The sequence below is a fragment of the Pinus tabuliformis genome, chromosome 3_1 (genome assembly GCF_031772625.1).
Source record: "Pinus tabuliformis cultivar Carrire ecotype Pingquan chromosome 3_1, CPIR1, whole genome shotgun sequence".
NCBI lineage: Eukaryota > Viridiplantae > Streptophyta > Pinopsida > Pinales > Pinaceae > Pinus > Pinus tabuliformis.
This window is the reverse complement of record NC_142301.1, coordinates 906593795-907170510: the sequence shown is the minus strand read 5'-3', so window position 1 is coordinate 907170510 and position 576716 is coordinate 906593795. Positions and strand designations below refer to the sequence as shown.

The 576716-nt window shown below is 38.1% G+C and overlaps 3 protein-coding genes across 7 annotated transcripts; all 3 read left to right on the top strand.

The window, feature by feature from the left end:
- The first annotated feature begins 191204 nt into the window (after positions 1-191204).
- LOC149190588 (DNA ligase 1-like) lies at positions 191205-500714 on the top strand. 5 transcript variants are annotated; one of them, XR_016256001.1, is made up of 19 exons: positions 191205-192010; positions 196485-196601; positions 234462-234563; positions 234649-234753; positions 280752-280982; positions 281091-281185; positions 343815-343902; positions 366751-366882; positions 367344-367456; positions 369911-370012; positions 438487-438548; positions 438732-438803; positions 438940-439013; positions 439166-439222; positions 499247-499324; positions 499425-499502; positions 499592-499691; positions 500114-500237; positions 500405-500714. XR_016256001.1 is itself a non-coding variant. In XM_089412213.1 (18 exons), the coding sequence occupies exons 1-17, from the start codon at positions 191360-191362 to the stop codon at positions 499658-499660; spliced, it is 2226 nt and encodes a 741-aa protein (XP_089268339.1). In that variant the 5' UTR covers positions 191205-191359; the 3' UTR covers positions 499661-499691; positions 500405-500714. The 5 variants fall into 5 exon arrangements, 3 of the variants coding, with proteins under 3 accessions (XP_089268339.1, XP_089268338.1, XP_089268337.1); XR_016256000.1 differs by having other exon boundaries at positions 500107-500237; XM_089412213.1 differs by lacking the exon at positions 500114-500237.
- On the top strand, positions 374664-417821 carry LOC149190589 (uncharacterized). Its single transcript, XM_089412396.1, has 3 exons — positions 374664-375058; positions 375166-375307; positions 417605-417821. The coding sequence occupies exons 1-3, from the start codon at positions 374695-374697 to the stop codon at positions 417819-417821; spliced, it is 723 nt and encodes a 240-aa protein (XP_089268522.1). The 5' UTR covers positions 374664-374694.
- Positions 500715-542426: 41712 nt separating the features above from the next.
- On the top strand, positions 542427-543652 carry LOC149190587 (uncharacterized). Its single transcript, XM_089413427.1, has one exon. It carries the CDS (start codon positions 542451-542453, stop codon positions 543285-543287), a length of 837 nt encoding a protein of 278 aa, XP_089269553.1. The 5' UTR covers positions 542427-542450; the 3' UTR covers positions 543288-543652.
- The last annotated feature ends 33064 nt before the right edge of the window (positions 543653-576716 follow it).

Here is a 576716-nt window from a genome sequence, read left to right as displayed (position 1 = left end):
CCAAGGAGCCATTTTAGCAAGGCTTCAGGCTAGGAAACTTTCATGGAAGGAAGCATTTAATGTGATGACTTGTCTAGGGCATGTAACAATTGAACTAGGGCTTGATGAGCCCTAATTGTATTGATCTTAATTTCGGGAGTGATGTGCCCAAATAGACATGTAACAAGGATTGCGCAATGCTATCTTGGTGAGGCAGAGTCTGGGCTAGGGCTCGCCAGACTCGCCAAAGGGCAACTGAACACGAATGTGAATGCAAATGCATGATGATACTGAGTGTAAGCATAAGTGAAGGATCATGCATGCAAATGGTGAATGACGAATTGAGAAAATGGAACAACATGCATGTGGGTGAGGCAAGTCGCCTAATCAGCGACCGTTCGTGAAAAACAATTCCATGCATGCGACAACAGTGAGATAGCAACAAAAACTAAAACGGTGCTAGGAAAATCTATTATACATGTAAACAACAGAAAGTGTTCAAAGAAATCAAGAAAATAATACTCATACAAGAAAAAACAAAAAAAGCGACAGAAATGTAACACAAGGCATGGGAAACGGGCTTACCCCAAAATAGCTTAGTTGAATGTGTCGACTGCTCCTAGATGTGATGTGGGATGTCAGAGCTACAAGGTTGATATGAGGAATTAGCTCTATGGTGTCTGGTTGATGAGTTTTGATAACATCGAGGTTGTGACACGTATGCCACAAATCTAGGGAAAGTGACACTTGGTGGGAGGTTTCTGAAATGATCCTTGCATGTAACCTCCAATTGCTAAAAATACATCCTTGAAACAAGGGATTCCTTTGCATGATGCCTTGGGAGAAGCAGTCCATGCATGCAGGTCTGGTTTTCTCGGTCCCAAAGGGAACCAGTCAACTCAGCTACACATGCAAGAGGTTGTTCAAATGCTTGAAGGAAATGCACATTTCTGCTTGGGAGCTGGGCTGACTGCCCAGGAGATTTTCACAATTTCTGGGTAGAGCAACTAACTGCTGCCCAGATTTGTGCAAATTCTGGGTTGAGCAGCACTGCTGGAGAAATTTTTGTAATTTCTACTGGGAGTTTTGGCTGGCAAAATTGCGCAATTCTAGAGCCTAGCAGACTTCCAGATAGAATTGCTCAATTTATGGAAGGAAGGCTGGTTACCCTCCAGAAATGCACAATTTTCTAGGGGAAGCTGCTCAACCTGCAGTTGGACCAAGTCTGGGTGAACAACCTATGAGGCAAATGTATCAAGCTATGATCGACAGGCTGCCTTTGTGCATGGAAAACACTGAAGCTTGTGAACTTGATGAAGTAAGGAAAGCTGTTGTGAAAGGTTGGTAGAGAGGCTCTAAAACGGGCTAAGGCAAAATTTTGGAGGGTGGTTGTAGCCGCTACAATAGAGTGGGATTGTAAATTTTCCTAGGATAATCCTTCCTCCTTCAATGAATTTGTAGTAGGAGCTCAAGCTAGGTTGTGGGCTAGATTCTTGGAGCTTTTCCAATAGTCTTTGAGGTGGTGGCTTCCTCTTATGAGTCTTTCTGAGGCTCCTGTAGCTTACCCTGTCTTTCCTGTAGCAGAATCTGCCCCTCCTATAGCAAACCCTATCTCTCATGTAGCAAACCTTGATACTCGTGTAGCTTATCTTTTTCCTCTTCCTGGTGTCCTTGGATTCTTCAAGGTGACAGACCTAGTGGTAGGCATACTCACAGGTGCTATTGGTGACTTGGTTTTGGTTTTAGGAGGAGTGACCTCCTCAATTTTTCCCTCACTAGGTCCTATTTCTTCCTTTTTTCTTGGTGACTCATCAATAATTATAGGAACCCTTGTAGGAGTTTGTGGCTTCCCTTGTCTAATTCTAGTGCTCTTCCTAGTTATGAAATACATTTGACTTGGTATTGATTTCTTCTTCTTGGGCTTTGATAGGAGTGCCCAATTTTTGACGGTGCTTGACCTGCCAACATTCAAAGGATCTCCTTGATATAAAGGCCTAGCTAGACCTCACACCGTTTGGGGTAGGAGTCCTAGCAGTGGGTGGTAATGTTATGCCTTGACTGTGGAAAATAACAGAGGGAATTATAATAACTTTGGGTGAGAGCAAGCGTATGACCCTACAAAGAGTCAAGTGTGATGCATGAAGGTTCCAACACGCGAAGGGAAAAATAAGTGTGCCCCTTAGAAGCCTGTAATAGTACACATCTTGAAAGGAACACACGAGCATAATGACATCGCAAGCTAAGATGCAGAATATTCCACACGTTAAAGTGATGAATTAACACAACAACATGCATTCAACAAGATTCATACAAATGAAAACAAAATCGTTCATAAGAATAAGCATATGTTAAATAACATACAATGAAAATACAACAAGAATAGTCCTACTATATTCACAACATATGCATGAAAGTGTGTTGTCTCTGATTTTATTTCTATAAGTGAAAGTTCCATTCATACATACACCATTGATGACCACTAGCCCCAATAGTGGAACATTATAGTCAAGAACACCTACTCCTCCAGAGAAGTATACTTGGCCTACACTACGGAGAAGCCAAGGCTCTTCAAAGTACTCCCAAGCTCTTCCTAAGCCTAATCCTAGCCAAAATCTTGGCTCCCAAAATCCCTTTACATGAGTTATGAGGTTCTATTTATAACAAGAGGGGGTGACTCTTCAACTCCCTTTTGTGACCTTTGGAAAACCCTCATGACTCTTCAACTTCTTTGCAAATGACACATTACATTACATGATGAATCTTCATATTTCAATATTGGTACTTGGAATTTCACTTACAACATAATTACAAATAATATTACATTTTACACTTATACCCATATAGGAAAAAATAGGGTAGAGACAAATTGACATCTTAACAAGACAAGACACTGTGATGCTTGAGTTTGGGAACACTCTAGCTCAGTAACTTCCACTTGATGCTTCTCGGTCACGTATCGATTCTAATCTTGGTACTGTGTGCTGCCATCCCCAAACTACATGATGGTGTCAGGTTGGAAGCATAATCTACCCTCTATAGCCTCCAAGTACAATGATTGGGACCAGTCTTAACTTCTTTCTCGAGCAGGAGAAACATGGTTATGAACTGAACGAGACCACTGATGTAGTTCTGCATGTTTTTTCGGTTCACCTATAAATCCTTCTTGGTGGCAACCTATCTCAACTTCTCCAAGTACTCTTCAAGCTCCTGCCTAACTTGGTGTTTGCATTTAACTTTGGTCAGTGAGATGACTAATGGGATTTTGTGGGTTCTCACCATGAAGTCCAAAATGTTGTACAATAATACATATGAGGCCTGAATGTTTCCAATGAATGAGGTGAGTTTCTTGTTGTTTTGAATCAACATTTGAACCTTTTATTTCTCCTACTCTTCCTGTGAATTCATCTTCTTTACCAAAGTAAGTGGTGCCCCTTTGTATCGCATTGTCCATTCTTGCATGGCGGTGATGGCAGTTTTCACATTACTAAGAGTCTTGACAAATTCCTTGCTCTATTGCTGCAATCTATGAAAGTTGAAAACTACCTTATCTATGGTCATGAGCTCCTCATAGAGGTACCTCATGGCCTCTTAAAGTGTTTATACCTCACCAAGTATCGTTGCTCTCATTTCCCCCAAGTAGACTTGTGGGGGAGCTATATTCTGCGTTTCTCCACTGTAAATGTTCTATTTCTTGTCAGGAAACCTATAGATTTTGTATCAATTGCTTACTCTCGGCCATCAAATACTAAGTGGATGATCTTGTCACACCCATGAAGGCTAAACTAGCTTTGGCAATGGAATTTGGATTCCTGTTGGTGTCCGCCACTATCACCCTTTCTCTAATGAATGCAAGTGATGCATGACCATCTAGAAAATTCTCTCTTCATGCTTGTACAATCCTCTTCTGAAGTTCATTATATGATAGATTGTACACATCCATTACTGGATCATAATCAAGTGGAACTCTGTCCCCTTCCTTGTTTGGGGCTAACTTTACAACCGGAGGTGGTGGAGACTAAATGGTGACCTATGGTGGACAGGGCATCAGGTCAAAATATTCATCTTGTGGTTCTAGTTCCAACAACTTTAATCAAGTATTCAGTATGTTGAGAAATTTGTCAATCCTGCATCTGTTCGCTTTCCCCCTCTACTTCTAGTTGGTTCTATCCTTGCTCTTCAACTTGAATCAACATTGTTTCTCCTAAAATCACTCCCTTTCCTTTATTCTTCTTCCTACTTCTTCTTCTCCTCATGTTCTTTCCTCCAGGCTTTGTTCCCTTTCTTCCAGTTCTTGCTCTAATTTTTGTGCCCTCAGTTCTGCTTCCTACAAGCTCTGCTCTTCTCTCTTCCTCTACTCTGCTCTCTTTATCCTCTAGTCCATTTTTCTTTTGTTGCCAAAGCTGCCTGCATGAAGATTGTATTCACTTTCATCTTGCAAGTTTGTTAAATACTGCCATGTTAGTGTTAATTCATTTTCTATAAAAAAAATTGAGTGTCCACATATATTGGAAAGTTAACTGGCACTTGCTCAACTAATTCCCCAGTACTTCTTTCAGTGGTATCTCTTGAAGTATCTCTCTTTGGTGTCATGGTAACACTGACTACTGGAGAGAAGTGCTTCAAGGGTGTGGTACCTGTGGGACAAAAAGGACACTCATGGAAAGAAAACATTAGCTTCAAAAAATCGAATTTCAAGGCATGGTAAAGCAGCAAACAAGGCATCAGATGGGGAGGATTACATAATTTTTTCTAACAAGGGGAACTGGTTTCCTATGGGAACTGTGCTCTACGCAGTCCCAGCAGCCAAGGTGGAAGATTGATGGTTGAAACTATGCAATGTGCAGTCCTAGCCTGGGCAGAGACTGGGAGAGACTACACATTGCATAGTCTCAGTGGCTAAGGTGATAGGCTGACCCTTGGAACTACACAGTGCATAGTTGGATCCAGGATGTACAATGCACTTCACAGTTCCAAAGGCAAATATTGGAGCTTGAGCCTTTGGGTTGTGTAGCTGGGAAAAGTGGAAACCTACCAAGGGTTTCACTTCCTTCAATGATTGCACGAACTTTGAGCTCAAGGCTGACTGCTAGTCTGAACTACGCAATTCCAATCATCAAGGCTAACTACCTTCAATGATTGCACAGTTTCTGGAGGCAAGCCCAGAACTATTGTGAGACCAAGTTGGGATATCAACTTGTGAGTTATAAAGATAAGCTAAGTGAGAAACCACAAGAAAAAAATGAAAAGGTAAGTCTTAGTCAAAGCTGAATACATGGATAAGTGCAAGATGAGCTCTTGTAGGTAAGAAGGGAGGCTCCAAAATCGAAGCATAAGAAACATTTTGGAGGGTGGTTGTAGCCGCTACAAGACCAATTTAGCTAAGGTTGTAGCTACTTCCTGTTTAGTGTCTTTTACTCGGGGTGGAGAATTATTCTTGGGAATTATCCTTTCTTCTCCTTCTATTCTCCTTTTATCTATGCTTCTCCTCCCTTTGTCTCTGCTGCCTCTTTTTCTTTTGTTTTTCTTTCTTCTTCTTATGTTATTGCTGCCTCTTCCTCCCCTATCTTTGCTCCTTATTCTTCCTTTGTTTTCCTTCTTTTCCTCCAACACTGGAGGCTGGAGTCTCTCTTGGTGTGAGGGATTGTGTTTCTATGAAAGTCTCCCTATCCATGTCCACAAATTTGTTCCATATGACAAGGATTCTCAAGTGGTTTAGAGCATATACCACTATCAATTTAATGAGGCCATGGCGATCTAAATGTTGGTGTTTTCCTTCCCTTACCTTCTGACTCATATCCATGATTGATTGCAAAAGGAAATGAGGGAAACTAAGTCTTTGAGAAAGGTATTGGCTTAGTGGGGCCAGACCTAGGTTCGAAGATGATTTAGCCAAGAAAATCCCAGTACTACTGGCCCTTTCGGCAACAATCTGCGGAGCATGGACTGAGGTCTCACACGAAGTAGTATGGGAGGGTGTTAGAATCAGGTTTCCACACCCTTGGGATGTCTGATGGGCTTCTGGAGGTCCGTGGTTTGACCTATCACTGCGTGCACTTGCGATCCCTTCGCGACCTGCGGTGCGGCTTCCGCGTAGCCCTGCTCGGGGCATGACCCATATAATACCCAAGTTCCTCACTTATTAACCATTTACTTAGCTTATGTGTGTAAGATTTAGGGTTATTACAGCATATCCAACATTTATATTAGTGCACGTGATACATAAATGATCATAAACATAAAGAAGATAAGCACAACAAGTACACAGAATTAGGAATCAACTTCCCCTTATTATCTTTCTATCCCGATTACAGAATCGACTCCACCCTGCACACTCAGCTGCAGGGGTTCGCACACTCAGTTGTGGACTCTACTAGGCCTCTGCACACTCAGCTACAGAGCCTCTTCCTACTACTACAACCCAAGACACTTAGACTTCTACTCTAAGCTCGAACCATTCCTTTGCTACTCTTTTTATTCATGACTTTACAACAAAGAGCGTCGCTCTATTTATACAATCCCATGGTCCGCAGACCATGGGTAGGCCGACTTTACACTAATTTACAATACAATGCTTAGGGTGGACAACCCTATGACTCAATTGTACACTTCGCACTCCACACCCACAATTCGCGGAGTTCTACACCATCTTTGACCAAAAATTGGGCTTTGAGCCCCAAAACCTATTGTTGGGGGGGGATTCCATGCCCAAAAGGCCCCCAACACAATCAACGTGACTCCTCCCGAGTCACTCTCCTGGTGCGGCAATCTTGGCATGGAGCCCTTCCAACCATTCATTCACTTCCCTGAGGTCCACGGCACACTGATCTGCAATCCACTAGATCTACTCTACTCTCTCGGCCGAGGTCTCGCTATCAGGGGTAGCTCCCTGCCTTAAGGCATGCATCGCCTTCATCTGGGCGATCTTTCCTTTGATGTCTATAGTGATGAGGAAGGCCTCATTAATCCAAGGTTGGACGCGTGCTTTCAGGACTGCCTCTTTCTACCGCATGACATCCACCTGTTCCTTCAATGCCTTTGCCTGCTGTAGCTTCGCAAGTCGCTGGGTCAGGACAACTTTCTACACCATTCCACGCACACTATCATACTATACTTGAAGCTCCTATGCCTCCATTTCCAAGCGTTGTATGTTGGGGTCCTCCTATAATGAAGTGAGGACCGTGAAGGATTCTTCCAACATATTGGTGCAGTTCTGTACTGCATGTCCTATTTCCTCTAGCCCTTTCTGAATAGCTTCAGCACATTGTTCCATAACTTCTAGGGCATATAGGGCTATTCCTTTAATCATAGCTCAGCAATCTAAAGGTTGAGGTCCATCTGTATCTTTCTTTCTTCCTCCTTTTCCTCACAGAATCCAGTTGTCAACCGATGGATTCGCTCTTCTACTGGTAGATCTACCAAGATGGCTAATTCCGAGACATTTCTACACGCATTGTCTACTGCTTGCTCCAATCCTTGAGTCTATGCAACCAGTTCATCACGCTTCCAACTGAGCTGTTCCATATTGATATTTTTTTCGCTCAAGACCTATAGCACGCAGCCTTCTCTGGCGCGGAGCTCGGCTGTGACCCCATCCTGCAACTGATACAAGGTTTCCTGCAGAAGGGCAGCTAAGTTTAAGCTTAGTCCCTTAATCCTACCCACCATAGCTCGGTCAACTTCATTCGCTACGATTAGCATGCCTTCGAGGAATACAAAGGTGTTGGCCATTCAGGCACGCAACATCTATTCCGCCTTTGACATACCTGCAATGACATAAGGGGCCATCGTTCCTGTCTATGGGGGTTGCACTTGTAGTTCCTGTACCTGCATTCTTAGCGCCCCTAATACAATGTTTTGCTCCATCATCACCTCTTGGAGCACGTCCTTGGTGACATCGCGAATCGTTTTGCCGATGTCAAAAAGATCACCTTCTGTAAGCATGATCGGGTCGATAGATGTCTTTGATGCTTTAACCTTCTTTCTGGGGACCGGTTTCTTAGGGATGCGCGGCCACTTCAACTGTTGTGAAGTGGTTTCTGGGTCCCCGCACTCTTCGGCTAGGTATATGTCCTCAGCCCCCTGTCTTGTGGACATGTCATGGCCATTCTCGGCCTCTTTTGTTGGTGCTGTTGTTGTATTTGTTGATGCTGCTGCTGGATCGACCGACTTTTGCTGTGCGGTTTCCTTTGCTACTGCTTTTTCCTAGTGCCTCTTTTTGGCCAGCTACACAATGCGCAGCTTGGTGTCCTTCTTCCTTTGTTGAGCTATGGCCCTTTCCATTCCTGCCAAGTTTGGAGTGCGCCACTTCGGAGGCCATGTTTCCAACACTGTGAAGATGGCATTGTCAGTAGTAATAAATGGGAGCTTTATCCATTCCTTTGTTGGATCCTTCCGTGCCCAGACATGAATGTTGTGCATGTCTGCTTTAAACTCTGCAAAGCTCTGCAGAGTGGCATACACTGTGGGAGACAACCGTGGTCTTCTATTGATCCACATCCAGATGCTCGCCTCCATCAGCACCCAAAAAACCTTGGTTGCATGAATCTGCTTCGCATCCTTAGTGGCCCAGAGTGAAGTGTACTTCGCGGCCTCAGGTAGGTCCTGGTCGATAGGTGAGAAATGGCTATCTTTCGGTAGTTCACCTAATACCAACAAGATGGATAAGAGCAACCATGTGTGTGGAAGGTCTTACCCTGCTCTTGGGCCTCCTTGCAGTTCATCAAAATTTCCTCACAGAGGAACTCAGTGTAGTTTAACTAGACCCCCTCCGTGCACTGTTCAGCTAGCGCAACCACAGGTGTTGGTACTTCATCGGTGCAACACTTCCGCATTAATTTTCTACCCAGGAGCTGGGTGGATATGTGCACGCCTTTGTCCTTGATACTCGTAATTGCACAGTTGTGTTTCTTCTTTCCCAGCTTGTATTTGGTTTTCATGGCTCCTGCGAGAGCCAGATTGCTGCTTTTACTAGCTATCTCCGTGGGGTCCCTTCCCTTATAGGGAAGCCAAGAAATCCTATGAATAAGCTCTGTCATGATGGGAATAGGCTCCTCCAGCCATAGATACCCATCATGCACCAAGCACAACAGCTGCCTGATGACAAAAATGGTGATGGGCGAGCGGCGAAAGTGGGGTATCCATTGTAGATGAAGTAACTTGACTTTCTCCACAACACACAACTATTTTCACGGCTCCAATGTGATTACTGGCCCCTCCAACTTTTGTTTCATCAAGATTTCTGTCACCAGGTGTGGGAACTTCTCACTGTCTGCGAGGTCCCAATCTTCGAATTTCAGGGTAGGCACCTGGCCTAGGGGCAGACCTTCAAAAGTAATTCCATCAGGAAGGAGTAGGGTTTGGAGCGCACTCTTCATGGCCTCTAGGTCTTTGACCGCCCTAACCTTCCCTTTCCACGAAGGGACGTACGTGGGTAACTTTGCTGCGGAAGGCATTGGTGGGACGTCCTCCTCCACGTCGTCTTGCTCCTCTATTTGATCAATTAGATCCTATAAGTTGTCCCCCTCTTCGTCTGTTTCAATAGTGACGGCTTTGCCTTTCTCTTCCATTGATATCTTGTCGAATCGCGGGGTTCTTGGGGACACACAGACTGGTCCCATAGTCTGTTTATATTTCTTCAGCTGCGGTATCCGCAGTGACTTTGAAACTTCTGGTGCAACTGCCACATCTCCGAGCTCCTCAGTGGTATCTTCGGCAATTTCACACTTGGCTTGGTAGTAGTCATCGTGTCTGCATGGGATACGTTATGTCGCATACTCAAAGATGGTAAGGTTTCTTGGCGCTCAATACTCTGCAACTGCTCAAATCTTAAACAAGCAAGTGTTGTCTCATGGGTAGTTCTTGGAATTTTATAGTGTCTTTTGAATTTAAATTTGGCCATTCCCCCCACTTCTGAGTCATTAATGCATCCTTGGTGGTAGATTGTCCCAAAGCTAGCTCTTAATTTGTGTCTTAATTGCCCGCTGCCTACTCCCTTTTACCTTAAATTGGACATCTCATCATGAACAGTGACATCAACGGTTACTTCCCAGCCTACCCGTGCAGCAGCGCAGTCCCCCGTGCATGGACGTGAACCTTGTACCATGTTGATCCGTGTGCACCTTCCTTACCACGCAGTTCCCAAACAAACTCATTTAGAGTTCCGTGCTCTCTTTCAACTGTCTGGAGCGCTGAGACTGTGCTCCTTACAGTTAGTCAGGTCATCGCCCCACGTATGTGAGACTGCAACTCGCCTTCCAGCATAGCCCGTGGACACTCCTCACTTGCCCTTGCAATAACTGGCATCGTGTGCTTTATCTTATGTGGTGTGCTTCCCTTGTTACTACATTTGGTAAGGTGCGGTCTCAGCCATGGTAACATAATCATAAGTTCTTGGCTACAATCTTCCAATGCAGTGGTATGACCATCCGTATCTTGCCTTGTCATCCTTGGTTTATCGATGAGACATGCTTGCGTGACCTTGTTTTCCAGTGTTTTGATCTCAGCGTCCATCAACATGCTTCTTTTCCTTAATCGTATCTGATCTTCTTCGAGTTTGCAAAGCCTAAGGTTCCCTTGTTGAATGGCTTCTTGAATCCTTTTATGGTTGTCCTCTCATAGTTGTGTGATTCCTTCATCCTGGTCTTTGTGCACTATTGTTACTGTGGGAGCTATTACATGTGGATCCTTCTTGGTATTCCCTTCAGAAATCTTGGGTTCTACTCTATTCTGCACCTTTGGAATCATCTCTGTGCTTAGATTTTTGCACATGGTTCTATAAGCCCATCAAAGCATTGGCACACACAGGTCCCAATCAATTTGTTTCGTCTGGTAAACCTTGTTCAATACTCCATGCACCCTATCGAATGCCTCTTCATGGAGAATTGGTAATGCACGTAGTCCTTCCTGCCATTGTGGTTTGTTCCGATTCTCTAGGATGTGCGCTTATGTGGATTGTACAGCATATGCCTATATCGATCGGGAAAGGTGGGCACACAAGTTGTTCCACCCTAGTTGATTGATTTTCGTTCGAAGTTGGTGTTTTCCAAACTATAGGCGCATCATGCTTCTACATCCGTGCCAATCTTCAAAAGTTCCTTGATGTGTACCCCATCATCGTGCGGGTGTTGCGCGCAGTGCCCACTTCAGCGCATCAAACTGCTGCTGCTCTGGTACTGTACTTTCAAATTTGTTGAGAAATTCATCAACCGCTAACAATCCATCATATGTCGACAACTCTCTTGCCTCTATTTTCACACAACGCAATGACCTGATCATCAGATTGCAGTTCAGCGTTGTTACTTCGTCCCACTGATTTTGCAATCACTCTATCTCTTCATCTGAATTTGAAGTGCAGGAGCTTTTTCACTACCATGAAATCCTTCCATCTGTAGTCAGATTCACCCAATCCTCTCCTTGTGTAGTTATATTATAGATACAGTCGAGATCGTCATCACTATAGTTGTCATGCATCGGTTCAGTGTATCGCGTTCCTTCAGCTGGGTCTAGTGGTACTACTACGCGTAGTGACTTTTTCTCAAAGGTCATTTTGCGCTTCTTCAGATTTATGACTCCGTTCATATTGGTAGCCCAGTCTATTCCTAGTAGCGCAGGATAGGGGTTTTTGTCATCGATAATCTCTGTCACTTCAAAATTTTCCTGCGTGCTTGCGTCCTCAATATCTATTGTTACCCCTTGCAATCTACCCATGGGCAAAATCTTTTGTTGGTTTGCCATTCGTAACTAAATAGGAGACCATTGTAACCCGGGTCTACCCATACGTTCCCATGTTTGCTTTGGTAGTACATTCGCGTCCGAACCTAGATCCAGGATTACCTCATCCATTTCATACTCACCTATTTGCGTAGTTAACCTCATCTCCCTTCCTGTGTGCAACGCATGCTTTCCCAGTTTTCAGACCATGCGCGGTTCTCTTGACCCCGCGCACCTAGTGATCAATTCATGTAGCCCTTTGACTACCTTGCTGTTGCGCAACAGTTTCATGCATTTCTTCAAAAAGGTAGTGAGCATGGAAGGATCCATCCTTGGTTCTAGTTGATCCTTGCTATCTGAAGTAGGGGCCTCTGTGAAGCTCTTCTTAGCTTCCATGAATGTTTCCTTCACGCGTTCTAAATCAAATTTAGGTTCCTTTGTAGGAGCCTTGTGAACCCATGCACTTTCTTTTGATTGCTTCCCTTTATCATCTCCCGTTGTCATACCACTTCTAAGCATCATGTTTACATTTGGGTCTTCCTCACACAGTTCAGACCTCATCATTTGGAAATTTTGGATCGCAGGGGGCTGGAGTACCCCCTTTCCATGCATCTTTCCTATCAACGAAGGGAAATCTTTTGCCTCATGATAAAAATGACTATAGTACCAACAGGATATCCTAGTTGGGTTTGTACAATCGCGGGCATAATTCCCTGGCCCTCTGCAATTGTAGCAAATTATCTGACCGCGACCCCTTCTTGGTCCCATTCCACCTCGACCCCGACTGCACCCTTGAAACCCAGCGCACACCATCCCTGCATTTGGGTCGAGGGCTCGCATTTTGGCCTACACCCTGTAGGCAGGAGTCCGATCCATCATTAGTTCATAGCTTCGGTAGGTGCGTTCGTCATGGCCTATCGACCTGCAGAAATTACAAAACAACTGCTGGGATGTCTGCGTATATTTCTACAACAGATGACAATTATTTGTGGTATGTTTTCCTCCTATCTGGCATATCGTGCACCATAATTCAAATGCCATGCTCGGCCCTGCCTGTGCCTCCGATCTTAATGGCATTGGCCCTCCTCCTACCAAGTAGTTCACAAATACTGGACAATGATCTTTGTCATGGCCTTGGCCTTTGCATTTTATGCACCATACTTCCTCGCGCACTTCTAGACGAGGTGCCCTATCTCGTTTCAAAATTTGCATTTCCAGACACAGATTTTGTAGCTGCGTGTGAATCTATTGGACTCCCAATCCAGGATCTTGTATAGGGGTCTCATGCAACCTCATTGCCATCTCCAACGCTTTGGCCTGGGTGGAAATTTTTTGCAGCAACAATGCCATCCTTAAGTGCGGCGTAAGTGAGGCCACAAACCATGCGTGATGCTGCGCATCTGTTAACATCATATTGGCTTCGCGGATCGTACTCTTCAATATTTGGTCTAGATCCCAGGGGGTCTGGCCCAGGAGCATTGTGATCTCTTTAAACATGATGATTGACTGTGTCTCTGATTTTGGCCTCCTAAATTCCCTATTCAATGCATTCTGGATCTCTGTAATTCCTGTGTTCGAGTGGCCATTAGAATGCTTTATATACCACGTTAATGTGCGATACTACAGTGTGCTTACCAGCGTATCCTTTTTGATATTATCATCCACGATGCCCTGTGCTTCCCATACTGCTCTTACTATGAACCAAAATTGGTCTAGATCTTCATTCCCTACTCCTCTGAATACTGGTAGTTTGATTGCACTCGCCATACTGAACTGTGGAGGTGGCGGGGGTGGAGTGGGTGGAGATGGAGGTGAGGGGGGTGAAGCAAGTGGTGGTGTGGGTGGAGGTGGTAAACGCGGACTTTTCTGTCTTATCAAACTAACCGCGCTTCTCGGAGAAACCTTCGCGAGTTCGTCCTCACTCTCCCACGAGGGTGAAATTAAGGGACTGTTTTCTAATTCTTGACTACTTCCGCTTCTGTAGATCCATCCGCTCCACATAGTCCCAAACATTAATTTATTCGCATAACCCACTTTTCACACAATAGAATCTTAATCCAAATGTTCAAAGATTTAACATACTTACCTCGCGGTCCCTTGAGAAAAAGTCACTCTGCCTCACTGTAGCTGACGGTCGTGTTTACCACGAACTCAGTGATAAATCCTCCTATTATTCAGTCGAGCCAGTGGTCCACATCTCGCGCTATCTTCTCTTCCAAGGTTTCTAGTCTGTGCACTAGTTCTGGAGTCCACACTATTGGTTTGTCGAGCCTACACCTTCCCTGGTTGTCTGCTAATTCTGTGATTCACTCATACAGCTCAAATGGAAAAGATGTAAAGAATATTTTGTGGATTTCAGTGTACAAGTAGCGATCCAACCACTGCTCAAATACTCACGGACTTCTGTTTTCCTGCACCGCGAACTCGTGAATCTTCTTATCCATCCACTCTTCAATTTCTTTCTTTGTAGGGTTCCAATGGCATGAAATTAGACAACCTTTATGCAGATCCCAGTCCTAACATCAGAACCATTTGTTGGCTTAGTGGGGCCTGACCCAGGTTCGGAGATGATTTAGCCAAGCAAATCCCAATACTACTGGCCCTTTTAACAATAGTCCACAGAGCACGGACTGAGGTCTCACCTAAAGTAGTATGGGAGGGTGCTAGAACCAGGTTTCTCCACCCATAGGATGTCTGATGGGCTTCTGGAGGTCCATGGTATGACCTATCGTTGCACGCACTTGCGATCCCTTCGCGACCTACGGTGCAGCTTCCGTGCAACCTGCTCGGGATGCGACCCGTATAATACCCAAGTTCCTCACTTATTAACCATTTACTTAGCTTATGTGTGTAAGATTTAGGGTTATTACAGCATATCCAGCAATTATATCAGTGCGCACGATACATAAATGATCATAAACATAAAGAAGATAAGCACAACAAGTACACAAAATTAGGAATCAACTTCTCTTTATTAGCTTTCTGTCCTGATTACAGACTCGACTCCACCCTGCGCACTCAACTGCAGGGGTCCACGCACTCAGCTGCGGACTCTACTAGGCCTCTGCACACTCAACTACAGAGCCTCTTCCTACTACTACAACCCAAGACACTTAGACTTCTACTTTAAGCTCAAACCATTCCTTCGCTACTCTTTTTATTCATGACTTTACAACTTAGAGCCTCTGTCTATTTATACAATCCCATGGTCTGTGGACCATGGGTAGGCCGACTTTACACTAATTTACAATACAATGCTTAGGGCAGACAACCCTATGACTCAATTGTACACTTCACACTCCGCGCCCGCAATTCACAGAGTTCTACACCATCTTTGACCAAAACTTGGGCTTTGAGCCCCAAAACTTGTTGTGGGGGGGGGGGGATTCCATGCCCAACAAAAGGGGTAATTCTGCTTTGAATCTCAATTCTTGGAGCAACCTGAAGTGGTAGGAACAAACCACACTTAATCTTCCTTCAAAAGATATATATTTAAGGATATGGCAAGCTATCTCATCCAAAGTGTAAGGCATTCTTTCTATTCTCACTCCATTCTTGTCTTCTACAAGATTCTCTTGTGAAAGGAAGATGTTTTTCCTACTTGTGACACTTACTTGCTTGTTTTCTTTACTCCATCTAATTCCTAGAGGAAAGGTGGTTACTCTGCTGATAGTTTCAGGTCTAAGAGAGATGGCCAACCCTCTAACAACAATTGTGGAATTCTCTTCCCCTTGATAGTGCAATTCCATGGCAAATTCATGGGAAAGATCATCATCATACCCTTTTAGTAGCTCAAAGAACCCCAACCGTTGGTGGTTTCTGAAGATTTCAACTACAAGAAGGGTGTTGGTGAATTCTCCTAGTGTCTGAGGGTTCCCTTTTGTTAAATCCTCCCCCCATCTCTTCTCTATTACTTCTTGATTCTATGTAGGTATGGAATTCAAAAAATTCGAGTTGTCTAAATGGTGAAACAGTGGCACAAAAAGAGGTGAAACAATGGCACAGTGCTAGGTAATAGTGAGGAAGAAGGGTGTTAGAATTGATATCGACCAAACTGTTTTCTTTTATCTTAACCACAACTACTTCCAAAAGGATCCCTTACTGATTAATTGAATGATATAGGTTATTAACTTCAAGAATATTTCTCATGAAATTGGGTGAAGAAACAAAGGAGGGTATCACTTACTTCTTATCAAAGCAATTATGGGTGTGCATGAAGGTTTTGAGACAATATCGAGCCCCTGTGACTCCTTTTATTCCTCTCAACTTCTCGTGTAGCAATTACAAGCCTGTATGTAGCTTTCTCCTATAGCATTGTACAGGAAGGGTTCGAAACTCCTCGGTGGCACTCTAGGTTGCTCGATGCACTAGCTAGTCCTTCCTCTACCTATTTTTGGAATCAGTGATTGTGAAAATGAAGTCGAGCTAACACATAATATCATTTTTTTGTTAAAATATTGGAGCGCTATAGTGACTTGGTATTAACATGAGTTTCCTCTTTTGGACCATTGTCCCCACTAATTGTAATCATCTCTCCCTCCTTGTGATTATAACCCCACTCTTCAAGGACACTACTTCATTTTGAGTTGACATTTCCACATTGCATGGGTGACTTAACTCGCACTTGAGTTTACTAGTCGAGGGTGGCCAAGTTCACTAGCCACCTCCAGCATATTAAACCACCTTTTCTTGCTTTAAACACATTTTTGTCATTTTTATGCAGAGGGAGGAGGTTAGGGTTTCCATACCTGAGCCTACTTATGGATCAAACTACTGTAGAGGTTTTCAAGTTGGAGCTCAACCATACATCATTATGATCAAGGGAGTTGAACTTTTGACTTATTTTCTGTGCATGTCTTCATTTTTTATGCTACATTGACTATTGTTGTTGCTATCTATTTGCAGGTGCCTCTTCTGATATCAAAGTTGTTGTTGCTAGTGGAAATACTCCCTGAGAACGAGGTGTCTCTTCATAGCTACAAACAAGGCTTCATAATCACTTCTGGTTGTGAAAAAAACATAATATCAGTGATTACTATGCGACTGTACAGGCTACTATAGGAGGAGTTTCTTCATGTAGCATTCTTTTTTTATCCCCTTGAAGTATTCAGTTTGCATGAGGGATATTGTTAGTCATGTGTTATATTCTTTCCATAACTAGCCTCACGCGCGAAGCCGGGGGAGTTAGAAGGGGGGAGGTTAGCTCCCACTTTGTTGCACCAAGTGCAATGGCGGGGTGGTTGCCCCCCTCTATAGGGTCCCAGGCAACACACCAGCAAAATTCTTTTTGGACCCTATATTAGGTGGGAGGACCTACCTATGGCTTTGTGCATGCGTTTTGTACATGGTTTTGGGCATGATGGTTTTCTACCCATGGTATCTTGTAGATCCGGTCAAGGGAACTATGGTTATGTTCTAATCCAGGGTTAATGGATGCTTCAGCATGTATATATATGTATTGTAACATTGAAAGGAATATGATGAAAAGTCAATTTGGTAGTCCCAATTTTGGGATCTAGGGGAAAATATCTGTGTATATATGTCTTATGTTTTATTCTCTCGCCATTGATTATTTTCTGTTTTTAAGAATTCGTTTTCAAGTAATTTTTGTATACGGTTAAAACCTACATAAATGAGGGAGATGATGATGAGCTATGAGGATATGGTTAGAGTAATGGAGGAGTAGTGTATACACTGTAGGGATAGAAAATGCTAGCTTCTGTATTTTTTTCTTAAGGTAGAACAAAGTGGAGTACTTTGAGTAATTTTTTGGTGAAATGAGTAGATGGATGATGGATGGGTGATGGAAAAGTCATTGGAGGTCATTATTTATCATTTCTCAAAGTTAAGATGGTATTTTGAATTATTTTCCTCCTCAGATCTCCCTCCTGGAGCTCCACAAGCTCCTCCTGTAGCATTACGGGACCTTCATGTAGAAATATATGTCCTTCCTATAAGATCATAGAGAGGAGGTGAAATTTGGATTTCTTGATGTTGGGATGGTGGAGAGAGATAGTAATGTCAATGGAGAGGATGGATATGAGGTGTATGGATAGAGGAATGGATGATAGCTTGTAGGTCTTGGCCTGTAGCCATGAAATATGCCACTATGTGCAATTCTACAAAACAAAAGAAAGGTTAGCAAATATGATATAAGATTCTTCCTTATTCTCTTTTCTTTTCTCCTTTTTTTTCTATTTTTATTAAGACACACAAGCTGCCTTAGAGGAGGGTTTCAACCTACATGCCTACCCTAGGTGCCTTAAGGGAGGTTTTCACCTAGGGATATTTATCTTTTTCCTTTTTCTTTGTTCTTGGGCTACCTCATAGAGGTTTTCAACCCTGGAGTTGGCCTCAGATGCCTCATAAAGGTTTTCATCTAGGCCTTTTATTTTCTTAATGTTTTTTAAATTTCTAGGAGTGTTGTGGACTTAAAGTTATGAAACTCCCAATCACATTCAATTCTTTGCTGACTAACTGATAAATTCCTCCTTGGACAGAGGTCTTCTATATAACTTAAACCTGTAACCATTTACAACCAAGGGAATGCCTTCCTCATCAATGGTTGTGATATGGACATATCCATTTTCATGGCACTTTTTCACTACGTATGGGCCCAACCATCTTTTCATTAGCTTCCCTTTAAAATATTTGAACCTAGAATCATATAACAAGGCCCAATCCCCTTCTTGAAAAGTATTTTCCTTGATATTCTTGTCATGCCAAACCTTCCTTTGCAATTGTATGACTTCGGTGTGTAAAAGATCTTGTATTATGAACTCATCTAAGCCATTTAGTTGGAGCAACCTTTCTTCTTGTGTTGTGGTGACATCTAAGTCTGACTGAGATGCCATTATCAAAGTGTTATATTCAAACTCAATAGAAAGCAAGGCTTTCTTCCCATACACAAAATCATATGGAGTGAATCCAGTGGTGGTTTTCTAAGTGGTATTGTAGGAACAAGTGGCCTCTACAAGTCTCTCTGCCCAATCTTCTTTACTGTTGCTAACAATCTTGGTGAGAATGCTCTCTAGTTCTCTGTTTGTGACCTCTACTTGCCCATTTTCTTGAGGATGACAAGTAGTGGATGTCTTGTGCTTGATATGGTGCTGATTCATGAGATCTTCAATCAAATTGGATGTGAATTGTGCTCTTTGATCAATGACTACCTCCCTTGGATACCCAAACTTGTAGAAGATGCTTTCTCTTAAAACTTCTACCACTTTCTACTCAATTCCTATTTTGACTACCTTTGTCTAAGCCCACTTTGTCAAGTAATCAGTGCACACAATGATGTACTTTTTCTTCCTCGATGGTGGATCAATTGGCCTAATGAAATCCATGCCCCACTTGTCAAATGGCTCTAAGGCTGCTTGAGGTTGTAGGGGAATTTCATCCCTAGGTGTGGGTTTTCCCATCCTTTGGCACCAATCACATCTAGTGGTATATCTCCTTTCATGTTGATGTAATGTGGGCCAATAGTAACCAATTTGTAGAATTTTAAAGGTTGTCCCTTTTGCAACAAAATTACCTGCACAAGGACCATCATGACATGCTAAGAGGATGTCAAAAACATCCTCCTCTCTTACACATATCCTCAATATTTGATTTGGTCCCAATCTAAAAAGAGCGCCCCCAATCCAAGTGAAAAGAGAACTTTTCCTTACAATCTTTCTTTTCTCCCTGGGTGATAGATTAGGAGGGAACCTCCCAGCAACCAAGTAGTTTGTTGTGTTAGCAAACCAAGGAGAAAGCCCTTATATGGAAAAAAGGTGCTCATTAGGTAGTTGATCATCCACCACTCTTCATTACCAGTGGGAAAGGTTAACCTAGACAAAAAATATGCAACCACATTTTCTTTTCCTGATTTCTCAATAATAGTCAAATAAAACTGGTGTAACAATAACAACCACCTAATTATCCTATCATTAACATTAGGCTTGTTCATAAAATATTTAATGGTTTCATGATCAGTATGAACAAAATTTTGGTACCCAGTGATATAGTGCCTAAATTTGTTTAAAGAATATACTACAACTAAAAGCTCTTTTTCAGTGACAGTGTAATTTAGTTAAGCTTTAGACAAAATCTTACCAATGAAGTAAATAACACAAGGCAACTTATCCTCTACGTGTCCCAAGGCTCCCCCCACAACTTTATATGATTCATCAGTATGGATATGGAAAGGAAATTCCCTATTGGGACCTCTTAGGATGGGTGTAGTGGTCAAATTTTCTTTCAACATTTCAAGGGCCTGTTGACAACTCTTGGTCCAACAGAATTTTGAATCTTTGGCTAGTAAACCAAAAAAAGGTGAATCCACTTTACTAAAGTCTTGGATGAATCTCCTATAATACCCCACTAGTCTCAAGAAGCTCGTGACATCCCTTTGCTTTTGAGGGGTAGGGACCCTTTTGATGATGGATTTTTTTTTGGGTCTACTTGTATCCATTCCTTAGATATGGAAGGGCTAAGGATAGTCCCCTCATTCATCAAGAAATCACATTTCTCAGGGCTTAGAGAGAGATTCATTTCAATTCATTTCTTCAAAACCTTGCACAGATTGGAGAGAGCCCCATGGAAGTCACATCCATAAGGAGTGAAATCATCAATGTATATTTCAACAGAATCATGAACCTATTTAGCAAAAATACTCAAAACTACCCTCTGAAAAATACTAGGGGCATTGCACGGACAAAATGGAAGAACTCTATAAGAAAATTCACCCCAAGGACATGTGAATGTTGTCTTGTCTTGGTCTTCGGGGCTAATTTTGATTTGATTGTATCCACTAAATCCATTTAGGAATGAAAATAATTTCTTCCCTGCAAGGCCATCTAGGACTTAGTCAATGAAGGGTAAGGGAAAATTTTCCTTCTTTGTAGCCTTGTTGAGTTCTCGGTAATCCACACAGATTATCCACTTCCAATTCTTCTTAGGAACTAACATAAGAGGTGACACCCACTCACTATCTTAAATGGGGTATATGAACCCTGCATCTAGTAGTTTTTACGGTTCTTCTTTCACAATGTCTTTAAGATATGGGTTCATCCTCCTCTGGGGTTTCTACACAAGATTTCATCCCTCATTGATGTAAATATTGTGAGAAAAAATCGAGGGATTCACACCTTTCATTTCATTATAGTCCTAAGCAAAAGCATCCAGGTGTTGCCTCAACACTTTACATAATTGATCTTACTGTTTGGCCAAGAGAAAAAAGTTGATATTTAAGGTTCTAGATGGGCCAAAAACTACAAAATTGACATGGTTTGGACTTGATTCAATAGGGCATAAGTCAACCCAAGGATTACTCTCATATCCTTTCATCAACTCATCAATTGGCATGGGAGTGGGAGGTTGATTCTAAAGGATATGGTCAATGCGATCACCTTCATCAGGTTGCACACCTCCTGTAATGATGTCTAGAGTGCATATTGGGTGGGGGGGTGGTGTGATATATTTCATCTTCTTCATCCTCTTCTAACCACAAGGGTAATCTATGCTCAATAGAAGGCTGAGAAGGAGGATACAATACCAACTGTTTAGACAAAATTCCATTCTTAATGGTCATGTTCCCATCCCTACAACTAATGTAAGCATCAACAATGGATAACCATGGCCTTCCCAAGATGAGAGGATAGCCATTAAACTTGGCTTTGGGCTGGATAACCAGGAAATTGGTAGGATATACCCAAGATTCAATGGAGACCATAACATCTTCAACAACTCCCTCAAGAGCTACTATGGATCTGTCTGCAAGCTGCGGAATTGTGGTGGTCTTTCTCAAAGCCCCTTGGAGGTTTAAATTTAGCATGGTTTCCTTAGTCATCACATTGATTGCAGCCCCAAGATCAATTAGGTGTGGGGGACTATAAGGCCATCAATGTGCACATTTACTACAAGGCTTCAAGTGTCTATATATTTTAGGAAGATCACCCTCCCAAGCATCAAATCAGATAATTTCCCAACAACATTTATTGTGGGGGTCTCTTTTTATTCTCCCTGGATTTTTGAAACATTTCTCCTTTATGAGCTTATTATTGATGGGAACATATTTACTATCTTAGAGAAGGGGTATTTTAACACACAAATTCTTCAATTCTCCCAGAAGTTCAACATCTTCTGGGGTGTGCTGGCTAGGGTGGATCACCTTATCAGGAAAAGGATGTGGATTGAATTGAGTAACACTCTCTTCCTTCTCTTTTTCAAGCTCTTCAGGCAAATAAGGTGGGTGATTATCTGAAAGCACGCTCCCAGACTGAAGGTTGATCTCCTGGATTTCCATAGCATAAGCAAGATAACATGTCTCTCCACTACAGACCTATTATGCTTGCTTGTTGTTCGAGTTCAGATTTGGTTGAGTAGGAATTTGAGGTTTCTTAGGTGGAGTACGATGAGTGAGTTATGGATGAGGTTGGGGTGGAGGTAGTAAAGCAGGAGTCTGGTTAACTTGAGGTCTCCACCCTTGTGACGGGTTGCCTCATTGAGAAGATTGTGGTGGGTATGGATTAAAAGGATGGTTGATAGGTTGAGAAGTATATGGAGGAGCATAATTCCAAGAAGGAGGTGTGATCGAGGATGGGTGAGTGGAAGAGTATCAAGGTTGCAAGGGTGCATTCTGATTTGGATTATAATAAGAGTAGTGTGCACCTTTCATGCCTTGCTGATATGGCTAAGGTCCTTAAGGTCTTCTTTGATTGATGAAACAAAGTTGCTTTTACCCCCCTTCTTCTCCTTGATATACATATTTTAGTCCTGGAAAATAAGGGCGCTTGTTTGTTACATGATTTTCTTCACAGAATAGGAAAACCTCTATGACATTTAATGGGCACTCATTCTTAGGATGTCCTTTGGTGCATCTTGGGAAAAAAATAGCTAGTGCCCTTTTTTCTTCCTTTGACTTCCTTTTTATTTTCATGGTATCCTTTTGTAGTGCAAATTTATGCAAAATTTGACTCTTGAAATCCTCCAACATGTTTCTTATCTCATTGTTAATGGATGTTGTGGAGGGAGAGGAACTAACCAAGCCTTAACTAGCCTACCCTTTTTTCTAGCAGCCCTAAAGATATTATTGAACAAAGTTTTAATGTCATCATAGGATAACTAATATATATCTCCTCCAGACAACATGTTGCGGGTTTCTAACATGTCTTCCCTGATCCCACTAAGAAGAATTAGTTTGAGTGATTCAAGATAAATGGTGCAATTGGCCCTCCTATAACTAAGTTGAAATCTCTCTTCATAGTCTTCTAGAGATGCATCAAGTCCAAGATTCATTCTAAAGATTTCTTCCTTGGTTTCTTTGGACCTATAGTAATCCATGTACTTGTTATTGAAGGATTTTTGCATTTTGGTCCAAGTAGTGATGCTACCCCTAGGCAGACCCATAAACCAGTGCAAGGCTTCATTTTTAAGGGTAGAGGGGAATAAATTCATATTCTACACATCAGAGGCATAGTCAAAGGTCCTACAGACAAAAAAAAATTCAAACATGAAGGTATTAGGATCCTCATAGGTTAAGCCATGGAAATGTGGAAGGGAAGTAGGGTTTATGTTCTTCATTATAGCCCCTCCATTGGTCTCTTTGATAGAGAAAAACTCATTGTCCCTTTTTTCAGCCATAATTTGGGTAGGTGAAGTGGGTTCTTCTTCTTCCAAAATAGGTTCTTCAAATATTTCAGGTTGCTCACCTAGAGGGTCTTCTAACTCCCTTGTAGTCAGAGAGGGAAGCTCATAGTCACCGAAGAAGCGTGAAGGTTGACTGTTTGAGGGTGTGGAGGTTTTTGGCAAGAATTTTTCTTGATTACCCCTACTCCTATGAGGAACAATGCTTAAGCATAAACAACATCTACTTAGACACCTCCCGGGCAATGATGACAAAAAGTGGTGAGCCTTGGTATTGCACCAAGAATGTTACAACTCCCAAGGGCTCCTCAAATCAAATTATCAATGCGGGATTCATAAAAACTTTGAAGTGACAATGCTATATGTCCATTAGATAGGATTCCACTCATGCCACCCTCAGTGATGAAATTATATCAAAAAGTGCTCAGAGACCCTTCCTCCTACTGAAGTAGAATGGAAGCTTGTTGATAAAGGGACAACTGGAAATTGCTTCTAGCTATGAAAATAGAAATTCCATTGACTCAACTTGTAAAAGGTTAACTAATCAATTCATGAAAGGAAAAGGGCTAATCTACTTGCATAAATAAAGCTATGTTATCTTGCATAATTAATCAAATTACCTCATCTACTCACTTAAAGGAAACTAATTTACCTTGCATAATTCATCAAACTACCAATCAAAATTGCATGTACCATATACCTAGTTCATACTTTCTCATAAATCAGTAACCTACTTGCATCATAAAGAAACTAACTCTACTTTGCTTTTGTAGTGAATAAAAGGAAGGTTTGGAGTGGCCTAGGAGGTTTCCCTGATCATAATATCATAGTTGGGGATCATTATGCATCTATGGTAAGTCAAGGTTGCAGTGGGGATCAAAAATAATGAAGGAAAATGGTGCTACAAGTTTGCTACAAGTGATTGCTACAAGAGGCATGTCATGCTACAAGATGGCATCCAAGTGGTTCTTAAAGGTGAAAAAGTTGTCTTGAAGATATGGAGAGGTGGATAGTAGTTGAAACAAATGAGAGGAGGTTGGTATGAGCCCCCAGCCAAGCTCAGGACCTCTTGGAGGTGTTAGGTTCCTATACCAATAGGAGTCATAATTTTTGAATGACTGAGATTAAAACTGTAATATGTACATACCTTTTCTTTCTGCAAATGTTTTCCATATTATAAAAATTAAAAAATGTAAGGAGGGTATGTATTAAAAGAAAAATCAAAGGACAAAAATAATAAGAGAAGGTCAAAAAAATGAAAGAATATGAACCCCAAAAACAAAAATACCATGAAAGTGTGCAAGTCAAAATGCCACTACTATTTACTTTTTATGCATAATAATGATTGTGTGCAACTTGTTATTCATGCCACAATCCATGGAAATCAAACAGTTTAATCTTGGTTATTTCATGTTTTGAATTTCATGTTTATAGATAGAGAATGAAAATCTGACCAAACTGTTTAACCTTGGCAGATAATTAGATTAGGTAGAGTGAATAAAAGGAGCTCAACTATTTAATCTGGGCCCTTAGATGTAATAAGGTTAGACTTAGATAGATTAATTTTGTAAAAGAAAACAAAAAGTTTTGATAAAGGGTTTGCTAGCTTAAGTGCACCTTAATAAAAAGAAGTAAAAATGGTAGGATGAGTAGGTGGGTAAGTAGAAGAATGGTTGCAGAATTGTGATGATTGTTAGATAAAATCATGTTGATCACCTTCATCATCAAAGTTCCAAGTATGGATGAAAATCAAGCATTTACCAAAGTACACAAAGTCAATTGATTAACCTCCCTCATTCATTACATTTCTCACTTAACTAATTTCCAAGGAAAGTCTTAAAGTACCTAAAATCTTAAGTTAAAGGGACTCAGAGCATTTCTCTGACTTCTGGAGGGACCAGACCCTCGACCCAACAACTTATAGGTCATAAGTACTAAAAGTCCCCTCATAAGCATTCACCCCCTCCATAATTCACTCATATTCCCAAATAAACTTACTTTCCCCTAAAAAACCCCTTTCTCTAAGGACAAAACCTTAGAAAAAGCCATTACCCCCATAAAAACCCCTTTTCACAAAATCCCACAAATTCATACTTAGCCTAGTTTTTATGTTTTCTATGTGAAAAGAAAAAACAAATTACAAAGAACTCATTTTGTACTTAGCACTAAAACATTTTCCGCCTTCATTATGTTAACTTTTAACTTTATTTATGTATTAACTCCCGAAAAATAACCCTTTCCCCTATGTATTTAATAAATCGCTTTAATATTAAATACCCCATCCCCGAAGTTTGAAATATAAACTCTATTAATATCATTAATGGGTTAAAATTAGTCTATCAGCAGCTAATTAAGAACCAAAACCCTTCGCCAAATAAAAAAGATTAATTAATCAATCTATGGTTAATTAATAATTGACCCCCGCCAATGAAATCATCCCTGACGCCCTTAATCCTCCATAACCCATGATTAATTTAAAAATTCCGCTTTTAAAACCTCGTCGGGCCCCTCCATTAAAATTCATGTCAAATCCCTACCTCGATCACCATATGATCAGGTCCCATTTGATCCAACGGTTGACGATCATATTGGGTGACCTCCAAAGGCCAACCTTTACCCGCCCAATATGGGTGGTTTCACTATTCCCCCCACTGCTACATGGCGCCTAATGAATGGCATCGGGTGGCCTCCCCCCAATACTGCTAAGCACCCAAAAGATGTGTGGAAAAAATCACTTACCACCTGCTTGCTACGCAACAAACCGTCTACTGTTCAGTTCACACCATATTTTAATAAATTTCAAACCCTAAGAACCCAAGTTTTCTCGCCCTTCACCCATTCTACTGTGTAAATTTATGAAACCCTTCTGCTCCACCTGAAACCTTTGCTAACCAATTCAAGCATGCTTTACCTCCCGAAATTACTTTGGACTCACTCCATAGACCTATAAAGCTCGATAAATCCATTAATGACCCTCCCTATCAACCCAACATTTTCATAATAGTTTGTTTTATTTTACAAGCGATCAGAAGATCGCAACCTTGGATAAATAGTCTTAATACTAGTCATAAGACCTATTTGCTTGGAGATTTTGATAAAATCTATTCAAACAGAGATGGAAAATAAGCATACAGTTAAAAGACAAGCAGAGAAAACATGAAATTAAATGATTTACTGTTGAAATAGACAGTAAAAAACTAAAATATACAGTTAAGTTAAAAAGACATAGTAAAGAATAGTCAAAGTGTATCAGGGTTAAACAGTATCAGATTGAAGACCAAGTCAAGTAAATCAGCTAGCGTGAAGATAACAACAAGGAATATAGTTCCAGAGCATACAGATTCATGTCAAGTGAAGACAGATGAAAAAATAGAGCGGTAAAAGTAAACAGTAAAAGTAAACATGGAGGAAGTAAGGGTTAAACAGAGATGAAAAAAATTTCACCAGCAACAATGAAGTTTATCCAAATTAAAAGTGAAAAATAGTTAAAATAAATCTAAGGTTAAAACATGAAATCAGAGCAGAAATGGTACATTCTTCATAAATTTCATGTTTACATCATAGTTTTGCAGAAACTATTGTGGCCAATAAAAGACGAATTTTGAGAAATGGGAGGAGTCCTAAAATTCCAATATACAAAAACCTATATCACTTTTTACACAGGTATTAAGTGAGATAAATGCATGTCTTCACATCCTATTTTTCGGACGGTGCAAAGCCCTGTTTTTGACATCTTTTTGCAAAGAATACTGTAAACCGTTGGAGATGAATTTTGGGAACATGAGAGAGGTTTATCTCAATATCATATTTATATAAAATAACCTTTTTCAATTTTTACATATCTATCTCGCATTGAGATATACAAGCATATCATTAGACCCTAAGTTTGCATAATTTCTGGGGCAGAATGCACAAAGGAAGGATGCAATTAGTGACTTGGATGCCTCATCATCACTTAAGAGTTGCTATCAAATTAAAATTTCTCTTCTTTGTCAGCATAAATCCATAAACATAGTGCCAAATAGATTCATTAGTTTTGAGTGTCCTTTATTTAAGTTCTATTAATGTAAAACAGTTTGAGATATTTGTAAAACCAATCTTGATATTTCTTCAAGATATTTCAGTTTAGAATTAGTATAAATACTTCTTCAATTAAAGTATTTTTTGTGGATTAAAATACATTTATGTATACATTTTATATCGAGCTAAGGTGCTATTGTATTCAAGACTGGACTGGTTTTGTTGGGTCATGAAATAAAGGTAAAGACATTTCACTAGATTCTTGTGCACAGATGGAACCAAATAAGTATTATCTCTTCATGTTTAATTATTGTTTTCTCGTCATGTTATAAATATTCACATGTTTTCTCTATGAAATCTGAATAGTAAACAAGGAATGATATCTCAAAGTTAGCTTTAATTCTCTCTGTCTTGATTGTTTACTTTATCTATGTTTTCTGCTAAACTATCTTGGTCTGGGAATTTTTAATTTCTCCCTTACTTCCATAGTTTTCCCCCCTAGGTCCATAGTAAAGGATTCTTAGTTTCTCTTTGCTACTGACCTTCTTTTTCTCTTCATCTTGATCCCTGTATAAGGATTCTTCGTTGCCCTTTCACCCTAGTTAGGACTACATCATCCATTGGAACCTAAAGATTTGCCTTTTGCTTTGCTAGCCTGCCCTGTGAACTCTTCCTTTAGTGATTGATCTGATCCAGTTAAGCCAACATTTGATTGACTCCATGGCTCGATGGCTTGAAAGCCTTTCTCTGTCCATCTTTTCCCAGAATTCCACCACCCAACCAAAATCAAAATCCCATGAGCACTAAGAACTAGCCTAAAATCCCATAAAAAACAAAGTTAAATCATAAAGAGAGAGCCCTCTCTACACTTAGGTTGGCTAGAGCCTAAGCCTAAAATATTGGTTTGTGGTTACCTTGGAAACTTCTTTCTTTAATCTTGACAAAATTCTGAGTGATAACATAGTGGCAACTCCAAAGTCAATTCTACAACGAAGGCTCCACTAGAGCAATGAACCTGAAAGAACTATGTGAAAAGATCAGGCTTTTAACTTGGATTGTTATCCAAGACATTATGTTCTTTCTCATCAACAAAGTTTTTCAATGTATATAGTATTTTAGAGAAGATCTTAGATTAGTTTTTTATTATTTTCCTTTGGAAATTGTAAATATAAAATCTCCTTACACATTTGAGCATCATTCTTCTGACTCTTATGATGATCATTTTCCAATCAAGAAGCCTCAAATAATCAAGACTCCACTAGTAAAAAAATCCAGAGTTGTTGAGAACCTATGGTGACTCCATTCTAGCATTAAAGTGTTTTCAAGATGTATTCGGGAATACAACGCAGGTATTCTCCTTTGGACAGGTCAAAGGTTCTAGGTTTTCCAAATCCTATGCCCAATGTTGATTGGTAAAAAAATCTTCCATTATTTAAAGATGAAACAGGAAATGATGCTGCTTTACATTTATTTAGGTTTCATATGCACATCCGAAAGTTTAAATTTAAATTCCATGAAGATTGTCTTATGAAAATATCTATGGAAACTTTAGAGGAAAAGGCTAGATCTTGGTATGAAAATTTACCAGCCTCTAGCATATGTTCTTTAAATAATTTTCATACTGTGTTTCATGACAAATACAAGGAAAGTTATTAATCTCTGTTGCTAATTCAAGACTGTTGTGACAATTTTGAAAGTTTTATTCAATATCTGGAAGATTACTATGATGATGATCAGTTCATGGATTATGAAATATTAGAGGCTTTAGAAGAAAATCCTTTTCAAAAAGTAGAAGCCTTGCTTGAATTATCTTCTCCTCAGGAAGAAAAAGATGATGTATGTTGTTTAGAGGTCCATGAAGTTTCCCTAATTGAAGCGATTCTTGCAACACAACAAACAGATCAGCATAAAGTAGAAATCCAGCTCCCTGAACTGGCTCAAGTAGAAATCAGTAGTGAAAATAAATAGCAGACCGGTGATCGGGAGATAGAGGTGGTTGAGCTTAAAAGTATTTATCCACAAGAGCATCTTCAACAAGTAGTGGTTTCTTCAGAAATTAAAGACTAGTCAAATTTATTTGATGAAAACCATCTCTCAAATTTTCTCTCCTTAGATATAAATAAAATAAGACATCATACTTTAATAGATCATGATCTTTCATCTGAAATTAATGACAGTTTGCAACTCCCTTGCAAGCTTCTACATGAAAAAGATAATCATGATCTTTCATCTGAAATTAATGAGAGTTTGCAATTCCCTTGCAAGCTTCTACATGACAAAGATAATCATGATCTTTCATCTGAATTAATGAGAGTTTGCAACTCCCTTGAAAGCTTCTACATGACAAAGATAATGATAAAGAATTCCCTGTTGTATATGATATGGTTGATGAAGATCAAGAGCATTCAGAGCACTTGGTTACAGTGGATAACAAGGAGGAGAAACAATTGGCTTCCTCTCTATTTCAAGAGAATCACTTAAATCAAGCAGCGGTTTGGAATGAGGTTTGTTTTCCTATTACAAATCATCTAGAAGATCTTATATGGAAGGATTACCATTATCCTCTGATCAATGTATTGCGGTCATCAGTAGAAAAAAATTTTGCCAAGTTCATCAATAGAGCTATTAAATCTAGTGGAAAAGTTAAAATGCCATTTTCTGAATTTACTTTTCTACCTAGAAAAGGAGAATGAAAACTTCTATTAAGTATCCATTTACTTGACTGGTTGCATTGGAAATTTTTTATTACTTGATATGGAAGTCTTTTTATTAGACTACAGTAGGTAGACGAGTGCAAATAAGCTCAATAGTCTGAGTATAGATCAGGTTTCAGTGTGCAAAAAAGGCTACAATTTCATTTCAAGGTTTTCAGTCACAAAGATTATACAACAGAGCATATACATGTGTGGGATTGGCCCAATGGATTAGGCTACTAGTCAACGGTATTCTTGACATTTCACAAGGAAATGCCATCCCCAAGAGAAGCCATTATTAGGTTCCTATACCAATAGGAGTCATAATTTTGAATGACTAAGATTAAAACTGTAATATGTACATACCTTTGCTTTCTACAAATGTTTTCCATATTATAAAAATTAAAAAATGTAAAAAGGGTATGTCCTAAATGAAAAATTAAAGGAAAAAAAGAATAAGAGAAGGTCAAAAAAATGAAAGAATATGAACCCCAAAAACAAAAAGACCATGAAAGTGTGCAAGTCAAAATGCCACTACTATTTACTTTTTATGCATAATAATGATTGTGTGCAACTTGTTATTCATGCCACAATCCATGGCAATCAAACAGCTTAATCTTGGTTATTTCATATTTTGAATTTCATATTTATAGATATAGAATGAAAATCTGACCAAACTATTTACCTTGGCAGATAATTAGATTAGGTAGAGTGAATAAAAGGAGCTCAACTGTTTAATTTGAGCCCTTGGATGTAATAAGGTTAGACTTAGATAGATTACTTTTGTAAAAGAAAACAAAAAGTTTTGATAAAGGGTTTGCCAACTTAAGTGCACCCTAATAAAGAGAAGTAAAAATGGTAGGATGAGTAGGTGGGTAAGTAGAAGAATGGTTGCAGAACTGTGATGATTGTTAGATAAAACCATGTTGATCACCTTGATCATCAAAGTTCCAAGTATGGATGAAAATCGAGCATTTACCAAAGTACACAAAGTCAATTGATTAACCTCTCTCATTCATTACATTTCTCACTTAACTAATTTCCAAAGAAAGTTGTAAAATAACTACAATCTTAAGTTAAAAGGGCGCAGAGCATTTCTCTGACTTCTTGAGGGACCGGACCCTTGACAAAATAACTTATAGGTCCTAAGTACTAAAATTCCCCTCATAAGCATTCACCCCCTCCATAATTCACTCATATTCCCAAATAAACTTACTTTCCCCTAATAAACCCCTTTCTCTAAGGATAAAACCTTAGAAAAGCCATTACCCCCATAAAAACCCCTTTTCACAAAAACCCACAAATTCATACTTAGCCTAAGTTTTTATGTCTTCTATGTGAAAAGCAAAAACAAATTACAAAGAACTCATTTTGTACTAGCGGTAAAATGTTTTCCGCCTTCATTTATATTAACTTTTAACTTTATTTATGTATTAACTCCTGAAAAATAACCCTTTTCCCCTATCTATTTAATAAATCCCTTTAATATTAAATACCCCGTCCCCGAAGTTTGAAATATAAACTCTATTAATATCATTAATGGGTTAAAATTAGTCGATCGGTGGCTAATTAAGAACCAAAACCCTCCTCCAGATAAAAGAGATTAATTAATCAATCTGTGGTTAATTAATAATCGACCCTCGCTAATGAAATCATCCCTTACGCCCTTAATCCTCCATAACCCATGATTAATTAAAAAATGCCGCTTTTAAAACCCCACTAGGCCCCTCCATTAAACTTCATGTCAAATCCCCGCCCCGATCACCATATGATCAGGTCCCATTTGATCCGACAGTTGACGATCATATCGAGCAGCCTCTGAAGGCCGACCTTTACCCACCCGATATGGGTGGTTTCATTGTTCCCGCCACTGCTACGTGGCACCCGATGAATAGCATTGGGATGCCTCCCCCCAATGCCGCCAAGTGCCCAAAAGCTGTGCAAAACAAATCGCTTACCGCCCGCCCACTATGCAACAAATCGTCTACTGTTCAGTTCGCACCATATTTTAATAAAGTTCAAACCACAAGAACCCAAGTTTTCTCACCCTTCGCCCATTCTATTGTGTGAACTTATGAAACCCTTTTGCTCCACCTGAAGCCTCTGCTAATCAACTCAAGCATGGTTTACCTCCCAAAATCACTTTGGACTCACTCCATAGACCTATAAAGCTCGATAAATCCATTAGTGACCCTCCCTGTCAACCCAACGTTTTCCTAATAGTTTGTTGTATTCTACAGGCAATTAGAAGACCGCAGCCTTGGATAAATAGTCTTAATACTAGTCATAAGACCTATTTACTCCGAGATTTTTATCAAATCTATTCAAAAAGAGATGGAAAATAAGCATACAGTTAAAAGACAAGTGGAGGAAACATGAAGTTAAATGATTTACTGTTGAAATAGACAATAAAAGCCTAAAATATGCAGTTAAGGTAAAAGGACACAGTAAAGAATAATCAAAGTGTATCAAGGTTAAGAAGTATCAGATTGAAGACCAAGTCAAGTAAATCAGCTAGCATGAAGATAAACAGCAGGGAAGACAGTTACAGAGCATACAGATTCATGTCAAAGTGAAGACAGATGAAAAAACAGAGCGGTAAAAGTAAACATGGAGGTAGTAAGGGTTAAACATAGATGAAAACACTTTCACCAGAAACAATGAAGTTTATCCAAAGTAAAAGTGAAAAACAGTTAAAAGAAATTTAAGGTTAAAAGAGGAAATCAGAGCAGAAATGGTACATTCTTCATAAATTTCATGTTTACGTCATAGTTTTGCAGAAACTATTGTGGGAAATACAAGATGAATTTTGAGAAACAGGAGGAGGTTTGTGTTCCAAAAAGGCCAATATACAAAAACATATCTCACTTTTTACATAGGTATTACCAAAAGTGAGATAAGTGCATTTCTACACAGCCTATTTTTTGGACTGTGCAAAGTCCTGTTTTTGACATCTTTTTGCAGAGAATATTGTGAACAGATATAGGTAAATTTTGGGAACTTGAGAGAGGTTTAGATCAATAACATACTTATCTACAATAACCTTTTTCACTTTTTACATATCTATCTCTGATTGAGATATACAAGTGTATCATTGGACCCTACGTTTGCAGAATTTCTGGGGCAGAATTCACAAAGGAAGGATGCAGTTAGTGACTTGGATGCCTCATCATCACTTAAGAGTTGCTATCAAATTCGAATTTCACTTCTTTGTCACCATAAATCCATAAACATAGTGCCAAATATATTCATTAGTTTTGAGTGTCCTTTATTTAAGTCCTATTAATGTAAAACAATTTGAGATATTTGTAAAACCAATCTTGATATTTCTTCAAAATATTTCAGTTTATAATTAGTATAAATACTTCTTCAATTGAAGTATTTTGTGTGGATTGAAATACATTTCTGTAGATATTTTATATCAAGCTAAGGAGCTATTGTATTCCAAACTGGACTGGTTTTTCTGGGTCACGAAATAAAGCTAAAGACATTTCACTGGATTCTTGTGCACAGTTGGAACCAAATAAGTATTATCTCTTCATGTTTAATTATTGTTTTCTCGTCATGTTATAAATATTCACATGTTTTCTCTATGAAATCTGAATAGTAAACAAGGAATGATATCTCAAAGTTAGCTTTAATTCTCTCTGTCTTGATTGTTTACTTTATCTATGTTTTCTGCTAAACTATCTTGGTCTGGGAATTTTTAATTTCTCCCTTACTTCCATAGTTTTCCCCCCTAGGTCCATAGTAAAGGATTCTTAGTTGCTCTTTGCTACTGACCTTCTTTTTCTCTTCATCTTGATCCCAGTATAAGGATTCTTCGTTTCCCTTTCACCCTAGTTAGGACTACATCATCCATTGGAACCTAAAGATTTGCCTTTTGCTTTGCTAGCCTACCCTGTGAACTCTTCCTTTAGTGATTGATCTGATCCAGTTAAGCCAACATTTGATTGACTCCATGGCCCGATGGCTTGAAAGCCTTTCTCTGTCCATCTGTTCCCAGAATTCCACCACCCAACCAAAATCAAAATCCCATGAGCACTAAGAACTAGCCTAAAATCCCATAAAAAACAAAGTTAAATCATAAAGAGAGAGCCCTCTCTACACTTAGGTTGGCTAGAGCCTAAGCCTAAAATATTGGTTTGTGGTTACCTTGGAAACTTCTTTCTTTAATCTTGACAAAATTCTGAGTGATAACATAGTGGCAACTCCAAAGTCAATTCTACAACGAAGACTCCACTAGAGCAATGAACCTGAAAGAACTATGTGAAAAGATCAGGCTTTTAACTTGGATTGTTATCCAAGACATTATGTTCTTTCTCATCAACAAAGTTTTTCAATGTATATAGTATTTTAGAGAAGATCTTAGATTAGTTTTTAATTATTTTCCTTTGGAAATTGTAAATATAAAATCTCCTTACACATTTGAGCATCATTCTTCTGACTCTTATGATGATCATTTTCCAATCAAGAAGCCTCAAATAATCAAGACTCCACTGGTAAAAGAATCCAGAGTTGTTGAGAACCTATGGTGACTCCATTCTAGCATTAAAGTGTTTTCAAGATGTATTCGGGAATACAACGCAGGTATGCTCCTTTGGACAGGTCAAAGGTTCTAGGTTTTCCAAATCCTATGCCCAATGTTGATTGGTAAAAAAATCTTCCATTATTTAAAGATGAAACAGGAAATGATGTTGCTTTACATTTATTCAGGTTTCATATGCACATCCGAAAGTTTAAAGTTAAATTCCATGAAGATTGTCTTATGAAAATATTTATGGCAACTTTAGAGGAAAAGGCTAGATCTTGGTATGAAAATTTACTAGCCTCTAGCATATGTTCTTTAAAGAATTTTCATACTGTGTTTCATGACAAATACAAGGAAATTTATTCATCTCTGTTGCTAATTCAAGACTGTTGTGACAATTTTGAAAGTTTTATCCAATATCTGGAAGATTACTATGATGATGATCAGTTCATGGATTATGAAATATTAGAGGCTTTAGAAGAAAAGCATTTTGAAAAAGTAGAAGCCTTGCTTGAATTATCTTCTCCTCAGGAAGAAAAAGATGATGTATGTTGTTTAGAGGTCCATGAAGTTTCCCCACAGGAAGTAATTCTTGTAGCACAACAAATTGATCAATGTAAAGAAGAAATTCAGCTCCCTGAATTGGCTCAAGTAGAAGACAGCAGTGAAAATCAACAACAGACCGATGATTTGGAGATAGAGGTGGTTGAGCTTAAAAGTATTGATCCGCAAGAGCATCTTCAACAAGTAGTGGTTTCTTCATAAATTAAATACCAATCAAATTTATTTGATGAAAACCATCTCTCAAATTTTCTCTCCTTGGATATAAATAAAATAACACAGCATACTTTAATATATCATGATCTTTCATCTGAAATTAATGAGGGTTTACAACTCCCTTGCAAGCTTCTACATGACAAAGATAATCATGATCTTTCATCTGAAATTAATGAGAGTTTGCAATTCCCATGCAAGCTTCTACATGACAAAGATAATCATGATCTTTCATCTGAAATTAATGAGAGTTTGCAACTCCTTTGCAAGCTTCTAGATGACAAAGATAATGATAAAGACTTCCCTGTTGTATATGATATGGTTGATGAAGATCAAGAGCATTCAGAGCACTTAGTTACAGTGGATAACAAGGAGGAGAAACAATTGGCTTCCTCGCTATTTCAAGAGAATCACTTAAATCAAGTAGCAGTTTGGAATGAGGTTTGTTTTCCTGTTACAAATCATCCAGAAGATCTTATATGGAAGGATTACCATTATCCTTTGATCAATGTATTGTAGTCATCAATATAAGAAGATTTTGCCAAGTTCATCAATAGAGCTATTAAATCTAGTGGAAAAGTTAAAATGCCATTTTCTGAATTTACTTTTCTACCTAGAAAAGGAGAATGCAAACTTCTATTAAGTATCCATTTACTTGGCTGGTTGCATTGAAATTTTTTTATTAATTGATATGGAAGTCTTTTTCTTAGACTACAGTAGGTAGACGAGTGCAAATAAGCTCAATAGTCTAAGGATAGATCAGGTTTCGATTTGCAGAAAAGTCTACAATTTCAGTTCAAGATTTTTAGTCACAAATATTATACAATAGAGCATATACATGTGTGGGATTTGCCCAATGGATTAGGCAACTAGTCAACGGTGTTCTTGACATTTCACAAGGAAATACCATCCCCGAGTGGAGCCACTGTTAGGTTCCTATACCAATAGGAGTCATAATTTTTTAATGACTGAGATTAAAACTGTAATATGTACATATCTTTGCTTTTTGCAAATGTTTTCCATATTACAAAAATTAAAAAATGTAAAGAGGGTATGGCCTAAAATAAATATCAAAGGACAAAAAGAATAAGAGAAGGTAAAAAAATTGAAAGAATATGAACCCCAAAAACAAAAATACCATGAAAGTGTGCAAGTCAAAATGCCACTACTATTTACTTTTTATGCATAACAATGATTTTGTGCAACTTGTTATTCATGCCACAATCCATGGCAATCAAACAGTTTAATCTTGGTTATTTCATGTTTTGAATTTCATATTTATAGATATAGAATAAAAATCTGACCAAAATGTTTAACCTTGGCAAATAATTAGATTAGGTAGAGTGAATAAAAGGAGCTCAACTGTTTAATCTGAGCCCTTGGATGTAATAAGGTTAGACTTAGATAGATTACTTTTTGTAAAAGAAAACAAAAAGTTTTGATAAAGGGTTTGCCAACTTAAGTGCACCCTAATAAAGAGAAGTAAAAATGGTAGGATGAGTAGGTGGGTAAGTAGAAGAATGGTTGCAAAACTGTGATGATTGTTAGATAAAAGCATGTTGATCACCTTGATCATCAAAGTACCAAGTATGGATGAAAATTGAGCATTTACCAAAGTACACAAAGTCAATTGATTAACCTCTCTCATTCATTACATTTCTCACTTAACTAATTTCCAAGGAAAGTCTTAAAGTACCTAAAATATTAAGTTAAAGGGGCTCAAAGCATTTCTTTGACTTCTAGAGGGACCGGACCCTGACCCAATAACTTATAGGTCCTAAGTACTAAAAGTCCCCTCATAAGCATTCACCCCCTCCATAATTCACTCATATTCTCAAATAAACTTACTTTCCCCTAATAGACCCCCTTCTCTAAGGATAAAACCTTAAAAAATCCATTACCCCCATAAAAACCCCTTTTCACAAAAACCCACAAATTCATACTTAGCCTAAGTTTTTATGTTTTCTTTGTGAAAAGAAAAAAAAAATTACAAAGAACTCATTTTGTACTTAGCACTAAAACGTTTTTCGCCTTCATTTATATTAACTTTTATCTTTATTTATGTATCAACTCCCGAAAAATAACCCTTTTCTGCTATGTATTTAATAAATCCCTTTAATATTAAATACCCCGACCCCGAAGTTTGAAATATAAACTCTATTAATATCATTAATGGGTTAAAATTAGTCGATCCGTGGCTAATTAAGAACCAAAACCCTCCACCAAATAAAAGAGATTAATTAATCAATCTATGGTTAATTAATAATCGACCCCCACCAATGAAATCATCCCCGACGCCCTTAATCCTCCATAACCCATGATTAATTAAAAAATGTCGCTTTTAAAACCCCGTCGGGCCCCTCCATTAAACTTCATGTCAAGTCCCCGCTTCGATCACCGTATGATCAGGTCCCATTTGATCCAATGGCTGAAGATCATATCGGGCAGCCTCCAAAGGCCGACCTTTACCCACCCGATATGGGTGGTTTCATTGTTCTCCCCGCTACTACGTGGCGCCCGGTGAATGGCATCAGGCGGCCTCCCCCCAATATCACCAAGCTCCCAAAATCTATGCAAAACAAACCGCTTATCGTCCGCCTGCTATGGGACAAACCATCTATTGTTCAGTTCGCGCCATATTTTAATAATTTTCAAACCCCAAGAACCCAAGTTTTCTCGCCCTTCACCCATTCTACTGTGTAAACTTATGAAACCCTTCTGCTCCACCTAAAGCCTCTGCTAACTTCAAGCATGGTTTACCTCCCAAAATCACTTTGGACTCATTCCATAGACCTATAAAGCTCGATAAATCCATTAATGACCCTCCCTGTAAACCCAACATTTTCCTAATAGTTTGTTTTATTTTACAGGCGATCAGAAGACCACAGCCTTGGATAAATTGTCTTAATACTAGTCATAAGACCTGTTTACTCTGAGATTGTTATCAAATCTATTCAAATAGAGATGGAAAATAAACATATAGTTAAAAGAAAAGCAAAGGAAACATGAAATTAAATGATTTACTGTTGAAATAGACAGTAAAAACCTAAAATATACAGTTAAGGTAAAAGGACACAGTAAATAATAGTCAAAGTATATCAAGGTTAAAAAGTATCAGATTGAAGACCAAGTCAAGTAAATCAGCTAGCATGAAGATAAACAGTATGGAAGATAGTTACAGAGCATACAGATTCATGTCAAAGTGAAGACAGATGAAAAAACAGATCGGTAAAAGTAAACAGTAAAAATAAACATAGAGGCAGTAAGGGTTAAACAGAGATGAAAACACTTTCACCAGCAACAATGAAGCTTATCCAAAGTAAAAGTGAAAAATAGTTAAAAGAAATTTAAGGTTAAAAGATGAAATCAGAGCAGAAATGGTACATTCTTCATAAATTTCCTGTTTACGTCATAGTTCTGCAGAAATTATTGTGGCCAATAAAAGATAAATTTTGAGAAACAGGAGGATTTTTTTGTTCCTAAAAGGCCAATATACAAAAATCTATCTCACTTTTTACACGGGTATTACCAAAAGTGAGATAAGTGCATGTCTGCACAGCCTATTTTTTGGACTGTGCAAAGTCTTGTTTTTGACATCTTTTTGCAGAGAATATTGTGAATAGCTAGAGCTGACTTTTGCGAACCTGAGAGAGGTTTATCTCAATAACGTACTTATCTACAATAATCTTTTTCAACTTTTACATATCTATCTCGGATTGAGATATAAAAGCGTATCATTGGACCCTAAGTTTGCAGAATTTCTAGGGCAGAATGCACAAAGGAAGGATGCAATTAGTGACTTGGATGCCTCATCATCACTTAAGAGTTGCTATCAAATTCGAATTTCTCTTCTTTGTCACCAAAAATCCATAAACATAGTGAAAAATAGATTCATTAGTTTTGAGTGTCCTTTATTTAAGTTCTATTAATGTAAAATAGTTTGAGATATTTGTAAAACCAATCTTGATATTTCTTCAAGATATTTCAATTTAGAATTAGTATAAATACTTCTTCAATTGAAGTATTTTGTGTGGATTAAAATACATTTCTGTAGAAATTTTATATCAAGCTAAGGAGCTACTGTATTCAAGACTGGACTGGTTTTGCTGGGTCATGAAATAAAGCTAAAGACATTTCACTGGATTCTTGTGCACAGTTGGAACCAAATAAGTATTATCTCTTCATGTTTAATTATTGTTTTCTCGTCATGTTATAAATTTTCACATGTTTTCTCTATGAAATCTGAATAGTAAACAAGGAATGATATCTCAGAGTTAGATTTAGTGGTCTATGTCTTGATTGTTTATTTTCTCTATGTTTTCTGCTAAACTATTTTGGTCTGGGAATTCTTAATTGCTCCCTTACTTCCATAGTCCCCCCACTAGGTCCATAGTAAAGGATTCTTAGTTTCCCTTTGCTACTGATCTCCTTCTGCTCTTCATTTTGATCGCTGTCTAAGGATTCTTCATTGCCCTTTCACCTTGGTTAGGACTACATCATCCATTGGAACCTGGATATTTGCCTTTTGCTTTGCTAGCCTACCCTGTGAACTCTTCCTTTAGTGATTGATCTGATCCAATTAAGCCAACCTTTGATTGAATCCATAGCCCAATGGCTTGAAAGCCTTGCTCTATCCATCTGTTCCCAGAATTCCACCACCCAACCAAAATCAAAATCCCATGAGCACTAAGAACTAGCCTAAAATCCCATAAAAAACAAAGTTAAATCATAAAGAGAGAGCCCTCTCTACACTTAGGTTGGCTAGAGCCTAAGCCTAAAAGATTGGTTTATTGTTACCTTGGAAATTTCTTTCTTTAACCTTGAGAAAATTCTGAGTGATAACAGGAGGCATGTATTGCACTAAGATGAGTGCTCTTGGTGTCCTAGGCAGAATGACTTATAAAACAAGATTTTGGGATAGAGTTATGAAGTGGAAGGAGAAGATGGAGATTAGGATGGAAGTGGTGAAGGTGTCTTTCCATGTAGATCAACCAGACCTGCAATAAATCACATGCATGCATCCATTTATCATTAAAAAAAATTAATAAATTTTGATCAAAAAGATGAGTTGAATTTAAATAACATCTAATTCATGAAATACCACTGATCTAATCACTAAACTGAATTCTAAGCTACAGAAAGCAAATAGAAAAAAGGAAAACTAACACTAAACTACTTCCAAGAAATCATAAAGACAATATTTTTGGGCTATGGTTGTGAATCCTTCCACTCATTCTCCCACAAGAGAGGTGATGTAGAGGTTGCAACCACATGATTTTATAGATTAATATCTACCGAAATTCAAGAAACTATGAATTGCTTAGAATCAAGAATGAAGATAAGTACAAGTAGAGAGACCAAAGCCTCTGGGTTGGGCTTAAACCCAAGGGTCTCAACTCTTTGAAACTAACTCAATTGTAGTTTACAACTTCTCATTATCAAAAAGTGCACATCTAATACATCACACAAAAGTTGAAAATAACAATGTCAAGCTTGAAGCTCAATAACTACACCTAGCTAAACAAAAACTTTGAATATTAATGAGTTCATATTCTATTTTATATATACAAAAGGGAAGCTAAAGCAGCTCCCTTGAAAGTGGGAGTGCTTCCCTCCTTGACCTTGAAAATGGTGGATCTTATCCTTCATGATCTTCACTTAGACTAGGAGTCACTCGGTTGCCAATGAACTCAAACTGGTGAGAGAGGATATGGTGATCCCAAGCCGAGTTTAGGGAGTTGAGGAGGTGGGAAAAGGCACTAGGTTCTCTCCTAGTTGTCTCCATTAATACCTTGCATAGTAATAGCATAAAAATGCTTCATTTTCTTGCAATTAAACCACATTAGGCCACATAATATGACAAGCACCTTTTATTCCTCTTACTAAGCATAATATAACAAAAAAATGTGAATTAATGTAAGAGAAGGATAGTTTTAAGGATGGAGGATGGCATATTGATCCTCAAAATGTACCTATTGATGGGAACCATAAGTGACCACAGGAAGCTGGAACTTAAGGAAAAGCTTTGGAATATCAAGATGGAGAAGGACGAAACAATACCATAGTACCTGAGCAGGTTCACCCAATGTATGGATGAACTTGGGAGTGTTGGTATTATAGTTGTTGAAGATGATATGGTAATCCTAGCACTTTTAGGCCTTCCCAAGAGTTGGTACAACTACCAGGATTCGATAAATGGGAGGGAGAAGCTAACAAGTTGCAACTGGTTCGAATTGGTGCAAGAAGAGATAAGGCCGAACACTAGAGATGGAACCTCATCCAAGCATGATGAGGAGAATTGTGCCTTGGCTGGAAAGGAATAGAAAGGGAAAGGGAAGAAATCCCAATCCAAAGGATATTCTAGTTAGGCAAGCAAGAAGAAAGATTGGTCAAAGATTAAATTTTTTCATTATCATGAGCTGGGACATTATGTCACGAAGTGTCCACACAATAAATCTGACAAGAAGCCCTTAGGAGGAGTGGTAGGTGAATCTCTAGCTTCACAATCTGAGTTGGATTTCAAACTCATTGCATGCATGGTGACATTGGTGATGCGTAGTGTGTGGTATTTGGATAGTGGAGCCTCATTCCATATGACATGAAACAAAGAATTTTTTAGTGACTTAGAGGAGAAGGACCTCCAAAGGCACATCAATATGGGAGATGATGGAAGGTATAAAACGACCAATATCAGTACAGTTACTTTTAAGAGGGAGTCTGGTTCTCCTCTCACATTAAAAGATGTCATGTATGTTGTGGGTCTAAAGAAGAATTTAGTTTCAGTTGCTATGTTGGAAGATTGTGGCTATGATGTGATATTTAGCAAAGGAAAATGATTCCCTTATACATATTTCCACGAGACAAGTGAAGTGGATCTAGGTTCGAGTGAAGAAACTCTAGAAATTAGATGTATAATTTTGTGCTTCTTTGAGCACAAAAGCAGAGAAGGTGCGGAGCCCTAACATCGGTGAATTATAGCATAAGAGGCCTTTCCATTTTCACCATGGAGCTTTGAAGATCATCCAACAAATTTATATAGGACTTTTGAAGGGTGCACTAGAGCAACAAGATACATGCAAAGGGTGTACACTGGGGAAGTACACCAAATCCACCTTTTATGACAAAGCCAGTAGAGAGCAAGAAATCCTTGAAAGAGTTCACTCAGATGTGTGTGGACCTTTCTTGACAACCTCCATAGCCAAGCACATGTATTATGTTATATTTGTAGACGATTTCTCACGTAAGTGCTAAATTTTATTCATGCAGAAGAAAAACTAGACATTCTCCAAATTTTGTAAATTTAAAGCACTTGTTGAGAAAGACACTGGCAGGAAAGTGAATGCTCTCAAGAGTGATAATGGTGGTTAATATGTGTAAAATTAGTTCAATAACTTCTGTGCTTCAGAAGGCATTCGATGGGAGTTAATAACACCCCATAACCCACAGCAAAATGGGGTGGCTCAAAGGAAGAATAAAAGTATTGTGGGAGTTGTGTGAGCGATGTTGCATGATCAGGGCCTATCGTTGCACTTGCGGGATGAATCATGCAATAGAGAAGTATATGTGTAGAACAAGCATCCTCATTGGATTCTCAGGATGAGTACACTAAAAGAATTTTTTTTCCGAGAAGAATCCATATGTACCACACTTTAGGATCTTTGGTTCATTAGTTTACTAACATGTTACCAAGGATGTAAGGAAAAACCTAGAGCTAACAGATGAGTTGGGAATATTTGTGGGGTACACCGATACACCTCACAAATATCAAGTGTACTTTCCATCTCACATGATGACAATTTTTCATAGAGATGTGAATTTTGATGAAGAGAAGTCCATGAGATGTTCCCTTGAGAGGGACCTTCAGTTGCATGCAGATGAGGAGATTTTGGCTCCAAACAAAAAACCTCAGAACGTTGTGGAGCAGCCACAAGCAGAGGAGAAGAGAGTGGAAGCACCAATTCATGTAGAGACATCCAGATATGGAAGGAAGTGCACCAAGGAAGTTGACAAATTATTGCAAATACTAGAGAGAATGTGGGAGCACCCACATCAAAGTGTAGGCAGAGAAGGTCACTAGATTAGTACATTGGGTACATGGCTCTAATGAGTGAGCTATTTGAGACAAAACCATCCTCATTGGAGGAAGCAATGCAGAAGACAGTATGGGTTGATGCCATGGTATAGGAATATTATTCCATAGTCATAAATCGTGTTTGGGAAGTTGTCCCAAGACCAGAGAACAAGCTAGTGCTAGGTTCTAGTTGGATCTATAAGGTGAAGCCAATAGAAGATGGAAGCATCAAGAAACACAAGGCCAAATTTGTGTCCAAGGGGTTCTCTCAGGTGGAGGGAATTGATTACAAGAATACCTTTGATCTAGTAGCGAGGTATGCTTCTATCAGATCAATTCTAGCACTTGTCGTGCAGATGGGTTGGAAGATCCATCAGATGGATGTGAAGATAACATTCTTACATCGAGTGATTGAGGAGGAGGTGTACATTAAGCAGTCAGAAGTATTTGATACCTTCAACAAAGAGTCACATGTGTGCAGACTCAAGTGAGCATTGAAACAAGCACCCCATGCTTGGTACACCCATATCAACAAATATTTCACCAGGTTGGGCTTCACCAAACGTGAATCAGATACAAACCTTTACCATATTGTGGTTGAAGGTAAATTATTGATTAAAGTATTATATGTCAACGATTTAATCTTAACGATGATGAGAAGTTGATCAACTCTTGCAAAGAGGATCTTGCAAGAGAATTTGAGATGAAGGACGTGGGAATCATGCATTAATTCCTCAGTTTGGAAGTATGGCAAGGAGATGGGGATTTGTTTGCCTCTCAGGGAAAGTATGCAAATGAGATACTAAAGAAGTTTTGCATGGAGAGTAGCAAACCCATGGACACTCCTCTGGCAAGTAGTTGGAGGAAAGAGGACACCACTCCAGGTGAGGAGGTGGAGGCCACTATTTACAAGTAGCTTGTGGGTTCACTTATGTATTTGGTGAAAACATGACCATACATGTGTTATGAAGTTAACCATATTATTCAAACAATGGTTAAGCCAACCAAACTACATTGGAAGGAAGAAAAACATGTGTTGGGATACCTCAAAGGCACTACTCAGTATGGTCGTTGGTATAGACAGAAAAAGGGAGTGAAGCTGCAACGCTTCACATATGCAGATTGGGCGAGAAGTCCATCAGACAAGAAGAGCACATCATGAGGCATCTTTAGTATTGGGCCAACAACAGTTTCTTGGTACAACAGGAAGCAGAGATCAGTTGCACTCAGTTCAGCAGAAGTAGAGTACATGGTTTCCAGTCAAGCAACTTGTGAAGTTATCTAGATGAGGAAGATTCTTGTTGTGTTATTTGGTCAGATGATGGATTTGACTGTGATTTACCATGAAAATTAGAGTTGTATCAAACTCTATGAAAATATACTTTTTCATGATCGATCCAAGCATATCAACATCTGGTATCACCATCTACGAGATTGTGTGCAGAAGTGGATCATGTTGTTGGAGTACATTCCTACAGAGGAACGAGATGAAGATATGTTGGAAAAGGCATTTTCAAGAGGAAAATTCATGTTCCATAGAGACAAGATTGGGGTATTAGATAACCCCTTTCTTGTTGAGAGGGAGTGTTGAAAATGGCAACAAGAAAATCTTGATTTAATTTTTCCTTGAATTAAATTAGGAGAAAATTGTAATTCCACATCACAAAACTAAAAGAATGAGTTAAACAAGTTAATTTCACTTAGTTGGCTCAGTTAATTCGAGTTGAGGGCCTAGCTTGAGTCATGTAGAGTGTCTCCTAAATTTTAGGAGCCTAGATTGAGTTTAATTTGAGTTGTGATAGTTTAATTCAGTTAAAATGAGTTATTGTTAGTTAAACTAGTTCCAAATGTTGGAGGAACTAGAAGGAGGTCTAGCAGCGAGGTGCAGATTCATGTGTTCAACCAGTGAAATGACAAATTAGTCATAATTAACTCATGCATGCATGAAATTCAACTTACCCAGTTGATATTGCAGTTCAAGGACAGTGTACTATTAGTTGTATAATTTTCCGAGTTGTACAGGTGGTGCATGCAGTCAGAGAAGAGCCTATAGGGATTGTGCAATTCAGGATGGGTATTTTCCTAATTAATATGGGGCTAACTCCTTGAGAAACATTGCAATGAAATAGGAGCTTGGCAGACAACATAATTGGATAAGTATTGACCAGAGTCAACTTATGAGGTAGTGAGATAGATTATACTTGTGCATCTATTGTTCAGGCTTGAACAAGAATTGTATTTCCTCTCAATTTTTCTAATCTAATGTAATACAGATAGGACAGGTATTTGAGCAGCAAGCTTTCCCCTTAGATAAATCTCTGAGAATATGTGATTGAATCTTGTCTCATGTTTATGTTGGGATTTCTCGATCGACTAATTGTTTCCATTGATGAGTAGAGCAGATTCAAGTCTTTTGTTTTAGCATATTACATAATCATTTTTAATCTACAAGGAATTTCTACACATCTGACACATTTCAACCAATTGGGAGCAATATAACTATGTCTTGTTTCTAAAAAATAAATTAAAATCATAATAGTTACTGGCAATGTTAACTTCAACCTCAATCATGTTTGAGCAATGATCTACTTGTCGATTATTCAAGGATGAATAGTTATGCAACAAAAAAGATTCCTTATCCCCAACAGCCAAGCTTCAACATCTTATCTCTTCTTAATTTCACCATCAAATTTGGTGGCTTAATCTTCCTAATCTCTCCTTCAAAATATTCTTATACATGTATTCCTTTTATGTCTGAGTGGAGACACTTTTGTACCACTCTTTATTTCTTCATATGTATAATACTTTCTATCTAAATGAGATGTAGAATAGTGATTCTTTTGAACTCCGTTATTAATTCTAGAGAGATTGGGTCTTCCATGAGACCTATTGTTTGGATATTCTCTTCCTCCTCTCATGAACCTATTTCAATCTCCATTTTCCTTTGTAATTGATTTAAACATTGTGTTAGCTAAGTGCTTAGCTTATTTGATTTTACCTAGCCCTTATCAATCTTTCTATTATTATCTCTTTATTTTATGCCTCCATCTTTAATATCCTTATTGTTTCTACCAATTATAATTGTCTAATGCTTTCTCTGTGCTAATTAGAATCAATCTCCTCATTTCCTACACTAATATTCAAACCTCTAATATATTCTCAATAATTGTAAGGATCTTGTCCGTTCTCCATGTTTCTTCTTCATATTAATATTCAATTATGATTTTCAATTATCTTGAATGTAGAACTATATATACAAAGTGTTCATAAAATCAATTTGATAAATATACTTTATTTCCATAATTTTGTAAATTTTGTATTATATTTTTTTGTCAAATTAAAACTATAGATCCCTTTTCTATTCAATTTCTAAAAATACTTAAGGTACTTATTTGAATATATAAATATATATATATATATATATATATATATATATATTTCCAATGACTATAAACATGCTAAGTTATGAGCTTAAAGCTAAACTTTGCAACCCCTGAAGTTATTGAATTTTACCTTATTTTTACAATTCTCCTATTGGTGCATTCAACGTTGGATACGAACTTCTACCACTTGTAAAAGAAAAACATATGATAAATAACAAAACTTTTGTAGCATGCATACATACTACTTATTATTTTAAACAATCATAAGTTTTTAGATTAGTGATCTAGCTCTCTAATCATTTTCTACGTAGTTTTGGAATTTTCATTTTCCCTTTTTGGATTATTTCCAAACAACCCATACTATCAAGAACTAATACTAAAAAAGTACTATAGATAGACAAATACAACCGAGTGATAGCATGGAGATGCGTTACACTTTTTGGAAAGAGAAGGCACGTTTAGGTGGAGAAAGGTTGGCTCAATCGAGCAATTTAAGAGCTCGATCAAGCCTTTTTTAAATGCTTGATCGTGCTCCTCGAGCGCTAAAAAAATAGCTCGATCGAGGGTTTGTTTTTAACCCTCGATCGAACTCTAGGACTTGATCGAACTTTTCCCTAAGGCTCGATCGAGCCATTTTTTTAAATTAAATATCCCACCCGCGTTCTACCTTTTACATAGACCGTGGGGCATTTTAGAGCTCAATCGAGCCATTTTTTCTATTAAATATCCCACCCGCGTTCTACCTTTTTCATAGACCTTGGGGTATTTTAGAGATCAATCGAGAGTGTTTTAGGTAGCTCGATCGAGCAATTGAAGCATGAAGCATTCAATCTAATCTCGCCAACGAACCTGCCAATGTAACAGAGGCTCAAACAAAGGTAGGTATTCTATATTTTTTGTTTTTTTTCGTTTTTTGTTTTTTGTTTTTCATTTTTGCAAAATTAAACAAATTAATTTGAAAGGAAAAAAAAAACTTTTCATACAAAAAACATGAAAACCACAAAAAAACTTTAAAAACCATAAAACCACAAAAAACCATTAATTAAAAAAAAACAAAAAAAACACACACACTTCAAAATAACTTTAAAAACCACAAAAAAACAACCTAGAAAATGCTTCGAAATCACAAAAAAAACTATAATTTAGGTTTTAAATTTGTTTCTTTATTAAATGCATAGTTTCTGATTTTGAATAGTAAAACATTATTTTCTAATTATTTTAGGTTTTAAGGTTTTTCTTTAGGAAATTTGTGAAATAAATTTTCAATTTTCTTTTTTTGTTATTTAAAAAGCGTTTTAAATTTCTAACAAATTTGACTGAAAATATACCCCAAAAAACTCCAAAACAGAAAGAAAACAATGAAACTATAACCAATAAATAAGTAAATTAAGAACTTAAGATTGACATGATGAATATGGTTGCTCATGGTGAACCTCTATTTATAAAATAAGAAATTTTATTATTTTAAATTTAAATTATTTTATATTTTAAGTATTTTTTTAATAATAATAAATATAGTAGGATTAGTTTTAAAAATAAAATATTAATCTTTAAAGTTCAAAATCTAAAAAATAATATATATATATATATACATATATATATATATATATATATAACATAACATATATAATTATAACATAATTATATCTAACTATATGTTATAATTATATCTAACTATAACATCATATAGTTATAACTATATTTAACTATAACATCACATAGCTATATATTATAGTTTTATATATAAAATATAACATAACATAGTTTTATAACTATTTAACAAAACATAAAATTATTTAACATATATCACTATATATATTATAACATAGAATGTTACAACATAACCACAAGTATAATTTATAAGATAATTATATAGTTCTAAATATAATTATATTTATTTAACTATTATAACTTAGTTATAACATCATATAACTATATATTATAGTTCTATATATATTGTTTATAACATAACATAGTTCTACAACTATTTAGTTTATAACGTAAAATTATTTAACATAGCACACATAATATAGCATGTAACATAACTATAGCTATGTAACTATATTATTATTAAAATCTAACTATATATATTCTTCAGATTTTCCAGAAAAATCACATTGAGAACAAAGGGTTGACGCGCTTCGAACTTAAATCTAGGTTCATTATCAGGACCAGGATGAGGGGAAAGATTAACTGACAGAAATTTATAGATCACAGAGATGAAACGATAAATTCCAACGGGTAGATACTTATTTTTTTTTCAACTGCTAAATAAAAATGTGAAGATCAAAGTCAAATTAGATCATTTTTATTTTATTTTAGTTTATTTTATTTTAAATTTTTTAATTTAAAAGTAGATTCTAACCAAAACAAATATATATATATATATATATATATATATAACCACCATCATCATCAAATAAAAAAGATATAATGAGAAAAATAAAATAAATAAGACATAAAATATATTTACATATATCAAATAAATAAAGGAATATATATATATATATATATATATAATCAAGATGTTTTTATATATATCAAAAAAAAACTAACAAAGGAGAGAACAAAGAGAAGGGATCCACAAGTTGTTTAACTTCCATCCATCGTCCCTATTAAGACTTTTTTCCCTCTTTTATTCTTTTGGTTGCTAAGTGGGTGAATCCTGAAAATAACTCTTACCCTGTGGCTGAGAGGCCACGACTCAAGGGCGTCTACACTGTCAAAGTCACCCGGGATCGCACCCGGCCTGAGCCGCACCAGTGGAAACCATGCTGGATTTTTTAGTATCAAGGAGACAAGAACCAGTGACCTTTGCTTACGGAGCGCCTTAACAGCATGCTCCTTCACCGATTGTTCTAAATCTCTTTGATAGTTTTTTCTCTCTTTTCAATTTCAATGGCTTCTCTTAACTTTTGGTGATGGAAATAATCAACCCTCTTGAGGACCTTAGAATCCTCTAAGCAAATATGGTGCTTCATTAATTTAGCATGTTCAGCTAGATCAGATGAGCGGGTCCTATGATGCTTAAGGTCTGTCGCGTGCTCCTGAATCCTTTGTGAAATGGAACGACCAGTCTCACCTATATAGGGGGTTCACATGAACATGGGATTAAATAAACACCTTTCGTGTATTTGGGATCAATAGGGTCCTTGACTAATCTTAAAGAGCTACGAATGGTTTTAAAAGGTCTAAAGGTGGAGCCAATCTTTTGCTTTTTAAGAAGTCTAGCAATTTTGTCAGTCGTCCCTTGGATAAAGGGAAGCTATAAATTAGAGTCCACCCTAACCTCTTTTTTAAAATTAGGTCCCCGACTAGCTTTTAAAAAGGCTCTGAAACCTTGCAACTTGCTATAAATATTATTCTTGAAGACATTTAAGAGGTGGCTTTTCTCATCCATCAGATGGTTTTCATCCGAAACCCAAATAGCCCTAGTAGCTAGAGTATTGAGAACACCTAGTTTCTGGGCTAGAAAGTGATGAGAATTAGCATGAAGATATTGCTCACTATGGGTTTTCTTATGAAACACCTGGTGGGAGAAAGAACCATCATCCTTTCTTGAAAAGAGAACATCAAGAAAGGGTAAGCTTCCGTTAACCTCACATTCCATGGTGAATTTAATGGAACCAAACTGTTGATTAAGATGTTCAATGAAAGAAGCTAGCTTTTCCCTACCATGGGGCCATAAGTTGAAGGTGTCATCAACGAATCTTTTCCACAATTTTGTTTAAAGTGAGCAGAATCTAAAGCTATAGATTCAGAGTCTTCCATAAAGAGGTTTGAAACCACAGGAGAGAGGGGAGAACCCATCGCTACTCCGCACGTTTTCTCATAGAACTCACCATCGAAACTAAAGAAGGTCGAGGTAAGGCAAATCTCAACAAGCTTAGTAGAATCAAGATCCGTAATGCGATTGATAACTTCAATAGCTTCTTTAATTGGGATGTTCGTGTAAAGAGAAACTATATCAAAACGTACCATAAAATCATAAGGATCAAATTCAATTTCTTTCCACTCATTAACAAAAGAGAAAGAATCTTTAACAAAAGAACTAGACTTACCTACTAAGGGTTTAAGCTTCTTAGCTAAATACTTAGCGAGGGGATAAGTAGGCTCACCTATGGTATTAACAATAGGTCTAAGAGGGGCCCCTTCCTTATGAATCTTAGGAAGCCCATAGATCTTAGCAAGTTGCAAGGTTTCAAAGCCTTTTTAAAAGCTATTCGGGAACCTAATTCTAGAAAAGAGGTTAGGGTGGACTCTAATGTACAACTTCCCTTTATCCAAGGGACGACTAACAAAATTGCTAGACTTCTTAAAAAGCAAAAGATTGGCTCCGCCTTTAGACCTTTGAAAACCATGCGTAGCTCTTTAAGATCGGTCAAGGACCCTATTGATCCCAAATATGATAAAGGTGTTTATTTAATTCCATGTTCATGTGGAACCCCCCTATATAGGTGAGACTGGTCATTCCATTTCACAAAGGATTCAGGAGCACGTGGTGGACCTTAAGCATCGTAGGACCCACTCATCTACTCTAGCCAAACATGTTGAATTAACGAAGCACCATGTTTTCTTAGAGGATTCTAAGGTCTTCGCGAGGGTTGATTATTTCCATCACCAAAAAATAAGAGAAACCATTGAAATTGAAAAGAGGGAAAAAACTCGTAATAGGGATGATGGATGGAAGTGAAACAACTCGTGGATCCCTTCTCTTTGTTCTCTCTCTTGTTAGTTTTTTTTTATATATACATATAAATACATCTTGATTATATATATATATATATATATATATATATATATATATCATTTTATTCCTTTATTAAATTGATATATGTAAATATATTTTTATGTCTTATTTATTTTATTTTTCTCATAATATCTTTTTTATTTGATGATGATGGTGGTTATATATATATATATAACATAACATAACATAACGTAACATGTACGGTGCATAACTATAACATTTAATATAGCATAACTATTTAAAAACACACACACACACACATATATATATATATATTAAGTTCATGTTTCAACAATGCATCATTGATAGATACATTAAATCTATTATGAAAAGTGCATTTGGTTGAGTGAATAAAAACATTTAGATTATTATCTAATTTGTACCATATTGTTTTCTTATGTAGTGTGTTGTACAAGAATTATTGTCTTCATGTGCTTGCACTTAGTAAATGTCATGTGCCAAAGTCAAACATTAAGAACTTAAAGTCTATTGGAGTATTTGGTTGGCATGAAATTTTATTAGTTTTGTAAATAGGTTTATTTCAAATTTTTACATATATATCTACATATTTATGTGTTATGAATAAAACGAGAAAAGTGTGAAGGTAGATTTGATCACTTATTTTGATTATGTTCAAAAATGGAATTAAATACTTTATGATCCATATGGATATTGGTGGCCACCCACCTAATCCACCTAGACCTCCAGTTGGTTTCATCAGTTTCCTTGTTTATAGCATCATTTACTATTTTTAGAAGTTTTTCGGGTCCTCAACTTCTGGAGCAATCTTGATCCCCTAAACGACATTTTTTTGAGGTCCGCAACAAATCTTTGTCATGTAGTACTCATAGAGATATTTCCTACAAGGTATCATACTCACCAAACAAAGATAATATGACCAAGTTATGACCCTGGGAAGTTGGCTACCCAAATAACCCTAATGAGGCCCACAAACTCTTATTGTTCCATCTCTTGGGGTTAGGGTTCTACCTTGTTGTTTAACAATAAAAAATCCCTTGAGCTTCATTGTAACAAAGTTCATAGGCATGTAGCCGCCACATCTCTTCTAAGAGATAAGCTACCATCACCTGAGCTACTTGATTTCCATTTATGTATGTAAGCATATTTCAATTCTTTGAGATTAAGAAATGAATTTTATTTCTGCTACATCTATGTGTTTATGTGTATATCTGTGTTTTGTTGCGTTCTTGCATAAGTCTGGATCATTGGTATCAGAGTGATCTGTTCTTTCTCTATTTTTTCTTTGCGTGTCCCCAACGAGGTCAAGATATAAGGAGTTAGGGCTCAAACTAGTTGAACTTTTACAAGACCAACCTCACAAACCCTAATGACCTCCCATGGTAGAAGAAAAGAAAGACGAGGGGGTAAAATATCCTTTCAAAATATTACCAGAGGAAGTCCTCAAGCGACAAAGGAACATGATGATGGATAAATTTCCTCAGATCCTTCGGCGGCTACCCACAAGCGACGCATCTTCACCCAGTAGCCACTCTGGAGGCGCCACTCCTTTTAAAGTACAATTTAACATTAACATTCCCTTATTTGAATACCAAATAGATGCAAACATCGTAGACACATGGTTATATCTATTGGAAGGATATTTTTTAGCTCACAGCTTTTCCAATCAGGAAAATGTTATGTTTGCTTCTCAAAGCTGCCCCACATGTCAAGCACTGGTGGGAAACCTACTGTGAACAAAAGAATGAGAGGAAATCCTCACTGTTTTCAACTGCACCAACATGGAATTCTTTCTGAGACACCATCAAGGAACAATGTTACCCTGTTGGGAGCTACGAATATAAATACATAAAGTGGACCATGGTGTGGTAGAGAAGGGACCAAGATGTGTCAGAGTTCACAAATGTCTTTCATACCCTTCACATCAAGATGGGTATCAAGGATTTTGAGCAGAATTTGGTACTCAAGTACTACGACTGCCTACACAAGTACAACCACGATGAGATGGAGTTCTTGGACATCTCCTCGCTTGGCGCTGCCTATTGATACGCTGTCAAGATCAAGCAGAAATTTAAACAGAAGAAGTAAGACTTTGGATATGTGAATCGAAAGTAAGAGAAAGGTACCCACAAACCACATAACAAAGGACAAAGCTAAGGCAGGGTGACCTAGGACAACTCACCGAAGCTGCAAGCAAAGAAAAACACAACGAAGACAAAGAAGGACACAGGGAAATGGTGTGAGTTCCATAAGAGCCCCAGTCACAACACAATTGAGTGTCGAGCCATGTAGCCATTGGTGGCCGAGCTGAAGGCTTACGAATCAGATGCATGTTTCAACTCTAAGTCAGAAAATGACAGGGGGAATGACAAAAGGAAGCAAATTATCAATGTGGAGCCTACTACCACAATTTCCACCACCAAGATCTAGGAGCATGAGCCCGAAGATCCAGAGGAGGGGGAGCGACTTTTCCACTCACAAATGTGGGTAAAGGGTTCTCCGCTGCAGTTCATTTCCAACAACGGGAGCCAAAAGAAACTCATTTCAGCAGAGGTTGTGAAGCGATTGGGCCTACCGACCACACCACACCCACAGTCATACACCATCAGGTGGCTTCACTAAGGGTGACATCTCTACCTCAGCCAACAGTGCCACCTTCCCTACAAAATCAAGCCCTTCATAGATGAGGTACCATGTGATGTTGCTCTACTTTGAGTGTGTGATGTATTATTAGGCCAACCTTACTTATGGAAGCGACATTTTGTGTATGATTCTAGGCCTCACACTGTTATTATTACTTTGGGAAATAAGTTGTACAGGATATCAAAGGTAGCACCGTCTACCGCCATTTATTTGATCATTACAAAGAAATGCAGTAAGATCATTTCCCAGACTAGGAAATTTGTTTTCCTTATGATTTTCCCTCAAGGAAAGAAGAAGATTGTGGCCACAACCTCTAGACAGGGCTCCTTCGCATGACAACAGCAGATAGACAAGGTTGTGGAGGAGTACAGGGACATCTTAACCTCACCCACAGGGGTACCTCCACACTGTCAGGTCAAGCACTCCATCTATGTGACCTTGGGCATGACACTACCCAATGGACCTATCTATCGATGCTCTCTCTTAGAGAAAAATGAAATCAAGAGGAAGATTTAGGAGCTATTGTAGAAAGGGCACATCAGACCAAGTTCATCACCCTGTGGGAGACCAATTGTGTTGGTACATAAGAAGGATGGGACTTGGAGACTCAATATTAACAATTGGGTGCTGAACAAGATCACTATCTAAAATAGGTATCCAAACCCACAGATTGATGACCTTCTGGACCAGCTCAAGGAGGCCAAATATTTCAACAAGATTGACTTGAAGTCTGGTTATCATCAGGTACCAATCAAACCCTTTGATGTGTGAAGACTTCCTTAAAATCCAAGGAGGGCCTTTTCGAATGATTGGTCATGCCTTTCGGGTTATTGAATGACCCAATAACCTTTATGAGGCTCATAGACAACATCTTGCAATCCTTCACCAACTTATTTGTGGTGGTGTATTTGGATGACATTCTGATCTTCAACCAAAGCTGGGAAGAGCACCTGCACCATATTCGACAGGTCCTCCAAATCCTGCAGCAACACAAGTTGTGTGCCAATTTGGAGAAATGCACTTTTGGTATGACCTAGTTTCAATATTTCGGGCACATCATTGATGAGAAGAGTCTGCATGTGGACACAACAAAGATATAAGTCATTTGGGATTGGCCAGCCCCAACCACTCTAACAGAGCTCTGTAGCCTTCTGGGTCTTTCCAACTTCTACTGCAGGTTCGTGTTGGGGTTCTCTCATATCACTTGGCCTTTGAGTCAACTCACCGAGAGAGGAGTGAAAGAAAAGTTCTTTTGGTCTGAATCCCAACATAAGGCATTTACTATGTTGAAGCATCATCTCTACTCTGCACGAGTGCTCACATTATCAGACCTGCAACAACCATTTGAGATCGAGATAGATGCCTCTGACTATGCTATTGGTGTAGTTCTTATTCAGCAGGGGAATCTAGTGGCATATCACAATGAGATACTTTCATACATAGTCTGAAAGTATCCCATCTATGACAAAGAGATGTACTCCATTTTGTAGGCTTATCGATAATGGAATCATTATATTATGGGGAAGGAAATGACATCCACACAGATCACTAGCCCCTACAGTTCATACAGGTACAGGGGATGTTACATAATGATCACCATCGGAAATAGTCCACATACCTGCAACAATTCCATTTGAACATCAGGTACAAGAAGGGCAGCACCAACAATGTTCCATACTACCTCAACCGACCACCGGTCATGGCGTTGACCATTGTGCTCGACTCTTGTGAGCACGAGACTATAGGGTGGCCATATATTTACAATAATGATCCAGAATTCGGAAACACATACCAGACGCCCCTGGAAGGCAAGAAAGTTCCAAATTTTCACCTCTAGAAAGTATTTTTATGCCGACTAGGACACCTTTTTGTTCCTTCAAGCGAGCGTGCCAAGATGATTTGGGAGGTGCACTACAATCGAGTCACTGAACATTTCGGAGTAGAGAAATGATACGAATTTAAATGGGAATGTAACAAATTATAGATATAACCATAAATACAAAGATGCAGTAGAAATAACACTTCATTTCATTAATATCAAATATTGAAATGTGCTTACAAACAGAATGGAAATAAGGCTAGCTTGGACGATGGTAGTTTATCTCTGAGAAGAGATTTGGCGGCTACATGCTTGTGAATTGTGTTACAATGAGGCTCAAAGGCATATTTATTATTAAGAAACAATGGAAAACCCTAAACATCCAAAAACCTAACCCTAGGAGATGAAGCGTCAAAATTGTGGGCCCCATTTCGGTAAATTGGTACATCAACTTCCCGGGGTCGTAACTTTGGCATACGATCTCTGTTTGGCTATCATAATACCTCGTTTCGAGGATCTCAAAGAGAAGGCCAAGAGCAAACTAGAAGGCTATTTTGGGATGTTTCTAGTCTCTCCGTTTTCCCTAAAAATGTCATTTAGGGCCTCAAAATGGCTTTGGAAGTTCAGGACCTGAAAAAATGCCAAAAATAGTAAATTGTGCTACAATTAAGGAAACCGAAAAACTGAAAGAGATAGCGTTGGGGGTCCAAGTGGAATAGGCAGGTTGCCCCCAATATCCACCTAGATCAAGAAAGTAGTGGCAGTGCTACAAAAGTATTTTTATTGGATGAACCTGCGACAGGATGTTGGGAAGTACATCAGATCCTGCACTACCCACGCCATTTCCAAACTGACCATCAAGAAGCAAGGCCTATAGACTCCTATGCGTACTCCTCGTCGACCTTGGAAATCCATATCCATGAATTACATTTCGAGCCTTCCTTCTACCAAGCATGGCAACGACCACGTTTTCGTGGTCATCGACAAATTATCTAAGATGGGCATTTTGGAAGCCTGCAAGAAGAGTATCATAACAAAAGCCACTGCTAAGCTCTTATTTAAATGAGTCTGGATACACTTTTGGATCCCATAGTCCATTATCTCAGATCGAGATAACAGGTTCCTAAGTACATTTTGGTCAAGTCTCTGGTCGATGTTGGATACCAAGCTTACTAAGTCCATGACTTTCCACCCCCAAACTGATGGTCAAACAGAGCTTTTCAACAGCATGATCATACACATTCTATGCATGTAAAATTTGAAGCATCCATTCACATGCAATGAAATCCTACCTTATGTATAGCACAATTACAACAGAGCTCTCCATAACTCAACTAGCCATAACCCCTTTCAGGTGGGATTGGGATTCCAACTACTATGTCCCATTGATGTGACCATACCATTTTCTACTCAAGTAGATTCTTCTCATATCCAGTCTGAAGCTAACAGGGCTAATAGCTTCATTGAGCACATTCAACACATCCACCAATAGGTCCATGAAATATTGGGCAGAGCCAATGCTAATTACAACTAGCAACATGATCAACATCAGGTGCCACACAAGTTATAGGTGGGCGACAAAGTTTGGCTACATCTACAAAAGGAACACCTCGATGGGCCCCACTACAAGCTTCACCCTCTCTGATATGGGCCATACACCATCACCAAGGCTATAGGGAACAATTCCTTCGATTTCATCATTCCACCATTCCTTGGCCTACACCTAATATTCAATGTGGACTGCCTTTGGCCATACTTTCCACCATTACTGGACACATCCGACATTGCAAAATAACTCACACAAACGGAGTTAAACCTAGAATACTTGGAACAAGATACAATTAATCAAATCATGGAAACACAGATCAAGAACACTCACTAACATAGGATCCATCTATATCGAGTTATCAAAGTGGGCCAACTCCTTCACCAGGGGCTAGGTTCAACAGAAATTTCCTCACCTCATAAAGGCCTTGCACACAATGGGGACCATTGCTTCCTAAGGAGGGAGGATTGATCCAAGTGGATATTGGTGGCCACCCACCTATTCCACCTATACCTCCAATTGATTTCATTAGTTTCCTTATTTATAGCAACATTTACTATTTTTAGTAATTTTTCAGGTCCTAAACTTTCAGAGCAGTTTTGACACCTTACACAACATTTTTTTGAGGTACACAACAAGCCATAACCATTGATAGGGGCCTGCAACAAATCTTGTAGTAATTGAAGAGATATTTCCAAATAGGTATCGTACACACCAAATGAAGATAATATGACCAAGTTATGACCCCGGGAAGTTGGCTGCCCAACTAACCTCAACAGGGCCCACAAACTCTTGGCATTCCATATCTTGGGGTTAGGGTTTTGGTTTTTTATGGTTTTCCCTTGTTGTTAAATAATAAAAATCCCCTTGAGACTCATTGTAACATAGTTCTGAGGCATATAGCCACCACATCTCTTCTAAGAGATAAGCTACCATCACCTAAGCTAGTTGATTTCCATTTCTATATGTAAGCATATTTCAGTTCTTTGATATTAATGAAATGAAGTTTTATTTTTGGTGCATCTTTGTGTTTATATGTATACATGTGTTTTCTTGCGTTCCTACATAAGTATGGATCACTTTGGTTGATAAATTATCAAAAAATGGACTTTAAAGTTTAGGACTTTAGGCTAGATTATTCTCCTTGAGTTTAGAAATGGTTTTTTTGTCAACATTCTTTCTGAGTCAACATTTTTTTCTTGGATTAGTTTATATGTATTATATGTAATAGCTTAGTCAAAAAAATTTCTTAGATTAGTTTATATGTATTAAATGTATTATATGTAATATTTAGAGGCGTCCCATATATGTGCCCCAACTATAGGCCATCGCAATGTGAGGGGATCTGTTATACGTGGTCAGGCTCATAACAGATCATGTAGCCCACCCAAAGTGCACGTTCAACTCATAGATCCTACCTCCAATGTCAGTCAGAGTGTCAAATGTAGTGTTTTTGTCTCTGTTGATGATCATGCTACCTCTAGTCAACCTTCTCCACCTATTTCAGGCACAACTCCTGCATTTTTAAATCCTCTTTAAACTTTAGATGTTTATCTCTTGAAATTGTCTTCGATTGATGTGTTTTAATTTAATGTATATGTTATTATGCTTCTAATTTTTAAATTATATATGTTAAATTATGTTTATGATTTGCATGCCCTTAGCAGGACAAAGCTGAGGATCAGAGTGCATCATCAATCCCTCTATGTGATGATGCTACATCTCATATCACATTAGAGGATGTTACGAACCTTCATACATGGATCACACAAGAGATATGTAACATCCCTTCCAATTCATCGAATCGTCTTAGTTTGTCTTTGATGTTGGATAACATCAATAGGTTTATCGAGACATACCAGAGGTCGGGCCCACAAAGCCACCTCCTATATTCCATACAGAGGATTAGGAGGCATGAGGTTAGAGGCCCAAATACTTGGGAGGTGGTGAAAGAGACCACCAAGAACATTTATGTTCATGGGGAGTTGTTTGACATCCCTATGGATTTCCCTGCTAGACATAGAGGTCTGATTCCACTGAAATATTTTAGGAATGTTGATGCAACCCCTTTTGTGTATGATAGATTCATTGGAGCTTGGGGAATGTTCCCCCACCATGACTAGGTTGCCATTTATTTTTCCAAGCATTTATATGTAGAGTTCATGTTACATATGAGGTCAGATTACACTGATACTAGATCTCATTATTATGGACCCGACTTGGGACATACCTATGAGCATGAGGGGGCTCGTAGGGACCCTGGGCATGTACCACCACCTTTGAGATTCTCTCCACCATTGTCTCATAGCTTGGTATTATAAACAAAGCTATAGGAGTTGTTGCATCTTGGTGGTGAGACCAGGGAGACTATTGCAAACAGGATGTGGACAACGTTAGATAGTGTGTGTGTTGCATTGGATGGAGAGATTAGGAGACCACCACCATTTCCTCATGACTTAGTCGTTCCCTTATATGATGATGCATTTCCCGCAAGTTTACCATTTGACTAGATTTTGACATATGGATGTATGTATCATGATGTCATTTGTGAGACTTGGAGGGTGCACGACCCACATGACACAGGCTAGGTACATATATATACGAAACTTTTGACTCTTGTTTTCAAATTATGCATAATTATTTATATTAATTTCGATTTTGTATTATATTGTTATATTAATAAGTTCATGATAACATGTAGACACAACCCATCTACATGGATGAGCTCATGAGGTCATATGATAGAGCAGTTGATCATCTAGGCCATCCTCCACCAGAGCATGTTTCCATGGATTCTCCACCTCATAACACTCATGTGGAGGAGTGTCGCTATGTAGAACCACATAGAGCAGCGATTGAAGTAAACTTTCTTATTCCTAGGATTTCAACATTTTCTCTTTTTAAGTTACACACATATATGCTAATTAATTTGTAGATGAATTATAATTTGTCCTTGCCATTATGTACACAAGCACATATGCAGAGTGTTGTTGATGTCGCTATTATGTGGACACATGAGTGGGATGATAGGTTTAAAGGCACTGATGATGAAAGTCCATCGATGCAGGCCCTAATCATTGAGCTACAGGAAGGGGAGCACCAAACTTAGATTCATCACAACCCCATCATATCTAACTTGTATTTGGACTCAACTAAGGTTAGTATATTCATGTATATGTAATTAAAAATGTGGTTCAAAATCATTTAATTTCATATTGTTTATTTTGTACAAATAATGATCTAATTAGTTTTAATTTGAATGTGTTATATTGCAGTACCAACTTATGGACACTTACTTTGCACAACAAAATGCACATAGGAGTTATGGTGGTACTTAGAGTGGATAGTTTGTATATTTTCAAGCTCATTTCATAGGGCACATTCACATGTGATATAGACTTTGTGTATTTTTATACATGGACAATTTATAGATGTACATGAACATTATTTTAGTTTCTGGATGCTTATTATTTTAGTTTATGGATGTTCATGTGATATTTATAATTTGTATATATTTTCATTAGGATAGTTTATTGATACATGTATTCACTATTTCAATTTATGGATGTTCATTACTTTTTTATGTTTATGGATCTATTAAAATGTTTTCACTAATTTAAAAAAAAATCTTAGTATAACTTTTATTAGTAAAATATAACAATTTTGATTTCCAGTTTCATAGACTAAGAAAATAAGTACAATCTTAAGTTATGATGCAAGTCACTTTGATACTTAAAATGAACTAAAATACATCATGTATCAATTTAATATTGAACATGGAAAGAATTACAATCATGCTTCATATGGGCTTGTAGAAAGTATCTTTTAATGCAATCAACATGTAAGTTATTATAGTTCAATTTTAAAAATAATTTTTTTTATGATAAAATCATCCATATTATGTGTGTGTGTGTGTGTGATTTTTTTTGTGACCCACCCATATACCATTGCATAGACAACTTTTTTAAGTATTTCAATCAATTTCTTATCTCAAGGTTCAATTAAAAAACACAAATAGGATTGAAATAAGTTTTATTCAATTTTAAAATATGTCATGTAAACAAAAAATAGGTTTTATTCAACATTATTTATTTTGAGATTATCTACAATAGCTTAGTCATAACATGATATAAGTCAATTGAACTGAAATTTAATATATTGATCAAAAAACAATATAAGACAACATTTCCATAATTTTATATATTGTTATCAACTTTCCTAAATTTAAAAGTATTTATCCAAGTATTTCAATCAATTCCTTATGGTGGAAGTATGTTTTATTCCATTTTAAGAAACTCAAATATTATTGAAATAAGTTATATTCAATTTTGAAAAATGCGGAGATGTAAAATTTACAAATACAAGTTTGATTCTATTTTTTTTTTGTTTCCGGTTATCTACAAAAGCTTAGTCATAATGCATGTCATCAATAATTTTTTTGTATTTACACTGAAGTGAATGCACAATGTTAAACTAATTACCTTGAAATTAATGTACACCATACATATAGTTAAATCAAATCATAAATCAACAGCTTCACTGAAATCAATGCATCTAATGCAAGTAATCAAATAGGATGAGAAATCGACATCTACACTAGAAAATAAATGTATCTAATGCAAAGAATCAAATAGGATTAGAAATTAACATCTACATTGAAATCAATGTATTTAATGTTGGAAGCAATAAGATAGGATTATAAATCAACATCTACACTAAAATAAATGCATCTAGCGCTAGCAATCAAATAGGTTTAGGAATCAACATCTACACTGAAAGAAATGCATTGATATATGTTAGCACTCCATATTTTTCTTAGTCTGAAGAGGAAACTACAAAGGTAACCACAAACAACCTTTAAAGATGGGATCTAGCCCTTCCAGCTTCAAAGAGGGCTCTCTTAGTATGATTTTTAATCTTAGTGTTAAGATCTTACGCTAGGTATGAAAGGTCAATGATAGGTCTTTTTTAAGTTTTGGTTGTAAAATGAAAGAAAAGTCCATTAGGCATGTAATCATAAAATATTCATTAATCAACTAAAATAAATAAAGGAGATGAAATAGGGCGAGGTAGACAAACTCTTAGATCTCGTAGAGCTATTGTGGTGTGAATGAGATGAATAAGAATTATGATCAATTAAATATAGAGCATACACAGATGAATTCTATACTTAATATTAGAAAGAAAACATTTAAGGTTGTTTTAAACAAGCTAGAGCAAAGTACCATAAGTAAATTCAACTCTTGATATTCTTACAACAATCAGGAAGGAAAATCCATCTTAAACTTGAAAGAAAAATAGATTTACAAAGAGAGAAACATCACCATTTGATTGACACAAGAATCCTGAAACCAAATTTCCTCTGTATTACTGAATTGATTACTTCAAAATATATTTCATTGTTACAATCACAGAAAAAAAATGGTCTTCTTGCATAATCCAACCCTTTCTAAATCTTCTTACAAAATATTTATAGAGTTTATCTCAAATTAATTTGGAATTCAAAATAATATTTATTACAAATTAATATATACTCAAATAATGTAGGTATTTAAAAAGTAGAACTAACTAATAGGAAATTTGGACTATTTATGATTTTATGTTCAGACTTTGAGGAGAATTGTTATTGACTATAGCTACTTTTGTGCTTCCTCTGTTTTCCTACTCCCCAATTTGTAGGATTCTTGTTTACCCTTATTCAACAAGCTCCAACAATTTATCCCATCGCTCTTCACTAGGAATGGAGAAATTTACCATGTTTCGAAATCTCTCATCTACTTCTGTATATGTCTGAAAAGTTGGCTTATTGAGAAATAGATGGTGGAATTCATGTTGAATGTAGAGGTCGTGTTGTAGTCCTTCCAGGAAATCTTCTCCAGTTATTGTTCCTCTGACCTTGGTGAATTTGGAAGTATCGCAACTATGTTTCATAACAAGTCTTAATAGTTTTCTAATGGAATCAATTTTCCATTAGAGGATTTCAGAGCTGGAAGTCCTTTCTCCTGCAATATATTAAATTTTTTATTAACTATTTTCACTTGTAACTCCAACTCTTTGCATTTATTCTCCAGTTGTATCATGAGGTTCTTCTTTGTCATAACTCTCTTTACTTCCATAATTGTGCATGTTCTATCTTGAATCTGGACTTCTTCTAACTCATTTCTAGTCTTGGAGTTCAACATCTTAATAATTATGTGTGATTCCCCTAGTATGTGCTCAATTTCATCTTTTGTTTTCTCAACTGCTCTTTTGACCCCTTGTACTAGCTCCTCTTGCTCAAAAATAATTTGAAACAATGCCCACAATTCTGTAATATTGAAATTGATGTTATGCCATATACTTTTCTTGGCCTCTGCCAACATTTGAGTTGTCAAAGATTGATTCTCATATTTTCTAGTTTGTTGATTCAATTTTAAATTCTTCTATACCTCTTCTAGATATGCATTATCAACTTTGTTTTTTTTTTCCTCCATCTTTGTCAATGTTGTCATTAACCTCTCTTTCTCCTTATTTATTATTAATAGTTCTCCCAAAGCCTTGACTAGATTTTTTGAAGAATATGCAATGGATGTTTCTGTTGTTTGTTGTACTTCATGCTGTTTTTTTTTCCCGGGGAAAAATCGTAATTTTATTCATAATGAGCAAAATTACATATTGTAGATGCTAAAATAGAATATGCTTTATAAGCTTGTCCTGATACATAGGATCTAAAACAATAAACTAAAAACTATTTACTCTTTCCTACCTTTCTTTTTTTCCACTTTCCGCCAACCACTAGTGTTGGGAGTGGATGTTACAATATACATTTGAGCCTATGTCGAAATAGATGGGTTTTCTTTGTCAGAATCTGAACTTTCTGCTGTGTGTGATCACTTGTTGCCACTGATTTCTTTCCCCGAAGTGGTTTGTTCACGTCGCTGTTGTGGAATGGATTTCCTTGGCACTAAAATGGAGCAGTTCTAATTCTCATCATTTTGTGGGCTCAATTGGGTGCTCTATGCATTGAATATTGTGATATTTCCGAGGAGTTCTGCTTATTGAAGTGTGTTGTTTGTGGCAGTTTCTGTGTATTCTTCCTCTTCTATATTGTCTGCCATAGTGGATGAAATATGCCAGCCTTTTGGCTTTGGTCGTTGTCTTTTTTTCCTGTCTTTTTTGTTTTGTGGGCAAGCACTTTGTAGATAACCAGTTTTGTGACAAATATGGCTTCTGAAGGTCGTTTTCTCATAATCAAGGGGTTGGGACGTTGACTGAGATCAAACCTCCACACAGATTCTGGAAAAAGTGTAGATATCCTTGGTAAGGCACTCGTTGTCCACTTTTAAGAATTTCCCAAGGGCGTTGCCATTGCCTACTAATACTTTGATGTGCCATAAATGCAGAGGTAGGTTATATAATTTTACTCACACAGGAATTTTGGACACCACCATGGTATTTGCATCAAATTCTGGAAACCATGATGTCCGGAAAAGACCAGCATTACCCTAAAACCATGGTCCTTCATTCAATGCATATTACTTGTCTTTGACTATATAGAATTTAACAATGAAAAAACCTTTTGAGCATAGTTGAATATCATAGTTTTATGTCCATATGAAGTAAATCCAATGGCTTAGGGTTTCCGATTTGGGCAAGAATCCATTAAATCTGCATATCACTGCTTTTGATAAATAATCATCATGTATCTCATTTACCTCAAGTATAGCAATTGTTAAAGAAGGGTTCTGAGTTGTTTGCTCAATGATGTAAGCACCAGGAGTCGTGACTTATTGTTTTGATTGTATTTGAGTCATCATCTTCCCTTTTACCGCATCTCTGAAAGAAACAGGTCCTTTAGAGATTGTACCAAGGCATCCTCCATGGATTCTTGTGTTGAGGATGACAGTTGAGTCGTAGCTTATGTCATATTCCTTTAGTTTGTGTTCCTCCCACAGGACTTTTCCTACGTGGATCAGGAGTTGTTTACTAGATGGAATACCCATATTTTCTTGAATCCTTTGTTTAAGGATTTTTATCTCTTCCCAACTCCCGATCTTGATGCATACCATATTTCCTTCCATAGATCTGATAAAATGAGTAATTTGTATTCCTTCAAGTGTTTTTGGTGTGGGTGCTTCGAGATCCAAATATGGGATGGACACAGCTTTGTGGCAATCATGTTCAATTGTTAATTCTTGTTGTAGATCTGGGACATTGAGTTTTCATACTCATGGTACCCTCCAGTGTTCACCATATGCAGGCCCAAGGTGTGTCGTAATTTATGGCCTTATATGCCAATTGGAGGCTGCCTCTGCTCTTTTGATTCCATTGATCTTCATCTTGGCACCCCATTCTTTAAGTTATGGAGATTCCTATTCCTCAGTGTAAGGAAAAACCCAAAGTCGTGGAGCCTTTGTTAGGACTGTCCTCCGCGTGTCTAGATCTGCTACGAGGGTTACCGATTTGGGGGAATCAATCCACACATTAAACTCAGGGAAGATATTATGCTTCAGATCTTTGTTATTATAGCTTATCCCTACTAAAAGAGGAAAATCTGTTCCCAGGGAGGTCCAATCGGTCTTCATTAGACAGGGATTTATTTATATGCCTCCCCATGTTTGTAAAGACATACTATCAGCCATTTCTGGCAAGATTCCTGTACATTTTATTTCACAGGCATTGGATTTGAATAGGATGAAGCCAGATCAAGAAAAAACGTCCATTTCTGGCCATTGTGAGTGCAGATATTCTCTTTGGGGCACCGGTCTGGTAGAAGATAACCCGATCTGTGAGAAATGGTTTGATTCCATATGAAATCATTCGTCTGTTGCAGGAAACCGTGACTCTACCATAGGTGTTCTAGTTTGGCATGATGAGGTTGTCTTGCCTCAAATTTGCTGGGCATAGGGATAATCCCCTTCCTGTGCATACCCAGTGAGCCTAGATCGCAGGGAAGAGGAGCTTCGCAAGTGCACTGAACCACAACTATTTCTCTCACCATCACCTCCCCCCAGAAAATCTTGCTATCAATATGATGAGTCTTTTCACTATTTTATTAATATTATTTGGCATAGTCTAAGTTATAGACATAATAGCCTTTTTCACTAGAATTCACTAAAATTTGGCTATATCATTGTACTTCATGTTGTGTTGATGTACCTATAGTTGCTAATTGTTCCTTCTCTTTTAACAGTGCCAACATGTCAACCTCCATTTTCTGAATTTGAATGTTCTATTCAACTATTAATTTGAACGAATTTTCCTTTTCTGTCTCCAGATTAGTTACTTCTTTGGCCTAAGGGTGCTATGTGGTTGAAGCTTGATTTGTTTCCTCAGAGCTTGAATATATGCATTTTTATTTTTAATTATCTCCTCAACTTCTTTGATGTTACTAGGATCATATCCTAGCTTAATCATTAAATCTTCCAAAGCTTTTCTTCTAGTATCTTTGGCCAAAGATGACATTCACTCTATCATTAGATGTGAATGCATATTATTCAAGGAGGCCAACATTTTTGAGGCATCCATGGATGAACTTGTCAGTGTTGAATAGATCATTTCACCTACCTGTTTATGAAAATCAATTTGATCGATTTCATGGAACTTTTTAGCATTAAAAGAAAACACTAAATCTTTGTAGTCTTCTGCACTTTTGGGGACTGGAATTGTGGGTTCCAAAAAGGCCAATTGGAATTGTCCCTTCTCAGTGTCAAGTGCAGACAACAACCTGTGTTGAGTAGTAGCAGTTTGCTTCCAGAACTATCCAAATTTCATCATCAACAATACTCCTATAAATAAGTACACTTTCAATCTTCAAAAATCACTAATTACTATTTTTTGGAATTCTAGAGTTGAATCATGTTACACAAAATATTGTCACCATGAGTATTTGCAGTCAGTATGGGTCTATCATCATTCATACTATCCTCTTAAGCAAGTCTCAAACCTTAGCTCTTCATGTCAAGCTTTGAAAATGAGAGAAAGACCTTAAAAATCAATAAAGCTCTATTTCCACACTTTCTCTCACTGTTTCCTGCGGTCCCGCACCCTCTATTCATGTTACCTGCGGACCTGCCCGCTCTGTCTCTAAAGGAGTGGGTGCGGACCCCTGTGAAAGTCAAAAGGGCGCAAGTTTATTCTTAAAAACTCACTTTGGGTTAATTCTAGATGATTCTAGAAGGAATCTTGACGTGGATGGTTCGCTCCTAGGTGGTTCATGCATCCCAAAAGTGAAGGAGCTAATCCCTTGATGAGAGGAGCTTATCCCTTTGAAGGAGGGCTTTATCCCTTTGAAGGAGGACCTAGTAACTTCCCTCCATTGCACTATAAATTAAGGCATTGGGCTGGTTGCTAAGGAGGTTAGAAGCTGAACATTTTTGAGGGTAAATGCTGTTGGAATTGAAACTTCCTAGTTAAGCTTGAGAGGAGAGATCACATACCTTTTGGCTTCATTTGGAAGAGAGTGAAACTTGTCAAAGTAGAGGAGACCTCTTGATGGACCCTGGGAGGAGCTTGTACAACATCAAGGCATAAGGTTGTAAAGTTCTTCTTTGATTTAAGTTAATACAATCAGATTCATTTTTCTCAACAAATTGTCTTATGTGATTTGTTTCATGAATTCCTTGATCATCATGATAAGTATGCTTTATTATATTGGCTTTTCAGGTGCTATTTAATTTGTGTGCTTGTTTGTGTTTGCAGATTCTCTACAAGGGAGCTCATTTGGATCAACAGAGCGAGGCTTCCACAAACTTGCATTGGACCCAAGGTAGGCCTAAAACACTTGTTTGCCTTTATTTATAAATTGCATATTTAGAGAAAGATAGAATTTGTTTGGTTTGCTTGTCGCTAGATATCATTAGATACTAGGGAGGTCGGTCTTGTCCGTAAGAACGACTCATCCGGCCGACAAAATGGCGACTCCGCTGGGGACTTGATTTTTTGATTTTCTTTTACTTTGACTTGAGAAACTGTGTTTTTGTTTCTATTTTTGGCTTGATGTGTGCGGAATTGGGTAGGTTTAGTAGATCTTGAATTATTTTTTGTTTTTCATACTTTTGGGAGAGGACCGCACCCTCTGCTTGTAACACAGTGCGGACATATCCGCACTTTTGCTTTACACACAGAGCGGTCATGCACCTGTGTGAACTGTGGGCCTGCAGACCCTGTCAAAATTTTGAAAAACTTAAGATTTTCTCTTTCAGTCAGCTTAGGATTTGTTTAGGTGTTTTTAGCCTCTGCCCAGATCTGCACGTGACTTGTCAGGAACTTTTCTTAGGTTAATTCCATTGGCATTAGGGTTTTAGGTGAAATTCCTAGAAGTTTTGGTTGCCGGGCTTGATTTTCATTTTGGTCTTGTAGTAGCTCAGAGCTTAGAAGCCTTAGAAGCCTCAAATCACCTTGGTTTTTACTGGCCTTCTTATGAGTCTGACCGTTTCCAAAATCTGCCTTTGTTGAGGAATCCATCTTGTGTTTCTCTTTGCAAAACTTCGAAAGGACTTGTGTTAAAAGTTTTGGATTTCATTTTTAGAAAAGAAAACAAAAATTGGTTGTTTTTTGACTGATTTATGATTCTGGACAAATTGGTCCTTAGTTTTCTTATAGCTAAGTAAAAAATCCTTGAAAAGAAATATTGTAAGCTTTTACTTCAAATAGTTTTAGAATTTATAGATCTCAAGATTATATTTTTCCATAGTTTTGAGTGTTTTATTAAAAATAAAAAAAAATCTCTTTTGGAAAAAGTTTGTTTTTGTAGTATTTGAGTGTTTGAAAGAAAAGGGAAATTTTCGTGAGCATAACTAGTTGTCTCGTTTTTTAGTGTATTGGAAAAGACAAAAAACTCTTCTTTTGATTTGGTTTGTTAAAGAAAGATTTGTTTTTACAAGCATTTGCATTCTCAACACTTTCCTAGCTAGAAATTCATTGAAGGGAAAAGATTGCTTATCATCTTAAGTGCATTTTTTAGTGATTTGTAGTCGAGTCTTCATACCATAAGTTTCATCTCCACACCTTTTGACTTAAGAAAAAACCAATAAAAATAACACTTAAAGTAAAATCTATCTAGTAATCTTTTTATTTCTAGGGCTCTATATCACCAACATAGCTTAGGCTAGTATCTTGGAGTAGGGAGTAATTAACTCTCCAAGATAGTAAAACAAACAAGTAGCTGTATCTTGCGGTAGGAGATAAAATCCAATTGTTACATCTATGCTCTGGGAAAGCTCCTCTTAAAGGAGAAGCACGAGATCATATCTGAACCAGTGTGGGAATCAATCCTTCCTCATTGGGAACGATAGAAGATATTCATGTATTAAAAATGGTAAACCTCAGATTAACCATTGTCGAGGAGCCTGGGGTCACTTGTTGGTAAACCTTGGATTATGTCAAGGAGCCTTCAAGGGGATTGAGCTTGTTACTCTCCCCTTGCGTGCGTATCGGATCATAGACTGTTCCCCTAGGTATATTTGTTTCCGTTGGTAACCATAGTGACCATATTCTATAGGATTCTTTCCTAAGGTGACGATGGAGGGAAGATCCCACTGTACTTGGAGCAGACGTTAGCTAGACTCACTTGGACTTTCTGGGGGGTTCTCTTCACTCGAGACGGTTTAGAGGAGAAACTTGTGCCAGTGTATTCATTAAGTAGGTTATAGGGGTAACTGTTCCAACCGCCATTTCTGTATTGAACTCTGCAACGTTGGATTTCATCACCAACTAGTGTTTTCAGTGTGGAAAGTTACTGTTTGTGTGTGGTTTGATCTCCTAGATTCTTTAGGCGTGTGATTCAAAATTGTTTGGTTCTTTAGAGGCTTTAGGTGGTTTTCATTGAGATTTTTCTTTGTTTGTGTGTGAAGTAGTTAAAATATTTAATCGTGGCTGAATTACCGAGGAAGTCCCGTAGACTTCGGGGCCAACCTCCTGAGTTTTCACCGAGCCAGCTTGAAGGGTTACGAGCCCTTGTAACTCCTAGAGATAGTAGAGTTGGGTCACCTGAAGAAGGAGAGTCTTCATTGGTTGTACATCCTGATTATCAAGCTCTAGTAACAGATTATAATCCGCAATCTATTTCATTTTCCAAAATTATTGGTAGTTTTTCATCTACTAGTGATTTAGGTGAGGAACTTGAAATATCTGAACCTAAAACTGAATTTGCTGCTACTCCAACATCAGGATTTGCCTCTCCAACTTCTAGTGGTCCTGGTTCACCCAGGGTAGAAAGAGTAATTACCCAAAATCTTCCTTCTGGACTTATAGCTATTGAAGAACTTGCTACTCCGGAAGAAGGTATCCCTATCCCTGAAAATCAACCAACTATAGAACTTAGGGAGCGTGAATCAATCTTTTACAGTCCACCTAGGAGCAACGCTTGGTATCTTTCATTAACCAATTTTTTGGAAAACCCTGGACTAAGTTTTTCACCACCTCGCATTCCTTTTCACCCAACACCTAGGAGTTACTATCCTCCGTTAAATATGTCAAGACAGTCGTCCATGTTTTCTCAATCTCCAGAAACCTTTTTATACAACGGTCCTTCTGTTCCCTCTGGGTATCAGTCACTTACTGGTACTTTTTCGGGAGCATCTCCTCAACCTATTGAACAAGGGTTATTAACTGGTAATAACGGAACTAAGCCATTGAGTGTAGAAGATATCCTTATGATGTCAGGTACTATTCCTAATCCGCAACCTCAAGGTGGCCAGTTACCGCCTGGGGGGCAGCCTCAAAGTTCTCAATTATCACCTGGGGGGCAACCTCAAAGTACCCAATTTCCGCCTGGGGGGCAACCTCAAGGACAGTACATATCTACGGGACAGTACGTTCCTCAAGGTTAACCCTAGGCTCAGTATGTACCTCAAGGTCAACCCCAGTATCAATATGTACCTCAAGGTCAACCCCAGTATCAGTACGTGCCTCAAGGTTATCAACCTCAAGGTCAGTACCCAACCCAAGGTTTCCAACCACCTTCCGATCAATCATTTGTCCAAGGAGCTGGAAATGTACCTTTGAATTATCAACCCTACCCTCAACCCAGTTATGGTCCTCAATATTCTCAACCTGTTATGGGTCCGTACCCCGGAATGAATTTAGTGTGGGATCCATCTCAATCTCAACAAATCTTGCAACCGAATGTGCAGTTGTCATCTCAAACTGGACAACCCTTGGTTTCTGGTTCACCCCAACAACCTGTCCAGTCTACTATTCAAACTTCTGCACCTTCTGTAGTTTCTCAGCCTGGGCCTAGTACGCCTCGTACTCTGCCTCAAACGACTGTTGCAACTGCTGCAACATCTGTTCAATCTACCCCACCTACTTCTGGAGTATCGACAGCTCTGGTTTCTATTGTTCCTGTATCAACTCCTCAGACATCTTTACCTCAGTCTGGATCCACAATTCAGACTTCGGTTCAAATGTCTGTAGGAAAACCTGGTCCAAGTACTGTTGTCACAAGTCAACCTCAATTTACTTATCAACCGTACCAGGGACAGTACCAATTCGGTCCTGCTGTTCAGCAGCCAGTCTATCAGTATCAACCATACCCTGGATACACATATCAGCAACCTCAACAACCCCAGTACGGTCTAGTTAATCTTGGTTTTCCGGGAGGATATAATATCCCAAATGCAATTCCAATTCCTAGTTATCCTGGATATCCTCCTCCTGGGGCTGGTCTCATGACCCAGGGTTTCAGGGACCCTAATCGTCAGTTATCGTTTATTGCAACTTTGGACTTGCCTGAATTGTCGCGCCTTATGAACGATCCAATTAACTATCTTCCGTTTTGGCCGCCAATGCCGAATAAGTTGCCTAGTGATATTCCTAAGTTTGAAGGCAAATCAGGAGAGGACCCGTCGAACCATGTGATGACTTATCACCTCTGGTGTGCGTCTAATTCCATTTCAGATGATTCAATCCGTTTAAGGCTTTTCCAGCGCACTCTAATTGGTCTTGCGGCCAAGTGGTACATTGAGTTACCGCGAGCCACTTTTATAACTTTAGTCAGTTAGCTACTTCGTTTTTAACTCATTTTCAGTTGCCAGTCAGATACGACAATGGCACGGAATTATTAACTTCATTAAAGCAGTCAACGTCCACTTACATTTCAGATCATATTCATGAATGGAGACGTCGAGAGCGTTTAGTGAAAGTTTTTATTCCAGATCAGATCTTAGCTGAATGGTTTGTAAAATCTTTATTACCGAAGATCACTAAGGATGTAGCTAAGGCAGGAGTCGTTACTAAGGAGAAAGTAATTGCTCAAGCTCAGTACCTTGACTTAGTTTATACGCAATCAGGTACGTTACATGAGAAAATCCCTGATCTTCCGAAACAAAATCAAATAATTGCAGCTCCTTGATCATAACTTTACCAGATTCCTCGATAGGAGATTCTTCTGCGGAAATTTCCACCGATATTCATGTTGTAGAGTCATCTACAGCCAAACCAAAATTCGGCGGTAAAAAGAAAGGGAAGAAGAAAAATAAAACAGATAAAAATTCAAAAGAGAAACCAGAAAAAACGGAATCAACTGATGAGAAACGCAAACCTCGTTATCCTTGTCTCATTTGTGACGAAGAGCGTTTTACAAGAGACTTCCCTCATCGTGCAGAGGTTGCGAAAATTCTCAAAGGTTCCCAAACGCCTGCTGTTTTGAAGGATCCTTTTCCTAGTCAAGACAGTAAGATGATAGGTTCTTCCTCAAATGCCTCCGAAGAACCCATAATGATGATGTCCCATGTTAGGATTGCGAATCGATCGCAAGATTATGGAAGTAAAACTCTTGTTGATGGTAAGGAAGCAGAATCTTCTCATTCGAACCCATCAACTTCAACTCCCGGTTCCGATCCACTATAGATTGAGAAACCTTACCCAGACTTAGTAATCAAACCGCCCGCTAAGAGTATACTTCGAAAGTTAGCTTTCAATCCACATGCGAGAGCGGCTCAGAACTATAACATTGTTGAAGATTTGGCTATTTCACCTTCAGCAATGTCGGCTTTGGAAGTGCTACAATCATGTCCAACACAGCGTAAATTGCTATTGTCGGCTATAGGAGCTGTTGACGTTCAGGACTCGAACCTTATAATTTTCGATCTAGAAAGTAGTACACTGTGCTTACCTCATCAAATGGCTTTCCAGATTCTAGTGTTATTCAAAAACAGACCTTGTTATAGGACTGTGATTGATGAAGGAGCCTCAACGTGTATTATGTCGATCCAGTGTTGGAGTTCGCTTGGTTCTCCTATGCTTAATCAATCCCCGACGATTCTAAAGACCTTTGATGGCCATGGGTTCCATCCTTTTGGCATTCTACAGGATTTGCCTATAGGGGTTGAAGGCAAAACTGTTAATCTAGATGTGGAGGTGGTTGATGCCCCTCTAGATTACAACCTTCTCTTGGGTCGTAGTTGGTCTTACGCTATGACAGCTATTTTTTCCTCGGTCTTTCGGCTTATAAAATTCCCTCATAATGGAAAGATCATAACTATATACCAGCTGACTTACTTTTCATCCAACCCAGCCTCTTCTGAAAGTATTCAGCATGTCGGCAAAACAACTATCCCGTATAAGGATGTTGGAGTAGGACTAGTTAAAGATTCTGGTTTACTAGGAACTTTTCCTTTTCCTCCTATCAACGCATCATCTTCTACTGCAACTATTCATATGATTTCGTCAGACACTATTGTTTATGATGATCCTTGGATCGTACCTTCCAAATCTGAGATAGATTCATTTGATGATATTATGCCTTTGAGTCCATATGAAATTGCGTATCAGGCCGTGCAGTCGTTTTCCGACCCTTCTTCAACAAAAATCGACTTAATGAATGTGGTCCATGAGGAATCACTTTCAACATCAAACTCAGATTCAACAACGTTTTCCGAACTTGTTCACACTGATGAGCAAATTCGTGAAATCCTATGTGTCGATGATTTACCATGGGAAGATCTTCATCATATATCTTCGTTTTTACCTGAGATTGATCATTTTGAAAATGGTTTTTCATCTATTTTTACGACTGAATATGTCAAGGAACCTCAGAATCCAATGAAAAATCCTGATTCTGAGTTAAATTTGGGAAACATTTCTCAAACTATTCCTATTGATATTTCGGTTAAGCCTGGAATTATTGAAAACATTCATATAGGTGCCTCTTGTACGGAAGATGAAATTCAAACATATAAGGCCCTATTTCAAGAATTCTGTGACGTGTTTGCCTGGTCATATGAGGAAATGCCAGGAATTGACCCAGCAATTGTTTTTCATGAAATCAAAACTTACCCAGATGCTAAACCCGTCCGGCAACGTTTGCGTCAGATTCACCCGCGAAAAGCTGCTGCCATTAAAGCAGAAGTTGAAAAATTACTCAAAGCAGGTTTCATTTATCCGATTCCATTAACGGATTGGGTATCGAATATTGTTCCTGTTAACAAAAAGCAAGGGACAATAAGAATATGTATCGATTATAGGGATATTAATCGAGCCTGTCCAAAAGACAATTACCCAACTCCCTATATCGATCAAATCATTGATGATTGTGACGGCAGTGAAATATTCTCCTTCATGGATGGTTTTTCCGGTTACAATCAAATAAATATTCTACCTGCTGATCAACCAAAAACGGCTTTCATTTGTCCATGGGGGACATTTGCTTATTGCAAATTACCTTTTGGGCTCATGAACGTTGGGGCAACTTTTCAAAGAGCCATGTCTTACGCGTTTCATGACATCAAGCACATTTTGCAACCCTATCTCGATGATTTACCTGCTCATTCATTATCGATTTGATCATCTCATCCATTTACGAGCAATCTTTATGAGATGTAGGCATTATCGAATTAGGTTGAATCCACACAAGTGTGTTTTCTGTATAGAAACGGGTCGGTTACTGGGTTTTTTGTTTCGAAAGTCGGCATTCGCGTCGATCCCTCGAAGGTTGAAGCTATTGTCAAATTGCCTCCTCCTTCGAGTCTTCGCCAACTCCAAAGTTTGCAAGGGAAAGCAAACTTTTTACGTCAATTCATTCCTAACTACGCCGAGATCACAAAGGGTTTTACCCGGTTGTTGAAACAGAATACTCCATTCTTTTGGGATGAGATAGCTGACAGATCTTTTGATGCACTAAAACACGCGTTGACCCATGCACTGTTACTGCATCCTCCCAACTACAACCAGGACTACTTCTTATATCTCGCAACCTCGCATTCCACCATTGGAATGGTGTTAGTTCAGGAAGATGAATTCGGCAGTGAACATGTGATATATTACCTTAGTCGCACTTTAAATCCAACTAAGCTAAAATACTCACATGTGGAGAAATTGGCATTGGCAGTTGTTCAAGCTGTCCAACGTTTTCGTCATTACATTTTACTATGCAAAACTACAGTAATTTCTGATTGTAACCCTATGATCTATATTTTGACCAAACAATTACTAGGGGGTAAGTACTCCAAATGGATTTTAATCCTGCAGGAGTTCGACTTGGAATTTGAAAAATCTAAGTCGAAGAAATCTTTAGCTTTTGCGGAGTTAATGTGTGACTTCCCGCGTGCTGACACGGAGACTGTGGCGGAAGAGCACATTGCGGATGAATCCTTGTTTCTAATCAACACTTTAGATCCATGGTATGGATATATCATCGTTTATCTCCAGACCCAATCCTTTCGGCCAGAAGTTTCAAGATCAGAGCGTCGAAAAATACGATTCCAGTCCCAACAATTCAAAATTATTAGAGATACACTTTATCGTCGTGGGGCGGACTCTGTCTTCCGACGTTGTTTAACTCATGAGGAAGCTGAAAGGGTTCTAAATGACTGTCACTCTGGAGCATGTGGCGGTCATATGTCTGGGTTTTCCACAGCCCAAAAGATATTGCGCGTTGGCTATTTCTGGCCGTCCTTGTTTAGAGATTGTATTAACGAGGTCCGAAAATCCATAACTGCCAAATTTTTTATCGAAATATGCGCGCTCCACCTGCTCCTCTCCACCCTATAATTGCCGTAGGTTCTTTTGCAAAATGGGGTATTGATTTTATTACATGTAACCCTCACTTGGCCGGGGGGCATGCGTATATCATCCTTGTGGTAGATTATTTTACCAAGTGGGCCGAGGCGATGCCTACATTTGAGGTAGATGGCAAAACTGCTGCGATTTTCGTGTTCAATCATATAATTGCTAGGTTTGGTGTTCCACAAGCGATTATCACTGATCATGGGCGTCATTTTTGAAACATTATGATGACTGAACTTATAGACCAACTTGGCCTGCGTCATGACAGTTCAACTCCATATTATCCACAAGCTAATGGTCTGGTTGAAGCCATCAAAAAAGTTCTAGTCATCATGATCCGACGAATCATTGGGATTCATAGGTCGAATTGGCATAACATGCTATTTTCAGCACTTTGGGCGTATCGAACCTCAATAAAAATGTCAACCGGTTTCACTCCTTTCCAAGTAGTTTATGGTCTGGAAGCTGTGTTACCCATTGAATGCGAAATCCCGTCATTGCAAATGGCCATCGAATTACTTCCAGACACTTCCGAAGAGGAAAAACGTTTGTTATACTTGGCTTAGCTAGATGAGAATCTACGTGATGCTGCATTAGCGATCGAAACTCATGCCAAACGTATTAAAGCTCAGTATGATCAAAATGTTACCCCTCAAAATTTTTTAGAAGGAGACCTAGTCTTATTGTACGATCAAGCAAATGATAAATTAGGCGCTGGAAAATTCGTACCCATGTGGCATGGTCCTTATGTTGTTAAGAGAAAGCTAGCAAAAGGGGCCTATGAATTGGTAGATTTTGATGGGGTCTCTTTAGGTAAACCCAAAAATGGTCTTTACCTGAAGAGGTATTATGCTTAAATCTGGGTGTGGAGATTTTTAGTTAGGTTAGTTTTCTTTCTAGCTGGTGTGTTTTAGTTTAAAAAAGTGCGCTTAGCTTAGAGAGTGTTTTTTGTCATTATTCCTGCTTATCTTGGTTTTACTCTTGATATTGCATATGTCGACGCCTCTCCAAACATACATTGGTTTTGCCGATGGTGCTTGTCGTAATACATGGAACATTTCTTCAGCAGCTTGGGTTATCTATTCGCCCTCTAATGAGTTGGTATCTATGCATGGGGTAAGCCTCGGTCAAACAACGAACAACATTGCCGAGTATAGTGCAGTGATTGAGTTATTATCTGAATCTATTTCATTTGGGATTCGGAGTTTGATAGTGAGGTTAGATTCTGAACTCGTTGTATTACAGCTTAATAGAGTATATGCCATTAGAAATCCAGTGTTATTGAGATTATTTTTTAGAGTTCATCTCTTGGAATGTGAATTTGACTATATTGAATATCAACATATTCCAAGATATTTAAATACATTAGCAGATGCAATTGCTTCTCGAATGTTAAGTAGACATTTGCAATAATCATACAAGTAAATTTAAAAACATTCCATAACATGTTTTACAAGATAAGCCGGTAATAGTGATATAGTATAGCATAGAAGTGTGTCAAATATACATCGTCTTCGATCATAGGTTGAAAAACACCTTATGATCGGCAAAAATGATAGTACAAAAAGCAAAAAATGTCATATGTGTCTACAATAGGTGATCATCCTATCACTGGTGATGATCACGATAAGAAACCACTGTACAGGCCACCTTACAAAGGAACCTCCTGAAAGGTCCTGGGACCCCAATCACATAGCGTTGTAGCCTAAGAGGAATGTCATCTATGCTGGTCTCCGGAATGTCTACTGTCAAACGCTCTAGATGGCTCTCCAATTCGGCCAATGTCTCTGTGGATTCGTCCTGTGGGGCTGGTGCTGGTGCTGCTGCAGCTGGTTGTTTCCTCTCATAGGGCCGGAGAGTGGCTGGTCGCCGTGGACCTACATCTGCATTTAAAACTTTTACTATCAATTTTGGGACGAGATAAAAACAAAAAAAAAATTAAATTAGAAAATGTTGAAAATGATTTTACCTGAGTCATCCCATTGCTCTCCTGGTGGAAGAGCCATGTCTGGGTCACCACGATAATCTACCCCAGCATAAGGAAAGTCATGAATAGCAAAAATTTGGTTCTCCAACCAATGAAAATACTCAGGAGTGAATCGAACGACTTCTGTCCCCTCCTCAGGATGACGGGCCATAACTGCAACCCAACACATCAGTTTGGGCTCTCGGGGAAGTCCAGCTCCAACAGTGAGATGTTGTGGGACCAACATTGGGACCCTCTCCAGACCAAAGCTCACGACTAAAGCACCATATCCAAAGGTCTTCAGTTGTCCGTTCTTTGCTCTAGTCAGTTGGCCTTTTATATTAGCCAACACAGCATCGCACCAATTGAAGATGGTGCCTCGAAAGCAGTCTACTGCCATCCGCATTTGGGATCCAGTGGCTATATGTAGTGTTGCGCTTCCGCAGAGCCTGGTAACAGTAAATGCAATCACTTTCAGTTCAGGAAGGGATATGGTTTTGATATCTATCCCTTTGTCTCTAGTCTGGTCGTTGCAAAACTCTAGCCGAAGGCTATCGACAGACTGGCCACCTGGCCTAGTCCCGAATAGAGTCAAGTGTTCACCTCTCTTAGGCAAACCAGTCAAGAAGTAAATGTATTCCAGCTCCATTTCGAGCTGGTGACCACCAATAAAGAAGCACTGGTCCTGTATGCTCCACCTGTCTACTAGCCACTGCAAAAAGTCCACCTCGGCCCTCATGCCAAGTATGGCCCAGAATTCGTATAAGTCGCATGCCTTAAATGCATCAATCAAAGGTTGATGATTTATCACGGCGAGATCTACATCCTCGTGCTCCCGTTCTCACCAATCAATAATGATGTATACCCTACATTCAATAAAAAGGCGAATTAGAATATCTAAAAGAAAAAAATTTGGGTGGAATTTGAGAAATTTAGGTTTAAAAACCTTTGTTGCGGGGACTGCACCCTCTCTGTTAGAGATAGTGCATGGGTCCGCACTTTTCCTTCACGGCAGGTGGGGACCCTTGACTTTTTTCCTTCTACGAAAAAGTCGAGGTCCGCAGGTTCCCTGTGTTATGCCTGCGGACCCCCGCGCGCGGGTTTCTAACCTAAAAAATCCTTAAAAAATGAAATCAAAGCCTAAAAACAAATTTGAAACAAATGAAATGAAAGAGTAGTATGACGTAGATTACCTGGAGGAGACAGCGTTCGATTCCGACGGACGGATTTTCAGCAATCTTCACGGGAAGTTTCTGACCAAAAGCTCTCTTTTCTCACTCTGAAGTCAAACGGTAAAAATTAATTTACAAAAGCCCTTTTTATAAGATTTTTTGAATAAATGAGTTCTTAATTTGTTTATTTTTCACTTTAAAGAGGTAACTTTTGCAGCATTTTTATCCATTTTAAACAGGTTTGAGTAATGTTTGAGTTTTTGTGCAGAATAATGGATTTTTTAGGCAAAATTGGTCATTTTTGACGAAAAACATTAGAGTCACCTTTAAGCTCTTTTCTGACTCCTAAAACATGAAAAGATCACCGAGTTTTTCTTTTTAAACTCGTTAAAATGGAACTAAAAAGACGGTCCACTTACAGCCCTTTTTTGACAGTAAAAACATGAAAAGATTGCCAGATTTTTGTCGTTTCAAATTCGATATTGGTTATAAAACGACGTGTCATTGATCGCTTTTTTACTTTTTCGGATCAGAGGCACTAATTATGAAAAGTACTCCTTGGTCGTAATGATCAAGCGGTTCTCTCAAGTATTATTTTATACTTTTTCGGGCTTGGGAGACACAAATTTACGAAAAAGGACAACCTTGGAGTTTTCTTAAGTTTTTTCAGACTCTCTAAAATTGAAAAACGCCGAGTTTCTCCTATACTGGACTCGTTAAAATCTAACAATAAAGGACCTGTTCAATTACAAACAGGAACGGACCACTCCTTCTTAGGGTTCGAATTTAAACTAAGTTGGACTCATCCGAAGGATGAGCTTATAATCAAGCAAATGTTATCCTCCTCAAGCTTGTCAAAAAATAAAGAGGTACTTGCCAGAAATGGTGGGGGAAAAGAGAGAAAAATGAGCCTGTTTGTCATACTTTGTAACCACTCTTGAACACGACACTTTTATTCACCTAGGTTGGGAAATCCTTTGCCTAACAGTTGATCAAACCATATTGAAAGTCTTCAGCCAGTTTCTGGGTATTAACTTTGGGTCAATTGTCACCAAACCATCTGCTGTGTCATTATGTGTTCAAGAGGTCAGTGCAAATAAGCCATTCATCTGCGAAATATCTGTCATCCATCTTGACCATCCCTGAGTCAGTCCTTGCAACTAAATTTCTTCAAACTTGATCTATGATTTCGTGTTGTGGGCTTGCCTACGACGAATCGATTTCTATCGACTTCAGCTCATTATCTAGAAATCATCAGTACCTTGGGATCTGCATGCCTCAATGGCAGGTTTCTCACCTTCGACGATAGGTTGCATCATTGACCTTCGATCAAAGGATTCCGTGACATGTTCGACATCAACACATCTATTCACATCTCATGGATTGTACTAAGTACTTTGAGAGCCATTGACATTATTGGTGGTTTCTCTCACACTTGTTAACAGTTTACATCATTGACTGGTAATCAAGTGGTTTCTACCATGTTCGACTTCGACACATTCATTCACATGGTTAGAATCATACTATTTCGGGAAGTAGAAATCAAGACCCTGGATCTAGTTTCCAACATCTAGGCGGCGAGGAATTTTGTATTCATTATACAGTGGACTATTCATAAACAGATGGCTGTGTCCATACTGTGTCTACATGTGTTTATACTTGTGATGTATTACAAGATCATTCCTATATCAGAGCAGTAGTTAGTTTTCTAGTCAGTTTTGATCTGAGTATGGGAATGCCTACCTCAGCGATGATATGATCTCATATATATATTTTGCATTGAATGTTTTTTACAGGTTCCAACCGGGCTCTCCACAAGATGATCCTTGAAATGATAAAGTACTTCACTCTTCTTAGATGATAAATGAAATCCTCATCTACTACAGACTTCGCACTTTAGGGGGCAATTTGTTACACAAAATATTGTCACCATGACTATTTGCAGTGAGTATGGGTCTATCATCATTCATACTGTCCTCCTAAGCAAGTCTCAAACCTTAGCTCTTCATGTCAAGCTTTGAAAATGAGAGAAAGACCTTAAAAATCAATAAAGCTCTGGTTCCGCACTTTCTCTCACTGTTTCCTGCGGTCCCGCACCCCCTGTTCATGTTACCTGCAGACCTGCCCGCTCTGTCTCTAAAGGAGTGGGTGCGGACCCCTGTGAAAGTCAAAAAGGCACAAGTTTATTCTTAAAAACTCACTTTGGGTTAATTCTAGATGATTCTAGAAGGAACCTTGATGTGGATGGTTCGCTCCTAGGTGGTTCATGCATCCCAAAAGTGAAGGAGCTAATCCCTTGATGAGAGGAGCTTATCCCTTTGAAGGAGGGCTTTATACCTTTGAAGGAGGACCTAACAACTTCCCTCCATTGCACTATAAATTAAGGCATTGGGCTGGTTGCTAAGGAGGTTAGAAGCTGAACATTTTTTAGGGTAAATGCTGTTGGAATTTAAACTTCCTAGTTAAGCTTGAGAGAAGAGATCACATACCTTTTGGCTTCATTGGGAAGAGAGTGAAACTTGTCAAAGTAGAGGAGACTTCTTGATGGACCCTGGGAGGAGCTTGTACAGCATCAAGGCATAAGGTTGTAAAGTTCTTCTTTGATTTAAGTTAATACAATCAGATTCATTTTTCTCAACAAATTGTCTTATGTGATTTGTTTCATGAATTCCTTGATCATCATGATAAGTATGCTTTATTATATTGGCTTTTCAGGTGTTATTTAATTTGTATGCTTGTTTGTGTTTGCAGATTCTCTACAAGGGAGCTCATTTGGATCAACAGAGCGAGGCTTCCACAAACTTGCATTGGACCCAAGGTAGGCCTAAAACACTTGTTTACCTTTATTTATAAATTGCATATTTAGAGAAAGATAGAATTTGTTTGGTTTGCTTGTCGCTAGATATCATTAGATACTAGGGAGGTCGGTCTTGTCTGCAAGAACGACTCATCCGGCCGACAAATCCCCTCTTTAAAGATAAGTCATATAAATCTAAATAAATATAATTCACACGGTTAAGAACTAATTACAAAATACTTAACAATAATTACATAATATTAAACAATAAGAAAAATAAATAAATACACATTAACTCTCTATCCCTTGTATATAGCTAAAATAAACTTCAATATTATAATATTAACAAGAGGAATCAACTTTATATCACACAATTCCATACTCACTCTACTTGTTTTATTTTATTTTATTTTTATTTATAGTGGGAAATCTATCATAATTCAATTGTCAAATCAACTATGGGGTCAACCATCACTAGTTGTCTCTGCAAAGTTGTCTCATTAATGTTATTCAAGGAAAACCACACCAACACTATAATTCCTCCATTGGTGGTCTATAAAGGACAAGCTTTAGCTCCTAGCAGATGCTTTTGGATCTTGAGCCATCAACCTATTTCCTTAAATCCTAAAAAAACGAACTCTTAACCAAACATAAACATTTTTAAGAAAAAAACTCACCCTCCTTATTAATTCCAACCAATACCTAAATTTTTAATTTTTCTAAATATAAAATTAAAATAAATATATACATTGGCTACATTAAATTCACATATAAAACTTGTATATGTAAACAAGGTAAACCTCCCTTCAAATTAATATATAAAACCCTTATTTATAAACAAGGAAACCCCCCTTCAACTTTAATATGGATTGCAACATGTACATTGCCTCAACACTTAAACCAAACCAACCATGTAAGGCTTCACAATATTTCACAAAAATACCATATACCCAACTATTATTTTCTTCCACAAATTTATGTAGTCATCATAGTAAACGAATGCATTCATCTACATTGTTAAAAATTCCATCACTTTCTGTATGGTCTACAACTAATATGCCCTCTAGGCAGAAATTTACTGGAAAATTGTTGAATAGATCATTTCACCTACCTATTTATGAAAATCAATTTGATCAATTTCATGGAAATTTTTAGTATTAAAAGAAAACACTAAAGCTTTGTAGCCTTCTGCACTTTTGGGGAATGGAACTGTGGGTTCCAAGAAGGCCAATTGGAATTGTCCCTTCTCAGTGTCAAGTGCAGACAACAACCTATGTTGAGCAGTAGCAGTTTGCTTCCAGAACTATGAATATGTTGTGGCCTTTAATGCTTCATTTTTTCTCTTGATCTCCTTGTCTATGGCAAAAATATTATGTTGTTTTGCAATCTAAGATGTAGAAGACATAGGTGACTCAATTGTCTCCTCAACATATGGGAATGAAGTAGTGGGAATACCTGTCAAAACCATTGTGGATTTCTCTTGTCAGCCATTTTCTTCTGAGGATTCCTCTTGAATATTTATTACCTAAGCATCACTTCTAATATCAGTCTTAGTATTGGTATGTGGATCTTTATTTCTTCTCTTGAAAACATGAAAGTTTGCAAGTTGAGCATTTGAATCTGTAGGGGACATACTTTCCCTTGGTCTCTTGATTGATTTGTCCATTGGAATAGGAGTTTGTAGAGATGATTGAATAGCAATTTTCTCTTGAGAATCCTGTAGTGTGTTCTCTGTCCATTATTCTTGATTGGCATACTACTCTATCTCTAGCCTAGGTGTATGTGCATATGGTGTGGTCTTCTGGTTTCAGAATATAGAGGTTGAAACCAATCCACATATGATGTGGTCTCTAACTTTAGCTTGTTCTGTAAGATGAAAAACCTTCTTGATCTCTGGTGAAATCCTTGGTATAATATCATTGCTAAGAAGACACAAGGATGTATGTAAAAACTAATCTACAAAATTGGTGAATGAATAATCTTCTGAATTCCTTCTAACTAAAGAAGTCCAATGAATGACTAATAGTGGACTTCCTTGATCATCCATATTTTGTAACTGGAACTTGAACCTGTCTGCTTGATAAAATAACATCAAATATACTAAGACTGACTGGTGTTTGAATGCACCTTCAGCCTTAAATTTTAGAAATTGCTCATGAATAACATATGACAAGTATTGATTGTAATTGAAAATGAGTGATGGCTTTTGACCAACTGAAAATACTAACAAGAAACCTAACACTACTTCATCTACCCATTGATTTGTGGGATAACCTAATAAGAAAGTAACCATGGAAATAACTTGTCTTGACATGTCAAGGAAAATAGATGTAGAGCATGGGGGATTTGTTCTAGGCAATTCAAAATTTTCAGGCATAAAACATTCAAAAATATGGGCTTGTTGGGGGAAGGTAGGCTTTTTGTATATTTCCATGAGTGCATCAGTGGAAAATGGGAGTAAATAAGTTTTAGAATTAATATGGAGGGCTTGACAAATAGATTCTGGGGTAATTGAGAACATGATTTCATTGTTTTGAGCAATTACTGCTTTTTGGCTGGGGAGGTACCTGAGATGACACCAAGTAGCAAACTCTGGGAAAATATGAGTCTGGGGAAAGGTAAATTGAGGTAGAAATGATTCCCAGATGCTTAAATCATCACTATTATCTAAGTACTTATGTTTTGCCCAATTATGAAGCTCATACAAATCAAATTCACATTAAGTTTCTATTATCTTATATTGTGTGTCGACTCAAGGAATATCATTTAAATTGGGAAAAAAGGGTAGGACTGGACTCTCAACCACCATTTTCACTTTTCCCTTATGTGATGACATTTTATATTTTAGAGAGGCCCAAAGGAAATTACTTGGTTTGTGCTTTATTTGTACTGAAAGAGGATGACGATTGCAGGAGGCACTGGTGCACTGAACGATCTCTAAGCATGAACCTGCATTGATACGATGAAATGGAAAAGGGAGAAATGTTGGGCAAGGCAAGGTTTTCAAAGTGAAAAGGGAAAGAAGATAAACGATGAAATTACCATTTTTGGAGTGTCACAATTAATAAATTTAAACGTTGGCGAGAGTTTAATGACCAATGTCTACATGACTGTTGGCGAGAGATTTGTCCAACAATCATGTGACGTAAGGGGATGAGGTGACATGGAAAAATGCAGTGGGGTGGCGGATGTGTTGGCATGCTATGAGTGGAGTGGGAGTGGTGTGGTGGCATGTCATGATTGGAGTGGGAGCCAGCAAGAGCAGAGGAAAATGGAAACAAGAGATGGTTTTAGGGGGGGTCAAGTGGTAAGTGGTAAGGGAGGATAGGCCCCTGAAATTACTCTGGGGCTACCACATAGTCAATGGTAGTTTCAAACAAAAATAATTTAAAAAACCCCTCCTCTACATTAACCTTCGAGAGGTCGGGGGGGGGCTTGAAACATCATTCCCTAATGTTGATTGTGGTGGGGATGATCTCATTCATCTAGAAAAGCTAGAGCTTTATTGAAAATTGACAAAACATCATGTCGACATTTATTCGGCATTTAAAACATATTTTCGCTAATTTAATGAAGGTTTAAGAATTAAAAAAACAACTTAGGCAACATTTTGACTGGCGCACCCTTTGGGGATTCAAAGTGTTGTTCAAAGAATCCCTCAAGTTGTAAAGGAACGAGATCTTAGACAAATTTTCCCAGATCCTTCAATAGATGCCCACTAGTGATGCATCTTCACCAACAGTCACTTCAGTGGCATTGCCCCCTATAAAGTACAAGTGAACTTCGATATCCCTATATTCGAAGGTCAAATAGATGCATATGTTGTAGATAAATGGATTAATCTATTGGAAGGTTATTTTTCGGTCCATAGTTTCTCTGATAGGGAAAAGAATAATTTTTCACTGCTTAAGGTCGCCCCCCATGTCAAGGATAGGTGGAAAACTTACTGTGATAAAAGGGTTAAGGAACCCTATATGTTTACAGTCGCCTCCTCTTAGAAGTCTTTTTGAGACACTGTCAAGGAACAGTATTATCCTGTGGGGAGCTATGAGGAGTACATACAATGGACCACACTACTGTAGTAAAGGGACCAAGATATGCATGATTGTAAAAACAAATTTCGTAATCTACATACAAATTTGGGTATCAAAGACTTTAAGTGCCATCTAGTGCTCAAGTACCACGATTTTATGCACAAATACATTCAGGAATCAATGGAGTTCTGGGACATCTCCTTGCTTGGTGCAACATACTGATATGCTTCATAGATTGAACAAAAATTTAAAAAAAAGAAGCGCGACTTTGGATCTGTGAATCAGAAGTAGGGCAAGAGTTTCCCCAAAATGTAAAACAAAGGACAGAGCCAAGGTGCAATGGTCCAGGACAACTCATTGAAGTTGTAAGAAAATAATGGCACCACGAAGACGAAGAAGGAAACAAGAAAGTGGTGCAGGTTCCACAAGAGCCCCACTCACAATAGAAATGAGAGTCATGCTAAGAAGACACCTATGCCTGAGTTGAAAACTTCAGAGTTTGATGCATGTTCTGATTCTAAGCCATAAAATAATAAGGGGAAGCAGATTATTGACATAGAACCTAGTGCCACTGTTTCCACCACCAAGGTCCAGAAGACTAAGGCTAAATATCCAGAGGAGGGGGAGCATCTCTTCCACAAACAAGTGTGGGTGAAGTATTACCCGTTACATTTCATTGTCGAAAGTGGGAGCCAAAAGGACCTCATTTAAATAGAGGTTGTGAAGAAGTTGGGTTGCTGACAACACCACACCTGCAACCATACACCGTCGAGTGGCTCCACCAAGGATGAGATCTTTGCATCAGTCAACAGTGTAGCCTTCCTGACAACATCAAGCCCTTCATAGATGAGGTACTATGTGATGTTGCTCCTCTTGAAGTTTGTGATGTGTTATCAGGCCAACCATAGTTGTGAAAGAATCATGTTGTGCATGAGTCTAGGTTTCACATTTTTTTTATTACTTTGGGACTAAGTTTTACAAAATATCAGAGCTAGCCTTGCCTACCACCATCTCTTTGATCTCTGCTAAGCAATGCTGTAAGATCATCTCCCAGACCGGGAAATTTGTTTTATTTCTTATTTTCTCTCAAAGAAAGGGGAAGATAGTGGCCACATCCATGGCCCTCGGGAAGGGCTCCCCCACACAACATAAGTAGGTGGATAAGGTCGTGGAAGCATATGGGGACATCTTCTCCTCACCTACAGGGGTACCTTTGCACTATCAGGTTAAAAATTCGATTGATGACTCCTTGATAACCTCTACCTAATAGGTTGATATATCTTTGTTCCATTTTGGAAAATGAAGAAATCAAATCGAATATCCAAGATTTGTTGCAAAAAGGGAACATCTGACCAATTTTCTCACCTTGTGGGAGCTCAATTATACTTGTATAGAATAAATATGGAACCTAGAGACTCTGTATTGATTACCAGGAATTAAACAAAATCACTGTCAGGAACAGGTATCTAATCCTATAGATTAATGACCTTCTTGACCAACTCAAGGGGGGCAAGTATTTCAACAAAATTGATTTGAAGTTTAGCTATCACCAAGTGTCGATAAAACCCACAGATGTATGTAAGACCACATTCAAATCCAAGGAGGGCCTTTTCGAGTGGTTGGTCCTGCCTTTCGACTTGAAAATTTCCCTTACAACTTTTATGAGGCTAATGGATGACACCTTGCGGCCCTTCACCAACTCATTCATGGTTGTATATCTAGACGACATCCTCATCTTTAGTAATAGTTAGGAAGATCACCTACAACACATTCAGCAAGTCCTTCAAACCCTGCGGCAGCACAAACTATGTGTCGACTTGGAGAAATGCACTTTTGGCATGAGTCAAGTCCAATATATGGACTACATCATTGATGAGAAAGGCATGCATGTGGATCCATCTAAGATCCAATTCATTTGAGATTGGCGAGCCCCGACCACTCTAACAGAGCTTCATAGCTTTTTGGGCCTTGCTAATTTTTATTAGAGGTTCATTTTGGGATTCTCTCATATCACTTGGCCTTTGAGTCATGTTACGAAGGGTGAAGTAAAAGAAAAGTTTTTTTGGTCCGAGTCCCAACAAAAGGCATTCGTTGAGCTAAATAATTCCTCTTCTTTGCACCTATACTCACATTTCCATACTCCAACAACCATTTCAAATTGAGACAGATGCCTCTAAATATGCTATTGGTACAGTTCTCACCCAGCAAGGGCATCTGGTGGCTTATCACGGTGAAATCCTTTCTTATACAATTTGGAAATACACCACCTATGATAAAGAGATGTATTCTATCTTGCAGCTATGTCGAAAACGGAAACGTTACATTTTGGGGAAATGTTAGAGACCAATTTCTACTACTAGTAAAAGAAAAACAAACTATAACTAGCAAAAAAATTGTATCATGTTTACATTACAATTATTATTTTAAACATTTATAAACTTTTAGGCTAGTGATCTAGTTGTTCAATCATTTTCCAAAAATTTTGGATTGTCATGTTTCCACACCTTCACTCCAAACACTTCAAAATTTGGTCAAATGATACACAAATTCTCTTCATACATGTTCATAATGTTCATATCCAATCTCCTCATGCTAGTTGTGATTGGCACAATGGATTGTTCCCCTCCACCTTGTTTCAAATCCCATGGGGGACATCTTTGGCCCCTTCAAATAAACCTGCTACCCTCATGGAGTCTCTCTCTTAATTATTCATAACAACAAAAAATATTCATTCCCTAAATTTCACTCTCTTATGTCTCTTATGTCTATTAGAAAAACAAAAAGCAATGTGCATTATCCAAATTTCATCATCAACAAAGCTCATATAAATAAGTACCCTTTAGATCTTCAAAAATCACTAATTACTATTTTTAGAATTCTATAGTTGAATCCCCTCTTTAAAAGTAAGTCACATAAATATAAATAAATACAATTCACAAAACAAAAACAAAAACAAAAAAACATTATCCAAATTTCATCATCAACAATACTCCTATAAATAAGTACACTTTGGATCTTCAAAAATCACTAATTACTATTTTTTGGAATTCTAGTGGTGAATCCCCTCTTTAAAGGTAAGTCATATAAATATAAATACAATTCACACAGTTAAGAACTAATTCATAATACTTAATAATAATCAATTAATATTAAAGAATAAGAAAACTCTTTAAAGGTAAGTCATATAAATATAAATACAATTCACACGGTTAAGAACTAATTACATGATACTTAACCATAATTACATAATATTAAATAATAAGAAAAATAAATAGCTAAAATAAATTTTAATATTATAATATTAAGAAAAAGAATCAATTTTATATCACACCATTCCAAACTCTGTTTTATTATTATATTTTTATTTATAATAAGAAATCTATCATAACTCAATTATCGCCAGATAAACAGTAAAGTTAACCATCACTAATACATTACCACATGTACACTTAAACAAAACCAACCTTGTAAAGCTTCACAATATTTCACAAAAATACCGTATACCCAACTATTATTTTCTTCCACAAATTTATGTAGTCATCACAGTAAACAAATGCATTCAGATACACTCTTAAAAATTCCATCACTTTCTGTATGGTCTACGACTAATCTGACCTCTGGGCCGAAAATTGCTGGACAAGCGTCGCCCGATCCAGGGTGGTGGACCAGAATTGGCTGCGGGGACACGAGTATTCCTGTTTCTGTCATTCTGAACTTTTCCACCCAGCCGATCGAACACACTGACTTTCTTATTATCTGCTCTTATATTACTAGTTCCCTCTTTTATATTAGTAGTTCCCACTATCTCGACCTTCATGATTTTGCCATCCAGTGTCGCGCCATTGTAGGTCTCCAGCGCTTCCAATGCCTGCTCTCTGCTGCGATACTCAACCTCTGCTGTGCCCTGAGACCGCCCATTCTCGTCGTGATGAAGCGTGGAACGCTTCAAATTCCCAATTTGCCCGAACAATTCCCGAATATCTCCCACAGAAACATCTTTATCCAAGTTTGATACATAAATTTTGGTCTCCTTTTCTTCTTTTTCTTTAGAATCCCTATCTCCTTGCACGCTGCTCCTCTGCATGCCGCCATTTGATGTTTTTGACTGTTTAAATGCTGGAGGGCCTCTGATACCCAGCGGACCACCATTATTTTTATTATCCATTTTTCCTCCAACCTCGGATCTCACGGCTTCATTTCTATTTCGATTGTCAATGGAAGTCACCCTGTTCTTCGTCATTATTTCATTCTCTTTACCCGCTCACGAGTGAGATTCTATAAGTAAAACTCTTACCAAACCAAATACCAAAACTATAAAAACTCACAGATTTATCCAACTTTTACCCTTTGCGTCTTTCTATATATATGTTGCTATTTCGTTTCACCTAGCCAGCGTTAACGTCGGCCGCTTCGAATTTTGCCGTATTTATCCCCTAAATGCATCTGGGAGTAAAGATTTATATTTATTTATTTTCATAGATAAAACAAATCAATAACAAATATTATTCCGAATCATTACTGAAATTTAGATTTCTTTTTTTTGTGATTCTTCAATCTTTTGAAATTGGAATTGTTAAATAAAATAATAATTTAAATCACAGTTGTGGAATAAAATAATAATTATCTTCTGTAATGTGCTCTGATCCACTTGAGGTGAACAACTTAGTTGGTGAGATGACCATTATAAGTTGTTAAATTTAATTACTTTTGATATTTTCCGTAATGTGCTTTGATCCACTTGAAGCTGATCGCTGATCGCCTACTAGTGAGATGAGATGCCCAGTATAAATAGTTAAATTTAATTAATTATTCAGTGAGTCAATTTAATTATTTTTGAGTAAGTCAATTTTGATTAGTGATTCATTATATTTTTAATAATTAAAAATATATAATTTTTAATTAATTATAGATTTAAATTTATAGAGTAGAATATGATATTTTAAAAGACTTTAGTAGTCAAATTGTCATACTATTAAAATAAAATTGTCATTACAAGGTTTGTCTATCGTAATGTGGGATAGACAAACCTCGTAATGTGGGATAGAAAGAAGTTCTTCTTTGAAACTTTAGTCACATCAGTTATTTTATATGGATGTGAGGTTTGGGTTGTAGCATCTCTAGAGAATCCTGGAAAAAGATTGAGCAAATCCAGAAGCGTTTTATAATATATAACCTCAAAATTAAAAGCAACACACCCTATCCTATTCTCCTTATAGAAGTGGGTCTTTCCCCTATCAGAGCCTAGCTATGACTAGGCTTCTGTTGTACAAGCACAAACTCAATAACATAGGAGACCATAGACTTCCTAAGCTTGTTTTAAATTCCAGCCAAAACCACCTAATGCTCAAATGAGGTTGGTATAAGGGCCTGGTTAAACCATTGGGAAATCGACGAGATTGTTGCATTGCAAAACATTAATAACATTAAAAATATTGTTACTTCTAAGTTCAAAGAAAAAATGTGGTGTGAGAAAGATTTAGCAGCTAAAAGAAAATTAAGATATTATAAGGAGGTCATCAACCCTACCCTAGAAGATTAAAAGTATCTCTCTGTTTTAACTAGCTCAAAGAAGAAAATTAATATAGCCAAGATTAGAACGAGCTCTCATGAGCTCCATAATGAAACGGGTAGTTGGGCAGTTCCTAAAACACTATGGATGGAAAGGTGCTGCCATCTCTGTGAGAATACGAACGTAGAGGATGAAAATCATTTCCTCTTAGAGTGCCCCTCGTACAACCACATTAGATCTCAGTTTCAAAATCTTTGTTGCAATACTAACCTTCCTAGCCTTTTACGTTGTCAAAATTACAGTGAGCTCGGGAGGCTTCTCTCCAAGCTTTTTGAGCATAGGAATAAAATCTTAAATCAAACTAAATAATTCGTTTCATTAAGTCTGATAGACCAAAGTTTGGTCTCAATGGACGTTCATCATCATCATCATCATCATCATCATCATCATCATCATCATCATCATCATCATCATCATCATCATCAAATTAAATTAATTGGAATGATTTTGATTATATTAATTTTGAATATTATTTTATTTTTAAAATTATTAGATAATTTGTTATTATTCATAAATAAAATAATAATCTAATTTAATACTATAATTTAATCATTTATTAAAATATTTTAAGACATGGTGATTTACTTGTATTATTAATGGAGGGAGACTTTGTTTACATGTTTACTTTGAATATTTGGTTCATCAAGTTGTTCATACCTTATTTCCTTTCAATGTGAATGTTCATATCTTATCTCTTTTCAAATGTGACTTTATGATTTTAAGGAGGAAATATGTATTACTAGCACAATTATTGGATGTGACATCACTCCATAATAAGCATCAAAGCACTTATATCATGATACATTTCACATTGCTTTAAAAAAATTGTTAGACCTACTTAAGTTGTGAAAATCTATATGAACATATTAATTTAATCATTATTGCATAAATGCATAAAGTTAATCTTTTAAATATAGAAGAACTTAGATGAGTTAATTTGAATGTAATATCTTAAAATCAACTCTTTGAACTTGATCTTGTTTATATTGTGATTGTGATTTTCATTATAAAAGGATTCCAAAGTTGATTAGGTAGAAAACACTAACGGGATTATGAGTCCATTAGAAGAGTGAGGTAAAGAATTTATACAGGGAATAGACATATGTCTTATGATCCTATTATAACCTTCTATGACCCTCTTCATGTGGTTTCCTCTTATCATTTCATCCCAATGTTTATGTTAGTATACTTACTTCCCTATTGAATTACTTTAACTAACTATTTTTTACTCTCAAGTACTTACCTATGAACATAGAGAGGGAATTCTCTCAAAGTGATTTTCCAAACATAGAGAGGGAATTCTCTCAAAGTGATTTTCCAAACAATAGTCCATAATACTTATTATTATAACTCAATGTTTCAAATCTCCCTTATGGGGGTGATATCGTAGACAATACTATGGTAGATCTGTGTCTTAACCCCCTATGAGACCACCTTAATGACTAAATTTGGAGGTACAAGGGTGCAAGGAAGCTACTCGTCAAAGATTCTTGAGGCGTCAGAAGGAATATTAACATGATCTCTAGTTTGGACAATCATTTGGTGCAGGTGGGCAATGAGCTTGGTTGTAGGTAACGGTAGTGTGGGCTTCAATTCTGCAAGTGGACTGCATGGAGCTCTAAGTTGTTTCAGTGGAGGAGGTGATTTTAGCATAGAGTCACTCTAGTCTTAGAAGAATGATCGATGGTGGGTGTGGTCCCTCAAATTGTAATTTGGGTTCTGGGAGTGTGATGAGCCCCAAAAATGGGTAACTTATTGGGCTCATTTTGCCTATTGTTCTTCATCAATCCACCATTTTTCATAGTTTATGCATGATTTTTGAGTATATTTATGTTAGTTGAACGAATGAGAATAGTCACTTGACCAAAAAGGCTAACACGTGGTTATTGCAGATTTTTGGACAAATTTTGGACCAAGCCCAAGCATTTATGAGCCAGATGACAGCCAAGCATGAAGGAACAAGGGTGAGGATTCGTAGGAAGGGTGTCTCCTGCACTAAATGGCCCCTTTCTCAAATTCTCCACCCTCAGCTCGGAGTTCAGAAGGCCGCCGAAAAGGATTCCCAAAGGCAGCCGAGCAGTTTTGTGTAAAGTGACTGATCACTGGCAGTTTGAGCAGTCGAGCCCCTCGAGTTAAGGAGGGCTGTTGGAGATCCTCGTAGTGCATAAATAGGAAGGCTTCCAGCCTTTGTAGGTTACTTTTTGAACAGTTGTATTCTACACTATAGTGCTGCTAGTTTCTCAGCTCATTTTGTAGCTACTGTTGTACAACTTTCTTTGTGACATGGTTATTTTTGAATAATGGAATGCAGTTTCATTTGGCATCAATTCCGAGCTTTTTCTTAGGAGCCTATAGCTCTTGGGGTTGGGCCCAACCCAAGTGCCAAGGCCTCCTTGGTGTACTGTTATATGTTTTTAATGTCTTTGCAAAATATTTCTGTTAAGTAGATTACAGTCTTGCTTGGTTACCTAGGTCATTGTTGATGATTAAAAAGGCTTTCATGTTCAGATTGATTTGATAGGTTAATAACAGAGAAGATCTTCAGAAAAAAGGCCATCAAGCACCCCTGATCTCACCTCTCCCTCTGCGGGACCATGGCTGAGACCAAGGTGTCCTTGCTGCCACAGAAAAACATTGTCTTTGCTTCATCATGCAATTGTTAGTGTTAAATTCTCATTTGCAGAAATCAATACCAGTTGTGGTTACATGTTCAGGTTCATGATTGCTTAGTTTGCATAGCTATTTCACAATATTTCTTCTATTCATTTTCTTTGCTCATATTCAGGTCATATTAGGTTAAAGTAGCTAGGACTTTGGTTTTCCGAGTCTTTGTTTGAATAGTTTGGAAAATTACTTGCAGAGCACCTGTGATACCTCTTTGCCTACCCCTACTCCATCAATACCACCTGCTCCATCCTCCAACTCTAATTCTTGCCTCGCATTTGCCACGTTCCCTCACTTTGACCTAATTTCCATCTTTTTGTGCAACATTGCTCTACCCCTCCTTGAACAAATCCAGCCATCCTTATCACTCACCCGCTTCGTTCGCCAAGTTCTAGACCTCCTCACACCCTTATCTCACCTCCATATCCACTTCTTCACCTTTTTTTCCACCATCAGCCCTTCAAAACTCCCTCTCGGAACATCCTATAGAAACATCCTGTAGAAGCCACAAAACATCTTGTAGAAACCCTGCAGACTTCCTGTAGAAGCTCACGAAAGTGGTTTCTTGAGATCCCAGCACTATGAAACTCTCTGGAAGGGTGCCAGGGACCCCTTAGGCCCTCTTCTAACCTTCCCAACCTCTTGCAAGTGCCTACTCCATTTCCTTTCGCCAATCAACCTCTGCACAGTCAACAACAGTTAAAGCACATGCAACATAATTCTGACAAATTACTCAAAAATGCAAAAAGATGTTGTCTTCACATTTCTCTTCAGAAGTAGCTTAGTCACATGCATTTTACCTTTTTAGAAGTCAATGGTATCCATTTCTGTAGCTTTCATCCTTTTACTTGCACCAATAGGGTTAGTCGGTACAACTAGGGTTTGCTAGGGTTTGCGTTCCTTTATAGCTTTCAACTTCTTTCTGCAAGTAGATTAGCCTCTGGTTGAGTTAGTTTTCATCCATCATAGTTAAAAGCTTCTTCTGAGAGCTCATAGAAGTTGGCTTAAGCTCCTAGCGAACTTGTGCCAGCTGATCAAGTGACAGCCTGCGGCAAGAACTAGTACTTGTGCATATAGCACCGTCGCTTCCAAGTTTGTTACGAACTACCGAGTTGATAAAAGTAAAGAAGGGAGTCCCCAGGAGTTGCGGCATTATTGCTGCAATACTGGAGCCCACCATTCTTTTTGGTGTCGTTGCCGGGGAAGCGTCAGAGTATTTGTGATTGCTGCTTTTCTTCTATTTTCTGCTACAACCTTCTGCTAAGTAGTTTATTTCATTTCCATTCTGCAATTTCATTCGTGCAAAAGTAGATTAGGCATTTCCAGCTTTCATAGATTAGCATTTCAATTCTACAAGCATAGATTAGCATTTCAATTCCGCAATTTCAATTCTGCAAGCATAGCCTAGCATTTCATTCCTGCAATTTCATTTCAGCAAAATAGATTAGTCCTTTCCTGCTTTCATTTCAATTCTGCATTTTCATTTCAGCAAGATAGATTTTAGCTAGTTGCAATTCAATCTCTTTCAGTTTTGCAGGTACAAGCAGAAAAAAAAAAAAAAAAAAAAAAAAAAAAAAAAAAAACAACAAACACACACAAAAAAACACACAAAAAACACAAAAGAAAACAAAAATATTCCATTTTCATGCCTCATAGGAACAGAGACAATACCAGAAAATTCCTACCCAACACCCCCACCACATCACTGAGTCACCCTTCTCTCTTCTTTGGTGGCAGTGATCCAGAAGAACCTATAGGTGAACCTCCTAAGATATACGAAGATCCTATAACAGAAGAAGAGCAAGAAAACATTCCTTTTGAGACCATGGCTGAAAATAGAAACGGTAGAGAAGATGAGGAGAGAATAGAAGGTGCCTTTCCCATCCGAGAGACCAACGGGGACATGAAGATGAAAAACATAAGTCCCTCAGCCTTACCTCATTTCCATGGATTGACCACTGAAGACCCTGATACCTTCCTGTTTGAGTTTGTTGTCCTTTGTCGAACTTATGACTATGCAGAAGACGAGCAAAAGTTGAAACTCTTTCCCTCTACCCTCAAGGATGCAGCACTACGCTAGTTCATGGGGCTACCTGGAAACCATATCACAACTTCGGCTCAGATGCAGCAAGCCTTTAACAACAAATATCGGGACTACTGTAGGTCAAAGGAAACAAAGGGAGAGATCTTTCGGATGACCTTGGGGAGTGATGAATCTTTAGAAGACTACGATGGAAGGTTCCAACTTAGCTATAAATGGGCTAGGTGCACGCTTGACCCTGAATCTCTGAAGCTGGTTCTGCTCTGAGGAGTCCCTGAAGACCTTCTAAATACCCTCCATTTGCTAGCTGGAGAAGACATATACCAACTACCTTATGAGGACATAAAGACTGTGTTTAGAAACCACTCTAGGGCAACCTGGAAACAAGGTAGGGGGAATTCACTCTCAGCTAGTACCACCTTCTCTAAGCATGAGTTTGTTAATCAGATGGAAGACCTCAAAAGTGAGATGACACAGACCATTGCCATGCAACTAGATACTTTCTGAATCCAACAGAAGAAAGAGGAAGCTGAGAGGGCTTTGGCCATTTTTTGTCCCATATATACAAGGAAGCATCCTAAGAACGAGTGTCCATTGCACTCAATGGAGGTATGTTTCGTTTGTGAGGAAGACCACCCCACGAACCAGTGCCCAACCTTACCTGGACTTAAAGCCATGTACCAAGGGGCTGAAGGGGCCACTGAACCACTCTACTTCCTTAACCAAAGGAGGCCACATGGGTCCAGACCTTACTAGCAGGGGATGTGTTATCGGGAAATCTAGTGTCCACTCGGAGCTACTAGTCCCACTAAGACTGGTAGCTATCTTAGAAACAAACAAACTAAAACTACTTTCGTTTTCCTTTATGAGAAGTAGATAAGAGGGGAATGAAGGACACCAACCTCAGTCTTGTGCTTGGTTCCTTGCTCGGTTCCTCTCCCTTCTGACAGATCCTTGCCGCTTCTCCTTCGTCTACCCAGCTTCAAAGAGCACCTATGGAATCAAAGCAGCATAATACTATCGAAGAACAGAGATCTACAATCATAAACAATATAGGACCAGATATATATTGACCACACAAATGCATATATCATCAAACATACAAGAATGTGGAAGAAAACTTGAATAGCTTTATTAATATCAAGAATAGCAAAGATGATTACAACCAATTGTTCTGACCCAGTGTCATCCTCCAGCATGAAAGCCCTTCTTTCACCTCGTGAAAAGCTTAGATCACCAAACACTATGCTATTCCACCAAGAAACCAACAACACTTCCTTACAAGATACAAAATTCCAGCCTCTAGATCTCTGGGATGAGGGATCCATATATAGATGATTGCAGGGGGGTGAGTCAGCTTCTAGGATTTTGATTAGTGTCCTCTCTCTGATAGTTCTTGATTCCACTTGGAGGTTGATGATCTCCTACTCATCCCTGGGCAAATTCAGAGAGGCAAGTGTCATAGGAGAAGTTTCTGGAAGATTCTATGATCATCCACCTCGCAAACTGTCTCTGCCATTTGTCCACTCTCACCCATCGCACCCTACAGAAGGGCTTTTCAGTATGCATCGCACCCTTTTCACTGGGCAGGTGAGATGCATCGCACCCTCTGCACTAGGCAGTCTGTATGGTCCAGTTTTGACCAGTTCTGAGCAGATTCCTGTGGAGAACTTCTGGGAGATGATGTAATCAGCTGACCTTGTTCTTTTAGGGTATGGAACAACACTTTTAGGGACTTAGGAGCCCTTGGTTTATGGACATGTTTGATTGGGGTTGTAGTGCCCAAAAATGTCTATAACAGTTGCCCCCTAAAGCATGAGGTCGTTAATCTTTTGATGTCGGGTGAAATGCTTTATCATGACGATCCGAAGTTTTTTCGAGCTGGAAGGCGATCTATAATAAGATACAATACAATACATTATCTTCATAATATTTTGCATGATCTAGCTGAGACGGGCATTCCCATGCTTAGCTTTATAAATTCATTTTCATGTACATAAGACAGACAACCGTCTATGAGGCAGACTGATGATTCTAATAGAGTCATCATCCTTTGATTCGGATGATCATCTGTGCAGCAACAATGTACATTTGATGTTTTTATTTTCCTGAATATATTGCAGCCCGGATGGATGAAACTAGATCCGGGGTCTTCAAACTCGTTCAATCTTCACTCGGAGTACAAGTAGATCCATGTGAAAGATGTTCTGGAGTCGAACATGGAAAGACATCGCCTGATTACCAGCCAATGATGTAAGTTGTTAACAGGCACGAGAGGAATCACCGATAATGATGATGACCCTCAAGGTACTACAATACAATTCGCGTGGTGTGAAAAGGGACTTGGCATTGAACACCACGCAAAATCTTTCGGTCGAAGGCCATTGATGTAAACCTGTCGCCAAAAGTGAGAAACTTGCCATTGAGGCATGCAAGCTTCAAAGTACTGAAAGGGTTGTTCCTAAGTCGACTTCTTGGATAATGAGATGATGTCGACAAGAAGTGACCCGTCGTAGGAGGGCCTTAATGAATCCCACATCTACGACATGGAACGGAGCAAATGATTTTGGAGGTGAAAACGATCTGTTGATACAGGGTTCAGGGTGGCGGTCATGAAAGAATGGAGCGTGAATGTATTGCAACGGATGAGACACAGGTGAATTCTCTGAGTGAATTCTCTTGAACATATCCGTGACACTGACATGGATTGGTAGCATTAACCCCAAATATGGATGGTGTGATGGACCAATGGTGATATGACCAGTGAACGAAACAACCCAACCCGACTCGAATGCAGAGTGAAAGTGTCATGTTCAAGAGCGACTTGCTACCAATAAAGTTTCTTCAAGTTTTCTTCCCAATTTTTCCCCAGTCATTGTTGACGAGTACCTCTTTATTTTTGTCAAGCTTGAGGAGGATAACATATGCTTTTTCTATAATTTTCCCTTCGGGCAAACCCGTCGCTATGTTTTAACAAGCCTAGTGACGGTGAAACTCATTCTTGTCTGTATGGACAAGTTTGTCGCTATTCGGTTTTAACGATTTTAACGACAAAGATAACTCGGACCTTTTCAATTTTAGAGAGTCTGAAAGGGACGTAAAGGAAACTCCAATAATCCTTTTTTGTCATATAATCCCTTAAGTCCGAAAAAGTATAGAATAATACGAAAGGGATGAATTTTCGGTAATTTTAACGAGCCGAACAAAACAAGCGCTCGATCTTTTTGTGTAATAATCCCTCAGGTCCAAAAAGATTAAAATCTAGAGGAGGGATAGCACTTCTGGTAGCTTTAACGAGTTGGAGAGGCCAATTTCTTGGCAATATTTTCATATTTTATGAGTCAGATGAAAAGAGCTTAAAGGAGACTCGTTTTTTGAGGAACGAGTGATAATTTCAGGTAGCAGCTGATTCCAGGTAAGGTTTGGAATTTTCCAATCATGGCAGTGTCACAAGGATGGCTAACAGGATCACTCTTCACAGCTGTTCCTCAAAAAGGGGTAAACAATCAAATGGAGGTGAATGATCGGCTAAAACAGAGTGGAGGTGATGGTAAGAACACGACCATGGCTCAAAAGCTGATGATAATACATTCACAATGGTTATTTACTGGAAATTGGTTCATTTTTTAATGAGCTTAAACTCTGGGGGAACGTTTGCTCATTGCTAAGGTTTAATTTTTAACGAGCTTGAACTTCGCATAAAAACTGCTCGTGCCAGTCGTATAATAAGGATGTCTCATCGATAGGTTCAATTTTTAGGGAGCTTGTGCCATTCGAAACTTTGCTCCGAATCCTTTCATTATTAAAGCTAGGAACGACCAATCCTACGAGTTTAAAGGGTTGAGAAACTACAAACTAAGAAAATAAATGGTCGCTCTTCGCTTGCATGCAAAAAGGTTTGCATGCCCCCAAGTATAGCGAAATAGAGTTTCCAGGTTACCATATGAAAGCTCTCCATCTGCTTTGCAGACAAAATGCTTCCCTAGCAATGTCTACCGAAATAGACAAAGGTGAGTGGCGCGGTCGCCTCCACTCACATAACTTTGATAAGGGAATCTTATTCTAGTCTAATCCCATTTTCCTAAATGGACAGGTGTGTCAGACTAGTCATATATCCTCCACGGAAACCTACCCTATACCCAAGGTTTTCCTGCCGAAACAGACCAGGGTGCATGCCCCCTGGGTTTCAGTCATGTCCTCCCGAATCACTCGCGCTCTTCAGGTGGACGGACTGTGAGACATTCCTTGTGTGAAAAGACCATTTAGGGATGGCATTTGACTATTAGCTATGTGTGAGCCAGGGAACGAAAGCTGGTCTACGATCTTGACCACTCGGCCTTCATGCGGAAAACAAATTACTCTAAAGAGTGAGGAGACAACGGCTCCCATGCTATAAATATAGCCGCGTCCAAGGAGTAGATTATAATCTAGAGGTCCTCGGACTACCATTACGTTCATGTAAACGGTTTTCCTCCTCAATGTTATGGGCACATTGGGAAGGATCCCTAACGGTCGACTAGTTCCTTTATCGAAGCCTGTCAGATTTCTCATCTCAGGCAGAAGCGATGGCGATCCAAGCGCTTCCCAAGCAGTTGAGGAAAGGATACTCATAGAAGCCCCTTCATCTATGATGGTACCGACCATGATCATTTTGTAAGCTTGTACAATGATTCGGAATGGTACATTAGCCGGTACCCGGGGTCTGCCTAGTATATTCCAATCGAAGGAAATGACTAGGTTGCTTGGAGGTGGGACCGAATAGACGGCCAGATATGACTCTAACGAATTTCCTTCCTGCGGTCAAGGAACAGGTAGACTGCCCCCATGTTCACCAGAGTATGTGCTTACGAAAAGAATTTGAGCAGTGTCATTCTCATTCTCTTCGGTGATTGTGTCATCTGAAGATGGACCTTCCGAAGACAAGACCATGTCAATTGCTGCCTCAACCTTTTGACTTTCGTCTAGTATGGATTCAGCGGGTTTATCTTCAATGACAGATGCTTCGACCAACCACAATGGCGTGTCGGTCAGATTTTCAACTAGTGATGGACTCAGCAAGAGTTTCTTATATCCAGGAGGAAGCCGTAGCAGTGAAGCAGGATGGTCATCCAAGACTCCTTTAGCTTCGTCTAAGAAGGGACAACGGTGGACAACGTGATCGCCTTCACACAGTTTACAAGGAAATTTACATTTCCTTTTTTGTCCAAATGCTTCGTTTTCACTAGTTGATGGTGTACTTTCAACATGATCTTCAGAGGTTGATGACATCGGATTGTGCAAACGAGGAGACCAGTCCCTTAAGATCCGAGGGATGCAAGGAAAATCTCGATGATAGTGGTCTCCTTTGCAAATGACACATGGAGATTTAGGCTTGGATGGTGCAGTGTGTGGATTTTCACTAGACGATGCCCGGTTACCCCTTTTTGCCTTCGGCTCCTTCTTCTTCTTCTCTTTCTTCTCCTTCCCCTTCTTCTCCTTCTTAGTTACTTGATTTTTGGCCTTACCAGCTTTATCAAGCGAAGAGGAAGGAGGAGAGGGAGAATCGGTTGAAGTAGAAGGTTGGGGGTAACTTTAGTATCATCCAGTTGCTGACTTGATTGTTCAGGAATCACGGTGTTCTGAACTACAGTTGTCGAGAAGAGCCATATTGGCAAGCCAATCGTCAATCCTGGAAGTGAAAATGTGGCCATATGAGGTGCACCAACATCTCCCCAAGAGGAGAAAGGACTAGGATTTCCTCCAAGGGGAAATCCTTGGTTGGTGGACTCCGTTTTTCTCAACCTAAGACCAACGTGGGAATGGTGATATTATTCTCATTAAAATAAATTTTAGATGCTTTGACACAACTTGTTTTTCCAATTTTTAAGAGTCGAGAAAAAATAAAAGATGACTCTAGTCGCCTTCGATTTTTAATGAGCCTAAAGTGACAAGTGCTCAGATGGACCTTTTCCTTTAAGGAGTCTGAAAAGGAATGAAAGAGACTACTCTAGAAATCTAGACAGAGGGATTACCAAACCAATCACAAAACTGCAGAATAATTTTTACGGTACGGCAGTCAATCTTCCCGAATGCTGTGTTCAGTGCATTGCGATCGATAGGGCGGCAGACATGGCTTCCTATGGATAAAGGATATAGCCTATTGTAGTCTCCCAATATATACTCGACGGTACGTGGGAGCACAACTCTGTACTGGCACTTGTCATCTCAAAGAGGAGGAATCACCCAACCAATAGTGAAAGCGACAGTTACCAGGCTTTACGATGCCAGAATATGTCTCTAGCCTAGACTTCTAGATGTTGTGTGTTAGGTTCCAAAGCGTTTTTATGTTCATTGAATTTATTTTACAGTTGATCTTTCTTAAGAAATTTGCCTTTCAGGTTCACCACGTGATGTAGATATACTATTCCTAAAATGCAATCTAAGATGATAAACAATCGTTTAATCTTCTTTTTGCAATGAAAATCCTAGCTACTAAAGAAAGAGAGATGATATTCTTTCAACATAGAGCAGAGAGCACACACTAGATGCACTGTCCTAAATCAAACCAACAAGCAATCTAAATGCAAATGCACATGCATGTATTTTTTTTCAGCTTTCTTAATGTGTGAATGACAAGAAGAATGCTAAGTACAAATCTGAATTATCTTTTCAAAGCTACAGTACTAACAAATTTCTTTTCAAAAACGAAAGGAAGATAATGACGACCCTTTGCTATTTTGAATTGAAAACTGCTTTCGACACTTGAAAAATTAAATAATTCAAATCAAATACAAGAGTAACCGTATAATCAATCATCAAGAACAATAGAATTCTTCTCTTTGACTGAAAATGACACTTGCGACACTTTCAAATCAGAAGATGACAGTTCGATTATGCTACTTTTTTGTAAAAGAGAACTGAAAATGGCACACAATACATAAAAACATTCATAGTTCTTTGCACAATGGAGGTGGAATGATGGAAAGGAAGGGAGTTTCCACAGTGGTATACTGATCACCGACAGCAAAACTCCTAAATAAAGCTAAAGAGAGTGAACACACAAACCAAAATCTGAGATCAGAAGAGGTCTTGTCTGATCAGTGCACCTATAACACAGGGAAAGTGCGATGCAGCGCACCTACTGCACACGAGAGGTGCGATGCATCCAGATTCCCAAGAGGAGAAGGTGCAATGGTCCAGGGACGAGACTTCAACTGGGTTCCGGGTCACAGTTTGCAGCTCAGTTCAGGGATTTATGCCGAGCAAGTGATGTACAGTAAATAGAAATCACAGGGGCTGATCTAATGAGGTTACTAGAGCCACCACTAGGGCAATTAGAAGGTTTGCAAATCGATTGTTCAGTTTATAAACAAAACCCAGAGATAGACTGAAGCAGCATTGATCTACTTTGCACTTGCATAGCAAATGCAGTTCGAAGGCTAGCTGGCTTGACTTCAGGCTCCGTTTGTAAGTTTATAAAACAAACAAACATAGACAAACAAACAATCTATTTGCTCCCCAGTGGAGCCGCCATTTTGTTATCGGGAAATCTAGTGTCCACTCGGAGCTGCTAGTCCCACTAAGACTAGTAGCTATCTTAGAAACAAACAAACTAAAAATACTTTCGTTTTCCTTTATGAGAAGTAGATAAGAGGGGAATGAAGGACACCAACCTCATTCTTGCGCTTGTTTCCTTGCTCGGTTCCTCTCCCTTCTGACAGATCCTTGCCGCTTCTCCTTCGTCTACTCAGCTTCAAAGAGCACCTGTGGAATCAAAGCAGCATAATACTATCGAAGAACAGAGATCTACAATCATAAACCATATAGGACTAGATATATATTGACCACACAAATGCATATATCATCAAACATACAAGAATGTGGAAGAAAACTTGAATAGCTTTATTAATATCAAGAATAGCAAAGAGGATTACAACCAATTGTTCTGACCCAGCATCATCCTCCAGCATGAAAGCCCTTCTTTCACCTCATGAAAAGCTTAGATCACCAAACACTATGATATTCCACCAAGAAACCAACAGCACTTCCTTACAAGATACAAAATTCCAGCCTCTGGATCTCTGGGATGAGGGATCCATATATAGATGATTGCAGGGGGGTGAGTCAGCTTCTGGGATTTTGATTAGTGTCCTCTCTCTGATAGTTCTTGATTCCACTTGGAGGTTGATGATCTCCTACTCATCCCTGGGCGAATTCAGAGAGGCAAGTGTCATAGGAGAAGTTTCTGGAAGATTCTATGATCATCCACCTTGCAAATGGTCTCTTCCATTTGTCCACTCTCGCCCATCGCACCCTACAGAAGGGCTTTTCAGTATGCATCGCACCCTTTTCACTGGGTAGGTGAGATGCATTGCACCCTATACACTGGGCAGTCTCTATGATCTAGTTTTGACCAGTTCTGAGCAGATTCCTGTGGAGAACTTCTGAGAGATGATGTAATCAGTTGACCTTGTTCTTTTAGGGTATGGAATAACAGTTTTAGGGACTTAGGAGCCCTTGGTTTATGGACATGTTTGATTGGGGTTGCAGTGCCCAAAAATGTCTATAACAGGATGCAAGGAACATCCCAAACTTATTACAACCCCAACCAATCCGCTCACATGCCTTCTTGGGGGCCCCCTGCTCATCCTTCCTGGTCCACACCTCCTCCTTGGTCTTATCCATCTCAATACTATACTCAACCTGCTGCTTATTCGTTTCACTCTCATATCCAGCCACAACCTCAATGGAATGCCCCTCAACCGGGGTGGAGGCCCCAATACAACTCTCCTCCTGCTATTTTGCCTCCACCTCCTACTCAACCACAACCATTACCTCCCGCTCCTCAAAGACAACCCCAGATGCCTGCTCAACCGAACCCGAACCCCAACAATAGACAGGCCCAGCATGTATACACTGGAGAGACAACATGCCCTACCTATGCTGTGGAGATTTAGGAGATCAACCTATGATTTGGAAAGGTCCTTCCAGATCGCCAGCCTCCTCCCCCGGAGGAAGAGGAAGAGAAACAGGAAAGTGAACCCAAAGCCATTCCACCCTTTCCTGAGAAACTAACAGTAGCCACGCAACCAAACCTATATGAGACTGAACTTCTGGGAGAACTTAAACAGTTGTGTGTGAAAATCCCACTTCTCCAAGCCATAATAGATGTACCAATCTACAACAAATTGATCAAGGAGTAGTGTTTCAGGCAAGCAGGCGCAAGAGAGATGCCCCGTCTATCAATGTCATAGGACAACTGTCCGATCTGATGTTGGGACAAGTAATCTGTCCAAAATATTTGGACCCTGGGAGTCCTGTAGTTGATGTCCACATCAATGGCACCATAATCCCCCACACCTTGATTGATCTAGGGGCTTCCATTAATGTGATGACCAGGGACACTATGCTTAAACTTAACCTTCAGGGTTCCTTAAGAAAGACCTCAACAGTACTGCAGTTGGAAGACCACTCCACCATGACTCCCGAAGGGATTGTGGAGGATGTCCTAGTCTCTGTTGATTCTTGGGAGTACCCTGCGAACTTCATGGTCCTTCAACCAAAGGCAAAAATCACTGGATACCCCCTCATTTTGGGAAGGCCTTGGTTAGCTACTACGGATGCTTACATCAGTTGTCGAACTGGAAGCATGACCATCAAGAATGGGCCTATGTCCAAACAGCTAGTCCTATACCCTCCTACCCAACCTCTATTAGAACATGACTTACCACTCTGGTTGGAGGGAGATGAGGGTGAAGTCTACTCTGCACCATTGTGCATAGTAGAAGCCGCCAGGGGAGGCCCTCTGACCGAGGATGACTTGATCGAGAATTTGATTCAAAATCCACCTCCCAATGCACTGTCGTTAGAGGAGTTAGTGGAAGGTACCCAAGCTAGCACTTAGTGGACCTCTGTGTGGCCGATCCGACCTCACCCAAAGTTAAAAATGTGGAATTTGGCCCTGAAAGAACCTTAAAGATCAGCTCATCCCTATCTTCCTTTCAGGAGAAGGAGCTCTGTAGCTTATTGAGCCACCATTTGGATGCCTTCACTTGGAGCTATAAGGAGATGAAAGGAGTCCACCCTTCGGTCTGTACCCATCACTTCTCACAGATTTATTATCCCATTACATCATTGCAAAGAAAAGGTAAGAATTTTGAATGGACGGAATAGTGTGAGACTAGTTTTGAGCAGCTTAAGCAGTTGCTGACACATGCACCAGTACTATAGATTGCAGATCCAGACAAAGAGTTTGTTGTATGTATCGATGCTTGCAAGAGAGGGCTTGGTGGAGTCCTTATGCAGGATGGACAGGTGGTATGTTAAGAGTCCCAAAAACTAAACAAGGACGAGCAAAACTATCCCACACATGATCTCAAGTTAGCATCAATTATACATGCACTGAAGATGTGGAGTCACTATCTTCTTGGCAAGAGGTTTGTGCTTATGAGTGATCACATTGGGTTGAGATATTTGTTTGACTATCCGAATCTGAATTCCAAAGAGACTAGATGGTTGGCAATGATCAACGAGTTTGATTTCAAGATCAGGTACATCAAAGGCAAGGAGAACAAAGTGGCAAATGCTCTTAGCAGGTGGGTACAGGTGAATCACTTAGAAGCTATGAGCTCTTATGGGACATATTTACAGGACATGATCTTGCGGGCAGGACAGTAGGATGTCAGATATATGGAGATTATGCATAGGTTGCAGCAGAGTATAGGTACAGGTATAGGTATAGGTGATAGTACATGTACAGGTACAGGTGATGCCACAAGTACATGTACAAGTAGTGGTATAGGTACAGGTGATGGTACAAGTATAGGTACAGGTAGTAGTACAATTACAGGTGATGGAACAAGTACAGGTAGTGGTACAGGTACAAGTGTAGGTGCATAGGGCTTGGATTATTATCTTATGGCAGATGGATTGGTCAGTTTCCGAGACAGGATATATGTGTTGGATGAGAGTGATCTCAAGAAGGTGATCTTGAGGGAGTTTCATGCAAAACCGTATTCAGGTCACCCAGGTTACCAGAAGACATTGACCGCAGTGAAGAGATCTTACTATTGACCAAACTTGAAGAGGGATGTAACAGAGTTTGTAGCTAGATGTTTCAATTGTCAGCGAGTGAAGTCAGAGTACAAACATCTAGGGGGACTGCTACAGCCGATCATGATTTCGAAATGGAAATGGGAGGTCATTTCCATGGAATTCATAACAAGGTTTCCAAAGATAGTGAAGAAGCATGATTCCAGCATGGTCATTGTGGACAGGTTACAAAGGTGGCACACTTCACTCCCATAAAGTCTACATTCTCAGCTAGTGATGTGGCACGGGTATTCATCATAGATGTGGTTAGACTAATGGTGTCCCAAAGAAGATTGTGTCAGACAGGGATGCAAAGTTCACTTCCAAGTTTTGGAAGGAGCTATTTGCAAGTTTGGGCACAAAGTTGCCCTTCAGCACAACTTATCACCGCAGGCAAATGGACAGACGGAGAGGGTCAACAAGATATTATAGTACATGTTGAGGATGTATGTGATGCATCAGTAGCGCAAGTGGGAAGAGTATCTCCCTTTGGTAGAGTTCGCATACAACAACGGTTATTGGGAGTCACTTAGGATGAGTCCTTTTGAGGCATTATATGGGTGGAGTTGTAACACTCCCATTAGATGGAGTGGTCCGATTAGCAGAGTATTGACTGGACCAGATATGCTAGCAGATAAGGAATAGGAGATGTAGGTGATCAAGAAGAATCTCAAGGCAACACAAGATAGGCAGAAGAGTTATGTAGAGAAGAACAGGTTGTTCAAGGAGTTCCAGGTTGGCGAAGAGGTGTACTTGCGCATCAAACTGAAGAAGATCTCCTTGTGGATTGGCTCATGTGTCAAGATGGCACCACTGTTTTGTGGACCCTTTAGTATCGTTAAGAGGATTGGGCTAGTAGCCTATCGACTTGCACTGCCTCCGACGGTGAAATTCCATGATGTTTTCCATGTCTTGTTGCTTAAGAAGTATGTTATATATGTTGATCATGTGATTGACTGGTCTATATTACAGGTGGAACCATATGGAGAATTCCAGTCAGAGCCTCAATGTATATTGCAGAAAAAGGTATTCATGCTTCTGAATCAAGAAATAGAGCAAGTTAAAGTGCAATGGCAACACTTTGGGCCCGATGAAACCACATGGGAGATGGCGGATCAGATGCAGGCCATGAATCCTTCCTTGTTTTCCGGTTGAGGCAAAGAAGCCTTGATATGGTGGTTTGGTGATTTCTTATGGTGGTTTGGTGATTGATTATGGTGGTTTGGTAGTTGCTTTATGGTGGTCTAGTATTTGCTTATGATGGCTTGGTATATGCTTCATGGTGGTTTGGTATTTTTTCTATGTTGGTTTAGTATATGCTTTATGGTCATCGATATATGCTTTATGATGGTTGATATATGTTATATGATGTTTTGATATATATGCTTAGATATGATGTTAGTATATGTTTGATATATGTTTTGATATATGATTTGGCATATGCTTTAGTATATATATTTTGATGATGTTGTTATATGTACACCCGTGTATGGATGTAAATACTGTAATGAGTTGTGTTATAAAGCTCCACTGTTTGGTATGGGTGTTATGTTATTATGCTATCACATGTTTATATTATCATGATGTTATGGTGTCATATGAGTTGGTACTCAGCAGGATGATCATTGTAAATATCGTAATGGGTTGTGTTATAAAGCTCCACTATGTGGTATGTTTTCATGATGTTATGTCTTGAGCATATCTTTCATTATAAATATTGCATCGAGTTGCGTTATAAATCTCCATAAGCATTATGTCTTCTTTCAGCAGGTCGCTGAGGTATATGTGTGATTTAACACCAAGGATGGTGTCCCCCAAGGGAGACGGTTCTGTAACAGCCCTGGTGAAAATTTCATGTAATAAATTTAAAATAAATAACCACAGATGAATGGGGCACTTACTCCAAGTTGAATATTGGGCAAGACATCCTAGGGAGTGTTCATTTTGGTTGTTTATGGCTAAGGAAATTGGCAAAGGAAATGGCTAAGGCATTAAAAGGCATCTTGGCACATTTATTTATGAAAATAATGGAAATTAGGAGAAAAAGGAGGTGAAAGCTCACAGGTTGTAGGTGAGGAGGAAAATGAAGGAAAATAATTGAAAATGAAGATAGTAGAGGCCTCATTCATAAAAAGGCTTCTAAGGATCAGTTGGTAACATTTTTTCAATTGAATGTTGGAGCTCTCTCTCATTATTCTCTCTCTCATACTCTTGGACACTTAGAGTTTTCTTGGAGCACTCTTGGAGGGTATGGCATATTTGGATTCTTGGAGAAAGAAGGAAAAGGAAAGAGAAGGAAAGCGCAAGAAGGCATCGACATGATTAGCTAAATCAGATTTGCTTGCAGCTACCCAGTTGCATGTATGGTTTCTTCACTAGTTTTTGCATGCATGGCATATGCATGTGGTTTGTTGGTTGTGATCTGTCATTAGGCATGGAGGGCAGACGGGATTGAAAATGGATTGCCTAGCCTTGCCATTTCCTAGATATCCATGGTGATTGTGGGTTATTTCCTTGTTTTTTTTTTATTGGTTCTCATGTTTCCTTAGTTTGGGTTGAGTTACTAATCCCGTAGCCTTGGTTGGACAAACGCTCTAGAGCCCTAGATGGCTGAGATAGAGACCAATCTGATGATGGTTTTGGTGATGTCCGACCGTGAGATGGAATCACTGTTTGATGGGTTGAGGTGGATGGCCTCTAGAAGTCCTAAATGAGTTTTGATTGATGTGTTCTATGAGATCCCACATTCATGCTTGGAATATGGCATGGGGGTGAATGGTTGAAGAGAGATTTGGCTCAGTCATTCTATGATCGAGTGGAATGTGGTAGTCCCATCTCCAGTTGGTTCATTGCATTCATTAATGAGAAATCCATTCCCTTGATTTTCATGTGTAAAGGTACTGATGTATTTATGGATTTTATCGCTGATACGTTTATTGTATTTTTGTTCATATTATGCTGGTTATATGCGCATTTTATGACAACATCTATGTATGGCTCTCAGCATGTTTTTACTTCTATGTGAATGGATAATGTGTCTATGACCTAAGAGATGATAATGCAACGAAGGGAATGAGGAAACAATGGTTCATATTGATTCTCATATTAGTATGAGATCCCTACGCTTAACTTTGTTATTTACACCTATAGATTACATGTCGATGATATGTTTGAAGAAATATCTATCATGGCTAGTAGGGATCCAGTAAAGGTCTTGAACAAGTATTTGCTTTAATACTTTCCTTTCCATGTTACTTTACTGATTTGAAGAGATGGATCAGTTCTAGGCAGTGTCTTGTGCTTTGAACCTGAAAAAGTGGCTTAAATCATGGGGCCGTTGGCATAGCACTGACAATTTTGGTCCACAGTCGCTGGCAGGAAAGCCTATGAGAGCGACTTTAGGTTGTTGGTCACTCCCTTGCCCATAGCATGAGAGCGGCTATGGCCCAAGAGACCTAAAACAACAGTGGGACCTAGGGACAGGCTGTCTAAGTGGCTGACTTGTCTTATGAGTGTTCTGTGATGATGTTGGATGTATGTATGGTGTGTTTACATCGATTCCACTTCCTTAAGGTGACTTAGGAGGTCGAATCATATCATAGTGGCCTCTCGTTGCATGTTTACCCCAGCTGACCGGTTACTTTGGTAGATGTGGGAGGAGGGTGTTACAAAGATGAAAAGGATGAAGGGACTTGCCTTGAAGATTGATCTCTCGAAAGCTTATGTCAGAGTGAGTTGGGTGTACTTGTGCATGCTCCTAACTCATATAGGTTTTGATATCCCATTTATAAACTAGATTATGGGATGCATCACCTCTATATCTTTCATGGTCCTTATCAATGGAGTTGTGTCACCTTTCTTTCATGCTCAGAGAGGTTTGCATTAAGGGTTACCCCTCTTTCCCCTCTCATTCTAACTGGTTGTTGAGGGCCTTAGTAGGTTGCTAACCGATGCAAAAAGAAGGGGGGTCTTCAGAGGTATTGAGGTGGTTGTTTGCTTTATCATACACCTCCTATTCGTTGATGATATCCTATTTTTTTCTGATGGATTAAGAAGAGACTTAACGACCATCAAGGATGCCCTCACCTTGTTCAAAAAAGCTACAAGTATGAAGGTTAACAGACAAAATCTACCCTCTCTCTCTATCCTATCCCAAGATGAGGTGGCTTTGTTGCAGTGATTCTTCCCTTTCCAGTCTCAATAATTAGATGAAGGTCTAAAATATGTGGGCTTCCAACTCAAACCCAACATCTATAGGAAAGATGATTGGTCTTGGCTATTGGAAAAGATAAAAAAATGCTTAAATCATGGAGTTTTGTATGGTTATCTCGAGCAGGTAGGTTGATCCTCACAAAGTCTGTCCTAGAAGCAATCCTTGTTTTCTCATCCTCGCTCTCATGGATTCCTAAAGGTATCCTCTCCAAAATTTGAAAAATTTGTTGTAGATATCTCTAGATCGGAAAAAAAGAAGGTATATTTTTTACTTGGGTCAAATGGGACCAGATTTCACTTCCCAAAGATTGGGGAGGATGGGGTTTGAAAAACATCCACCTTTTTGCAAAAGCTTTATCTACAAAAGTGGGGTGGTGCTTGATCACACTCACAATCTATGGATAGTGGTGGTTTCCCACAAATTTATCAGCCCCCTTTCTCTATTGGATTGGATTTGTTTGCAAAATAAACAAAGAACGAACGTATCGATCATTTGGAAAGTTGCAATTCATGCTTTTGGGGTCATTGAGAGGAGCCTTGCTTAGAATGTCGGTAATGGTGAACAAGTGAGAGCTGGAGAGGAACCTTGGGTTGGTTGTAATGAACATTTTTAGCTGCCCTAGACCTTATGGACTTCCTACATGCTGGGAGATATCACTCATTGGCTTGGATCATTGACCATAACAAATATTCAATCTAGTCACAGGGCTAGAAATCCCCTCAACAGTTACAACTACCATGCATCTACTAGAAACAACGGTAATAGTTCATATCCTCTCTAATTTTTGCACATGTTTGCATCTAAGACAAAGAGGATTTTTTGGTTTTGGAATTTGCAGTTGATGGATCATATGCTCCAAAAGCAGGATATTTTTTCCTAAACGAACATAAAAAGTCGAAGCACACATCTTAGTGGTGGAAGAAGTTGTGGAAAGTGGTTTTCCTGGCAAAGGCTCATCTTTTCCAACTGTTCCAACGGGGGACAATTTGATGAAAAGAGGCACCATTGGCCCAAGTTGGTGCCCGCTATGCAAAAATTACGCTGAATTTGTATCTCACTTGTTCCTTTTTTTTTCCTTTACAAAGGTTGTATGGTCCTCATCTTGCGTAAATTTAAATATTTGGTCTAGATGGCAAGGGGTTTCTTACCTTGAAGCCTAGAAAGAATGGTGGAAAAACATGAACCCAAAAGAGTTGTGATGTCTTCCCCTCCTCTTGTGTTAGGGTGTATGGTTAGCCAGGAACACTTAAGTTTTTAATGAGAAATCCATCACTCCTGACAAAGTGGCAGCTCAATCCATTGTTATATTTTATTTGTTGGACAATGTTGTTCAATTCCCAGATAATGTATTATAACTAAAGAATACATTGCTCGGTCCTTCCCATGAGCCTTTTTAGACAAAGAGGCGCTTACAAGCGGTGCTTGCAGAGAGGGTGTTGTTCTACATCTTTCTAAAACTCATTGTTTCAAATTGAGAACTAGGTTGGGTCACGTTACAAACAACTTTTCAGAACTTATGAGTCTAAAGTTGTTGTTGATTTTTACCATAGAACAAGATAAACACATATTACATATTTATCGTGACGCAATGATTGTCATAAACTGGTTCAACAAAATTTACTACATATCACATCCGCTCACTATGCCTGATCCCTGAAGAAATATATTTATTAAAACAATCATTTTATTTTGTTTCCTGTTGTCACATTTACAGAAAGAGAAATGAGGCCACTGACATCTTGTCTAAAGAAGGGGTTGCTCAAGTTATGGGGGTCTAGCATATTTCTAAGTATATAGAAGACCGGGAACATGTTTCATATCAAAGGCCGTATATGGAGGGTGTGCCTTCAAGCACCTAACTTTTTCTATAGTTTTTAGATATGATGTATTGTTTATATTCTCATGATGCTCCTATTTTTTTAGTACCATCTCTTGAGAGAACACTTAACTTATTTGTATATGACTATATTTATGATGTTTTTTGGGGGCACTAAGAACAGTCTGAATTTTTTCCCACTACCGGATGTTTTATGGCGAATAGTTTCATAGAATATGGTTTCGTGTGGAGATAATGTAATTTTCATCATATTAAATAAAAGTTACGACTTTTCTTTAAAAAAAAATCAATATATCATTAAATTTACCATATATTTTTTTTTAATAAATAAGTATATCCACTGTATGATTAGATCATTACCTATATAGTAGTAATATTTTAAATCCAAGCCATTTTATTTACAAAACTACTACGGGATGCAATGATCTTAAGTTATTATAACGATTAAAGTTAGTGAATCGCTATATGAGTACTACTCCTTATAAAATAATTAATTCTTAACATTAGTCAATGCTTACATGAAAATTGATTGCCCTTATAAAATAATTAATTAAGGTACTTTTGCATTTGATTAAAGTTAGTCAATGGCTATATGAAAGGCGTTGTTCATGCAAAATAATTAGACTACTACTTTTGTATTAGATTATAGATAGTCAATGGTTACATGAAAGGGGTACTTTTGCATAAATGCATTTCACTTAAAGGTGGTTTTTTTAATTAGAAGATCATTTAATTTTACAATGTATTGTAATAATTTTTAACCTTAAATGATTTTCACTTTCACTTCAATGGCTATAAGAAGGGGTTGTCCATGCAAAATTATTAGAGTACTAATTTTGTATTTAAATATAGATAGTAAATGGTTACATGAAAGGGGTCCTTTGGCATAAATGTATTGCATTTAAAAGTGGTTTTTTTATTATAAGACTATTTAATTTTATAATGTATTATAATAATTTTTAATTTTAAATGATTTTCACTTTCATTTCAAGGATATATCATATATTTTAAAATATATATATTTTCTTTTTATGGATGTCTAATTAGTTTAAGGTGCCAAATAAGTTTTAGTGTTGATTTTTTTTTATAATATGAAGTTTTTTTCATAAATAATATCATTACTAAATTTTTAATTGAAGGTGTTCATGTGAGGGTCTGCCCTTTTTCACTCACGATGAGAGTCAAAGACATAAATAAAGGGGACAACTTTCCCTCCAAATGGTAGCTTGCATGGCCGTGTACACCACACTAAAACAATCATGAAAACATACCTATGGGAGCTTGCAAAACACCTAATACCAATCATGCGGAAATTTGGGGAATGACAATTTGTCTAGAATTTGATTTGCGGGGGAATTTTAGAAGTTATAATGGAAATACATGGAGGATGATTGCAGTATTTTGGCACGGAATGGCTTGCTGAGGATACATAATCCATGTTCGATGATTGTTGTATGAAGCTAATCCACCATTCATGGGTCACCAAGAGATTATGCATAGTTACTTGTTCTAGAAAGTTGACTCATGGAGGTTCTTTTGCATTCTCGGTTTGCAATGCTTATTAGCTGGAAATTAGCTAGAAGGGGAAACTCCACCTCCAATATAATTTACAGTAGCCAATGCCAATTTATCATTTCAATTTGGGTGTGTGCTTCAATCACAGATTTCACGCTAGTAGTATTGAGATAAGAAATTGGGCTTATTGGTTTTTGGTTTTGTCTCCATATTTTGGGAGTGTTAACTCAAAGGGGCATGTCCATTCTATCCATGTGACTTCTCGACATCCCTTTGGTTATATTGTCTACCACCTTTCTAATCTCATTTATTTGTTTTTTTCCTTAGCCAACCATGTTTCATCTGGCAAAGTTTTTCACTCTCCTTCATTGGTTTTCTAAGTATATTCCTAACATGCTCTCGATTTTCCTATCAGGTCCCTACGAAGCCTTTCTCCTTTCCTCGTCACTCAAATTACTCTTCACTCCCTACCTCAATCTTAAGCCTCACTTAATGGGTAGATGTCAACTCTCTGCTACTCAGTGTGGCAAAAGAAGAGGGTGGCCTGGATTTTCCCTAACCTCTGATCATAGTCCTTATTTTGGCCATCATATTCGATCCAAGGCCACAATGCAAGCAAGTATGGAGTGCTACATGCATATCATCCCTATAGTAGTTCAAAGGGACATCCATGATGTATAGGAGTAAGTTAGTCAATCAAGATGCTACATACCAGACAAATAAGTTGAATAAGACACCAAGGATTGGATCCAAAATGTGAGGAACTGCACCAGAGCAAGGACAACCTCCTATATGTGGAATATAAATATTTACTGGCATATCAAGAATCCCATGGAAAGATTCCTAACTGACAAAGCTAACACGCAGCGAGAATTTGTCTCATCTATATGGAAAAATCAATGGACACAGTTGTCAGGATCAATAAAAAGGTCTCATCCCTTGTCAAGAACCTAACAAATCTTGACTTTTCTTCCTCTGACAATGACAGTGAGCCACAACCATAGGTTCAGGAAGATTCTCCTATAGCATGAAGACCAAGCAAGTTAGTCTCTCAAAATAGAATTTCATTATTGTTAATGCTATTGGCATGCCTATTAGTTTAGAGTTTAATTTATCTACTAGTCATAATTTCTTTTTTTACAGTCTATCAAATATCACATAGAATTAGCAATCTGAAAACTTTGAACTTATACTATTAATCTGATTTCCCAAATAACAAATCAATAACATAAGATAATTATGTATACCAATCTTTTAGAAAATAATATACATAATCTCACTTCACAAAAATAATATTGCTATTAAATTTTATTTTTAAATATTACAAATAAAGAATCATATAAATTAACCTTTATCTTTTATTGCGATGTTCAATTCCCAATCCACCTCACCCACACTTTCTCAAACTATATAAAGGCTACGAAACTTAAGTTAGATCGTTTTCTTAGTCTACCTCACTTGCACTTTCTCAAACTATATAAAGGCTAAGAAACTTAGGTTAAATCTTTTTCTTGCCTTGTTTTTTTAAAACTCTCTATTTTGTAAGATTGACAAATGAAAAAAAACCTCATGCTTAAAATGTTATTAAAAATGGTGACATTTATATGTCTCGTTTTGTCTCATTATTATTATTATTTTATCCAATTTTAAGGTCATAGCCAAGCAAGACACCAAATTGGTGTATGAAACCCTTTGTTTGTGGGACAAGGGACCCACCTCCGCGCAACTATTTTGACTACTAAGTCTATGAAAGCATATATACTCTAACCCCTTCTAGTTTTAACTTGTGATCTCTTAAAAAGAATCACATGCTCTTAACCATTATATTTCCATATTTGAATTTTGCTTTAAAAAAATGTTATAGATATTTTACACTTCTTAAAAAAAAATATGGATTTTTAAATTTTAAAGTATCTTATCTTGAGTTAGGGAGGTTCATAATCATTAAGAACTTTCGTAGCAAATATTTTAATTGATGCGTGGTAAGTAGTGTTATACAATTAATCAAGCAAATGTAAAGCAACTAATGCTGATCTCCACTTAGGGTGCTATGTTATGATCACATTAAATATGTGATAATTAGTGAGAGAGTTTTTCCCAAAATAAGAGGAAAATTTAGGGTCATCATACGAGTTATAACACCCGTCATCAATTACTTAACAATGATGGTCATCCATTTCCCATCAATGAAAGTGCTTTCAACTATTGCTCAAGCTCGATATATATTCCACAAGAATAAAGGTGGGTCCAAGAATGATCATTGATAATAGTAATTTTTATTATGCTCGTAACCTTCATTGTTAAAAGTAACTTAGAGGAGTTAATTAATTTAAAAGAAAAATAATAGAATCGTAATTTAATTTTGAGATATTATTTAATTTAATTTAATAGAAAAGGGGGAAGCCCATGACATATTATTTTGATAAAAGTTCCATTTTGAGATATTGGGCAATAAATGCAAATCCATAAACATATAAATTAGGATGTAAAGCCCATAACACATTATTTTGAAAAAAAATCTTAATTCTGAGATATTTGATAGTAAATGTAAATCTATAAAACCTCATAAGAAGAAAGTAGAAACTAGAAACTAGGATGTTCGGTAAAGTTAATAGTTTATAAGATTTTTCCCCTTTATGTAAGTAGTGTCGCAAGGACCTAACCCAATACTTTTAAGTAGTGTCCCAAGGACCTAACCCCTTTTACAAAAGAATATCTTATCGAATATTAGTATATTTTTAAATGACCAAAGGACAGATAAATAGATTTTATTGACCAAGGCTTATTGTCATCACTTATGAGTCTACATAAGACTACTAAAACTCAAACTAATATTTTTTGTAATTTATTGGCTTAGTTAGTGAGTCGGGGGTAATCGAGTTAATGTTTAGTTATTGGATAATGGGATAGGGGTTACGGACATTAGTGAGTAAATAAGTATGGGCTAGGTTAATGTTTGAGGGTTATAGGTTAAGTTTTAGGGAGTTAAGGATTAGTGATTAGTTAGGGGAGCTTTAGTTAAGGATTAGTGATTAGTTAGGTTAAGTTTTAGGGAGTTAAGGATTAGTGATTAGTTAGGGGAGTTAAACGAATTAATATCTATTTAGGTTTTATAGGTTAAAGGTTAGTGAAATAAGGTTTGGAGTAATAAGAATGATTGGATTAGTGGTTGGTTAGGGGTTACGGGTAAGTAAGTTAATATCGATTTAGATTTTATAAATTAGTTGTTATGGGTTAGGTTTAGTGAGTTACGGATATGGGTTTGGATTTGGATTGTGAGTAAGGTGTGTATATGTTAAGTGAATATATCGAGTGTGTTTATTTGGTAAGTGTTTAGTTTAGGGGTAATTTGGATTAGGTGTATATGAGGTGTGTTGGGTTAAGAGTGTTGATTGGGTGTGTGATATAGGTAGATTTGATGGCTTATATGTCTTAGGTGAAGGCTTGAGTGATTTATGTGGATTAGGTGTCTTAGATGCATAAACACAATAGTCAACATGTACATGATATATATGTCAATGGATTAGATGCATTATTGGTTAGAAGTTAGAGTTGGTGGTTAATGGGATAGGGGGTTAGTGATGAATGGTTATGTAGAGTTAAGGTTCAAGGGGTCACAAGTTAGGGGCTAGGTGCTAGAGAGTAGAAACATGATCATAAGAAGACTATCATTGAAGGAAAATTTGGTGCAGTGGTAAGAAATTTCATATAATTTTAGTAGGTATTTTGATATAGAGTTATGAATAAATTTTTAAGATATTTAATCAGAGACTATTTTTGTCAACTCATGTATCAACCATTTTTTTATTTACCATTGAATGAAAATTTATCAAATCTCTCTTTTGCTTATAAAAAAATATTAAAAAAAACAAACAAACTACTTATTTGTTTTCACAAAGCTTTGCAAAATCTTTAAAATGTAAAATGATTTTCAAGCTAACAAGAAACACAAACCCTTATCAATACTAAATATGCAATGACTATAAACATATACCCTGTAACATGCAACTACATTTTAATCAATGATTATAAAAATACATCTCGTAACATGCAACTAAGTTTTAATTTTACAGTTTTGATTAGATCCTGCTTTTTATCACCTTCTTAATATAATATGCGATAAAATCAGCATTTACCACATTTCCTTCTTCAAAAAAATAGTGTTTTTACTAAAAAGCTATCCAACAGTGAACCCACCTTCATATATAATCTTCTACTTACAAGAATTCAAATTGCACAAATAAAAACATTTTTTTTATTATATACTAAACTAATAATTTTTACATGAAAGCAATAACATGATCAAAAATTATATAAAATAAATAAATATTATAAACGAAATTATCTTTATTTATAAAATTCACTAGTTTAATTTTCTTCTAAAAAAAACAAATCATTCTTTTAATTCCAACCTAGGTAAACAAAACCCAATCAAGTCATTTATCATTATTAGTCCCTGCCATAGTAGGGATTATAGCAATCGTTTTTCAATAAAAGTGCTTTGACTTTTATTGTTGACAAAAAAAATTGTCCAATCTTTGCAAATGTTTTGTAATATTTTTTTATTAAATTTATTTTTCCAAAATTTGAAAATATTTTTTAAAATATTTGAAAATTAGTAAACTATCTTTTGAATGGTTGCAAAGATTGATGGGACTAATTACATGTGGTCCTAAGTGAGATTAAGGCCTAATTCCTAACGTTGTGGAAAGACTTAGATCTTGCCAAGAACAAGGGTATAAAGAAGCTCAAAATACTTGGTGATTCCATGATAGTAATTATAATGCTATCCAAGTCTCATACAACAATTGATTCTACATTCCCTCCTGTGGTGAGAAGAATAATCCTCCAATTGAAAAAATTCAAAGAGTTCTCCCTCTTTCATGTTCTGAGGCACTTAAATGGAGTGGCCGATGGTTTGGCCAATCGTGGATATAGCTAGGAAATGGTGTAATTGAGTTAAATGGAGTTAATAAGGGAATTATCCCCATGCCATAATCAAATGTTTATGATCATGAACCAAAAAATCCCCAAAGACGACGGATGCATGGAACTTCATTTATAGGTATTAAATTCTTGCATGCATAATGGGTTGGCACTAAGGTTTAATGAGACTCCACTTGGTAACCTCAATTGGGTATGTGGTAAGCCTGGGCAGTCAGCTCTTGTATCCAAGCACATTCTGGCCAGGTCGATGGACAATTGGAAAGAATTGGGCTTTGGTGAAGTGAGTTCCCATGGGAATGTATTAATGCAATAGGGTTGAACATTACACTTCCCACAAGATTTCATAAATTCATTGCAGGGAATGTTGGTCTAGATTCTCACAAAGGATAAACCTAAGATTGTCAATGGAGATCAGAGGAGATACACATTTAGTGGAGGCAAAGGAGAGTGATGGTGGGAGCCCAGAAGGTGGGGGTCTATGTATGATTATCTCTTCAGGCCTTTCGAAATCCTTGCTTTCCTTCCTCCGGTGCTACTCTTGCACTTTTTTTCTATTAAATTGTATGTTGATGGCGTCAAAAGGTGTCCAGTCCTTGGAGGACGAATAAGCAAGGTGGAAGAAGCCAGTAGAATTTCTATTCAAGTTGCTAATGGGTCAACTCGACCTTATGACTCGCTAGATTGAACTGTTGGAGAGTGGAAGGGAGGTGAAGACAGTCCTGATGGAATCAAAGTTTGAAAGCTTAGAGGTGAGGGTGTAAAGAAAATTAATCAATCTCGAGGCAAAATTGATGAATCTCAATGCAAATATCATTAGCGATGGGTTATGCAGTGGTTAATGATCTTCTATCTAGGAAATTAGTTCCTGACACCAAGGAGCCACAAGAGAAAACTGGTGCAGACGCAGCTAATGAAGGAGAGGGTAAATAGAAAGTTGTCTTCTGGGTAGATAACGATAAATCCTAGCCCTTTAAGCCTGCTTAAATTTACAATTATTTCTTGTATTGCAGATTTATTTTGTTGTTGGGCCAATTTTATTGGTTATATGGATGATTTCAGCATAGAATTTTAGTTCAAAGAGCTCGTAGAGGCAACAAGGTTGTACTATGGATCTATTGGAATATGGAAGCTGCAGAGATCAAGTTTTGTTTTATCTTATGTAAATGGTTATGGCGATGTCATCTAGGTTTTGATATAAAAGTAATTGTTTCATTACTATATATATATATATATATATAATAGAAAAAACTAAAAGTTTCCAAGTAGCCTTTTGAATCTGGCCAAAAATAAATGCAAAGATATCATGTCTTGTCAAAAAATAATACAAGGATATAATAATATAAGTTTATTGTACAAAAATATGGGTCTATTTTACCAAAACAAAAACTCCGCTAGATATTTTTGTCATATATAGATTAGAAAAAACTAAAAGTTGCCAAGTAGTCTTTCAAATCTGACCAAAAATAAATGCAAAGATATCATGTCTTGTCGAAAAAAAATACAAGGATATAATAATGTAAGTTTATTGTACAAAAATATGGGTCTATTTTACTAAAACAAAAACTCCACTAGATATTTTTGTCATATATAGATTAGAAAAAACTAAAAGTTGTCAAGTAGTCTTTCAAATCTGGCCAAAAATAAATGCAAAGATATAATTTCTTGTCAAAAAATAAATACAAGGATATAATAATATAAGTTTATTGAACAAAACTATGGGTATATTTTACTAAAACAAAAACTCTGTTAGATATTTTTGTCATGCATAGATTAGAAAAAACTAAAAGTTGTCAAGTAGTCTTTCGAATCTGGCAAAAAATAGTGTCTTGTCAAAAAATAAATACAAGGATATAATAATATAAGTTTATTGTACAAAAATATGGGTCTATTTTGCTAAAACAAAAACTCTGTTAAATATTTTTGTCATATATAGATTAGAAAAAACTAAAAGTTACCAAGTAGTCTTTCGAATCTGCTAAAAATAAATACAAGGATATAATAATACAAGTTTATTGTACAAAAATATGGGTCTATTTTACTAAAACAAAAACTCTGCTAGATATTTTTGTCACTTCTAAAACTGGTGATGAGATCGATGGTGTTCATTAATTAATGTAGGTGGCAGCGTGCATAGAGGAAAACTCAATGCAAGCTATGGTACATATACCCATCACATTTCTTAGCCATTCTTACATTTATTCAGGACATTTTCTTCTCTCATATCCTTTTATCATCTTCGGAGCCAAATCTAAACTATAATGGCATTTTGGCCATAATCCAATCCATAGTAAGGTGGATTTTATTTGCGGGTTGTATTGTTTCTTTCTAAATTTGAGGTTTTTGGGTCTAAGGTTACGGGAAAAGGGTTGAAACCGTGTGCCCTCATTTCGGTTTTGTGTGTAGGTTATGGATTGGATTTGAAGAGCATAGCAAAGAAACAAAGGAGAAGGGCATTTGGGTTGAAGGATATGAGATATTTTTCCTTGTAGAGGAGATTGACAAGCAATAATAAACTTGCAGTTGTCAAATACATTGAATGGAGTAAAAAAATCTTGTTTTGTGTCAGTAGGTTCTAAGTAGAGCAATATTATACACTATTTGACAGATTCTTTTATGGTCCATGGTTTCACCCTGGAAAATATCTATTATTATGTAATATCTAGCTAAGAAGTAATTACGGACAATGGAGAGTACCACGGGTTCTAGGAGAAGTATGTTTCCATTCTCTCTATCATAAGAGGATGAAGGATACCAAAGGACCTTTTGCAAGAGTGGTTGGTTTTAGTTTCCCTAGTTAAGATGCTTGTGGGTTGTTATTTTATGTTTGTGGCCATGGTAACTTGATATAGTTTGGATTTTGTTTGTGGTTTGTGTTGTTTCTTATTAAATTTGAGGTTTTTGGGTATGAGGTTTAAGGAAAAGGGTTGAATTAGTGCCCTTTTCTTGGTTTTGTGTGAAGGTTATGGATTGGATTTGAAGAACATAATAAAAAATAGAGGAGGAGGGCATTTGGGTTAAAGGATGTGAGACTTTTTTCCTTACAAAGGAGATTGAAAAGAAATAATAAACTTGTGGCTATCAAATACATTGAACGAGAAAAAAAATTTGTCTACCAATAGGTTCTAAGTAGAGTAGGATTATGCATTATTTGATAGATTCTTTTATGGCCCATGGTTTCACCATTGAAAATGTCTATTATTATCTAATATATGGTTGAGAATTCATTGCAGACAGTGGAGAGTACACTAAATTCTAAGAGAAGTAAGTTTCCATTCTCTCTCTCAGAAGAGGATGAAGGAGACCAAAGGAACTTTTGCAAAAGAGTGGTTGATTTTAGTTTCCCTAATTAAGATGCTTGTGTTTTTTTTATTTTTGTGGCCATGGAAACTTGATGCAGTTTGGATTTTGTTTGTGGGTTGTATTGTTTATTTTTAAATTTGAGGTTTTTGGTTCTGAGGTTTAAGGAAAGGGGTTGAAATTGTGTTCCCTCATTTAGGTTTTGTGTCCAAGTTATGGATTGGATTTGAAGAGAATAACAAAGAGACAAAGGAGGATGACATTAGGGTTAAAGGATGTGAGACATTTTCCCTTGTAGAGGAGATTGAAAATTAGTATTAAATGCATGGTTGTCAAATACATTGAGCGAGGCAAAAAAAATGGTTTTGTTTGTTAGTAAGTTCTAAGTAGAGAAGGATTACACATATTTGATGGATTCTTTTATGGCCCATGGTTTCATTTTCCTTGGAGAGCATAAAATTTCCTTAACTATATAGTTGCTCAATTCCATTATGCTTTTAAGGTTAAGAGTTTAATCCAAAAAAAGTTCAACTTCCTAAAGTGTGTATAAAATTTCATTTTGGCCAAAGGAAAACATTTTTCTTAATCGCGGTTGCTAAATTTTTGTATCGATATTTGTTGTGGTTTTGTTGTTAGGAGTTTAACCATATATATAAATACGATAAAAAAAATCTTTGTAGAAAAGAAAACGGCTAACACATTCCAGAATCCTAAGAATCCTTCTAGGGGCATTGGTAAAAATAATACTCTGGATTTTATCATTTGTCCCATCATAGAGATAAGACAAAACCCAAAAAACATATAAGGTTAAGACTTTATCATTACCATGGATAAACAAGAATTGCGGGCTTGATTAGAAACAAATGGTTTGAGACATTTCTAGTGCTACAACACATTTTCTTATGGCCATGGATGATAAGATCATAGATCAAGGTCAATTTTTTCTATGTCCATTGATGATACTTTATTTAAAAAGATCATATATAAGTCCTTTCTTAAAGATAAACCAATAATTTAAATGTCCTACCTATTGAAATGTGAATGGTGGTTTGGTTCACCAAAAATTAGGCTAAGTCCAATGCTACATTGCTCAGCATTGAATCTTAGCATGCTCATCCAGTCAAAATAAAAGTGTGGCACCAAGGAACCATGTTTGGGAACCAGATCTCAGCGACATGGTTGGTGTCAAAGTAGCATGGCTAAGAACCAAATCTTGGGAACATGGTTGTTGTCAAGCCACCATGGTTAAGAAATAGATCTCGGAAACATGGCATTTTGGAACTTTGATTTTTTAAATTTTGGTTAGGAATTTGGAATTTTGATTTTTGAAATATTGGTTTGGAATTTGTAATCTTGATATTGCAAATATTGAATTTGAATTTATAATTAACTTACTTAGTTAAATTTAATGTGTGTGGAAGGAATCTTACATATTTTTTCCGAACACATTCCACTCTGCACATTCAAATGTTGCATTTAACTTATTGTATGCAAAAACAAGTGTTGCATTTAGCTTAGCTTTTGATGAATAATTTTGAGTATGAAAATGTTTCAATGTATATTAATGATATGTTAAATGAAGCTAGTGTTTATAAATAGAATCATTACATTTAAGTAATAATTGATTTTCTTTACATTGCAAGTTATTTTTATTTATAAATAAGTATTGCATGCACAGTAAGCCTCATGAATAATTTTGAAAATTAAACAAATAAGATAAAATGATTAAACTTTATTGATTATTCGGAAAAAAAATACAAATCATGCATCTCGTGTAACATATGTCATATGTTTTTCGTACAACGTAAGTGCATTTTCTTAATTGTTTTGCTTGAGTTAAATTTTATGTGTGCGGAAGAAAGCTTATATATTTTTCTCCACACATTTTCCTTCCGCATATTCAAGTGTTGCATTTAGCTTATTGTTGCATTTAGCTTATTGTATGAAAAAACAAGTGTTGCATTTAGTTTATTGTATGCAAAAACAAGTTGCATTTAATTACAAATTCATGTTGCGTTATATCCATGGCAAATCCGATCTTCCCATTTTTAAATTCATGTTGCAAAACATATGACTTAAATTTAAACATTTTAGCTTATTTTTTTAATATTCAAAATTATTCATCAGGGCTTACCTGCGTGCAATATTTATTTTTCCATAAATTTGGTTTTTTTTTTTCAATTTATTTATTTATTTTAGTTTAAAATTTGTGTTCATTTAAAAAATATATATTAACTTTTTTAATTTTAAAAAATATACATTTTTTATTGTTTCTTCTCTCTTTATTTATAATTTAAATTTTTTAAAATATGCACATTTAAACATACACAACACATATATATACCAATTACTTAAATGCAATGATTCTAATTGCTTCATTTAACATTCATTCAAATCATAAATATGCATTGAAACATTTTTATACTCAAAATTATTCATCAAAACTAAGCTAAAGGAAACACTTGAATGCGCAAATGGAAAATCTGCGGAGGGGAATGTGTACAGAGAAAAATATGTAAGCTTCTTTCTGAGCACATAAAATTTAACTTAAATAATTAAGAAAGTGTAATATCACTTAAGTTGTATGCCAAACATATGACTTATGTTACACTATATGCATGATATGTCTTCGTCTTCGTCTTCTTCTTATTTAAATCATTAATATACACTGAAACATTTTCATAAAAAATTAAGCTAAATGCAACACCTGAATGTGAGGAAGGAAAATGTGCGAAGAGGGGAAAATTATGTGAGCTTGCTTGAGCACACATAAAATTTAACTAATTACAAATTCATTGTTACTTTATGTAGAAAATCCTGTAGATTCACAAGCTAATGCAATTTGCTAAATAAAGAGAAAAGAATCTACTTCTACTCTTTACAAACATCGAGCAAACAATAATTAATAAAGGAAGAGAATCAAAGGCACATAACACAATAAATATACGGGGAAAGCCACAGCTCAAAACCCCACTATTTGTTTTGTATTAATCCGGAAAATGAAGATGAAATTACAATGCTTGTTCTCTCAAGAACTATCCTATTAGTCAATAAAATTCAATATCTAACTCATAAGCAAGCTCAAGGCCAAAGCTTAGCCAATTCACAAGCTCTCCAAGTCTCTATTCCAATGTGTAATTCCTATGAAGGATAGATTGTATTTAAACGGAAATAAAGCCTCTAAAAATAGCGCAATCCCTTAAGGATTAGTTCCTGAATGCATGCACTATCAGTGCAACACAAAAATCTAAAACAAATAGTACATTGTCCCTACACTCTAGTCTCAACCGAGCCTTTCTCAGAATCGACATGCATGACTTTCTGATGAGTAACAATTCAATTAACTAGAGTAGCACTGGTGGAGTTCATTAGTGTCACCACTGACTCTTAACTCACTATTAGTTCTCTCAATCAGTTTGAGAACTAATTTAACTGAACTGACTCATGAAACTGAGTCTTCTATTTTACAACTCACAATTAACTCACATTGGACTCCTACAAAGTAGGGAGAACATATACATGACTTCAAAAAGACTTCCAACTCAAATTTCCTAAGTTAAGTAAGTTTAATAAACTTAATTTAACTATTTTAAGTTGTTATGAGAATAGAATTCAAATTTAATTCATAGTTTAATTCAAGGACAAATTAAACTGGAATTTCTTGTTGCCATTTCTCAACACTCCCTCTCAACAAGAAAGGGATTATCAACTACCCCGATCCTGTCTCTGTGAAACTCGAATTTACATCTTGACAATGCCTTTGTCAAGATGTCAGCATCTTTCTCCTCCATGGGAATGTAATCTAACAACATGATCTACCTCAATACACAATCTTTGAGATGATGATACTGGATATCAATATTCTTGGATTGATCATGAAAGACTGGATTTTCAAAGAGTTTGATACAACTCTGATTATCACAATAAATCATTGTCGGATCCATCTACTGACCAAACAAACCAACCAGGATCTTCCTCATCCAGATAGCCTCACATGCTGCCTGACTTGCAGCCATGTACTCTGCCTCTGTCGAACTGAGTGCAACCGATCTTTGTTTCCTGTTGTACCAAGAAACTATCGTTGACCCAATACTAAATATCCCTCCTGATGTGCTCTTCCTGTCAGATGGACTCCTTGCCCAATATGCATCGGTGAAGCCTTGATTATTCACTCCCTCTATCCGTCTATACCATAACCCAAACTGAGTAGTGCCTCTGAGGTATCTCAATACATGCTTTGCCGCCTTCCAATACAGCTTGGTAGGCCTAACCATTGCTTGACTAAGTTGGTTAACTGCATAGCACATATCCGGTCGTGTTTTCACCAAGTACATGAGTGAACCCACAAGCTGCCTGTAAACAGTAGCTTCCACTACTTCCCCTGAAGTAACATCCTCCTTCATCTAATTAACAGCTAGAGGAGTCTCCATGGGTTTATTGCTCTCCATGCAGAATCTCCTAAGTATCTCGTTGCTATACTTTCCCTAAGATACAAACAATTCCCCATCCCTGTTGGGATGGGGTCCCCAGGGTTAGTTTGGGGTTAAGATAACCCAAATTTTGGTACAATTTTGTAACTAATGTAAAGTCTCTGCGGTTTGTGGATGCAGAGTGCATAGATGATTAAGAGTCAAAGGGGCTTAGCCCCTTGTTTTAGGTAAGTTTTGAGTCAGTTTTTGAGATTCACCCATGGTCCGCGGACCATGGAATTGTATGAAAAAGTCTATAAATAGTGAGTCTTAGCGAAAGGAAGAAGTAAATAAGTGGAAAGGAGATAAGGAATTGGGTTGATTGTAGAAGCTAGGGCAGGAAGGCTTTGCTTCATGCGCTTAGATAGGAAAAGAAAGGCTCTATAGCTGAGTGCGTGAAGGCCTAGGTAGAGTACAACTGAGTGCAAGGACCCCTGCAGTTGTGTGCACACCAATTTGTGTGAACACCAATCTAGAATTTCTTTCTGATGCATGTAAGTACGTGAATCGATTGTTGAAGGTGTGCAAGGACTGATTGTAGCCCTTCACGAAGGTCTAAAAAGTTTTTTAACAGAGTTATGGTAACGTGCCCTAATATTTTATCAATCTACGCGAAGACAGATCTAAGACATTGAAAGACATCACACTAGTCCCTGGATGTAGAAACTTGGTTCTTGCATCCCCCTATACTGCTTCGGGTGAGACTCTAGCCTGCTTTACACGGGTTGTTGCCGAAAGGGCCAGTAGTGTAGGGTTTTGTTGGTTGGTGCAACTTACTCTGAACCTGGGTCAGGACCCCCTAACCCAACAAATGGTTCCGTTGTCGGGACCGGGATCTTCTTGAAAGAGATGTGAGATGTCATATCATTGTAATACATCCAAGAAAGAAATTGAAAAGTGGTTGGATCAAAAGATTCACGAGTTCACGGTGCAAGAAAACAGGAATCTGCACGTGTTGAAGGAAGAGTGGTTGAACAGGTATCTATATACATAGATACACGAGATCTTCTTCTTCGCCTTCCCCATTGAATTGTATGAGTGGTTGGCTAAATTGACAGACATTCAAGGAAGGTGGAAGCTCGATAGTCCTATAGTGTGGACTCCAGAATTAGTGCGATGACTAGAAGCCTCTGAAAACAAGATCGTGTGGGTTGTCGATCTTTGGCTTGATCGAATTTTAGGAGGATTTGTTACAGAATTTACAGTTGATACCTAAGTCAGCTATAGCAAAGAGGAGGGTAGATTCTTCAAAGGACCTCAAGGAAAGTATTTAAGATCATTAAATACTTGGATTAAGATGTTGTTATGTGAAAAATTGGTGATGCCATTACCTTGATGTTCGGAGCTACACGAAGTGGACGATTATTTAGAAATTGCGAAGGATCAGGACCAGAGTATAGTCCCTTGATTGGACCTCCTTCAAGTGACGACGAAGGGGAGGGACAGACTAAGTCGTGAAGCACTATTCAACTAATCACTCAGGAGATTCATAGAACAAACCATCTATCCACTCCACCGCTGCCTCCACCTCCACCGCATACACCTTCGCCTACACCTCCACCTCCATCACCACCTTTCAACATGGCGAATGCAATGAAAATGTCGCTCTTCAAGGGAATAGGAAGTGAAGATCCAGAGTAGTTCTGGTTTGTTACGAATGCTATATGGAAAACTCAACAAATTGTCGATGATGATATTAAGAAAGTGCAGTTGGTTACTGATCTACACGATCACGCGCTAACTTGGTACATTAAGTATTGTTCTGATAATTCTCTTGCGATGCCAGAAGAGACTAAGACGGATTTCAACAAAGAGTTTAGTAAACCTAAATCTAATGCACAGTCAGTAATTGTATTTAAAGAGATCATGATGAGGGTCAAGGAGACGCCTTGGGAATTTGATCAGAGGTTGAAGTGTCAGATTAGGGAGGCTAACATGCAAATCACAGATAGCTAGCACCACGAATGGTTTATAGCGTCCCTTTTGTCCCATTTGAGAATTTATTTGTCACAACAGAAGATAGAAACACAGGCAGAAGCCTTGGAGACATCGATGAGGCTGCATGCATCACCCATTCAGAATACGAACCTAGGAGCAGATCCACTCACAGCTAGAAATATTACACTTAGAAATAAAAAGATTGAAGAAAGATAAGGAGATTAAACCAGAAGCACATGTAGAAGTATGGTGTTTGAAGTGCAAAGGCCACAGACATGATAAGGATCACTGTCCTGTGTATGCGAATTATATTACAGGAGGGGGTCGATTCCCCTGAAACCAGAAACCCCAAGAGGGCCGAGCCTGGGGGCTACGTTGTGGTGCGCCATTTGTCAAGTTATTGGGCAACATGTGGTGGGAAATTGCCATTTACTTCAGAAGTTCGTTCATACACCCCAACAGTTGTTCTGTAATTTCTGCAAATATGTGGGCCACAATGACCACCACTGTCGAAGCTATGAACTGATGATGGAAAGAACACCTACGTACCGAATGCAAGCAGAAACTCGAACTCCAAATCAAGGCATTGGGGGAGCACACAGAGGTTATCATGGACGAGGACGGGGCCGAGGAGGAGGAGGACCTAGTGGACGTCGTGGTCATATTATCTGCTAAAACTGCGGACAGTCGGGGCACTATGCACAAGACTAGTAGAATCCTACACACCCATCATGTCAATACTGCAGACAGTTTGACCATACTATAGAATAATGCCCAGTGCTAATAGCCAAAATTCAAGAGAAGAAAACAAAGCCTCAGTAGCCTACGCAGAATTTAAAGATGATGAAGGTTGAGCCTTGCGAAGAAGATCAAAGGCTTAATATTGTGATAAGAAGTGGAATGACGACTGGTGCTGATAAAGGTAAATAACTTGCAGAAGAAGGATGGCTCTGCAAAGCGCCAAAGAAAGAAGTCGGCTTTGACCTAGACCATGCTAAGGAAACTTTTATGGAAGCCAAGAAGAACTTTGCGGAGGCCTCCACCTCTAGAAGCCAAGAAGAACTTTGTGTAGGCCTCCACCTCAGGAAGCCAGGACAAGATACAAGAACTCAATGCACCTGAAAATGTTGATCCTTCTGTACTCACTACATTTTTGGAGACCTACATGAAACTGTTGTGCGATAGCAAGGTTGTGGAAGGCCTGCAGGAACTAATAAATAAATGTGCCAGCAAGGAAAAGGCCCCTAGTGAACACCGCACGGTCAAAAATATTGGTAAGAATAAGGTAAGAATAGGGTGAAAGATGAGGTTAACCACACAAATAGGTGATTATGAAATGGATTAGGTCATCTTGGATTTGGTGTTCGATGCAAACATATTACCGAAACAGACATGGGAAAGGATGGGGAGACTTGCGTTGCAGTAGTCTCTGATTTAGTTCAGAATGGCGAACCAGCAAAAAATTATCCCCAAGGGAATGTTATATGGAATAACAGTTGATATTGAAGGTGCCAGTGCGGTGGCAGACTTTGAAGTTATAGAAATTTTCGATGACAGCAATCCCTACCCTACGCTCCTGGGAATTGACTGGCCTATTGATACGAATGGGGTCATTAATTTGAAGAAAATAATGATGTCATTTGAAAGAAAGTCACTTCGGGTTATAGTGCCTGATGAGCCCCAAAAATGGACAATTATTTGGGCTCATTCAACCTCCTAAGTTGACTTAATCCACCATTCTCATTGGTTTATTGCATGTTTTTGATTATTTTTATGTTAATAGAGTGAATTTGGTTAGTCATTATGCCAACAAGTCTAATGGGTGCTTTGTGTAGCCTTTTTGGTCCACTTGGAGACAAAATTGAAGGTCTTAATGAGCACTTGGCAGCCAAATTCGTGGGAGAACAAGCTAGAGGATTTGTAGGAAGGTGTCCCCCTCATTTATGGGCCCTTACCTCGAATTCTCCACCATCAGCTCGGAGTTCAAAGGCCACCAAATCAATGAGCACAAGGGCAGCCAAGCAAGTCAAGTAGGACTGCTGTTAACTACAAGTCTTGGGCAGCCAAGTCCCTAAATTTTAGGAGGACTGTTGGGTCCTCAAATTGTATAAATAAGAAGGCTTAGGGCCTCATTTTGGTTAGCCAGTTAGCCAGTTAGCCAGTGTAGCCAGTGGATGTTAGCTAGTTAGTCAGTAGATAGTAGCTAGTAGTTAGTCATTTCATAGCCTTGTTGTAGTCATTTTGTAATTCGATTTGTAGGCAATAGACTAGCTTTTCTCTCAGCTCATTCTCAAGCTCTCCTTGTGGAAAGTTTTGATGTAACTCTTCATTCTTGATTAATAAAGATGAATCCAGCTTTGCACCAGCTCTAAATCTCTCTTGGGAGGCTGTAGCTCTTGGGATTGGGCCCATCTCAAGCGCCCAGTACCTCCCTTGTTTATCTTTATGTGTGTTCGCTGCATTCTTAAAATAAAGTCTGCTTTTTAGATTTAATTCGTGCTTTGTTACTTAGGTTGCTTTTGATGGTTGAAGTAGCTTTTCATGTTTAGGATGGATTGGTAGGAGTTAGTCATGCGTTTATATCTCTTTGATAATGTTTTGTTCACATGTTGTACGTGATTCTTGTCATGAATAAGGTTGTTGTTCACTGATCTCATTAAATTGTTAGATAGATCATCTAATATTTTGATTGTATGCAAGACGTAGTTGGTTTGATCAGGTAAACACTATGCAGGGCACCTTCATCACCTCCTCGTTCATCTGAGCCTCGTCCAGATCAGCTCCTCCATCACCAAGTCTGTTTCCTCATCTCCCATCTGCTCTTTTGCCACGTAATCCTACCTTCTTGCCTTTCCATTGCCTAAACCTTCTTTGATGCAAGCTAGACTTCCACACCCTCTCATCACCTCATCCCTCAGTCATTGGGTCATTCCAGGCCCCTACCCTACCTCCGTACCCATTCATGCATTCTCTCCCACTCACCTATCAGTCAAAAACCCAATCACGAAACATCCTGTAGAAGAATTACAGAACTTCCTGTAGAAACCCCTGCAGACTTCCTGTAGAAGTTCATAAACACGGTTGCATGGCATCCTGACTTTGTGAAACTCTCTGAAAGGATGATAGGGATCCCTTAGACCCTCTCCGAGTCTTCCCAACCTTTTCCAAGCATTTCTCCTCCTTGATCCACCCCTGCACAGTGAAAAGCCAGTTAAAAGCACATGCATGATAATTCTAATAACTTAAACAAAAATACAAAAAGATGTTTTCTTCAGATAGTGATAACTTAGACACATGCATTTTACCTTCTTAGAAGTAATGGCATCTCTTTCGGTAGTTTGCATGCTCTCCTTTGCATCGGTAGGACTAGCTGGTAGAATTAGGGTTTGCTAGGGTTTGTGTTTCTTTTTGGCTTTCAGTTTCTTTCCGTAAGTAGATTAGCTTCCTTTGAGTTAGCTTTCGTCCATCAATTAAAAAGCTTCTTCTAAGAGCTCATAGAAGTTGGCTTGAGCCCCTAGCGGACTTGTGCCAGCTGACCAAGTGACAGCTACGGCAAGAGCTAGTACTTGTGCATACAGCACCGTCGCTTCCAAGTTTGTTACGAACTACTGTGTTGATAAAATTAAGAGAACGAAGCTCCAGGAGTTGTAGCATTATTGCTACAATACTGGAGCCCACCATCTTTTTGGCGCCGTTGCCGGGGAAGCGTCAGAGTATTAGTGATTGTTGCTATTCTTCTATTTTCCACTACAACCTTCTGCTAAGTAGTTTATTTCATTTCCATTATGCAATTTCGTTTTTGCAAAAGTAGATTAGAATTTCCCGCTTTCATAGATTAGCATTTCAATTCCGCAATTTCATTTCTGCAAGCGTAGATTAGCATTTCAATTTCGCAAGCATATACTAGCATTTCATTCTTGCAATTTCATTTGAGCAAAATAGATTAGTCCTTTCCTGCTTTCATTTCAATTCCGCATTTTCATTTTCGCAAGATAGTTAGTTGCAGTTCAATCTATTTCATTTTTGCAGGTAGAAGTAGAAAAAAAAAACAAAAATCAACCAAAAAGATTTCATTTCATGCCTTGTAGGAGTAGAGATAAGTTAGAAAAATGATTGCACAACACCCCCCATTGCTTCACATAGCCAACCTTCTCTCTTCTTCGCTGGCTGTGACTAAGAAGAACCCCTGGGTGGACATCAAGACATATCTGAAGAACCTCTAGGGGAGAAGAAGAAGAAAACATTCCTCTGGAGCAAATGGCTACAAGCAGAAATGTTGGGAGCAGTACCTTATCCAAAAATGAATTTGCAAATCAGATCGAAGATTTCAAGAGTGATATGAGGCAGTTTCTTGCCATGCAACTGGATACCTTGCGGATCCAAAAGAAGCAAGAAGAAGCCAAGAGGGCTTTGGCCATTTTTTGTCCTAGGTGCACTAGAAAGCATCCTAGGAACGAATGTCCATTGTACTCCATAGAAGTGTGTTTTGTCTGTGAAGAATACCATCCTACAGATCAGTGCCCTTCCTTACCCAGAATCAAAGCTGCATATCAGAGAGCCAAAGGAGCCACTGGATCACTCTATTATATGAACCAAAGGAGGCCACATGGACCTAGATCTTATCAGCAGGAAGTGCAAGGGACATCCGAGACCTATTATGACCCCTATCAAGCCACTTTCATGCCTTCTTGGGGTCCCCCTGCTCATCCTTCCTGGTTCACACCTCCTCCTTGTTCCTTCACAGATCCATATTATGCCCAACCAACTGCTCATTTGTTTCACTCTTATGCTCAGCCACAGCCTCAGTGGAATGCACATCATCAGGGGTGGAGGCCCCAATACAACACTCCTCCCGCTTATTTTCCTCCACCACCTGCTCATCCACAACCATCGCCTCCTCCTCCACCAAGGCAACCCCAAATGCCTACCCAACCACAATGCCATCCATCTCCATCTCAATTTCACACCTCCACTCAACTACCCGTACCATTTCCAAAGCCATACAATGGAGTAGCTCAACCCAATTGCAAAGCTGAGGCACAACATATCCAAACAACTCCTCTTGAGCCCAATGATCTTCACCAAAGCTCAGGAAGAGTGTTGCAAAGCAGAGATTATATTGACAACATTGAAGGACCAAAAGCAAAAGAAGATTCCAAAGAGGAGATCAAAGAACCATGGGCTGCACTTGATGAAGAGAAGAGATCAGAATCAGAGATCGAGAGAGTTCCCTCATGGTTACCATCAAATCTTCCATGTATTCAAGAGAAAGATCAACAAAAAGAGGAAGATTAGAAGGTCATGATAGAAGGTGACATGAAGAATGATCCAGATCAGCAAAAGAACCAAGGATATCAAAGCTATATTGAGATATGGTTTCAGAAGGTCACTAAGTTGCAGCAGTACTTTCTTCCTCAGCTTTGTTTGATCCCTTCAACGCCAGATCATTTGGTCTCTGAGATCTAGATACTTGTCCAAGCATGCATTTCGAGCCTTCACATCATTTTTTCTTTAATCTCGATGTGCACATGGCTCCATTGGAAGTATTCTTATACTTGAAAATGATTTTGTTTTTCGAGTAGGGTAGGGTAGAAAAAAAAAAAAAAAAAATGAAAAAAGAGGAAAATATAAATCTAAGGTGAAAACCTCCTCGGAGGCGCCTTAGATTGGCTCATTGATTGAAAACCTCCATGAGGCGGTCAATGGGTTGAAAAAAAAAGAGAAAAGAGAATAAGATCTCTGGGTGAAAACCTCCCTTGGAGGCGCCCAGGGCAGGTAATTAGGGTGAAAACCTCCATGAGGCGCCCTAGTTGTTTTTCAAAAAAAAAAAAGAGAAAAAGAAAAAGAAAAATAAAACTAATTCCATTGGCTAATTGCAGGTTGCAAGAAGGACGTTTCATGACAGGAGGAGCACTCAAATCAAGGTTAAAGGAATTTTTCTTGTGCCTTCTACAGGAAGCTCTGTATTTCTACAGGAAACATCCTGTAGAACCTTTAGACGAGCCAAATCCAATTTCAAAAGTGAATCTGATGGTGGGAATCTGTTGATTAGGCCTACAAGGACTTGAGTGTCCATCCCTTGCCTTTCTCCATCATTTTTTTCACCTCATTGTGCTTCTCATTGTGCTTCTACAGGAACTTCCTGTAGAAATTGTGGGAAACTAGGCATGCATTTCAAAAAGTGGTTTGGCAAACATGGTAGCTTCCTCAAGGGTTCAGAAGCCCTCATGCAATCTTCCAACTCCTCCTCCATCATCTCCATACCTGCATCACAGCCCAAGCTCAGTTTTCCCTTCCATGCAAACACTTGCAAAATGCCTTGAAGAAAAAAACACATGGAACAAAATTTGTTTTTGCCATAACTTGAGAACCATGCATCCATTTGACAAACCGTTTTATGGGGAATTGTACAAGGTTGATGGAAACATGCCTGAGCAGTTCCATGCAATTCCGGTGCACGGTTTCCAAGAAATCAGCCTCCATCACCATCATCCATTTTTGTATTTTCTCCATATCCATGCATCTGTTTCAAAACCTATTTCATGGGGATATGCATGTGAGTGATGGTAACCTACCCAAGCAGTTTCAGCCGATTCTGATGCACGGTTTCCGAGAAATCGATCTCTGAAATCTTCAGCCATTTCCCATTTTTCTCGAAATCCGTGCATCCATTGATCACGATTTTGCTATGGGAGATGCATAATGATGATAGAAACATGCTCAGAAAGTTTCAGATCGATCCGCTTTGCCGTTTGGGAGAAATGGCGAAAACAAGTTCTGGTTCTCTGACAATGCAGCAGCAGCAGCTTGAACGTGTAGGTCTGAACATGGAAATGAACTCCTGCAGCTTGGATTCGTCCAGAGGACACCTGCACAAGAAAAAACAACCATGAATCATCAATCAAGCCACCATGCAACTACATCAACACATGCATGCAGCAAAGCAACCACGCACGACTTGCAGGTACGTGACTAAACTTGTTCCTCTGTTTGCATAGATCTAATCTAAAGCATTGCATGAATGAATGAGATGGTGAGATTCAGTTAGAAAGGTAGCAAGTCTGATTGCACTCATCCAGGGATCATCAACGCATGTGTGTAGTCAGTCACGGGGAATTAAAAAAAAAAAAAAATTAAAAAAAAAACAGACAGTGGTAACTCCAGTGCAACTGATTAACTGAAAGGGGCCATGCAGCTCATCACAGCACTGTCGTCTGCATGTGGCCACGTACGCTTGGCCACTGCACTCCCTCACCATGAATCACGCCAAAATTAAATGACACTCGGCTGACTCTCACACCCTCTGTTCAACTGCAGTTACAACTGGAGCACGCATCCACCACTTCCAGATCAGTTAACCAATGGTCCTCTACAAGTTTTCTTCCTGATTTCTTAGATTTCTGTCGTTTTTAAAAAAATCTCCCACCTATCACAATCTACAGGCGTTTCTACAGGAAGACGTTTTACACAGCAGAGTCTTCCAGAGAAGAGAGGCCCAAGTTTTTCTTCATCCAGTTCGAAGCTTGAAGAAAGAGTGGGATTACTGTAAGAAATTAGTCAGTGGTGGGAACAAGTCCTGGTTAAAGTGCAAATCAAGCTCAAAGGAAACTTTACCTTGGTCGTATTTCATATGACATGGCCAATGATAATATTCTAGAAGTTTTCTTCCAAATATGGAGAGATGGAAGAAGGTTCAGTTGCATATGATAAGAATACCAGCAAATCTAGGTTACAAATCTAAGATACATCAGATTTCTTTATGATGGGCAGTTTAAAATGTCTCTATTCTTAGAGATTTATGCATGTTTTTCCGAGGCCTAGATTGTTTGGCTGTATTTGTCTTGGTTAATGTTGTATGTATTTTTCACCAACAAGGGATTTGCATTTGTGACTCTCGAGACTGTGGAGGCTACTAAGTGAGCCCGTGAGGAACCAAACAAAACCATTGATGGAAGGATTGTTACTGTGAAACTTGCAGTTGAGGGACAGAGAAGACTGTGTATATATATTGCAGAAATAACAAGGGTTGCATCTCGGCTCTATATTCAGATCTGTCTAGACATATCATAACGAATATATGTGATACTCAGAATACCTATGATTAAAGGAAATATCTATGGATGTATAAACCTAGGAATATGTATGAACATCATCTTGTCAACCTGCAAGTGTTTTCATCAAAGAGATGAAGTTGAAGGATCTGTCCTAGGATCAAGGATCTCAGCATTCAATTTATATTAGCCTGCATACCTCAGTATGAACTGTAATTTGATATCTCTCAATGGGTATTTGAAATAAAATTCCACGGTTGCAATCACAGTTTAGACACACATGGAGATCTAACCTTCAGGTAGACTTCATGGATATGATAAAGAAGCAACAGTGAGGGTCTCAATGATGATGTAACAAACACAAGAAGGACCACCACAGAAGGAACAGGCAGAGGAATGAGGGAAAAGGACAAGCTGTTGAGGCCAAAGCAGGGGGCGGTAAAATAACACAAATGCCAAGGGCACCATTTCTTCCATATGATTGCATATACTTGTGCACTCATAACAAGGTTGAGGATTCACTAAGAAAAGCAGCAGACAGTGAGGAAGAAGAGCAGAAGGGCGAGAAGACGAAGGCTGCCACAGCCAAGCTGAAAGGAAAAGCACCCTCAGCCAAGCAGGCTAAGACAGTGCCGACTGTTTCTACAGGAAGACAGAGAACTGTTAGCAGACTGTTTCTACAGGAAGACAGAGAACTGTTAGCAGACTGTTTCTACAGGAAGACAGAGAACTGTTTCTACAGGAAGTTTGAAAAGAGGGAAGCCAAAGGAGAAATCAGCCGAGATGTTAGCCAAAGAAGTCACTAGGGCCATCAAAGACGAGGAGAGAGATTGGTTGCTCAGAGGATGAGCAACACTTTCAGTAGGGGGGTGATGATGAGCCCCAAAAATGGACAATTATTTGGGCTCATTCAACCTCCTAAGTTGACTTAATCCACCATTCTCATTGGTTTATTGCATGTTTTTTATTATTTTTATGTTAATAGAGTGAATTTGGTTAGTCATTATGCCAACAAGTCTAATGGGTGCTTTGTGTAGCCTTTTTGGTCCACTTGGAGACAAAATTGAAGGTCTTAATGAGCACTTGGCAGCCAAATTCGTGGGAGAACAAGCTAGAGGATTTGTAGGAAGTTGTCCCCCTCATTTATGGGCCCTTACCTCGAATTCTCCACCATCAGCTCGGAGTTCAAAGGCCACCAAATCAATGAGCACAAGGGCAGCCAAGCAAGTCAAGTAGGACTGTTGTTAACTACAAGTCTTGGGCAGCCAAGTCCCTAAATTTTAGGAGGACTGTTGGGTCCTCAAATTGTATAAATAAGAAGGCTTAGGGCCTCATTTTGGTTAGCCAGTTAGCCAGTTAGCCAGTGTAGCCAGTGGATGTTAGCTAGTTAGTCAGTAGATAGTAGCTAGTAGTTAGTCATTTCATAGCCTTGTTGTAGTCATTTTGTAATTCGATTTGTAGGCAATAGACTAGCTTTGCTCTCAGCTCATTCTCAAGCTCTCCTTGTGGACAGTTTTGATGTAACTCTTCATTCTTGATTAATAAAGATGAATCCAGCTTTGCACCAGCTCTAAATCTCTCTTGGGAGGCTGTAGCACTTGGGGATGGGCCCATCTCAAGCGTCCAATACCTCCCTTGTTTATCTTTATGTGTGTTCGCTGCATTCTTAAAATAAAGTCTGCTTTTTAGATTTAATTCGTGCTTTGTTACTTAGGTTGCTTTTGATGGTTGAAGTAGCTTTTTATGTTTAGGATGGATTGGTAGGAGTTAGTCATGCGTTTATATCTCTTTGATAATGTTTTATTCACATGTTGTACGTGATTATTGTCATGAATAAGGTTGTTGTTCACTGATCTCATTAAATTGTTAGATAGATCATCTAATATTTTGATTGTATGCAAGACGTAGTTGGTTTGATCAGGTAAACACTATGCAGGGCACCTTCATCACCTCCTCGTTCATCTGAGCCTCGTCCAGATCAGCTCCTCCATCACCAAGTCTGTTTCCTCATCTCCCATCTGCTCTTTTGCCACGTAATCCTACCTTCTTGCCTTTCCATTGCCTAAACCTTCTTTGATGCAAGCTAGACTTCCACACCCTCTCATCACCTCATCCCTCAGTCATTGGGTCATTCTAGGCCCCTACCCTACCTCCCTACCCATTCATGCATTCTCTCCCACTCACCTATCAGTCAAAAACCCAATCACGAAACATCATGTAGAAGAATTACAGAACTTCCTGTAGAAACCCCTGCAGACTTCCTGTAGAAGTTCATAAACACGATTGCATGGCATCCTGACTTTGTGAAACTCTCTGAAAGGATGATAGGGATCCCTTAGACCCTCTCCGAGTCTTCCCAACCTTTTCCAAGCATTTCTCCTCCTTGATCCACCCTTGCACAGTGAAAAGCCAGTTAAAAGCACATGCATGATAATTCTAATAACTTAAACAAAAATACAAAAAGATGTTTTCTTCAGATAGTGATAACTTAGACACATGCATTTTACCTTCTTAGAAGTAATGGCATCTCTTTCGGTAGTTTGCATGCTCTCCTTTGCATCGGTAGGACTAGTTGGTACAATTAGGGTTTGCTAGGGTTTGTATTTCTTTTTGGCTTTCAGTTTCTTTCCGCAAGTAGATTAGCTTCCTTTGAGTTAGCTTTCGTCCATCAGTTAAAAAGCTTCTTCTAAGAGCTCATAGAAGTTGGCTTGAGCCCCTAGCGGACTTGTGCTAGCTGACCAAGTGACAGCTGCGGCAAGAGCTAGTACTTGTGCATACAGCACCGTCGCTTCCAAGTTTGTTACGAACTACCGGGTTGATAAAATTAAGAGAAGGAAGCTCCAGGAGTTGTAGCATTATTGCTACAATACTGGAGCCCACCAGTGCCACTGGACCCTGTAGAAGGGGTGTGCTATACTGAACCAGTCTGAGATTATGAAGAAAGTGATGATGAACTGGATCAGATTTACAAGATAACATCGCGAGATCAGGACTGGATCAATCCAAAGGAAGATGGATGGATTACATGGGACCGGGAGATTTCCTACACCTCTTATTCAAACAAGGAGTTAAAGCATTGGAAAAATCACTTACATGAAGTGTCTACATTGTGATGCAATATGATGGCGAAGTTGTTGTGTTGTGTTTCCTCGGAGGTAATAAAATTACCTTATTATGATGGTTTAACTAACGTAGATCTGTTTTTGGATGAATTTGAGCATGAAGTCCCTGAGGATCACCGCTTCTAAGCATTAGAGTTGGCACTGTACGCTACGCCTACACGTTGGTGGGGTACGCATAAGGATAGTTTGTTGGATGTCGAGACTACAAAAGAATGATGAAGTTACGATTTAAGCCCGCTAACACCTAAATGACTGAGAAGTATAATGGAGAGATGATCCACGCGATCACCTAGCAAAGTGGACTAAAGCATGGGGAACAAAACCACAGCCAGAGTGGGTACACATATTTTGTCATACCTTGGATGAAATTCCCATGAACTGGTATCTTGAAACGGAGCTCCGCCATGGCACTGCGGAGTGGGATGTATTGAAGGAAGGGTTCTTATTGACTTTCATCTTTGAAGATGGCTTTACAAGAATCGATGAAGTGTTGCAAGAAATTAAGGTGGTTATCTTCAGAACGTCGAAGGAACTTATGGAATGGACCCAACCAGACTGGAGAACCCAGCGGCGCCACACACTAGAATGTTATAATGTGACCACTGAAGAGGAATAAGAAGACCCTAGGAACATCAATATTATGGAGGCAAAAGGACATCACGAAGTCGAGGGAACACAAATAGAAAACCCAAACATCTCTGCACCTTTGAAAGCAAAGCAAGTAAACATTGGCACTGAGGATGAACCAAGGTTCGCGAAAATTGGAGATTACTAGGACGATGCTACAATAGATAAAGTTGTTGAATTACTCCGCAAATACCAGGATCTCTTTCCAACTAAGTTTTCATATTTAAAGGGCATAATCAGTGATTTGGGCTTTATGAAGATCACACTAAAGTCGGACACGAAGCCTATTAAATAGAGGCCTTATCGCCTTAATCCTAAGTATAAGGGAAATGTTTGCCAGGAGTTGGATAAGATGTTGGAGACAGGCATCATAGAACCAGCTGAAGGATCTGATTAGGTGAGCTCGATGGTCATTCAAGAAAAGAAACAAAAGGGTGAAATAAGGATCTGCGGAAGCTTAACGATGCATGTGTTCATGATCCATTTCCGACGTTGTTCACAGATCAAGTGTTAGACAATGTTGGAGGGCAAGAGGCCTATTCCTTTATTAATGGGTTTTCAGGGTATCATAAAATCAAGATCGCGCCAGAATATAGAAGAAAAACAACCTTCGCAATGGAGTGGGGTTGTTTCTAGTACATTGTGATGTCGTTTGGACTAAAGAATGCGCCTGTGATATTTTCCCATGTAGTCATAGCATCGTTCAACAAATTCATTCATAAGTTTCTAGAGTTATACTTTGATGATTGGACAGTGTTTGGATTAGTGAAGCACCATGTAGCAAGTTTGTGCTTGACCTTGGATACATGTCACAGATACTAGATCGCGCTAAATTTGAAAAAAATGCATATTTTTTGTTCCTTTTGGGATCTTGTTGGGTCATGTTGTGTGCATGCAAGGATTGATGATGGACCCTGCAAAGATTGCGGTAATTGTGAACTTGGAGGCCCTTAGGAACGTTAAGTAGCTACACACAACATTGGGACATACGGGATATTATAACAAATTTATTAAAGCCTATGCTCAAATTATTGCGCCTATGGAGAAATTGCTAAAGAAGGACGCGACATTCTATTGGGACAAAGAATGTCAGCGCAACTTAGATGTATTGAAGGAAAATATGGTCACTGTTCCGATCTTAGAATTTCTCGATTAGAAAAAGGAGTTTCATGTACATGTGGATGGCTCTTGCATTGCGTTGGGTGTAGTGCTAACACATGCCGGTGAAGGAGAAATGGACCATCCTATAGCCTTTGCAAGTAGGAAGTTATCGAAGGCTGAGAAAAATTATTCAATGAATGAGTGCGAAGGGTTGGCCATGGTGTACACGCTGCAAAAATTTAGGCATTATCTGTTAGGGGGACATTTCAAGATGTACATAAATCTACCTTGAAATACCTGGTCAACAAGCCTGTGTTGGGGGGGAAGATCTGCAGATGGTTGCTATTATTCCAGGAGTATGACATTGAATACATTGTGAAGCTGGGGAGGTTAAATGTCAGACATGACCATCTATCGCGAATCAAAACAGGAGAAGAACCTAATAATTTGGAGGAAGGGTTGCCAAATGCACAGCTCTTTGCGGTGCGCATAGTGAATGACCATTTTGCAAAGATTATTCACTTCTTGACTATGGAGATAACACTAGAAGGATATACAAGTCAACAGATGAAGGAATTAGTAGTGCGAGCGACCGATTTTTCTGCTATTGTGGGACATTTGTATAAAATGGGCGCGGATGAAATATTGCGAAGCTATGTGCCAGACTTTGAGAGGGACATCATTCTCACTGAAGCTCAAGGGGGAGTTGCGGGAGGCCATTATGTAGGTAAAGCAACTGTGCAAAAGATTTTGTGCGCAGGTCTATGGTGGCCAACATTGCACAAGGATTCCAAGGCATACTGCAAGGCGTGCGATGCATGTCAAAGAATTGGCAGACCATCACGAAGGGATGAGTTACCACTACATCCTCAGGTATCTTTGCAACCCTTTGGGAAGTGGGCAATTGATTTTGTTGGGCCAATTTATCCCCCTGGAAAGAAAACGGGTGCGCACTATATTATCAATGCGACAAAATATCTAACTAAATGGGTGGAAGCACAACCAGTTAAGGATTATACAAGGGTTACGACATCAAAATTCTTGTTTGAGTATGTCTTAACTAGATTTGGATGCCCAAAATTGTTGATGGGTGATAGGGGTACGCACTTTCTAAACGAAACAATCAGTGCATTGATTGAGGAATTCCAGGTCTACCATCAAAAGAGTACACCGTATCACCAGCAGGCAAACGGAACTGTTGAAGCCTTTAACAAGATTTTGGAGAATGTGCTGATGAAGGTTTGTAACGCACATCAGAATAACTGGGATGTGCGTGTACCTATAGTCCTCTGGGCTTATAAGACAACTTTTTTATGGCCTACAGAATGGTGCACCCCATCAGAAGTAGATGTTGGAACAAGCACGAACGCGAAAAGTTATGTTGCACAGGAAAGAAAGGAGGCCACTAAGAAATATGTGTGTACCCTAGAAAAACAGAAAAATAAGGAAGCTGCAGAAAAGGCTCGCATTGAGCAATAATGCGCTACTGAGGAGCAGGTGGACAAAGAAAAACGTGAGTCACAGAAAGGTGATAAGTCACCTTCGCCAAAGACAGAGGAAGAAGAACTTTCAGGCCAAGGTGGAGGTAGTGATGAGGGGTAGAGCACCCCCTTCATTTTGAAAAGACGTGGCACGAAGTAGAAGGGTGGAACACGAAAAAAGAAGAAATCTGATAAAACACGGGTTGATCCCATGGTATTAATAGAGGGCGATCTCGATGAGATCAACGAAAAAATTGGGACACCACAACAGAAGTGTTGCAGCAGTTCGAGCAACAATACTTGTAGACACTTGGGGGCATTTAGAAGGATCTGTGTGAGTTGTAGCTCCAAGCAACCAAAATTCAGGAAGATGTCAGGAAGGCGAGAGGTGCGCAAGCTAGTCTTGCATGAGGGAAGAATACAGTCGCGAAGATGGACTGGTCGTAGGATGTCAGAGTCTTCCCTTTACCTGAAGGGTCAGTCTGCATAGAGACAGATGAACAGCGTACAGTGCGTCACACAGTCAAAAACATGGGATTGAACCTTGCCGTGCTGTCACTTGAGTCTCTGCAGGCATTACATCAGGGGGTCGTGGAAGATCTCAGGATCAGATAACAGTGAGCACTGACTGCTGTCAATGAGTTCAAAGTCAACAATCAGCAATTGTTCGTTGAGAAGACGTGGGCTCTAAAGGAAAAGGAGGCACTATAGGCACGTAGTTCTAGTCTAGAGTCAGTAGTAGCGAAGGCCTATAAGACAATGCCTGAACGCCACATCCCAGAGGATGCACAGCTAGAAGCCAAAATCAGAAAATTAGCCACTGGTGTGTGTGAGGCTAGATCAGAGGTTAGACAAGTCACTTTCGAGTTCAACATGAATATTTCAGAGCTACAGTTAAATTTTCAACCCACAACTTTTCCTAAGGTCCGAGAGAAGCACAGATTCGTAATTAAGGAAGGCATGGCTACCTTGGATACCATAGTCATTGACTGTGCGACACTATTTGATCAGGTTATGGAGCTATTAACCAATCTATAGGAGGATCTGAACCTGCAAACGTTGAACACAGAGGTAAGGGAGATGCAGCACCAATATGATGAGGTCAGGGAAACTGCGTGCACCTTAGCACCAGCACACCGCCTTGCCAAGTTACAAGAAGGAAAGCAACTATTGGCACAGGTAGAGGAAGCACAAAAGAAAGAGGCCTTGCTAAAGGCCAAGTTACAGTGTTGGTTGGATGAGTCTTATCAAATCACACTCTCCATTCAAGATAATCTTAAGGGACTGCAACAGATGCAGCGGATGATGAGGCTGGTAATAGAAGGACCAGCCACTGAAAAATTGGTCGAGGAGGTTCGATAGGCAGCAACATAGATAGTTGTTGAAGTTGCAGTGATTCAGGTGGAGCTGGGGGATCTTCGCAGTAAGATCGCAGCGCCATCGGAGTGACTTGAGGGCGAGTCACGATCTTTGTGTTGGGGGCCTATGGGGATGGGGTCCCCTGAGTTAGTTTGGGGTTAAGATAACCCAAATTTTGGTACAATTTTTTAATAATCTAAAGTCTCTGCTATTTGTGGATGCGGAGCACGTAGATGATTAGGAGTCAAAGGGGCTTAGCTCCTTGTTTTGTATAAGTTTTGAGTCAGTTTTTTAGATTCACCCATGGTTCGCGAACCATGGAATTGTATGAAAAAAGTCTATAAATAATGAGTCTTAGCGAAAGGAAAAAGTAATTAAGTGTAAAGGAGATAAGGAATTGAGTTGATTGAAGAAGCTAGGGCGGGAAGGCTCTGCTTCCTACACTTAGATAGGAAAAGAAAGGCTCCGCAACTGAGTGCGCGGAAGCCTAGGTAGATTTCGCAACTGAGTGCGCATCCCCCTGCAGCTATGTGCGCAGGGCAGTTTGAGTCTGTAATCTGTGAATTGAGATCAATAAAGACAAGTTTCTGAAGAATTATTGAGTATTTTTGTTCATGTCTATTTATGTTATATGTCGTTGATGAATGACTTGTTTTATGAAATATTGATTGAATGCTACGCGATTCTCTTGAATAAGTCTTAATAATGTATGCAATGCATGTTTAAATACTTTTGCGAAGACTCTGGTGATTCCTCTTATGTTTATTAACAACTTAAGTAGATCTGCATGAACACCAATCTAGAATTGCTTTCCGATGCACGTAAGTAGGTGAATCGACTAGTGAAGGTCCGCAAAGACTGATCATAGACCTTCGCAAAGGTATGAATGTTGTTTTAATAGAGTTACGGTAATGTGCCCTAAGAGTTTACCAATCTGTGCGAAGGAAAATCCAAGGCGCTGAAATACATCACACTAGTCTCTGGATGCAGAAACTTGGTTCTTGCATCCCCCCATACTGCTTCGAGTGAGACTGCAACCTGCACTACGTGGGTTGTTACCGAAAGGGCGAGTAGTGTAGGATTTTGTTGGTTGGCGCAACTAACTCTGAACCTGGGTCAGGACCCCCTAAGCCAAGAATCTCCCCGCCATACCTCCATGACAAGAAAGTAATGCATGAGCCCCATGTCCTTCATCTCAAACTCTCTTGCAAGGTCCTCCTTGCAAGATTTGATGAGCTTCTCATCACCTATTAGTACAAGATCATCTACATAAAGTACAATGATCAACAACTTGCCTTCCACCACTATGTGATACAGGTTTGCATCCGCTTCACTCTTCGTGAAGCCCAACCCAGTGAAGTAGCTATCTATCTTGGTGTACCAAACACGGGGTGCTTGCTTCATCCCATACAACACTCTCTTGAGTTGGCACACATGCGACTCACGGTCCAAGGTTTCAAAATTATATTTTCTTAATTATAATTTTACATCTTTTAAACATCTATTAAATATTTTCGATAAGTATTTGATAAGTGTTTTAATCTGATTGCAATCATTCACAACTGGTTTACCTTTCAACTCAAATATTAATATAAATGCAAATTCAACCGCTTTACAACTTATGGTTACTATATGCCCATTAACAAATTCTCTTTTTAAAAGTGTACCACTCTCTTTTTCTTAAAATTTTGAACCATTAAATCTTAACTTTATCACAAATTCAATCACAACACATCTTATCCTATTAGTAGAACTCACACAAACTCCTTAAAAATTTATGTTTTATTAGCTCCACCACACACATAATAATAATTTTACTTTTTTAAACATCTATAGAATATTATCTATAATTATTTGATAGGTATTTTTATCTTATTAAAAGCATTCACAAGTTGTTTACCTTCCAATCGAAATATTTAGATGACTACAAATTCAACCACTTTACATCTTATGGTTATTATACACCCATTAACAAGCTCACTTTTTAAAGTGTATTACTCTCTTTTTTCTTAATATTTTGAACCATGAAATCTTAACCCTAGCACAAATTTAATCACTTCACAACCTATTAGTAGAACACACGTTCATTAGCAACTTGTATATATTTTTAGTTTGACTGGTTTATTTATTTGTTGCAGGTTAATTTGAATTTTAAAATTTCAACATCAATAAAAATATCATTGAATTGATTGCTAGATGATACACTTATTGAAAATTAACATTGATGAATATAAACATGTTTACCTTTTCAAACTCACATATTAATATCACTATAAATTCAACCACTTTACAACTTATGTTATTATACACTTGTTAACAAATTCTCTTTTAAAGGTGTATCACTCTCTTGTCTTAAAATTTTGGAACTATGAAATCTCAACTTCAACATAAATTCAATCACTTCACACCTTATTAGTAGAACACACACTCACTGACAACTTATAGTTTTTTAGTTCAACCATTCTTTATTTTTGGGGGGATTAATTTGAATTTTATAATTTTAACATTTTTATTTCTTTTTTGCTGGCTAACCTAGAGGGGATTTGAACATGTGACTTGCATCAGGGAGTGTCTTAACAATGCACCCATTCACCATCAATCAAAAGCCCTGCAGGCAAAATTTAAACGTCAAGAAAAATACCATTCAATTGAATACTAGATTATACAGCCATTGAAAATGAACATAAATGAATATAGTTTATATATAGCCTTGAAGCAGAAGATGGATTTGTAGGTTAAAGACATTGTTGTACTCAATGGGGTGATGTGACACACATTTTAATACTAATGCAACAACATCATTATAAGAAACATATCACACCAACATTATAATCTGACATGTATTGAATCAAATGATCAACATTATTTTCCTTTCTATCATTATCCCATTGTGACAATATTTTCTCGTTATGTTGAAGGTATTTTTAAGGGATAACTTTTTTCACATAAATTCGTTGTCCAAAAGTATTAGGTTCAAAGCATCATAGTTGTGATGTGTATATCATGTCTTTCATCCTTTTCCTCAACACCTATCCTCTACCCCTGATGTTGTCCACATGTACATTTCCTTTCCTCCACTGACTTGTGGTGCCACCTTTTCCTTGAGACTTTTGAAGACATAATAGAGCATTGAGTTCACAATGTTCATAGCCATGTAGTGAGTTCCACTCCTTCTACGAAAGAGAAGTCAATATTAATACTCATTTGGAATGTTGCCACGTCATTGACATAATCATCACCTTTTCCATTATCATTGAATCCCATCTTTGGAGATGTCTCCAAAATTCCAACCCACTTGGGTGTGAGTTGACTTAGGGTATGGATTGAAAGGATTTGCTTTGTCTAATAAATGAATGGTACTTGGTATGTAGTTACTCTTATTGTCATTGTTAATTCTTCACCCAATTGATTGACCACGTTCTCATATTGTCTACTACTTGTTCATTGCTCTTATTACTTCTAGGCTATTGCCAATAATCATCTATGTTGCTCCTTGCAACCACCCATTCTCGTCGCCGTAATCAAGTGTAGATCACTTCACATGGACAAGCAATGCAAATTTTAATAAGATAGTGGCGTATGACCCAATTTCAAATAAAACAAAGAAATAATTAAGGATGATGGATATAATATGACAAACATGAGAATATTTCATATTTCCAAAGGTAATTGTAAGATACAATGAGCTTTAGAGGCGGGCACTCATCAAGGTGCAAATTAGAGAGTTGGGGATTATGGAGAGACTGAAGAGATAAACAATGATAGATATGTTTATTATTATGACTTGAACAACCATTGTGGTATTTCTTGACATATTATACAATTCAAAACCTAGCAAAAACTGAAAACAAATAGGTAATGAGTCTAGGGAGAAAATGGAATACCTACTAAATCAGTAATAATTGTGTTTACCGCAATACTTCATTGCATTGAAACTCCTTTTTTTTAGTTTTTGAATCCCATGATAGTAGAATTGGGGTGCTTGTGGATTCTATAGAGGAGTTAGATATGGTAGGCTGAAAAATTACTTACAAGAACCAAAACTAAGTTCATATTTATGCCTAACTGGAAAAAAATTCCTTATAGATTCAAATTGCTTGTGTAATATGCTAAAACAAAATACTTGAATCTACTCTACTCATCAACGGAAACAATTAATAGATCGAGAAATCACAACATAAAAATGAGACAAGATTCAATCACATATGCTCAAATATTTATCTAAGGGGAAAGCAACTGCTCAAAACCCCTTCCTATCTGTGTTGCATTAGTCAAAAGATAGAGAAGAAATACAAATTTTCTTGTTCAATCCTAAACAATCTCTGCACAAGTATAATCTATCTCCCTGCTTCATAAGCTTCCTCTGGTCAATACTTAACCAATTTTGTTGCCTACCAAGCTCCTATTTTCTTACGATGTTTCCTTGGGAATTAGCCCCTATTATTTAGGGAAATTCCTAATCCATAACTGTGTAATTCCTATAGGTCCTTCTATGAATGCATGCACCAACTATACAACTTGGAATTTTCTACAACTGATAGTACATTGCCCTTGAACTCCAATCTCAATTAGGTAACTCGTATTTCATTCATGCATGAGTTAATTATGGTTGATTTATCAGTTAACTGGTTGAACACTGAAGCTTCACCCCACTACTAGACCTCCTACTAGTTCCTCTAATAGTTGGAACTAGTTTAACTGAATTTAACTCAGTTTAACTGAATTAAATTATTACAACTCAAATTAAACTCAACCTAGGATCCTAAAATTTAGGAACCACTCTACATGACTCAATTTAGGCCCTCAACTCGAATTAATTAGGCCAACTAAGTGAAACTAACTTAGTTAACTCATTCTTGTTGTCTTGTGATGTGGAATTACTATTTTATCCTAATTTAATTCAAGGGAAAATTAAATCAAGATTCTCTTATCGCCATTTTCAACACTCCCTCTCAACCAGAAAGGGATTCACATCTACCCTGATCCAAAACCTTTGGAATGTATTGCATGCAACACTTCTCACTAGTATTGTTGCTAATGCACCATCTACACAACATCTACAACTAAAGAGCATTAAATAATAATAATAATAATAAATAAATAAATAAATAAAACAAAATAAAATAAAAAAGTAAAAAAAAAAGAGTAAACAAATAAATAAATAAAATAATCATTGAATCAATCTGCAATTGTCTACTAGGAAAATTGTGTTGCTATTGAGCCTCTTGCTCTACTATTAATAGTGCTCTGCACTCCTCAATATCTAACTGACATTGGTCCTCCTACTACTGAAGATTGCAGGCCCCCGTAATAAGGTAATGATCCATGAGACAAATAAAACTTTAATGGACCCTGCCCAAATTTCTGCAACTCTTGGTACTATTGCTTCACATCGCCCCACATCATACCTAGAAGTTGTAGAAATTTTGAATAATTTAACACATATTCAATAGAGATTATCCTGATCATGTACTATTGCGGAATACATACACAATACATAAGCTCCTCTACGTTGATCATCAATATAGCAGCATCAATAACAATAAAACATCAAGAGCATTCACACATTAACACAGTATGTATCCGGGGAAAGCATCTCGCTAAAAACCCCAACTATCTGTATATTAATGATTGAGTCATGTAACATTACACAGCATAATACTTCTCACAAGTATCTCCACCTCTGTTACACACAATACAGCTCATATTTGATCTCCAAATCTCTTCCACTGCTTGCCTGCCTCCACTGCTCAATAACTGAAGAACTGATGAGAATGGCTCACCAAACTCGTTTTTCACCTGCAAAATAGTCACTCACTCTTTGTTGGACGTGAGCACAAGCTATAATTTGGGCAAATACGTGAGCAAACTCATTGGCATACTCAATCCCTTGATTGTGCAAGATCTGGTGCACAACTATAGTCACAACTGATAGCAATCTGATTCTCTACCACCTGTCCCTGTTGAACTGAACATGCACTGACATGCAACTGAGTTAACTGATGTATTCATTAGTTGTATTATGAGTTAATAACTTGTGAATTAATTAATAACTAATTCACCCAACTCATCTCTAGTCTATTTGCCAGTTAGACTAAATACAACTAGTTTAACAAAGCTAAACTGAACACAACTCCATCAACTCCACAATCAACTCCACCAAACTCAACTGATTGAGTTCTAACTGAAGTCATGCATGCAACAACTCAACTGACTCATAAGAAAAGCGTATTTCCTTCTGACAGCTGCATGTGCCACCTCTGTAGCTCAAACTGAAGTGCTCCAAGAGAATAAGATTAAGTTTATAGTCCAAATATTATTGTGAGATAATAATATTTGACTTTTCTATTTTTGACTTTGATCACTCACACTTTCATCAAAAATAGAAGTCCATCTATTTTTTCCCAACTTGATCAATCATCCATAAACAGCAACCTGCAATCCATAGACATGATCCATATGTCTAAAAATAGACATAGTCTAAAAATAGACTTGCGCCAAAAATAGCCTGCGGGCCCAATTAATGAAGGCGACTCTTTTCACTAAGCTCCATCATCTTGTTGCAATCTCAACACTCCCTCTCGACAAGATATGGATTATCAGCAAACCCTATCCTGCCTCGGTGGTACTTGAATTTGCTCCTGGTGAGAGCCTTCGTCAGAATATCAGCATCCTGATCCTCCGTTGGAATGTACGAAAGTAACATGATCCTCCGCTGCACACAATCTCTGATATGATGGTACCTGATGTCAATATGTTTAGATCTATCATGAAATACAGGATTAGCCGAGAGTTTAATGCAACTCTGGTTATCACAGTAGGATCCAAATGAGAACCGAACAAACCAACTAGGATCTTCCTCATCCATATAGCCTCGCATGCAGCCAAACTTGCTGCCATATACTCGGCCTCCGCTGAACTGAGTGCCACGGATCTCTGTTTCCTGCTGTACCAAGAAACTGTTGTCGATCCAATACTGAAGACCCCTCCTGATGTGCTCTTTCTGTCTGTTGGGCTCCCTGCCCAATCTGCATCCGTGAAGCCACATAGCTTCACCTCATCCTCTTGTTTGTACCACAAACCATATCCCGATGTGCCTCTCAAGTAGCGCAATACATGCTTGCCCGCCTTCCAGAAGAGCTTGGTAGTCTTAACCATATCTTGTGAAAGCTGGTTAACTGCATAGCATATATCAGGTCGTGTATTGACCAAATACATCAGCGACCCCACCAACTGTCGATAAACAGTGGCATCCACTTCTTCTCCCGAAGTGGCATCCTCCTTCCTCCAACCTCCAGGAAGATGAGTATCAACAGGCTTGCAGCCATGCATGTTGAACTTCTCCAGTATCTCCCGAGCATACTTTCCCCGAGAAACAAACAGTCCACCACTGCGCTGCCATATTTCCAATCCTAGGAAATAGTGAAGGAGGCCCAAATCCTTCATCTCAAACTCTGTAGCAAGATCCTTCTTGCATGACAGTATCAACAGCTCATCACCCGTTAGAATCAAATCATCAACATACAGTACAATGATAAGCAACTTACCCTCCACCACAATCTGGTATAGGTTTGGATCCGCCTCGCTCTTGGAGAATCCAAGTCCCGTGAAATAGCTGTCTATCCGTGTGTACCAAGCACGTGGTGCTTGCTTCAACCCATACAACGCTCTCTTGAGCCTGCACACATGCGACTCGCTGCTGAAGACTTCAAAGCCTTCGGGTTGCTCAATGTACACCTCATCCTCAATGACTCCGTTGAGGAACGCAGTCTTCACATCCATCTGATGAATGTGCCATCCCATCTGCGCTGAGAGAGCAAGAATCGTCCGTATGGAAGAATACCTTGCGACAGGTGCAAAGGTCTCCTCATAATCGATCCCCTCAATCTGTGAAAAGCCTCGGGCAACAAATCTTGCCTTGTACTTCTCCACACTCCCGTCAGCTGCCTGCTTAACTTTGTAGATCCATCTCGAACCCACCACTGATTTCCCTTCCGGTCTAGGAACAATCTCCCATGCATTGTTTCTTACAATAGAATCATACTCTTCCACCATGGCGTCTACCCATGCGGGATCCTCCACAGCTTCCTCGAAAGAGGATGGCTCAGTCACAACACACTTGCTCATAAGAGCCATGTATCCAGTGTACCGATCAGGTGACTGTCTCTGCCTGCGTTGGGCTGTAGGTGGTCCTACAACTTTCTCTGCATCTTGAGCCAGTCGCTCAGCTTCTGTCAAGCGCTTTCGCCCTCTGATGGTTGGCGCTGCATGAGTGGTCTCTTCCACTCCATGAACCTCGTCCTGTGGCTGATCCACGTCCTGAAGCTCATCCTTAGGAACTAATAGCTCCTCATCTGCATGCAAGTGTAGCTCCCTCTCAAGCGAACACTTCATGGCTTTCTCCTCCTGAAATTTTATATCCCGTCGCACAACAGTTTTACCATCGTCTGGCAAATACACACGATAGTTGTGGGGCATATCAGTGTACCCCACAAATATCCCAACCTTTGCGGTCGGCTCCAACTTCTTCCTGGCATCCTTCGTCACATGCATGTAAACGTTAGCACCAAAAATCCTCAAATGAGAAAGATCAGGCTTCTTAGCAGAATAAGTCTCCTCAGGTGTACTCATGCCAAGTATCCTATGAGGACAACGGTTCTGCACATAAACTGTTGTATTGCATGCTTCCGCCCACAAGTGAAGGGGTAGGCCCTGATCATGCAACATTGCCCGTGCAGCACCCACAATCGTTCTGTTCTTCCGCTCAGCTACCCCGTTCTGCTGTGGGTTATGGGGAGCTATGAGCTCTCTACGAATCCCTTCTATCTTGCAGAAATCCTTGAACTCGTCCGAGATGTATTCACCACCATTATCGCTCCTAAGAGCCTTCACCTTCTTCCCCGACTCCTTCTCGACCAGTGCTTTGAATTCATAGAACTTTGAATATGTCTCGCTCTTCTTCTGCATGAAGAAGATCCAGCACTTACGAGAGAAATCATCAACAAAAATCACATAATACATGTGTTTTGCTGTCGAAGCAACTGAGAAAGGTCCACACACGTCTGTGTGAATTCTCTCAAGGATCATCGTGGCGCAACTATCCTTCTCGTGAAAGGTGGCTTTCACAAACTTCCCCAAAGTACACCCCTTGCACTGATCTGACTGCGCAAGTGTGCCTTTAGGAAGCCCTGTAGTGATCTGTTGCAGTATCTTCAAGGCTCCATGGTGAAGGTGACCCAATCTCCTGTGCCACAACTCGCCATCATCCCGGCTCACCAATCCTTCTGCCTTGCTTGCCATTGTTGCGCATCCATCTACATGCAACTGATAAAGGTTCCTCACTCGAACCCCTATCTTCCGGGTCTCACCAGTTGTCTTGCTGCGCAGGAAAGCCTTTCCCTCGCTGAAAACAACATCATACCCCTTGTCTTCTAACATCGCCACTGAGATAAGATTCTTCTTCAATCCTGGAACATGCATGACTTCCTTCAATACGAAGGGTTTACCAGACTCCCTCTCAAAGGAAATGGTACCGATACCGGTCGCACTGTATCTACCATCATCGCCCATCTCGATGTGCACTCCAAGATCTTTGTCCTCCAGATCAGAGAACAAATCTCTATCTCCCGTCATGTGAAAAGACGCACCACTGTCCAAGAACCACACTGATCCCATCACACTTGAAACCAAGCATGCGATCAATGAAAAATCAAGCTCAAACTGTGAGGCTAGAGCCTCTCCTGCTGAAGATCCAGCAGCCTGCTTGTTCTTCTTCTTCTGCGGACAATTAGTGGCATAGTGTCCATGCTGGTGACAGTGAAAACACTTCACCTTGGACATATCCTGCTTCTTGCCTTCTGCACCGGAATGAGAAGCTTTCTCGTTCTTCCCCTTCTTTGCTTTGGCAGCCAAAGCGCAATTCTCTTCATCAGATACCTTTGATGAAGATCCATTCTCACCTTTATTGTTTCTGAGTTTATCCTTGAGTGCCAGGTTGCTCTTGCTTTGGAATAACATTTGCAATCCGTTGAAAGACATTTCAACAACACTGCTGCAAATTCGATTTTCCACCAGCTCCAAACTCAACTGCTTCCGATCTAGAATTCGTGAGAACACAATATTTCTCGTACAGAGATTGACTGTATGGGCATTCACTAGATATCTCACCTTCCAAAGGAAGGATGAATCTAGAGGCTACCTGGCCCGATTATAGACTCTGCCTGAAGAAATAGAATGTAAACACTTCCTGAATAGTAGATCTGATGATCAACAACTCCGATACCATGTAGAAACTTTTTCTACAATTATCTAGCTCGCTATGATACCATGTAGAAATTTTGAATAATTTAACACATATTCAACAGAGATTATCCTGATCATGTACTATTGTGGAATACATACACAATACATAAGCTCCTCTATGTTGATCATCAATATAGCAGCATCAATAACAATAAAACATCAAGAGCATTCACACATTAACACAGTATGTATCCCGGGGAAAGCATCTCGCTAAAAACCCCAACTATCTGTATATTAATGATTGAGTCATGTAACATTACACAGCATAATACTTCTCACAAGTATCTCCACCTCTGTTACACACAATACAGCTCAGATCTGATCTCCAAATCTCTTCCACTGCTTGCCTGCCTCCACTGCTCAATACCTGCTCAAGAACTGATAAGAATGGCTCACCAAACTCGTTTTTCACCTGCAAAATAGTCACTCACTCTTTTTTGGACGTGAGCACAAGCTATAATGTGGGAAAATACGTGAGCAAACTCATTGGCATACTCAATCCCTTGATTGTGCAAGATCTGGTGCACAACTATAGTCACAACTGATAGCAATCTGATTCTCTACCACCTGTCCCTGTTGAACTGAACATGCACTGACATGCAACTGAGTTAACTGATGTATTCATTAGTTGTATTATGAGTTAATAACTTGTGAATTAATTAATAACTAATTCACCCAACTCATCTCTAGTCTATTTGCCAGTTAGACCAAATACAACCAGTTTAACAAAGCTAAACTGAACACAACTCCATCAACTCCACAATCAACTCCACCAAACTCAACTGATTGAGTTCTAACTGAAGTCATGCATGCAACAACTCAACTGACTCATAAGAAAAGCGTATTTCCTTCTGACAGCTGCATGTGCCACCTCTGTAGCTCAAACTGAAGTGCTCCAAGAGAATAAGATTAAGTTTATAGTCCAAATATTATTGTGAGATAATAATATTTGACTTTTCTATTTTTGACTTTGATCACTCACACTTTCATCAAAAATAGAAGTCCATCTATTTTTTCCCAACTTGATCAATCATCCATAAACAGCAACCTGCAATCCATAGACATGATCCATATGTCTAAAAATAGACTTGCGCCAAAAATAGCCTGCTGGCCCACTTAGTGAAGGCGACTCTTTTCACTAAGCTCCATCATCTTGTTGCAATCTCAACAGAAGTATGCCTGCATGTGCTCCCTCTGCCCACTTAGCTCAAAATATCCCCCTATTGGAAGTCTCGACTTGAGCAGATGTTTCCACTCTATCTCCTCTCTACTTCTCCAATTGTGGCTGCTCCACAAGTTGCTGGGGCTGCTTCTTCGACTCCATTTTGAGAGGTAAATTATGCTCCCTCTCAACAACCTAGTCTTTAACCTTTACCTTTCTCCTAAAGGATTTGTATGCATCTTTGACCTCAAGTGAATATAGGTTCTTGACTCACACATCGATCTGCTTCACTTGTCCCATGGCGATGTGTTTAAGGAAAACCTTTCCTTTGGTAAATATCACAACGTAGCCACAGTCTTCCAATACCGCGATAAAAATAAGATTCTTTTTTAGACCTGGAATAAACATCACATCCTTGAGTCTGAGATGGGAACCAGACTACCTCTGAAAAGTAAATGTACTGATATCGATCACGCTATACCTCTCGTCATCTCCAAACTCAATGTTCGGCTAGAGGTCTTTATCCTCCAAGTCACTAAAGAGATCTCTATTCCCTGTCATATGGAACGAGGCACTGTTGTCGAGATACCACATGCTTCCCATTACTATGTTTTCCATGCATGCAATGAGAGTAAAATAAAGCTCGAATTGTGAAGCTAGAGCTTCACATGTTGTTGCGATTGCAAGCTCCTTCTTGCTTGCCTTCTTTTGTGGACATTTCGTGGCATAGTGTCGGAATTCATGACAGTGAAAGCACTTGATGTTGGACAAGTCTTTCTTCTTTCCCTCCTCACCGTGAGACTTCTTTCCCTTGGCTTTCTTTCCTTTATTAACTAATGAAAGGTCCTATTCCTCTTCTTTGGATGAGGTCCCATCTCTTTTGTCTCGCCTTATTTCTTCCTGCACTATATCAGACCATAGTCGCTGCCAACTTGGCAGTTTGTCTCTACCATTCACGAAATCTTAATCACTATGCCAGCTCTTGGGAAGTTCCAACAGAGCTAGAGCTACCAATTCTTCTTCACAAATAGTCACACCCACCCCACCAAGTTCATCAAGACACTATGTAAACTTCTTAAGTTACTGCAGAATTGTGTCATTCTTTTGCATCTTGATACTTCAAAGCTTTTCCTTGAGTGCCAGCTTCTTGTGGTCACTATTGTTCTCAAACAAGTCCGTCGGTGTTTTACATCATGAACGAAGTTTATTTTCTGTGGAGATTTGAGACAATATGATCTCAAACTCCCTCTAATATGATCCTCCTTGCTTTAGCCACATCCTTCTTCCACTGAGCAAGATCCTTAGCATCAGCTACTAGGGGTTTAAATACATTTGTCTTGATGTAATCTAGTAGCCCATTATCATCTAATACCACCTCCATATGAATCTTCCATGCCACAAAATTTGTGGTTCCTTCTAGAGCATACTCCAGCTTGAGTTCGATGGAAGTCGTTTTCTCAGTCCCAAAGAAAACTTGCAACCTTGATCTTGTAATTCATACCTCGCACAAACTTCGAATTCTCTTCTCTACTATGATTATAACTCTGATACCATGTAGAAATTCCTTATAGATTCACACTGCTTATGTAATATGCTAAAACAAAATACTTGAATCTACTCTACTCATCAACGAAAACAATTTAATCGATTGATTGATTGTTTTCGTTGATGAGTCGAGTAGATTCAAGTCTTTTGTTTTAGCATATTACATAAGCAGTTTGAATCTATAAGGAATTTCTACACCAACAACTTTCCTTATGCAAATATTGCAATTTAATTGTAGTTATTATAGTTGTGCAAATAAAATGAAATCAAAACCTGAATAAGGTAGGATCCTTTGATTGTGGATGATCCAGATTTAAACAGGAACGCAACAAATTACAGAGATAACCATATACACAAAGATGCAGCGGAAATAATACTTCATTTCATTAATGGAAAATACTGAAATATGCTTACAACCAGAAATGGAAATAACCCAGCTAGGGCGATGGTAGCTTATCTCTGAGAAGAGATGTGGCGGCTACATGCCTCTGAACTGTTCCAAACTGTGTTACAATGAGGCTCGAAGGCCTATTTATTGTTGAGAAACAATGGAAAACCCTTCACATCCCAAAATCTAACCCTAGAAGATGAAACGCCAAATTGTGGGCCCTATTTGGGTAAATTGGTACATCAATTTCCCGGGGTCGTAACTTTGGCATACGATCTCTGTTTGACGCGTACGATAGCTCGTTAGAAAGATCTATCCGAGTACTACCACTTGGGGAGGCAACATCGGTCCATGGACCCATGTTGCCCCAGATTCCCAAAAAAACGTCGTTTAGGGCCTCAAAACGGCTCCGGAAGTTCAGGACCCGAAAAACTGCTAAAAATAGTAAACTGTGCTACAATTTAGGAAACTGAAAAGACTGAAAGGGACAATTGTGGGGGTCCAAATGGGATAGGTGGGTGGCCACCAACATCCAACTGGATCATTCCTCCCCCCTTAGGAAGCAATGGTCCCCATCGCGTTGAGTTCCTCGCTGAGATGAGGAAGCTTCTGCTGAGCTGGGTCTCTGGTGAGCTGTTTTGTAATCTCTGATGTGACCAGAAATGGTGGGAAGCATGGTCAACGATGGTCCACATTGAACACTTGGTGCAAGCGAAGGAATGGAGGAATGTTGTGCTTCAAAGCATTGTTGCCCGTAGCCTTGGTACTGGTGTAAGGACCATGTCGGAGTGGTCGGAGCTTCTGATGGGCTCTTGTAAGGCATTCTTTCTGCAGATGTAACCAAACTTTGTCGCCCACCTGAAACTTGTGTGGTACCCCTGTGGGTGAGGAGAAGTTGTTCCTGTGTTCTATCATGACCGTATCCCTTTGCTGTTGCTGCTGCATGGAAGAACCCTTTGAGGGGTCATGGATGTAGGAACGATCTTCCCCTTACTTTGGGAGTGAACCAGACAGATAAATTTCCTGGTCTAGGAGATGAGCTTGCTGCCTTTCTTAGCAGTGATCAAAGATGTGGCAGTAGGTGGGGCTACCTCCGGTATCCTGTATAATGAATTATTTAAAGAAATAATGACAGCACGAGGCCTTGACTCATACACAGCATGTCGCCTCCACAAGTATGGCTGGCCTAATAATACATCACAAACATCCAGAGGTGTAACATCACACAATACCTCGTCTGTGAAGGGCTTGATGCTGTAGGGAAGGCGGCATTGCTGGCGAACTTTCAGATCTCGTCCTTCGTGAAGCCACCCGATACTGTACGGCTACGGGTGCGGTGTAGTCGGTAGGCCCAACCGCTTCACAACCTCTGCTGAAACGAGGTTCTTTTGGCTACCACTGTCGACAATGAATTGTAGCGGCGAACCCTTCACCCACATCTGTGAGTGGAAAAGACGCTCCTCTTCCTCTGGATTTTCGGGCTCATCTTTCTGGATGTTGGCAGTGGCAACAGTGGCGCTGGGTTCTGCATCAATGATCTGCTTCCCTTTTCCATTCCCCGTGTCAGGTTCTGGCTCAGGGTCAGAACATGCCTCTGATTCGGGAGCCTTCAACTCGGCCACCAGCGACTACTTGGTCCGACACTCACTTGTGTTATGAGTGGGACTCTTGTGGAACTCACACCACTTCCCCGTGTCCTTCTTCGGCTTCATGGTGTTGTTCTTTTCTTGCAGCTTCGACGGGTTGTCTTGGGTCACCCCGCCTTGGCTTTGTCCTTTGGGCTTCGGATTTGCAGATCCAAAGTCTCGCTTCTTTTGTTTGAACTTTTGCTCGATTTTGACAGCGTATCGGTATGCTGTGCCGAGTGAGGAGGTGTTCAAGAACCCCATCTCTTCCTGGATGTATCTGTGTAGGCAGCCACGGTATTTGAGTACCAGAAGCAGCTCAGAATATTTGATACCCAAGTGTGTGCAAAGGGTATGAAAAATGTTTGTGAACTCCGGCACATCTTGGTCTCGTCCCTGCCGTAGTGTGGTCGATTTGATGTATTTGTCCTCATAGCTTCCGACAGGGTAGTACTGCTCCTTGATGGCATCCCGGAAGTCATTGCAAGTGGGTGCGGCTGAAAATAGTGAGCTTGTACTTTCATCCTTCTGCTCGCAGTAGGTTTCCCACCAGTCCTTGACGTGGGGGGCTGCTTTGAGAAGAGCGAAAACAATCTTTTCCCGACTTGAAAATTCGTGAACAGAAAAATACCCATCTAGCAGATTTAACCATTTATCTACGGCATCTGCGTCTATTTGACCCTCGAAGATGGGGATTTCAAAATTAACTTGTACCTTAAATGGTGTGGCATTTCTAGAGTCGCTGTTGGAAGCCGATGCGTCGCCTCTGGGTAGCCGCTGAAGGATCTGCGCAAAGCTATCCATCATCGCATTCCTTTGCCGCTCGAGCGCTTCTTCGAGCAAGATTTTGATAAGATCTCCTGCCCCCTCGTCTTTCTTCTCATCCGCCATGGGAGGCCGTCGGGATTTTCGAGGCTGGTCTTGCAAAGGTTCGACCAGTTCAAGCCCTAACTCCTTATATCCCGACCTCGTTGGGGACATGCAAAGAAAAACAGAGAAAAAGCAGACCGCTCTGATACCACTGATCCGGATTTAAACAGGAACGCAACAAATTACAGAGATAACCATATACACAAAGATGCAGCGGAAATAATACTTCATTTCATTAATGGAAAATACTGAAATATGCTTACAACCAGAAATGGAAATAACCCAGCTAGGGCGATGGTAGCTTATCTCTGAGAAGAGATGTGGCAGCTACATGCCTCTGAACTGTTCCAAACTGTGTTACAATGAGGCTCGAAGGCCTATTTATTGTTGAGAAACAATGGAAAACCCTTCACATCCCGAAATCTAACCCTAGAAGATGAAACGCCAAATTGTGGGCCCCGTTTGGGTAAATTGGTACATCAATTTCCCGGGGTCGTAACTTTGGCATACGATCTCCGTTTGACACGTACGATAACTCGTTAGAAAGATCTATCCGAGTACTACCACTTTGGGAGGCAACATGGGTCCATGGACCGATGTTGCCCCAGATTCCCAAAAAAACGTCGTTTAGGGCCTCAAAACGGCTCCGGAAGTTCAGGACTCGAAAAACTGCTAAAAATAGTAAATTGTCCTTGGACAATTTAGGAAACTGAAAAGACTGAAAGGGACAATTGTGGGGGTCCAAATGGGATAGGTGGGTGGCCACCAACATCCACCTGGATCAGTGGAGTAGTGATGGCTTTGTATTATGCTTTGCAGAATAGGATAAGATCCAATAGAAAGAAGCATATTACCGATATAATATTTGCGATGTTCTTAAGGATGGCTTCTCTCATGCAGATTCAAACCTATATTGGAGACATGGTGTAACAAAATCATAAGTATTTGTGGCCGTTTATTCATATTTTGGATGAGATGCAAATATGAATGACTGATGGATCAAGGTTTTTTTTCTTGTTGAGACTCTTCGAGAATCCATTGATGGGATCTCAAAGAGTGAAGAAAAGGTTGCGCTATATGAAAAATATGTAAAAAACATGAGGCACCACCACTTGTTGGACACATACGAGGCGTGCCACCAACAAATCTCTATTCACTTCAACTGTTCCACTTGAATTCCATGTGCCTGTTATTCATTGACATGTTTTTGGTTAGGAAACTATGCGAAGGAATTAGACTATTTTAGAGTAATTGATCTTGATGAACTTTATATCTTATAGTCAGACAATAGGTTCTCAAAGATCAATCACCAGGCTACTTTCCAACTTAAATGGACAACTATCTTTGTATTGAATGATGATGGATGAAGATAGAGAAATATAAATAGGAAAAGCTTCAAACATTAAGCTAATGTGCTAATCTTTCTATGAAGAAGACGTACTAAAAAGGATTTTTAGTAATCAAACAATTAAGTTGACTATAATCATATGAATTATATTGCATACAATTCCACAAGACAAAAGGTATGTTGAACATAAACTCTATCTCATATAAATCTTTTAACTTACGAAAATGTTGTAAACAATATATAAAGTAAATTTTGATACTCAAATTTCACTTTATAAAATAAATCCATATAACTCATACTAACATATAGAGGATTCATACTTTGATTTATCATAAAAATGCTTTACACATAGCAAATGAATAGACTATTATTTTCTATAAATAGAATATATTTAGACTCGCCACAATAAACTATTGGCCACCCACTCAATACAGCATTTTTGCTTCACTCCCCAACAATACCTTTCCTTAAGTCCCATTTTATCTTTTATCCAAAATGATTACAACATACATTAGCTGCAAAGACAACATTTTAAGAACCAAAATGAAAAATAAAGAAAACAGTTGAATAACTCCAACCGTTTGTCTGCCACCTGGCCTTGATTGGATGTGTTTTGCTTGATAAGATTCAGGAAAATTCATGGCACAAATTTGGCTAATTGATTCCAGTTTTCCAACTGGATAATTAAAAGTTGTAAGCTTTCTACAACTGATATCTAACACTATGTATTTTTGATAAGTGGGAACAACTCAAAAAAGACATCTTACTCGCCAAAGAAGATAAAAATCATTCATTAAATTATCAAATATTGTTTTCCTTTTCAAGACTCCAGATATATTTGAGAACTTTTCCACCTTGTTTCTTTCCCTAAGTAGTATTCTCTATAAGTGTCTAAAGGTATCATATTTTCATCTTTATCCCAGAAAGATGGCAAAGCCATTTATGTCATATTATTGAAATTATTCGTAAACATATCAACATTGTTTTTCACCATTATGCGTTTATCCTAAGCCTAATGAATTAGAGCCCCATTGGTTAAAACCTTATTACTTTCCATTATAATTGAGGTCATGTCTTTAATTTGTAATGCATGTAATTGGACTCGGGTTATGGAATTAAGAAATATGACATTTTTATTGGCTATATATGGTTTCTTGCCTAGCTCATTTTGAATATGTTGAATAGCTTGCTTTGTATCATGTATGCAATTTGATTCATCACCTATAAATCTGAAGGAATTCCACATCTTTGTAATTGCAGTAACAATTTCTCCATGTAAAATGCACATTGCCTTAGTGAAGGAACTAGTGCTTATTAATTGATTCTTCATTTGCTCTTTCTCTTATTGAAATTTTGGTTTTAAATCTTGGTTCGCTTGAATGTATGCATTTCTCTTTTATGCCTATTCCATTAAAATTTCAATTTCTTCGATTTTCATTGAAATTACTATTTTCATATTCTTAATCTCCACTTCTCTCAAGCATAGATCAAGCATAGTCTTAGCTAACATTTAGATGGATCCACGAGGTTTGTATGTGCTGATGAAAACCCTAAATAGACATGTTCAGTTCTTTCCTTTGTCAAACATTCAATTTGAATTTCATAATTTTCCATCTTTTGTTCATTTCAATCATTATTGATAGTAATTTTTTATTTTCCAGCTGCACAACCTTTAGCTCTGATGTTTGTACATGCTCAAAATTAGGAATTTCTAATCTCCTTTTCAATGCTTAAATATCCATGTCCTTGGATTTTATCAATGCTTATATTGAGGTTGTGTCCTTTGGGTCTGCTTCCAACTTAATAATCCATTGTTACAATTCATCTATTTTCATTTGCTTAGTCCTTAATGGCAATTTTCTCTTGCTTGAGTCAAATGGCGACCTTTAAGATCATGTTTTCCACCTTAGACATATTTAATGCAGTGTGTGTGAGATTTCTGAAAATCATTTTACTTGTTTGCCTGTGCAAGTCCATTTGATCTACTAAATGTATCTTTTTTCAGGTTCACTCTGAATTTTATAGCTTTGCAATCTTCTGTTGTTTTGGCAACCTATGTTTTTGCTCTAGGATAGACATGTTCAATTGTACTTTCTCATAGTTTGGGTTGATAATAACCATTTTTTAAATGAAATTAATCCTTGCACCCAAAACTATGAACATGAATCCTGCTTGATCTTTATGTTTTTATTCTTAATTTCAAATAATCAAGAATACATATTTTCTTGCTTCACTAGAGCTGAAGGTGACATTCCTTCTTGGTTTTCTTGGTTTGTAGATGCTGGTGGAAAAAATTCCCAACAAAAGGAAAACTTGCTTGCTGTAACTTCCTTTACACTTTGCACTGGCATTTCTGCTTCATCTTCTTCCCCTATTTTCTGTCTTTTTCCATATTATTGATCCTCCTCTAGTTGAAAAATTGTTTGAGAACTTTGTGCATTAGTTATTTTCACATTTTTCTCTTGTGGTTGAGGGGTTTCTAAAACAGGGGATTCAGAAGATTTCCCTACCTATGAAGTTTTCTCTATACTCTCATGTTGCTCAAATTCCCCAAGTGTCTATGTTAGCCAACTTTTGAATATTTGTTTTTGTTACATGTATATAAGGAGTAAATCCTCACTTGGTCCTTTTATTTTATATGATCATATGTCCAAAATTCCTCTAGGGGGGAATTCATTTGTTTCATCATCTCTTTGACTTCCTTGAAAGTAGCCTTGACATTCGTAGTGAATGGACCTACTTCCTTCTTTAGTTAAAATGTGGCTTGATGTTTCTTAGAAATAAAATGTAGCATATTTGAACTCAAGTTTTGTCTAATATATTCCAAAACAAAAATCTTTGTAGGAAGATAAACTGGAAGGCAACATGGAGTGTAACAGCCTCCTTCCACATCTACCCAAGCAACATGTCAGCTGGGGTAACACATGTGACGAGAGGCCACTATGATATGATTCGACCTCCTAAGTCACATTAAGGAAGTGGAACTGATGGAAACACACCACACAAACATCCAACATCAGCTTCAGAATCCTCATAAGACATGTCAGCCACCCAGACAGCCTGTCCCTGGGTCCCACTGATGTTTTGCATCTCTTAGGCCACAATCACTCTCATGCTATGGGCAAGGGAGCGACCAAAAACCCAAAGTCGCTCTCACAGGTTTGCCTGCCAGCAACCAAAGACCAAAGTTGCTAGTGTTATGCCAGTGACTCCGGGATTTGAGCCAATTTTTTAGGCCCAGATCCCAGGTCACTGCCAAAAATTGATCCATCTCTTCACATCAACAAAATAACATAGAAATGACAGCAATAAAGCAATCACTTATTCAAGACCTTGATTGGACCCCTACTAGACATGACAGGTATTTCATCAAATATATCACAAATATGTAATCTATAGGTGTAATTAATAGTTTTGAGCATAGGGGTCTCATATTTAGCTGAGAATCACCAAGAACCATTGATTCTTCAATACATCAACTACCATTCCATCCATTAGGTCATAGATACATTGATTATTCAATTACAAGTAAAGACATGATGAAATCCATACATGGCTGCTGTCATAAAACACATACATAATCAGCATAATAGCAACAAAAATACTCATGAAAGTACAGTCATATAGACCACATATAATCCATCAAATTTCTCACAGAAATATAAGGAGAAACAACCTTTCATTAATGATGCAAAATCCAAACCCGGGATGGGACTTCCATGTTCCACCCGACCGTAGAATGGCTGAGCCAAATCTCCCTTCAAACATTCACCCTCGTGCCATATTCCAAGCATGAATGTGGGATTTCATAGAACACATTAATCAAAACTCATCTAGGGATTCTAGAGGCCATCCACCTTGACCCATCAAACAGTGATTCCACCTCACGGTGGGACATCACAAAACCATCATCAGATTGGTCTCCATCCAAGCCTTTCAAGGCTTCCAGAGCGTTTGTTCCAACCAAGGCTTCCAGGACTAGTAACTCAACCCACAGTTGTCATCGGGCTTCTAGAGCGTTTTTCCAACCAAGGCTTTTAGGACTTGTAACTCAACCCACCAAGGGCTTCCAGAGCATTTGTCCAACCAAGGCTTCCAGAACTAGTACTTCAACCCAATATGTTACAGGGCTTCCAGAGCGTTTATCCAACCAGGGCTTCGAGGAATTAATAACTCAACCCAAGCTAAGGAAACATAAGAACCAACCAAAAACAAATAATATAAGTAACCCACAATCACCATGGCTATCTAGGAAATGGCAAGGCTATGCAATCCAATGTCAATACAGGCAATCCTCCATGTGAATGACAAATCACAACCAAACCACATGCAACTTTGTACCTGCAAGCAAATCTCATGTAGTTGTTTATCCTGATGCCTTCTTGCACTTTCTTGCTCTTCCTTTACCTTCTTGCTCCAATAATCCAAGTATGCCACACCCACCAAGAGTGCTCCAAGAAAACTGTAAGTCTCTGAGAGTATGAGAGAGAGAGAGAGAGAGAGAATAATGAGAGAGCTCCAAAACTAAATTGATCAAGTCTTGCCCACTGATCCTCATAAGCCTTTTTATTAATTAGGCCTCTATTTTCTTCATTTTCCATTATTTTCTTTTCATTTTCCTCCTCACATGCAACCTGTGACCTTTCACCTTCTTTTTCTCCTAATTTCAATTATTTTTCATAAATAAAATGCTAATTAATGCCTCGCGCCTTTTCAAAACCTTAGCCATTGCCTTTGCCAAGTTCCTTAACCATAATAAACCGAATAAACACCCACTAGGATGTTTCCCCCACCATTCAACTTGGAATACGTGTCCCATAATCCATGGCCTTATATATATTTTTACATGAATTTTCACTAGGGCTGCTACAGAACCCTCTGCCTTGGGGGAACATCGCTCTTGGTGTTCAATGACACCTATAACCAACAAGACTACTGAAAACACAACATACTTCCCATGGAGCTTTATAACACAATTCATTATGGTATTTACAATAACCACATATACACACACATATTGCTTCAACCAGCAAATAACCATACTGTCTATGGAGCTTTATAAAACAGCTTGATAAAATATTTACAATAATACACACATATACACCTATGCACATTTGCTCAATCAGCAAATAACAAGGATATGATGCTTGCATCCGCAACAAGGGAATCTAGAGGCTCACATGTCCACCCTCAAGTAATACCAGGATTCACCTCCTTCCCAGGAATTCAAGAATCCACTGCCACAGTCAAACTGCATCCAATGTCTAATGTTATAATCTTGAGCCACTTGTCCTCTCATTGAGCAGTTACTGGCTTTTTGTCCCAGGGCGCACTCCCAATGTGCATCTGATTCCATCTGGCAATGCTAATGACCAAAATGAATCCATCCCCGTTGCTCCCTTCTCTGCTACACAGTCCCTCAGGAAATCTGGTCACCCCTTCCATGCAGTCACTCGCCTTCCAAGTTCCACTGGCACCCCCATCTTGGGCAGTCCATCCCTTGGCAAGGCTTCCTCGCATCGGAAGATACAAAAACCAAGGCATATTCCTACCTTAAAACCAACATATCGATCATAGCATGCACCACATACACACAACACCACTTTGAATTTTGACCCTTTCTGAGTCCTCTGGGACTTCTGCCTATGTTTGGAGCCACCTGGATCAAAGACCATGTCAAACAGTGACACATATACATAGATACATACACATATATAAGCATTAGCATAAACAAGCATGATCCTGTCAGGCAACGATATGCATACATACACATACATACATATAAACATCAACATAAAATAATAATAATAATAGTCAATCAACGACATACATATATACATGTATATTCATATAGACATTAGCATAATCATGATCCCAACATAATTACATAAGGTCAAGATTAAGAGAACTTCCTTATTTGTGCATAACATGCACAACATTTAGAAAAATCATTCCCAACATAGCCAAGGCACTTGACACCTCAGATCCATGTACTTTACCCTTCCTGGTTACCTTTCTCATGATTGTCATGTCATCGTCCATTTACCACAATCAAAGTGGCATAACTATGCACCAGACACAACCAAAATCACCATTCAAGCGCAACAATCGCAAAAGTCCAAAAGCACAAGACTAACAACAAACACCATGACGCAATCCCCATGTTTCCCAAGGAAAGCTCAACTCGAGCCTTCTTTAGAATTTCGTGGTAGTTTCCTTGCCATGCAATCCCTTGCATCATATTTCCATAAACACATAACTATCAGTGCATAAATAAACATAATGACATACTAGTTACCTTACCTTGTTGTGCAAACACGTTCTTGCAACTAAACACATCCACGCCATCTCTCAAGGGACTCCAATTCCCTTGATAGATCCACCTGCAACTAGAGACTAGCTAATATACCTGTCAAGTACATGTTCATGACTATAGCACATATCCACATAATGTCAAACAAAATCAAGGTTAAGAAGACTTCTTGTATGCGAGACACTCATTCGTTTGGAATTAGGGTTTCCAAACATAGCCAAAGGAATTCTTGTCTAATTCCTCTTTTTACCCTTTTTACCTTGTCACATCTCCCAATTGTTATTTATATAAACACATCAACTATTACCTTGTCACGCTAATACCAAGCATGTTCCCTGCAACTGCTCACACATGTCAACCACATGTTCCAAATATCAAGACAATCATATCTATCAATTTGAAATCAACTTTTACAAACAATGATGTCATAACCCATAGTCAACTCATAGTTATTAGACATAATGCTACAACTGTCAACTACATTCAAGTACATATCAAATGTCTCTACACGTATGTGTTAGTACAATCATCTTAAAACAAGATCATTTGAACACATACTCATACTATGTAATTCATGAAACATTCAACCAACTTGCAAACATACCATGTTAAATAAATCAACTAGATGACATGATAGACACCAAACACTCAACATCAAATAGACGACATAATCAAGAATGAAGCACCAAGTATACTACATAAGCAAACTCATACCTTAGTGTACCTCAGGGGAGGCTATCTTGTCTGCACAATCAATCTAGTTAGCAAGATATAACTTTACAACATGTCAACTCAAACATAAATAAGATCATGATATCCATAACACTAACTAACTAACATGTTCACATCATAAACTCATAAGCATTTATCGTTCATGCATAACAACCACGTGTGAAAATTCATCACAAATATGTCGGCTCATACCTGAATATCGTAACCATAACCATCTGCATAGTCCAATCCAATTTAGCATGATACATATAACATCAAGATATTAATGTTATAACCCTAATCGTCAAGTTAACTAACATATAACAACAACAAGTTAACCTATAACATACTCATCAACAACATATAACATGATCATCAAGTTATCTAACATAAACAAAAATAACAATGCATACAACCACAGGTTACTATCATTCATGACTATCCGACACATGTGCATATGACTATACTAATCAATTATCATCTGTCATGAATGTAACCATAACATCAAAAGATATATACATAAACCTAATGCATATGACAATCCTTAACTTACATACCTGCATGCCAAACATACAAGACATGTATGACGACTTGTTCTCGTGTTCTATCTCAGCCAACACATTAACATCATAAAAACCAATAGCACCATGATGACCTAAATTTGCATGCATGACTTCATAAGGAATTTTTGACCTACTATTGGTGCATAACAACAACCTAGACTATACATGCATAACAACTACGTATAGACATATAACACATAAGTACCAAACCATATACACATCATTCTAGCTAGAGTCTAGTCATCAATGCATGGCCATATCAACTACACAAACCATGACCTCATGCATGACAACAACAACCACCTCACGTGCATTTGATAACATGTGAACACTGACATGCATAACAATGCATAATCAACCATACACACAAGAAAACATACTCCACGACAACACCTTCAACCTTCACATGGCGACATCACTACTGTTAGATAATTATATATTACAGAGCAATGGAACACATAAAATATATTACAGAAATATAAACACAGAAAACACATAAAACAAGAGAGACACAAATATATGTGTTTCACCCAACTTGGGCTACGTCCATGGGAAACAACTAGTCCTTCCTTTTATATTATCTAACAAACTGAAGAGATACAACCTACATGAGATCTGATGTAATTCCCTCTTCTCTCTCACACAATCTCCTCTCTTTGACTCACTCAGAATACAAATCTACATAGATGCAATACAATTTCCTCATATATAGTGAGGGGTTACCTTCTAGGGCAAAAAACCCTAAATTAAACATAACTTCTACCGTCAGATCTCTGCCTAATGAACGGCCCAGATTGACTACGAAATTACAACATTTTACAAGGCAATTTTACATCTATTTTTAGCTTCGGGGGTGCTGCCCCCCCCGGACCCCCCTTGCAGCGCAAATATTACGAGCGGCGTTTCCGCCACATTACGAACTGGAGTCCAATGCGGTGATACCTCTGAATAAAGAAGATAATCAGGCTCGACACCCAACAACTACAACCATGATCAACACCATGCAAATGCAACAAGCACATGGACGACAAGCATAAGCAACACATATTCAACCACCATCAAAGCATGATCAACACACCTCCCAAGGAGAGTACAACAACGCTCTGATACTACTCTGTAACACCCTCCTCCCACATCTACCTAAGCAACCGGCCAACCGAGGTAAACATGCAATGAGAGGGCACTATGATATGATTTGACCTCCTAAGTGACGTTAAGGAAGTGTAACCGATGGAAACACACCATACAAACATCCAACATCAGCTTCAAAATTCTCAAGAAACATGTCAACCACTCAAACATCATGTCCCTGGGTCCCACTGATGTTCTTGATCTCTTCGGCACAGTCACTCTCATCCATGGGCAAGGGAGCGACCAAAAACCCAAAGTCACTCTCACAGGCTTGCCTTCCAATGACCAGAGACCAAAGTTGCCAATGCTAGCTAGCAACTCGAAGATTTGAGCCACTTTTCAAGCCCAGAGACCAGGTCACTGCCCATAATTGATCCATATCTTCAAATCAACAAAATAACATGGAAATGATAGTACTAAAGAAATCACTTGTTCAAGACCTTGATTGGACCCCTACTAGCCATGACAAACGTTTCATCAAACATATCATGAATATGTAATCTACAGGTGTAATTAACAGTTATGAGCATAGGAGTCTCATACTTAGCCGAGAATCTCTAAGAACCATTGATGCTTCAATACATCAACTGTCATTCCATCAATTAGGTCATAGATACATTTATCATCCAATTACAAGTAAAAACATGATGAAATTCATATATGGCCGTTGTCATAAAACACATACATAACCAACAAAATAGCAACAAAAATACTCATGAAATTCCAGTCATATAGACGACATATACTCCATCAAAATGCTCATAGAAATACAAGGAGAAACAACCTTTCATTAATGACGCAAAATCCAAACCTGGGATGGGACTTCCACATTCCACCTGACCGTAGAATGGTTGAGCCAAATCTCTCTTTAACCATTCATCCCCGTGCCATATTCCAAGCATGAATGTGGGATCTCGTAGAACACATCAATCAAAACTCATCCAGGGCTTCTAGAAGCCATCCACCTCAACCCATCAAATAGTGATTCCACCTCACAGTTGGACATCACAAAACAATCATCATATTGTTCTCCATCCAAGCCTTCCAAGGCTTCCAGAGTGTTTGTTCCAACCAAGGCTTCCAGGACAAGTAATTCAACCCACAACTGTAGTCGAGCTTCCAGAACGTTTGTCCAACCAAGGCTTCCAGAACTAGTAACTCAACCCACCAAGGGGTTCCAGAGCATTTGTCCAACCAAGGCTTCCAGGACTAGTAACTCAACCCAAGCTATTACAGGGCTTCTAGAGCGTTTGTCCAACAAGGGCTTCCAAGAACTAATAACTCAACCCAAGCTAAGGAAACATGAGAACCAACCAGAAACAAACAATGAAAGTAACCCACAATCACCATGGTTATCCAGGAAATGGCAAGGCTAGGAAATCCATTGTCAATCCAGGAAATCCTCCATGCCAATGACATATCACAACCAAGAAACTACATGCATGTGCCATGCATGCCAAAAATAGTGAAGGAAACATACATGAAACTTCGTACCTGCAAGAAAATCTGATTTAGTTGTTGATCCCAATGCTTTCTTGTGTTGTCTTGCTCTTCCTTTGCCTTCTTGCTCCAAGAATCCAAGTATGCCACACCCACCAAGAGTGCTCCAATAAAACTCTAAGTCTCCAAGAGTATGAGAGAGAAAGAGAATAATGAGAGAGCTCCAAAACTAAATTGATCAAGTCTTGCCCACTGATCCTCATAAGCCTTTTTCTTAATGAGGCCTCTATTTTCTTCATTTTACGTTATTTTCCTTCATTTTCCTCCTCACATGCAACTTGTGATCTTTCACTTTATTTTTCTCCTAATTTCCATTATTTTCATAAATAAAATGCCAATTAATGCTTCATGCCTTTTCAAAACCTTAGACATTGTCTTTTCCAATCTCCTTAGCCATAATAAACTGAATCAACACCCATTAGCATGTTTACCCCACCATCCAGCTTGGAATACGTGTCCCATCATCCATGGCCTTATACATATTTTTACATGAACTAGTGTTGTTACATGGAGGTAGCTCACAACCATATATTTTGATTTCTATATGCTCCTTGAATAAGAACCAATCCTCAACTTTTGTATCAAGACTTTGCTATAGAAATCTAATAAATGAATTTTTAGCTAGGGAGAGGGAAGAAAATAAACCTAAGATTGTCTCATCAATAGTTTGGTCATAATCATACCCTAATGGACAATAAACCATAAACAATCCATTTTGATAACTTAGGGAAAATACTAGTAGGATACGACGGTGGAGTTCTTGGTATTGGGGCGTGTAAGGGTAAAAATGATTGCAATAAAGTTCTTCTTTCCTCAGGGTTTAATTCTTGGTAATTTAGGTTTAGAGTCATTTCATCCAGGGGTTGGGCTTTAATGGGCATGACTATTATGAGCATTATTTAATATACTTAGGGTTTATGAATAATAAAATCACTCCATTCTTAGAAATTGTAACTTTCTTGCTAGGAATAAAGTTCTCGACACATTAGGTTACAAGTTCTTGGAAGTGAAAAGTTTGGGAATGGTAAACCGAGCCAAATATGACTTCCATACTAGTGAGGTAACTTGCATATTTTTTAAACTATTGGAAGGATTTCTCACTCAATTCATAGAGGTAAATTTTACAATGGGTGTCAAAAACATCTTCCTCTTTGTCTATTATACTTATTTCTTCAAAATTGATGGGTCGAGAACCCTCAACAGATTCAGGGTTTGGCTTTTAAATCTTCATACTGAAATAAAATAGAATAAAGATTGGAAATTGCCTGGGAAAATGGTTGAATAGGGTTGATGGTGACTTGTAATGGTCATAGACTTAAATACTTGTTTTGTTGGTGGTCCTTCATTCTGCTCTCATTTTTCAACAGTCAATGAAAAATATACTTTCCCTTTTATTTTGAAAATCGACCAGTTAATTATTAAACACGTGGTTTCTTTTTTTTAAGACATGTGAGAATTTATTTCCCACTTTGCATTAGCACGTTGTGTTGACATCTTGCATACGTGGATCCACATAGATTAATAGTTGGTTGTCACATACTCTGGAACCCTAATCTATATGCCTTGTTAGGAATGCTATGTTGATTCTCGGGTCCACCCTTTATTATTTATTATCATATCATTTTACCATAGTAATATTTATTTATTTATTTATTATTTTTTTTTCTTTCTTAAAATCTGGTGGGGGAGGTGTGTAAAGGCAACTTTTTGATATTGGGGATGGGCCCTCAAATGATTATCTATTTTCCAAGTACCCTTGGCAATATACCGCCCAGGTATCATTCCCCCCCCCCACCCTGAGCCCTTTCACTAACCACAATGTCGATGAAGGGGTCGAAATAACTCACAGTCATTGATTTGCGTCCACTAACGATCCACCCAACAAAAAACATGTAATTTATTTTGCCACGGAAAGTGTTAAAGCACACCAAAATTTATAATTTTTGAATTTTGTTTGATTAAAATCAAACTGTTGAGCATAATAAACTTCAAAAATAAAACCGGTGCACATAAAAAACCTCAAAAATATTGTGCTACAACATGCCCCTTGCAATCATCGCTTCCATGTAGAAAAATTCCATATGTTAATTCAAGTTTGTGGTTGGTTTTCCACCACATTGTTGGTATTTACACGCAATTCAAGCTCATATGGTATCAACATTTATGTTGAGTATTCAAAGAAAATGATACTGTGTAAGGCATTGAGTAGATTGCAATCCACTTTTTATTAGTTCTAGTGATCCAGGTGGATGTTGGTGGCCACCGGCCTATTCCACTGGGACCCCTGCCACTATCTCTTTTAGTATTTTAATTTCCTTAATTATAGAATATTTTACTATTTTTGGCAATTTTTCGGGTTTTGAACTTCCGGAGTCGTTTTGAGGCCCTAAACGATGTTTTTTGGGAAAACCAGGGCTAATAAAATTAATAGTCCTGTGTTGGCCATTCATAAGTTGTATTCCTCGAATAGATCTTTCTAACAAGGTATTGCGCGCGTCAAATAGAGATCATATGCAAAAGTTACGACCCTAGGAAGTTGATGTACCAATTTACCTGAACGGGGCTCGTAGTTTTGACGCTTCATTTCCTAGGGTTAGTTTTTTGGATGTTTAGGGTTTTCCATTATTTATCAATAATAAATAGGCCTCCGAGCCTCATTGTAACACAATTCAGAGGCATGTAGCCACCACATCTCTTCTTAGAGATAAGCTACCATCGCCCGAGCTAGTCTTATTTCCATTATGTTTGTAAGCATATTTCAGTGTTTAATATTAATGAAATGAAGTGTTATTTCTGCTGCATCTTTGTATTTATGGTTATATATGTAATTTGTTGTGTCCTTGTTTAAATTCGAATCAATGGTATCAAAGGAGTCTACTCTTTCTCTGTTTTTCTTTGCATGTCCCCAACGAGTTCGGGATATAAGGAGTTAGGACTTGAAATGGTTGAACCTTTGCAAGACCAGCCTTGCAAAGCCCAAAGGCCTCCCATGGGGGAAGAAAACAAAGATGAGGGGGTAGAAGATCCTTTCAAAATATTGCTCGAAGAAGCCCTTGAGCGACAGAGGAACACGATGATGGAAAACTTTACCTGGATCCTTCAATGGCTACCCAAGGGCAACACATCTACTTCCAACAGCTACTCGGGAAGCACCACACCCTTTAAGGTACAAGTTGACTTTGACATTCCCATATTTGAGGGTCAGATAGATGCGGATGTCGTAGATAAATGGTTAAATCTGTTAGAAGGATATTTTTTCGTTCATGATTTTTCCAGCCGGGAAAATATTACTTTTTCTCTCCTCAAAGTCACCCTCCACGTCAAGGATTGGTGGGAAACCCACTGTGAGCAGAAGGATGAAAGTACGCCTTCACTATTTTTGGTCGTACATACTTGGGATTCATTCTGGGATGCCATTAAGGAGCAGTACTACCCTACCGGAGCTATGAGGATAAATACATAAAGTGGACCACACTGCGACAGGGAAGGGACCAAGACATTCCAGAGTTTACGAATGGTTTTCATACCCTTCATATGAAGTTGGGTATCAAGGTGAGAAACATTTGGTACTCAAGTACCGCGGTTGCCTACACAGGTACATCCAAGATGAAATGGAGTTCCTGGACATCTCCTCGCTCAGCACGATGTCCTGATACATTGTCAATATCGAGCATAATCTTAAACATAAAAAGCGAGACTTTGGATATGTGAATCTAAAATAAGGGAAAGGCGCCCCCAAACCGCAGAGCAAAGGGCAAAACCAAGGCAGGATGACCTAGGATAACCCGCCGAAGACGCAAGCAAAGAACAACACCACGAAGACAAAGAAGGACACAGGAAAGTGGTGTGATTTCCATAAGAGCTCCACTCACAACACAATTGAGTGTTAGGCCGAGTAGTCACTGGTGCCCAAGCTTAAGGCTTCTGTGTCTAACGCATGTTTCGATTCTGAGACAGAATCCAACAAGGGGAACGACAAAGGGAAGCAGATCATTGACGTGAAGCCCAGTGCCACTATGGCCACCACCAAGATCTAGAAGACTGAGCCTGGAGATCAAGAAGAGGGGGAGTGCCTATTCCACTCACATATGCAGGTGAAGGGTTCTTCGTTGCAGTTCATCGTCAACAGCGGAAGCTAATAGAACCTCATTTCAACAGAGGTCATGAAGCAGTGGGGGCCTACCAACTACAACACATTCACATCCATATACCATCAAGTGGCTTCATGAGGGACGAGATTTCCACATCAGCCAATAGTGTCGCCTTCCCTACAACATCAAGCCCTTCACGAATGAGGTACTGTGTGATGTTGCTCCTCTTGAAGTTTGTGATGTATTATTAGGACAACGATACTTATGGAAGCGACATGTCATATATAAGTCTAAACCTCGCTCTGCTATTATTTCTTTTTGGTACTAAGTTATACAGGATACTGGAGGTAGCCCCACCTATCGCTATCTCGTTGATCTCTGCCAAGCAATGCAGTAAGCTCATCTCCCAGATTGGGAAATTTGTTTTCTTTCTAATTCGCTCTTAAAGTAAGGCGAAGGTCGTAGCCACAACCATGGCCCCCGGAAAGGGTTCCTCCAAGCAGTAGAAGCAGGTGGATACGGTCGTGGAATAATACAGGGAGATCTTATCCTCACCCACAAGGGTACCCTTGCATTGTCAGGTCAAGCATTCAATCGATTTGACTCCCAGAGCACCTCTACCGAACATGCCGATATAACGTCGCTCCATTCTGGAAAATGAAGAGATAAAGTAGCAAATCCAGGAGTTGTTGCAGAAAGGGAACATCATACCAACTTCCTCGCCTTATGGGATCTTGATTATACTTGTACAAAAGACAAATGGGACCTGGAGGCTCTGCATTGATTATCGAGCACTAAACAAAATCACTGTCAGGAATAGGTATCCAATCCCATGGATTGATGACCTGCCGGACCAACTCAAGGGGGAAAGTATTTCAACAAGATTGATTTGAAGTTTGGTTATCACCAGGTTCCAATAGAACCCACAGATGTATGGAAAACTGCCTTTAAATCCAAGGAAGGCCTTTTTGAATGGTTGGTTATTCCCTTTGGGTTGACAAATGCCCTTGCTACTTTTATGAGGCTAATGGATGAAATCTTGTGACCCTTCACCAACTCGTTCATGGTGGTTAATCTATTAACATCCTCATCTTCAGAAATAGTTGGGAAGAACACTTGCAACACATTTAACAGGTCCTTTAAACCCTTCAGCAGCACAAACTGTGTGCCAACTTGGAGAAATGCACCTTTGGCATGATCTAGGTCTAATACCTGGGTTACATCATAGATGAGCGTGGTGTGCATGTGGACCTAGCCAAGATCCAAGTCATTCGGGACTAGCTAGCCTCGACCACTCTAATGGAGCTTTGCAACTTTTTGGGCCTTGCAAATTTCTATCGGAGGTTTGTGTTGGGATTCTCCCATGTCACTTGGCCTTTGAGTCAGATTACTAAGGGTGGGGCGAAAGCAAATTTTTCTTAGTTTGAGTAGACTTGCAACAACCATTTGAAATCGAGACAGATGCCTCATTCAAATATGCTATTGGTGCAGTCCTCACCCAACATGAGCATCTAGCGACCTATCATAGTGAGACACTTTCTGATACAATTCTTAAGTACCCCACCTATGATAAAGACATGTATTCCATTGTGCAGGTTTGCTGACAACGGAAACACTACATTATGGGGAAGGAGACGGTCATCCACACCGATCACCGACCTCTTTAGTTTATACAGAAACAAGGGAAGTTGCAGAACGATCGCCATCAAAAGTGGTCTACATATCTACAACAATTCCACTTGAACATTAAATACAAAAAGGGTAGCACCAATCATGTTGCAGACTGCCTCATCCGGCCCCTAGTTGCAGCACTGACTGCTATTCTCAACTCTTGTGGTCACAAGACCTCTCAATGGCTGCAACTATACAAAAATGATCCAGAGTTCGCCTTGAAATACTAGATGCTAGTGGTTGGCAAGCAAGTTCTTGATTTCCACCTCTAGGACACATTATTATATTACCTAGGCTACCTTTATGTTCCTTTAAGCGAGCATGCCAAGATGATTTGGGAGGTGCATTACAGTTGAGTTAATGGACACTTTGGTGTGGAGAAAATTGTGGTTTTACTACAAAAGTACTTTTATTGGCCCAAACTTCGACTGGATGTTGGGAAATATATTAGATCCTGTACTACATGTGCCATCGCCAAGCTAACCATCAAGAAACAGGGCATGTACACTTCTTTGCCTACTCCCAGCTAGCCGTGGGAATCCATATCCATGGACTATATGTCTAACCTCCCTTCTACTAAGCATGGTAATGATTGTGTATTTGTGATCGTGGACAAATTTTCTAAGATCACTATATTGGCGCCCTGCAAGAAGAGTATCACAATAGAGGACACTGCCAAACTCTTATTTGAACAAGTATGGGTACATTTTGGGATCCTCTAGACCATTATATCAAGATAGTAGGTTGCCGAGCACAGTCTGGTCAAGCCTCTAGACACTATTGGACACTAAGCTCGCCAAATCGAGTGCCTTCCATCCCCAGACTAATGGCCAGACGAAGGTCGTTAATAGCATGATTGTGCACATACTCTGCATGTACAACTCTAAGCATCCTCGAACCTGGGATGAGAGTCTTCCATATGTGCAACATAGTTATAATAAAGCACTCCATATCTGGACTGGTCATAGTCCGTTTCAAGTTGTTATAGGATTTCAATCATTGTGTCTGATTGATGTTTCCATGCCTCATGCGACTACGCAGACATAATCCACACATGTATTGTTTGAGGCTGATAAAGCGACCAAATTTATAAACGCACCCAACACATTTGCGAGCAGGTTCACGACATCTTGGAGAAGTCAAATTCCAAGTACAAGCAACAACATGATCAACATCGAGTGCCACACAAGTTTCAGGTGGGCGACAAAGTCTGGTTGCATTTGTAGAAAGAACGCCTTACTGGAGCCCATCAGAAGCTCAAACCACTCCAATATGGTCCTTACACCATTACCAAGCCTATGGGAGACAATGCTTTTGAGCTCAACATTCCCCCATTCCTTGGCCTGCACCCAGTGTTCAATGTGTACCGCCTTCGACCATACTTCCCACCATTGTTGGACGCATCTGACATTGCAGAACAACTCACACCAACAAAGTTAAACCCAGACTGCATGGAACATGCCACAACTTATCGGGTTATGGACACACAAGTCAAGAACACTCACCAGTAGAAGATCCAACTATATCGGGTTGTTAAAGCTGGCCAACTCCTGCACCAAGGCAAGTGGCTCACCAGGGACCAAGTTCAGTAGAAATTTCCCCATCTCATGAAGGCAATTAATGCAATGGGGACCATTACTTCATAAGGGGGGAGGACTGATCCAGGTGGATTTTAGTGGCCACCTGCCTATTACACTGGGACCCGACCACTGTCTCTTTCGGTTTTTCAGTTTCCTTAATTATAGCACAATTTACTATTTTTGGCAGTTTTTCGGGTTATGAACTTTCGGAGCCGTTTTAATGCCCTAAACGATGTTTTTTGGGAAAACAGGGGCCAACAACGAATATAAACTAGTGTTGTCCAATCAAAAGTTGTAGTCCTTGGATAGAACTTTCTAACAAGGTATTGTGCGCGTCAAACAAAGATCGTATGCCAAAGTTACGACCCTAGGAAGTTGATGTACCAATTTACCCAAACAGGGCCCATAGTTTTGGCACTTCATCTCCTAGGGTTAGCTTTTTGATGTTTAGGGTTTTCCATTATTTCTCAATAATAAATAGGCCTTTGAGCCTCATTGTAACACAGTTCAGAGGCATGTAGCCGCCACATCTCTTCTCAGAGATAAGCTACCATCGCTCAAGCTAGTCTTATTTCAATTCTATTTGTAAGCATATTTCAGTATTTGATATTAATGAAATGAAGTATTATTTTTGTTGCATATTTGTATTTATGGTTATATATGTAATTGTTGCATTCTTGTTTAAATTCGTATCATCTAGACTTCGATAAATGAAGTATTATGGACCATTCATTCATTTCAAAGGCTACTTTAATGCCCGAGGATAATATGTATGTTTTTGTATTTGACAATGATTTACAAATGTAGACTGGTGCTATTGACCTAATTAGAATATAATTGAATATTCATTTGAATGTGGAGCCTTTGCATTTCAAAATTTAGATTTTATTAGGTATTGTTTTTTAAGTTGGAGAATTAATGTAAATTCTGTGATTAGGGTATCTAAAAACTTGATGATGCATGTAGAAAGTGGATCTATTATAGTTGTTGATCTTGGCTTCAATGGTGATTTTGAGAGGAAGGTACATATTTGAAATGAATAGATGATGAAAGGATATTTAGAAGGTAACATATGAGTATAGAAATTGAGTGGTGTTTTCTTTTTCTTTTTTTCGAGGAAAAAAACATTGTAGCTTTATCTATAGAAATAAACAAAATTACATTTTGGTAAATACACAAACAAGTGTGTATTCATATAAGATTTACCCAAATCCATGCAGTGGCCACAAATAATAATTGATTCTCCCAACATAAAACATACATCCTTACAAAAAAATAGATACAAAGAAGTATTTGTAGTTAACAAAAACCAAACCCTCCAAAGACCTGGAGAATTGTAGAACCCCTATACATTGATAATAAAGGAAAAAAATCACATATAGGGCCTAAAAAAGCCGCAAAACGGACAAAAAAGCAACACTTGAACCCACAGAAGGGGTGTAGGATAGGAAACCCACAGGCTAGAACCACAAGTAGCAAAAAGACGAGCATAAAAAATGGGAATATCGAGGCAGCGACAAAACCCCAACGTTTAAGAAGGCGATGGATGGGCATACAACATCAAGAAAACGCCTCGATGGAATCTCACAAAAAATTATACATGATCATCAATGAAGAAGGTGACAACGACAACATTAAACAAGCACCAACAACAGGCAACCCATCCGAAAATCCAGGGGGCGACAACAACCATGACGGAAACAAATACCATCGAAAACCCCAACAATGAAGGAAGCAGGGTGAAGGCAGCATAGTCTTCAAATCAAAGACACCGAACACAAGCATAAGCATGAAATTTAGATAAGCAACAAGCAATCGATAATAACAACCCGAATTAGAGAACCGCGATGGCTAGGGTTCCCTAGCTTGAGGGTTGGGAAGGAGCAGGTGCATTCCAAATTTCTATTCACACCTTTAGCAGTGGGTTAAATCCAAAGGGTTGGAGTTAGTTGCCGCATCATGGTCTATGATGAGAGAAAACCATATGGTGGCATGCTCTGCTTTGATCTCCTCCACAATTTCATGGTACATATCATATTGCTTATCAATGCTTCCATCATGTTGTGGTCTATGAAGAGAGACAACCCTATGGTGGTTCGTTCTCTACCCCAACCTCCTCCATGATTACCTCCACAATTTCATGTGTTTCATATTGTATGTCAATGCTTCTGCTATATTCATCGATGATGTCATTGACACCATCCCCAAGAAATTGGGGGTTAGGCAATTCTGAACTTTATGTATTTCCATGCCATCAAAACTTGTAAACATTGTGTTTGTGGCTAATTTGCCAAATTAATTGACTATTTCACAAATTTATACCATTACTAAAGTGTAGAGTTTAATGCAACTAGCTCGAGAGCCATATAGCATCAAAATGATCCATTGCTCGAGTGAATGTGCTTTCTTTCATTATAAAGTGTTGATAAGATTTCAACCATGAAATATTACATTATATGCCCAACATGATTAATGGATATAATGTAATGTAATTTAAATTCTTATAATAAATGTCTAATATAATAATAATTGAATTCAAATTCCATTATATCATGTTAACTTGAAAGTATCGCAACCTTCTTTTGAATTGGATTATAGAAATTATAATTATATTATGTTTGCATTAATTTATTTGAAAATATAAATATGGATTTTGTGACATTTTCATTTTCTAAATGTTTCTATTTAAGTTTCAAAAAGGATGAACAATATATATTCTTATCATAGTTACCGAATTTGGTCAAATTGGCCTAAATTTGATGTTTGGTTCAATTTGTGTATTGATACACAAATTTAAATATGTACAACTTGATCACAATTCTGCATGGCAATTCCGCATGGGCTAGCTCAAGTGGCAATGGCTGTGGAAATGAAGTCTCACCGAACCAGAGATCTTGGGTTCGATTCTTGTGCTACCCTCCCTGGAAATGGGGTGAATAACGGACATGTAAAAACTCGAAAATGAGAAGGTCCCACCTAAGCTTACAAAAAAAAAATTTCTATATTTCAAAAATTGCAAAGAGAAAATTCTAAATTATTTTTTTTTTTGCAAAAATAGTAAATTCTATATTTAAAATTTTGCAAAAAGCTCTAAAACAGTTTTTCGCATCTTGAGAATTCTTTTGGATGATAGCGATTACTGATGCATTGCAAAGCTATGATTACTGGTGTGGAATTTGATTGGAATGATTCATTTGTGTCAATAAAAGTTTTGAATTTGCCTCCAATATCAAACTTTCCTACAATTATCTAAGCTTTAAATTGAATAGTCGATACTTTTGTGTATGCAAGTCTCCATCTATTAGTATATGATTCAACCTTCACCCATTAAACCCAAGGCCACTTGAAATCATGAGCTAATGCATGTCTTCTCTTTCAAGAAATGAGGATGTCTTTATATTTTCAAAGCTTATATGGATGTCTTTATATTTTCAAAGTAAATATAAATCTTATATGGATGTCTTTATATTTTCAAAGTTTACATGGATTGATACAAAAATTTTGTAGCATGTGGAGATTACTTGAAGCCTATTTTTAATAGCCAATTTTTCATTGTTCACATTGTACTCAAGTTTTGAGTTTTTATTATTCATATTATTAGGATTTATTTTTACAAGTTTTCCTAATCCATAATACTAATAAATGTAATTCATTTTGTTACTCATTATTTTTGGAACACCTTAGATAAGAGAGCTTTTTAACATCTTAAATAGGAAATGTTAATGTTAAAGATAAATCACCATGAGGGAAAACTTTAATGATTTTTCTTTAAGATTTTGAATATATTAATTGTGTATTTTAATATTTTAAATTTTTGAAAAAATAAGTATTTGAAAGATGCATATTGTTTCGAGATTTTTTTTGGGGTAAAATCACATTAACAAACCTTTGGTCTACCCGTTTCAAATCACCTAATGTGATTCATCATCAAGAATAAAATGCATATTTTCATTTTTTAAAATTAAAATTAAAATTTAAAGAATTAATTTTTTTCTATATCAAATTAAATAAGAATAAGAATTCAAATTTAATAAATAAAATTCTTATTACTTTCTAAAACAAAATGAAATTATATATTAAAATATTCAAAACCGTCTTAATAAATTTAAAATTCAAATTTGATAACTATAATTCTTATTACTTTTTAAAACAAAATTAAAATTGTATATTCTAAAATTCAAAACCCTCTCAATTCCATACATTATATCACTCTTAAAAAATAAACTTAAAGTTGTATACTCAAATGTTAAAAACACTTTGAGATATACAATGTATCATTTTTAGGCCGATAAGCCTTCTTTTGAATCAGTTTACTAGTCTACATTTTCATTTTCTGATTGACATCTAGCATATGATTTTCTCTTTGACATCTGGCTATATATCTTCTGTTGTTTGACATCTGGCTACCGTATTTATGTTACAAAATTATGCTATCTCCAGTTCCTAATTATTCTAGTGAATTTTCCTACGACTGTTTCCTAGCGAATTAGTTGGGTCCTAGATTTGAAGCAGCCGCATTCACCAAAACTGGGTCGTTTCCATGTACAAATGTTTTTGCTCTGCGAGCTGTTGTAAAGCAGGCCATCACCAGACATGGTGACTGCCTATACATGGCCCTATTGTCTCGCCATTGCACTGATGCATCCGTAAGATTTTTTTGTCCAGCAAAGGCGTCACGACTGGGTAGTGCAGAAGAGACAACAATCTCCACGGGGAAGGACATGCGGAGGGGTTGCTCAATGACAAATTGGTGTATGAAGAATCGGGGCTAAATGTAGCTGGGAAAAGGGTGGCTTTTGATAGAAAAATGTAGGCCGACTTCATACATGAGCTTTGCTTGCTGTTAATGGAGAAACATTCTTATGAAATACGGCTGCTGGTGGAAGACACGCTGGGATCCGATTGTAGAAAACTCTCCAACATTTTTCAGGGTTTAGGCAATCAACCATCTCGGATGAAAACTAGCCTTTGCATTTATATCCTTCTTCAATTCTCATATTGATCCTATTAGCCATCGAAATTGATATCAGGTGATCTCTGTTGACAATACCTGAAATAAACTGAAATGCGAAACTAACAATTTGAATTTGGAACAATGAGAAGATACAGGCAGGCAGAAAAATGTATTCAGAATTTTGGTAAATTGCTGACCCAATTCTTCATCTAGCCACTGCTGAAACCTTTGAATCAAATTTGGAACAAATGCATAATATACTAAACAACCATAGAGAGAATACCAAGATATGCAAAGATTTTTTGAATGAACAACAATCGATTCAGGAGCGGATAAGAATGTGTCAGTTGTAGTGAGTGTTCCTAGAAGGATGAACATATCACAAGTTGTTCTCCGGTACAAACTTAGATCGTAGATCATGCCAAATGAAATTATGAAAAACCTAAAGAGCGTGGACTTTGAATTAGACTTGTTGGTACATACTTTGTTATAAAGGCTTGTCTTCATTTGTAATGTCTAAGGAAGTGAAGAAGGATGGACATGAATAATATTGGAGGGTAATTTTTTTAAGGGGAAAAATAGTCGTAAAGTTTGTAAAATAATAGAATTGAAGTTGAGAAAAAGGTTTCTCGTTGTATGCTTTGATGGGTGGTTGTATTTTGTATGGATATTTTAATTCGAATAAAAAATGGGACTAATTAGTGATTAATACAAGGGGTGAGATAAAAGATTCTTTAATTAGTCGTTGAGATATGCAATATCAGTTTATTATATAATTTTTTTTTCCTGGTTGGGAGCAACTTAACTTAGAGATAAAGGAATAACTTAATTTTATGATGTGGAAACTTCAGGCTAAATCTATAATTAGATTTTATTATCACTGTGCAAACTAGAGTATACAAAACCATGAAAGAAAATAAAGTGCGTCTCTTGAATTCTGAACACATACTTTGACGTGTTCATTGGCAATTGGAAAGTTACTTTAACACGTTCAATGGAAAATGGAAAGTTAGATTCAGGGCGGCTAAAACAAGACCAACAAATATTTATTTGTTCGTCTCTATGGAACAGGCCTTGGCGTGCAATTTGTGTCAAATGCAGCTCGAAAAAGAATTAGATGTCTCATCCATACTATTAATATATTCACTATGTTTTGCTACATTTTTTATTCTATTTTTATAAATGAATAGGTATAGGTAATCATACCAATTTGAGAGAGCCCAAACATCTGGCCATGCAAGATTCAATAACGTACAAAATACTTCATCTCCATAGTTAGTACTAAAGATAAATTCGTTGTGCTCTTCAGTCTTTATGTTCACCCTTGTGACAAAAATGCAATTAAAAAAATGAGCCTGCTAAAAGATAGAGGTGAGACTATAACAAATTAGTACACTCAGTTGCAATAACATGTTTATGTAGTTTTCAAAATGTTAATTTATCATGTAAATTTGGACCATATTTACAAAATCTCTTCCTATTAATATTAACAATTTGTGTCAATAGTGGATGAAAAACACCAATAAAAACGAATCATAGATAACCATAAGTTTTCCTGGATGAAGTTATGGATGAAATACACAATATAAATTTTCCATATATTCCTCGTACCATCGATGATGTAGTTCTTGAATACACATCCAACAGTATGCCTCAGGGCCAATTGCTTATGAGTAATTATGGGGTTTGATTTCACAACATTTGACTATATTTGACAACTAAAGGAGTTGCAAAGAACCATAATTAACAATTAGATAAATCTAGCTTTAAATGATGAAGATTAAGAAATATGACTACCATATCTCCATCCTTCAATTTGGAACCTTCCATCTAATTCCAAAATGTAATCACCTATAAACATAACTAGAAAATTGTAAATAAAAGATAATGAACATAATATATGTCAATTTCGTCAATTTTTAAACTTCATAATATATGTTCTTTTATCTTGTATTTTTTTATTAATTTCAAAAAATAAAAATAATTGATAATCAAAATAGTGCATTTCAATTTTACAAAAAAGTCTTAATAATAAGTACAAAGCCATGATATTGATAATATTTAAAATGATAAACATGGATATTGGTTACTAAACCTTTTCCTATCAATATTAAATTATTTGAAGTCAAAGACAATGAATAGAATGCATATCAATTCAACAAAAAGTATCCTTAATGATAATGATGAGTGTAAGTCCATCTTGCCAATTTATTATGTGAATTTGGACATTGGTTATAAAACCTCTTCATATCAAGACTAAAAAATTGGAAGTAAAGATAATCAACATACACATAATTATTCTTAATGATGAGAGTGAGACCACGATATTGATACAATTTATAATACTTCGTCAATATATTTGTAATGGGAGCCTCATTTTTATTGTATTGGATGCCTTAGTTTAAAGTGTATTGTTTACTTCTAAACCCAATGCAATTTATTTGGTTTTTCCCTTGATGATTATTTTCTCTTACCCATATACTTCCTCATGGTTTTTGAATGTTCAAAATTCATCTATGTTGTATCTTTGTTTCCATGAAGTGGTTGTTAACATATCACATGAAATAAAGCACAACTATAAAAGAATTTGAAAAAAAAATCACAATAATATTTTGAAATAAAAATAGCTAAATGAAAGTGTATATTATCTATTTTTACCAATAAAAATACAAATCCTTATGATCTCATGTAATGAATGGAATCTTAAAAATTTCCCAGGGTTTTTAATCTTAAAATTTCATATGCATATGTTGTCTTTTTTCCCCATGAATGAATTATCATAACTTTAAATAAAATATATCACATATGCATTTGAGAATTTAAGAAATACTATAAAATATTGTTTTAAATTGTATGTTCTTTATTTTGATGTGTAATCATTATTTATATTTTTGGAATTATAATTATAATTATATATATATATATATATATATATATATATATATATGTAAATGTAAATTTTTATTAATATGGTTGAAATAAATCAAATATATAATTATTATATATATCTTTACTAGTATTTAAAAAAAATCATTGTTTTGCTTTATAACAAATATATATAATTTCCTAAATGAGATGTGGTTTCCTCTTAGTATAAATTATCTATTCTAGAAAATCAATATTTCTTCACAATAATTCTAAATCTTTCATTGGTAAAATAAGTGGTATATTATATCTTGGTCAACTTTCATTATCTCAATATTTCAATTATTATTTTAATTGTGTATTACCAACTTAACACAAATACACTAAACAACCTAAATCTAATACAACAATTATTATTTCAAATCAAAGTACAACTTTTCCAATTCAACAATTCCAATTTGACTATCCTATCGGCCTCTCTTTGCAACTTTTGGGGCAATTGCTACTTAAATATGAAATTAAAATTAGTATATCATATAACATTGAATATATCTATAATTAACCTAAGTAAATTTAAAGTTTTTAGCGTTTAAATCATTATAATTTGGTTTGCAAGAGCACTTACTATCCCTTGAGCATTTTTGTAGAAGTGTGGGGATGCAAGTCAATATCAGCAAAATGAAAGTAGTGGTCTTCTCTAAGAAAATAAAACATAACCAGCATAAGTTCTACTTTGAAGGCAACATTCTGGAAGAAGTTGCGGATTACAAATACCTCGGGATTGACTTCAACAAAAATCTAAGCTGGAATGGTTGTAGAAAGAAAAGAACTTTGGGGGGTTGGAAAGCATTTTATGCTTTTCAAAATAGGTGTAGAGAGGCAGAGTTATGGGACTGGAAGACCACTCAAACTCTTTTTGGGCTTCTAGTGATTCCGGTGATTCTCTATGGTTGTGAACTGTGGGCTAGCAGTACCTCCGACATGCAGTGGAGACAAATTGAGAAAATTCAGAAGTGTTTGATTACAAACAAATTTAAGATTAAAAGTGCAGTTCCTTATGATATCTTGTTAAGTGAAACAGGGACTGCTCCTATTGAAGCAATTGCTATGGTGCGAGTCATGAGGTATTTAAAAAAAATTGAGCAAATGGAAGAGGGTAGATGGCCCAATGTTGTCTTTAATGATAGATTGTGCAAGAGCAAAAAAACTTGGATGCAGCAAAATAACAAATGGTTTAGTAAATGGGGTATTTGCTTGAATGCATGTCCCATAAACAACAAAGAGATAAAAGCTTTTGTTATGGAAAAGTTCCACAAACGTACTTGGGATAAGGAGCTAGGAAGAAAGAAAAATTACTATATTGAAGTGTTTAATCCCACTCATAATCATCAACCAAAAGCATACATAGAGGTCAATATCTCTTGGAGAGCCAAAATTCTTATTGCTTAGTTAAGGACTAATTATGATCAACTCCGTTGTGAAACAGGGTGCTGGAAAAGGCCAAAGGAAGTGTGGGAGGAAAGGGTATGCATTTTTTGTTCTTCCGGAAAAGTGGAAACATAAAAACATTTCATTTTAGAATGTGAGGCCTTCAAAGACAACAGGGAAATTTATGTAGATATGCTGGCAGCTAGCTCTTGGGATAATCTATTTAGTGAGGGGTTTGTCGAGAAGCTGGGAGCATTTATTGTGAAGCTTCACAGAAAAAGGGCTGAATACATCAAGCAGATGAACAAGCAATCTATCCCATAGGCTATCTTTAGCCTCGTGGACGTTAAAATAATTTCTTTCTTCTTCTTTCTTTCTATGTTAACAAGGTTTGAAGCAATTATAACAAGATATTCATTATTAACTTTGTGGATTTGGTTCCGGGACAACTCAGTTGGTAATATTAGATATGTGAAATTGTTAAAACTCGAGACACCCAAGTTCAAATCCCCTGTTTATGATCCCGGAGAGAAGCACAAGCCATAGATTTTGAGGTTTACTAGTAGTTACTTGTCAAGCAAGCCATAGACCTTGAGGTTTACTAGTAGTTACTTGTCAAGCAGGCCATAGACCCCGAGGTTTACTAGTAGTTACTTGTCAAGCAGGCCATAGACCCCGAGGTTTACTAATAGTTACTTGTCAAGCAAGCCACTGGATTCTTTTGAGTAAAAAAAAAAACTACTTTAGTAAATAAAATATTAATGAAGAAAATAACAATAATTCCTTCTCATCACTTAAAATAAATCCAATTGACAAAAAATATTTTACATAAATTATCTCCAAATTAATAATATTTAAAAATAAATAAATAAAATTAAAATATTAAAAAAATCAATTTAAATAACCATAAAATTAATAAAAATATAAAATCAATGTTCTAAATTCAAATGTGACATTAATCATGAGACATAACACAAAACCTTTAATCAAATTCAAATATGACATTAATCATGAGGTATAAAAAAACACACCTTAATCAAATTTGGCTTTCATTAATAAATTTATAGTATTACAGATTCTTTTCATTTTTCTATTCATTTCACAAAATTCAAACTACATATCCCAATATTGTTAAATACATTCTTGGTATTATAGTGGCACAGACGCTACATATCCAAATATTGTTAAATACATTCTTCGTATTATAGTGACACCATAAAAATTTGATCTTGAGCCAATCGTAAATTACCATTGTCATGACACCACATAAATGAATGAAACAGAAAAATGATTTTAATTTATCGCTGGCATCTAACGTGTCAATTTGAGCATAACCCTTCCATTGTCCGAAAAGGGTTTTGTACAAGCAACCTCATATTGGAGAATTTATAAGCTTTCGATCTTCCTCATCCCCTCATCCAAAAGGCGGGAAAACATGGTATTAGAATCATCGTTTTGCGATTCAGTTATGCTCTTGTGGCCAGCCAAAGCTCCGACAAAAGGGCATTTGTTCTCTACCTGTTACAAGTGTCCATGCTGAGGCTCCAATCTTTGCATTCCATTCTAAAATTTCGCTCGGCTTTGACCCTGAACCTTTTCCCTTCCCAACCCGCCGGCGTGCTATCAGCCTTACACAAATTCAAAAGTTTGTCTTTCTCCCCGAGGATCAACGCCATGAGCGGAAGAACTGTCACGGAAGCCTTGATGGGAGATGCCCGTAAAGCCTCCGAGAAGAAAGGGCGGCCACCATTAAAGCACACGGCCAAGGAAAAGGAAGCCGCCAAGAAGGCCGTCGTAGCCAAAGAGGCCGAACAGGGCGTTGTAGCTGCTCCGTCCGTTGACGATAAGATTGCCCAGCTCTCGAAGAAGGCCTCCGAGTTCGAACCCAAGGCCGCCGCTTTCTGGAAGGACGGCGAGCACGTTCCCTTCCTGTTTCTTGCCCGAGCCCTAGACTTGATATCCAACGAATCTGGAAGAATCGCCATCACAGAGATTTTGTGCAATGTGTTTCGAACCGTGATCGCCACGACGCCGGGCGATTTGGTGTCAGTGGTTTATCTTTCCGCGAATAAAGTGGCCCCTGCACACGAGGGGGTGGAGCTTGGAATTGGGGATGCTTCCATTATTAAAGCCCTTGCGGAGGCTTTTGGGAGAAAGGAAGACCAGGTCAAGAGCCAGATGAAGGTATTGTTTTGAGCTTATTTTACAGAAATTTAGTCGTCCTTTTCAATAATCATAGTGAAGAGTGTATGCTGGTGCTAATTTCAGGCTGACTTATGCCACATTTGCGCTCTTTATTTTCAAAAAACCAGATGCTTCCTTCAGCTATTAATATTAACATTAAATGCACATGGCGTTACGAGTGACACCATGCATTATCAAAGTCAGGTGGTTTACAGCCATAATTGCCCATCATCACAACCTGGACATTGGGCACATATCAGACGATACTAGTGTTCATGAATAACAGGAAACATAGGACAGAGTTCCGGCAAATGGACCCACAATCCAAATATAATCGAAGAACAGATGCATTAGTCAAGCTGGACTAGCCCTAGACGGGGTAGTCGTCGTGATCCTTGGGGTCGGTCCCCATCCTTCGGGAGCAGGCTTCGGGCCAGGAATAATTAGCTCCCAGCCATCATTACCTACTTTTGATTCTGGAGGCTTTTCCTCTTCTGTGGTGGCAGCGAGCATAGTGAATATGGCATTCCGCTGAGCTGCTTTCTCTGACAGCATGGCCGGCCCCGGGGCAAGGCCTTCCATCAATATGGCCGTTTTTATTTGAATTGATGATGTCAAAAGTTGCCAAGTTTGAAGAATTATGTTTACTTAAGAAAAGTGTAACATCTACCCTTGGGAGCACTTGTCTGTGTCCACTGCCCTTTTATGTCCACTCCATCATTCGAATAACGGCTTATATAAATACTATGTAGACTTAAGATTACTACGTTAACTTAAAGGAATTGTTTTCCATGCATACATATCATATCATTCGGGGAAATGGTAGCAATGCAACATGCTCATCGTGTCCTTAAACAATTAATTCATTTTCCTCAATTTAGATTTAACAACGACGAGCATTGCCTACATGTCATAAGACTGAATAACCTTCAGATGCATAGTACTTGTCAAAGGACTTGGAATGACACCTGTTACATTAGATTGGTAAGACACTATTTTTAGGGGAGGGTGGTGTGTTGGCTTAGGAAGAAAGAACGAACAAATGAAATAAATCATACTAGTTTTCACAAATGACCAAATATGCTCGTAAATGCATATAGCAACACTAGCAATTAGGGATGCCTATGGCATCTTCCTTGAAAAGGAAATTCAAACAACAAGAATCTATACATTCAAATGACCGTAACAAAATAACAAACAAAGGGGTAAGCCCAAATAGGTAAACCTTATGAAGTAGAGACCAATCCATTAACAAAATGACAAACAAAGGGGTAAGCCTAAATAGTTAAACCTAGACAATGAAGTAGAGACCAATCTTGTGGAAGAGGAGATAAGATACTTTTATTAATGTCCAACAAATGGCCACAAAAGGTAGGTAAATGGAATTGAAAGATACAATCTATGTCATAGAAAGTGGGAGTGCAGGAGCAACTCCTATAGCCAGGTTTAACATCAATAGGAAAGATCCAAGAAACACACCATGAAGAAGATCTAAGAAAGAAAAGGGTTGAAACATGAGAACAAATTGAAAGGATACTATCTATGTAATAGAAAGTGGGAATGCAAGAGCCACTCCTATAACTAAGTTAATATCAATAGGAAAAGATTGAAGAAACAAGCCATAAAAAAGTTAGAAACTAGTCCAAGAAAGAAAAAGAAGGATTGGTACATGAGAAAAAAAGAGTAGATAGGTAACATCTTCAACACAATATGATATCAAGTGTTTTTTTAACCAGAAATTGTGCCATGAAAGAAACTAGTACAAGAAAGAAAAAGAAGGATTGAGACATGAGAAAAAAGAGTACATAGGTAACACCTTCAACCCAATATGATGTCAAGTGTTTTTGTAACTAGAAGTTGAGGCCATGGAAGAAAAGAGAGATGGAAAAGAAGTATTTTGATTCTAGTACTCAATCTATGTGACAAGGTTGATGCACTGTTTGCGAAGGTCGTTGGAGAGTAACTTGGTTCGAGGGGCATCAATGGCATGATGCTGGAGGGATCTTAGGGTGAGCTCTAGAATGATGATCCACTAATTCTGCCACTCAAGGAAGAAGAATCTCCCTTTTTACAAAGAAGGTTGGTTGAATCACAAGTGAAGGCCAAGGAAAGAAAGAGATCCTAATATACATCCTAATTTTTTAAATTTAATTATTTTTCCTAGCTTTCAAAGCTTGGGAATAACCCCCAAGTACTTCCCTTCATTTCAAGGATGGTAAAAAGGGTAAAGCTTGAAATCTTCAGGGCACAAGGCCAATCAACAATAGGGTTTGAAGGCACTACAACAATATACTCATTAAGAGCTCAACATGCCACTTGTGGTAATTGAACTTGAGTGGGGAGGATAACAATCACTCCTCCCAACTAATTGAGCTAGACCCATTTGAGATCTCATTGTTTGAGTTATGTACAATACTTAACTAGTTGTTTCACCTTTATATAACTTTTAAAAGCAACACAACATCCATAGTAGAATTTGTCCTTCTCTACCTAGAAGACGTAATTTGGATTTCTCTTGTAGAGAATGAGATAGCTCATTCTCGAAGCATTTACAAGGCTTAACTAGTTGTTCCACCTTTATATAGCTTTTAAATGCAATGTAACATACTAAAATTTGCCTTTGTATAACTAGAATATGTAATTTGGGTTTCTCTTTTAGAGAAAGAGAAAGCTCATTCTTTGAGCTATGTACAAGACTTAACTAGTTGTTCCACCTTTATATAGCTTTTAAATGAAATGTAACATACTTAGTAAAATTTGATCTTGTAACTAGAAGATGTAATTTAGTACAATAAAATATTCAATTTTAGTTCATTTGTTTTAAATTTTATATGTTTGTACAAAGTAACTTGTATTAACTTTAGTGTGAAGCAGTCCCAATTCTAGCAAAATGATGACATTATTTTATATCCATCTATTTTAAGGCCCAATTTCCACTTGCTTTTCCAATTTATTATTTAGAGTAAAAATTCTTCTATAATACAATACTTTTGAAAAAAACTAAATATTAAAATATCAAATATTTTAATATTTTAGTCCATTTTGTTGAGATTTATCATCAGTAAAAATGGAGGTAGAGACTCTAATATTTATCTTCATCAAGCAATTGATTGGATGAACTCCCAACTATCATAAATAGGAACTAGAAGTAAGAAATGAGAAGAAATGAATAACTTCAAGCAGAAATGACACATATCTATTAGCAATGAGAACTTAAGGTAGGCTTACTAGGAAAATGCAAAAAATTATGGGATTTCTTGGAAACAATCTTTAGGAATATGAAGAAAAAGTTGAAATAAAAACTATCATCTATATATCAAATAGATGATTTCATTTAGATATGCACCAATAAAACATGATTCATAACTTGGATGTCAATGGATAGGGGAAAATATTTTCTCATGGTAGGTAATGGATTTTGCCCTTAATGTGTAATGAAATGTGTTGTTTCATTTGTTTTGGGTTTTGGATGCTTTAAAAATGTTGGTTTAGGGTAGTGGGTTCTTCTAGTGTACCAGTGGGCTTTTTTCTCTCTCCCTTTTTAACTAAAAATGCAAGAGTCTTTAAAAAGTGCTAGTTGTTTTTAAAAGTTTATGAGATTGGCCGAATTGTTGAGTTGCTTTTAAGTTTTAACATTGTAAAAATATGATGGAGGTTGCTTTTTAGATTTCAAAGGAATTTCAAAAATTAAAATTGCAATAGGATATGTTTGAAATGGTTTTTGGGATTCGTTGCTATTATATCCCTTTTTTTAAAGGGAAGATTTGTGGGATTTTCCCCTCTTTCTCGGAATATCTAAAGGGAGAATTTTGTGAATTGCTTGGTGCAAGAACCACTGGCAATCCTAAGGGACTTGATTAGATTAGGTATTGTGACCTTGTTGGCAACATGCCCTTGGTGGATTGTCCAGTTGATTGAGCTAACCCTTGGGGTTATCATTGCTATCATATCTTTGGAGATTTATTAGAAAATCACTTTCTACAAGCAATTTAGTTATGATAATGTTTAGACAATTTGGATTTAATCATCCATCTTTGGGAATACCTCATAATCTATGTTTAATAAATCTAATATTTCTAAGATATTATATCTCCCGTTTTGGGTCAAGAATTGGTGAAAAGTGGATTTGGATGTTTCAACTTTGCATTGGTCAATACATTCAATAAGATGCTCTCATATTCTCATTGTTTGCTCTTAACTATCTTAAAAATGGGTGAGTTTTAATTTTGGCGATTAATATTTTTTGGTTATATGAATAAATAGATTATTGTTTGAAGTTCGACATTAGAGGATAGCAATCCGATTTAGTCAATTTATATATTGTAAGAATTGGTCCTTAAATTTTGCTCATTTTATGCTCGTATACTTCCTTTCTAATTTGATGTATTCTTTGAGTTAGTACTTAGCATTCTTGCTTAATAGTTTTGATTATTTATGGAGATAAACACAATTTTTCATTTTCAATTCTATGCAGTCCTTGGGTGACTTGGGTCTTGTTGCAAAGGCAAGTCGTTCAACTCAGAGGTTGATGGTCAAGCCAACTCCTTTAACTTGTGTAAAGGTTCTTGAATGCTTTCGTTTCATTGCTAAGGTACATGGCTCTGTCATTATAACATTTCACTAATGGCATGATTAGGTTCAATCATTATGCTTGAATAATTTGTTTTTATTAAGATCATTTTAAGGCATTAGCATTTTTGTGTTTAATACAATATCTATATCTTGATATTCATTTACTTGAGATGGTCTATGTAGGGGTTATTCTTGTGGTTATACTTTGCTATTTGTCATTTTTAATTCCCTAATGTTTAGCTAGACAACAATGTTTACAAGAATGTTTATTAATGGCCTTTTTTGTGCACAAATTTTGGGCATTAGGATCCTCTTAGGAAATACAATTTATCCTACTCTTTAGCCCAAAAGTAAGAGTGAGTGCTGGTATTTTGTTGGCGCCATGCAAATATTTGTAAACAACTTACTCACATGTACATGTCCTACACTCTTCGGAATTGAACATGTGGCCTATGAGGAATGTTGCAACTCATACTGTATGAGGTTCTACATTGTGACTTTTATCAAATTGATGGAGTTTGTTGTTGGTACCTTGGAGGTTTTGATGGACTTGGGGGATTTACAACTTCATGGAGTTTCTTCTTTTCTTGGCTTTTGATCATTTGATGGTGACATCTTGGTGTACTATCTTCTCTCCTCTTCTTGGTGGATGGTTATATTGTTGAAGAATCTAGGGCAAACATAAATTAGAGTAATTCTTCTTAACATCATAACAATTTATGAAATATTTATACAATTTATCTTAGCTTGATCTTCCTTTCATTATTAGTGTGTTTGTTTACTTCATCAAACAACTACCAAAAACAAAAGAGACAAGAACACAAAGTATTTGGCTTTTTGCCAAGGCCAAAACCTCTCCCTCTTGGAGAGGAAAACTCACACAAAATTCTTCTTATAGAGATTCCAATTGACAAATACCAAGATAATGACCCTTGACACATTTTGCCACTCTAAGACCAAGACATCAATCCTCTTCTCTGTGACTATCACTACTGAGATCATTATCACTATAGCTGCTGTTCTGAGGCCATCACATTTGCATCACTGCTGCACATTCACTGAGGTCATCCTTATATCTCCTTCACCAAGATCATCATTATAACAACGAGATCTTAATGAGAGCTAAGCCTTGATATAGATCAGGACCTTGTCTTTATCATAATCATGATTATAAACTTGTCTTCATAAGATCATTACTTCACTGAGATCTTGACTGTAATTCCTATTAGGATCATGGTTCAATCAAGACAGAGTGTGACATTACACTCATCATAATTGTATGCTGAGACTGTGTGTATTCATGGGATCACTGAGATACATACATAGATAGATCCACTGAGACTATGTATGCCAAGATCATAGTAGTCACTGTCATATTCCTTTTAACATAACTATGTCGAGAATATATGAATGCTAAGACAGTGTTAGTGATCGTGACATTACCTTCACCAACATCGTAACCAAGTTTATTATTGCTCTTGAGATCCATTAAGGATAAGCACCGAGACTATAATGCTTGCTGGTCTTTCTCATTATATCAAGTTTTTGATTCTCCTCTCGCATAGATGTCATCATGATACCTTCGAATATGCTGGGATGCACCAAGATCCTTATCATTTTATTTGTGCTGAGACTGTAACCTTTAATTCACAGGTATGTCGAGAATTAGCACAAAACTCCTTGCGTCCTTTTGTCATGCGTTCCTTAGATCCCCGAGATCATACGTGATGCCATTAGACTAGCTCGGGTTCTTCTGCTCCTTATACCCATCCAAGGTAGCAGTCAAACCCTAGTTCTGTCCCTCCTTTGATGCAGATCTCTGCTCCCATATTCACTCGAAATTTTAGAGATAAATTGCGAGTTCTTCTTGTGCGATTTGCGCTGACTCTAAGGGTGTATTTATAGTAATTTGTGCTCCTATTTGAGCTGATGTGTACTTGTGAATCGACATGTCTTTCACTTGAGCCGACATGTCATTTAAACACATTTAATTCAATATTTGAAGCCAACATGAGGTTCTCTTTCTTGATTTGCTGGTTGCCTTCTTTGTGTTTGCTAATGGAGGATTGTTCTTGGTCTTGGAGGGCAACTACACACTTGTATGCATTTTTCATAGGCTCATGTAGAGCTTCTTTATACATGACATGACTCTTTGACATATAAATAAAATCCTAAAGACATCAAGAAGAAGTCTTTTACCTAATGACATTTCTTTCTCATGAAACCCATGTAGCAAGGCATACAAAAAATAATTTATTTTCTTTTATTACATCATTTACAAAGATCATGTCATAATGAAGGCCGAACCTAGTTACACTTTCTTCAACATATATCATGGTTAGTTTCGTGTCTTGCTTGATGGATCACTTTTTTAACACATGGGTTCTTGTTATTTAATGTGTTATCTTCTTCTTGGAGTATCTTAATGATTTGGTGTGTTGAGGTTATGATGTTGGTTTGTTAGTAAGAGGGGGTGTTATGCATGGTTATTATCTTGGATATGTGATGGGGTTATATCTGCTAATTGGATGGGGTTAGTACTTTCTTATGTCATATTCTTTTATGATGTTGATGTGATGGGGCGATTAATGTTTGACTTGGTGGGATTTTCCAAGGTGTGATATAACTTAATATTGTGACATGTTCTAGACATCACCAAGGGGAAATGTAAAATCCCCTTTCTAGACAAACAACTCAACCAGTATCCCCAAAACAAAATATCACAACAAATAAATTGAACTATTATAACATATCTGTTTATTAAGACCACTGTAAAGTCCCTTCTTGCTAAACGAATAACTCAACCATCATACCACAACAAACAAACTCTACCGATATATTCTAATCTGATTTATTAATTTGACTTGGAATTACATGTTGGAGTAGCTTTTTGAGTTACAAAAATAGATTTCTGGAAGCCCATAAATAGCCATGGCTAATTAATTTGGTTTGGAATTACTTGCTGGAGCAGCCTTTTGAATTCAAAAAATAGATTTCTGGAAACCAATAAATAACCATGGCTAATGGCATGATTTGTTGGGAAAATAGGAGATGATGACAGTGTTGAAATGTCTACTTACACTATTGTAAATTACTATATTGGAGCAACTTTGATGGTTGGTTCGACCCTCCCTTCTCAGACCATGACCCAACAAGTGTTGGCTCGAACTACTGTGAAAAAATGGTGCTGGATAGGGCAACAAAAATTTGGGTTGAAGCTACCTATAAAAAAATATTGTCAACTTGTTGATAATTATTGGTACGACGTCCTCAAGTGATCCCACGGTCTGTTAATGAGAGACTTGGCCCCCCCCCCCATGAACTGTGAATGGGAAATACAACCTCTAAAATCCCACTATCTCTAGTTGTATCCATGACTTGACAATGCGGTGAATATTTAGCAATAAATATCAACGAAATATTTCAGTGATCTTTTCTTCTGATCAACTAAGGTGGATTTGTTTCTCCAATGAAGCTAATTCGCTCAATGGTTTTACCCTTAGCACTCCAAAGCCACAAGAACTTTCCAATTCAATATGAGGAAAATGATTATGCATGCTGAAAGAGTGAGCTCCAGTCTCATATCATCAGAATACCATGGGCCATCAAAATACCATGGGTCTCTCTTTTATAATTTTTTTTTGTTTGTTGGTTATTTCTTGGAGTGATCATTTATAGAGGGACATTATATTCTCCCTTCTCGAGATTGCTTGCCCTCAAGCAACAAAAAACTAGGAAGCTACAAATTCTGCCCTCTTTCCTACATAACATCCTCTACTGGTAAGTCTTTCCACTTGATAAGATATTCTCGGATCACTTTGCTCCTCAATTTCCTTTCCATGACTTCAAAATATCCTCAGGGATCAATACCAGCTACCCTTCCTCATTTAGTGGGCTACCTTTGATGAAGTAATAACCTATTGTCCTAGTGCCTTCTTGGGGCATGATACATGAAAAACATTTGAATCTTGCTCCCCTTTGGCAGTTCAAGCTTGTAAGCTACTTCCCCAACTCTCCTAATTACTCTTTAATGACCATAAAAGCATGGTTTCAATTTTTTTGTACCGCTTTTCTTTAGAGAAAATTGTTTGTATGGTTACAATCTCAAGAAACCTAAGTCTCCTACCTCAAAATTGTGCTCAACCCTTTGGTTGTTTGCATACATCTGCTGTTGGTTCTGTGTAGCTTGCAAGTTTTCCTTCAGGATCTCAAGGATATCTTGGCTTTCCAATATCCAATCTTTGGCTTTGGTAGCCCTGCTATCTCCAAACGCCAAAATCCATAAATGTAGGAGCATTATAGCCATACAATCTCAAAATTGGGTCATACCAATGGACATTTGGTCAGTGATGTTGTAGCAATGTTCTCCTAGATGCAACCACTTAATCCAAGCCTTCTGCTTTTTTGACATGTAGTTATGCAAATGCCCCTTCAACCCATTTGTTCATAATCTTTGTCTGGCCATCTATTTGAGGGTGATAATTGTTACTAGAAGTCAACTTGGTGCTAACCAATCTAAACAACTCTTGCCAAAATGCATTGAGAAACTTGCCATCTCGATCATTGACAATGTACTTAGGTAGCTCATGGAGCCTAAACACCTCTCTAAGAAACAATTTTGCGCCTTGCGCTGCCTTATGCTATGATGAAATTGTGAAGAATGCACGGATTTGGTCAACCGATCAACAACTACATGAATTCAATCTTGGCCCTCCACCTTTGGTAGACTTATGATGGAATCCATCGACACACTCTCCTACTTTTGTTCTAAAATTGGCAAAGGTTGCAATAAACTTGCAGGATGAGTATACTCTGACTTGTTTTGCTGACAAGTCATATATGCCCTCACATGTTTCAACACATTGACCTAGAGGCCCTTCCATGAGAATCTGTTAAATTGGCAACTAGGGCCAAACTCCATGTGGGTCAGCTTATTTATGGTAGCTGATATTTTTATTGGATCCCTCTCGTCGAGAGGTGTAGGATTGATCCAAAGATCATCCGATTCTGATAAGTATTTATGGAGATATGAATTTATTTTGTTTATATAATTATTATCAAGCCGACCAGCTCTTACGTAGGCTCTAGAAGCCCAACCAACGTGTCTATTCAACCTCTACGTTTTTAGTATAAATAAGAGAGGATTTGGAGTCATTAGAGGACACACTCTTTAGGTGATCTCCTCTCCACGTCTTGGGTTTTTGGAGAAGAAGAGATACAAAGAGTATGATGCCCTAGCTACAAGTACGATGCCCTAATCCAGCAACTATACGCACAGTTAAGTGTGGAAGTGAAACGGTGTTTATACGCTGGACATATTACGCTGTTTATGGTTCATGATATATACGTGACATTGCTATGCTCTCTACACAGTCAACGTAATGCTGGACATTGATACGCAGTCAACGTAATAGAATAATATACGCTGGCCTAATAAGCCCTAGCCGCAGTCACAAATGAAATCAATTGTATATACGCTGCAATGGAAATAGAACTTGCCCTAATTATACACAGGGCAGAGATCCTTACACGCAGTTAGATTATGGAAAACATTATGTTGTAATAGGAGAAAATTCATACACTGTAATGAATTCATCTAGCTGCTATTATGGGAGACAATTCATATGCAAAAAGGGGTACATACAGCCGCAGATCATGAAGACTGTAATACGCATTTCGTGGATGTAATATGTTGTTCTAATTGGATGTGATACGCTCCTCATAATGGATGTGATTCACTGTTATACGCTGTCATAGAAGATAAGTTCACACAGCCATATATGATATGAGACACACAGTCATCGTGATGCCCTAATCACTAGAGAATCCTTTCACGCAATTAATATACATAGGGCAGAGACACGCAGTCAACGTGATACCCTAATCACTATCAAAGTGAGGTAGCCGCAGATCATACATGAAGGAGCCATAGACTCAGCATACCTGTGTATATCCTCGAATGAAGAAAGCAGGATGTATGTGATCTGGGCATAACTATCTCAGATAGATGTGGCATAAATAACTTCGGTTAAGGACGCAATGTATGAATCATCCTCGGTTTGTCAAAACTCAATAAAGATCACGTTGATAGCATCATAACAGTAATGTGGATTTACGCTAATTCAGTGAGTCTACATGATGGTGAAAATCCTTGGTGTCATACCTGTAGCAGCCCTATCACAATGAACAACAGTGATAGAATTATAATAAAGATTATGTTAGAAGTTATTGTCCTAGCATAACTCAGATCGATGATAGTCTGAGATCCTTGGTATACCAGTAAAAAGACTCAGTCTCAACATAATGAGAATGATAAACAGTCTCCGATCATGATGATGCACCGGCAACATGATGACGATTATTCATACTAGCAGGGGCAACATCTACACAGGCAGCATGGTGACGATGAGTCATACTAGCAGCAGCAGCATAATGACGATGATGTATGGGCAGCATAGTATGATGCAGCATGATGGTGCTACACGGTAAGGTGCAACAAATGGACAAGGTGCAACACTATGATAGGTGAAGAAGTCACCTTAGAGAATCAGTTGAAGCAATATGTCTTCAACTGATCTCTGTAGATATCATAAGTCAAAGTATTGACTTCTATTGTAAATGTACTCTCTCTCTCTTTCTCTGCTGAACTTTGAAGAACATAAAAGAAGAATTGATCAAGGGTTTCCCCACACATTGTGGGGTTTGTCCCTGGCTAGTGCCACATCTTGTGTCCTCTTGTCTTGGCATGTCTTCTGCGATTTATATTTATGTTCTATCTGCAGTTTATCTTAATGCTAATGTGATTGCTAAATGTGAAAATTTAAATAAATTGCTCTAGCATAGAACATACCATAACTTAACATGGTATCAGAGCTGAGGTGAAGACAATGCCCAAGCAAGAGTGAAAGAGCAATCACCGAAGACAGTTGGGACAAGACAGAAGGATCAATGGGTTCCTCATAATTCACCTAGGGTGAAGTCAAAGCAGAGAATGTTATCAGAATGGCGCAACGGAAGATTATGATGGTCCATCTTAGGATCACTTCATTGGGAAGTTCGGATCTAAGGGTGGAAGGAAAGGCGGATGCCTTGTTGAAATAAGTTCGGCCGTTATGCGAAGGAGTGTTCGAATGGCAGAGACACATCTCTTGATGAAGATAACAATCATTCTTGGGACATCTTCAATGATCAAAAGAATGACTGGTAATGCAGGGCATCAAGGAAATGGTCGACTCTTCCAGGAAAGCAAGGAACCCCAAAAATCTCTTTAATGTACCTGATCGAACCTGATGTCCATCTCGGAAATGGGAGTCAAAGGTTACAGGGTGGCACTTATCGATGAAAGGTATGTGTTTGAAAATAGATCTTTTAAAGATGTTTTGAGTTCAGGGTTGTATCAAGTTGCAGGAAGTCCACTAGGGACCATGTCCATTGACTCAACACTGGAGGTCTGTGAGTCAGATGGTGACTAGGATGCCTGAATTCAAAAAGAAGCATGAAGGTACATGTCTGAAATGTACCGAAGGAAAATATTATAAGGGGACCTTTCCCCTCATGCAGCAGGTTCACAGGTTTGGAACAACCCGAGGAGTTTGATGGAAGAAAGCCCTCTATGGCTTGAAGAAAAACACCTTGGGCATAGTATGAGAGGATTGATAGCTGTTTAATGCAGCTGAGATTCACTAGGAGTGAAACCGATCCAAACCATTACTCGAAGGTTGTGGATGATAAACCTCTCGTACCGGCACCTATGTCTGACAGGTGCAGACCCTCTCATTTATAGGAGACAGAGGGAGTTGGATTTTGAATGTGAGAAGATAAGCTGCAAGCTTGTGACTGCCTCGAGGATCTTAACTTTCAGAAGTTATATGGTAATGATGTCGGACCAGATTTGGGAAATGCCTTTGAGTTTCATAAACTCATTCACATTGATGTACTTGGAAAACCTTCGTCTGGACATATGGGATGCAGTTAGCATGGTGAGCTCATATTTGAGCCTCACTGTATTGGTGCCAAGAATCTTCTGAGATATCTTCAGGGCACAATCTCTCATGGATTGAGATACACTGGCGGAAATATGAAACCACATGATTATTCGAATGATGAGTGGGTAGGCAGTATGGAGGATCACTAGAGCACTTCCCAGTGCTGTTTCTCTTTGGAATCTGCCTCGATATCCTGGATGACCAGGAAGCAGAAGTCGGTGACTTTGAGCAGAATACATTGCTGATAGCATGGCCTTCTGTGAGGCAGTTTGGTTGTTGAAACTCTTCAGTGAGCTGTTTGTACACATGATGAATACCACTGTGATTCTCTGTGACAACTAGAGGTGGGATTCGATTATTGAGGAATCTCGTATTCGACAATTGCTCCAGCAGATAGACATCAAATACTGCCTTATTTGGGATATGGTAACTCGATGATCAAGGAGGCTCCATCGCATTAAGATGATGTACAGGACAAAGCCCTGAGGAAAGATCAAATTTGTGATTTTCCCGAACGACTTGGAGTCATCGAGAGACCTTTGTAAAAGGGTTTTGCATGTTGCATACATTGAGCTCTGGGAGCTCTGGGGGGCTTGCAGTTCTATTGGAGCAACATACGACCACAGGGTGACTCACCCTCCCCTGGTGGTGCGTACTGGAACAAGATGATTCGCTCTTTTGTGGGACAAGATGATGCGCTCTCTTGTGTAGCAGGATGATTAGTTCTCCTGTGAGGCCTGGATTGATGTGTTCTCCATGGCAATTGTAGCAGGATTGATGTGTTCTCCTGTGAGGCCTGGATTGATGTGTTCTCCATGGCGATTGTAGCAGGATTGATGTGTTCTCCTGTGAGGACAGGATTGATTAAGTTCTCCTGTCGAGGCATCCTACCCATGCAGTCTGGGACTAATGGGAAGTACCTCTCATCTGATCAATGAGTAGGGAAATGAAGTTAGGGACCATAGTAGTACCGATGGACGCATCGTTGTATCTACCGTACTCCCTACGCTAGGATGACCTCCATTGATCTGGGATCAATGATACTGGTCTGGGACCAGTGGTAGGAGTTGTACATACTATGATGCGGACTTCGGGTCGGCTGAGATTGGTCTGGGACCAGCGGTACATACTCCGAGACTGACTTTGTGTCAGTGCAGTACTGGTCTGGGACCAGTGAGAGTCGTACATACTATGATGCTGACTTTGGGTCGGTTGAGACTGGTCTGGGACCAGTGGTACGCACTCTGAGACTAACTTCGGGTTAGTGGAGAATGATATGACTCATTCTCGATCAATTCTTCTTCTTCATAGTTCAGCAGAGCTGAGCAGAGTAGAGCTACCAGAGCCAGCAGAGCTGAGCAGAGCAGAACTAGCAGAGCCAACAGAGCTGAGCAGAGCAGAGCTACCAGAGCCAGCGGAGCTGAGCAAAGCAGAGCTACCAGAGCCAGCAGAGCTGAGCAGAGTAGAGCTAGCAGAGCCAGCAAAGCTGAGCAAGCAGAGCCAGCAGAGCAGAGCTAGCAGAGCCAGCAGAGCTGAGCAGAGCAGAGCTACCAGAGCCAGCAAAGCTGAGCAGAGTTGGGCAGAACAGTGCAGGGCACTGATGGCAGAGATAGTACAGTCGGACTTATGGATGAATGAACGAAGTTCTCCCTAGTTGAGAGGGAGTGTTAAATTGGCAACTAGGGCCAAACTCCATGGGGGTCAGCTTATTTATGGCAGCTGATATTTTTATTGGATCCCTCTCGTCGAGAGGTGTAGGATTGATCCAAAGATCATCCGATTCTGATAAGTATTTATGGAGATATGAATTTATTTTGTTTATATAATTATTATCAAGCCGACCAGCTCTTACGTAAGCTCTAGAAGCCCAACCGACGTGTCTATTCAACCTCTACGTTTTTAGTATAAATAAGAGAGGATTTGGAGTCATTAGAGGACACACTCTTTAGGTGATCTCCTCTCCACGTCTTGGGTTTTTGGAGAAGAAGAGATACTAAAGAGTATGATGCCCTAGCTACAAGTACGATGCCCTAATCCAGCAACTATACACACAGTTAAGTGTGGAAGTGAAACGGTGTTTATACGCTGGACATATTACGCTGTTTATGGTTCATGATATATACGTGACATTGCTACGCTCTCTACACAGTCAACGTAATGCTGGACATTGATACGCAGTCAACGTAATAGAATAATATACGCTGGCCTAATAAGCCCTAGCCGTAGTCACAAATGAAATCAATTGTATATACGCTGCAATGGAAATAGAACTTGCCCTAATTATACACAGGGCAGAGATCCTTACACGCAGTTAGATTATGGAAGACATTATGTTGTAATAGGAGAAAATTCATACGCTGTAATGAATTCATCTAGCTGCTATTATGGGAGACAATTCATATGCAAAAAGGGGTACATACAGCCGCAGATCATGGAGACTGTAATACGCATTTCGTGGATGTAATACGCTGTTCTAATTGGATGTGATACGCTCTTCATAATGGATGTGATTCACTGTTATACGCTGTCATAGAAGATAAGTTCACGCAGTCATATATGATATGAGACACGCAGTCATCGTGATGCCCTAATCACTAGAGAATCCTTTCACGCAATTAATATACATAGGGCAGAGACACGCAGTCAACGTGATACCCTAATCACTATCAAAGTGAGGTAGCCGCAGATCATACGTGAAGGAGCCATAGACTCAGCATACCTGTGTATATCCTCGAATGAAGAAAGCAGGATGTATGTGATCTGGGCACAACTATCTCAGATAGATGTGGCATAAATAACTTCGGTTAAGGACACAGTGTATGAATCATCCTCGGTTTGTCAAAACTCAATAAAGATCACGTTGATAGCTTCATAACAGTAATGTGGATTTACGCTAATTCAGTGAGTCTACATGATGGTGAAAATCCTTGGTGGCATACCTGTAGCAGCCCTATCACAATGAACAACAGTGATAGAACTATAATAAAGATTATGTTAGAAGTTATTGTCCTAGCATAACTCAGATCGATGATAGTCTGAGATCCTTGGTATACCAGTAAAAAGACTCAGTCTCAACATAATGAGAATGATAAACAGTCTCCGATCATGATGATGCACCGACAGCATGATGACGATGATTCATACTAGCAGGGGCAACATCTACACAGGCAGCATGGTGACGATGAGTCATACTAGCAGCATCAGCATAATGACGATGATGTATGGGCAGCATAGTATGATGCAGCATGATGGTGCTACACGGTAAGGTGCAACAAATGGACAAGGTGCAGCACTATGATAGGTGAATAAGTCACCTTAGAGAATCAGTTGAAGCAATATGTCTTCAACTGATCTCTGTAGATATCATAAGTCAAAGTATTGACTTCTATTGTAAATGTACTCTCTCTCTCTTTCTCTGCTGAACTTTGAAGAACATAAAAGAAGAATTGATCAAGGGTTTCCCCACACATTGTGGGGTCTGTCCCTGGCTAGTGCCACATCTTGTGTCCTCTTGTCTTGGCATGTCTTCTGCGATTTATATTTATGTTCTATCTGCAGTTTATCTTAATGCTAATGTGATTGCTAAATGTGAAAATTTAAATAAATTGCTCTAGCATAGAACATACCATAACTTAACATAATCTCTCTCTAATATGCCTATAAGTTTTGATGTATACAGGGTGTCCTTTAAAAGGTGTATCATGACTTGCCCTCATAATCTTCTCCTTAAGTGTGGACTCAGGAACTAAATATATAAGATGATGTCATCCACCACTTTGTACCTGTCATCCTAAATGTGACCATCCATTAACTCATAAGCAAACTTATCCTTGGAATATTCCACTGGTAGGTGTGATTTCCAATCATTTGAAATCTCCATGACGGAACATGCTATTGCTTTCCTGGGAAGGGCATCAACACCAATATATTTCTTGCCCTTCATCATATATTCAATTTCAAAATCATAAACTTGTATCTTGCTTACCTACTTTTGTTGCCTCTCATTTAGGTCCTTCTATTCTGGGAAATACAATAAACTATTGTGGTCAGCCTTGACCACATATTTGCTACTGATCAAATATTGTTTGAACTTCACCAAAGCTTGCATAATGGCGAGCATCTCCTTGTCGTAGATGGAGTAGAGCCTCTTTGTTTCTTTAAGCTTTCGACTCAAAGTCTACTGGAGGCTATTCTACATCAAGATAGCTTTCGACACAAAGCGCAGAGTGAAATCAGGAAGTGCCAATATTGTACAAATGCTCATCACCTCCTTGAGCTTGTTGAATCCTTGTTGAGCTTCCTTTGTTCGCCTAAACGCCCCTTTCTTCCTAAGATTTGTTAAGGGTGCACTCAACTGTGAAAACCCCTTTAACAAAGCACCTATAATAGTTGCAAAAACCAAAGAATCTCCACATCTTTGCAAGGTTGCTAGGCGATGGCCATTCCAATATGGCTTGGCTTTTTCCCTCAATGTACTTGCAGCCCCTCCGCACTGATCACATGGCCTAAATATGGAAATCTTTGTCAGACCAAATTCACATTTGGATGCCTTGGTGTACAATCATTGCTCCCCTATAATACCCAATATCTCATCTAAATGCTTGAACTAATCCTCCCATGTTCTACTGTTATAAGGAGATCATCGATGAACCCCAACAAAAACTTCCATAATTGCTTGTTGACGATGTGATTCATGCAGGATTAGAAAGTAGTAGGTGCATTGGTCAACCCTAATGGCATGACCAAGAACTTGTAGTGCCCATAATGAAACTTGAAGGCAATGTTGTGAACATCTTGCTCCCTAACCCTGATTTGGTGATATCAAGATTGAAGGTCAATCTTTGAGAAGGATAGTGCCTCATGCAGCTTGTCCAACAACTTGTCGATCTTGGGAATGGGATACCTGTTTCTGATTGTTTTCTTATTTAGAGCCCGATAGTTAAATACACATTTTCGTAGTGCCATTCTTCTTCGGAACCAAGACTACTGGAGAAACTATTAGTCTAGAGCTATGTTTGATATATCCCATCTCTAACAACTCCTTGATTGCATTCTCTATCTCATCTTTGAACTTCTTCAGGTGCCTGTATGGAGTAGTTATTACAGGTTTGGGCCCTTCTTCTAACTCAGTGGTGTGCATGAAGCCTTTATTAGGAGGCCCCCCTGGAGGGATCTCTCCAAAAACTTGGTCATGTTTACTCAACCACAATGTCTACATGACAATGTTGGTTGCTATTTGAAGCTTTTTGTTTTGTATTCAGACACTTTGTTGCCCAAGATACATCACTTGTTAGGTCCCTATAATACTAGTGTATTCCCTTATTATTATTGTCATTGTACCCCTTATTGTTATTGTTGTTATTGTCATTTTACCCCTTATTGTTATTGTTGTGCCCATGTTGTTCCCATATTGTTATTATTGTGCCCCATAGAAGCCCACTATTGTTATTGTTGTGCCCTTGCATTATTATTTTTATGTCGGCTCTGATTATATTGTGACCCCTTAGACTCCTATAGATAGAAATGAGGTCTTGTCATTTGTATCATCCAAGAATCGTTCATTTGTGTAATGTAAAAGAGGTTTCCCCCTCAAAGAGGCTACGTTTTAAGTCGTTGATCTATCTCTTTCTGTTAATTTATGGTATGTTCTATGCTTAGCACAGTTTACTTCAATTCTTCTTATTAGCCACTGTTTAGCAATCACATAAAGTAAGCCAGGGACAAACCCCAATGCGGGGAAACCCTTTGATCAATTCTTCTTTAATCTTCAATAGTTCAACAGAGAGAAATAGTACAAATTCATAAATATGTAATTTTATGACAGCAGCAGTAAAACCTAACCAACAAAGTCAAATTTGGTCAAACAAGGTGAAATTGACCTTCAATATGTTTGGTCAATTTCTCGGTCATCTAATCCTTCAACAACAAGAAGAAGCAGCCCTCAAACAGCGTCAAAAACACAGTCAAACAATAATCAACTGTAATCAGCCTGCTACACTAAACTAGGGCAGTCAACTTTTGTCAAATTGGAGGTCAGAATGCCTCGGTTTTTGTGCCAGAATGTGCGGCATGCCTAGGAGAGGCAACCACACTAAAACTGCAGCCTTGAATTGCCCACGCTGGTCAATGTTGGTCAAAGAGATGACCTGCAGCTTCTACGTCCTCCAAACTACGTGTTTTTGCGTCTTCCTAATCACGTCTTTCTACGTCCTCCTTCTTTGCCTTTCAGCATCCTCCTTCTTCCCACGTGTGAGCTTCTCTTCCTTGTGTATAAACCCAATGCTAAGGAGAGAGAAGAATGAGTGAGATGAGATGATGAATAATGACTCAACCTCACTTGTTTTTGTATGATATGTTGCCGCTGGGCATGTGTGCCACACATTTAGCTGTTGGCCAACCTTGACAATTTGTCAAGTAAATACAAACAATTGACAATTTGTCAAATAAATACAAATAAATTCATATCTCCATAAATACATGTTGGAATCAGATGATCCTTAGATCAATCTTACACCTCTCAACGAGAGGAATCAAGGAAGATATCAGCTGCCATAAATAGGATGACCCACATGGACTTTGGCCCTAGTTGGCAATATTAACACCCTCTCAACTAGGGAGAACTCCATCTGCTAATCCGTTTGATCGTTGGTACTATTTTAGCCATAAAATGCACTGCCCTGCACTGCTCGACCCTGCTTGGCTCTGCTATGCTCTACTTTGCCTGGCTGAACTATGAAGAAGAAGAAATGATCGAGGATGTATCATACCATCCTCCACTGACCTGAAGTCAATCTCAGAGAGTGTGTCATACCACTCTCATTGATCCCAGATCAATGGAGGTCATCCTAGCATAGGGGGTACGGTAGATACAACAATGTGTCCATCGATAGTACTACTAATGGTCCCTAACCCAATTTCCCTACTCATTGATCAGATGAGAGGTACTTCCCATGAGTCCCAGACTTCACGGGTAGGATGCCTCGACAGGAGAACTAATCATTCTGTCCCAAAGTTGCCACGGGGTATCATAGGGGGAGGTTGAACCTTTCACCCTGTACATAGCGCACCAGTAGGGGAGGGTGAGTCACCCTGTGGTTGCATGTTGCTCCAAGAAGTACCCCAAGCCCCCCGGAGCTCCCAGAGCTCAATGTATACATCATACATGACCCTCATAAGAGGGTTTCTCAACAACACCAAGTTGTTCTCGGAAAGTCAAGAATTTGACCTTTCCTAGGGGCTTTGTCAAAATGTCGGCGACTTGCTCATCTGTACCGATATGTTGGAGCCTTATTGCTCCCCGTTGCACCATATCCCAGATATAGTGGTACCTGATATTGATATGCTTGGAGCGATCATGAAATACGAGATTCTCTGATAAATGAATCTCGCTCTGGTTGTCACACAGGATCACGGTACTATCCAATGTAAATCCAAATAGCTCACTGAAGAGCTTCCCCAACCAGACTGCCTCAAAGAGGCCATACTCGCAACAATGTACTCTGCCTAAACAGTGCTCAAAGCCACCGACTTCTGTTTCCTGCTCATCTAGGATATCGAGGTAGATCCCAAAGAGAAACAACACTCGGAAGTGCTCTTTTGGTCCACCACACTGCTTGCCCAATCAACATCAGTATATCCATGTAATTTCACATCTCCGGCAGTGTATCTCAACCCATGAGTGAAGGCATCTCAACAGATTCTTGGCACCAATCTAATGTGTGTGGTGAGGTTCAACCATATGTTGACTGCAAAACATATATCCGGACGGGAGTTCACTAAGAACATCAATGCTCCGATGAGTTGACGATACTTGGTAGCATTTTGTAAAACAGGTACGACAACACTACCGCTTAACTTCTTGAAGTCATGCTCCATAGGGGTAGTCACGGGCTTGCCGTCCACCATACCGAATCTCTCCAATATTTTCACCACATATTTTCCTTGAGATAGGAAAATCTCCCTTGGCTTTTGACAGACTTCCAGTCCTAGGAAATAGTACATTAGTCCTAGGTCCTTCATCTCAAACTCAAAAGCCAACTCCCTCTTACATTTGTGAAAGAGAGGGTCTGCACCTATCAGAAAGAGGTCGTAAACGTACAACACCAGTATGAGAGGTTTGTCATCTTCAACCTTAAAGTAAAGGTTAGGGTCGACTTCACTCCTAGTGAATCCTAGCTTCATCAAGTAGCTATCGATCCTCTCATACCACGCTCAGGGTGCTTGCTTCATCCCATAGAGGGCTTTCTTCAACCTGCACACATGAGATTCCTGATCATGAATCTCAAATCCTTTGGGTTGTTCCACATAGACTTCCTCTTTGATCGAACCATGCAAGAATGCAGTCTTGACATCCATCTGATGTAGGTTCCATCCTTGCGAAGCAGCAAGGGCTATGATTGAGCGGATGGTGGTGTATCAGGCAATAGGTGCAAATATCTCGTCATAGTTTATGCCTTCCTTCTGAGAGAAGCCACGAGTGACAAAACGAGCCTTGTACTTTTCAGCACTTAAATCAACTCCATGCTTTATCTTGTAAAGCCATTTCGAAGTGACAACTGCTTTGTCCTGGGGTCTGTGGACCACATCCCAGACATCGTTTTTCATGATGGACTCATATTCCTCAGTCATAGCATCCTTCCATACTTGATGCTTGACAACGTTTGCAAATGATGAAGGCTCATTTTGGATGATCGTGCTCATGATGGTCAAGTATCCCTGATACTTGGCCGGCTTTTTACTTTCTCGAAAAGTCCCTCTGGGTGCAATGTGTCCTTCGGCATCATCGAGTGTCCCCCTAAGCCATGAAGGCCTCTCCCTAGAAGAGGAAGGCTCTTGCGGAGGGGGATCAATAGGATCCATAGGTTCTTCCACATTGGGCATCGTCTTATCTTCCTTTTCATCCGGTTTCCTGGTGTCAGCTTTTTTAGATTTCCTTAGAGCAGGAAGATTGTCAACTTTGCTAAGAGCCATATCTTCGTCAAAGGTGACATGTAGTGGCCGTACTAAATAAAGAGCCATTACTGAACTGTGAAACTGTAAAGATTACTGAACTGTGAAACTGTAAAGATTACTGAACTGTTTGAAATGGTATTATTGATTTTATGAAGTACTTACCTGGCCTGCTACGACTGTTGCGGTGAGGGTGCTTCAGAACTGCTCCAGCGCTCTCATTATCGAATGACCAAAAAACCACCCAGCCAAACCGAATATACCTAGATACTCGATCCAGTATGCTTCTCAACCGATGCATACCGTTCCCCCGTGCCCAGAAACTTCCAAAACAAGCAAGGCTCAATAGTTTCGAATCATAACCAGTATGTATAAATTTCTCCTTCCTCCTCCAACAGCACCCGAATCAGTTTTTCCCACTCACAGCAAATAGCCTCTCAGGCAAAGAACCCGGACCCCTCTCTCCCTTTCGGCCTCTCCTTATGTACCATTTATTAGCGGTGGTTGCTCTCTCCACCTATGAGCCCACCGCTTCCCTTCTCAACGACACCTCTCAACATGCAGAGTCGTATCTTTTCTTAAGGATATTTTGACATGTGCCATTTCACTTTGATTAAGATTTTTATATGTTTAATTAAAAAGTCCTAAGTTCATACATAGGGGCTTTATTTTGATTTAATTTATCTCTTTAATAATTCATTCACATACTTTATTTAAAAATTGCTCAAATAGATAATTATATAACCTGATTTTTAAGAATTTACATAATTCTTTAAATTTATTTTCTTTATAACCCTTTTACTTTATACTTTTAAACTTAATATCATTGGTAATCGCTCATTAATCATGAGGCATTAAGTAATATGTGTTAATGGGTGAATGCGACTTTTCTATATGAAGGGGTGTCAGGATATTTAATATTTTAGGTAATTTAGAATATAGCTACTAGTGCAGTGCATGCGATACATGCATATGTAGCTATCATATGCGTGCATCGTATGCATGCTAATATTCTCGTGCTCTCTATATTAATGATGGGTCACTGCATGACATCATGGCTAATCTCGACTTCCCTTTGACCAACCACATAGATTCTATAGCCCTTAGAATTTTCGCTATAGCCCACGAAGATTCTTTTCTTTCCAGATGCACCCAATTTATTCCTTTTTTTTTCGACACATGAAAATATACAGGGCTTCCAAAAATTCTAAAATGAGATACGTCAGGGTTCTTACCAGTGAACATCTCTTCGAGAGTCGTGGAACCCAATGCTTGATGAGGGCATCGGTTTTGAACATATACGGAGGTATTCGCAGCTTTGGCCCATAGAAACTTCAGAAGCTTTTGATCATGGAGCATAGCACAGACAACTTCCACAATTGTACGATTCTTCGTTTCCGCTGCACCATTTTGCTCAGGAGTATATGGTGTTGTAGTCTCCCTCTTAATTCCAACCTCATTGCAAAAGTCATGGAACCCATTGGATTCATATTCAGTCCATTATCAGTCCTTAAGATCTTGATTTTCTTTTCGGTTTGATTCTCAATCAAGGCTTTGAAGCGACGAAACCATGAGAATACTTCATCCTTCTTTTTCAATAAGTATATCCAAGTCTTGCGAGAATAATCATCTATAAAAGTGAGGTAATATAAATATCCTCCCAAGGAGTTCACAGGCATCATATCAGATATGTTTGAGTGAACCAATTGCAATATATCTGGTGGGCCCCAGTATTGCAGCAATAATGCTGCAACTCCTGGAACTCCCTTCTTTAATTTTATCAACCCGGTAGTTCGTAACAAACTTGGAAGCGACGGTGCTATATGCACAAGTATTAGCTCTTGCTGCAGCTGTCACTTGATCAGCTGGCACAAGTCCGCTAGGAGCTTAAGCCAACTTCTATGAGCTCTTAGAAGAAGCTTTTAAATATGATGGGCGAAAGCTAACTCAAAGGAGGCTAATCTACTTGCGAAAAGAAGCGGAAAGTTGAAAGGAAATGCAAACCCTAGCAAACCCTAGTTTTACCGACTAACCCTACTGGTGCAATTAAAAGGATGAAAGCTATAGAAATGGATGCCATTGACTTCTAGAAAGGTAAAATGCATGTGACTAAGCTACTTTTGAAGAGAAATATGAAGAAAACATCTTTTTTCATTTTTGAGTAATTTCGCAGAGTTATTATGCATGTGCTTTAACTGTTTTTGACTGTGCAGAGGTTGTTGATGAAAGGAAATGGCGAGGGCGCTTGCAGGAGGTTGGGAAGGTGAGAAGAGGGCCTAAGGGGTCCCTAGCACCCTTCCAAAGAGTTTCATAGTGATCGGATCTCAAGAAACCGCTTTCGTGAGCTTCTACAGGAAGTCTGTAGGGGTTCTATAGGATGTACTGTAGCTTCTACAAGAAGAGTCGAGAGAGGATTTTTGGGGGTTTATGGAGGAAAAACCGGTGGGAAAGTGGAAATGGAGGTTAGATGAGGCTGTGAAGAGGTCTAGGACCTGGTGCATGAGGATGAAGAGTGGTTAAGGCGATTGGGTCGGTTCGAAGATAAGAGAAGCAATGTTGTGCAAGAATGTAGGAGCTAGGGCAAAGTGAGAAAATGTGGCGAACGAGAGGCAAGAACCTGAGTTAGAGGATGAAGCAGGTTGCATTGATGGGGTAAGGGTAGGAGAGGAGGTTTCACAGGTGCTCTGCACGTTATTTTTCAAAACTAATCAAACAAAGACTAAGAAAACCAAAGATCTAGCTACTTTAACCTAATTTGACTTAGAAACCATAAGCATGATGAACAGAAGTTTAGTGGCAGCAGATCTTGTAAACCAACTATGGAAACCAAGCAAGAATGGATTTAAGCATGTAATCAGAACTGGTACTAACTTTTGCAACTAAGAATCTAACACTAGAAATTGCATGAAGAAGCAAGAACAGTTTTTTTATGGCAGTAGGGGCACCTTGGTCTCAGCTCATGGTCCCGAGGAGGGAGAGGTGAGATCAAGGGTTGCTTGATGGCCTTTTTCGAAGATCTTTTCTGCTACCAACCTATCAAATCAACTTGAACATGAAAAGCTATTTCAATAATCAAAAGCAACATAAGTGACAAAGCAAGATCTTATTCTAAATAACAGATTTTATTCTAAGAATGCAACAAAGACACATAAAAGTACACAAAGGAGGTACTGGGCACTTGGGTTGCGCCCAACCCCAAGAGCTACAGCCTCTACAGCCTCCTAAGGAAGATTAGAGCTGGTGCAAAGCTGGATTCATCTTTATTGATCAAAATAATAGTTACATCTCAAAAACTGTCCACAAGAAAAAGCTTGAAAATGTGCTGAAATGCAGAGCTAACCTATTGACTAAAATCTAACTAACATATGACTAACTCCTCCTAAAATCGAACTACAAACTAGCTAACTGAGCTGAGGCCCTAGGCCTTCTTATTTATACAAATTGAGGGCCCCAACAACGCTCCTCAACTTTAGGAACTCGACTGCCAAAACTTGCAGTTAACAACAACTTTATTAACCCTTGCTTGGCTGCTCTTGCGATAATCTATGTGGTGGCCCTTGAACTCCGAGCTGGTGGTGGAGAATTCGAGGTAAGAGCTCATAAATGAAGGGGACACCTTCCTACAAATCCTCTCCACGAATTTCGCTGCCAAGTGTTCATTTAAACTTTTCATTTTGTCTCAAAATTGACTAAAAATCTGCATAAAGCACACATTAGACTTGTTGGCATAATGATTAACCCAATTCGCTGTATTAGCATAAATATAATAAAAAACATGCAATAAACTAATGAGAATGGTGGATTAAGTCGAATTAGGAGGCTGAATGAACCCATATAATTACTCATTTCTGGGGCTCATCAATATCAGAGGTCTTGCTATGGCTTGAGGGGAATGGTCCCCTTTTGAGCTTTCCTTCGGCACATCCTGAACATACACCTTCTTGCTTTGCGTTAAACTCGGGCATCCCTGTCACCATTTGTCTCACATCCGATAGAGCTTTATAATGAAGGTGTGTTATAGATCTGATATGAAAATATAAGAGAATACAAATATACCCAGAAATAAGAAGATATAAATAGATAGAAATGCTTATTTATTGATCAAACCCTTAAGGTAGGGCAACACCATACATTCACTCTTTAAGGAAGGAGAACACTCCACAAGCCATATGCCTGTTCATACAATAATCCTTGACATCTTTCAATGGGGCGTCTCTAGCCTCTATATAGGCCTCATACATACAATACCATTGGTCATTACCATGGTTCCCTCAATACCATCTATCTAATACTATGGGCTTATTACATTATTGCTAATTACTTCCATTATTACATTATTCCCTTGGGTACCTCTCTTTGTACCCCATATTATCCCCCCTAGGTATACTACATTCCATCCCCCTTAACATGTTTCGTCTCCGAAACATGGGAAGAACACAAATAATAAGATCTACTCAAAAGAGTAGTCCACTGGTACCATGCCCGTGCATTTAGCTATCCAAGAGAAAGGTGAGCTCTCGATCTCGCTGGTGCCTTGCTCGCTTAAGATGGAAGTTGACCCTGGCGGCTTTTTTGTGTTGATGTGTAGTAGGTGGATCGTCGCCCCTCTCTGTTGTTGATTCGTTGCCATCTTGTTGGTTGTTTTCTTACGAGGTGATGTGGGTGATGATATGCTGATGCTTTAACCAACAATGTATCTTCCTTTAATTCACCACCTAATGGAGCCTGATTGGTAGCTGGTACATGTTGTGGTGCTTGTTGTTGTTTCTTATCTTCCAATATTACTTCAACCATTGAGTCCTCATCCGATGTAATATTTTTTGCTTCAGCCTCTACCTATTTTTCCGGTACCTGGTTTGATGTTTGTGTTTGGTTGTCGACCATCAATGGCTCATCATCTGATATGTCAGTCCCTGAAACATCTTTTGCTTCAGCCTCCATGAACTCTACCTGTTTATTGATGGAAATATCCTGTAATGTAAATTTTTTTTTTTACCAGAGCTTCAGAAATTTCTTCTGCACATTAATATTGATAGTACCCACAGATTCCATCCAAGGATATCCCAAAACAACATTCATGTTATCCATATCTGAAGAATAAAAATCACCATACAACACATACTTATCCATAGAAAGCTTCAAATCCTTATAAACTTGAACATCTTCATCATCAACTTGTGTTTTCAATGTGTTTTGCTGCAACTTGCAATCTTTTGCCAAATTAACATTGATAAAATTATGCTTGCAGCTAGGATTTATAGACACAATCATTTTCTCCTTCTGAATCAATCCATGAACCTGCAATAAGGAGATACCAGTAGGAAATAACCCCACATGTTTCTCATTATCTTGTTTTCTAGCATGAGACCATTGTCCAAAATGAGTTTTTCAAATTCTTCATCTGAAAGTTTGGCTAACTGCTTGCTGTCAAGTGAGTACCACCATCTGGCAACTTCATCTTGGAAACCAAGCGGTAATAAAACCTTCCAAAGTTTCCCGTATGTGAATTTTTGACTCTGTATGAATTCTTCAATAGTAGGGCTATCTATTTTCTTGTAAAAAGCATCTTGCTAGACGGCACGGAAAAAAAATCACTTACTTGGCGAAAATTTAAAGTGGTCGCAGTTTAGTCAATATTGCTCAGAATCTTTATTATGACCTGTTTTCGGAAATGAAACAACCATTCTACATTTTCCCATGTGGTAGAAACCCAGATCTAGGCACTGGAATTTCCGATTTGCACTGCAACTGTCCCGCTGTCACAAAAAATTTCTGAAAAAAAGCTGATTTTAAATCAGCGATATCTCCCTCATCCAGACTCCGATTTGACTGATTTTTTTTTGAACTTGGGTATTTTTTCACAAACAATCCAGATCTGCAATTAGATTCTACAGATTTTGCACCAGAATGTAAAAATCTGCGCCGCAAACTCGCCTCCCCGAAAAAATGTCTGCAACCCAACTAATTTTTAAATCAGCAATATCTCCCTCATCCGGGCTCCGATTCGGCTGATTTTTTTTTGAACTTGGGTATTTTTCACAAACAATCCAGATCTGCAATTAGATTTTGCAGATTTTACACCAAATCGTACAGATCTAATCTGCAAATTTGCTGCCCCAAAATTTATTGCAAAAAAAAAAGATTCTCTACTTTGCCCAAGAAAGTGCTCTGATACCACTTGTTATAGATCTGATATGAAAATATAAGAGAATACAAATATACTCAGAAATAAGAAGATATAAATAGATAGAAATGCTTCTTTATTGATCAAATCTTTAAGGTAGGGCAACACCATACATTCACTCCTTAAGGAAGGAGAACACTCCACAAGCCACATGCCTGTTCATAAAATAATCCTTGACATCTCTCAATGGGGAGTCTCTAGCTTTTTTATAGGCTTCATACATACAATACCATGGGTCATTGCCATGGATCCTTCAATACCATTTATCTAATACTATTGACTTATTACATTATTGCTAACTACTTGTGGTCCCTTACATGATACGGGTTAACCACTTTATTTATTACTATGGCCCATTCCATTATTACATTATTCCCTTGATAGATGGTGGAACAACATACAACTTTATTGACGTAGCCGTAGTGGTAAGGAGAGGCATCCTCTTACAAGAATTTGAGGGCTTCGAAGTAAGGGCAGCTGATTGGCATCATATAACATGCACCCAGGTAGTTCCACAATTGAGTGTCACTCTTGGTAAGTGTATGCTTACTGATGATTTGTATGTGATAGCATTGGCAGATGCTAATATGGTGCTGGGATTTCAGTGTTTATACTTGCTAGGAAGAATTATGATGATTTACCAAGCGATGGAAATGGATCACTTGAGGCATCATTGGATTGGATCATTTACCTCTGTTTTTCTTTGACCCTGAGGCTCTGAGGGTTTTAAAACCCCATTTTTTCTTTTGGACTAGTTTCGGTGGAGGTGATCCCACCCTACCTACTCACTTTTCTTGTTCTGGCAATAAGAGACATCTATCTGAGGAAGCAGTGAAGTCTTTCAACCTAATTTGTCCTTTGTTTACTTGTTTTGGCACCAGGGTTTTCTCTATACAAGGGGCATCGACATATATCTTGTGGAAATACTCTGTGGCAAGGCAATCGAGTCACCATGAGGCTGGACAAATTGTTTCTGAAGGTAATTCTTGGATAGATTGAAGTTCTCTGAGGTTCATATCCTTGTAAGATCAATCTATGGCAGAAGAAATACCATTCAAAGTAGGCCAAACTATTCCCGAGGCTGGACAATATTTCTGAACAGACCCTGAGGTTGAATTGTGGAACAAATTCAATTTGTGAATAGTCTGAGGCTGAAAGAAGGCCTTCCAAGCCAGGCTGAAGCCCTCCTGAAGTCAAACATCACATTTCTGAGGGCTTATTCATAGGATGGGGTCAACGTTACTTTCTGTGGCCATCTGAGATTGCATAGCAGAAATTTTGGCTAGTCCAAACCCCCACTGGGTTTGTACAGATGTATAGAGCAGGGTGAGGCTCCTGAAACATACACAAGAATAGTTCTGAGGAGTCTAGGCGAGTTCAAGGGCAAATCAGAGTCTACAGTTGCCTTGTAATCTCTTTGACGTAGCACATACTCTATTCCTGAGTCATAGTCATAGTACAGATAGCCTTGTAGTAGAACAAGTGCTCGATCTGAGGCTAGTTTCTTTGGTCAGAATTAAAATAGGATAGATCAATCATTTTATTAGATACAGTTATCTTTATCTACCTCTGTTGATTTTCAAATTTGCTTATAATTAATTGATACTGCACTATAACGAACTGGTTTACCTAAACAGTTGAATTTGGTTTACATTGTTACTACTGAATTATTGAATGATTTACCCTGTACTGTAATATTGGTCACATTGTTGAAAGAGCAGGATTGTTTATTGATAGGAAAAGTCTCGCTCTGATACCACTGTAAAATCCCCTCTTTCTATACAAGCAACTCAACCAATATCCCCAAAACAAAATATCATAAAAAATAAATTCAACCAATTAATTAGATCTGTTTATTAATACCAATGTAAAATCCCTTCTTGCTAAACAAATAACTCAACCATCATACCACAAGCAAAAGTACAACAACAAACAAACTTGGCCAAGATATTCTGATCTGTTTCATTAATTTGATTTGGAATTACATGCTGGAGCAGCCTTTTGGGTTTCAAAATTAGATTTTTCGAAACCCATAAACAACCATGGCTAATGGGATGATTTGTTGGGAAAATAGGAGACGATGACAGCACTGAAATTCCCTGTCACACTACTGTAAGTTACTATACTGGAGCCGATTTTGTGGCTGGTTTGACCCTCCCTTCTGATGCCACGAAAAAATCTGGGCTGAAACTACCCACAAAAAAATACTCTCAACTTGCTAATAATAATTGGCATGGCCTCCTCAAGTGATACCATGGTCTGGTATTGAGAGATTTGACCCCCTTTCTCCCCCATGAACTGCAGATGGAAACTACAACCTCCAAAACTCCCATGATCTTTGGCTGTATCCACGGCTTGGCGATGAGATGAATCTTTAACAATAAATACTGGTGAAAGATCTAAGTGATTGTTCCTTCTGATCAGCCAGGGTGGATTTGTTTGACCACTGATTTGCTCAAGGGTTTCACCATTAGCACTCCAAAGCCACAAGAGATCTCCAAATCGATATGAGGAAACTATTTATGCATGCAGAAAGAGTGAGCTCCAATCTCTCTTTTATCATTAGAATACCATGGGGCTCTCTTTTATAATTTTTTTTTTGCCTTGGAGTGATAACTCAACCAAAAATTGGCTCTTGAATTATTTCCTACTTGCCAAAATTGTTGTTTATACTTAGTTTTCCATGGAATATATTAGTTAGTTTCCTATTGTGTGTGTGTGTATCTCAATTGGATGTAACTTGGGGGTTTCGAAGAAATGTTGTTATCCTCCCCACTTGGGTTCAATTCTACATTTGATATGCTAAACTCATAATGAATATATTCTTGTAGTGGCTTCAAGCTTTATCGTTAGAGTCCCTCATGGATTGTAACATGTATATTCCTCATTTGGAATATAAAGATATTTTTTCAAGGAATTCACACATATACATGCAAACGCTATTTTATATGTGATGCTTTATAACACTATTATTGAATTTTAAGCTAGATTATAGTAGTGGAAATCCTAGAGTGAATTCTTCATTTAGTTATTGTATATATGTCCATCTGCCTATCTATATATAACTCAAACAAGAAGTGGCTCTTGAGTTATTTCCTGCCTGCTAAAATTGTTGTTTATAATCCTTAGTTTTCTATGGAATATATTAGTTAGTTACTTATTGTGTGTGTCAGTGTGTGCATGTGAGTCAATTGGATGTTGCTTGGGCGGTTGGGAGAATTGTTGTTGTCCTCCCATTCGGGTTCAATTCTCACACGTGACATGTTGAACTCATAATATATTCTTGAGATGGCTTCAAGTCTTGTTGTCTAAGAGTCCCTTGAAGATTGAAACATGTATATTCCTCATATGGAATATACAGATCTTTATTCAAGGAATATATATCTATATATAATTTTGAATGAAAGCATGAGAAACTCAGAGTACTTCCTCACATTTCATGGATGATAAACTTGGTAAACCGTTGGTATATATACAAGCAAAAGCTATATGTGTGTGTGCAAAAGCTATTTTATATGTGCTACTTTAGCATTGTTGTTGCTTTATAACACTGTTTTGAATATTAAGCTAGATTATCTAGTAGTGGAAATCCTAGAGTGAATTCCCCATTTATGCTTTATATATATCTCCACCTATCTAGATATAACTCAACAAGAAATGGCTCTTTAATTATTTGCTACTTGCCAAAATTGTTGTTTGTAATACTAAGTTTTCTATGGTATATGTTAGTTAGTTTCCTATCATTATTTGATGGACATTAATATAATTATTTTATTTTATTGCATAGTCTATAAACTTTATTCTTTAATTATCCAACAATGCAAACAATGTTATATTCTTTTATACCAGTTCTGATTTGCTTTACTTCAACAATTAATTAAAAAACCAGAAAATATTTATCTCAAATATTTCTGAAATTGTTGATAACATAAACACACTCGTATATTAACTCCGAAAATAAAATGCAACGGACGTAAATTAGGGAAATCAATCACATTACAACAACAAATATGTGCTCAACGCAATCTTCCTTCAAATTAATTTTCTCAGAAAAATACAACTTCTGGAAACCTAGAACTTGGCTCCACTTGGAAAAACCGGCCTCAAGGAAATCAACCCTTGGAAATCGGCACTACTCAAGAAACTTGACCTTTGGAAAATTTAGCCTCCCTCACCAGCAAATGGTTCCTCTCTCTTCGTCCTATGGCCCTTGCGCACTTGAGTAATTCTGGATATATTGGTCGTTCTATAATAGTTCGGCCCTCCGCTTCAGTTGACTCAACCTCTCTTTCCTGGCTGCGGCTTCACTAAAATTTTCTCTCGAAATTCACTGTTGCAATTCTTCTTATTTCTGTTCAGTCTAATTGAGTCTCTGGTTCTTGAGAAAATTGTTTTTTGGACATTTATGTGTCTTCAATTAGACTGAACAGTTTTATGCTTTATATATATCTCCACCTATCTAGATATAACTCAACAAGAAATGGCTCTTTAATTATTTGCTACTTGCCAAAATCCCTAATCCTAATCTCATAAATGATCAATGGCTAGGATTAAATCCTAAGCCTCACTTGAGGTCAATGGTTGAGATTATTTCTAAGTCACTTAAATAATTTTATTATTTATCCTTAGAAATTTGGCCTAATAGTCCACAATAATTAATTAAATTAATTATTGTACTTTTCCCAAGTTAACCTTAGGATATAAATCATAAATCACTTACTCTACCACGCAAACACCTAAAGAGGCAATTAAATATATTCTATATGCTAAGACACCAAGCCTATGTAGAAAACCTTTTGAGGCTACAAAAATCAACAAACACCAGTTGTATTTTGTGCCTTCGCTAGTTTAAATTCATTTTCATTTGTTTCTCTTGTTTTGTTGTTTTTGTTTAATGTCTTCCTTTACCCTAATGTTGTTTTCGTTGCAACGCAATGCCCTTGATGGGCTTGTTATACATGGTATACTTTGAACATTCTAATATAAATTCTTCTTTCGTGTAAGATGTATGTTGGTTATATCCTCTTTAGGCAGCAATTCTAGTGTTATGAACCCACATCCACAGTTAACCATGAAACCAAAAAATAATCTGAACAACAAGAAGATGCAAGAGAAATTTTTTGTCATCCTCTATTTGAAAGAGGGCACTCGCTAAGCCATTGTGAGGCAACAACCTTCAATACAATGTTAAGCAACATAAGACATATTTGTGATACAAATGGAAGACTATCCCTTATTCATATATTTATGTGACTTGTTACACAAAGTCACCCTAACTTGTTTTTTTTTTTCTGAATATGACTACTTCTATTAACTGTGTAAAACATATATACAAAAAGATTACATAGGGCAAGGTTTAAGATTTCTCAGTCTCTTTGGCCTTGCCCACATTGCAGCACCCGCGAGCTCTATTACATGACACTGATAAACTGTCCATGGCTGGACTGAACAGAAGAAACACATAAACATATTGACACTTGGACACAGACATATAACACTGAACACATACATTGGACACTTGGACAGGAAGGCCGACATATGGAAATTGAGACAAAAATCCAAAAATACCATAGCAACATCATTCTTCATTCGTAGACTGGAGCTGCTCTTTAATTCGGCATCCGAAGTGAAGCGTGTTCTCAGAATCCGAGAGCTGGATGATTTTGTGAGGACTGTCATTTCTGGCAAGTTCCCTTGGACCTGGCCAGGGAGCCGCATGCACCAGGGAATCAGCAACATAATCCAAATTGAAATCTAAGTCCTCCATTTTCTGTTTTCCTTTGCTCAAATCCGGCGGATGAAGGTTTACGGGAACCGAGGGGCCTGCGTCTGGATTCATATGGAGGCCTGGTCTTTCCAGTTTCCTCTCTCCTGCAGTATACGGAACAGACCATCCCATCCCCGGTACAAGCACAGGCTGAACTCCTCCGCTCTCTCCACCCATGGGCAGGCAGGCAATAGGGGATTCATCCCTGCTGTTGTGCTGCTTTTGTTGCTGAGGCTCCAAATCATGTTCAACTTCAATTGTCACAATCAGAGAGGAATTAACATGCGGACAGGGGAGGCGATACCTGAGAATTGGAAGCTCCCTGCGACTGTCTCCCTCAGCTGGGCTACTCTCCCTCTGCCCTCCCACTTCGTCGTTGCTGTCCTGAAACCAACGAGGATGGGAGGTGACCTCAATTGAGGAAGAGGGGGAGTGATGGTCATCTCTCGGCGGAGCGCGTCCCTGAATTCCTCCTCTCCTGCTACCCATTCGCAGCCTGTCTCGCGGCATGCTGTCACCGTCAATGCTCTGGATAGTCGCCCAAATCAACGCTGCTCCCAGTGGCAGGTCCGAATGCGGCCTCCAATCTCGCTCAGGAACCAGAACCAGTCCTGAGGGCTCGTTCCACGAGCGGGCGACCAGTGCCCCTTGCCAGAACGCACTCCTAATTCCTAAATCTTCCTCACAGACCTTACCAACCCAGTGACAAAGCAAATGCATCTGGCGTACCCAATGACCCTGCAAATTCACCTCGCTAACAGCAAGGAATGTCAACCAAACGTTCAACAGAGAACTCACCGTCGTTTTCCCTGTGCTCTCCGCCGTCTCACCTTTGCCAGGTTCCCCCCTCGGCTCTGCTTTCACCTTGCGGCGAGCACAGAGGAGGGTCACAGAACCAGACGCGCTTGTAACCTGCAAACCCGCCATACTCTTCCACTTAACCTCCTTCCTCCCTCGCATGCTTACCTGCTTCCCTCGAGCCGAGAGGACTGGCATTAATGCCATCCCCTTGCCAGCCTCCGCCTTATTTACTCCCCTTGAATTTCTTGCAACGTGGTACCGTCCCACCTTGAGGTCTTGACACCCGGCCACGTGATGGCCCGTGCCACTCTTGCTTGTCTTAATCACCCGCATCCGGGTCAATGAGATCCTTCTTCGCTTGAGATATACAGTCATGATTGAGCTTATTATCTTTGGAGTTGTTCAGAGAGCCCGTGAAATATGAGATGGCTTGTGAGGCTCCTTTGTTGGCTAATATGTCTGCCACCTTATTCGCTGTCCTTCTTACATGCTTGAACTCTATACTTTGAGTGGTGTGTAGTTTCTCCTCCAATGATTCTAATCTGCTTAATAGTCTCCAGCTCACTGCCACCTTGGCTGCCGGTGATCCGGCTTGGAGTCTTTGGGCAGCGTTGATTAGAATTAAAGAATCCCCTTCTATTTCCAAAGGGAAATAGTTGTGCTGTTCTGCAATGCATACTCCTTTCCATAAAGCTTCTAGTTCGGCTACATTATTGGTATCTTTACCTAAAGCTCCATAGAAGATCTGGATTATTTCCCCTGCGTGGTTACGAAAGAGTCCTCCATAACCTGCCAGACCAGGATTTCCTTTGGCCGCCCCATCAAAATTCATCTTGTAGGACTCAAACCCAGGGGGGGACCAGCTGGAGGGAGAGGAGCTGCTGATGGTGGATCTGACATCATCTTTTTGGATCATTGAGAGCTTTATGTTCCAAGCCTTCAGGATCTTGCTTTCTAATGGAGTGGTTGGCATGTCCGTATCTGACCATGCTTTGAGGGACAGAGTTTCTTGCAACTGATTAGTGAGGATAGTCCATAAGGCTTCCAATGACCGAGAAGCGTTATTAAAGATTCTGTGATTCCGTTCTTTCCAGAGAAGCCAGTAAATGAAGCCTGGTAGGAGTCTCCACAGGTGATTTAGTAGCGGGCTTTTGTAGGGAGAGGGGTTCCATTTCCTTAAATTTTCTGTTATATCTTCTGTCTTGACATCTGTTTTCATGTGACAGCTCTCTACTTTTCCCCAGATTGTCTTGGCTAGCAAGCAGGTCTCCATAAGATGTCCTATCGTTTCAGAGGCAGTATTACAGTTCGGACATCTAGATGGCCCTACAAAACCTCGTTTTGTCAGATTATCCCACGTTAATATTCTTCGTTTGCTGAGTAGCCATAGAAATGTGGAAATTTTGGGCCATATTTCTGGTCTCCAGATCTTTTCCCATATCGGGTCCTTGAATGGTTGGTTTCCATTATGTCTGAGCTGATGGGCTTCTTGAGTTGTGAATGTGCCTTTGTGTTTATGTCCCCATCGAAGTCTATCAAGTTGAGGAGAGAATCTGATTTTCCTGTATGAGAGTTCTTCCTCTATTTCTTCATAAGTTTCGCTTTGCCAATTATCTTGCCAAAGGCTGGCCTTTTTCCAGGTTCTGAAGTCCATGCTTTCAGAATGCTGCCAAAACTGATTAACTTGTGTGAGTCCTGTTTGTTGCATTTTCTCTTGCAATAGAGGCTTGTGAAAGATTGTATTCAGTGGGGGAAGCTGCTGCCACGAGTCCTCCCAGAATTTTGCTGAGTTTCCAGAGTGCACCTCCCAAAAGCAATGTTCTTGTATAAATTTGCTGTGTGGTTTAGCGGCATTCCATATGGGAGAACCTTGTATAGTGGAGTTAATTCTAATTAGATCATTCCATTGGCTACCTGGTGCGTACTTGGCTTGCCACAATTTGGCCCATAGGGCATTTGGCTTGGTGAGCCAATTCCACCACAGGCGGGCTCCCATGATTTCATTGCTATGCATCGGGTCTCTAAGTCCTAGTCCCCCTTCTGATTTGGGTTTGCATACTTCAGACCATTTGACCAGTGCCCACTTTCTGTTGAGACCCGAAGAGCCCCAGAGAAAATTGCGCTGGAGATTACGGATTGATTTGAGGACCCATTTAGGTGCAGCTAAAAGAGAAAAGAGATATATCGGCAAGGCTTGGAGAACCGACTTGATTAATATGAGCCTACTTGCTGTGTTGAGAGCTCGATACGTCCAGAGTGAGAGTTTTGATTCAAATTTGTCTATAAGTGACTTCCAGGAGGAGTGGTTGATGGCTGCCGCAACGAGAGGGGCTCCAAGATAAGTTGACGGAAGTTTAGAAATTTTAAACTGCAGAATTCTAGCAATATTTCTTTGAGTGGAGAGGGGTGTATTGAAGAAAAACAGATGTGATTTCGAAGAGTTGATGGAGGTTCCCGAGGCGTTTGAGAAGATAGAGAGCAGAGACTTAAAAACTGAGGCTTCCTTGGAGGATGGATGGCCAAAAAGCAGGGTATCATCAACAAATTGTTGATGGGAGTGAGGAGGAGAGCCATGGACTGTGATTCCTTTTAGCATTTGAGTGGATATAGCTGCCTTCAACAATCTGCCTAGCCCCTCTGCCATAAGAACAAAGAGAAAAGGCGACAATGGATCCCCTTGCCTAATGCCCCTTGATGGCCGAAAAGGTTGTGAAGGAGAACCGTTTAACAAAACTGAAAAGCTTGGGGAGGAGATTAAGTTGTAGACCCATCGTGTCCAAGTATGACTGAAGCCAAAAGCGATGAGCATTTTTTGAATATAGTTCCAACTAAGCTTGTCAAAAGCTTTTGATAAATCTAACTTGAGGAGCATACCTGGTTTGTTGAGAATCTTGAGAGAGTGAATCACTTCATTAGAGAGAACGATCCCGTCCATAATTTGCCGTCCCTCAACATATCCTGTTTGTTCCGGGGAGATGAGCAAGGGTAGCAGCGGTTTGAGTCGGTTTGCAATGACTTTTGATATAAGCTTATATATGACATTGCATAATGCAATTGGTCTGAAGCTTTCAGGCTTGCTTGGTTCTGCACATTTTGGAACAAGTGCTATAAAGGTGGTATTGAGAGCTGGGAGGATCCAGTGCATGCTTCGCGATTCTTCCACTAGCTCCCAAACTTCTTCTTTAAGTAGATCCCAGAATGCATGGTAGAAGTTTGCTGTGAACCCGTCCGGCCCTGGGGCTTTGCCATCTTTGAGCTGGTTCATAGCTTCCTCAATTTCCTTTAGGGATGTCGGCTGTAGTAGTTTATTGTTGTGCTCCTCAGTGATGATTCTAGGAATGTGCTGAGTGATGGCTTTGATCTCTGCATCTCTGTTTCCTTCTGGCTCTTTGAGAATATTTTGGAAGTATTGTGTTAACTCTTTCTCCATGTCTTCATGGTTTTCTACTCTTTCGCCCTGCTGATTGTTGATGAAGGTGATGTTGTTGTGCATTCGTCTCTGTACAGCAGTTCTATGAAAAAATTTTGTGTTTTTTTCCCCATCTTTTAGCCAGGTGATTCGAGATTTCTGTTGCCATAGTATTTCTTCTTGTTTTCTTCTTTCTTCTAATTTTTGCCAAAGGATCTGCTCTTGCTGTGTCTGTTCCTCTGTGCGTCCTTCTTCAATAATAGTTTGCTGGAGATTCTCCATTTGTTGTTCCAATCTTTGTCGATCTTCCTGTATGTTGCCGAATTGAGTCTTGTTCCAATTTTTGAGAGCCTATTTAAGGTTTTTCAGTTTTTGTTGGAATTGAAACATTTTGGCCCCTTCTGGAGGTCTGTAAGCTTTCCAGGCGTCCTCCACGATCTGGCGGAATTTTGTGTTAGTAAGCCAAAAAGCCTCGAAGCGGAAGGGTCGATTACATTTTGCTCCCGGCCTCGACCACTGGAGCATTATGGGCCAGTGATCAGATCCTCCGTGTGGTAGTATTGACGTGTTGAAGTCGCCGCCTAAGTGGATTGCATTATCTGAAAGGAGAAATCGGTCAAGTCTAGAGGCAATGTGATTGACCCCGCTGCGCTTGTTGGTCCAGGTAAAAATGCCATTGGAAGTAGGAATATCCATTAAATGATTGTCCTGAATGAAGTCTTTGAATCCTTTGCTATCTGATTCCAGCCGTGATCTTCCCCCTGTTTTTTCCTCCAGCGATTTGATGATGTTGAAGTCCCCCCCGCTTATCCATAGCGGGAATTGTCGATTTTCATTCAACCTGGACAGTGTTTCCAACAGATCCAATTTGTGTTGATTATTTTGCGGGAAATAAACATTGGTTAGTTGACCATGAATCTGAGTTCCTATGAGATGAAAGGAAGCCTGTATGAGAAAGTGTGCAGCATGGAAGTCGTAAAGATTAAGGATTTTTGGGTTCCATAATATTGCTAATCCTCCTGATGCACCTGAAGCCCCGACTGACATTAGATTACTGCCTGCCCATATTTTGTTTCGGACCTTGTCCATATCTATTGTGCTTTTTTTTGTTTCTTGAAGAAAAACTAGCGACGGTTTTTCTTTCTGAATCAAGTTTTTGATCATCCTACTTTTTGAGGGACTGTTTAGTCCTCTTACATTCCATGAGACTAGCTTCATGGTAAATGTGATGCGGGTTTGTAGAACCTTGTCAGCTTAGGGAATCGCCCTGATTCCACAAGCAATTCTCCTACAGCAATGGTTCTTTGCAAGTCCGTCTTGCGCCCTCTCTTTTTGTTTTCTTTGAGAATCTTCTTTGCGTCCCATGGACTTCCACCTTGTATACCTAGATGTTTGTTGTGCTGAACTTTGGTTAAGACTCCTTCCAGTCGTTCAATTTGCCATGGAGGAATGGAGTTGTATTCTTTTTGCTTACAAGCTGTTTCAAGTTTTAAAATGTCTATGCCTTCTATGATAATGTTCTCCGGATCCTGATCCATGTTGCTGGGTGTATTCTGTTCCTCCTCTTCGGTTAAGGTATGTAGACTTAGAGCTATAGCTGCATCCATGTCCATATCAGATTCCGGATGCTTAGAATCTATATGAGCTTTCCCTTTACCTTCCAAAGGGTCAGCAGGCATCGAATCATCCTTAGGGCTATCTTCTGGAAGAGATTGGGATGAGCGCTCAGAGCTGATTTTAGCTGCTGAAGTATTTGCAATGGGAGCCTGGGAGGAAGAGGGTTGGGGGTTGGAGTGCAGAGTCTCGCTGTTGTGTGGATACTGGTTGGCAAGAGGCGAGAACATGTTCTTGGCGTCAATACGGAAGGGGGTTTCATGGGTTCCTTGATGCTTTTTAGGATGTCTACGGCGGTTGGGTATTGAGATGAAGCCTTCAGCATCTGTTTGAGGTTCAGAAGGATGAGCTTTGGAGGATTGATTTAGAGGGCAGTCTCTAAATAAATGCCCATGGGCATGACACTTACGGCAACGAAAGGGAATATGCTCATAATCTAAAGTTTGTTCCCATTCAAAGTCTTCGTGAAGGAGACTTACCGATTCCGCTAAAGTCTTGGTCAGGTGCATTTTGACGCAGATCCTGGCATATGAGGTAAACTTGCGCTTCTTTGTCTCTTCCGCTACTTTGATGAAGGTTCCTAGTCTGTTGCCAATGTCTGTAAGTGTGTCCTCCTTCCAATATTCCACTGGTAGACCATACATTCTGATCCAAACCGGAGCCCAGCTGAAGTCCTCCTTGTTTGGGTCAAAACGGGGCTTCCATTCTGTGAGATAAAGCCCAGAGGAGTTGAAAAAATAAGGGCCGCCTTCGAATACCTTGGTCTTATCTTCCAGACAGTTAAATATGGCTGTAAAAAAGCCCTTTGGTCCTAATTGCAGTGTCACCTGTCCCTTGGGTTTCCATTTGGATGCTATCCAGCCATTCAGGGCACGTTTTGTCGGCCAGAATCCCAAGAATTTGCCTATCAGAGCGTGGTCTTGCATGTACTGTATTTCTCCATTGATCCTGTGACTGGGCAGTTCGATCTTGATGCGCTCTGTCGATTTGGGAATGCAGGTAGCCGAAGTCGCCTTTGGCTGTGACGCAGAGCCTTCTGGAGCCTGTTCTGTGTCCGAATCCGTGGCTGCCACCTTGTCTGCAGGGATTTCGTACTCATGAGTTTTCCTATTCTTTTTCTCGCGATTGGTTTCAGGAGGGGGCGGCGGCGCATTTTTTTCTATTCCGCTGAAGGTATCATTCGAGGGAGGGGAGGCAGAGCCTTCCCCTCCTGCAGGCGCAGCCATCGAGGTGTGTCACTCGTAGACCGGCCTCTGGCCTTGCAAAGCCTGGGTTGTTCCTGTAAGTTTCAGAGATGGCGGCGGCAGGGGCCTGTACATCCGTGAGGTTGCAGAGCTCTAGCTAAAAACCTAATCACTATAAGTCACCCTAACTTGTTACCCAAGCTTCTCTAATCTTAATGCTAATCATTCTTGAATTCTCAATTAATATGTGGTCTTTATGAACATCTTAGGCCTTATTACATAATAAGAAAGTTACACATATATGTGGCCGTAATAAAAATCTTAGGCATTATCACATGCTTTGTAAGGTACATGTACATGTGTCCTCTATTAACATCTTAAGCCTTATTTTTTTCCAAGGAAACCTAAATGATTCCCCATATTTGTGAATGAAAAAATCCCTGGTGAAGTCATTGGTGCGGACTAGTGCACCTTATCTAGGGGGATTTGAACTTGGTAATTGTCACATAGCTAACTAGAGGCCAAACATCATTGGTGGCAATCGGTTGAGCTAATCTCCTCGGCTAATCTATTAGACCTTATTTTACCTTATTATATGCTTATGAAGGCACATTTTTCTCCTGTAGAAAACATCAGAACCTTTCTATTAAAATATAAAAGGATTGCATTTTGTACATGCCTTTATCCCTGGGTCTCGTAAGAAGACCAAAATGTCTAAAAACCTAAATAATCAACACAAGCATTTCAATTGTCCATCAATCTAAAAAAGCAACATAGGAATACCAGAAACATATTGTCACTACTTTCCAATATAAACCACAATCCAATATTTTAGTTTATAAGAAAACTATTCTATAATAGATTTTTTTTTTTTTTTTGGGTGTGTCGGGGGGGGGGGGTTGTGTGTGTGTGCTGTGGTTGTTCCTCAACCTCTCCCCATAAAATGATAATTTGCAACACCCTTGGATCTCTTGTGATGCCTTCCTTTGATAATCGATCTACTTCAGAATTAAACTCCATATACACGTTAAAAATATATCATTTCGAAGGAGATCTTTACTTCCTTTACCATTTGAACCCTACCATGAAGGGACAAGTTTAACTGGGCCTTTGATCTACCTAACCATCATACTATTAATAGTCTCCATATATAGAAATTTCATTGATCCTGTTTGTATTTTGGCAATCGTGTGATTTTTGGTACTTGCGATATTTGTATTTGTTAGACTGCTTTTTGTTTCTGATCTTTACATTGTTTTTATCCTGTGGAGTCATTAGTTATGTTGCTATACCTGAAAACAATAATCCTACATAACATGCTGTCTTGAGAACAACATAACCTGCTTTGTATACTCCAGTCTATGTTCTTATAGCCTCCATTACAAAAAGTTTCATGTCCACAAAATGGCTTGTACGTGTTGAATGTTTTAGGAGGAAAATATTGCTAGAATATCCTGAACAGTATGTCGCATGCATAAATATTAAAGAACCCCAAAGGTGGACATTTTGGATTTTCCTCTAGAAGATACTAAGTGAGGAATGGCTAGTAATCAGTATGTTGATTTTATACTATGGCAACCGTGAGGTACTTAATATTCCTATGCGGAATTATATTAAGGCAGGTGGAAGGAGGAAGGCCTTTTATGGAAGAGCCTTACTTGCAATGTGTATACTGCTAATTGGTTCAGTTTAAACATCAAAGACTCTATTTTTCTAGCGACTACTGCTAATAATACATATTTGTCTACACATAATTTTGTTTGTCACGTGATTTTTGGTACTTGCAATGTTTGTATTTGGCAACCATGTGTCTGGCCACCTATATTGATTAATAAAGTGGTGCTATGCAGCATTTCTTCATACTGTTTGATTATTGAAGTCCCTCAAACTGCTTATCTATTAGTAGACAAATATACATAAGCAACACTCATTCTGAGATTGATGTCACATGCTGTTAAAGCTGTTCTATATGCTTACTGTTAATAGGAATCTGGGAAGGAAAGTCAAGACAAGAAGAGGGCACGCATAAAGTCTCTTCTTGTAGCAGCAACAGACTGTGAACCCCAGTACTTGGTTCGCCTTCTTCAGGTGACTATCCACAACAATCCTACTTTGTGATATTCTGTAAAGCATTGCTTGTTTTGGCTTAGTTTTTACTGTACATTTGATGCAGGCAAAAATGCGTATAGGATTGGCAGAACAAACTGTCTTAGTTTCATTGGGATATGCAGCTGTGTATTCTGATGAGCTGCCAGTTGCCCAGTCCCGACTTGAAGAGGTTGCTTCAGATTTCTCACTTTTTTGTAAACAATGGCTTGATTTCTACTTAATTGTTTTTTTCGTCTTTAGTGTAAATAAACATGAACCTATTCTATATAGTGCATTTGTTTCAGTAATTTTATTGTTACAAAAGTTGTCCAAGTGTTCCCAAATCAAATTCTTCTTGGCAGAACAGATGAGCCAGATTGACTGTTAGGAAGTCAAACTTGCTGGCAGCTAGTATGACTTTCCGACAGTAAGTTTCATTTATAAGTATTCTTGGGTCAATTTCTGATCTGCAAGTACTCACCAAGTTTTTCATGGGTGATTGAGTTTGAGTGATAATCTGGCTGACAATCCTGGGGGGGCCTTTTAATATAATCCAAATAATAAAAATATCACTATTTTTCTTTTAAAAGCTAGCTGTATTTTCCCCAAGTTTTTGCTGAGACAGTCGAAACCTTACTCTCTGGCCATCCTGAGTTTTCTGCCTAGAAAAGTTTGTTTCTGATCTGAGTTTTTGTAACACTGGTAATTTGTAAGGTAGAGATGCTCTCTGTGGCAGGACTGCACTTAGTTCATGCTGTTGTTGGTTGCTTTTTTTTTTTAATATGTTATTTCTTAAAATATATATATATATATATATATATATTTTAAAATTTTTATTTCTTTTCTAGTAATTTTCCCCTAAAAAAATTGAAACTTTTTATTTTGTAGAAGTGTACTTTTTGCAGATGAAAGTTCCAGTATTTCGAGAGATTTTCATATCAAATCTAAATTTTTAACCTTCATTTCCTATATGCCTTGTCATTGATCCAAGGCTTTCAATGAGATTGTATTAAAGAAAATTCATTCTCTTCATAAATATACTATTTGGTTTTCTGTTCCAAAAAAACATAGAACTACAAGCAGACAGCCATATAAAAGCAGGTTTCCACCTAATTAACAATCTATTCAAAACCAATGTCACATGGTTCGGGTTCAAGTTCGGGTTCAACAATGATTAGGTTCAGTTTAAGTTCGAATTTTTTGATGAGGTTCGGATGAGGTTTGCCATTAGTTTCGTCTATATATATACATATATTTATTTTAAATGAATTATAGGATAAAATAGTAAGAAATCAACATCAATAAACATAAAAAATGCTGTCACAAACTTGGAAACTGCAAGGATAAATTACAAGCTTGAGTTGTGACATGAAGTTATGAGTTTTGATCTATGGATTTGGTCAATGGCTATGAGGTTCAATGAGGTTCGCCGAACCTCAAATTTTTTTTAAGGTTCGTTAAAATTTGAACCTCAATGTTAAAGTTCGACGAACCTTGTGACATAGTTCAAAACTATGCTATTTTAAGTCCAACACCGAACTCTGTGGCCTATACCATGCATAATATATTAATAAACCATAGTGAATAAGAACCAGTAACCACAGCCTCTACACAAACTTCAGTAATTGTTCAGAATTAAAAACAATTCATAACACAGTGCTTGATATTTGGATTGCTGGAAGACCTATGTCGTGCTTAATCTTCTGAATAGAGCCTGTTACCCACCACTTTGTGGGTGATATCTCCAAGAGAAATTTTTCTCCATGATGAGCCCTAGCCAGCAGCCAGCAGCGCCTTGATGCCTCCTACTAGCTCGTTGTGCCATTTCTTTGCCACCTGAGCCAGCCATGTGGTCCCTCACCCATCTGTATTGATCGTATGTTTGAAGGTGGGCTTCTCGAATCTAAAGGTATGTCTTGTCATTTGGTAATTGAATATTGGCTTTACTTATCATGGATACTTCTAGGTGTTGATTGATGGGGGGATTTGGCAGAAAGAGTGGGGTTCGTTTGTGCTCTTGTCCCCTTGATCTCTTTTGGTCGTTATCTTTGGATCTTAGTCCTGTGGGACCTCTTTTATTGACCATTTGGTTTTAGTGTGGTACTATTTGGAAACCCTGACTTTGGGTGCATGGTCCCGTTCCTTTCCTCGCATATATTACTCCCTTTCTACTCACTATACCCCATTCATCAGTTCTCCCACTTGTGTCCACATTTCCGTTCCGGGTCCACATAGGGCTAGCCTCGCTATCCCCTTGCCCCCACCTTGGGTCAGGCTTGGAATGATGCCCCAGAGGTTGAAGCAATTAAAAGAAAAAGAAAAAAGCATAATTGGTCACATTTAATAGGAAATTGTACCACAAAATGCAAAATATGGTCAGGGCAAAATAATTAGCACTTGGGCAAAAGCCAATGCATGAGCTCTACCCCATCCATGGCCATCACCTTGGTTGCATAGGCCCTAGATGAGCCTACTTTATCATTCGGGAACCCATGATTGTCCCAACCCCTGGAGGGCAATGAGTCACCCTACCTAAAGGAGTAATCATTGCTATATCCATGTAGCCTCAAATTCCCGGTAGCGCATTTCATCCCATAGTTGATTGTGCCACGTAGATACCTAAATAGATCTGTAGCAACAATCCAGTGTATGTGATGAGGCTCGACCATAAATTGACTCAATGTATTCACAACAAAGCATATGTTTGGACGACAGTTTACCAAGAACATCAGGGCTCCCACAAGTTGTCTATATTAAGAAGGCTTTGCCAATTTTGGTCAACAACGCTTCCACATAGCTTCTTGAAGTTGAGTTCCATCAGAGTAGACATAGACTTGCAATGCACCATCCCACATTTCTCGAGCACAATGTATTTTCCTTGAGAAATGAAAATATCACTTGGCTTTTGCCAGACCTCCAGGCCTAGGAAGTAGTGCATCAGTTCTAGGTCTTTCATCTCGAACTCGGAAGCCAACTCCCTCTTGCGTTGATAAATGGGAGGGTCAACACCTATTAGATTGAGATAATCTACATAAAGGACCAAAATGAGAGGCATGTCCTATTGAAACTTGAAGTATAGGTTAGGATCAACGTTGCTCCTCGTAAATCCCAGCTTCATAAGATAACTTTCAATCCTCTCGTACCAAGCCCTAGGGGCTTGCTTCAACCCATAGAGTGCTTTCTTCAACCTGCATACATGTGTCCTTCGAACCCTTGAGTTTGTTCCAAGTAGACTTCCTCCTTAAGCGAGGCATGTAAGAAATTAGTCTTAATGTCCTTTTGATGTAGGCTCCATCCTTGAGTGGTAGCTAGAGCAATAATAGATCAAATGGTTGTATATCGGGCAACCGGTGCAAATATCTTGTCATAGTCCACTCCTTCCTTTTGAGAGAAGCCTTGAGCAACGAACCCGACCTTGTATTTCTCATCACTTCCATCTGCTCCATGTTTGATTTTGTATAGCCATTTTGAGGTGACTACGAACTTATCCTTCCGCCTAGGCACCACATCTCGGACATCATTTTTCATGATAGATTCATACTCTTCATTCATTGCATCCTTCCGGACTTGGTGCTTTCCGGCTTCTTCGAATGTACATTGCTCAGTTTGAACAATAATACTCATTGCTGCTAAGTACCCTTGATACCTGTTTGACTTCCTACTTTCGCGAAATGTCCCTCTTGGAGCAATATGTTTTTTAGCACCTTCGAGGGTATCTTTGAGCCTCAAAGGTCTTTTCCTTGAGGTAGAGGGATCACCAGGAGGTGGATCAATGGGATCCATCGGGTCTTCAACATCGGGCATAGGGTCATTTTTTGGAGGTTCATCTTGTTTTTCTGAAGCATCATCATTATCCTTCCTTGGAATGGGGAGATCTCCTACTTTCCCGAGGGCACTGTCTTCATTGAAGGTGACATCATGGCTTACTTCCACATTACTTTGACCAGGCACATAGATTCTCTATGCCTTTGAATTTTCACTGTAGCCGACAAATGTACCTTTCTTTGCAAATGCTTCCAACTTGTTTCCTTTCTCTTTAGGCACATGAAAATACACAGGACAACCACATATTCTAAAATGAGAAACATTAGGTTTCTTACTAGTGAAAACTTCTTCGGGCGTCTTTAAATCCAGTGCTTGATGCAGGTTCCTATTTTGAACATGCACGACAATGTTGGCAACTTCTGCCCATAAGAACTTCGGTAGACCTTGATCATGGAGCATGGCACGAGCGACTTCCATAATTGTTCGATTCTTCCTTTCGGTAACTCCATTTTTCTCAGGAGTGTATGGAATGGTTGTCTCCCTCTTAATGCCAACCTATCTTCAAAAGTCATCGAATTCGTTTTATTCATATTCGGTTCCATTGTCGGTCTTCAATATTTTGATCTTCTTCCTTGTTGGATTTTCCACCAAGGCTTGGAAAGAACGAAACCATTTGAACACTTCATCCTTCTTCTTCAAGACATAGGTCCTTGTTTTGTGAGAGAAGTCATCCACAAAAATTGCATAGTACAAGTATCCTCCCAATGATGTTACAAGTAACATACCAAATAGGTTAGAATGGACCAATTGAATAATATCGGTAGTTTTGCTTTCACTTAGGGGAACAACCCCGACAAACTCCTCCATGATCCTTGTTGAACTCGGTCATACCTGTGGCCATCTTCCTTACCCTAGTTAAGGCTTTGCAATGAAGGTGGGCAAATCTCCGGTGCCATAATTTAGATTGAAGTGAAGCATCACAAGTCAAGGCTCCTAAAGGACTTGCTCCAACTTGATAGAGATCATCAACCCTAAATCCAAGTGTGAAAGCATCTTTAGGGTTTCCTTGCCAAATACGTACCTTTCCATCAATGAATGCTATCTTGAAGCCTTTATCTTCCATCGCAGAAATAGACACCAGGCTCTTCTTCAAATTAGGCACATACAATGCTTCTTGTAGATGAATGGTTTGACCTTGATTCAAGTGAGGAGTGACAATACCTATTCCTTTCACGAGGTAGGTGGCATTATCTGGAAGTATGATCTCCAAATTAGTCTTCTTTTCAATCAAATTTGAGAGGGACTCTTTGTACCCAGTGAAGTGCCTTGTGGCTCCACTATCAATCAACCAATGATCCAAAGTATCCGGAGGAGAAGCAATAGATAGAGCGGAAATAAGATAAAACTCCTTTTGTTTTTCTACAAGACAAGAGACCACTAGAGAGACCACCAGTATTTGGCTCAAGCTAGGGAAAAACTCCAAGATGGGGAAAACCCTTGATCAATTCTTCTTGTTATAAATATCAAATGTTCAATAGAGAGAGAGAGAGTACAATAATACAAAGTCAAAGTATCAACAGTTCTACACCTTTGGCTTATTTTGTACCCAGTTCGGTACTTACGGTTTTGCACCCAATTCGGTACTTCTGGTTCTGCACCCAGTTCGGTTCTTCTGGTTCTGCACCCAATTTGGTACTTACGGTTCTACACCCAGTTCGGTACTTATTCTAGAAGTGCTAGATATATCAAGAAGAGAGAGAGATAGAAGTGTGTTGAGTGATGATGTCCCAAATGAGTGAGAGGTCACTTGTATTTATACAAGTCGATGAGGGTGACGTGACACGTGCATTGGGCTTCATGAGCCTACATGATGATGTGGCCAACTTGCACAATTTGCACATGTGTGGGCATAAATTCAAAAGCACACTTCCGCTTGTCCAAATTAGATGATGTTATATCAATTTTGGTCCTCTCGAAAATAGGAATTTAATGCAATCATCATCTGCAACAAATGAGTTGTCCCAAGGTGGCATTTGGCCCTAGTTGCCAATTTTAACACCTATGGATTGGTCGAGGAGATTGATCTCGAGTTCTCTCCCTTAGGTCGTGGACCGAGAGACCATGTTTGTGGTCGGGGAGATGTACCCTTTACATATGATTAATATGGCCTCATGAACAATGTTGATTGATCCCATGATTAATAGGGTACTGATAATTATAAGCAGAGGGTTGTGGCTTGTGGGATGAGTTTGATGCTATGTATCTTTCCTTATGACGAGACTGTTGATCTCTCCCTTAGGCTGTGGTTGAGATAATTATGGATTGGTTAGGGAGATTGATCTTGATAGAGAGAGACTTGTACATTTGATCTCTCCCTTGGGTGTTTACTGGGAGACCTATGGTTTGGTCGGGGAGCTTGATCTTGTGAGAGAGAATGAAAAGTACCTCCTTGGGTAAGAGGGAGTGGTGGAATTATAGTAGCCATGGTTGGTATTTTCATCATATGAAGAAATAGAAAATTTGAATTTATATTATTGCTCAAGTCAGCCTCCTATTGTTCAAGTAGGCTGGGCCCCTTAGAGGCACCCATTCAACCCTCTTTGAAGACTATATAAAGGAGACCACTTCTCATTTGGGACATCGATTTGTGTCTTGGTTATCTCTAATCCAACAAAGTTAGAAGCAAAAGAAGGGAGGGGGGCGGAAATCGAAAGGAGGGCTTGGCACTTGATCTTGTTATTGGTTACTGGTTTGGCTGTTTTCTTGATATTGTTATTTTTGATGAATTGATGAACATTGAACTTTCTCTCTCATAAGGAAAGATTTGTGGGTATTCCGCTTGTGGGTTTTGCCTTGTCCTTAGGCTTAATTTTTGTGTGTCTAGTCTCATAGTTATTTTCGACCGCTCTTTCATGTTTATTGGTGGAAATTTTCTTTTGTGTAAATGCGTAATGATATTGGATGTTGTATATATAATTAATGCTAACTGATCATTGGAAGTAGTTATCTATGGAAGAAAATTGTTCTAGCTTGTTTGCCCTTGAAATATAAACATAGATGATAGTACAACTTGTCCCTCTTGATTACGAATCACTTTGGGAGAGAATCCTCTTATCATAGGCTTTGCTTCGTTATTCTCAATGCTTTCATCTACTGCTAGAGCATTGGTAGCCTTTATGATGTACTTGCAACCCTCATGAGGAGGTCATGGAAGAAACAATTATGACTTAGCAAAAGAGATAAGACAAGAGTTTTACTAATAATAAAACACTAATAGTCAAGGATGAGAGATATAAAGTAGTTATCTTTTGAGGATTGTAGGGAATTGTCAACTCCTCCTTGCTCCTAATTTTCTCGCAGAATCATCAACTCCTTCTTGCTCCAAGCCTACTTATGGAATTGTCAAAATTTTATTTGCAATTTATCAACCTAGTAAAACATGCCCTTATCATTCGCTACTATTTGTAGAATCATCAACTCCTTGCTTGAAGCCTACTTGCGAAATGACAAAATTCTATTTGCAATTTTATCAACCTAGTAAAGCATGTCCTTATCATTAGCTGCTAATGCTTTTGTAGTGTCATTCTTGGATTTCTTTTGATGTGGATGCTCATCATCATCATTGCCCTTCTTCTTCTTATCATTCTTCCCATCAGTGCATTGATTTTTATAATGACGAAACTTGTGGCAATGAAAACATTGGATATTCTACTTTTCTTGAGGAGTTGGTCTTCTACTTGCATTACTTTGAAACTTTCCAAAATTTCACCTCTCTCTCGTTTTTAGAGTGGGTTGTAAGTGTTTGAGAGTCACCATCTTGAGCTCTTGGAATCTTCCCCTTTGAGACAAATCTAGATTCTTCTCGAATACATGAGGTCTATATATCCCCAAAACCACGAATCTTTTCTTTGCTACAAATACTAGATGCAAACAAGTCAGACGAGTCAACGAAACCATTAATTGTTGTAGTCACAAGTTCTTTATGAAAACAATTTCATCAGTTGCTTGAAGTTGATTTCTTAGTTGAGAGATCCTCATGTAATATGAGGCCACAATACATCTGTTTTCATTTTAACGTCACGAAGCTCATTCTTCAAACTCATTGCTTCGCCAACGTTGTTGATGGTATATAATCGAACCAGGGCATTGTACATCTTCTTTGAGCTCTCAAGATTTGAGACATATTGAATCAGATGATCCCTGATAGACTCTACAATAATACTCATGGATGTGATGTCATCCTTCTTATATTTTGCTGTTCCTTCATTATCTGTAGGTTCAATAGCCTTCCCTTCACAAGATCCAAAACATCACGCTTTGCAATAATGAGGTCAATCCTTGTTTTCCATGCCTTGAAATTTGTAGCTCTAATTAGTTTCGGTCTTCATAATTGTCAATATACTCAAATCATTATGTGTATGATTATATCTTATATTACAAGAAAAAGAAGAAAGAAAAATATTATTTATAGCATGGGTTTCATGCTTCATTTTGATGGTCATCTAGGTTAAGCATGTTCTTCATGCTTTTAGGGTTTGTGATGTCAAAAGAATATTTTTCTTGAGTCAAAACAGTCTTTACCATTTATATAAGACCCTATCGAGCAAGTTGTAACATGTAAAATATATGGATTTTGAGTCTAGGAAGTTCTAGAAACCTCCAAGCACAAGTCGTCCTAGAAGAGGTTATTCAACCTCATAAAAAGGCTATAAATGCAGGTAGCTTCGACCTCATTTGATCACCAATTCGAGATCTCTCATCAAGAATTTTGATCTGAAGCTGATGACATCAAGGAAGCAATTGCGAAGGTCTAGAAAGCAAGAAGACTTAAAGAAGAAAGAAGAAAAGTTTGTTTTTGTGTCTTACTCTCTCACACATGCGAAAGTTAGGGTTTTTGCAACTTTAAGGAAGGCCGAAAATTGCAGTTTTGAATTGCAGATCCAAGTTGTAGGAGAGACAGATACTCTGATTTGGTTTAGCTTGACCTTGGAGACCTTGGCTTGTTTGAAGGAAGACTTCTTGAAGAATTGTCACATGCCTGAATTAGGGTTTCTGCAGCGACTACAAAGCCGAAGTTGTAGGTCAAAGCTGGGGGTTGAAGTTGAAGCAAGATTGATTCTAGTTTTCTTAGACATAACTGAAAGAGCTTCTTGGAGGGCTCACTTGGTGTTTGGAGGAGGATTTGGTTTAGGGTTTGGGTCTTGGTTTTCTCATTTCAAGCATAATCTATAAGAAGAGGAGTTTTTATGGGTTTTCCCCTTGGAGGGGTTTGGCCATGGCTTGGAGCCTATATCTTGTGTTTGTTGTCTTTGCTAGTTTTGCTCTTGATAATTGTTTTTTGAAAAGATCTAATATAAAAACATAAGAAGATAACTAAAGTTCACACACAATTATTAAGTTTAAGGAGAATTTGAATTAATAGTTACCCTGTTGCATTCTCCAACACTTCCAAGTTGTTGTTTGTCTTCATAGAGGAACCCATTGTCATAGATAAACAATCATATTGCAGATGTAAGTCTCTTCAAGAGTGATCTCAATGCCCTTTTCCTTCACCAAACCTCTAATACCATGTTGATTTTTCAAGTGCAATAGATACAAGCACTAATTTCTATAAAATTTAAATTGGTAATTACTTCCAATGATGTAGATATTCTTTTAACACTTTTAGTTTATCATTATGCAATTACACTTCAGAAATTCAACCATAAAAGTATTAGGATAGCAAAGATCACAATGCACAAAAATAGCACGAGATTTACCTTGGGGAAACCCACTTGTGGTTTTCCTTAGAGAAATTGTTCAGTTCAAGAAGAGATACATCTCTTCAGGGATGAAACTAAATCTTCCATTCCCTAACGGGAAAGTAACATTTCTTGAGTTCACCTTTCAAACAATAGGTGTTATGTGAACAATGATGGTAACGTAGGGGAGAAGACTTCATGTCCAAGTGCCATGGTCAAAGGGACCGACATGATGGGCATCCACAACCTGAGTGAATAGATGTAAGGAGGGAACGATCGTGGATGCATGAGTTACCAACTCGACCTTGATTTTTCTTTGTATTATTGCTTGTAGCTCAAAGTGTTAGAGCTTGCTTTGTATGATGTATAACAATTGTATTACTCTTTAATGACGAGGCAACTCATTGCCCATTGGGATTGGGACATGCAAGGGTTCCTTTAATGATGTATAGGAGCCATATGGTGCTCATGAGTCGGGTCATGGCCATATATGGTGAGGTAGAGCTCATGTTGGGCTTTTGTGCACCTGCTAATGTGTATGTCTCATCCATCTTTTGGATTTTGATGTTCTTTTGATTTTTATTTTGTGGCCATTGCACACATTTTCCTTTTCTTTTAGTTGCATCAACCTCCCAAGGCAAAGTTCCGGGCCTTACCCAGGTATGAGGATGTATGGATGCCAAATCCCATAGAACTAATGGTTAGTTGAACCCGAAGAATGGAGGTGGAATATAAGGCTTATAATGTAAGATGGAAATTGGTGAGTATGGAATCGAGATAGGTGGAACACATTATTTTAATTAGGGCTTCCTAAATAGTGCCCCTCTTACATGCATTGGGCCATTAGGGGAGGCCCCATTGGACTAGGATTGAAGATTAACCCTCCATTTCAGGTGAGGGAACAAGATCATTGTCAAAACTAATTGAGTTTTTTCACTCATATACCTCCAAAGCTAGAGTGCGGCTTAATAACTAGGCCTTGAGTGTGTCCCGATGTCTAGGGTCAATGTATATTATCATGCTAGTGTTGAAGAATGTAACTAGGTTCGGTCTTCATAATTGTATTTGAGTTACAAATTGTAACTTACAATGAATCAAATAATTTTATTACTATTATTATGACTTATTAAAGCATGGGTTTCATGCTTTGGTCATCATGTTTTAGGTCAAAGTCCCCATTGAATACTTCTAGGATTTATTATGAGTCATTAGAGTCATTGTCCTTTTAAAGAGATCCTTCTTGGGCTTTTGAGTCATGTAAAGAGGTTTATTATTGAGTCAAATAAGGTATATGTCACCTCCACACCGAGTTGGCCTTAAAGAGATCAAGTCGACCTCAAAAAGATCAGGTCGACCTCAAACTGGGTAATTCAACCTCACCAGAAGTCTATATATTGGAGCAGTTCGATTCCATTTGGAACACTCACTCTCTCTCACACAAGTTCAATATCGAGAAGAAAGAGCTGGAGAAGTGCGAAGTAGGAAAAGAAGGCTAAAAGGAGTGTGAAGTAGGAAATAAGGTTAAAAGGAGTGCGAAGTTGGAGAAGAAGAAAGAAAGGGTGAAGATTGAAATTTTGGGCTATCTGTATCCCTCTCGTGTGGATTCCTGTAGGAGACCGTGTTAGAAAATGTTACTATGTTCGGTCTTCATTATTGTATTTGAGTTATCATGTAATGTACTTGTCAAAAGAACAAAGAAATTAATTTATTATTATTATTATTATGACTTATTAAAGCATGGGTTTCATGCTTGGGTCATCATGTTTTAGGTCGAAGTGCCCATTAAGGACTTCTAGGATATATTCCAAGTTAATACAGTCATTGTACCATTAAAGAGACCCATCTTGGGCTTTTGAATCATGTAAAAAGGTGTAGTATTGAGTAAAAAATGAAGTATGTTGCCTCCACACCTCAGCCTTAAGATGATCAAGTTGGCCTCAAGGAGGGCTATTTGACCTCACTTACAGGCTATAAGAGAAGCAATTCGAATTCATTTGGAGGGGATCATCTCAAGCAAGTTCGATATCTCTTTGGAAGCTGGGAAAAGTGCGAAGTGAAGGAAGAGGGCTAAAGAAGTGCGAGTTTGGTTAAGGTGAAAGAAGAAAGGAAATCAAAATTGTGGTGCATCTCTCTCTCCCCCTAGTGCCCTAGATTGGAAGATTGAAGTTCTCTTGTTGATGACGCTGACAGTCGCTGTTGCTAGAACAAGTATAGGTCGAAGTTGCTGTTGTTGGGTGCTCTTGCCTCAAGAAGTTGTATTGCGCCAAGATCAAAGTCTTTCAGCCAAGATCAAGGTATCCCAAGCAAGGTCGAAGTTGTTGGGTCCAAGAAAGCGCTGGTACTACTGCCAGGTCAAATAGAATCATTTGCAAAGGAAGAGGAAGGCTGACTTGGTGTGGAGGAAATTTTGTGTCAAGGTTTAGAGTCTTAGTTTATCTCAGGATAACTATTGAAGGAAGAATTACTGACTGGGTTTCCCCCTAGAGAGGGGCTTTGCCCTCGCTGTGTGCCTATATCTAATTTCCATTGATTTATGTGCATTTGCTTTGGTAATTGCTTGATGAGCTAAAAGGGAAGAAGATATAAAGGAAATCTAATAAGAAATGAACAACATCATAAGTAATTATCAAATATAAGAAAATCTTTTTGCCTTTTTGATTTTCTAACATGGTATGAGAGCTAAGGTGAAGAAGGAAAAAGGTAGTTTGAGGATCTATTGAAAGGAGTCTAAGAAACCTCAAAAAGTTGAGCAAGAGGTCATATTAGGAGATCTTGTAAGAAAAGAAGCTTACTACCTTCTAGAAAAATGTCTAACACAATAAAGGGAGAGAACAAATTAGAAGGAGCATCGAATTACAGGTCATGGAAGAAAAGAATTGATCTTATTCTTGAAAAGGAACAAAGTCCTGGATTTGGTCAGAGGAAAAGTAAAGAAACCTATCGAAGGATCGAGTGATGCAAATAAAATGAAGTTTAGAGAGTCAAATTTTTTGGCTATGATACTAGTGGTAGAAGGTATAGCTCAAGAAATGTATGAAGCCTTATCAAAATTGTTCACTATCAAGAACATTGGTCAAGTAGCAAGTCTTAAAAATGAACTAAGGACCACAAAAATGACAAAAGATGACACTGTGGCTTCCTTCTTTGTAAGGATAACTAGAATTAGAGATGACCTTCAAGCCATAGATGAGATTGTACCGGAAAAAGAGGCTAGTGATTCCTTCATTATTGGGATTGCCACCAACTTAGAGTGCTTTTGCTTCAGGGAATCAACATTTGGAAAGAAACTCCATCATTCAAACAATTATGGAATGCCTGCAGCCAAGAAGAGATGAGAATCTCATTAGTAACCAATAATGAAGAAGAGGGTTTCAAATGCATACTTTGCTTATGACAAGAAAGGAAACTTCAAGAAGTGAAAAGGGCCAAGAAGGAAGGTAGAAATGTCCAACATAGAATGCTGCCATTGCCTTAAAATGGGTCACTATAAAAGTGATTGTCTTGACAATCCAAAGAATAAGAAAAGGAACAAGGAACAAGCTAATGTTGCTAAAGAAGAATCTCCAAAGAATAAAGCCAAAGAATAAGATATAAGGGAACTACACTATTAAGTCCTTTACTCTAAGCTTTAGTCGTTTCATTTTTGATTTATAGTATTTGTAGGTTTAACATATTTTGGAAAAAAACATTTTTGAATTGTTTTTATAAGGTTATAGGTATCCCTTGAGTTTGTAGGAAGCCCTCACCTACTTCCAAAGATAAGTATCTCACTCCTTGTATTACCTTTTCATTTTTGGTTTCCTTTACTTATCTAAGTTTGTTTGTATTAAATACTAATCACATTTGTATTCATATTTTCCTTGTTTAGGAAAAGCTTGCTGAATACTCAAGGATTATGGAAGAAGGCCTCACAAGACAAAGCATTGGAATTACAAGGTTTGTTAAGAAACAAAAGGTATGCCTTAGACTATAAGTTTTTCTCTCTTCATGATAAAGGTATATTCATTCTTGATAAACTATTCTACATTACTAACATTATTGTGTCTAGCTCTCTTGAATCATAAAGATTCTTGATTGGGTGATTCATCATTATATAAATCTACCCTCATCATATCTTTAATTATTCTTGTGGAACCCTAAAAAGGCTCTTTGCAAAACCCTAACTTAAGGGTATGTTGAAAATAATGTATGAAACCCTAGCCTACTTAGGGTTATTGATCAAGTATAAAGAAAATGTTTGATGGTTTGATGATGTCATGTTTGGGGTTTTCATATGGTTATGAAAACCCTAACTTTTTAGTGTTGCATGGTGATGTCTGAAATCCCAAACCTTTGAAGTATTGATAAATTAGGGTTTGTTGTTGAAATCCTAGATCTTTAAGGTTTGGTAGAGTTTATGAGCAAGACCCTTATTTTAGATAATTTCCTACGAATGAAACCGAGGCATATGGTTGCCCACCTAATGAAATATGTTAGATGTCTGAATATGTTTGTGTCATTGAGTTTTACTAGCATATGTTGTTATAATATGCTTGTGCATGATGATGGAATCCTAGATCTATGCGTTGACCTAATTGTTGATGGTCATAAGTCTTAGGGTTTGGAACTAGGCCCTAGTCAAAGTTTGATTCTCTAGGATGATAATGTTTGTGAATTCTAGGGTTTTGTAACTAAACCTTAATAGAAGTTCAATTCTCTAATATATGATGACAGTGTGATATTCTGAGATTTATGAAAGATTGTTGAAATTTGAAATTGAGTTGTGATTGGTTTTGATTGTTGAAGCTTAATGGCTCATGTATGAAATCTATGATCTTGCACTAAATCCTAGTAGAAATCCAACATATGAATTCAGAAAGGTTTTAGATGCATTGTTGAATTATACTTGTTTGAATTGTTTCTAGGATTTGCTATATGTTATAAAAGAATTTGTCATATTGTTGAAAGAGATATTGCAGCCCTAGATATAATGAGATTGATATCTTGTCTAAGCTACTCATGTGATTTAGGGTTTGTAACAAAGCCAGGGCAAGAAGTTGAAATATAGAAGTATAGTCTCTTGCTGATTATGTACCTAACTAAGTCTAGGAATTTGATGTATAAAGTCTAATGCTTCCATTATTGTATGATGTGGTTAACTTCATGCTTCTATAGATTTGGTTGAACTTGCTATCTAAGTTGTGCTGGTACATAATCTTCAAGATGGTGAAGATGTTCGTAAATTAAAAGATAAGCATGATGAAGAAAGTTGTATGAATGATGATGGTCATGATGATTCTGCTAAGAAGGATGGAAGCCATGAAAGATTCTCCGATGTTACAAACAAAAGTTGAGCTCCCTAAGTTAAGAGGGAGCTTGGATAAAATAAATCTCCCTAGTTAAGAGGGAGCCTGGATAAAATAAATCTCCCTAGTTAAGAGGGAGGGCATATCATAGTCATGATGGATACCTTGAAAGAAGAAATTGGAGAATGCATTTTGAGGTGTTGTTAAAAGGAGGAACGCTGGTTTTGGTTGCTGCATGTGAAGTAGGAAAGGAAGATAAATGATTAAGGAAACCTTTGTCAAGTTTTTGTTTGGGAAACCTCGAAGGCTTATTGTGATGAATTATGAGGCAACATCAAGAAGTTGGAAGACCCCAAAGGTTTGTGTTTACTCATGAATATTTGAAAGTTTGTTACTAATTGAGGTTGTGATTGTTCAGGTGAATCTCTCGAAGTTTTTGAAAAGGCATGCTTAAGGTTAGAGAGATTTGATATGTTGAGGCTTTGTGTGTCAGACACATTGCCTGGGAGGACATCAGGCCAACACTATGTGTTGATGTCTAGATCTTGAAGAAGGAAGGGTGGCGTTGGTCATAGAGCTCTGACCTCGAGTATGCTGGATCCCTGGGTTGATGATTAGCAAGTAAGCCTGATGGTACGTAGACCAATGTTTTACAACTCGGACTCGGACTCGGACTCGGCCGAGGATCGACTCGGACTCGGACTCGGACTCGGTAATGACTCGGCCGGCTCGATTTCAATGACTCGGTCGTTGTAAAAAACACATTAAATATTTATTTTTTTTATAAAAAAACATAATTTTAAATATTTTAAACATAATTTTAAAGATTTTCATTCAAGTTTCCAAACACACAACATTATAATATACATGGAAGACAACCATTCAATTCCATATTAAGAGGTGAGTCACATAAATGAACATTTCACACGGTTATATCCAGTAGATAGAAGGTTCAAAAATCAAATGCTGAATCAGGTTTCCCTAAAGCTGCCTGAATTAGTTTGCTGAAAGACTTTAAAGAGCCATGCACTTGAGTATTTGACTAGCATTTAATCTTTGCCTTGTGTCAGACAGTTAATTTTGATTGTGTCAGACAATTAACTTTGATTCCTTTAATCTTCAATTTGTTATAGAGTCCACAGACTAGTATGACCAAGAGTGCCAGCTTTACATCCTGGAAATTAATAAGTTTGCGTGTTTTTCATTTTACCCAACAGATCATATCTGAAGGTTGTGCAAAAATGTTTGCAAGGATACCGTCAAATACTGATTGTGGTATAGGCATCTATGGTGAATGAGGATACCATGAGATAGTGGTAAGCAAGAGGTCACTGGGCAAGCAAAAAAATGTGAATGGCAAACTAACAGGAAAGATTGGAACCTTAAACAACAAGAAATGAAGCACAATGTAGCAAAAGAGTGCATAGAGTGTGTAAGATTGCATCACATTGGCTATTTGAGTGTGATTTTCTTTTGATGTGCAACCCCACTGATGCATCCAAGTGAAAATTTGCTTGACCCCTACTTACCTTTACCAAATATCAGCAAAAACATGATTTTTTTTTATTAAAATCGCTGCCCAGCCGTCCTTTCCATGACTCGGCCGAGTCAATACCGACCCGGCCGGGTTGACCGAGTCAGCAATGACTCGGCCGAGTCATTGGATGACTCGGCCGAGTCATTGCTGACTCGGTCAGCCGAGCCGGGTCATGGGCCGGGTCAAGCTGTGGGCTAATGAAACGGTCCGAAACGGCCGTTTCCGTTTCAACCCGCCCGTTTTGTAAAACAATGACGTAGACTGGCTGAAAGCTTTAGTCCATCTTAGTCCCACTCGGATAGATTGCCCTAGTCAGGAATCTAGTCCGTGACACCGTGAGTGCCTAAATTGTTGAAGGACGTTGGATAGATTGTCCTGGTCAGGAATCTAGCCCATGGCATTGTAGTGCCTAAACTCTTCATAGTGCATATGTTTTGAGAACTTCCATGTACTTGTATATGTAAGTATGAATACCTCCCTAGTTAAGAGGGAGTGTTGAAGAATGTAACTAGGTTCGGCCTTCATAATTGTATTTGAGTCACAATGAAATGTACTTATGAAAAATAATTTTATTATTATTATTATGACTTATTAAACCATGGGTTTCATGCTTGGGTCATCATGTTTTAGGTCAAATTCCCCATTGAGGACTTCTAGGCTTTATTCCGAGTCATTGTCCATTCAAAGAGACCCTTCTTGGGCTTTTGAATCATGTAAAAAGGTTTATTATTGAGTCAAATAAGGTATTTGTAACCTCCACACCAAGTCGGCCTCAAACTGGGTAATTCGACCTGACTATAAGTCTATATGTGGGAGTGATTCAAATTCATTTGGAACACTCACTAACTCTCACTCAAGTTCGATATCCAAAAGAAATAGTTGGAGTAGTGCGAAGTTGGAGAAGAAGAAAGAAAGTGTCAAGATCAGAATTTTGGGCTATCTATCTCTCTCTCGTGTGGATTCCTCTAAGAGATCGAAGCCTCTCTTGTCAAGTCGAAGTTGCTGTTGCTGCTAGTTGCTGGGTTGAAGTTGCTGCTACAAGTTGTTGTTGCTAGGTGGAAGTTGTTGTTGAAGGGTTATCATCTGCAAGAATGAAGAAAGGGATGACTTGGTGCGGAGGAAGTTTGTGTCTAGGTCAAGAGTCTTGGATTATCTCAGGAAGTTATCAAGGAAGAGTTGTTGATTGGTTTTTCCCCTAGATAGGGGTTTTGACCTGGCTGTCTGCATATTTCTGGTGTCTGTGATCTTTGTTCTATTGTTTTGGTAATTGCTCTATGAACTAAAAGATAAAATAAGAACATAAAGATAAGAATGTCACTAGTAATTATCTATATAAAGAAAATCTTTCTGCCTTTTTGATTTTCTAACAGTTAGGTCATGTCCAGAGTCTTACAACATTTGATTGTCCTTGTAGGAATTTCTAAATAATTAAAATTTCTACAAGACAAGTTTTTTAATTAGTTTTATATGTAATAATCAATTTAAGTGATACTAGGAAATGGTGGCATGTGGGTGCTCAAAATTCATGCTTAAAGCATCAACATTATCCCAATGTTGACTTTGGGGGGCCAATAATGATTATTTCCCTATGAAATCCCACTTTTACTCATAAAAGTGGAGAAAAGGACAGGAAAATTGCAAAAATTAATAAGTGGGGACATATCAAAGTCATGTTCCAAGCCAAAGGAGTGTGACCAACACTTAAGTGGAGTGATGTGTCATCAAAAGGATGAGTTAATTGCTGATTAGGAGGCCACCTCAGGTAAGGGCGAATTGCTACGTTCAACTGCCAGTTAGGGGGGCTAAATCCTATCGAAATAGCTGCCAAATAAGTCAAATTTGGGGTTCTACTTTCCACTTAAAATGGCCATGAATTTACTGACTGTTTGATGTTGATTTGTTGGAGATTTTAGGGAAGTTAATTCCCCTTTTCTTCCACCTATCTACACTGTTAGACTAGGGATCCAGGCAAGCCAACAATCAAGGGATACATAGTAGTAGATGACAGTCTCCCTCACATGCCCTCAAAGCACCAATCAAGGGGATTACATGCTGTCCAATTGATGGTGACACGCACCAGCAAAGGAAAGTCTCTTCACACAACAGATTTTGGTGGGATTTGTTGTGAGTTAGGTGGGGAAATTTCCCCCTTAACTCATCTTCCTCCTCCACATATTTACACATGAGATACACAACTCGTTGACAACCATATGCACCAGCAGGTAAGGAGGAATATGGTCAGCCAAATTTAAGGATTTGCTGCCACCTTCAGGCATTCACACAACTATCTTCTTGGGGAAATTCGTTGGCCCTCTTGGGGCCTCTACCAAAACTCTATAAATGAAGCCTCCAACTCTCATTGTTATGGGATAGAAGCCTGAGAGTTTGGGTAAATTTTGTTGTAATTTTGCTACATTTTTCGTAATACAAAAAGATTTTGGAGGTCATTGATCCTTTGCTTTGTGTTGTTTTCCATGTGCATGACTTGAGGTAGCTTGTTGATTTTTATGCAATTTGTTTTCAAGTTGGTTATCATAGGCCTTGATAGTGATGTTGTTTTCTAAGGGAGAGAGTAGTAATTGTTTACTATTCTCTTGAATTTTTGCATTCTAGATTTAACTATTACATGTGATTTAACATGTTTAGTTTGTCATTGTGCAAAATTTCAAGTATGTTGCTAATCTTGTGGGCAAGATCTTAAGTGGTGTTTACAGGTATCTCAAGCTTCGAGTTGGGGAAGTTCTTGGTTGAATCATCCACCTCCAAGGTTCTTACAAAAGGCCTTTCAAGGAACCCTTCTCTCTCACTTCTTTCTCATAAAAACTCTAATATCATTCTTGGTTCTATTCTCAAGCGCTATATTGAAATGTCTAGCGAATTGAAGGCTTGTATTTGTGGATGTTCCAATAATCACAAATCAACGAAGAGAACTGATTGAACTTAGCTATTTCTGGATGCTCTAGAATAGGAATTTTATTCAATTAATCTTGAATTTGTTTAGAAAATTTTGATCAAGATTTTGTGCTAACATTGCGGATGTCCAAAGTTTGTTTTGACACTTTTCATCTTGCATGTTTGCTGATTTTTTTTTGCAGGTCCATAGAGTGCAATTAGTGTTGGTGGATTGTGCGAAACTTTTGAAAATCAGAGCCACTAAGACTTACTTTTCTTTCCTTCACCTACAACTTCAAATTTCTTGATCTTTGTCTTTGCTCTTCATAGAAAATCAGACATTTAGGTGTCTATTTGGACTGCTGTCCTAACAAAAATCCTTTTTTTCTTAAAAAAGACGAATTTTACTTGGTCATTCCTTAGCAAAATATTAGAGGAATCTAATCTTTTAAACTTAGAAGTTTTTGCCTTTTATATGATAGTGATCTTAAGTAGTTTTGATAGCCTTTGAGCATTTTCCAAACTAATTATCTTGCTGATCACTTGCAGAATTGTGACAGTCCAAAATGAGATTTGGTGGATGATTAAAACGCGCAAAAGACTACCGTTGGATCTCTGATTTCAGAACCACAATTTGTGCCTTGTAAACCTCTTTAAAGGACTTTCTTCACTCAATGATCCTCCAAGGAAACCATTGTAATTTTGTAAGGACAGTTTTCTTTTGGGTTTGCCAAAAAGATCCATTGTAATAAGCCTAAATTTCCCTTAACTCACAATTTTTTGGGGAAGAGCATTTGATCTCTTTGAGGGAATCTTTTTGTAAGCTCTCTCTCCAAAACATTTCTTCAAGTGGTTTTTCTAAAAGGGATCTATTGTAAACTCTCTCTCTCTCCATCCCTCACTCTATAAGAGGGATTTAATAAAGAAGTCATTTTTCTTGGGAGTTAGGGGATTTTACCCCCTAAGCACTCCCCCTTTCCCATTTGTGGAAGGGTCTCTTGTGGTGCTTGAATGATTTTCATTTCTTGCTAGACTAAAGTAGTATAGCATAATCATCATTAGAGTAGTTGGGCTAATTTTTACTTGATACAATCTATTCTAACTTGCAATTTACTTGCTTTTTGCAAATGCGTTCTAGTTTAGTCATTTTGCTTTGCATTTCAGGCAATTCTACAAATTGGACTTAATCTCTCAGTAGTTAGAATTGTCTTATGCAATAATTAATCTATTTCCAACTTTGTTGGTTGAAGTTGTAACTTAAGGAGTCAGTGCCCCCTAAGATTTCTTATTCTGAGATCGGGGCTTCGACGAGGATAAGGCCTGGGGAAAGAGTTGAATTGAAACTTGTTTCAATCTTGCAACTCACTAATTAACAATCTAAATTAACTTTAAACGAAAAATACACTTATCAACATTTATCTTTCAACATTGGTACTTAGATTCAAGTATTTACATTTCTAAGTACTTCATATTGAGCATCGTTGTACTTGTTTATCTTTTATTGCCATATTACTTTCCAAAGCATTTACATTTGGGCATTTATATCTTGAGCATTTATTTCCAAGTTTTTGTTCAAAAGTTATCTCTTTCACTTGGATTATTTTCTTTGCAGGTACTTGGTCAACTTATTCACTTATTGCAATATCTCTACTCGTGGATGGTTATTGTCATTATCCTCATGAAATTGATGCTTTGAATTCATTTGTTGCAATTTACATATTGATTTGATTTGGATGTATCTTTGATCATTAATTTTTAACTCCTCGAATTTAACATATCTTTAGTTGAGCTTAAGTTATTTTTAAGGGTGTACCCCCCATGGCCTCACTAGGAGTTAGCCTAGACGAAAGAGTTGAGATTTGAGTGACAACAATTCAACTCAAAACTTGGCTCCAAGGCCACACCAAGTGGAGTTAAAGATTTTCTCCACGATAATCCTAGGTATGGATTCAAGTGACAATATTTTTTGGTGTTTATGCCCGGGATGAATCTTTTTAAACCTGGAATGCGACTTAATGTTTCTTGACTTGTTGTTTTTTTGCTTTGTTTTATGCATGTTTTCTTATTAGACATTGGTTTGTGTCCAAGTGGCGACTCCACTCTCTCAAAACATTCCAAGGTATTCTTCTAGGAGAAACCCAATATCTTTGCTTGACCCCATTGTTGAACCTAAAAGGGTTTGTAGAAGGAGGTTAAACAAACTCTCTTCTAGTAGAATTTTTGCTAATCTTGGTCAGGAAGTCATTTTTGATATCTATTTCCTTTTTGAAGCTTGTAATAGTGAAGAGGTTCAAAATATGGATGATTTGTATAGACCTATCAATTTTGCTAACATACAGGGACACCCTCATGCATTGCTTGAAAAGGCCATAGAAAAGTTGCCCTCTTTTCTTGGTAACAATGCAATAAGTGCAAAGACACACCTAAGGAATTTCAACCTCTGCGTAAGCAAGTGGTGCAACAACCATAACCATGAAGACATGAAAATGAAGTTGTTTGTTTTGTCCTTAGAGGAAGATGCCTTGGATTGGTTGCTAGAGTAGAATGATAACAACTTCATAGATCTTGTAGATATTATAAATGCTTTCCCCACTAAGTGGGGGTATAAGAAGGAAGATCGCTACCTTTTGGCTACGTTAAATGGTACCAAGAAGAAAGAGAATGAAACTATGGAAGAGTTCAACAAGAAGTTCAATGATTTAGTCAAAAGTCTACCTTAGGATATCAAAACCCCCAAAAAGTGTTAGAAAACTATAACTAAGATCGGTCTTCATGATTATATTTGTACTTGTATCAGTGTAAATTTTATGAAAAAGAAAAGAAAAGAGAAAAAGAATGTTCCTTTTTATTATTATTTTTCTAGACAAGCATGTTTTTCATGCTTCTAAGGTTCCTTTAGTCATTGAGAAATTGTGTCATGAGTCAAAGTCCCTTTTGGGCATTTTGTAATCAAAAGAAGATATTGTTTTCTAGTTTAGAAGAGTCTATTTGACCCCAAGACCAAGTTAGCCGTACCAAAGAGAAGTTGGCCTAAAGGAGGCCTATTTTGGCCACATGAACAGGCTATATATAGGAGAGACTTCGACCTCTTTTGGACACACTCACAAAGTTCGATCTCCAAGCAAGAGAAGCATAAAAAGTGCGAAGGTTAAGAAGAAGAATTGCAAGGACAAGCGAAAAGAAGATCTATCTATTTTTGTCATCTCTTGTTCACACGTGCGAAGTTTTGGGGCAACTTTTCAAGTTGTAGGGCCGAAATTTTATGAAATTATAGGGCTGAAGTTTTTGTGACGTGGTAGGGTTGAAGTTTTTGTGAAGTTGCAGGGTGTTGTAGTAAAGTTGGGCCGAAATTCTGAAGTTGGACTAGTTTTGAAGCTGTTGACCTTGTGCACTTTGACTTGTTTGAGGAAGTATTCTTTGGAGGGCTGACTTGGTGCTTGAGGAGGTCTTGGTATTGGTCTTTGGGTCTTGAATGTCTCACCTTGAACTGATTTTATAAGAAGAGAAGATTTTTTTGAGTTTTGCCCTTAGAGGGGTTTTGCCCTGCCTTCGAGCCTATATCTTGTGTTCTTTTTGTTCTTGTGATCTTCATGTACTTGATGGTCTTGGTAATTGCTTGATGAAGAAGACATACCAAATTAATTAATCACCAACAAATCTCAGAAGTAATTATCAAGTAGGAGGAATCAAACCCTAATCTGCAATACCCTTGATTTCTCAACATGGTATCAGAGGTAAGGTGAGTGAAGGAGGGTTGAAGACCACATAATTGTTGGCTGTCTTATTGGAAGACACTCTTGAAGTGGGCATCTGTCTTCTCTCCCCCTCTTCAATGACAAGCTGGATGATAAAAGGTCTCAAGACTCTTAGGAGTCTCTTTGTCTCCATCAAAAGATGCATCATGAAGTACATCTCAAAACTATAAAAAAGGGTCATGGATGGAAGCTTCTTCTCTGCTCTCATAAGTACTTTTGAAGATGACAATATTTGGGTTATTGACAATGGCACTTTTCGACATATGATAGGGGAATGTGGACAACTACAAACTATATCAAAAGGAATCTCTTCTTATTTAGTTGAATTGGAGACAAGGAGAGCTACTATGTCAAGGGAATTGAATCTACTTCGTTGGAGCTGGAAGATGAAGATAGGGCTTCTTTTGTTGATGGAAAAGTAATTGTATGGCGTAAGGGATCCAATATTGAAGATGCCAAGGCTATTGGGGTTCTTGAGGGGAGGTTGTATAGACTTTTTACTACTCTTAATTAAACTATAGTACACTTAGAGATAAGTCCTTGTGTGCTTTGGCATAGAAGGTTTGGTCATCTTTATTATAATATTTTTCCATCTTTGAATCATATGGTTAATGGAATTCCTGAACTTAAAGAAGAGCATGAAGGAGTATGTGAGGAATGTGCCTTTGGCGAGAATATAAAGAAACCATTTGCAAGCAATGACACTAGATCTAATGATATTTTGAACCTTATTCATTCTGATATTTGTGGACCCATGGCAGAGGAATCTCTTGGAGGTAATCAGTACTCTGTGACCTTCATTGATGATCACTCTAGAAAAACATGGATATATTTACTAAAGTCTAAGGATGAAGTATTTGATTTTTTTTGAGATTTCAAAGCAAAAGTGGAAAATCTAAAAGAAAGAAGGATAAAGATGATGAGATTTGATAATAGGGGAGAATATACTTCCAAAGAACTTGTGGCCTTTTGTAAGGAAGTAGAGATTAAGAGGGAGTTAATGGTTCCCTACAATCCTCAAAAAAATGGTGTAGTAGAAAGGAAGAATTGATAGATTGAAGAATGTATCAAAGCCATGCTGAAGTAGCAGTGACAACAATATATATTCAAAATCGAAGCGCTCACAAGATTCTCGATGACAGAACTCCAGAATAAGCATTGTCAGGAATGAAGCTCACTGTTGACCATCTTCAAATATTTGGATGCCTCGTAGATATTCACATTCTAAAAGATAGAAGGAAAAAGTTAGACCCTGCAAGCATGAAAGGCATCTTTGTTGGTTACAGTACATCATCTAAAGCCTATATAATATACATCAAGGAAGAGCGAAGAATTGAAGTAAGTAAAGATGTTATCTTTGATGAAAGTATTGCATATAAGATATCCAAGGACATTCCTATCAATTTTGATGAAGAAGTACCAACCTTTGAAGAAATCATGGACATGACAATAATCAAGAACCTACAACAAACCATGCAGATGTTGAAGGACCAAGTGAACCTTTGTAGCAGGTCATCATTCCAGAGACTCGAAAAGGACCAACTTGGTTAAGAGCCACTCTTCAGGATGCCGAAGGACATGCAACAACAAGATGAGATTTGAGAGAAAGGAAGAAGCCGAAAAGATATTCAAGATATGCAATGTACATGAGTAAGCTTATTGAAGTAGAACCTTCTAATTATGAAGAAGCAACAAGACATCAAGAATGGAGGAAAGCTATGTAAGAAGAATATCGATCTATTATGAAAACATGATTTCTAGGAAATTGTTCCTAGACCAAATGACAAATCTATTGTCACTTCCCAATGGATTTACAAAATTAAACATGCAGTGATGGGAGCATTGGTAAATACAAAGCAAGCTTTGTAGCAAGAGGCTTGTCCCAAAAGGAAGGAGTTGATTATGAAGAAACCTATTCTCCTACAACTAGATATACAACTATAAGATTATTAATATCTCTGGCTGCCACTATGGGATGGAACATTCACCAGATGGATGTTAAAAGAACTTTTCTGAATGAAACAATAGATGAGGAAGTCTACATTGAACAACCCTAGGGATTCGAAATCCACAATAGGGAATCACATGTTTGCAAATTAAAGAACTCTCTATATGGTTTGTAACAAGCCCCTAGAGCTTGTTACACTAGAATGGATGCATAATCTTTTGAGAGTTGGCTTTGTCAAGGGTTTTGCAGATCCAAACCTCTACATCAAAGTGGTCAAGAATGAACCCGTGATTATATTATTATATGTGGACTGACTTGTTATAGGGGTGGAATGTTGTATTCAAGATTGCAAGAAGCAGTTGGTAGCCAAATTTGACATGAAGGATCTTGGGCTTATGCATTACTACTTGGGATTGGAGGCATTGCAAAACCGAGGGAAAATATATTTTGGACAAGGAAAATATGTGATCAAAATATTGCAAAAGTTTGGCAGGATGGACATCAAACTAATGGCCACTCTAACGATTACAAATTTGAAGATGTTAAGAAGTTCAAAATCAAGCCTTGTTGATCCTACATGTTTCCGACTGTTAATTGGCTCCTTAATATACCTTGTGAACACTTGACTAGACATATGCTTTATAGTAAAAATTCCTAGTCAATTCCAGATATAGCCAAGACATGACCATTGGATAGTAGCTAAACACATTTTGAGGTATCTCAGTGGAACGATGCATCATTGCTTGAGATATGTTGGTAAGCAAATTCAGCTAATAGGCTATGCAAATTCTGGTTGTGGTGGCAGTGAGACAGATGGAAGAAGCACTACTGGCGGCTACTTTTGTTTGGGATGCTCTATGATTTCATGGATACGCAGGAAGCAAGATTCAGTTGCATTAAGTAGTGCTGAAGCATAATAAATTGCAACATGTGAAGTCAGAAGAGAAGCCGTTTGGTTGAGAGAGCTACTATTAGATTTGTTTGAAGGACCATTGGACCCTACTACAATATGTTGTGATAACCAGAGCAGTATAAGGCTAACTGAAGATCCAATATTTCATGCCAGGACGAAGCATATCAATAATAAGCATCACTACATTTGAAGGTTGGTGCAAGATGAGGTTGTGGAGCTACATTATATCTCCATTGATGAACAAGTAGCTGATAATATGACAATGTTTCTTTCGAATAGGAAGCTTGAGTACTTAAGAATCAAGGTTGGACTTGTTGACGTCTCCTCTAATTGAGAGGGAGTGATATGGGACACTATATTCTCTTCTCCATGTGTCATGCATTAAGCTAGGACTAACAACCGTACGTTTAGTGAAGGCCATGGAGGGAGAATGGGGAATGGATGATTGATAAGCATCTGGGACTAGTACTCCTTGAGGATTGGGAATGCAAGAGAGGAAGTAGTACTGTGGACCAATACTTTTTGAGGATGTGGTAGGGAATCCAAGAGAAGAGTAGTTGAAGAGGACTGATACTCTTTGAGGATTGAATCCAAGATAGGAGTAAGTCCTGAAAGGACATACGTTGTGAACATCCGGATGGGGTGTTTCTTGAAAGGCTGAGTTATTCATATGTGTGTGCCTCCCAACATTGTGCTTCAATCTTGTGAAGAGTTAGAGCTTGTTAGTCAAAAGGCCTCATTATGTTGGTATTTGACAATGCTGGTCATGATATTAATGCTTACCAAGCTGACTCTTATGAGAAGTTTTCAATTTGAGAAATCATGTACTTTTCAAACTTTTCATGATATTGATGCTTATCAATACCTCCCTAGCTAAGAGGGAGTGTTAGAAAAATGTAACTAGGATCGATCTTCATAATTATATTTGTACCTGTATCAGTGTAAATTTTATGAAAAAGAAAAGAAAAGAGAAAAAAAAATTCATTTTTATTATTTTTTTCTAGACAAGCATGTTCTCCATGCTTCTAGGGTTTCTTGAGTCAATAAGAAACTGTGTCATTAATCATAGTCCTTTTTTTCTAGACAAGCATGTTCTCCATACTTCTAGGGTTTCTTGAGTCAATAAGAAATTGTGTCATTAATCATAGTCCCTTTTGGCATTTTGTAATCAAAAGAAAATATTAATTTTGACTTTAGAAGACTCTATTTGACCTCAATACAAAGTCGGCCCTACCAAAGAGAAGTGGTAGGGTTGAAAATTTCTGAAATTGCAGGGTTGAAGTTTCTGTGAAGTTGCAGGGCAAAAGTTGCAGTAAAGTTGGGTCGAAATTTTAAAGATGGTCTATTTTTGAAGTTGTTGACCTTGTGCACTTTGACTTGTTTGAGGAAGTATTCTTTGGAGGGCTGACTTGGTGCTTGAGGAGGTCTTGGTTTTGGTCTTTGGGTCTTGAATGCCTCACTTTGAATTGAATTTATATGAAGAGAATTTTTTTTTTGGGTTTTCCCCTTGGAGGGGTTTTGCCGTGGCTTGGACCCTGTATCTTGTCTTCCTTTTGTTCTTGTGATCTTCTTGTACTTTATGGTTTTGGTAATTGCTTGATGAAGAAGATGTAACAAAATAATTAAACGCCAACAAATCTCACAAGTAATTATCAAGAGAAATCAAACCCTAATCTGCAATACCCTTGATTTCTCAACAAAAAGTCCATCCTTATATCTTATCTGATATCTCATATGAATTGCCAGGAAAGGAACCTACCAATTTAAGGGAGAAACAAAGTATGGTTGAAAAGATACAAAAATATAGGCGAGCTCTAGGAAACCCTTCAATAGGGAACGCTAAAGCTAAGGAGGTAAATCATGGCCCCGTCATAGAGCTAGCCCAGTTGATAAAGACCATGAAATCAAACTTGCAAAATAATTTAATGCTATGCAAAACAAACTAAATGCCATGGAAAGATCGCAAGGGAAATTTTTTTCATCTAGGCCAAATGATTTGTGGGAGAAGAAGGGGCTACCTCAAGGTCAAAGACCACCAAATCCTTCGGAGTCAACTAACGTGGTGGATCAGGTCCCTCCTTATTGTAGGCCTTGTGATGATTTTTACGAAGAATCTACTTGCCCTATTTTTTTTGGATGGCTAGAGGGGAATATGCAGGAACTAGTGAGCAGATCAACATGTTTACTATCTCCATGGAAAATTGAATTGACGCCATTGAGAGAAGTGATGTTAACAATGTGTCTATTACTTGTGGGGTTAATAGCATGATTGCTATTAATGATATTGTCACAAAAATGTTTGGAGAAAAGGCTACGTTGGAAAAGATTCTTGCAAAAGCTAGGAGAAATGAAGTGACTTTTCAAAGGAGAAACGATAAAGACCAAAGACCAAAGTAAAACACAGAAAAACATTCCCAAAGTTTTCCCTCCTCCTATGTCAAGCTTGAACCTTGATTTAGGTGATTGGATCAACAATGCAAGGGTTTTGGTTCCAGTGCCAAACTTTTACAGATCCATTAAAGGCCATTGGAGTGTGTTAAGAAGTGAATAACAAAAAGATGCGAAAGGATGTACCAGGGGACACCCTTGTTATTTTACAAAATATGTATATGGGAAATGAAGAGCATCAACCTTTCTTCATCACTTTATTGGTAAATGACATCCTCCTATATAAATGCATGTTAGACTTAGGTGCACCATCAAATGGCATGACTAAGAAAGTCATAGAGCAATTGAATTTGAGAATATCTAAGCCTTATCAGAACTTTTATGCAATGGACTCTAAACAGATTGAAGTGTGGGTTGATTAAGGATATTGAAGTTCACTTAGCAACATATCTGAATATCATTATCACCATGGACATTTTTGTAATTGATGTACCTGATGTATCAGGGATGCTTCTATTAAGGAAGTGGGTAGCTGATTTGGGTGGTAGCCTTCAAATGGACTTAGGATATGCTACCATTCTTAGCATTGTTAACACCATGGTTATGTTTGATAGAGAATTGGAAAAAAAGTTGTCATGTTGAAAATCCAAGGGAGCCCAGTAACGAGATAATTTCTGGGTCATATAAGTTTGGGAGTTATGTAGCATTGACAAAATTTCCAACACCTACAGTAGATCATACTAAGGATGAAGAAGTTGGGTATTGCAATGAGTATTTTGAGGTATCAGATTTGATGATAGCTTCTAAGGATTCAGGCAATAAGGCAAACAAGCTAGATGGATTGAAAAGGATTTTCATCATCACATCAACTCACTTGGAAAATAACAAAAAGTCGGAAAAAGAAAAGGAAAAATAGTTCCAGACTGCCAACATTTAGCAAAATGGATCATCAACAGGTTGGCCACATACAAAAGAATGTTGCGATAAGTCAAGGTTCCAAATTGGTCAGAATTAGAATGGGCACATAAGAAAAAGAACCTATAGATTTGCTTGCGAGCATGTAGGTTCTCAAGATGGGCTTCATTGAGAGCATCTAATGCCCAAGGAGCATGTTGTATTGTATTTCTATCTTTTCTCTTGCTTTTCATTTCTACTTTCAATATTTCCTTTTGGTAGTTCCATTTCATAATTTTTCTCATCATGGATGGTGGATATTTTTGTTTTGTGAGTTGAGGCTCTAGAGGGTTTTGAGACCCCTTTTATTTATGGTTGGCTTCAGTGGTGAAGAATCCCACCTTAGCCAATCCCTCTCTCTATTCGGTTTGGCATAACTTGGTGAGGTAGATTTCATCTAATTGTGGCAAGCATGGAGGATTTTTGTGGATTATTTGGCTTGAGGAGAAACTCTATGGCATACCCCATCTATTTTACAATTCTTGTGGCTAAAATATTGGGCAACGAGGCATGCATTTGTGGGAGCAACAAATTAATACTGAATCTCCTCTCGAGACAACAAAACTCTTATAGGGCCTTGTCTGTGGCAGCGTAGGACCTTTGAGGACTATTATGACAATAGACCACTTCTGTGATAGCATGGGCTTCTGAGGCAGTGTTGCAAACCAATTTTCTAGCATAAACTGAAGCAATGACTCATCTCCCAAGGTCCTATTGGGATAGTGGCAACCTCTTGAGGTTGGGACAATAACTGTGGGCTAGTTAAGGGACTATTTGCATGACAACAAGGTTTTGAAAGCTCTATTTAAGCAGCAAGAACAATTTTGGATTAGCGAGGGTCTGCTACAAGGCTCTGTTGGCAACAAGGTGCAATGGAATGGGTTTGGAAACCACGAAGACCCAATTTGTCATCATCGTCAACCTTAAGATGATTTAACCCAACCTCCAAAGTCTGTTATGAAGGTGGGTTTACCAAAAATCCTTCCCTTCTTGAGTTTGCAAAATTAATTTATGATATAAATTTTATATTTCCTGCTCATCGAGAGCTTTTTGTTGATATAAATTTTATCTCAATATGACTCCTGGTTTGAAAGTTTTGGCCAATTGAAGTTAGACCAATGATATAATGCCATGTGGCATCCACATATGGTCCTTGTGGCCTAAGCATGTCTGCATGAGCAGTTCCACATCACGCCACATCACCTTGGGTGAGGCTCCCTGCTGATACCACCAACCAAATCTAGGTGGATTTTAATATTGCGCCTCAATCTAAACCTCTGATTGTGGTGACCTATTTAATGGGGGACCCATGATTGGAATCCCCATGTTAGAACGACCCATGTTAAACTATGATGGACCAGGCGGCCTAGGGGTGATTGTGAGCTGTTGATCTGGGCTCCTCATGATCATGCTGCTCAAATTGCTTGTTTGATGATGAAGTCTAGGGTGTTAACATTGATAAGTTCCTGTGTGGCCCCCATACCTTATTAGGGCCACATGGAAGTGCCATGTCAAGAGAGGCTTGCGGGTTCCACTAGGCCCAACCCTTTTTATGTTATGCAAGAACTTTACATTATATTCAGTTCCAAGCCAAATCAGGTTGTTGAACAATTTCCATTTTTGACATACCCCCAGGCCCTAGAACTTCAAATTACATAGTTGCGTCAAGAGTAATTCAGCTCAATAGACATTTCGACTTGATGAAGGTGTACACTATGTACTAACCCCAAGTTCCTAGATACACTTTCAACCTCTCAAGCAAAACAAATACGAGGCTTGCGCTTATGAACCACCAATGCAGGTCCCACCTCAAATCTTTCGTTATAACTAACAATTATAAACAAATCTGGTCCCATTTGAATCCAGTCTAGTTTTCAATATGGATGCGCCATGCCCATTTAGATACTTGGATTACTAGTTGTATCTGTGAAAAAGTTTTGGAATCTTCCCCCTCTTGTATTCATATATAAACGACACTTGGAAAATAAGACAATATTGGGTCTGGTTACAAAGTCCTTTTAGAGAACTATTTGGCCCGGACAAACTTTGGATTTCCACTAGGACTTGTAGAATGAGAGACTTAAAGGAAATTAACAGGATTCCTTGAAGAACCAATGTTTTTGCCAAAGCACTAGTTCTCTAAGACACTAGTGAAGGATTGAGAATGAGCCATCAGAGGCACGATGCTAGGTCAAAGTGAGTCCAAATACACCAATAGGGCCTACTTGACATCATGGACCGAGCATAGAATTAGGTGGTTCCAAAGGATAAACTTCACATGATCACTACAGACCAAGCATTAATCAATGTACCTCATGGTATCGTAACATTATACAAGATTGCATAAACAACAAGATGATGACATTGCTACGAAACCAAGGGACTATTAGCTCTAAGTTCTAACTGAGTCTTTATGTAACACAATACATAAAATATGCTACAATCTTAAGTGTAGCAATGAAACAATCAATTCATAAACATGTCAAATGGTTGGAAAACAATTGTGATAACAACTTCATAGAGACGTCATACAACTAGACATAATCATATAACAGCTGGGTAGTTCATGAAAATAATAACCATCACATAGTAGCAGAGGTTCAACATATCTGTAGAGACATATGAGACAACTCATTCACCATGAACAAGCATCGAATTCAACAACCTTTCATGAGTGATGCTAAACCATAAATTTGCCAATAATATATCAGGCAATTTCATTACCCATAGTTCATTCATGCATAGGTCTTTCTACCTTTCTAAATAACTTGAAATGGTTGACAATTGAAGGAGGGCCTTCAATTCTCCACGCAACCATAGGCCAGCCGCACCACAATCTTTCTTGTAGTTGACTACCCTCGACCTGGATCCAAAGTCTAAGAGGATGCTTGCTCAGGGAATTCACCGAGAGCTTAGTTGGGTTATTGCTTAGTTCGAAGAGTCTGAATCTACAATCTAGGTGGTTTATTAGCTGTATTTTCAAGGTAAGCACTACAGGAGTCTATAGCCCAATGTCCAAGGGGTTTATCAACTTACTTAGCAAGCACTAAGTGGTTTATCAATGTTCTTAGGAAGCACTTAGTGGTTTATCAATTCCTTTCAACAAGCACCATAGTGGTTCAACTACCCCGTTTAGTGGTTTATCAACCTTACAACAAGTAGTTGAGTGGTTTATTAACCCCTTTAGCAAGCACTAAGTGGTTTATCAACTTTTTAAGCAAGCAATTAGTGATTTATTAACTTACTTGGCAAGCACTCGTAGTTCAATTCCCCATCGAGCCTCCCACTAGCCATTTAGGCTTGGACACCATAGTTCAACAACTTCAACACACCAATACAAGGGAATAGACTCAAAATTTTAGAGAATAGTTCTCAAATATAACTCCAACATTGCTCTTGCGCTGTTGGTCAATGTTTTCATAATTCTTTTCTATTTTGTCCTCTCTTTTGTTCACTCATTTTTCCTTCTTGCCTCTTGTTTTTCTTGAGGCCCTTCTTATCTAGACATGTTGCGAGTTTGCCTTCCCTCACTTTGCTGGACAAATCATTTGCACTCTCCTCATCCAATCACATCTTGCCATGTGTGAGGTGGTGGCTTGCTCTGTTATGCCACCAAAGACCACTCTCCAACTTCTCCTTCCTCCCTTAGACTTGGATCCATGTTCTAACCAATTAAAATTCACATCAAATCTTTTATGTTTATACATAATGTCTCAGCTATCCATGGCCTCCATGTTGGCATTGTTGTCACTCAGATTGTATAGTTTCCGCTTCAACGACTCAAGGCGGGGGCTGTCACTTGGATCCCTGCCCACTCTGTTCTAGCTGTCTCCCAACAACAGGCTATGGGGGGTAGACCCTATGATGATGAGAGAATGAAAGACAATTTGGGAACCAACTTACACTGGAGACACAGTTGAGTGGCCTACTTACTTGGTTTAATTTAGCAAGACTTAAGGATTCAATTAGATTTAGAATTAACCCCTTATGGAGTTAAAATTATTGCTTATTACAAATCAAGACCAAGTAATAGGATGGACAACTGCTGCTTAAATGAGCAACTAACCTATATGAGATGCAAGTTCTAGAAACTAGGTGTAATGCAAGGATCTTGGTTACTTTTAAATTATATGCCTAGTCTAAATCGAAACTCCCTCTTAACTGTTTTGAGATCAATCTTTAGAGCAGGTTGTGGGATGGAAGCCAATGAGAAGCAAACATAGGCTTGATTAATGATACCTCCCCTTGTGTTCCAATCACCCAGTGCCTCTAGCGCTGTAGAGATCGTGGCTCTGATGACTGTAATGTCACTGTGTTAACCACTAAAAAGGGGTGAATACCTCAAGCTAGACGGGAAAGGGTTGCAGTGATTATGAGTGAAATTCTTAGTTAAGGTCGCTTAAGGTTTAAGTACTTAAGCTATGATGATTCTTTAAAGACAAGAGTACTTGTAAATCAAAATGCAATCTTACAACCAAGAAAGTGCCAATAATTTAGTGCCAATGTCGAATCCACAAGACGCCAATTACTCAAGATATTCAATTAACAATCTTATGCCACGATTATGTTCTTAGACAATGCCAATAATGAAAGATGCTCAATTAAAACTTAAGATGCTAATTTCTCAAGATAAACAGTAAAATTACCAAAGCTTCTTAAGATTATGAAAGAGAACAAAATTATGAACTTAACGTAGAGCACTTATCTGACAATGCTTCAATGACAATGTCAATTAGCGTATCAACCAGATTAGAAGATTTAGAGCTTAGACGTTTTGAGTGGTTTAAGTACCAAGTTAACAAATTCTCAAATTTAACATAAGAAAAACAATTATTAGAACTTAACAATATAAACCAGTATGAGCCAATTTAATCATGAAGGAGCCACCCATGAAGAAGCATAGGACAACAGTAAGTATATCACTTCAATCCAAGAAACTGCCAAACAATCTAAAACGTAAAATGACCAATAAGCTGCCTAATGACTTGCCGATGTAAATTTATGAATTTTAACCCACCTAAGATGTTATGTTCATAATATATGAGATCTGAAATCACCTATTACAGCAGTAAGAAAACTGAACAAGCAGTGAGCTATGAGTGCAATGACTTATGCCAAGAAATGCCGAAAATTCATCAAATGCTAAAACAAGTTTTTGAAACTGACACTAGATTCTTCAGCCCTTTGAGATGCAATATTAAGAAAATATCATATCTGATTATTCAGTTATGCAGTGATTTTCCAGCAAGAAAATGAATAGATCTAGGCCTAATGAACAATGCCCAAGTAGCCAAAACACAAGTCAAATTTTATCAAGGAATTTTTAGGTTTTAAGACCATTTAGATGTGATTTTAGGGCACTTATATCACTGTTATGAAGGATTTATGACAGCTGAAGTAAAACAGAGATAAAGTGAGGGTTTAGAGAGCAAACCCTAGGCCCAAGCTAAGTCACTGTGTTCGTGTTCGAGTTCGGCGACCTTGAAATTCGAATAAAGTTCGGCACCTTAAATTTTGCTGATAAAATTTGGCATAAAATTCGACATATAAAATTTGAAATATTATATAAAATTTAAATTTAAACAGGCTGAAAAACACATTTAGCCATAGTTCTTCACAAATAAATCATGTAGATTACCCCATAAGAAGCAAAAAATCACCATTAACTTTCACTAAATCCATACAGACAATTACAAATTATTCCGTCGACAATACATCACAATGGAATTATATGCTGATTAACAAAACTATAAAGTGACAAAAATATAATTGTTGTTTTAGTTAGTGAATTCTATTAACTGAACTAGACAAAAATTCATTATTCATTATGATGATTAAACCCTCTCAATGGATTGGTTGACAAAAACATTACTTGAAGAAGATTTTTTATTGTTCCCATTAGAAAAGTTTGTCAATCGGATCAAAAACCTTTCTCCTTTTTTCAATAATTCCACATGCCCCAATGACCTAGTTATCCAACTTCTCGATGGCTAGTTATCCAACTCCCAAAGGCCCGATTATCTCACAGGTTGGTGGTGGAGTGAGCGAGTGTGACTGTGTGTGAGGTAGATTTTCGCGTGTCGCCAAGTTTTAGCCTCAAGTTCACTAGGGTTACCAAACATACCATTTCAATTTTATTTTTTTAATTATAAATGATGGAAAAAGGTCGAATCACAAAACTTTGAAATGAACTTCAACGAATTTTTGGTGAATTTGTTCGTGATCGTGTTCGGCATAAAGTTTGTGTTCGTGTTCGGCATAAAATTCGTGTTCGTGTTTGGCATAAAGTTCGGCGAACATAAACAAATTTGTTCGAATTGTTCTGAGGTTTGACGAATTTTGAATTCGAAGGATTAAATTCGTCGAACCCAGTGGACAAAATTGAGCTTTATAATCACAACTATTACATGACTTAATCATTAAGCAAAAATGGGTATAATATCCTTACTTGTTTTGCCATCTCTCAAGTGGCTTCATTGAGTCCAATGTGCTTCCATTGCACCTTGACTTGCTCTATTACTCGATTCTAGAGCGTGGTACTAGAACCGGTGACCTGCCCAATCCACATATCAAATCGGGTTTCAAATCGGAACAGGGCAAACCAAGATTGGTCAGATCTCAATGAATAGGTCTTTAAAAAAATACATGAAATAAATATTTTTTTTATTGAGAAAAAATTACTTTTAAGATTTAAAACCATGATTCCAAACCCATAGAGACAAAATATGCAAAGTTTGCTCATCTGTATAACATGTAAAAGTGAATATAACAAAATTGTACTCAGTGCAATACATATCAATAACAAAATAATAATCAATGAGGTTCTAAATCGCCTCTAGAGTCCAAAAACAATGCTACAAACTATTGGGCCATTGGCCTACTACAAGTCTACGTATCAGCGATCAACATGATCACTTCTCATCATGATCAAACTCAGTTGGTTGAGTCTCAACTTCCAAACTTTTCAATTGCTTGAGTTGCAAACTTCTCAGCTGGTCGAGTGACTTGAGTTTTAAACTTATGAAGGTATTTTGGCCTAATATGCCCTATTAATCCATTTGGTGCTCTACATGGCTTTACATGGCCTCCTATCTGAGCCAATTGTTGTTTGAACCTATAAATACCCCATCCTTCGATAGATTTTTGGCCATATTTGCAGATAATTTTGCCATCAATCATATCACAATGAGCTCATGCAATATCCTTGGTTTTTAGAGGCATGGTGGCTACTCAGCCCAAAATCTATGTTGTTCCACTACTCCAACTCACAAAAACTCCAAATGAGATGTGTGAGGCCAATGAGAGGGGAGCTAAGTCACCTGACACGAGGATTCGGGATTCGGGATTCGTGGTGTCGGATTTGGACATGTTGACCTCCCAAAACAAGACACGTAGGATTCGTTATATATTATTTTATTAATATATATATATATATATATATATATTAAAAACTAGATATTTCTTACACAAATTTTAATTAATGATACAAATTTATTGATTTCAAATATAGATCTTCATCTATAGCTATTAGCATGCATAGTACATACAAAATTCAAATACATGTCAATCTATTATCTATTTCTTATGCTTGGCCCTCTTGCCACCACGAGAGATGTCTAATTTTCTAGTCTTGTTGGAAAATCAGGATCTTTGTCATTAATATCACTCTCTAAGCATTAATATGCAGAGGTATCTTTGTCATTACCTCTGTATCTATATAGGGATCTTTGTAATTAATATCACCCTTTAAGCATTAACATAAGATAGAACAAGCATAACATGCCAAGTCAAGATTTTGTTTGAGTGATGCGTACATTTTTAGGAGGGTCATGATACAGGAGTTTGACAACCAATGTCACTAACATCAAGGTACATAGAGGGATTGGTGCTCTTGATTAAATACGGGTTCGATACCCTAATACATGACAAAATTCAATGGAAACATTGCAATCCCCCAATCCTAAAATCCTGAAAAACTGATAAGTCTGCTGGATTTTGAATGAAATCTAAAATTCTACTTTCTCCATATGAAATCCAATGAGGCCGGAACCACTCTCAAACATCCTGAGTCATTTCATGGTAATGTTAGAAATAATGAAGATTAAGGAGAATGTCACTTTTACTTTAAGAATTTAACATTACCATGAATAGCATATCAATACTAGGGCCTAGACTTGATCATTAAGCTGCCAAAACGCTTGCCAAATGAAAATATGCGTGGCTGTAATGACCAAATGTGGCCTTTTCATACCCGCACAGGTCACTTTTGCTGCCTAATGAGTCCTGGAAAACAGGACACACTGCCAAAATCGTGACACACAGTCGGATTCGACATGTCAAAATAGGACACAACGTGTCATGGTTTTTGGACATGAATCTCGAGAGAATCGTGTCGGACAGGATTGATTCGGGTTTTGTGGGGCCTATAAGACGAATCCAGTTTCATAGGAAGGGAGACATCCTTTCAAAGGCTTGGAGGGGCTATTTTTGGAGGGAAACAACCCCTAGTTTCCTTCAACACTGCTTCAAAAAACACAAAACCGCCTCCCATGGGGTCTATTGTTGACGTGGAATTAAACTAGTTGGTTTATGGCTGATTAAACGCTGAAACCCCATCCCGCAAGGATTAAAACGAGTTTTTCTATCGGTTGGATAGCTCGGCCCAATGAACCAGTTGGTTTGACTGTTTTATGTTTCGAACTGGCCAGTTTTGAATACTAGGGTCTTCTGTCCAAGATGCATAGTGGTTCTAGTTGGAACTCTCCTTTGTGTTCCACCTATATCACAGAGCAATCAACAATATGATTAGTGTCATGTACATACTTCTCAAGCAAGAAAAACATCATATGCTTTTACTGTGGGTGTAAAGGCCACTCTATAAGCCATTGGTCGGACTATTGCCAATATCTGAAATGGTCCACAAAATCTGGGTGCCAACTAAGCACAAGACCCCACTTTTAGTGAGATTTTCCTTTGTCTGATGCTAACATATACATGCTCTCCTTCTTGGAATTCTTTGTGCATTCTTTGTTGGGTTGCATAACTGTTTCGCCTATCTTGGGTTGCTTTCAATTTCTCCCTAATCTTGATTACTTCTTGCTCCATTTCATTCAACATGTCAAAGTCCAAGAACCAGTCTGTTCACGGGGTCATCCTCGGTAATAAGGGTGTTACATTTTTGGCACATAGTGCCTCAAAAGGACAAATCTTTAGTGACTCCTGATACTTATTGTTCTATGCATATTCCACTAATGGTAGGAAATCTTCCCACTTGTTTGGTTGACTCATGACATACATGCTCAACATGTCCTCTAAAATTTTGTTCGCTCTTTCTGTGTGGCCATTTGTATGATGATGATATGCGGTACTAAAAGCTAGTTGGGTTCGAAAACCAACAAACAATGCCTTCCAAAAATTGGAAGTGAACTTTTTTTGTTTGAAGTTCGGCATTATATTACTTTGAAAAAGGAGTACAAACAACATTACTTGGTGATCGTAGTGGAAACCAACCCGCGACCATCAATTTAATGTCTTGAGATTGCAAATACTATGCTTGACTAAAGTATCATTCAGTACTAGAAACACGACTGAAGTTGGATTCTAGAAAGTTACAAAAGGCTATGAAATTGGCTCTTGACCCCAAAGTTTTCGAGGACAGGTAACAACTTTGAAATTAATTAACAAGGACGGGTAAGGAGAGTTCAACAAGCTTGCCAAGGAATAAACCAACAACGTTGCGGGGACAAGCTGCTAAATGAAGGTTGCATCCCATGAACACTGCCAGGACTTTGAGTCACTGACATGAGCCATGCTGTTAGAGTAGAGTAAGATGCAACAACGTCTCGAACGATTGCCATGTTGGAACTGCATACAAACTCAAGTCTCCATAGACGACCCATGGACCTGGTTCCATGACATAATTGAGGAGAGCATAATGCCTTTGTGAAGCCACAACGTAGAGCATGAGTGTTGAAAGGAGTGGAATGGAGCTTAGCCCTCGACTTGGTGAGTTTGCCCAACTGTTAGCACGCTTGCTATTGGCCACCATCTCCCAATATGAAAGTGTAGTTTGAGTGCGGGGACTGCCTCGCTCAAGGACCAAAGGAAGGCATTTGGTCTGTCCATTCCCCATATATAGTGAACAACAAGACCAAATCACCAAAGAGGAGAGAAGACCAGTACACCAAGTGTTGGTGGAGATGCTGCTTGCGAGAGGATGGCCACGATTGCTGTCATAGCCTACCAATGCTCACCGTTTCTCTTGCAAATTGAGACTCAACGCCAAGTTCTGTGAGAAGGGTTCCCTGTATAAACATTTTATACGCCCCAACATTCAATTGCCATGAATTAACCTTCTTTGAGTTGATCGAAGCATGATTATTACTCATAATGACCCTGATGCAGATGTGCTTGTAGATCGTAATGAGAAGAGTGTGAGGCTGCGTCACATAAATTGCAGTGTACGCTGAGGCTGAGGACAATGCATGTTTTCCCAGCTGTTTCCATCTACCACTTAGAGCGGTCATATCATGATAACTCTCTCGCATTAGCACCTGACTTGGGGGTAAAATATGGAAGTGAACTTGGCGTCCCAATCTGAGATGATTTTCTTAGGTACATATGCAATTTGAATATTTCCTTCATAAATATCTGAGCTATATCAATGGCTTTGTGGTGAACTCGATAGTTACTCAACTTGTCCACTACCACCATGTTGGGATCATGCTGTTTGTTTGTTTTCGATAATCCCGAGATGAAATGGATATGACCTACCACTTCCACTTGGGAATTGGGATTGGTCGTAGCAATCTAGCTAGACACCTACATTCTACTTTGGCTTGTTGGCATTTCAGGTACTTGGCAGTGTATTCCACAACTTCCTTCTTTAATCCTGACCAATAATATATTTTCCTTATGGTTATTATCATTTTTTCGTAACCAAGATGACCTCAGTATGGTCTCTTATGAAATTTATCCATGATGAGCTTCCTTAAGTCAGTTATACAAGGCACATACCATCATTAGTGAGCTTGTGGCTCATGCTCATTGATCCCTCTGGCTTCTTTTGCAAACTCTCCTTCACATGTTGGTAATGCCCATCCTGGAGCAATGCCTCTTTGATCCTTTCCTTGATGTCAAGTTAAAAAATGCTCACGATTACCAGATGAGCCACTTGTAGACTTCTACTAAGTGCATTTGATCCTTTATTTTCCTTGCCTTTAATGTTCTTGATCTAAAAATCGAATTCGCTGATCAAACCAACCATTTGGCTTGTTTAACATGTAACTTTGCCTGTTTCAACAAGTATCTCAACCCTCCATGATCTGACATCAATACAAACTTTCTCCTATGCTAGTAGGGCCTCCACAATTTTAAAGCATGCACTTTTGCTGCAAGCTCTAAGTCGTGAGTAACATAGTTCTTCTCATGTTCATTTAATTTCCTTGATTCATAACAATTCACATGTCCTTCTTGCATTAGAACTCTTCCAAGTATTTCATTAGAAGCATCTGTACAAACTAGAAAGTCCTTCATTGGATATGTTATTCTCAAAATAGGTGCACTTGTGAGTAATTTCTCAAGCTTCTCAAAATTCATTGTATTCTTTGATGTCCATTTTAATTTGACTCATTTTCTTTCTAAATCCGTGATTGTGTGACTGATCCTTGAAATATATCGAATGAACCGTCTGTGATATTGGCCAAACCCATGAAGGTTTTGACTTCTTTGACCTCCCACGAAGTAGGCCACTCCATTATGGCCTTGATCTTTTTGGGGTACACAACCACTCCTTTTGAAATGACATATCCCAAGTATTGAACTTGTGTTTGGAAGAATACACTGCTTTCAAATGCTCTTTATGCTCTTCTCTGGTTTTCAAATAAACGATGATGTCATCCACAAAAACCAATATAAATTTGTTCAAATACGATATGAGGGCGTTGTTCCTCAGGCACATGAATGTGGTTGGTGCATTTGTGAGCCCAAATGGCACCACTACAAGCTCATAGTGCACATATCTTGTATTGAAGGTTGCCTTGTGGATGTCTTCGTCCTTAATCTAGACCCGATGGTACCCAAACCTCAAATCTATTTTTGAGAACATTGCATCTCCTCTTTATTGGTCAAGCAAGTCATAGATCTTAGGTAGCGGGTACTTGTTCTTCATTGTAGCTTTATTCAACTATTGGTAATCAATGCACAATCGCAACATGCGATCCTTCTTTACAAAGAATGTTGGGGCTGCTTAGGTGGACACTCTAGGTCTAATGTATTCTTTATCTAGCATTTCTTTCAGCTACATCTTCAACTCTAGAAGTTCTAGCACACTGATAGGATATGGAGCTTTCGAGGCTGACACTGTCCCAGGAATGGTAATGTCAATGACCCTCTTGGGTGGTAATCTTGGTATTTCTTTTGGAGAAACATCATTGAATTGCTCTAACACTGGGTGAGTTTACATTTCCATGTTTCTGACTCGCTGGTCACTTGTATTGCATACAATGCACACCCCTTCGTGTCATATCTTTTCAATTGCAGTGTTGACATTTTCCTGAGTGTGACAAGCTTCTTTATCCCTTGCAACGTCACTTCCTTACCATTGTCAAGGAGGCACTCCAACGACTTGTTGTAGCAATAATTTTTGGTTCAATGGGCTGCTAACCAATCGATGTTGATTAGAACGTCGTTCGAGTTCAACGATAAAAGGTTGAGAGTGATTGAAGTAGACATGCCCCGTAGTGTCATGGAGCATGACTCCACGATGTCTGTCACTTGTCTTTTGGCTCCCATGGCTAGCTGAACCAACCACGATTTCTCATGGGTTTTCTTTTGCAAAGCACATTTCTCTGCAACCTTTAGGCTGATATAGTTGAAAATAGAACCCAGGTCAATTAAAATTGAAATACTTTGGTTAACAACCATACCTTCTATTTCGATTATTGAAGCTTGATGGTTTTGCCTACCTATTGTCTAATGTTGTGTAAATTTATGGTATATTCTAACGCACATCATTCGCCTATTGTTCAATGTGGTGTGAGTTCATGGTATATTCTAAGCCACATCGTTCACTGTTGTTGCCTCTTGCACATTGTACAAGTTTGTGCCATTCTGCTGTTGTTGAGGACAACTCCTGTGCCGATGGTTCTATCCACATGTGCACCACCGCACGAGCCGTTTCATTAACCGCTCAACCTCTTCTCACGCTTGTTTAGTGGCTCAGTTTTTGTTAGCAGTAGTGGATTTTTGTTGACCTTCATTCTTAGCAGGAGTGGTGATCTTTGCATTCCACTTTCCTTGCTTATATCTTGAGGATTTCGACTCTTTTTCCTTGAAGTGGGTCTTATCTTTCTTTTTCCAGTTTGTTTTGAACTCAAATTTTTGTTTGGATTGCTCATAGCAATATGTGGCCTTTCGGATGGTGTCCTCTAATGTTCTTGGCTTATCAAATTCAATCCTATTTTTGTAAGCTTTTGGAGTAATTCATTGAGGTACCTTTGAACCATCACCTTCTCATCTCTAATAAATGGCACATAACTCAACAACTCCATGTTGAATTTCCTAATACCATCCCAGGTTTATTTTCTCACGAAAATTATTTATTCCCAACAATTTATTTAATTAACCAAAGTAAAATTTGAATTGTCGAAAATTAAAATCACTGGTATTTTATCCTCTAGAAATTATATGCAACGAAAAATAAAAATTAGGGGAGATCAATCACACATTGCAACAGATAAATACCCACAACAATTCTCCGTCATTAAATTTTTTGGAAAATTAAGGTTTTCGAGCCACAGAGAATTACAAGGAAAAATATATTCATTGGACCCTGTAACTCGGCCTCCATTGGATGAATTCAGCCTCCGAGAAATTGGTCTCTGAAGGAACTCAACGTGGAGAATTTTGAGCCAACAATTTGTTAGCAAATCGACCCTCATCCTTCCCTTTTAGCTGCCACTGCACCTTAGGAAATTCGGCCCTGGAAAATAGGTTTCTCTAATCAAATCGAACTCCCTCTCTCTTTAGCAACTCAACCTTGCAATCTCCAACAATTCATCGTCTTGGATATGCCCTCGAATTGTCTTGTAGTCTTCCTCCTCTATGCTTCAGTCTATTGATACCACTCGCACTAGATAAAGTCACTTTCTCTTCTTGTGTCTTCATCTCTCCTTTAGGTTTCTTTTTATAATTTTCATGAAGCCCAAATCTCTAACCCTAATCTCTCTTCTAGAAGATGTAGGAGATCAATGTTGAGATCATTTTTAAGGCACTTAAATACTTAAATTATTTATTCTTAGAAAATGACTTAATAGTCCACAATAATTAATTGACTTTAATCATTGTACTTTTCCAAAGTTAGACTTAGGAATGAAGACATAAATCACTTACTACACCAAGCAAGTACATAAAGAGGCATTAAACCATCTTCTAAATGCCAAAACACCAAGCCTATGTTGAAGACCTTTCAAACCTACTATAATCTTCAACACTCCAAAAATCTATTAATGTACTCCAAAAATCTGTTAGTGTACTCATCAATGGTAAGTTGTCCTAGCTTATGCTTGTGGAATTCTTTAACTTTGCTTTCATAGTATCTCTCAGACAAGTTCTGTCCCCGGAAATATTTCTCGAACTTACTTCATGACGGTTTCTTCTCCCTAATGTCCTTAACATTTATAAGATCTTTTCACCATATATCAACTTCTCCGTTCAAGCTGAAAATGACTACTCTTGCCTTCAAGTTTTCAGAATAGTCATGCACTCTGAAGTATTTCTTCATTCCCAACATCCAAGCTTTACCCTCTTCAGCCTTATTTTATTTCTGCATTGAAGGTAGGGGGATTTGCCTTCTTGGATTCTTTTGCATTGAGTTCTTCCCACTTCTCCTTTTATGATGGTGACTTTTGTTTGTAGTATTTGATGACCGGACAGGGCTGCTTGACTTTCTTTCCAGAGTGCTGAGTGGAGTTTGTCCTCTCACTGTGTCTTCACTTGCTTGCCTATCTTGACTTTTTGCCTTTTGCTCTATTGGTCTCGAATCCCCACTTGTGGATCTCCGACGGGTTTTGTTTGGATTTGTGCCTGCCTAGATAGCTGGTGCCTAGCTCATGTTTCTTCTGCCTTTGCGGGTTTGATAAGCTCTGCAAAATCACTGCATTCATCTCTGCTTGCCTTTCTCTTGCTTTGATGATCTTTTCATTGTCTGCTTTGGAACTTCTCCATTCAGCTCCCAAGCTCCTGAGAGTATCCATCCAATCAGGGGACCTTTCCTCCGATTTTATCTCCACTGAGTCCTCTTCCTGTTCATGCTGTACTGTACTATTCTGCTGCTCATTCCTTTATTTCTTTGGTGGAAATTTGTGTCTTCTTATCTTTCTCCCTCTGTGCTGTTACACACATAACTGTTAGTTAAATTAAACAAAAATAAATATATCTACTTATCACCTTGGTATACTTGTATTAAGCAGATTGATCTGATTCGTTGATGCAAATCAGAGGCAACTTTAACAGGTTGGACTGATTAAGTTATGGAAGAGGAAGCGTTAATGGAAATAAACTAAATAATGAACAAGATGCACACAAAGCAACATAGTATGTAATTATGTAACATTGTTTGTATTACTGTGTAAGAATTCTGTACTATGTTTTGTGATAGAGAGCGTGAGATAGAAAATAGAATAATTAACTATTCTATGCCTTATGTTTGATGTCATGGTCGTATCATACATGTTATACGTAGGAGCCAATTTAAGTTACAATACTGTCCGTTTGGTTTTACACCTGAAGATGAAGTGATATCTCATCTTCTTGGCGGGTTGCATTGTACATGTATTGGTGTGCATGCTGTTGGGCTGCCACAGTGGTCATGGTGACAGTTGGCATTCCTGGTTGTGAGCATGCAGGTGATGAGGTGTGCGCATGGATGTCAATTATGAACATAGGCTGTTGATTGTGCCTATGGACTTTGGAACTTGGCATGATTGAAGGTTGTCAGGCCTAGTTAGGGGTGCACACTGCAGTCTCTTGATCCCATAAGGGGAAGTAGGGAACAGTGCTGGCCTGGTTGGAGGAGGCTAGTGTGGGGGATGGGTGCTTTCTGGCACATGTGAGACTGTGCCCTGAACAACCATAGCTGGGCTCGGATCATGGACAGCAGTGTGATGTCACTAAACCAAGTACACCTCCATAGACTGTCAGTTCTTCATTTCGGTTACATGACTCTGGAGAAAATTTGCTCTTTCGTGACCTTATATGGTAGAAAGGTTTGTATGAGTTTGCAAAGTTTTGGTCTTGATTATTCATGTATTATAGGCTTGAGTTATACCTAAAAAATTAAATTTAACTTCTTCCGGATATGTTTAGTAGTCTTATTTTCCATTTAGATTCTGTTAGCCCATTTACGTAACAGAAAAGTCTATTCCCTATCCAAAGCTCTCCAATGCTTTACCATCATATTGTGCACATTTGACACAAGTGGCTATGCACATAATCTTTGAACAGTATGTTCTGTGCTCTCTTTGCTGTCAGTGGAAAGAGAGGTTATTGTCTAGGTTATATCCACATAATTCTTGATTTGTTTACTTAGTGTCTGGACTCAAAGTAAAAGAAAATATCTCCCAGCATCTGATGAAATGCTGCTTATTGAAGACTACCCAACTGTTTGAAGCATTGTTGATACTTGACATATTATCCTTTCTGATATAACTTTCTGTTCATGCATTGAATACTGGATCTCTCGTTTACTTCGATTGTGTTTTGGCTGCCTCTTGCTCTTAATCCTACCTTTGCACAAGTAGCAGGTGAGGTAGTACTCATGTAGTGTAAGGACCTGCAGAAATGTTGTGAAAGCACTGTATCATTCATGATGACCAAGTTGGTCAGGTGTATTTTTATTTTTGACTTATGAGAACTGGTAATTTATATTCTAATTCAGTACATGGTGAGTCACCACATTTGGCATTTTATTTGGATAATAATTTGTTCATTTTTACATATGTTAATATGCAGGCTGGCAGGATAGTGAAGCAAGTTTACTCAGTCTTGCCAATATATGATAAAATTGTTCCGGTTTTGCTTGATGTGGGTGTTGTCAAGTTGCCTGAAGTTTGTACATTTACCTTGGGGGTGCCTGTTGGTCCTATGTTGGCCAAACCTACGAAAGGAGTTTCGGAGATTTTGGATAAATTTCAGGATATAAAGTTTACTTGTGAGTATAAATATGATGGGGAGCGTGCACAGGTAAGTTTTTTACCTTTTTTCTTCTATTCTTTGATTGTCATTTGTGTCGTGTTGTAGTTATCTTGCAATTCTGATGTTTTAATATTCTTCCCAAATATGTGGAGGTAGATTCACTACATGGAAGATGGGTCTGTTGAGATTTACAGTCGGAATGCTGAACGCAATACTGGGAAGTTTCCAGATATTGTAGATTTTATTGGAAGGTAAGTTTTTATGAAGATAGATTTTTGCTTATTTTAGTTCAATGATAATAAATATGTTATGGCATGCCCTTTGTTCTCAGTCGCTTGCAATGATTCTGGGCTTCCTAGGAAAGCATGTTCAGTTTTTCTCTAGAGGTTCCAATTCTGAGTTTTGTTTGCAATATATTTGAATTTATATTTTCCTGATTCAAACCTCTTATATGCCTCTCATTTTTTAGTTGACTGCATTTTTATTATTTGTTTTGAAGGGTAAAATGGGATCCTTGCTTAGGTTCTTATTGCTTATTTTCGTTTGAAGTTATACATGTTTGTTATCATGGGTTAGATTTTGTTAGTAAAATATAGAGATGCAGTTTAAGGCTCAAGTATCTCAGTTCATTTAGATTTTCTGTCCAGATTTTACCTTCTCTCTGGTTATTGTTATGGTCCTACTAGACCTTGTCTTCAATATGGTATTCAATGGTATGTACATGTTCAGTCCTTGCCGTCAATAATGGTATTCATTATCATGTACATTTTGGGATTTTTACCCTTGGAGTGTTCAATTAAAGAGGTCTATATGTTGTTAACTTGTAACTGCACTTTTATGAAAAGCTTTACGAAATGAATGTTTGCAGGGTTAGGTTTCTAACTAGACATAAATGAATGCCATGTATGGTCTGTCTTGAAGTGGGGGAATGCTGGTTTGCGGATACCCCCTGCATGACATGTCATTAATCCATGCCAGATAAGCTGATGAAAAAGTTTCGGCATGCTTTGTTATTTCTTTTGCTTAGTTGAACAATTCTTTAAATGATCATGTGTCTAAGACTGAATATTTTGGGACCATAATTTTGATGTAAATATATTGGGTGGGACATGTGAAAGTTGTACACGTGTTCTTTATTTGATGATGCTCATATATCTACAACGGAAGTTTATTTTCAAATGCCCCTTTTGGCATTTAATTTGAGGGTTGTTACTGCCTAGAAATGCATGTTTTAGTCTGCATTTTCATCGATCTTCTTCTCTCACTAGCACAACATAAGTACATTGGAGTTTAGTGGTGGTTACAGGTTTGCATGGAGAGATGTAGAGACAATGTTTCTCGGAAACTCATCTCACCATGAGGGCTGTGCAGGTGCACTTGACACATGTTTGGGGGCTTGGTTACATGGTTTGCATTTTACCATCTCCTTTATCATTGATGAAGTGCCTTGTTTCAAGGATGAAACCAAGGTCGACAATCATGTGGATGGATGTTGTGAGCATGAAGCAAACCTCAAAAGATGATTTCCCTAGCTTTGATGATGTCCAGGGAATGATTTATGATGAGGTAAGGGGTCAACCACAATATAAAGGAGAAACACTTACTTCAAGGAAGTGGCTAGGGCATGTTGAAGACAAAGAGGGGTGAGAAATAACCTAAAAGGAGGAGCTTCCACATATTTGGAGGCATGTTTCACCTTTTGAGATGTTTTGGGGCTAAGGTAATAATGTTGAAGGCGATTTCTACATATTTGGAGGAAAACTCTTTGTATGAAGGGATGTCATATGGCATTGTTGATATGATCAAACCTTCAAAGGACATGTTTTTGCTTGACAGGTGGCATTATGGACCCATTCTATTCACTCAAAGGGAGAAATGATCCAACACACTATATTGGAGGGGGTCCATAGAATGATATGAGGTAAAAAAAGAGGCCAAAGGGGTGCCCTTGCATGGAATGATGCCATGTAGCAGTGAATGGATTTAATTGGTCAAAGGATGTCCCTTGATGAGGATTACCCCATTCCAAGGATGAAAATAAATATTTTTTTGTTACTTAATCATGGATATGCTCCCTTAGAGAGGGTCATTATCTCCAAAAATTCATTTAAAGCATGTTGAAGGGCAATTATGGGGCATTACCCATCATTCAAGGTGAGTTGTCTCACATATTTAGAGGAGCAATTTCAAGGAGAGGTTGACACATGTCACTTTCATATTTAATCAAACCAAAAAATTGTTGAATTTTCTTATAATAGAAATTGATCTTCTAATCTAATGATTACTTCCAATGATTTAATATCAAGTTATCTTATGTCACTTATATGATTAAGCAACTATACATAAAAAATGTCAACAATAATGCAATAGTAACCATAGGATCATAAAGAGACAAACAAACACGAGAGGCACAAAATCACCTTGGGAAAACCCAACCTTGGGAAAAACCTAACCAACTTTTCTTCTAAGGATGATTTGATCTACAACAAAGTTTACAATAAAATTGTCTAGAAATCTGTGCCCATTTCCAAGCTTGAATACTAGTCAAACCTGGTCAAAATGTTGATCAAAATCCTTCAAACTAATAAAAGTCATTTTGTTCAAAGTGGCATGAATTCGGCTTATAGTCAATTGGTCAAAGTACCTTGTGGTGTACTGTGTTCAAGTACCTAGAACTGTTGTCAAAGTTTGAGATTTTGTGGTCAAAACATCCCTCCTTCGATAGTCAAATTTGTCAAAGATTCGGTTAAATAGCAGCTAGAAAACTCGGTCAAATAGTGGGAGAATAGATTCAGTCAATGCTGGTCATTGGTAGCTTTAGATTTGATCAAACTTTGGTCTTCTTCTTTTTGTTGACTTGTGTAATACCCCATAATAATAAAGTAAATAAAGTAAATATTAATATATATAAATAGAATAACAATTAACAAAGAAAAGATAAAATAACAATTAACAAAGAAAATTATATGAATAAAGAAATAAAATAACAAATAACGAAGAAAATATGATAATAAATGAATAAAATAAAAGTTGGCATGGAGACATGGATGGTGTACATGCAGATCCATTTCCAATCCCCTTACGGTTTTTAGAACAATTAGTTCTCTTTAATGGCGGAGAAAGGGGAAGAAGAGGCATGCATTCATTCACTCATTCTTGAGGAAGGAATGCTTGAGGAAGAAGATCATTGCTAATAGTAAGTTGGTTAAGGGCTTGAGGGTGAGAGTTGCAAGAGATATTAGCTGCAACTTGTCTAAGGTTGGGTTCGAGATTCGTCTCCAACACCTTGTTGTGGGTAGTGGTCCGAATCAACGGAATTCAAGCAACGTCACAGTACGGTAGATGTCAATAAGAAATCTTCACTCCTTAGGTATGCGACATTGTTTAAATTTTTATTGGATATGTCAAGAGCTTGGTAGTTGCATTTTGTTGTATGCTTAATTTCTGGGATGTTATGCTTTGCACATGTGGATCAGTGATAAAGAGATGTTTTGTTTTTCAAGTTGTTCCAAATGAAGAGGTTGAGTTGATATTTATCAAGGTGGGTTTTGACCAAGGGTTACACCCATTCACATGGTGGGGTCGACTTGCCTTTTGGGCCTACATGAAGGCCATAAATAATAATTTTTATTTTTCATATTTAATAATTTTCATAAGCCGACTTAAGAGGCCATTTTGGCATGCAGGAATACCTCTCGATTCTACACAAAAAATCAACACTCCCTCTTAGCGAGGGAGGTATTCTCCTGTCATAGATTTCGCCTAGTTAGGAATTCTCCTTCCTTAAGAAAAGTTTCGTGAGCTTGTCATATTGATGCACATTTGCAACATAATGTTATTTTATATCTTTTGCAAATAGCCGACATGGGCCAAGAATCCTTTATGGCTCCTCAGGAAAACATATATCAAACTCTTTTGGGTCATGACCTTAGCCTAGGCATCAAATTTTATTAACTTCTCAAGAAGATTTGCCTTTGGACCTTTCACCTTTCAGGTTAGAGTCCTTTGTGACTTAACCAAGTCCTTATGGTATTTAAAGGTGAATTTCATCTATCTCCTTTGGTCGACATATCCAAATCCTTCTCGCATCGAAGTCATTTTGGTTTCTAAGGAGAAGATCTATCCAATCTTGTAGTTTCCCTGAACATTCATGTTTGGTCGACCTAGCCAAATCCTTTGGGCTTCAAAGGTGAATGAATACATCTCTTCTTGGTCAAGGTCTGTGATGTTATCACACTAAAAGTCTTGTATTATTTTGAAAACCCTAGCAAGGGTTTGACCCTAGAGCTTGAGGACAAAACCATAGGACTATTGGAGACAAAATGAATGTCTAAGGTGTTGGAAAATGTAACTAGTTTCAGTCTTCATAATTGTTAATGTATTCAAGTCATTATGTATATCTTATGTTACAAGAAAAAAAATAAAGAAAAATATTATTTTGAGCGTGGGTTTCATGCTTCATTTTTATGGTCATCTAGGTAAAGCATGTTCTTCATGCTTCTAGGGTTTGTTATGTCAGACAAATATTTTTCTTACGTCAAGAAAGTCACTATCATTTGTATAAGATCTATTGGGCAAGTTGTAACATGGAAGAGATATTAATTTTGAGTCTGGAATGTTCTATAAGCCTCCTAGCACCAGTTGGCCCTGCCAACAAGAAGTCAGCCTAGATAAGGGTATTTGAACCCCACAAATGTGTATAATAAGGGAGCATCGACCTCATTTAGCACCAATTTGATCCCTCTAAAGAAGAAGTTCGATTTGAAGTTGGGAACAAGGAAGCAAGATCGAAGGTCTAGGAAGCAAGGAGAAACGAAGAAGAAAGACAATTTTTTTTTAACTCTATTTTCTCACGCATGCGAAAGTTAGGGTTTCTGCAGCTCTTGAAATGTCAAAATTGCAGGTTGAAGTTGTAGTTCAAAGGTGAGGGCCAAAGTTGAAGCAATATTTATCCTTGTTGATTTGGTTGAACCCTGTCTTAATTAGAAGGGCTTCTTGGTGCTTGGAGGAGGACTTGGTCTAGGGTTTTGGGTTTTGGGTCGTAGTTTTTCTCGTTTAAAGCAGATTGTATAAGAAGAGAAGAGATTTTTTGGGTTTTCCCCTTGGAGGGGTTTTGCCTTGGCTTGGAGCCTAATTTCCATTGTGTTTATTGTTTTTGCTCTTGATTATTATTTGTTGAAAAAATGTAATAAAGAAACACAAGAAGATAAATAAATTTCACAAGAAATTATTAAGATTAAGGAGAAACTTGAATTAATAGCTATCCGACTGCATTCTCCAACATAGGGTTTGTACACTCTAGACCAATCAAGACAAGGGGATTGATTGCTTCCACTTGAAAGAAGAAATCTCAACTTCTAAAAATTCTAACATCTTGATGATGACTATGATTTGTAGGCTGGATACAAGAAAGCCGAAGATTAAGAGGGAGATGACGCTGTGAATTTATGATGTGGACCCCTTGATGATGATATGCAGTCCATGATGATGATATGGACTCCATGATGATGATATGGACTCCATGATGATGGAAATTTCTTGACGATAATTGATGCCATGAATGATGATGTGGACTTTTGATGATGGCATTGACTCATTGAGGTATGATGACATTGATTCTCCTTAATGATGTGGACTTGGGTCCTTTGATGATATGAATGAGATTGGTTGATCCCATGAAGACTAAGGTCAAGAGGGATCTGACACACTCTAAAGAGATAAGTATTTTCTTGATTATTTTATTTCATTATGAGTTTCTTGTCTTTGTATATCCTTCTTGGCTGTATTTGTTCTTCCATGGCCTCCTAGTAAGGATTGTAGGTGCATAATGAAGACTACTAGGGCTGTGGCAACATATGAAGAAGGATGAAAGAACAAAGACAAGAAAACTTGTGGTGGAATGAGTTTTTAAAGTCAAAGGGAGCATATAAGATCAACCATTGTTTTTGATTCATGTAGAAATGAAGTCTGTTGTGACTTCCAAGATAAAGATGGCTATAAGTTTGAAGAGCGATGCTGATCCGAATCTGCTAGAGATGAGCATGCTATGTGCTCATGACATGTTTTCGATTGTGATTCCATGAAAACTTAATGAAAATTTGAAGAAGCTACGATGTATCCCTTTGATTGACATTATTGATTCTACTTGAACTAGGTATATTCTGGGTGCTCTATTAGTCTGAATGACATAAATGATCTTGCTGCCTATTGCGTGATTGAAGCTGGAAATGTAGCCGTCTTCTGAAGCTGGTTGTTGATGTATGCTTATTCAAGAAACGACTTATTGTCTGATGGATTTGTCTATGGAACACTTTTCTGGCATTCTGCTGATAGCAAAATGTTGATATTTGCTTTTGTGAGCATATGCTTCGGTGTGAAGCTCTAGTTGAAGCTAATGTACAACTGGATGTTGTTGTCCTTTGGAATTATTTGTTTTTTTTTTCTCTGTAGGGTGTTGTGGGAGTTGAGATGACTTGGATGTTTCTGTTGTATAGTTGATTTGTGAAACAATTGTAGCTGTTTGCTAGTACTGGAACATATCATGATACAGATATAGATTAATTGTAACCAACAAGAAGAGCACATTGGGATGCTGCTTTAGCTTGAGATTTGCCATGATTTCCTGGATGAGCATGAAGTAGGCATCTATCGCTCTCAGTAACGCTGAGGCAGAGCATATTGCAGCTAGTATGGCTAGCTGTGAGGTAGTATGGGTGCAAAAGCTCCTTACAGAGCTATTTGATAATGTGCTAGATATGTCCGTGATATACTGTGGCTATTAGAGATATGGTGCAAAGAGCAACAATGAGGCTCCAACACATCTCAAGAGGTGAGTAGGTTGCAGACATTCACACCAAGCCTTTGCCGAAAGCGAAGTTCATAGTCTTTAGAGAGGACCTTAGAGTGCAGGAGAATGTGTCCTTCCTTGAGCGGGAACATTGCTGATCGAGAACACTGAGCATATGCTTTCCCCCAGTGTTTCGACTAGCCATAGCCATGGTGACGGGGGAGTGAGCCTTAGTCACCAAGTTCAGTGAATTTGAATGAATAAGTTCGAAATTCGTCGAACTTCAAACGAATACGAACTTATTCGTTCAAGTTCGTCGAACTTTATGGCGAACTCGAATTTCAAGCTAAACTCGAATTTGAACACGAACTTAATCGATTAAGTTCGTTTCGGTTAGATAAAAATCGTTTTGGTTCGATTTAAAAAATTTCGAAATGAGTTATTGCGGGCCTGTTTTGCTTTTGGTTTCATTGTTTGAGGACGCCGAAGGGTTAGGTTTCAATGTTCATTGTTTGCAGAGGGTTATACATACCACTGGTATTTTCGAAACTCAATTGTAAGAAATTTAGTTTCCATAACCATTATTTTACATTTCCTTATGATAATTTTCTATGAAATTCTAGGGTTGACTAGGGAATTCTTCTTATTTTCTCACAAGATCTACAATTGGGATTTTGTTTTGAGAATTTTTGGAGTTCGATATTTTCAATTTGACTTCCTTCCACCATTGTTGCTACATGTGCTCATTTTCTTTGAACTTTTACAGGATTTCGATGCCAGTAATAGGCTTCATCTTTCCTGTGGCTTACATAAAAATTACTTATGTTTATGATTTTTACTGAGAAGCCCTAAGTTGGCTGAAATCACATTCTTTTGTTGTTGAATCTTTGTCTATACGTTTTATTAACAACCTTTGGAGCGAATGCGCAGTCATTGTAGACAAAATTTTATAATAATTATGTTCCTTTTTCTAATGAATGGTTTTACTGTCCTATTAATTTCCAGGTTTCGTACTCTGTAGTTTTTTTTTATAGGGTCCATACCCCCATGACCAATAATTTAACTCCTTTTCTTTCTTTTCCAGAATATTATTTGCATTTTGTTACTATGTATGTTAAGAACAGTATTTGCATTTTGTTACTATGTCTGTTAATAATGTGTATACTTAGACAAGGTTTCTCTAACTTGTTGTATCACTTGAGGTAGAACCTTATATAGCTATAATTGATATTTCTCTCTTATTTATATTAAAAAACTTTCTTTCTTTAAAATTGCAGTTTGCTTAATAACCATAGACAAGGTTTTACTCCCTTTTTTTTAAATTATTTTTATGCATGTGTGTGTTGTAAATTTTTTGTATTATTATATATTAATGTTAGTGTATTTTGGGTATTTATGTTACTTTTATTTGGCTTTTATAACCAAACATGCATAATGTGTAATTTATTTTATTTATCATGTATCTATATGAACTATATGATTATACTAAATTTCTTACATGTTGAAATGATTTAAATGTTTGAGCAATAATCTTTTGTCTTTGCAATGTGCATTATGGACTTTGAATTTGAGTTTAAATTGATTTTTTTTATATATATACATTTTTTTTTCGAATTTCTATATGTCGAACTTTATCGACAAAATTTTAGTTGCCGAACTTTATTCGAATTTCAGGGTCGCCGAACTCGAACTCAAACACGAACCTGGTGACTTAGGAGTGAGCAGTGAAATTCTTGGGTGTGAGGGTACTCTTCAGTAATGTTTTGAAACTCTGACTCGGAAATAGCGGAGGGTCAACCCCGACTCCAACTCGGTATCGACTCGGCCGGTTTTATTTCCATGACTCGGTTGTTGTATAAAATACATTAAATATTTTTATTATTATAAAAAACATAATTTTAAAGATTTTCATTCTTGATTCCAAACACAAAGCTTTAGAATATATAGAGAAGACAACATATGATCAAAGTAGGCTCATGAATATATCCATTATATGAAAATGGCACCTAGTGCACTGTCCAATATAAAGTTCATACTTAGGATTCTTTTCTGCCTCAGCCTAAGGACAATCACTAGACTACAACAACAATAATACCAATTCTCTGCCCCAATGAAGTCTCAAAACCCTTGATTTAATTCTGGTCAAGCTCCAGAACAATTAGAGGTAGATATGTATTTATTAGTCTATTGCTAGAACGTTTGCCTTTTTAAAAACATTGTATGGCTCAATGGATTGTTTCAGTTTTCTAATTCATGCGACTAGGATACCCATACTTCGGCCTTGTAATTTTCAAAACTTTCTCACAGTGATAGATTACTTTAGGGCTATAGATATGCATAAACAACAACCCAACCAATGATATGTAGGAGGCGGAACAACTTTTGACAAATGTGCTTTAGGATTTTTGTCAAAGAGCCGAGTCGATCGAGTTGTTACCATGCTGGTCGAGTCATTACCAAGTCAGCCGAGTTGTTACCGAGTCGTCCGAGTCAGTGAATGGCTCGGTAACAACCCAGCCAATTGTTCCGTTTCGGCTACCGAGTCAACCCGACTAGGCATTGGCTTGATCTAACTCGACTTTTTTTAAAACAATGCTCTTTAGAGCCATGGGCTTGGTTAAGCTTGCTTGGATTTCCACCCAATTGCCACACATTTGGTTGGTGGGTGAGGAGACTTAGGTGTGTGTGATGTTTATCAAAGTAAAACGTCACTTTCGTGGACTTGGTTAAGGTAAATTGATCTCCCTAAGAATTGGATGCAAGTGTTCTACCACATGATCGCTGAGGATCAAGTTGGGTGAAGATCAGCCAATGGACATAGGGTGTGTGTGATCTTTACCAAGGTCATTTATGACTGCTATGGACTTGGTTGTGGTAACTCGATCTTCTCTATTGTCATTGTGGATGATTCTTCCGAGATGCGAAGAGATGAGATACTGATGCAACTATCAACTTTCCTTATGTTGAGACATGTACATATGATATGAGATCTATGATATACTCTTTTAGGTCATGGAGCTTGACTCAGAGACCAGTAGGGTGTGTGTGATCTTTACCAAGGTAAAATGTGACTGCCATGGACTTTCTTGTAGTAAATTGATCTCGCTTATCATTCGTTATGGATCAAGACGTCATTGTTCCGCTGAGATGAGATCTATCGAGCAACTGGAAGAATACCTCTCTAGCTAGGAGGGTGCACTGAAATTAGATTGTGATGCTATTTGCTTTCCTTGTGATGAAAGAGAATGAAAATACCTCCATGGTTAAGGGTGAGTGTTGAAAATTGTAGCGATGGTTGACATTTCCTCCAATGAAAAATAAAAGGAAGAAAAATGAAATTAAAATACGAATACAAATTTATTATTTCCCTCCAAAATTTACAAGTCAACCTCATAATAATTTTAGGTTAGTTGGCTCCTTTGAGGCACTCATTCGACCCTTTGAGAAGACTATGTATATGTGACTTTCTTCTCCTCACTTGGGCAATTCACATCACACATCTTTTGTTTGCTCTAGCGAGTTTCGTGAAAGGAAAAGAGGACGAATTTTAGGAGAAGATAAGGAGGCCGAAATTTTACGGAAAGGCTGTGCGAATTGACTTGGCACATCTTTTATTCTTGGGTATTTGGTTTGGTTATTATCTTAATGATGCTTTTAATGTACTAATGTATAAGGAGGCCGAAATTTTAAGGAAAGGCTATGGGAATTGACTTGGCACATCTTTTATTCTTGGGTATTTGGTTTGGTTATTATCTTAATGATGCTTTTGATGTACTAATGTATCTTGAACTCTCTCTCTCTCTCCCATATAAAGAATAATTTTCTGGGTTTTCCCCTTGTGAGTTTTGCGCTGGTCGCATGTCTATTTTTTGTCTCTTGTCTCATGGTTTCTTGATTATTTCTCTGTTGCTCTATCATGCCTAACGAATTAATTTTCTTATACTGCTTGATGAATCATGAAATTCTAATGTTGTTATGATGTGTATAAGAAAATGTTCTAGCATTACCCTAAGTTAAAATCAACATCTATTGTCCTTCAACAAATATGGTAGGTGACAATAGATCCAAACTTGTCATGATTCCTATGCATGGAAAAGGTGGTCGTAGGTGCCAATAAATTTCTAGTAAAGCCTCAACCTAGGCACAACAATCTTATATATTGTGATATGAGTGCATGCATGCATCAACGTGCGGACACCAACTGTTATGGAGCACTATTATCATTAGCATGGTAGCTATTTGAGTGTGTTGTTTCAAATTTAGCAATTTATTTTTGTTAGCTTTAGTTAATTATTGTTCTAGATTTAGATCGGGCTTAGATTAGGTGCTTTATACGTGAGGATTATTTATGCATGAAGATTGCAAGGATCTCAAGGAGACATGCATGCTTACATGTGTGTGATTATCTCCTTGGGGTGCTCTAATCTAGGTGAATTATTCATGTAGGGAGGGTGAACATATTCAGTCTATTTTTGGGTTTATGGTTTGGTTTCGTAAGTTGTATGTTCCATTGTGATGGTGCCCATTGATTGTAAATTTTAGCACCCCTAATTTATAAAAGAATGTCATGGTCTTCTAATGGGATAGTTAGTGAGTTAGGGATTTGGTGCTATTGTGTTATATTTCTTTTTCTAAGTTTATAGACATACAATTGATAGTTCGGATTTGAGTTCGTTGTTAGTGCTTTTAGATTGTCCATGTATACAAATCTAGTATCATGATCGAATTGTTTTGATAGGAATTTTGGTTTTCGATTTCTTAAGTCTTCAACATGATACATGGTGTTTGAGCATGTTTTGAGATTTTACGGAACCCTGCTTGGAGTGCGTTGTTGTGTGTGAGGAGTTGTTGGAGGATCTCAAATTTTTCATGTTTTTCTAAAAAAAGAATTGCCAATCTCCATTTTCTTTATAAAAACAATTTGTCCAAATTTTATAGTATAAAATTACCTAATCTTAAAAATCTGTAAACTTTTATAGAGACTATATAAGATTATTAGAAATTTGAAAATTTTCATAAAATTATCGTCAAACATTTTATAGTTTGTATATTAGGAACTACCAAGATTTGCCAAGGTTTCTAAACTTTTAGATAAATTTCCATCCATAAAATTTTTCTCGGCATTTGAGCAACTTGGTCATGGGATATGTTGTAGGGTGTAACGCATTTGCATAAGTGATTAAGTGATCTGGACTTGTGATAGGTTGAAGGGTGGGATGCGCCAAGTGCTATAGTGATTGGAGAAGAGTTCTTAACCAAAAATAGGTAGCCATCCATAGCATCAAATAGTTTTGTTCATCCTAAAAACCTTTTGTTAGGGGTGTTTGTGCTTGTTAGAAGCTTCCCACCTTTGAGAAGCTTGGGAATGGTTTGATCCAAGAGGAGACAATATTTGACACTGTTTCAATGAGAGTGGGGAAGGTTCAAGATCTTCAATCTAAGGAATGATTGACTTGTACCTTGCAAGTGCTTCAAGTGTCACAATAATGGCCATATGCTTCTTAGTGTCTTTAGAAGAAGAAGGAGAATGGCAAGCAACAACAACAAACAACAATTTGGAGGGAGTGTCGAAGCGCTAGCAGTGGATGACCTTTCGACCAAGCTTGTGGTTGCATTCTCCATGGTTTTAAATCTTCCTTCTTCCCGTTTTGATCCTTTCTAGGTTCGCCTTCCTTACCACCTTTCCTTATCTTACTAATGAGGGCTATGTTTTGGTTGCACTGCTAGTGTATGAAGGGAGATTTGAGATTAGAAAATTAGGGAATGAAGCATTGAGCTATGTGAAGTGCTTCAAGTCTCATGAGTATGGCCACTTCGCTTCTTAGTGTCTTGAAAGGAAGAAGAAGAGCAAGCAACAACATCATATGCGATTTGTAGGGGATGCAAAATCTCCAATAGGGGATGAGCTTTCTTCCAACCTTTTCCATGGTTTTGTGTCTTTCGACCAACAATATTGTTGTTGTATGGTGGTATGTGATTAGTAGAACATTGAGACATATTACCCTCAATAAGAATATTTTTAATGGTTGAGTTGGGTGATAATGCTACATTTGTAGTTACGAGAATAAGATCTATGTCATTTGGCATACCTTGCGGATATGTTCTTGAACTTGATAGTGTTTTATATGATCTTGGTTTGACAAACAATCTTCTTTTAGTTTTAACCATGATAGATCTTAGGTGTGTGGTTGAGTTTGATAATCAACACATCACAATCATATATCACTACCATGAAATTGTTGAATTTATAACTATGGTTGGTTCTCATAATGTACATTTGGTCACTTGATGTAATTGTATTTTTAATTGTAAAGCATGTTTATAAATGCTTGACTCAAATTTTTTTTTTTTTTTTTTGAGTCAAAGTTCCATTGCGACTATTAAAATATGTAAATTTGAATTTTTGAAATGTAATTTTTGGCTTCAAAAGTGACAAGTCGGCTTCCCTCCAAGTCAAGTTGGTGTTGGCCAAGAGACACGTCCATTCACCCTAGACAAACCGCTATGTAAAGGCAACTCGATCTCCGCATTTGGGCAATTCACATTCTTCTCACAAGATAGTTTCTGGGCAAGTGAGCAAAGGGGAAGAAGGACGAAAAAGAAGGTTGAGTTTTCTGAGTTCGCATTTTCTGGGGCAACTGTTGTAGGCAGACATAAATTTCTGGGTTATTGGGGCAATTGCTGCATCGCTGAAATTCTGGAAGTGCGAGATCAATAGCAAAGTGTAGGATCAATTTGGGTGACTTGACTTGGAGGAGAAGACTAGGTTTGACCATATGTCTAGGTGTGTCTTTCATTTAACAAGAATTTCTCTATTGAAAAGGTTTTTGAGTTTCTCTTCGTAGTGGGTTTTCCGAAGGTAAATATTGTCTCTCTTTTGCACATTGTGATCTTTATTGTTCTACTGTTTTTTGTTTTTGAATTTCTGAAGTATAATTGGTGAATCATATATTGGAATAAGTTAAAAAAAGGTCTACATCAAAAGTAATTATCGTAATTTCAAAAATATTGTGCTAATCCTAATTGCACTAGAAAATCAACATGGATTCAAAGCTTTGGTGAAGGATCACTTCGACAAAACCTTAGAAAGTATTTTATTCAAGTTCTTCTTGCGGATTCGTCTCAATGGGTACATTTATTAATTTTTTGAAAATAAGCTAGAGGGAGCATCAACCTTCAGAGCTTGGAAAATTAGAATAAACGTTCTTCTTGTTAAGAACAAGGTTTTGTATATTGTGACAGGGAAGGTGACTGAACCAAAGGATGATGTAGGAAAAGCAAAGTTCAAGGAAGATGACATCAATGCTATGAGCATCATAGTAGACTCTATTTAGGATCATTTGATTCCCTATATTGCCAAATGTTGAAAATGTACCAAGGAGGTGTTTCCTAGGATTTTCTCCTTTTGGCCTAGGAAGACACTTAAATCACCTTTTGTCTAAGTGATATTATGAGTTTATTATATCAAAGGGGCTAATTTACTTTTTATGTGATGTACTAGGTACTCTATTATTGAAGTCACATGTGATTTAAAAGTTACTTTATGTGAAAAAGTACAAAGTACACCTTATATTAATTAAAGTGACTTTATAAGGAAAAATTGACCTTGGTACCAAAACATTACAAAGTACTAGAGAGGCTCACTAATAGAAAAGGGGACCGCGTGAGGAGGGGTCAAGTAGGCGACTCATCTCCACCCTTGATCTAATGGTTAGAGATTAAATCTCAACCATTAGATCTTAGGGTTATGGTTCCAATCTTTTTTAAGAGACAAAAAGGAGAAAATGAGTTTGTAGGCTAATTAGTCATTCTCATGAGTACATTGAGAAGAGGAGAGAGCAAATTAAGGAAGGAGAAATTGTTGTGTATGAAGGAAGGATCAAATAACTACGAGAGGCTTGCTGTTGGAACCTACAACAGAGAAAACAAGCAAGAGTTTTAAGGCAATATACCCTTGCACGAATTTCTAGTACGCTCCCGCTGTCGAGTTTACAGTGGAGCCTCGCCTAAGTTTGTAGATAAATTTTTGTTACGGTTAAACTCCATTGAGGTCGAGTTTTGTGAGAGCATTTTGGTAGAGTTTAAGTCTAAGCTTTTGCAGAAATTTGCGCCAAAAATTTCAGGTGAATAGCTCCAGATTTGAGATCGAAAATTAAGGGAGAGCATACCCTGTTCGGATGCTGAGAATTTCGGGCTTGAGAAGACTAGAACTGAGGCCGAGATTTTTGCGTGTGAACAAACTTAGACCTTGCCACTGCTTGTGAAGTTTTTGGAGGTTATTTCAATGTTGATTTCAAAGGTTTCCAACTAGAGTTGAAGGCTCAAATCTCAAGGAGATCAATAGCTATCTTCAGGGATTGGACTTGTGGTTCTAGCACAAAGAACAAGCAAGTGTATATAACAAACTTGCAACATAATTGGACTGTGTGGAGGATTCAACATACTTGCATTCTCACTGTGTTAACAACAAACTTACAAAAGTGAGATAAGTTAAGCTTTCTCTGTTGTAAGATTTCCTTTAAGAAGCAAATAAACCCCTCCTTAGAAGATTAGTTTTCCCTAAGAGGCTGTGGGGTTTTTCCAGGGTCAATTTGACCAAAAATCAATTGTGTTTAGTTGTGTGTGTGCATGTAATTTGTCTTTTGTATTCGTTGTGAAAATTAAATGATGGAATAGTCCTAATGTTTTATGTGATTGCAATTATCAGTCTCATGTTTCATGATGGGTTTGAGCATTAAACGATGCAAAACATAAAACTAATTTGGGCTACAAGTTAGACTCAAATTTCTACATGGTATTAGAGCCAAAAAGGGGTTAGACCAGAGACACTTGTCACAATTGATACAAAGACCAACATGCTCAAACTTTTGCTAATAATGAACAAAACCGATAAAAATTTGCCAGAAACCCAAAGATTTGAACAAATTTGAGGGAGGAGGGTTTCCTAGTTCACATATTTGCTTCATTTGTTGGTTGGGAGGTCATGGCAACATGGTTGAGGATAGAAGATAGATTGGCAACGACTGATAGTTTTGGCCCTTGGAAGGAGAGAATGATGCTTTTACTTGAGGAAGTTGAACTGTGGAACATTGCAGAGGCTCCCGTGCAATCACCTACTGTTCCAACTCAATTAGTCAACTTCAACAAGAAGAATGTAAGGCTAAGAGGATCCTTTAAGATGACCTTAACGACCATTTATTCCCTCATGTGTCCGGGATGAGATTTGCCTACCAGATGTGGGAGTCCTTGGTCTCATTACACCAGAGTTCTAATGAGAACAAGAAGATGGTGTTGAGGCAAAAACTACACAATACAAAAATGACTAAGACCGATAATGTGACCTCATACCTCATCAGGACCTTACAGGTGAAGGATGAGTTGGCTGCCATGGGAGAGGCTGTTCTAGAGAACTAGTTGCTTATGATTGCCTTGAATGGGTTCTCCAAGAAATGGGATGGATTCGTACATGGCTTGTGGCTAGAGAGCACCTTCCAGTTTGGAGGAGGATGTGGGACAATTTCATCTTGGAAGAGATCAGGAGGAGTGCTGAGGTGGGCAACATGAGTGGTGGGGGAAGTGAGGAGAGTGTCGCCCTTGCAATGAAAAACAAGAAGAATGTCAAGGGGTCTTCTAGTGGAGCAAAGTAGGTGAAAGGGAAGCAAAAGGCGAAGGAGAAGGACATAAGCAAAGTGAAATGCTTTGCTTGTTGGAAGGTGGGTCACTATGCTGTTCAGTGTCTCGGTAAGAAGAATAAGGAGGGTGTTGCAGCGTCAACAGAGGTGGACGATTTTGCTTCCAGATTTGATACTGAGTTTTCCTTATCAGCAGAGGTGGATGAGATTCCCTTGGTGGTGAGTGTAGCCACATATGTTACATCTTCCCGTGCATGGTTCATTGACAGTGGAGCATCTTGCCATATTACTAGAGTGAGAGAGCACTTCATGAGTCTCTCAGAGGATGACATCGACTTGGAGGTTGTGCTTGGAGATAACTCCAAGGCCAGAGCAACAAGAGTAGGGACAATATCATTTCAAAGGGAGTGTTTACCTCGTCTGAAAGTGATAGATGTTCTTTATGTTCCGGGGCTGAAGAAGAGCTTGATATCAATCTCTAGCTTGGAGGACAGGGGTAATGAGGTGTTGTTCTGAAAGGGACAAGTATTGATATATCCCAGGGGATATAGTGTTGAGGATGCTAAACCTATTGGAGCTGAGAGTGAGAGGCTATACAGACTTGTGTTTCAACCTATTAGAGCATTGGTGGCACAAACCAACAATAGTGAGTTGTCTAAGCTATCACATTAGAGGATGGTCCACTTGCATGATGGAGCTTTCAGGATTTTGAGGGAGATTATTACAGGTTTGCCTGACTTCAACATGGAGCATCCTGATGCATGCAAGGGGTGTGCTTTCAGAACGTATACCAAGTCACCTTTCATGAGCAGTGACAATAGAGCTGCAAGTATTTGTGATTTGGTACACTCTGATGTTTGTGGTCCTATGTCTCATGTATCATTGACTAGATGTGAGTACTATGTGACCTTCATTGATGATCACTCTAGGAAGACTTGGATTTTCTTTCTAAAGACAAGGGATGAGGTCTTCAAGAGGTTCCAAAAGCTTAAGGCTCTTGTAGAGAATCATATAGGGAGGAGGATCAAGTTGTTGAGATTGGATAATGGGGGCGAGTACCTCCACAAAGATGAAGGAGTTTTGTAGGAGTGTTGGCATCAAGATGGAGTTTATAGTGCCTTACGATCCCCGGCATAATGGGTTGGTGGAGAGGAAGAACAGGTTCATAGAGCCGTGTTTGATGATCAAAGTTTACCTTTCTTCTTGTGAGCCGAGGAATGTAACACTGTAGTATATTTGCATAATAGGAGCCCACACAAAGTGTTGGGGAGCAAGACTTCTGAGGAGGTGTTTACTGAAAGATATCGAAAGATGGGCACATCAAGATTTTTGGGTGCATTATATATTCATACATCACCGAGGAGAAGAGGACGAAGTTGGAACCCACTGCAAAGAAGGGTATCCTAGTGGGACAGGTGGAACCTGCCGTATATATTTTCCTGCATAGAGGAAAGTTGCCCAGAGGGGGATGTGAGATTTGAAGAGGTCTCGGTAGGGTGATCATGTAGAGCAACAGACACCTCAATAGGGTGTCACACCACAGGTTTCAAGAGCATTAGGTGGTCCATCAGGATCATCTACTTTAGTGGTGACAGGGTCTTAGACTCCAATATCACCTAGTGTGGGATCGCTTGGTACAGGATCTCAGAGTCTAGGATCTACATTGCTTATAACAAAGCCTTCCTCATTAGGAGGAGAGACACTAGTTGAGGGTTTTTCCTTACCACCACAAGAGGGGTACTATAGGGAAGAGGAAGCCAATATGGCTTCAAGAGACCCTGACAGTAGCACAATAAGCAGTGGGGAAGCTGAAGTGGTTAGTGAGGGAGAGTAGTCCACCAAAGAGGTTGGGTGGTGTTGCGGAAAATTTTGTGGAGACAGAGCCAACTAGTTGAGGGGGCCTACTGTCAGGAGATCTGGAGGGATGCCATGGTGGAGGAGTATGCCTCCATCATGAAGAATTATTTCTAGGAGGTAGTGCCACAACTTGATTGGAAGTTAGTGGTGACTTCTAGACAAGATTAAACATGCTGCAGATGGCAGCGTGGTGAAGTTCAAAGCTCATTCTGTGGCGCGGGGCTTCTCACAGGTAGAGGAAGTTTACTATGAGGAGACTTTTGCACTGGTTGTTCACTATACGTCCATTAGAGCAGTGATATCTATAGTAGCTGAGATTGGTTGGAGGATTCACTAGATGGGTGTAATGACAGTCTTTCTCAACGATGTTATTCATGAGGAGGTGTACATTGAGCAGCCACAGGGCTTTGAGGTGCATGGGAGGGAGTATCATGTGTGTAGGCTTAAGAAAGCCTTGTATGGACTGAAGCACGCGCTGAGGGCATGGTACGAGAGGATAGATGGCTGCTTGCAGCAAATGGGTTCCCAAAAGAGTGGCATTGATCCAAACCTATAATTTATTTTGGTTGGTGACGATCCACTCCTTTTGGTTTTGTATGTGGATGATTTGTTTCTTATAGGAGAGGACAGACACATATAGCATCATTGCAAGAGTGATCTTGCTTTAGAGTTTGGTATGACTGATATGGGATTGATGCATTACTTTTTGGGGTTGGAGGTTTTATAGGAGGACGGGCATATCTTCATTGGCCAAGGCAGTTATGCATGTGATATCTTGAGGAGATTCCGTATGGAGGATTGCAGACCTATGGCTACTCCTATGATGACCGACTGGAAAATGCTGCATGTTTTGAGTTGGTGAACCCCCCCTTGTATCATCATTTGATGTGTTCTTTGATGTATCTGGTCAACGCTATACTGGATATTTGTTTTGTAGTCAACACATTGAGTTAGTTTATGATGGAGCCCAGGTGATCGCATTGGGTGGCTGTGAAACATGTGTTGAGGTACCTACACAACACAATGGATTATGGTTTGGACTATGTCAGGTGTGATGGAGTTTGATTCATTGGTTGCACTGACTCAGATTGGGTCAGTAGTGCTTGTGATAGGAAGAGTAGTTCCGGGTGTTGTTTCTCGTTGGGCTCAGCAGTTGTGTCATCGTTTAGCAGGAAATAGAGGTTAGTGGCATTGAGCAGTGCAAAGGTAGAGTATATGACAACTAGTCATGCAGGTTGCGAAGCATTATGGCTTCACAAGATGTTATTTGTTTATTTGGTCAGAAGCCTGTTGCCACTCAAACTAGTAGGGGTCCTAAAAGGGGATCCTTGAAGGGCTACTACTAGGCTAAGGGCAATAATTGAGCAATAGCCTACTGTCAGCTCGGCTAAGGATCCCTACTCTTACGGACTTTCACCGATGGGAGGAGACCCGTTACGATAAGGATCACAAAATAGATGGACGAATGATAGGGCTAGGGGTGATCTTGGAAGCCTATTTACTAGAGAGGCTCAAATATGTGGCTTGCTTGTCTTGGAAGACAAGATGGAAGGGTCGCAAGGAAGGGCTTGGGGAGAATTTGAAGGGTTAGGTTTTGAGTATGTGTCATAAAGGATATCCCTAAGCCCTAGAATTCTTGTGGAAACTTGGGTTCCAGGTGATCTTTGAAGAATTAATCTTGATAGTGCATAGGACCACATGAGACCAAGTGGACTCGAGGTTAGGTCAAGGGGATATGATTTAGCAACCAACGATATGCTTCACTTGATTAGGGAGGGGAAATGGATCAAGGAATGAATTTCCAATGAAACACAATGCAAGGATCCCGGTGAGGTTTCTAGCCTAAGGGAAACCAAGGGCAAGAATTGGTCTTCGAGCTAGGGCTTGCGATATCTCAAGATTCCATTGTCGGAATCTCATGAAATTTGGAGGGCTTATTGAGGACTCTACAACACAGTTTGGACCAAAAATCGAAGTATTTGGATGGCTAGATTGTGAGATAATTGATGCCCTAGGTGATCTGGAGGACTAGACCTAGAGAAGAGGAGAGAGGAGAAGGAAAATAGGTTTAAGGTAATCACCTTATGGTGGATCAGTGCCTAATCCTTTGGGGATATTTGGAGTCAAGAGTAATTATGACTATGGACATTGAAATTTCTATGTCGAGGAGGCCTCAACGACAACTTCACATAGCCTTAGGGCAACAACAAAAACAACTTCAAGAACTTTATACTACGTTTTGCAAGATTGATGGCTTATCAAGATGAATTTCAATGAAGAAGCATCTCTAGGAACATTCATTCATAATACATGGCCCATACATGAAGCATCACTATCTAGAAACCGAATTTACACTTCACATAAATGGATGCAGTAAATTAGCCCTAGTATAGCGAAATCCCAACAAAAATGTATGTGGTAAAAATAGAAAGGAAAATAGCATTAAATTCTACTTACATGTATTAAAAGCATATCCAACCATCAAGAATTTGCCAATCAAGAAGCTCCAAGACAAGAGAAAATAATCCAAAGATCAAAATTCATTCCATGCTCCAAAATTCGTGCTCCAAGAAGGATAGCGAAATTCTCAAGATAGATACAAGTCCAATCGAAGTGATGATGCTAAAATGAATCCTCGTCGCTTCTATTTATACACTTTGCATGAGTTCGATTTAGCTACTTGGGCCTACATTAGCCCCTAAAATAAAATAATGTGCAAAACAATCAACTTTTGGTGACAAGCCCACCACACTATCTCATAAACAAAAGAATAAGCCTCTTAAGAGGTCGAATGAGCAATAATGCATGTCGTCAGGCTTCTAGGAAGCCTGATGAAGTCCATAAGTGCCATAATGATGAAGAGGACTCCCAAAAGTAATGGACAAGGGGTTGGCCCCTTGTTCTCCAAGCAATAAACCTGTGATGCTCCCAGTGGGTGTGAGGGCACACAAGTAATCGCATGGGTCTCCAAGTAGATCAAAGATGCCTGTAGACCATTTGTAAGGGCTCAAATGATGGTGTAAGTGATGCCACATCAACATACAAGTCCTAGGTCATCTGCCAAGTGCATGGTACAACTGTGGGGCCGACTGAGCATGGTGAACCAGGTGCCTCTTCCTCGTCCAATAGGTGAATCCAGTGCAATCTTTGAACACCTCTGGGGATCCATGGAGTGTTGTCTACTGTTGTGAAGTCCCATGGCTTTCTACACACAACCTACATGTGCCAATATAGCCGTATGGAGGGTTAGGACCCCATATAGGGAGACAAACCAAAAATGGAGACCATCTACAATCCTGCATAAGGTCCAATGCGTTCCCTAACCTTCTAGTACAACAAGTCATTTAAGGAAATCAAGTTAAAGAGCTTACAAACCATGGACAACAGGTGGACACTTCATAATGCCATGCCATTCCATAGTGGGCTTTGGCATGTGCTAATGTCTCCATGCTCCAAATGGGGTTAACCAAGTACCTTGTTAGGTGTTTTCTACCTTTAAAGGGGATAGTATGTCCAAGGTACATCTTTGAAAGGGTGGTGGCATGTGATAATGATATGAATGGAGTAGGGAATGAAAGGGGCAACCCTAGGCCACATGGTGGGGTACAAGGGTAGCTAGTGAAAGGGAAGCCCACACTTGGGTATATAATGTATAGGAGGGAGGAATCGTGGTACATGAGGTGCCCCGACCTTGATTTTTTCACCCTTATTTTTATGCCTTTTGTCTTTTATGATTTTTCTTTTATTAACTGCTCAGGGCTCAAGGGATAAGAGCATGATGTGTAAGGTATAATAATGGATACCCCCTTTAAGGTAGGACAATTCATTTCCCACCCAAGGTTGGGACAATCATGGGTTCCTGAATGATGAAGGAGGCTCATCTAGGGCCTATAGGAACTGTTACCACGTAAACTAGCAGGGGACCTAAAGGGGTTCCTAAGGGAGCAACTGCTAGGTTAAGGGCAACTGTGGAGGCTTAGCCCGCTGCCACTATAGCTAATTCTCCATGCACTTTACGAACTTTCACTAATGGGAGGAGTTTTGGTAGGGTAGGGATTCAATGGTGAAGTATGTCAATGGATAGGTAAGAAGTGAGCCTGAAAACCCTTTACTAGGGATGGAGTGGAGAATGTAGCTTGCTTGCTCTTTAAGAAAGGGACTTGTTCCACCAAGGATAAGTGGTGAGGATTGGAGGGTTGAGGAAAAAAGGATAGGCTTATGAACAAGTTTCTCAATCCATATAATCCTTGGGAAACTTCGATTCCCAAGTGGTCCTTGACAGATAATCTTTATTGAGAAGTGAGACCACAAGGGGTGAAGTGGACCCAGCCCAGGTTCAGGGATGAAATGTAGCAACGAATGATGTTCCTATCCTGGATAAGGTTAGGGGAAAGGACCAAACAAGAATACTTTCTTCAAAAGGTTGAATTGATCCTATTGAGGTCTGGCCTTGGGGATGCCTAGGCATAATTCGATCTTAGAGCTAGGGATTGAGATTCCTAGAGATTCCACTGTTAGAATGGCCTCAAATTCGAAGGAGAGGGAGGGGACCCACCAACGCAGTAGCCTATAGGAGATTGAATTTTTTTCCTTAAGTCATTTATGAGGAAATTGATGCCCTAGGTAACCTAATGAGGCTGGACTTGCGGGAAAAGGGGAAAATGGTTAAAAGAAGGTTGAAATGATCACCTCTTTTGAGGGATCAGTGCCTAGTTCACTTGGGGATATGGAATCACGGATAATGATGAGTAAGGACCTGGTTTCTTGATCAAGGAGGCCCAGAAAGTCAACTTCATCCAATGTTGAGAGAAAGAAAAGAAAAGCGACCTTCAAGCATTTATACTTCAAAGCAAATGATGCAAGCTTCTCGAGATGAATAAATCTCTAGGACATTTCATTCATGTAACATTGGCCCATACATTAAATTAGCTAAAATATGCTCAATTCCACATTTCGATAATGCAACGACTAGCCCTAATTTTAGCAGTAGGCAACAACAAGAATAATAACATAAAAATTTACTTACAACGTGATAGAGTATATACAACTAGCATTTCGTTTGCTCAATAAAACTCCAAGATGAAAGAAGTAACCCCAATCCATACATCAAAATTCATCGTCCATCTCCAAAAGTATCCACCAAGGAAAAAGTGCAAAAATTCTCTGTGATTAGAGAGATGCCAAGTGGTGATACAAATGAATGTATCTAAAATCAATATATAGCATCCTAAGGAGTTCGAATTAGCCCATGGGCCTACATTAGCCCCTAATGATAAAATAATGTGCAAATAACACCCTATTGGTGACAAGCCCACCAACCTAGCTCATACGTGTAAAAACAAGCTTCACAAAAGGGCCAAATAATGATATGTGCATGTCGTAGGCCTCTCTAAAGGCTCAATAATATCCTGAAGTGCCATATTGAGGAATAAATTCCTCGGAATATTATGGACAAGGGGTGAGGGGGGGGGGGGCTTGATCTCCAAGTAGTATACCTGTGGTGCTCCTAATGGGTCTGTGTTGAAGAATCTAGGGCAATTAGATATAGTAGGATTCTTCTAGACTTGATAACAATTTGTGAAGCACTTTTGCAATTTTACTTGTTAGATCGATCTTCTTCTTTATTATTATTGTATGTGTGTTTACTTCATCAAACTGCTATCAAAACACAAGAAACAAGATCACAAGATATTGACCCTCTACCAGAGCAAAACCTCTCTCTTAGATAGGAGAACCCTTTCGTAAATTTCTCTTATTGAAGCTTCTATTGATCAATGCCAAACCCTAGACCCTTGACAAGAGTATCCTCCAAGCACAAGTCAAGTCCTTCCTTCTTCCAACACTTTGTTTCTCGGCACTTCGTCCTCCTTCTTCTGTCACTTCATTCCTCGACACTTCGTCCTCCTTCTTCTAGCAACTGGTGATAGACCTTGTTATGTGAGCTCTAGAAGAGATAATTTATCTTTGATCCTTACTGAGGTCCTTCACTTATGGAGATGCCTTCCTTCTTTTGACCAACTAAGCACCTTCTTGATGTGTAGTTGCAGACTTGATATGACAACACTGCAGCCCTAGTTTCTCACACGTGTGGGAGGTTTCCTTGTGTATTTGACTTCTTTTACCTTCGCTTGGGAGAGCCTATTCTCCACTTGAGTAGGAAGCATTATAGGACTAAGTTTCTAGCCCTAACAAAGAGAAATATATGATTGTGATATTGCTGTTGTAGTGACCGCAAATTGCCCTCCTTTTCTCGCACGTGTGACTGTAATTCACCCTTAAATTAGCCCTTTAAACTTCGGTTTAGTCTCCTCCTTCTTCACTGCACTAGAGGCTCCTTATGCTCGACTTCTCTCACCTTTTTCTCAGTGATCTTCTTCGCTGCTTTCATATGTAGTTGTTGCTTGTCGTTGGAGTGGATAGCCTCTATATATAGAGGACTGTCTCTCCTTGTGGCCGACTTGACTTTTCCACTTCGTTTTTGCATCTTTGGTGATGTCGTTGCATGGAGAGGACCTGTGACTTTGCTTGGAGGGTATCTTTGACTCTAATACATAAATATACATGGTGTAAAATGCCCTTAAGGGTCTTCAAAATTTTCGTTTGACTCTGACTTACCTATAACACTTTTTCTTGTGCTAGACCTCTTTCAATGAGCAAGAAAATCATTGATAAATATAACAAAACAAATATTTCTTTTCTTGTATAAATACAACTATCAAAATTACATTTATGAAGACCGAACCTAGTTACACTTTTTTCAACAGTTTGAGGGCACATCAATGACCCCATGGGTCTCCATATGGATGGGAGATGCTTGTAAATCCTCTGTAATGGTCCAAGTGGTGGAATGAACGCTGACATGACATCGTACAAGCGTTGGGGCACCTGCCAAGAGTGTGGGGCTCTTGTGGGGGCATGCTGGGCATAGTGTACCAAGCATATCGCCATCATCCAAAAAGTGGATTGCTAGTAGTCTTTGAACATCCATGAAGATCTGTGGAGTGTCGTTTGTTGCTGTGGAGGCCAATGGCTCTCTATTCACACCCTACATGTGCCAATGTAGACCTCTGGGGGTCAGGATCCCATATAGGGAAACCAAACCCCAATGGAAACCACCTGCAATCCTGCATAAGATCCAATGCGTCCCCTAGGCTTCCAGTTTAACCAATCATTAAAATAGTCAGGTAAAGAGCTTACAAATCATAGATAGCAAAGTGGGCACTTCATAATGGCATGCCCTTCCGAAGTGGGCTTTGGCATGTGCTAGTGTCTCCAAACTCGAAAGGGGGTTAGCCAAGTACCTTATTAGGTGGTTTTAGCTCTTAAAGGGGATAGTATGTCCTAGGTACACCCTCTAATGGGGGTGGAAAGTGACAAATAAGTGGAATGGAATAGGGAATGAGAGGGGCAATCTTGGGCCACATAGTGGGGCATAGGGGTAGCTAGATAAGGGGAAGTCCACACTTGGGTATTTAATGTATAGGAGGGAGCAATCGTGGTATAGGAGGTGCCCCGACCTTGATTTTTCCAGCCTTTTTCATATACCTTTTGCCTTCTATGAATTTTCCTTAATTAACTGCTCGAGGCTCAAAAGCGCAAGAGCATGATGTGTAAGGTATAGCAATGATTACCCCCTTTTAGGTAGGGCACTTTATTGCTCCATAGTGGTTGGGATAATCATGGGTTCTTGAATGATAAAGGAGGCTCATCTAGGGCCTATGGAACCAGGATGATGGCCAATGATTGGGGTAGAGCTCATGTAATGGCTTTTGCCCACGTGCTAACTATTTTTGTCCCGACCATCTTTTGCATTTTGTGGTACAATTTCCTGTTAAATGTGGCCATTTATGCTTTTCACTTTTTCTTTTAATTGCTTCAACCTCTGGTTCATCATTCTAGGCTTGACCCAAGGTGGCAACAAGGGGATAGGGAGGCTAGCCCTATGTGGACCTAGAATGGGAATGTGGACCAAGGTGGGAGAAAAGATGAATGTGGGTATAGTGCGTGGAATGGAAGTAACATGTGCAGATAAATGAGTGGGACCACATACCCAAAGTCGGGGTTTCCCAAGTAGTACCACCGTAGAACCAAATGGTCAATAAAGGAGATCCCACGAGACTAAGATTGAAGGGTAACAACCAAAAGAGATCGAGGGGACAGGAGCACAAACTAAGCCCATTCTTCCCGCCAAATCCCCCATGAATCCATACCTAGAAGTATCCATGATAAGTAAACCCAATACTCAATTACCAAATGACAAGACATACCTTTAGATTCGGGAGGCCCACCTTCAAGCATACGATCAATACAAGTGGGTGAGGGACCACATGGCTGGCTTATGTGGTAGATAAATGGCACAACGAGCTAGTAGGAGGCATCAAGGGGCTGTTGGTTGTCGGTTGAGGCTCACCATGGAGAAAAATTTCTCCTGGGGGATATCACCAACAAAGTGGTGGGTAACGGTAACCAGCGTGATGGCCATGATAATGGGGTAGAGCTCATGTATTGGATTTTTTCCGATGTGCTAAATGTGTTTGTCATGACCATCGTTTGCATTTTGGGGTACATTTTCCTCTTGAATGTGCCCGATTATGGTTTTACTTTTCTTTTCAGGTGCATCGTTTCAAGCCTGACCCAAGGTGTGGGCAAGGGGAAGGGGAGGCCAACCCTATGTGGACCGAAGTGGGAAGAATAATGAATGAGGCTATAATAAATGGAAGGGGGAGTATTGGGAACAAAACCATGCAATCAAAATCGGGGTTTCCCATGTAGTGCTACCCTAAAACCCAAAGATCAGTAAAAGAGATCCCGCAGACTAAGATCCAAAGGTAAAGCCCAGTATTTTTGGCGAATCCCCCCATTAATCCATGCCCAAAAGTGACGATGATAAGCAAACTACAATACTCAATTCCCAAATGACAAGGCATATCTTTCAGTATAGGATGCCCACCTTCAAACATACGATCATGACAGATGGATGGGGAACACACGGCTGGCTCAAGTGGCGGAGAAATGACACAACGAGCTAGTTGGTGGCTGCTAGCTGCCAGGTGAGGACCATCTTGGAGAAAATATTCTCCTAGGGATATCACCCACAAAATAGTGGGTAACAAGGCCAAGACCAACTACCATATACTGTGATAATCAAAGTTGTGATTAACCTCTCCGAGAATTTAGTATTTCATGATTGGTCAAAGCACATAGAGATCAAATACCACTTCATCAAAAATTGGGTTTAGAGGGGATCTGTGCAACTTGAGTATATCTCCACTGATTGATAGGTAGCAGACATTCGTAATGAGTCATTGCCAAGGGGAAAGCATGTCTTCTTCAAAGATAGGATGGGTGTGGTGAGAAACCTCTTCCTTGGTAAGAGGGAGTGTTGAAAATGTATTGAGAAGATGTTTTCTAGGCTTTTCTCCGTTTGGCTTAGGGAGACACTTAAATCACCTTCTGTCGAAGTGATATTATGAGTTTATTAATATTAAGGGGGCTAATGTACTTCTGATATGGAGATGTACTATGTACTTTATTATTAAAGTCACATGTGATTTAAAAGTTACTTTATGTGAGAACGTACTAAGTGCACTTTATTTTATTAAAGTGACTTTATTAGGGAAAACTGAAAAGTGACCATGGTACTAAAACATTAAAAATTACTAGGGAGGCTCATTAATAGAAAAGGGGACCACATGAGGAAGGGTTAAGTAGAGGACTCATCTCCAACCTTGATTTGATGGTTTGAGATTGAATTTCAACCATTAGATCTTAGGGATAGGGTTCTAATCTTTTCTAAGAGACAAAAAGGGAGAAAAAGTGTTTGTTGGCTAATTAATCATTTTCATGAGTACGTTGAGAAGAGGAGAGAGCAAATTAAGCAAGGAGAATTTTCTGTGTATGAAGGAAGGATCAAATCACTAGGAGAGGCTTCTTGTTTGAACCTACAACAAAGAAAGTAAGCATGAGTTTTAAGGTGGTATACCCTTACACAAATTTCTAATATGCTCCAACAATCGAGTTTACAGTGGAGCCTTGCCTGTGTTTGCAGATGAACTTTCGTTGCGATTAAACTTCATTGAGGCTGAGTTTTTTGGGAGAGTTTAGGTAGACTTTTAGCCTAAGCTTTAGTGCAAATGTGGGCCAAAAATTTCGGTGGAATAATTCTTGATTTCAGGCAATATATTTAGGGAGGGTAAACCCTGTTCAGAAGATGAGAATTTCAGGCTTGAGAAGACTAGAACGGAGGCTAAGAATTTTGTGTGTGAACAGATTTGGGCCTTGCCATTGCCTGCAAAGTTTTTGGAGGTTATTTCAATGTTGATTTCAGAGGAATCCAACTAGAGTTGAAGGCTCAAATCTCAAGGAGATCAACAACTATCTTCAGGCACTAGATTTGTGGTTCTGGCGCAAGGAGGAAGCAAGTGTATGGAACAAAATTCAGTTTGAGCTAAGAACTGTGTGGAGGATTCAACATACTTTCATTCTGACTTTGTCAACAACATTCTTACAAAAGGGAGATAAGCTAACCTTTCTTTGCTATAAAATTTCCTTGACGAAGCAAATAAACTCCTCCCTAGAAGGCTGGTTTTCACCAAGCGGTTGTGGGGTTTTTCAAGGGTCAATTTGAACAACAATCACTGTGTCTAATTGTGTGTGTGCAATTTGACCAAAATTCACTGTGGCTACAAGTTAGACTCAAATTTCTTCACAAAACTTGATATCGTAAGAAGCTGTACAATGCCCTGATGAATCTCTACACTATCAAGAATGTGAGTCAATCAATGAGCTTGAAGAATGAACTTCGAAGTACAAGGATGACTAACTATGGCACTGTGGCTTCTTACTTCGTAAGGATTTTTCAATAAGAGATCAGATTCAAGCAAATGGAGAATCCATCCTTGATCAAGAACTAGTGATTACAACACTCGATGGTATTTGTAGATCATGGGATGCCTTTGCAACATGTATAAGTCATTGGAAGGAAGCTCCTACATTTGAACAACTATGGACATGATGTTCTTAAGAAGAAGCCAGATTAATGGTTAGAGATTAGGAAGATGAGTAAGTTCAAGCCGTTGCAACTCGTTTCAAGAATAATAAGGGAAATAAGAAATTTGGACATGATCACAAAAAGTCAGGAAATGGATCTTTTTGCTCTAAGAAGAAGAAAGGCTTATCAAAGATACAATGTTATGGTTGTCAAGAATATGGACATTCCAAAAGAGATTGTCCTAAAATGGCTAACAAGAAAAGAGAAGGGAAACAAAAGGCTTCCACAACAGAAGTTGAAGAATGATAAAAACCAAAGAAGACCAAAGGTGAAAAGGGATGTCTTCTACTATTTTGCTGTGTTAGGTTCCTTTGTAGATGATGATGACATGTGGCTGGTAGATAGTGGAGCATCAAGACACATGACTGGAGAACATGGGAATCTTTCAAGCATGACAGAAAACAAGTTGTCTCAAAGGGTTGAATTTGGAGACAATAACAACTCAACAATCAAAGGAGCTAGAAAGTCATCTGTAGATCTGGAATTTGGTAACACCGTTCATCTCAACAATGTCCTTTATGTACCAAGTTTGAAAAAGAACGTCGTCTCTATTTCTTGTTTAGGAGATAAGGAGATAGGATTGCTTTTGTGGATGGAAAAGTACTTGTATGATCAAAGGGCTCAAATATAGATGATGCTAGGGTTTTTGGGATTCATGATGTAAGACTGTATAGACTTTTGAGTTAGCCAAATCAAGCACTAGTACATCAATACATAGATTGAAGTGAGTTATGGCACCAAAGGTATAAACATCTTCATTTTAGAGCATTACCTGAATCAAGTGAAATAGTGTCAGGGGTTCATGAACTACAAATTAAGAATGACGGTATATGCAAAGGCTATGCTTTTTTAAAGAGCATCAAGAAAACATTTCCAAATAGTGACAACTGCTCTAAGGAAGCCTTGGACCTAATTCATTATGATGTATGTGGTCTCATGCCTGTAAAATCGCTTGGTGGTTCATTGTACTATGTGGCTTTTATTGATGACTTCTCTTGTAAGACATGGATATATCTCTTGAAGACAACAGATGAGGTATTCAACAAGTTCCAAGAATTCAAAGCTGAAGTGGAAAACTTGATAGGTAGAAAGATAAAGATACTAAGATTTGACAATGGAGTTGAATACACCTCGAAGGAGCTTGCTGCCTTCTTCAAGCAAGCTAGGATTAAGAGGGAGCTAATTGTCCCTTATAATCCACAATAGAATGGTGTAGCAAAATGAAAGAACATGTCCATTGAAGAATTTGTCATGGTGATGATGCATGATTTGGACTTGCCGTTGTTCTTGTGTGGTGATGCATCACAAAGAATTGTGTACATTCAAAATCGAAGTCCTCATAGAGTTCTAGAAGGTATGACTCCTGAAGGAGCCTTCTCTAAAAGGAAGTCGGAGGTTAGGCACATGAGAATCTTTGGATTTCTTGTATATATTCATGTTCCTAAGGATAAGAGGAACAATCTTGAGCCTTCAGGAAAGAAAGGCTTATCGTTGATTTGGGGTAGCATTGGATGTGCTCTAGCCACAAAAATTGGTGGAGAGGCTAAAGCACATGAGATCTCCAATACCCAGAAATGGTTTGGGCAGAATCTAGCCAGTTTGGGAGATATTAAAATAATTAATATTTTTAATGGTGTCCCTAAGTCTAAACTTAGGGAAAATAAAAATTAATGTGAATTAATATAAAATTGAGTTAGAATGGTCCAAAAGTCATGGATCAAGCCAGATCTAATATTAGACGTTGATTAGGGATTTAATCTCGGTCGTTGAATTGTCAACGAGAAAAGTATAAGAGGAGGCTTGAGGGTCACTTGGAGAACACACCGAGTTGATCAAGAATTCGATTTTTTGGGGCAGGGCTTGCTGGGGAAATCGAACGAGTGATCAGAGTTGCAGTTGAGGGGCAGTGAATATAGAAGCAGAGAGGCAGAGAGGGTACCAGGAGCATCATCGCAGAAGCCGGGAGAGAGAGACGCAGAGCCAGCTAGAGGCCACACAGAGCCAGTCAGGACCCACGTAGAGGCAGCTAGGAGCTGCGGAGTGCCAGATAAAGCTAACGTGGGTGACGCATAGGCTCTAGAGGTTGACGCAGGGTGAGTTGGGGTGATGCTGGGCCAAAGAGGCTGATGCAGTCCCTAGAGGCAAACACTGAGAGGTACCACTGACGAGATCATTCTCTGTTGGGTGAGCTAGTTTGGCACCCAGATTGTATTCTGAAACTGCTTAATAATAAAACCCTCAGATAGCTGCACCAATTTTCCATCCTTGGGTTTTTTGGGGACATTAGTCCAAAAACAACAATGTCACTTGTGTCCTTGTTTTTCCTTCAATTGATGATTTGTAATGTGTGTTGAGCATGTACTTGTATTTATTTTCAGTATTTACATGATAAATAAATTGTTAATGAAACAGAACGAGTAGGCAGAAATAAATCAGAAAGTGCATGAAGGATTTCTAACAGCTAGACTTAGAAATTCCAACAATTATTTGTTGGATATAGTGAATCTTCAAAGGCCTATAGAATACACATTCTAGTACAACGATGAATTTAGATTAGCCAACATGTCACCTTCGATGACAAAGTGGCATATTGGATGTCTAAGGAAGTCTCTGTAGATTCCTTGGATGAAGTAAAGTAGGAGGCCTCAAGGGAGGAGCACTCAATTTCTATAGAATGTACTGGAAGGCTAGAAGGGCCTCCAACAGAACCAGTCATAGTTCCACAGATCAAGAAGAGACCAACATGGATTAGATCCACATTGGAAGAGGCAGAAGGACATGCAAGTCCTAATGGCACATCTAGAGAGGTGAAGAAACGTAAAAGGTTCTCGAGCAATGTAACACTCATGACAAAACTCATTGATGAAGAACCTTCCATGTTTGAAGAAGCTGTTAGTCAACAGGTTTGGAAGGAGGCAAAGAATGAAGAATACTAATCAATCATGAAGAATGATATTTGGGAAATTGTGCCAAAGTGTGAAAGGAAGTTAGTGGTGACTTCCAAGTGGATATACAAGATTAAGCACGTTGCAGATGGGAGTATTGACAAATACAAGGCATGGCTTGTGGCTAGAGGATTCTCCCAGAAAAGGGAGAAGAGTATGATGAAACTTTTTCTTCAATTTCTAGCGACACCTCCATTAGATCCATCATCTCCCTTGCTTGCTCTATGGGATGGGAACTACACTAGATGGATGTAAAGATTGCTCTCCTCAATGGTGTGATTGAGGAAGAGGTGTACATGAAACAACCTCAAGGATTTGAGGTATATGGAAAGGAGTCTCATGTTTGTAGGTTGGAAAAGGCCTTGTATGGACTCAAGCAAGCTCAAAGAGCATGGTATGCTCTTATCGACAATTATTGGACGAGATTGGGATTTACCAAAGGCAAAGCTGATCCAAACCTTTGCTTTAAGGTTGTGAAAAATGCACTTGTGATTTTATTATTATATGTTAATGACTTCTTTCTGACAGGTATCAAGCCTCTTATCATTCAGTGCAAGAAGTAGTTGGCTTTTGAGGTCGATATGAAGGATTGTGGGTCGATGCATTATTACGTGGGATTAGAAGTATGACAGAAACCTGGTGATCTCTTCCTTGGTCAAGGAAAGTATGATTTAGAGATCCTTTATAGATTTAGTATGAGGGATTGCAAATCCATGGTGACTCTCAAGGTGATTACCTTGAAGAAGTTAAGAGGCTTCGAATCCATATTGGTATATCCATCTATGTATCAACGACTGATTGGTATGTTGATGTATTTTGTTAACACCAGGCTGGACATATGCTTTGCTGTGAACACCTTGAGCCAGTTCCAGGTAGAATTGAGTCACGAGCATTGGATTGTAGTGAAGCATGTTTGAATATATTTGCATGGTACAATAAACTATGGCTTGAGGTATGTTGCAAACAAGGATGTACATCTTTAGGGATATACAAATCCTGATTGGGAAGGAAGCGTTGAGGATAGGAAGAGTACCTCAGGAGTATGCTTCAATTTGGGATCTGCTATGATATCGTGGATATGTAGGAATCAGAGGCCAATTGCACTAAGCACAAGTGAAGCAGAATACATTGCAGCTAATTAGGCTTGTACCAAAGCAGTATGGCTATGGAAGTTGTTTGTAGGATTGTTCGGCCAGTTAGAACCGACAGTGATAAATCACCAGAAATGGTCGAGTGAACCTTTATCACAACGGAGCATGGTGGAGTGAGGTCCTTCAACATCTGGGCTCTGATCAAACACGGAAGGGTGGAGTGAGGTCCTGGACCTTTATCACACATCGAATAGGATGGTGTGAGGTCATGTTCAACATCTAGATTGGATCACCAACCAGAAAGGGGTTGAGCATCTTGGCTTAGCGTGCTCTGTAGGAAAGGGTGAGTGAGTGCTTGCTTTTTGAGGGTCTCAACATTTTGGCCTAGGTAGAGGCCATGGGGACTGATCACTCTGAAGGGATGAGTCTTGATATGCTGATGACATTTCCATAGGTTGGTATCGCCTTGGGTATGGCCACTAGCAGATGCTCATGATAGATGATGATGCTCGTAATGATGATAACCTTTTCTTGAGAAAGGTTTGTTCGATTTGAGAACACTTGTGACAGTGATTATGACTACATCCTTAGTGAAGAGGGAGTGTTGAGTTTGTAACTACGACTAGTCTTCATAATGTACATTTGGTCACTAGATGTAATTTTATTTATTATTGTAAAGCATATTTATAAATGCTTGAGTCAAAAGAAAATTTATTTTGAGTCAAAGTCCCATTGCAACTTTTAAAAGATATAAATATGAATTTTTGAAATGTAATTTTTGGCTCCAAAAGTGACAAGCCAACTTCCTTCCAAGTCAGGTCGGCCTTGGCCAAGAGACACATCCATTCACCCTAGACAAACCATTATATAAAGGTAGCTCAACCTCTTCATTTGGGCAATTCACATTCCTCTCACAAGCCAATTTTTGGGCAAGTGACTGAAGGGCAAGAAGGACGAAAAGGAAGGCTGAGTTTTCTCTCCTCTCTCTGTCTCTAGCAACTCGCATGTGTGAAGTGAGCTCTCTATCTGTGGTTTGCATTTACAAGGCAACTGTTGCAGGGGGCTGAAATTCTATGGGTTACTGGGGCAGCTGTTGTAGGGCTGAAATTTTGGGGCATTTGGCTATTATAGTAGGGCTGAAATTTTGAAAGTGCAGGCTCAAGAGGAAAGTGCAGGATCTGTTTGGGTGACTTGACTTGGAGGTGAAGACCAGGTTTGAGCATAGGTCTAACTGTGTCTCTCATTGAACAAGAAGAAATTCTCTATTGAAAAGGTTGCTAGGTTTTCCCCCATAGTGGGGTTTGCACAACAAATCTTGTCTCTCTTTTGCTCATTGTGATCTTTACTGTTCTATAGTTCTTTATTGTTGAATTTCTGAAGTAGAATTGTTAACTGATATATTGGAATAAGTTAAAAGAAGATCTACATCAAAAGTAGTTATCCGAATTTCAGAAATATTGTGCTAATCCTAATTGCACTGGAAAGTCAAAAAATATTAGTAGGGTATTAGCCAAAGTTATGCCAAAAGGTGGCCTTTATAGGTTTGCTTGCTGATCCAATCAAACATGGAGCACTGATGTATGAAAGTAACAATTCGTGTGAGCTATGGTACAAGAAATTTGCACAGTGGCACTATAGAACATTTCCACCCTTGAAGTATATGATGTAGGGATTGATTGAGAAGACATGTGTGTGCAAGACTTGAGCAATTGCCAAGCTTGCCAAAACTGATTTTCCAAGTAGTGAGTATACATTAGTAGAGGTTCTTGATCTAATTCATTCGAATGTGTGGATCCATATTATCAATCTTCTTGACAGGTAATATCTATTATGTTTCCTTCATTGATGATTTCTCTAGGAAAAGTTATATTTACTTCATAGAGACCAACGATGAGGTCTTTACCAAGTTGCAAAAGTTTAATGCTCTTGTGGAGAATCACACAAGTAGTAAGATTAAGGTGCTATGGTTTTACAATAGAGGCAAGCATACCTTCAAGGATTTATGCCTTTTGGCAAGGATGTAGGAACTAAGAGGGAGTTGATTGTACCTTAGAACTTCCAACTAAATGGGGTTGCAGGCAGGAAAAATAGTTTCATGATGGAGATAGTAAAGGCAATGATCCATGATCTAGAATCACTTGTTTGTTGGTTTTCCCCATTGGGTGTTCATGGTAAATAACTGTGTCAAATTTTCCATGTAAATGGTTTTGATTTCTGCCGCATTTTAAAGTTAGTGAACTCAATGTATCGCTGTTTATAAAATCAGATCTAAAAAATATTTTATTTTCAGAGTTTAAAAATATAGGTATAAAATTTTATTGGAATAGTATATCAAATTTGAGTTTATTTCCAAAAGTGAAACCAAGTTTTTTTTGCACAAGGGTTTACATGTGTGGATTGTTGTGAGAGCAATTTCTTCTTCATCAAAGAAAAGTTGCTTTTGGCAGTGTTTGATTAGTTGGACAAAGATGGATACTAGTCTTAAGTTTGAAGATCGTTTGAATGGGTTGTATAACTATAGTATCTGGAAGGACATAATTGCATTGGTGTTAGAGGAGAATGAGTTCTGGCAGTTTGCAGAGTAAATTCACACTCCTATTGATGCAACACTTCTGGCCGCCCATAAGAAGGATGTGAAAGCCAAGAGGATTGTCATGGATGGAGTGAAGGATCACATTGTTCCTCGTGTCTAGGAAGAAAACAACTAAAGGAATGTGGGAGGCGTTGACCAATTTGTACTAATGTGACAACTAGAACTGGAAAATGGTGTTGAGCGAGAAACTTGGGAGCATCGGGATGCCCATGATTAAGACAATTTCTTTTTCTCTCACGTGGATATGTCAAGCACGAGATGAACTTGCTGTAGTAGGAAGATAGTGTCAGACTCAAAAATGATAAGGACAACTTTGAATAGTTTCACAGAGAGATGGAATACCTTTGTTAAGGCAATAGTGGTGTGAGAACATCTCCTTGCCTGGGATAGGTTGTGGGGTGACTTCACCTTAGAGGAGACTCCTGAGGAGTCTACTCGGTGGCCATGTAAAAGGTGAAGGGGATGAAGAGAACATTGCTCTTGTACGTCATGCTAGAAAGGAAAAGGGGACTTCCAAACTGAACAATGGAGGGGAAGGATCCTCTCGTGATGTGTAGAAGAGGGAGATGAACAAAGTCAAGTGCTTTGTATGTCACTAGCTAGAACATTATGCGAGCAACTGTCAAAACAAAAAGAAAGGCAAAGGGAAAACATAAGTTGTAGCGTCAACAAAGATTGATGAGCTTTTAGTAAAATTTGAGGAGTTCTCATCGATGGCTGTTTGTGTGTCTGGCACTAGTTCCATAAGTGCCCAGTTTATGGACAATGATGCATGGTTCCTGGATGTGGAGCATCTCACCATATGACGAGAATATGGGAAGTGTTCCTTATGTTCCAGAGATAGATTTAGAAATGCATGTGAAAATAGGTATCAGTAACATATATGCAGTGAAGGGGGTTGGAACAATGTTATTCTAGCTAAAATTAGGAAGATCTTTGGAGGTGCCAAAGATGTTATATGTCCTAGAGTTGAATATGAGCTTGTGCTCAGTGTCAGCTTTGGAGGATGAAGGGTATGATTTTCTGTTCAAGAAAGGACAAGTATTCATATGTTCAAATGGAGATACCCATGACACCAATAAGGTTTGGTGTCAGTAAGGGTAAGTTGTAAACCTAGCAGGGCCAACCTGAAGGTTGATTTAAGAGGATCTTGGATCTTATATTTATGTTCGTGACAAAGAATGAGTAGGAGGCTCTGAAGATTGAGTTGAGATCAACGACTTAGTTTTCTAATTTGGAAGATGGGTAGAAACCCTCATTGAGATACGTTAGAACCATTTGGGATAAGATAACGTTAATGGATACTTAAGAGCAAGTTAGGACTCCTAGGAGCATGGTTGAGAGAAGCATGTCTTAAGTGTAGATTCCAAAGCAAGTAGTACGAAAGCCTTCTAGTTAAGAGGGAGCAACTACAACAACATATGATGTGATGGGGTTGGAGACAAATCTAGGTGGGGGAGTTTTTTTTGAATGTACCTTCCTTGCTAAGAGGGAGTGTTGAAAGTTGTGGCTCGAACACATACTTCTGCATTGGCTTTGTCTCTAGCATGTGGAAGTGTTCACAAAGGTACTCTTTAGATATTAAATTTATTTTATAAAGTTGAAGTGACTTTTACTTTATAATGTGACTAAAAGGCGAGTTAAGTTGTCTCAATGAGAGATTAAGTCACAACCATTGATCCCAAGTGATTAACATTAGATCTTGACCGTTAATCACTTTGGAGATAGGGTTTTGGTAATTGAAAATTATAAAAGCACATCTATAGAGAGGAAGAGACACAATTTCATGAACAAGTGAGGGTTTGAGCTGAAGAAGAGGGGAAAAGATTGTAGCAAGAGAAAATTGCAAGTGCAACAAGAAGGGCGAGCTAGGGCACACATTTCAAGGTAGTCCATACACATTTTGGGCGCAAAATTCCAAGTAGCATAGTAACAATTTTCAGGCAATGGGACAACAAATTGATGTATCGTAACATACGAATATGTATCATATAGATTCCATATAGTATGTACAACCTTATAAACATTTTGTACAAGCCTCAAAAAGTGCATTGTGCACAATTATTTTGGAACACAATTTGAGTCCGATCTCTGTGGTGATTTTTAGCTTTTTTGGCCAAGTATAGGTTCATAAATCACTGCAATAACTTTCAGATAAATTTTCTTTGTGGACTGAAATAAAATAATCACTTGTTTGTTGGTTTTCCCATTGGGGTTTCTAGGGTAAATCACTGTCGAATTTTCTGTGTAAATGGTTTCTATTTCTGCTGCATTTTAATGTTAGTAAATTTAGTGTATTGATGTTCATAAAATCATATTTGGAAAATATTTTATATTTTGAGTTAAAACATTGGGGTATAAATTGTTGTGTTGTTGTTCATAAAATCAAATCTCGAAAATATTTTATTTTTTGAGTTTAATAATTAGGGTATAAATTTTTATTGGAGTCATTGTTATCAGGACTAGACCGAAGCAGTTTGAACCAGTGTTGATAATATCGCCGAGATATCGATGATATTCGGAAATATCGCAATATTTTCGGCGAGCCGATATATCGCCGACAAAATATCGCGATATTTTCAGCTTTTGAAAATATCGCGCAATTTCCGAAATATCGCCGATATTTCGGAAAATATCGCGCGACGATTGAAAATATCGCCCGGTGACTGTAAAAAATTTATGCATGGCCTATAAAATTTTGATTTTGGTTTTTTTTCATATCATTTTCATTTCTGATTGCTGGAGAGGGAAGGGGAGAGCTATGTGGTTGCTGCCAAGGAGGGTTTGAGCGTTCTAGGCCCTAGTATTGATATGCTATTCATGGTAATGTTAAATTCTTAAAGTAAAAGTGACATTCTCCTTAATATTCATTTTCATCCTTTTACTTAAATTTTTAACATTACCATGAAGTGACTCAGGATGTTTGAGAGTGGTTCCGGCCTCATTGGATTTCATATGGAGAAAGTAGAATTTTAGATTTCATTCAAAATGCAGCAGACTTATCAGTTTCTTAGGATTTCAGGGTTGGGAGATTGTAATGTTTCCAGGTGACACCACCTGCCCGGGCTACCCCTGCCACCAGTAGAGGACGTGGTCTACCTCCTATAGCTCCTACTTCTAGTTCTTCAGCGTCTAGAGCATAGAAAACTCCACTGCCAACTCCACCAGCACAAGCATCTACATCTAGAGGGAAAGGGAAAGCTGTGGCATTTTCTCGCAACAGGGGCAGAGGAAATCAATAGGATTAGACTTTAGTTATTTTCTTATGTGCTTGTAAGTTGTACATGAACAATGAACATTGAATATTCGAGAATCAAGACCAAGCATATCACATTCTAATTTCTAAATAGTAAATTTTGATTCTATTTTTTTTTTAAAGTGAACTATGAACTTTGAGAAGTAATTATATTTTAATTTGATTAGATAAGCTCCAACCTGCAATTTAATATGGATAAAAAACTATATTTCGGTATATATATATATAAAACGTGTCCCTCGTGTCTTGTTTCTAGGTCGTTGCGTTTCGTATTGAATACTCGTATTTACGTGTCCTCTGTGTCTTGTGTCCTCGTGTCATGTGACTTAGCTTAGACAATATTGATGTATTGTCTCTGTGGAGGGTGGAGTCTGAGGAGCCCCTCTTGGAGGAGTCACCTTCATGGTTAGAGCCAATGGCAGATGATCCAATAGAGCAGGGGCAACAAGAGGAGGACTCGGAGTCAGAGGAGTAGCAGCGCTCAGAGGAGGAGGAGGAGGACACTGCGGGAGCATCAACATCAACACCATCTGCTATAGATATAGGAGAGAATTGCCCCATACCTAGCACTCATTATTTGACATTAGGTGCAGAGGCAGGGTCAGGGCCTCCTACTACTAGGGGCAGGCCTGGAAAACAACCCATCATGTTTTCTCGTAAAAGGGGGAGAGGGCAGTGATTTCATATAGATAGCTGCTAGTTTTATTTTTTATGCTACATATAACTCTTGATGATGAGATAATTTTATATATGTGATGTTATTTTGTATTGGTTCTCCACATTTGAGTCCTTGAATGGACAATTATCAGGGATCAGCAGGATTTGGTATCGCCGTTTGATGTATCATTTCTATTTGACATCATATATATCATTGTTTTCTTCATATTTATGTGCCAATGTGTTTATTTCATGTTGTTATTGCTTTATATGTTTAAAAATCTTAAAAAAATGAATATATTATGCATTTTTTATGCTTGCCGATATTGCCGATAAGATATTTTCTGGAGCCTCGCCGATATTTTCCCGATACCAATATTATCAACACTGGTTTGAACTGACTGATCCAACTGATTTGAGGCCAAAACTGTTTCAGATAGGTGACTTGAACCGCTATTGGCTCGTTCAGTACTGGTTTTGCACATTGATGCCATGGACCCTTTGAATGCATTTTTTGTTTTTGTTTTTGTTTTTGTTTATTGTTTATTGTTTATTGTTTATTGTTTATTGTTTATTGTTTATTGTTTTTTGTTTTTTGTTTTTTTTTTTTTGTTTTTTGTTTTTTGTTTTTTGTTTTTTGTTTTTTGTTTTTTGTTTTTTGTTTTTTGTTTTTTGTTTTTTGTTTTTTGTTTTTTGTTTTTTGTTTTTTGTTTTTTGTTTTTTGTTTTTTGTTTTTTGTTTTTTGTTTTTGTTTTTGTTTGTTTGTTTGTTTGTTTGTTTGTTTGTTTTTTTTTTTTTTTTTTTGGTAGAAAAGTAATTATTTATGACAAGGGAAGCCTAGTATTTGATGATATTGCCCTATAAATGCTATGGAATTCATGGTGATGTTAAATTGTTAAGGTAATTTCCCTATAAATGCTATGGAATTCATGGTGATGTTAAATTTTTAAGGTAAAAGGAATGATCATTTTGCTTAAATTTTTAACATTACCATGAAATGACTTAGGATGTTTGAGAGTGGTTTTGACCTCACTGTATTTCATATGGAGAAAGTAGAATTTTGATCTCATTCAAAATCCAACTTACTTAACAGTTTTCCAAGATTTCAGGATTGGGGGTATGGTATCGCTCCATTAGATTTTGTCAAGTACAATGGTATGGAACTAGTATTTAATGGAGAGCACCAAGCACTCTACGTACCTTGATGTTTGTGGCATTGGTTGTCAAACCTCTCTATCATGAACCTACTAAAAATAAATAGCCATTACTCAAACAAAATCTTGACTTGACTTGACATGCTATGCTTTTTCTATTTTTTTTTTAATGCTTAGAGGGTGATATTGATGACGATGATTCCAATGTAGGAAACAAGTTTGATGATATGTAGGTATTTGTTGTAGCATGATTTTTTTTGGATACTAGAGTTCATGTCAAGGTTATTTGTTGATGTATTTTCGGTTTAGAGGTGGATTTCACTCGATGCTATTTTGATTATGTGCACCCTTACATGCTATATAAATGAGAATATTTTATGTGTTTTTGGTTGAGCAATTTTTTTTGGTTTGATTTTTTTTATCGGTTTCTGTCTGGTTCTCACTGGTTTGTGGTCCAGAGGGTCTACCGATTTGATGACCACTTGAGTTATGATAATATTGATTGGAATATTATATCAGTTTTGGGTTTAGGGAAAAAAAGTAACACGTGAGAAGTTTCGTAGTTATGTTGCATTGATATGTTCCATGATTAATTTGGAACATTCCTATTTGGAGTGATTAAATTTAGAGGAGAGATGACTAGATGCCAATTTAGAGGTTTATAACTCCGTTTTGCAAAATGATAGGATATTGTGCTTAGACCCGAGGGAATGTCGATGATTGATTCTAGGTTGTTCTACAAGGTGAGGCATGTGGACTATGATAATACCTTTTCTTTAGTTGTTAGTCGCAAGGTACATTTCTATTAGAGTAACTATGTTCCTTGTGTTTTTTCTTGATTGGTCCTTGTGTTAGAGGGATGTAAAGACAATGCTATTGAATGGGAAGGGATGGAGTTAGCGTAGGGTGTTTGAGGTGCATGGGGTACATACCCATGTATGTAGGTTGAACAAAGTCTTATACATGATGAAGCAGACACCACATGCTTGGTACTGATAGTTTTACGAGTACTTGTTGAATTTAGGCTTCACCAAATTTGTTGCTAATCCTAATCCTTATTATTTGGTTGACTAATTTGATCTACTTCTTGTGCCTTTATAGGTAGCAATGAGAAGCTCCTAGTTTGGCGTAAGCATGAGCTGAATTTTGAATATGACATGGAGGACATTGGCATTATTCCCTATTTTTTGGGTATGGAGGTGTGGAATGGTGCAAGAGAAGTCTTCCTTGGGCATCGGGGATATGGAATAGAGATTTCTAAAAGGTTTTAAATGTTGGGTTGCAAGCTCTTGGAAACTCTTATGGTTATGAATTTGATGTTTTCGATTGATTTAGTTTTAGATTTGGTCAATCCTTCAATGTATTAGCAACTGACAAGGTCTTTTCTGCACTTCGTGAATATTTGATGCAATATTTAGAGTGTAGTGAACATATTGAGCTAGTTCATCGTTAAGGTTAGGTGGATTAATTAAACAGTTGTAATGAATGTGTTTAAATACTTGAAGGTCCCAATTCGCTATGGTTTGAGGTATGTTGAAGATGAGAATTCGATGCTGCATGGTTTTGTGGATTTTCATTGTGTAAATGAAATCAATTCTAGGTAGAGCACTTTAGGGATTTATTTTAGCTTAGTGTTGGTGTGATATCCTTGTCTAGTAGGAAGTAGGCATCGGTGGTATTGAGTTTCACAAAGGCAGAGGGCATTGTGGCTTATTTTGCTAGTTGCAAGGTTATATTGCAAAGCACCTTAGTGTAAAGGCTCATTGAGCATTGTAGATCGAGTGCAACAATGTGATCAATCAACATTGTCACCTTCACAACTGTTCCCTTGCTATTCTATGATCAGATATAATGCCCACAAAGGAGGCTTCCGTAGTAGACCTCGAGGATTATGTAACCAAAGTAGCTTAGGCTAAATACCGCCTACGAGTTCTAGTATATGATTAACCCAAGGACAAATATTCAGGGTTAGGGTTTTACGCTAATTAAGGTATAATTTTCAAATAGTGAGTTGAAATGACCTTATGGCTAAATCTAGAGGGTTTAGTAAGTCTTAATGATGCTCAAATAGTCTCCCAAACACATGCAATCCTAAATAGATTGCATTGCTTGGACCTTCTATTTTGTTTCACAATTGATGATATCTGTTACAATTTGTTGATGATAGGGTTTATATGTTGGAACTTGATGTTTGATGTTGTTGCTGATGATTGATCAATTGATGACAATATTATTGGTTATAACTACTAGATCAATGTTGTTATATGTGTACTAATTCGTTGATGCTTTTATGATCATCACTTATCCAATAGTTAAATCTACTTTTCATATTTTATTATGTTGATTTGACATTCCACTTGTTTTTTTGTTGAATACTATGCATCAAAATATATTAAAATATTTATTATATAAAAACATTTACGAAACAATTCACTCTTGGAATCTTTTTGGAATTGTGCTTTTCACTCCTCGTTGTCGCCCTTGCTTTTCCATGCCAACAACCTTGGTTTCATGATTCGTCCAAATATAGATATTGATTACTATTTCTTCAAGGAAAAAGCTGAGATGAGAGCAATTGTCCTCGAGTTTGTTCCTTTAGAGTTTTATGTAGACATATTGATGAAGCACCTGGAAAAGGAGAAGATTCAGATGCCAAGAAAGAGATTTCGTTTAGGGAAGAGCACTCTCCTCGCAAATAAGCAATATTGGTTTTACCTATTGCCGTGGAACTATTCTTCTTCAGTAGATAAGATAGGCTACAACTAATCCAGATCTGTAATTATTCTTTTGTGTGGTAGAGGTGGTCGTAGGTGACTATGCATCTTTTTTTTTGATCTCAATAAAGGGACAACAATCTTTTAGATTGTGATCTATGTCACATGGTTCGGGTTCAAATTTTGGTTCGACAATGATAAATTTTGATTTGAGTTCAAATTTTTTATGAGGCTCAGATAAGATTCATCACTAGGTTTGTATATAGTGAAATTTAATTTTCAATTAATTTTTAATATACTGTATAAAATATATAAAATAAGAAATAAGATGCAAAGAAAAATAAATAAATCACTGATATCGTGATCTATGAGTGGCGACATGTGTTGTTAAATTGGTACGACCATAGTCGGTAGCAAGTTGTAATAGTTGGAATTTGGAACCTTCACCCATTGTAGGTTGCAAAGTATGGTTTTCTGACGCCACAAGTGTGGAGTCAACAATTCCTCAATCGTCTTGTGCTGCAAATGACATGGTGCCACACTGTAGAGAATTCACTTTGTGGATTGTATAGAGAGGACACCGAGGTTGAGTAGACAACAACTTATTGAAGTGGGTTGGCGACGTCACACCAAAATTGTTAATCTTAGATAACAAAGATATGTTCTATGCTTAGGAGCATTTTACTTCAATTTTTCTTATTAGCCCATTATCAATTTCCAGATTAACAATCACGTAAACATTGATAGTAAATGGAGATAGAACATAAACAATAACCAGAAGACAAGCCAAGACAAGAGGAGACAATATTTGGCGGATGCCAGGGAAAAACTCGAATGTTAGGAAAACCCTTTGATGAAATCTTCTTATTATTCTTCAAATGTTTAGCAGAGAGAGTACAATATACAAAATTAACTTGCCCAAACACAGTCAAATCTGTCCAGTCAAACTGCAGTCAACAAGATGCCCTAACCAAAAAGTCAACGCTAGTCAAATCAGCAGAATTACTCCCCCAAATCAGTGCGGTCAAACCTTGTCAATTCAACTTGCAAAAACAATCCAAATCAGCCCAAAGCTGTCCTGAAGAAATGGGTCAAACTTAGTCAATGCATAGTCAAACATGCGGTCAACGCTAGTCAACCTACCTAGAAATCCTCGAAATATGTGCCAAAGAATGCGGTTTGCCCAAAAAAAAATTCTCCCAAGAAAAACTCAGTGAAACAAGGTCAAATGCTGCTCGTACAACGTTGGTCAAACCCTTCGCACGTGTGGAGGAGAAGAAGGTTGCCCTGAAATTCGTACGACCCAATTAAATGAGGAGAGAGAGATATGTGTGAGATGATGAATGTCCAAATGAGGTAGATGTTCGTTCTATTTATATGCAAGGTTGAGGGTGAAGAGACATGACTCTTGGGCTTCTTGAGCCTACATTAGATTGCTGGCCGACCTTGACAATTTGTCCATAGAAGAAATAAATTCATAATTCCATTTATACATGTTAGAATGACATGATCTTTAGATCAATCCTAGACCTCTCGGAAAGAGGAATCCAACAAAAATATCATCTCCATCATATGAGCTGTCCAAGGTGGAGTTTGTTCCTAGTTGCCAAATTTAACACTCCTTCTGAACTAGGGAGAACTCCACTTGCCAAACCATCTGTCAATCTGTACCATCTCTGTCATCCCTGCTCTGCTGAATCATGAAGGAATAATAAAGAAGAAATGATCGAGAGTGTATCATGCAGTGATGCGGGGGAGCGCCCCCCCCCCCTTCGAACCCGCTCCCGAAGCGCGCTCCGGGCGGGAGCGGGTCGGGAGCGCGCTCCCCAAATCGCTCCCAGACGGGAGCGCGCTCCCGTAAAGAAATTTGCGCTCCCTGGTCTGTGAGGGAGCGCTTCAGGGAGCGATCGCTCCCGCGCTCCCGGAGCGCTTTTTAATGCCCGGGAGCGATCGGGAGCGATCGCTCCCGGACATTAAAAAACGCTCTGGGAGCGAATTTTAGTGAATCGGGAGCGGTTCGGCGGAAAAAAATTCCGCGGACCCGAAAAAAACAAAAAATTTAACTAATTTTTTTGGGTTTATAAGCCCAATGGGCCAAAACAAAATCATTTCAATGAGATTGAGCTTGAGTTTGAGAGCAAAGGAGCAAGGAACAAGAGCTGAGGAGCAAGGAGCCAGAGCTGAGGAGCGAGGAGCAAGTGCCAAGGAGCGAGGAGCAAGCTTGCAGAGGTAAGTAACTTAATCATTTAGTTAGTTTAGTTGGTTAGGTAGTTAGTTTGTTTAGTTTAATTTACCTGTTTGAGTTTAAAGATCATTAATTTAAATTAAATTAATAAATTAAATGAATTAATCCCAATAAACTAAATTAATTTGCAGATTCAAGACTCAAACCCTACAAACATCAAACACGATGGACCTGGGGATTTTTATTGGCATTTTCCTCTTCCTGGTCCCTTTTCTGGTTATTATGGTGGTGGAGAGTAGGAAACGGAGGGGGCCTGAAACTGAAGAGGTGGATGAAGAAGCCGGAGGAAGTCAAATAGGTGAAAACCCCAGTGAGGAGGATGTGGAGGGTGAACATGAGGGTCAAAAAACTAAACAAGACCAAACTCCATTGTGGAAATATGTTCACAGGCCTGAAACAGGGAGAGGGGGTGGAACCACTAAATTTCATTGCCCCCATTGCAACAATGATTTCACAGGCTCATACACCCGTTTGAGAAGACACCTTTGCGGGAAAAGGGCATGGGATGGAGAGAAACAAATAGGAATCAGAACTTGCGACGCGGTGTCAACAGCAGATAGAGCCAAATACATAAAGGAAGAGGAGGACGCCCAATACAAAGCAAAAAGATCAAGGGGTTTCTTTGAAAGCTCACAAAGAACTCCTTCAGCATCCTCCCAAGGCAGTGGATATGGACATGGAGGCTCAGGGTCATCATCTTTACGCCGTAGAACCATATCAGATTTCCTTGATGAGGGGTGTAGGAATGATGTGGATTCAAAAATTTACAGGTTCCTCTATGCAAATGGGATACCATTCAATGTTCTACGCTCACCTTATTGGCACGAAATGGTTTCTGCCATAAATGATGCCCCTAAAGGATACAAGAGCCCTGGGTATGACAAGGCAAGAACAGTTGGCCTTGATCATGAAAAAGCAAAAATATCACATTCTTTGAATAAAATGACAAGTTCTTGGACTGACAATGGGGTGTCCATTGTATCTGATGGATGGACAAATGTAAAAGGCAAGCCATTGATAAGTGTTCTTGCTGTGTCCCGAAGTGGTCCCATTTTTCTAGCTGCACATGATTACTCAGACAAGTTCAAGACCGCTATCAACATTGCAGAAGCATTGCTTGAAACAATTGAGCGTATTGGCCCATACAATGTCATCCAAGTCATCACTGATAATGCTCCTAATTGTAAGGCAGCGGGAGCAATTATTGAGGATAGATACCCGAACATATTTTGGTCTGGATGTTTGGTTCACACATTGAACCTTCTGTTGCATGATATTGTCAAAAACAAAAATGAACAATACCAATGGATTGGTGATTTGTACAAGAGAGGAAAAAAAATGATAAAATTTATTACAAATCATAGCAATACCCATGGCCTTTTCCGCAGTCACTCGAGATTGGAGTTGCTGAAGATTGCGAGGACTAGATTTGGTAGCTATTACCTCACCTTCAGGCGCCTTTTGAAGGTAAGAGAGGGTTTAGCTAGCATGGTATCAAGTCCAAATTGGCAGGTGTTAAAGGAAAGGGCTACAAATGTAGCTGACATTGCAGGTTTTGAAACGGTGGAGGAGGCCGCTCTTGATGGGCAGTTTTGGACAACTGTGAGACAGGTATTGGATTTCACCAAGCCAATTTATAACATGATTCGGTTTGCAGATACAGACAAACCAGTGATTGGCGAGGTGTATGAGCAAATGGATACCATGTTGGGGGAAATAAAAGACATTGTTAATAACAGAGATCCCGACTTGTACAATCTGATTCACGATTGTGTGTGTGAACGGTGGAAAAGGCTTAACCTTCCACTACATTGCTTGGCGTATATCCTTACGCCAAAATACTACTCAGATTCTTGGTTGGGCAAACCTGCAGCAGGGGGTGGTGTTAGGACCAAACCCCATTTAGATCGAGAGGTAACTAAAGGATATCTGGATGCATTAGAAAAGTTGGTGCCTGACAGGGAGGAATGTGCAGCTGTGCGCCTTGAAATAGGCAGATACTTCACTGGCAGTGGTTTGTATGGTAACTTCCATGCAATGGACGACAAAGATAAATTTGATTCTCTCACATGGTGGGAAACATATGGCGGCGACGGACTTTTGCGAAAATTGGCATTGAAAGTTCTTGCACAAGTTGTAAATTCTTCTTCTGCAGAGAGGTGTTGGAGCACCTACAGTTATATACATAATGTGAAAAGAAACAGGCTCAACGAAAACCGAGCAGAAAGCTTGGTTTATGTGCACTACAATTTGAGGTTGTTGAGCCATTACTGTGATCGGGCTAATGAAGATCCCACATATAAAATTTGGGACAATCACCCTGAGGACGACAATTTGGAGGATGGCATTGTACATATGGAAGAACTAGAAGATGAGCTTGTATGGGATGAAGCTGAAGCAGCTGCAGCAGCCATGCCACCTCCACCTCCACCATCCAGTAGCAGTTCTCGGGGCCCGAGTCTTGTTCCATTGCTGTCGCCACCTCCATCGACACCCTCGCGTGGAGGCTCTAGTTCTGGTCGTCGGTCTGGGCGGGAGACTCCTAGAAGACCGCCAAGACCTACTTATACTCCTGGAGACTCTCGTGGCAAGGGCCACTTGTAGATTTACAGTTTACTTGTCTTTTTTAGTTTCTATTAGACTTGTCACTTTAGTTTTCATAACTGTTCAGTGTTGAGTTTTGAGTCCTTGACTCTTGACTCTTGACTCTTTCATATCATTATGACATTATGATATTTTTTGTAAACATTATATCACTGTGACAATGAAAATTTGAAGTTTGAAGTTGGGCCTTGGCAATTATAACTCATTGGTAATGATTGTGAATTATGAATATGATGCTTTGTGAAAGACTAAAGTTGTTTCATTTCATCTCATTATTCATGTTTCATTTTATAAATTTTTAACATTTCATATCATGTTAACAGTTAGAAGTTAGGACTTAGAAATATCTTCGATATTACTTCTTGTAATGGTTAAACTTGGCTTACAAGTACAACTTGTTACTTTGGTGATCAATGATGATAAATGTTATTGAATTGAATGTTATTTTAATTTATTATTTTACTAAGGTTGATGACGATTATAATTTCTAGATGATTGATGTGATATGGTTCAATGATCAATTTATGTTTTTTTATGTTTTTTATGTCTATTTCATCATTCTACATGTTTTTGTTGACATATATGTATCAAAAATTAAAAAATATAAAAAATATATATATTTTTAAAAAATCGCTCCGGGATTCGCTCCCAAACCGGGAGCTTCTAAAATGGTCGCTCCCGCTCCCGCTTCCGCTCCCGCTCCCCGCTCCCGCTCCCAAGTAACACTGGTATCATGCCACTTTCCACTAACCCGAAGTTAGTCTCCGTTGATCCCAAATCAATATCAAACATCCTAGCATAGGGAGTATTGTAGTACATGATGCGTCCATCGGTAGTACTATTGTCCCTATCCTCATTTCCCTACTCATTGGCCAGATGAGAGGTACTTCCCATGAGTCCCAGATTACATGGGTAGGATGTATTGGCAGGAGAAGATGAACCATTCATCCTACTCATATGCCATAGGAGAAGGGGAACCACTCATCCTATGCATATATCAACCATCGTGGGGTATCATAGGGGAAGGTGAACCACTCACCCTGTACACAACGCACCACTAAGGGAAGGTGAACCACTCACGCTATGGTTGCTTATCGCTCCAAGTACCCCAAGCCCCTCGGAGCTCCCAGAGTTCAATATCCAACTCAAACGAGACCCTCATAAGAGGGTCTCTCCAGGACTCCAAGTCGTTCATGGAAGGTTAAGAATTTGACCTTCGCACCACTAAGGGAAGGTGAACCACTCACGCTATGGTTGCTTATCGCTCCAAGTACCCCAAGCCCCTCGGAGCTCCCAAAGTTCAATATCCAAGTCAAACGAGACCCTCATAAGAGGGTCTCTCCACGACTCCAAGTCGTTCATGGAAGGTTAAAAATTTGACCTTCCCAGGGGCTTTGTAAGAATATTTGCGAACTGATCATCAGTCCCAATGTGATGGAGCCTTATTGCTCCCATGTTGTACCATATTCCGGATAAAGTGGTACTTGTTATCAATATGCTTGAAGGGGTCATGAAACACGAGATTCTCAGAAAGACGAATCCCACTTTGGTTGTCGCAGAAGATCACGGTGGTATCCAACACATGTCCAAACAACTCACTAAAGAGATTCCTCAACCAAACAATTTCATAGGAGGCCATACTAGCAACAATATATTCGGCCTCGATGGTGCTTAAAGCAACCGATTTCTGCTTCCTGCTCATCCGGGATATCAAAGCAGAACCTAGTGAGAAGCAACATCTTGATGTGCTCTTACAATCCACATCATTGCCAACCCAATCAACATCAGAATAACTATGGAGCCTCACATTCCCTACAATGTATTTCAGTATATAGGTGATTCTGCCTCGAAGATATCTCAGAAGATTCTTGGCAACAATCCAATGTATGTGATGAGGCTCGACCATAAATTGACTCAACATATTCACTGCAAAGCATACGTTTGGACAAGAGTTCACGAAGAACATCATGGCCCCCCACGAGTTGGCGATACTCATAAGGATTTCCCAAATCGTGCCCGACAACACTTCCACATAGCTTCTTGAAGTTGAGTTCCATCGGAGTAGATAAAGACTTAAAATGCACCATCCCAAATCTTTCAAGTAGCTTCACAATGTATTTTCCTTGAGAAAGGAAAATCTCACCTGGCTTTTTGCCAGACCTCCAACCTTAGGAAATAATGCATCAATCCTAGGTCCTTCATCTCAAACTCGGAAGGCCAACTCCCTCTTGCATTGATAAATAAGAGGGTCTGCACTTGTTAGAAAGAGATTGTCCACATAAAGTACCAAGATGAGAAGTCTGTCATTCTCAACCTTAAAGTAAAGGTTCGTATCAACTTCACTTCTTGTAAAAGCCAGCTTCGTTTGATAGCTGTCGATCCTCTCATACCAAGCCCTGGGTGCTTGCTTCAAACCATAGAGGGCTTTCTTCAACCTGCATGCATGTGTCGGTCGATCTTGGACTTCGAATGCCAAGGGTTGTTCAACATAGACTTCCTCCTTACGTGAACCATGCAAGAAGGCGGTTTTGACATCCATTTGATGTAAATTTCATCCTTGAGAGGCAACAAGGGCAATGATCGAACAGATGGTGGTATATCGAGTAACTGGTGCAAATATCTCATGATAGTCCACAACTTCCTTTTGAGAGAAGCCTCGAGAAAAAATCCTGGCCTTGAACATTTCAACACTTCCATTAGTTCTGTGCTTGATCTTGTAGAGCCATTTAGAGGTGATAACATATTTGTCCTTGGGTCTAGGGACCACATCCCATGCATCATTCTTCATAATCGACTCATACTCTTCGTTCATAGCATCCTTCGATACTTGGTGCTTCACAACTTCTTCGAATGTGCACGACTTAGTTTGAATGATGGTGCTCATGGCAGTGAAGTACCCTTGGTACCCATTCAACTTCTTACTTTCACAAAATGTCCCCCTTGGTGCAATATGTCTCTCAGCATCTTTGAGAGTTTCCCTAAGCCATGAGGATCTCCTTTTTGAGGAGGAGGGTTCATGAGGAGGTGGATCAATGCGATCCATTGGTCTTTCAACATCGGGCATCGACTCATCTTGCGGTTCTTCTTGGTTTCCTATATTTGCTTCTTTGTCCTTCCTTGGAATAGAAAGGTTCCTAATTTTCCCAAGGTCAACATCTTCATCGAAGGTGACATCATGACTTATGTCCACTTCTCTTTGAACAAACACATAGATTCTATATGCCTTAGAAGTTTCACTGTATCCCACAAATATTCCTTTCTTCCTAGATGCATCCAATTTGCTTCTCTTTTCTTTCGGCAAATGAAAATACATAGGGCTACCAAAAATTCTAAAAAAAGAAGCATCAGCTTTTTTACGGTAAAAACTTGTTCCAGAGTTTTGGAGTCCATTGCTTGATGAGGGCTTCCATTTTGAACATAGTTGGCAGTGTTGGCAGCTTCTGCCCATAGGAACTTCATAAGGATTTGATCATGAAGCATGGAACGGATGGATTCTATAATGGAATGATTCTTTTCTTCAGCAACACCATTTTGCTCAGGAGTATATGTGGTAGTAGTCTCCCTCTTAATGCCAACTTCTCTATAGTAGTCATTGAATTCGTTTGATTCATACTTGGTTCCATTATTGGTCCTCAATATTTTGATCCTCTTTGATTTTCAACCAAGGCTTTGAAAGAACAAAACCATGTGAACACTTCGTCCTTCTTCTTCAAGAAATAAATCCAAGTTTGGCGAGAGAAGTCATCCACAAAGATAACATAATATAGATATCCTCCCAAAGATGTCACAGGCAACATATCGGATAGATCAGAATGTACCAATTGCAAACTACGAAGAGTTTAGCACACACAATGCTGCGAACTAGATACCTGACAAGGGCAATCTATCTGGGTGGGAGTAAGATGGACTCAAGCTTTCAAGCATTCTAGGTATCATCAAGCTTACTTGCTAACCATCTACTCAGGGATCTAGGTGTGTATCAAAGGTTGGAGCTCCATGACCAATGACATCCTCCCTCTTCGGGATCTAGACATCAACACATAGGCCGACCATATGTCCTCCCAAGCATCCGCCATTAGATGCTTCATCTCTCCCTAATAAACTAAATTAGATTTATCCATTTGTCCAAGCATGCTTCCCAAGTGTTCATTCTTCTTATCGAGATATTTACCTGTACAAAAACAACCTCAATTAAGAAAAAACTTTCAAATATACATATAAGTAAACACAAACCTTAGGGGTCCTCATTCATCAGAGTGCTGCTTATATTATTATCAAGTAGGAAGCTTTCTTCTTTCAATTTTCAGCAACACCAAATACAACCTTAGTATTTTGCAAATCTATTTTGTAATAGTTTTATTCATTCTTCGATTTCTTCTTCAAGGTATCCATCATGACTATCATAATATGCCCTCCCTCTTAACTGGAGAGATGTACTCTTTTCTTCTAACCATGCTCCCTCTTGACTTAGGGAGATAAAAATTTTTCTTCTTCTATAGCTTCCTTCATCATGCTTGTCATTATCGTCATCATCCTCATAGCTTCGTTCATCATGCTTATCGTTATCATCATCTTCAACTACAAACATCTTCAACATCTTGAAGATTATGTACTTGCAAATTTTTAATAGCAAGTACAACTATATATATATATATATATATATATATATATAGATAGATAGATAAGCATGAAGTTTATCATATCATATCATTACAATGGAAGCATCAAAATACATGAAGTTAATCATATCATATCATTACAATGGAAGGATATATATATATATATATATATATATATATATATATATATATATACAAGCATGAAATTAATCATATCATATCATTGCAATGGAAGCATCAAAACATTCAAACTTTAGACATCAAATACCTAAACCTAGTTAGGTTCATAATTGATAAGAGGCACATCTATTTACATACTAGACTTCAACTCCTTGCTAGGGCTTTTGCCATGAACTCTAGATTACAAGCCTTAAATGTCAATAATTCAATCAAATAACAATTCTACTATGCATCTAAGGTTTCGACAATATTCTTTATGACATACTCTACTAGGGCTTGTTCAAACTCTAGATTTTACCATCAAGGCTAAATCATATCATCATGTCCTAGAATATTAATTTATACTAGGGTTTTGTTACAAACCCTAGATTTCACAAACTAAAACATGAATATTAATAATTAGGTTAGCACTCTCACATGTACATATCTAGGATGCATTGGTATTCATTATTCATACCTACTCGGTAAACTTACAAATATCAGTACATCGAGTTTAGATATATAGCAATTTCAATCAGGTTAGGGATTCGATTATGCAAAAGAACACATACCAAGTGTTTCATTCCTATGATCTCATTTTTATTTATTGCAAGGGTTTTGTTCATAAACCCTAATTTTACCAAACCCTAAAGATCTAGGGTTTCAATACATAACATAGACATTAACAACAAACCATAAAGAACTAGGGTTTCTAGCATAACAATACCAAGATCCTAAACATGCAAGGAATAGGTTTTCTAGACTTCATTAACAACCCTAAGTAGACTAGGGTTTCATAATCAATACTGACACACCCTTAGGTTAGGGTTTTACAATGAACCTTTTAGGGTTCGACAAGAATGATCAAATGATAATATAATGAGAGTAGATTCAATATAATGATTAATCACTCAAACAAGAATCCTCATGATTCAAAAACCTAAACCTAAACCTAGTAATGTAGAACAAACCTTTAAAATGACAGTACCTTTTAATATGAAGAAGAATTATTATAATTCATGCCTTGAGTTAGTCCTTTACAAACATTGTAGGGTTACCCTTTTGAATGACTCCCTTTTGAAGTAATAACATTTTTCTTCTTGTACCTGCAGTAATTTCTTGACAAGTATCATCAAGTACAAGACTATGATCTATTAAATGAATTCCTAGGATTTTGAGTAAAATCTAGACATCATTTAATTCCAAAAGTTTGCCATATCTTAGACATCAAAGAGTTAGGATTTCTAAGAGGGAGTAAGTGAATGAACTATCTAGGGTTTACAATTCCTAGATATATTGAGAACTTGCCAACCTAACTAATTCTTAAAACATTTCTTGCTAAAATCTTAACAAGTGAATATGCTATACGTACCTCTAGATTATATACCTTTGTCTTCTTATTGCTCTTCTTGCAAACTGAGGACATATTGTTATAAAGAATGAAAACAATACTTACTTGAATTTTGATGGGGTCTTCAGGATGCTTTCACTGTGATGGACTGCTCCTTTAGCGATTTTTCTTCTTTAAAATGTCAAACAAGGATGCCCTTTTTCACAAAACTGCTCTTCTCAACTTTAGGATATGACAAAGAAGCAAGCACTGTAGTTGACCCAAAACAAATATTTTTGTTTATCCTTATATAAGATTCTTTGTCGATGGAATATGATTGAATTCTTTGCTACTGTGGGGGCTCAAATCTTATTTATGTAGATGCCTAGATCCTTATGAATACAAACCATAGAAAATAGCAACATCCTTAGCTAGCAAAACAAAACTTGAATAAAGTCTTATGAGAATTGGTTTTAAGTAGTCTTTTTGTTTGCTTCAAGGACTACCTCTAGTCCTTCTTAACTTAGAATTTTTGGTCACTTGTTTATGCACAAAAATCCAAATTTTTGGGATGACATTTTCGGATCTTTCTAATCATACAGATCTTCACTTTTCTCAACAATGATCTTGGCTACTATATCTCTGTCTAGAATTCAGAATTTATATATGTGACTGTAACAGATAAGAGTTCGGACTTGGTCTTTTTGTGATTGTAGATTCAAGTTGATCCTTTTTAACTATGCTTACAGTGCCTCCAATCAACTTGGCACTAGGTCCTTTACTTGCTACTTGTCTAGCCCTGAAATGTCTCTTTATTCCTTGATGTGACTATCCACGAAAATGCATGGACTTCTGAAGATTTCAGATTCTTGAGGTGACACAATATTCTTAATTAGAAAGGTGATTTCAGACCTGAATATTTATGCTTAGGACTTTGCTTCTTTTACAAAAGGATTCGACCTTGAATGGGCTATTAATCTAGCCTCTCAGTCCTTTTAGGAACAATACTTCTATACTCTTCAAAATACTTTACTTGTCTTGCTTATGTTCATGGCGTAATCACGTTATTTTTTTTGTAGTTATGCCATAATGTCAAGTTTCAACTTCTTTAACCAAACTTTTCCTTCTGGTAGCTCAGTCTAGGGAACTAGCCCTCTACTACAGTTGTGACCTTCTAACTGCCCTTATGCCAACGAACCTCGCTCTGATACCATGTTGAGAAATCTATGGCAATGAGATAACACCTTCTATTATATTGATTTCTCTTTAACTTTTGCTAGATGGTTGTGATTTCTTAATTAAGTTCTTCTTATTCTTATAGTTATTATTCTTTGTTCATCAAACAACTATCAAAACCACAAAAACAATGAGACACCAAATGGAGGTACTCAGCTAGGGAAAAACCCCTATGGAGGGGAAGACCCAATCCAAACTCTTCCTTCATTAGATTCATATCAATTTTGAGACGACCTGGACTGAAGACCTAGACACATGATCTCCTTTACTCCATCAAGTCAACCTTCCATAATCAAGTCATCATTCTTTCTGCAATATTCAGTTTTCTATATATTTTCGATCCTCGTAATACATTAGATAAAATCAGTTCCTATAGAGCTTCGGTCCCCTCACTTTTTTGTCTTGCAATGGAGTCTTTTCGTCTTGTAATAGAGTAATTTATGTCCCTCACACTTCTTTTTATTTGAGAAATCGTAGATCCAAGTGTTCCAATAGGTCAAGTTCACCTTGCTATTAATAATGATTTGTCACTGTGCTTTTTGGGCTGACATGAGTAAGTTTAAGAAGCCGACTTGTTCACCTTTTATCAATTGTTTAGAGGCCAACTTCTTCACCGTTTATCAATCGTTTAGAGGTCAACTTGAAGTATAGTGGTTGCCATTGTCTGAGAAGGACCTGACTCGATGGAGGAGATCCTTTGAGACAACAATTTTCTTTCTTTTGACTTTGACTGAATAAGGAAAATCCTAAGGCACACATTGTGTGCTATGACCTATGAACCATTGACCCAAGCATGAAATCCATGCTTTAATAAGTCAATTTAATAATAATAAAATTTTCTTTTAACAAATATATTACACAATGACTCGTGTACAATTATGATGTCCGATACTAGTTACATTCTTCAACATCTCTAACTAGTTGATTTTGTTTTGCAAGGCCTGCTGGCCTTGCACAACTTCTTTTGTGGCTAGTTGGAAGTCTTTAAATTGATCAGGTAACTAGGAGATTGGGTAATTTGAATTAGAAGTTGAAGCTTTGTCTTTTGGTTTAGATGTCTTAGTTTGGGATTTGCTTCTGAATTCAAATGACGTCATTAAGTCTGATTTTCCAAAGAATGTCTACTATCATATATGCTAATGGAGTCATTAAGTCTGGTTCACCAAATAATGTCTACTATCATCTATGCTCTTAGCATTGTTTTTAGCTTCATCAATAATCTTTGGTTGTGAATGATGAAGAAAGAAGGCATAATCTCCTTTAAAATCATTAAGATAATAGGTTAAGACAACTTTCTTTGTTTTCCTATGGTCTTAAGGGACCTCTCAGACCACTTTATCAAATCTAGCATGAAACAGAAAACTCTGATACGCAGAATATAAATGAATAAAATACTTTATTAAAATGATGAATTACAGATGATGATGTTTACAGTGGGGATGCCTGGCTTATATATCGCCATGGACACCCTTTAGGAAAGGGCATGATCTTATGATCGTGCCCTTTCGCCTAACTAAACCTAAATTAAAAAATAAACCTAAAATTAACTATTTTTTACATAACATTGCCTTCCTCTCAAAAGAATGCTTTGTCCTCAAAGCATACGTAACGACGGATGTTGTTGACAAAATGCTTCATTCTCCCAAGAAGCTTCTTCTTCGGGCAAGTCCTTCCACTTAATCAGATATTCCTTGATAGTACGATAACGAAGCTTTCTTTCTCTAGTAGACAAAATACCTTCTGGTTCTAAAATAACTCTTCCCTCATCATCTAGGGATGGAAGTGTTGTTTGCGCTGTTTGATTGTTACCTAGGGCCCTTTTAAGGCAGGATACGTGGAAGACGTTGTGAACACGACTTTTCTCTGGAAGGCTTAAACCATATGCAACTTGGCTAATCTTTTTGTTGATCTGATAAGGTCCATAAAACTTTGGTGCCAATTTGTTTTTTCCTTTCTGTTTTAAGGATAATTGCTTGTATGGTTGGAGCTTAACAAATACCCATTCTCCAACTTCAAACTCTCTTTCGGTTCTGTTACGATTTGCTTGTTGCTTCATACGATTCCTTGCATTATTTAGATTTTCTTTTAATATTTGGACGATTTTCTGGGTTTCTTCTAGTTGATCTTTAACAGCAGGTAGATTTGTTTGGACCATAGCTAGATCTTTCCATTTCGGGGGTTCATATCCATATAGGGCTTGGAATGGCGTCATTTTCGCTGATGTATGATAGGTGGAGTTATACCACCATTCAGCAAGGTGTAACCATTGAGCCCATTTATTTTGTTTTTCTGTAGCGTAGCAACGTAGGTAGGCCTCCAAACATTTATTGACAACTTCTGTTTGTCCATCTGTTTGCGGGTGATAAGCGGAACTCATATTTAAGTAAGTTCCTACATGGTTGAACAATTCCTTCCAGAAATTACCTTTGAACTTGGCGTCTCTATCACTTACAATGACTTTTGGAAAACCGTGCAACATATATATATTTTTGCAAAATATTTCAGCGATTTCTTTTGCTGAGTATGACTTCTTTATTGCCATAAAGTGAGCATATTTGGTGAGTCTGTCGACTACTTCTATTGATGAAATGTCATGCATCTCAAGTTCTACTTGTAAATGGGTTTTAAGTCCCGAGATGTATGACTGAATTAAACGAGATTCCGATAACCCCGGCACTCGAGTTACTAAGGTCTCCCATTCTTGAGTGTATTCATCCACACTTCCTTTTTGTCGTAATTTGATGAGTTTTGAAAAGAACTCTTCTTCCTTCACACCTTGGAATCTTTTGAAGAATGCATCTTTAAATCTCCTCCAGCTAATGACGTGTGTTGTCTTTTTCCACCACATATACCAATTATATGCTTCTCCCTCCATTTTCATGGATGCATGTCTGAGCTTTTCGTCATCGTCAGTGATGTCATATATCTCAAAGTATTCTTCTGCTTTATTTATCCATGTGACATTGTTTTTTTCGTTCCCATCGAATTTAGGCATCTCAACCTTTACCCTCTTCTGGTATGTGGCTAATGGTTGAGCAAAAAGAGGGTGTTGACTAGAAAGGGTATCCCAAAGTTGCTTGTTTGTAAAGGCAGTGTTACTTGCTTCTTGGTTGTATGTCGCTGATTTTTTTAGGGATTCAACTTTGTCATGAGAGTCTGTGGACTTAGTTGAATCTGACGAGATGTGTTCTTGATTCTCTTCACCTTCTTTTAATAGCTCTTCGGGTGTACAATTTGACTTTTTACACAGACTTTTCAACATTGTTAAGACTTCTCTGAAGTTTACTCCTGTTTGGACATGTTGACTTTCCATCTTTATCTCTATTCGATTTGTCGTATCTTCAAGATTTTTGATTTTGTCCGCTTGCTCCCCAAGCTTGCTCTCGACTTCATTTAATCTTTTACTGACCTCGTCGTGGTTGTTATTTATCTTTTGCTCTGCATCCAACAACCTTTTCTGGAAATCCGCCATTGTCATTGTCGACATTGAGCGGGTTTGCGGAGGCGTGTATTTATTTGCCAGCTAAAATATTTTTTCTCCTTTTTTTTTTTAAAATAATTAAATTAAATTAATTTAATAATTTAATTTAATTAATTATTATATATATATATATATATATATATTTTAAATTAAATTAAATTAATTTAGTAATTTAATTTAATTAATATTTTTTTTTTAATTATAAATTATAATAATTATAATTTATAATTATTAATTATTATATATATATATATATATATATATATATATATATATAATTTAAAGTTATAAATTATATAACTTTTAATTAAATTATATATATAATATATATAATTAAAATATGATATATATATATATCCAAATCACCAAATCACGTTAATTTTTTTTTTTTTTTTATATATATATCATTTACTTTTAAACCGTCACGTCTATTGGCGTAACCCCTTGGCTATTCAAAAATGTATCGAATATTACCGTACACAGCAGGCACGTTGATTTAACAACCCTTCTGATTTAAAAAAAAAAATTTGTATCGACTTAGCACCGTAACACAGAGCTGGCAGTCGATTTAACGGAAGTCGTAACCAGCAAGCGGGAACAGGTATGGACGGTGTGCAGAGGACTGCGGACACACGGACGACGGGGGAAAAATACTGTGGACGAGGGGAAAGGGCATGGGACGGCAGAGACGAAGGGGAAATAATACTGTAGACGATGAATGGGACGGAAGCACAACGCAGGGAGAATGGACGGGGCGCAGAGATGCTGATGTCGAGGATTGAAACCGTTCTGATACCAGATGACACAGAAAACTCTGATACGCAGAATATAAATGAATAAAATACTTTATTAAAATGATGAATTACAGATGATGATGTTTACAGTGGGGATGCCTGGCTTATATATCGCCATGGACACCCTTTAGGAAAGGGCATGATCTTATGATCGTGCCCTTTCGCCTAACTAAACCTAAATTAAATAATAAACCTAAAATTAACTATTTTTTACATAACATAGCATTAAATTCTTCTGTAGTTTCACTATCTTTCCTTTTAATTTCAGTCATTGCATTTAGAAGAAATTGAACTTCTTTCTTTTCAGACCATCGTTTGGGTTGTTCCTCATATAGGCACACCAACTTGAGGGCTGTTTCTTGTAACATAGACAAGAAGTGAACAAAAGCATAAATGATATTCTAAAGTCAAAAGCATAAATGATAATCTAAAGATACAAGGTGACTTTATTTCAAATATATGCCTTCTTTTGTAACACGAAACATTTCCGAAGCAAACAACATAAATGAAATGCTTTTTAGAATATCAGTTTTGGGTGATATACATGTCTAGTTTATTGATGGATTGTGTTGGTATTAAGCTATCTAGTAGTTGTATGTGTTTGTTTACTTGCTTATTCTATTAATATTATTATCAATCACAACTTGAAATATGCAAATAAGATGCGTTGTTATTACGTCAAGAAGGATTTTTCCAGTGTTGCGGGGGAGCGCCCCCCCCCCCCCCCTCGCTCCCGCTCCCGATCCGCGCTCCGGGCGGGAGCGGGTCGGGAGCGCGCTCCCTAAAAAAAAATTCGCTCCCTCCCTTTTCGGGAGCGTTTTGCCTTTTTTGCATTTTTTTTTTGTAGTAATGTTCGAAATGCAATTTTTTTTGAAAGAAACAAATAGTTTTTGAGTGGGGCAACTTAATGATCAAGTCTAGGCCCTAGTATTGATATGCTATTCATGGTAATGTTAAATTCTTAAAGTAAAAGTGACATTTTCTTTAATTTTCATTTTCATCCTTTTACTTAAATTTTTAACATTACCATGAAATGACTCAGGATGTTTGAGAGTGGTTTTGTCCTCATTGGATTTCATATGGAGAAAGTAGAATTTTAGATTTCATTCAAAATCCAGCAGACTTATCAGTTTTTCAGGATTTCAGGATTGGGGGATTGCAATGTTTCCATTGAATTTTGTCATGTATTAGGGTATGGAACTCATATTTAATCAAGAGTACCAATCCCTCTATGTACCTTGATGTTAGTGACATTGGTTGTCGAACTCCTCTATCATGACCCTTCTAAAAATGTACGCATCACTCAAACAAAATCTTGACTTGACATGCTATGCTTTTTCTATCTTATGTTAATGCTTAGAGGGTGATATTAATGACAAAGATCCCTATACAGATACAAAGGTAATGACAAAGATACCTCTGGATATTAATGCTTGGAGGGTGATATTAATGACAAAGATCCTGATTTTGCAACAAGACTAAAAAATTAGACATTTCTCGTGGTGGGAAGAGGCCCAAGCATAAGAAATAGATAATAGATTTACTTCTCTTCTCTAGTTTCTAATAGCTTTTATAACTATTGACTCTTTCATATTTATTATGATATTTTTTTAAACAATATATGACAATTTAAGTTTGAAGTTGGCAATTATAACTCATTAGTAATGAATTATGAATATGATGCTTCATGAAAGTTGAAAGTTGTTTCATTTCAATTTATTTTATAACATTTCATTTCATGTTAGATATTATTTGTTGTAATGGTTACACTTAGCTTACAAGTACAACTTTGGTGATCAATGATGATAAATGTTATATATTGAATTTTGAAAGCTTGAAACTTTAAGATTGATGAATCATGAGACTCAATATGTTGTATGTTACTATGTTACTAACTTGCGGACGTGGTTGATGAAGATTATAACTTCTAGATGATTGTTGTTATATGGTTCAATCTATGCTTTTTTATGTTTTTTATATCTAATTCATCATTCTACATGTTTTTGTTGACATATATGTATCAAAAGTTAAAAAATATAAAAAATATATATATTTTTAAAAAATCGCTCTGGGATTCGCTCCCAAACCGGGAGCTTCTGAAAATGGTCGCTCCCGCTCCCGCTTCCGCTCCCGCTCCCCGCTCCCGCTCCCGCTCCCAAGTAACATTGGATTTTTCTGATAGTTCCTTTGATTGCATTGAGTGATAATGTAAGCTAATGTAATTTCTTTATTTTCTTACGTATTATTTACTAACTTGATGATGCTTTTCTGTTTTCTCATTTTGGTTCAATACAAAATTTACCTTTATAGTTTACCTTAGGTAAATTTGTATTTGGTGGAAATTTTGATACATGTGCTTCATAGGTGGCTATACGTTTCTTGTTTATGGTAACAATTTCATACAAAACATTTATTTTATTGGTAGGAATTTTACAAAGTAATCTAATATAGTCTAGTTTATGGCTAGGAGTGTTACTGCTAATTTGGGTTTGTATTTAAAGTGGTTTTATTGTAATGTGTTTTAGAACTGATGATCGATTGTAACTTTTATTGTAGTTGTGTTACTGCGCGTTCTTGACTTTCAACATGAATAATTTCACAATAGTTGTATCCCTATTTTAACGGTAGATTCGATTTGAGGATTTATTGCTAATCTCTTTGTTTGTCAGGATGCAGATGCAAGAAGCCGTCTGCGAAATCATTTGTTTTGGATACTGAAGTTGTTGCATTTGATCGGGAGAAGCAAAAAATCTTACCTTTCCAGGTTGGTTTTCAACAGTACTGGGTTTCTATATGAAAGTGTTTTCTTTGAAATATGGTTGATCATCATGATATACTATACCATAATTGATACCTTTTTTTTTAAATAGGAGAAATTTACAGTGTGTTTATGCCTTGTTCTTTTGATATATTTTCTTGCTACTGTTAAAATATCATTTTTGGTGCATGATGTATAGAGAAACATTTGATATGTTTCAAACATGTCTTGTCTTTTCAATAACAATCTTGAAGTTATGGCAGAGAGAACTACACAAAAAGTGCAAAATTTACTTCAAAGAAGCAACAATGTATTTGCAGATAACTAGTTCCTACTACAAACAATTTTGTGAAGATTTTTTTATGGTTGGATGGTGAATATCTAGAATAGAAAGTTTAGAATTGTTGGCTGAATATCTAGTACCAAGTGTGGTCGTTATTGAAAGGTGTTGTGATTGATGCCAATGTCGTCCTTGAATTCTCTTAATAGTCGTCTATGGATTGCAATGATTGGAAGCCCCACTTGTTAAGAAACCCTGGAATAATGAGGAGCTCTTGCGGGGTGATCATGTTACCTCACATTTGATGAGGAATTTCAGTGTGAAGATCAATATTTTTGTTTGCAAGACCATCATCATTCGATGGTCCTCGTCGTGCTGATTCCAATGGAAGGGGGCATGCCTCGTCGTACCTTTTGGTTGTAGGAATATGCCTGCTAAACATAATGCCCGAAAGTTATGGTAAAGCGCCCCAAAGTCTGCTCAGATCAAAGAGTGCAATAAAATTTTAAATTTGAAGGCAAGTTGTCAAATTGGTCTTGGTTGAAAACCTTTTAAAAATTAAGTTAAATTACGTTAAGTCAGTCCTCCTTTGTCATCATTAAGTTTTGGCTCCATAATTGCCAAAATTTGAAAATTTAAATTTATTTTTGTAAGGTTGGCCTCTAGGAAAGAAGGCCAAGTCAACCCTGTTGTCGCCTAAGATGTACACCTAAACGTGGGAAGAGCTTCCAACCCCACAAGGTTAAACTAAAGGAAAACTTGTTGGAAACAACAAAATCTAGGAGATCTAAGGTAAGGCAATTACTTCTCTTGATAACTTGAGTTAAGATTAATTGGCAAGTCTGATGATTATTGAGAAATGTGAGTGTTTAAAGTAGATTCAATTAGATCAATTTGATAATGAAATGAACAATAAGAGACCAACACCTTAATAACATTGCTCAAGTATAATAACACTTACACAATAAAGAAATGAGATTTCAAGTCACAAGATGGGCAATGCTGCAAGACAAGGTTAGTACAAGCAATCATGAGATTAAAAGCAATTAGAGATGAGCTTGCAAGAGAAATAAAACTTGCACTTCAAGTAAAATTGATATTCAATGGACAACAAGCTTGAAAATGACAAGTGTAACAATATAAAGCTTGCAAGTATAAAATAAGCTCATGATTCCAATTGAAATAATTAATTGAAATGCAAATGATGATGTTAGATGAGTGAATGCAAGATCTATCTATGTGAGATGCAAGATCTTGGTTAATTTTAATTATACGTTGAAAGTAAGGTGAATTCCTTCTCCTCATTTGTCAAAACTTGTCTTAGAAGAAGGTTGTTGGGAGAAGTGATGGGGAAGGAGGCTAAGACCTCATTAATGATACCTACCCGGGACTTTTAGCAACCCAAGTGCCTCTGTTCCTACAAGGGACTCGACCACAAGAGAACTGCAAGGTCACTCATTTTAACCGTTGTTTAAGTGCCAAGTTCTTCAAATTGAATAGTGAAGAAGGTTGTCCTAACTCTCTATCAACCAAACTTATGTGTGGAGGTAAATTTTAAGGATGCAATTGCAAATGCTTCAATGGGATTCAATGACAACGAGATGCTTCAAGAAAGGAAATGACAAATCACTTAGAACGCAAGATTATTAACTTACAACAATGATTTAAAATTACTTAATGAAACATTAGCAATGAAAGAGATGATTAGATTTCAATGTTAGAAACAGTAGGTCAAATGCCTTTAGTTAATAGTGCTCCTTAAGATGTTCTTCACTTATATTGGACAATGGAAACAAGTGAGAGTTATGTAATGAAAGCACAAGGCAATGATGGTAGATAAGATTGCTAACAAGAACATATTAGAAAGACTATTCAAATTTAAAATGAAAGTGAGCTTAATATGGGTGATGCCTCATATTGCAAGTCGATCAAATAGGCAAGTTAGTGACAAGAGCAAATAAAGATGCAACTAAAAAGATTAGATGTAATCTATGATGGCAATGAAAATCCAACTAATCAAATGAGAGCAAAGAGGCGAGTACTTAGATCTAACACTAATGCAAAGGAACTAAACTAAGAAGATGAGAGCTCCTCTCTTTTAAGTAAGGAGTGGGATACCATGGGGTTGAATCCCAAGCTCCCTTCAACCACAAGATGACTTTATTATTATTATTACAAACGCAAAAGAAACCCTTTATATAGAGAGGAAGGGCTCTTCTAATCTAATGAGATTTACAATGATGAAAAGAGCTTTATAACAACAAATCTCTCCTTGAGATATAAGACCAATCAAATCAGATTTACTTGTGATTTTGATTGCAAAATACTTCAAGCCAAATGATCTATCCTTCAGCTAACTCACGACCTTAGCAGGGGAAGATAGTAGACGCCCAAATGCTCTCGGCCTAGGTGATGGAAAGCCTTCAAAAGGCTCACGACTAGCTCATAATTTAGCTCAAAATTTGATTTTAAATTTTATTGAAATTAAATGGTGAATTCCTTAAGGATTAAGGCTCCAATCTCTTCAAACAATTTTGGTTTGCCATTCTCAAATATGCCTTTCACACTAGGTAAGAGAGGACTCCTTCAAGAGCTCACGGCTTCGAGAATATGGCTTAAAATGAAAGCGATTATGTAAAAAAAATGGAAATAGGATCAAGCCTCCCAAATTTTGATTTTTTGCCAAAAATTATGATGTAAACCCTTCCAAAAGAAATTGTTAATCTTGACAGAACAAGGGTTAGTATATTAAATAAAGGCACTGAACGAGGCCCTAGAGGGCTTGCGACCTAGCGAATTTGATGGAAAATGCTTGTGGCCCTATTGCTGCACAAAGTAGCAAGCTTAGTATGTAGGCAGGAGCTAGAGGGCACAACAACAATTTGCGACAAAGGCCCATTGTCACCACAACCTATGTCCCTTTCTCGTGTTGTATTTTCACTAATAGGAGGAGGCGTAGTATGGAGGAAATCACTTAAGATGATGGGATTTGTTGTCGCCCAAATTGTATACCCATTGAAACAATGCTCAGGGCAGGGGCTGTCACTCTAATCCCTACCCTCTCCGTTTAAAATATTTCCTAAATGCAGGCTAAGGGGGGTAGTCTCTATAGATGGAATGATGAAAAACTCGTTGGAAACTAACAAGTTCAGAAGATACAACTGAATGTTCTAGCAACTTTACTTAGAATTATGTGACAAGTAAGATTATTAAGCACAGTAAAATTAGATTCTTAAGATATAAATGATAGCCCAGTGTCTCAAAATTAATTATACCTAATGCAACGACGCTCAACCCAGGGGCTGTCACTCTAATCCCTACTTTCTCTGTTTAAAATATCTCCTAAATGCAGGCTGGGGGGGTAGCCTCTACAGATGGAATGCTGAAAAACTCGTTGGAAACCAACAAGTTTAGAAGATACAACTAAATGTTCTAGCAACTTTACTTAGAATTATGTGACAAGTAAGATTATTAAGCACAATAAAATTAGATTCTTAAGATATAAATGATAGACCAGTGCCTCGAATTTAATTACTTGCATAACGAGGCTTAATATATCAAGTTACCGGATGAACAATTGCTGCAATGATGCAAAATCTATCCTAGATGAAATGCATGAGCTAATCTAATGTGAGATGCAAGATCTTTGTTAATTTTAGTTAAATGACTAATCTAGGTGAATCTTTCCCCTCAATTATTTTGAAGTTAGTCACAAATGCAAGTTGTAGAGAGAAGTCTATTGGAAGGAGGCTAAGGCCTCATTAACGATACCTCCCCTGGAGTTCTAACGACCCAGATGCCTCCGTTCCTACAAGGGATTGCCCACGAGAGAACTGCAAGGTCACCTGTGTTAACTACGAATGAGGGTGTAGAATTCTCAAATTGGGTGGAGAAGGTGGTCCTATCTCTCTTACAACCAAGCTTATGCTTGGAGGTAAATTTTAAATATGCATTTCTAACTTAGAATGAAGATGCAAATGATGTTAGATTGCTTCAATGAGATTACAAACATATAAAATGCTGCAACATAAAATTATTAGACCACTTGAAATCAAGATGTTTACAAATATCACTTATCAATTTGAAATCACAAGATGACAATAACAATAAATGAAGCACTTTAGAGAACACCTAGAGATCATGCCAATGAAAGAAGATTATCAATATTAATTACTCGATGATCCAAGGTGATTATTAGAGCTCATTAATGTGTTAATTGGAGTTGTTATTATAGTTCTATTATGCCTGTGCCGTGCCATTTAGCAATTAAAAACAAGAGCAATTTTAGCGTTACTTAAGCACAATCGCTAACAATGAGATTGCTAACAAGTATATGCAATTTTATGAATGAAACTAACAAATTCAGTTAACTAACAATGTAATGCTAAAATGACATTCATGTAATGATGCAAGGGTGCAAGGATGCAATTGAAATGCAAGCTAGCTATCCTCAAGACAAATCCAAGATCTTGACCAACACTTTTATCATTTGATGACCATTAAGAAGATGCACCACACTCCAATGAACACTTATGCCAGTCAGATCAGCCCACTGTCCCTATGAAAACTGTCCCAAATATTTACGATTTAGTCCTTTAGTTAGTATTTGATATTTGTTTAGCTTCTTATGGTTATTAGGATCAGTTTTAGGGCTTCTTTAAGGTGATTATGAGATGATTATGCCACTGTTATGAATGTTTCATATCTGATTATTTTCATGACAGTCAAGAAAGAAAGAGAGTAAGGAAAGAGGAAATCTTTGAGGCCTTATTGCCTAATCTCAATGGCTGATATGTCAAGTTGAGGCAGCAGGAAGAATGATTTGGCTTCAAAGATGCAATGATTGGTACTTGAAACACTTGCAACCACCGAGATCAGTTTTGGAAAACAATGTAGCAACCCCTCAAACCCTCATGGTCAGGGAAAGTGAGGCATTATAAGCTTGCGACTAGGCTTAGGAGTTTGATTTGTCAAGTGTAAGCCTTCCAAAATTTGGCATGAGACCCAAACAAGTGATGCAAATCTTCCAAAGCTCTTGCAAACAAAATTTGTTAGCCTTCAAACCCAAATATATTGATAGATCAAACCTTCAAATGCAAGTGGTTAGGCCTATTAAGCCTCTTAGAGCTAGCGACTAGGTGAATTAATGACCCTAGGACTGGCAACGAGGTATCTAATAAACAGACACAATGGGTCAAATGGTTGTCTCTGGTTGAATGGTGTTATAACAATTCCTTCCATACAACAACAAAAATGACCCCATTTATGGCACTCTATGGATATCAGACACCATCCATCACATCATATTTAAGAGAAAATTCTAAGGTTCAAGCAGTGGAACATCACATCGAACATCAACAACAAGTCCTCCAACTCTTAAAGGATAACCTCGTGTTGGCATAGAATAGAATGAAACAACAGGCAGATCAACATCGCAGCAAAAGAAGTTTTGATGTAGGTGATTGGGTATTCCTACGGCTACAACCATATAAACAAATGTCTCGCAAGTAAGCTAAGAAGAATAATTATTAATAAATTATCACCAAAGTATTATGGTCTATATAACGTGTTGCAAAAGATTGGTACTATGGCATACAAATTGGAGCTTCCTGCAGCGTCTCGAGTGCACCCAGTTTTCCATGTTTCATGTTTAAAGAAGGTTATAGGCGACAAGCTCCCAGTTCAAACAATATTGCCATAACTTGATGAGGAAGGAAAAATTATAGTGGAACCAGAAGCAGTCATAGAAACAAGAACTCGACAGCTACGAAATCGATCAATTTCGGAGTATCTCATCAAGTGGAAGAGCTTATCCGCTGAAGATTCCGCATGGGAGGATGAGAATTTTATATAGAAGCATCCAGAGCTACTCAAGCGTTGAGGACAACACTTTTTTGAAGGAGAGGGGCATGTTAGGTCCCTATAATACTAGTGATTACCCCATTACTGTGTAGTTGAATCCCTTATTAATATTGTTGCGCCGCTATTGTCCCCATATTTTTATTACTGTGCCCCATAGAATCCCTCTATTGTTATTTTTGTGGCTTTATATTATTATTGTTAGGTCGGCTGGGTTATATTGTGACAACTTAGACTCCTATATATAGAAAGGAGGTTCTGTCATTTGAATCATCCAAGAATTGTTCATTTGTGTAATGTAAAGGAGGTTGCCCCCTCGAAGAGGCTGAATTCTAAGGCGTTCAATTATCTTTTCTATCTTTTTGTGAGTTGCTTTCATAACATATCTAGCCTGGTATTGACTAGATACATTAGGGACAGGGTGGGATCAACATCCTTGTCTTGTGATGCATCAATCTTCTTCCAGTTGGTGATCATTGGCGTAGCCATAGGTCTATAGTTTCCCATCCCAAACCTTTTCAGAATTTCTATAGCATACCTTCCTTGCCCAAGGAAGATTTCTCCTTTCTGCTGCCAAACTTCCAACCCTAGAAAATAGTGCATTCGTCCCAGATCTTTCATATCGAACTCCGTGGCTAGATTCTTCTTGCAGTATTCAATGAGTCTGGATGATCCTGTCAGGAAGAGATCGTCCACATATAATACTAAGATAAGTGGCTTGCTCTCTACGACTCCCATCCTTTGCAAGAAGCCATTTATTCGACCATACCACGCTCTTGGTGCTTGCTTCAGCCCATACAAGACTTTCTTCTGTCTGCATACATGAGACTTCTTCTCATGAGTTTCAAAGCCCTCTGGTTGTTCAATGTATACTTCTTCTTCTATTACCCCGTTCAGAAATGCCGTTTTGACATCCATCTGATGGATCTCCCATCCCATCTAGGCTGCAAGAGATATCACGGTCCTAATAGATGTATACCTAGCTACCGGGGCAAAGGTTTCCTCACAATCCATTCCATCCAATAAAGGTTATCTCGTAGGAGCCAGACATTCATTTGTACAAATCGCCCCCAGGTTGCTTGGTTCTCAAGATCTATTGAATGTCAGAATTTTACGGGGAAAGAAACAAAGCAATCCCTTCCTTTTTAGCATACCACTTAGCCAAAAACTTGACCTTGTATTTTTCAATACTGCTGTCCGCAACATATTTGATTTTGTAGATCCATCTTGAACCTACCACATATCTGTCTTGAGGCCTTGACACCACCTCCCAGAGATCGTTTACCATTATGGAGTTATACCCCTCGACCATTGCATCTAGTCTAACCTAATGCTGAGCTGCCTCCTTGAAGCTTGCAGGCTCTCCATCCTGAGCTACTAACGCCTGATACCTGTCTCGCTGTTTTCGCTCCCTTTTACTGTTCCTTGGCTCTCTGATGAAGTTCTCTGCATCACGTCGAATCTGACGAAGTTCCCTGCTGGTTCTTCCTTTGCCAACAGGTGCCTCTGTTTGCTCCTCTTCCTCATCTTGAGAATCTTCCTGATTTGAGGAAAGATTCTTCACTTCCATTGGTTGAAGAGGCATGACCAACTGATCCTCTTTCGACTGCTCCTTGGAAGGCATTTCGCAAGATCTTCTAAAAGCTCTGTCCTCCATGAACTTTACATCTCGTCGTACTACTACCTTCTTCCTCCCTGGAAGATAGATCCTGTATGCCTTAGCGTTCTCGCGATATCCTGCCAGATACCCCTTTTCTGCAGTCTGATCCAACTTCTTCCTCCTTTCTTCGGGTATGTGGCAATATGCCAAACTCCTAAATATCATGAAATGACTGACTTCAGGTGTCTTCCCAGTGAAGACTTTCTCTAGAGTAATCCTGCCCAATTCCCGATGAGGAGTCCTGTTCTGAACGTAGACAATTGTGTTGCATGCTTCTGCCCACAAGGATTTTGGCATATCTTGATCATACAGCGTGGCCCTAACTGCTTCTACAATAGTCCTGATTTTCCTTTTTGCCACTCCATTCTGGTCTGGATTGTAGGGAGCTGTCCACTCTCTTCTGATGCCTTCCTTAGCACAAAAATCAGTGAAGTCCTTATCGACATATTCTCGACCATTATCTGAGCACAAGACTTTTATTTTCTTACATGTCAGATTCTCCACTAGAGCCTTGAACTCCTTGAATCGACAAGAAACCTCATCCTTGGTTTTTCAAAAAATAGATCCAAGTTTTCCTCGATGAAAGTAAGGAAATACTCGGCACCGCTGAGAGCTTTGATGGACATAGGTTGGCAGATATCTGAGTGTATCAATCCTAGTACACTCTTGGCCCTGTGGTTGCTCTTAGGAAATGCCGCCTTGGCATACTTTCCTAGAGCGCATCCCCTGCATACATCATCTCGTTCCTTACTCAGATCTGAAACTCCTGTTATAGTGCTCCTGAGAATTCTCAGAGCTCCATGGTGCAAGTGACCCTCCTTCTGTGCCATAGTTCGTTCAAGTATTTATCCCCATGACTGCCTATTAGTGCCATTGGAGATTCTAGTTGTAATATGTACAACTGATTACTTTTGATCCTGATCTGCACTTTCTTTTTCTAGCTCGGGTGTTTGACATATACCTTTTCCTTGATGAAGTAGACGTCATAGCCTTTGCCTTGTAGTTGTGACACGGAAAGTAAGTTCATCCCCAATCCTGGCACATGCAACACATTTGTGGCACGAAACTGCTCTCCCGATTCTGTCTGAAAAACTATGGTACCCTTTCCTACTAGAGTACACTTTGCCTTGTTCCCCATGGTGATCTGAAAGTTCATTTTCTCTTCTCGATATTCTAAGAAACACTCCGTGTTTCCTGTCATATGCCACGAGGCTCCACTGTCTATATACCATACTTCTGATGATGTAGCACTAGTCATGCACGCCACTTCTTCTTCCAACCTGGAAGCCAACATAGAGAAATTGAAATCTCTCTCTCTTGTGCAATCTTTTGAAAATCTGCATGAGTCCCCTACGGTGGATGCCTTTGCATCGTGGTTTCGACCCATAACTGATTTTCCCTCACTGTCTCTAATTACTTGCTTTGATACCATGTGAAAACGCTATCACTGCAACAATTGATTTACTTTTACTACTTATTTCATCATAAGTTATTCATGAAATTACTTCAACAAACATTAAGATAAATATTGTTGCAGATATCACATCGTAATATAGAAACAAAAATATGCACACATTGACATAGTTATTTTGGACTAATGTCCCCAGAAAAACCCAATGTGGGAAAACCGGTGCCACAAGGGAGGATTTTATTAATCAGAAAAATTCTTGTACAACAGGGTGCCAAATTGGCTTACCCACAGATAGACAAACTTCCAGCACTTTCCTAAATCCAGTGTAGGCGCTACCGACCTTTGATACAACTTGAAACCCTCTGCATCCTGAAACCGTCTTTGTCATCCTACTGAGGCTTTGCGCAACCTCTCTAGGTTTCTGCGTCACTCTTGCAGCTTTGCGTGGATGATGCAGGCCCATCTGGGTCTGCGCAGTCTCTGCTATCTCTGTGTGGCTTCCGCTGGTTCTTCGTCTTCCTCTTTTGCGCTGATTTCCTGTCTCTCTGTTCCGTACTTGTTGCCTCCTGACTGCTCTCCAGACCACTGATTTAATTTCTCAACAAACCCCGCTCCAGAAATTGAATTAACTGGTCTACCTCAGTGTGTTCTCCAAGTGCCCCTCAAGCCTCTTCTTATACTATTTTTGTTGACATCTCAACAGCCGAGTTTAAGTCCCTAATCAACTACTAAGATTAGATCTGGCTTGATCCATGTCTTTTGGACCATTCTAACACAAATTCATATTAATACACATTAATATTTTATTCTTCGTGAGTTTAGACTTGGGACTATATTAAAAATATTAATTATTTTAATATCTCCTGATCTGTTTAGAATCTGCCCAAACCCTTTCTGGGTATTGGAGATCTCATGTGCCCCAACCTATCCACCAAATTTCGTGGCTAGAGCACATCCGATGCTACCCCAAATCAATAGTTGGGACATATCCTCCCTAGCTCTAGTCTCTTTGCTTCTTTGGTATTGATGGCTAAGAAGAAGGATGACACCTTGCAGATGTGTATAGACTATAGGGCTCTCAATAAGAAAGGAATCAAGAACTGACATCTTATTCGCAGGATCGATGAGTTGAAAGGGGCCAAGTATTTTTCGAAGATTGATCTTCGTTATGGCTATCATCAGATCTGGGTTTGGGGGCAAGACATCTCGAAGACAACTTTTAGTTGCCACTATGAGCACTATGAGTTTTTGGTTATGCCATTTGGTTTAATCAACGCTCCTGTGACTTTCTAGTCTTGTATGAACCATGTGTTTAATAAGCAGGTGTGGAAGTATTTGTTGGTCTTCTCCGATGACATATTGGTGTACAACAAGACATGGGAAGATCACTTGAGGCATTTGGACGAGGTGCTGGGAATTTTGGAGGAGAAAGAACTATATGCAAAAGAGTCCAAGTGTGAGTTTGGCATGACAAAGATTCTCTATCTAGGGTATGTGATTAGTCACGATGGGGTACGCGTGCATCAAAAAAAAATCCAAGTAATCATTGAATGTCCCACCCCAAAGAATGTCATAGTGTTGAAGAGTTTCCTTGGCCTTTGCACTTACCATAGGAAATTTGTTAAGGGGTTTCGACAGTTAATAATCCCTCTTACAGACTCATTAAAAAGGGAGTCTTCAACTGGTCGGAGAAAGCACAGGAAACATTCAAGAGGATGGAGGAGGCGATGAGCACTTGCCCTGTGCTTGCTTTACGTGATTTCACTCAGCGATTCATGCTAGAATGCGATGCTTCGGGGACAGGTATAGTAGCAATCCTTATGTAGAATCAACACTCCATAGCGTTCGAAAGTCACAAATTTAGAGATTATAAGTTGCACTATTCGATATATGATAAAGAGATGTTGGCCATAGTGCATGCATTGTCCAAATTCAGACAATATTTAATGGGATGCAGATTTAAGATAAAAATAGACCATAACAACTTGAAGTTCATCATGGGGCAGAAGGAATTGAGTGAGAGGCAACAAAAGTGGATAAGCATGTGGCAGGCCTACGACTTTGAGATAGAGTACGTTAAAGGCAAGTGTGACATAGTGGTTGATGGTCTATTGAGGATGCCACCCACTTTGTCACTCATAGAGATGGCAAAAGATTAAAAGTCGCTGTTGCTGGTGGAGTATTCAAAGAATAAATTCACTTGTGAAATTTTGGAAGGATTGAACCGTGATGAAAGATATCGGGTTATGAATGACATTATCTACTATAAGGATCATAAGGATCATATCTATCTTGTGCTAGAATCAAAACTCAAAGAGAGAATCATACAAGCAACTCACTATTCACCCTTAGCAGGACATCCGGGATATCTAGAAAACTATAGGAAGGTTAGAGAGAGGTTCACTTGGAAAGGCCTTAAGATGAATGTGTTGAGGTTTGTAAAGGAGCGCAACACTTTCTAGCAGACCAACACAGGGCACACCCATCCAACAGGTTTGCTGCACACCCTCCCCATCCCGGAGCAAAATTGGGAGAGTGTTTCCATGGGCTTTATCATTGGCTTACCTTCGGTGTAGGGGAAAGATTGCATTTATGTGGTGGTAGATCGACTCACAAAACTTGCCCATATCTTTGCCATATAATCAAAATATTCAGCTTCACAGGTGGTTGAGCTATTTTGAAAGGAGGTTTTGAGATTGCATGTGTTGCCGAAAAACAGTGTCAATAGAGATAGCAAGTTCATGGGCATTTTTTGGCAGGAGCTTTTTAGACTTGTGGGGATTGAGCTAACTCCAAGCGCTAGCTACTAACCTACCACCCATAGATTGATGGGCAGACAAAAATAGTTAACAAATGGATGGAAGGCTATCTCAGGAATTAGGTGACCGAACAACAAAAGATGTGGGTGAAGTGGTTGCATTTGGGAGAACATTGCTACATTAGAACATTCCACATGTTAAGTGGCATGACTACCTTCAAAGCATTATATGGATATGACACCTCGACTTTTGTAGATAGGATATTTGGGGACAATCAAGCACCGTTGGCCAAAGTTTAGATCCAGGAGAGCCATGACATATTAAAAGTCCTCAAGAACAATCTACATATGGCTCAGAACCAACGTAAACTGTATGTAGACACACACAGGGTGGTGCACAACTTTGAAGTGGGAGATATGGCATACCTCCATCTTTAGCCCCATTGACAGTCTTCACTAAAACCCAAAGGGGCGAAAAAGTTAAAACCTAGGTTCTACGGGCCAATCAAGATTCTGAGAAGAGTAGGAGAGGTGGCTTATGAGCTCGAGCTTTCGGAGGGATGTAAAATTCACAACATCTTTCATGTCTCATGCCTCAAAAAGGCCTTGGGGCAACATGTTGTTATTTCATAGAGCTTCCACCATTGGATGAGGAAGGCGAATTGGTCTTGGTTCTCGAGAAGATCCTAGATACAAGGGAAAGGAAGCTGTGAAACAGAACAATTAAGGAGTACCTGGTAAAATGGAAAGACTTAGCGATAGAAGATGTTACCTGGGAGGGTGAACAGGTGCTCAAAAATCCTGAATTGAAATTGCTTGAGGACAAGCAATCTTGGGCGTGGAGGATTGTAATGTCTTGGATAACTTAGGAAGCTTATGACGAAGTCCGCTAGCCTAAAGTGGTTCCCATAGGTTAAGGAGAAAGGGTGATATTTCCCAGGAAAATGAGGAGGCAATTTAACTGTATAAAGTGAAATATCATAAAGTGAATTTATAAAAGTGAATTTAACAAAAATGGGAAGGTGAAAAGATAACCCTAAACTCATAAAAGAAGGAAAATGAGGAGCTTCTCCTCATTCGTTCATTTTGTGAGTTTCGAGAAAGAGCTCTTAGAGAGTTTGAAGGAGAAAATTAGGGATTTGGAACCCTAGCCCCTCCATAACAGTCTTCGGTGTTGAAATTAGACACCCTAGTTTGGGATGTGAGAGTGAAATCACTCAGATTTCACCACTGAGCTTCAATGGAGTAAATAATTTAAGTGAATATCGAGTTATTGAGGTGTTATCCGTTGATTTTATTCACTGATGTTGTGTTGTTCATAAATCTTCTCTCGTAGGTGAATGCCATGGACAAATCTGTAGATTTTGCGTATGAGGAGAGGGTTTATTAAAGATTGCAGATGACAAACTTCAGGGAGGAAGAGTTTCTTTGCCACTAAACTAAGTCTCTTCTATCGTGAGGTTCGAATCTGAAGAAAGGTACAGTTTGAGTTTCCTTGAATCATAAGCTGGGAGGGTTATCTCTGGTGGATCAAAGTTCTCAAATAGAAAGGAGAATCCAACTCCCTCATTTTGCTGCTGGACGGGACACTTGTCTTACAATTGAATCTATGTTGATGAATGTTGAGTTCTCTTGGTGTTCTAGACACACTACCTCAGCATTCGATTGCTGGACACATTCTGCACTAAAGGGTTTGACTTGCTGAAGTGTGTAACTTCAACGTGGTAGACTGTCTCTCTACTAAGGGCACTGATAATTCTGGGATAGGTTGTGGCCTCTTTCTTGCTGGTTATATTAATTATCTCTTAGCGCTATTTGTGGAGCATTCCCAAAGTGACTTATAGGAAATAATGAATTGTTTTCTTCTCATTTTAGATATGCGTGCAAGTGCTGTAGCTTCATGAAATTACAGTGGCAGCGTATGCTAGTGGCATGGTGTAAATATCATTGTGGCTTTCTTCTTTGAATACCTGGGTAGTGTTCCTCAATCAAAGGATTGATATATATTATTTCAAGAGGTTGTGCTTTGCATACATATATTCTTGTGGTTACTTCCTATTACCACGTTCACTATTTCTTACATTGGACTTCCAAATGAGAAAAACATTCTCTGTGAGTGTTATTGCCATATATTTATGATGCAACTATTTTTTGGGTTTGATGTTGGTAACAAGAGTTGGTTTGATGCATATTAAAATTTCAATGAACTAGCTCTGGTCATTAAATTTATGAAAAATCACCTAGAACAGAATTCAACTAGATTGTTTGACAAAATACTTAACCGAAATTTTAATCTCAAACTCAGAAAATTTATTGGGTGAATTTAAGAGTTTCCTGAGTAGGTTTATTACAAAGCCGCTCATCATTATGAATGGTAGAAAGTCATGCAAGATTAATATCAATCAATCATGAAGAATGGTGTTTGGGAAATTCCCTAGAGCTAGTGACAAGTATGTTGTGACATCCAAATGGATCTACAAAATCAAACATGCAATTGATGGGAGCATAGATAGATACAAAGCAAGGTTGGTAGCAAGGGGTTTCTCTAAAAAAGGAGTGGATTACGAAGAAATATTTGCTCCTACATCCAAGTACACTACCATTAGATCCTTGATTTCTTTAGCAACAACTATGCGATGGAACATCCACCAAATGGATGTCAAAACAACTTTCTTAAATGGGACAATAGATGAAGAAGTGTACATTGAACAACTAGAAGGTTTTGAGATACATAACAGGGAATCTCACTTCTTTAGGTTAAAGAAAGCTTTATATGGCTTGAAACAAGCACCGAGAGCTTGGTATGCTAGAATGGATGCCTATCTTTTAAGGCTTGGATTTGTCAAAAGCTCTACAGACCCAAATCTCTACATCAAAGTTGTAAAGAATGAACCAATCATTATTGTATTATATGTGGATGATTTACTCATTACAGGGGTAGAACACAAAGTTCAAGAATGAAAAAAGATGTTGGTAGTAAAATTTGAAATGAAAAAGGACTTATGCATTACTATTTGGGCTTGGAAGTTTGGCAAAAACTCAGAGAAATCTTAGTCATCGAAAGTATATCATCAAGAATCTACAAATGTTTGGTAGGATGGATTTCAAGGCTATGACAACTCCTATTATCACGAATTTAAAGAAATTGAGAAGTTCAGAATCTAGCCTCGTTGATCTTACATGTTATCGTCAGTTGTTTGGCTCATTGATGTATTTGGTGAGTACTAGATCTGATATATGTTATATGGTGAATGTTCTAAGTCAATTTCATCACTATCTAAAGTGTGATGGAAAGGAGATCAAATTAACAAGTTTCACAGATTCAGATTGGGGTGGCAGTGAGAAGGGTGGAAGAAGCACTATTTGTGGTTGTTTTAGTTTGGGATCTGCTATGATTTCTTGGATAAGTCGTAAACAAGTTGAGATTGCTTTGAGTAGTCCTGAGGCTGAATATGTTGTTGCTTGTGAAGTTGGAAAATAAGTAGTTTGGTTAAGGAAACCTCTATTAGATTGATTTGGGGGGCTCTTGGATCCCACAATTTTAAATTGTGATAACCAAAGCAACATGAAGATTTCACCATGCTAGGACTAAGCATATTAACAACAAGTATGACTACATTATAAGTTTGGTTCAAGATGGGGTCGTGAAGCTACAGTACATGCCAACAAATTGTTGAAAAATGTAACTAGGTTCGGTCTTCATAATGACGTGTAATTATGATTTTTATGTAATTGATGTAAAGAAGAAAATAAAATTATTTTTGTAATACTTGAGTCATGGGATGCATGATCAAGGAATTTTATTTTTATTATTAAGGCTCCCATTGTGAGCCTTTAGGGTTGGTCATCATGTGATAAATTCTGTTGAGTCAGTGTCAAAGTTTGAAGACCCATTTGGGCATGTCATTTATTGTAAAAGACAATTTGTTAACCCTCCAAGACGATGCCACAAGCTCACCTTGAAGTCAGCCTAAAAACGATTCCAGAAGGGCATGTTGGACTAGGCTCAAGGTCAAGTCGACCTATATCATGGACATACCACTTTATATATGGCAGAACTTAGCATCATTTTGGAGAGTAGAATTTGGCCAAGCAATCTGAACTGGGAAGAAGTGCGAAGATCACAAGGGAAGAGCCTCACTACCAAGCGAACGAAAGAGGAACATAATCGAGTCATTTTTCTGATTTATTTTGGGCTAACACCTTCACATGTGCGAGGAAAGGATCGTCTACTGCAGAAAGGGGATGAAGCTTATACAGTGCATCTTGAAGTTGAATCAAGGGAAAAAAAATACTCATTAAGCTAAGTTGCATAAGGTAGTCCTTGTATCCAAGTAAAGGAGATCAAGATATCAAACTAAGTCAAGTACTACAACTAGGGTTTCTAAAGAAAGACCGAGAAATGTAGATCTAAACTAAGGGACTGCATTCTGAAGTATAGTCGAAATAGTGGGAGTAGAAGAAAATTTGACCATCGTTGACTGAAGGAAGGAGTCAAGCTTGTGACTTGGTCTTGGAGAGGTTGTTGTGTCAAGTGACTTGGTCTTGGTATTCGTTAATTGAAGTCTCTATAAGAAGAAGAATTCGTTTGGGTTTTCCTCTCAAGTTGGAGAGGTTTTGGCCCTGGCTGATCGCCTGTATTCTATGTCTCTTGTCTCTTTATTGTTTATGCTTTGGTAATTGTTTGACGAAGAAGAACACTATAATAATCTAAGTTAATGTAAGATCCTAATCTAAAGAACTAAAAAGCATTCACAAGCAATTATCATTACAAGAGAAATCACCTACTTTTAATGCCCTAAATTTCTCAACACAGATGAACATGTAGCTAATGTGTTGAAGAAATCTCTTCCTAACAAGAAGTTAGTTTATTTTAGGAGCATGCTCGAATTAGTGAATATCACTGATTTGGTTGAGAGGGAGAGATGAAGTGCCATAAAACTGCTTGCATGTTGGTACTTGCAAGGACATCATGGCCTAGTTAGCATTGAGATCTCAGTTGATGTCTAGATCGCAGAGGCAGGGTATCAGTTGGAGCTTCGGTTTAGTGTTAATACTTGGATCCCTGTAAGGGTTGGTGTGAGGGCATGGAGGCCCAGATGGTATCTTGTTGGATGAATACTAGTGCTGTAGCCAGATGGTACCTATAGTGGCAAATGCGTAGATGACACCTCAGTCCCTGTTGTGTGGATACCTTGGCAGTTAAGGTATCCCTAACATTGCGTATGCTATAACTCTTCAAGTGAACAATGTCAATTTGAGTACATCCTTGTAGCTATTAGAATAATTATGAATACCTCCCTAGTTGAGAGGGTGTCGAAAAATGTAACTATGGTTGGTCTTCATAATTGTTATTGTATTTTATTATCATGTATTTAATATAAAATTGAAAAAGAAGAAAAAGAAAATTATTTTCATGCATGGTTTTCTTGCTTATTTTAGTTATTTATTAGGTCAAAGCCTCCATTGTAGGCTTTTATGGTTTCTCTTGAGTCATAAGAGTCATTGTTATATTTATTAGACCTTTCTTAGGCTTTTGTGTCATGTAAAGAAAATTATTTTTGAGTCAAAATAGTCATTTGTCACCTCCTCAGCAAGTCGGCCTTGCCTTGAAGAAGTTGGCCTAGATTGGGGCTGTTCGACCCTGTGGGAGTAGTGTAAATAGAAGAGGAGCTCAACCTATTTGGCATCCATCATCCACAAGTTCGATCTGCGGTACAAGTGCAAGAAAAAGGAGAGCGAAGTCAAGGAAAAGGAAGGAGAAACCAAAGTTTTCGAGGCATCTCTCTCTCACATGTGCAGGTTTTCTAGGGTTTTTGGGCAAGTTGCAAGGGACAAAATTTATGCAGTAACAACAGGTCTGAAATTTTGAGTTGCAAGGGGGTCAAAATTCCAGATTGAAGTAGTTTTGAAGGAAGATATTTTCGTTGACTTTGATAGAATCTATTTACTTGGAAGGAGGGATGACTTGGTGATTGGAGGAGGTCTATGTCTAGGTCTAAAGGTCTTGGATTGTCTCACTTTGACTTGGTTCAATTATTGAAGAAGAGTTTAACTGGGTGTTCCCTTAGAGAGGGGTTTTGCCTTGGTTGAGTGCCTACATCTTGTGTCTCTTGTTCTTGTGATCTTCATGCATTTTTGATTTGGTAATTGCTTGATGAAAGACAACATAAGAAAGAAGTAAAGAAGCCTATACACATCAGAAGTAATTATCAAGAAAAGAGGAATCAATACCCTAATAACTACATGCATTGATTTCTCAACACCTTGAAGATGGAGTTGATTAGGGACCAATTTTTTTTCCCAGTTTTCTCCTCGAAATCCTCTCATTCAACTGAACCAACTTGGACCATCACATTAAAAAAATTTGATTTTTTGGGTAATTAGCTACGTTTTTGGACTAATGATTTCTTTTGGGTTTTTTTTTTGCTTGATTTGATAAGGTTCCTTTCTTGGAAAGTGCACATCCTTCTTAAAATATTTTTTACTTGGAGAGAATTTTATTTTTCTCTCGTTTAATTTTCTAACCAATTTTTGGCTAATTATTTTGCCATTTTTTTTTTCTGGAAAATAAAAAATGACTCTAGAGGGGTTTAAATATATTTTCCCACCCTCAATGTATGTCTAGATAGAAAGTTGAGGTGTAATTTTAAGTACTCATACCCCTGACAAATTCTATAGGCAACACTTTTTTACATTTTACATGGAATATTACATAAAAATCCCAATAAGAACAAGAAATTTGACAATTAAAAACTGACCTCTAGACAACAAATTTTGCAAAACTTTAGACATAATCTAGTATGGCAATTTGTATCGACTCTATACACTAGGACTCACCTAAGACTTCACCATCAAGCCTCACTCTATCTTTGGGGTAAATTGGGGAGAAAAATGTAACCAATTATTTAGTGTTGAGAAACACAAATAATTAGCTAAGGAAAAAAATCTGAGTGAAAACTCTCTAGAAAAAATATTAAGCTACCTAGACATATTACTTGGATTTATATTCAACATACGAGGATTATTTTTACATCATGACACCATGGGGCTGTAGAATTTGGTTGATTACAATAGAATGTCAAGAAGTTGCATGATGATGATGATGATGAAGTCTGAAAATTTTGTCTGATCTGAACATGACGGAATGCTCAAAAATATACTCTGTTGTAGGGTAGTTGACACTTGATTGGTCAACAGGTAGTATTGGGTAGAACTAGGGTTTGATCTTTTTGTAGAAGCAAAGCAATGATTATTAAGGACAATATTATGCTATTGAGGATAATATTATGCTCTTGGTCAGAATTGTGATGTATTTGGCAGAGTTTTGTTGAGCTAGGGTTTAGTAGTGATTATGTCTTGTGGAGTTGTTGGAAAATATGTATTGCTACTACCACTGATGGATGCATAACGCTATTGGGTCTTATCATTTTTATATATTGTCTAAGTCACAAGAGACGTCCTTAGGGGTCTTGTGTCTCATATTTTGCATGTCGGACATGACACGACCCGTAAAATGTGTTACCAAGACATGTTAAGGCATGTTTTTGACACGGCCCAAACACGTGTCCTGATTTTAGGACACGTTTTTCAACGTGTCCTAAAATCAGGACACGTGTTTGGGCCTGAAAAACGTGTCCTAAAATCGGGACACGTGTTTGGGCTGTGTTAGACACTTGCGTTAACATGTCTTGGTATTAGGACACGTGTCCCACTAAAATCCCAAAGTAAAAGGCATTGTGCCTTGATTTTTTTTTTCATTTTTCCTATCAGTGTCATGTCTATTTGTGAGGAGTTAGCCAACATGGGTCTTAATGACACAGTGTTAGAGCTAGTCACTTTTGATGATGAGTCTCTTGAGGGGGCATCTTGCACACCAACAAATGTAGCAGGAGATCTTGGATTGGGCATAGTAGTGATGGTGATTATGACATGGATGAGGACCTGGACTATTGATAGAGTCATGAGTCATGACTAGTACCACTGACGAGCTATGATATTCCTACCTCTATTGTGTATTTTATCAATCATGATATTTCTAAATTTCTAGTTTCTTATGTGCTTGAACAATTGTGAATAATATGAACAACAAACTTTGAATTGTAAACTTCATTGATGTTGTAAGTTAATAAATTAAATAGTTCTAAAATTGCAAAATTGTAAATGCAAATGTTGCGAACATTGCTGTCGGGATTAAATCAACGAGGGTCTGAAATATGAAAAAAGTGTATAAATCGGGATAAAATCAGTAAACAATGGTAAAAATTGGTAAAAATCGTCAAAATTAAAGAAATAAATTTTTTTTAAAAGATAAAAAAAATACAAAAATCAAGATTATTCCCAAAAAATCGAGAATAAATCGTGATTTTTTTTCAAAATGAAAAAATAACCAATTTAATCGTTTCAGCGAAAAATAGTGATTTTTCGAAAAAATTGCGATTAAATTGCAATTTTCTTAACACTGGTAAATACTAAATTGGTAAATTACTAAATAGATATCATCACGATTCATATATGTAGATGTTCTAATTTCTATAAAATATGGACTAGGCATATATTTCAGTATTATATATATAAAACCTGTCCCCGTGTCCTGTTTCCGAGGTCACTGTGTGTCGTGTCGAATACTCATATTTACGTGTCCTCCATGTCCTCGTGTCATGTGACTTAGTATATTGTTGAGTAGAGCTGGCTAGGGATTTCATTTATAAGGCTTGTTGGTAGATGTATGCATATTGCTACTAGTGTTTAATAGCTTGGTGTGTTGAGCAAACTTGGTTATTTGAGGAATGGCTACAAAGCGTAGTTCAGTGGCTAATCAGTTTGACCACGGGTGATCTCTTCATTCTTTTATCTTTCAATTTTAGGGCGCAAGGTGGTGCAAGGTAGAGATTGGAGTCTCCTTCAGGTTGGAGTCTGAGAAAACTTTAGGGCGTCAAAGTGGTGGTAGAGCAGGTTGGAGCCTCTGCAGGGTGTTGGCATCATGTTAGTCAGAGCTGATAAAACCAAGGTGTTGGAGTGTCCTTCCAGTTGGAGCTGGTAAATCAGGGCATTGGAGCGTTGTTCCAGTTGGAGCTGATAAATTTGTGGATTGGAGCCTCCTTCTAGTTGTTGTTGGAAAATATGAGAAGTTGGAGCTTCCCATTGATGTAATCTTGAAAATACCTATATTAAAAGCGTTTGGTAGTTTTTCTCTCGGAAGTGTTTCCACCTAAAAATCCTTGGTGTATTATCTTTGATGTTGTGTATTGTTGAATGGTGTTGTTAACTGTTTATGTTTGACCTAATGCTAATGTTAACTATTGCTCTGAAGATTAAAATTAAGTTAATTAACTAATTGAAGTGAAATACTGATTCATCCCCCTCTTAGTGTTTCCAACATTGGTAAGCTTGTTGTTCATGTATGTGTCAGGCCCACATTTACAACCTTTAACGAGTGTTGAAAAAATCGGCATTAAAAAAAATTGGCGAGGGTACAGAAAATGTCTTTTCAGAGAGATTGGTGAAAAAATAAGGAAAAACCAAAAAAATCGGCAAAATTTGGGTAAAAATCAGAAAAAATTGCTATGGAAATATCATGATTTTTCTGCACATTGCTGAAAAATTGGCAATTTTATCCACAGTGCCTTTGACTGTTCTTCAACTGTTTTACAAATGGGTCTGATCTTTTGTCTCAAAGATACCAAATACCAGAGATGCAATAGATTAGAGGAATGAAGAGAGATTATATTGATGACCACAGACTATCAATGTTGGCCGACATGACTATAAACTATGTCTAACAGAGTAGAAATGAGCTAGGGTAGGACAGATCATAGGGATCGAAAAAAATAGCTAAGAAAACACTGCTTACCAGGTGAATGTTGTAAACATAGCAATGTAAATCCAAGGATGGGTAAAGTTACATTAAGGAGAGCTAAACAAATTCTCAGAAATACACCAAGAAGATTTTCAGTCTGGCAAAATATAAGGAACTAGAATCCATGTATATACGAATGGTCTTGTAAAAAAGTCATTTATGGCTCATGGTTAAAAATAGACACAAACAAACATGCAAACAGAAACAGAACCTTTATAACAGAACATCAAAACAAACAACAATCATGTTACATACCTGTAAGTAAACTTTGACATATTGACTGCCCCTTGATATAGCTTTGATTCTTTGTGCAAGCATCTATTGAACCACCAAAGATGTGACAATAACCACACAAATTGAAAATTCTCAGCAAGGTGACAAAACCCTCATACATTGTCACCGCTCATGCTAAGCAATTGCAATTCACAGATATAAGAAATCTGATGTGTTTTGGAAATGGGGTGTGGTGTTGTTATAGCTTTGGAATGGTGCTCAAGATTCTAGCAAGTGGCAGCAAAAAAATAAGGAGTGTTTGTGGGATCTGTGTGTGGTGAGGGCCTTGAATATGCAGGATCTGCTTCTGTCTTCTGGGTTCTGTTTCCAAGTGGATCCATGATGGATCTGCTTTATTGCTTACATCACCCACAGATTTGGGAAAGTAGGTAAAAATGCTGGTGACTTAGATTATTTTTTTCAATATCCAATGGAAGTTGGTTTTATAAATTTAAGATGCTCTCTTCAAATCTCTATGCCAGTTATTTAGATATTTGCGTTTCCATATTTTTTTCTGTAACGACTATTGTTATTAGCAAATGCCTGAATTGGCAGTTCTTTATAATTTATTAATTACTGGATTAGGTGTTTCAAGTCTTTGGTGGTGGTTTTTATTTTATTTTTTCAATTAATTTATTGTTGTTGTTGTAGCTTGTACTTTTTGATTGTTTATGCATTAAATATTTTAATTGTAGTTATATTCTCTTTTGTGGAAATTTTAGTTGTAAACCATCTATAATGTGGATTTTTGCAGGTTTTGAGCACTCGTGCCCGAAAAGGTGTTATAGTTAGTGACATCAAAGTGCAAGTTTGTATTTTTGCTTTTGACCTTTTATATCTTAATGACCGACAACTTTTACAAGAACAACTAAAAGTGCGAAGAGAGGTATGGATTTTCACTCAATCTCTGCAGAATTGTATTTGTATGTTAGAATGTTGTGCAAAAGGCCTTAAGCTTATTTTTTCTTTATCATATGGTGTTGTTAAATAAGTTTGGTTAGAGATGCATTTTCTAAGAATGTGGAAGTGGGAGTTCTTTGGTTGCTATAAATTGTCTATCATGCTAGATGTAAACATAGATTTATTTTAGGGCTGAATGGGCAGGTAGATATGATTGATGAAATTTGAATAGTGCTACATATGCATGTGTGGGTAGAAGAATCATTTTATGAAGAAAATGGTGTAAGATAGAGTTGTTGCTTGCTTTTTTATGCAATAAAATCAGAATTTGCTCTTTTAACTAGTATGGATTTTGAATGTTGACGAATAAGGTTTGTTAGATAGCCTGAGCTTTGTAATGGAGTGTAGATATCAGAAAAAAGTGACTTTGCATGGATTTTCATGCAGTTCTTGTATGATTCTTTTCAAGAGGAAGCAGGAAAATTCCAATTTGCAACTGCAACGGAATCAAATGATATAGAAGAAATGCAGAAATTTCTTCAAGAAGCTGTAAACAGTAGGTATTGTTTCATATTCTTTTCCTTTTAGATTTGTGATTTTATAAATTCCATTGGAAAATAAATATGGATTGAAAGGCTATAAGGGCTTTTCTATTCGTTGGTATGCACAGGCAAGGGATAAATTTGTTATATAGAGTTCATTCCAGTCATATTCCCTAGTGAAACAACCATCATTACAAAACTCTGATCAGTTTTGATTATATAACTGTGCTTGTCACACGGAAATCAAAGCCTTCCATTGAAATAGGCAGTTGGATTTGTTGAGCTTCTTGTCGCTCCAACATATTTGCTCTGGGGAGCATACAGGTCACATTTCTTTCTTTTTTACTCTCTCATCTGCTTGTGGCAGCTGCAATTTTGTCCCGGCTATGTTTTTTTCAGTGGTTCTCCTTCACCTTATAGGGTCTTGCTTCTTGGGATAACCTACATGTATGCTTATACTATGTCATTTTGTGTGATGGCACTGTTGTACTCTGTTTTCATTTCATTTTATCTCATTTTAGGGTGTTTTGGTTTGGCTATTATTCTAAGTTACCAGGATTCGGATTCGGATCCGGATCCGGATATGGATACGGATTCGGATACGGATCCGCTAATTTTTTGAAAAGCCAGGATCCGGAAACGGCAAGGAAACGTCAAGTACAAGCAAATAAAAAAAAATTAAAATTTTTAAAATTAAAATTTATATTAATATAAAAATAAAATCATAAGTTAGTTTTTAAATATATAATTTTTACATACAATAAATAATTATTGTATAAATAATTTCATATTTAATGTATCATTTATTAATATTAATTAAACATTAATTAAATTTATATAAAAATAAAAAACATATGTGAATTTTTAAATATATAATTCAATGTAATACTTTAAAAATAATTATTAGTTTAATTATAAGAAAATTAATGCATCATTTATAAATATTTAAAATAATTATTAATTTAATTATAATAAAATTAATGCATCATTTATAAATATTTAAAAATCAATTATTAGTTATAATATTTATATTAAGCAAATTATTAAACTTATTTTAGAAAACTTACTTTTTAAACATGAAGAGAAATTTTAAAATTGATTAAAATAAAAACTTACTTTTTAAACTTTAAATATTTAAATTAACAATAAGTCTATTATAATTTTCGTCACATCCACGTTCATTAAAGTTTATAATGTCTTGTATTCTAAGCGATTATAATTTTCCTATGTTACCAGGATTCGGAAGTTATAAGCGATTATAATTTTCTTGTGTATTTTATATGACGTTTGATTTTTTTTTAACCTGTCCGCTGAGCAACAACGGGCAGCAACGAGGCGGTGGCTGAGCACCGTGGCTAAGCCTTGCTGGCTGGGGCAATGACTGACTGACGGCAGCGTGGGGACAACGGCTGACTGACGACAGCGTTCTTGGCTGGCTGAGGACGCATATCTAAACTTACAGCGACAATCGAACCCTAAAAAAATTCCGCTTTTTCTGACTTTCTGGCGACCATTTCACTGTTTCTGGCAGCCACCAGCGGGATCCGTATCCTGGGAAAGTTTACTGTTTCCAAAAACTGTATATTTATAAAATACGTATTTTAGACGTATTTTTGGTGTATCGTATCCGGATCTGGTTCAGATCTGTGGATCCGGCAATATTCCTCCTGCCTCTGCCGGATCCGGTAACATAGCTATTATTACACCCCGTTTGATTTATTTTGGTCATTGTTGGACAACAATACTATTTTCAGTTTTACTCTCAATTTTCTCTCATCTTAATGTTGTTGTCTATAATATTTTCCTGAGATCAATTTTTATCTATTGCAAATAGAAGACAGTTTTTCTTTGTCATTTGTGTTATTTACCTGGAAAAGCTATGATTTTTAAACGTTCTAAATGTTAATGTTGTGCCTTTTACAGAAGATGCCTCTCAAGTCTGGTATATGGCATAGATTGGTCTGATATTTGAATTTGTTTTGTTGGCCATGCTGTGAATCTTTTTTTTCTTTTGCTAGTTTGTCTGGGACTCCAGGGACTAGACTTTGACTAAGAAGCTGCAACCCAGGGGAATCTAAGCTGTCAAAATCAGCTGGGGATCATTCCTGGCCTTGGCCACACCAACCCTTAACATGCCTGGTTTTTTTGTATAAATGAGGTTTCAAAACAGAAGCCTTGTCAGAGGGAGTGCCTTAACAGAACACCCTGTCACTGACTGTTCTACATCTCATGGGTCTGCATCGTGTGAATCGTTAGTGTGGTATTGTTATGGATATTGGTAAACGATTATTTCTGAGAAACCTATCCTATGAAATCTCCCAAGTCTGGTACTTTAACGTGGACTTTTTAACTTCTGTTGGTTTTTAGACATGTTGAAATATAAGTTGTGTTTTGTTAGATGACTTTTATATTTATGTATTTTTCTCTGGTTTTATGAAAGCTATACTTTGTTTAATGGGGGTGTATTTACAGTTGTGAAGGTTTAATCATCAAAACACTGGAGCAAGACGCAACATATGAGCCTGCAAAGCGGTCTAATAACTGGTTGAAGTTGAAGAAAGATTATATGGACAGGTAGGTAGGATGGAGTGTGCTTAGAATTTTGCAAAAGTATGTAGTTATTGGTCTGTATATCTGTTTGTTATAAACAGAACTAATGTTCTCTGTTTCCTTAGGGTTCCCTTGAAAAGAAGTTGGTTTGTTTTTGTATATTTTTGGAGTACTATTGTCAAGTTCAACAATAGCTGAACATTTGATTTATTTATTTATTTTTTCCAGTTCTTAAATTCTAATATTTACTTGTAACTACTCATCCCTTCCTCCAGCCCGTAAAGAAGGGTGAAATATTCAGCATGGCTTATGGAGAGCCTCAATGAACAATTTGCTCATGCAGAGCAACACATGTCAGAAGCGGGATATGAACCCGGTTGGGGAGAATAGCAATTCTTGCTCTGAAAAACCTGGGCTAGACCCATTGATGAACACCTGATTTATTTTTCATGACTAACTGTGTCGTATTTTATTGCATTGCTAATTTTCCCAAAGGTTCAGGGATGAGAAGATTGTGGATTGAGGTCTATTGCGGAATATATAAATTTATGGGATTGTGGGGCAGGGCTAGGAGATGCAACATAAAAACTGTAGAAATTAAAATTTAGTGGATGAACATCTCATGCCAATGAATCTATTGTTGCTCGAGTAACATTGCTTATTATAGATTCTCGTTATATTGCCATTTGGCACCGCTACAACAAAATCTAGCACCCAAGTAGTATAAAGTCTGAAGCACCAAGGTGTTATCTTTGTGTAACTTGGGAAGGCTACCCATTGTCACCTTGGTAACTCTTGTTGTTTCTTTAAGTTGGCTGTCCTCCAATATGAGGGGGGTGTCACTAAGTAGGTTTGTTAATGCTGTGGAGTGGAGGCTCTAGGTTCTGTTTGAAGGGTAAGAATTAACAAAACAAGTGGTTGTGGATCGGTGAAAAGATGAATGGTTTGAGAATAGTTAGGTGATGGAAACCCCAAGACTTATGCCTACCAAATCTTGTGCAAAATGGAGTCAAGGAAGTGTGCATCTAAGAGGCGAAATGCATGAATGTTGCTGAAAACTAACCTTGGAAAACTACGGGTGCCATTCTCAAGCTTTGTTATGAAGGTGATGTGATATTATTCAATCCATAATTAGGCTTGTTAGATGCAAGCTTAACACAACAACAATGGAAATAAGAGTGACTATATCTTCACGTTACACCATCCAAATGGTAGATATTTCCGTAGAAGGCCTTCATAACATACTACAAAGGTCTCGTACAGAAATAAACGAAATTTGAAAAGATTACAATCATAAAATATCACATGAGTAGAGTCAGTAGCTCCGTTATTCCATTAAGCTTGCCATATGATGTGGAATGAAGACCAATGAATGCATATGGTACCTCCTCTCTTTAACTTAAACATAGGAAAAAATATATTACTTTGGGTGCTATTCAGCATCAAACACATTTCCCCTAGGTGATATCTAATATCATAACGTGATATCACCTAGGAAAATCAGGCATCATGCATCACTGCACCACACCCAAAACCATAGGAGGAGACAATAGAACTTGTTAATATCATGCAGTGATAAAGTATGCTGTAATGAACATAATATACATGTACATACATGTAACATTAAATAAATAAAAAAATCAATAATAATAATAGAATAGTAAATTATAATAAATATAAAGTGTTACATCCTAAACAAGGGACGTGATCTATCCCGGGGACATGATGTTTAACCATGGTGTCTAGTCAATGCATACAAGTACATGGTGACATGGAATTATATCATTAACTTATCTATCATATATCTTATTCACTATTTTATGTATATTTTCCATTTATTTATTTCAATTGACTGTCCTTTTTATGTTGGATATGTCTAGAAAATTGTTCATCTCCTTTCGATGTTACAGGATGTGTTGACCTTGGGGGAAGGATCCCCGAATTGGATCTGAAACCGGATTCGGATCTGACTGGATCCTCCCAGAATCTGTTTGATAAATATTTCATGTGCTGTTGGAAACAAATCTGCCCACTATAAAACGAATCCCGAGATTCATATGTGCATCTTGTCCTTTTTGGTTTTTTAAGTACAAAAAGATTAACAACTGGACTGTGAATCATGGGTGCGTCTAATTCGAAATTCAAATTCAATACTATTTATTCTGAGGGTCGTGACGTGGTAAGCAGTGAGTATTGGATGGCCGAATTTCACCATCTGATGCTTTATTTTCTGTTGGGTTCACTAAAGTGCCGAATTTCACCACCAGACACTGTAATTGTTGATACGTTGGCTTTCTGTCTTCTGTCGGGTTCACTAAATTTTTTCTTATTTTTTATTTTTTATTTTTGTTCTATAATTTAAACTGTTATGTATATAGTTATTAAAGTGTGTATATATATTAATTAGATTATATAATCGTATGTCTTAGTTTTATATCTATATTATTTATATTATACTATATAATTTATATACATTTATGCTTGATTTCCTGTCACGTTCACTAAGAAGTTTTTGATTTACAAGGTTATGTATATAGTTATTAAAATGTGTGTAAATATAAATATATTAATTTATTTTATGCTTTATTTGCTGTTGGGTTCACTAAAGAAATTATTAAATTAAATAATTTAAAAGGTTATATATATATATATATATATATATATATATCAGCGTTGTTAAAATCGCGCTTTTTTCAAAAAATCGCGCTTTTTTCGGAAGACCGCATAAAATGCGCGTTTTATCCCAAAAAATCGCCGGATTTTTTTTAACGCTTTTTCCGAAAAAATCGCGATTTTTTGGAAAAATCGCCGAGGGCGCGGGCAGCGGGCTTTTAATAAGAAAAAATGAAAATTTTTAAGTCATTTTTGACTGTCGCCGCGCGGAGGAGGAGGAGAAGAGCTAAAGGGTTTGGGTCGACTTTGGGAGCAAATCCAAGTGTTTTTAGGAGAAATCCAAGACAAGATCACCAATTTGTCCATAAAAACAGTATGTAGATTAATTTTTTTTTGTTTTGCTTCTTTAAAAACTTTGTTTTTCATTGTTTTTAAAGAATTTTTTGTAATTTTTCATTGATTTGGGATGGGTAATTTGTTATGACTATGAGAACCAATTTTTTTTTTTTTTTTTTTTTTTATCTTTTTACTTTTTATTTTTTCTATTTCTGTTTTCATTTTTTTTAAACATTGTTTATGTTTTTTGAATTTTCATTGTTTTTTGGCATTTGCCATTGGCATTTGGTTGGGTAACTTGGGTTTGGAAATTGGGATTTTGGAAATAATTAACTTGTAATTTTGTAAATGCTAAATTGTAATTTGTATTATGTAATCCTAAATTCCTATTTCCTAATCCTTATTTTTCCATAGGTTTGCAAATTCAAAATTCAAAAACAAACATGCCAAGGAAATTGGATCTTTTCTGGGAATATGGTGAACCTAAAGCTCCGAATGATAGACAAAACTTGAATTGCAAGTTGTGTGGAAAGGAGATAAGCGGGGGGGTGTACAGGTTGAAGTACCACCTTGCACAAATCCCTGGACGTGATGTGGGGCCCTGTATAAATACAAATCCTGAACTTATCCAAAGAGCCATGAGAGCATTGGGAGAATTAGAGCAAACTAGAGAGGCCAAAGAAGAACTCAAAAGGCAACTAAGAAGGTCAGCTGAAGGAAGTGGACCAAGTGGCACTGGTTCTACTGCAGCGTCAGTCAATCCGGTAGCTGCATCATCATTTTTTGTTCCTCGAACCACACCTGGTTCACAACCAACTATCGGTTCAATGCTAAAAAGAACTGAAAAAGAACAAGCTGATAGGTTGATGGCAAAATTTCTCCTCTGGAGTGATATTCCTTTCACCGTTGTAAGGAATAATCCATTTTTCCAACCTGCTGTTGATGTTATTGCCAGTGTTGGCCCGGGGTACAAAATCCCTTCTCTTCATGATTTCAGAGGCCGGATTCTTCAAGAGGAAAAGTGTGACTGCACCCAAAGATTGGAGGATTTTAGGGCATCATGGGCACAAACAGGATGCACTGTTATGTCAGATGGTTGGACTGACCAAAAGGGGAGAACCCTTATAAACTTCTTGGTTAGTTGTCCCAAGGGGACTATGTTTATCAAATCTATTGATGCAACTCATCAAATCAAAGATGCAAGAACTTTATGTGATTTGCTAGATGTGTTTATTTTGGAGGTGGGTGCAGAAAATGTTGTCCAAGTCATAACGGACAATGCTGCAAATTATGTTGTTGCTGGTAGAATGCTTATGGACAGGCATCCTACTTTATTTTGGACACCTTGTGCTGCCCATTGTATTGATTTGATGTTAGAGGACATAGGGAAAATTCCCTTTGTCAAAGATATTGTTGACTCATCAAAAAGCATCACAAAATTTATATATAATCATACATCTGTGCTTAGCTTGATGAGAAGATTCACCAACAACAAAGAGTTGGTGCGCCCCGCCATTACACGGTTTGCGACGAGTTTCATATCTCTTCAATCCCTTTTGAATTCTATGTGGGATTTGAAGAGAATGTTTCTTTCAGAGGAGTCGCGTGCTTCGTCAATGAGCCGCAAACCAGAAGGAGAGGCGATATGCAGACTAGTTTCATACCAGGAAGACTTCTGGGCAGGAGTGTAGGAGGTGTGCGCCATTACTGAACCTTTGGTAAAGGTTCTTCGGTTGGTTGATGGTGAGAAGCCCGCAATGGGCTATTTGTATGAAGCCATGGACAGGGCCAAAGAAGCCATTCGGTCCTACTATGATGATAAGGGAGATGATGGGTTTCAGAAACAACTCCTTCTATGGGAAGTGATTGATGAGCGATGGAACAACACACTCCATCGTCCCATTCATGCTGCTGGGCTTTTCCTGAACCCTGCATTTTCTTATGCATGTGGGTTTGATTTTGATGCTGAGGTCGTGGAAGGATTATTAACCTGTGTCCAGAAGATGGTGAGATCTCCAGAACAACGTATAGAGATCTCTAGACAAATTGAGACATATAAGATGTCAGGTGGCACATTTGGCTTTGAGATGGCTGTCACTGATAGGACGATTAAAATGCCAGGTATTTTTTAGTTTGTACTTTGTAACTTTGTTTCAAATTTCATTGTCTCTTCAAATTCCATTTTTTTCTTATGTTTATTTAAAATTTTATTTGTGATTTTGTTGTAGACGCATGGTGGAAGATGTATGGTGGCAGAGTACCCCTTTTGCAAAAGCTTGCCGTACGCATCCTCAGCCAAACATGCAGCTCCTCAGGATGTGAGCGCAATTGGAGTGTATTTGAAAAAATACACAACAAGAAGCGCAATAGGTTAACACTTAAACATTTAAAATATTGCAAATTTCCAAATAAATTTTTGAATTCATTAAAGTTTTAAACAATATTTTTTTATAATATTAATTATTAATTATTATTTCATGAACTTTGTACAGGTTGGAGTCCCATAGACTTAATGACATGGTCTATGTCTACTACAATCTTCGATTGTGGGTGAGACAACTAGAGAGGACACCTGATATGGAAGCCATCTCATTGGATGGGATTGACACCACTGCTGAATGGAGGGTTGAGACCGAGAGGCCTCTCATGGATCCCACTGATGATTGGTTAGTGCAGGATGAGGGGGAGGAGGAGGGGGAGGAGGAGGAGCAGGAGGAGCAGGAGCAGGAGCAGGAGGAGGTCAGGTGGAGGAGGAGGAGCAGGAGGAGGAGGTGACACCGCCTACCCTGGCTACCACTACCACCAGTAGAGGACGTGGTCTCCGTCTACCTCAGCCTCCTGTAGCTGCTACTACTAGTTCTTTAGCTTCTAGAGCACGTCAGACTCCACTGCCATTTCCACCAGCACAGGCACCAACTTCTACATCTAGAGGGAAAGAGAAAGTTGTGCCATTTTCTCGCAAGAGGGGCAGAGGAAATCAATAGGATTAGACTTTCATTTTATTGTATATGACATTATGACATGATGAGATACATTATCATATTTTTTGTTGATATTTTGAGGCTGAGTTGGGACTCAGGACTTACTATTCAGGACATGATTCAATGTTACGTGTGATTTTAGCGCTAGAAATGATATTAAACATCTTATATATTAGTTTTTTTATCATATTTATGTGTCAATGTATTTATTTTATGTTGTAGATGGTTTAGATATTAAAAAAATTGAAAAAAAATGAAAAAAATGAATATTTTTGTGCCAAATGCTTTTTTCCCGCTTTTTTCCGATTTTTTCCGCTTTATTCCCGGCGCCGATTTAATCCCGATAGCGCTTTTAACAACATTGATATATATATATATATATATATATATATATATATATATATATATATAGATATATGTTTTATATCTCTATACGTATATTATAAAAAAATAATTTATATATTGAAATATAAATAAATAATATTTATTTATTTTACATCAATATCATATATTTTATTAAAATGTTTATGAAATAGAACATAAATTATATATATTTAATTTTTTTTATTTAAGTCATATTTTTACACTTCAAAAATGTTGATTGGTTAAAATCTTCTTTTCCTCAAAAAGTAAGGAATCCAGCTAACAACCAATGAGCATTTCACAAGAGTAGTACTTTGCCCCTTATGTAACACCAATGGATTATTTTATGTGGTTAGGTTTTGTCTACACATAAAGATGTAGTTGCATGTCAAGATCATTAAATTGTATCAAGATAGATTAGGTTAGTAGCCATAAGTATTGTAGGCTATATATATATTCAATGCACCTGTCGTATCTGGATCTTGGATTTTCAAAAAGATGATGGATCCAGATCCAAATCTGCATCTGTATTTGAATCCTGGTAACTTAGTTTCCTTTGTATCTTAGTTGTGTTTTGATTTGGTCCTTGGCCCCACTCTTTTATCCTCTGTTACATGGGAACCACTCCCGAGAGGTGGGGAACACTTCCAATGGTTCCCACGCTCTGGGAGCTTTGGAACTATATGGGAACATTACCTTTTCAGTAGGAGCTGCAATGGGAGCTGGGGAAATGTTGAAGTTTCTAAGTTTACTTAGCTTAGAAACCCTCCATGCACTTTATCTGATTTATTCCTACCTACTTGTTGTTTTTCCTTGACAAGTAATTTACAAAGTAAATACTGAAAATAAAAACCAGTGCATGCTCAACATATTACAGATCAGCAACTAAAAGAAACAAGAACAAACACACCACATGACACCATTATTTTTGGACCAATGTCCCCGGAAAAACCCAATGTGGGAAAACCAGTGCGACTATCTGAGGGTTTTGTTATTAAGCAATATCAAAGTACAATTTGGGTGCCGAAACTAGCCTACCTAACAGAGAATTTCCTTAGCAGCTATACCTCACAGTGTGAGAGAAATCTCCTGGCTGAAACCCCAGAATATCCTTCAGGCAGTTCCTCAGCGCAAAACTGCTCCTGCAACCCTAGTGTCTGCCCAATCTAGACTGTGTCAGCCCCTCTCTGTCTCACGTTGGCCCCGTGTCAGCCTTTCTAGGCCTGTGTCAGCGCCAGGAGGCCCTGCGTAAGCTCTGTGAGCCTCTGTGTCAGATGTGCTGGCCCCTCTGGTGCTCTGTGCAACACTTGGCTACCTCTGTGTGGCCCTGCGTGAGCCCTTGCTGGCTCTGCGTCACTCTCCTTGGCTGTTGCGCTGCTCTCCCGGCACAGTGTTTGCCTTCTCTGTTTCTTTGTACTCAATACCCCTCAGCTGCTCTCTCCATCACTGATTCTATCTCTCTTAGCAAACCCCGCTCTAGAGAATAGAATGACTGATCATCTGGTGTACTCTCCAAGTGACCCTCAAACCTCCTCTTATACTTTTCCTGTTGACATCTCAATGGTTGAGATTAAGTCCCTAATCAACTACTAAGATTAGATCTGGCTGATCCATGTCCTTTGGACCATTCTAACACAGATTCATACTAATACACATTAAAAATATTAATTATTTTAATATCCCTTGATTTGTTTAGAATCTGTCCAAACCATTTCTGGGTGTTGGAGATCTCATGTGCCCCAACCTCTCCACCAAATTTCGTGGCTAGAGCACATCTGATGCTACCCCAAATCAACACTCCCTCTTAGTGAGGACTATGCTCTAGCAATACTCCTCACTGAGTATTACTCTGATCATCTGACATCGATACCTGTGCTGATGCTAGGCCTTCCTGCCCACCATCCTCTGCACTACTGCCTCCTGTACTACTGCCCATGGTTCTGCCATTGCCACTACTGCATCTGTACGACAGCTCCCTCTGCATCCGTGTTGCTGCTCGTCCTTTCTCCCAACACTACATCTGCATTGCACCTCCTCTCATCATGTTGCATCATGCTGCCCACTGCTGCACTCCAACTCAGTTACTGAGGAGTAAGTAACTGTTCCTCCAACTGACCTCCCTCTCGGGCTAGAGACACCCACTGATATTGAAGCTCCCTCTGCCGCTGAAAAGTGCTCCCTCTCTGACCTCTGCGCTGCTGCAACAACTCCCTGCATCTCGCACTGTTGCACACCTCGCTGTGCCTTCCTACATTGGCGCAACACTCCTGTGCCTCTCGTACTGCTGCAGGCTGCTAGCTCTGCGTTGTCTTGGGACTCCTGCACTGTAGCTCTCTCTGCCGTTCCATCTGCATCCATCTCTTCCCACTCAGCCAATCCTGCTACTCCTCGTCGGGGCTCCTGTAGCAAGGTCTAATCCAAGAGGTTGGGTACCTCAAGGATCCTGCCCCTCATCGCCTGTAGTCCGCCTGACTACAGCTCGATGTCTCCCCACTTCCGCTCAAGTGGTGCGTGTGCACTCATGGCACAATCATCATCTATCAAAACTTCCTTCTCTGCTCGTGTTGGCGTTGCCTTAGTCTCAGAAGACTCTCCCTTACTCTTCTTCCTTGGGCACTAGGTCGCATAATGACCCATCTCCCCACAGTGGAAGCACTTGATCTTGGAGAGATCTTTCTTCTTTCGCTTCTCCTGCTTTCCCTTAGATGCTAGGGCCACATCCTCCTCCTCCTGCTTGACCTTGATCCCTTTGCTGCTGCTACCTGTGTTTGACTGCCCTCTGATCTCTTCTTGGCAAAGAGCTGCCCACATCTCGTCCCAAGGTAGGAGAGTCCCTCGGCGCAGGATGCTATGGACAAACACCTCCCACTCTTCTGAGATAGCATTCAGGGCTGTCCTCACCATAAGCTCCTGATCCATTGTCGCTCCTATAGCAATCAACTAATCCTAGAACTCATTTAGTTCTTCGAGGAAGGAGTCAATCATTTGACCCTTCTTCATCTGATACAACCTCATCTGGTTCTTGAGCAACATTCTTCTCTGCACAGAAGTATGCTGATACAGGTTCTTGAGAGCCTCCCACATCTCAGCGGCCGTTTCCTTCTCGGCTATATGTGGTACCACATGATCCTTGTCCCCGTCAAGGATAATGCACTTGGCCCTCGCCATTACCTCTTCGTACTTGTCATTATGATTTGGGTTGACTGGGATAACTATTGTCTTCAGGGTGAAGTTCTTGACACGATCCTTGTCAAGCACTGATAAGATTTTGGCCTTCCAAACTGCGAAGTTCGATGCTCCGTCCAGTCTATCCTGGTCTCTTACCCTGTGTAGTGCCATGATGCTTCTTTACTTCCCTCTTGGAAGTTCTCTGTTCGACTCCTCTGAGTCTACTTCTCGTTTGGAAGTTTCTTCTGGACTCCCTTTGAGTCCTGATTTCCCTCTGGGAAATCCTCGTGTCGCTTGTCGAGATGTCCCCTACTCTGATCGTCTTGTGCATCTGCACTGTTGATCCAGGTTCCTCGGCTAGAAACCCTCGGTAACAACTCCTCTGGCCCTGCTCTGTTAGGTACTGTTCTGACTACAATACCTCACCAGCTCCACTCTGCAATATTTCTGCAGCCTTATAGACTCCAGCAACTGCCTCTTTGTGAACTGCGTCAGCCCCTCTCTGCCTCACGTTGATTCTACATCACCCCAGATGTGTTTGCGTCAGCCCTGGGATGCCTTGCGTCAACGCTCTGGGCCTCTAAGGCTCTTCGCAGCGCTCGACTTCTTCTGTGTGGCTTTGGCTGGCTTTGCGTCACACTTCTTGTCTTCTGCGCTACTAGAAACAACTTCTGTCACCTCGGGACAGTTGTTTTCTGCTGCTATTGCTCGACTTGGCTGATGTCTTTTAGTCCTCCTGTGATCTGCAATCACGCTCCGATTACATGTTTAAGTTTCTAAGTTTACTTAGCTTAGAAACCCTCCATGCACTTTATTTGATTTATTCCTACCTACTTGTTATTTTTCCTTAACAAGTTATTTACAAAGTTGTTGGACACCTAATCCTCAATGGGTTAGTGTGGAAGTCGAATGGACAAAAGCAGTCCAAGAGACCTTGGGATCTGAAACCCAAGAGTCATATAATGTACTATAAATGTAAATCTCTTGTTAATAAAATTGTAATGCATGTTTTATCTTTCCTATTTTCTCTTGCTGCCCATGTGTGTTTGACATGGTATCGGAGCTGGTACGTTCATAACCTTCTCAATATTGTGTAAGCCACTTGTTTTTGTGGCCTGTGTAAACCAACGCTTCTATGTCTTAATGAGTTTTTTATGGTCCATCTCTGCAAATTAGTTGGAAGTCGTTGAACTCGTATATGTTTGGAAGTTTTTATGATATATAAAAATCATTAAGTGGCGTATTGTGTTGAGAGTGGAACCGTATACAGTACATGTTTCCTGTGCATTAAAAAAAAAAAACCTGAAACTTGAAGGGGTTGTATTCCTTTATTTGGGCCGGCATGCATTATGTCATAAATAATTAGTTCTGAAATTTCTGATCTGTGTCAGAAGCGTTTCAACGCTGTTGCGCTACTGTGTTATAACGCCTCTGTTGATTTCTTCGCCTCCCAACGCTCCTTGTAATTGCTCTCTGCCCTGACAGAAAACATGCCTTCGATTCCTTGCAATGTGCACCTACTCTAATGCTTTGAATTCTGTCTGAAAACCTTGGCACCCCTCAGAACTTTATTTTTAGTATGCTATCCCTATGCATGCGCTGCTTTGTCCATAACACGCTGCTCCTCCATACTGTCCTGACTGCCAAGCGTTTCATGACAATTAACGCTGTCCTGTTGCAACATAATGCGTTACGCCCCCGCCTGTCTTTCCAATGCATCTGCGTCTACCATGCATGCTTTGTTTAGGTGATACTTCCATTTTGTAAGCATGGCCAACGACCTTGAAGTATTCTGAGCGTTTTAGTTGATTCTTCGCTGCGGGCCAGGCGAATATTTCTGAGGTGGTTTGACTGTTCCTGCATTTTGATTTTCTTCAATCTCAGAAGATTTTGAGATCTCTTCATCTCCGGCTTAACATTCCACCTCCAGCTTAACATTCCACGATCCACCGGAAAGAATATTGGAAATTTGACACTTGTAGACCATCCTGGCAGCCGTAAGAGTCTTCAATAGGGATTTTGGTCTTCCGAAAAAGATTCCAAGATAAAGATCGTTACCCGTCATATTTGGGTTCGTCAGAGAAATTGCAGCTACTAGCAGCCGTAATTGCGTTGATAATCTTGTTTGGCCATAAACTGGCTCTCACCTGCAAATCTTTTTGGTGGTTCATGAAACTACTTGCTTTATATTAGAAACCTCTTGGAAGTTACGAGAAAGATTTTAGCTATTGGAGTGACTGCATTGTGGTTGCTGAGAAAGAGCAGTTGTTAAAGATTGCTTGTTCTGGGCGGCAACTTTGCTGATTTGGTCATTATATGGTGAGAAACCCTCAACTAAACAAGCTTTTCATGGTGCAAGCGAGAGTCCTTCTTTGGAATCTCTGTCGTCGTCCACAATACCCCTGTTGCTGCAACTGAGGGATTTTCACGGGATTTTAGTCTTTGACTTTCCTCTAGTGTATACGCTGCCTCCTTCTGGTGCGGTGAGCGTGGAGAAAGGTCTCTTGGAGTAAAGCAAAGTTCGATTTATTGCAGGAGGTCGAACCACTCTAAATTGAAGGCCGAAGTTGCTTGTCATTTCCAGATTTCTTAGAGGCCGAATTTTGTTTTAAGGAGGGCCGAATTGATCAGCCTAGAAGAAGGCGGAAACTCATCAGCCAGGGGGGCGAGATCACCAGTTTAATAAGGGCAGCATTGATTACTGGAGAAAAGGTTATTGCCAGTACCACATTTTCATTGCCATTATTCTCAAGGAGGCCGAGATCCTGACTATCTCCAGTAGGCCAAATTATGGCATTGTCTTTATTGGGCCAAAACCATTTGCTGAGGCCACATTAATTTGCAGAAGGTAGCCGAGTCCATCTGTTGAAGTCTTGTTCAAAAGGGTATAGTCTATTCTTGCTTACAGTGGTGTAGTTTGATCTTCATTGGACAGAATCTTGTTGTAATCTCATAGGAGGGTTTCAGATCATCCCATTGCTAGAAGACTAGTTTCAAGTGCCAAGTATTCTTCAGAAGTCCATAGCCCAGGAGGGTCGAGTTTAATTGCTTTTAAGGGCTGAACCTTTCCAGAATTCAGAGGAGCAAATTCACGTGCATCTTCAACCGTGGCCGTGGCTGTAGTTGGCATCGAAGTTGTTTTCGGCCTGCTCCACAGCTGCCATTTCCAGTTTTACTTTGTATTTTCGCCCTTGATCTGAAAAAGAACGCTGAAAGGAAGATAGCAATAGAGTACTGGAAAATCGCTAAGGTGAATGGCTCTTTCTTTGTTCTCATCAATTTTTCCTTCGTAACTGTTTTCTCAGAGCTCTGTGGTTCTTTTTCATAACTGCCTCTGATCCCCCCGAGATTTCGCGTCAGCAAGTGTAAATTTGTGCTCAGACTGCATAGGCAAGAAAACATCAGATTTGATTGAAAAGCAGAGTCTGAAAATGCCTTTAACGGGCTGTGCGCCATTTAAATCGCAGCATTTGTAAATACTGGTCAAGTCCGCTTATTAGGAGGACCAAAATCGTGAGGCCGTTCCTATTTTGTCCAGAACATGCAAAGATCTCCAGAAAATTCGCGTGCCAAGCAAACTCTGTAATTGCTGCTCATAGCTTGGCAAAGGCTCTTCCATTTTAGGCGAGGGAAGATATCTTTAAAGTTTACGGCTGTCTTTCAAGAAAATCTGACGGAATCCTGTCTTTAAGGTTTTTTCAGCTTTCCCACAAGAACAAGGATTTGAGTTGGAGAAACGATTTCTACAATAACCCCGAGGACAAACTTTGCGGATCTAGTATCAGGTTTCTGTAATCAATGTTTCTATGTAAACCCTGTATTTTGCCAAATAAATTGGGATTGTTCCTTTCCTACCAGAAATAGATTGTTATGCAAATGTTTGGAAATCTACCTCTGCTATAATTGTTTTGCTATTTTGCTTGCAACAATGATGGTTTGCCATATAGATTGTTATGGCTTATTAGAGTTACTAAAAACTCTAATCAAGTCCACTGCTGACAGCACAGTCAAAATTAACAAAGCCTCTCTTTCAGACATTCAAACATGTCTACAATATGCACAAGAAAAGATAGAGTTTTTGCAGCTTGAATCACAATTGCAGCAAGAAGAATTAAAACGAAGGAGTCATTCTGAACCTGTTTCTGTTCAGAACAATGAAGCAGACTCCCATAAACAGCAAGTCAATATTGTTCAAGTTCATTCAGATTCAGTACCCAATAAAGCAGCAAGTGTACATGCAGATGCAGAAACTCAGTCTGCACTTCCCAAGCCCATCATTAGACCTTGGGAACAGCTTGTCCACAACAAGCATAGAACTGGTCTTGGATATGACAAGGACTTGTCCTTTCATATTCCAGACTATGCCAAGCCCATTCAATTTCAGAGTGCCGGATTCATTCATGATAGTTCACCTGCTCCTCATGACAGTTCAGGTTCAACTGTTCCAGATTCTGCCCCTCTTCCGCAACAACAACAACAACAAAAACAACAGATCGTGAAATGCCAACACTGTGATCGAGTTGGCCATTTGAAAGATCACTGTTTTGATCTTCATCCATGTAAGCACTGTCATAAAACTAGCCATTCTTCACACAGATGCTTCAAAAACAAACGTCCTGCAAGAACAAAGATTCATCTTGGATGGATCGCTTCTTGGCAATGGGCATCAACAACCAAGAAGATATTCCAAACACATGTCAGAACTTGTTCCAGAATATTGAACAGTCTTGCAGTCGAGTTTTCTCCATCATCTCACCTTGTATCTGACAGGGGGGGAAATGATGGTCATCTACAAGCTTCAAAGTCACATCAAGCGAGCCTGAGCCACAACCTGCCACACCAGTTTCAGAGTTGTAGCCAGAGACAAAGATGCCCCTGAGCATGCCTTCAGTTGGCAATCTGGGACACTTCCTCTAGCAGAAGACTTCAGCTTCTTGCCAGTTTCGGAAGCATTCCAGGAACACAATTGAGAACACTTCCTCTAGCAGAAGACTCCAACTTCTTGCCAGTTTTGGAAGAGTTCCAGGAATTGCATTAAGCATTCCAGAGTTGTTGGTTATCCTTAAACCATCACAGGTTGAGACTTCCCTTTTCAGGTTGAAGTTTTACCTTTTATGCGAGGTGAGACCTCCCTTTTATGGTTGAAGGTTTCCCTCTTTAAAACAATAGGATCACTTCCTCTAGCAGAAAACTTCAGTTTCTTGCCAGTTTTGGAAGAGTTCCGGGAACTGCACTAAGCGTTCCAGTGTTGGTGGTCATCCTTAAACCACCGCCCTTTATACCAACATTTCATAGAGCACATTCAGCCTAGTGTTGCCATGCATTTTTTGCATATTTTGTATTACAGCTCTCTTCTTGGAACCATACATAACCCTTCGGATTAAGGGGGGGAATGTTGGACACCTAATCCTCAATGGGTTAGTGTGGAAGTCGAATGGACAAAAGCAGTCCAAGAGACCTTGGGATCTGAAACCCAAGAGTCACATAATGTACTATAAATGTAAATCTCTTGTTAATAAAATTGTAATGCATGTTTTATCTTTCCTATTTTCTCTTGCTGCCCATGTGTGTTTGACAAAAGTAAATATTGAAAATAGACACCAGTGCATGCTCAACATATTACAGGCAGCAACTAAAAGAAACAATAACAAGAACACCACATGACACCATTATTTTTGGACCAATGTCCCTGGAAAAACCCAATGTGGGAAAATCGGTGCAACTATCTAAGGGTTTTCTTATTAAGCAATATCAGAGTACAATCTGGGTGCCGAAACTAGCCTACCCAACAGAGAATTTCCTTAGTAGCTATACCTCAAAATTTGAGAGAAATCTCCTGGCTAAAACCCCGGAAAATCCTTCCGGCAGTTCCTCAGCACAAAACTGCTCCTGCAACACTAGCATCTGCTCAATCTGGACTGCGTTAGCCCTTCTCTATCTCACGTTGGCCCTGCGTCAACCTTTCTAGGCCTGCATCAGCCCCAGGAGGCTCTGCGTCAGCTCAGGGAGCCTCTGCGTCAGCTGTGCTGGGCCCTCTGGTGCTCTGCGCAACACGTGGCTGCCTCTGCGTGGCCTTGCCTGAGCCCTTGTTGGCTCTGTGTCACTCTCCTTGGCTGCTGTGCTGCTCTCCCTGCACAATCTCTGCCTTCTTTGTTTCTCTGTGCTCAATGCCCCTCAGCTGCTCTCTTGAGCACTGATTCTATCTTTCTTAGCAAACCTCGCTCTAGAGAATAGAATGACTGATCATATGGAGTACTCTCGAAGTGACCCTCAAGCCTCCTCTTATACTTTTCCTGTTGACATCTCAACGGCCGAGATTAAGTCCCTAATCAATGGCTAAGATTAGGTCTGGCTTGATCCATGTCTTTTGGACCATTCTAACATAGATTCATATTAATACACATTAATATTTGCATTAAAAATATTAAGTATTTTAATATCTCCTGATCTGTTTAGAATCTGCCCAAACCCTTTCTGGGTATTGAAGATCTCATGTGCCCCAACCTCTCCACCAAGTTTTGTGGCTAGAGCACATCCGATGCAACCCCAAATCAACAGGAAAGTTCTGGGAGCTTTGAAGACTGGTTTTTTTTGGAGTTCCAACATTCCCTGGGGTTGGGGAATACAAAGCCTGTAGAGAAATCTACTGAACTGCCCACAAAACATGAGCCTATTTTGAAACCTTTGCAGGAAGAAAGGCCAAAGACATCCTTAACACCGATATCCTTAATTGAGAAACTTGAGCAATCTCTTGATGGGTTAAGGAAGCGTGTGGCACCTCGATGTAAAGGTGATATCCGGGATGTCATGGTGATGAGTATTTCTTTTGCTGTTCATGTATATATATCCCAGAAGATTGTGTGTGCATATTGTATGTGCGAATCAATGCTTAAACATTAGAGTTGCTTTACTTTTTCTCTTAAGAATAACTAGAGAAACATATGTAAAATTGTTCCTTTATATTTTTAAGCCAGATTGTTTCAATGACTGGTCATGTGTCAGAGAACTTGACATTTTAATATATATATATATATATATATATATATATATATATATAGGGAGAGACTTAGGAAGAGAGACCTAGAGAAAATATTTATATAGAAGAGAGATTATATATTTAAATTGATTTTAGTATTTGAATATTTTGATTCAATATTAATTTTAATTATTCTATAAATTATATGATTGAAATTTTTATTTTTTAATTATATAATATAACTGTTCCCGATTAGCCGTTTCCTGTAAAGTTTGGGGAAACCTCTAACCATTCTCGACAACTGTACCCAAGTTCCCACATTCCAGAAACTCATGCCACATAGCTTTTATAATACCTTGTGTGATTTGGATTTCAGCCTCTATCTTTTTACAGTTTCTCTGATTTTGAGTGTTTGATCACAACTGGCTTTTGGCCGTTCATCATTCAAAATTTCTGTTGAAGTACTTTGATGCCATACACCAAAGTTGTCGTGAAGATCATTCACTGCTAGAGTTATCTACAATCATAACTATCACCAAAAGTAAATTGTTGGCCATTTTTATGAGGAAAAAAACAGGAAATTATCATGTATCAGAATTCAGGGGTCCAAAATAGGAATTGCTCTACATGCAAAATATAATTCCCATCAATTAGAGAAGTATCTAGACACATCTTTGAAATTGAGAAAAAAATGCATAGTTTAAAAAATTTGGAACAGAGAAAGCTTGATAGACATATATTAGCTGTATTCATTACCATTGTAAATTCTAGATCTTGGAGTGCCGTAGAGCTACTAAAAAACCAAAAAAATGTGGGGTATTTCCACTGCATTGTATCTGGTGCTATTGAAATGGTTTAGGTTTTGTACCTGCTATGTTTTGAAGGTTGACAAGCATAGCATGACAACTTTGTGTCTTTGGAACAAGATACGAGTTGTCCTTAATGAATTATTTTATTACAAATTGGAAAAAAATCCATGTGCTGTGATGTTTCATCTCAGTTGTTGGCATCAACACTTGAATGATCAACAACAAGTGTTCATATTAAAAGTCACCACGATTTAAACTTTATAACCCCATATATAAAGGTGGGAAATATTCCATGAATTGGAGTGGTTAAAAAGTGACAGCAGATTGCAACAATTCAAGTTGATAAAGGGTAATAGTCCTTTTATTAGAAAGAATAAAGTTTTTCTTTTCCAAATTCTTAAAATCAACCAATGAAAAGCTACGAATTTTTTTTGAAATAAAGTATCCTTTAAGATCGTAAAGGTTAAATATTGATCTTTGATGAGGATAGAGTTTAGGGTTTAAGCTATTTAAGACAAAAGTGCAATATTGCAAGCAAGAATCATGATCCAAAAGTCATCAAAGGGTTTTTAAATAGCCCATGTCATCAAGTTAGGTGACATAGGGTAAGTCCCCTGACATGACGACATGGGACACATGACATGAAATGTTAATTTTCTTGAAGTTTTGCAGACTACTTAGATGAATCACTGAAAACAAGGCAACTTCAAATTGAAACCAAATTTACTTTCACCAAGAGACAAAGTTTCTTAACTTTTAATAAGAACCGAAAAACACATGCACACAAAATTTACACGCTTTTTTTTACCCAGGAAACCCAAAAGGGAAAACCTGCGTTCTTTGTTGTGGTATTTATTGATTGTTCTTTGAGCAATATAGATCTATTACAATTCACACTGCTACTGCAACCAACATTCTGTCTTCGAGAAATATTCTCGACCTGCCTTGGGAATCCTGATCCCTGCTCCACAATCCTTGCACACTTGAGCTCCCTAAATCCTTGTGCATTAGGCTCCTTTTTCCTTGCGCACTTGAGCCCTATTTCCTTGCGCAAATATCCTATTTCCAAGTGCACTTGGAGCTCCTATTTCCTAGTGCTCAATTGTGCACACTCCACCCACAAAGAATGATCTCACAATCTGTGAATTATGTGTCTTCATCCTTCTCTTTATCAATAAAATTCAAACCATGCAAGGAGGCCTAGTTTAATTAGTAGTTCACTCGAGTTTCCTTCAGTTGTGATTATGAGTTAACTATGAACTCAAGTCGTTCTCTCTTCGATCAACATTGAAGTCTTAACTTGTTCTAACTTAATTTGTCACCAACACGCCGTCCTATATTCTAATTGAAAAAGACTTCACGTAATTGAAGCTCCAACACAACACATGAAAACTTGATGATGATTCTAGTAAATTAGAAATCAACTCATTGCAATTGAACTCTATCTCATGAACTCGCCCTCATGCTAGGGAACGAAAAATTTGTGGTCTTTATTGGCTATGGCACAAGCTAGAAGACCTTCCATTGCTACATTTTCAACAGTCCCTCTTAGCGAGGACAAGATTGTATACAACTTAGAACTTATCTCTGAAATAGACGAAACTGCCTCTTGCCAATGCCTTGGTCAAGATATCTAATTTCTGCTTCTCTGTTTGCATGTGTGATAGCTTCATTATCCCTTTTTGCACAGAGTCCTTGAGATGATTTTACCTGGTCGCGATATGCTTGGAGTGATCATGAAACACTGGATTCTCAAAGAGCTTAATGCAACTCTAATTGTCATAGTGTATCACAATGGGCTTCATCCCCTACTTGAAAACTCCTACAAGCAACTTCCTCATCCAGATAGCTTGACATGATGCCAAACTGACAACAATGTATGCAGTCTCAGTTGAACTGAATGTGGCTAATCTTTGCTTCCTGTTGACCCAGGAAACAATTGTTGACCCAACGTTGAATATGCAACCTGAAGTACTTTTCCAATATGTGGAGCTCGCTGCCCAATCTACATCTGTGAAGCCCTCAAGCCTCACTCTGTACCATAATCCATAATCTGCTGTGCCTCTGAGATATTTCAAAACATGCTTTGTAACAACCCAGTGAACTTTGGTAGGATCTATCATGAACTAGCTCAACTGGTTAACTGCAAAACATATATTAGGCCGTGTGTTGACTAAGTACATCAACGACCCAATGAACTGCTTGTACAATGTAGCATCTCCTTGCTCTACTCTGCTAGCGTCCACCTCCCTCTAGTTTGTGACTAGAGGCGTGGTCATGGGCCTATAATCATGTATATGAAACCTCCTTATGATCTCTGTAGTGTACTTCCCCTATTGTAAGAAGATTTTCCCATCACTTGCCATACCTCGAACCCAAGGAAATAGTGCATAAGCCCTAAGCCCTTCATCTCAAACTCTTGCAAGATTTGCCTTGCAATCCTGAATCAAGCTCTTTGCTCAAGTCAAAATAAGATCGTCAACATAGAGCACTAGAATGAGTGGAAGGCCTCCAACTGTGATGTAGTACAGGTTCACATTTGCCTCACTCTTAGTGAAGCCCATTCCCTGAAGATAAGCTATGAATGCGTGTGTACCATGCTCTCAGTGCTTGTTCGAACCCATAAAGAGCTATCTTTAGCAAATAAACATGAGTTTCTCTACTAAAAGTTTCAAAGCCCTCTGACTATTTGTTAAAATTTCCAACTAGGGCCAAACTCCATGTGGGTCATCTTATTTATGGTAGTTGATATTTTTCTTGGATCCCTCTCATCGAGAGGTGTAGGATTGATCTACAGATCATCCGATTCTGATAAGTATTCATGGAGTTATGAATTTATTTGCATTATAAGACAATTCATCAAGGTTGGCAACAACCAAATAAACCCCACATGTGCCCAACGTTTTAGTATAAATAGAGGTGGCCTTCAAGTCATTTCAACACATTTGGGATGTCTTCCTCTCTCTACTTGTCTTTGGGTTTTAGTAGGAGGAGAGATCCTAAGGAATAATGTTTCCCTGATCTAGAGGGTAGAAAGCCGGAAAAACCGGAAAAGCCGGAACTGCCAGAAGTGCTGTAAAAACCGGAACTACCGGAAAAGCCGGAAAAGCCGGAACTGCCGGAAAAGTAGGAAATGCTGGAATTGCCGGAAAAGCCGGAACTGCCTGGAAAGACGGAACTATCGAAAAAGCTGGAAACGTTGGAATTGTCGGAAAAGCCGGAAATGTCGGAAAAGCCGGAACTGCTAGAAAAGCCGGAAATGCCGGAACTGCTGGGAACAACCGGAACAATTGGGAACTGCCGGGAACAACCGGAACTGCCAAAACTGCAGGGAACTGCCTAAACAGCCAGAGCATCTGTCTCCGAATGAGAGCATCATGCAAGGGACAACTAACTAACATTGGGACAGTTGTATGGTACTTAGCAGCAAATACACCAAGCATGCAATGTTACAACGAGCATGCAAGGGACAACTAACATGCAAAAACAAGCATTCTAAGGACAGTAAGCATGCTAGGGACAACAAGCAAGCAAGGGACAACAAGCAAGCAAGGTGTAGCCAACACATAGGTCAGGATGGCAACATGGTGCAACAATGGCACATAATGTTGTACAATAATGGGTACAATCATGATTAATGAAGCGTGAAGAGATGCAACATAGTGATGATGGGTGCAACATGGTGCAGCGCGGTGAGGTGCAGCCAATGTTTTACAACTCGGACTCGGACTCCGACTCGGCCGAGGATCGACTCCGACTCCGACTCCGACTCGGTAATGACTCGGCCGGCTCGATTTCAATGACTCGGTCGTTGTAAAAAATACATTAAATATTTATTTTTTTTATAAAAAAACATAATTTTAAATATTTTAAACATAATTTTAAAGATTTTCATTCAAGTTTCCAAACACACAACATTATAATATACATGGAAGACAACATATGATCAAAGTAGGCTCATGAACCAATCCATTATATCAAAATGGTACCCAATGGCAATAGTAAATACATAGTCAACTGTAGTCTGTCATACATGATCAAAGACTCAAGAGTCAAAACAAAATACAAATAACCAAGGAGGCTAGTAGCTACTGCCAGAGGAGCCAAGATCATCTCGACCAATCTCTGGATCATCATCATCAGAGTCAGACAAGGGGCCCCATGGCTCCTCCTCCTCATCATCGTCTCCAACTGCAACTGTAGAAGTGGTGCCAGTACCACTAGGCTGTGCAGCAGATGCAAGCTGAGATAGAGTACAAATGCGGCTGCGCTTCTGTCGTGGCTGAGCAGAGGAAGGCGAAGCACCTACAACTGGAGTCCTACTAGCTGGCTGTGAGACTGAGGCTGGTGGATCGGGATCTGCATTCAACTGAACAGGCTGCAGTGGATGTTGAACATCAAGTTGATCAATCTCAAGATCCTCATCAGGATCAAACTCTGGTAGACGACTCTCCACTACCCAATCTGATGTTGGATCAATGTCTTCCAACACAATGGGATCTGAATCAGGTCTTTTGTTCAGCAATTGGTTCCGTCTGAGCCGAAGGTTGTATTGGACAAAAACTAGATCATTCAACCGTTTTTGCTTCAAACGGTTTCTCTTCTTTGTGTGAATCCTCTCAAAGACAGACCAATTGCGCTCACACCCAGATGCACTGCAAGTTTGACTCAAAATACGAATTGCAAACCTTTGCAATTCAGGGCACTGGCCACCAAAGGCCTCCCACCATTGTGCTGCAAAAAACATAGGAGTGTAATGAATTATGAGTTAGATGAAGGCTGAAGCTCAACAAAATTACAAATTATATCTAACTTTCAAATTATAAATGATTTAACAAACTTTAATAAAAAAAGTAAAACCATTAAGAAATTGAAAATTGAAATTTTTGTTTACCTGGCTCATCTGCTTCTCTTGCAATCTTTGCTAGGTTCTTCCCAAAGGTACCTGTTGCATTGCTGAAGGATGTGACCTGCTGATGTATCAGCAGCTGATCAGACTCCGATGGGACCATGCGCTCAATGCAATCAACCAGTCCATCTCTGACCTCCCCCCTCAAAGCTCCTGACTCCTTAGCTTTATAATGATACCGTGGGTTCAAAAAATACCCAGCTGCATGTATAGGGCGATGGAGTTGATTGTTCCATCTTTCATCAATGATTGCCCAAATGGGCCCATACTTTGCCACTCTATCCTTGTATGCTGTCTTTATTTGCTCCTTTGCTTGATCCATAGCCTCATAAATGAAGCCCATAGCCAACCTTTCCCCATCCACCAACCGCAACACCTTAACTAGTGGCTCAGCAAGCTTCACAATCTCTGCTGCCTTTCTCCAAAAAGTTTCATCATGGACTTTCCTTTTCAATTCTCTGCCTTCTGGTTTGTTAGACCAACTGCTTTGATTCCATTCATCACTGGAAAACATCTTTTGCAAGTTTCTATGTTGGGAAAGCATAGATTGCAATGTCAAAAAATGTGTAGCAAATCTAGTGATGGCAGGCCTAATAATATCCTTGCCTCCAGTGTGTTTCCTCATGAGACTCAAAACCAGTGTATGATTGTAGATAAATTTTGTTATGCTTTTGGCATTATCTACAGTGTTTCTGACCCAATCTAATTTTCCAATATCCTCAAGCATGAGGTCTATGCAATGTGCAGCGCATGGGGTCCAAAAGATGGTCTTGTGTTTTTCCTCTAACAGTCTACCAGCAAGAACATAGTTAGAGGCATTGTCTGTGATGATTTGAACAACATTAGCCACCCCCACATCTTCAATAACCTCATCCAATAGCTGAAACAACAAGTGGCCATCTTTTACCTTATCAGATGCATCAACTGATTTTAAAAACATGGTTCCCTGTGGGCAGAAGATAAGAAAGTTTATGATGGTACGGTTTCTTTGATCAGTCCATCCATCTGACATGATGGTACACCCTGTTCTTGCCCATGATTCCTTGAAATCTTGCAAATACTCATTAATTGATTGAATTTCTTTCTGCAAACGAAACCCCCTTAGCTCTTGCATAGTAGGGCCTTTGAAGCCTTTTCCAGCAGCATGTATGGCCTCAAACATAGGCTCATAATATGGTGAACGAGCAGCATTAAAGGGGATATCAACATCATACCACCATCTAGCTATGTAGTCACAAGCAGTCTCCCTCAATTCTTTCTTCCAATGGTCATCTAAAGTGGGCTGAGCAAGACCTTTACTAATACTAACTTCAGGACCATGTGCATCTGATGGAGAGGAGCCTGAGTGAGTGAAAAAACTTTTGATAGTCCCATCACCCTTCATTCTACCCTTTCCCTTATCTTGAACAGAAGCAAAAGAGGGAGGAACATAACGGAAAGGGTTTGATGCATCAGTTTGAGGGATAGAGGAAGAACCCTCAAACTCATAGTGGGGGTTGGCAGCCATCATTCTTTGTATCTCCCTCTTCCTCCCAATTTCAGCCTGTATCTCTTTTTGCCTAGTCTTTTCTTCTTTAAATTTTTCAAAGCTTTCCAACAAATTCTTTCTAATCTCCCCAATTTGATCAGAGGGACATGCAGTAATATTGCCTTTAATCCCTGCCAAGTGTTGTTTCAGCCTATGAATCCCCCCAGGACCTGACTTAATTTTCCTATGGCAAAACTTGCAACACATCTCACTATCAACCATTTCAACATATGCCCAAGCAGGATCTTTTGCTCTAGGTGCCATTTTTTGACTAGGAAAACAATCTGAAAATGAAAAAAAAAAAAAATTGATTCAATGTTCATTTATTTGACTAAAAACACTCTCTAAGCTATCTTGATATGCACCTAAAATTTACTAAGTAAAAACAGATTTATAGAGGTGGAAAAAAATACCTCTAGGCACAAACTGCCTCCTCAAGCTTGCTCCAAGAATCAGCTCCTCAATGCTGCTCCAAATGGCTGCCCAAGAAGCTCTTCACTCCAGCTACAATGCTCCTCCAAGACTCCTCACTGCTGCTCCAAAACAAGCTCAAGAACTGCTCACTAACTCTCAAAGAAGACTCTCACTCAAATGCATAAGACTGCTGTGAGTGAAATGAGAGCATTTGGCTGTCTTAAATAGAGTTTGGGAGGGGGAAATGGACCCCAAAAGCATTTAACAATCTACCATTACCCTTTGGAATCCACAAACCCTACTTAACTTTACCAAAAAACAGCAAAAAAGTGAATTTAATTCATAAAATACGCTGCCCAGCCGTGCTTTTAATGACTCGGCCGAGTCAATACGGACCCGGCCGGGTTGACCGAGTCAGCGATGACTCGGTCAGCCGAGCCGGGTTGCTGGCCGGGTCAGTGTTTTGGGGTTTGACTCGGTCCGAAACGGCCGTTTCGGTTTCAACTCGGCCGAGTTGTAAAACAATGGGTGCAGCATGATGACAAAGTGCAGCACAACGATGGGTGAAGGAGTCATGTTGGAGAATTAGTTGAAGCAGCATGTCTTCAACTGATTTCATGTATCATCTTCTTAGAGATAATCTATGCTCTTATCTAGATAAGTCAAAGTGTTGACTTTTGTTGTAAACGTACTATCGCTCTTTCTCTCTTTGCTGAACTATTGAAGAACATATAAGAACAATTGATCAAGGGTTTCCCCACATTGGGGTTTGTCCCTGGCTAGCGCCACATCTTGTGTCCTCTTGTCTTGGCTTGTCTTCTGCGATTTATGTTTATGTTCTATCTGCAGTTTACTTTAATGCTGATGTGATTGCTAATCTGCAAAAGGTATGGATCTAACTGTGAAAATTGAAATAATTTGCTCTAAGCGTAGAACATACCTAAAATTAACACTAATCCATATAAATCTCTTCCCTAACTACCCTGTTGGGGAATGTTGTTTTCATGTCCATCTAGTGGATCTTCCACCCCATCTGAGGTTCATGTGCCAAAATCGTCTTGATGGATGAATAACATGCCATTGGAGCAAATGTCTCATCATAGGCAATGCCCTCAACTTGCAAGAAGCCCTTGGCCATGAACCTGTCCTTGTATTTCTCGACACTCCCATTTATTCTATGCTTCACCTTATACACCTTGCGTGAGCCTACTACGGATTTTAGCTTTGGGGTGCGATACAATCTCCCAAACATCGTTCTTCATGATGGAGGAATATTCCTCCACCATGGCATCCCACCAAACTTGCTGAGAGGTTTCCTCCTCATAACAAGAAAGCTTTGTGTCGAACAACATAGTGTTCAGTGCCATATACCCTGTGTACCTTTATCGCTGCTTGCTGTCCTTGAACATAGAGCTAGGAGTCTCAACTCTCTATTGGGCCTGTTAAGTCAACTGTTGAAATTTCTAAGTATTACTCGTTAGAAATTTTATATGTATTCTCCGGTTTATTTTTCCTACTTGTTAATTACGAACAAGTTATTTAAACATATAAATATCGAAATAAACACAATACAGTCTCGACCATCTACAGATCAACAGCTGAAAGAAATAGCAAACACACAAGTGACACTGTTATTTTTGGACAACTTGTCCCCGGAAAAACCCAACTTGGGAAAACCGCTACAACAATTTTGAAGGTTATTTTATTCTACAATCTATCTTCGAGTACAACTGGGTGCCACACTGGCTCACCCAACAGAGAAAATAATTCGGCAGTAATACCTCTGTATTTGGAAAGAGATATTCAGAAAAGTTGCCCCACGAAACTCTCTCCAGCAACCTTTGAAGCTCAGCATCAACCCACCGGCCTCAGCTTCAGCCCGAAACCCTCTGAGGCACTGCGCAACCTCTATGGCCATCTGCATCACTGATGTTGCCCTCTGGGTGAATGACGCATGCCTTTTTGGCCTCTACGCTGTCTCTGCTAGGCTCTTTGTGTTTCCTGTGGCTCAATGTTTGCGTTTCTCTGCTTCTGCGCTGGTCTTTCGGCATTATCTCTACATCTCTGTCTAGTACTCACTGCCCCGCGCTGCAACTGATCACTGATTCGACTTTTCTTAGCAAACTCCGCTCTAGAAAATCTAATGTCTGATCACTCTAGTGTATTCTCCAACTGGCCCTCAAGCCTCCTCTTATACTTTTCCTTTTGGTCCTTAAATGGCTGAGATTACATCTCTAATCAATGGCCAAGATTAGATTTGGCTTGATCCATGTCTTTTAGAATGTTCTAACCCAATTTTATTTTTAAACAGATTAATATTTTATTTTTCCCAAGTTTAGACTTAGGAACTCATTAAAAATATTAATTATTTTAATATCTTCTTAACGAGGTGGAATCTGCCCAAACCATTTCTGGGTCTTGGAGATCTCATGTGCTTTAGCCTATCCACCAATTTTCATGGCTAGAGCACATCCGATGCTACCCCAAATCAACACTCCCTCTTAGTGAGCACTGTGCTCTAGTAATGCTCCACGCTAAGCATCACTTCGATTATACAACACCAGTACCTGCGCTGATGCTAGGCCTCCTCGCCCAACATCCTTTGCACTGCTGCATCCTATACTGTTGCCCATGGCCCTGCCACTACCACTGCTGCATTTGTACGAAAACTGCCTCTACATCCGTGTTGTTGCTTGTCCTTTCTCCCAACACTGCATCTGCACTGCAACCCCCTCTCATCATGCAGCATCGTGCTACTTTTAACTGCTATTGCACTGCAACTCAATTACTAAGAAGTAAGTAACTGATCCACCCAAATACTGACATCCTTGTCAAGCTAGAAACACACCCGATGCTGAAGCTCTCTTTGTTGCTAACACATGCTCCCTCTACTGCCTCTACGCTGCTACAACAACTCCATGCCTCTTGCATCGCTGCAAACCTCTCTGTGCCATCTTGCGTTGTTGCAACCTCCTCTCTGCCTCTCGCGTTACTGCAGCGTGCTAGCTTTGCGCTGGCCGGAACTACTGCACTGTAGCACTCTTTGCCGCTTCATCCGCATTTGTTTCTACCGACATCTGCCAGTCCTGCTACTCTCTCTTTGGGGCTCCTGTAGCAAGGTATAATCCAAGAGTTTGGGTAGCTCAAGGGTCTTGCCCCACATCGCCTGTAGTTTTCCTAACTACAACTCGATGTCCCCCACCTCTTCTGTAGAGGTACATGAGCACGCATGGCACAATTGTCATCCTCCTCTACCTCCTTTTCCACCTTCGCTAGCGCTGCCATGGGGTTAGACGCCTCTAATTTATTCTTCTTCCTCGGACACTGGTTTGCATAGTGACCTAGTTCCCCACAGTTGAAGCACTTAACCTTGGAGAGGTCCTTTTTCTTCCTCTTCTCGTGCTTCCCTGCAAATGCCAGAGCTGCATCCTCTTCCTCTTCCTTCTTGATCCAGACTCCTTTGCTGCTACTTCCCGTCTTGAACAATTGTCTGATCTCTTCTTTTCGAAGAACCGCCCAAAATTCTTCCCAATCTGGAAGAGTCGCCCTACCCAGAATGCTCTGAACGAATGTCTCCCACTCCTCGAAGACTGCGCTTATAGCGGTCCTCACCATCAAGTCTTGATCTCGTGTGGCCCTTTTGGAAGTCAGTTGGTGTCAGATCTCCTTCAATCTGCCGAGGGAGTGATCTATCTGCTCCCACTTCTGTATCTGGTATGACCGCAACTGATTCGCTAGTAATATCTTCCTCTGCACGAAAGTATGTTGGTACAATGTCTTCAAGGCGTCCCACATTTCCTTTGTCATTCCCTTCTCGGCATTATGTTGGACCACATGATCCTTGACCCCGTCAAGGATGATGCATTTCGCCTTGGCCATTGCTTCCTCGTACTTTTCATTGTCAGTTGGGTCAACTGGGATAGCCACAGTTCTCAAGGCGAAGGCCTTGATGTGATGTCTATCTAGAATGGACATGATCCTGGCCTTCCAGACCACAAAGTTGGATGCCCCGTCGAGCTTGTCTTGATCCCTCTGTCCATTCATGGCCATCTCTCTGCTCTTCCTTTCAACTCCTCCGAGTCTCTACTTCCCTCTGGAAGTTCTCTCTTTGACTCCCTCTAAGTTGCTACTTCCCGCTTGGAAGTTCCCTGCTAGACTCCCTCTGAGTCTCGATTTCCCTTCTGGAAATCTGCTTGCCAACCGTCGAGTTGCACCTCTCCGATCTCCTATGCACCTGCAACACTGATCTGGATTTCTTGGCTAGAAATCCGCCTAGGTAGCGACTCCCTCTACCTTGGTTTTGCCCCGTTAGGTACTGTTCCGTCTTGACAGCAACAACACCCTAACAGCTTCACTGCTCGCAAACTGCCCACATCTTCCTAAGGCCCAACAACCGAAGGACTGAGCCTCTAGGCTCTGCGCAATCCCGACACTGGTTGAAATGCTCCCCAAGCCAACTGTGTCAACCCTTCTGGTCTCTGTGTGGCTCTTCGTGAGCCTTTTTCCTACCCTCCTCAGCCTCTACGCTGACCTCTCCCTTGCCCAAATTGATGACGTAGTCCCTCTGCGTCAACCCTTCTCTGCCGCTTTCTGCTAGGAACAACTTCTATCACTCGGGACAGCTGTTTCTGCTGCAAATGCTCTACTTCAGCTGGTGCCTTCAGCTCTCCTGTGATTTGCAACCACACTCTGGTACCATGTTGAAATTTCTAAGTACTACCCATTAAAATTTTTATCTGTATTCTCTGGTTTATTTCTCTTACTTGTTAATTACGAACAAGTTATTTAAACAAATAAATATCGAAATAAACACAATACAGTCTCAACCATCTAAAGATAAACAACTGAAAGAAATAGCAAACACACAAGTGACATGGTTATTTTTGGACAACTTGTCCTCAGAAAAACCCAACTTGGGAAACCAATGCAACAATTCTGAGGGTTATTTTATTATGCAGTCTATCCTTGAGTACAACTGGTTGCCAAATCGGCTCACTTGACAGAGAAAATAATCTGGTAGTAATACCTCTCTATTCGGAAGCAGATTTTCAGAAAATCTGCCCCATGAAACCCTCTCCAACAACCTCTAAAGCTCAGTGTCAGCCCACCTGCCCTCAGCGTCAGCCCGAAACCCTCTGCGTCAGCCCTCTGAGGCACAGCGCAACCTGTACGACCCCCTACGTCACTCCTGCTGCCCTCTGCGTAAATGACGCAGACCCTTCTGGGCTCTGCGTTGTCTCTGCTTGGCTTTGCGTGTTCCCTTTGGCTCAACGTCTACCTTTTTCTGCTTCTGCGCTGGTCTCTCGGCACGATGTCTGCCTCTCTGTCTAGTACTCATTGCCCCTCCCTACAACTGATCACTGATTTGACTTTTCTTTGCAAACCCCGCTCTAGAAAATCGAATGACTCATCACTCTAGTGTATTCTCCAACGGACCCTCAAGCCTCCTCTTATACTTTTCCTTTTGTTCCTTCAACGACCGAGATTACATCTCTAATCAACGACTAAGATTAGATTTGGCTTGATTCTTGTCTTTTAGAACCTTCTAACCAGTTTTATATTAATACCCATTAATATTTTATTTTCCTAAGTTTAGACTTAGGAACTTCATTAAAAATATTAATTATTTTAATGTCTCCTTAATTGGGTAGAATCTGCCCAAACCATTTCTGGGTCTTGGAGATCTCATGTGCTTTAGCCTCCCCACCAATTTTCATGGCTAGAGCACATCCGATGCTACCCTAAATCAACATCTACCTCTTGACCTAGTTGGTTCTCTCCCTCCCTATGCTAGGAGTCACTAGGTGGGTGGATGGCTCCACTCGTCCTAGTCTCTCCTCCTCATCTTGCAATGACTCTTGGTCATCTTGCTGTGCGGATTTCTTACCACTTGGCTAAGACTCAATCTATGATATTGGCTGAGGCTCTTGCTTGGGAGCGAATAGCGGCTCCTTTGGTACTCCAACCTGCTCTCGCTCCCAAGATTCCCTTAGAGCCTAGTCCTCTGCAAACCTCATCTCTCTCTCCTGATAATTGTCTTCTTGAGTGATGGTATATACACCTTGTATGCTTGACATGTATCACTGTAACCCACGAAAATTCCCTTTTCAGCTGTAGATTCCAGCTTCTCCCTGCACTCTTTGGACACATGGTAGTAAACTTCGGTGCCAAAGATGCAGAAGTGAGAAACATCAGGCTTCTTGCCTGTGAAATTCTCCTTCAATGTGATTCGTCCAAACACTCTTTGTGGACTCCTGTTCTGTAGAAATACTGTAGTGTTGCATGCCTCTGCCCACAAGTACATGGGTAGCCTTTGGTCACGCAACATGGCCTTGGCCGCTCCAACTATGTTGCGGTTCTCTATCCTAGACACCCCATTTTGTTGGGGGTTATGGGGTGTTGTAAGCTCTCTCCTAATCTGCTCCTTGGCACAGGCGTCCTTGAAGGCATTAGAGACATTTCTGCCAAGTCCTTAAACTCCATGAACTTGGAGAAGACCTTTTCCTCCTTCTTCATAAAAAGGATCCATGTTTTCCAAGAATAGTCATCTATGAAAGTGACATAGTACTTGTGTCTGATGAGGGACGGAGAAGAGAAGGGCCAACATATGTTTGAATGTACCAACTCCAAAATTTCTTTGGCTCTGCTGTCTCGACCTTGAAAATATGACTTGGCATACTTGCGAAGTGTGTATCCCTTGGACACATCATGCTGATCAAATGCACATAGCGGTAGTCCTGTGGTTGTCTGCTGAAGGATCTTCAAAGCCCCATGATGCAAATACCCCATGCGTCTGTGCCAAAGGTCCCCCGGGTCTGTTCTCTACGTACTCTTGCCTTGTTGCTCAAGGATGCGAATGTCTCAACCAACAACCTGTAAAGATTCCTCATCCTCACACCAATTTGCTTTGTGGATCCGAAAGCTAAGTGCTTGAGGTAAGCCTTATCTCTACTAAAAATGACATCGTAACCCTTGTCCTCTAGGGTAGTGATAGAAACATGGTTCTTCTTAGGGCTTGGAACATAGAGGGCATCCTTGTGAGATGGAGAGAGCTACCAGAATACCTCTCAAAACTGATATTATCTACTCCCCTAGTCATGTACTAGTCATCATCTCCTAGCTCAATGTGAAACTGCATGTCCTTCTCCTTTAACTGGCTGAATTGTTCATTGTTCCTGATCATGTGGAAGAATGCTCCGGAATCAATGTCCCGCACGTTCTTGCCTACTGGGCTTGCCATGCAAGCTATGAATGAGTAGTGTTTTTCGAACAAAGAAGAAAATGCATCTACCTTAGCTGATGCAGCCACATGGTCCTTACTGGATTCCTTCTTCCGGTTAAAACTCTTAGTGGCATAGCGCCCGTACTAGTGGCAATGGAAGCATTTGATGTTGCTTAGATCTTTCTTCTTCTGCTCTCCCTTTTGATTGGACTCAACCTTTCCTTGGCCCTTCTTCTCCTTGGCTTTGCTACCTTTGCCTGCCAAGTCAAAGTTTTCCTCGTCCTCTCTTTGCTGATATTCCAGCTCTCATCCCTCTCTAGATTTTTTCTTTTATGCAATCTAAACACAAGCTTTCCCAGCTTGGAAGATTCTCTCTACCACTGACTGCATCCTAGAAATTTTGCCGTGACTTCTGAAGTCCCAATAGTGCTAGACTCAGAAGGTCATTTTCTACTACAGTCTTTCCTACTGCAACTAGCTCATCCTGAATCCGAATGAACTTGGAAAGGTATGTAATGATGGGCTCTCCTTTGCTCATCCGGATATTTCTTAGCATTGTCCTTGAATGCAAGCTTCCTGACATCACTGGAATCTTGATACAAATCTAAAATGAATTTCCACATCTCGTATGTTGACTTCTTCCCATGGAGATGATGGATAATATGGTTTTTGACCCCCTCAAGAATGATCCTCCTAGTCTTGGTGTCATTCTTGTTATGTTGGAACAACTGTTGAGGATATGCGGGTGAAACGGTTTGATTCACCACAAATTCTAACACCCCATTATCTTCCAACATCATTGAGATTTGCTCCCTCCATGAGTAGAGGATAGAGGCTACCTCTAAATAATGGTCTGCGCTTAGTCCTTGGAACGGCATACTGCTTATCTAAGATACTATGCTTCAAATTCTAGCGCAAGCCAGCTAACTGATTTGCGCCCTTCACTGACTGAACAATTCTGGTGTTGGTCTTTATGCAAAACTTTGCTCTGATACCATGCTAATTTTCTTGAAACTCTGCGTACTACTAAGATGAATTACTAAAAACAAGGCAACTGAAAATTGAAACCAAATTTACTTTCACCAAGATACAAAGTTTCTTAACATTCAATATCCTGTGGCAAAACACCAGAGATAAAAAACATGCACACAAAATTGACACACTTGTTTTACCCAGGAAACCCAAAGGGGAAACCTTCTTTCTTTGTTGTGGTATTTTATTTATTGTTCTTTGAGTAATATATATCTATTAGAATTCACGCTGCTATTACAGCCAACAATTTATTTTTGAGAAATAATGTTGATCTACCCTGGAATCCTGATCCCTTCTCCACAATTCATGTGCACTTGAGCTCCCTAAATCCTTGCGCACTAGGCTCCTATTTCCTTGTGCGCTTCAGCCTTATTTTCTTGCACACTTGAGCCCTATTTCCTTGCGCAAATCTGCTATCTCCTAGTGCACTTGGAGCTCCTATTTTTTAGCACACAATTGCTCCTCAATTATGCACACTCGAGACAAAAAGAATGATATCACAATATGTGAATTGTGTGCCTTCATCCTTTTCTTTATATATAAAATCTGAACCATGCAAGGAGGCCTAGTTCGATTAGCAGTTGACTCGCGTTTCCTACCGTTGTGATTGCGAGTTAACTGAGAACTCAACTTGTTCTCTTTCCAATCAACACTGAAGTCTTAACTCATTCTAACTGAACTTGGCACTGCCACCTCGTCCGATAGTCTAATTGAAGAAGACTTCACTTAACTGAAGCTCCAACACTATGCATGAAAACTTGATGACCATTCCTGTGAACTGGAAATCAACTCATCATAACTGAAGTCTATCTCATGAACTTGCACTCATGCTAGAGAAAGACAAATTCACAGTCTTTACTGGCTAAGGCACAAGCCAAAAGACCTTCCATTGCTACATTTTCAACACGAAAATACAAGTATTTGACACGTGACACGATGATCCTACAGAACATGACACAGAGGACACATTATGTATTATATATTAAAAAATATAGAAAGTTAATGAATTACACATAAAATATGAAATATATAAAACATTTACAACATGATGATACAAATTCAATCACACAACTAATGCATATAACCAAAATAGCATTGAGTGCAAATGCAATCCATCTTTGAACCAAAATTACATTAACAAGGAGGCCGTAAATGGCCTGTATAGTCCAAGGAAAATCATGCTACAACAAATAACTAGTACTACATATCATCAAAATCATTGCCTATATTGGGATCCTCTTCATTAGTATCACCCTTTAAGCATTGAAATAAGATAGAAAAATATTAACATGTTAAATCGAGGTTCTGTTTGAGTGATGGGTGCATTTTTACTAGGATCAGGGAATTGTGGTAAAATTGGTAACTAGGGCCAAATTCCACTTTGGACAACTCAGTTGATGGAGAATCATTCCATTGAACACCCCTTTTCGAGAGGACCAAAATTGATATAAAGATCGTCTCATTTGGACAAGCGGAAGTGTGATTTTGAATTTTTGTTTTCTCAAAAGCAGTTATCAAGGTCGGCCTCTCCTATATGTCGGCTCATTAAGTTTAATAGACAAGTCCCTTCAACCACATCGACTTGTATATATATAGCCTTAATCCTCATTTCGCACATCTAAATCATGATTTTTTCTGTCTGAAAAAGCCGTAGAAAGATCCTCAACGAAGGAAGAAAGGCTTGAAATCATCCTTAGTGGGTTGTTTTCTTTTGGTAGGAGGCCGAGGCAGTTAGGAGTGTTTTGTTTTGGGTTTTCTATTATGTCATAGGAGCTGAGATACTTGTGAGAGAGAGCCGCATGTACTAAAGTATGTATAAGCCTACTAATCGTTTCAGAACCGGATTCTTGAACAAAAAATAAGACCCAGTATGGTTGCAGCGCTTGTAATGACTTTCTCTGAGTAAGAAGGACTTCAGTGCTTGTTCTATGTCTCTGTTCTGGCCACAGGATAGGCGCTGCTACAACAATTGGTTGAATAACCTATTTCAGGGGATGTAATGCCTAGAGAGGCTCTTCTCTTCAAGCCACAACAACCTAAAGGAACAACGAAATTAATCTAGAGCTTCTTCTTGTGATTGGTACAGGTCTTCACGTGGACGTCAAGGGAGCGATCCTCTGTGAGAAGGATGCATTTTGATTTAGGGTTGTTGGTATGCTCTTGATTCATTGAAGTTATTAGATCCTCTATTGGCAAGTTGTCTTCATTGTACTCTCTTTGCTGAACACTTGATTTAAATAATAAGAAGATCTGATCAAGGGTTTTCCCCATCTTAGGGTTTTTCCCTGGCTTGTGCCAATTTCTGTGTTCTCTTGTCTTGGTTTGTCTTTTGCTTATAACTACTCATGTTCTTTCTTCTTTTGATATCAATGGGTGATAATTTATGTGATTGCTATGGATTTAATCTTGGAGTTCATAAGATTCATTGATGCAGTGTTACATGGGAGCGGGAGCGGGGAGCGGGAGCGGGGAGCGGGAGCGGAAGCGGGAGCGGGAGCGACCATTTTTAGAAGCTCCCGGTTTGGGAGCGAATCCCGGAGCGATTTTTTAAAAATATATATATATTTTATATTTTTTAATTTTTGATACATATATGTCAACAAAAACATGTAGAATGATGAAATAGACATAAAAAACATAAAAAAACATAAATTGATCATTGAACCATATCACATCAATCATCTAGAAATTATAATCGTCATCAACCTTAGTAAAATAATAAATTAAAATAACATTCAATTCAATAACATTTATCATCATTGATCACCAAAGTAACAAGTTGTACTTGTAAGCCAAGTTTAACCATTACAAGAAGTAATATCGAAGATATTTCTAAGTCCTAACTTCTAACTGTTAACATGATATGAAATGTTAAAAATTTATAAAATGAAACATGAATAATGAGATGAAATGAAACAACTTTAGTCTTTCACAAAGCATCATATTCATAATTCACAATCATTACCAATGAGTTATAATTGCCAAGGCCCAACTTCAAACTTCAAATTTTCATTGTCACAGTGATATAATGTTTACAAAAAATATCATAATGTCATAATGATATGAAAGAGTCAAGAGTCAAGAGTCAAGGACTCAAAACTCAACACTGAACAGTTATGAAAACTAAAGTGACAAGTCTAATAGAAACTAAAAAAGACAAGTAAACTGTAAATCTACAAGTGGCCCTTGCCACGAGAGTCTCCAGGAGTATAAGTAGGTCTTGGCGGTCTTCTAGGAGTCTCCCGCCCAGACCGACGACCAGAACTAGAGCTTCCACGCGAGGGTGTCGATGGAGGTGGCGACAGCAATGGAACAAGACTCGGGCCCCGAGAACTGCTACTGGATGGTGGAGGTGGAGGTGGCATGGCTGCTGCAGCTGCTTCAGCTTCATCCCGTACAAGCTCATCTTCTAGTTCTTCCATATGTACAATGCCATCCTCCAAATTGTCGTCCTCAGGGTGATTGTCCCAAATTTTATATGTGGGATCTTCATTAGCCCGATCACAGTAATGGCTCAACAACCTCAAATTGTAGTGCACATAAACCAAGCTTTCTGCTCGGTTTTCGTTGAGCCTGTTTCTTTTCACATTATGTATATAACTGTAGGTGCTCCAACACCTCTCTGCAGAAGAAGAATTTACAACCTGTGCAAGAACTTTCAATGCCAATTTTCGCAAAAGTCCGTCGCCGCCATATGTTTCCCACCATGTGAGAGAATCAAATTTATCTTTGTCGTCCATTGCATGGAAGTTACCATACAAACCACTGCCAGTGAAGTATCTGCCTATTTCAAGGCGCACAGCTGCACATTCCTCCCTGTCAGGCACCAACTTTTCTAATGCATCCAGATATCCTTTAGTTACCTCTCGATCTAAATGGGGTTTGGTCCTAACACCACCCCCTGCTGCAGGTTTGCCCAACCAAGAATCTGAGTAGTATTTTGGCGTAAGGATATACGCCAAGCAATGTAGTGGAAGGTTAAGCCTTTTCCACCGTTCACACACACAATCGTGAATCAGATTGTACAAGTCGGGATCTCTGTTATTAACAATGTCTTTTATTTCCCCCAACATGGTATCCATTTGCTCATACACCTCGCCAATCACTGGTTTGTCTGTATCTGCAAACCGAATCATGTTATAAATTGGCTTGGTGAAATCCAATACCTGTCTCACAGTTGTCCAAAACTGCCCATCAAGAGCGGCCTCCTCCACCGTTTCAAAACCTGCAATGTCAGCTACATTTGTAGCCCTTTCCTTTAACACCTGCCAATTTGGACTTGATACCATGCTAGCTAAACCCTCTCTTACCTTCAAAAGGCGCCTGAAGGTGAGGTAATAGCTACCAAATCTAGTCCTCGCAATCTTCAGCAACTCCAATCTCGAGTGACTGCGGAAAAGGCCATGGGTATTGCTATGATTTGTAATAAATTTTATCATTTTTTTTCCTCTCTTGTACAAATCACCAATCCATTGGTATTGTTCATTTTTGTTTTTGACAATATCATGCAACAGAAGGTTCAATGTGTGAACCAAACATCCAGACCAAAATATGTTCGGGTATCTATCCTCAATAATTGCTCCCGCTGCCTTACAATTAGGAGCATTATCAGTGATGACTTGGATGACATTGTATGGGCCAATACGCTCAATTGTTTCAAGCAATGCTTCTGCAATGTTGATAGCGGTCTTGAACTTGTCTGAGTAATCATGTGCAGCTAGAAAAATGGGACCACTTCGGGACACAGCAAGAACACTTATCAATGGCTTGCCTTTTACATTTGTCCATCCATCAGATACAATGGACACCCCATTGTCAGTCCAAGAACTTGTCATTTTATTCAAAGAATGTGATATTTTTGCTTTTTCATGATCAAGGCCAACTGTTCTTGCCTTGTCATACCCAGGGCTCTTGTATCCTTTAGGGGCATCATTTATGGCAGAAACCATTTCGTGCCAATAAGGTGAGCGTAGAACATTGAATGGTATCCCATTTGCATAGAGGAACCTGTAAATTTTTGAATCCACATCATTCCTACACCCCTCATCAAGGAAATCTGATATGGTTCTACGGCGTAAAGATGATGACCCTGAGCCTCCATGTCCATATCCACTGCCTTGGGAGGATGCTGAAGGAGTTCTTTGTGAGCTTTCAAAGAAACCCCTTGATCTTTTTGCTTTGTATTGGGCGTCCTCCTCTTCCTTTATGTATTTGGCTCTATCTGCTGTTGACACCGCGTCGCAAGTTCTGATTCCTATTTGTTTCTCTCCATCCCATGCCCTTTTCCCGCAAAGGTGTCTTCTCAAACGGGTGTATGAGCCTGTGAAATCATTGTTGCAATGGGGGCAATGAAATTTAGTGGTTCCACCCCCTCTCCCTGTTTCAGGCCTGTGAACATATTTCCACAATGGAGTTTGGTCTTGTTTAGTTTTTTGACCCTCATGTTCACTCTCCACATCCTCCTCACTGGGGTTTTCACCTATTTGACTTCCTCCGGCTTCTTCATCCACCTCTTCAGTTTCAGGCCCCCTCCGTTTCCTACTCTCCACCACCATAATAACCAGAAAAGGGACCAGGAAGAGGAAAATGCCAATAAAAATCCCCAGGTCCATCGTGTTTGATGTTTGTAGGGTTTGAGTCTTGAATCTGCAAATTAATTTAGTTTATTGGGATTAATTCATTTAATTTATTAATTTAATTTAAATTAATGATCTTTAAACTCAAACAGGTAAATTAAACTAAACAAACTAACTACCTAACCAACTAAACTAACTAAATGATTAAGTTACTTACCTCTGCAAGCTTGCTCCTCGCTCCTTGGCACTTGCTCCTCGCTCCTCAGCTCTGGCTCCTTGCTCCTCAGCTCTTGCTCCTTGCTCCTTTGCTCTCAAACTCAAGCTCAATCTCATTGAAATGATTTTGTTTTGGCCCATTGGGCTTATAAACCCAAAAAAATTAGTTAATTTTTTTGTTTTTTTCGGGTCCGCGGAATTTTTTTCCGCCGAACCGCTCCCGGAATTTTAAAATTCGCTCCCGGAGCGTTTTTTAATGCCCGGGAGCGATCGCTCCCTGAAGCGCTCCCTCACAGCTCCCTGAAGCGCTCCCTCACAGACCAGGAGCGCAAATTTTTTTACGGGAGCGCGCTCCCGAAAATCGCTCCCGAGCCGCTCCCCCCCGGAGCGCGCTCCCGACCCGCTCCCGAGCCGCTCCCCCCCGGAGCGCGCTTCGGGAGCGGGTTCGAATGGGGGGGGGGGCGCTCCCCCGCATCACTGCATTGATGTAAATGTCCAAGCAAAGAACATGTTCAATTTTACATGGTATCAGAGCTCAGGTGAGGGCAAGCTCAAGGAAGAGAAAGCAATCACTGAATTTGTGGAAAGATCTCCATGTTCTCCTCTCCCTGCAAGCCTGAAGTGCTCAGCTGTAATAATGCCAAACTAAGGATCTCTGTTCTAATGAGAAGTACCCTTCAAAGTTGAGATCTTTTTCAAGATCTATAGGTGACCATGAGGAGCAATATCGCAAGCATCATCAGAGGGATAAGGTTTGTTTATAGTTTAATTTGGTCTCTTGGAGGTTTGGTCACTTTATATAATCTCACTTTGTAATGGCGTATGCATATGAAGAAGTCTCATCTTCATTCTATGATCTTGTATAGTTGTTGTAGTTTATGCTCAGTGTTGACACATAGTTTTGCTCCTTGGCACAATAGTCTCGGCATAGTAATTTTTGGTACAATGTCCTATATATATATGAGAAGCATGTATGACAAAGCAGTATGACACAGATATGATCATCGCAGCGTCACAACTATATACTGTGGCTCCTATGTTATTATATATTGCAGCAGAGGTATTTGTATCTGATATTCTGTAGGAGCTCTGAGATATGTGCAGACACCCTATTAATTATTATATGTAGAACCCTTGTTACTTATAACCTTGAAGAGTGTCAAAATCATTTCGACCTTTCTTCCAACGCCTGAAGAGTGTCACAAGATAGAGTTTTCATTAATCTGTACAACATCATTAGTGATGTTAACATATTTTGTTTATTTTGAAAGAATCATATTATGAGCAAATAGATCTGCAAGAAGTCATAAATGCTTCTCCAATAGAAATATACTCCATCGAATTGGAAGCCAGGGATTGTATGCTGCACTACTTCAAAAGAAGGTATATGACAACCCACATAACCAGGGGGTCCTCAAAGGAAAACATGTTCTATTCGTATGTAATACATTTGTGGCTCTGTGGAAAGAAGTCTGAGTGGAACTTGTTATTTTTTCTCCTGTGGCCATGAGAAGGACTGGAAATCGGACGTGATTTCTATCTTAAGACTGGAGCGTACATATTGGATGCACTGAATTTTCTTGTGCTGACCTAAAACTTCATAAGGGTTTTCTATGGCAGTAAGAAATTTATGATTTTCTGTATGGCACTAAAGCACCTGCATAAATCTTTGCACCAAAGTTGTTTTGGAGCAGCGTGACAGTTTTGAACGGTCATGATCGAGTGACTTATCTCATTCTGAAGCTCAAAACATTTGTGGCGTTTGATGTCTTTTTGATTTATGACTGGAAGAATTGAAGCACCTTTTCGCTTATCAATGGTCTCCTGTACAACATATTCACCTCAAGACTGAAGTGGATCTCTAAAAGATTCGGACCTGGCATTATTGCTGACCTGTCGTTGAAGGTGTGAATCAACAACACCTAGTAGAAGTAAATGGTTGATTGTACAGATCTAAGGTGTATGTTATCATTAGTTCTCGGCTGGTATTACAGCCTAACTCTGCTGCAATTACCCCTGTGACCTAATCTCTATACCTGTGCATGATGTGTACAGTTTATGAGTCATGTAGAAGTGATCCATGTTTATTATGGCAACAATTTTTGTGTTGATAACTGGAATGCATTGATGAAAGGTTATGGTTAATGATCAATACTGGAATGAATAAATGGTGAACATGGTTCATGCGTGAAGTAACTCATATGATTACTCATTGGTACGTAATTTTTGTGATTGAAGGCTGGGTGTAACAACCTATCTCGAATCACGAGCAGCATAGCAATATTAGCATGCATGTGAGGTATGCATATGATAGCTACATATGCATGCATCATATACATTGCACTAGTATATATATCAACTACTCATGAAGAATGTCTAAATATAAGATAAATGAATTAATTATCAAAAGTGTTAATTAAATACCTAATTCTCGTAAATAGAATGAATATACATTTAGTAAGAAATATAGTGAAAATGTTGAGTTTATTCATAGGTTTACCAGCTCGTATATAACCCAAAATGTATATTAAATAAACTAAATCCATAAACTTTATTATTAAACCTGATATGTTATAAAAATAAAATAATATTTAAATCATTATGGCTATATACTATTTTAGTAAATCAAAACACCAACCGTCATAGTTAAAAGTGATTCCACCCTATGTTGTAAAGTCATCTGATTCAATTAAATGCAAGAAGCATGATGAGGCAACCACCGTTTAACAGAAAATAATATTCTTTTATAAAGACGGTGAACGAATGCGTAGAGGTGAAGGGACCTCTACTATTTAAGAGAGGAAGAAGGGTTTTGAAGGGGGGAAAAATCTTTTGGCTGTTGGGGGGAAGCGGGGAAGCACAGTTGAGAGGAGGAAAATTTGTAACAAGAGATTACAGATAGTAAGGACAAAGCCTTGTTTGTTTCTGAAGTTTTTGGGCATGGGGGAACAGTTTGCATCAATTGAGAAGCATTCTGGACTGAGTACCTAGGCTGTACCTAGTTTGGCTGAGAGGTTTTGGTCTTTTGGTAACGGGAGCGGGAATTGGAGCAAATCAGAAGCATCTTCAGCCATGGCTTTACAAAAATTGCAGCGAGGACAAATTTACAGCAAAACAATTATAGTAGAGCTTCACAACAGAACAAACAGGTTGGTTTTCATTAGTTTAATTATTTAAATTCTGTGTTAAATTACATATTCTGATTTTTTTTTGAATTTAAGGTTCTTACACTGGGAGTAGAAATGATTGGCTTGGCTAGATTTGTATGTGAGATAACTTGTTGTACACCATTTTTGTTGTACTTTTAAAAGGGGTAAGGAGTGATCTAACTTGAAATCATGTGTATGAAGTAAAGACTGCTATACACTATATGAATCCATACGCCTTGTTGACCACTACGTGTCAACAACCCACAACAGTACACCCCCTTTTTTCGAAAAAGGGATAGCACCTGATCAATGTGTCAGTGCTGTTCAACTATCATCATCAACTTGATTTCCAAGATGTTATAATGTAAACCCATTCTGCATGTATATGATGTAAATAATCTTAACAGATTCGTGTCATGTATATAATGGCCTAGGTAAACCTACTTTTTTGGTGACGATCTACATTTTGGGAGGTTTTTTATCTGATCGATCCATTCTCGGATGGTTGACAGAGTTTTCTTTCGGTCTTACCCCAAAGTCGGAATGGATTTTGTCATGAGGATCTCAGGGGAGTTCTAGTGTTCTAGATCGAGTCTATGTAAAAGTGATTTGGGAATAATCCTAACTATTTGGTTAGGTTATTTTATTACAAATTGCTTGGTTTGTTGGATTATATTTGTGTCACAGAAATGGGTAGTTTGTGAGGGTCTATTACAAATGGGTTTTCCTCCTTTTGATGTAAAATAATGAAAATCATGATGTAAAGTGTCTTGAGAGTTGTAAAAATAATTTATCCCCTCATAGTTTAATTAATTAAATTTTCTGGCCAAAAATTAATTAAAATCCTAAGCCATAAATTTAATTAATTCTAGGTCCTAGGTAAATTTAAATTCTCCAAAGGCAAAATTCGTCGGTCCTAAAAATAAAGTTTTAAGAGGTCCGAGGACTACGGTAAATTAATTATTTTGATAAATTTAAAACCTTTGATCCTCAGGGTTAAGTCAAAGTCAAAATTTTGGGGAAATTAACTCAAAATTTTATTTTTTCTGTTAATTAAAATACATTTAATTGAAAAATTCGAATTTTCTCAAGAATTAAATATTTCGACGGATGAGATTAAAAGAAATTTTAATTTTCATCAACGGCCGAAATTGTTTTGATGATGATCACTTGAACTAGTCGTTGGAGGATTTATCTTTAAATAAGAAGTTATTTGTCACTCAATCTATTCGATCTCTGAGTCGTGTGCTATAAGCAAAAAGTTCTTGTGTAATCTTTTGCTGGATAATAAAGAAAGATTTTGGGGTTAAATTTTGCTGGTGTTACTCTTCAAGGGAATACTGTAAGATGTGTTGTTTTCATGCATAATTTTTTCTAAAGCCATTGATAATAGCTTATGAAGAATAATTTGAGTACAGGTATCTTGCTCAGTCACTGGGGTTTAAATGATAATTTAAATTTTGAATATAATAGCAAATATCTCTATTTGTCTGAATTTTATTATCATTTTCTCGCTCTATTTTGATGGTTGGACTGAATTTTGCAAGAAAATCTTGATTTTTAGATCCTCGGGCATTATGGAAAGTTTTTTAGTTGGACTAACAAACTCTCGATCTATGTTTTCTGAAGAGCCCATTTAAATTAACTCCAGGCTTATCATAAGATTTTAGTGGTGATATACAAAGGGTTTTGAGTTAAGCACCTCCTTTAAAATTTAAAAATTTATTTTGTGTGTAGGAAATTGATAGGTTTGGCTGTTGAGAGCCTTAGATTATCAGATCTAGGAGCGGAGTTGGACTCATACTGCTCAGATATGATAGATCTACCATTCTTGTGTATAGATCTATACTTTTTTTTTTGGTTTTCTGACTTGGGTTTTTGAGGTTTTATTTATTTTTTGTGTATCTGGGTCTTGAGTGTTTTTGTTTTCAGGTACAGGTTACAGATTTGAAAGAGAAGTTTTATTTGAAGCCAGATCTAGGCTCTGGAGGGTAAGATCTAACCTCAATACCATTTTGCATGGGCATTATTTTGTAGTCTAAGGGTTTCAAATTGTTTTTGTTGTTGTTGTTTTCATATTTCTTTTTCCTTCTAAATCTGAAAATTTTCACAAGGGTTTCATTGATAAATCTGAAGCAAAAGTATAACATTTTAATCAAAATTTATGGAAAATTTTCTTTGTTTCCTTGGCTAGCATTTTTCTCTTATCTGCTGTCGGGGTTTTTTTTTTACATTTTCGCTGTAGAAAATTTCGAATTTTTTTAGGGAAAGCCTCTATCCCCACTCTGTTGCCATACCCCTACTGCAAAAAAAAATAAAATAAACAACGGATCCTCCCATCACTGCTTCATTTAAACTGCAAACTCCTTTCCTCTCCTTGCTGCTCGAGCTCCCTCAACCCTCGTTGCTACAACTCCAATCTCCCTTTGTTTTCTGTGTTTTTCTTTTTCTCTAACCCTTCCATCGTTTCTCCTTTTCCCTCCCTCAAATCTGTGTCCTCTTCTCGTCTGCTTGCGGAAAACCTCACAACTCCCTCATATCTGTAGCCCTTGCTTACTCCCTTTGCTGCGTCATCTTCTTTGCTGCCATCTGCGTGCTACCTGCAAACAAGCTCCCTCTTGTCTCCTTTCTCACTGCTCCATTCATGCATCCCGCAACTACAACTCTCAGCTCCCTCATTGCACCCGTCGCTGCATCTCCATTGCCCCTGTTTCGAAGCCTGCTCGCTGCCTCTTCGAGCTCCTCTCCATACGTCGCTGTCGAGCCTTGCATACAAAAACACTTCAAAACATTTCTATTTCTATTTTTATTTTTTGTTCTTTGGCTTAGGGTTTTAGTTAGATCTTCATTTTTAATAAAAAAAAATTTGATTTCGTTTTGAATGAAACTTTTGGTTAAATTCATTTTAGTTTAAAATTTGATTTTTTTGTTTAGGTTATTATTTTTTGATTTTATTTATTTATTTTTGATTTGATTTTACTTTTGTTTTACATCTTTTCATTTTCTATTTTTAACTTGTGATTTTCATTTTTTATTTTTAACTTGTGATTTTGATTTTATTTGGTGACTTTAGAATTACTAGAGAAATAAATTAAAGGAGGACTTGCGCTTTCACATTAATTTTTTTTTTTTAACCCTTTGATTTATGTTACTTGTTCATTTACCACATTAAAGCATTTGCCTAAGGAGTAATTAAAATTCTAATTTAAAGTTCCATGGTGTCTTTGGTGTTAGGTGCAAAATCTTAATTTTTATGATTTCTCTATTGTCAAGAGCGATAAATGTTTTAAAAAAATCATATTATTTGTTGGAGAAAGATAAATTTTGCTAAATTATCTTGCATGCTAAAGTTTTGAGCATCTTACTTTTAATTGTTCATGATCGTCGCTTTGCGACATTTTAATTGCTCTGGGTAACTTGTTTTTATTTAATCTTTTTGGTTAATTGAACATAAGGCACTGGTCGAAAAATATTTTTATGTTGTGGTTGTGTTTTATTTTATTAGAACTATCCGTCTCAGTTGACCAGGACTCGTTTACACTCATCAATTTGTCCATCTTTAAGTCTCCTAGAGCTTGAGTTTCACAGGCTATTCAACATTCATTCACCTTAGGGACTACCCGCTTTGACTTGTCTAGGAGAGAGTCTAAATAGAGCAAGGATTAGAGTGACAACCCTTACTCTGAGTGTTGTCACGGTGCCCAAACACTTTGTGTGACAACATTTTTTAGCGGCGTGGCCGGGGATAGAGTTTTCTGTCCTTGGTCCTCTCAATCTCTTCTCATCATTTGATCATTTCATCCTCATCTCTTTTTCATCTTCTGTGTCTAAGTTAGATTTCTGTTTGGGTGGTGTCTCCACTTCCATCGTCTTCTTCAGGGGTGTATACTAGGAGGAACCCAAGTAAGTTCGCTAAACCTGCTCCGGATCCTGAAAGGGCTCTCAGAGCTAGATTATACAAGCTCTCTTCTCGTACACTCCTTGTCAATCTCGGCCAGGAAGCTCTCTGTGACATCCATTCACTCTTCTTGAATCCTCCCGTTCCAGACATCATGGATATCTATGGGCCTCTTAACTTTGCTAACATCCAGGTTTATCCCCATGACCTTCCAAATAATGGTTTAGACAAGCTACCCGCTTTACAAGGAAATAATGCAATCGCTGTTAAAAATCATTTATATGCTTTCCAGACATGGTGGGCTAAAGTCGCTTAGGCTAAAAATTATGAGGATGTGCAAATGAAATGTTTCGTCTTGACCATTGAGCAGGATGCTATGGATTGGTTTAGGGATAGGCTTGATCATAGTATTGATTCATATGATTCTCTCCTTAATGCTATTAGAGAGAAATTTGGTGATAAGAAAGAAGATCGATTTCTAGCAAAAGCCATTAGCATCATTAAAAAGAAAGAAAATGAGACGTGTGAAGAATTTAATAGAAGGTTTAATGGTATGCTTAAAGAAATATCTACTGATTACAAACCAACTAAGAAAATGCTTCTAGAATACTATCTCGATGCTTTCAATCTTGACACTTCTTATGGAACTAAGACGATCCAAGCCTAGTGACTACAAGGCTTGTCAAATCATAGCTGAAGAGCTGGCAAATCTGAAATTCCTGGGTTTGATTGATCTGCTGTTAAATTAATAGAATCTAAAGGAACAAAAAAGGAATTTGAAGAAGAAGCTATGCAAAAATTGCTTAAGAAGTTAGAAAATATGGAGTTAAATCAAGCTAGGATGATTGTTGATCATGCTAAGGAGATAACTACGTTACAGTCTAGGTTGATTCAAATGGAAAGAGCTCAAATGCATCAACTTAGGGGTTAGAATAATAATAATAATAATAATTGAAATAATTGGTAGAAGAAAGGTCAGTCTAGTGAGCAGAGGCCTCCTCACCCTCTTGAAACGAATAATCTTGTGGAGGAGACCCCGCCTTTTTGTAGAGCATGTGATGAGCTTTATGAAGAAGCCACTTGTCCTATTATCAAGAGAATCATACATGATGAGATGCTTGGGACAAGCAACCAGATAAATGTGGTTGGTAAAGAATATCGCTTGTCGCAGGAAAATTGGGAAGAGGTCAAGGGAAATAGTCAATCTGTTAGACCTTTTACATCTTCATATAGTATCAATAATTTTGGTCATGAAACTAATGTCTTAGTTATAAGCTCTTTGGTGAGAAACCTCCATCTGAGCAAGTCCTTGAAATCGCTAAGGACAAGAGGTTGACTTATCAAAGGAGAAATCAAAATGATAATCCAGTTAATTCTCGAAGTCTTAATTTTGGATCAACGTCTGGAATGAATATTGATTTAGGAGGTTGGTTTAATAGCTTTAAAGTTTTGGTCCCTATCACCGAAATAGTAAAGATCCCCTCCCAAAGGATTAAGTTATTGAATGTTATTAGTAGCACCCAGGTAAATGCTTCTCAAGAGGAACCTCCTGAGGCTTTCTATCAGGATGCTCCCATATACTTGCAGAGTATGGATTCTGATAATAGAAAACATTCTCTGTTCTTCATTACTTTGCTTGTGAACAATTATCACTTATATAACTGCGTGCTTGACTCTTGTGCTTCCGCTTGTGTGATGTCTAAGAGAGTCATGGACCAACTTTATTTAAGAATATCAAGGCCGTACTATAACATATGTGCCATGGATTCGAAGAAAATTGAAGTTAATGGGTTGATTAAGGACATACAAGTCCATCTGTCTGTCTACCTTGATATCATGATTGTCATGGACATTGTTGTGGTTGATGTCCCTGATGCTTGGGGTATGCTGTTGTCTAGGAAATGGGCCTCTGATTTAGGAGGAAGCATACAAATGAACTGGTCATATGCTATGATTCCTTCCCCTAATGGTCAAAGATATCTTAAGTTAAACAGAGAGCTTGAAAGGAGATTCCATGTGGAAGATCCTAAAAGTCCCCACAATGAAATCATAAGTGAACAACCTAGCCTAGGGAATCATGCTATCCTGTCTAATTCTATCATTCCCTTGGAGGCCAAGGTTGAAGAAAAAGTGGGTAATTTAAAAGATAAGGTTTGGTATTTATACTTTGATGGTGCAGCATCTAGGCATGGTAAAGGTGTGGGGATTGTCTTAAAATCTCCCCTTGGTCATATTTTCAAATTTGCCTATCGGTTAGAATTTGAAGCAACCAACAATGTGGCTGAATATGAAGCCTTGTTGTTGGGTATTGAATTGGCAAAAGCTTTAAAAGTTAAATTGATAAGTATCAAGGGTGATTCAGATTTAGTTATCATGCAAATTAAAAATAAATTCACATGTAAAAATCAGAGATTAAAAAATTATAGGAATGCTGTGTGGGATACCATGGAGTATTTTGATGCCATTAACCTTGAAGCTATCCGAAGGGAGCAAAATAGTTTGGCCGATGAGTTAGCTGTTGCTACTTCCATCATGCAATTATCTGATAATTTAATTGAAGATAAAATTAAGATGGAAATTGTTTTTAGACCTTCTATCCCAGATAATTATGAGCATTGGCAAGTCTTTGATGATGAAAGATAGAGTATTCGCTTCTTAGACAATTTGGATGAGTTTCAGTGTTCTTAAGTAAATTACAAGGAGGATGGACCCGATATCGATGAAGATATTTAAATCCTTCTCCTCGAAATGTTGTTGCTCTTGAGCAACACTTTGATCGGCATGATGCTCTTAAGAGGAAAGAGGAAAATAAAATTGATCTTGGAGAGTTTGTTGAAGTAAACATCAGTACATCTAAAGACCCTAGAATTATTAAAATTGGTAAAGGTACTAATGAAGATGAAAGAAAGAAATTAATAAATTTACTTTATGAGTATAGGGATGTTTTAGCTTTTTCTTATGATGAATTAAAAGGCTATAGGGAAGATGTTATGGAACATACCATTCCCTTAAAAGGATGAAAATGCTAAGCCATTTCGTCAGAAACTTAGGTAAATAAATCCTAAATTTCCCCCCTTAGTCCAAAAGGAGCTCACAAAGATGTTGGCTACTGGCGTTATTGCTCAAACTAAGCATTCTACATGGTGCTCAAATTTGGTGATCGTTAGGAAAAAGAACGATACAATCAGATTGTGTGTCGATTTCAGAAACTTTAATTTAGCTTGTAAAAAGGATAGTTACCCTTTGCCTAATATGGAGACCTTATTGCAAAGAGTGACGGGATTCAGGATGATGTCATTGTTAGATGGTTTTTCCAGATATAATCAAGTTTGGGTAGAAAAGGAGGATCGACATAAAACAACTTTCATCACACCATGGGGAACATTTGAATACATAAGAATGCCTCTCGGGTTTACGAATGTTGGGGCTACTTCCAAAGGGCCATGGACTATGATTTTAAAGGTTTAATTGGAAAATTCATTGAAATATATCAAGATGACCTTGGTCACATAATTTCAAAGGATGGGATCAAGATTGATCCTAAAAGGGTTGAGACAATTCAAAAGATTCCAATGCCCCATAATCTAAAATCCCTCTAGTTCTTCCTAGGAAAAATACATTTCGTTGGAAGATTTATTCTGAATTACATAGAATTAGCAAAGCCATTTCAAAGTCTTTTGGAAAAAGACACAATTTTTCTGTGGAAAGAAGACAGTAGAAAGGCTTTTCAAGAAATAAAGAATGTTATAGCCAAAGCTCATGTTTTAATCAGTCCCGATTATTCCAAGGATTTCATGACTTTCTCGTTTGCTTTTGAGGATACCATTGTTGGTGTCTTACTTAAGAAAAATAAGGATGGGCAAGAACAACCTATTGCTTTCATGAGTAGAGCGCTTCATAATTCTGAGTTCAATTACACTACCATGGAAAAGCAAGCTTATGCCTTAGTTCAATCTCTTAAGCATTTCATGACATGTCGGATATTCCAAAGTCATAGCTTACATCCCACATTCTGCTGTCAAAGATATATTAACTCAAACTGATTGCTTAGGGACCTGTGCTAGGTGGGTAATGAAAATTCAAGAATATGATTTGGAAATTAAACCCAGCAAGTTATTCAAGGGTGAAGGTTTAACTGAGATGTTAACTGAAAATAACGAGCAAGCTCTTGGTTTGATTTGTCTTAACAATTGATCTTTACTTGAGCTGCAAAGGTTAGGAGAGCATGAATGATACAAGGATATTATATATTACCTATTGAATCTTACATGTCCTAGCCATTTAGTTGCTCATAAAAGAAGGGCTCCTAGATTAAAGGCTTCTAAGTATTGCATCATGAAGGATGGCCTATTTTGGCGAAAAAAGTTGATTTCCGAGTTTCACTCTGGATTTTGTGGAGGGCATTAAGCTGCTAGAACTACCGTCCACAATATCCTTAGAGCTGGATGTTACTGGCCTTCAATTTTACTGATGTGCACAAATTTGTTAGATGTTACCAATCTTGTCAACTATTCACTGGGAAGCAGAAGCTAGCCGCCCTGCCCCTCCAACTTGTGGTTGTTGAGGCCTCTTTTCAGCATTAGGGTCTGGATTTCATAGGGAAATTTCATGAAAATTTTAGCAATGGCTACTCATGGATTTTGACCGCTACTGATTATTTTACAAAATGGGTAGAAGCCATTCCAACTAAGAATGCCACTAAGAAGGTTATTATGGACTTTCTTGAAAATCAAATAATTACTAGATTTGGTGTCCCTGCCAAGATCACTATTGAAAATGCTATGGCTTTTAGTTCTATGGAACTTTCATCATTCTGTTTTAAGTACGACATTGTGTTATCTCATTCATCTAACTATTATCCTTAGGTTAATGGCCCGGCTGAATCAAGTAATAAAAATCTTATAACCATTATCAAGAAAATAGGGGGAGATAACAAGCGATCTTGGGACAGTAAAATCATGTATGCTTTGTGGGCAGATAGAATAACAAAAATGAAAGTTGCTAGTAAAAGTCCCTTTGAATTAGTCTATGGCCTGGATGCAACTTTGGCAATGCATCTTAAATTGCCAGCTTACCAACTCCTTTAGCACTTTACTAGCAATAAGACTGTTGTCCAGGATAGAATTGATTAGCTTGTAGAGTTGGATGAAACTTGTAGGAAGGCTTTTGATAATATGTATAAGAATCAATCTAACATCAAGAAAAGCTTTGACAAAAAATCTCGTCCTAGATCTTTGCAGGTTGGAGATATGGTCTTGTTGTGGGATTGAATAAATCAAAAACCAGGAAAGCATAACAAATTTGATAGTTTGTGGCTGGGACCATGCATCATTCGAGGCATTGTTGGACCCAACTCATTCCATTTGAGCATGTTGGAAGGCAAGGCACTGGATTTACCCGCGAATGGCCAAATGCTCAAATTGTACTTAAGAGAGGACATCTGATGCCACTGGGCATCCTTTGTATCAACCTTACACCCTTTCAATTCAACATTTCATTTTGTAGTTTTGTTAGATTTATGTTTTTCATGTTATTAGGATAGTTAATAAATGAAAAGCTTATATCTTTCCTGTGCTTAATATTATTTGATGAGTTTTGGATGGATGCTACTTATGTTATCTTGTGTGTTGCGTGGATGCAGATTTTGGATTCTCATATTCCTCCGGTGCAACGATGTGTCCCCAAGTGGAGCCAGATGTTGACCATTATATGTCAACGACCCATAGCAGTGCACCCACTTTTTTCTCAAAAGGGATAGTGCCTGATCGATGTGTCTGTGCCGTTCAGCTATCATCATCAGCTTGATTTCCAAGATGTTATAATGTAAATCCATTCTGCATGTATATGATGTAAATAATCTCAGCAGATCCGTGTCATGTATGTAATGGCCGAAGTAAACCTACTTTTCCGGTGACAATTTACATTCTGGGAGGTTTTTTGTTTCAGTGATCCATTGTCAGATGGTCGACAGAGTTTTCCTTCAGTCTTACCCCAAAGCCGGAATGGATTTTGTCACTAGGATTTTAGGTGAGTCCTAGTGTTCTAGATCGAGTCTATGTAAAAGTGATTTGAGAATAATTCTAACTATATAGTTAGGTTATTTTATTATCGGTTGCTTGATCTGCTGGATTATATTTGTGTTGCAAAAATGGGTAGTCTATGAGGGTCTATTACAAATGGGTTTTCCCCCTTGTGATGTAGAAAATATGAAAATCATGATGTAAAGTGTCTTGAGGGTTGGAAAAGTAATTTATCACCTCATAGGTTAATTAATTAAATTTTCTAGCCAAAAATTAATTAAAATCCTAAGCCAGAAATTTAATTAATTCTAGGTCCTAGGTAAATTTAAATTCTCTAAAGGCAAAATTCGTCGGTTTTAAAAATTAAATTTTAAGAGGTCCAGGGACTAAGATAAATTAATTATTTTGATAAATTTTAAACCTTTGATCCGTGGGGTTAAGTCAAAGTCAAAATTTTGGTGGAATTAACTCAAAAATTTAATTTTTGAGTGAATTAAAATACATTTAATTGAAAAATTTGAATTTCCTCAAGAATTAAATTTTATGATAGATGAGATTAAAATAAATTTTAATCTTCATCAACGGTTGAGATTGTTTTGACGAGGATCACTCGAACTAGCTGTTGGAGGATTTATTTTTAAAATAGGAAGTCATTTGTCAGTCGATCTATCTGATCTCTGAGTTGTGTGTTAAGCAAAAAGCTCTTGTGTAATCTTTTTCTGGATAATAAAGAAAGACTTTGGGGTTAAATTTTGCTGGTGTTACTCTTCATTGGAATACTATAAGATGTGTTGTTTTCATGCATAATTTTTTCTAAAGCCATTGATAATAGCTTCTGAAGAGTGATTTGAGTAGATGTATCTTGCTTAGTCGCTGGGGTTTAAATGATAAATTTAAATTTTGAATGTAATAACATGTATTTCTATTTGTTTGAATTTTATTATCATTTTCTCGCTCTATTTTGATGGCTGGATTGAGTTTTGCAGGAAAATCTTGATTTTTAGATCTTTGGGCATTAGGGGAAGTTTTCAGTTGGACCACCCAACTCTCTATGTGTTTTTTGAAGAGCCTAACTAAATTAACTCCTGGCTTATCATAAGATTTTAGTGGTGATATACGAAGGGTTTTGAGTTACGCACCTCTTTTAAAATTTAAAAATTTATTTTTTGTGTGGGAAAATTTAAAAATTTAAAATATATTTGTCTTCACCTTTAGGGATTTAGTTAGATCTTTGTTTTTAATAAAAAAAATCGATTTCCTTTTTAATGAAATGTTGGATTAAATTCATTTTAGTTTAAAATTCGATTTTTTTTTTTTTTTTTTTTTTTTTTTTTTGTTTTGTTTTGTTTAGGTTATTGTTTTTCAATTTTATTTATTTATTTTTGATTTGATTTTACTTTTGTTTTACATTTTTTTATTTTTAACTTATGATATTGATTTTTTATTTTTTTCATTTGAAAAACATTTAAAAAATATTTAAAAAACATTTAAAAAACACAAAAAAATAAAAAAATTATTTGGTGACTTGAGAATTACTAGAGAAATAAATTAAATGAGGACTTGCGCTTTCACAATAAATTTTTTAATGTGGGCTATGTCCCATTAAAAATTTAATTTATTAACCCTTCGATTTATTTTACTTCTTCATTTACCACATTAAAGCATTTGCGTAAAGAGTAATTAAAATTCTAATTTGCGTAAAGAGTAATTAAAAAATCATATTGACGGTTGGAGAAAGATAAATTTTGCCAGATTATCCTGCATGCTAAAGTTTTGAGCATTTTACATTTAATTGTTCATGATCATCGCTTTGCGACATTTTAAATTGCTCTGGGTAACTTGTTTTTATTTAATCTTTTGGTTAATTGAACATAAGGCGTTGGTTGAAAAATATTTTTATCTTGTGATTGTGTCTTATTTTATTAGATCTATCCATCTCAGTTAACCAGGACTCGTTTACACTCATCAAGTTGTCTTTCTTTAAGTCTCCTAGAGCCTGAGTTTCACATGCTATTCTCCATTCATTCACCTTAGGGACTACCCCCCTTGACTTGTCTAGGAGAGAGTCTAAACAAAGTAAGGATTAGAGTGACAACCCCTACTCTGAGCGTTGTCGCAGTGCTTAGACACTTTGTGCGGCAACACGCCTAATAATGCACATAGGGCTATGCAGGATCTAAGTTTTATGTGCATACAACTAGTGAAATCGATTATACATGATTAGGACAAAATTGTGCCTAGTGTATGATGACATATTTACAGTGCAGGGGTGATGTATTTTTCATGTTGTTGAGTTCTGGTATATTGTCAGTAACCTTGTTCATTAACCAGAAGGCAGAGGACAGGTTCTGAGATCTAGACACTATTACCTAGCAAGATCTTGTGCATGTGGCAGGATTGGAATATGTAACACTGTCAACAAAGGATAATAGTGATGTGCATTATGAATGTATAATTCTATATCACTGTAATCCATTGACCGAGTCATGGTTTTGAAGGGCAGATGGCATAATGACCAATCTACTACAACATATTTGTTCTCTGCAGCCCTTCTCAATTATCAATTTGTTTTGTTTGAAGCTTCCATTCAAGACTAGAAGCATCCTCATTATTGTTTGATTTGAAAAATTGTAGCACTAATTGTCGGAGCAATAATAACATATGTAAGAAATCAATATCTAGTAGCTGGAGCAATGGAAGTCTATACAACACCTTTATTCTGGTACCCTTGAAGTCTGACAGCCAAAAGAAAAAGTGCATGGCACTCTTGAAGTAGTTCCTTACATCGACCCTTATGAGCATGAAAATCAAGCTACCTTGAAGGAAGTACATACGGATCTTATACCTCAGAAGCACAATGAGAAAATAAAGTTGTGGGGACCTTGACTAGGTCATTGAGCTCTTTAATGCGTTGAGCCTAAAAGACTGTCTGATGAATATGAAATATGGAAGATCCCTCCTCATCATGGATGGGATAACTTAATTCTTTTCTCTTAGTCATCTAACAAAGGAAGACAATGCAACTGTTTTAGGGACAATATCGTAGTGCTCTCTAAAAAGTATTTCACATAAGAATCTCATGAGCAAGGCTTCAGAAGGAACCATAAAATCCATGACAGTATGATCCGATGATTATGATTGATCTTAAGAAAAGAGACAGGTTTCAGGTGGATTGGTGATAATGTTTTTGACATAACCACCTTCCTTATATTTAGAGGGAGTCATCGTTTTATTTTATTTTATTTTGAGCACTATTCCCTGAACCGGTGAGGTAATGAAGCTACTGATTTGCATATGCATATCATGGGGGATCTCTAGTATCAACCTTGTGCCTTGCTTTGAATGAATCTGTGATGAGCCCCATGATGGATGTTTTTTTATTATTTTTGTAATTCTATGGTCTGAAGTACATTGCTAATATGACAATATGATGAATAGAAAATGTACATCAAAGGTGGTATATCTCTTGGAATCCACCTTACTTCGTGAATGAATCAAAACTTGAAATCTGAGAGACACTGAGTGCAGATTCCCTCTCCAAGCTTGTTGATCAAGTTCCTTCAAAGAAAAGAAAGGAGTCATGGATAGACCCTATTAAGAGGGTCCTTGATTGAATATTGAGCTTTAGGAGTTCTTGTTCTTGAAGACTTGGGGTACTTATTGAGCTATGAGCGACCATAGGGTGAGTGGTTCACCTTCCCCTATAAGTGTGCAGTGTACAGGGTGAGTGGTTCACCTTCCCCTGTGACAAACGACATGTGTTTAGGGTGAGTGGCTCACCTTCCCCTACGATTGATGACACATGTGTAGGGTGAGTGGTTCACCTTCCCTTACTATTGATGACATATGCATAGGATGAGTGGTTCACCTCTCCTATGGCTTATGAGTAGGATGAGTGGTTCACCAACTCTTGTGGATACCCCAGTGAGAGATGCATTTAGGCATTTGGTTGTGGACATGTTGGTGGGACGTGGTTCATCCTTTCCCCACATGTAGGATGCTCATTCCCTATGATCGACGGTTGACATGTCAGTGGGAGGTGGTTCATCTTTCCCCACGAGTAGGATCCTTCCTACGATTGATTGGTTGGCATGCATGTAGGAAGTGGTCCATCCTTTCCCTACTCTCGGTGATTTGCACGTGTGTAGGATACGGTTCATTGTTTCCCTACGTATGGTTATGACATGTGTTTGTAGGATGTGGTTTCAACTTTCCCTACGTGTGGTTGTCGGCGTGATGTGATATATTCTTTCCCTGCTGGTATTTCTGCATCATCTTACCCATGCAGTTCGGGACAGATAGGAAGTACCTCTCATCTTGCCAATGAGTTGGGAAAAGTGGATAGGGACCATAGCACTACCGATGGACACATCGGGTACTGCCGTACCCCCTATGTCTAGGATGCATGGTGTTCTTCAACTTGATCACTTGGGATCAAGTCCGATTGGAGTTCATTCTTTGGTTATATGGACTGGATTTTGTTAGTGTAGAGTGGCAAGGTCTTGTGGCTCACTCTCGATCGATTCCCCTTTATTATTCATATCAGTGTTCAGCAGAGCAGAGCAGAGATAAGATACAGGGATGGTTTATGATGACAGGATGGCATGTTGATCGATGATGGATTGGTAGGTGGAATTATCCCTAGTTGAGAGGGAGTGCTAGAATTGGCAACTAGGGCCAAATTCCACTTTGAACAGCTTAGTTGATGGAGATAATCATTCCATTGAATTCCTCTTTTCGAGAGGACCAAAATCTATATAAATATCGTCTCATTTGGACAAGCGAAAGTGTGATTTTGAATTTTTGTTTTCTCACAAGCAATTATCAAGGTCGGCCTCTCCTATATGTCGGCTCATTAAGCCCAACATACACGTCTCTTCAACCCCATCGACTTGTATATATAGAGGTGCCTTACTCCTCATTTCACAAATCTATCTCCTGATTTTTTTTCTCTGAAAAAGTTGCAAAAAGATCCTCAACGAAGGAAGAAAGGCTTGAAGTCATCCTTAATGGGTTGTTTTCTGCTGGTAGGAGGCCGAGGGAGTTAGGAGTGTTTTGTTTTGGGTTTTCTATTCTGTCACAGGAGCCGAGATACTTATGAGAGAGAGGTGCGGGAGCTAAAGTTTTTTGTTTTGTTTTTCTATTCAATATGTATGGGCCTTCTAATCATTTCAGAACCGGATTCTTGAACAACAAATGAGATCGAGTCTAGGTGCAATGCTTGTAATGACCTTCTCCGAGTAAGAAGGACTTCAGTGCTTGTTCTATGTCTCTGTTCTGCCCGCAGGATATCAGCTGCTACAACAATTGATTGATAACCTATTTCAGGGGACGTAATGCCTATAAAGGCTCTTCTCTTCAAGCTGCAACAAATTGAAGGAACAACACAATTAATCTAGGGCTTCTTGTTATGATTGGTACAGGGCTACCTCTATCCTTAGGTCTTCAAGGTAGCAGTCCTCTGTGAGAAGTATGCATTTTGATTTAGGGTTGTTGGTATGCTCTTGATTCATTGAAGTTATTAGATATTCTATTGGCAAGTTGTCTTCATTGTACTCTCTTTGCTGAATACTTGATTTAAATAATAAGAAGATCAGATCAAGGGTTTTCCGCATCTTGGGGTTTTTCCCTGGCTTGTGCCAATTTCTATGTTCTCTTGTCTTTGTTTTTCTTCTGCTTATAACTACTCATATGTTCTTTCTTAGTTTACTATCAATGGGTGATAATTTATGTGATGATATGGAATTAATCTTGGAGCTCATAAGATTCATTGATGTAATTGTCCAAGCAAAGAACATGTTAAATTTAACACAGTGGAGTTCAATAATCAATGCTACCAACATTGAGCTACATAGAGGAGTTGGCCCTCTTAATTAAATGCTAGTTCCATACCCTCATACATGACAAACTCCAATGGAAACATTGTAATCTCACAATCTTGGAATCTTGAAAACTGTTGAGTCTGCATGATTTTGTGTTGGATTTAAAATTCTACTTTCTCCATATGAAATTCAATGAGGTCTAAACCACTCTCAAACATCTTGAGTGAATTAATGGTAATGCTAACAATTTAAGTTAAAATATGAAAATGGAAGATAAAAGAGAATGTCATAGCATTACCATTAATAACATTAGTGGGGCTTGTGTTCGACACTAGTCAAACTCATTCTATGAATAAGACAAGAGTCAAACTTGTGTTGGACATGTGTCATGCCCAACACGAAGGATTTGAGACATGAAGGGGCGGTGGACGTGTCAGGTGACTTAGGGTATAAGTTAAAACTTGAAGGTTGATGTTATCACTGGTAATTGATCATTGGATGACATTATTATAAATTATAACTTCTAGATGGTTGATGCTTTGATTATTGTTATTAATCCAGTAGTTAACTCTATGTTTTCATGTTTTCCACTGTTAATTTGGCATTTTACATGTATTTTTTTGCGAATATATGCATCAAACTATATTAAAATATATATTATATAATAAACACTCCTAGAATGCTCTGCTCCTGTATGCTTTTGAAAATTGCACGACAATCTTCCAACATAGTAGGTTAGGCTTATAATATCCTAATATTTTCATGCATGTGGGTTGAGTTGATGAACAAAATGACTGGTGCAATATTGATGTGATGTTGGGTTAAGTGACATAATCAAAAACCAAAGTAAACAAGGGTTGACATTAGACATAAGCAATCATTAAGCTTTCTGTTAGGATATTCCGACACATAGGAAATAGTTAAGTACAACTTGGTCTAGTGTAGAGTTAGGTAAAGTGTGTTTCTTTACCGTTGTACATTTTGTAACTTACAATCCGACGGTCATGATATGTAGTGATCCGACGGTTCATTCTCTCCTCGGTAGTACCGACACTTGATCCGTGGCTTGACACCCGATTGGTCCATGAATTCTATTTAAAGCGCATGGAGGGTCATTTGTAGGGTAATCCGTGCATGAGAGAAACATATGTAAATTTTCATTCTTTTATTAATAAATTGCCTGAAGTGGCCGTGTTGGCTTAGGCCGTGGACTGTTTCCCTCTTTGAGGGTTTTAACCACGTCAAAATACTGGTGTATTGATGTGCGATCTGGTTGTGAGCGGTGTCCTTTTGGTGTTCTGTATGAGGAACTTACCCTGTAAATTCCTACATGGTATCAGAGCTAGTTGAGGGCCGCGTCCGTTGGTGATCCAAATCTGAAGCCGGTAGAACTGCATCCGACTGCCGTTTCCTAGATCTGCTATTTCTGACTGCTTTCAGGCCGAGAGGACTGCTCTGTTGTGTTGGGAGCATCTGTTCCAACGAGGAACCCCTTTCGTTTCACGCGAAAAGGTTTCTGGTAGCCCTAGCTGCGTCATTTTTAAGATCTGGAGGTATACAGTGTTTATTTGCAGTTTACTGTTATTTTCTCTCTGTTTATTTCGGTTTCGGTTTATTTAGCTTTTTTTTAACCGGATCTATACCTTTCATTTCTGTGTATGCTCTTTGCCCTGCGACTCTGTGCGATCTGGGCAAATCAGAAACAGAAAGGAAGGATTTTTCTCATGCGTATGCTCTTTTCCTCGCACCTTAGTGTGATCTCGGAAAATCAGAAACATTGAGAAAAATATTTAGTTTTTGGGCTAAAGCTAACTTTGAGCCGCAAGGTTCATTTTTGAAAATATTTAGTTTTTCGGCTAAAGCTAACTTCGAGCCGTAAGGTTCGTTTTCTTTGCATGTCCGTGTTGGGTTTTGTGTTTTTTGTTTTGTAGGGAAAAAGAGCTTTCTCAAAGCAAGCACGCAACCCAAAGCACCCCCCCCTCTCTCTCTCTCTCTCAAATTTTTTGTATAGATCAATTGGTTCAAAGCTATTTTTAAGAGAGTAGAGGTCTTGGGTTCAAGTCTCCATTTTGTGGGGGCGGACTTCTTCATTTCCGCACATTCCCGCACTTTGTCGGCAACTTCAACAACTTTTTTTTCAAAAAGCCATAACTTCTTCATCCGGAAGCCGTTTTCAGAGCCGTTTTTTTTAAACCAGCTTAATTTTTCGAGTTCTATCCATTGGAACACTTATTTTCAGCATCTTTAGCTTCAGTTTCCATTAAAATGGAAAGTCAATACCAAGTTACCCTTGACAGCACCAACTACTTCCAATGGTTGGCTTACATTGAGGATTTACTTAGAAGTAAAGGTCTCTACAGAATAGCCTCAGGCCAAGAAAAGAAACCGAAGGATGAAGATAAGACTGCTAAATGGGAAAATAGGCAAGATCAAGCACGTGGATTGATAGGGATGTCTATTTCTCCAGATCTTAGATTCCATATTGCAGAAATTGATACTCTTGATGAAGCCATGAAACAAATCAATAAAGTTTTTGGGATTAAAAATAAAATTAGAGCCCATCAACTTGAAAATGAGTTGCTTACATTGGACCCTAATAATTTTTCTTGCATTGAAGATTTCTTGTCCAAGTTCAAGACCCTTAGATATCTTTTGGAAGGTGTTAAAATCAAGAAAGAAGATAGTAAACTTATCTATTCCATTCTTACAAAGTTGGGACCAACCTACTCTGTGTTTGTTTCCACCTTCCATTCTACAAGAGAAGCCTTCATTTCTCAAGGAACAGACTACAAGCCCCTTCCTTTGACTCTTTTTGTGATTTTTTAATAAGAGAACAAGAAAAACTCTTACACCTTGGTCTTCTTAACCTTGGAAAGTCTTCCAAGAAAGCGTTAGCCGCCCAGCAGCAACCAAATTCAAAGAATCCTAAGAAGTCATATCCTAAAAAGAATGGTCCTAAACCAAACAAGGGTCCTAAGCAATTTCAGCCCCAAAATGAAAAATCATTTCAACAAAATGATAAGTCAAATAAAAACAAATGGAAGAAGACTGATAGACATTGCAATTTTTGTAATCGAGATGGCCACTTAGAATCAAAATGCTTTAAGAAGATGGAAGCCTTGGAAGCAGCAATGAAGAAGCATAACATCCATTTGGGGCAATCTTCAACTTCAACTTCATCTTCAGGAATGGCACTTTCTGCATGTGGTTGTCAAGCATCTCGGTCTGGCTATGCATTAAATGTATCTTCTTCTTCTCATTCTCATGAGTGGCTCATTGATTCTGGAGCTTCTTATCACATGGCCAAAAACAAAGCCATGTTTTCTTCTTTAAATGATTGTAACACCAAAAATATATATGTTGGTGATGATAGATCTCTTAATGTTGTAGGGACTGGAACTGTTCATCTAGACAATGGTCAGTTTAATGATGTATTATGTGTTCCCACCTTATGCTGCAACCTTCTATCTGTATATCAGATAACTCATTCAGGTGAAGGTAAAATCGTTGAATTTTCACCTCATGATGTTGTAATCAAGGACCTAAAAGATCCTAAAAAGATTTTAGCTACTGGCATTGCTGATGATTCTACAAGGTTGTATAAGTTTCACAACTTTGGGTCATCAAATCTTCCCTCAGTATTTGTTGCTCATAACGATGAAGTGAGCAAACTTTGGCATGAGCGATTTGGTCACTTAAACTATCGCTCCCTTCAGCATCTATGTAAAGAAAATATGGTGACAGGTCTTCCTATGGTATCTTGCAGAGATGGTGTTTGTTCCGGATGTGTACTCGGAAAACATCATCGGGATAGTCTTGAAAAATGTGCCTCTTGGCACGCCTCAGCCCCTTTACAGCTTGTGCATAGTGATTTATGTGGTCCACTTCCAGTTGTGTCATTCTCTGGCTGCAAGTATTTCTTAACTTTCATTGATGATTTCTCCAGACGCACTTGGGTATACTTCTTAAAACTCAAGAGTGAAGTATTTAACACTTTTTTGGCCTTCAAGGCCTTTGTTGAAAAACAATCTGGACATCAAATTCTTAAGTTAAGATCTGATAATGGCGGAGAATATGTTAAAAACACATTCATCAACTATTGCACTGAGAATGGAATTCAAATGCAACATACTGTTCCATATACTCTACAACAAAATGGTGTAGCTGAAAGGAAGAATCGCACCTTAAAGGAAATGGCTAATTGTATGCTACAATCTAAAGGACTTGGTCTTAGTTTTTGGGCAGAAGCAATTAACTGTGCAAATTACATAATAAATTGCACTCCTACTAAGGCTTTAAAGAATATCACTCCAGAAGAAGCATGGAGCTCAATCAAACCAGATGTAAGTCACTTTCGTGTTTTTGGAAGTGAAGCGTGGGCCCATATTCCAGATGAAAAGCATAAAGCTTTAGAACCTAAGAGTGAAAAATGTACTTTTGTTGGATATTCTAAAGATGTCAAAGGCTATAGACTTATTCCATTTAAGTCCAAAAATGTTATCATTAGAAGAGATGTAAAATTTGATGAAAATATATCGGCCTGCGAGCCTAGTCCGGCGGATGTGCCACCTCTCCCTATCTCTTCTACTTTTGAAAACATTTCTTCTTCAGATGATGAAAGCGAGGATGAAAATCCTCCCCCACCATATCAGGATCCTCCTTCAGCTCCTGAGCTTCCAAAATGGGTTCGTGCTACTCGAGATGCAGCAGGTGATCTTGCCGGTGATCCTACAGATCAGCGACGCACACGTTCTCAGTTCGAGAGAGCCTCTTCTTTGCTGGCTCAAGCTCCAGTAAATTATGATCCTGACACCTTTGCAGAAGCTTCAGGCCATCCAGATTGGGAAGCAGCTATGAATGAAGAATATCATTCATTGATGACAAATGATACATGGGATCTTGTTCCTTTACCAAAGGGACGAAAACTTGTTAGATGCAAATGGGTTTACAGAACCAAGAATGGACCAGATGGGAAAGTTGATAAACATAAAGCTCGTCTTGTTGCTAAGGGTTTTTCACAGGTTGAAGGCATTGACTACACTGAAACCTTCTCCCCAGTTGCCAAAATGAACTCTATCCGCCTTGTTCTTTCCCTTGCTGCCTCTTTCAAATGGGAAGTCCATCAGATGGATGTTAAATCTGCCTTCTTGCATGGGGACTTGCATGAAGAAATCTATATGGAACAACCCATTGGCTTCATACAAACAGACTCCAGCCTTGTATGTCGACTTAAGAAATCCCTTTATGGTCTCAAGCAAGCTCCTCGGGCTTGGTATGCCAAAATGGATAGCTTTCTTTTAGAATCTGGCTTTTCTAGGTGTCATTCTAACAATACTGTCTACACCAAGAAAGTGGGCAACTCTCTTATCATCCTTGTTCTTTATGTTGATGATCTTATCCTTACTGGTAGTGATCCCAACCTTATAAACCATGTGAAGTCTAGCCTTAAAAGGAAATTTGAAATGACAGACTTAGGACACTTACACTATTTTCTCGGTCTTCAAGTCTTGCAATCCAAGGAGGGTATTTCCCTTTCCCAGTCCAAGTATGCTTGTGATATTCTACGTCATTTTCACATGGAAGACTGTAAGCCAGCCCCTTCTCCCTTTCAGTCTGTAGTCAAACTTTCAGTCACTTGTACTTCTCCTGAAGTTGATGCTACCTTATACCGTCAACTTGTAGGAAAACTCTTGTATCTAACTCATACTCGTCCTGACCTTTCCTTTGCTGTTGGCCTTGTTGCTCGGTTTATGCAAAACCCCCGTGAAAGTCATTGGAAAGCAGCTAAAAGAATACTTCGTTATGTTCGAGGTACAGTTCAGTTTGGGATTCATTACAGTGCCGAAGCAGCTCCTCTATTGGTTGGTTTCACTGATTCCGATTGGGCTGGTGACCCTGATGATCGGAAGTCTACTGCCGGTTATGTGTTCACTCTTGGTTCAGGACCTATTACATGGGCTTGAAAGAAACAAGGTGCCATTTCTCTTTCATCAGCAGAAGCAGAGTATCGTGGTGCCGTAGAAGCTAGTAAGGAAGCCTTGTGGCTTCGTCAGATCTTGTCAGAGTTTGGCTTTCAGCAGCAGCATCCGACTACACTTTGGTGTGATAATCAAAGTGCCATTCAACTATGCAAAGATCCAGTCCAACATCAGCGCAGCAAACACATTGAACTGCACATGCACTTCATCAGAAAGCTCATTCATGACCATGTTCTTGAAGTGCAATATTGTTCAACAGATGATCAAGTTGCAGACATCTTCACAAAGGCTCTCACAGAGGCGAAGTTCACTAAACTTCGATTTATGGTTGGAATTCAGGAAGTTGTCGCTAAGGGGGGATAGGCTCTAGTGCCTCCTTCCTTCTCCTATTGTGTCATATTTGTAAATCCTTCAATCCTATCCCAAGTTGTTCTTAAGGGGGGATGTTAGGATATTCCGACACATAGGAAATAGTTAAGTACAACTTGGTCTAGTGTAGAGTTAGGTAAAATGTGTTTCTTTACCGTTGTACATTTTGTAACTTACAATCTGACGGTCACGATATGTAGTGATCCGACGGTTCATTCTCTCCTCGGTATTACCGACACTTGATTCGTGGCTTGACACCCGATTGGTCCATGAATTCTATTTAAAGCGCATGGAGTGTCATTTGTAGGGTAATCCGTGCATGAGAGAAACATATGTAAATTTTCATTCTTTTATTAATAAATTGCCTGAAGTGGCCGCGTTGGCTCAGGCCGTGGACTGTTTCCCTCTTTGAGGGTTTTAACCACGTCAAATTATTGGTGTATTGATCTGCGATCTGGTTGTGAGCGGTGTCCTTTTGGTGTTCTGTCTGAGGAACTTACCCTGTAAATTCCTACACTTTCATAGTGTACATGATACTTTTACCATTGAATAAACCTCTACATTCATGTATGTGTCATACCTCAGAAAGTGGTGAGAGAGAATGGAAATTATCGTAGGTTAGTATTAAAATTGTAGATGATTTAAGAGGGAAACTATCTACAACAATTATACGTTTATGTGATTGTGTAAAAGTTACAAAATATTTTTCTTGATTGTATAAAAGTTATTTCTTTAGGTTCAAACTGTTTAAGTAAGGGAAATATTTATGCGTTTTCTTACCTTGACACCATGGTAGGTGTGATTGATAAATCTAGAAATATGTGGACGTAGGTTTGATTTTATTTGTCTTTAGTTGAGACTTTCCAATTGACTATGGATATTGAATGTGCGTAATATGTTTTTTTAATGCAAATTCCAGTGCAAAGGGTAGGGTTTAAGCTCAGGTTATTAGTCATATAACCTAAGTTGCACGAAACGGGGAAATGGGTACAATTTTCCGAAACGAGCACGGGTACGAAATGTGACTTCCCCAAATTTTGGAAACGGGGAAACACAATATATATTTATATATTAGGACATTTAAGAAATATGTGCAATCATAAAGCATATATGATACATTCTAATTTATTACATTATGATTAAATTGTCAATTGTCAATGCATAAACTATAAGTCTCTAAATTTACATCACATTTACTCATGAATGATCACATAATGAAAATAGCAATATCAAAAATCAGCCACTAGAAATTTCTAATTTCTTGTCTCGTGTTTGATTGGGAGTCTCCTTCTACATAGTCGAACGACCTTAGTGCTCTTGATTAAATACAAGTTTCATACCCTAGTACTGTACATTCTGTTGATTATTGGGAGTCTCCCTTGCATAGAGGGCTTGGTTCTCTTGATTAAATACAAGTTACATACCCTAGTACATGACAAAATCCAATGGAAACATTGTAATCCCCCCAATCCTAAAATCCTGAAAAGTAGATAAGTCTGCTGGATTTTGAGTGAGATCTAAATTTCTACTTTCTCCATATGAAATCCAATGAGGGCGAAATCACTCTCAAACATCCTGAGTCATTTCATGGTAATGTTAAAAATTTAAGTAAGAGGATGAAAATGAATAATAAAGGAGAATGTCACTTTTACTTATTCTTAAACATTACCATGAACTGCATATCAACACTAGGGCCATAGGCTTGAACATTAGGCTGCCCGACTCATTAAATCCTCTTTTTTTATAACTTGAGAGGCTTCTAGAAGCATCCAGAAGATATTTTAGTCACCAATAAAAAATTAGAAGTGAAAACATAAAAAAAATACAAGAAAAAGTCAAGTTAGAAGAGGAAACTCCACTGTACGGCTTGGAAACGTGTTTCCGGTCGTACTGGCCACGTTTCCTCCTCGATAAATGGGCCAGTACGGGCGGAAACACATTTCCAGGCCGTACGGTACGAGTTTCCTCGTTTCCGTTTCGTTTCCAGCCAGAAACAGACCCTTCTCCAACGTTTCCTTCAACTTAGCATATAACAAGGATGCGTGTGATAAATTCATTGTTCCATAGAGACGCGTCCCCCATGGTGCAGGGCATGCACCCCATGCTTCCCACGCACTTGGGACGGAGGACGCCTAGGGAAATGTTTTCCCACGTTCCCCTTTTTGGGAGATGTAGGGGGAAACGTTTCGCCAGTGTGGGGATACCTCTCCCAATAAGAGGTGCTTCTATGCGCATCCCCTCAAAAGGGGGATGCCTTGAAGCACCCCTTTTGAGAGGGGTTGCCCAGAAGCACCCCTTTTGAGTTTCAAGAACTTTTTGGTGGGGAAGCTTAATATTCTAGTCGATGGCATTCCCCTTTGTTGTTAGTTTTTATCCTTTTACTTAAATTTTTAACATTACCATGAAACGACTCAAGATGTTTGAGAGTGGTTCCATCCTCATTGAATTTCATATGGAGAAAGTGGAATTTTAGATCTCACTCAAAATCCAACAGACTTAACAGTTTTTCAAGATTTCAGGATTGGGGGGGTTGCAACATTTCCGTTGAATTTTGTCATGTACGAGGGCATGGAACTAGTGTTTAATCAAGAACACCAAGCCCTCTATGTACCCTTATGTTAGTCACATTGGTTGTTGAACTCCTCTATCATGACCCTTTTAAAAATGTACCCATCGCTCAATCAAAATCTTGACTTGACATGCTACATTTTTTCTATCTTATTTTAATGCTTAAAGGGTGATATTGATGATGAAGAGCCTGAAATCGGTAATGATTTTGATGATATGAAGGTGTTTGCTGTAGCAAGTTTTCTTTTTTATATGCGAAAGGCCATCTAGAGCTTGTTTGTTGAGGTAGTTTTGGTTTAGAGATAGACTGCACTTGGTGCTAGTTTGGTTATGTGCACCCTTACATGCTATATAAATGAGAACTTTTGCTTATTTGTGTATATATGGTTTGGATTTAGTGTTCCACGGGGTCGTGTCCCCCCACATGGGGGTCGAGTTTCCTAGCTCCCTTGCGCTCTAGGGACTTGGGGACGAGAGCGGGTCGTTTCCCCACGCCCCCAAAAGACAAGGTACGCGAGGAAACTTGAAAGGTGTCGTTTCCTCCATTTTTGGGTTCATTTCCTCCAATTGGGCTCATTTCCTAGGCAAAAGGGGTCTTGAGGGGTTGTTTCCCTAGAAAACTTTGCAATTTTTTTATGAAACAAAAAAATCGTAATTTTTAATATTTGTTGACCGACGGGGAAGGGTTTACGTTATGTTCATTTCACATTTCATTTTTTGTTTGCTCCTTCGTTGAACTGAAGACTGCCACCATCGCCAAACAACCTTCTGTCTGCTCCTTCGTTGAACGGAATGCTGCCGCCATCGCCAAGCAACCTTGTGTCTGCTCGTTGAACAGATTACCTTGATAAATTATGCTCATTTATCTTTTGATATGTTCTTATGTTATTTTGACTCTATAAAATTAAAATTTTTGACTCTTGATGTATCAGACTTGACTTTTATAATTTTATTTCAATATTCAATATTCAATGTTCATAGTTGGAATTGGAACAGCAATATGGTTTAAAGTTTAAAGTTTAAAAGTTTAACCATTTATAATTTTATAATTTATTTTCATTGTGATTGTTAGTAAGTTAGTAGAGTAGTAGTTACACTGTACAGTTACAAACTTACATGTATGATGTATGATTATAATTTATATGATAATGATATCAATGATCATGCTTTTCATTTTAAATTTATTTCAGTTATGTGATTCATTGATTTATATTTTATATTTATAAGTTTTTAAGACCCCGATGTCCCCCCACGTTTCCTAAAAATTGGTGGGGAGCTTTTGCATAGGCCGCTCCTGCATATCCCTGCTCGCTTGCCTCCTTGTCCCGGAAGCTTGGTGGAACATTGGTTTGCATGCATATGAATGCACATGAATATATATGTTTTTCTTTAAAATTTAAATATTTTAGTCATTTTTGGTCGACTGGTTTTTTGGTTTGAGTCTTTTATTGGTTCTTGGTTTAGAGGGTATTTTGGTTCGATCACTAGTTCAGTTCCGATAACGTTGGTATATACTATAGTCTATTTTGCTTAGTACTAATTAGATTCTAGAATGATGAATGATGAATATGGATCATTGTATTACATTATTGAATTTCATGGTGTATGGATGAATGATGAGTCTGAAATATGCATGTACCAGTATGAATGATAAACATGGATCAACGCGTTTTATTATTTAATCCAATTATGTATGGATCAGTATAATTATGCTTTCATTATTGAATATGAATTTGAAATATATATATGCCCTGACTTCTACCCATCCCCCCTAAATTTCCCCAAAATTTGAGGGTACTCCCACATGCCCCCCTTGTGTGTCTCCCCGCACCCACATCCCCACGTCCCAGAGTCTTGGTGGAACATTGGATAAATTTAGGATTTTAGGTAGTGGAGGTAAGGATCAAGTATACATTGATGAATTATATACCTCTGGGACAGTACCAGGGAGTTGTAATCTATGCCTTTATACTAGTTACTTTGTACATATATGCACAAACACTCTTGTCTTGGTCTTTATCTTTTTGGAGTCAGTGACCTTTTGATCCAATGATCAATCAGGCTAATGCTAAATGTTCTATAACTAGTGTGTTTTTAACTTGAAAACTGACTGTTTGGTCATTCACTGTCTTTCGTAAGTTTCCGAAGACACTTACCCATAGAAACAAGAGGATGTTTCCATGAGTAGAAAAATGTGCTTCAAATCCATGATGCAAGCTTTTATTACTATCTATATGGAATAATAAATTCATTAATTCTATTTTTGGAAACTTAATCTTGACATTATAATAGTTCTTACTTAGACAAATAGGCTATATAGCTTGTCAAACTCTTTGGAATGTTCTAGATTTATGCAAAATAAAGCATGCTTGAAAATGTTTTAGTGTTTGCTTTATAGGAAACTTACTGTGATGCAGTTTATGAGTTTTCTAGTGAGGGTTATGGTACTTTTGGAATTCACAACAATGTCATTTCACTGTTCAATTTAATGAACCTTGTTTTCAATGATAGATAATCATTTTGTTTTGACGATATTGGATGCTTTGTGTAGTATTGGGGATTCATTAGATCTTGTACCAATAGGGGCATTCCATGGTCGTGGAAAGCGTACAGGTATGTATTACATTAAATTCTTTGCGTTTAGAAGAATTTAAATTTGTTGTTTCTTTATATATTCTGACTAGAAGTTTGATCTTATTTGATTTCTCATGCTTTATTGATAGCCTTGTGCAAATTTTTTAAATTGAGAACTATCTCTAAATTTGCTTTGAATCTTGTGATTTTATTAAATTTCAGGGGTTTATGGTGCATTTCTTCTTGCATGCTATGATGAAGATACAGAAGAGTTTCAAAGTGTGTGTAAAATAGGTAAAGAAGTTCCAACTTTCTTTTAATGAGGTGGATTTCATTCTATTTTCTGGTTGTTTAGATACTTTATTTTATGTCAATGTGACTCTATATGGATTTCGTAGTTTTAAACAAAAGTCTCAATTGTCCAAATTAGGCACAGGATTTACTGAAGTAATGCTTGAAGAGCGTTCTGACAGTTTGCGGAATAAAGTCATCCCAAAGCCAAAGGTGGATTATTCTCTTTTAAAGTAGTTCCATGTGAAAACATTAATGTTTAAATTTTGATAGCTTTTCAGCTTTACAAGTGTTTTAAATTTTGATAGCTTTTCAGCTTTACAAGTGTCTTGAAGTGCTTTTGTTTAATTGTTTCCTACCTTCAGCCTTATTATCGCTATGGAGAGACATTAGGAGTAGATGTTTGGTTTGAGCCTTCAGAGGTAAACATTCTGATCACAATGAATTATCCCTATTTGACTTTACTGTTGCATCAAATTGTAGAATTGTTAAATTTTATTGTGGAAATTTGTACCTGTTTCACTTGGAGAAACAAAGAAATAAGTTCCTTCTTTCTGATCACAATGAATTATTCTTATTGGACTTTACTGTTGCATCAAATTGTAGAATTGTTAAATTTTATTATGGAAATTTGTGCTTGTTTCACCTGGAAAAACAAAGAAATAAATTCCTCCTTTTTCCCTTTCCAGTGAACAACTTTTTTGCAAGGAATAAATGGTTTGCACATTGTTCACTTTGATTCATTGAAATTTAAGTTTTGGGGGTAAATGTTCACGTAGGTGAAATGATGGTTAAGTTTTTGGTTTTAAAGTATTCGGTAGTCAACATCAAATGGTTCTAAAGCTTCAGATTGCATAAGAACATTTCAATGGAAGATGAGGGTCCTTATAATATTGAATGAGGTTGTAGATGGTATTTGTGGTTTGTATTTAGTTGATATCAATGTGTTCTCCGGAATTGCTTCAATGAAACATAAGGGTGCTTGCATAATATAATCAGGGTCATAAACCTTTGATGGTTTTAGGATTATAAGAACATGAATTTTCAAATGTTGGTGTTAGGGCTAGTGTATGTTGCTATTGTTATCCCGTTCATTTGTTAATATTATTCGCTTGAATGTAATTTGTTTTGTTTTGTGGTTTGTTATGATCATATCCTATGATAAAGGGTATCATTAGCCATCAAAATGGATGGCGGAATTGCTAAATTAGATAAGAACAATTATTACTGGAGAAGAATGTTAAATGGGGTGTTTGAGTGATTGTTGTACATGGAGAGACATTAAAATAAAGCAAATGAAGAATGGCCATTATTCTGTTGATGGTAGATAGTGTTGAAGATATCAGTGGTAAATATTGTTGGTTTTTGACAATTGATGCACTAGAGTCTATGGAATTATATATTTATTGACTTTTGGTGATCTTGTTTGTAAGTTTCGATCCTTTTGATTAATAGTGGTACATGTAATTTTGAACATATTGTGTTGAATATTTTTGTTTCGCTCTATGCCACATAGTATGCAGGGGGAAGCCTTTAGAGATTTCAAGTCTTTTGGATCTCCTTACAAAGCTGTTATGTTTGCTTTCGAGAGTGGGGAAATTTGATAACTATGCATATTGTATTTTGTGCTGAATATTTATTGATGCAAAGGACAATTAAAATGATTACATGAAAATCATGCACCTTAGTGGAAGGCATCACTAGGTGATTGAGACAATGAGTAACATGGGAGAGTCACCACTGTCAACTTAGTGGATACTCCCCTCTTGATGAACACAATCCAACCCTAGGGAGGCATCTTGAGTAGCTCTTAGGGATCTAATGGCTTAGTCAAACCAAGTAAAGAGTCTCTTATGGCTTCTACTTATATCACCACTAATTATGAGAATAAAGAATTAGTGTTTATGGTGGATTTGAAGCTAATTTCTAGATTTTAGTTCAAAGGGTCTTATAGTTTTTTTTTAATGGCTTAGGTCAATTAATATGAACTTATAAAGGTCCCAAAACACACACAATCAAGAAATTACAATGCTGTGGCTAAGTAACTTTTAAGATAGAAAATTGCTGTAATAAACCAGTTTACAACAGTAACTAATAACTCCAAAACCATTGATAATAAAGTGAAAAATAAATGGCTATGATTAGAGTAAAATAGTGATTGAATTACAACAAATTTATGCAACAAATTAGAAATATAACAACAACAAAAACCCTAGACACCAATGCTAGAAAGAGGCTGAAAAATGCATTAAAAAATAACACTTTGTTATTTTTTAACATATTCCAAACACTTTCTAACACTAGCACTAGGACGCCCAAACTATTTAATGCTGAAACTGAAATTTTTGCTATAATCTAAGTGTAAATTACCCTAAAACATAAAAGACAATTATTTGTTAAGCAATGATGATTGACACAGGGGAGAAGACTAGTGTTTAACACTAGCACTAAGATGCCCAAGCTATTTAATGCTGAAAATGAAATTTTTGCTATAATCTAAGTGTAAATTACCCTAAAACATAAAAGACAATTATTTGTAAAGCAATGATGATTGACACAGGGGAGAAGACTAGTGCCTTTTTCTATCTAGGGCATATGGAGTCAAGGATCAACACATTTCAGAAGGAAATGGAATGGATGTAGGTACAAAGACTAAGGGAGACATTACTTGTGCCCCTTAGAAGTTTGAACTAGGCATCCTTCAATCTTTAAGGATAAATAAAGGAGGGAGGTTTTGCATGGGTCACCTCAAAGAACTTGATGAGAAATAGATAAAAAATCGAGCAATTACTTTGGTGAATGCTTAATATCTGCCATCCATTGACATAAAGAAGATAAGGAAGAATAATTATTTAATCTAGCATGCATTCATCATAGTGTACGAATAATCATCTAAAAGAAAAGAACCATCCATATCAATAAGTCCTCTTTTAGAGGAAGCTCTGCTTAGACATCCTTAGTGCATGAGAAAGAAAATCAAAGTCGAGAAGAAAAGTCTCAACAACAATGATCCAAATAAGAGGAGCACTTCAACTATTTATATAAGAAAACCAAGTGTACCACCTCTACGAAGGCTAAAAATGATGTAAAAGCGTTAAAAATACAATAAGTCCATGATACAACGTGGAGAGATCAAGGCCAACCCCAAAAAGATTCTTGATCAACAACTAAAAGATGCCTTAAATGCTATGAAACCGGATTCGTCCAAACCCCTGGACGAATCCCGAATCGGACGAATCGGACACGATTCTGTCCTGACACGTGTCATGTTTCAATGACTCGTCGTGTCATATCCGGGTACGTCGTGTCATGAGCGAGTCAGAAAAATGAAGAACGTGTCACGATTTTGGAATCGAATCCTGGTTTCGGATTCGTTTTTCGGGCTGCTGTAGGTTTAAGTTCGCTGTTCTCATTCCCATTTGACCGCATTTGCAACCTTAAGATCGATTTGGAGCGAGTAACAGCGATTTGGAGCAGCGGACCGCATTGCAATTTGCAGGTTTAAGGTTAGTTTGCTGAGCCTGCGTATATATAGTCTCAGGTCTGCCGCCTGCGTAATACGTATATATAGTAAACACTAAACCCCGAACCCGTATATATAGTCTGCTATATACTGTTGTATGATTGCGTGTATCTCCTGGCTGCCGCTGGGTATTGCGCTTGTCATATATGCATGGGAGACTGTATTGGGAAGTCCGAAGAACATATCTGCCCGACTGAGAGTGTGACCAAGTTCGAAACCCAAATCGATTGCTTCAGATCTGAACAGTGTGCCTCTACACCTTGAGTTGGAACCTTATAGTTATTAATATTAACTTATTATCCTCCAGGTGGCCATTCATACAGTTTGGCAGGTCATTCAACTACATTTAGTGTTTGACGACAGTGTTGTTTTATAAGGAGATATGTGCCAGCATGATCGCACCCCACAATTCCTGTCTGCCTGTCGGATCATCCATTTGTCTCCAAAAGGAACCCTTTTCCATTAACGATGAAGCAGGGTAATGAAGGGGTTACTGCACACATTGCACACAATAGTAGTCCATACCCGAAATGCTCTAGAAACCTTGTAGTTGTAGCTGTTACTATTATTGTCATCAGGCCGGGAATATGCCCAGTGCCCACATTGATCTCAGCCCTTAAATCCATCGTACTTATGAGATGAGTAACTGACCTGTGGGCACATTCCATAGGGACCGGGTTCATTTAATATCTACATAAAAATTTAGAGTTCAACATCTGCAAATCTCTGTTATGTATACTATGTTTTCCTCTGTGGGCTTGCAATATTTTTATACCATTGTTTATTGCTTGAATAAAACATGGGACTCTATCAACTAGGAAAAAAGACATCCCTATCATGCTTAGAAGGTGCTGTTCTCAGGATAAGTTTTAAGAACTTTTGCTTGTCTTGACCATTTGGTGGCACTTTCTAGTGGGGGTAATTTTTATTAGGTGACTTTTACCATTTGGCAGTTGTGAATGAATCTGATTCTTTACAGAATGGTTACTAGATGACATTTAACTTTGACCTCAATGTTCATAACCAGAAATAAACTCCTTAGCATTGGAAATAATTATCATAGTTCAGAAATAAAGTACTTGAATGTTTGACTGCAGTTTCGTAATACAACAGTTTGTTCATTTTTACAGCAGTTTGTTCATTTAAATTTTTACAGCAGTTTGTTCATTTTTTTTACAGGTTGAGGTAACATGGCTCAATCAACGGCAGGGGCAGCAAGGAAGGGCAAGAATGTCATGGGTAGAGATGCTCTTCCTCCCCCAATATCATCAGAGTCTGCTGCAAGTAATCTTGAGGGAAGAGGAGTTAAAGACAATGAAAAATATCCATTGTGGAAATATGTCGCAAGAGAGGATGGGTCAAACAGCAAGGGAAAGGGAGGAGGCAATGTGCAATGGAAATGCAGCTTTTGTAACATTTCTTTCACAAGCACATATCACCGTGTGAGAGCACATTTGTTGGCTATACCTGGTAAGGGGATTGGAGCTTGTAAAGATATTCCTAAACAAAAGAGAAAAGAATTGGTAAAGGAGGCCCATGTTGGTATGGAACATGTGGCACTGGCTTCAAAATCAAAAGCACCCAAGGGCAAGAATGAAGACCCCCTTCCATTTTTGAGGAAAGCCACCTCCAAATTTCCATTTGAGAGTTCTACTTCTACTGGGGGACAAGCATTAAAAAGAAGATCACTTGGTCCAATGGACAGGATTTTCCAAAAAGAGAGACGGGACGAGCTTGATCTCACCATTGCCTTCTTTTTCTATCAAAACTTCATATCATTTAATGTTGCACGTTCACCTTTATTTGTTGAGATGTGCCGAGCTCTAACTCAAGGGGCTCCAGCAGGGTATGTGCCTCCTGGGTCAGAGAAGCTGAGAACCACATTGTTGATGAAGGCAAAAAAAGAGGTGCAAAAAATGCTCGAGCCTATTAAGGCATCATGGCCAACATCTGGGGTTAGCATTGTTTCTGATGGATGGACAGATCCAGCACGACACCCAATCATCAACTTCATGGTGTCTTCCTTGAATGGTCCAGTTTTCCTGAAAGCAGTGGATACACTTGGCGAATACAAGGATGCACAATTTATGGGTGAGTTATTTATTAGAGTTATTGAAGAGGTAGGTGTTGATTCTTGTGTGCAAATCATTACAGATAATGCACCTGTTTGCAAGGCGGCTGACATGATTGTGGAAGCTAAATATCCACAAGTGTTTTGGACACCTTGCATTGTCCATTCATTGAACTTAGCACTGAAATCCATTGCTTCTGATGTGCTTTGGATTGGAAGCATTATTGTGGATGCAAGACATATCCGTAACTTTGTGCAAAATCATACAAATGCCCTCACTATCTACAAGGAGTACAACAATCTATCATTGTTGAAGATTGCTGATACACGGTTTGCATCTTCATTCATGATGTTGAAGAGGTTGAGGGAGGTCAAGATTGCTCTTGGGTCCATGGTTATTTCTGAGTTTTGGTCTTTTTCGAGAAAGACAGATCAGGCAGCCTCTAAAAGAGTGAAGGACACGGTACTAGATGATGCTTGGTGGGAGAGGGTAGATCTAATTATTCGGATCATGGACCCTATCATCTCTTTGCTTCGAGTTGCAGATACAGACAAACCCATCCTAGGAGAGGTTTATGAGGGATGGGATTCCATGATTGAGTCTGTGAGGAGCATTATTCTACAGAGTGAGTGCCCCCCGTATGAGACATCACCAGAGGCCTTCTGCGATACCATACATGATATTCTTGTCCGCAGATGGGACAAGAATTGTACACCTTTACATTGTTTGGCTCACTCATTGAACCCCAAATACTACAGCCATGAGTGGCTGAATGGTGGACCTTCTCGCAGATTCCCTCCTCGCATGGATGGTGAAATCTCACAGGGGAGGAAAGAGGCGCTTCAGCGGATTTATCAGGATAGTGCATTGCTTGCTGAGGTGGAGGATTCCTTTACAGAGTTTTCCACTGGCACTGGTCGGTTTGCAGGTTATGATGTGATTAGAGACAGGGGGCTTAAGAAGCCCTACTCTTGGTGGGCATATCATGGGGCAACAAGCCGTCCTCTTCAGCAGTTAGCCATGAGGCTCCTCTCTCAGGTGACTTCATCCTCTTGTTGCGAGAGGAATTGGAGCACATATGGGAATTTGCATACTGTGAAGAAGAACAGGCTTGAGCAGTCCAGGGCAGAGACAATGGTGTATGTGCACACCAACCTTCGTCTTATTTACAGGCAGAGGGAAGAGTGGTTGAGGGGAAAGACAAAGATGTGGGATGTCTTTCCTGAAGATATGGGTCTGGACACCACTGTTGAGTTGGCATTGGCCAACATGGATCTCGGTGATCCAGTGCTAGACCCTATTAGTTTTGATGACTCAACCTCCATACCAGCAGATGCAGAGGCGACTATGGATACAGGGGAGGAGGAGGATGCAGAGGAGAGCAGTGGGGACCATGATGATGGGGACAGTGATGCTGATTGATGCCTTGAGGGCCTGAGGCTTGTATACCTATAGTTGTTTTATATTTTCTATTTCTATTTGCCATTGGCATTGCACCAACACTACCTATGTAACAGATTTTGATTTGATGACTTAATGAGAAAACTACAGTTGTCAGTGTGTTTATCTTACTATCTTGTAGTTGTAAGTTGTCTTTCAGTTATGAATTATGAATCATGATTTAAATTTTTAATAGATTTATCATTTATCATTTATGTGACCAGTACCACTGACATTTATTTGAATTTTGTATGTACTATGCATGCTAATAGCTATAGATGAAGATCTATGTTTGAAATAAATAAATTTGTATCATTAATTAAAATTTGTGTAAGAAATATGCTAATAACTAATTTTTAAGATATATCATCATATATATATATATATATATATATATATATATATATATAATAAAATAATATATAACGTGTCCTAACGTGTCTTGTTCCGGGGGTCAGCGTGTCCCGAATCCGACACCACGAATCTCGAATCCTACGTGTCCCGAATCCCCGTGTCAGGTGACTTAGCTTAAATGTTAGATGTCCATCATAAGTCCTCTCCAAGAATGAAACTTGTGAGTGAGTGAAATAAGTGTGATGTTATTTCCAAATAGGAGTAATAATGCTCCAACAATCATGTCTCTCCATGAAAGGGAGAAACACATCCTCGTCCTAAGTCACTAATCATCAGAAGGTGTTAAACAATCCATCATCATGCTAGGTTGGCCCAAGGTAAAGTCATGGAATCATCATGTCAAACATCCCATCATAAGTGCAATACCCATGAGCTAGGACATGATTTCATCAAATAAGAGTGTTCCAAGACACCCCTCTAAAGGGGAGTCTTATCTTCATCATGTCTAACATTATCCACACAAGGCTCAACATTCAACATGAAGGTACAATTTCATCACAGGGACATCATACTGTCTCTAAGGGTTACAAAGTCACGAAGAAGCCTAATGCCCTAAAGAATGGTCCAAATGATCATCAAAATAGGAGAACGTCCTCAAGAATCATGGAAGGAGTGTGTAGTCATTATCATGATGATGGTAAAAAGGTCATCTCCATCTTGATCTATCATTTTTTATGTGGGATCTTTCGATCATACATCTTGGGTATATACTTCTAAAACAACATAATAAGTGGGTTATAACATATACAAAGTTTATTTAGTTAATCACACAAACAATCCTCGTGAAAGACAATAGCTCAATATTTAATACACATTATGAAGTGAAATGAGGTCAATGAATGTTCAACTTGTGAGTGCACTTTTATAGGATTTCTTTGATGCTTACTCTTTCCTCGATATTGTGTGTTTCCATCCCTTTATAATATATATTGCATTCTAATTTTTGTCACCCTTGCTCAATATTTTATTTTGGACATTTAGCTTTTCATTTGATAATGATTGTATACAATATATATTTATAGTTCTTTTTGTTGGGTCCATTATGCATATGCAATTCATTGCATGGGATGTTGAGATACTTTAGTAGTCCTTTGTTCTAGTAGATGCATTTAATGCATAGCACTAGGGAGATGACCTAATGTGAGGGGGCATTGCTAATTTTTCCTTGGCATTTCTGGCATTATGATCCCACTTATTATTCTTTTGTATTTTTAAAATTTCATAATTGCTCTTAACATTTTATTAGCATTAGCCTTAGGTTTACTAGCCCCTTCTTCTCATGCAACCACTGAAAGGTGGACCTTTGATAGGGGACATGTACAATCCAACAATGAATGGGAGCATGGAGGGAAACAATGGAAGATATTATGTATGGTGAGATTATGGGCACGACACCCTTTTCGAGTACTCCCTAGTATTACAACAAGCCCCAAGAAATGCCACACTCTACTAGAAGAGGGTGATGACCTCCACTTGAACTTAAATGAAGATAAAAAGCACAAATAAAGAGTGTCTTGATCCATCCAACAACTCTCCTAATGGTCAATAGGATGACTCCTTAAATTATGCAACTAGGGTCAAATTCCAGTTTGGACAACTCATTTGAAAGAGATAATCATTGCATTGAATTCCTCTTTTTGAGAGGACTAAAATTGACCTAAAGTTCACCAAATTCGGTAAAAAAGGAAGGGCGAAATTCTGAAGCAACTAGACGACCTTTGACTTGTGTTGACTTTTCTGTAAGTGAAGTTTGACCAGCTTTGAGCAAGGGTCAAAAGGAGCCTTTTGACTTCGATTTTCTTGGAGAAGGTTGGTCCCATCAAGCTACATGTTTAGTCACTAAGATTGAGGCATTTTGAGGAGTTTGATTGTCGTTGACTACAAGTTTGACCACATAACAGACCTGTAAATTTTCTCTCGTCTCTGATCAAGTTTGACTGAAGTTTTTGGCACTGTTTTGATTGATCCTTAACCAACAAAAGAGGCCGCATTGACTAGGCTTTGATCAAATTAAATTGTAGCAGATTTGTCTGTGATTTGACTGTTGTTGACTTGACTAGTTAGGGTTGATTGTGTTGTTGTTGATTGCTGTTGGCTTGGACATAATTACAATTGACTTTTGTCTCTATTTTGGATAGATCCTTGGTATATTTGGATATTGGATATTGACTAGTCAAAGTTTGACTTTGACTCTTGAATGATGTATTCTCTCTACTAAACATTTGAAGACAATCTAATAGAAGAAGATTTGCAAGGGTTTTCCCCTTAGTGAGGTTTTTACCTGGTCATTGACCAAATATTGTGTCTCTTGTCTCTTCGCTGTCTTTCTTTGTGCACTAGAATACTTTCACTATCTGCTATTGCTCTACTATCATTTGTTAAATTCAAGAAGTGGAAATTTTTAAATTGGATGTTATTGTATATTGTTGAAGTAATAGTTGTCACATAGAGCAGTTGATGAAAAATTAACACAACTATATATGAAAATGACACTCCTTATGAAGAATGGAAATAACATACCTCATAAGTATGTGCCACCATAAAAACCTGTGTTGAATGAAAGTTGAGAAAGGCAGATGAATGGGAGCATGAAGGAAAACAATGGAAAATATCATTTATTGAGAGATTATAGACATGATACCCTTTTCAAGTACTCCCTAGTATTGCAACGAACCCCAAGAAATGCCACACTTTACTAGAAGAGGGCAATGACCTTTGATGGAACTAAAATCAAGGTAAAAAGTGTTAGTTTTTCATCAATTTGTTCTATGTTGCAACTATCACTTCAACAATATCCAATAGCATCCAATTTAACAACTTCACTTCTTTAAATTATCCAATGATAGTAGAACAATAATAGATAGAACAATTAAACAAATGCACAATGAAAGACAACCAAGAGACGAGAGACATAAATTTGGTCAATGACGAGGGCAAAACGCACTATTGGGAAACCCTTGCAAATCTTCTTCTTATTAGATTCAACAAAGAGTGAGGACATCATCCAATATCAATTTCAATATCCAATATCCAAAAAACTATCCAAATCAGAGACAAAAGAGAGAGTCAACAAAAGTCACCTGAATTGCAAATCTATCCCAGTCAACAATAGCAGTGTGTGCCCTAACCAATCGACAATTCACGGTCAAATCAACCTTTCAACAACTCAGTCTTGGGCAGTCAAATTCTGGCTTGGAAACTTGTCAAATATTTGCTAAAACAGTCCCAAAACAAATGGTCAAACTTGATCAAAGTTTGCTCTTTTTCTTGCGGTTAGCCTTGGTCAATGTGGCCAAAACTCCTTGGTTTTTGTGCCAATAGATGCGACCTTCAAAGATCAAAATTGTGGTGGAAAAATGGCAGTCAAATGTGGTCAAAACACCCTTGGTCAATGTTGGTCAAACATGCAACAAACTAAAATTTCGGCCCTGCAATTTGTCCTCCCTTTTGCCACATGTGTTAGAGAATTAGGCTACCCAATAGCTGTATGAACCAATCATACGAGGAGAGAGAAGATATGAGTGACTGAGTGAGGTGCCAAATGAGGTTGGAGGTCTCTTGTATTTATATGAATCGATGAGGGTGAAAAGACATGTCGTTTGGGCTTCATGAGCCTACATGATGTGGAAGCTGGCCTTGACAATTTGGACATGTGTGGGCTTTAATTCAGAAACATGCTTTTCCTTTTCCGATTTGACTGATCATTATGTCGATTTTGGTCCTCTCAAAAGGAGGAATTCAATGCAATAATTATCTCCATCAAATGAGCTGCCCAAAGTGGAATTTGACCCTAGTTGCATAATTTCACACTCCCTCTCAACTAGGGAGAATTCCACCGGTCAATATCTGTCCATTGATCATCATGTCATCTGATTATCAGCTGTCATCTTTGCTTTTCTCTGCTCAGCTCATGCTGAACATTCTCGAATCCAAAGAAAAAAGGGAGAATTCCACTAGTCAATATCTGTCCATCGATCATGATGTCATCTGATCATCAACGACCATCTTTTCTTTTGTCTGCTCATCTCATGTTGAACATTCTCGAATCTAAAGAAAAAAGTTGCTGCATGGGAGCTCCAACTACCACCTTGCCTCTATCACCATCGGGGAGACTCCGCTAACACCTAGAATCATCATTATCATCATCATCGGGGAGCCATAACTACCACCCGGGTCTAAAGACAATGGGTGAGACTAACCTACCCCAAGCGTAGGGATCACACTATACCAAAAGTCTTTGACAATAGGTGAGATCAACGTATGGATCACACTCTACCCTATTGTACCTGATTGTCCATCTTAACCCTAAAGAGTCGGATGGTAGAACACATGCATCCACCAACTTGGTCGAGATACACCTACAACAAGGGGTAGGGATCACACTCTATCCCAAGTCGCTCAACCCATTGGCCAGATGAGAGAGGTTATCCGACAGAGTGGGCAGGACTCTAACTGGGGCATACTTTGACTAGGGTAGATCCCAGGTCTCAACATCCTATTAGTCAGAGGCAGTGTTGCACGAAGCGCCCCCCCCCCCCCCCCCCCCACGGTTCCAAGCCCCGAAGCGCGTCCCGTACGGAAGCGCCTAGGAAGCTTGGCCGGAAGCGGCGCTTCCGAATTCGGAAGCGGCGCTTCGGCTTTTTTAGCCGCTTCCTGGAAATTTGGAAGCGTTTTACGGAAGCGCCGCTTCCGAAGCGCGCTTCGTACGGCGCTTCGGGCGTCGGAAGCGTGGCGCTTCGGAGGAGGAAGCGTGGAGCTTCGGAGGAGGAAGCGTACGCTTCCGTACGCTTCCAGAAAAGCTTCCGGAAAAGCGTTTAGAAAATCAATTTTTTTTCAATTTTTTTTTTTTAATTTTAGGTGAGTTTGCTTGTTGGGGGTGGGTCTACCTTGGGTTAGGGTGACGAATGAAGGCAAAAAAAAATATAAATATAGCAGATGCTCCCTCATGGTAATGTTAAATTCTTAAAGTAAAAGTGACATTCTCCTTTATTTTTCATTTTCATCCTTTTACTTAAATTTTTAACATTACCATGAAATGACTCAGGATGTTTGAGAGTGGTTCCAGCCTCATTGGACTTCATATGGAGAAAATAGAATTTCATATCCTATTCAAAATTCAGCAGACTTAACAGTTTTCGGGAATTCAGGATCAATGGGATTGTGGCATTTCATTAGATTATATCAAGTATGAAGGTATGCGATTAGCATTTAATCAAGAGCACCAAGCCCTATATGTACCCTAGTGTTGGTGGTGTTAATTGTTGAACTCCTTTGTCACGCGGCACGCCCTTAGCAAAAAATTACCTTTCAATCAAGTCAAAATCATCGATCAAACATGTTAAGCTTTTTCTACCATATTTTAAGTCTTGAATTAGGTAGTTTGATCAAAATTGGGCAATGTTGACTAATATCCCTAGACAATCAAGGTAGAGGCAAAGGCTAGACAAGAGGAGAAGAATCTAGATTCTAGATAATTAATGTACAATGGATGTTATATCTATCTTGATTTATGCAAAAATATGCATGTTTTCATGTCTTCTACAATTAATTTGGTATTTGGGATGTTTGTTTTGAGTATAAATGCAAAAAAAAAAAAAATATATATATATATATATATATATAGCAGACGCTTCTGCGGACGCTTCGCTTCCTAGATTTTTGGAAAATGACACTTCGGCGTCCCCGCTTCCAAAAAACGCTTCCGCTTCGCTTCCGCTTCGTGCAACATTGGTCAGAGGTCTCTCATACCCAGGAGTCCTGTAGCTCCATTCAATACCTTGGGAGCTCAACTAGGGGGAAAGAGCACTGATCAGTGTTCTTGATCAGCTCAGACCCTTATTCGAAAGGGTCATCTCAACCAGTCCAATCTGCTCCCCGAATGCTAAGAACATCCCTTTCGACAAAGGCTTGGTGAGGATGTCGACTCTTTGCTTATCTGTTGAAATGTGAAGAAGTTTTACGGCTCCTCTTTGCACCATGTCTCAAATAAAATGATATATGATCTCTATTTGGTTGGACTTGTCAATGAAAACAAGATTCTCTGACAAACGAATCCCACTCTTGCTGTCACAATATATAACTGTCATGTCCTAAACTTGCTCAAATAACTCTCCAAAGAGCTTTCTCAACCAAACTGCCTCACAACTTGGAAGGATAGATGCAATATACTCTGTCTTAGTAGTGCTAAGGGCCACAAATTTCTGCTTCCTGCTCATCCATGCTATTATGGCAGACTAAAACAACATTCGAAAGTATTCTTCCTGTCGACAACATTTCCAGCGCAATCTGCATCTGTATATCCATGTAATGTAACGTCTCCAACGACATATCTTAGTCCAAGGTTAATAGTCGAATGTAGATATCTCAATACATGCTTGGCAACTACGCAATGTACATGGTGAGGCTTAGTCATAAAATGACTCAAGGTGTTAACTGCAAAACATATGTGAGGGCGAGTATTCACGAGAAACATCAGAGCACTAACCAATTGTCTATACTCAGAAGGGTGCTAGGTCCGGTCCAACAACTTCTGTACACAACTTTTTGAAATTCATCTCCATAGGTGTAGGAAAGGACTTGCACTTAACCATGCCAAACCTCTATAGAAGTTTCACAACATATTTTCCTTGTGAAAGGAAAATCTTGCCTGACTTTTGCCATACTTCTAGTCCCAGGAAATAATGCATCAAACCAAGGTCTTTCATCTCGAATTTGGAAACCAACTTCCTCTTACATTCTAGAATGAGAGAGTTTGCACTTGTCATGAATAAGTCATCGACATATAATACCAAAATGAGAGGCATACCTTGGATTGTTTTGAAGTACAAGTTTGGATCGACATTGCGCCTTATGAATCCTAGCTTTATCAAGTAACTACGAGCATACCAAGTGTTAGCGCTTGAAATTTCACCTCAGGCTGAGAAAGGTAAACCTCAAGGCTACATCAAACCATTTAGCCTCGTAGCTAGCCCTACGGGGTAGGAGAAGGCTCTCTCCGGTCTATCTCGGTAAGATCTTCAATAAATGAGATGACCAATAGGGTAACACTGGTATTAGGCTAGTAAACTGATTAGAAAGGTTGATTTGGGGTTTTTTGGGTTTTTGGTGGCAAATTGAGGAATTGCAATTTTGGGTGCGGGGATTTGACACAGTTTCTGCAGGGGGGTCTTTGGGGCGAGGTAGGAGCCTGTATTGATGCCTTTAGTTGAAGTGGATGATTAGGAAAGAAAGAGGAGGAGCTAAAGAGAGCAAACAATGACTTTGAATTCTCTTTAGACAGCAGAAAACATCGAAATTAAACAAATTTAAAAGCAGAGCATGGCAGGCATGAATTCATACTTTAACACTTCATTTGTTTAATATGCAGAAGTAAAGAAAGGAGATGAAGCACATAAACACACTTACAAGTACATTAAGATACACATCATCAACACATGAGTCCACAAGAATCCCAAAGATGACTGCAAAACCCTGGTCTTCCTTAGCCAAAAATTGCAGAGATACAGTGAAATAATACAGTGATAGCTTCTCCCTCAAGAGTCCAACCATGAAAATGAGCAAGAAAGTACATAATATAGATGATCTAACCTCTTTCCCTACCTCCATGGGTCGAGCTCACTATCCTAGGAGCTGTTTGAACCACTTCTAAACTAAGCACTACAAAATAAGCAGTCAAAACAACTTGCCTCTATAAACTTGGAAACCAGTTCATACATTCAATTTTTACCCTTTACATGCATAAATCTTCTAGAAATGTTAAACAAGAGTAAAAGTATCCAAAAAGTGTCACAATTACATCCATGAAGACCATCATTAACCTCAGAAAGTCGAAAAGAGTCAAATCTGCAATTTCTGGGCTGAACTGGTCAAATCTGGCAAAATTTCCTCAACGGGTCGCGCCCCTTTTCTCAACGGGTCGCGCACTTTGGAGCTCTGTTTGGGGCACTTCCCGGTGTCAGAATTGGGTGCAGGATAACTCGTTGGAAAGGTCTGCGAGTCTACTTTCCAACCCAACTGGAATTTTTGAATTTGGAGTTCATTTGCCCAGTCAAAAGTCAATTCTCCCAAGACTGCTTCTGCAACTCAAAAAAGGGGCAGAAAGTCAAATTTTGCATGTATTTTGACCTTCTGGAGGCCCAAAACCCCATAAAAACTCAAGTCCATCCATGGGCATATGTAACTTTGCATAACAAATCGGGAAATGCCGAGTTTTTGTGAAAAGGAGTTGCCATGACAAAGGGTCTCACCGGGGGTGAGACCCGTTGAGGAGCCAAAACTTGTAAATTTCCAAAAATTGCCAAAATTACCCAAAATTCTCAAAATTTTTTGGGATTTGTGCTGTGGCTGAGCTAGTGAGTGCCATGATCTTTGAGGGATGCCTCAGCCAAGATACGGAGTGGATTTGGCCTCTTTCTCCGTTTTAGTGCCTCGATCAACCGCCTTTGAAACATTTTCATTTTCGCCTTGTAAAATCCACCCCTGCAAATCGGTCAAGGAGGTGGGCTCCTCTCTCCTATGATGGTCACCTTTACCACCCTTATGAGGCCTCCTCTGTACCTCAACCTCTGTAGATGATGAATGGTCATCACTTTGCTCATAAGTTTCGGTTTCTGACATGGTTTAGGAGCAAAGTGGACAAATTGAACTGCTGTCTCTGCCTGCAAAAAGTGCTGAAATCTATGCTGTTTCAAGGGGAAAAAGACATGAGGGAAATGTTAGGGGAGGGATCTTTTAACAAGGAATGGGAATATATAAAGATAACAGGGAATTTCAAGGGAAATTTTGCAAATTATTATGCATATTAGAACACATATTTGTAATAGGGAAATCATTTGCAAAGATTATTGCATATGGGAAAAACATGCATGAAAGTAAATATGGGAATATATGTATATATTTTCAATAAGGGAAAAAGGGAAACCATGCACAAAACATGCTGACATGTTTACCAACAGTTTTTGTTATTTTGCACATGCATATGGTAGAGGGGAATTAGGGTTTTCATTTTTTTTTTTTTTGATGCTTTGGGAAAGGGGTAGGGTTTTCATTTTTAATGGCTAGGGATGGGGAAACATTTGCATTTCATTTGTAAAATAAATGGGAAAAGAGATGAACATACGAGCGTAAGTGATAGGGAAAGGAGGGAAGCCAACCAAGGGGAAAAGTAACTTGAAACAACACAAACCCTAGCACAATTTGGTCATGAACATAGAAGCCATATAAAGAGTTCCACTTAAAAAATTTTGATCATAAAAGCATGCCCATGACATCCACCATTCATAACAGCAATGAATCCATGTTTAGAGCACCTACCTCGAGCAAATTTGGTGATTTGGAAGAAGATTAGGGAAATTTCCTTGAAGTTTGCAGCCAAGCGGTTCAACGGGTCGCGCAGGCCTCCCAACGGGTCGCGCCCCTCCCAGCGGGTCGCGCACGTTGATTTTTAGAACTGCAGAGAGGCTCTGGACGGGTCGCGCACCTCTCTCGACGGGTCGCGCCCCTCTCAGCTGCCTGAAATCGCTGTAATTTTGTTCCTTTCTCTCAATCACTCTCTCTTTCTCTCTTGCAAGCTCTAAAATGCACAATGAGAGTGAAAGGAGGGAATTTGGGCTTTTATAAGTCTCATTTGAAAAAATTTCATTTACAAACCCACTTTCTAATGTTTTTCTTTTGACACTTTATAACACTGATATTTGGTTTCCTTTATCCTGAATTTGACTCATTGAGTGCTTTGACTTGATTCTTTTTGCAGGTAGATCATCTGAGGGACTTTGGCAAGGGGACCAGGGTTACTGCTGTCCTTTTGAAGACTTTTTGGAATTTCATTCTTTTTACACAAATTTAACATGACCTTGGCTTTAAAAACAGAGTTTTTAAATCCAAGGTTAAAAATGAACTGTACATGATGAAAATATCAAAGAAACATGTTTACAATCCTCCCTCTGGCTTGCTGGGCACTCAAGGACTTTCAAAGACATGACCTTGCAGAGATAAATGACCAAAACCCTAGACCTAGGACCTTTGACCTCAAGACAAAACAAGACAAGCTTGAAAGAGCTTAATGACTGATATGACCTGATCTAGCAAAACCAAGAGGGGTATAAATAAACCAGCTCCTCCATCAGGGTTATGGCATGCCTAACGGGATGCAAAATTTGACATTGATGAGACACCTACGAATGCAAATGCAAAGAGCTTTGATCACTGATGGAGGGCTTCAAGACCGACACTAACACCAAGCACGAGGGGCTTACTTCAATCCATAGAGAGCTTTCTTCAATCAAGATAGACGAGTCTTCTTGTCACGAACTTCAAATGTTGGTGGTTGTTGAACATACACTTCTTTTTGAAGCAGACCACATAAGAAAATGGTCTTCACATCCATTTGATGGAGAGTCCATCCTTGACTTGTAGCAAGGGCTACTATCGAACTAATGGTTGTATATCAAGCCATAAGAACAAATATATCATCGTAATCTTCTCCCTCTTTTTGAGAATATCCACGGGATACAGACCTTGCCTTGTATTTTTCGATGTTTCCATCAGTCCCATGCTTGATCATATAGAGCCATTTTGAGGTTACACCAGATCTTCCCTTCGGTCTCAGCACAATATCCCATACATCATTTTTTATAATAGACTCATATTCTTCAGCCATTACATCCTTCCAAACTTGTTCCTTCATGACTTCTTCAAAGGTACTAGGTTTAGCTTGAATCATATTGCTCATAGCTACAACATATGCTTGGTACCTGCATGGCTTTCCCTGAAAGTTACACGAGTAGCAACATGTTTCTTGACATCTTATAGTGTGTCTTTGAGCCAAAGTGGTCTTTCCCTGGTAGGAGGACTACTTCAAGGAGGATCCAAAGGATTCATAGGCTCCATAGCAGTCATCAACGATGTCCTCCTCGAATTGAGGCAGAGAAGGAACTTCTAGGATATCCATATCATCACTCTTGTCTTCATCAAATGTTACATCCCTATTAATTTGAACCTTCCTTTGACCAGAAATATATATTCTAAATGCTTTAGAATCTTCACTATATCCAACAACGCACCTTTCCTTCCTGTAGCTTCTAGCTTGTTTCTTTTCTTCTTTGGCACATGGAAGTATACGGGGCAACCAAAAATCCGGAGATGACCAGTATCGAGCTTAACGCCTGAGAATACTTCCTTAGGAGTCTTGTGTCAATCAGTGGTTGTCATTGATGTCAACCCAAGCAACGCCAGGGGCTACCCTAATCTTGCATGGGCATTTTGACTTAACAACATACTCTATTCTGAGTCAAGGATCTTCTAAACGGATTCTACTCGTCGAGATGTTTCCATTGATATATGGCACACCAAGTAATTCTTCATGGTTTGAGAGATATTCATGTTTGAAGTTAGTAGCCCCAGTTAGTGGGCTAAAACCCTAAGGGGTTGTGGCATCGCACTCATAATTGGTTGTGGTCATTGAATAGTCAATAATTAATAAAAAAACAAATTCTCCTAAAATCCCTCCAACGTTCACTTGTTGAGGACCCTCTCAACTCAAGACATTCATATAAATAATTTTGTTTTTCCTTTTGAGATTGGGTTTCGCAGGGCAAATTTGCATGTAGGTAGAAGAAGATTCAAGGACAACATCAATTGAGCATTCAAGAGTTGAAGTATCAAATCAAAGGAAGCATTGCTGCGGGACATCCTTTAAAGACATGACAACCATCCGTATATTGTGAAGAAGCATCAAGGCCGAGAGTCATCATTGTAAAGTTGTAAAAGAGTCATTTGTGAAATTGTCATCATTGGAAGAGTCATTATTGTAAAAGAATCAGTTTGCCTAGAGTCGAAAAGGCATTGTTGGAAGGTATAGGAGTGTCCGTTGGGATGATGTCATGGTTGGGTTGCAGGTCATAGTGTGATTGGGTGTTCGGTCAAAATCATTGTAAATCATATTGTATCGTGGATCGTTGTCCCTGGTATGAGAATCCACACTCTTATCTCATTTCAGTCATTATAGGGTGGTAGGGAGGTGTTAGGTAGGTGTATGAAGTCGCCTACAGGTTAGGGCCCGTGAACACTTCAGGGTGATAGGGTGGTTCTAGGGCGAGTTGTGTCTCGCTAGGGTGTTGGGGCATCCATTCAGTTGATTAATGAAGAAACCAGGGCGTTGGGGCATCCTTCCAGTGGGAGCTGGAGAAGAATGCTTTCCTAGAATTCTATGAAGTTGTTGCTTTCATTTCAGTTGGGGCTGAAGATTAAAGAATTTATTAGAAAAGCGTTCGGTAGTTTTTGACCCGGAGGGGGTTTTCCACCTAAAATTCTTGTCCCTACTGTGTTCTTTTATTTACTGTTATCACTGTATAAACATTAATAATAATTGAAGATTAACTAATGCTCTGAAAAGATTTAAGAGTGCTAATTGACAAGGAATACTGATTCACCCCTTCCCCCCTCCCCCCCCTCTCTTAGTATTTCCAACATCTTGTTGTCCAAAGCTTGATGAGGCAACCTATTTTGAATATATACCGTTGTGTTTGTTGCTTTAGACCAAAGGAATTTTGGCAACTTTTGATCATGGAGCATAGCTCGGGCAACTTCTACAATGGACTTGTTCTTTCTCTCAACCACTCCATTTTGTTCGAGAGTGTAGGGCACAAAGGTCTGCTTAATTCCTTCCTTCTTGCAAAAGTCTATTAATATACTTGATATGTATTCCCTGCCTTTGTTGGACCTAAAGATCTTTATTTTCTTCCTTGTATGATTTTCAACCAAAGCCTTGATCTCCTCGAATATTTTTAATTTCTCATCCTTGTGCTTCAAATAGTATATCCATGTCTTCATTGAGAAATCGTTAATGAAGGTGATGTAATAAAGATGACCCCCAAGTGAATGCACAGGCATTGGACCACATATATTAGAATGAATGAGATGAAGGATTTCTTTTATCTTGTTTTCACTAGAGGGGAATGGTCCCCTTGTCTTCTTTCCACTTGCACACCCATGGCATGCTCCATCATGTTGAGCTTAAAAATAAAGGATCTTGGAAACCATTTTCTTCAATTTTGGAAGAGCATCATAATGTAGATGGGCTAGCCTTCGGTGCCACAACTCGCTTTGAACATTTGCATTATGAACTATAGCTAGAAGAGGTCTTCCAGTGACTCTATAGAGTCCTTCAAACCTAGTTTCCAATGTGAAGGCATTTCTCATATAGGATTCAGCAGGCGAAGTGCATACTTTTGCTTTAACCCTCATTGCTTATCCTTCAAAGCAGATATCAAAACCAAATTCTTCTTCAATCTCGACACATATAATACATCATGAATTAAAACAGATTCCCTAGAGTTCAAATGGAATTTGACAGAACCATAGCCCTTTACTGGATGAGTGGTATTGTCACCAAGAATAATGTTCAAATTGGTCTCCCTCTCTACCAGATTAGAGAGAACCTCCTTATATATAGAAAAGTCAGGAGAGGCCCCACTATTAACCAACCAACTATCCCAAGAATCCTAAGGAGATGAACTAGATAAAACTGAAATAAGAATATATTCAGATTGATTTTAGCATTGCCTTCATACCTAGAGTTCCTTGACCTATTTTGGAGGACGAAATCTATCTTCACAATCATCACGGGAGACTCTTCTTCTTTTATTGCTTCTTCTATTGTCTCTTCTTTCATATGACTTGTTGTTAAAGCCATGATTATTGTTGTAGGACCTTGAAGAGTTTCCTTTTGGAGCATTTCTCTTTTCGGGACAATCTCGAGCATAATGACCCTTTTGATGACAATTGTAGCATTCAACATCTCTATTTCGTCTTCTTGAGTCCTTGGAATCTTGATTGGGTTGAGGAGGTCTTCTTGATTTGAATGGATTTCCCTTTCCTTTCTTTACGTTCTTCTTCTTCCCTTGAGCAAAGAAGGCAGTTGGCTCTCCTTCATTTGGCCTTTGAATTCTTCCTCTAGATATCATTAATCTTTCCTCTTGATTGCATAGAGCAAGTGGCTCAACAAAACAGGGGATCCTTTCCTTGTTTCTAATAGAAGTAATGAACATATCCCATGATGAAGGAAGGCCATTAAGGGCAGTCATCACCATTTCCTTATCAGGTATGATTTCTTGAGCAGTCTGGAGTTGGTCCCTGATCTCACTGATTCTTATGAAGAAGGATTGCATAGTTTCTCCCTTATGTAACTTAGACTCCTTGAGTTGATTTTTCAATTCCATTATATGACTCAAATTGTTTACCTCATACATGCCAATAATCTTATCGTACATTTCTTTGGAAGTCTTCAAGGATGAAATATAGACAAGTAAATGATCTCTTAAAGAATCAATAATGATCTTCTTAGCTTTAATCTCACCTTTCTTATACTTGGACTTGATAGCTTGAGAAGCATTTTCTGGTGGTGGTGAGATCTTTCCTTCCACGTACTCCAAGACATCATACTCATCTAAAGTGATGTTGATCATGGTCTTCCATGCTGCAAAGCCCAGTTGAGTCAGCTAGCTTTTCATTATCCTTGAAATAAGAAGCATACATTTTTACCAAAAGATTTTCTCCTTTTAATCAATTGCTTAGAAGGTGGATGCTCTTGCTCTATGTCTTTTGGGCTTGTCTTCACCTCAACTCTGATACCATGTTAATTTTTCATCAATTTGTTCTATGCTGCAACTATCACTTAAGAAATATCTAATAGCATCCAATTTAACAATTTCACTTCTTCAAATTATCCAATGACAATAAAACAATAGAAGATAGAATAATTAATCAAATGCACAAAGAAAGACAACCAAGAGACAAGAGAGACAAATTTGGTTAATGACCAGGGCAAAACCCATTACAAGGAAAACCCACGCAAATTTTCTTCTTATTAGATTGTCTTCAAATGTTCAATAGAGAGAGAGAGAGTACATCATCCAATATCAATTTCAATATCCAATTTCCAATCAACTATCCAAATCAAAGACAAAAGAGAGAGAGAGTCAACAAAAGTCAACTCAAGTGCAAATCTGTCCCAGTCAACAACAGTGTGTGCCCTAACCAGTCAACAGTTCACGGTCAAATCAACCCTTCAGCAACTTGGTCTAGCATAGTCAAATTCGGCCTCAAAAGATGGTCAAATATTGGTCAAAATAGTCCCAAAACAGATGGTCAAACTCTGTCAAAGTCTACACTTTCGCCTGCGGTCAGTCCTGTGGTTAGCCTTGAGGTCTCCCTGTCCAAAACTCCTCGGTTTTTGTGCGAATAGATGTGGCCTTCAAAGATCAAAATTTTGGTGGAAAAATCCCTGTCAAATGTGGTCAAAATACCCCTGGTCGATCAATGTAGCCAAGTGTTTATAGTCATATATCAAAATAGTTAAAAATGCAATGCGGTTGTTACATACGTATATTTTAATGTGTAATAAATAATATAAACAATAAAGATATTAATGGAATAATGAATGATAATAAAAAGAAACATATTGTGGTTAATATGTTTTTTTTTTAAATATTTATAAATTGTATAAGCATTGTGTGGGGTTCATTGTATCAAAGATTGATACTGGCTACATCCATGGAAAATCCATCCATGTCTAGGTGAGACAGTTTTATTTCATGTAGAAATGGATCCTAATTAGCGAGCATGTCAATATCAATGGGATTGGAACCCTGGCGAGGACGATAATAGTGACTCCTTCCTACTATGTGAGCTACACCCACTTGAAATAATGTGGTTAATATGTTAATAAGGAGACATGACCTTTAATTGAAAGGTATCAAGGCTCTCACTTAGGGATATCTATACACGGCCCTTCATTTTAAAAGAAACATCAATCATTGTTTCATTCATATATATATATATATATATGTAAGGCTTTGAAATATCTTGAGTAAATTTGTAGTCATGAGTTTATCCAACAATGGTATTAAAGCAATTGTATAACCATGACCATACTTGCTGTTTTTGCTAGCTCAATTAGGCTTAGTAAAATTTTTCAACGATGGTAATTACTTCTAATGATAATCCACTTTAATAGAGCATTCACTTCAACATTTAGAGCACAATAACCATTAAGCAGTTACATTCGAAAAATTACAACCATAAACAATAGATGAGTAGTAGAGAGCAGTAGAACATAAAGATAATGAACATTAGTACTTTTACCCTGGGAAGACTCCTCCTGGGAAAAACCCAACAACCTTTTCTTATAGAGAGAGAGTAATCTAATATCTAATGTTTCACAAATAAACTAGTCTCAAGGAGAGAGCCATGAGAGTCATCAAGGAGAGAGGTGTGAAGTGATTGAGGAGATGAAGATGAGTTGTAACTCCCTTTTAATAATATTCATAGTCCCATAAAAGATAATAATAATATTCATAATCTTAAGAATATTGAGGATTAAGTCGACATTGAACTATTAGGATTGATTAATGATAAGTCAAGTGTTTTTCCTTCAACTATACTTGACTGCCAATTTATGCAAAGTCATTTACTATTTTTGGAAAGTCATGCTTGAGATGCTAGACATTAATTTCTATTTTTAGAAAGTTACTCTAGGATTGTTAGAAAAGAGGTTTTATTACGGAAATTCATCCCTGAGCTTCCCATGAGTGGTATTTTTCTTCCGACAAAAGGGATTCCGCATCCCTATTTCATGCATCTCCATGCCTTAGTAGATTGAGAACTTTGCGCCCTGATCTACTCTAAAGATCCAAGATTCCACACCTTGATTTTTTTAAATATTCAAGACTCCGCGCCTTAAACATTTTATTATAGATACAAGACTCCACGTCTTTATCTTTCATGGATTTAAGACTCTTGCTAAAATTGGCAACTAGGGCCAAACTTCATGCGGGTCTACTTATTTATGGTAGCTGATATTTTTCTTGGATTCCTCTCGTCGAGAGGTGTAGAATTGATCTAAAGATCATCCAATTCTGACATGTATTCAGGGAGATATGAATTTATTTGTGTTATGTGACAATTTGTCAAGGTCGGTTAGCAACCAAACTACCCCCACTTGTCCTCAATGTTTCACCATAAATAGAAGAGGTCTTCAAGTCATTTCACACACATATCTCTTGTGATCTCTTCCTCTCCACTTGTTTGGGTTTTGGTGGAAGGAGAAGTCCCTAAGAGGATACGCTGCCCTAGAGGAGATGCCCTAGCCCTAGATGCTGTCTAAAGGGACTTATACGTTGCCCTAAATTACAGTCATGGAGCCTATACCTTAACGCAGTCATGGAGCCTAGACCTTATCGCATTCATGGAGCAAATATGTGACCCAATTTCTCTGCAAAACCACCAAGAATTAGCTCAGAAAATCAAATACTCAAATCATAAATTGAAGAGGGTAGATATGAGCCAAGGAGCAAGGGCTAGAGGTCAAAAGGCCAGACGCTGGGGGTGCTAGGGCAAGGAGAGGTCATGACCAAGGAGAAAAGGCCTAGATAGGCCTGCGATGAGGCGAGGCCTTGGAGAGTTAGCGACTCAAGGGTAGAGGCCCTAGAGGCCACGATTAGGGCAATAGAGAGAGAGCAAAGGTAGGTCGAGAGGCCTCAGAGATTTCGACAAACCAAGGGGAAAGGAGGAGGAAGAAGAGGGAGCCGAGGGCAGAAAAGGGTAGAGGGAAGAGGGGCTAGGGGAAAAGGGATGAGCGAATGAGGAAGGAGGGAGGACGAAGGGATTAGGAGGCAGAAATGAGGGTCGTAAGGCCTGTGGCTAGGCCTTAGAGGCCAAGGAAAGGCTGCCGCAAGGCTTGGAGGGCCTGCAACCAAGAGAAAGGGAAATTAAGGCTAGACAGCTAGGCTTCAAAAGGAAAATTGGACCAATGACTAGGGTAGGAAGGCAATGCTAGGCCTAGAGGCCCTAAAACAAATGTCTAAACCCTTGCCAAAACTTGAATTAACTTCTGATCTTCAATGTTTGCCCAAAATTCACTGATGTTGGCCCTGCAAAATATCTAAAGTCTGGATCTTGCCCTCAAGGGCTTAGATCTAGCTCTACTCCAACAATTTTTTTTTGATCTCACCTACACAAATAAATTTACAATTGCCCTAAACCCCAATATGTACAAAAAAATTAAAATTCCCAAAACCCCAAAAAAACCCCAATTTCAAAACAAGGGTTAGAAGTAAAATAATTTACAAAAATTATTATACAAAATATACAAATGTACAATGCTTAGAGAAATTTTGAAGAATAGAATTTTTGTAGATCTTGACAATGGTTAGATATATTTCGAAAAATAAATGTTAAACCACATCGTTAGTTAAGTTAGAAAATCACATAAATATTCAGAATATAAACACAGTCAGCCTGTGCCCACAATTTGTGGACATGGAGCCCAAGGATTGGGGAACCTGCAAACTCTATGCATTTTCTCAAGAAGAAACCATTAGAACATACAATGAATTAGATCACTTAAGATATGCCCAAAAATTACCAATGAAATGTTCCTATCATCTACAATGAAATAACGATGTAATAGATATTCGAAGCACAATATAGGAATGCACATACCCAACACATACGACAAATTTGCGAGACAAAGACACCATGAACTGCACCCCAAAGTCATTTATTATGATGATCAAAATGTTCCCAGCGGGACAGTGGCTTTACACCAACATTTACCAAGTTACATCAAAGTAGAGCTTTGTTGAAAAATGTAACTAGGTTCGGTCTTCATAAATGTATTTGAGTCATTATGTAATGTACTTGTCAAAAGAACAAATTTATTATTAAAACATGGGTTTCATGCTTGGGTCGTCATGTTTTAGATCAAAGTCCGCATTGAGGACTTCTAGGATTTATTCTGAGTCATTAGAGTCATTGTCCATTAAAAGAGACCCTTCTTGGGCTTTTGAATCATGTAAAAAGATTTATTATTGCGTCAAATTAGGTATTTGACACCTCCTCACCAAGTCAACCTCAAGGAGATCAAGTTGGCCTCAAACAGGGTAATTCGACCTCAGCTCAAGCTTATACATACAAGGAGATCGAATTCATTTGGAGCACTCTCTCACTCACTCATAAGTTCAATATCCAGAAGAAAGAGCTGGAAAAGTGCAAAGAAGCAAAGGAGGTTGAAAGAAGTGTGAAGTTGGCGAAAGAGGAAGGGAAAGAGAAAATCAAAGTTTTGGGCTATCTCTCTCTCTTTCGTTTGGATTCCTCTCGGAGATCTAAGTTTTCCTTGTCTAGACGAAGACGCTGTTGCTACCATCTGCTGGGTCGAAGAGCTGCTACTTCAAGGTTGAAATTTTGGGTCGAAGTGGCTGGAAGAGGAGGCTGATTTGGTGGTTGGAGGAGGTATGTGTTTAGGTTGAAGAGTCTCAAGAAAACTATTGAAGGAAGAGATTTTGATTGGGTTTTCCCATAGATAGGGGTTTTGCCTTGGTAGAGTGCCTACATCTTGTGTCTTGCGTTTTTGTGATCTTCAAAGACACATAATTTGGTATTTGGTTGATGAAAGATAACATAACAAATAAGGAAAAGAAGCCAACATAATTCACAAGTAATTATCAACAAATATAAATCTAACCCTAATTCTACTAGCATTGATTTCTCAACAAGCTCAAGTTCAAGATGAAAATAAAAGCAAAATGCCTTTTATTTATAGATAAATTCCTCCAAGTGGAAAATAAAAACTAGTTGGCTTGATTCTTGTCAAATAATCTCGACCGTTGATAAATCTTTGATCAACTTTTAATCACTGCTGTCGAAAATATTTATTGTTGAGGAATCTTCGAATTTCTCATTAAAACCATTTTTACTTAGCTCAAAAATAATTATTTTGAGCTAATTTCTTTAAAAAATTGACTTTCACTTAACCACCAAGGTCCGAGGGTCCAATTTTTCTTGAAATATCCAATATTCCCTTGCTGGGGGACCTCCAAAAGTTAATTTCTTCTAGACCCAAGAATTTTTCAACTTGGAGTATTTAATTTCTCTAACATTTCAATTTTTGACTCAAATTAATTAATTTTCAGGCTTAGGATTTAATTTTTATTTTTCTAGAAAAATTAATTAATTGACACTTCGGGGGATTAATAATTTTTCCACCCTCAAATATTTTAGCCATGGTGTATAAGTATGAGGGACCATGCACTAAAATATTTTTTACCCAATTCTGCGACACAATATGATCTAGTAGACCAAGTGATTTGTAATAAAATAATTTAGCCAATTAGCTTAACTTATTCTGAAATCACTTTTACAAAAGACTTAACTACAACATTAGAACTCACCTAAGACTTCAACGATAAATTCCACCCTAGCTTTGGGGTGAGGTTGGAGGGAAAAACTCTGCCGCTCATCTATGTTTTGAAACACTCTACAAATCAGTGAGACAAAAAAGCTCCTAAGATGAAATTCGTCGCCAAAATAATATGCTTATCCAATTTGTTACATAAATACACGGTCTTACTAACATCATTTACATTACAAACTTGCCGCATGGGCTTACAATAACATAAGAATTGCTCGCTGATGATTCTAAACTTTGAAAAATTTCCTTCAAGCTTTTGGATCCTGCTTTCTTGGAATGTTGAAAAAATGGGTGCAACAACTGTCTCCATATGGGGACACATTGCTTCCATGAAGTAATGCGAGAACGCTAAAATCTTGTATCCAAGAAAATAGAAGTCCATCAAATAGGTATCCATTACAAACCTGCCGCATGGGCTTACAATAACATAAGAATTGCTCGCTAATGATTCTAAACTTTGAAAAATTTCCTTCAAGCTTTTGGATCCTGCTTCCTTGGAATGTTGAAAAAATGGGTGCAACAACTGTCTCCATATGGGGACACATTGCTTCCATGAAGTAATGCGAGAATGCTAAAATCTTGTATCCAAGAAAATAGAAGTCCATCAAATAGGTATCCATTCAAAATCGAAAACATCATGCATGGAATATCTGCTGGAATAGAAAAATCTACTCTAACAAGCTGAAACATAAAGGCATAAAACATAAGTGCATAAAGTAAAACTAACTAATGACATAAATGGAAAGGAGTAGGGTTAGAGATACTATACATAGTGCATACTAAGCATTTGTCGACTCTCAAGTAAGTCTGTGGGCTGCTTCTCGGCTATGCCATGCTGAATTCTGAAAATGATAGGACTTTGACGTATCTGAATATTGAGCTGCTCTCGTCTATCAGATGCATCAAACCTCTTCCTTCTTTTACTTTTCTTCTCGGTGGGATGCGATAATATTAATGTGACCAATGTAGATTTTTTGTCTTGATCCTGAGAATGCTCGGATGAAGGATTTGAGGATTCTAAAATATGCTCAACCTTATTTTGAATGTACTCTGTGAAAGGTGACACATAAGTTTGATCATTCTCAATTTCTTTTTCAACTATGGTACTTCCCGCTGACTTGTTTGGAATGCAATGAGATGAAACTTGCTTTGGGAGGCTTGTGATAAGTTGAATTTCCAGAACCTATATCTTTTCCATCTTCATGGCATCCATTTTCTTTGAATGCTCAACCTTTATAACAATGATTTCCTTGGCATGATTTTCTTCCATAGTGATTGAATGATCTTGCACAAGCAGATGAAAAAGATGAGAGGCTTGTGCAAGGGTTATGAGTGATTCTTAGGTTAATATTTCTTAATGTTTAAGTACTTTAGTCATGATTAGCCTTTAATTATGACAATGAATACTTATTAATAAAAATCAAGATGCAATCTTTTAACCACAAGAAGAATGTGCCAATTCGATATGTGCCAACAAGATATAACAATTCCCACAATTATTCAACAATTACAGGATGTGCCCAAATCCCGTAATAACTGATTCAATGATAGTTGAAGCAGTTGGAATAATTTAGTCAATGCTTGACAAGATACCAATGATTATTACCACAAGATTATCAATGCTCTAGCTTCAAATAAAAGCTTCCAAGATATTTCAACGAGATAAATGCCAATATTATTCTAGAGATGCTCAACATAAGTTACCACCAAATCAAATAGATTGGAAACCTTTAAGTAAATATCATAGATGCCCAAAATATTGCAAAGACTGCTCAATGAAAATTTGAAATAAGATACTCCAATGCCTAAACCAAGAACACTTAGGTTTTTAGATTCGATTCACTTAGACAACCAAGATTGCTAGATTATGATGCTAATGTGCTTTAGAGAGTGAGCCAATTAGTGCAAACTCAACAAGATTATTAGTAAGCTCACAAAGGACAAATAAGTGTTAGTTTTCTTATCCAATATTATCAATGTCAAGAAGCACATTTAATAATGAAGACAAAATCTTTCTTACAACAAGGCATGAATCATTGAAAACAATTGATGTTACATATGTTCCAATTAGTTTCCAAGGAGCAGCAAATAAGTGTATGACAACAGTAGATTATTTATACTTAAAGCACTTGTAGATGCAAACTTGAGATGTCAATATGCAAGTGAAATAAGCTACTATCAAACCAATTTTCAGAATGCCAATTTCTTAATGTATTAGGCCTTTTAATGATGCAAATTCCATTGTTAGAAATCAGACTTCTATGCAGAGATGACAGTCATGAAAACTTGAAGATTTAAGCCAAATACTTAATGCCCAAATGCTTATATAACTTGCTAATTATGTTAGATGGCTTATCAATTGATTTTAGAGCATTTAGATGTGTTTGTTATCATTCTTATGAATGAATATGACTTCTGTAGAAAACAGTGAGGAATCATGAGGGTTAGAAGCCAAACCCTTAGGCTTAAAGGCCTTGAAGAACTTGCCCAACTTGTCCACAAATTTTCCAAGTGTTATGCTACCTGAATACACAAATATGTGATCCAATTTCTCTGCAAAACCACCAAGAATTAGCTTAGAAAATCAAACACTCTAATCAGAAATGGAAGAGGGCAGAGATGAGCCAAGGAGCAAGGGCTAGAGGTCAAAAGGATAGACGCTAGGGGTGCTAGGGCAAGGAGAGGTCACAACCAAGGAGAAAAGTCCCAGATAGGCCTGCGATAAGGCGAGGAAGGCCTCGGAGGCCTAGCTGCTCAAGGGAAGACGCACTAGAGGCCATAATTAGGGCAGCCGAGAGAGAGGAAGGCAAACTGAGAGGCCTCAGAGCCTACGACATGCCTGAATGAGGCAGGCCGAGGAGAAAGGAGGAAGAAGAAGAGGGACTCGAGGGTAGGAAAGGGTAGAGGGAAGAAGGGCTGAGGGGAAAAGGGCAAAGCAGACGAGGAAGGAGGGAGGACCAAGGGATAAGGAGGTAGAAATGAGGGTCGTAAGGCTTGCGACTATGCCTTAGAGGCCAATGAAAGGCCGCCGCAATGCTTGGAGGCCTTGTAGCCAAGAAAAAGGGAACCAAGGGCTAGACGACTAGGCTTCAAAGGGAAAATTGGGCCAACAGTGAGGGTAGGAAGACAATGTTGGGCCTAGAGGCCCTAAAAAAATTGCAAACCCTTGCCAAAACTTGAATTAGCTTCAGATCTTGAATGTTTGCCCAAAATTCACTGATGCTGGCCCTGCAAAAAATCTAGAGGCTAGATCTTGCACTCAAGGGCCTAGATCTAGCTCTACTCCAACAAATTTTCTTTGATCTCACCTGCACAAATAAATTTACAGTTGCCCAAAACCCCATTATATACAAAAATTTCAAAATTCTCAAAACCCCTTAAAACCCAAGCTGCAAAACAAGGGTTAGAAAGTAAATTTACAAAAATTATTATACAAAATATATTTAGAAAATATACAAATGTACAATGCTTAGGGAAATTTTGAAGAAAATATTTTTTGTAGATCTTGACAATGGCTAGATGTATTTCGAAAAATAAATGTTAAACAACAACCTTAGCAAAGTTATAAAATCACATTAAATAGTCAGAATCCGAACATAGTCAGCCTGTGGCCACAATTTGTGAACTTGGAGCCCAAGGATTGGGGAACTTGCAAACTGTATATATTTTCTCAAGAAGAAATCGTTAAAGCATACAATGAATTTGATCACCGAAGATTAGCCCAAAACTTAGCAATAGAATGATCATATCAACTACAATGAAATAATGATTTAATTAATATTTGAAGCAAAATATAGGAATGCACATATCCAACACATACCACAAATCTACGAGACAAAGACACCATGAACTGCACCCCAAACTCTTTTATTATGATGATCAAAACGTTCCTAGTGGGACCGTGGCTTTACACTAGCTTTTACAAAGTTATATCAGAGTATAGCTCAAGTTCAAGATGAAAATAGAAGCAAATTGCCTTTTATTTATAGAGAAATTCCTCCATGTGGAAAATAATAGCTAGTTGGCTTAATCCCCGTCAAAATACTCTGAATCCATGATAAATTCTTGATCAACTTTTAATCACTTGTTAGGATATTCCGACACATAGGAAATAGTTAAGTATAACTTGGTCTAGTATAGAGTTAGGTAAAGTGTGTTTCTTTACTATGTACATTTTGTAACTTACAATCCGACGTTCACGATATGTAGTGATCCGACGGTTCATTCTCTCCTCGGTATTACCGACACTTGATCCGTGGCTTAACACCCGATTGGTCCATGATCTCTATTGAAAGAGCATGGAGGGTCATTTGTAGGTGAACCGTCCATGAGAGAAGCTTATGTAAATTTTCATTCTTTTATTAATAAATTGCCTGAAGTGGCCGCGTTGGCTCAGGCCATGGACTGTTTCCCTCTTTGAGGGTTTTAACCACGTCAAAAGTACTGGTGTATTGATCTGTGATCTGTTTGTGAGCGGTGTCTTTTGGTGTTCTGTCTGAGGAACTTACCTTGTAAATTCCTACATAACTGTTGTCGAAAATATTTATTTTTGAGGTGTTTTCGAATTTCTGATTAAAACCATTTTTTATTAGCTCAAAAATAATTATTTTGAGCTAATTTCCTCAAATTTGACTTTAATTTGACCACCAAGGTCGAAGGGTCCAAATTTTCTTGAAATATCTAATATTCCTTTGGTGGGGGACCTCCAAAAATTCATTTCTTTTAGACCCACAAATTTGTCTACTTGGAGAATTTAATTTCTCTAACATTTTAATTTTTGACTCAAATTAATTAATTTTCTAGCTTAGGATTTAATTTTTATTTTTCTAGAAAAATTAATTATTTAACACTTGAGGGGATTAAGTATTTTTCGAGCCTCAAATTTCTTCACCATGGTATCTAAATATGAGGGACCATGCACTAAAATGTTCTTTACATAAGATTTACAAATTTAACCCTCAAAGGGGGAATACTCGTTCATTATAGACCCTCAAAATACATACCCAATTCTGCAAAATATGATCTAGTAGACCAAGTGATTTGTAATAAGATAATTTAGCCGATTAGTTTAAATTATTCCCAAATCATTTTTACAAAAGACTCGATTAAAACACTAAGACTCACCTAAGACTTCGACGATAAATTGCACCTTAGCTTTGGGGTGAGGTTGGAGAGAAAACTCTGTCGATCATTCGTGTTTAGAAACACGGGCGAATCAGTGAGACAAAAAACCTCTTAGGATGAAATTTGTCACCTAAATAATAGGCTTACCTAGGTTGTTACATAAATGCATGGTCTTACTAACATCATTTACAATTTTACATCACAAACTTGCAGAATGGGTTTACAATGACATAAGAATTGCTGGCTGATGATTCTGAACTATAAAAATTTCCTTCAAGCTTCCGAATTCTGCTTCCTTGGAATGTTGAAAATGTGGGTGCAACAAAGTGCTTCTCCAACACTTAGGTACCATTAAGAAGAAAAATCTAAAGGGTGAGATGAAGATCTCCCCTTCTACGTGATCGTATCTCTCAATGGATCACTGCAACAATTTTATGATAACCAAATTATACCTGCAATTTATGGATCATTCGTGTTTAGAAACATAGGTGAAACCGAAATAATAGGCTTACCCAGGTTGTTAAATAAATACACGGTTTTATTAACATCATTTACATTACAAACTTGTAGAATGTGTTTACAATGACATAATAATTGCTGGCTGATGATTTTGAACTTTGCAAAATTTCCTTCAAGCTTCTGGATCTTGCTTCCTTGGAATGTTGAAAAAATGGGTGCAACAAAGTGCTTCTACAACACTTAGTTACCATCAAGAAGACAAATCTAAGGGTGAGATGAAGATCCCCACTTTTACGTGATCATTATCTCTCAATGGATCACTGCAACAATGTTTTGATAACCAAATTATACCTGCAATTTAGTCTATTAAGCACAAATTATAGGCTAAAGCTAAGCAAAGATTCAATAAAGCATAGAAAAATCAATCCAAAAGGAGAGACTAGCCATTTATAATTTTTCTTTTTCATCTAGATAATGGTTGGTTTGACTCTAGCAAATAATTTTTGCTAGTAAAGCACATGTTGGAGATTTAATAATTTTTTAATTAAGTTTGACTTTAAATTCATGTCTTTGCCCACTTAATAGTTAAATTAACTCACAAAACACAAGGAAGCCCAATGTTCCACTTGCAAAGGACTTGGAAGTCAATAAGATGAAGAACAATAGTCAAATAATCTATAACATTCCAGTCCAAGGTACCAATGCCCCTCTTGCCAACTTGAACTCTCCTTGGAAATGAAAATGATTACTTAAGTAATTTGTTGTAGTGGAAAGACTAACAACTTCGACCTTTAACGACTACTTTTTGATTCTTATTCTTATTATCTTGGAAATACTAATCTCTAATAGCTACATTGACCTTTCCAACAACTATTTTTTAATTGACTTAACTTTTTTATGAATGTCCAAGTTAAATTCCCACTTCATCAAGATCCCTAACACCCTAGCCGGAGCCCACTTGGCCAAGCGTTCTACACTATTTTGCTGCGATGTGGCACATAATGCCATGTCATATGTTGCATCACCCAAAATGTCCAAAGTGTTGCCACATAGGCATTGTCAAACCTTGGATGTCCAACTCCCTTGAGGGTAATTTTTTTCTGAGACATGGGTTTTGTTCCTCTTGCTGGACATAACAAATGTCCAAAATGATTCAGTGATCTAGTTGTTCTACCCCTGGAAAGTTGTGCACCCTTGTTGACTACGTTTGATTGACCATAAATTGAGAATGGCTCATAATTGGAAATATTCTAGGTGGCACATCATCATCTCATTGAGCTCGACAATCTCTTCTTGACCTCTGGAGCACTTTGTATTGGGAATTGTAACCTGCCTCAAGAAGTGCTAAAATGTCGTTGACTATAAGATTGCTATATTTGAGAAACATCTGAGAGCCACAACACCAAAGCGAAGGCCACCTACAAACTTGCTAGACTCATAACCATGTGGAAAGACATAGGTGCACCTTGCTATTGATCTGTTTAGTAGGGTTGCTAGGGTTTTGGCAGTTTTGCTAGAAGGGCACACACAGTGCAGGGATGCATTATTACCTTGGCCCAAGCCTCCGTTTTTTAGGCCCAATGGCCTCAAAACAGTGAAGGGACGAGTCTGTAAATACCCCCCTGTCAACTTCAATTTACATCCATTGCCTTTATGGAGTTAGTTGGGTGGAGGTGTTAGTCTATCTACCGTATTTCATAAAAACAATGCTACTAGAGCAGAATTCTAATAGCAGATATTAGTAGCCAAACAATAAAAATATATGGCACATAACATATGGATTTTGGTCTATTGAAGCCACCCTAACCAGATATATGGATATCTATTAATTTTGAAGTCCGTTTAAGGATTTATGAGTCGAAATAACTTGCTGTCCTATCTGATGACCTCTAAAAACTACGTAAAAGTGTAGGTACAACAACCTATTTTGCTCAAACAACTAATCAATTTTGTGAAAAATACCTCTTGGGAGTTACCTTAAAGTGTGAAAAGGCTAGGGGGTGATTGTAGAGGCTTTGGGGCTTCCCCTCTATTAAATTTAGACGGAGAACACAATTTAAAATTGGTTGGAAATTGTTGGAAATTGATTTTAAGATTTCTGAGTCATGTTTATTAACTTAATTTTTTTCTAGAAAATTAGTTTAATCCACCAAGAATTAGTTTAATATTTCTGGCTAAATCCACCTCGTGACTTTCAATTATCCTTAGGAGTGGCCCTCTTATCTAACCTCTACAACTTTTGTTATTTTTTGCAGAAAAATATGAAGCACTCAAGATATTAAAGCCCTCGTTTGAAGCACTTTAGAACCCTCAAATTTATTTATTTGCAAAACCAAGACAAAGAAGCAAGAAACCCTAGTTGCTTGCTTCCATGTAGCATATTGGCTCCTCAATGGTAGTGAACATTAGTTTTAGGCTAAATTTACCAATTAGCAAAATGAAATTAGAATTAAAAATTAATGCTCAATGGCAATAGGAAGAAGAAGAATACTAACAATACCCACTCCGCAATTGTACAAAAGAACAAATGTTTGCAAAATAGGTGAGACTTTTTTTCTTCAGTAGATAACACTTGTATCAAGTGAACAACAACAATTTACAAATGAAGAAAGTGTAGCCTTTATAGAAAATATTATAACGGTTAGTTTAACTCTTCCTTGATAAAATTTTTATTCTTCATCCACAAGTTGGAGACTTAGTAAATTAATTCATTAAATATTACAATATAATTTTTAATTCAACCACTAGGGTGTTGTCTTGGACAAATGTGCACAATTTATTTTAGGATTCTCTTTGTTCATGGTCTCCATTGCTTAACTAATTGTTGTTGGAAAAGTAACTATGTTCGGTCTTCATATTTATCTTTGTATTTGGTTCGATTTTATAAAATAAGAAAAGTAAATTTATATTATTATTTCTTTAGTCAAGCATGTTCTTCATGCTTCTATGTTTTGTTGAAGTCAAAGAATTGAATTTGAGTAAAAGTCCATTTGGATTCGAATTTACCTCCATAAGACCAAGTCGGCCCTCCAGTTGGTTAAGTCAGCTCACCCAAAGGGATGTCTTTTCGCATACAAGAACAACTATTTATAGGTGTGAATCCTCTACTAAACTGAAGTAGTGCATTTATGTCTTGAGGTATTATGCGAGCTTCTGAGGTAGGGATTTGCGAATTTCTTTGAAGGTATAGATGTGGAAAAAGGATATGAAAATAGTGCTAGTAGTTTGTGGTTGGAGGCCAGAAGATATGTGAGTTGTTCTTGTGATGAATATAATTCATGTAGAAGATATGCGAACTGTACCTGTGATGACTGTGATTCTTGAAGAAAATATGCGAGTTGTTCTTGTTATAATTGTGTTATACAATCTATGGAAGAATCATGAGGTCTGTAAAATACAAGTTATAGGGAGGACAAATTTCTCTATGGGACAAGGCATCTTAAGGACAGAGTTGTGACAGTGATTGGAGGGCTGACTTGGGGATCTTATCGAGGAATTTGTCTTGGTCTTGGACCTTGGATATCTCTCTTGATTTGATTCTGTAAGAAGAGGATTGTTTGGGTTTTCCCCAGTTGTGGGTTTTGCCCTCCCGTGGAGCCTATATCTTGTGTTCCTTGTGCTTTGTGATCTTCATGTTTTGGTAATTGCTTGATGAAGTAAAATAAAATTAATAAAATGTCAACAAATATCACAAGTAATTATCTTGAAAGGAGATTCAACATTAAACTCAACTACCTTGATTTTCCCACAATTGGTCATCACTTGCCTGCCACGTCATCATGCCTCGCTGGAGCTCTAATTCCTTGGGAATTTGGGGAAACCAAGAGACTGGTTTTTTCATCTCGTTCTCTAGACGAATTTTGACATATTATATGTCAACTTTTGTCAAGTTTCACCCCTGTTAAGCCTCTTGGAAACTTGTCCTGTCACATTGTCACACCCAAGTAGATGATCTCTAACGCCCTTGAGGATTTACAAAATCTGGAATGTGGGTTTTTTTCTGCTCATTGAGTAGATCAATTTTGATATCATGTATGGCACAAACAATACAATGTTTTTCCTGAAAATCACCTACGAAACTAGTTCTGTATTGTTGACAATGTTTGATGGAGTTGTAACTAACCATCATATGCGTAGATCGAGAATCCTCTCATCATGCTCTATAATATGAGACTAGGTTGACTTTTTGACTACTTGGACGATTTTGCATTGGGAGGCTTGAACTACCTTAAGGAAATGTGAAAGTTGTCACAAGTGATTACTCTGCTGTGTTCGTATCATGACTAAAATACTAAACCATGTCCAAAGTCACCTACAGACTCTATAAACATTACACAAGTTGGATTGGTCCATACATAGGTGATCACCCCTACAAAGGCTCCCATAAAACCATGAGTCCTCATGAGAAGCCTCCCAAGGTCCTCCAATTCGATCAGGGACAAGATTGTTGAGGCGAAGAATGGATATAGACTTAAACTAACAAGATATAGGTCTAAGAGACCTAATATAAAGCCTCACATGTGTTGAATTTTGTAGCTATGGTCGGTCTTCATAATTAATATTTTAGACTTTGAAATATGTATAATGAAAAACATAAGACAGGTTCTTCATGTCATTTTATTTTAGTCCTTGAAATGATTAATATGAGACATGTTCTTCATGTCGGTTATTTTACCCACCACTTGTGGGTAGTGTATATAGGAATTTTTCTTTCCCCTAGATGGTCCTCAGCTTGCAGCCAACAACTCCTTTAAGCCACCAGATGACTCAATTTGCCATTGCCTCCACCACTTGAGCTAGCCATGTGATCCCTCAAGCACTTGTCATGATTGTATGTTTGAAGGTGGGCCTCCTGACACCAAAGGTATGACTTTTCATTGGTTTGATTGAGTAATTTTGTTTACTTTTCATGGGCACTTTTGGTCATGGATTGGTGGGGGGGGGGGTTTGGCGGAAAGAGTGGGTTAGGTCTGTATTCTTGTCTCCACTGCCCGATTTCGTGGTTACCCTTGTATCCTAGTCCCGTGGGATAACCTTTTTTGGTCACTGGCTTCAGGGTTGGCACTACATGGGAAATCCCGATTTTGGTTTTGTGGTCTCACTTCCCAATAACACCTACATCACTCCCCTTCCACTCATTTTATCCCCATTCATCTATTTTCCCAATCGGGTCCACATGTCTCCACTAGGTCCACATAGGGTTAGCCTCCCTTTCCTCTTGTCCACACCTTGGTTCAAGTTGAAACGATGCCCAGAGGTTGATATATCTAAAAAGAAAAGAAAAAACATAATTTGGCCACTCTCAACAAGAAATGTACCACAAAATGCAAAAGATGACCGGAACATACAAATTTAGCACGTGGGCAGAAGCCAGACATGAGCTCTACCCCTTACCCATGGCCATCACCCTAGTTCCTATGGGTCTTAAATGAGCCCCCTCCATCATTAAGGAACCCATAATTGTCCTAACCCCCGGTGGGCAATGAAATGGTCCACCTTAAGGGGGTGTATCCATTGCTACATATTACACATCATGCTCTCATCCCTTGGAGCCCCAAGCAGTTATGAAGAAAAAACAGTCAAAGGAAAAAGGCATATGAAGAAGGGTGGAAAACAAAAGCCGGGGTAACTCATGTACCACAAATTTCTCCCCCTACACTCATATACCTAGGTGTGGACTTCCCCTATTACCCTTGTACCATGACATTTGGTTTGAATGATTCCCTTGATCCCCACTCCGCTCCATTATTATATCATTTTCCACCTAAAATTTTAGGGATGTACCACAGACATGTCACCCCCTTTAGAGGTTGAAACCACCTAATAGGGTCCTTGGTTAACCCCCTATTGAGCTTGGAGACACTTGTATATGTCAAAGCCCACTATGGAAGGGCATGCCACCATGAAGTGCCCCATTGATTCCATGACTTGTAAGCTCTTTTACTTGATTATGCTAATGATTTTTTGTATTGGAGGGTGAGGGGATGCATTGGATCTTATGCAGGATTATAGGTGGGTCTCCATTTGGGGTTTGGTCTCCCTATACGAGGTCCTAGCCCTCCAGAGGACCACATGGGCACTTGTAGGGTGAGCGTTGAAAGCCATGGGCCTCCACCATAGTAGAATGTACTTCATGGATCCCCAACACCACTCGTTGATTGCTCGTGTTTCACCTTTTGGATGAGGATGATGCACCTTGTTCACTATCTCTAGTCGACTCCACACGCACCATTCACTTGGCAGATGTTCCAGAGTCTAAAGGATGTCTCTCACTCCAGAGGGTGCGATAATATCATCATCCCAACCCTTATAGATGGTCTACATGCATTTTCGATCCACATGGAGACCCATGATAATGTCCTTGTGCCCCCCTAGACCCACTTGGGAGCACCACAGGTTCTTCCTTGGAAGACAAGGGGTTGGCCCCTTGTCAACTATGTTTGGAGTCCAACTCTTCATCATGGCACCCCCTGGACTTCATTAGGGCTCCCCAAAGGCCCAATGACTCACTTTCCTCATCATTCGACCCTCTTCAGAGGCTTCTTATTACGTTATTGAGCAATTTGGTGGGTGTCATAAAAAATATTATTATTATGCACATTATTTTATTTTAGGGGCTCAATTAGGCCAATTTAGTTGAATCGAATTCATTAAAGAGTGTATAAATAGAAGTGAGATGATTCATGTTGATCGTCATCACTTGGATTTGTTTCTTATCTCTTGTGAGATTTTCGCTATCCCTTTTGGAGGAGGATTTTGGATGTAATGGATGAATTTTGATGTTTGGATATCTCTCTCTTGTCTTGGAGCTTCATTATTGGTATAATTTTGATGATTGGATATACTCTTTGCACATGTAAGTAATCCTTTCATGTCTATTATTGCTATTTTCTTTAATAGATTGATGTTGTTGGGATTTTTGCCATACTAGATCCGAAATTTACTCCTTTTCTGATGCAAAATTGTGAAAATGTAGTCTTTTGTAGTGTTGCATCATCTCTTGTTTCATTTGTGAAAGGGTGAATGTTCCCAGGGATTTCTTCTATTGAACATATTTCAATAAGTCATCAATTATTGCAAATTGAAGTATAAATTCTTCTAGCAACTACTCTCATGCCCTAATTGCCATGTGAAGATGTCTAGGAGGCTCATTGATTGGGTGTAGTTCCTCTAAATCACAAATTTCATCGCGACTCCATCTTCCCCAAAGGATTAGGCATTGATCCTTCCACATGTGATCTTTTTCAAAGAGAATTCCTCTCACCTTCCCCTCTTTATCTAGGTCTAGCCTACATAGGTCACCTAGGACATCACTTTTCTCACAATTGAGCCATCAAAAGAATTCGATCTCTTGCCCACAATTGCGTTGGTGTGTCCTCATGAAGCCCTCCAAATTTCACGAGATTTTGATGGTGGAATCTTGAGATATTTCAAGCCATAGCTCAAAGATCAATTCTTTCCCTTGGTTTCCCATTGGCTAGTAATCTCATTGGGATCATAACACTAAATTATCAAAGCAATATTCCTTCTTTGATCCTCTTCCTTTCCTCAATTAGGTCAAGTACATCCTTGATTGATCAACTCCATATCCTTGACCTAATTTTGGGTCCACTTGGCCCTTGGTGGTCTCGCAACTTGTTGATTCCAATTCCACAAAGATCACTTAGAAGCCAAACATTCATAAGGCCTTCTGAGGCTAGGGGCTTCCTTAATGAAGCATACTCCCAAACCCTATCCTCAAAAGCCCTCTTAGCCCTTCCTAGAGAGCACAACACCTTGCTTCTAAAGAAAGCAACCCATTTAATCGAGTCTCTCTTGCGAATAGGCTTAGGAATCACTTCCTTATCTTCATTGACTATCTCTCTCTTCTAGTGATTCCTCACATATCGACACTCCCATCGGTGGAAGTCTGTAAAGAGTAGGGAGCCTTAGTTGAAGTGACAATGGGCTATCACTCCATTGTTTCCCTCGACCTAGTAGTTGCTCTATAGGTTCCCCTCTTAGGACCCTTGCTAGTTTGAGCGGTAACATTTTGGTGCCGTTGTCAGGGAGGAAGTAGGTCCACCTCCCTAGTGAATCATTAAGGAATTGATTCATTGACGACACTTGAAAAATTCCTCTGGCGACTCCATTGATTGTCCAAAGCCCTCGTTTACTTGAAGGTGACAACATTCCTCCTCTAACTAGGGGCACTGCAAGAAGGGGAGAACGAACTCCATCACCTGTTAGAATCACCCTTCTCCCTAAATTTGAAAAGGTCAGTGATCCTACGCCAAAGATGGCAACTGGTTCTAGCATTGACCCAAAACAAGACCAACCCAAAATGACCAAAAGTGAAAGGCATTTTATTAGTGTCTTTGCCCCTTTGAAATTTTGAGTGATGATCCCAAACCTTTACTTGAGAAATACAATAAATGGCTCTAGAAGTCCAAAGGCAATGCTACCATAAGTGCTTGTGACTTTGTCGAAGAATTCTATTGGAATGTCTACTAGGTTGATATTTGATAAAGATAGGCTCATGATGCTTTTTGCTTTGTCTCTTGAGGATCAAGCAAGGGAATTGTACGTTAGTCTTCCTCCAGCATGCATAGATGACTCTGACCAATTTGAGGACATGTTCATGGGAAGATGGTCATGTAATGCCCAAGGAACCTTCAACATTGAGAAGTTCTATCAAATAAGTAGGGGAAGGGAAGACATCCAGGAATTTATCAAAAAATTTGATAGGGTAGTTAGGGATATCCTCGACCATTTAAAGTCCACTGATGCTAACATTCTTGACAAATTCATCAAAGTTGTGGGTGGCCACCTAACTTATGCATTAAGGGGCAATAAACCTTCAACCTGGGATGAGGCTAAAGAGATAGCATTTGAAGTCAAGGAAAACTTACGAATTTCTGGAATGGATTCTAATGACCATCCCAAGGCTAAAACGGAGGTTAAGAAGGAAAAATCCAAAGATCAACACGAAGAAACCCTTCTAGTGCTTGTCAAGAAAATGGAAAATCTCAATGAAGAAATGAACTCACGAGATAGGCTCTTCATGAACAAGCTCATTGCTTTGGAAAGGGCCCAAAAATCTAGCTATATCCTGAAAGGGAAGCCTTTTCGTAAGAAGCAAGATGAAGAGGCCAAGCCAAGCTCATCTCAGGTCCCCAACACTTTGGATCCAACGAATGTTGTTGAACAAGATTCATATTCCAAAGACAAGCAATGTGATGAGAATGACAATGATGATGAAGAAGTAGATGAGCAAGCTTACCATGTAGAATCCGAAGCCTTCCACATTTTGCTAGGGTGTTCATATATTCATCCTCCCATTAGTGAGGTCATTATCAAAGAAGAAAAAGAAGAGCCAATCCTTAACATTGATGATAGTGGAAGATTCAAGGAGGTCCAATGTTCACGAAAGGACAACAATAAAGAGCCCACAACCTCCAAGGAACCCAACAAAGATCACTCAATTCGCAAGCAGGTCCCTCCTAAAGAACCTCTCCCTAAAGATCCCCCTAAAAAGGATCCTCCGAAGAAAACCAACCCAAAAAAGGATCCTCAAAAGGAAGAGAACATCAAGAAAAGGGACAAGTGCAAGTAGGTCGGACTTGACATTGATCTAGAGACTACTATAGTGAAAATGAATGTGCCAGTTCCATTAAAGGAGATTGCAAAACTTCCTCGACAACAATGGCAAATCAAGAAATCCCTGGGCTTTGAAGAGGAAAAATTACCCAAAGACTTGCAAAACATTCACCTTCTTGACTTAAGCCCAGGACATGAGCCATTCCTGCTTACCTTAGCCATAAATGGCGTCTTATTACATAACTGCATGTTAGATTGAAAGGCTTCCGCGAATATCATGCCAATAAAAGTCATGAAGCAATTGGGTCTTAACATCACTCGACGATTTAAAAAAGTGTGTGGTTTTAACTCCAAACTTGTAGAAGTAGAGGGCCTCATAAAGGATCTTAAGGTTTCTTTGGCTATGAACCCTAATATATCTTTGCTTATGGAAGTCTTGGTCATACATATCCTTGATATATGGGGTATTTTGCTATCAAGGAAATGGGGGCCCATTGTTGGAGGTCGTCTCCAAATGGACTTGTCATATGCCACTATCCCGCAATCTAATGGAACCCCCTTCATTCTTTATAGAGAGCCTACTTACCTTATTCATGTGATCAGGCTAGGACCGATCCCATACTATAAGAGACATGAGATTGAGAAGCCTTCTCCCATTCTCCCTTCACAAGAAGTCTGTATTCTCAAGTGTTAATTTTAGGTATGTTCTATGCTTATAGCAAATTTACTTCAATTTTCCATATTAGCTCTATCAATTCCAGATTAGCAATCACATTGAGCATGATAGTAAAATGCAGATAGAACATAAATATAAATCATAGAAAACAAGCCAAGACAAGAGGACACAAGATGTGGCACCAGCCAGGAACAAACCCTAATGTGGGGAAACCCTTGATCAATTCTTCTTATGTTCTTCAATAGTTCAGCAGAGAGAGATAGTACATATACATCAAAAGTCAACATTTTTGACTTGTCAAAATAAGAGCATAGATCTTCTCGAGGAAGATGACACATGAGGTAGCATATCTGAACACAAGTGATTCCATCACCATTCTGCACCCATCACTGTGTTGCACTTCATTACACTATGTTGCACTCATCATACTGCATCCAATCATCACTATGTTGCACCCATCATGTTGCACTTCATCATCACTACGCTGCACCATGCTGCAATTCATGATCACTACGCTGCACTTTCATGTTGCACTTCATCATCACTATGCTGCACCATTCATGCTGCACTTCATCGTCACTATGTTGCACCATTCATGCTGCACTTCATCGTCACTATGCTGCACCATTCATGCTGCACTTCATTATCACTATGTTGCACCATTCATGCTACTTTTCATTATGCTGCACCATGCTATACTATTTGACACATCTGGAAACCCTCATCATTGTTATGATACCGAAACTACTACAGAGATATCATTTTGGATCTCCTTCATTGTCAGTATGCCGAGACTCTAGTACAACTCTTTCTTATTATAAATACACTGTACCACTGCTTCTTCTCCTTATGCTGAGATAGTGGGATTGTGATTGTGTCTTATTATGAGATCACCGAGATGCATACATACAGGTCTAAATCTCACTGCGATATATTCAAGATTCTGTCACAGTGATGTCGAGACTGTTAGGGCTAGTGTAGGATTCGAAGATCCCTTTCTTCTGTCAAAAGATAATCATCATCCTTCCTTTCGTTGAGATATGCACCACCGAGGACGAGAGCACTACCCTCTATATCACTATGATAATCACTGAGACTTTGCTGTCTGTCTAGATTGCTACAGAAACACTACCAAGATTCATATGCCAAGGCTTGCTTCTTGTCATGCGAGATTAGGCTGTCTTAATGTCGATATTATCATCATGAAGAATAGGTCTTTGCGATAAGCCTTCTTATCAATGTGATGATCATCCTCTATTAGGACAACGTTTATATAGCTCCTTCCTTGACAGCGAAGAGCCCTCATTATTATCTGCGGTTAGGGTATATGCTCTCATTAGGATTGCGTCTAACTGTGTGAGAAGAAGACTATAGCTAGGGCTCCTTTTGGAGCATCCATTGGCAGCGTATATAGGCTTATCCTTGCTGCGTCGAAAGGTCTCCTTTAGGATAGCGTAGGAACGTTTCTTAGACTCCTCCATGACCATGTTAAGGGCTGTCCTCCGTGGCAGCATTAAGGTTACTTCATTGACTGCGTTTGAACTTTTACATTAGGGCAACATAGAGCCTAGGGCACTCCCTCTAGGGTAGCGTATACTCATGGTGACTTCTCCTTCTACCAAAACCCAAACGAGTGGAGAGGAAGAAATCACAAGAGACGAGTGTCCAAATGACTAGAAGGCCACCTCTATTTATACTAAAATGTCGAGGACAAGTGGGGGCAATTTGGTTGCTGGCCGACCTTGATGAATTGTCCCATAACACAAATAAATTCATATCTCCATGAATACATGTCGGAATCGGATGATCTTTAGATCAATCCCGCACCTCTCGACGAGAGGAATCCAAGAAAAATATTAGCTGTCATAAATAAGTAGACCCACATGGAGTTTGGCCCTAGTTGCCAATTTTAACATCAAGCGACCAAATCACAAGGCCTAAAATGGAATACAAGTTTGGGGATATGGTCTTGGTAGATAAAAATCCAATGCCCGTCAAGATTTATGGGAAAGTTGGGGGAGGATTATTACTACATTGCCAAACTCAATGATGAACTTTGGCTGCAACCAGCATGTTAAGTCATATCACCCCTTTCCTTGATACTTGACCTTGTATTATATGCATGTTAGGGTAGGATGCATTGCATGCTAATTTTCTCATTAGAACTAACATCATATGATATTTTCATGACAAATTCGTTGCTAAACATGAGAAGGATGATGTCAGAACAAGAAGTATAATTTTATATTTTGTCAATGATCATTTGATTCCATATGTCACAAATCTTGACACTTCAAAGAAGATATATGATGGCCTAGTTGATACCATCAACATTGGTCAAATAATGATTTTGAAGAATGAGCTTCGTGATGTTAGAATGACAAGAAATGATATTGTGGCCTCATATTTCATGAGGATCTCTCAACTAAGAGATCAACTTCAAGCGGCTGATGAAATCATTTTTGATAAAGAACTTGTGACTACAACACTTAATGGTTTACCTAACTCATGAGATTCTTTTGCATCTAATATATATGGCAAAAAGGAAGCTCCATGTTTTGAAGAACTATGGATCTCATGTACTCAAGAAGAATCTAGACTTGTCTCAAAGGAGAAGATTCCAAAACCTCAAGATGATGGCTCTCAAGCATTTGTATCCCACTCTAAAAATGGCAAAGGTAGAGGAATTTTTGGAAAACTTCAAAGAAATGTAGGTAGAAGACCAACTCCTTAAAAGAAGGATATTCAATTTTTTCGTTGCCACAAGTTTGGTGATTATAAAAATTAGTGCATTGAAGGGAAGAATGATAAGAAGAGGAAGGTTAATGATGATGATGATGAGCATCCTCATTAGAGCAATTCCGAGAATGATACTAAAAAAGCTTTAGCAACTAGGACATGTTTTACTACAATTGTCAATAGATCTTTGATTTCTGCAAGTAGGCTAGGAGGAAGAGGGCATTGAAGGGGTCTCTCACATAAAAAGAGAAGTCATAATAATTATGTTATGAGCCCTTCTTAGAACTGATTTGTAAACCGTAGAAATTTGGAATTCTTGATAAGAAAGCCTTAGGGTTTGTAGATAAAACCCTAGAGTGAGATCTAGATCAATGTTTCCGTTGAAAGAAGAAATCCTAGCTTATGCAAGAAAGACAAGGAAAGCAACATGTTGATGCGTTGACAATTCCCTACATTAGAGGAAATTTCAGCATAAACGTGCCCATGAAATTCTCATGTAATTTCCATGTCATATGTAAACCAATCAAAATCCTTTAAATTTAAAAAGAGATACATGTAAATATTTTCGATGGCAAAGAAGAAAAACTATTTTTTTTTAATTGTAATTTGAGTAAAGCCTATATGGAGATCAACGAAAAATACAATTAAAAAAAGTAGTTTTCTTTTTTTTCCCTCCAAAATTTATAACTCTTATTTTATTGTTTTAACTATCTTTTATTATTTTTCCTTAAGAGGCCACTTTTATGCTGAAATTTCCTCTAACGAATCCTTAAAAGATAAGTAATCTCTCTTCCTTAGAGTATTATTTGTTAGCCTCTTGCCTTTGTTTCCTTTTTGGTAGGTTATAATCATCTTTTCCATGACCTCCTAGTGAAGGTTGCAGGCACATCGTAAAGACTGCCAAGGCTTTGGAAATAGATGAAAGCATTGGGAAGAACAAAGAAAAGCTTGCGACAAGAGGATTCTCCTAGAGTGATTTGTGTTCAAGAGGGAGAGGTTGTATTGATATCTAGAACCATGCCCAATGACCGAAAGAGCTCATAGTTCAGAGGGAGCACATAGGCCAACAAGTTTGAGGGATACCATTATGAAGACTGTGTTGAGATTTGAGGAAAGTCAGTGATGAATTCCAAGTGGATCTACAAGATTGTAGTAGATGGAAACATAGAGAAGTACAAAGCAAGTTTCAAGGATTCTCCCAAAAAGAGGGAGAAGACTATGACACAACGTTGGCTTTACTTGTCATGTACACTTCAGTTAAAATTTCTATTGCTTTGAAAATTGCACCAGTTAGATCCATAGATCGCTTTTCTTAATGATTGAAGAAGAAGAAGTGTACTTAAAGATACCTCAGGGCTTTGAGGTGCATGAGAAAAAGTCTCACGATTATAGACTAAAGAAAGCTTTGTACGATCACAAGTAGACACATTGGACTTAGTATTCTTTGATTGATGGATGGGAACATAAAGACTTACATGACAGAGGGAGCAACAGTGGCAGGAGAATTTGCTTCAATAATAGAGAGAGTTGCCAAGCTTTGCTTCAATGTTAGAGGGCATTGACATTTGAGTTCAAGATGAAGGATCTTGGTTGAGTACATTACTTCTTAGAACTAGAAGTGTGGTAGAAGCCATAAGGAGTAGCCAAATTACTACAAGAAGGTTTGCTTCAATGTCAAGCAGTTGTGGTAATGGTTCCAGTAAAGGAAGCAATTGCATGGATATACAGATTCAAATTGGGTAGACAATGTTGAAGACAGGAAGAGCGCTTCAAGATGATGATTCAGTTTTGATTTTGCTTAGACAGGAAGACATTTTTTGAACTCAACACTGCAAGAGCTAAGTATTTTTTCCAGCGAGTTTGATGAATTGTGAAGCAGTGTGGCTTCATTAACTACTCGAGATGACCATAATGACAGGTTAAAGGACATACCAAAACATGGCACATAAAGGAGAAGTGAGGCTCGCAAAGCCTTTGTCTCATGGCGAAGTTTGTACACTTCAAGGACAAGCTTGAGAAGTTTGTATACTTCAGGGACAAGCCAAAGTGGTTGAGAATATTTTCTTCGATTGGAGGGAATGATGATGTTGCATCAAGGGGAAGACATTTTTTCTTGAGATGGAGGGAATGATGATGTTGCATCAAGGGGCAAACATTCTCCCTAGGTTAGAATATAGATAGGTCAAACTGTCAAAGTATTGACCAAGGGCCACAAAATATGGCTAGGGAGAATGGCCCAGAGAGCATCAAGGCCCAAAGTGCTCCCCAGGTGGGCGAGTGAGTGCTTCTAGCATAGGGCAGGAGAGTTACCATTCAATTAACATGCAGGAATGGTAATAGCCCCGGTTTTCACCACAGGTCACAGATGTTGACCAAGTTTGAAGTGATGACTTAAATAATTGGTGAATTGGTCCAGGTGACAACTTGTTGAGCATGATGTTGATGCAAGATGCTTTCCATGGGTAGTGGGTTGACACATCAACATCAAAGTCTTAAAAACTGGAACCAGGTTTCAAACTGACCACCTATATAATCATGATTCAAACTAGAACTTGATCAAACTTGATGTAATGAACTAGAATGGGGAAAAATACATAAACTAATTAATTTTAATGAAAAAAACCTATTTTTAAGATTGCAAACCGTGATTCCAAATCATTAGAGACGTAATATGGAATTTCTTCTCATCTATATACCATCTAAGGGTGCATATATCAAAATGGTACCGAGTGAAATACATATCAATGATATGTTGACAAAATGGATAACCATCGGGGCTCTAAATGGCCTCTAGAGTCCAAAAACAATGCTAAAATGAAGCTCTAAATGGCCTCTAGCGTCCAAAAACAATGCTACAACTCAAGCTATTGGGCCATTAGCCTACTACAATCACTCATCAACATGATCACTCATCAAACTCATCACCACTACTACATGTGGGATCATCACTAGGAGCTACATAAACATTATCTAACTCAGAGTTTGAGGTATTCTCAAACTCCTCTCCAACTTCAATTGCAGTATTAGTAGTAGCATGAGCAACAACACTAGGCCTAGCAAAACTAGAAACATGAGTTTGTCGTGTTGCACGACTACTGCATCTCTCATGAGTCACCATGTTCCATAAATGGTCTTTGTGGTTCCGTTCCTTCAGCGCTTGGATCAACTACCAAATTTGCATTTAGATCAACACCCCCAAATCCACTAGATAGCTCCAAACCAGCTCGAAGATGACAATGAACCTCCAAACTTGTTGCTATGGCACCAAAACTCAATGTTGTTGCATAACTGTCCAAGCTCTCATATGCTCACAAGCACTAAAAATCAAATGTGAGCAAATAAGAACTTAGGCATTCTTTTATAAGCTTAAGGGGCCAGATTTAGGAGGGAACCTAGCATGCTTTGCTATAAACCACCTACGAGTCCCATTAACACGCCCAACCATGTGGCTTTCTAACTGGCTGTTATTTTACGAAGTGAGCCGGTTAGGTACTAAAATTAGTCGGTTTGTTACCCAATGGGTCTTGACCAACCAACAAATCATATTTGTTGGGTTGGTTTGATACTTCAGGGAGCTAACCGACCTATTTGATTGATTTTCAGTTCGATTGGACCAATTTTTGAAACTATGATCAACATAGGTAACTCATTCAGGGACATTCATTCTCTCTAAGTCAAGCATGTTGAACAAGATTAGGGAGAATGGTTCAACAAAGGACAAATATTATTCCTGAGTCAAGTATATTGACTAGGGAAGAATGGTCCTGGAGGCCCAAAATTACTCAACCATAGAATTGATTAGGTGCCTTTCAGTATTAGGCTCAATGTACCCTCTAGATAGGTTGAGTGAGCCCATTTAACATCATGGCCTAGAGTGAGGTCTTTAGATTTGGAGCAAGAATACTCAAATGGATTGAGTGTGTACCTAGGGTTTCACCATGAGACAAAGAGATTGACCAGGATGATGGTAAACCAAGACTAGTCAGTATACCATGGGTCAGAGGCTCCAACTAAAATCATGGTGACTAGATGATGCTAATGATGTAATATTGGTCAAAGATGCTGACCAAAATTATGGTACCTAGTTGATGCTGTAGATTTTTACCATAGGTCAAAGATGTTGACTAGGATTATGGTAATCATATGATGTTAATGATAAATGACTAACCTTTTCTTAGAGAAATTTGTCAACAAGAGAACATCTAATAGTCATTATAAATACCTCCCTGGCTAAGAGGGAGTGTTGAATTTTGTAGCTATGGTTGGTCTTCATAATTAATATTTTAGCCCTTGAAATATGTATAATGAAAAATGTAAGACATGTTCTTCATGTCATTTTATTTTAGTCCTTGAAATGATTAATATAAAACATGTTCTCCATGTTGGTTTTATAGAGAAAATTTTGAATTTTGAATTTTTGGCTCCAAACTTGTCAGGTCGGCCCTCCTTCCTGTCAAGTCCAGCCATAACACTATATATAAAGCCACTCAAACTCCTCCTTCAGGCACACTTCAAGCACAAATTTGATCTCTCACAAGACAAGACATCTTTTGGGCATCAAAGAAAGGGAAAAGAAGAAGAATGAAGACATCTCAAATATCTTTTCTATCTCTCCTTGACTTCATATGTGGTTCTCTCCTGCAATTTCACACATGTGAGTTTCTGGGCATATTCTGGGCAACAAATCGAACTTCTGGGTAACATTCTCGACAAAAGGTCTGAATTTTCAAGGAAACATATGTTGGACAACAGGGCCAAGTTTTTGGCAGATTCTGGGAGGTCGTATTTCGGCCTATGCAGATTAGGCGGGGCTAAGTTTGTTGAGCAAAAGATTGATTGACTTGACAGGAGGGAAATTTGACTAGGTTTGACCATCATATTTGACTAGCAGATTTAGGTGTAACTGTTGTTGAACTAAATAATTTCTCTGAAGGAAAAGGTTGCTTGTTTTTCCCCGAGTGGGTTTTCCCAGGGTAAATCCTATGTTATCTTTGTGCATTGTGATCTCTATTGTCCTTGTGCATTTATGGTTGAATTTATGAAGTGTAATTGCTTAATGATAAAACTAGAAGTACTAAAAGGAATATCTAAATGATTAGAAGTGATTATCAATTTTTCAGAAATTAGTGCTTGTATCTATTGCACTTGAAATATCAACAACATGGTTTTTACAAAGCTTTGACTTGTGACCTTGGTCTGATAATTTTGGTGAATGATGCACTAGGAAAAATCCATGCGCCCCCACTAATAGAGGGGAAACACACCCAATATGGGCTTGATTGGCCCTACACTAGTTTTCATCCCTACAAAAGGAAGGCTCCTCTTATATCATGAGTCAACATATAAGCTCGCATAAGGACATCCAATTCTATCCATGATGAAATGAACTTGAAATGAAATCAAAGGGACCAACCTGTTGAAGAAAACTGTAACTAGGTTCAATATTTGTCAATGTAATTTTGATCTTTGTACTTGTCAAGAAAAAAAAATATTTTATTTTTTTTGTAAATTGTATGAATGAGTTTCTTGCTCATTCCATAGGTCTAGGAAAGTCAAAGAGTCAAAATCATGTTAAAAAGCTCTTCTTGAGTATTTAGGTAATGTACATGGATCAACCTATTGTCAATTAGCCCTCCAAGACAAGCACCATCCTCGAAAGAATAAGTCTGCCTGCAAAAACGACAAGAAAGACAAGTCGGCGTCAAAGTATATAAAGATGGCATGTTGGCTCAACAAAAGGATGCAACAATTTACTGGCTCATGTCGGCTTTCATATATGGTCAAGTAACTATATATATATATATATATATATATATATATATATATATATATATAGCAGCTAGAATAGTCAACGAATAGATACAACTTCGGATTACTCTGAAACTTCGTAAGATACAGGAAATATAGTATCTCAGTAATACAAACAGTGACATACGCAATACACGCAATACATGATCTCGGTGATATGAAACTGTGACACACAGTGACAAAACCTCGATATATGATCTCGGTGAAAAGCTTTGTCTCGATGCTTGTTGGATGCTCTCATCATACATATCGAAGTAACTACTCTAGACATATATGTGATGAAGAAGAATGACGTGACATCGTCTATGGGTAAACTTATTCTTGATATTCAAACGTAGTCATATAAATGATGCCCCTATGATATATACTCTCTGCGTACTCGTGGATGGAGAAACACAGTCAAGATGTATCCTTGGCATATAAACGTAGCAATTGTAAGATTCTCGGCATACATACAAAAACAATTCTCAGTGCTACGATAAATGCAATCACAAGTATCTAAAGCTCTCAACAAGAAGGATCTATATCAAACTTTGTCTCGACTGACATATACTATAGACATAACCACTATGTTGATGATCACAGTGTTACAGTCTCAGTGTAGTCGAAATTAATAGGATCTGTGATCTCTGTAATGATGCAGCAGCAGTAAAGCTCATAGCTATGACAGTAATGAATGTCTCCGTGGTGCAATGATGATGATGACTTCAACATTGTCAAAAAGGAGGATTGGTGTCTTGGACTTGGAGTGGCTCAGTCGGTCAAGGGTCATGGTCTTGATGTTCATCAATTGCAATCTCCATAAGAAGAATTTTGTGCGGGTTTTCCTCTCCAAGAGGGAGAGGTTTTGGCCCTGGTAGAATGCCATATCTTGTGCTCTTGTCTCTTTGCTTTGATAGCTATTTGTTGAAGTAAGAAATACACACACTAATGATAATAAGCAAAATATTATGCTAATGATCTAAAGACTAAATGCCTCACAAATAATTATCATGATAAGAAGATTCTCATTGATTCAATCTGCTCTAGATTCTTCAACATGGTATCAGAGCTATGGTTACAGTCAAAGAAAGGGAAGAAAAGAGACATTTCAAGGATCAAGTTTCTAGCAGGGCATCAAAGCAAGCTGAAGGACATCAAGATTTGCATTAGAGAAACACAATGTTAGTCCAGTCTCAAGGCAGTCATGAGGATGTAGTGTCAATAAAAGGAATGCCACTGCAAAATTTAGAAATGAGAAAGATGCCACTGCAAAGACATCACCTTGACTCAAGTCATAACACAACAACAATCTTAGAACTCTCCTCCTCTAATATACCACAATTGTGATAATCATCTCAACCCATGATGATGCTCCAGTCTCAACCTATGGTGATGCTATAGTCTTTATCTAACCTACCATAGTAAGAAATGTCTCACTGATTAAATGTCATCACAGTTAGATGAAATGATCCTCTAAGGATCTGAAGTAACCAAGTAAGTATTAAAGTAAACAAGTCAAAGGTACGTACGAATCTCTAAGATTAGCTAGTTTGATTTATAACCTTCAGACAGTCCATGTGATTCTTAAAAAGTTTAGATATGAAATAAATTAAATTGATCCTATATATTCAAAATCTAACTTGAAAAATGAAGGCATATTCTTAGTACCACAGTTTTGCTTGAAAGCATATATTGCAGGCCACTATTAAGGACTTGCCAAAAGATCAAGGAATATGGAGGAAGGCATCAAAAGGTTTGTCAAAAGTCACAAGTATGTCTATTATAAAGTTTTTGTTATTCTCTTTGTCAAATCCTATCTACACTACTAATGTTCATTTTGTTTAGATCTCTTGAATCATAAAAGATTCTTGTTTGAGGTAATTCATCATCCAATGAATCTACCACCCTCTTCATCTCTAAATTGTTTGAAAGAAAAGAACCTTGAAAGGTTCTCTGGAAACCCTAACCTAAGGGCATATTGATAGGATGTCAATTCCTAAACCTTCTTAAGAATATTAATGATAAACGTTGCTACACAGATTGACATAAATTGATGGTGTGTGAAACCCTAAACCTAATTAGGGCTATCAATGAAGAAATTCCTACACTGGTTGATTTATTGATAATGTCATGATCATGGAAACTCTAACCTATTAAGGTTGAAATCTTGAACCATTGAAGTTCTGATGGAATAAGGATTTGCTTTGACAATGAATCAAAACCCTAAGTTCTAGTTAGGTATACAAGCAAGATCTATGCCATGAAAATTCATATGAATGAAACCCGAGGTACATATTTCTTTTCCTAGCTTAGTCTTGGTCAATGTATTGTCTAACTATATAATGTGTCTATACATGACAGTGATCTCCTAGAAATATGTGTTGATCAAATTTTCTAAAGATTATGGGATCTCGAGTTTGATAGTCAAGCCCTAGTCAAAGTTTGAAAGTTCTAGGATGATGAGTGAAATCTTGGGTTTGTAACTAAATCTTAGTAATGATTAAAATCTCATGTGTATTCATCTGAACCTATAAATTGTGTGCTGTAGATGGAAAATCTAGGGTTTACAACAAACCTTAGTAGAAGCAATTCTCACTGTTAAAATTTAGGGTTTACTGAAAAACTCTAGTAGATAGCCTATCATATGGTTTCTCTAGTAGATAGTCTATTGTATGGTTTATCAAACCTGGTCTAGATGATTGAAGTAATTAAGAGTGTAATCTCTTGCTGATTATGAAAAGTATAAATGCTTCTGCTACTATAAAGTTTTTGTTATGACCAATTCGTGCTTCTACAAAATTGGTTTATACTTGTTGTCTAAGTGGTGCAGGTACATCATATTGGTAAAGATGCTAGTAAAAGAAGTTGCCATGAGATCAAGGAAGTTGATGGAAGAAGCCAATATGACCTAAAATGAAGTATGTATGCTTGTATTTAATTTTATAATGTAATGTTGTATAGTTGCAGGTAACATGAATCACTACTTCTATCTTAAGAAGCATGATCAAGAGAAAAAGGATCTCCTCCTCTGAAAAGATGTAGAAAAGCATAAGCGACACTTGATGAAATCAACATAATATGTCCTCATATAAAGTATTAGGTGGTTGACTACGATTACAACAACTCTAATTAGAAATCCCTGAGAGTGGAATGAGTGAGGAAGGAAGAGATCGTGAGCTATGCAACCATGATGAAGGCAATCAACATCCAAAAGACCAGGAAGATTTGAATAGGAAATCTCCCGGAAAGATATGAAGACTCTAATGTAAGTCTGAAAAAGATGAAGACCCTTGACAATGGATATCTTTGGGAGATATGTCAATATGTGTGCAAGATGCTGATACCTACAGAAAGATGTCTTGATGGAGAGCCACCTAGCAAGGTAAGATTTGATTTAATGATATACTTGATTTCTTGAATAATATCTGGATAAGTTCATGCAGGGCTACTTACAAGTACAATTAGCATTCATGTGATGAATGGAAGAAGCATGATGAGATAGAAGCAATCATATGACGATGATTCTAGATATGAAGAAGGCCACTTTCCATGAAGAAAGCAATATCATGACGAGCTAAGGAGGAAAGTGATCAATGACTGTTGCCCTACAAGAAAGAAGCTCAACTAACTTTCATGACATCAAGAAGAGAAGTTGATCAAGCAAAAGAAGAAGTCGTTGATGTATTGAAGAGTCCCTAGCTAAAAGGAAGCTTTGATAGGTCCTTGATCAAGAGGGAGCTTGAATTAGATCACCCCTGATTACAAAGGAGTGACAGTTGTGTTTTTCTATTTCATGTGTCATGCACTAGACCAGGACTAACAACCGTAAGTCTAGATGAAGGCCATGAATGGAAATGAAGACACATGATAGACACAACATTCTTGTCTTCACCTGGGAAGAAAGAATGGAGGGTTGGGTAATCATCTGGCATCCGATACTCTTTGATTATGTGTAGTGCATCCAAGATAAGAGTAGGAAAGAGGACCGATATTCTTTGAGGGTTGGGAACTCAAGATAAGAATAGTCCTAGAAGGTCATACTCAGTGAACACCCGGGTGGGTATGTACCTTGAGAGACAATGATGAAGGTGTTTATAAATCATCGGTTTCGACAACATTGTAGCTCATGGTCTCGTGGAGAGATGGAGTTGTTAGTCAAGGCCTTGCACTGTGACAATGTTGGTTGATATGATGCTATACATATGGGATTACCAATCCGATTCTTCTTATGAGAAATTCTTCAGATTGAGAATAACCAAGTACCATTGTAAATACCTCCCTAGTTAAGAGGGAGTTTTGAAGAAAAGTGTAACTAGGCTCTGTATTTGTCAATGTAATTTTGATCTTTGTTCTTGTCAAAAAAAAGAAATATTTTTTTTTTTGTAAATTATATGAAGGAGTTTCTTGCTCATTCCATAGGTCTAGGAAAGTCAAAGAGTCAAAATCATGTTAAAGAGCTCTTCTTGAGCATTTGTGTAATGTACATGTATTAACCTAGTGTCAAGTAGCCCTCCAAGACAAGCACCATCCTCCAAAGAAGAAGTTAGCCTGCAAAAACGATGAGAAAGACAAGTTGGCTTCAAAGTATCTAAAGATGGCATGTCAGCTTAACAAAAGGACACAATGGTTTACTAGCTCATGTCAGCTTGCATATATGGTCAAGTGTATATATATATATATATATATATATATAGCTAGAATAATCAACGAATAGATACAACTTTGGATTACTTTGAAACTTCGTAAGATACAAGAAATATAGTATCTCGGTAATACAAACAGTAACATACTCAATACATGATCTCGGTGATACGAAACAATGACACATTGTGACAGAACCTCGATATATGATCTCGGTGAAAAGCTCTGTCTCGGTGCTCGGTGGATGCTCTCATCATACAAATCAAAGTAACTACTCTCGGCATATATGTAATGAAGAAGAATCATCATACAAATCAAAGTAACTACTCTCGGCATATATGTAATGAAGAAGAATCACGTGACATAATCTATGGGTAACATACTCTTGATATTCAAACATGGTCATATAAACGATGCCCCTATGATATATGCTCTTGGCATACTCGTGAATGGAGAAACACAGTCAAGATGTATCCTTGGCATATTGTAAGATTCTCGACATTTTTCAAGGGAACACTCACTCTCTCTTCAAGTGTGCATTCATGGATGGATATCCTATTGTGATGGAGGTTAATAAGTAGACAAAGGAACTCTTTCCTAGGGTGTTATCTTTACACACAAACACACTCTAGAGCAGAGTTATGTTGGAGAGAGTTTGGATGTATACACACACACACACACTCTCTCTCTCTCTCAAATAACTTGAGTAAATCTGTAATTGTGACTTTATGCTCCAGTAGACTAGGCTAAAATTCACATATACAAGGCTTGTACAAGGAGCAAGATGTGACCTAAAGCAACGTTATGTTGGAGAGAGTTTGGAACAATGTTATGTACTATGGATGTGGATGTGTCAGCATATTTGAGAATATTGTATAGTACTTTAAGAAAAAATATCAATTTAGTTTGGAGATGATGTCAAATGACCAATTGTGTACAAATCATTGATATAATTGCAGTTTCCTTTTTATGACCAAAGATACGAGTCAATGAAATCACTTTTTCTATCTTTAAAATGGGAAGAAACAATAGTAGAGTAATGGAAGGGAGAGGCAAAGCATTGAAAATTGATGTCTGTTGTGCAAGCTTGCACAGTACTGATCTTCTTCTGCTAAGAAATATATTGCGTTTTATCAACGTATGTTAAGGTTTAGAGTTGTTGAATGAATTCATATAAGGTTGAAGCCTAAAAGCCATGGCTTCGTCAATCCCTCCAATCTTAATAAACTCTTGACAGAAATATCACACAAGCAAATTATAAATGTTGAGATTCGTTTGTTGTGGGTGGCGTTAATTAAATTCAACATTGAGAAAAGTGGTTTGGGATGCAGTGGGTTGGGCGTTATGCAAGTTGTTGAGAGAGCAAGGGGACAAATAAGCTTCATGGGGATTCTGGAAGACTTCGTCTATTATTGATGAGTAAACTAGTTTTGTTGCCAAATTGTAAATTTTTGCATATATATTCTGATTATATATAAGTTCGGCGTGTAAATAATTTAGCTTGTAAAGCTCTTAGATACGTAAGAGCCAAATGAAGTAAAAGTTATCTTGAGTTAGTAATATCACTCTTTGATACTTAGTCGCTTATGGAGGCTACATAAAATTATAATGCGAGTTGGTCATGTGGTGCTAGCTGGATGATGAAAGATGCCTTTTGAATGGAATGAAAGTTATGGTTTTTGGTACGAAAATGTGGTTAGAGGTAATAGGATATTTCTTGTTAAAACATTTTCCAATGCAGTGGAAATTATGGTTTATGGTATGAAATGTTGCTTTGACTTACACAATGAATGAACTTCTGTTATTATGTAAATACAATGAGTGAAATTTGTGAAGAGTCAATAATATAGTTCTTATGGTCTTCTATTTTTAGTATGTTCTACATTTTACTTCATTTCCAGATTATACATGTCACTTTTTTTTTTCCACAGAAAAAGTCCAACCTTGTATTAATAAAAAGGGTTACATAAACTATGTAAGCGGAACGCCAAGACTGCAACCACCAACAATCGGGGCGAGTCTCAGCTACCAGAACTGCTCGCTATCAGAGCAGCTCGTGTGCATTGGCACACAAAGCGGCGAAGCGAGGCTACCTTGCATTCGAAAAGAATACAAGAAGAAGAAAAAGAAGAGGGGAAGAGAAAGAGGAGAAAAGCGGAAAAATCGAGATCACGTTTTTCTCCCTTTCTTCTTTTCGACCTTGCGCCATTCTCCCAGAGATGGCTCACAAGAGGCAAGGACAATCTGGTTATCGGCATGATGAGTTCCGGTGTCCTTATCCGAATCTGATGTTTCTGAAGTATGTTGTCTTTTAATTCCTCCGCTGCCTGGGTCCACAACAATCCTATCTGACATTGGACGGTGTGGATCCAGGGGAACAAACGTGTCCACTGTTTGCACCTCAGGTTCCTGTGAAGGATGTTTGCTTTCTGATGGAGCTGATTCCTCTTCTTCTTCTGACTCATCCTCTTCTGGCTCAGGAGGGGGAAACTGCCAACCTTTCCTTTGCTCCCTGTTCGGTTTCTTTTTGCTGTTTGTTTTCTTAACCTCTGGGCATGTATTTTGAAGATGTCCTGTCATCCTGCAATTCCTACATCTGAACGCAGTATTCTCATAATCAAGTGATTGCAGCCAGTTTTGTTGCTTATAGATCAGCATGATGTTCTCTGGTAAGCCTTTGCTTATATCTACTTCTACACAGATCCGAGCAAAGGTGAAGATTCTATTTTCTTGCCTTTCCGTATCTGTTTTAATATACCGCCCAAGGCTGTTTCCGATGCTTTCCAAAACCTGTTCATTCCAGAAATGAAGAGGCAGGTTGTGAAGCCTCACCCATACTGGTAGTTTGGAAACTGACATGGTGTTGGGGTTACATGTCACTATAACACAAATGAAACTAGTTTTGTTGCCAAAGAATGCTTCTCTTGGTAAGAATTTTGGAGATTATAGGGGTGTGGGATTTACATTGACTATGTTGTGGAGGGATGTTGTAGGTTTGAGAATCTGGTTGGGTAAAAGAGATCAATGTTAAGCGATAAGGACTTGTATAGGAGACAACTATGCTGTGGGAGTGGTTTTTGCAAATCCACAGAGTATTTTTAGACCAGTTAAAATTATATTGGCACAACAAAATTTGCTCGAATTTTTGGCTGCTCATGGTAGTCTCTCACAAAATTGCTTTTGTATGAACGCATCAAAGTAATATACTGACTTAGATGAGTTGAGAACTGATTTCGAGGAGATTATGCATATCTTAAGGTTTCCGAGTCTACATTTAGTGAGCTTAAGGTAAAGCTAAGATAAATATTCCTTGAATTTGATTGAATGTAGACAAACTTAATGTCATAGTTGGAGTTTACCTATCAAGCAAGATAATGTTTGTTGGTTCATTGTAAGTGTTTTCGTGTTAGGTACATATATTGTTGAAGTATATTAAACATGCTACTTACGGAGAAGTTTATTCTGTCTCTAGATTTTAGCAAGAGTCAAAATTATCAAATTTAGGTTGCCTTAAGTACACTTTCTATGTGTGTAAAAATTGAAGACAATTTATTCTCCAAATATAATAGAAGACATTTTTAGAACATTTTCTCTTCAATTTGAAGAAGCAAATTAGCAAGTATTTAGCTCAAATGATGCGGAGGCTCGAATTTAGCACAATAAAAATTGCAATAGAGAATATTTTCTTCTTGCGTGTTTGAATTAAATAATAAATTCAGTCTGTCCGATGTTGACTAAACATAGGTATGGGAGGTCAAAGCTGCTGATTTAAGCATTAGCCCTGTTCATCGTGCAGCAGCTGGTGTGGTTGATCCTAACAAGGTACATTGTTCAAAGAACTGTCAACTTTTAATTTTGCCCAGTATCAGAAATATTGGTGCTTGAAATTGAAATTCCTTGTGGTCTTTGCTCCTGTATGAAGGGTATTTCTCTTCGATTTCCACGTTTACTACGGGTTCGTGAAGACAAGAATCCAGATCAAGCGACTACTGCAGAGCAGGTAAGTTAGTAACACACCACAAATTCTTGGTGACATTTGCGTTAAATTTCATACAGGCTGGAAAGTTTGACAGGTTTATTTTATACCAGGTCGCAGAAATGTATCGGGCCCAAAAAATTAACCATGCAGGAAATCATGGTGATGAAGACAATGACTGAAAAAGAATACAGCTACACTGTTACCCTCGAGGCAAGTTACATTTTCGCAGTAATAATCTCTTGTTTGTCTTCCCGCCACTTCAATGTCAATATACTTTGTATTAAATGACAGCGATATTTTTCCAAATGTCCATTGTATTATAATTGAGTCTCGTAAATGCAATTTATATATGTAACTTTATTGTAGCGATTAAACAATTTAGACTGTATGAAGGGAAGTAATCTGGTATTCATTTTAGTTCATGATAAACACAACGTGATGAACCAAACATACCTTCTAAAAAATTTGGAACAAACAATGGAGTATATATTTAACATTCATCTATAAATTTTTAGAGCTGGAAAATTCAACTTTGAATTCATTTTGTTATTATTAGCTCAATTCAGTTTTCTATATATAAAAGTGAGAGTGTTATATTTATAATTATCAGGGGCATTTTGAATAGTGTACAGGTTAGTGACCACCACAGGCATTGGCAGTCGTTTGGAATGGGATAGCATGCTTGGCCACATCGAGAGCACTGTTTTTACAAGGGGAAAAGTTTCCTTTTGGCTAACAATCTGTTTAAAACGATGAGTTAATATTGATCATGTTTTCTTAATGTGATTACTAAATGCCATGAAAGATGTCTTAATTTGGTACTTTGTATTGGTTGTCCAATTCATATAAAATAGTTTACAAGGATTATCCCAGCTTATAACAAGAACAGGTTATAAGTGGTTTTTTGTAATTGTTGTTTTCAGTGAACACATTAAGCATCTATGGCGTTAAATTTTTATAGATCAAGTAGCGTAGTAGTAGCAGATCGATGCATGAGGTTCTAATGACGGATGGCCTGGTTTTGACTCGTTTCTCAATCGTGGAGCTTTCAACCACTATGTTTTTAGATCAGAAGCTCATGTAATTTTTTATAATTCTACTAGTAATAATTTATTACTGATGATATGACTCGCTCATTGTGGCAGTCTAGATTTAACAGTTGACAATTTGTCATGACTAGCCATTCCAATTTTGATCGACAAGATTTATATTAAAGCAGTGCTTCAATTATCATGTGCATGTGCAAAGGAAATGAAAGACCTTGGTGTGGGAACATGCTAAATTTTTGTTTGTAGAGTATGGAATTGTATGAAAGGCATAGGTAATTCAGGACAAGATTAGGTGGAAGGTTATAGTATATTTACTGTTTTTTTCACAAGATTATGAACGTTATTAAAAGATCTACTTTTTTCTTCACAAGATTATTTATCTTATTAAAAGCATATCGGATTGAGTGTGGGCATAAAATTTGAGAATTTCATTTTCTAAGTAATGTTCAAGTAACCTGCGCCATGAATTTAGTTAGTGGTATTGAAAATATAAATCATTAATGCTTACTCATGGTTACTTTGCATGTCAAAGATGATTTATATGTTATAAGAAGAATTTCGGCTTAAATCACATATAGAAAGACCTTTGTCGACGCGTTTCGAACCATTTAGTGTGGTTCATCGTCAGGACAAGTTGAAGAAACAGATCCAGTCTAGCATGTTAAGTAGTCTAAGCAGAGATCCAGTTTAGAGTAAAAAATTAGCCGTTAATCTTTTGTAGCCATTGGAGTCTCTGCTTAGACTATTTAACATGCTAGACTGGATCTGTTTCTTCAACTTGTCCTGACGATGAACCACACTAATTGGTTCGAAACGCGTCAACAAAGGTCTTTCTATATGTGATTTACGCCGAAATTCTTCTTATAACTATGATGGATCACAAAAGCCTCAATTCTTTATATGATTGAATAATATGAAGCATTAAAACCTAATTCTCATAGGTACTTTGCAAGTCAAGGTTTTATACATTAAATGACTTTGTAAGTCATATATATATATATATATATAAAAGACACAAAGTCATATATATATATATATATAAGACATGGTGGATGTGTGTTTCAAGGTATTGATTTTATGGGATACGATGGCTGCATTTTCCCTATTAGACATGACTTTCCTGTTCTAAGTCATCGTTTGTGCTGTTAGTTTTCTTTATAGTTAATAATCTATATTTTCTAGAGGATACCTGAATATCATCTATATTTTCCTGTGTTGCATGGGTACCCGCACCCGGGGGTGGGGTTCTCGAACCCGTCCCGGGTTCCCGCACCCAAGTACCGGATTCGGGTACGGGTTCTTCCCAGACGAACCTAGAAGAACCGGGTTCTTCCATGAAGAACCGGGTTCTTCAAAAAAAAAAATTGGGTTCTTTTCCTTTAACGGGTTCTTGGGTTCTTGGGTTCTTCGGGTGCTTGGGTTCTTCGGGTTCTTTGGGTTCTTCATAAAAAAACTATATAAAAAATTTAATTTTCAAATAATTTTTTTTATTGAAATTTTAAAAATAACTTATAACAAAGGTAAAACTTATAACAAAACCTAAAAAACCCTAAATCAATTTGGAATGAACCATTCTTCCATGGTCCTTACCATCAAAACCTGTGTTGCACGGGTACCCGCACCCGATTTTTTAAGTTTTTTACAAGTCTTGTTTTTTAAGAATTCTTGTAAATCAATTTGGAATGAAACATTCATTCCCGAGCCAAATAACCATCAAATTATAAACTGTAAATGCACACATACAGGTTTAGACATTTTCGGTCAAATAGAAAGTAGGATTGAGACCAGCCATAAGCTGTAATCAGCTGATGCTGTTAAATGGCGAAGGGCTATTTTGGACAATGGCTAAATTAAGTATCAAAATCTCTCAATTTCTCACAGCGTTCTGATAACATCCTGTTAAGATTAAAACTAGGAAAATATGCCTAAATCATATATGGTCTATACAGACTTGTACACCAAGTAATCTCTAAAAACTGCGAAGATGTTTTATGTTTAGATAATTAATATTCAGGCACAGCTTCGCACTCAAAGACAAACTATCCCTCAAGCCATCAGATGGCTGCTGTGCATTTTATTGGGAAACAAAGACTGATAAGCGTGTTTTGTGGAACGGTAAGGCTGCCACTGTTTTTGGGATTGCTTTACCACAGAGCACACCATGCATGGGGCAGGTGGATGATTAGACATCAAGAAAATTCTAGACCACTATCAGGTTGAGAAGAATCTCCTATGAAAAAATTGTGTTTTTATATGGGAGAGACTAAACATTCAAAGCAAAGTTACAAGCTCAAGCTCCAGCCAGAATGAGCAATTTCAATAAAGAGAGAAGCTGTCTTGAAATTAGAGCAGGAGGCAGAAATGCTAACACTCCTTGGCTGTGTAGGAGGAAGGGTCTGTACGACCACAACCTGATTCGTTGATAGGCATCCTTGCAAATGAACCTAAGCTGCATAGTTATTTTGAAGCCTGTGTGTGACAAAATCTGTCCCAAGTTTCACCAAAATAGTTGAGTCTAGCATTTATCCTAGTATGTATTTTGAATTTTCAGTTTTAGTAGTAGCCTTGAGCTCTCTCACATAGCTGTCACAGTGTCATGGTTACACGGAAAAGATTCAAAAGAACAGTTTTTTGGTGATAAATTTTGAAATTTCAATGTCAATGTTGAATGTTCAATGATGTGCATGTTTAAATGATTATCATTAAAGTTTTCTTGTTTAAAGTTGAAAAAATATACAAATTCAAATTTCACATATATTATTAATTATAAATTTATAATTTATAAAATATAATTATTAAAATTTAATATTATTATATTACCTGACGAACCCACGCACCCTGTTTCCAAAAATGTCGTTCCCGTCCCCGTACCCGTCCCCGTCCCCACACCCACGTTTCCTAGCAACATAGATATTTTCTAGAGGATACATGAATAACTACTTTTCTCGAGGATACTTCAGAAGATACACGAATAGCACTTGAGTAATTAAAATAGAAAGGATTTTTTATACAACCAAAAATGATTAAATTTTTTGATGGGCATAACGCTTTTCTCAACTATGGTTGAAAATGACTGCGGGCAAAATGCATGGGTTGCCTATGAAAGTGGATTTTATTGAGATTATAATCTGTACAATTATGGACAATGGTGCTTATAATGCTTGTCTATGGTTGAAAATGAATGTGCGCAAAATGCATGAGTTGTCTATGAAAGTGAATTTTATTGCGATAAGTGAATTCTATTGAGATAATAAATTGTACAATTAAGGACATCGTTTGCACCAAACTTTGTATACAACTTAATTATGGTGTTCAGTGATGATTTATAGGTTGGAAATTGTAATGGATTTATCATTTGCAACAAAATTTGTTGTTTAGTATTATTTTAGTAGTGGTTTTTAATTCAAATATATTTTTGTTATTTTCCCTCAACTTATATTACAAGGGTTTGTAATTCGAATATATTGTTTTCTTTTGACCTCAACTTATATAATGACCGAAGACATTTCTGAAGGAATTTGCATGCAATTTTTGATATCTATTGATTAAGAAAGAGCTTAATAATTATTTGTTTTTTCAATTTGAATTAAACTTTTTTATTAAGTGTCGTGTAACGATAATTATCAAATAAAAAAAATTAGAAATTAATGATTGTTGTATTTTCTGAGCTGAACTTTTTTCTTAAATGTCTTGCAAACATGATTTTTTATTAGATGGAGTTTCAAAAATTATTAATCTATTTTTGATAAGATAGAGTTTCTAAAATTATTAATGTGCAGCATTGGTATCATTTTAATTTACTTTAATGCCATCAGTATTTGTATTTTTAAGATATAATTTGGGTATTTTCTATTTTAATAGATAAAGTTACAGAGATATGGTATCTTTGTATGATATTATTTTAATTATATAGATTAGTTTCCAATGTAAAATTTATCGGCATTTGTGTCTTATTTTCTTTTGAAATTTTGTAGGGAAATTCAGGGGATGCTTTTTCATTTTTGTGATTGGCGTTCCCGTAAATTGATGGTGTAGATTAATGTGCCTCACTTATGGAGATTCAAATAGGTGATTCAAATTGGGTACACGTGATACTAACTTAATGTTTAACATTATTGGTGTGAAATAATTAAGTTAGCCCCTTGGGATAACCCCATATTAATGTTATAATAATCGAATTTAAATGCAAAAGTCAATAGAGTTCATCCATCCTTCTTGATGCTTACATGTAGTAGGGACTATGCATTTTCATTGATATTGATCTTGATGTTTGATGAATCTTGTAAATTTTTGTTTACCAATGGTGTTGGCTTCTCAAATAGTTGGTGATGTTTTATGAAGCTTGTAAATTTGTGTTTACCAATGGTGTTGGCTTCTCAAATAGTTGGTGATGTTTTATGAAGCTTGTAAATTTTTGTTTACCAATGGTGTTGACTTCTCAAATAGAAGGGAAGTCTGGAATCTCCTCTGGTTATGAGAGAGAGCAACGTTGTCTCATTAAAAGGGAGCAAGGGTCTATTTTCTAATCAAAAGGAGAATAGGGATACCCTTTCTATGTGAGAGGGAGTGATGTTGGACATCACATGTATATTCACGTATCAAGCACTGCACTAGGACTAACAGCCATAAGTCTAATTGAAGGTCATGGAGAGAGTGGTGGAGGATTGGATAAACACCTGGTGTTTCCTTGAGGATAAAACATCCGAGAAAGGAAAGGTATCAACACTCTTTGAGGATGGGACATGTATCCACGATAAGAGTGGTCAAAGAAGACTGATATTCTTCGAGGATTCAGGGATGGAAATCCAAGATAAGAATAGTCTTAAAAGGACATACCTTGTAAACATCTGGATGGGGTATGTACCTTGTAGAGGTAGTGCGATATCACACGTAAAGCCTAAGCATAATGCTCTCAAATAAAGTTGAGCTTGTCTAGTTAGGCCTTTATGTTGCTCAAATTGTACATGTGAATGTGACAACACTCGGGGCAGAAGGTGTCACTTTGATCTTGACCCACTCCATTTAAGTTGTCTCCCTACAACAGGCTAAGGTGGGTAGTCCCTATGGATGAAACAATGAGTTTGGGAGACCCAACTAAATGGCATATCAACTTGGTTGAACATGATTGACAAGTTTAATTATGTTAGCACAATTTGATTAGATTTATTGAAATTATCAATTAGAGACTAGTGCCTTCGGAGTTCGTTTACTTGCAAAATATAGATTAAAATCCAAGTTACTGGGTGAACAATTGTTGCTAGGATGAAATATTTTCTATATGAATTGCGACAACTAGAACTAAGTGAAAAGCAATTTCTTGGTTATTTTTAGATTGAATGCATATTTTAAGTGAATCTTTTCTCAACTATTTTGAAGTTAGTCTCAAATGTAGGTTGTGGAGAAAAACTTAGGGGAAGAAAGTTATGGCTTTATTAATGATACCTACCTTAGAGTTCTAACGACTCGAGTCCCTTCCACATTGCAGGGATTGTGCAATGTTGATTGCAAGGTCACCTTGTTAACCACAAGTGAGGGTCTAAACTTCGCGTGTTGGGCGGGAAAGGTGGTCCTATCTTCTTTCAACCAAGCTTATGCTTGGAGGTAAATTAATTAATGCACAACTAACCCTAGGATGAAGTGTAAGTTATGAGTGATAGCCTTAAATGAGATTATTAAATAGCATCTTAAGTAATTTAGTTTAAAACACTTAGGATTGGATGCTTATGATGTTCAATACAAGAGCGTAAACGAAGTGCTTAGAGAGCAATATTATGAACACACTCAATTAAAAGAATGTGCCAATAAAACAAGATCACTAGAGTGCCTAAATATAAAACACTTGATTAGCTATAGCAAGTGCTCAAACAAATATTTTAGCAATTTGACATGAGATGGGTTTGCAACACCAATGGAACCAGATGATTTCAAAACACAATTAGCAATTGCCAATATCAAAATAAGATTACTCAATTTTGATCACAATAATGCCAATTAAGAGTGAAAGTGCTCAAGTGCTCAAAAGAAAATGATATCATGATATTACCACAAGATGCCTCAAATTGGAATAATAATTGAATCAATGTTATTTAAAGACTAATGCTCTTAATGAAACAATTATTTTCAAATTAACAAAACAAGAGCAAAGTGATGCTACCACTTGTGCAATTTAAGAACAATAGCAAGATAATGAGCACAAGACATATCCAATATACAAGTCACACAAGATAGTTATTAATCAAATGAATGCTATTAAATAAATAAAGAAGATTTCCAATGAGACTAACAAATTAACTCCACCCTGAATCTTGTAATGTGAGTTGACTAGACAACACAATTTACTTATTCTTGTGTTATTAGATGAGATTACTAACAATGATCTTTAAGATTACTAAACACCAATGATGCAAGAATGTAATTATGAAATGCAAATGAGATGAGGATAGACAATCAAGATATCATGAGAACAGTCCACTTAATCACTTGCATATAAGCCCAAAATGCACAATAGAAAAGGCTTCAAGACATCAATGAGTCACTTAACCGCTTTAATGACTATCTTAAGAGAAATTTAACTCAAATGTTTCACAAACAAAGATAACACTTTCAAAGATGATCCTTTCTCTTGTGAGCTAGATATGGTTTTTAATTAATTTTAGAGGCCTTTAAAATGACTTTTCACCATTGTTAAGCTTATGATCAAAATTTCTCAAACTTTGAGAACCACATAACAGACTTCCAGTTTCTCAAGGAATATGACAGATGTAGATCACAATTGATGGCTTATCATATGAGATTAGATGTGTGGTGATTATGAGTTTATGTTAATGGCCTTTTAGGATGTTTGAATCAAAATTATACGACTGCAAATGAGACACTTCAGATCTTATATATTGAACAGAAAGTAAGAAAGAAAGGTTAGAGAGAAAATCTTGTCCCCAAGGCCTTTTGATGACTAGTTGACCTCCTATGTGAGGTAGGACTCCTCCAATGAGTAGATCAACCTTCAAAACAAAGTTTCAGCTCAAACAAACATTGATCAATAACAAAAATGATATGTAGCTCACTTCAAACCCTTGTCAAACCCTTGAGAAGGCTTGTAACCACAAGTGTTAGCACCAAAATCCTTATCCAAGTCTGCAAAACTAATGTATTAATGCCAAAATCAATGCCAGAAATCAAAATTAGGTAAGATAAGGTCAACATTCAAAGGAGGAGGCCTAATAACGCATGCGTTAAGGTCTAGAGGCCAAGATAGGCCTTGCGTTGGGGAATGGAGGGCCAAAGAAGGCCTCAACCTAGGGCAACAAGCCTTATTCAAGCTTGCGGCTAGCACAGAAAGGTCCAACCAGGGCTGCAGATGGGAGAGAAAGGACACTAGGGCTTGTGGCTAGGCCCTGAAAGCTGAAAAAGCTTGACGACGAACTAAGAATTGAATTTAGACCCCTGAAAAACAAATATATTAGCCCCAAAACTTAGAAAATTGCCCAAAAAATTATTGAAACTCACCTTTTAGGGTTGCATCTCTCTCCTTTGGGCTGACCATTGGGGTGGGGGGAAGATAGGAGGCTAGATCTAGCCCTCATGGACCTAGACCAACCCTTCAAAGTTGAATGATCTTGATCAAAAGGTTGGACTATACTCTTGGGTGTGGGAAACTCCAAACCCTAGCCTTGTAGGCTAGCCCACTAGAAAAAAATTTGAATTCCTCTTTCAAAATCTTGAACTAGCACTTTCAAAATAAGAATAAGAGAGCCCAAAACCCTAAATATATATGTACAAAATTTTGAAAACCCCAAAACACCCTTTAGCTATACAAAATAAAAGAGTTGGTATTAAAAATACAAGGGTAAGTGGAAAAATAATTTTACAATATCCACAATATTTACAAAATAAACTTTCCTCTAATTAGCATATAAATTCTTTATAGCACAAGAGAAAAAGGGATTGTATTTTTTGAGAGATTTAAGAAAAAAAATAGAGAAATGATGTATGTGAATGGATCATTGGCCAAAACTCTCGTGCAGTACCTTGCAAACTGAAAGTTCAGAATCCCAACACGATCGATTATTCTCCACAATTTATGAACTTGGAGACCAAGGGCTAGCGTACGTGTAGATCATTATTGAAACTTAAAAGATGAATTCTTAGATAATGAGAGATCTAGATCTACAGTTGTAGATCTAAACCCAACAACTAAAAGCAAGATACCTGCAACAATAGATGTTCTGTCTTGCAGCAAATGAAATAACAATTTATGAAGCTCATATAACATGAACATGGAGAATTACTACCACATACGACAGATCAACAGATAGAAGAACATCGTGAATTGAAACCCCAAAGTATTTCTATTATGAACAAGAGAATTCCAGCAAAGCAAGGCTCGATACATGCGTTACAAATTACATCATCCAAATATCATCATCAAAGATCTCAGATGAAATGATGTGTTTGGTAACTTCCTTATATAGAAAATGAGATAATAGAACCCCTCCAAGTGGAAATAATGATTAATTGGCTTGATCTTTGTCAAAATAATCTCATATGTTTATATTCCTTTGAAAATAACTTGATCTTCATTGTTGATTTTTTATTTTATAGGAAAAATTCGAATTTCTATTAAAACCCTTTTTTCATTAATCCAAAAAATAATATTTTGGACTAATATCCTCAAAAAATTCACTTTTAGTTAACCGCCAAGGTCCACCGAGTCAATTTAAATAAAAAAATCCATTTTTCCCTTGGTGAAGGACCTCAAAAAATCAATTATTTTTTGACCCTCGAATTTTTGATTATTTTCTATTTGGAGGGAATTTAATTTCTTTCAAATTATTTTTTGATTCAAATTTAATTAATTTTATAGTTTTTTTTTTTGCCAAAAAAATTAATTAAAGACTCGAGAGGGGATTAATTTTTTTTTTACCCTCAAATACTTTAGCCACGATGTCTAACTATGAGTAACTATGCACTAAAATATTTTTGCAAGATATTACAATTTGAATCAACTCTTAGAAGATGAAATACACATTAAGGCATAGACCCTCAAGACATTACCCAATTTTGCGACACAATCTGATCTAGTATGAAAACCAACTGTGGCTATAATAAAATAATTTAGCCATGATGTCTAAATATGAGTAACAATGCACTAGATTATTCCAAAACACACTTTTACATAGACTCGAAAAACACTAGGGCTTACCTACGACCTCATCAAAGAATTCCACCCTAGCTTTAGGGTATATCTGGGAGAAAAACATTGTCGATTATCCGTGTTTACAAACACATAATTCGGGGAGGTTAAAAAACTCAGTAGGATGAAACCTTTTGACAATAATTATTGGCTTACCTAGGTGTTATTACATGGATTAATGGTCATACTAGAATCATTTACAATAAACATGTAGAACTTGGGTTTATAATGAAAAATGTTGAATGATGACTTTGATCCTTGAAAAAATTTTGCCCGCTGCTTTGTACTTCGCTTCTTGGACTATTGACAAAGTGTGGTCAACAGGCCTCAGACAGTTTTGGTCAAACTGATGATGCTTACAGTTGTCTTATCAATCTGACTCTTCTTATGAGAATTCTTCAGTTTGAGAATGATGTTGTACTGATTGTACAATTATGAAAACCTCCTAATTAAGAGGGAGTGTTGGAAATGTAACTAGTTTTGGTCTTCATAATTGTTGTTGTACTCATTTCAATAAGTACCTTATGTAACAAACAAAAGAAGAAAAATATTTATTTTATTTTATTTTAAAGCATGGATTTTATGCTCTTTATTGATGGTCTTCTAGGTAAAGGCATGTTATTCATGCTTCTAGGGTTTGTTAGGTCATATGATTTATTGTCACGAGTCAAGAGAGTCAACATCGTGCGTAGAAGACCTTTCTAGACAAAATATATCTTGTAAAATAATTTATTTTGAATCTAGAAAGTCCTAGAAAACCTCCAAAGTATAAGTCAGCTCTGGAAGCTTCAAGTCGGCCTAAAGGAGGGAATCTGACCCCTTGGAAAGGCTATATAAAGGAGCAAATTCGACCTCATTTGGCATTCACACACACACATACAAATTCAATCTCTCTTGAAAAGGTTCGATCTAAGGCTAGAAGAAACAAAGGAGGAGGAATAAAGATCAAGAAGACAAAATGATTTCAAGAAGTCAAGGAAAAACTTGTTTTTGGGCTATATATGTCTCACACTTATGAAAATATAGGGTTTCTGCTATTGAAAAATGTAACTAGTATTAGTCTTCATAATTGTTGTCTAGCTCATGGCATTTTGTATTTTACATGTATTTGTTAAAGGAAGAAAATAAAAAATATTGTAAAAAACAAAAGATTTTTTTTTAAAGCACAAGTTTCATGCTCAATTTATTATATTTCTAGGTCTAAGCACCCATTGTGTGCCCATTGGGTTGAGACATGAATATTTGTCCTTGTCATTATGTTGTAGACCCTTATTGGACTTTTTATTTCAAGAAAGAAAAAATATTTTATTTAAAATGGTCATGTAAACCTCCTCCATGAAGTCAGCTTTCCCTTCCTTCAAGTAGGCCTCAAAAGGGGTGATATAACCACTATAAATAAGAAGGAAATTGACCTCATTTGTACACTCACAAAAAATATTTTGATTTTCAATTCTAGAAGAGAAAAGGAAGTTTGAAATACATGAAAAGGTGCCTATCACTTTGTAAGAAGAGAAGGAAGGCCACCAAAGAAGACTACAAGACAAGCAAAGAATAGAAGGTCTACTTTGTCATTTGTTGTCACACGTCACATGTGTGAGAGCACTGGAGTACTGCACAGCTGAAGATGCAAGACAGAGATAGCAAGCCGAAAAATTGTAGAAGTGTAAGAGAGAATCGAGACCTTAGTTGATTTGATTTGAGGTGTTTGACTTGACTTGATTTTGAAAGATTGACTTGTTTTCTTGCGAGGTTGACTTGGTGGGTTGGAGGAGGTATTATTCTTGGGTCAAGGGTCTTGGTTGTCTCATTAGATTTGGTTCTAAAAGAAGAGACTTTTTGGGTTTTCACCTAGAAGAGGGAGTTTTCCCTGACTAAGAGCCTGCATCCCGTCTCCTTGTTGTCTTGATCTTCATGCATTTATGTTTTGGTAGTTCTTGATGATAAGAAGATAAAAGAAAACATACCAAAAAGTTAATAAGAATACTAAGAAATCATAAGTAATTATCAAGATAAGGAAATCTTTTTTCCTTTATGATTTTCTAAAATGGTATCATAGTTAAGGTGAAGAAGAGAAAAAGGAAGCCTGAAGATCATTGGCTCACATCATTAGGTAAGAGTTCAAGGAAATATTCAAGGAAATTCATAAGGACAAGCTTTGAAGAAGATCCATCTTCTGAAGAGTTCTTGGAAGTCTTGAAAGTGTTTTGGTTTATAAACTAGCTTGAAAGAAAGGACCTATTGAAGGCTACATGGAGATATTGACCTCATCTAGGGTGACATCATCAATGGAATTTAAGTTTTGTACATTTCTTTAGAAGGCCAAAGGTTTTGTGTACAGGCCATAAATCTCTGAGGAAAAAACCTCAGATCTAAATCTCTGTGGATGAGAAGGATATATATCCCTATGATAGAGAGATTAATAGAGAAAATGCATGGAAGAAGAATATAGGTCAAAAGTATTATGCAAAAGGCCTAGCATGAGAAAATCTAAGAAAGAAAAAGAGGTCGCGATATATAAATTGTTTTCTTAGGACTAGTTTCTCACTAGTTATAGTGATTGTGTTAACTTTATCCAAAGAACCAAATTCACCTTCAAATTCTGAGAATTATGTCTTTGAAAAGGATCCATAAGGTAGAAAAGAGACCTAATCTATATCACAAGCTCTATCTCCTTTGTAAAACAAGCATTGTAATCAGATCCGAAAGGCAGTATACAAAGCCTTGTCTGTCAAAAGATCAAGATTCTTGAAAGAAATAGTCATTATGTCCAACATTAAGACGATGATTTCAATAAAAGGCCTTATGGGCATATTTTATTAAAATACACGGTAAAAATGGGAATCCCTAATCAAAGTGTTGGACACCTATATATTAACAATCAGATTCAAGAATACAAAACTGGTAAAAGTAGTATGCTTGGTTGAAAGGTGTTGAAAGATGTAACTAGGTTCAGTCTTCATAAAATGTGTTTGTCAAAATAATTCTTATTATTGTTACAATGACTTATTAAAGTGTGGGTTTCATGCATGGGTCATCATTTTATTGGTCAAAGTCCCAATTGAGAACTCCCGGGATTAATAAAGAGTCATTAAAGTCATTGTATATTTTATGAGACCCTTCTTGGGTTTTCAAATGATGTAAAAATAATTATTTTTGAGTAAGAAATAAATTATGTAACCTCCACACTAGGTCGGCCTCAAGAAGATCAAGTCAGCCTCAAGGAAGGCAATTTGACCTCATTAGAAGGCTATATATATAAGGTAGTTTGACTTCATTTCAACATCTTACTCTCTCAAGCATAGTTTGATCTTTGGAAGCTGGAAAGAAGTGAAAAGTTGAAGGAAGGGTCCAAAGGAGTGTGAATTTGGTCAAGGTGAAAGAGAAGAAGAAAATAGAAATTTTGGTGCTTCTCTTTCTCTCTCTCTCTTTCGTGTGGGATGGTTTAGGAGATCAGAGTCTCCTAGTCCAGGTCAAAGTTGATGCTGATGTCGGAAGTTGCCAAATCAAAGTTGTTAGGGTCAAAGTGCTACCGTTGCTAGGTCAAATGTTGGATCAAAGAAGGAGAGAATGTCTTGGTGTGGAGGAGGTCCTTGTTTAGGTCGAAGAGTCTCAAGGAAAGCTATTGAAGGAAAAAAAATTCATTGGGTTTTCCCCTAGATAGGAGTTTTTTCCTGGCAAAGTGTCTAGATCTTGTGTCTTGTGCTTTTGTGATCTTTATGTACACATAATTTGGTAATTTCTTGATGAACGATAATATAAAAAATAAGTAAAAGAAGCCAACTTAATTCACAAGTAATTATCAAAAAAGAGAAATCTGACACTAACCCTACTAGCGTTGATTTCTCAATATGGTATCAGAGCTAAGATCGAAGTGTTGGAAATACTGAGGCAGGGTTGAGTCAATATTTCTTTTCAATTGTTATTATTACCAGTTTAGATTCTTTACAATTTTAATCAAAGAAATGATTTTATTAAAATATAGAAAAAGACTGAATACAATATCTGATGAATTTTGCCAAGCACCAACTTAGACTTTGATGAGGCTTCAACCTCTAGGGCTCTGATCCTATCTAGTCAAGGCACCAACCTTGGATTTAGGAGCACCAACTCCAAGGACACCAATCCTTCCAATTCTGAGGCACCAACCCCAAGGCCTCCGACCTTATAGTTTTTATTTGTCAAGAAATGTTTTGATTGTATTACACTACTCCCTGCCCTTGTGACCTTTGTAACAGATTGTTGTCTGCACTACATAACTACTTCAGGAGTGACTACTTCTCACGAGCCCTTTTAGAGATTAACCCAACCAACAGACTTGCTCGACCTTCGTCTTCCTTCCTTTTGTTGGACCTTTGACTTTCTTTGTCAATGCTGGACCTTCAACTTCCGTCTTCGACCTTCGGCTCTCGTTGTTTCTTTGAGTTCACGAGTTGTGAACTATCAATTCTACTCTGTGCCTAATGCCGAGATCGATACTTGAGGTGAGGCGTTTTAACCCGTATTTATACGAGTCTCAACAATAACCAAGAGACATGTTCATTGGAGGGAGAGGCCGACTTATGAATATTCATCCAATTATTCACAGACTTGTTTATTTACAGAAAATTTCAGAGGAGAGGTTGTACCCAGATGAGGTCCCACATCCAGGTCATTACCTCAATCGTAATTGTAACTTTCTAAGACTCCTACAATCACAACTTCATGAAAATCCTGCGATCACAACCTTTTGGCTTTACGTTGTCACATTTTCGATGCCCCTATTGCCGATGGAGTGGATGCGATATTCATTAAGTTGTTTTCAATAAATCTTCGGGTCCACACCTTTATCGCAATCGGCGGTCCATCGGGTCCACAAGCCTTATTGCAATCGACAGTTTTATGCGTCATTCATTTGAAACTCACGATACTGATGATGCGATATTAGAATAGGGCATATTATAATGGAGCAATCGGGTCCGCAACTAAAATCGCAATCCAAGGTTTCAATCGTGATAAGGCTTTAAAAAACTTGCGATATGGCGGATGTGATATTGTACTAAGGCGGATGTAATGTAACCATCGGGTCCGCAATGCTCATATTGCAATCGGGGATTTCGAGCGGTGACACATAGTAAAACCCACTGATATTATATATGTCGATAGGTTAACTCCTTCGATTTGTTTTATTCCATGTTCTGTGAACTTTTAAAAGGTTTCCACGATTTATTCCTTCCTCCGATATTTCTCCTTAGTTCCTCCAATATGGTTCTTATTCTTGGGCATATGCTTGTTCTTAGCTTGTCACCCCTATGACTTCCGATATCTACTCTTTTGATTCTCGATATGTTTCTCTTGCTCCAATATGACTTCCAATGGCTTCCTTGATGGATTTCCTCCTTGGCTTCTTGCTCCTGTTACTTCACGGATATGCTCTTCTTCTGCTTGGCTTCAAATCATCATTTAGTATCCCAAAATATTGCTATATTGACATCAATGACAATCTAGATCAAGAATCTCCCCCTTTGTCATTGATGGCAATATTCTTCTTCTCTCCCCCTTTGACATCAATGGAAAAGGAGTGCACAAGGACTCCCCTTATCGAACTACTCCCCCTGTCATGTGACATCTTAAGAATCGGTTTAGTGTGATGCTAAAGCTATAACCCTCATCTTTTGACAGAGATGTTCAAATGCTTCTCGAGGAAGAGGTTTGTTGAAAATACCTGCAATCTGTTCCTTAGTATTGATATATTATAACTCAATGTTTTGTACAACCACCTGTTCACGAAGAAAATGATACTTGATTGGTATATGTTTGGTCTTTGAGTGCATCACTGGATTTTTACTAAGACTGATAGTGCTTGTGTTGTCACAATAGATGGTGATTGGCTGTTTATTTTCTATGTTGACATTCTTCAAAGCTTTCTTCATCCATAATATTTGTGTACAACAATCAACTGCGGCTATATATTCTGCTTCAGTTGTAGAGAGAGATATAGATGATTGCTTTTTGTGAGCCAAGCTACCAGGCAATCTCCCATAAAAATGCATTTCCACTAGTGTTTTTACGATCATCCATGCTTCCATCCCAATCAACATCGGTATAAGTTGTTACTGAAATATTTGTGCTTTTGGGATACCAAAGACCAAAGTCAGGAGTTCCTTTCAAGTATCTGAGAATTCTTTTGACAGCCAACATGTGGGATTTCTTAGGAGCTGATTGAAATCGTCCCACCATTCCCACTGCTTGCATAATGTCGGGTGTTGTAGAAGTTAAGTATAAGAGAGCTCCAATTATTACCCCGTAAAGAGCTGCATCTACTAGGGGGGATTCATCATCTTTGTTTAATTTGCAGTTTGTGGTCATCAGTGTGCTCAAAGGTGCACATTCTTCCATTCCACATATTTTAAGCATGTCTTTGAGATATTTTGTTTAATAGATAAACATATCTGTTGTGGTTTGTGATACTTGTAGTCCAAGGAAGTAGAATATGTCACCAATCATTGACATTTCAAATACTTTTGATATATTTTGAGCAAACACATGGCTCATTTCATCATTATTGCTAGCAAAAATCAGGTCATCAACGTATACAAGGGTGATTAGTAATTTATCCTTATCCATCTTCATGTAGAGATTACTTCCTACCACCCCTTTTTTGAAGTTTTATTGTTGTAGATAGTGATCCAATCTTGCATACCTCACTCTAGGAGCTTGTTTCAAACCGTATAATGCCTTGTTCAACTTACATACAAAGTCTTTTCCTTCCGCTAGATCAAAACCTTTTGGTTGCTCCATGTAGACTTCTTCCTTGAGTTCCCCATTCAGAAATGTTGATTTTACGTCCATTTGATAGACTTTGAATCCTTTTGAGCAAGCAAATGCCAAGAACATCCATATAGCTTCCATACGAGCTACTGGTGCAAAGGTTTCTTCAAAATCAATTCCTTCAATTTGTGAATAACCCTTACAAACAAGTCTTGCCTTATTTATGATGATTTGTCCTTCTTCATTCATTTTGTTTTTGAACACCCACTTAGTTCCAATTTTATTTTTATCCTTTGGACGAGATACCAACTCCCATGTCTCATTTTTCTGGATTTGAGACATTTCTTCTTCCATGGCTTCCACCCATTGAGGATCCTTACTTTCTTGAGTAAAATTTTCTGGTTCTATCATAGATAGGAGAGCAACATCATTTTTCTTTGGTGTACTTGTCATCCTTCTTCGAGTTTGTAGTCCTTCATCTACATTGCCAATAATTTGCTCTTCCGAGTGATGTTTTTAGAGGAATTCCACTTTTGAAGGAGTTTGAGATGGTTCTTTTTGTTTTTGTTTTTCTTGATCTTTTTCCTCCTTTTCAGGTTCTTCTTTGCTTTCTTCAATAAAGGGGTCAACTTCATGATCTTCAATTTTCTTTTCTGGAAGGCTTTCATCAATATTTACATCAATACTTTCCACTATTTTCTATAGTTTATTATTGTAGCCCTTGTAAGCTTTTCTTTTGGTAGAATATCCACGAAATATTCCTTCGTCAACCTGAGAATCAAATTTTCTTGGTGAGTCATCATTGATCTTTATGAAGCATTTGCTTCCAAAAATCCTGAAGTATTTTACTGAAGCAAGTCTTCCTTTCCATAATTCATAAGGAGTCTTCTCATTATTTGGTCTTAGTTGAGTTCGATTCAAGGTATAAACTATTGTCCCAACTGCTTCCTTCCAAAATTTTGGTTTCAAGTCAGTTGCTAGTAACATAGTTCTTTCCATTTCTTGAATAGTTCAGTTTCTCCTTTCAACTACCCCATTTTTCTTAAGTTTTCTAGCAACAAAGAGTTCTCTTTTGATTCCATGTTCGTTACAGAATTCATCAAATTATTTTGATGTGAAATCTCCCGCTATATCTTTTCTAAGACATTTAATTTTGGAGTCCTTTTCATTTTCTACAAGAGCTTTAAGATTCTTAAAGCATTCAAAGGCTTCAGATTTATATTTTATGAAATATACCCACATCATTCTAGTATAGTCATCAACAAATAAAGAAAAGTACCTTTCTCCTTGGAGTGCTGGAGTCCTGGTTGGCCCACATAAATCTGCATGAATGATCTCTAGAGGTTTTGATGTGGAGAATTCCTTAGTCTTGTGGCTTGTTCTAGTTTGCTTTCCATGTTGACATGGGCCACATACAACTTGATTTGGTTTGAACATCTTTGTAATGTCCCTGACCGCATTGATTTTGCTGATATTGATCAAGTTATCAAAATTTGTATGCCCCAGTCGCTTATGCCACAACCAACTTTCATCTGTTTGACTTAGATAACATTTATCTTCTTGAATTTTGTTCAGAATGTAGACATTATCTAATGTTCTAACTCCTTTCACCACAAGTTCTCCTAAGGAAGAGTTCCTTATTTCACAATTTTTAGTGCTGAAGACAACATTATGTCCTTGATCACATATTTGGCTAACACTCAAGAGATTGTGTTGGAGCCCATCTACCAGCAAAGTGTTTTGAGCCTTTCCTTTTCCATTAATAAGGGTAATGGTTCCTTTTCCAGCAATTTTGGCATACCCACTCCCAAAGGATACATTTCCTTCCTTTTGTTTAATGAGACAAACTTCTTTTTGTCGCCTGTCATATGTCTGGAGCACCCACTATCCACAAACCAAAGATTTTCCTCACTGTGAGCACATAGAACTAGACCACATTTATCTATATTGGGATTTACATCTTTTGATTCTCTACTCTTGAGGGGGAAATTTTGTTCTCTATGTCCATTATCATTACATAATGAGCAAATTGGATCAAATTTGACCAAAGGATCAAAAGAGTTGAATGTCTTGATTTGTCCTTGCCCTTTGAGACTACATGGTTTGTTTGTTTGATCCTTCAATCTTAGTGCTTCATTCTTACGAGCCATGCAATGTTCCAATTTTTTTACAATAATAACAATGCCCAAGAAAGATAGTTTGGTACCTGTTATAATAACCATGATTTGAATAAGCCTTCTTTCTTGGATTTTCTCTTTCTTCATTCTTTGGATTTGAGTTGGGCCTTTGATGAGATGATTTTTATTCTTTTGGATTGCTGCAAAGTACGTCGACATAGCTTCTTGCATTATCCTTAGCACTTGACGATTCTTCTTTAAAACCAATCCTGGACTTGTCACTTTGAGATTTCTGAGTGTTGAGAATGTGATCAAGTGTTTGAGAACTTTGCCAACTTCTTTTGATTTGTTCCAATTCTTTCTTGAGAGATACTATTTCAGCTTCATGTCTTTCATATATGACGTCCTCCCTTCTTTTAGCTTCATCTTTATCTATTTTAAGTGAGATGACCTTCTTTCGTAACTTTTCATTTTCTTCAATGGCACTACTTTAAAGTAATTCATTTGTATCTTTTTCGTTTTCCCATCTTGATTCATCATCTTTAGTGAATGCAATATATAGTACTTCCTTGCTTCCAGCATAGTCATTTTCTTCATCTGATTCATCATTACTTCCTTTGGATGATTTCTCTTTGATGACCACATATTCATCCTCATCAGATTCATCTTGTTTAGAGAGGAAGTTCTTCTTAGTAAATCCTTTCTTTTTGTATATCCTCCTTTTTGAATCTTCGTCATCATCATTATCATGCTTATGAGGACATTTTGGAACATAATGACCTATTATTCCACAATTGAAACAAATAAGAGGGTTCTTACCTTTTAGCTTGGATCCTTTCTTTAGTCTTCGTATAAATTGCGCTAATTCAGATTCAAAATTGGTGTCATCACTGCTAGTATTCCATCCTTTCCCTTTTTTTGTTTTTGAGACCTTGAAAGCTCCATCTTTGGAACTTGGGATTCCTTTTCTCACCTCATAGGCAATGAGGATTCCATGAAGTTCATCCTTATTGAGAGTGTCTAGTTCCTTCATTTCTTCTATAGCACTTACTTTAAAGTCAAATCTGTTTGGGAGAGATCTTAAGACTTTTTGAACAACAATGCTTTCTTCAATCTTTTCTCCCAAACCTTTAAGAGAGTTGACTACTTCAGCTACTCGGAGGAAGTATGATGCAATATCTTCTTCATCATCCATTTTCAGACTTTCGAACTGCCTCCTATGAGTTTGAAGCTTTTCCTTCTTAACTTTGGAGTCCCCATCATATAAGCTAACCAGCTTATCCCATACTTCTTTGGTCGAGTCACAATTCAAGACTTTTGTAAACTCATAATCAATAATTCCACTGGTAATGGAATTTAGAGCTTTGGCATTTGCAATGTACGCTTTCCTTTCATCTTGATTAGTAGGAAGAGTGGGAGGGGCATTGTACCCATTCAAAACAACATTCCAAACTTCAAGTCCAAGGGACATTAAGTAGTAAGACATTCTCTTTTTCCAAAAACCAAAATTAGTACCATCGAACAAGGGAAGCCTTCCTATCATTTCTTGATTCTTCATTGTAACTAAGAATCCTTCTTCCAGCTGTTAGGTTGATTCTGAAGAAGATGGCTCTGATACCAATTGTTGGAAATACTAAGAGGGGGGTGAATCAATATTTCTTTTCAATTTTTATTATTACCAGTTTAGATTCTTTACAATTTTAATCAAAGAAATGATTTTATTAAAATATAGAAAAATATTGAATACAATATCTGATGAATTTTTCCAAGCACCAATTTGGAATTTGATGAGGCTCCAACCTCTAGGGCTCTGACCCTATCCAGTCAAGGCACCAACCTTGGATTTAGGAACACCAACTCCAAGGACACTAATCCTTCCAATCCCTATATTTTTTCTTTGTCAAGAAATGTTTTGATTGTATTACACTGCTCCCCATCCTTGTGACCTTTGTAACATATCATTACTACATAACTGCTTCAGGAGTGACTGCTTCTCACGAGCCCTTTTAGAGATTAACCAAACCAATAGACTTGCTCGACCTTCAACTTCCTTCCTTTTGTTGGAACTTTGACTTTATTCTTCAACGCTGGAATTCTGGCTTCCTTCTTTGACCTTTGGCTATCGTTTGTTTCTTTGATTTCACGAGTTGTGAACTGTAAATTCTACTCTGTGCCCGATGCTGAGATTGATACTTGAGGTGAGGTGTTTTAACCCGTATTTATACAAGTCTCTCCAATAACCAAGAGACACATTCATTAGAGGGAGAAGCCGACTTATGAATATTCATCCCATTATTCACAAACTTGTTTATTTACAGAAAATTTCATAGGATAGGCCATACCCACATGAGGTCCCACATCCACATCATTACCTCAATCGCAATCGCAACTTTCTAAGACTCCTGCAATTTCAAATTCATGAAAATCCCACAATTGCAACCCTTTGGCTGTACGATGTAACATTTTCAATACTCCTATTGTCAATGGAGCGGATGTGATATTCAATAAGTTGTTTTTAATAAATCGGCAGTCCACCAAGTCCACAAGCCTTATTGCAATCGGCGGCTTTATGCGTCATTTCTTTGAAACTCGCGATACTGCAGATGCGATATTACAATAGGGTGTATTATAATGGAGCAATCGGGTCCGCAACTCAAATCACAATCAGAGGTTTCAATCGTGACAAGGCTTTAAAAAACTTGTGATATGGAAGATACGATATTGTATTAAGGCGGATGTAATGTAACCATCGGCTCCGTACTGCTCATGTCGCAATCGGGGATTTCGAGCAGTGACACATAATAAAACTCGTCGATATTATATATGTCGATATGTTAACTCCTCTGGTTTGTTTTATGCCATGTGCTATGAAATTTTAAAGGGTTTCCATGGTTTATTCCTTCCTCCGATATTTCTCCTTTGTTCCTTTGATATGGCTCTTATTCTTCGGCATATTCTTTTTCTTAGCTTGTCGCTCCTATGACTTCCGATAGCTACTCTTTGATTATCGATATGTTTCTCTTTCTCCGATATGACTTCCAATGGCTTCCTTGATGGCTTTCCTCCTTGGCTTCTTGCTCTTGTTACTTCACGAATATGCTCTGCTTCTCCTTGGCTTCATATCATCATTTAGTATCCCAGAATATTTCCATACTGACATCAATGACAATCTAGATCAACACGAAGAAGATTGAACATCATCTCATTGGCTTAAAAGAAATGATTTCTGCCTCTACGATAAGAATGACATTCACTTCTACAGGAAGATGGATCAAGAATATTTTCTACTACTTATTCAACAAGGTCATAAGTGAAGGGTTCTTAGTTCCACTTACAAGATCCCTCAATGATGATAATGTATGAATCATTGATAGTGGAGCATCAAGGCACATGACGAGGGAAAGTAAGAAACTACAAACTCTATCAAAAGAACCATACTCTCATGCAGTGGAATTGGGAGACAACAAAATCTATGTTGTTAGAGGCATGGGATATACATCGTTAAAGTTGGAGAATGGAGAAAAACTACATCTCAACAATATACTATATGTACCAGGTTTGAAAAAGAATTTTCTTTCAATTTATTGCTTATAAGATAAAGGGGATATCGTTGCATTTGTTGATGGAAAGGCCCTGGTCTGAGGAAAATATTCTAGTATTAATAAAGCTAGGTCATTGGAATTCGTGAAGGAAGTTTGTAAAGAGTCATTACACCATCTCCGCAAGCCCTAGTTCATATGGAAATATCTCATATTATGTTATGGCATAGAAGATATGGTCATATTCACTACAAAGTCATTCCTTCTCTTAAACATCTAGTTCATGGCATCCCCGATATCAAAGAATATCGTGAAGGAGTTTGCAAGGGATGATTTTTGGGAAAACATACAAGAAAACCATTTTCAAATAGTGAAACAAGGTCTAAAGAAATATTAGACCTCATACATTCTGATGTGTGTGGGCCCATGTCTGAAAAATCACTTGGAGGTCATCTTTACTATGTAACATTTATTGAAGATCACTCTAGAAATACATGGCCCTATCTTCTCAAGAAAAAGGATGAAGTATTTGAGAAATTCAAGGAGTTTAGATGTGAAGTGGAAACCCTAACCAAAAGAAAGATAAAAACCTTGAGATATGACAATGGTGGGGAATACACTTCTAAAGAATTAATTTCATAGTGTAAAGAAGCGGGAATTAAGAGGGAACTTATTTTTCCCTATTATCCGAAGAAAATGGAGTGGCCAAAAGAAAGAATAGGACAATTGAAGAAGGTGTATGGACAATGCTACTTGATCAATATTTGCGAAAGTTTCTATGGGGAGAAGCAACAACGACAATTGTATATATTCAAAATAGAAGTCCTCATAGAATTTTCAATAATATGACACCCGAGGAAGAATTCATAGGAAAGAAGCCAAGTGTGGACCATCTCTAAATCTTTGGGAGTCCTGCATATGTCCATGTTCCAAAAGACAAATGAAAAAAGTTGGATTCTACAAGAATCAAAGGGATCTTTGATGGCTATAGTCTCGCCTCAAAGGAATATAGAATTTACATCAAGGAAGGGAGACACATTGAAGTAATCAGGGACGTTATATTTGATGAGAATTAAGCCAAGAAAAGATCGAAGGATATTCCTATTGATTCTGATGACGAAGATCAACCCATATTTGAAGAAGAATAAGTACAACATGACAACCTTTCTACAATTCAAGAGGAAGAAGAAGGACCAAGTGAGCCTATTCAAGTTGTGGTCATATCAAGCACAAGGAAGAGGCCAAATTGGTTAAAAGCCACTCTTGAAGATGATGAAGGTCATGAAGTTGTGAAAGGAACCTTCAAGCAAAGAAAAAATCCGATGAGATATTTTGGATATGCTACATATATGACAAGACTAATTGGGGTAGAACCATCTACATTTGAAGAAGCTTCTCATCAAGAAGGATGGAAGAAATCTATGCAGGAAGAGTATCAATCCATCACGAAGAATGGGTTTTGGAAAATTGTTTCTAGACCTAGTGACAAATCGTTTGTCACGTCAAAATGGATCTACAAGATCAAAAGCGTTGTTGATGGAAGCTTAGATAATATAAGGCCATATTTGTTGCAAGGGGTTTCTCTCAAAAGGAAGGCATACATTATGAACAAACCTTTGCACCAGCTGTAAGGTATACTACCATTACATATTTGGTTTCGTTGGCTGCTACAATGGGATGGAACATCCATTAAATGGACATGAAGACACCATTTATGAATGGAACCATCGACGAGGAAGTATGCATTGAACAACCCGAAGGCTTTGAAGAAAATAACAGGGACAGTCATGTCTGTAGACTCAAGAAGGCCCTGTATGGTTTGAAGCAAGCTCCTAGGGCATGGTATGCAAGAATGGATGCATACCTTCTGAGAATTGGGTTCGTGAAGAGTTCCGTTGATCCTAATCTCTATATCAAGGTTGTGAATAATGAGCCAACCATTATTCTATTCTATGTGGATGATCTATTTATCACGGGCATGGAGAAAATAATACAAGAATGTAAGAAGATGATGGCAACCAAATTTTATATGAAGGATCTAGGACTGATGCACTATTACCTAGGTATGGAAGTATGGCAAAATCCCGAGGAGATATATTTGGGGCAAGGAAAGTACATCATCAAGTTGTTGCAAAAATTTGGGATGATGGATCGAAGCCACTGACTACTCCTACGATCACCAATATCAAGAAGTTGAGGAGCTCTAACTCAAGTCTCGTGGATCATGCCTCCTGTTAGACTCCATCTCATGTCAGAGATTGATTCTTCTTCAAAACAGGGTTTTGAAAGAAGAAATCATTAATGTGTTGTTTTAGATTATGTAATTTATCTTCAGCTCTTCAACTGGCAGCGTCTTCAAGCTCCTACCTCTGTAAAAGCACAAAGAAAACAAAGCATACATCAGACTCTACTGTTGATGAATTGGGTCAAGTTTTATCTTCGTATGGTTTCAACTATCATGGCACAGAGGTTCTCTACAGTGGCACCCTTGGTACAAAGCTTACTTGTGAAATATTCATTGGTCCAGTTTACTATCAAACTTCGTCATATGGTTTCAGATAAATTTCAGGACAATGTCTTCGTGCAATTATTCTGCTTCATCCAGTATCGCTGATGTTGCAGGTCCAGATCTTGATCAAATAGTCATAGCCTCATATACCCTTGAAAACTAAAGGAAGCCATCGATTTATATAATGATATGAAGGCTGCTGGTATTGTTCCCTCGCTTCAGACATATAACACAATGATCAGTATCTATGGGAAGGCTAGAGAATTAGAGAATGCTGTTCAGATATTCAATTCATTGCAGAAATCTGGCCTCTCAGTAGATGAAAAGACATACAGCAACATGATAAGTTGTTACGGGAAAGCTGGTTTCTTCCGTGAATCTGCTGAGTTGTTCAACAGGATGCGGCAAGAGGGTATAAAACCTGGGAAGATAGCATACAATACCCTTCTCGATGCATATGCCAGGTCAGGGCAGCATACCAGAGCAGAGGAAGTTTTCATTGAAATACAGGATGCAGGTCATTCTCCAGATTCCTATACTTACCTTTCACTAATTTGTGCTTACACAAACTGTCAAAGATTTCAAGAAGCAGAAGACCTCCTCAAGAGAATGCATCGACAAGGGTTGGCCCCAGGACTTGTCCATTTTAGTCATTTGGTTTTTGCATTTGGAAAGGCTGGCTTGGTTGAGGATGCTTCCAGGTTATACATGGAGATAGAGAAGGCAGAACTTAAGGGTGACTTGGCTTGTCACCGCACAATGCTGAAGATATACCGTGACAATGGTCACACACATGAAGGGATTCTCTTGTTCGAAAAGCTGCAGGATTATATAGAACCCGATAAGCACATTTATAGGATGGCTATCGATCTTTATGAATCTGCGAGGAAGATTGTAGAGGCAAAATATATTTTACAATTGATGAAGAACAGGGGTTTTTCCTATCGATCGAAATTGAAGGGTGGAATCAAACTCAATACTTCTGAGCAAACGTATACAAGAGGCAAAAGAGAACCACTTAGTTAGAAACATAGACATCTGCATGGGTGTCTATCAAGGTCAATCACATAAAATAGACAAGATCTTCATATGAATTTGGTATTTACTCACATTATATCTTGCACTGATACCCCAGGAGGAAGGATAGTGCCGCTGTCCCATAAAAATTGGTCATAAAAATGATTCCTTTTAAATAGAAGACAAGAGTGAAGCTTACAATGATTTTACAGAGGTTAACATCTCTAGCAAATTACTAAGTTTGGTCTAGTGATTCATGAAACGTCTTACTTTGTTCCCCTTATTAAATTGTGCGATATCACTCAGAATAGTTAAGATACTCGGGATTTTCTTGTCTACTGTTCCATGAAAAGGATAGAAATTAAGCCTGCAATTCGTGCAATTGATACAGCGATCTGGGCAGTACACTGCAGAAGGTTGGCATTTTCATGATTTGTGGCTTTGCAAACAAAAGCTACGATCTTGATGGGATGAAACTAACCCAGCTTTGACCATGATAAGTGGGACCTCACCTTTAACATTAGCACAAGCTGAGATTTGCAATATCTTCTTATGTATGTTCGCATGTATGAAGTATACAAATCCTGATTCTGTGGCATCGAAGAAAAGGCGGTTTAATCTCTTTCCAGGATACATGAGTCGCTATAATAATTCTTTGGCTAAGGAAGCTACTGAAAAGTATATTCAATTGGCACATCAACATGGCCTTACCCCAGTTCAAATTGCACTTGGTTTCACACGTGATCGCCCATTTGTGACAAGCACAATTATTGGTGCAACATCCATGGAACAGCTTAAGGGAAATATTTCTGCTTTCACAACAACCAGAACTTTATATCTAGAAGTTATGGAAGGAATAGAAAATATATTTTCCAGATACAGAGATCCAGCGATGAGATAGTTTTGCACTCAGGATTTTATTTTAATTTCCAGTTTGAAAACCCAAGCAATGACACAAAACACATGCCAGATGCAACATTCTGCTTATTCAACATGGGGTCCCTCTCTCCATTGTGTGTATTTCCTGTTGAATTTAGATTGGACCTTGATTGCGCAAATTTCTGTGCTTGATTTGATCAGAAAATGCCATCTCTTTGGTGATTAAGGTGCTTACAAGAAACTCAGGCATCACGTGGCAGTTGTTGCAATATTTAAGGTGTTCGTTTCATCTAAGGAAAATATGCGGCATAAAATCTGGACAGGGACCATTTATGGCATTGCAGTGACATCGTAAAGGCCATGGTTTTGCTCATCATCCCGATTCTCTTGAGGAAGACGAAGACGCTGAAGAGGCATTCAACATCATGACTTGGCTAAATAAATACTTAGCTCAAAATAGAGAGAGCAGTTTTTTCCCATTTATTTTAGATCGTATTTGTAATACATGAATTGTTTATGCCCCCGAGCTCAACTGTCTCATAGCATTTTAAGACATCTGTCACAGCAGAAAACGAGGTCAATTCGCCTACTTTTATCCTCAGTCCCGATTCAAAAGGATCAGCGCTCCATATGTCAAGCCATCAGAGGATTTTAGAGGAACGTTGTTCCATGTTTAGAATAGATGAAACGCCCTTTCATAATTTTATGTAATTTCAAGTGAAACAGCGTAGAGGTTTTAGGAAGTCGATTTGTTTCTCCTTAGCAGCATGTATTTATTGTATTAAAAAAAAATTCATTTGTAAAGGAGAGAGAGGGGGAGAGTTTCTGAGTGCTGAGTGCTGGAACAGAGCTTTCAATGTACAGTTTTCTGCAGGGATTTTTAATGAAAATTTCATAGCTCTAACTTCTGAGATTCATGTGGTATGTTAATTTAGCATAAGTTTTCCCTTTGTCTCATATGTAAACTGTTATGTTTCATTCACTTCATGATCATTTCTAATTGAGCAAATGAAGTGTTTAGGTAGAATTCATAGTATTATATGCTCTACCTATAAGTTTGTTCAATTCAATGTTTTCTTCTGTTTGACAAGGATTCAGTTCTATGCCCTTGTCAGCTCCTCACCAGTCTTGCCATCCCATTTAAAATCTAGATTTGAAGCTAAATTCCTTGCCTACCTTGCCTCAGTCGTCAACATGTGTTGTTCATTATATTTCTCTGTTTGAAGCTGTGATTTTGCCCATGCAGCCCAGAAAAACCCCATTATTTAATTAAAAACGCCAAATCAATCTTTCTGATCAGCTTACTAGCCTAATATCAGTGTTACCTAGTTGGTCATCTCCCTAATTGAAGATTTTACGAGATAGACCGGAGAGAGCCTTCTCCTGCCCCGTAGGGCTAGCTACGGGCTGAATGGTTTGATGTTGCCTTGAGGTTTACCTTTCTCAGCCTGAGGTGAAATCTCAAGCGCTAACATACTGGCGACCATACTGGGGAGAACAAACTTGTCTGTGGGTTGATGTGTTTGTTTCATAAGTCTTAGACGGAGCCTGAAGTTACGCCAGGTAGCCTTCGAAAACGCTCTTGCTTTGCATCAGCGCAAGTAGATAAACGTTGCTTCAGTCAATCTCCGTGAGCTTGTGAATACAACACTTCATTCGCATTTTACCCCAGTACATGTAATCAAGGTGCAGATCTGATGCTGATGGTGGACAGCAGTCAGACACTTATGCAGGCTGAACCATTCACCTGGCGACTCCAACTCAATCCAGACATTCCAACGCTTGCTGATCCATTCATGCAATGGTAGGGTATTGGGCAAACCCTGCATTTTGTGAAGCTCTAAACGGAGTTAGAGAATTGTTAGTGGATATTGAAATTAATGAAAAAAATTTCAGTGACTTCTTTCAAAGTTTGGAATCTCCAGAGTTCTCTCCTGAAGCTAAAATTGGTGCCTGTGAGTTAATTGTTGAAAGAATTGAAAAGGAGATTCAGTGTCTCGACGAGCAAATTCAGTCATATGATTTCCAAGACCCTAAAAAGTTCTTGGAAATCCTTCCTCATTCGAAACAAGATATCATAGAATTGCCTACAGTCGTATACATTGACAGTGTGCAGCTGGAAGTATGCATTGCAGAGTTGGGGCAGCCAACAGAGTCCGGCTTCCGTGATCCTTTTGCGGCATACATGGACACATTTTTCAGTTTGATTGATAGATCAGGTTGTATTTTCCGTGACCAGGCTCAGTACGTGCATCAAGGGCTCCCAACAATTGCATCTGTGTCCTGGTGGCAGCATTCTCAAGCGGCTTCATTATCAGGTTTACTTGAATGGTTAATATGGCATTTTAGCATTACCTGATCTATTGTTTGTACAACAGATTAGAGTAGGTTGTGTAAATAAATAAGCAGCCATAAGGGCAATATCTTGTTTTAGTTTGCTTGCGTTCAGTTTCAGTTTGAAAATTAAGTCAAGAGTTGTGTTGATGATGACTCCATTGCCCAATGGGTGGAGGCACTGTCTGCTCTCCCAAAGTTCTGCGGTTCTTGGCACCTCCACGGAGCGGCAGCTGCCATCCCAAGTGGAGCCGATGTTAGACTCCGTCTCATGTCAGAGATTGATTCTTCTTCAAAACCCTGTTTTGAAGAAGAAATCATTTAATGTATTGATTTAAATTATGTGATTTATGCTCCAGCTCTTCAAAAGACAGCAGCGACTTCAAAGCTCCTATCTGCACAAGCACAATTCAGAATATCATTAGCAATCAGAGGCAAAAAGTTATGTGGAGAAAATACCAATTGCAGCAGTATCAATTGCACAAGTTCATGGTGGTATTTTGAAAGATGGTACACGGATGGTTATAAAGATGCAACACTTGCAAATAGAGACAATGATGCGTTATGGTCTTCGTAATCTTGCTTGGATAGTTTATGGAGACAATAAAGAGGAACCTTGAAAAGAATAATTCAGACATATTGTAAGCCCCTGCCTACAAAATAAGCAGTGTGATACTCCTTCATCAGGAATCGCCAGAGGTTGACTCATCCCATCGAAAAGAGGAAAATGTGCAAGGCACAGAAAACATTGTATATCACTGTGTTGTTTGTGAGCGGCTTGAAAACGGGAAAACATTATTCTTTTGCTTGAGAAGAAAAGACCACATGTTTGTAAGGTTTCTCTTCTAGTGGAAGGCTCAGGACAACTACCATTTCTTATTGCTGCTACTGAGCAAGAACATTTAAATTATAGAAGTTCGCCTCATTTGGCCCGTCATAAAAATATTTTGCAATCAACTTCAGGAGAAGAATCATATGCTATGGCTATCAAAGAGATATGGGAATGTTTCCAAGTTCATTTCCTTGAACTTCTTGGGGCTGTTTTTACAAAATCCAGCCTTGAAGAACTGGAATATGCAGTATCTAAATCAGAGAATGCGCTGCAAGATTTGTTCAACCATCACATCAAAGAGCTGGAAATGATACTTCTACCCAAGAGATTATACTCAGTGGGAGGCATCACTGTCAGCAATATACCCATGCTTGAAATTATAGTTGTTGTCATCTTTCTTATCCATGATTCACATACCCAAGTTCAGAATGTTGCCACTACCTCAGGAACCTCATTTGCAACCACTTTATTGAGATTTTGTTGCTTTGTTGCATCAATACTAGTTAAAAAGGCTGCGCAATCTGAGAAAAAATCACTGAATTTTCTATTGCCTGGAGTTATTGTGTTCATGGAGTGGGTTGTGTCTCAACCATCTTTCGTGAAAGATATCAAGGTCGATTTAGTCACTGCAAAAGGACTGTCTGAATTGAAGCAGGAATGTACATTGCTTAGAAGACTCTTCTCAAACCGACAAACATGTCCAGAGAAGATTGCTCCATATTCTGTTGCAGATATAACATCCAGAAGTACTGGTCAAACAACATTATGGGAGGATTATGAATTGCTGGGCTTTAATCCTCTTTCTCTTGCTCATCAGGATCTAGATTTTTCCAATCTATGTATGATAGGAGATAGTAAAGGGAGTTTCCAGGTTCAGCTACAAAGGTTCATGAGTGCTTTGAATGCTTTCAAATACTTCATTGACAGTGAAGTGGTTTACTTGGATTCTGGCAGCAGAGATGAAGAAATAACATGCAATTCTAAAGGAGATGCCAGTTGTGCTGGTCACATAGACAATCTAAAAGAAACAACTAACCTGTCATCTTCTTTGAGGGACTGGGCTCAACCTTCTAATAAAGATTTGCCTTCTGGTAATATTCTATTGGTTTCTGATCAGGAAAGGATTCACGATGTCCATGAAAACTCTTTTACACACCATTTGACAATTGAAGAAGATTATCACGGCTCAAAGGTGGATTGCACAGTCTCATTAAAAAAAAATCTGTAAATGAGTTGGCTGAATGTTCAAAGAAGCAATCAAATGGTGCAGTGGCTCTGGAGGAAGACTTTTTGGATGCTCCAGTTCATTCTCCTCAACCTGGCAGATGTCCAGGGATGATGGTAAGCAATCATTTTTTCCTTCGGATCTTACCAGTGATTGCATCTTTCACACGGGGAAAGAACCTGTGGAGAAAGCAGAAGGCACATATTTCTCAAATTGTAGTGACGGAAGACTCTGTAAGCCGATCAAGAATTGAACGGGCATATCCAAGTTTGGTTGACATATAGGTTGGCTTTACAGATATCAACGATTTGGATTTTGTTGTCTTTGACCAACCAGAAACAACCATTATAACCGGTCTCGGCCTTGACAAAACTGTGAAAATGTTTCTTTCTCATGGAGCGAATCCTTTGACAATCAATGATGATTGCCAGACACCTCTTGACATGGCAAGAAGTAAAGACCAAGTCACCGTGGTTCGGATAATTGAGGGATGGATTTCTCTCTTTTCTGGTATGATTCGGGAACTTTCTGGACCTGGCTTCTTGGAAACATTAGCACCTCAGTGGCTATCAAAAAATCTGGGCCGTGGTGTTACCTTGTTGTCAAGCGACCCTGATCATCTTGGGAGGACCTCCTTTGCAGCCAAATCTACCTGCAACACCAACACAATTGCGTTGGAATCCTTTCAACATTCCAGATACGAAAAACAAATTTCATTGATGGATTGTTCACTGTAAGTCGAGCTGGTAGTTCATTCCTTCGGCATGGTTTTGCAGTGCACATGTATGTCGCAATTGCATCTATGGAAGGCTGTGCATTTGTTAATGCTGATGGGGACTTTTTGATAGTTCCACAACAAGGTAAGGCCTTCCATTTCCCTGATGAGATCATCAAGAGCACGCTGTAATCGAGATGGACGCCTAGGTATGATAGCATTTGATCTATCCTCGACAGAAGCCTCAATCTCATTTATGTGCCTCCTTATAACGGACTCGGGAAGAATTTTGCGCTCAAGCCAAAGCCTCAAAACCTTTAAACATTGTCTGCGATTTTCATGCGCTAGACTTCCAGGAGGAGCAGCAGCACTCAACAGCCGCGGAAATGCAGATTGGACAGCAGATGGACACATATCTCCAGCAATTCCTTTCTGTCCACACGAACATTGTATGATAGAATCAACCAAAAAGAAAAGGTCCACCCGTCGATAGTAACTTGGTTCATTTTCCAAATGCCAAGATCACGGCAACAAATGGTTGAGCATATTGGCATATGGCTTTCACAACGCCAAGTCAAGATACGCCTAAAACAGAACGAAAACATCTGTCACAGCGGAAAAACAGGGTCAATCTGCCTATTTTGATCCTCAGCCCTGATTCTATGGGATCTGAGCACCAGTTATGCCTCGTAATTAGCCAAATCATCAGCAGATTTAGAGGAACGCTGTATTATTTTAGGATAGAATGTAACGCTCCTTTCTATGATTGTAAATTGCAGTTCAAACAGCGCCCTAATTATGGGGTCGATCTATTTTCCCTTTATTAGTATTATATTTATTGTATTAAAAATTCATTAGGGGAGGGAGTCAGCGGAGAGTTTCTGAGTGCTGAGTGCTGGAACAGAGCTTTCAATGTACAGTTTTCTGCAGGGATTTTTAATGAAAATTTCACAGCTCTAACTTCTGAGATTCATGTGGTATGTTAATTTAGCATAAGTTTTCCCTTTGTCTCATATGTAAACTGTTATGTTTCATTCACTTCATGATCATTTCTAATTGAGCAAATGAAGTGTTTAGGTAGAATTCATAGTATTATATGCTCTGCCTATAAGTTTGTTCAATTCAATGTTTTCTTCTGTTTGACAAGGATTCAGTTCTATGCCCTTGTCAGCTCCTCACCAGTCTTACCATCCCATTTAAAATCTAGATTTGATGCTAAATTCCTTGCCTACCTTGCCTCAGTCGTCAACCTGTGTTGTTCATTATATTTCTCTGTTTGAAGTTGTGATTTTGCCCATGCAGCCCAGAAAAACCCCGTTATTTACTTGAAAACCCCAAATCAATCTTTCTAGTCAGTTTACTAGCCTAATATCAGTGTTACCCATTTGGTCATCTCATCAATTGAAAATCAACCGAGATTGACCGGAGAGAGCCTTCTCCTACCCCGTAGGGCTAGCTACGGGGCTGAATGGTTTCATGTTGCCTTGGGGTTTACCTTTCTCAGCCTGAGGTGAAATTTCAAGCGCTAACAAATGTTAGACTCCGTCTCATGTCAGAGATTGATTCTTCTTCAAAACAGGGTTTTGAAAGAAGAAATCATTAATGTGTTGTTTTAGATTATGTAATTTATCTTCAGCTCTTCAACTGGCAGCGTCTTCAAGCTCCTACCTCTGTAAAAGCACAAAGAAAACAAAGCATACATCAGACTCTACTGTTGATGAATTGGGTCAAGTTTTATCTTCATATGGTTTCAACTATCATGGCACAGAGGTTCTCTACAGTGGCACCCTTGGTACAGAGCTTACTTGTGAAATATTCATTGGTCCAGTTTACTATCAAACTTCGTCATATGGTTTCAGATAAATTTCAGGACAATGTCTTCGTGCAATTATTCTGCTTCATCCAGTATCGCTGATGTTGCAGGTCCAGATCTTGATCAAATAGTCATAGCCTCATATACCCTTGAAAACTAAAGGAAGCCATCGATTTATATAATGATATGAAGGCTGCTGGTATTGTTCCCTCGCTTCAGACATATAACACAATGATCAGTATCTATGGGAAGGCTAGAGAATTAGAGAATGCTGTTCAGATATTCAATTCATTGCAGAAATCTGGCCTCTCAGTAGATGAAAAGACATACAGCAACATGATAAGTTGTTACGGGAAAGCTGGTTTCTTCCGTGAATCTGCTGAGTTGTTCAATAGGATGCGGCAAGAGGGTATAAAACCTGGGAAGATAGCATACAATACCCTTCTCGATGCATATGCCAGGTCAAGGCAGCATACCAGAGCAGAGGAAGTTTTCATTGAAATATAGGATGCAGGTCATTCTCCAGATTCCGATGCTTACCTTTCACTAATTTGTGCTTACACAAACTGTCAAAGATTTCAAGAAGCAGAAGACCTCCTCAAGAGAATGCATCGACAAGGGCTGGCCCCAGGACTTGTCCATTTTAGTCATTTGGTTTTTGCATTTGGAAAGGCTGGCTTGGTTGAGGATGCTTCCAGGTTATACATGGAGATAGAGAAGGCAGAACTTAAGGGTGACTTGGCTTGTCACCGCACAATGCTGAAGATATACCGTGACAATGGTCACACACATGAAGGGATTCTCTTGTTCGAAAAGCTGCAGGATTATATAGAACCTGATAAGCACATTTATAGGATGGCTATCGATCTTTATTAATTTGCGGGGAAGATTGTAGAGGCAAAATATATTTTACAATTGATGAAGAACAGGGGTTTTTCCTATCGATCGAAATTGAAGGGTGGAATCAAACTCAATACTTCTGAGCAAACGTATACAAGAGGCAAAAGAGAACCACTTAGTTAGAAACATAGACATCTGCATGGGTGTCTATCAAGGTCAATCACAGAAAATAGACAAGATCTTCATATGAATTTGGCATTTACTCAGATTATATCTTGCGCTGATACCCCAGGAGGAAGGATAGTGTCGCTGTCCCATAAAAATTGGTCATAAAAATGATTCCTTTTAAATAGAAGACAAGAGTGAAGCTTACAATGATTTTACAGAGGTTAACATCTCTAGCAAAATACTAAGTTTGGTCTAGTGATTCATGAAACGTCTTACTTTGTTCCCCTTATTAAATTGTGCGATATCACTCAGAATAGTTAAGATACTCGGGATTTTCTTGTCTACTGTTCCATGAAAAGGATAGAAATTAAGCCTGCAATTCGTGCAATTGATACAACGATCTGGGCAGTACACTGCAGATGGTTGGCATTTTCATGATTTGTGGCTTTGCAAACAAAAGCTACGATCTTGATGGGATGAAACTGACCCAACTTTGACCATGATAAGTGGGACCTCACCTTTAACATTAGCACAAGCTGAGATTTGCAATATCTTCTTATGTATGTTCGCATGTATGAAGTATACAAATCCTGATTATGTGGCATCGAAGAAAAGGCGGTTTAATCTCTTTCCAGGATACATGAGTCGCTATAATAATTCTTTGGCTAAGGAAGCTACTGAAAAGTATATTCAATTGGAACATCAACATGGCCTTACCCCAGTTCAAATTGCACTTGGTTTCACACGTGATCGCCCATTTGTGACAAGCACAATTATTGGTGCAACATCCATGGAACAGCTTAAGGGAAATATTTCTGCTTTCACAACAACCAGAACTTTATATCCAGAATTTATGGAAGGAATAGAAAATATATTTTCCAGATACAGAGATCCAGCGATGAGATAGTTTTGCACTCAGGATTTTCTTTTAATTTCCAGTTTGAAAACCCAAGCAATGACACAAAACACATGCCAGATGCAACATTCTGCTTATTCAACATGGGGTCCCTCTCTCCATTGTGTGTATTTCCTGTTGAATTTAGATTGGACCTTGATTGCGCAAATTTCTGTGCTTGATTTGATCAGAAAATGCCATCTCTTTGGTGATTAAGGTGCTTACAAGAAACTCAGGCATCACGTGGCAGTTGTTGCAATATTTAAGGTGTTCGTTTCATCTATGGAAAATATGCGGCATAAAATCTGGACAGGGACCATTTATGGCATTGCAGTGACATCGTAAAGGCCATGGTTTTGCTCATCATCCCGATTCTCTTGAGGAAGACGAAGACACTGAAGAGGCATTCAACATCATGACTTGGCTAAATAAATACTTAGCTCAAAATAGAAAGAGCAGTTTTTTCCCATTTATTTTAGATCGTATTTGTAATACATGAATTGTTTATGCCCCCGAGCTCAACTGTCTCATAGCATTTTAAGACATCTGTCACAGCAGAAAACGAGGTCAATTCGCCTACTTTTATCCTCAGTCCCGATTCAAAAGGATCAGCGCTCCATATGTCAAGCCATCAGAGGATTTTAGAGGAACGCTGTTCCATGTTTAGAATAGATGAAACGCCTTTTCATAATTTTATGTAATTTCAGGTGAAACAGCGTAGAGGTTTTAGGGAGTTGATTTGTTTTTCCTTAGCAGCATGTATTTATTGTATTAAAAAAAAATTCATTTGTAAAGGAGAGAGAGGGGGAGAGTTTCTGAGTGCTGAGTGCTGGAACAGAGCTTTCAATGTACAGTTTTCTGCAGGGATTTTTAATGAAAATTTCACAGCTCTAACTTCTGAGATTCATGTGGTATGTTAATTTAGCATAAGTTTTCCCTTTGTCTCATATGTAAACTGTTATATTTCATTCACTTCATGATCATTTCTAATTGAGCAAATGAAGTGTTTAGGTAGAATTCATAGTATTATATGCTCTGCCTATAAGTTTGTTCAATTCAATGTTTTCTTCTGTTTGACAAGGATTCAGTTCTATGCCCTTGTCAGCTCCTCACCAGTCTTGCCATCGCATTTAAAATCTAGATTTGATGCTAAATTCCTTGCCTACCTTGCCTCAGTCGTCAACCTGTGTTGTTCATTATATTTCTTTGTTTGAAGCTGTCATTTTGCCCATGCAGCCCAGAAAAACCCCATTATTTAATTAAAAACCCAAAATCAATCTTTCTGATCAGTTTACTAGCCTAATATCAGTGTTACCTAGTTGGTCATCTCCCTAACTGAAGATTTTACGAGATAGACCGGAGAGAGCCTTCTCCTGCCTTGTAGGGCTAGCTACGGGGCTGAATGGTTTGATGTTGCCTTGAGGTTTACCTTTCTCAGCCTGAGGTGAAATCTCAAGCGCTAACATACTGGCGACCATACTGGGGAGAACAAACTTGTCTGTGGGTTGATGTGTTTGTTTCATAAGTCTTAGACGGAGCCTGAAGTTACGCCAGGTAGCCTTTGAAAACGCTCTTGCTTTGCATCAGCGCAAGTAGATAAACGCTGCTTCAGTCAATCTCCGTGAGCTTGTGAATACAACACTTCATTCGCATTTTACCCCAGTACATGTAATCAAGGTGCAGATCTGATGTTGATGGTGGACAACAGTCAGACACTTATGCAGGCTGAACCATTCACCTGGCGACTCCAACTCGATCCAGACATTCCAACGCTTGCTGATCCATTCATGCAATGGTAGGGTATTGGGCAAACCCTGCATTTTGTGAAGCTCTAAACGGAGTTAGAGAATTGTTAGTGGATATTGAAATTAATGAAAAAAATTTCAGTGACTTCTTTCAAAGTTTGAAATCTCCAGAGTTCTCTCCTGAAGCTAAAATTGGTGCCTGTGAGTTAATTGTTGAAAGAATTGAAAAGGAGATTCAGTGTCTCGACGAGCAAATTCAGTCATATGATTTCCAAGACCCTAAAAAGTTCTTGGAAATCCTTCCTCATTCGAAACAAGATATCATAGAATTGCCTACAGTCGTATACATTGACAGTGTGCAGCTGGAAGTATGCATTGCAGAGTTGGGGCAGCCAACAGAGTCCGGCTTCCGTGATCCTTTTGCGGCATACATGGACACATTTTTCAGTTTGATTGATAGATCAGGTTGTATTTTCCGTGACCAGGCTCAGTACGTGCATCAAGGGCTCCCAACAATTGCATCTGTGTCTTGGTGGCAGCATTCTCAAGCGGCTTCATTATCAGGTTTACTTGAATGGTTAATATGGCATTTTAGCATTACCTGATCTATTGTTTGTACAGCAGATTAGAGTAGGTTGTGTAAATAAATAAGCAGCCATAAGGGCAACATCTTGTTTTAGTTTGCTTGCGTTCAGTTTCAGTTTGAAAATTAAGTCAAGAGTTGTGTTGATGATGACTCCATTGCCCAATGGGTGGAGGCACTGTCTGCTCTCCCAAAGTTCTGCGGTTCTTGGCACCTCCACGGAGCGGCAACTGCCATCCCAAGTGGAGCCGATGTTAGACTCCGTCTCATGTCAGAGATTGATTCTTCTTCAAAACCCTGTTTTGAAGAAGAAATCATTTAATGTATTGATTTAAATTATGTGATTTATGCTCCAGCTCTTCAAAAGGCAGCAACGACTTCAAAGCTCCTATCTGCACAAGCACAATTCAAAATATCATTAGCAATCAGAGGCAAAAAGTTATGTGGAGAAAATACCAATTGCAGCAGTATCAATTGCACAAGTTCATGGTGGTATTTTGAAAGATGGCACACGGATTGTTATAAAGGTGCAACACTTGCAAATAGAGACAATGATGCGTTATGGTCTTCGTAATCTTGCTTGGATAGTTTATGGAGACAATAAAGAGGAACCTTGAAAAGAATAATTTCAGACATATTGTATGCCCTTGCCTACAAAATAAGCAGTGTGATCCTCCTTCATCAGGAATCGCCAGAGGTTGACTCATCCCATCGAAAAGAGGAAAATGTGCAAGGCACAGAAAACATTGTATATCACTGTGTTGTTTGTGAGCGGCTTGAAAACGGGAAAACATTATTCTTTTGCTTGAGAAGAAAAGACCACATGTTTGTAAGGTTTCTCTTCTAGTGGAAGGCTCAGGACAACTACCATTTCTTATTGCTGCTGCTGAGCAAGAACATTTAAATTATAGAAGTTCGCCTCATTTGGCCCGTCATAAAAATATTTTGCAATCAACTTCAGGAGAAGAATCATATGCTATGGCTATCAAAGAGATATGGGAATGTTTCCAAGTTCATTTCCTTGAACTTCTTGGGGTTGTTTTTACAAAATCCAGCCTTGAAGAACTGGAATATGCAGTATCTAAATCAGAGAATGCGCTGCAAGATTTGTTCAACCATCACATTGAAGAGCTGGAAATGATATTTCTACCCAAGAGATTATACTCAGTGGGAGGCAGCACTGTCAGCAATATACCCATGCTTGAAATTATAGTTGTTGTCATCTTTCTTATCCATGATTCACATACCCAAGTTCAGAATGTTGCCACTACCTCAGGAACCTCATTTGCAACCACTTTATTGAGATTTTGTTGCTTTGTTGCATCAATACTAGTTAAAAAGGCTGCGCAATCTGAGAAAAAATCACTGAATTTTCTATTGCCTGGAGTTATTGTGTTCATGGAGTGGGTTGTGTCTCAACTATCTTTCGTGAAAGATATCAAGGTCGATTTAGTCACTGCAAAAGGACTGTCTAAATTGAAGCAGGAATGTACATTGCTTAGAAGACTCTTCTCAAACTGACAAACATGTCCAGAGAAGATTGCTCCATATTCTGTTGCAAATATAACATCCAGAAGTACTGGTCAAACAACATTATGGGAGGATTATGAATTGCTGGGCTTTAATCCTCTTTCTTTTGCTCATCAGGATCTAGATTTTTCCAATCTATGTATGATAAGAGATAGTAAAGGGAGTTTCCAGGTTCAGCTACAGAGGTTCATGAGTGATTTGAATGCTTTCAAATACTTCATTGATAGTGAAGTGGTTTACTTGGATTCTGGCAGCAGAGATGAAGAAATAACATGCAATTCTAAAGGAGATGCCAGTTGTGCTGGTCACATAGACAATCTAAAAGAAACAACTAACCTGTCATCTTCTTTGAGGGACTGGGCTCAACCTTCTAATAAAGATTTGCCTTCTGGTAATATTCTATTGGTTTCTGATCAGGAAAGGATTCACGATGTCCATGAAAACTCTTTTACACACCATTTGACAATTGAAGAAGATTATCACGGCTCAAAGGTGGATTGCACAGTCTCATTAAAAAAAAATCTGTAAATGAGTTGGCTGAATGTTCAAAGAAGCAATCAAATGGTGCAGTGGCTCTGGAGGAAGACTTTTTGGATGCTCCAGTTCATTCTCCTCAACCTGGCAGATGTCCAGGGGATGATGGTAAGCAATCATTTTTTCCTTCGGATCTTACCAGTGATTGCATCTTTCACACGGGGAAAGAACCTGTGGAGAAAGCAGAAGGCGCATATTTCTCAAATTGTAGTGACGGAAGACTCTGTAAGCCGATCAAGAATTGAACGGGCATATCCAAGTTTGGTTGACATACAGGTTGGCTTTACAGATATCAATGATTTGGATTTTGTTGTCTTTGACCAACCAGAAACAACCATTATAACCGGTCTCGGCCTTGACAAAACTGTGAAAATGTTTCTTTCTCATGGAGCGAATCCTTTGACAATCAATGATGATTGCTAGACACCTCTTGACATGGCAAGAAGTAAAGACCAAGTCACCGTGGTTCGGATAATTGAGGGATGGATTTCTCTCTTTTCTGGTATGATTCGGGAATTTTCTGGACCTGGCATCTTGGAAACATTAGCACCTCAGTGGCTATCAAAAAATCTGGGCCATGGTGTTACCTTGTTGTCAAACGACCCTGATCATCTTGGGAGGACCTCCTTTGCAGCCAAATCTACCTGCAACACCAACACAATTGCGTTGGAATCCTTTCAACATTCCAGATACGAAAAGCAAATTTCATTGATGGATTGTTCACTGTAAGTCGAGCTGGTAGTTCATTCCTTCGGCATGGTTTTGCAGTGCACATGTATGTCGCAATTGCATCTATGGAAGGCTGTGCATTTGTTAATGCTGATGGGGACTTTTTAATAGTTCCACAACAAGGTAAGGCCTTCCATTTCCCTGATGAGATCATCAAGAGCACGTTGTAATCGAGATGGATGCCTAAGTATGATAGCATTTGATCTATCCTCGACAGAAGCCTCAAACTCATTTATGTGCCTCCTTATAACGGACTCGGGAAGAATTTTGCGCTCAAGCCAAAGCCTCAAAACCTTTGAACATTGTCTTCGAGTTTCATGCGCTAGACTTCCAGGAGGAGCAGCAGCACTCAACAGCCGCAGAAATGCAGATTCGACAGCAGATGGACACATATCTCCAGCAATTCCTTTCTGTCCACGCGAACATTGTATGATAGAATCAACCAAAAAGAAAAGGTCCACCCGTCGATAGTAACTTGGTTCATTTTCCAAATGCCAAGATCACGGCAACAAATGGTTGAGCATATTGGCATATGGCTTTCACAATGCCAAGTCAAGATACGCCTAAAACAGAACGAAAACATTTGTCACGGCGGAAAACAGGGTCAATCTGCCTATTTTGATCCTCAGCCCTGATTCTATGGGATCTGAGCACCAGTTATGCCTCGTAATTAGCCAAATCATCAGCAGATTTAGAGGAACGCTGTATTATTTTAGGATAGAATGTAACGCTCCTTTCTATGATTGTAAATTGCAGTTCAAACAGTGCCCTGATTATGGGGTCGATCTATTTTCCCTTTAGTAGTATTATATTTATTGTATTAAAAATTCATTAGGGGAGGGAGTCAGCGGAGAGTTTCTGAGTGCTGAGTGCTGGAACAGAGCTTTCAATGTACAGTTTTCTGCAGGGATTTTTAATGAAAATTTCACAGCTCTAACTTCTGAGATTCATGTGGTATGTTAATTTAGCATAAGTTTTCCCTTTGTCTCATATGTAAACTGTTATGTTTCATTCACTTCATGATCATTTCTAATTGAGCAAATGAAGTGTTTAGGTAGAATTCATAGTATTATATGCTCTGCCTATAAGTTTGTTCAATTCAATGTTTTCTTCTGTTTGACAAGGATTCAGTTCTATGCCCTTGTCAGCTCCTCACCAGTCTTACCATCCCATTTAAAATCTAGATTTGATGCTAAATTCCTTGCCTACCTTGCCTCAGTCGTCAACCTGTGTTGTTCATTATATTTCTCTGTTTGAAGTTGTGATTTTGCCCATGCAGCCCAGAAAAACCCCGTTATTTACTTGAAAACCCCAAATCAACCTTTCTAGTCAATTTACTAGCCTAATATCAGTGTTACCCATTTGGTCATCTCATCAATTGAAAATCAACCGAGATTGACAGGAGAGAGCCTTCTCCTACCCCGTAGGGCTAGCTACGGGGCTGAATGGTTTGATGTTGCCTTGGGGTTTACCTTTCTCAGCCTGAGGTGAAATCTCAAGCGCTAACAGATGTTAGACTCCGTCTCATGTCAGAGATTGATTCTTCTTCAAAACAGGGTTTTGAAAGAAGAAATCATTAATGTGTTGTTTTAGATTATGTAATTTATCTTCAGCTCTTCAACTGGCAGCGTCTTCAAGCTCCTACCTCTGTAAAAGCACAAAGAAAACAAAGCATACATCAGACTCTACTGTTGATGAATTGGGTCAAGTTTTATCTTCATATGGTTTCAACTATCATGGCACAGAGGTTCTCTACAGTGGCACCCTTGGTACAGAGCTTACTTGTGAAATATTCATTGGTCCAGTTTACTATCAAACTTCGTCATATGGTTTCAAATAAATTTCAGGACAATGTCTTCGTGCAATTATTCTGCTTCATCCAGTATCGCTGATGTTGCAGGTCCAGATCTTGATCAAATAGTCATAGCCTCATATACCCTTGAAAACTAAAGGAAGCCATCGATTTATATAATGATATGAAGGCTGCTGGTATTGTTCCCTCGCTTCAGACATATAACACAATGATCAGTATCTATGGGAAGGCTAGAGAATTAGAGAATGCTGTTCAGATATTCAATTCATTGCAGAAATCTGGCCTCTCAGTAGATGAAAAGACATACAACAACATGATAAGTTGTTACGGGAAAGCTGGTTTCTTCCGTGAATCTGCTGAGTTGTTCAATAGGATGCGGCAAGAGGGTATAAAACCTGGGAAGATAGCATACAATACCCTTCTCGATGCATATGCCAGGTCAGGGCAGCATACCAGAGCAGAGGAAGTTTTCATTGAAATGCAGGATGCAGGTCATTCTCCAGATTCCTATACTTACCTTTCACTAATTTGTGCTTACACAAACTGTCAAAGATTTCAAGAAGCAGAAGACCTCCTCAAGAGAATGCATCGACAAGGGCTGGCCCCAGGACTTGTCCATTTTAGTCATTTGGTTTTTGCATTTGGAAAGGCTGGCTTGGTTGAGGATGCTTCCAGGTTATACATGGAGATAGAGAAGGCAGAACTTAAGGGTGACTTGGCTTGTCACCGCACAATGCTGAAGATATATCGTGACAATGGTCACACACATGAAGGGATTCTCTTGTTCGAAAAGCTGCAGGATTATATAGAACCCGATAAGCACATTTATAGGATGGCTATCGATCTTTATGAATCTGCGGGGAAGATTGTAGAGGCAAAATATATTTTACAATTGATGAAGAACAGGGGTTTTTCCTATCGATCGAAATTGAAGGGTGGAATCAAACTCAATACTTCTGAGCAAACGTATACAAGAGGCAAAAGAGAACCACTTAGTTAGAAACATAGACATCTGCATGGGTGTCTATCAAGGTCAATCACAGAAAATAGACAAGATCTTCATATGAATTTGGCATTTACTCACATTATATCTTGCACTGATACCCCAGGAGGAAGGATAGTGTCGCTGTCCCATAAAAATTGGTCATAAAAATGATTCCTTTTAAATAGAAGACAAGAGTGAAGCTTACAATGATTTTACAGAGGTTAACATCTCTAGCAAAATACTAAGTTTGGTCTAGTGATTCATGAAACGTCTTACTTTGTTCCCCTTATTAAATTGTGCGATATCACTCAGAATAGTTAAGATACTCGGGATTTTCTTGTCTACTGTTCCATGAAAAGGATAGAAATTAAGCCTGCAATTCGTGCAATTGATACAACGATCTGGGCAGTACACTGCAGAAGGTTGGCATTTTCATGATTTGTGGCTTTGCAAACAAAAGCTACGATCTTAATGGGATGAAACTGACCCAGCTTTGACCATGATAAGTGGGACCTCACCTTTAACATTAGCACAAGCTGAGATTTGCAATATCTTCTTATGTATGTTCGCATGTATGAAGTATACAAATCCTGATTCTGTGGCATCGAAGAAAAGGCGGTTTAATCTCTTTCCAGGATACATGAGTCGCTATAATAATTCTTTGGCTAAGGAAGCTACTGAAAAGTATATTCAATTGGAACATCAACATGGCCTTACCCCAGTTCAAATTGCACTTGGTTTCACACGTGATCGCCGATTTGTGACAAGCACAATTATTGGTGCAACATCCATGGAACAGCTTAAGGGAAATATTTCTGCTTTCACAACAACCAGAACTTTATATCCAGAAGTTATGGAAGGAATAGAAAATATATTTTCCAGATACAGAGATCCAGCGATGAGATAGTTTTGCACTCAGGATTTTCTTTTAATTTCCAGTTTGAAAACCCAAGCAATGACACAAAACACATGCCAGATGCAACATTCTGCTTATTCAACATGGGGTCCCTCTCTCCATTGTGTGTATTTCCTGTTGAATTTAGATTGGACCTTGATTGCGCAAATTTCTGTGCTTGATTTGATCAGAAAATGCCATCTCTTTGGTGATTAAGGTGCTTACAAGAAACTCAGGCATCACGTGGCAGTTGTTGCAATATTTAAGGTGTTCGTTTCATCTAAGGAAAATATGCGGCATAAAATCTGGACAGGGACCATTTATGGCATTGCAGTGACATTGTAAAGGCCATGGTTTTGCTCATCATCCCGATTCTCTTGAGGAAGACGAAGACGCTGAAGAGGCATTCAACATCATGACTTGGCTAAATAAATACTTAGCTCAAAATAGAAAGAGCAGTTTTTTCCCATTTATTTTAGATCGTATTTGTAATACATGAATTGTTTATGCCCCCGAGCTCAACTGTCTCATAGCATTTTAAGACATCTGTCACAGCAGAAAACGAGGTCAATTCGCCTACTTTTATCCTCAGTCCCGATTCAAAAGGATCAGCGCTCCATATGTCAAGCCATCAGAGGATTTTAGAGGAACGCTGTTCCATGTTTAGAATAGATGAAACGCCTTTTCATAATTTTATGTAATTTCAGGTGAAACAGCGTAGAGGTTTTAGGGATTTGATTTGTTTTTCCTTAGCAGCATGTATTTATTGTATTAAAAAAAAATTCATTTGTAAAGGAGAGAGAGGGGGAGAGTTTCTGAGTGCTGAGTGCTGGAACAGAGCTTTCAATGTACAGTTTTCTGCAGGGATTTTTAATGAAAATTTCACAGCTCTAACTTCTGAGATTCATGTGGTATGTTAATTTAGCATAAGTTTTCCCTTTGTCTCATATGTAAACTGTTATGTTTCATTCACTTCATGATCATTTCTAATTGAGCAAATGAAGTGTTTAGGTAGAATTCATAGTATTATATGCTCTGCCTATAAGTTTGTTCAATTCAATGTTTTCTTCTGTTTGACAAGGATTCAGTTCTATGCCCTTGTCAGCTCCTCACCAGTCTTGCCATCCCATTTAAAATCTAGATTTGATGCTAAATTCCTTGCCTACCTTGCCTCAGTCGTCAACCTGTGTTGTTCATTATATTTCTCTGTTTGAAGCTGTGATTTTGCCCATGCAGCCCAGAAAAACCCCATTATTTAATTAAAAACCCCAAATCAATCTTTCTGATCAGTTTACTAGCCTAATATCAGTGTTACCTAGTTGGTCATCTCCCTAATTGAAGATTTTACGAGATAGACCGGAGAGAGCCTTCTCCTGCCCCGTAGGGCTAGCTACGGGGCTGAATGGTTTGATGTTGCCTTGAGGTTTACCTTTCTCAGCCTGAGGTGAAATCTCAAGCGCTAACACCTCCTATCGTCAGTTGGTAGGCTTTCTGATGTATCTGGTAAATACTAGGCCAGATATATGTTTTGATGTGAACATCCTCAGTCAGTTTCAGTTGGAGCCTCTTCATGATCACTGGATAGCTGCCAAAAATTAGGGAAATTTTGAGGTCTAAAACAGGCCTCCTAAATAAATTATAAAATAATAGTAGAAATAATAAAATAATATTAGATTACATCATCAAATTTTAGAGGGAAAAAGAAAAACTATTTTTCAACTTATCTCCCTATGGGTTTACCCAAATTTTGAGCAACAACACTCATTGAATGCATAATTTGATTCCTCATCCAAGGAGTACCCATGTTGCATACTTTCGATGGACCCTGGTACATGAAAAATGAAAAATACATGAAAAACATTTTTTCATATATTTCTCATTTTTCTTGTACCAAGGTCCATCGATAGTATGCAACATGGGCACACCTTAGATGAGGACTTAAATTTTGCATCCAACGAGTTCTCCCACTTCAAATTTGAGTAAAACCTTAGGGAGATAAGATGAAAATACAAGTTGAAAAAGTTGTTTTATTATTTTATTATTTTTTAATCTTTTTACTTTTTTACTCCAAAAATGGTGAATCATCCCCCATGGTTGACATCATCATCTTGAATACTATTGGTTCTTATAAAGTTTATTTTGGTAGTACATTTTTCATAGGAGGCCCATTTTAGACCTCAAAATTCCCCTAATGCATATATTGAGATATCTTCGTGGTACAATACATCACTGCCTAAAGTACAATAGCAAGGAAGTCAAGTTGATTGGATTCATAGATTCAGATTGGGGTGGAAGTGAGACCGATGGAAGAAGCACTACAAGAGGATGCTTTAGTTTGGGACCTGCCATGATCTCATGGATGAGTAGGAAGAAAGATCATGTTGCTTTGAGTAGTGTTGAAGAGGAGTGCGTGGATGCATTCGAAGTGGGAAAGGACATTGTATAGTTGAGGAAGCTTCTAACAAATTTTCTAAAGAAGCCTCTAGATCCTACTATGATTAATTTTGATAATCAAAGTTGTATCAAGACGTATGGAGATATCGTGTTTCATGCTAGGATGAAGCATATCAACAATAAGTTCCACTATATTAGGAACCTGGTGTAGGATGGGATCATGAAGCTACAATATGTCCCGACACACGATCAAGTTGTTGATATACTAACAAAGTATCTTCCTAATAATAAGTTTGAGTATCTCATAAGCATGCTTGGTTTAGTTGATATTGTTGATTTTGTTGAAGATAAGAGTTTGAAAGAGATTTGTTGGGGCCTTGTGTGTGAGACAAATTTCCTGGGAGGACATCTGGCCGACATTATGAGTTGATGTCTAGTTCCCAAAGTAGGGAGTATGGTGTTGGTCTTGGAGCTCTGACCTCAAATACACACAAGATCCCTAGTTTGATGATTAGCAAGTAAGCCTAATGGTACCTAGAGAGGCTGAAATTTTTAGTCCATCTCAGTCCCACTTGGATAGATTTCCTTGTTCAAGAATCTAGTCCATGGCATTGCGGTGCCGAAACTGTTTAGAGACCTTGGATAGACTTCCCTGGTTAGGAATCTAGTCCATGGCATTGCGATGCTTAAACTCTTCATAGTTCATATAGTTTGAGATCTTCTGTATGAATGCCTCCCTAGTTAAGAGGGAGTGTTGAAAAATGTAACTAGGTTCGGTCTTCATAAAATGTTTTTTGGAAAAAGAATTTTTATTATTGTTACAATGACTTATTAAAGCATGGGTTTGATGCTTGGGTCATCATTTTATTAGTCAAAGTCTCCATTGAGGACTCTTAGGATTAATAAAGAGTCATTGTATCTTTTATGAGACCCTTCTTGGGCTTTCGAACGATGTAAAAATAATTATTTTAGAGTCAAAACTAAATTATGTAACCTCCACACTAAGTCGGACTCAAGAAGATTAAGTCGGCCTTAAGGAAGGAAATCCGACCTCATTGGAAGGTTATATATACAAGGTAGTTCGAATTCATTTGAGCATCTCAGTGTCTCAAGCATAGTTTGATCTTTGGAAGCTGGAAAGAAGTTCAAAGTTGAAGGAAGAGTCCAAAAGGAGTGCGAGTTTAGTCATGGTGAAAGAGGAAGAAAATAAAAATTTTGGCGCCTCTCTCTCTCTCTCTCATGTGGGATGGTTTAGGAGATCAAAGTCTCCTAGTCTAGGTTGAAGCTACTGCTGATGGTAGAAGCTTCCAAGTCGAAGTTGTTGGGGTCGAAGTGATGTTGCTGCTAGGTTAAATGTTGGATTGAATAAGGAGAGGCTAGTTTGGTGTGGAGGAGGTCCTTGTCTAGGTAGAAGAGTCTCAAGGAAAAATATTGAAGGAAGATATTTTGACTAGGTTTTCCCCCAAATATGGATTTTTCCCTGGCTGAGTGCCTAGATCTTGTGTCTTTTGTTTTTATGATCTTCATGCACACATAATTTGGTAATTTCTTGATGAAATATAATATAAAAAATAAGTAAAAGAATCCAACATAATTCACAAGTAATTATCAAGAAAGAGAAATCTAACCCTAATCCTACTAGCATTGATTTCTCAACAAAAGGTTGCTCCAGAAAAAGACAACGATGATCTGTGGTATAATCTTCAAAAGTTTGAGACAGTCAAGTCAAAATTTTGTAAGTCACCTTAGGAAGACTCTTCTTGATAGGAATTATTGGGAAGCAAAACTTTGACATTGGCATCCTTGGAATTTTTCACTCTTAAAAACAATAGAAGGATCGTGACAAAAAGTGAAAGTAAAAATGCCTTGAAGTCAAATAGAAGGCTTTGTTGCAGACTAAGATGAAAAATGAGAAGCTAAGAAGTCCTTGTACTTTGAAAATCATGATGATAGGAGGAAATGAAAGGACCCTGAAAGATCAATACAAGATCAAGAGGGAGCCTACACACTTTCACAAAAGATAAGTATTCTATTCTTTATGTATTTCATTACATTACTGATGATTTTCTCTTTATACCTAGAATTATTTTTGTTACTTAATTATAATCATTTCCCTTGTGTTTTCCTTGGAAGAAAGGTTTGTAGGAATATTCTAAAAGGAAAATATTGTGGCTATATTTAGAGGGAGCCTTTAAAAGGAGACTGGCAAGAAGCCTTGTTACAAAAGGAGCCCTTCAAGAGGAATCCCCACAAGGTTTGTATAGGTAGCAACTCAAGCCTTTTATTTTTTAGGGTTTGTTGATGGTATCTAGGGCATATAATAAAAGCCTATACTTTTAGAGTTTGGTGATAGTATATAGGGTTTATAACAAAACCCTTGTAGAAGTTCCTAAGGCGTGAGCAATGAAACCCTAAGTGTGAATGCTTCCAATATGTTTGAAACCCTAACATGGTTTAGTTGTTGGATATCTAAGGTTTATTATTATTAAAGTTTTGTTGATAATAGCTAAGGTTTGTGAAAAGACCCTAACAAAGGTTGTTTTAAGGGTCTAGGGCATGAAAGTGTAACCCTAGTTGATTACTTCTGCTATGACTCTAACCCTAACTAGGTTTAGGTTTTGAATATCTAAAGTTTAATTTTTTATTCAAAGTTTTGATAACCTTAGATGTTCTCCTTATGATAACATGATAACTCTAGATTGATAAAATTATTTTTATTCTCTTGTACACATATATTTATGTGATTGGTTGTACTTGTTGTTGAGATTTACAGGCACATAATTTGCAAGAAGTTGTAAAGAGGTATTCCTACCTGATACTTGATGTTGACCTTATGATGATGATGCACATGATGGTAAGAGGGAGCTTGGATGAAGGAAAGTGTATATCCTCCATGCTAAGGAGGAGGACATGATGGGCCAAAACTAACAACCATACGTATAATGAAGACCATGAAGAAAGAATGAGATCAGAGAATGGTTAAAGCACTACTGAAGGTTATTCTTGTTTGATATAGTGGTGAACAAAGACTCGGTTGATTTGAGAAGTGATGAGGCTGAGTTTGGTGTTGCTTGAAAAGTTGGAAAGAGGAAGCTTCCATCACGATTTGTTTGGATATTGTGATAACCTAAGCAACATTAGAATGGTTGAGGACCCTGAATTTTATGCTAGCATATTGATAATAAGAATCAATATATTGGAAGTTTGATACTAGTTGGGGTTGCGAAGCTACAATATGTTATGTTGGATGAACAAGTAGTTTATGTGTTGATCTCTCCCTAAGAAGTCTGAATATTTGATAAACATGCTTGGATTGGTAGATATCTTTGATTTGGTTGAGAGGGAGAGATGAGTACCTTAGGTTGTGTGCTCGTATGATGGTACTTGGGAGGACATCTTGGTCTAGTTGGTATTCAGATCTTAGTTATAGTTTGGCCTTAATGATGTCTAGATCCCTCCGTGGGAGGGTATCTTGTTCTTGATGATGTGGAGCTCCATTTTGGTGATGATATATTGACCTTCATGATACTTAGATCCCTATGAGGGATGGTGTCTTGAAACGGAAGCCTATATGGTATCTATATCCAGTTTGATTCATACCAGGGTTGTAGTCTGATGGTACCTATAGTGGCAAGTTGCCTTGATGACACCTTAGTCCCTGTTGAGTTAGATCCTTGAATTAGTGTCTTGGAAATAATGCTTGGATCCTTGAATTGGTGTTTGGGTGATGACTCATGGATCCTTGAAATAATGTCTTGACACTTGGATCTTTGATACCTTTGGCCTTGATGGTATCTAACATTGGATATATTGTTGTACTCTTCTTGGAACACTTCAAATTGTAGACATCCTTGTACATGTTAAACAATTATGAATACCTCCCTAGTTAATAGTCAGTATTGAAAAAAGTAACTAGCATTTGTCTTCATAATTATTGTCTAGCTCGTGACATGATGTAATTTATAGTGTACTTGTAAAAGGAAGAAAATAAAATTTATTGTAAAAATCAAATGAAAAATTATTTTTAAAGCATGTATTTCAAGCTCAATTTATTATATTTCAAAGTCTAAGCACCCATTGTGCACCCCTAGGGTTGAGTCTTGAGTCTTTGTTCTTGTCATTATGTTATAGACCCTTATTGGAACTTTTTTGTCAAGAAAGAAAGAACATTTTGTGTAAATTGGTCATGTAAACCTCCTCCATAATGTTGGCTTGCCCTTCCTTCAAGTCGGCTTGAAAAGGGGTGATCCAACCACTATAAATAAGAAGTAACTCAACCTCATTTGTACACTCAACAAGAAGATTTCGATCTATAATTCTAGAAGAGAAAAGGAAATGAAAAAATACATGAAAGTAATCTTATCCTGTTACAAGAAGAGAAGGAAACCTAGGCTCGAAGAAGACCATAAGACAAGCGAAGAAGAAAAAGTATGAAACTTTGTCATTTTCTGTCACACATCACATGTGCGAGAGGACTGAAGTATTGCAGGTCCGAAGGTGCAAGACCAAGATAGCGAGACAAAAATTGCAGAAGTGGGAGAGAGGGCCGAGACACTAGTTGACTTGGTTTGAGGTGTTTGACTTGACTTGATTTTGAAGGATTTAATTGTTTACTTGGGATGCTGACTTGGTGGGTTAGATGTAGTAATTATAATCTTTTGAGTATGATGATAATCTTGTCAGCTACCCTAATCATAAGATTCTAACTCTTGATGAAAATTTGAAGTCATTTTATGACCATGATGAATATATGATATAGTTTGACTTTGTGATCTAACAGTTCTGCTGATGCATGACTATATTATGATAGACAAGTTGATGATTTGATTGAAGTGGCTTCTCACTAAGAGGGAGAAACTATCCATAAACATCCTTACACCTAATATCATTTGCATTAGATGTAGAAAATATTTTCTTATTATTGACGTAAGATTTTTGACATAAATAGACAAATATCTGATATTGTTGGTATGTAACAAGTTCTGGTCTGAGATGAGAGGGCTTCCCTCAGTCTAAGCCCCAACCACATGGATTCAAGATTAAAAGTGTGGTTGTAGCCTCTCAACCGCACAGAAGAAATCCTATGGGTGTGGTTATGCATGTAGGTCACGAATTTGAAGCTTTACGCATAAAATCTGGAATGCACCAGCAATATGACAGTCCTACAGTCATGGAGTAGACAAAAAAATGTTATATGAGTAGGAAATTTTGACTGTTTGACTAATTATAGAGAATGTGAATGTGTTAACTTAACTTTTTTTTTGCAGGGGACCGAAATATGCATATCAACATGCCATTTTAATTTGATCATTGAAGCTAGTATATGACTGTAATTAATAAGAGTTGCAAGGGTTTGACAAGAATTGGTTGATTGGTATAGATAAGTAGTGTTTGGAGTTTTGACATGATGCTTGATGGATCATATATATGTTTTGGCTTATGGATTGATTGAATTCACAGTGATAAAAAATTAGGCTTTTGACTTGATGACTAATGATTTGACTTGATAAATGATGATTTTCCTTGATGACAATGCTATGTGGGCTTAGTGACTTTCTGTGATTAACGTTGGCACCAATCTTTTATTGGCCTCATTGACTTTGGCACATTGGTTGAATTATAAACAATTTTGACTTATCCTTGGTATATGCATCTACATCTAGTGATAATTCATGTTATGATGGTCTAATGAAATATGACATTGCTTAATAACACATTGTTGACATAACAATAGTATTTGGATGTGAACTTTCCCTGACACTTGGTCCAATGAGTTTTTCATAGCGAGATTGTAACTTTTATGATTTTGATATTAGCTTTGATTTGATAAGTTGACTTAGTTGATTTGATTGCACAATGTTGATTTGCGTGAGGCTGAGTATATCGGTTTGGTCAAGTGCTATGTTTGCATAAATAATTATATGAAGCAAGCTTATGGAGCCAGATATGTCCACATTGACAGTCATTTGGTGAAGAAAAAGGATGTGCCCATCCAAACATCTACTTCAAAAGTTGTCCAATGTATGAATTTGATTTTGGTTATATGTTGATGGTCTATTCTTGACAGGTAAAGAGCCACTGATGATCAAAATAAGAGGGAGTTGGCCTTTGAAGTTCAAAATGAAGAATCACGGCATGATGAATTACGTTTTGAATTTGGGAAAATAAAATATATATTGTGAAGTTATTAAAGAAAGTGGAAATGTGAATCCTTGGACACCTCGATTGAATTTCAAGAAGTTATTATTGAACCTGACTTGGTAACCAATAGTTGATTGTAGCATTGATGTTCCATGCAAACACATGCCCATATATAGGTGTGTGTGTGTTTGTTTTGCATAAAACTTGATTGAGTCGCTCAATACACTTCGATATATTCACATGTGATGATCAATTTTTGGTCTAAGATATTCTTCTTATGATATGTGACTACATGGATGTATCGATGTTGTTTGGGATTATTATTTATGAATATACGTACATCTGGGTGCTGCTTTAGTATGAGATCATCCATAATATTTTTTGGATGAGAAGTTTGTGGCTTTAAGCACGACCGACGTTAAGTACAATGTTGCTGGCATGACTTGATGTGAGGCAAGTTGAAGAAGCTCTTTGGAAAGATTTTTGAGTAGGCTTTGGATATGACAAGAATACATTGCGATAATAATGAGTGGGATCCGATTGCCAAAGAATCTCGTACATAGTTGGGACTGATATCTCTTCATATATTGAGACAGTGTTGCAGTACGATTCAAGATTAAGCTTGTGGTTTCTGCCTCCGTGAGAGGGAGGATGAACAAGGTATTTTTTGTGACATATATTTTTGTGCTAACATAATATTTGATTTGATTCCCTGCATGAACATGAGACTGCTGCTATTGCAACATGATGATTAAGATGATACCAGAGATGAGCATGTTGATATGTTTATGATCTACAAAGAGAAAGACTAGTCAAGAACACTGAGCCAACTCGACCCCCTGTCTAAGCTCCTAGGGTGAGGAATTGAGATGGAGGGTTCCTGGGGTTGATGGATCTATGGAAAATTGGGTTATAGATGTTTCTTCCCTATATGTTACCCATAGGGTTGGAGATGTTGCTCCCCTATCTTGGTCTTTGCAGAGTATACCCCAATTGGCATCATACCCACAAGCTGGGCTTGTTAGGATTATTACTCCCCGTTTCGCCAATAGGTTGAGAGAGTAGTTGGGGGTGTACAACCCAAGTTGATTATGATGCAGGTGTTCTACCACATGACTCTTGAGGGTCATTGTAGGGAATATCAATGGGGAAATAGTATGGTTTGGGATGTGCTCCCCTATATGTGCTTCCCTATATCACCTATTGCTCGATATGGGGTTGGAGATGTTTTGCTCCCCGATGATATTTTGTGTTGAGACTAAGCTCCCCAATGTGGTTTCAGGTTGAGATGTTCTCCTTGATGTTGTTCCATATTGAGTTCTGCACTAGCAGTGATTTCAGGTGGTAGCAATGGCTCCCCAATGGATAGAGGGTAGTAGCTTAGGCCCCCCTTCAATATCAAATTCTTCTTTTAGATTCAAGAATGTTCAACATATGAGCAAGAACAATTAATATATAAGAATGACTAAGTAGAGGTGAATCAAGATGAACAATGATGACATTTGATGGCGAGATACTTGAGACAATATATGATTTGATGACATGATACTTGCAATGATTATGTGATGTAGTTAGAATTTCCCCCTAGATGAGAAGGAGTGTTAATTTGGCAGCTCAGTGACAAATTCCAACCATGGGATGAGATTCCTATTTTCGAGACGACCAATTTTGACTATTGAAGCGTTCAATTTAGACAAGGGAAAGAGTATTTTTGAATTAAGCCCAACATGTGCATATTTGATTAGGTAATTGGTCACCCTTGGAAGCCTATAGATATAAGTCAAGTGACCCTCATTTAGACATCATCTTGGATCATTCTTCTATTTCTCTTTCTTGGTTTTGGCTTGCACAAGTTTGAGGTAGGTTCACAGAGATAGGCTCACATAGGTGCAAAATCGCAGGGTGCGAAGCTTACATGTGTGTTCTAGGGTTATGGTTCTCAGTCGTAGGCATTTAATAGAGAAATATCGACTGCAACTGTACGCAGGTCAGCGCATTTGTGCGGTTGAAGCCTCTCAATCGCATGCACAACAAGTCTTCCCTATGGTTGGAACCTGCGATTTAGTTTTTCAGTTGACCAAAGTTTTCGCTCGTTGATTGCAGGGTTCGATAGTTTACCAAAAACAATGACAATTAATTGCAGGCTTCTGAAGTAGTGTTTTGAGTATTAGCATTGCTGGGTTCATCTCATTATGTTGTTTAGTTTATTTTCGCTAGATAGTTGTATGGATGAAGATATGGATCATTGTACTCTCTTTTACTAAATCATTCAATGACAATCTAATAAGAGGAAGAATTTGAAAGGGTTTTCCCCATAGTGGGTTTTTCCCTGGCCTCTGACCAATCCCGATGTCTCTATGTGTGAATACTTATCTTCTATTATTTCTTTATGTTTTGCTGCATTGATGATGATATTTATTCTTTCTACATAGTTGCATATGTTGCTGAATAATGATATAAATCTAAATAATATTATGATGTTATGGGGTGAATTGAATGTGTAAAGTGAAGAAATGAAATTATCAAAGCAAACATCAATATAGCCCTAAGAAAAATTAACACTTTCTCGCCTTTAGTTGTCAAGCGAGCTTTTTCCTCGCCCCGCTAGATTAACATGAGCCATTCTTCATCCAACAATATTTATGATAAAAATATTTATTTGTATGATAAAAATAAATTAATATTTGAAATATTATTGTATTGAGAATAGTCAAATGTTTATCAATTTGTATAAAAATTATAATACTATCTTGAAAATAAGATAAATAATATATATGATAATTAAAAAAATTAAATTTATTAAACAATAAAATACGATTAAATTTTTTAATGTTCTTTCTTTTAATTATTATTATGGAATAATGGATACAAATATGAAATTAAATTATTTAAATTTTTATCTTTTAATAAATATAAATTAAGATGAATCTAGTTTAACATGTTTAACTACAATTCTAGATTTGAAAAGTATTTGATCCTCTGAGTATATTTTTATTTCTCAAATTTTTAATAAGTACAATTTAAAATGAATCTAAATTATGGCGTAAATGGCCTCTTTCACAGGAATTCACCAAAATCTCACAATAGAATTTTAATATTTTTTGTTGTCTAAAATACAATTTTGAATGCATAAATGTATTTAGCACCCTGAAAAAACCCAGGACACTCGAATTATGCAATTTAAACAATATAAATTCAAATTTTTAAAAATCTCTCTCATATTTTGAATAAAATTAACTAGAAAAATAGTAGTGAAAAAAATCATTTTGTCTATAAGTTAGACTACACCCTAAATTAATATAATTAACTATGAATCTAAATCAATATATCTAACTATATTTCTAAATTTGAAAAGTGGTGAATCCTCTACGTAGAATATAAATAAAATTCAAACCAATATAAAATTTGTTAAGTGTTTGATTTTCCAAAAATAAAATATAAATAGAGGTCAAACTATTATAGATTTTCATATGGGAAAACCTATCTCATAATGTTTAAACTAAGGATGTACTTTTTAATATTTTAATATATGTTTGTTTATTTATTTATTATCCTAAATAAAAAATAATAATAAAATGTATATTTTTAATCTTATAGAATAATATAATATTAAAAATATTTTTATTTTAAAATTTAAAAAGAAATCATGGGATAATAAAGAGTTTAGAGAATAAAAGAAACTCATTTATTATAATGAGGTGATGAATCCTAATTTTGAAACCAAAAATATATTTTTGTCTTAATTAGTGTTAAAGAGAAAATGATTCATAGTGAACTTGAGAGTTGGTCAATTCCGATGAAATATCTTGTCACCTTTCTGATAATAGAGGGTTAAAGATGAACACACATTTTATTATATTTCTCATCTTATACTCACATTCGATCTAATTTTTGAAATATTTATCACAATACCAACCTTCTTCACTTTTTAGGTCAACATAACTATGATGATCTAGGAACAATTCTCACATATGATCTAATTCTCAAAATATTTGTCCAACTACCAACCTTGTTGACATTTTAAGTCAACATAACTATGGTGATCTGGGAACACTTCTCTCACTTCTTTTCGTGTATAGAAATAAAATGTTAAAAAATTCAGATTAATCTCTCACTTCCATAAGATTTTATAGGTCACATAAATATTAGCATAGTTTTCTCTCACTTCCATAAGATTTTATAGGCCACATAAATATTAGCATAGTTTTATAAATTCGCTGGTATAAATTGGTAACTGATCAAACCGACTGGTTAGATAGGGATGGGTAATGAACTGGTTGGAAAAATCCATATGGAGGGCTATTTTGTATCGATTAGGTACCAAAATAGCACAAACCGGCCCTAATCGGCCAATTCCAACCTTTACTAGTTCGATCAAATCTCACATCTATGGGGGGTCTAGGATCCTCTGTGGAAAATTTTCAAGTGGTTTTGGAGGAAACCAATGGTTGTTTCCCTTTCAAAAAAAATCCCTTTTTTAAAAAACCCTCTTTGCTGAATAATGATATAAATCTAAATAATGTTATGATGTTATGGGGTGAATTGAATATGTAAAGTGAAGAAATGCAATTATCAAAGCAAAGATCAATATAGCTCTAAAAAAAATTAACACTTTCTCGCCTTCTGTTGTCAGGCGAGCATTTTCCTCACCTCCCTAGATTAACATGAGCCATTCTTCATCCAACAATATTTATGATAAAAATATTTATTTGTATGATGAAAATAAATTAATATTTAAAATATTATTGTATTGAGAATAGTCCAATGTTTAACAATTTGTATAAAAATTATAATACTATCTTGAAAATAAAATAAATAATATATATGATAATTAAAAAAATTAAATTAAATTTATTAAACAATAAAATAAGATTAAATTTTTTAATGTGTTTTTTTTTTAAATTATTATTATGGAATAATGAATACAAATATGAAATTAAATTATTGAATATTTTATCTTTTAATTTTTAATAAATATAAATTAAGATGAATCTAATCTAACATGCTTAACTACAATTATAGATTGAAAATGAGTATATTTTTATTTCTCAAATTTTTAATAAGTACAATTTAAGATGAATCTAAATTATGGCGTAAATAGCTTTTTTCACGGGAATTCACCAAAATCTGATAATAGAATTTTAAGATTTTTTTGTTGTTTAAAATACAATTTTGAATGCATAATTTTTTTTAGCACCCTGAAAAAACCTCGGGACACTAGAATTAAGCAATTTAAACAGTATAAATTCAAGTTTTTAAAAATCTCTCTCATATTTTGATTAAAATTAACTAGAAAAATAGTAATGAAAAAAGTCATTTTGTCTATAAGTTAAACTACACCGTAAATTAATATAATTAACTATAAATCTAAATCAATATATCTAGCTATACTTCTAAATTTGAAAAGTGGTATATCCTCTATGTAGAATATAAATAAAATTCAAACCAATATAAAATTTGTTAAGTGTTTGATTTTCCAAAAATAAAATATAAATAGAGTTCAAACTATTATCGATTTTCATATGGGAAAACCTATATCATAATGTTTAAACTAAGGATGTACTTTTTAATATTTTAATATATGTTTGTTTATTTATTTATTATCCTAAATAAAAAATAATAATAAAATATATATTTTTAATTTTATAAAGTAATATAATATTAAACATATTATTATTTCAAAATTTAAAAAGAAACTATGGGGATAATAAAGAGTTAAGAGAATAAAGGAAACTCATTTATTATAATGAGGTGATCAATCCCAATTTTGAAAACTAAAAATATATTTTTGTCTTAACTAGTGTGAAAGAGAAAATGATTCATAGCGAACTTGAGAGTTGGTCAATTTATAAAACTTCATAAATGAAATATTTTGTCACCTTTCTGATAATAAGAGGGTTAAAGATGAACACAAATTCTATTATATTTCCCATCTTATACTCACATTTGATCTAATTTTCGAAATATTTATCACAATACCAACCTTCTTCACTTTTTAGGTCAACGTAATTATGATGATCTAGGAACACTTCTCTCACTTCTTTTCGAGTGTAGAAATAAAATGTTAAAGAATTCAGATTAATCTCTCACTTCTATAAGATTTTATAGGCTACATAAATATTAGCATAGTTTTAAAAATTGGCTGGTCTAAATTGGTAACCAATCAAACCGGCTGATTAGATAGGGATGGGCAATGAATTGGTTGGAAAAATCTATATGGAGGGTTATTTTGTACCGATTAGGTAGCAAAATAGCACAAACCGGCCCTAATCGGCCAATTCCAACCTTAACTAGTTTGATCAAATCTCACATGTGTGGGGGGAGTCTGGGATCCTCCGTGGAAAATTTTCAAGTGGTTTTGGAGGAAACCAATGGTTGTTTCTCTTTCAAAAAAACCCTCCCCCCTCCCCTCCTAAACCCTGAACCTAAACAAAAAAACCTAACTCAACCTTAGTAATGCTAGTAATTAATGGTAGTGTTAAATTCTTAAAATAAAAGTCATCCTTTTACTTACATTTTTTATATTACTACAAACTATTTTAGGATGTTTGAAAGTGGTTCCAACCTTATCTAACTTGATAAGTAGAGATTATAATTTCATATCCCACTCAAAATTAAGTAAACTTAACAATTTTTAGGATTTTAGGACTGGTACGATATCAACATTGTAATTGAAGGTATGGGATTAGCATTTAATCAAGAGCATGAATCCCTTTATGTTGGTGGTATTGATTGTTGAACTCCTTTAATGTTTATGGTATTAATTGTTAAACTTCTCTACAATGGCCCTAATTGGGTATGCATGTTAAGTTTTTTCTATTATATTCTAAGGTTGAAGAGAAGAACCCTTCACTCAAACCAAAACCATTGGGTAGGCATGTTAAGATTTTTCAAATTCTACCATATTATAAAGTTGAGGAATCCAAGTCTGAAGACTTCAAGCTAAATGATGTGTATGTAACTCTTATTGATGATCTCATTTGTAGTAGTGGTGAACCAATGATGAGTTTGATGAGTGATCATGTTGATCATTGATTTGTAGTAGGTCAATGGTCCAAGAACTTGTAGCATTGTTTTTTGAGTCTAGAGGCCACTTAGAGCCTCATTGATTATGTATTGGAGTTGTTTAACAAGGCGACAATTTCATCTTAGACGATAATTTTTTCATTGGAATCTAATGTTTTTATTTTGAAAATTCTTGTCTTATAAGTGCTCCAAACCATATTTTGAATTTAGAAATAGATTCAGCACCCTAAAAAGCCCTAATACACCTAAAATTTTATAGTTTGACAATTGTAACCTGGATTTCCAAAAATTTCAACAGGATTTTTTCAAAAACGTGCGAGAAAATCTATATTTTTAGGGAAAAATTGTTACCTACTTAGAGTACTCTTTATGCATTTTGTTGTTGATATGTATTTAACTTGGTGCCATTTTGATATATTCACACTTACGTAGTATATAGATGAACAAACTTTGCATATTTTGTCTCTAATGGTTTGGAATCATCATTTGAAATCTTAATTTTTTTATTTTTTTTTTCAAATCTAATTCATTGAATTTGGTTAGTTTCGTTTGATCCATTCCAACTTCGAAATCAAATTAGATAAGTAGTTCAAAACTTTAGTGAAATTAATCATCTCCATTATTATCACTATCCTAAAAAATAATAAATAATAAAAATTATTATATAAAAATTAATATTTAATTTAATTATATATATTAAATAAAAAATAATTTTATTTATTTGTATTAAAATCATAATTATTATATAACTCCAACTAGATTATTAAATTTAAGACAAGTGTGAATAGAATAAATGGTAATGTATTATACATTTATTCATTAAATTGAAAGTTGTATGAGTGATGTGATAGTTAATTTTTTTATTTGATATAAAATTAAATATTTAATTTAATTATTTGAGTGTTTGGTTATTGTAAGTATTATTTTCCAAAGAATTAGAGTAATAATGACTCTGAAAAGTCTAGAGTTATGCTTTTTGAAATAACGAGTTATGTTTTTGGAAATAATTAAGGAAGAGTTGCATCTTACCTTTGGTTTGCAACAAACTACAATATTCCAGAGTTATCGCTAAGTGCACTTGTTGCCATACTATCAAATAGGGGTTGTCAAGAAGATCTTTAAATTTATACTTAAAAGGAGAGTCATTTCAATTGGCATCTAATGTTTTTTTTTAATAGTTGTTTGGGTATACTAGACCTCAATCAACATTGTTAGGCGCTTTACGCCATTCTAACTGTTGCATGGAATTGAGGTAGTTCTTTTTATTGAATGTGAAATCCCTTCGTTAAAGACATCTACTGAGCTCTTTCGTCACACCTCAACCAAGGAGTGTCTTGTTTATTTGCAATGCCTCTTAGGTGAAACTATAGTGAACAAGACTTGTAAGAAGCACATTGGGATAGGTAAAAATTAAATCAATGTGGTACAATTTTTACATTATGAGGTGGGTTTGACAAAAAGAAGATTATGATATGCCGGGTTATCAAGGGATCTCATGAAGGGATTAAACTAATTATCTAGCCCTATAGACATTAAAGCGTGAAACTTTACAAAATCTTTGACAAGCTTACTTGAGGAACTTGACTTTGTGATCTCCTACTTGTAATTCACAACACTCAACCATTAGAGCTAACCCACTACACTAATGAAAATATCACTTCTTTAATAATAATATGCATCATAAATGTTTGTGTAATAATATTTATTTTAAAATTGAAAATGATCAAATATATCAAATATGCAAAATTAATTTAAACCAAAATTACTATTATTTTATTGAAATATTGCTAATTTTTTCTTTAAATTTTGTAAACATTATTTAAATTTGATTCAATGGGAATTAATTGGTTTGATTGGATTCATTTCCAGCATGATTAAGTGTTAGTGTACTGAAAAGAAAGCCTAATTCACTTGCCATTATTATTCAATGTTTCACAACTGGTTTAAAAGAAACCAAAGTTGATTGGTCCCTTGCTGAGTAAGCTTCCATGAATCCGAAAATAAGATTTCCTGAATCAACTAATAGATTTTTATAAGGCCATAGTTTTGCAAGTTTGTGGCCCATGCAGAAAAGGAAAACGTGTTGCAATGATGACACAACTATGCTAATAGCCAAGTTGGAGAACAAAACATATTCACTTTGTCTAAAAAGATAGTCAAAAAGTCAATGCTTGGTGAAGAATTCGTACGGTTTAAATTTTCTTTGTGAAATACATGGGAATAAAATTTGTCATCCTAACTAGGCTAAACGTCCGTACAAAGATTAATCTCAAAATGGACGGAGCTTAGGCACTTTATCATCGTGGGATAAGTGGTAATATTTTTTATAGAAAAATGTTGACCCGAAAGAAAGTAGAATAAATGTTTTTTTTAAAGAGAGTGGAATAAGGAGGTATTTTATTTATTTATTTTATTTAATAGGGTAGTTGGTGGTATGTTTGGAAGGGGTAGTCTTCCATTTTTTTGCCTTTGAGTTATTAACCTATTTATATATGTATGAGGAAAAAGAATTATTAATCATATAAACACAGTTTTAGATTAAAAATAATAATAATAATTGATTTTTTATAATATATTAATTATTTTTTTGGGTTAATTAATTTCTTCTATTATATCATAATAATTGACATATATGGTTCAATATTTTTCTTTCTTATAGTGATGGTCTATCGCAAGGGAAACTAGATCAGTTGTAGTGGAGACCACATGCTAGTTTCTTGTCCATCAAAATACTCAAAATAATAGTTTTAGTTTGAGCTATTCTAAGTTTAGAAATATGTCAAGGTCCATTATTAAAATTGTTACATATCCCTTGCCAGGTGAAGCTGATCATCCATCTATATATGGAAATAATTGTCAAAATTGTTACATTTCATCTGCCATGTGTAACTGGCCATCCATCTATGAAAATAAAATAGTTTTTTTTACCAAAGCATAAAAAAAAAGACCCAGGCCAACTTCATTTATGTGAGGACATTATCTAGGCTCACTCTTGGAGGTTGGTGTCTGCACTAAAGATGTCTCTCTATATGTGCTAGGTGGGCATCTTGAGCCCAAATCTGATTGTTTATTGAAATGTGAATTGCTTAACGTTAGAAAGTGTAAATGCATGAATTATTAAAAACACCATTAAGCACACAAGCATGAAGAACTAATAGAGATTTTGCAGCAAAATAGAATAATAAACACATGTAAAGAAAATCGACACAAGAATTGTTAACAGAGTTTGGCTATCTTCAAGCCTACATCTTCGGGCCCTAGTCTTCAACAGGGAGGCCTTTGTATTAAATATTCAAATCCATAAAATTAGATCAAAGTTACATCAAAAGGATCTCTGACTGATCCAGTTGTGTTTTGCTTGGCCTCAGAATTCCAACACAACTGACGGCTCAAAAAACAACGTCCTACAATTCCTGAAATAAGCTTGCAAAGTTTCGCCTCCTAATCTTCAACGTTGCTCCAAAACTCTTCTACTGCATAGAATGTTACAATTCCTCTCAAGGAGCCAAGCTCACCTCTCCTTTTCTCCATCGCATAACATTACACATATATTATGTTGGTGATTAAACCCTAATGGCAAACATAGCAATGGATTTAATTGCATATGTATTTGTTATAACCATATAACTATATATGGTGCATTATAACATATGGTTTTAATACAGCCAAAACATAGCATTGGATCGACGACCAACAAACTAACCGTGGCATAACAAACTAACTCCGACAGTGATGATTGGTTACATGTATTGTGTTGGAGCGGCAGTTTCCTGGCAATAACGTTAACTCCGACAATTTCCATGGCATGAGATGTTACCATGTGACTGAACGATTCCCAATGTTTTTGGTGGCGATGACTTGTATACCAACTCCGCGGTGGTTTCGCTAACCATCTGTGCAAATGGTTTAACACTTTGTAATATTAACGTCCACCATAGTTTGTAACATATGGTTTGTAATATATTTTGTTGCCATGGTTTAAACATAGATTTATAACCCATATCACATTTGTGCCATTCCACTACATAGTTTTTACATAGGTTTTTGTAAATAATAATACTATGACATATCTATATATATATATATATATATATATATATATATATATATGCCATCACCATGTATATAAAAAATCACCTTTTAACCCATTCAACCCAATATTTCACCTTGCAACCAAACTAGAGATGTTGCACCTGCAACTGAAACTGAGCTTTGGACCTGCTGACTGTGAATGCCATGTGTCGAGTAGTAAAAATGCCACATACATCGTTTTGTCACAAACTTCAACAAGCAGTTTCTCATTCATCCGGAGGCAAAATGCACTCGTTCAAGTTGCGTTGGATCGTTTCTGCGAGCTCTACGCAATGGAACTGCTTCCACTCGAATCCGGTAACTTTGAATTTTAGGTTTTTTGTAGATCCTTAATCAATTTCATATCATTTCCTCCCTGCTAAGACCTTTTGGACCACCAAACAGCTTAAGTTCCATAAAACAAATGTGGGTTCCATTTTCCCACTTGGTCGGTATTTGTCCACCTTGTTTTGAACTTGTACACTTTACTCATCCATACAATCGTTAGCAAGACCCACAAGCTGCAAAATATATCAAGTCCTTTTTCAATCACATCTACATTCATATTTGCTGCTAATATCCAGGCACAACTAAATAGCAATTAACCCATTAACAACATTGAAATTATTGACATAGATGAAACTATACCCTGTTTTCCCCTCATAGCTGAAACAAAACTCAACTTATCATGTTGAAACTCTTGTTGATGTACAATTCTAGATCCCTTAAGCATTCTTTGTGATTAATTTTAATGATCTCTTGCTTAGGTTCTTTAGATTGTACAACTACATATTTTCTGGCATAAGTTGCTTGTTTTAACTGTTCAACTATAAAAAGAGATTTATTTGCTTTTGTGTGATGAGAATGTACAACATATTCAATTCATTTTTTGAACAAGTGATATTGATTTTGTTCCTTGTGAAAGATTTCTTTCCTGTCATATAAGTATGGGCTACCCAAGACCATCCCACATGTATCTAGTTTTACCACATCACACATCACCTTATCCTTAAATTGAGAATTTATTGCAAATAGTAACATGCATTGCTCACTCATAATTTATGATTTCTTCTCATCCAAATTAAAGTATACGGTTTATAATGCTTTATGGTTTTCAATTCCAATTGCTTAACCACTTTTTTTTAAATTAGGTTAGCTTGAGATCCACTATCTAGTAATGTGTTGATCTTTGTATATTTCATAACAACCCTTATATGAAATAACTTGCATCTGGAACTGTTAGAATCCTTATCTTCATCAGATTTACCGGTCATAACCAATGATGCGATATGCGTCTCATCACTTGAATTTGACCCTCATTCCATCAGTTTCACTGTTGCCGCAACCTTTTGGTTCCCTTTTCTTTTCCACTTCAGTTTCATTTCAAGATGAAATTGCCAACGGTGATCCTTGTCATGGCCCCCTTTCTCGCAATGTTTACAAGAGAGATTTTCAACCTCCATCTAACTAAAGTTTTCTTTCTTCGCTTTTCCTTTTCCCTTGCTCTCCTCTCTGGATGTCGATTTTGATGATACCCCATCTCCTAATTTACCTACTTCAATGTAAGTTGCTTGTACTGCCACTTCATCCATGTTAGTAGCACTGAACATAAATACAGTATTGCGAACATACTCAGGTAATCCTCCTAGGTATTTCATCAGAGCTTCTTGAGTATACAAAGGAATATCTAACATCAACGCTTTCTTATGAAACTCATATGTATATTCCTGCACTGAATGACTTTTCCTAACTTTTAGTCCTTGCCATTTTATTAAAGATTTTTCCTTATTTCCCAATGGATAGAATTGCTTTCTAAGTGCAGTAATAAAATCAAACCATGATGGAAAAATCTTACTGATATGCTGAGTACCTTTCTGTAACTTACTCTACTACCAGATCAATGTTGTTCTTGCTAAACGAAGTGATGCTAGTTTGATTTTGACTTCATCTTCAGTGATCTGTTGCACGCTACAGTAAACCTCCATTTGCTTGACCCAGTTGTCAAGCTTCTCAAAATTAACTTCTCCATTGTACATGGGTAACTCGAACTTAACATCGAGCTTCAAAAACGGTTTCGAAGTTTCAAATGGATTCAAGAGAGAAGTGATAGGGTCTTTTTTATCGCTTTCATCTTCTTTTCTAGATTGTGATGGTTGTCCTTCTTCGTCTTTAGGTTTTGCGTCTTCACCTTTTGCTTTCTTAAACTCTTGATACATTTCTTCAACCATGGTTTGCAAGGTCATGAAAGTAGTTATGAAGCCTGCATCAGATCCAAACGGATGATCACTGCTTCCTTCATCAGCCATCTCTTCTCCTCGAGTTGTCCTTCTTCTCGAGCCAACTTCTGGATCTCCTTCACCAAGCTTTAATTTTCTCCTGGTGATCATGCACACTTCAAATCACAATTATCAACAACTTGTTCTGATACCAAATGATCCCAAATCTGATCGTTTGTTGAAATGTGAATTGCTTAAAGTTAGAAAGTGTAAATGCATGAATTATTGAAAACATCATTAAGCACACAAGCATGAAGAAATGATAGAGATTTTGTAGAAAAATAGAACAACAAAAACATGTAAAGAAAAGTGACACAAGAATTGTTAACGGAGTTCGGTTATCTTCAAGCCTACATCTTCAGGCCCTGGCCTTCAACGGGGAGGCTTTTGTATTAAATATTCAAAGCCATAAAATTACATCAAAGTTACATCAAAAGGATCCCTGACTGTTCCTGCTCTGTTTAGCTTAGCCTTAGAATTCCAACGCAATTGACGACTCAGAAAAATACCTCCTACACTTCCTAGAATAAGCCTGCAAAGTTTCGCCTCCAAGTCTTTAAAGTTGCTCCAAAACTCTTATGCTGCATAGAATGTTACAATTCCTATCAAGGAGTCAAGGTCACCTCTCCTTTTCTCCATTGCATAATATTACACATATATATATTATGTTGGTGGCTAAACCCTAATGGAAAACATAGCAATTGATTTAATTTCATATGTATTTTTTATAACCATATAACTATATATGGTGTATTATAACATATGGTTTTAATATAGCAAAAATATATCATTGGACTGATGACCAACAAACTAACCGTGGCATAACAACCTAACTCCGACGGTGATGATTGGTCACATGTATTGTGTTGGAGCGACGGTTCCGTGGCATGAGATATTACCATGTGACTGAACGACTCCCAATGTTTTCAGTGGCGGTGACCTGTATACCAACTCCGCGGTGGTTTCACTAACCATTTGTGCAAATGGTTTAACACTTTGTAATATTAACCTCCGCCATAGTTTGTAACATATGGTTTGTGATATATTCCATTGCCATGGTTTAAACATAGGTTTATAACCCATATCACATTTGCGCCATTCCGCTACATAGTTTTTACATAGGTTTTTGTAAATAATAATACTATGACATTTTAATATATATATGCCATCACTATGTATATAAAAAAATCACCTTTTAACCCATTCAACCCAATATTTCACCTTGCAACCAAACTGGAGATGTTGCACCTGCAACTGAAACTGAGCTTTTACCATGCTAATTGTGAATGCCATGTGTTGAGCAGTAAAAACGCCACATGCATAGATTCATCACAAACTTCAACAAGTAGTTTCTCATTCATCCTGAGGCCAAATGTGCCCGTTCAAGCTGCGTTGGCAGGGAAAATTTTAAGAACCCCCCCTAAATTTACATGTATAATAAATGGGTGAATCTCCATGGTATATAGGAAAAATGGAAGGCGATTTTATCAATAATAATAATGATATGTATATATAATTTTTTGGCGAATCTCTCACCAGGCATGGTGAATATTTTACTCAATTATAAAATCTTGTGTTTATTGAATACACAAATGAAATCACTGCATTTCTTTAAAATATCTTTTGAAATCAAAATTACCTTAATTACATATCGATAACCTAGTGGGTGTAGGATAAAATTCACCCGTGCCATTCACAGAAAGCATGAGAAAAAACCTAATACTATATATAAAACCAAGAAAAATTCAAATTCATCACTTCTAGGGACCTCATAACCACCCTGCCAATACACAAGTATGTTCCTGTTTGCAATTAGAAAAATTACCCAAATTAAAATCTGTTTACTCTAGCATATGTTGGAAAGTTATAGAAGGATGAAAAGTGCAATCACTCCATTCCTTTTAGCCCTAGAAAAATTACCCAAATTACAATCCGTTTACTCCAGCATATGTTGGAAAGTTATAGAAGGATGATTAGTGCAATCAATCCATTCCTTTTAGCCTTGGATTTGTTTCAGTTTAAAACAGAAGTATACAAATATACGTGTCCAATGTCTATGCCTTAACCATTCACCTTAAGATGTTTTTACAATATAATTTCCTAAGTCTATTTAATATCTTCATTATCTTAAAAACCAACCTATATCCATCTTAACTCCACATCTACCACTCTTGGGGGGATGAAATTTATTTATCCCTTTGAGCACTTGGTAGGCCCATAATTAAGATGGGTCTAAGATGATAGAATTTCCCCTTTAAATAGTCTATGCTCACATGAATACCATGGTATTACCATGGGTCAATACCATGGGTTATCATAAACCTGGAGCTTAAAAATTACTATTAGTAATTTATAAAAATTAATAAAATTAATAGTTGATTTTTATTTATTTTTTATTTTAACCAAGCTAAAATGTTTAACATACATTAAATTACAACATCCATTTTTGCTCTTGATTGGATCAAATATTTTTTCACTCTATGCTAGTTTGCATATCACGATATTGGATACCTCTCGGCGGTTAGTAGATCAAGAGTAAAGATGGATCTATGCTAGTTTAATTCCCCCATTTAAATAGGCTACATTCCAGGTGAATACCATGGGTCAATACCATGTGCCATTCTTTATTTTTATTAATACTAATATTAGGGTTAATAATGTTTTTTTGCATGGTATTAATAACAATCTAGTCCATGGTATTTGTCCCACAGTATTTTGCCCATAGGTTTCACCTAAATATAACGCATTTTTTGAGTGTTCGTACATATAAGGTGACTTATGGAGTAAATATAAAAAAATGTTTTATTTGTTTACCATACCTCTCATTTATTTATATTTTTATTAATTTACCATACCTCTTTTACAAATATGGTATTTGGCCCATAGGATTCACTTAAATAAAACCTCTTTCTTGAGCCTTCATAAATAGAACGAGGGTTATGGACTAAATATAAAAAGAGGTTTTATTTATTTACCATGTGTCTAGTTTATTTATATTTTTATTTATTTACCATACCTTTTGAGTAAGTAAAAAAGACGTTTTATTTATTTACCATACATCCACTTTACTTATATTTTTATTTGTTTACACCCTTGCATGTATATAAGGTGACTTATGGAGTAAATATAAAAAATGTTTTATTTATTTACCATACCTCTCATTTATTTAAATTTATATTAATTTACCATACCTCTTTTACCTCTTTTATAAATATGGTATTTGGGCCTTTGGCCCATAGGATTCACTTAAATAAAACCTATTCTTGAAAATGGGCGAATGGCTTCACTTAAATAAAACTTATTCTTGAAAATGGGCGAATGGAATGTTGTAACTCCTAATTTCAAGGGCTAAATTTACCTTTTTTACCCTCTCCCTTAAAATAAGGTGGGCTATTTGAGGTGATTTGTAAAAATGTACTATGATACAAAATATTTGCCCACTAAAAATTTAAAACCCCTTAATTTCGCCAAAGGGCGAAGATTCGCCCCTAAAATTTTCTATGTGCGTTGGCATCATTTCTGCGAGCTCTGCGCAATGGCGCTACTTCCACTCGAATCTAGTAACTTTGAATTTTAGGTTTTTTATAGATCCTTAATCAATTTCAGATCACATCTACACTAACCAAACAACAATGCTGGTGACATTGGACCCTTTGGATTTTATTGAGTCAAGCAATTATCTTGTTGCTATCATTATATTGTTCTTTGTGAACATGATCAAGAAGCATGTTCATTTGTTAGTGAAGAGTGACATAATTAAAGTATTGACTTTGTCATCCCTTGATGTGACCAAGGTCACAAATCCAACCGATAACTTTAGTTTAGATTGCCATGGGTGGATTCGAGCAAGTTCTCCAGTACCACTATAATTTTGAGCTTTCCTAATCTTGGAGAAGCTTGCTTCTAACCAAGCATTGGTTTCTTGGCAATTTGTCTTGGAACATTGGCACTAGATATTCTACGAAAATTTGGCCTTGACATTTTCTTAGGTATGGATGGATCACACACCGTTTCTTTACCACTGATCTCTTTCCTACATGGTGTCGACATTCAGGTGCTTAAGGATATCACTGGTTTACCTAATGCAAACGCCCCCACAACACATTAGAAAGATGCCCATTTGCTCAACATTCTAGCTCATCTTATCCAAGAAGGGTTAGAGTACATTCTAAAATTGCAACTAGTTGGGATCTCGCTATCCCATTCAGAGGACAAATTACAATGGAATGACAATTTACACAAAGGAAAAATTACTGTAAAAGCGGCCTATAACATCATAGACCAGCGTGTGGAACCGGATATGACCTCCTCTTAGCTGTCCATGACATGGAGATGGAAGGAGTCTTTGAATTTCAAATTCTTGCTCCGACTAGTGGCACATAATCAGATATTAACCTAGGAAAATCTTACAAATCAGAGTTTTCAGGGCTCGGGACGTTGCAGTCTATGCAGGGATCATGGAGAAACAGATCTCACATCTTTTGCTGCCAACAAGAATCATAGGTCTCTTCCCTTCTTTCTTCTGTGGGAAATTTGGTGAGTTCACACGCTCTTATCTTTGGCTCAATTCAACGAGAAGTCTATAGGACAAGCTCTTCAATTGTGGCATTATTTAAGGAATTTTTTGTAGCGACTACCCAATCTCCTCGCTCTCCCCGCCCCACCAAGGATCCATGGATAATCTTCCATGTTGGCTTCTTCGATGGAAGCAATTCTTTCGGTTAATGTGGCAGTGGCATGGTGATATACCTAGACCATGCACATCTTTTCATAATTTTTTGGCATAGTGGTTCGGCCACGAACCCCAAGGCCAAACTACTTGCATTATAGGGCATCCTTCACTGTGCTAATTGGATTGGATTGACGGATATTGCCATCTTTGGGGATTCCAAGGCAATGATCAACTAGGCGAACAATGGCAGCAATCTACAAACACTGACCCTCCTCAATTGGCAACAGAGGATCAAGACTCTGTCTCTGTCCTTCTGACATATCTCCTTCTCCCACATTTTTCACGAGCCAAACATAGACACTGATGAATTGTCAAAGCATGGATTCTTCGCAGTCTTAGGCTTGATCCACTTTTAGGAATTCAATTATGAGCTTCAGCTTTGCTCAGGATAGAGCAACTTCTGATAGCTATGTTTATTATTTTCACTATGTCGCCCTCTTCATGACAAACTCTGATAGAATTTTTCTTTTGAAGTTCTGTTGCTTTTGTTTTGTTCTGTATTGCTTTTAAGTTTTTCTTAACAGATTTTGATAAGTCAATTTTAGCTTCTGAAGGCAACATGGCCGTTCGATTTGGGGTTATTTGATAATGATAATGTACTTTTCATTCTATATAAATGAAAGTGTTTATTTCTTTCTGAAAAAACTTTAATTAATGTACTTTCATTCCATATAAATGAAAGTGTTTTTTTCTTTATGAAAAAACTTTAATTTGGATTAGGGGAGAGATGTCTAATGTTGTGCAGGGACCAGTAATTGATATAGTATTGGTCCCACCAAACCACCAAAAATTGAGACTTTTGCAACCAATATTTAAACAAAGATAAATAACATTAAGTGTAAATAAGTATTAATTTATGTCCAAAATTTCCAAAAACATTGACTCAGCCCACAACTGTCCATAAATAGTATCTTAATACTTAAGAGCGCAAACCATATTGACCCAACTAGAAAACAGGTAAAATCATAAATGCTTCCAAAATGGTCTATTCCAGAAGTACAAAATAGCAGTCACTTCAACCCCCAATCATCAGAACTGAAGCTTTGTACCCCAAATAAATATCCATACCTGCATATAATAAAAGTGAATGTATGTCAACCATAACTACTGTGTTGTTCAACATTTAAACCCCCTATGTTCAATAAATGACACCCAACCCAATAACATTTAAACCCACTTTGTTTAATAAATGACACCCAACCCAATAACTTCAATAAATGACACCCAACTCATTCTATTTCTCATTAAAACAAATCAAAGCACATGGATCAACAAATAACAAATTCCCAACCATTAGATCACGTCAAATTAAATCCAGACCACACGTTCAAAATGAAGCCATTGCAATCCATGTCCATCCTTACCACCAATTAAATTCAAATGCCAAAAACTATAAAATAAGTTCAACCACTGTTGAAGTTGCATGTTATGCTTTCAAACTATACACCAACCTTGAAGACAAAACATCATAGAACAGTTGCCAGTATATCCAAGTTAGTTATATCAATTACAACACATTTTTCTAGGTTAGTTATATCAATTACAACACATTTTTCTTACAGTTCTATTTTCATTTCTCATAGTTCTTATAGTTTCAGTGCTTACAGATTTAGTTTTAGTTACAGTTTCAGTTTCATGAAAATCAACACACAGCCTAGGGTATTCTCTCTTAGGTCCATAATGCTTATTTTAAGGGATGGATAAAGACTAACAGTATAGAAAGTTAATGGGACGATATTAATAGTATCAAGTTGGTAAATTAAAAAAAACTGGTAGATGAGACAAATTAATGAAGAAAACGACTCTAGTCAGTACATGAAGAGAAACATGGTGTCGCTTGTTGCCTTTAGCACATCAAGAATATCATGTTCAAATACAGAAGCAACATGCAACAATAAAAAGTTGAGTGAAAATAGAGGAACATGTTGAATGGGGATTTGGACAAAGAAACCCTGAAGAACCACATAGGCAACATAACATATTGAAGGGATTAAGAAAAAATGAGAGTCTAACAAAGAATGATCATAGGGATTCAAACAAAATGTAACAAAATCTAAGTATGCCGGCAAAATATTCACTAACATCAACGTGAAGATTGGACTAAGAGCTATCATCCTTCTTGGAGTCAATGTAAGCACAAAAATGTACATGCAAGATCCATTAATGTACACAAGGGGAAACCTATCAGAATGAAGAACCACAAAGAGGCACAACCAGCCTCAAACTATTGCAAATGTGGCAAATTGCACCCTCATTACTCCTATTCACTTTATCTAATTTGATATATGAGGTCAATAATTACTCAAAACTTTACAAATTGATAATATGCTTTCCTAATTTAAAAAAAAGGCATGCCCTTTCTTATATATGTAGAAAAGATAAAAATAAGAGTTGTAGTTGAAATGAATGTTTACATGACTAGAAACTTCAACTGTAAGTGACATGAGGAAAAAATTTGTTATGGTGGCAAGTTGTGATCAAGAGTGCTTCAGGGGGTCTTAAGTTGGAGCCTTGGTCAAATTAAATACCATGCTTGGTTTGGCCAATGATAACTCCTTGATAGGCAGAGATCCATTTTCGAAGAAGTGCATCCTTACAGAAAAAAAAAAAAAAAAAAAAAAAAAAAAAAAAAAAAAAAAAAAAAAAAAACTAGATAATGAATGTTAAGAGGGATAGGTTGTAGTGGGAGGAACTAGAACTGAATTGAACTTAGAACTTAACTAGATGTTTAACTGAATGGGAGGCTGATATGAAGACCTACAAAAGAAACACTCTAGTTCACTGAAGGTGACACATGCATGCACCCTCTACCAAACAACAACCTATATTTCTATCTAACTTCACCCTCATTACCGAAGAATAGAATTAGAACATACCTAGAAGGGATTATGCAAGTCCACTTGGTGAGACAGCTAGGGCCGTGAATGAATTCAATTGCGATAACAAACATGAGTCTAAACAAATTAATTCAAACAACAGTAACTACGAGACCTTCTCATGGTATCTTAACTGTAAAGACAAGTTATCAAAACAACAAAACAATATTTTAAGTAGTCAAACCAAACAAGAGCTTTGTTGGGAAATGCATAACAAAACCAATAAATACAGTCATGGTATTTTAAGTGTAAAGACAAGTTATCAAAACAACAATCAATGATAATTTTGAAGACATACAACAAAATGATTCTGTATATTTGATTTTTCAAGGATACTAACATACATGTTGATAATTTCCTGTAATAAAGCAAAAGTATTTTTGCCTTGTATGAAAGCATAATTTACAAGTATTCTTATCTAAATGCATGCAATAATTTTACAGGTTGTTGTATCTATGGCAAAAGGTAGTTATGTTTCTCGTACAAGGAGAAGTGGGAAGAGAGTGACAAGGGGTGCGCAGCTGTGATGCACATCATCTGATGAGGACAGGACAGGTGATGTCAATGTCAACAATGCCCCAAGGAACATTGTTGAGGATGACCATGTGACTAAAGCTTATGTTATCACAACATTAGCCATAGAACCATCGTCAACAATAGTCCAAGGGGCAAGTTCAACTAAAAAGATCAGTGCTATAAGTGGAGGAAAAAAGAAGAAATGTTAGTTGCAATTGACGACATATAGTTTAATGGATACTCAGTTCGGGCATCTACAAAAAAACAGGGTATTCCTCCCTCATCAATACATTATTAGATAAATGGACTGCCTCATACAAAACGTAGAGGGCCTCTTATAGTTATGACTGAGGAGGAGGAGGCCTAGGTGGTTGAGTGGTGTAAAGAGATGGCCCAATTGGGACATGGGCTAGAGTTGATACAACTCAAATCCACAGTTGCTCAAATTTGTCAAGGGAAGCCAAACCCATTCAAAGATGGGTTTCCTGGTAAATCATGGTGGTTTGGGTTTGAAAAAAGGCATCCATAACTTGTATTGTGTATTGCTGAGGGCCTTGACAGAGACAGAGCATTAAATTTACGCCCTGCAGTTGTGCAAAAGTTCTATGACACACTTTCTAGTGCTTATGATAAACATTCTTATGGAGCCGACCATATATGGAACTGTGATGAAACAGATTTACAGGCAGGGAGGAATTGTGGCATGTGGGTAATTGCCAAGAGGGGGAGCTGAAATGTGCCAAAGATTTTGCCTAAGAGTAGGGAGTGGATAACTATTTTATGTTGTGTTAATGCAATTGGTACTTCAATCCCAGGATTTTATCTATTCAAAGGTAAAAATCAACTGAAAAACTATATACAGAACTGTGAACCATGTGCATGCATGGCTGCACATCCCCATGCATGGATGACTAAAGCACTGTTTTTAAGTTGGATTTTTCACTTTGCTGCATCGGTACCAGGTGTCATCTTGCCTAATAACATACACCTATTGATATTAGATGGCCATGGGAGCCACATGGCTGTACAAACAATTGAGGAAGCAAACAATTTAGGCATCGACCTATTGACATTGCTCGCTCATACCACTCACACACTGCAACCCCTTGATGTTAGTGTGTTTGGACCTTTCAAGAACTATTTCAGGTCAAAGTGTGTTGCATGGATGGCAAAGAATCCAGGGGTTGAGGTGAAAAGGTTCGAGCTAGCAGAGCTTGCAAGTAAGGCTTTTAAAAGGGCTTTGACACCATTAAATATCAAGGTTGGCTTTAGGAGGACATGAATCTGGCCACTGAACTATGATGCTCTTATGCATGATACTAGTTGTAGCCAAGCGTTTCATGTGGATGTTCAGGAAGAAGGGAATGCCCAAACAAGGGTTGAAGTGCAAGAAGTAGATGACCAAGATGATGCGGTTACAACTGGTAATATGATTTCCCTCTCTCAAGGACACTTATATGATGAAGATGATGAAACTGTATGTGAAACATAGTATAACCATGAACAAATTCGCAGTAACATGGAGATCATTCCACCAACTCAAGAACATGAAACTCCTGTTGTTGATATTGTTAATGACATTGCTGAACATGCAGTTGACAATGACCAATTGACATTGCCAAGCCAAGTAACCCCACCTTCATGGCTAGCAGAAGCAATGATTAATATGAATGCACATAGTGTCTCAACAACCAATGAATAAAGCATGAACATGCCCTCACAACCAACAGAATTGAACAATGAAATTATTCATTTTTTTTGTGGACAATAGATCAATGGAAGAAGATGAAGCACATAATGAGGCATCAAATGAAGATAATGATATAGTTCAACCAGTGCCATCATATATTGAAAGGGAAGTACCAAGTAATGACATGTAGGTGGGAGGGGTGGAGAAGATACTTGGCCGGTTCCTAAAGCTACCAGTAGAGAGAGTATCAATGAAAAAAAAGCAAGGTACACTGGGTAGTCTTCATTTGGGCTGAAGCTCACAGTTACTCCCCTCAGAGGACTATATAAACCTGTTAGTTGAGTCTGAAAAAAAAAAAAAAAAATTTGAAATGCAAGAATTAAAAAAGAAAAAGAAGGATCTAGTCAAGGAGAATAAGGCAGCAAGGATTGTTGCAGCGCAATGTCAAGCAGATGAAAATATTGAAAGAGATAAAGCAAGGCAAGTTAAGGACCAACAAAAACAAATGGCAAGACAGGAAAAGGAATCAAGAAATACACAACAAATGCTTGAAAAGGAACAAGGGATGATCAATATGGTTGACAATGATACAAGCATAGCTGATGAAACTAGGATTATTTCAAACTCATTGGACTCCATTGCAGATAATACACCATTATTCCAAGATCTCATAAACATTCAAGTGCCTCACTATCAAACTGAGGGTTTACCCACTTGCCTTATTCCTACCAGAGTTGGTGTCAATTCTATGTATGTTCATTACACACGTCCACTTAATGCAGGGGTCAGTAGTGCAAATGTGAGGTATGGGTAATCAATACCTCCAT

Excerpts from the sequence above, each read along its gene's own strand:
- LOC149190588 (XM_089412213.1), top strand. The coding sequence starts at position 191,360 with ATGCTGAGGCTCCAATCTTTGCATTCCATTCTAAAATTTCGCTCGGCT. Across the intron at positions 281,186-343,814 it reads ATTGTAGATTTTATTGGAAG|ATGCAAGAAGCCGTCTGCGA; the intron begins GTAAGTTTTTAT and ends GTCAGGATGCAG. Across the intron at positions 366,883-367,343 it reads AACTAAAAGTGCGAAGAGAG|TTCTTGTATGATTCTTTTCA; the intron begins GTATGGATTTTC and ends ATTTTCATGCAG.
- LOC149190589 (XM_089412396.1), top strand. The coding sequence starts at position 374,695 with ATGGGCTATTTGTATGAAGCCATGGACAGGGCCAAAGAAGCCATTCGG. Across the intron at positions 375,059-375,165 it reads TAGGACGATTAAAATGCCAG|ACGCATGGTGGAAGATGTAT; the intron begins GTATTTTTTAGT and ends ATTTTGTTGTAG. Across the intron at positions 375,308-417,604 it reads CACAACAAGAAGCGCAATAG|GAATGCTGTGTGGGATACCA; the intron begins GTTAACACTTAA and ends AAAAAATTATAG.
- LOC149190587 (XM_089413427.1), top strand. The coding sequence starts at position 542,451 with ATGAAGGCTGCTGGTATTGTTCCCTCGCTTCAGACATATAACACAATG.